The sequence below is a fragment of the Neolamprologus brichardi genome, chromosome 23 (genome assembly GCF_056152115.1).
Source record: "Neolamprologus brichardi isolate AB-2024 chromosome 23, ASM5615211v1, whole genome shotgun sequence".
NCBI lineage: Eukaryota > Metazoa > Chordata > Actinopteri > Cichliformes > Cichlidae > Neolamprologus > Neolamprologus brichardi.
The window spans coordinates 16,058,048-16,492,500 of NC_142125.1; the positions used below are offsets into that span (position 1 = coordinate 16,058,048).

A 434,453-nucleotide genomic window follows, 5' to 3' on the forward strand; every position below is an offset into this window, starting at 1 on the left:
GTGTACTGGACTCAGTGGATTGAACCTAATGTGGCCCACTTGTAAATTGGTATAAATTACATTTGAATGTTTGAGGTCCACGGTCTCATAATCTTCCCTGAAAGTCTGAGCAGGGCAGCTAAGTCTGACAGATTTCAGAGCTGAGAGAAGTGAAGAGGCTTGCAGACTGAATAGGGCAGGGTAGACGTTTGACGTGAGAGAGACTTCAAGTTTCGTGAACAGAAGACAGTTGTGTATGGCGTGATAACTTTTCACAGTTCTAGTTTTTACATTGATTAATTAACAATGTGTTTCTGATTTTGTTGTAGTCAACTGTGAGCTCAGTTTTAAAATACCGGCAATGATGGGTTCCATGCGTTTCTCTGTTTTTTCCCTCTTTTAAATATTTTTCTTATGCTACAATACTTATTCAGTGATTTAGACTTGTTAGGTATATATCAAATGTTAACAGCTTATTCAAGCGGCTCTAAAGGGCTTTGGAAAGTCAGACGTTCTAGTTTTAATGGTGCCCACAATATATTCATGATATAACACAATTTCAGCAATATTTCTGTAATATTACAACTACTGATGATTTTGATTTTTTTGACTTTTATTTCAAACACAAGCCCTTACAAACTGGACATGTGACATATAAAATGTGTTCTTTTAATTATGTTCTTCCAGTAACAGTACAAAAGTGCCTACTTGTTTCAAACGTAAAGAAGTTACGACTGTCCACTGATCACATTTATCTTAATTATTTCACTTATTCTTTTTATTCCTGATTATTGTGTTCCAGTGTTTAACTAATATTTAATGTACTTTTTATTCCAAATTTTATTTCATTGTATTTGTAACCCGAGTAACCTGAATCTGTAAATTTCAGTATTATTTACACATACCTTTAGGAACCAATATGAACCAAGAATGATTTAAAAAAAAAAAAAAAAAAAATCAACTTTCTCATAATTGTTGTTTGTGAGGATTCATTTCCATCGCCTCATTTCATATTTAAGGAATAATTGTGATTCAGATTTACAAAGCTGTAAATCACTTCCAGAATCTCTCTTCAGCACACACAGGGATGCGCTGCTACCTGATGCCTGGAGCCTCAACACCTGTTAAATACCAACTTTCGGCTGTGTGTGTGTTTGTGTGTATATACATACTGCCTGTGACACATGCAAAACACAGTGAGAAAAAACCACAGCAGCACACTGAGCTGCAGGTCCAGTGTGTGAACCGTATGTTAACAAATGTGATCGAAGGGGATCCTCTAGAAGATGGCACACAAATACATAAAGCACAGGGAGACAGGGCTGGCCTGGTGTGTTATAGGATTTTTCAATGGTAACCAGTGTGCCTACATACTCATTGTCATTGGCCTTCACTTGGTTACCCAGGAACAAAAGCAAATTTAACTGAAATAACTTGCTCAACTCTAAGAAACATCTATTCCCATTAATCTCACACTGCATTTTGGGTAGATTTTAATTTCAGTGCAAAAATATAACAGAGTACATTGACAATTTGCATGTATCTGCCACTCACAAAGAAGGAACAGGATATTCTTAGCTTGTTTACCATTTACTGGAGTTTCAGAACAACAGAGATTCATGTTAAACTAAATGAGTCTTACCAACTCCATGTAAACACACAGACAGATTAAAGCATGGATGAAGTGCATGCATACACAGTCACGTGTACAGATCAAGTGTTTGAGATGTAAGCAAACTGAATCTACACATTTACCTTTCAAAGCCGAGTTGGTTGAATAGCCTTGGAGTAGCCTCAGTCTGTGTGTCTCAAAGAGGGGGCAGCAGAGGATAAAGACCTTTCTAATAGCTTCTTTTCTGTGTTGCTGCCTCTGCTTGTATTTCTCCAGCTACAACACCATAGCAGACAGGGAGAGCAGGCTGCTTGTTTACCTGACACTCTGCCTGTCTAAAAAACACACTGCTTGGTAACTTGTGTGACTGCTTGTCTACACCTTTCTGACTATTTACCCGTCTACGATAAATGTCTGCCCTCACTGCTCACCCGTACACCTGTTAGTTTACCCCGGCTGTGTTTTAGTTGAACTGTTTAACAGTAGGCTAGCTTTTCTCTCTCCAAGTGCTGACATTAGCATAGTCCTTCCTCCTCTCTTACCTGCATTCAACTAACCTGTTTGGCTGTGTTGCCAGCATAACGTGCGTGTGTGTGTGCGAGAGGGTGTGTGTCTCTGTGTGTGTAATTGGCACTTTTCTTAGCTTCTATGCTGTAATCCTCTGCGGTTATGTTTTACATTGGTTGCGGTAATCAGATAGACACAGACACACACCTTACACACAGTAGCCACTGTACTGGAAGCACACCTGCTTTCACTGTAAAAAATGAGAAGTTGTTGCTACCACTACAACAAAGCAAAAGAAACAAACAAAATAAATCAATATAAATTTAAAAATCTTACAGACAAAACTGTAAATGCCATAAAGCACCGTGAACATGAATTGTTGTGAAATGTTGTGCAATAGCTTTCACTGAAGTGGTGTAAAGAGTGAGTCATACAACAAGCTCAGAGCTCCTCCCTTAAGGTTGGACACTGGATATGGGCACAGTCTTAAAGAAACTGCTTGTAGAGCTCCAATAACAATGGCAACTGGAGACAGTCTAAGTAGGCTCTGAAAGGTTTACATCATTACAGATGTACTGTATTGACACTTTCATGTCTGCTTTGTTGGAAAGAGAATTTTCTTTTCTTTTAAAAAAGTCTCATAGCCATTCCATCTGTGGATAACTGATCAGAGTTGCTCCATTGTTCTGGTCTGTAAGTGGTTCAAAACAAAGCAGTTTATAAATAGTGAGAAGGAATTTTATGACCCCATTATTACACAGACAGCTACTTTATCATCATCACAATGATCTTTCATTAAAGGTAAAAACTGAAAGTTTTCTACAAGGAATTTGAGATTTATTTAGATAGTACCAATGACAAAAGCTCAAAGCGCTTTACATCATAAGGTAAAGACCCTACAATAATGCAGAGAAAACCCTAACAATCAAACAACCCACTTTGAGCAAGCACTTTCAGCAGAAAGAAACTTCACTAACTACAAATTACAATTCAGCCTTATTCGTTAACCTATCGAAAACAATGAGGTAGTTAGTAGTTAGTTAGAGAGCTAGTTTTGTATTTTCTAACTAGGTTTTATTTTTATAACTACTATAGTAGTATACTTTTTGTTTTTAATCCAGTTTAGTTGCAGTTTACAGAGTGGATTTTCTTATTTTAGTTTAGTTTTTATTGTTTGAAAATCTTTAGCTGAAGTTTAGTTTTTATTAGTTACTGCGTGGAGGGCATATGTCAGAGGTAATATTAAAAAAAAAAAACATAGTATAGGTATTCCAATAAAAACAAACTTTTTGAAAGCAGCTGAATTGCAATATCTTAGACATTTAGAATCTCAAAAAACACATCCATTGATGCCCCATCAGGCAACTTATAACATTTCATCAAACAAACAAATACCAAAACTAAGGAAAATGTTTTCTCACATCTAGTTTTAGTTTTTTGTTTTAGCTAACTAACAAGCAGGCAGAGGCTCAGACTGGATCCCTGATGTATCGGCTTGAACTGATACTTTAAACCCGTTTGTAACACCTGTTACACATGCCACAGACTTCCTGTCCTCATGTCCTGCACCACCCTCTCATACTTCTCTGCCGGTCCTAACTTTCTCCTATAATACCACAGTTCCTCTAATCGCACCCTATCACATGGCTGCTTACTTTAATGCTTGTGTAGTTACTACAGCTCTGCACAAGAGCAAGAATAAGAGCAAAAATATATTTTTCAGACGTTTTTGCACATTTGATATAATCAGTGGAGAGGAACTAATATGAGCAAACAGAGTACAAGAATGACAAGCAGTATATGGTGCAGCCAGCCAGAAATGAAACTGTGGACCCTGGGCATTTGGACCTATGTTTTATGCTTTTTAACCAGTTATAGTAAATGGTAAAGATAATGCACCAATGCATCCTGGAGCAGCCTTTGGGGCCAGTGTTCTCCTTAGTAATGGGTTGAGTAATTAATGCTAGAGCTAATGATTTAGATAAGTAATGATACACCAATGATACTGCAACCATGACTTTACAGAAGGTTGTTTTTGCAGAATGTTAGTCATCAGTATATAAGTTCGAGGATAGAACGAGTAATCAAAAGAAATATATAAATAATGTTAAACCAAAATATACAGTCATTATTCAATCCTCATACTTTGGCCTCTTGGCATTGCATGTCTTTTTCCATTGTGTCCCTTTTGCAGTGAAACTGTCATCGGGTTCTCTCTGAATCAATGTGCTTGTCTTTAATAGGCCTTTCATTAGCAACTAATCAATAACCTACCAGCAAAGGACAGCCACTCAGTGTACAAACTTCCACAATGTTTTAGCAAGACAAAAGGTGGAGAGTTCTCAGAAGAGCTGACAGCAATACATTAAAAACATTTGCGACTGAATTACCATGTCTAATGTAAAAACACTTTTTAGAGATAATTAGACTAAAGATAGAGTTAAAAATTTTATATAAAATCACGGATATGCCGGAAAAGAGTGGAAGAGGGCATGAATACAACAAGGTAAAAACCTGAGGAAGAAAATGGCAATTTATAGTTAGAACCAGGTCAAAGAGCATTAACAGACCAAGACCAAAGTGTGTAAATGTTTACTTTCAGATAAGAACCACCATGGAGACTTGCCATGTTCAACGTGATTGTTTAAGGTACCCTTGGTTTAACTGATGGATGTTTTTAATTTTTATTCTGCTTTTTTTAATATGGCTCCTAAAGAGCCATTTGGCTCAGAGGATTGTTATAAACTGCACATAAGTTCAAATTAAGTTACCAAGAGTGTTGAAAGAGGGGCAACTATTTTCTGTTGTGGTCTATTTGTTAACAAAATGAAATGCTGAGAGCAGTAGATAAGTGTGCCCTAAATGTTTAACAGTTGTCATATCTCGTATTCATAAATCTCATATGAAATGATCAAGTGGCCTTGGATAATTTAAGAAGTGTAAATACTGCAAGGTTTATATCTATGACTTACTGTGAAGTCCAGTCTGAACATTCAGTTATTACTTTGAATGATCTTTACAGTATAATACAGCAATTTTGGTGCAATATTTTGTATAATATTTTTTAAAAAGTAAAAACATTTCAATTTATATCTGGGACATACAATTTTAACATTAAAATTCTATCAAATGTACAACACTTGTTCACGTTAAACATAAAAACACATGTCACAGACATATAATCAACTAGTATGTGGTTATTATATCATTTTATTAACTGCACAATTTTTTTTCCACATAAAGTAACATACTAAAAGCAAATGGTAACAATATTTTTGTGTAATTTTTAGTCTGATATTTTGCAGTACATCTGTGTTTGACCCTACTATCAGGTATTTTAAATATTCTTTCACATTTAATAAATTTTATGTAACACAAAAATACACAAGAGCTCATGTAAATTACAGCTAAGGAGAAGTTTTTATTATTATTGAAAAGTACTATATTTTAATGGTAAATTTCTATTATTTTATGGCATTTTTTCTGGTGTGCCAGCTGCGGGAATATTACTTTAAAAAAATTATTACAGTGTGGTAAATGGCTGGTAATAAACAGAAGCTGAATATCCATTTAATGAGATTTTAAATGAACAGCAGTTGATACTTTTTATATATTTAAGCCATGTTTTGAATGTTTTATGCAGTGGAAACGGAAGAAGTTGAATCTGAACATAAGCAAAGAGAAGGAAATGAGAGTCTGGATGGCTTGGAAGTCTGAGTGCTATGAATAGGGTTTCACGTAAATATGCTAATTAAAATGAGTTTGAGGGACATTTAGAATTTTATACAGTTAAATTTGGTTCAGAGGTTACTTCTTCCAGTGTGCCAGTGTCATTTGTACAGCTACACTTTGTGCTGCTGCGCATTACAGGCACTTGAGGCAACTATTTTGATTTTATGATAGAAACTGAATTGATTTGAGTTCCTTGACAAGGGGCTGCCTGTCACATTATATGGTGAAACATTAATTCTAAAAAAAAAAAAAATAAAAAAAAAATAAAGAAGCCATTTTGACGTTGTTGATTTTATTTTTTTATTTTTTCCTTCAGTTGTTCTGATGAGCTTTTCCCATTTAATCCAATGCTTACTGGAAAATTACAAGATAATCACCAATAATTTTTTGGGACTACCTCAAGGTTTCACAGACAAATGCTAAAATGTATTTTAATCATTCTTTTTTTTCTGTCATATTGTAGATTGCATTAGCTCAGTAATGATATATTTTATATTGCAGTTTAATTGCATTCCTTTAACAATAGCCAGTGTTTTCCCACTGTAACGAGCACCAACTAGTAAGAACTGATGGTTGCTAGGTACCAAGTGCAAAATTATTTAGATGGTTTTTTGCTATTTTATTTTATAAATATAGCCTTTTTATGGATATCAAGAATATCAGGAAATGCAAGAAATGACTAAATGCTAAGTGATCTATAAAAAAGAGAAAGAGAAACGGGAAAATCCTATTATGGACAAGAAGCGGAAGTCCTGCTGCCAAGCATGCTGTAAACTGCCAGGACTGGAGGAGTCTGGTTTCTCATTTATATGACACTAGACAAGATACTCACACTTTATAATTAAATCATGGGGCAAATGCAACAGATCTGCTTCAATCTTTAATCCAGAATGTTTCAAGACGTCAACATTTCAGTCCAAAAGTCAACACAAATTAAATTTATAAAAGCAGACATTGGTTTATGTCCACAAAAAGCTAAAAAGGAGTGATGATGAGTTGTGGTCACACTGCCAAGTCATCCACAAATAGCCAACAGTGGAGGAGGTTTGTCTGTCCTTATATGCCATTAGGCATGAAGATGATAATTTTCTAAGTATAAGACTACATACTGGGCCAAAAGTGGGGGAGGCTTTAATTTTCCTGCCTCATCCATCCATAGGCATGAAGGACATGTAACCAAATTAGTCTGTAAACTCCTCTTTCACTGTGGTCTTACTGGCAGGAATTACATTTAAATGTCATTTGAAACAGTTTAACACCCCACACCAGTCAGGAGTTATTGGACACTCTGTCTTATAGTGTAATAAAATTTTTGGAGGTGTGCTGGTAAAATTACCAAACACTGAGTGTGTCTGTAAATAGAATAATAATTTTGGCCTTTCACCTTATTAGAAATGACTTCACTAATCACAAATACACTAGATCTTGATAGCTTTAATTAAACACATCTACATTTTAAAGTAAAATGTGAAACTGTCTGACCTTTCTAGTGCACCTGACTTTAAGAGTCCCATTACAATCCGAGTGCTGCTAATTAACAAGCCGATTAAACACTTTTTAGATTAATTACAGTGGGAGTTGTTCACTGACGTCTGCCATCTCATTCCCTAGAGGAGAGTGCTCCAACCATCTTAACCATGGTTTTCACTCTGTTCTGTCAGACTATTTTACAAAGTATAAAGATCCAAAGAACAGACAAAAACTCATAATGAAATATAACACAAAAGAAGATACCAAATTTTTCAGACACTGTTGTTCATTAAATTCAATCAGAGAACTATCAGATGAGACCCTATCAGCAGGTACTTGGTGACACCGGGAGGGAAAGACTCCCTGTTAACGTGAAGAAACCTCTGACAGGATACCTCAAGGCAGATTTGGGATGCATTGGAGAGGTTATGTCGCTTGGCTAGCCCATGAACCCCTTGGTGTCCTCCCAGAGGAAGAGGTAGAGGCTCGGGGAAGAGAAGTCTGGTCAACCCCACTTAGACTGATGTATATAAGATAAGATAACCTTTATTAGTCCCACACATGGGAAATTTGTTTTGTCACAGCAGGAAGTGGACAGTGCAAAAGTTATATAGCAAAAATTAGAATACAATACAAATAATATACTGTACACAACTGTACAGAATAGAATAGAATAAAATAAAATACTATATACAGTAGAATAAAATAGAATAAAATATACAATAGGATAAAAATAGAATACAAATTTTATAGACAACTGAGTAAAAATACAACTTTGTCAGAAAAGAGTATTGCACTTAGTCTTATTGCACATGTGTGGGGTTGTGTGTGTTTGATCAGCTGCAAAAGTCTTTGTTGTTGAGTCTGACAGCAGTGGGGAGGAAAGACCTGCGAAATCTCTCTGTCCCACATCGTGGGTGCCGCAGCCTGCCACTGAAGGAGCTGCTCAGTGCTGTCAGAGTCTCCTGCATGGGGTGGGAGATGTTGTCCAACAGGGATGACAGCTTGGCCATCATTCTCCTGTCACTCACCAAGAAGCAGTGCTTAAACAATGGAAAAAACACAAACTTTGTCCAAAACCCTCTCATGTTTAGCTGTTTTCCACTTTTTCTTTGGTCATTTTAGCCTTTTTGGCCAGGGTGAAGGGAGTATCTGCCATCAAACAAGAAGACAGCCGCATGTAACTACGACGGTGTTTGCTACTTCACCTTATGTGCATTAATTTAATAACGTGGTTAGCCTACTCAACATAAATTACACACGAACAACATTAAGCTACTCAGGCAGAGAAGAACGGTTGCTGCTGCCATCATCATCCATCATCATTTCTGCTACACTGGCAGGGCTAGGAGCCAGGACTCTCCTCTTCAGGTTCTTGGGGGATGTTGCTAACTCCGGGTCCGATAACAGGCACCACACCCGCAGTAGATGTGCTCGGTGTGAGGTCTCGCAGCAAGCTATCAAATACGGTGCATTTCTCGGCTTTTAAAAAAACGCTATGCGTCGGCAGGTGTTTCATCAGATTCAAGGTGTTACCTCCTTTGCACAGTATCACCTTAAAGCACTTGTTGCAGGCTGCTGAGTTTGCATCTTTTGCTGTGAAGTACAGCCAGACTTTTGACCGCTTCGCCTTGGGTATTTTTAATCTGTAGCTCTGCTCTAAAAGAACGTACGTACCTGGGCCCGCCTACTATCCTTGGAAAGGTAAAATGATTGGCAAGAATCCAAAGTGTATGAAATCTCAGGGGGGGGGGAAAAGCACCGAAATGTGCGCTGCTTTTCGGTCAGGTTACAACCGTTTATGTCAGAACCGATACCGGTACCCATCCCTAATCCTAGAACAGAGCTGGCCTGTTCAGTCTCTTCCTGTCCCCAGCAGAGATGTTGCCACCCCAGCCGACCACACCGTAAAATATAGCTGAGGCCACCACAGAGTCATAGAAGGTCTTCAGGAGTGGGCCCTTCACTCCAAAAGACCTGAGTCTCCGCAGCAGGTACAGCCTGCTCTGTCCTTTCCTGAAGAGGGCGTCTGAATTATTAGTCCAGTCCAGTTTGTTGTTCAGATGAACACCAAGGTACCTGTAGCTGTTTACAGCCTCAGTGTCCATACCTTGGATGTGGTTGCAGTGGTTGCAGTGGAGGATGTTTGTGCCTGCGGAAGTCTACCACCAGCTCCTTGGTTTTATTAGTGTTGATCTGGAGGTAGTTCAGCTGGCACCAGTCCACAAAGTCTTGGGTCAGTCCTCTGTACTCCTTGTTGTTCCCATAAGTGATGAGGCCGACTATTGCAGAGTCATCAGAGAACTTGGCAGGAAGCACTGGATGGAGTTGTGGGAGAAGTCTGCAGTGTAGATGGTGAAGAGGAACGGTGCCAGAACCGTTCCCTGTGGGGCCCCCGCACTGCAGACGACCCCGTCCGACACACAGCCCTGGGTTCTCACATACTGTGGTCGGTCAGTGAGGTAGTCCAAAATCCATGTTGTGAGGTGATGGTCCACTCCAGAGTTCTCCAGCTTGCCCTTCAGGACCGTGGGAAGAAGGGTGTTAAAGGCACTGGAGAAATCAAAGAACATGATTCTCACATCTCCAGGTGAGAGAGGGAACGATGCATGAGGTGAATGACGGCATCATCCGCTCCAATGCCAGGCTGGTAGGCAAACTGAAGTGGGTCCAATGATGAGCTCACCAGGCGTCAAAGCTGAGCCAGGACCAGCCGCTCCAGGGTCTACAGGACAACTATTAGTTGTGCACTGCACAAAGTTGGCCTTTATGGAAGAGTGGCAAGAAGAAAGCCATTGTTAACAGAAAACCATAAGAAGTCCCGTTTGCAGTTTGCCACAAGCCATGTGGGGGACACAGCAAACATGTGGAAGAAGGTGCTCTGGTCAGATGAGACCAAAATGGAACTTTTTGGCCAAAATGCAAAACGCTATGTGTGGCGGAAAACTAACACTGCACATCACTCTGAACACACCATCCCCACTGTCAAATATGGTGGTGGCAGCATCATGCTCTGGGGGTGCTTCTCTTCAGCAGGGGCAGGGAAGCTGTTCAGAGTTGATGGGAAGATGGATGGAGCCAAATACAGGGCAATCTTGGAAGAAAACCTCTTGGAGTCTGCAAAAGACTTGAGACTGGGGCAGAGGTTCAGGACAACGACTCTAAACATAAAGCCAGGGCAACAATGGAATGGTTTAAAACAAAATATATCCATGTGTTAGAATGGCCCAGTCAAAGTCCAGATCTAAATCCAATCGAGAATCTGTGGCAAGATCTGAAAACTGCTGTTCACAAACGCTGTCCATCTAATCTGACTGAGCTGGAGCTGTTTTGCAAAGAAGAATGGGCAAGGATTTCAGTCTCTAGATGTGCAAAGCTGGTAGAGACATACCCTAAAAAACTGGCAGCTGTAATTGCAGCAAAAAGTGGTTCTACAAAGTATTGACTCAGGGGGCTGAATAATTACGCACACCGCACTTTTCAGTTATTTATTTGTAAAAAATGTTTGATGTATGTATGATTTTCGTTCCACTTCTCACGTGTACACCACTTTGTGTTGGTCTTTCACATGGAATTCCAATAAAATTGATTCATGTTTGTGGCTGTAATGTGACAAAATTTGGAAAAGTTCAAGGGGGCTGAATACTTTTGCAAGCCACTGTATAAACCAGGAAACTGCAACTGGGCCCTATGTGAGAGCTTTGTTTTGAATAATATAATGCAATGTTGAAACACAGACGCAACAAAACTGCTGTAATATCACAGAGTGGCACAGTGTAGAATGTAACTTGTGCAGCTAAGTAGGTACAGTTTAGATAGATTTATTTCTTGGCATGTGTGTTTGTATGTCTGTCTGCATTATCAGATTTTGCTCCACATTATGATAGACAGCAAATGTTTTCAAGCCTGATACTCATTACATACAAGTCCATCATTGGTAAGAGAAGTCATCTCAGCCAAACCAAAACTGTGCACTGCTGCCTAGTATCCTTAGACCACATTCCTATACTGTATCCAAAATCGTTCATCTGAGGTGAATCAATAGCTCAGTTAACAGTGCAGGACTGAATTCAGTGATAGTGCTCCTGGGAGAGTGGAGACACAGGGACACATTCAGCATGGAACAGCTTATCACCATTAAAGGCTTACAAGAGAAAAGTAGAGAAACAGGACATAGAGGAGGAGAGGGAGAGTGGGAAAGAGACACAAAGTCAGAAAGAAAGAAAGAAAGATTCAGACAATAGGAGAAAGTTACAATAGAGCATCTGTTCTGGTGCTGCACAGCAAGAAAGAACCGAGACTGCATCAGGCAGACAGTATTGGTATTATTATATAGGCACTATTAAACTGCCATGGAGAATTTCTATGAAAATCCATCACTTTTCATGACAGAGAAATTAGAACATAGTACTTTCTGTACTATTACTGGGAAAAAATCTGATGCCATGAGGAAAATGTGTCTATTTTGCATTTGTTTAACATTTAGAATGAAAGAAAAATGATCAAAAAGTATATTAGCTTAAAACATTTAAAGAAAATTACAGTAGATTATGATAATAGTGTATCATGCCAGCTATGGTCTATGTATGGTCTTTAACAACAAAATAAAAATAAAAATAATAATTGAACAAAATATAAAATAAAACTGTAAAACCAGCCCATGTTATTTCTAGTCACAGCCATGAATTCCTTCATGAATTCAGGCCCTGCAGTTTTTCTTGTGTCTGACTGCTATAAACTACTTTGTTTTGTAGGCAAAAAGAAATCTAACAAGGGTTTTGTATAGATTGCTAGTGACTGATTATGCACTTTGCTGGTTCATCCTAAACAATGAAAATTACACCCCCTGTAGGTCAAGCACCGTAGTGGGCAGCCAATAGAAAACCAGTCAGCTTGGTCAGCATTAATCTTGGTCAGAATCTGCCTTAACTGATGAGGTTGTTAATGCTCTTGTTCTACAGGGACCAAAACTGTTGAAATGAGAAAAGCTTACATTTTTTCAGTGTATGCATAATCACTCAAATAATCCAGATGCAGTGTAATTTTATAATCAGTTCTCAAGTCTTTGACACCCTTCCCCAATTCTCGGATTTGGCTGCGAAGGATTTATTTTGACTGCCAGCCAGAGTCGTAGATCATGGGAAACCTAGCCTCTGTCTTATGGCAACGATAAAGGTTCAAAGGTAAAGTGGAAGGAGCTTTGTGAAGTCCAAAGGAGTAAAGTCAAATGACAGACAGGGAAAACAACAACAACAACAACAAAAAATCATTAATAATATGAAATAAAAGATGTATTATAAAACATAAAACAGTAAAATGTGCATTGGTACCACATAAACAATAACACAGCATATGTGGACTTTGTACTGGTCTTTTGTGTAAAAGAGTTCGTTGAACCAAAGGACAAATTGTTAAATTTACAAGGTGATCTACATTCCAACAACTTAGATTTGGTCACCTTTGGCTTTTGACAATGATGAAATAATAAGACAAAAATTAACTTGACAACTAGAGGAAGTTTGGACTAGAACCTCTCTTTCTTTGAATCAAAAGTTGAGTTTTTACAGGAGGATTGTGCATTTCTGCCACATATCTGGCCTGGATAAGTGGCAGAAAGTAGAGGGTTGGTGACAAACATTTGCTGCTTTACGACCAGCTGTTTGTGTTATATTGCCTACTTTTTGTCTTTCTTTTATCCCCATCTCTGGAATGTCTGAGTTTGTTCTGTGAAACGAATCTTACAATACAAAAGTCAGACTTAAATTTAAAACATATGTTGTTTGATTGGTCACCAAAGATAAATCACTTTGATGCTAAATTGGGAGTGTTATCAGAGAGCGCAGAGAGGAATGTGACTGCTGAAACACCATTTATTTAATTCTAGCTGCTCAGCCAGTGGGAAGCAGCTTTGCTTTGAAATTCAATATTCAAAAGCTGTCCAAGAATAACAGCAGTGATTGTGTTAAATTTGAAGAGAAAATATAATGTGGAGAGATATTGAGCTTATTGAGCATGCCTGCCATTAATCTGACTTGACTGCAACCTCGATCCTAGAGCACACCATTTAATGTGAAATGACAAAATATTACAACCAGCTCTTAAATGCAGGCAATCTTCCACAGTGCAGCTCACAACCTTTGCATGCCTGGAGCTTTCAGATTAACCCAGATTTAGATTACATGGGAAAAAAAATGCACAAGAAAAAGTTTGGATAACCATAGTAGAATTTGTGTTTAGTGGGAAGAAGATAAACTGACCTCTAAAAGGCAAGTTAAAAATGAAAGATTCTTTTCAACATTTTATGAATGATTACTGTATTATTTTTGTTTTTTACAATTTAGCTGTTTAAAAAAGTATCAAAAGTTCGGAAGTTTCTCAGTGTTTGAAACCACAGTCTTTAACCCTAATGGGGTTGATAAAGTTATGGCTTTTCACAATCATTAAGGCAAATTTAGAAGTTTTATGAGTTCTCTGATTACTCAAACATAGTCTCAACAGGACTTCTAAGCAGCTGTCTTGCACTCATCAACTGGTTTTAAAATAACAGATGCAACAAAACAGGAAAACATTTTATGATGAAAGCAACAGGTTTTATTATTTCTAATTTCTTGTCCCTTAGTTCATATTGTTAAGAAATTCCATTTAACCAGAAGTGTGAATGTAAAAATAAGGTATAAAAATCTGCTCATATATTTATTGGCCCTCTTCATTCTGCATCAGATCCCAAACCATCTCCATTGGGTTTAGGTCAGGTGACTGTGGAGGCCAGGTCTTCTGGTGCAGCACTCCATCACTTTCCAGCCTGGAGGTGTGTTTGGGGTCATTGTCCTGTTGAGAAATAAATGATGGTCCAACTAAACGCAAACTGGATGGGATGGCATGTCACTGCAGGATGCTGTGGTAGCCATGCTGGTTCAGTGTGCCTTCAATTGTGAATAAATCTCCAACAGTGTCACCAAAGCACCCTCACACCATCACACCTCCTCCTCCATCCTTCACAGTGGGAACCATGTATGTACAGACCATCCATTCACCTTTTCTGCATCGCACAAAGACACGGTGGGTGGAAGCAAAGATCTCAACTTTGGACTCATCAGACCAAAGCACAGATTTCCACTGGTCTAATGTCCATTCCTTGTGTCTCTTGGCCCAAACAAATCTCTTCTGCTTGTTGCTTTTCCTTAGTGGTGTTTTCTTAGCAGCTATTTGACCATAAAGACCTGATTCACACAGTCTCCTGTGAACAGTTGATGTAGAGATGTGTCTGCTACTGGAACTCTATGTGGTATTTATCTGGGCTCTAATATCAGGTGCTGTTAACTTGGGATTTCTAAGGCTGGTGACATGGATACATTTATCCTCAGCAGCAGAGGTGACTCTTGGTCTTCCTTTCCTGAGGCGGTCCTCGTGTGAGCCAGTTTCATTGTAGTGCTTGATGATTTTTGGGACTGCTCTTGGGGACACATTCAAAGTTATAGCAATTATAGTTTTGTTTACCGACCATAGCAACATCATGAAGCTCAGAGAGAGAAGGCCATAGGTTTTCAGTGCTGTGAACAAAGCAAAGGATGGCTACTTATAGGAATCTAAAATATCAATATTTTCTTTGCTACATAATTCCTTATATCTTGCTTCATTTTGATGTCTTCAGTATGTATCTACAATGTAGAAAGTAGTAAAAATAAAGTAAAAAAATAAATAAATAAATGAGAAGGTGTGCTCAAACTTTTGACTGGTAGTATACATATACATTTATGTATATTCCTTCATGCTTACCACAAAAATTAACTTTTATGCATATTGGGGCCAGTTCCTATGGCCAAACAAAGAATGCTATGAGTAAATATATATTTAGAGATAAAAGGGCTGCAGAATATTTTTAAAAGAACACCTCACTCGTTAAGCATGAGGTTGGATCCTCCTTTGGACTTGTGCTGGAAACAGCAGAAAGGCAAAATTCCACCGATACAGAGGAAAATAGATTCAATTAAATACTAGCAAACAGCGAAGCATATGTGAAGCTTGAAAGTTGAAGATGAAAAGAGAACGGTTTCTAAAATAGGATAATGATCTGCAAAAAGCCTCCGAATCAAAAACCAACTACCTCAAGTGGTAGAACCAGGGGTTAAAGTGGGCCGGAACGATCTGGAACAGTGTTTCCGCACCTTTCGTTAATGAGCAATTAAATCTGATAGGCAGGTTAATGCATATTACTGTTAAATTAGTTATAGTTTCATGTGCTGCAGCCTACTGTTGCTCCCAGGGATGGCATGGAGATACTCGCTCAGTAATGATAAAATTATGACACTCTACAGCCATGCCTATACCTTCAACACATCCACTTTTCTTGTCATCCTTTTGATATATTCTTGTATACTATGAATAAACCTACACCTAGCACTACAGAAGAGATGGGCATATAAACAAAGTAATGTTAAACTAGGTAAAGAACATCACCAAACATACTAACCATTTCTGTAGTTTGTCACACAATGTATCTAGTAGCTAATGCTTTTCTATGTTTCTAAGGGGGATAAAAAATAAAAAAAAAATTAAAAAAAAATGCTAATCTGTGGCACAGAGAGATGGACCAGACAGAGGACTAAGATGAGAGATTATTTTTAACCTCGTAGGACCTAGACCTAATTTTTCTCAGAACCAAAATTCAGGTAAAAAAAAAACAAAAAACAAATCACGTAATTCTTTGTTTTTACATCAGGTCCCAATCAGCCCGAATAGCAAAGAGAAATGAAAAAAAAACATGCCACGAAAGAGTTCGGGTCTTAGGCGCTTACAGGTAAGACCTGAAATTTGAAAAACTGGAATACTGTATTTTAAGAGTTTTCAACTGGAAAAGTTGATGTGTTGCTGATTTATAGCATTAAAATTACTATATTAATTATTATAATTATATTTAAAGTGTTGCTGCTGATTAGATCCACACAACAGACTATGCTTTTGATACTAGATTTATACTGTCTAGCGGTAGGAACTCATCCATGAAGCATTGTGAAAAATTTACTTATTTTGTTGAATTCGGTTGGCTAAATCCACAGAGAGCGATGAATATGAATATCCGTACAAGTGACCTTTTCAAAGCCCGTACACAAAGAAAAATATACTACCGCTCACAAAACAAAATATCAATTAAATATTGTATGTAAAGTAATTATTTTCCATAAGCTGCACACCTGATCTCAGGTCTCCACATCCATTGTAGCCTATGGTTTTGACTAATGGTTCAACAGCAAACAGATCCCAGACATTCATTTAATCAAAGTACAAATAGGACCAGTACATGCAAAATAGTAGAAAAATCTCTTAGCGCTAGACATTTAATAGGTATTTAAGAATGTGACAAACTGAATAATGTTACTGAAGAAAAACTATCCATCCATCCATTTTCTTCTGCTTATCCAGGGCTGGGTTGTGGGGGCACTAGCCTAAGCAAGGACACCCAGACCTCCCTTTCTTGTATAGTTCTAGGCATTTCTGGATTCATTCCCAGTACTCAAACCATACTAAGCCATATGCCTGTTCATCTGCGCTGATATGATGCCTAACAGGAGCTTCCATGTGGTGCTGAGGCAGGTTATTATCTAGTCGTTATGTAGGACAGGTCCCTTTTTTGGATTCTTGGGGATCTGGACTGTCCAGCCTTCAGTTAACTATGCTTAATGCATCTCATCCATTAGCATCTGGTTCATTTGTGCTGCAAGATGTTCTTGGAATGCAGTTAGCTTCTGTAGCCAGTAGGTGTAAATATCAGGGCCTGATGCTGTCCATTCCGACAGACCGACAGATCACAAGCTGAAGTGAGACACACATTAAATTATGCATTATGAAGCTATCTTGTCTGAGGTCTATGCTCAGTGTAGAGAGACAAGATAAAAAAGTAGCATTGCTATAAACTTTTATTTTTATTAGAATCTGACCTTTCCGTTTCTTACAGTTGCCTTTTGCTTTAACACTAGGTTTACTAACCTGCGCAAATTTGCGTAACTTCCCTAAACCCAACTCCCCCTAGAATTACTGGCTTTTTTATTTTCTGGTGCAAGTCCCGAGGTGTTAATCACCCCTGCTGAGATTTTCACAGGTCGTCAGCTCGTTTCTCCTCCAGCTTTTGTTGTGCAAACCACCCATTATCCTTGAGGCCTGGCACATTTGCATTTGTTTACTCTGAGTTGCTCAGAATCAAGTCAGGCCAAACCTCTGTGTTACAACTTTCAGAAATGCCTGCCGTATCTATACAAAATATCCCACACATTGACTGACCTGCAAATATAAAAGACACACATTCACACCTCATTGCCATATTACATATGGGTTATATAAACCCATTTAGAGTGAAGTTCATGTAAATTTACCATTCTCTATTTGTTTATCTTCTGACAACGTAGGATTACAAGTGTGCTCCAAAGCTTCCTTTGCCTGTTAGACCTGGGAATGCTGCAGACCATCAGAGACTGTACGGTACATCAAGCCCGCAGAACAGAGCCGGACTGGAATTTGTCAGTTCATGAACTGATGGCATTCATTTCAATCCTTTTTGTAAGCGCAATCATGTGTCCTGTTGGTGCCATTGTGGATTGCTGGTCAGGAGGATTTCTGGTGTCAGTAGACAATGTCAGAGACAATGCCCCGAGATAGATTCATTTCAATTATGCACCTTCGATTTGATGACAGGGACACGCGGGCAGAACGGGTGAAAACAGACAAATTTGCGGCGATCTCAGACATCTGGACACGCTTCAACGAGAACTGTGCTAAGAGTTTCACTCCAGGAGAACACATGACCATAGATGAACAGCTGTTCCCTACCAAGGTTTGTTGTCCATTCACACAGTATATCGCAACCAAGCCAGACAAATTTGGGATCAAGTTCTGGATGACCACGAATTTGGACACCAAATATGTCTGCAGTGCATCTCCTTACTTGGGAAAGGACCCCAGTCATCAGAAGGGAGAGAGGCTGGCAGAGAACGTGGTCATGAAACTGATGGAGCCGTTTTTGGATGATGGGAGAAACGTCACAACGGACAATTTCTTTACTTCACTGTCACTGTCGCACAGACTGCTGCAGCGCAAAACAACGTTACTGGGCACGGTGAATAAAGTCCGGCGTGAACTTCCTCAACTTGCAAAAGATACTGCAAAGCGAGAGGTATTCTCCACTTCAGTGCTTAGAAGTGGCGGTGTCTCCTTGACAATTTATGCACCTAAAAAAACAAGACTGTGTGTGTTCTAAGTTCCATGCACCAAGACGTGACGATCGGTGACGACAGAAAGAGGAAACCCAACACGATAGCAGACTATAACCACATGAAGGTATGTGAATGTGTGTACAATTTTAAACCAGTGCTACAATGTTTTCTGATGTGTGCTGTACAGGCCTATAGAAAAAAACATATACTCATGACTCTCTCTCTGCTTTTACAGTGTGGTGTAGACGTGTTGGACCAAATGGCGCGGATGTATTCCGTAAGAGCAGCAACACGCAGGTGGCCAGTAGCGGCTTTCTACAATATGCTGGACCTGGCGGCGGTGAATGCCTACATTTTGTACAAGGCATGTACAGGGTGGACAGGCAAAAGAAGATTGTTTCTGAGTCTTCTAGCTCAGCAACTTCATTGCTGATTCATGCAGCTCAAGGAAATATTAGCACAGAGGCAGGCTGCTGAAGCTGCTGCAGCTGCTGTGCCAGGGACTGTAAAGACAACGCAGTGCCAGGTGCAAGAGAGCTGCAACAGGAATCGCAGCAGGTTTACCTGTGCAACATGTCAGAAATTCACTTGTGCCAAATGCAGGGATGATGGACACTGGGTCTGCAAACGCTGTAAAGTCGGAAATACTTTGAAATAAAAAAGACTTGTGTACCCATATATTGTGAATGTGTGTCTTTTCTATGTAGGTTGTAACACAGAGGTTTTGCCTGCCTTGGATCTGAGTAAACAAATGCCAATGTTGCACAAACACACACACACACACACAGCAAATCTGCATTTATTTGTCCCACAAGTGGAAAATCTGCATTGTCATTGCAAAAAAGTGGACAGTGCAAGACAAAAGCAGCTAAATAAAAACTGTACAAAGAGCACGGTATAGAAAGTGCACTATACAAACAATCTGGAAACATAAATATGGATACGTGTATTCAAAAATATTGGTGTATGTATACACACACACACATCTATATCTACATATATATATCTATATATCTATATCTATATCTCTAATATATATATATATATATATGTATATATATGTATATATATATCTATCTATATACATAGATAGATAGATATATGTATATATATATCTATCTATATACATAGATAGATAGATATATGTATATATCTATCTATCTATCTATCTATATATATATATATATATACATTTATACATACATACATATATATATATATATATCTATATCTATATATATATATATACATATATACATATATATATATATATATATTAGAGATATAGATATAGATATATAGATATATATAGATATATATAGATATAGATGTGTGTGTGTGTGTGTGTATAACTAGACTTTATGCATAATATGTAAGGTTGGCTATATAAATATATGTACAACTCTGTGTATATGTGTTTATGGGCAGGCATGCAATGTAGTGACAAGGATTGACAAGAACTACCATGGTGTATTGTACGCTGCAAGTAAGGAAGGAAAGTAGCCTTGCAGGGAAGGAAAGACCTGAATCTCTCATGGTTGGGGGTTGGGGGAGGGTGTCTTTGCACAACAAAAGCAGGAGAACAATGGAGCTGAAGACCTGTGAAAATCTCAGCGGGGTGCCAAGAGGTGTTAGGGTCGGGGGGGGAATTTACGCAAATCTGCGCAGGCTAGTAAATCTAGTAGTAGGGACTGCAGCAGGGAAAAAAAGGCTCAGTAATTCTAGTGTTAAAGAAAGACCACTGTAATACTTACGGCTGGCCGTTACAGTAGCCGATTGCTATGTAGTTACTAATATTACCTCCACAAATGAGCTGACATTTAACACTTTCCTTATGGAAAGAACACATCTCTAGACTCCTCCAAAATATTCAAGTCTTATGTGTAAAGTCCAACTGACATCAGTATCTGCAATCCGATCCAGTCCTAGGTTCACAAAAACACATGCAATAAACATCCATCCATCCATCTTCATCTGCTTTATCCGGGGCCGGGTCACGGGGGTAGCAGCCTAAGCAGAGAAGCCCAGACCTCCCTCTCCCCAGCCACCTCCTCCAGCTTATTCGGGGCAACACCAAGGTGTTCCCAGGCCAGCCGAGAGATATAATCTCTCCAGCGTGTCCTGGGTCTGCCCCGGAGCCTCCTCCCGGTGGGACATGCCCGGAACAGCGCGCCCAGGAGGCATCCTTGTCAGATGCCCGAACCACCTCAGCTGGCTCCTTTTGATGTGGAGGAGCAGCGGCTCTACTCTGAGCCCCTCCTGGATGGCCGAACTTCTCACCCTATCTCTAAGGGAGAGGCCAGCCACCCTTCGGAGGAAGCTCATTTCCGCCGCTTGTATCCACGATCTCGTTCTTTTGGTCACTACCCACAGCTCGTGGCCATAGGTGAGGGTAGGGACGTAGATCGACCGGTAAATTGAGAGCTTCGCTTTTACACTCAGCTCCCTCTTCACCACGACCAACCGCTGCAGCGTCCGCATCACTGCAGCCGCCGCACCAATCCGTCTGTCGATCTCCGGCACCCTGCTCCTATCACTTGCAAACAAGACCCCAAGGTACTTGAACTCCTCCACTTGGGGCAGGAACTCATCCCCGACCCGGAGTGGGCACTCCACCCTTTTCCGGCTGAGAACCATGGCCTCAGCACGCTGGCATTGACTTTCCCAGGGAGGCTGAGGAGTGTGATCCCCCTATAGTTGGAACACACCCTCCGGTCCCCCTTCTTAAAGATGGGGACCACCACCCCGGTCTGCCAGTCCAGGGGTATTGCTCCTGATTTCCACTCAACATTGTAGAGGCGTGTCAACCAGGACAGCCCTACAACGTCCAGAGCCTTCAGGAACTCGGGGCGGACCCATGCAATAAACATTGACAGTTAAAGATTCCGATTTGTAATTTGTTGCAGACAGAACTTCAGCACTATGAACTGAAATCCTGCAGTCTCCCAACACTTTGGATGGATATTGCTGAGTTGTTGCAAGTCCAGTTACAACAATAGTATCATGTTGGTGACATGGTGCTCAAAAATTTTGGCAATGCCAAAAGCAAACGGCCAAACTGTAATAGCTAACTAACAATAAAATACAGAGAAAACAACAGCAGATTGTAAGGATGCACTACACTTTACAGCACTGCTAAACCCCCATCATAAAGCTACTGAATTAATAAATTCTTCTTTCTAATTAATATTTTCAATATTATGTACTATAATATCCAATCATAAACAAAACATTAAAATAAATACATCAACATCCAAATTAAACAAAACAAAGCAACAGGTTTGTTCTTGAATGTTCGGAGAGATGTAATTGATGTGAAGTCAGCAGGAAGCTTGTTCCAAAGAATAGGACCACAATAACGGACAGCACCCTCAGCAGACTAAGATCTGATTCTGGGAACAGGGAAAAATCTGCACTTGATGACCTGAGAGGTCTGACTGGAGTGTAGAGCATGAGCAAAACAGAAATATACCAGGGGGCCAAACCACAGAGCTTTGTGAACTAATAGAAGAATTTTAGAGGTAACTCTACAGTGGGGGCCAATAAAGTGCCTTCAGTACTGTGGTAATGTGGTCAAATATCTGTGCACCTATATTACAACCAACCAACAAGCCAACCAACCAACTTATCATAGATACTGCTGATCTTATCTCATTGTATAAAGCACATCTGTCCAAAGAATACATTTCTGTCATTCTAACCTCTACACCACCACAGGAAAGGCCAAAGACATGTCAAAGAACATCAGGGACAAGACTGGAGACCTTCACATGGATGAGATACAAGACCATCAGCAAGACGTTTTGTAAGAAGGTGACAACTGTTGGTGCGATTTTTCTAACATGGATGAAATGTAAAATGATCATCAGTTGCCCTTGTTCATTGTAAAACATGAAAAGGGTTAACTAAAATACCATAACAATTTCTTTTTACACCAATTACCAATCATCTCCAATGATTTGTTATTGGCAGCCAAATTCAGCCAATGTATGTCATTAATGTAAATGAATGTGATAGTACTGGGCTGTCAGGGTTTTCTTTCTTTTTGCTTTCTATCTCAGTCTCTCTGACCCTCAAGTGGAGGTGGGCACTTTAAGGACCAGCTCAAACAACCGTTTTTCTGACAGATTGTCATTGCATATTGTGTGGTAATCAGGCTCCTTTTTTCTTGTGAAATTCTCTTGCGTGTTCCTTCTACTAACATTGCTTTTCCTCTATCTTGCAGTCACCTGTTCAGTTGGCTGAAAACGTAATCTCATGTCCAGTATCTACCTGCTGTCTTGGGATGGTTTGGTCTTTCAAGGAAAGGCTTTATCTCCACTTAGCTGTTTTTTTCTCAGTTAAGCAGTGAAAAACATGACTCCATGATCCAAATTGTGAGGTAACAAAAAGAACCATTGAACACAACATCAAGCAACATAAAAACGAAGAATTCGCATCAAATTGGATATGTGCAAACATAACAGAGATGTTGACAGTGCTGTCACACTCCTCCAACGCCTTCTTATAAACAGCCCACACTTGTCATCTTTTTACATGACAAACTGGATCTAACATTGAAATGACAACTAGATGACATATGACACAATGAATATTGCAATGGAAATTCGATTTTTGTCATGCAAAAACTGTGTTCTATTACTAGAAAACAAATTCATGAATTAGCTGCTATTATTGAGATACTCATTGGTGATATGCACACTATGTTCTTTGGCCTTGCTGTGCCACCCATGGCAAGATTGTACTGGACTATTTTTGCTTTGTTTTCATTTTATTTTAAATTTAAATGTAAAATTATTTTAAATAATTTTAATTAAAAATAACTAAAAATAATAATAATACTTATTATCATTATTATCATTATTATTATCATCATTATTATTATTATTATCACTTGCTCTTTAGCTATTGTTTTAGCATGAAAAGTAATTGCTATGTATATCAAGCATAGTGCCAGTTTTCAACAGCCCCAGTCTGGTAGGGATGCACTGATACCTGGTATCGGGTATCGGGGCCGATACTGTAAAATGTGTGTGTACTCATACTCGTAAAAGTTAACCGATACCATGAACCGATACTAACTTATTTCATTAATCAGAGGGTGGCTTGTTATTACTGTTGTAGTTTTTTAGATTGGCCACTAGGGGGTCATCCCGCGCTAAACGGGCACAGGGTTAGGCGAGTGAGACTGGCGGCTCCAGATAAAAAAAGAGAAACTGGAGGCTGCTGTAGTTAGACTAAACAAAATGTCTGCAGTGTGGACCGGAAAAGCCAACTTTAACTCGGGTTTTCGAAAAGGGATGAAAAATGTCAAGAGAAAATCCACAGGCAGTTAAAATAACAGAGGCTCTGACTCATTTTATCGCTCTGGATGACCAGCCAATGCCGGTTGTGGAAAACATAGGATTGCACCATCTTCTCAGCATACTCGAGCTGCAATATGAAATTCCCAGCCGCCCATACATCAGGGAGATAATGGTGCCAAAACTTTCTGAAGAGGTAAAGAAAAGCAGTGTGTGCGCGATATCAGTCCTTGGTTTAACGGCACAGTGGACTGATGATCCACGGGCAGATGATGAGTTCATCAATGCCAAATACTTTCGTTATTTTGTTTGTTTGTTTACAATATGGACACTCTGCAATTATTTAAAAGTTTATTTTATTCTCAAACCTAATTTGTATTTATTTTATTCCAAACAGAAGTGTTTATTTATTATTCTGAAAGCTCGAGACAGTGCCAATAGTTCAGTGATATTTTGTTAAATTACAATGTGGAGACTCTGCAATAATTTAACAGAAGTGCTTATTTTTCACTTGACATGTTTTTGTGGTCATTTTTATTAAGATTTTATTTTTTATTGGCAGATAATGAAATAAAACCTGTCTTCCAATTCATTGCGTGTGTGTGTGTGTGTGTGTGTGTGGTAGAAGTATCGGTTTTTATACTCTGTATCGGCAAGTACGCAGATCCAAGTATCGGTATCGTATCGTTTTGAAAAAATTGGTATCGTTGCATCCCTAGCCCCAGTTTTAACTTGCCAAGCTGAAAGATTACGATGTAGAGTACCTATTGTATCCAACCATCACCAAGAGGTCCCACTGGAGAACTCTTATATGAAACCTCACTATTGTTGAAACTGTGGCAGCAAGAGTGCCAAAAGACAATTTTCTCAACAGAGGCTAGCAACTTTGACCAAATAGTGGTATTTGCCAGCCATTTTCTTCAACCCATCCTATAAGCCATGATGAATTAAGGTTATTTGGATTAACCAATAAAGCAAAATGAAAATCAAACTTAAAATATAACTATATGAGTTCTCATATAGGTATATTTAAAGGATGTTGAGTACAAACAAAGTAAAGACTGAGCTGTTCCCTTATTCAAAAGGGGTCACCACAGCAGATAGCTCTGCATATTTGATCTTGACAATTTTCACAACAGATGCCCCTCCCAACATAATCCCAGAAGCATTTGGGTGTCCTTTCGCATGTTAGGAAAATGTGTAAATCACTGCAATATGGCGTTACAAAGTAAACGGAAACGTACAGGTAGTTTTAGGAAAAAAAGAAAAACATCCTGGAAACTTTTACATCTGCTAGTTTTATATCCACTTGATAACCAAGTGCTCAAGATCTACTTGGATACAAAAATCCGCATGCGCGCGCACACACACACGTGGCCGTTACATCAATGTGTTAGTCACCATAGTTCTGGCGTATTAGAAAGCTGTAGTCACATACTCTGAAAGCTGTTACAACAGATGACAGTTGACTGATTGTTGTATGTTTGTGTGTGTCATCCATATTCCATTGATCTTTTGTAAGAGCATATGTCTCTGACTGTGTATATTCAAGGAAACATTATTATATAGCACACGGGGGTGCTGTTGTGTGGCTGCATGCTCATGTAAGAGAGTGTGTGTGCATACAAACACTAGAGGGGCTTTTCTGAATGTCATCCGGAATGAGCAAGAGGCTGCTTCTGCCAGTGGCACCGCTGTGGTCTCCACGGTAACCAGTGTTAAAATGCTGCCATGCTGCTCCAAGGAGACACTGAGGTAGGTTGGTATTATGGGATGATGAGCTACACTAATACGTCAGAGAGCACATGAGGGATGAAAAATTGTTATAATGTTAGCAACACTACAACTGGCCAGACAAGACATCTGTTCCATTAGCAGCAAATGTATTACTTAACCCTCACTGCTCTTTTTTTGGATTGACCATCTTCTGCACTGGCAGCTGCCAGTTTTATTGTTTTCTGCTATCTTCATTGCTGCTAACAAAGACAAATTTTTACACTGATCCTTCACAACAGGAAACTTGTTCTGTAGTATTGATGCACAATGGCTAGATTCATACTGACAATCCAGAGGTCCTGTATTATGAGGTGCCAAACCAAAGTTTTATGGGACAAGAATGTTGGAGGCATTCCAGTAGAGCAGCACTCACTTAAACACTAGAAAAGTGAATATTCAAGACAGTGTTTGCCAGCTGTGTTATACATGCATAATACACACAGTTGCCAACTGCTAGTGGCAGCCCATTCCTCAGAGACCCCAATTAAGAACTGCATTTGTTTACATATGTAAAACTTAACCATAATAAAACATAGATTCTTGTTTGCTGGAGAACTTTTTCAACATGCCAGGTGACACTAGCATTACAGAGCATACCCACAGTTCTGCACTGGCCACAACAGTATGAGGTGATGAGTTCATGAATCTCTTTTAAAGAAGGAGCGAGCAAAGAAAAAAAAAGTTGAACTGATGAACTTGAGTAATTCTCAAGTTATGGGGTCATTTGAACTGTTTTATTCTTTGTTTTCACTGGCACTTTTATTTTTGGTGTAACACATTTGTTGGGTTAAGGCAGCAGAACTGTGATTATAATAAACTGTCAAACCAGTGGAAACTGCTATTGTTGACCAAAGACAAATGAGGAGGAGAGGGGGCACGGACGTAGTCAAGGACGACAGGCAGAGGGTTGGTGTGACAGGGACACGGTGAAAGGGAAACAGACGATCCCCTGTGGGGACTTATAAAAGAAAGAGCTGAAAGAAGAAGAAGACAACATTAACCTTACATAAACTAAAATAACACGTAACAGTAATAATGGATTTAAATGTAACCCCATGGTCCTCTGCAAGCATCTGTTTGTGAGTAAGACACCGGCTTTAAAAAGCTGTGAAAAAGACAGGGATAATATTTGATTTTCACAATTGGAAAAACGAATGCATAAAACGTTTGTACTTTTTTCATTTTGTTTTCTTTAAAACTATATAATAAGCTTTGGTACAGCTTTTATCAGTCATGCACTTAAGATACAGACTGACCAACAATGTTTAAAAGCTGTTATGTACCTTCAAATTTCTTGGCATTTTTATTTATTTATTTTTTTTTTACTTTACTAGTTCTTTTAAACCATGCCTCAAAAAGATGCCTCAAATGTCTCAAAAAGATCTTGGAACATGTATAAATAAAAACAGACTTAAATATAAAGTAAATAACAAATAGATAGCAATAAGGTAGGAATAAAACACAATTTTAGTTATTGTCAGGGGTATTAAATCACTCTGTCTCTCAAAAACACACAAAAGTTATCACACATGACACCTCACAGCCTGATGAGCGGACGGTTCCAGTAACGGACTGGAACAAAGTTGGAAACAGCCAGCAGTTCCGAAGTACATCAAAGCAAATATACAAGAACTGCACATACCCACATCCTCCAAACTGTGCTGAAAAAAACACAGGTACATTGTGATATCTTCAAAAGAAATAGATTCAAACAATAGCCGCTGTACTGTATGAGTCCGCAGGGTATTATGTGCGGCACCAAATGACAAATATTAATTTTCATCAAACAATTCGCCCTCTATCTCTCACTTCTGCTGTCTGTCTGTGTGTGTGCGCGTGCGTGCATGTGTGTGTGTGTTTACGTATGTGTGTATGTCTGCTCCTCTTGGCCTTTCCTCAGCTGTGGACCCCTGGGATACAATGGGCTGCTATTTGAAGCCCAGGACCTAGTTTCACTACTACCATGGGCTCTGTCTTAGATGCACATTTAAAAAAAAAAAGAAGAAAAGAATGAGACAGAGAAGGAGTGTTGTGACTGAAATTAAATTGTTAAGTGTACAGTTTGAGGGTTTGTCTCACTAGACCAGTCTATGTCAAATTAATAGAAATCAGGTCAATCTAATTAGAAAGAAATGCTACATTTTTTTTTCCATTCCAAAACATCAAACTAAGATAGGTTGCCCATGTGATGAATTACTTACAGTGTTGGGTGTAGCGTGCTAATTCAATCACAAAGTAACTTATAACACACACACACACACACACACACACACACACTAATAAAAAGTCAGATGGTAACAAAGACAGGGAAGTAAGTCAGAAGTGAGGGGATTGCACTACCAGAAGGCATCACAGTCAGTGTCAGAATGAAACAAAGATCTGTACATCAAAAAGATGCACAAAGCTTAGTGAATATATCAGGAAGCAGAAACACAAGAATGCATATACTATATGCTGCGGATATGTTGTCTAATTGGTAACCTGTGCTATTTAAAATATCTTTAAATGGCACTGTGGATTCTACTACTTTCAACATTTAGTATCACCGCCTCAATATGGACCCCAGTCACACAGGCCTAGAGACTAGTCAGCAACTCCCTGTCAGGAGGGGAAAATGTGACTGTATGGAAGACACCAACCTTTCTGCAAACACTTACCATTAACTCCCCAAGCAGCAGTGAAACTTGAAAAAATGAAAGTTGGCCATTTACCTTCAAAGGAAAAGTTGTGGATTACCACTGCAACCAACACATTGCAAACAGCACAACTTTCATTTTAAACATGACTACACTTTTTCACAGTTTGACTACTGCTTGGGGAGCAGTTTGAGAGCATTTGCAGACCTGTTAGTCTTCCATGCAAATAACTGTTGATCGCAGCAACCTGTTAGCGCCCAAAGAAATTACAAAGCAATTATTGTTGAATATTTCTACCTTTTTGCAACCAGCTTCACCCTAGCAACTTCCAGCAATCCATCAACTCACCAATCAGTTGCAGAAAATACATTTTTACCCTTGTGACCGGTGGCTGCCAGACGATCACCAACATGTCACGGAGGCCTAAATGAGCTTTTGTGCACAACAAATTTCCAAAATCTAAAGGCTACACACCTGTACTCCTAAACATCCTCAAACTGACCATAAATTTGAGTCATTATTTCCCCACAAGTCACATAAAAACAGGAGATTATACCTTCCATGAAGGTATGAATTATTATATTTGATAGTGTCCTTCTCACTCAAAACTATGACAATATACATCTTGCTTTTCTGAAGATCCATCAAATGGATCGCCCTCATTCCCAGAAGCAGGTGGTAACAGTCCATCATACAAAACTGTCATAACGCCAATGTCATTGTGAGCTAATACTGGGCTAAATGATGGAACCCATTTTTTTTTGTTGTGTTTTCTTTTAACTTCAAAAATTACAGATTTATCATGTAGTTCCAGTTCCTGATGTAATTAAAAAATATGAATCTATGGCATATATTCAATATATATAAACACCCAAAGATATGATAAAAACTTTTAATAATAGCAGTAGATATTATAAATTCTGATCATGTCACTCACATTCTTCTTTCCATTCTTCCTCAGTCATTAGAAAATAATGCCGAATTTGTCCTCGGATATGACCTAACAGCTGATTTGCATGACTAAGAGTGCAAATTCTGTGGTCCTTTCAATCTCTGTGATTCCTTAGTGCTATAATTGTGCTTCTGCGGTGCAGTCATGGAGCTTTCTAAATGAATGAGCTGAAGGAAAACAAGCTTATTTCCTTTCTGTGACATTAATAATTTGTCATGCCGAGTATAGTTTCATTATTTAAAAAAAAAGGCTGCCCTGTACAACGTACTCATGATAGAGGAAGAATCTAACCAAAGCAGCTGCAGAGATGGATAAGTGAGAGAGGAACGAGAGAGATGAGAATACGAGTTGCAGGAGGATGAGGCGACTAAAGGAGGCATTAAAATGCATTGTTGCAGACATTCCATGTAAATAGCCCTTTCTCCCCTTGCTCGTCTTTGTTTCCTGTTTTTATGCAGACACATATAGCCAAGAGTGCAGGTACATGTAGGAGACAGCCATTGTTGTCAGTCTCTGGTGCATCAAAACCAATATCAGTTCCCTCCAGATTAATTACAAGCTCTCTCCCTGGCCTGCTTCTGTAATAAGTCTCTCAGGGAGCACAAGTGATGGGCTATACTGTGTCCTGTTCCTTCCTCCACAGGCCTGACAGCTATTTCCCCCTCAGCTGTGGTCTTTCAACGCCTAATACAACCCACCTCCTCACCACCACTTCCCTTCTGCCCTCACGCTGCGTGAGAGAGGATGAACCTGTGAGACAATCACTCCCTGAATTGGCTTTGTGTCAAGGAGAATTAAGTCATGTTCCATAATGGGATCAGCGCCACAGAAACAGCCCCCACGTGTGATGCGCTGGCACATTGTGGATGTAAAACGACTTGTTGATTATCAGTGTGTGTAGATCAAATATTCGGTCACAGTGTGGCAGGATATTAATGTGATGAAATGGCCTCGATGGTTCAGGGTGCAGCAGCAATGAGATTTTGATCAGTCATCTTGCTGGCTACTTGCTAAACACACCATTATACAAACTGCAGAGGTGTTTGGTAAACCAAGCTCGGTAACAAATAATTCAAAAATGCAGTAAGGTTAGACTTTCTTCAGAGTGATGCACAAACTTGCAAGGAATCTAAAAAACCCAAAGCCCTTGGTCCTATGGCTGCTGAGGTATGAAATCTGAGGTCTAAGCTGCCCCTGACAGCCAAAAATGGAGGTGTGTAAACCAAGCACTCAGAAATGTTTCTAACACATAACATCTGTAAAAATGTGTCCTTCATAAGCTGCAGAAGCTAAGGTCCACAAACTCATTTAAACTACTGAAGCTAAGTCTATTTTGTCTAACATACATAAAGCCAGGGCAAACCCCCCCCAAAAAAACCAGCTAAGCAAGTTTTTTTATAAGTATAAAAATGTATGTGTTCAAGCGCTCTTTAAAAAAAATTGATTAAATAAATGAAAACAGCTATTTTGTTAGTATTAGTAGAGACATAAACCACAATCTTCTGTTTGCAGTCTTTAAATCACAAACCAGTTTTAAAACTGAACGCTTTAGTTTTCTGTTCAGTGTTAAAAAAAAAAAATCTTGGCCATGATGTATGGAGTCTAAGATTTGTAAGCAGCTTCTATGATATAAAAGAAGGACACCCTCTGTAAAAAAAAACAAACAACCATTGTTCCTTTAAAGTACAAACAGCTCTCTTTGTGTGCAAACACAGTTTTCATTTGATGTTTAAAATCTATAACTGTTAGCCATTTCTAAAGAAGAAAAGTTGAAGTCTGCAAATTGTGTCTGAAGCACAGGAAAAACTGGTCTGCAAGTACATTCTTTAAACAAAAGTCTTCGGTGAACTACTGTCTGCACCCTGCAAAGTCTAGGGATTCCTGCATATATGCCTTCAGGGATTTTAAATGAACTGTGATAGTGCCCACCTTAGTAGATGGACTAATTATTCATTTCTGAATATTACATATATCTATTTTATCAGATTGTATTAAATGAACTATGAAGAAAATGGATAATTTCCCTGAAGGTTGATTTGACAAGCATATAAAAGATTCAGCATAAATATATTATTATATTAATCTGAGGTTCTTTTTATTTGGGGTTACTCTGTTTACATTTCAACTAAATATACACTGACTGGTCACTTTGTTAGGTACACCCATTCAACTGCTCGTCAACACAAATATGGCCACATGGTAGCAAATCAGTGCATTTAAGGCATGTAGACATAGTTGAGGTGATCTTTTAAAGTACAAAATGAATGAGAATGGGTAAGAAAGGTGATTTAACTGACTTTGATCATGGCATGGTTGTTGGTTAAGAATTTAAAAAACCAAAAAACTGCTGATCTGCTGGCATTTTCCCACAACCTCTATAGGTTTTGCAGAAAATAATCAGAAAAAGAGAAAATATGAGTAAGTAAATAACAGTGAGTTCATGCATGTTGATGTCAGAGGTCAGAAAAGATTGGCCAGACTGCTTTCAGCGTATAAGAAGGCAACAGTAACTCCAATAATCATTACACCAAAGGCATGCAGAAAAGCATTTCTGATTACACATCTCTGAATGTTGACCTTGAAGCAAGTGGACTACAGTAGCAGAAGATGGCACCAGGTGCCATTACAGTCAGTTGAGAAACAGGAAATAGAGGCCAATATTTGCACAGGCTCACCAAAATTACTTAATAGAAGATTGGAAAAATGCTGTAGTCATAATTTGGCATAAGCAACATGAAAGCACAAATCCATCATGCTTTGTATCAACAGCTCGGGTGTTCATGGTGTGAGTATATTTTCTTGGCCACTTAGAACTAATTGAGAATTGTTTAAAAGCTACAGCCTGAGTACTGTGGTGGCCCGTCTGTTTATGACCAGAGTGTTCCCATCTTCTGATGAATGCTTCCAGTAGGATAGTACGTCATGTCACAAAGCTCAGATTGTCTCAAACTGGCTGCTCGAACAATGGCTTCCCTGTACTGAAATGGCCTCCACAGTCCCCTGATCTCATGACAATAGGGCACTTTGGGGATATGGCAGAACGGAAGATTCACATCAGGGATGTGGAGCCAACAAATCTGCAGCAATTGCATGATCTCTAAGAAATGTTTCCAGGACTTTGTTGAAAGAAAGATTTCAGGTAAATGGGGGTCCAACCCAGTAGTAGCAAGGTGTACTTAGTAGCCAGTTAGTGTAACGATATGATTTTTTTTAAATAAGGAAAGTCACATTTGCTTTGCTGAGAAGTAAGTGTACAACATAAACTCACTCACAAGCAGGTGACACTGTCCTCCAAGCTTTCCCAGTTTCATTTACAGCAGAAATCCAGAAAACAAAAAAAAACAAAAACGCGAATACTATTTTTTTTTTTATAAATAATAAAAGGGGCTCCTTGCTTTCCACTTATGCTGTTAACCGGGTGACTCCAGTGGCAGTACGGGGGGAGCTGTTCCTCACTCTAATCCTCATGTAGCAACGGCAAGGATTTCCAATACTCCATAAATTCAGGGCTTATCTCCAGACAGTGACTAGTAAATGGTAAGCAATGCTATCAATCATGGAGCTCCCTGCTGTGTGATTCATAGTAATGTGTTTCCATTTAAAATTCCCCCAGGGTGGAAGAGAGAGGAAAGAAGAGTAGAGGAGAACGGCAAGTCTCTAGGCATCAAATTCCCCACAACAATCAATATGTGGAGCTCAAACAGTCCATGCCTCAGTCTACCCAAAGAAAATAAATGTATTAAGGTAAGGAAATGCTTTAAAGAGAAAGGAAACGTGTTTGTGTGAAAAAAGAATAATCAGGAATGAGGCATCAAAGTAAAAAGGCTGGGAACATCTGGAAACATGGCTGCTTAAATTAAAAGCCTGAGTGGGTCAGCTTTGAAATGCAGTGTCGCTAATGGTGCATTAGTTCAAAGACAGCAAAATTGAGGTCTATTATGGAAAAGAAGCAAAAGAGTTGGATAATGAGATAACAGCAATAGCAGATAAAGGTGGCTTCAGGACAACCTGGGCGATAGTCTGGGTGAATTTACAGACTTGTAAATTATCATTTTTATTTTCATCACCAATGGCACTGAACACTACATATCAATACTATCATAGAAATGCATTTAGGTCCAAATATTTATTCTTACAGACTGCATGCTCTTATATAATAAGATGAGCTTCATCTTATTATGAGCATCAATTTGAAGGGAAAAACTAAATTATTCATTAACTGTTGAGGAATTACAACCAGTCTCAAACTCCCATATTTCAGAAGATGATGTTTAAAAAATATAGACAATAACACAAGTGCATTTTTATACTTTATCTAGAGTACTTTTCAGACAATGACTACCTGAAGCCTGGATCCCATGGACATCACCAGAAAGCGTTTTCTCCTACCAGGTCTTTCCTGCATGTCTTCCATTTTTTTCCTCCTCCGTTTAGTTTTCTCATCAACATGTGAAGTGCAGACAGATCGAAGGGAGACTGGGTGACTGACGACCACAGTAGAATGTTTAGTTTCTTTAACTTTAAAAGTTTTTAGTTTATTGTCCATATATACTATGAGACAGTGTTCAATCAACAATGTTTGAATTTTTCCAGGTGCTTATGAAGCTTTTTTGTAAATTCAATAAGTTAGTTCTTTACTCACTCATTTTTTGTGCTGCTATTCTATTCCTTTTGTCACTTCTGCTTTGCCATGCTGTCAAACTCAATTCTGTTGTTCTGATCCAGTAGTTTTCTTGCCCTTCTTCTGTGAGCTAATGAGTGTCTGTTCCCTGTGAGTCTGAGGCTACATTCACACTGCAGGTCTTAATGCTCAATTCAGATTTTTTGATCAAATCCGATTTTTTTGTCTGCTTGTTTACACTACAAATAAAATGCGACAGCAAACGCACTCTAGTGTGAACGCTCAAAGCGGCCCGCATGCGCAAAAGAAGACGTCACACACGACACGCTCTGTTTAGACCCAGAGCAAACAATATTATTTGACTGATGACCCTTAATATAAAGACTTCAGACTTTACGTTTCCCAATTTTTGCTTTAAGTTATTTTGTTATTTACATAATAATGTAGATAACCTAATAATGATCCTTATTGCTGTTTTAGAGGAGCGGTGCTTCACAGGATAGTTGCAGATTTCTGTCAGAATCTGCAGATTATACAGTACAAATAAAATGTTCACGTTTCTCCAACGTTGTCTTTCCAACAGTTTCACTAACATCTACACTGGATGGCCAGGAAGCATTCGCGATGTCTTCTCCGGTGCTGATAATTGGCGTCTGTCTTGTGTCAGTGACGTAAAAGACGGATTTAATGCGGCATGACCGTTCAAACAGCAGTCGCTTTCTGAAACATCGGATATGTATCGGATTCAGTACCACATACAAAAGTGACCCAGATCGGATTTGAAAATATCCGATTTGTGCCGTTCACACTGTCATACCATGATCGGATATGGGTCGCATAAGGTCAAAAAAAATCGGATTTAATGCGCTTTCGCCTGCAGTGTGAACGTAGCCTAATTGAACAGTTTTGTTAAATCAAAAGTACTCAATAAACTACAGTACTGCGCAAAAGTTTTAGGCAGGTATGGAAAAACGCTGTAAACAAAGAATGCTTTCAGAAATATAAGTGATTGTTTATTGGCCCCAAATGTATTCTGCAGCAGGACAACGACATCAAACATACAGCCAAAGTCATTAAGAACTATCTTCAGTGTAAAGAAGAACAAGAAGTACTGGAAGTGATCGTATGGCCCCAACAGAGCCCTATCGCAACAATCATTGAGTGTGTTTGGGATTACATGACAAGACAGAAGGATGTGAGGAAGCCTGCATCCACAGAAGTTCTGTGGTTAGTTCTCCAAGATGTTTGGAACGACCTACCAGCCAAGTTCCTCCAAAAACTGTTTGCACGTGTACCTAGAAGAATTAATACTGTGTTGAAGGCAAAGGATGGTCACACCAAATATTGATCTGATTTAGATTTCACTGCATTTTGTTGATTGATGAAAATAAATGATTGACACTTCCATTTTTGAAAACCTTCTTTGTTTACAGCCTTTTTTCTCACCTGCCTAAAACTTTTACGTAGTACTGTATATTCCCCTTATTGAGCTGTGTTCGTTCATATTTTCAATAAAGATTAGTAAAACCCAGTCCCTATCAAAGTCATGTATGTCCTTGTCTTTTGCTTCCACTATGCTTTTTTTTGGTAAACTGTAATTTTGCCTTTTTATTTTAAAAGTAGAAAAATGTTTCAATTTGTGCCCTTTTGAGATTGTTCCAAAAAAGTGAAGCCAAAAAAACAAACAAACCTCACAGCAGGAGGAAACACTTTGCAGTTGGCAAGTTACCTCACAATATCATTTGTCACTGCAAGATATTGATAAAAGGTGGAGAAAAATTATTGTTATTATTCATTTATTTTGCTTTGTGATATAGTGTCAGTGTGGGCTCAGATGCATGCTGAAACAATTATACTGTGATTTTCATATTTGAAACTCAATGAGAGATGTCATAAGTGACACATAAGGATTCTTGTGACGCTTATGAGGAAATGCAACCCTGCTGTCCTCCTCCTGCACAGCAGTACCAGCTGTCAAGGCAGAGTGTGAAGTAGAACCCCATCCTGGATCTGTACAAGTTTCCTCAGCATCTTTGTGAGAAATCACATGCTATCAATCAGAGTACCACTGTGAGGCATATGATGAGCGCATCAGTCACAGGCTGTCCAGCTTTAACTCATTCAGTGGAACACAGATGAGAGAAAAACCGACTAGCACGAATCCTGTTAAATGCAAGTCATCTGACTAAACCATCGCATCACATATGTGTTCACACCTGAATTGCAAGGTAGATACAGGAATTAAAGGATTGTCTGGGACTTTAACATTTTCTTTTACACCTGTTCAAGCTGTGGAGCTCTTTCCCTCAGCTAAGCTAATGCACACACTGAGTCACATATTAGTATAAGTAGATAGATTTCAAACTAATAACACAGCCAGGATGTTTCATTCCTCTGATTAGTCAACCAACATTGCCAAGTGTGGTATGCACAGTGTGTACTTTCACCAAAAGTAATATTAAAACGTCCTGACAGATTCAGTGTAGCTCAGGGCTGAGGAGGACAACTGCCATATTCCCAAAAGACTGGCTAAACTCGCATTGAATCTATGTTACAGTTTCTCTATGTGATGTGTAGAAAAACACACACTGTCACTGATCATTAGAGTCAGACAGTGCCTGTTTTGATGATGAGATAATTCATAGTCATAAATAATTAATTTACTGCCAGATTACATTAAGACTAGGCATAAAAATGCCCATTCCGAATCTGGAGACACTTATATCATTCACCATGCATTAAGATGGAGATTTCAACAGATGAAAGAAACAGATTCTTGCATGTTTGATGTAAACACAATGTGTCCAGGAGTGGTCAGTTGCACAGCTGAAGTTGCCAGCATGTGAGAAGAAAAATAATTCAGTTGGATCATGGTGGCTGGAGTGATTCTTATGTAGTTTCTTTTTCCTTTACTTGAGAACTCAAAGCACTGTCTACAACATGCCTTCTTGGCCCAATCATACAGGGAACAAACCACCGACCTTCCAGTTAGCAGATGAACTGCTCCAACTCCCGAGTTACAACCACTCCATCATGGAGACACAGTTGAAGGACAGATCAACTACAGAGTGGGTTTTCATTGTGGTGTTGCTCAATCCCAATGAGGAACAACAAGGAACAGATGTTAGGTTTTTTCCCTCATTTACGTGATTTCAACTGATCTTTTAGTGTGAAATGTCAAAAACTACACTGTTACTGCAGCACTGGCTTATCATCCAGCACAGCAGGACACCAAGAAACCACTTCCATTTCATAGGCTGTTATCAAGAGTTTAAGTGGGCCAGAACAGCGTTCAGTTAAAGAGAAGACGAATGTGATAGGAAGATTAATGTAAATTACTGGTGAATTAGTTCATTTTTTTTGTACTGCAGACTTATGGCATGGAAATACTTGTTCAGTAATAAGAAATGAAATACATCCCACATTATTGCACCTTCAACACATTCCTGAAATTTGATAAACTAGACTGAACTTGTCATAATTATTTTTACAGCTTTTTAAATCAGATATTGGAAGCATATATTTGTTGCCGAATTATGTTTTTGTGAAACATCTTGTAAAATCAATTGAAGCTTAATTCCAAGATTGCATGAAAATATTAGGCAAAGAATAAAATTTAGTGATATTTAAAGTGATGATGGCAATTATAGAAATCTAAATAAAATGTAAAATCTACTAGTGTAAATCCTTTCCCTATGTGGCATCACTACACTTGAGATTAGTTCCCCCAACTGCTAAATCCTATGGTAGCCCTTGGTACGTTGTTGTGATCTGGTTTATAGTTAAGGGTCTGTATAGTTAGTTCTACAGCTAAGTTAATTTTATGCTTCACACAGAAATAGGATCTTTCATAAAAACTCTTTTGCATCACCATCTCACACAGAGCACACACATATACTTTGATTTAACATTAAGCATTACAACATTCAAAAAGGAAACTAAGCACTCACTTTATCTATTCTTTTGCTCTGACCTAAAATCTGTGCTCATGCTGTATGTGAAACACAGATCACACATACTTTCTATTCTCCACACACTATCACAGGACACATTCACACATTTATTTTAGTTTTAGTGAATATAGTGTGAGTTTTTTTTAAACTTCACTAAAAATGCTTTTAAATATATTTGTTGGTCTACTCAAATGTTGAATATGGAGAAATACTGCTGTTGTTTACCATTTATAAATCCATAATCCTTTGCTAGATTTAATTATGGTGAGACTGACTTACTTTTACTTGTGAATAGTTGTAACATTTTTTTAATAAAAAAGGACAGCTCCTATTAAGTCTATATGCCACATTTACATACTTGTGTTCAGAAGTGTGCAATGATGTAGAAAGTAGAAGTAAATTGGAATTGTTACAATGTTATTTTAATGACATCCGAAGACGTAACATGTCACAACAAAAGAAAAGTAAATTGCAGGTAATGCATTCTGGTTTAAGAAATACAGCAGGTTCTGAGGCGCTATTCTACAGGAAGACTCTGTGGCATACTCGTTGAAACAGAAAGGCCTAACAAAGATGTCACAAACCAAACAAAGCCTGAATGGAAATGGGTCTGTTTTCATTTTACTTTCATTCTCTGACATGCACTTGGAGACATGAGGAAAATGGAGATTGAGTGATGCTTGGTGAGCACAAAAGACCTTTTCCTTGTGCAAATTATCCCTTTAGACTTTGCCCTCACTCTGTACTTCCATCAAGTCAACACGGTCACAAAACTCATAAATATATTTTACCAAACCCATTAGTGATCTATTGCAAAAAAAACTCTTTGAATTAAACTTTTCAAATAATCTTCCTAGCCTTTCATAAGTCTACAATATGAATGATGAAAAACCCAATATTCTGTCTAGGAAAATATATATATTTTTGTCATTTCACAATCCAACCTCGCTGTCTCTTCCAACTTCAATTTGGACAGTCCGGGGGAGGTGTTAAGAGGCCATGTAAAGGAAGATGGAAAGGATAAATGGATGGCTACTGTCATTCTAAAGGCAGATTTCTCATTATGGCTGAGTTAAATCAAACCAAGATGACAATTTAAGGCTTATTAGGGCAACACATTAGAGCAGAGCTGAGATTATGAAAGGGGGCCCCATCATAAAAATGTAAGATGTGATAGAGTAGCTGCTATTTCACATCAGGATAAATACAACCACTTCATGGTAATGTGTTTTGAAGTGCTGTCCCCTAAAAATAAATTATTTGAGCTGATCTTCTATAAAAAAAAAAATCTTTATAAATTATAGTATTTCAAATTGTAAGCACACCAAATGTACTGTTAGCCTGCCACCGCCAGACGTCTGTTCCAAAATAGTTCACAAAACAACCTCTTATCTTCTTTGTGCATTGAGACTGTTAATTATATGTGATTTTTCTACACATGACATAGAGAAACAGAAAAAAAGATTCTCCTGTTGCTGATGCATGCTCAGAAGTGTATGTTTCTACCAATCCTGTAGCAGTGAGTTAGTTAAAAAAAAACAAAAAATAACTGGAAGCAAATTTGGCCCATACTTGAGAATATGAGGGCCAGTACTTCAGGAACTGCAGAGCTTGACTTGCAATGGGACAGTGCTAACACTATCAAATAGTAAGTATTCATTTGGGATTACTGTAGTTCAAATAGTGCCAGATGTGTCATGTGGCTGGGAATCAGATGACTGGAGAGGGGTGGAAAATGTTTAGGGCATATGGTGAAGAAGTGGGTCTGGGGAAGTAAAGAACAGCAAATGCTGGGCCTGCAGGAAAAGAGATTTAAGGGTAGAAAAGCATCAGTGTATTCATCTGTGCGCGGTATACTGCATGTGACATTTAGTACCAAAATTTCTTTATCAGTCTCAGTAGATATCAAAAATAGCAAATACATATCTTCTATTCCACTCTGCAATCATTCCCATCTGCTCTGTATGTTTGTTAGTGTGTATCATACTGTGTGTGTGTGTGTGTTTGTCAGATAGCAGCATTGACAGGCTGGTGAGGGTACAGATGGCTATCGGTAGGCTTGGGCAGGGACAAAACGTCCTTGATATATCTACAATAATAATCCATACACCTTTTTTGTCAAAGAATGCCCAACTGATAACACCGGCAATTTAGTAGGGTGAGGATCCCTCCCCTTCTACTTTCAATTTTCTGTGGAGTGCTTTAAAAAATATGTTTGCTACTGGAAAAGCACATTTAGCGACACTTTTAAAGAGTATGTCTCAACCATCTACTCCGCTCTGAATTTCAAAATGTTTCAAAGGATTTGGTGCTCCAGAAAGGAAGGTAAGCTGGGCTAAATGTAGGCTTAGAGAGGGTCAGATAATGAAAAAAATGAAGAGACGCCATGGGTGAAAATGTTCAGACTTTAAAAAATGTAAGGAGGGGAAGAAAAAAACAAGCAGAAAAACCTTAAGAGAGGGGCTCGTATCTAAAGCAAAACCCTTCAGTGAACGTAGAGATGCTTTAGTGTTTAGGGTATAATAACGCCTAACAGCAGCCCTGGAGGAAACAGCCACTGGTGTTAATCTGTCTAATCTTGTTCTAAACAATGGTGGTATCTCTACCTCTACCATTGATCATCTCCCTGTGTGCTATCTTGGCCCCTGAGAGAAAAAGCTTGTCCCACATTATACCTCTCAGCAGCCAATCCTCTTAGTGCCTAATAATCTCTTTTATTCCATATAGATATCCACAGTTAGCATCACGGTGCCGCCAGCTACTGCTAAACTGGCTAAATCTGCATGATACAGTGCACCAAAAGGAATTTTAGGACATATTTTACTCATGGAAGACTTTCATCGCTTGAGACGTGCATTGCTGTGTTTCAGAGTAAAGATAAATAGACAAGAATGGGCAAATCATGTTTTCCTTGAAGGGCAGTTGACTTCTTACACAAGGATGCATAACAGGATGTTTATTCAAGCCACTCTGACAATGAAGTAAATTTATACAAAAGATTGTTTTATATTCATGCATATCTAAGCATCAAACCTTAAGATGTAGCTCACAATCCGTATATCAAACGATCACTATGGCATTACTGAGAGTTGAAAAACTGTCTAAAGTCTTTCATCTTAAATAAAATGATCAGCGTTCTGCTCTACCAGCTGTAACAATTGAGTTTACCATCCAGGCATCTATGAAAACGGAATTTATGACATTTAACGGAGTTAGAAGTTAGCAGGAAGTTAGCTCGCTAGCTTCTATCTAAATACAATATAGCATGTCCTGACTGCGGGGTTTTGGAAACAAATTAAAACGTACAGCTCTGTTATCGCTTCCAACATAAATGAAGACAGAAAACTAAACAGCAGTGACGTTTGTAGGGTTACTGAAGTTTGGCTAGCTGGTATATAATGATGTGCTACGTGACCGCTAGCGACACAGCTATGTTAGCATAATATAAACAAGCTAACTTTTTTTTCACTCGATAAAAGTTAACGTGAGTGTTCTCAGTGGTCAGGAACAAATGTAATCGAATGGCAGGATGCTGTAAAAGGACCAAACTTCAGCCAGGAGAACAACTGAGATAATCCATCCACAATACGAAGTTAGTCATTCATATACTGCTGCATGGGCTGGGCTGTAGTTACATCGTAAGGTTTTAAAAACGGAGCTTAAATAAATGATTAGCGGTAATAAAAGCCGAGGGAGGTCAACAGTGATCACTGACTGTTTTAGGAGCTTTTTGAGATTAAATAGAAGAAAATACAAAACATTAAACATGTTAACAACACAAAAGCCATATTAAACGCAGACTACTTTAGGCCCAGAAGTAGGATTTGTCACGTCATCACTTAAAGACCGGATTCTAATTATTTCAACAATGATAGAATGATAGAGCTAGAGGCTTTGACTTTAGGAGGCTTTTAGATAACGTCTGTATTGGAGTTAGTGACTATGATTACCAGCAACCACAACAGAGCCTAAATTTATTGACTTGAGCCATCAAACAGTTTTTGATAAATGGATGTATTTATGGATTCATTATTAACTGTACAATTATACACTGATGCTTGTCATTGTTGCCTCACAGCACGGGCTTGCTGGGGCTGTGTAGAGTTTGCATGTTATTCCTATCTACCCCCTATGTCTGTATGAGTTTCATCAGGGTATGTCAGCTTCCTTCCACCATCCAAAAACAGTTTACAGATTATAAATTAGCCATGGGTTTGAAAAAGACTGAATGGTTGTCCATCTCTGTGTGCCATTCTTGAGAAAGTGCACCCTGTTCAGGGTGTACTGTACAACTTGTCCTTATTGTGTTAAGCCTTTCTGTGATCCTAGAAAATAGATGACAATGTAGAGTTTTATGACAACCAAAAGGGAGATGTTTATGTTTTTGCCCCCTCCCCCCAACCATCTAGCCTGCACGGGTCTCTTATTCTGAAAACTGACCAGAGTCTATATGCCATTACTGTATCCAAGTCCCCGCCTTTCTAATCGGCCGATTCAGCTTCTGTCAAAAGTAGATTAGTCATGCATTTTTAGGAATGCAGGTCAGAGAGCAGCTTCTAGGATGTTCCTGAAACACTTTGCTGCACATCTGGTGGAATCACAAGCACTGGATTAAATGGTTGAGAGTACCTATGGCACAGCCATCCCTGGTGGGATTCTAGCACACCTGTTGATGAAAAGTTGTCTATTTCTAAAATGTGATAATTAATATAATACAAACTTCTTCCATACATGGCTACATGTTCACCCCATTTAACAGAGAAAAATATATCAAGTAAATCCCACTTTATATTTTGGAGCTTGTAATGTTATCAGCAGAGAGATGTGTTAATGACTTGGCAGAAAAAGATATACTGAAGGTATCAGTGATATTCCTAATTAGGGGTGGGTTTTTATAATCGATTTATCGATTAAAATCGATTCTGGCTTGGATAACGTAAAATCGATTCATTAAAATCCTGAATCGATTTTTTAATATAAATTTATTTTGCCCGAAATGCCAGAATCTCTGGTGAAATCTCACAAAATTTCAACAACCACCAAACAGCTAAGACAGTAAATGAGAGCAGGAACACGGATTCTGCACAAAGACTTAAACACACAGCGCGACCCGCGGATCAGAATCAGTTAGATGTCGCCTTTCTCACGGTTGGGCTGAAAGCCGACAGCTCGCTGATTCTGATCTGTCGGCGGGTCCGTGCTTTGTGTTCATGCCCTTTATGCGCTGATTCTAAAGCTGTTAGTTTTATCTCCCTCCAAACAATATTAACCGAACCAGCAGCAAAAGAAGATCCAAACTACACTTCACATAAACATCGTCATGTATTCACTCTGACTTTTACTGTTTTGCTTCAACCACGATGCACAGCTCTCTCTCTGCTCTCCCCCTCTCTCTCTCTGTACTGTTTTCTGCATTATTTGCTTGCTTGTTACGCACAAGTCTACCGTTGTTTACAGCACTGTCGGTCGATGGGGTTTTTTTTCGTTTTATATACTTCCGAAAAGAAAACCTAATTTCTGCCGTTCAATACTGAACAAATTTAAACTTTTTAGAATTATGCAAAATGCAAAACGCTTAGCCCTGTCTCTAATAAAACCGCTGTAACTTCAGAGGTAATGTTCATATGTTCTTTCGTTTTTGATGTACTGCAGAATATTTTTATAAAATCCCAGGCCAGGAGAATCACCTTCATGTTTTTCTGTGCTTTATCCTCAGCTACTTTGACACAAAGGCATCTGCTGTGATGCTCACACCATTGATAAAGTCTTGCGTGTGTCAGCTTCCTTTTTATAGATACAAAAATATGTAAATGTACTGATCTGAATTATAATATTTCTGACTGTCAAAATTTCCCAGATTCAAATCGAATCGAATTGAATCGAATCGAATCGAATCGAATCGAATTAAATCGAATCGTGGATCGAATCGATTCGGGACCTTGTGAATCGGAATTGAATCGATTCTAGAAATCAGTGACGATACCCAGCCCTATTCCTAATCCCTTTAACAGTATCATAATACACTGTGCCCTGTTCGTGTAATTAAAAATAAATAAGTACATTTCTTACTTCCTATTGCTTGATTTGGGTAATGGCTGCTCGATATCTGCTGTTAGTATGTGATATAGCAACTTGAGCTTTCAGGCCATATCACTTTCAGGTGACATTTTGACTGAGTTTTGTGAAACTGACGCTTTTTTTGGCCAAAACGGAAACGGAAAAATCATTTTTGTAATTTTCTTTCAGATCTAATCAGTGCCAAGTATCTTCAACAGTTTATTTGTTACCTATGCCACTTGCTGTACTTTTTACTACTACTACATCTTCATCTGTCCTTTGTGCACTGTGTACTGTGTACTAAGCATTAGACAGCTGAACACTGTACGAGGCTCTAATGTCAGCCCTAACACTTAAATTTTAATCCAGTAAAATTAAAGAGAACCAAGGATTTGTTCCACAAAAGCGAGTTGAATTCAAGAGATTCTTAGACACCTTAAACAGATGTTTCAGACCCTGCTAGACTCTAAATACACTGTCTTAAAGTTATATACTACAGGTACAGGTATTATAAATTAAGGGCAATGTGTGCATGTTTTCAGTTGAATAACTAATCTGGCAATAGCTGTTATTTTAAGATTAGGGATTTTATAATGTGAAGATTTTTTGCTTTTTAACCAGGCTTTTTAACCAGGCTGTTATTACTACTACTAATACATTTTACACCAGGCAGCTGTACATGTTTGGTTTGGCAGATTTTTTTCCTCCAGATGGACAACCTGACACACCTCCCCCCAAGATGTGTGTCAGTTCTCAAAAATAAGGTGGTGAGTGTTCACTTCTTCGGTGTAAAAAAAAAAAAAAATCTATAGTACTACTATTACCAATTTAGCAGAAAAAGAGTCTGCAAAAGTGATTAGAGGCTATTAGATAAAAAAATAAAATAAAAAAATGCTACGTTCTGTGAAATCATAATGTTTACCATTATCTGTCTCTCTACTTACATCAGCAGCAGTGTCTGATGCATTGAAAGCAGCACCTACACAGCTCTGCTGTACTGAGTTTGTCAAAAAGAATGATGTATTGCAGCTGGATAGTGCTCAGTTAAGCCCCCTGCAGTGCTGGGTCAAACAACTTTCCTGGTGGAAGCCCTGCTTTGCATTCTGCAGATCTCAAAAGGCAGCTTGTCTTCTTCTCATTTTTCTCTATCAAGCGTCTTTTTCTCCCCATTAATTTAATTTTATAATGAAATTTATAAAGTTTAGATCCCTCTTGAGCTTTGCTAATTTAAGGACCTATTCAACATATTTGAAAACAAACAAACAAAAAACACTTTGACCTAAAATTCACAGAATTTAATTTCTATGCATCCAGTTCAAAGGAAGTCAGAATCAGCCTTAATTAGCACAAGACTGAAACTACTGTAGGAAAACATACCATTAACATACTATTTTAAGTAAAAGCAAAATATCCTGGTCATGGTCATCTTTATATGCAGTTTCATAGCAAATTAAAGTTTACTTGCTTTAACCATGTTTTTTACTATTTTTTTATATAACCACAGGATTTCTGCTTACACCTTAAGGACGAGGTCTTTCACCAACAGTGTGCAAACATGATGTGATCTGAGTTAAATGAACTGCCCTGCATCTGTGGAACAAGGACTCTCACAGAATAACTCCACTCTCAGACGATATGACATCACTGCTGAAGTCATGTGCATTAGGGCCGGTGGTGCTGCTATTTTGCAAACTAAATTTACATTAGCATAGCAATATTATATCATAGCCCACTTATTTCATCAACCTCGTTCACCACAACACAAGGTGACAGTAAAGGGTAGCATATCAACATCAGTGCTAATTACCGCCAAGTAAGAGAGTAATTGGTAATAATGAATGTGGAACCGCTAATTTGCATATTCATAATAAATGTTACACTACATAAATACAGCTATGAACAAATAAGAGCGAACTGAGCAACCTCTGGTTAACTAACACACTGTCACTGCTGCTGTTTTAGTAGCTGTTACTATTAAAACAATATTTGAGAAAAAGGGCACAGAGCATGGAATCATAGCATGAGGTCATATGTATATCTTACTGTATTACCTTTACAGGCCTGTTAGTAATATGCTCGTTATGAATGTGTATTAAGAAAATACCAAATGTCAAATAAGGCACAAAAAAGGCCAACAAATTCAACTTTGAGATTAAAAAGAAAGAAAGAAATAAAGATAACATAACAGACAAGAGGCAATATAAGAGTGCAAACCAAGGCAGCTCACTGTTTGGTCAGCATTTATTATTAAAGTAATATTATTCTGTTTTCTATATATTCATTTTGTTTTCTTTGTTCTTTTTAAAGATATACTGGTTTGTAAATAACTGGACATGAATAACTTGGGCTTATTATGTAATAACAACAACAACAACAACAACAATAATAATAATAATAATAATAATAATAATAATAATAATAATAATAATAATAATGAGAATGTCATTCTCTATTTGCGTGTATGTGGCAAATACAAACAATGGCAGTAAGAAATGGCTCTATATAGGTTTATTTTCAGGAGAGGTCAGAGGTCAAATGTGACATGGTATTTATGTCTCTGCTTGCCAATCAGACAGAAGCCCCTGAAATATTTTTTTTTTGTAGCCTTTTTAAGGTTTTGTCACGGCTGTCGAGGCGAGCCGTGTAATTCCACATTTAAGGACCCAAAACAGCAAGGAGACTTTATTGAGGGAGGTGGAACAAATACATAAGGCAGGGGAGGCGAGAAACAGAACGGAGAACATAAACTGGGAAAACTAAAAAGCAAACCTGAAGTGATAACCGAACGTGGAGAGGAACAGAGAGACGCAGACAGATGCAGGGAAAGCACTCAGGGAGACGGAGGACTTGAACGCAGACAAACCAGCAACAGGCAGGAGAACACGCAGGGCTTAAATACACACAGCAGTAATCAAGGGGATGAGAGACAGGAGGGCAACACACCTGGGAGAAATCAGAGCTGACGGGACAGGGGAAACGTAAAGTGAACACACTCACATGAGACAGAGACTTTCAGAATAAAACAGGAAACGCAAATCGCAGACACAGACAAGTCGACAAGATACTGAGCTAAACAGACAGATTCACAAGCAGACCGTGTGACACCATAGACAGACAGAGGGAACACAGAGAAGTGGGAGAAGGCAGGCACAGAACAAAACCCTAACAAATGGCAAACCTTAACAAAGGATAAAACAGAATAAACAAGCACATAGAAAAATATAAGGAAACACAAAACACTGACTTGTCAGACTCAGAACCATGACAGGTTTATTTGATAGAGGCAGTGAAGACTGACAGGAAAGCAGAGGGAAAGAGAGAGATGGGGAGACATGTAGCAAATGGGGCCGCGGGTCGGACTCGAGCCCAGGCCGGTCGCTCTCAGCCGTATGGCATGTGGTCGCCCACTCAACGCACTGAGCTAAACTGGCATCCCCTGAAAGTGGATTTAATATTTTTCCACTCCCTCTTTCTTTTTATAGAAGCTTACTTATTGAAGAGTCAAGGTCAGTCATTATGAAAGAGGAAAATGTAAAAGCCGTCTCATGTGGGCTGCAGCAATAAAATGTGCTGGTTCAAAATTATCTAATCTATCACATCCTTTTACATATGCAAAAACTATGTGATAGAAATGCACACTGACACAGACTTAATTTGCAGAAATTATACAAACTCCTTTAAAACTTGCAGCATTTTAATGATGTGTGCAAACAGGACATGAAGCAACTTTCATAGCAGGCACAAATTTATGTGACGTCCATGAAATGACTTGACTGGATGCCACAATGCAAATGTACCTGAACTGAATCTATGGATTTTAGAAGCATTTATTTATTAAAACATTTATTTCTAAAATGTTTACATTATTTTTGGCATTGTTTATTAGTTTTTGGTGAAGATCTACTAGCTTTTCTAATCTTTTAAATATAAGGGGTAGCCGATAGTGAATAATAGGGAGGCAGTGAAAAACAATACACATAGAAACATACATCCACACAAACACACATTATATAAATTATATATAAGTGTAACTGCAAGTGTAACTGTAAACTAAAAAGGCTCTTGAGCTCACAGCTAATTCCACTCAGACCACATCTACACAGTAGTGCCAAACAGCAAGGTGCATGGGGGAATATTTTGACACTCCCATCTGACTCAAGCCTAATGGGGCGGCAGGGTCATGCTGTTTAATGGCAGTTAGCTAGCTGAGTGACAGCACTGCACCAGGCCAGGGGCTCAGCTGTCACGGATCACAGGTGTGCTGCTGAGTTATGTATCATTGCAGGATGTGATAAGGTCGATAAGAGAATAGGTAGAAAGGGGAAACTGATAGAAAAAAAAAGAGAATGAGAGCGCAGGAAGGAAAGGGTGCTTGAAGAGCCCAACAAGCACTTGGATGGGTGTGACATGCAGAAAGTACACAGATCAAACCAGAAGACAGGAAAAAAATGTTTAAAGATATATATGCAATAATACCAGAAACTTTAAAAAAGCCTAATTCAATACACAAAGATAAAATTCATTGACCAATTCTTTCAGTAAACTGACAGAGCCATGAGAAAGACACTAAAATGTAAGGACTTTATCAAAAGACGTTTACAAGCCTCCACACTGCCCGTGAAACCTGCATGTCCTGTCCCTGTGTGCAGTTTAAGTGGGAAATGTCAGAGACAATTAAAATGCAGGGCTAACCTTTCGGGAGGGAGATTAGTGCATTTCTACATGGGCGCTTCATACATGGGGACAAAGAATGCTTTCTTGACTATTCCTAACCATTTTGGAGACAGAAATTGCTTTTATGTCCAATACAGAATCTAATACATAAAGCTCACTGAAGTATGGCTTCCTTAAACACAGTGAAAGCTGATAGTGAGGAAAAGAAAATTCTCATAAACATTACAATAAGTAATACTTGCATGTTAGGTTGCAATTTTGTTCTTCAAATTAAAATACTGCAACAATTTCTGACCCTGCTTTTGGTTTTATATCCACATATAATGTGAAATATAACCCTTGACTACCAACTTTGTTCAGTGACAAGTCTTTCAGTGAAAGGGTGCTCCTGCCGGTGGCTACACATGCACGTCTCTCCAGATGATGGAAAGCCTAATTCAGTGCTACAAAGCCTGCAGGAGAAGTTGATATTCCAGCAATGGCTGTATGTGCCTACAAAGCAGGAGCCGCTTATCAAAAATAGGGTCAAAGAGCATCTGATAATAACAGCATTTTAAATAAAAATGTTTCAAGTCTGAGAAAGCATATTTACAAAACTGGATATAGCTCCAGTCTCTGCCCACTTTCTGTTTTCCCCAGTGCTGTTCTGCTAGACAGGTTAGTTAACCTGACTGGTACTATAGTTACCATAAATTTCTGCACTGATGTTTGTCACTACAAATTAACTTGTTTCATAGTCCATTTAATATCATTTCACATCCAGCTGAAAAACGTGGCCTTGTGCAAAACTATTAGGTCTATTAATGAGGGGCCTTTCAAATCTGATTCCAAAGGTCCAGGTTGTCTAAGTGGAGGTGGGGGTTTTGCTGCAACTGCAATAAGTTTGTGTGTTAGATATCCTCAAAGCATTACAAATATGACATAAGTCAAATGTTTAAAGGACACCACAAAATTTGCATCCTTTGCATTATGTAGATGTTTTTTTATTACCCGCATAAAATAGGCAATATTTCCAATCATCATTCTTGATGATGATTGGATGAATACATTATAATTCTTGCTGAAAATATATTGACAAAGCAACCCTTACAATTGCAATGAATCAGTCAGATTCTCTTTATATTTGAAAGGTCTTTCAGCTGACTGTATTGACCACATTTCTGTGGTTGATGATGGCACAGAGTATCGAGTTAGTGGATTCACGAAGCTCCAGACAGAGCACACATTGTTGTGGTATTGCCCTTTGTTGGATGTGCACTTTTAGCTATAGCACTGGTTGTATGTTGATTACAGCACTAACCGTGTGCCAGCTCACTGGCTCCTCTCAAGGCTATTTGTCAGTTATGTGTGACCTTCACCTGACTTTCAGAACCCGTGAACTAAATAACTGGCTCATCTAACACTGGATGAAATCAGCATTCCCAACCCCTACTGTCTCCAGCAGCTGGAAACTAAATTTTCAACAGGCTCACATAGCCATCTTATCAAGCCATTACCATTGTTCCTCTGCAAAATTGATCTGTGCATCTAGCATATTTATGCAATTTAGTCATACTAGACATGATGAAAATTTCCCATGTTCCACAAACACACACACACACAATATCTGTATGTGTACCATGTGGACCATCTTAAGAGTGAAAAACAAACATGATTTAAATTTGGCTTATATCCCTGTCAAGGTCATCTCCTTGTGTCTGACTTCCAGCATGCCTATTTTTTGTGCACTTCTTAAAATTTAACCATTTGAACATCAGAAGAGGACAAAGTCTCAAAGAGCCAAATCTGTCAAGCTGGGGTAGGTGGTGAGTGATGATTGTGTTTTTGTGGCCAGCAAACAGCTCACAATGCCATAATACTACAGTTTATAGTTGTAGTTATTTTGAAGCAAATATTTATATCAGATGCTTGGAGATGTTATACAGCACCCAGCTGACAGACTGACCCTTTGGCACAGATTTACAGTACAAAACCCTGTGAATGATCATAGATACAGCTGCAAACACAATTTGATGTTTCCTCTTTGCGCTATGTCGAGGTTAGTGGTGACACTGCAAACACACACACATGCGAGTAAGAATGGAAATTTTTAGCAGGGAGGTTGGAGGTACCTTGTAGCGGATAGCAGGCAAAGTCGAATCATTCTAGGTTTTATGACTGCTTCTAGTTTTAATGATACTCTACAGAATGAGTCCTAAGACCTAAAGTACTTAACTCGAGCCAGATAACAGAAAAATGTATTTTGACCTCAAAGTTTTGGGAAAGTCCCCCAAATTCAAGTATGTACCAATTCTGATTGGTTACTCCATCTAAACTATTCACATTTTTACAAATTCTGAGATTGTATGAATTGGAATTGTATTAAGTATGAAATGCAGTTGTGAAACTGCCAAAACCAGCACTGGTTGTAACAAATTCTAAAGCAATGAATTATTGTAATCATATTACTGTGTAACTGAAAAAAGTAAAGTAATCAATTACTGTACAAAATTCTGTGATTAGGTTACAATTTCAATTGTATCATTAATTGCATTATAAAGATTGATACATTATCTGTAGACAACAGATAACCCCAACCTAAAACATCCCTTTTTCTTTCTATGTGATTGCGCTACAAGCCACTGATTTGGTGGGTTTGGGTTTATCTTTTCATCTTTATACATAAAAAACTAAAAGATCTTATGTGTGTCCTAGGATTAAGATATGGATTTGTACATGGGACTGTAGCCTCAGGTTTTTATTGTTTACTCATAATTGTTTTATTGTATTTTTCAGGTCAATATGAAGAGTAACACAAAACATGTGCAATAAATTATTTTCTCAGCTGAGTAATGAAGTAACAGGAAATAGCCACTAATCTGTCATTTAAATTTTTATATTGGATTTAAAATCAAAATCCCCAATTTTTTTTGTCCAGTGATATACAGCACTATTCTTCAGAATGTTTTGTGAACTGTTAAGTATAACAAGACAGAAGTCAAAACAATTTTTTAAAAAAATCAAACAACACAATGTGGAAATGATAACAGTCCATAAATTCAAAAACAATTTTCAATTCTTAGAATACTAAAATCATATATCCTAATAATAGCAGCAATTCTAAGCAGTTCCAAATAATTTGTAAAATTTGTATTACATCCGGCACCATTAAACACTCTGTCACTGTTTTTCCACCTCAATTAAGTGAATCAGGCTCTTGGTAAAACTAAAGAATGTAAACAAAGGCACCAGGCAACTATAGAATATTGTATTATGTCATGCTACATGTGATTTAGGGTGTGTGCTCCAAACTGCCATGGGCCTGCAGGCCCACCACCCAAGGAGAGGCCATAGGGGATCAATGGATTGCAAGTCATACAGGGGCAGAGAGCGTGGTTTACATCGGCAATAAGTTTCACTCGTTCTTGTGGAGGTTGAGCTAGAATGCTCTGTATGGTCTGTGTCACTGGTTCTGTTGTTTCTGGGCATAGCAAAGTGGCAGGTTTGGGCTTTGGTAACGTCTTTACTTTTTATGGATGGTATGGTCTTTCTGAAAGAATATGATTACAAATACAACAGGTGGAAATGAGCTTCCTTCACAGGCTGTTTACACTCAGTCTTAAAGATAAGGTGGCGAGATTGGCCATTTGTGAGGGGCTCAGAGTAGAAATGGGACTCCTTGCATAGAGCCAGATGAAGTGATTTGGGTATCTGACAAACACTTTTAGAAACTCGCAGTATGTAAATACATTTATCTATTACCTTTAATCACAGTCTGTTTATTATTACAAGCCAGGATAATATTAACATTTTAAGAATGATTTACTTCCATCAATCCTTTTTGAAGCCACAAATGTACAATAAACCATGCACAGTATTTGCAAGGCAGATTTTACTCTGTAGTAAGAAAGTCAGAACGACTGTAAATCATAATTTTGTCTTAAACCATTAGTTTGAGGTCAGACCTAATTATTCCAGTATTTTGAGATAAGACAAGACTGGATAGTCCTAGAAGCACCCTAGGTGAGGTGTTTTGGGTTATGCCCTACCAGACACTCAGTATTTTGTCATCACCCTGTCACATTCCTCATGCATTCCTCTTTCAGCATAGACAAGAGGGTCGGATTGTATGCTGCTGACACTCATGGTCAGGTGTGGAGTTCACAGAAGAGGAATGCAGGATGATAACAGAAAAGTTTGTTTTCCTCACTTTCAGGCATGAATATGTGTGTACTTTTCACCATTTTAACAAGGATACCTGACAAAATCACTATCAATACAAGTTAAACATAAAATACAATTCAAGATGTTCAGTAGGATCGAGTATAATATTACTTTTTATTTTTGTGTGTAAAAATACTGCAGTGAAGAAGTAGAGTCACTGTGGTGGCTATCACAAATTCTACCTCCTCCAGTTTCATCACACCATCATCATCATCATCTGCACATATTCCCTGTGTAAAATTACAGTCTGTAAATAAAGTCAGTGAAACATACCTGTAAATGCCCTACTCGTAATATGAAACAATTTCCCATTAAAAAAAAAAACAAAAACAAAAAACGAGTGCTGTCAGTGTTAATCTGACGTTAACACCATAACCGCATTAAGGTGGCAAATCTCCGTTAGCGATTTAACGCGGATCACCCTGTGCGTGGGGCTGCATGGCGTCAAAGCTGTAGCGGGGTTAGCTCGTTAAGGCGTAATGAGGTTATGGCGTTAACGTCATTTTAACGAGATTAACGCCGACACCACTAAAAAAACCCTCAAGTAAATAATGCCAGTAGTCAGTCATTAATCTGAACCAGGACATGCCTATGCTACAGTTTTGTTTGTTCTGTTTGTACTGTTGGCAAACTGATAAATCACACTAAGAAAAAAACAAGGGGTGGTAGATATTAAATGAGAAATATGGTAGATTTGATAAATTAGATATTTTTATAAAATGAAAATTACATTTATAAGGTATTGCAGGTGCATAAATGCTACAAATAGGTCATTTTAGGTCATTGGGAGGTGGTTGCATGTTTGCAAGCAATATAAATAAAAACCTTTAGCTGTACCTGGGTGCCAAGTTTGATTGATCAGCTCCTGAATGTGTAGGAGTTCCTGGGTAAGCAAATAGAAAAAGAGTTGGTGTATAGTAGCAAGATACTTAATGATTATGAGCACATGCACTTGGAATTTAAGTAGGCATTCATTTAATGCATTTAGTGATGTTCCCAGCTAATGTGCTTTAAAAGCTGCTACCATTAACAGCGTACTTGCCTCAGTCAACTTGTTTTCATTGTTTTGAAACGGTGTTGGATTGAGTAAGAACTGGTGAAGACTACTCCCATTACCTTTGATGAAAGAGCTTCTTCCTAGCTCAGTAGATAGCTAAAACCCTTCTATATGTACTTTATATGAAGACTTCAGATACAAAATCCACTAAACAACACCTCAATGAAAAATGACAAAATACCCCTTGGAGATAGAAACTTTGAAGCACCAAGTCCATTCATCAGCAAAAGCCACTGTGTTCACAGCTACTGTGTAATGCAGTATCATGCATTGACACCAATGACTGTAAAAATTGACACAGGCAAAGAGGATTGCCCCACCCCCACCTAAACACACACACATCTTCCTCCACTCTTTAACTTTACCACCAGCCACTGCTGTAATAACTTTTTAAAAGTTGTGCCATTTAATCTTTACACCTTTTTATAGAGAGCTAAATATCCATACACTCCTCTTCTTCTACAGCACAGGCAACTATAAATCTCACAAGGACTCAGTTATGCTGATACAGTTGGTGGTGAAACACATTAGCAGTGAGGCTAGCACCAGCAATGATAAGAAGCACAGAGTGGAACAGTGTACATCAGCGTACAGCAGTGGGCCAGTCATCGTAAACCCTCTGGAAGCAGACACAAAAGATCATGTAACACTTTGTCAAACAAGTCTATAATTAAATCACTCCACATGCTGAATAAAAATGAAAACATCCCTTAAGCTCATTTGCAGTAACTGCCATGCTGTTGTAGTTCTGTTGTTCAATCAGTTTAGAAACCCTTTATCTAAAATTTCTGAAGTTAATAAATTAAGAGATTATATAAAATAAGCACCAGTTCTGGTCCAAACACCCTGTAAATGTATAACCTTATATGTAGTCTGTCTGCAGTATAGGATGAAGTATACTTTAAAGTCAGATAACAGCCCATGATTGCTTGTGTGTAGCCTAAGTGGTGCACTGGAGCAAGTAATAGGAGGCAGTGATTGGAGAAATGGATGACTCCTCAAAAGTCACCTTGAGTGAATAGAACTCATCATTCATATGCCAAACACAAACACACACACACGGACAGACAGCTAGACACACACACCTGCAGCTGAGTGCAACTGACCAAGGTCCTTGTCAACACAGAGGACACAGACCATGTTGTACTGTACTGACACTCATTAACTGTGTCTTTTACCAAATCTTTCTTTATCAACACTAAAGATGACAATGCTGGCAGCAGCATTCTATGCAAATATTTTGCACCCTGCAAATTCAGCTCTTGTTTTAATGGGATTTGCATGTGATTCTCATTTCCAGGACAGTCTGAATTGTCTAAACATTTATATCAGGGAAAGTGTATAACACATAACAGTCATGTAAAAAAGGTCTTTGCAGTCCTTTAAAAAACTAAGTGCTCCTCAAGATTAGACAACTTTTAGAACCACGTTAAGCAGCAATAACTTAGTAATCATTTTCTGTATGACTTTATTCGTTTCTCACACCATTTTTGTACACTTCTCTTAGGGTTCCGCCATACCATTTCATTACCACCAAGCTTGACAGCTAGCAAGAGGTAACAGCTGTTTTTATAGAAGTGGTCACATCCACAACCTGATTGTACATGGTAAGATTTTAACCCTACAGATTATCTCAATTTAGTGAGGGTTGTTCATGATTGGGAGATCCACCAGTCCTTCTATTAACAGACCCACTGTTGAAGTGCATATTTTCTAATCACATTCCCCCTGAAGTCTATTGAAAGATAATCCTTTCTCTATCCAGGCTCCCAAGGTCAATTTTGTCTTTGTCAACAACAGCAACAGTTAAGTACAGGATATTATGAATAGCCAGTTCTAGTAAGCCTTCAGTCCCTACATGTGTTTAGGTTTCACATTATTTCCACAATTTGGACAATTCTGATTGGTTAGAATCATGAGTTAAAGCTAAAGGCAGCTCCATTTACACTTCTTGCACGCAAACAGATAACAGAAATGCAAAACAGCAGAGAACCTTGCTACTAAATTGCAAATAAGCATCTTCCATAAGATCAAGATCTGAAGCCATAACAGACTTCCCCATCAACAACTCTTGAACTTAGCTACTTCAATAATAGAGTAACTACACTGGTTTGCTTCTATTTAGCAGTAGACTTTTCTTGTTGTTATTCATCCTAATTCCCAAAGTGAAGGTCTGCTACAGACAGCACAACAGGTGTCCTACTCAGACACACACACACACACGTACGTTTAGTCTGAGAAACATGGTGGCTGCGGTCCACTGATTCCTCAGTGAGCGACATGCATCATTAACAGCTTTTAAATGCAGAGGCGTCCTGCCTTCAGGATCTTCTAACAGGCTGTCCATACCCCCTTCCTTACGACATCCCACCCACTACATACACTCTTTAAAGTGTTACTAAAGAGGCTTAACAGCCCATTCCAGAAAGCCTGCATGGGGCATTTGTACCCCATAAAAAACCCAACAAGCTACAAATGGCACTTCACTGAGGAGCATACACCGATTGCAGTACTGCGATGCTTAAGGACAGCAGCAGGTGAGTAAAAGTGTTTTCTCTACAGTGCACTTCTTGTCCAATAATTGTTCAAAGATCTGTGAGCACTAACAGAAGACGGTAAAAATATAGCCTTAGGACAACTTGTAAAAGCATAGATATATACATTCTTTAGACAAGTATTCAGGATACGACTGTGTCACGACATGACGTGAAATCTGAAGCGGCTGTAACGTCCAGCTTGTTTCCTTTGAGGCAACTGCAAACGCAGGCTAAAAGGAAGTGATCATGAATGAAAAAGGCATTTGTTATGATTTTACACATCAAAACGTGCATTTGGCTGGTTCAGCGCTGCGAGCTGATGGATCCTTGTAATACGTCACTGAAACATCAAACAATACGTATATGCTGTTTTACATCTGACGAATGAGCTTTAAAGAAGTGCCAGCGTTTGATGTCAATATTGTGTGGATGCATTTAGCATGCTGAGGATGTGTTGTTGACTGAAATCTGTAGTAGGGATTGTGGGATACGTTTAGATTTCTATAAATAGAAAAGTACACACCATTGTACCTCAGTCGCTTGTGTCTAAAATCAGATTACTGTGTCATGAAGCTTACATGAAAGCCTTGAACCTGCATAAGAATTCAGTCCATGAGATTAATCATGCCTTGAAGCGATTCAAGGGGAAAAAAAACAAACCGATAAATAAGGAGAACACCATGGGGAAACTAAAATGGCTTCATATTTCACTTGGACTTCACAGTAAATGAATGAATGTAATAGAAAGAAATAGGAGTTTAAATGGACTATAGAATGTAAACGTTCGGGATTTGAATTCAGTCATTTTGAAATCTTAATAAATTAAATTCACTGATGCAAACAGGACGTTGTGCTTATTTTGATAGAATATTTGTCATTCTTCGTAGTATTCAGCGAAACATTTTTGCATTTCGTGTTTCGGAACTTCATAGAAACGCAGTAATTTTGTAGAGTTTTTGATAATAATGATGATCATAGACTTTGTTATTACCAGTGCGGACATATAATAATAATAATGATAATAATAATACATACGGTTCGGCGTAGGAATAAAATCTTTCAATAAATACAAAAAAGCCACCGTAAAGCGCCATAAATAAAATGCAGAAATATCCCAATTCCGAAACCCTAAAAAGCAAACGACAATTTTCGGCAAAATTTAAAGAAATAAATATTCTCAGCAAACGTACGCGATCAAAAAAAGGTGTAGTGTGTCTTTAATTCCTCGCCTTTGTGGTGGCGGCAGCAGCAATAGCGAGGGCATCCCAGGCGAACCACAAAGCCAAGGGTTAAAGACGATACCATGCTGACTCTCCCTAAACGACATGCCACGCCATTTTACCAGCTCTTTATTTTCCCGGTCATAGCAAACCAGCTCCAACTTCCTGCTCCCTCGCATGCCATTCAAGGACAAGGATGAGAGAAGCAGAGCTGGAAAAAAGGAGGAATCAGTGTTTCAGCAACATTACGGGAAGGTCATTGTCTGCGAGCTTACCCTGGGAGAGAAGTAGAGGGCCTGAGCCTGCCAGAATCTATCTTCGGCGACCGGGAGCTGGACCTGCAAGAGACCAGAACAACAAAGACAGTTTGTGACAAAGCTGAGGCGCCGCAGTCCGAGAGGAGTGAAATCAAATGTGACATTTTTCATTTATTTGTAAATGCCTCTTTGGCGGCACACTCACTCGAAACGACAGTTGGGCTCTTACCAAGTTAAAGGGAGCTGATGGTAGAATAGAGGGATCCTGACAGAGGTTGTAATGAGATGCCGCATTAGGGCCGCTCTCTCATCCACTCTCCCCTCTCTCGCCCAGGAGCACGCCCTTCACTTCCAATCTACCACCCCAACCATTTGGAAACGGTTAACCCTATGAAAAACTACACTAACCCTCTTTGGTGCTCTGATAAAACCTTTGTGGGTTTAGCTTCTCAGAGATGCCTTTGATGATACAAACGCTTTTTTGAAAAGGATTTCGAAACATTCAACGCTACGGGAAGTTGGGGAACGATTCACAGCTTGCATCGCCTTACTTCACCAAAACACAGCCGGTGGTTGTAAAACACGGAAAAACACTTGGAACATAACTACGTACCAGCCAAGAACTGTACTTACGGGGGATAATTGAGATTCTCTCCAATATTGTTAGAACATCACGTTACAATATAAAATACGTTGCTATGACTGTTGCAGTGATTTAAAAAAAAAAAATCCCTAAAAATAAATATATCTGAGTAGATATCAGAATAATGAAGATATTCTTTGTTTTTTGGTGCTATATAAACAAGACTGATCAACTCTCATATAAAAGGTTAAAATAGGTTAACCTAGTTACTGTCTAAACAGTAAAAACCTGCTTAAACACTGGTACATCTAAAAAAAATAATAATCTAGAAGAGTTGTGTAATACTATTCCTACTTTTAATTAAGTTTACTTAAATGTAGCATTATTCATATTATACATATTTTGTATTATTATGTTTAATGTCTGAGTATTTCTCTCACCACCTCAGAATTAAATGTTTTAATACTATATATATATATGATTGGATTGCTATTAAATGCAATGATTGAGTCATAATTTTCCTTCCACAAACTGGGTCAAGCTGAAACGAGGTCTCAATGGAGGAGCTTGCAAGGAAAATGAACTATTACCCTCTACAAGTATGTGTAGTGCCCTCTAAACTGTCCTCACAGATTGAGAGAGTGTGCTATATAGTGGGCAGCATGTGAGGAATGACTTATGTACTTCATTAAGCTCAAGTAATTTCCCTCCCAGATATCACGTCGCCTTCAAGCCTCTCAGTAATCCATCCCAGCAGCTATCAGCTAAATTTAGCTCTCCAAAGCACAATGCTGCACTGCGTCATAACAATGTAGGTAAAATTGTCTGCTTCAGACCAGGTTCTTCATGGTGTCGAAGATACTTGCATATGTTATAAGTAACTGTTGCTGTTGTGTATAAAGGCTGTAGGTTTTCAGTTGGCAGGTAATTCATCAGTCTTACTTTTTAACTAATTTCTTGCTTCCTTTTTAGCTAATTCCTTAATAATTCTATGACAGTAATTAGATTCATTATCAGCGTGAGACCAAACCTCAGCAGCATTATCCAAACTTGGACATATTATATATGAATTTAAAAGACAAAAAACTTTAATTGAACAAGAAAAGGTTCATTTAACAATTTAATTTGGTAAGTGTGCGTTTATTGTACTTCTTTTAGTGTTGGGATACAAGCACATCACTCCTCAAACCCAGGTATTTATTTCATCTATAGTGATAATGCTTTGAAATAAAACTGTAAGCAGAACAACAAACAGAATACAATATCGCATAAAATAATAATTTTTCTGATGTTATAATTTTTGCTATGGTGAACAGTTTCCTGAAATGGTCCCTTGGAATGTTCTGTTACAGTGTTGCTGTTACTGTTTCAAAATAAAAGGCTTACAATTTCAGTGAACAGACACCCTTGTTTAAGAGTGTGTTTCACTGAAACATGAACAAGCATTGGCAACATTTATTATCTTTCTTCTTTTCTCCTTTTTTCCTCATTTATTTACTTTTTTCTTCTCTTATTAATCTTTTTGAGAAAATTAATGATCTCATGAATTAAAAATAAATTAAACACTATTAGGTAAGATTTACTAGCACCCCTGTTAGAACCATTTTGACTTCAGAGTTACTTTAATTCTTCATGACAACAAGATAAAGGAAACACAAATGACATGATGACATCACTCAGTTTTTTAGATTTGTTAGCTACAAATGAAAAAAAATAATACAAAACTCCCATTCCACCAGATCCCTAAGGTGCTCCATTGAATTGGCCTGCTTTCTGGTGAGGCCATTTGAGTACAGTGAACTTTATGAAATACTCAGGCAAGCCCATGTGGCACCAAGAACAAGTCATCCAACAAATTCACTTAAATTCCCCATTCTTCTTCATTATGATACTTGGTTTGAACTTCAGCAGGTTATCTTTCCCATATTTATTTACCTAAATGCAATGAGTTACTGCCATGTGATTTGTTGGTTAGATATTTGCGTTAATGAGCAGTTCATCAGTTGACTATATGTAAATGCCAGAAATTGATTGAAAAAACATTTTCTCAAACACAAAATGCAAAACATGTTTGATATTTTTGATATCATCAAACTTGAAACCAAAATTGGTTCCACCTGCTACATCTTTGTGCAACGCAGAAAAGGTGAAAGGATGGTCTCTAGATGCATGGTTCCCACCGTGAAGCATGGATGAGGAGGTGTGATGGTGTGGGGGTGCTTGTCTGGTGACACTATTGGGGATTTATTTATAACTGATAGCATACTGAACCAGCATGACTACCACAGCATTTTGCAGCGACATGCCATCCCATCCGGCTAGCGTTTAGTTGGACCATCATTCATTTTTCAATAGGACAATGACCCCAAACACACATTCAAGCTGTGTAAGGGCTATTTGACCAAGGAGCGTGATGGAGTGCTGCAAGAGATGGCATGGCCTCCACAGTCGCCTCACCTAAGAGTTTGCAAAGCAGTAATCACAGCAAAGGGTGGATTTTTGAAGAATCTAACATATATAAAAAAGTGTAAAGTTACTTTACACTTGTGTCCTACTCGGAAAAAAATCTAATTAATTAGAGGCTTTGTAATTAATTAATCTCGATTATGCGCATTTAATCGCACAAGAAAATTTGCCCCAAAGCGCAATTTTTTTTTTTAAATTTAAAACGGTTTTAGTGGGTGACAGAATGAAATAATAGACATGGACATGAATATTGCAAACTCAGGCACTTTTAATTTCTGGGGGGGAAAAGCATTTAAACTGCATTTCAATTCAAAACAGAGAAACAAAAATAATATCCCTGGCCACATTGGGCAGACCTAAAAATAAAATGCTATTTTAAGTACAAGTGATATTGTTTTTAAATAATAATAATAATAATGATAATAATAAAAAATTCAACATAAAATACAGAAGTGCCAGGACTAATCTCAATACTTGTGGACCAGGACAAACAGCTGTGGGCGGGTCCCTGTTCGACTGGACCACCACTGCAGCGGGCAGTCTGTCTCGCTGATGGGGGATTCTACTCTGTATAAACTCAGGGCCCTGTTACACAGGGTTTCCTCATCTAAATCAGAGTCTGAAGAGAGGAGGAAGCCCTTTGTCTTTGCTGGCTCCTTTGTGGTGGCATCTTTACACTGTTTTTGCAGCAGGAACTCAAGGATAGTCCAAACCTCTTTTCGCTCTCCCCTTGCAAGACACTTTAAATCCTTAAAGCGTGGGTCAAGCACAGTAGCTATCTTGAGCCACAGGTGGTTGAGTGTAGCTACACGGTGAGATAGGTCCTTGTAGTTTGAGTCATCATCGGAGACCTCCATGGTGTGATGCAGGTGGAAGAAAGCAGGTAAAACCACTGAACATGAGACATATTTCTCACCTCCAAGAGGCTCAGTCACAAACCTGCAGTAGACAGTTCAAGAAAATAATTATTAATATACACAATAACTGTCAACTATAGAGCTTGTTGAAGGAACAGTAACAACAAGTTAAAAAATTGTTTTATCTACCTGCATGGCTCAAGGACAGTCACCAACATTTGGAGTTTTACCAGCTCTGATGGAGTTAAAATGACTACCTTGTGCTTTTGTTTGTGTAAAGCAGCAAAAACAGCCTCTTGATTCTTTAGCAGCAATATCCAGCATTGAATTCCACCGTGTGGAAACATCCTGATGAGGGGCTCTTTCTGTTGCCCCAGTCTTGTTTGCTCCTGGTGTAGTTCCTCCATATTAGCAGGGCTGTCTGTAATATATCCAATTTTGCTTGCTTTTGAGTGTCATAAAGCTGTTGAATTTTACTTGAAAAGTCTTTCAGTTGGAAAGTTGGATCACTTGTGCTAACTGTAGCACATTTTCTAACCCACTATCTTCTGATAGTGGCCTACAGTCCAGAGCAATCCATTTTGCGAGAGAATTTGTAAGTTTGTCCAATGTTTTGCATTTAGATGATACCGTAAGGTTGAAGTCCTTCGGTGGTATGCAGACTTCTTCTGCACAGTTTGCAAAAAAACACGCTTTTATCAAGGCTTACGTCGGGTAGTCTTTTGAAATTAAACTTGCCTCTTATCAGTCCTAGTGAAGCACTTTCTTCCGATTCTTTGTAGCTCTGATGTGTGCATCGGTGTAATCAGTATACCAGGAAATGGTGCATTGACAAAAGTTTCCTTTTGCTTGGAACGCAAAGTGCGATTAAATTGAGGTGACCTATCCCACCCCTAAAATGTCCCAATCAACAGTTTTGCACGGTTGTATCTTCAACATGCAAAAAGAAGAAATGGGAGTGGGACAACATTTTTTTGAGCATGCAATTTATTGAAAACAATGCTTAAACTGAAACAGGCTGTTTTATAGACTGTTCTATAGCTGATCAAAAGTTCAGGCCAAATCTGTTTAAAAAAATGAATTCATTGTCATTTTCTGTCAGGTAGTCACATTGTCATGACATTCTGATGGGAAAGGCAAAAAAAAAAAAAAGTCCCCTTTTAGAACCTCGTCAGGTTGTTAAACTGCATAACCAGGGTCTCTCGCAGTGAGCCATCGCTGCTGAGGTGGGATGCAGTAAGACAGTCATTTGGAATTTCTTATATGATCCTGAGGGTTATGGAACAAAAAAGTCAAGTGGAAGACCCCAAAAAATTTCACCAGCACTGAGCTGGAGGATCCAATACGCTATCTGTCAAGATGCTGAACGATCCTTGACCCAAATTAAGGCCGTTACTGGTTTTGACTGCAGCCCCATAACCATCAGACGGCATCTGCGACTTAAGGGCTTCAAAAACGAAAAACGTCTTTAAAGGCCTCGTCTCCTTGAACGCCACAGAACTGACCGTTTGGACTTTGCAAGAGAGTCCAAATGGTCAGTTGGGACATTGAAAAACATGGGACATTGAAAGGTGGAAGAAAGTTTTATTCTCGGAGGAAAAAAGAATGTAACATTGATGGTCGTGATGGTTTCCAACATTACTGGCATGACAAGCAGATCCTACCTGAGATGTTTTCTACATGCCACAGTGGAGGGGGCACCATAAAGGTCTGGGGTGCTTTTTCCTTCAGTGGATCATTTGAGCTTCAGAATGTGCAGGTGCATCAAACGGCCGCTGGCTATGTCCAGATGTTGCAGAAAGCATCCCTCGTGACTGAGGGCCCTCATCTGTGTGGTAACAACTGGGTTTTTCAACAGGACACAATGCCTTCAGAACAAGGGACTTCTTCCAGTAGAATAACATCACTCTTTTGGATCATCCTGCATGTTCCCCTGATCTAAATCAAATTGAGAACCTTTGGGGATGGATGGCAAGGAAAGTTTACAAAAAATGGACAACAGTCGTGCGTCCGTCTCCACCACTTGGAAAAATGTTCCCACTCAACCCATGGAAACGTTTGCATCAAACATGCCGCAAAGAATTTCTGAAGTGATCAACAATAACGGTGGAGCTACTCATTACTGGGTTCATGTTTGGAACTTTGATTTCTGTTTTGTTTTTTTTTTGTTTGTTTTTTTGTTTTTTTGTTTGTTTGTTTTTTTTTTGGGGGGGGGGGGGGTCTATGTACTAACAACAGCAAAGATACTGCGCAGGACCCTCAAGCTCACAGACCTTTAGAATTGTATCACAGACTCATTTTAACATACCTGAATGTGGTTAAGCAACAGTAAAAAGGGAATATTTAATTCTTTAACACTTAGTTCATTATTTTTTGTTGTTCATTTCAGTCATGCTAAATTCAGTTCAGCCAGGGGCACTAGTTTATAATCCCAAGAGTAACTATTTTGTTAACTAGCGAACCACAAAAGGGGGATATGTGGTCTGTTCTATGGGATATGTTACACTGACATTTAGATATATGTAAAATACAGAATATGAATGGGACCTTGTGTTTACTTGTTTTTTTCCTTACCAACCAACCTCCAACTGGTTGCAACAGATGGTTTCCCCTCCCTGAGCCTGGTTATGTTGGAGGTTTCTTCCTGTTAAAAGGGAGTTTTTCCTTCCCACTGTCGCCAAGTGCTTGCTCATAGGGGATCATTTGATTGTTGGGGTTTTTCTGCATGATTGTGGAGTCTACACCTTACAACATAAAGCACCATGGGACAACTGTTGTTGAGATATGGCGCTATATAAATAAAACTGAATTGGATAAAACTGAATTATGTGACAATAGCAGTGCAAAAAGCATCATAGCGTGAAACGTATGCTTTACACCATGTTTTACCATGCTTGAAAACTTGTATTAAAGAAGATGCTTTTTAATGTGTACATTTGGAGCACGCACACCTGCATTTTACTTCTGCTTAAATTAAGGCATTCCAGCTCAATTAATCTTCCACCTTAATTATCATGCAGTTTCATCCTCATCTAAGAAAATGTAGGTTCAATTTCCTAGTTGATGTAACTAAGGGGGAGTGACCTTGTTTGACATAATGGTAAATGGACCATCAATAATGTTTTTGTGGGTATATAAGATGAAAAGATGGGTGTTAAAAGTCCACTATTTTCACATTCCTCTATGTCATTGATGCCTGACAGGCTGTAATTTTCATTCTCTCAGTCCAGTGGAGCCTACTGAGCTGGAGATTATGGAGATGGCGGTTTGGATATTTAAGCACTTGCTTCATCCCATTTTAAATCTCTATAATGTCAGAGCATAAATAAAAACAGATGCCTTTTATAAAACAACCAGGCAGTGGAGCTGAATAACACTGTGCTTCAGTGAGCGCACATTTATTACTGTCGCTGTTGAAGGAACATTTCCTCTACTCAATGTCAATCTATGTGTCGATGGAAACTCTGTTTGACTAATGGCTACACAGAGCCAGCATTGAAAATCTTGAGTAGAAAATTAATTTGCTAATTTTCCTGTCACTGTCAATTTTGTCATTCATTCTGTCAATAACACTGTATTGTTCATGCTGAAAGACCATTTAAGCTTTACCAGTGTTAACTAATTATCAACAAGAGAACAATTGCTCAACAGTACAAAAAAAAAAAAAAAGACAGATTCAATTGAAAGTGCAAAATCCGTTAATCTAGTGTTGACTTATAATATTATTTTGTGGAAATAGGGAATGTTGGTGACAGCGACCTGCTCCTTTAGTGTGATAGAAGGAAAAGGGTCAAACTGAGATGTGTCAGTAATCACCCTTGTATTAAATGAAGCAGAGGGTTTGAATCATCCCCTTGTCTCTTTAGATGAGAATCTCTTCAACTCAGAGTTTTCACTGACCTCCTTCAGGCAAGGTTAGATCATTATTGATTCACAGTTACTGAAAGAACTTTCTTTCAGCTTACAGACCCAGGACCTAAGTCTGCAATTTTTGCTGCTAGGCCTTCTTTAGACATCTTTAAGTTTACAATGTAAATCCTAGAAATCTTGATGACCAGTCACTGCAGTATCGAAATTGATTTGTGTTTCTTGTGAGGGAACTAACAAAGCAGTTATTGTTTGTTATTTTTCAGGTATTTGTAGTTGACTATCAATTTTGGCTTCCCTATCTCTAATTTTTACTCCTCAAAAAAAAAAAAAAAAAAAAGACTGGTTAGTTTAATTTTATACCATTTGCATTTACTGATTATTTTATATCATAATATGCTTTCTCAATATCAAACTAGTTTGAACATAAATGGAGGGAACACATAGAGACAATTCTATTGGTGTATTCTTTGTCTGTACTTATTGCCATAGGGATGAAAAGGCAGAAAACTAAAGCACAAAGCAGAGTCATGCCTGTGACAGTAAAAAGTACAGTTAGACATTAGTGCGTTACCTTTGCACAGACCAGCAGCTAGAAATGCCGTTTAAAAGCTACTTTTTGCCATTTTATTTTTCACCATATTCCAGAGGATATACTTTGAGTTTTATTTCTTTACTTAAATAAAAGTGAAGAAGTACAGCATCTGAACTATGCTGTCAGAGTCTGCAGCTGCAGACTCTTTTATTTAGAGGTGAGGACCCAAATGCAGATAAAACGAGGCGTGAAACGTGAATTAATCAAAAGCGAGCCATTTTGGAAGAATAACAGACAATCTGATGACCACCACAGGGAAGCTCACACAATATATACAGTAGGGCTGGGCATTGTCACTGATTTCTAGAATTGATTCGATTCTGATTCACAAGGTTCCGAATCGATTTGATCCACGTTTCAATTCGATTCTATTTGAATCGGGGAAATTTTGCCTCAGTCAGAAATATTATAATTTTGATCACGTATCAGTACATTTCTATATTTTTATAAAAGAAAAAGAAAGCTGACATTTGCGAGACGTTATCAAAAGTGTAAGCATCACAGCAGATGTCTTTGTGTCAAAGTAACTGAGGATAAAACATGAAGGAAATTTTCCTTGCCTGGGATGACCTTAAAAATATTCTGCTGTAGATCAAAAATGAAAGAAAGTCATTAATCAACATCTGAACATTACCTGATGCTGCTGAAGTGAGTAAAGAGTAAAGTTACAGAGGTTTTATTAGAGACACAGCTAAGCATTTTGCAATTTTGCATAATTTTAAAAAGTTTAAATTAGCCTATTGAACAGCAGAAATGAGGCCTCCTTTTCGGAAGTAAAAGGAAAAAAAAAAACAAAAAACAGCAGCCGTCAGCTTCAGAATTAGCGCAAAAAAGGCGTAAACACAAAGAGCGGACCCGCCGACAGATCAGAATATGCGAGCTGTCGGTTTTCAGCCTCAACCGTGTCCGTGCAATCGAAAGCCACATCTCACTGACTCTGATCCGTCGGCGGGTCCACGCTTTGTGTTTACGTCCTTGTGCAGAATCCATGTACCTGCTCTCATTTACTGTTTTAGCTGTTTGGTGGTTGTTTGAAGTTTTGTGAAGTTTAACCTGAGATTCTGGCGTTTCGGGCAAAATAAAATTATATTTAAAAATCGATTCAGGTTTTTAATGAATCGATTTTAAGTTCCAAGCTAGAATAGATTTTAATCGATAATTAAAACCCACCTCTACACATGAGGGTGACGAGAGAAGTGAAAACACACTGGGAACACAGCTGGGACGACTAGACTAGTGATGCGCGAATCATGAACGAATCGTTCAATACTCGAGAATCACTTTACTGACTCATGAATCATGATTCACAAGCCCAACTGACTCACTGACTCATCCCTGTTGCTGTTAGCAGCAATGTATCTAGCTTATAATTAAAATTGTGGAGAAAAACACAACATCCAGTATCTTAACAAAAAAATTTCTGCTCTGAACTGGAAGAAAAAACCCTGAGTAGAAGCTCACATCAAGAAAATAGCTCCTCGGTTCACAGTAGCATCGCTCTGCTAACATGCTAACAGCACATTTGAGCTACTCACCCCCTCCCTCCTGTGCTGAATCGTAAGCAAATCACTCAGGACTCACTCACCCCCTCCCTCCTGTGCTGAATCATAGAGCGAACGAATCACTCAGGACTCGCTAACCCCCTCCCTCCTGGCTCACAGCTGCTTCTTCTTCTTGGTTGGCAACCAATGTTAAGGCGCATTACCGCCCCCAGACTCACATTTCAGTGGACATTTAGATGAGAAAATATATATTTAACACATTAAAGGAAAATACTAATAAATTAAAAATTAACAAAATAAATGTTTATTAAGCAATTTTGATAGGAAATTGCTTAATTTTAGAAATGTTTTTGCTCTTTTTTGCTCTATAAAATAGTTTGTTTTTTTTTTTTTTTAGAAACATTCATCTTAGCAGTAGGATTTACATGAAAAGAGAAACAAATTAAGTTTGAGTGAAAATGTACATTTTTTGCACTCTCTGGTCAACTGACTCAGTGAATCAAATGACTCAAAAAACCCAATTCACTTTGGTGAGTGACTCATTAAAACTCGATTCAGTAAAAAGAATCAAATTTACCATCACTAGACTAAACATAATGACACATTTGAAGTAAACAGAACACAGAACACAGGATGAGAGACTGCCAAAATAAAACAGGAAACACTAAGGCTGTGTCCCAATTCAGGGTCTGCACGCTTGACGTACGTGCACTATGCGTAATACGTACAGTGCGTACTATAAGTACGAGAAGTGCGGAAGTGAGAGGCTTGTGAAATGGGACGGTCTAGCCTTCGCCGTGCTGTTCAGGTTGCCTAGCAACCATGATACTAACCGCGAAAAACGTTACATACAGCATAGTGTGACATAAATGAAGGAGAAAAAATGTTTTGCTGGTCATTCATTTTTGTCATGACATCACTTTGATTAGTTGAGTATCTGAGGCTGAAACCACAGGACTGTAAAACATGATTGTTGGGCTTCATTTCTGTACTGAACAGTCATTTCAAGATTAGCTAGTAAATAACAATTAGCTAATGTTGTTCATGAGACTAAAATCATCTCACTGCGGTAATGTAAATATAATATGCTCAATATTATATGTATTGTCAGATTATTATGATATATATATATATATATATATATATATATATATATATATATATATATATATATATATATATATATGTGTGTGTGTGTGTGTGTGTGTGTGTGTGTGTGTGTAAGAGTAAAGGCTTTAAAACCAACTTAATGCTGGAAGTACAAGCATCACTAATGTCACACAACTTTGCCGACATGTGGCCAACAGTAATGTTTTAATGTTCTTCGTTATTAAACATTTGCACATAAATAAGTGACGTCATACTCAGGACTTACTTTTGACAGTTCACTCTTCGGTCGCTCCCTTCTGCCGTATTTTGCGGCAAAATTATCCACACTCACCGCCGCGCTATGAATTGTGGGATATATGGGACCACGAAGCGTGCACCGGACCACGCTTGATATTTGGGGAAATTGACGGCGCATTTGGAGTATGCATTTGAAGTACACTTTGAATTGGGACAGCCGTCGTCGCGTGGCGGTGACGTAATTGCTCTCAAAATGCGTACTTCAAGCGTGCAGACCCTGAATTGGGACACAGCCTAAGACAAGTAGAATGACACAGGGCCAGGAGCAAGAAGCGCACATGGGAACATGACAGGCTGGGGAAACAAAGGGAGGAGACACAAAGAGGGAAACACGGAAACAGTTAATGGAGACGAAACTTCAAGGGAGAGAGATGACCTGGGGAGAACATGCAAATGGCAGACGGGGGAGATATTGGATTAAACACATGGAGGGAAACATGGGAATAGAAAAGAGAAAAGAGACAAAATGACACGAGCAGGACCTGGAGAGTGAACAACACAAAGACAAATAAATGTTATAATAATACGAAGAACGAACCAAATGCAGAATAACTCAAAATGCCAGGTCAACTAAATGCATCCTTACATCTTTCTCTAATAATAATAATAAGAATAAGTCATTAAAATGATTTTTAATACTCAAGAAAGCTACCAATCTTCCCAGAAGTGGTCACCACAAGGCTGTGCAAACTGTGCAATAATCAGAGATAAAAGAACAACAAAAAAAAAAAAACAGCCATATCTTAGTCTCTACAGGCATCAGGTAGCTGGCTGGCCTAAAACTCCTTCATGCAACCAGTGTTCCCAACTGAGCGACTTTGTTATTATATTTAGCGAGTAGTCAGACCCCCTTAGCGACTTTTTTCTAAAAAGCGACTCTTGCTGGCGTTATTAGGAAGACTTAGGACAGCAGTGTTGCCATGGGCACCTCGCCCGTGTCAAGCGCTCACAAGCGACGGATCGTCATCTGCAGCAGTCGCCCCCTGCTGCTGTCAGAGCAATGTTGACCACCTACACCTCCAAAACAGCAAATGAATCGCGCATGAGTGAAGCCCTTGCTGCTGCCCTGACTGTCACACAGTCAGTTCTTCTTTTACTGTTAGTTTTTGTGGATCACAAGGTTTAAAGCTACTTAAACACACACACACACACACACACACACACACACACACATACAAACACACACAAAGTAACTCTACCAGAGTGCCTATTTCGGGTCACTTTTGCCAGTGCCAAGCCAAGATAAAGGAGATGGCTTGGAATTGTGACATTTTAAAAAAAAAAATTGCTAAAAGAAATTGAATTTGTAGTTCTAAATATATTTTAAATGTATTGTGTTTTTTACTCACTTTATGAGACGATGTCATTTAGCATCTTACAGGACAGCCAATATCGTTTTTCCTTACTGGGGAGTTGGCAACACTGCATGCAACAGGACAATGATCTCCAGCATGGCGGCAAAAAAGAATCAAGATTTTGTATTTGTCCAATTAAAGTCCAAAAGTCAACCTTCTAAAATGCCTTGACACGACCTTCAGAGAGTTGCGAATAAATAAATACCTGCAAACCTCAATGAGAATACATATAGAAAGAGCAAAAATTGTGATAATGATGTGAGAGGATTATAGTTATACAAAAAAAATTATTGCTTCAATTTATTACTGGTAAAGTTGGCTCTACATGTTATTATATCACAGGGTGTGCTTAAATGTTGACTGAGTCTTGTGAAAAACTTTTTATCTACATGACTGCCACTGACTTTGCTTACTGAAAAGTAAACAAAGTCAATTATCCCTTTGTTAATGAGAATGATCACAGCCTTGAAATTGAGTTGTGTTTCAGATTTGAAAGAATTTGGAGGCAAGCAGAATTAAGCCTACTGTCAAGGACAATAGTCAGCTGTATCCATACAACGGCATAATTTGGAGGATGGATGCAAAAAGGTTAGAATCTTTATGACAGAACTCTGTTTTAGATAAAAGGAGAGTTTGTAGTTTGATACATTTTAACTGACTGTCTACTTTTAGATAAGCACTTGTGATTCATCAATCTTTAAATTGTCAGATGCCAGCTACTGCATGTTAAAGGTTTTATTGTTGGTTGAAAGAGAGAATGAACAAGTTTTTATGCACTTCCACCATTTGATGCAGTGAAAAGGTTTTTTTCTTTGTTTTTTTATATTCACAGGACAATGTTGGTACAAAAAGTTAATTCTTTCAACAGCTTTTGGTGGAGGCAGTGTAATGGCATGGGTAGTATTTCCCTCATTGAAGAAAAAAAAAGCAAACAAGCCTTGTCCTCAATGGAGGCAATCTCAATTTAGAACGATATCGAGATGAGATTCTGCAACTAGTGGCAATCCCATATTTCCTTAGTCCGGGACCAAACTCTGTCCTCCAAGATGACAATGCTTGCCCCCATGGAGCAAGGTTTATCAGAGATTACTTTGATAATGTGGGGAGGGAGTGGGGAGGATGGAATAGTTTGCTTGCAGTCATGACCTCAACCCCAGAAGTGCAGGCAGCGTGGGATGCTGTTTATGCCAGAGCAACCAACAACAGGGCCCTGTGCCAAGACATAGTGGCACTGTTAAATTTCCAATATGACTTGTTTCTTTAGACTTCAATAATCCAATCAAATAAATAACACCAAACAAGAGTGTGGAACTGAGATCCCCACTCCCAAAGAAACTCAGAACAATAGAGTGTAACATCAGTCTCTTGAGTCAAATACTGCCTTGAGGCAACGGTTGCTGTGATTTGGTGCTTTAAAATTTTAATTGAATTAAGTTGAATTCAGAGTAACAAAATTACTATTATAGATTAAACCTGAAATAGCAGAAGAACAATGTGGATTTGTGAGAACCAAAGGAACAAAAAACACTATATACATATTAAGAACCCTTGTAGACAGAGCAATTTAAGTTCAGAAAGATCCATACTCATATTAATTATATGAAGGCTTTCGACATCATAAGTTACGAACATCTGATAAAGTTATTATTAGCTCTGAACATTGACCAAAAAGACCTCAGAGTTATAAAGAACCTGTACTCGGAACAAACTGAAAATCAGCAGAAACTGGAGAATCTGTCAAAATCAGAAGAGAAGAGGTACATGGTAAGGGTGTGTGCCATCAGTGAGTACACCAAGTGCAAGACTGAACTGAATCCCAGGCATTGTGGTTGGTGGATTCCTCATTAATAACCTGAGGCATGGAGATGACACTAGAATCATTTCAACACCTGAACAAAACTTGTAGAAAGTGGTCAACATTGTGAATTAGAAGAGTGGAGAAGCGGGACTATTCCTGAAGGTCATGAACATCAGAGACAGATAAGCAAGATTCTCTGAATACATCAGGTTTTTGATTGGGCTCCCACCCAAACGCAAAGCAGAAGTTGAAGCATCGCCAAATATGCTTCCAAACCAACTTCCTTCCAAGCCAAAGACTAGAAAATATGATGAAGCATATCTTACATTTGGCTTCAGCTGCACAACGGTAGTGCCAAGGTAAGTACCCCAGGTAGAATTTGTCTCGCCTGTGACAGGAGCACACGCTAGGCTGTCCAAGTCACGGACAAACAGTATCCAACATTCTTGATTTTTAGTTCACAAACACTTATTATATTGACTAACTACGCCTGAACTTTTGGAGATGCTAGCTCTTTATACAGTAAAGTTTCAGTGGGATACAAATTACATCAGGTTGATCCTACCACAATTTGTTCCCCCTGTCCATATCACGACAAACAGTATCCCAGAGTTGTTTATGTTTTTTAACCCATTTTGCTCACTGAGACATGCTTTGAAAAATATATTGATAGCAATGTTGAATGTTCTTACACAGTAAAAAAAGGAAACAACTACACGTAAAATAATTTTTTAAGGCTAAGGCCACAGGTATTTTAGAAAGCTGAGATTTTCAGATTTCGTTTTTATAGAAAAATCCCTTCCACACGAGCAGTTTTGAAAAAATATCTGTAAATGTAAATGCAAAAAACGAAGTCGAACACTATCAAGAACATGCCAAACCAAGAAGAAATGTTGGCCAGTCAGAAGTCTAGAAGCCTGGGAGGGAAACAGTAAATAGGGTTTTGTACGCTTCTGAAAAGTTTGTTTTTTTCTGGAAAGGCAGCTAATTTTGTGTTACTTTTCAAGTGCCTTCATCATTTCAAATGTTAATAACTAAAGACAGTATTGTGGATTTTCTCACATTGGCTCCCTTGGCCAGAGTTTATTCAATAAAGAAAGAAACTGAAAATTTGACATTAGTCTGAGTGATTCATAATCATAAGTCACAGCACTCTGAAATATGGCTGGTGTAGACTCACATCTTAGTAAGGGACAAAATGCATACAGCATACATAAATTTAATTTAAAAAAATTAAATTTATTCAAAACTGTCAACAAGTTGACGTTGGGATGTGGGTTGTGAGAGCGTCTGTGTTGAATGTAGAAGTTCACTCTGACGCCTCTGTCTTTCTAAATGGAGGGACAGTGACTGCCTGTGTATATGCAAGCGTGTAAAAACTGCAGCTAGTAAGATTAACAGCAACAGTATATAGTCTATATTCGCCAATGTAAAAATTCAGCTCATGTAAACAATAACATGGTCCACAGCGTGACATCAAAAAAGGCCCACACCTTTGACATTGCGTGAGTAAATCTTCATTTTCCTTGTCTGAAAATTTCAAAAATGTCCCCCCCCCCCGGCAGTAGTTTTAAAAGTGATTCAAAACGCCGTTTACGTGTGGACGAAAGGCCCAAAAGCCTAGAATAAGCAGTGTTTTCAAAAATAACCGTGTAGGTGTGGACATAAGAGGTAGTAGTTTAATTTTTTGCTACCTGTAATTCATTGTAGTTTACTTTTATTTGTTTAATTGTTTACAAAAGGTTTGATGTGTGAAATAAACTTATAAAATACTGGATTAAGAAAACACCAAATAAGAAATATATGAACCCAACAAAGTAGATTATTCACCATTTGACAGCAAGGGCTGGATCAATTTGTGGAAGTGGCAGCTTGTGGCAACTATGTTGAGTTGCTCAACATAGTTGCAACGATTAGCAGAGCCTGTATTTTCATCATTTCTATGAAATGCCAGCTGCTGTTTGGCAAGGAAGCAGGTGGCATTGAAGAGATCTTTCAAATCTGTCAATTCTCCTTTTTTTTTTTAGCTTTGTAGATGCTGATTTGCAGTCTCCGCTATTCATCTAAAGGCAAGTTGATTCTGGAGATCCAAGAAGTGTTTTAGCAGGAGTCCAGACATTGTCACAGGTTGAGAAAAGAAGACAAGGAAAGCAGAAAGCAGGTGAGCAGCAGCTCGCTGGACATCCACGCAGCCAGTCTTTTTGTGTGTATCACTCAGTTTGAAAAGATAAACAATCAAGATGTTAAAGGTAATAAGATAACTTTTCAGTTGGTCTTCCTTTATTTATTTCCTCCTGTTTTGATTGAAAGTCCAGTTTAGAAAATTGCTTGAGCTTGGATTTAAAATCTTCCATTGTAAAACGTGGTAACATGTTCATGTACATGTAACATGTACCAAAAAACAAAACCTAGCTAGCTTCTACTGCTGTGACGTAAAATTTTCGTAAGCTAAGATGATCTTAAAATAGCGGGGCTATGTGCGGTAAATGCTAGTGTTAGCCATGTTAGCACGTTACCTTCAAAAGGTGGTCAGAGTGTCCACAGGCGAGTTCAGAGATTCAGCTCTACGTTTCACTACAGAGCCTCTTCACATATCCCTGATGGACAAAGTGTAAATTCCGAGGCTTAATGACCTTTGTACAAGCACACATGCTTCTTAGCAGGGCAAAACTATAAGCACAAACAACAGTGTAGAAAAATCCAGGCAGCCAGCCTGTGTCTGTCCAACCAAGAAGTGAGCTCTTTACATCGCACCGCATGGCTAATTAGAATTGCTTTGGGATTTTGAAAATGAGATCCAATCCAAAAGCTAATCTGTGAGCAAACAATTTTCAAATGAGGAGTGGAATTGCCATTTTAAATGTCAGAAATAAATCTTTGATTTTTGAAACCATTTACTCATTTCTCTTGTTTAAATTTGTGTTTTACAAAAGGTTTCAAAAATCTGCTATTTAATTTGAAATTCGAAAATGGTTTTTGAAATAAGGTTTTTATTGAGAGTTTAATTCAATTATTGTGAAATTCATTTTTGATTGTATTTATTGATGGATTAATAATTCATCTTGGAAAATAGATTAAAATAATGTTTTTAAATATGTTTTTATTCAAATATAAATAATACATTAATTTAGCAATATTTGGATAAACAAAATTATTTTTGGAAATGAATTTGTAAATGAATTTACAAATGCATAATTTATTCTACAATTCATTATTTAAGCACAGAATTGTTTATTTCGATGCGTGTGGTTCTTGTGGTCCTCCATATCTCAGCAGACCTTTCGGATGAAACCATTGTGAGAACCTGCCTGAATCTATCATGTGATTTATTGCGACACAAGATGCGAGTGGGCGTTAATGCATCTGGGAAGGGATCTCAAAACTGGATTATAAGTAGCAGAGTTCGTGTTGTAAACCACTTCCCGCCCCACTTGCACCATACTGGAGCTTGTCTTTTAGTCAGATGTTACTGGTTTTTGTATTGCTTCTCTGTCAGTAGCAGTTCATTTCAATTAAATTAATTTTATTTTTATTGTAGGGTAAAGACCCTTGGCATATTGATGACTGAATCATTTACACTAAGGTTTTGTTTTGACTGCCAATCTCATGTGCACCAGGACTAGTTTTTCCAGTGCCTTCATCACTTGATGTGAGAACAATTAGGCAATAGTCATTTAGCTCATCCAGGGGCGATTCTAGGATCAGAGCTTTGGGGGTGCTGAGCACCCAGAGAGCTGCCCAGCCAGGCAAGATAAACCTGTCTCTGTCAGTCCCTGCATCCTTAAATGTTGTCCCGAGTTCTCTCTGACTGTCACTTTGGTGCATTTAAACCCCTGTTACTCCCTGTCCTCATCGTCTGTTGTCTTCGTTTCTGTTATCAGTCATCATAATTTTACCATCTCTGTGCAAGTCTGCAAATTTCTTTATTAAATCATGAGATTCTTAAATTCATCAAGTCTCTCTGTGCCTGGGTCCTCGTCACAAAACATGACGTCACTGCTTTGTACATTTTAACACAATTTAATCCCCACACTTGTGAAAGAAAAGCAAACCACTTTTTTGAAAAGGCTGTAACAAAACCATCAAATCTGATCAAGGTTATTTAAATGCTGCAAAAGAAGAATGGATTGGAATAGAAAAAATACATATCCTAACCTTAATTACTGCGGGAGAATAATGAGTGATGCTCATAGTGAGTAAAAAGTAAACTGAGTGCAGTTTTTGGACAGAGATTCACTTTTAATGTGTATGTATAATATAATACAGATACATAAAAAACACTCCCAAAACAGAATAAATTATTAAAAATAAATTATTACTAAATATTAATAAAAACTATAAAAATGGAGGCAACTTTGCCTGTGCTAGAATGTATACCATGTATGAAAAAAATCTTTATTGCAGATACTAATTTTGTGTTGTAAGATTTATGAGTTTCATGCTTTCATAGTGGTACTTAGGAGAGCTTGACATTTTTATCAGGTGGTACACACTGTAAAAAGTTTGAGAAACACTGATAAGTTAAGTGTGTGTGTGCTTTTGGAAAACATTTAAAGCTGCAGTACAGAATCTTTGAAACAAGCTAGCTTAAAACATTTTTAGAATATAAACAGAGCATCTGCTTCTCTTTACAGCTCCTCACTCCACCAAGGCTGTTTGGCACTTTCTGATAGTGTGCAAATGTGATGTACGTACTGCGGCAGTCATACAGACAACTGGACGGTCCAAAAGTTGGCCTACCTATTACTGGCTGAGGTTTTAGTAGAGTTGTGGCTGAACCACATAAAATATATCATTAATTTTAATCTCCCCAATCAATTATAATGTTATGTTGGAATGTTGTTAAAGAGGGTCAAAATGTTTCAACCCAGTTTGTTTTGCAGATTCTGTATAGCAGCTTTAATATAGGGAGAACACAACTTCCAGACTGTATGAGGAAAATTAGTTTTTTTTTTCTCTTTGTCAGTTTAACAGTTTTTGTTTTGCCTGTCACTGTTCCCTGTCTGTTTTCTTACCTGGTTCTTCCTGACCTTGTACTTTCTCCTCACGTCCCCCTCTTTCCTCTCTCCCTCTTTGGACTGATAATCATACACAAATAGATTCATTCAATTAGTTGAAAAATTACATTAATATGAAAAAAAATTCTATTAAGATCACTAACAAAAAGTCCTCTCTTTCAAACAGGACAGTGGTAACCAACAGTAGCCTGCGGACAATTTAAAGTTTTAGATTTTAAATAGGCTATATACATTTCAATGGGAGCAACAGGACGGTCAAATGTTGCTGAATTTACTACAGAGCACGACAGATTGTAGAGTAGCAAACATTGTCGGAAAACACGTTTTCAACACTGCAGGTTACCTGGTGTAATGCTTTTCAGCTAAAACGAAACATGGTCTGACTCCTACCTAACTATATAAAGAGTAACTGAAGGTTAAATGCAGCTAATATGTCCTGTTTTAAGCCAGACACTTACACCTCCGCTCCGCTGCGTCTCAGCCACCATCGCTCTGGCAGCAAGAGAGCTAGAGCCAGAGCAGGAGAGAGCTGGAACAAACCATTTTGGGAGGGGGGGGTTATCTATACTTTTGTTGTTAAAATGTTACGTCTCAAACAAGTACAGTACTGTATGCTTTTTATATTTTTAGTAGTGTGTCACACAAACAGCAAATATTGTCAAAGAAAGTAAGAAATCTTTGGGGGTGCTTTGATTCATTTTAATGGGCTAAAATCGCCCCTGAGCTCATCTTTGTTACTGGAATCAAATGCATTATTGTCCACAACATTGGTATATTCTCCTACTTCGGATTCAGGTTGTAAATGCCACACAGGAGCGCAGACACTTTTACCTTCAGAACTTCAAGCCTGCAGGCTTGCACTGGCACAGTCTTTTTTTCGGCTATTTCCTGTGGTGGCTACTGTCACAGTGAACCAGGGGGTCTTTGCTATAATGTGTATACCTATTCTAGTTAATAAGTGAGCATAATATGGGCTCACCTCATGTTAGTCGGAATTATCCATCTTATGAAAGAAAATTAGCTTTTTAGTTTCGGTATAAATATGGTAAAAATGTTTACTCTGTAAAAATATCCAGTTTGAATTCTTCCTGATTGCTTCGGTTCTGTTGCTTGGCTGGAAGTCTCAAACCTAAATGAACCATGAGACATGCAAGCTGTGTACTGGCATAGTTGCACCATTATACCTTTGTTGTTTAGATCTGTGTTCCTGGTATTTAAACAAAATAACATAATCAGTCAAAGGGCCATCTGTCTCATCTAATGAGGTCATGGCTTAAATGCAACAGATAGGTCCTTGCAGTTGTCAGTCTTCATGCTTTTATTCACAATCAATGGCACTGAAACATTTCTCACTAATTGGTCCTCTGAATATTTATGCAGCTACTTAGGTACAGAAAAGCAATCCATTAAACAATGTTTCTAAATCGACAACTGTAGGACAGCAACCATGTTAAGGTGACTGTGTTTTATGTCCCTTCAAACCTAAATCATTAAGCAAGCTACAAAATGGAGAAGCTGAATGGTTGTGTATTCTACAGCCGATAAGCCTATAATTACTGCCCACTGCTCTCTTGTATTGATGTAGTACAATAGCCCATAAATAGGATAAAGGTCAGGATTTAACAATTGGCATTGACTTGCTTTTTTACACTAATAAACATCAGTAGAGACTGTAGACTGTTGGCAAAATGGCAAAACAATTTAATGATCTGTTATTAAAAGAAAATGCTCATAACTGAGAATGAGTCTCATTTAATGAGATCTATTTGGCTACTGAACCCTTGTTATTGTGTTTCTATTAGAGAAAAACTATAAGCAATTCTCCACAGCTTTACAAGTAGAAAAGTTTTAATCAGGGTGGCATTACCAGGCTATACAGCCACAAAATCTACTGTCAGACCAGCACAGCACAGAACCAATGCAGAATTGTAAAAGGTATCGTCACGTTTCCCTAATATTTTGTCAGCAGTAAGGAAGATCCGTAATCACTTATCTGCCTGCTTTCCTGGGTGTTCAACTGCTCTTCTATTCTTTACATGATTGCTGCTTTCACATGCTGTCAGTCTCAGTACTGACATCATTACTCTAGTCCAGTCGTCTTCTTGCTCACCTCAGCCAATCAGCTTCCGTATTGCATGGTTTAAATCTGTGCTCTCCATCATTCCACCTTTCAGACTCGCTTGTTAAACCCACCTACTCTCCACCTCCCCTTCAGACACCTCAGCCAGAGCTCCATTCAAGCCTCAGTCTTCATCTTCACCACCACCAGCATCTAGACTTTGGCGGATCTTTTCCTAAATTTCATAACTGCTAGGATTCCGTTCTGCCATGATGGGTCATTGGAGTTTAATCACCAAATACATTAATTTCTCCATCTCAATAAATCAGTGCAGTTCTTCAAAGTGATTTCTCCTTATTGAAATATTGTAAGGTAAAGACCCTACAATAATACAGAGAAAACCTCGGCAGTCCCCGACAATATTAATAAGAACAAAGACTTTGCTATAATAAAGAAATATAGCATAATCACAATTAGATTAATGAGTTAGTGACCTATGTCCAGCTTAAAGTCAGTTTTCCCTGAGGCTTGCTAAATCACCATAGATAACTTATAATGGACACATCACCTGGTTGGGAGCAGATTATGCTGTTTTCCCACTTGAGGCACCTGTTGTTGTGATTTTGGCACTTTATAAATAAAATTGAAGTGAATGTAAGAAGATTTCCTTTAAGTTGAATATCAATAGGAAGCTCTTCTTTTCACATGTTTTTGTCTTTTACGTGCAAAAAGTGATTCTGCTGGGTGAATACATCTTATATGTGCAAGCTGATAAAATCGCACCTGACTAAATCCAGGTATGCAAACTGTCTCACATTGTCACTGGAATTTGCAGATATCCAGCTAGTAACACACAAAATGTTTCAACACTTGATTCCAAACTGCTGCTCTGTGTTATACTGTTCGAAATGCAGTTTGATTAATCTCTTTGTAGCAGCGTTGCATTAGACTTCTAGGAATTACTGTATGTGGAAGAAGACTGAAATAGCACATGAAACACCTCTTTTGATGAGAGCATGCCCAGACAGCATGACTTAACAGAGAAAGCTATTATTTACTGTTGCAATACCCATTATCTTTAACTGGGGCTTTAGATTTTGTTGAGCCAACTAACACAATAAAAGCCTAAACTTCTTTCATGTTATGCACACACACACAATGAAATTCCAAGAACTAAATATCAAAATAGTGAAAATGAAGAGATTTGGCTGCAATTTTGTCAACAAACAGACAATAAAATACAGGCTTTTTAAAACCATCCACATGGCAGTGCTTCACTCTTTTGCTTAAGTCTTTCTGCTTCTCTAGTGACACACTAGTAAATTCTAATTTAAAGGCAGCTTGTTAGTTCAGCTTGTCACCAAAGCATTTCTAAATATTTACATGAGAGGCGCCATGAAGGTCTGGTCAGACAGCACTGGGTTCTGGTGTATGTGCATCCAGTGGAGATTAATCAAATCACAAAAGTAACAGAAAAGTGACACTTGAAAATACACACTAACAATAGAATATCCCTTTTTACAGTTTTTTCTGATGGCTTGAGCACATTTTTTGTAACTATTGGCTATTTTTACAAAACTCTACACACAAATAAGAAAACTCTTCACCCAATCAGCAAAACATTGTAGTTTTCTTGTAAAAGCGAATAACCCTTGCTTAACTCTCCACATCTTTGTAAAAATGGTATTTTCGTATCCAACAGTTAACACAAGCCATCATATTAATAAGCACACAATGCTCCAACTACACACTGATGGTATGAATAAAAAACACATCTGGCTTTTGCTTTCTCTGTGCACAAGGTAGGCTATGTCAGTTTGAGCTCATACTTTTGTCATAGATCCGTAAGCATAGAGGGATCCAAACTTCAAGTACTGGTGTTTATTCACACACATCAAAACAAACACAAGTGTTTATTTCCAAGTATAGGATTATTTGCAATCGCCATGTTGACGATTGCAAATAATCGTCAACATGGCGATGTTGACGATTTTGAACTTGTATTACATTTGCAATCGTCAGAAAAAAGCCAAAGAAAGAAACAACAAAAGCAACATTTTACAACTTACAACCTAAAGCGCTCTATCTATGCAAGATAGCATGGGTGCTGTGTAGGAGTAAAGTCAGCTTCAGTCCACATTTCTACTATGTACAGCGACCTTGAGTGTTTTGAAAGGCGCTTTCAAATAAAATGTAATAACAATAATAATAATAATACATGGGTTTCTTGGTCTGCAGTGAACATGCTTCCTCTGCCCCCAGTATCTGGTCGTCTAGCAATTCTGTAAAGTAACAATTTCAGTATTTTTACATCTATGGTATTGTTGTGTTTCTCATTGGCATATGGCAGTGCTACAAATCTTAGTGCAAAGTGACTGTACTAACCGATTCTCATTTCAAAATGTCCTTATGATGCTTGCTACAGTGTAGCGGCTCGAGTTAGGCTGAACCCGTTGGCCAGCTTCCCTCAGGGTCATGGTTGATTACATGGTCCACTATTGTAGCTCTGATGTCATCAGCAATTCTATTTCTTACTCTTCTTACCCTTCCTCTCCCCCCTCCTTGTCCTCCTCTCCCCCCTCCTCATCCTCCTCTTGCTCCTCCTTGTCCTTGTCGTCCTCTTCATCCTACTTCTTCACCTCCACGTCCTCTTCCTCGGCCTCCTCTACTTCTCACTCTTCCTGTTCCCTCCATTGTACTCCACACACAGAGCTTACCTGTATTAGTGCTTGGGCTGATTGCAAAGTGAACTAATTTTCTAAAAACGTTTTCACATGTGACAGTGTGCCAGACAGTTGGCAAAATAGTGTAAATAATGGCCGTAAATGTGTATAGTTTTGCTAGGAGTGCGTTGATCATTTGGGAATTGAGTGTAAAGCAGTGAGTTGTGTTTACAGTTCTGCAAAAAGAGTGCTGTGCAGTGGATTGTAGCTACAGGTTTGCAAAGTGCGTGTTACAAAATGGCAAACTGAGTGCAAAGCAGTGTTTGTGCTTTTAGTTTTGCAAACTCAGTGAATGGTTTTGCTATAAGTGTTAATAGTTTTAGAAATTGTGCTATAAGAATCACAGTTAGGGTTTAGGCATTCAGAAAAAACTGTAATAAAGATGTACATATTTTAGGAAGGTGTAAACCTTCTTTTTATCACCTATGCTCACAGCTATCTGCAATATAAGCTTTTTGAGTTGGGATTAAAACAACAGCAACATCCTGAAATTATGTAATAGTATGGACTGTATACAATGTGTTTTAACTACAGATGATGTAATCATAGGTCTTTTTTTTTGTTTATGCAAACAAGAATTGAAATTTCTGCAGTTAGAGCAGCAAAGATTATATGAAAACACCATTTCTATTCATTCAGTTGCTACAATAGCAATTATTTCACATTATCTACATTAAATGGTAGTTCACAATGAATTCATCCTACTTGGTCTGTCAACTTAACTAGTAGGTTAAATGAGACAAAAACATTTACGAATGTCATTACTAGTAGGCTTGTCACAATCACCGTCCTCCTTAACATTTTACTTTATTTGATGCACTGTTAAGGACATTTATTTTTTTCAGCTTTATACTAATAGACAACATACCTTTTAAACCATAACTGCACTGATTGAAGACATCAGACATGCAGTTTACACTAAAAATTCTACCTCTCTTTAATTACATTTTTACATCCTTCACATCTTCTGTGTAATCTTACCTGCACTATCCTCACCTCTATAGAAAGTCTGTTTCAGGTCAGTAACTTAATTTGAAAAATTTAGAGTGCATTTGTTTGCCACAGGGAGCAGTAGCTCCTCATTTCTACTTTTTTTTTTTTACACTTTTTATTCTGACAGTTGCTTCAGAGCAAGACATCCGGTTTTCTCCTATGATTGACAGCTTTGAGACACCTTGCGATGACTCTTCTGCCTCTGTCATGTTTCGGCTCTGTCTGTCTTCTCTCCTTTTTCCCTTTGATGCTCTTTGTCTTTCTAGCATACACGTATGCCTTTCCTTAACCTCTCCAGGGACTGCTCTATCTAGCCCTTGGAAACTAAAGAAGAGCAAGTAATAAAAAGCTGGCTGTAAGAAAATATATATATATATATATATAATTTCTGTCTCTCTTTATTCTCCTACCTCCTCCAGGTTTCCTGCTAAGGCATCAGAGGCGCACAGCCAAATCCCTGAATGACTGACAGCTCCAGAACCTATCATGTCAACTTTTGGTAATACATCCCATCATATGCCCATCTATGAGGTAAAAATAAAAGTAAAAGCATTACATTTCAAATTTTCAAAACTATCAACTGTTTTAAGTGGCCAAGTGCTTAATTTCATAAAACAAAAGTCTGGCATAAATCTGTCACTTTGTTTTATTTGTAATTAATTAAGTTAGTCATTTCAGTTAAACATTTGATACATTATTTTTCAATCAAGAAACTATATACTGGAAAATAGTGGGCTTAATGAAGATGTTAGAACTTAAGGCTTCCCATTTCTTCTCTGCTAAGGGTTTCAAAAAACTGAAAGCTGCAGTTAGTTGTGATTGATTATGCTCATACTACATGTATAACGTGTCCTCTGTTCCTCTGCCTTAATGCACTGGGCATAGAAATACTGGACACCAAAAGACAATTTTCCTTTTTTTAAAAGATGGACAAATTCAACTGAATAGAGTGGAGAGCTGACAGTGGAGTATGTCAGATTTTTTTGAGACTTTTTAGTCTTGGATGTTTTTCGATTGAGGTTTCACTCACTGATTTGTTTTGGTTTTGAGAGGGGATTTCTTAAAATCACCCCGCAATTCTTCAGCTGAGACACTTGAGTTAGAAAACACAAACACTGCAGTTGTCTTTACTCGCGAGGACAAGTGACAGAGCGCTCGTACACGTAAGAGACACTCACGGACTTGTGCTCTGTCACCGTCTGCGCTCTTTATTTATACAAGAGAAATGAATACATTCGTTCAGTGACATGAGCATGTGCGTATGTGATTGTGTGTGTATGTGTGTGTGTGTGTGCGCAAGGTCAGAACTGCTTGTTCAACTTCTTACTATCGCTGTAGAAAGATTCAGATACAAATATCAGAACACGTTTCATAAAGAACAATCAGTTCTAAACAAGGAAAAGGTCATCATGCAGTATTCTATCATCAATAAACTTATATCACTAAAAGCTTATACTGACTACTCAGTACAATTTTCAATTGACAGGTTTCAAACATTTTACAGTAGTTATATACTGAAGTAATTGGTTCGATGTAAGAAAAGTTTGTAATTTTGCTCAAAATACGACTCTTTACCTTTAAATTAAAAAAAAAAAAAAAAAGACACCTGAAACCGAAGGACAACTTAAAAAAAATGGTAACATTTGTTTCCCTGGCAATGAAAACAGACTGGAATGTCAATGAGATAAACAGGATGTTGTCCAGTATTAGGACTGGGGTATTTGAATTTTTTTATGTTTAACTTTCAGGTGGAGGTGTGGATGAATCCTGTGTAACCACCCATGGGCAGAGTGGCATTTTCCCAGGCTTACTGTGCACACTTCGGCCCAATCATCAAGACTGCGTATTGTATTTAAGGACCGGCAGTGCTGTGTGCTCCTAGTTTGTAGCTTAAATTTCAGGATGCCTTGTTTTGGCTCTTATCTGCTTCTCTGTTGTTTGCCTGATATACTATGACCCACATCAAGATACTCAACTGCAATTTTGTTTGGAGTATAAGGACCAGTTTCATTTATATTGTCGTTCCCAGAAGATGCTCCACTTTCCTAACAGTCTTTTACAAACCAGCTATATTGTTGTTTCAAAAAAAAAAAAAAGGGCTTCATTCCTTTCTCAACCTGTGAGTTTGAGATGCTAACACTCAGCTTTTGAATACAGTTGCCCCGGGGGATTGGTTTGCAACAATGAGTCTAACAGCTGCTTACTTTCATATGGCTATACAACCAAAACCACAGGCAGTTTGAGGTTGGAATTCAGCTCCTACGAATATCTGGTCCAGCCAGTTACCACACAGCTGCTGTTCTAAAACTCAAACTCTCCTTGTTTCATGAGAGTTAAGCTCTCAGCCAATTAGCAGTCCTTTGACTTTTTTCCAGCTCCCTCTCAATGCTACCTCTAGGTCTGCTCTCACTCATCCATGTCTTAATGGATCTTGCTCTTTTTCCCCCAAAGTGCTTGCTCAAAAAGAGCCATATGATTATTTTCTCATTTTTTGTAGGGTCCTTACTTTACAATATGAAGTGACTTGAGGCAGTTGTTGTGATTTGGCACTGTATAAATAAAATTGAATTGAGTGAATACTTTGTTTGTGGCGATATAGTGTAGGCCTATTTGTGTTGGAGCTAGCTGATCATCACTGTTTGTTCAGTTTCGTTGCTCATTCTGTTCTTTTTTCTGGGTTTACCATTCATTCAGGCACTAGTGGTCTGACTCCTGTTTAGGGGCTGCTCTGCAAAATGAGTAGTACATGTGTAGTACACCAGTGTGTAGTACACCAGTACATGTTGTACCGAGTGAATCAACTGAAAGGGAATGAACATCATGTCTATAACTTATTTTCCCTGAAGGAGAGGAACTAGGTACAACACCAGGTGTCCCTACTGTGCACCTCAGCTCAGTGAAGCAAACTAAGGGATGACTGTGGTGACAGGGGTGGATATGTTGCATCAGGAGTTGCACGTTGCATCATAGGTTATCTGCCTTAAAGGTGTGAATATAGGTTTCTTCAGCTCAGGATATGCAGTGGTGTAATATCCCATACTATGTCTATTGCACCTCATTCTTCTCCTTCACGGAACACAAGTTATAGCCATAACTTGTCTTCTCCGAGGGGGACGTTATAAGCATAACCATTTGTTTTCTGTATGAAGTGACACTGCACAAGTGTTTAACCAGTGTTTCACAATGCATCTATTTTTGAAAGTCTTTTTGAAACTAATATTTAGACCCTTTACTTGATGAAAAGGCTTTCATTTAAGTAAACTTTTTTCTTTAAAATACATGGTATTAATAGGAAAAGTAGTGCAGAGCTACTGGGGTGGCTGTAGCTCAGGTGGCAGAGTAGGTCACCAGCAGGTCAGCAGGTCGGTGGTTAGATCCCAGGCTGCCTCCTGGCTGCATGCCAAATATCCTTGGGCAAGATACTAACCCCATGTTTGCCTACTGGTGGTGGTCAGAGGGCCCGGTGGCGCCAGTGTCCGGCAGCCTCGCCTCTGTCAGTGCGCCCCAGGGCAGCTGTGGCTACAATGTAGCTTGCCATCACCAATGTGTGAAGCGCTTTGGGGTCCTTAGGGACTAGAAAAGCGCTATACAAATGCAGGCCATTTACTTATTTTGGAATTATTTACTCAATATCATTAGATCACGTTATTCATTCTTTTATGTGTAAACTATATCATTTTAAAGTTGCTGCTTTAATTTCATTGCATATACTACTACACTACCTTTATATTGCAGAAGACAGTAAAGACATATCATTTTTGGAGGACAGCGAGAGGGGTTCACTGTTATTCTAGTGTTTGAACTTTTTTATGTTCTGCAGGTTTACTTTGATCCCTTTTGTGATGTCCTTCGTTCTCTAGCAATTTGGAGCTTTACCTTCGTTACCACCCTTTCAGTTCTTGTATACTTTTTATGAACTTTTGGAAGTCTGCCATGATGGTTTATATTTTTTTCTTCTTTCATTTAGCTTCAGTTTCTATTTTGAGTTTGTTCATATTTACTTTCTCCAGTTTTTCTGCTTTGGTCCTCTTTTGTTCCACTATGTTTAGTGTGACTTTTTTGTGTTTAGTACTGCATTTGTCTTTTGGTTATATCCTCTTTCATTTGGTTTCCATTCCTTTGTAACTGTCTGCCCTTTCATGATTGCCTTCGGCTGTGTTTTCACCTATGTCTCTTTCTCTTTGTAATCTCCCAATCACATGCGAGTGTACACGTAGTCCCATTTTCCCTTTGTTCTCAAACAAGGCTTCTATTTATACTTACGTTTGTGTTCCTGATTTTCTGGATTTCTCTTTAGTTTTACTTTATGCCCAGTTTAGTTTTGATCACCATGTGCTCCTGGTTTTAGTTCTCTCTTCAGATTAAGTTTTATGTCCAGTTTAATTTTAGTCTTTTGTACTGTGTTTCTGCCAAATTAGTCCATTTTTGAGTCGTCTGCTCTGCCTCTGCATGTCATACTTCTCAAATTTTATGAGAAAATCAACTTGGGAAAAGGTTTTCCGTTAATCTGAAAAATGATTTCCCTGTAAAAAACAAAGCAGCATTGACTAATTGTGAATATAACACGACTCCGATAATTGCCTTTAAATAAAATGCTGCTCTTTATCCCATACATGAATCTCAGTGCACAGTGAAAAGCTCCATCTTTCTTAAATCTTAACTATATCATGCATCTCCCTGTGACGCTCCCATCAGCTCTTGTCGCCTATCATACCTCCTTTACCACCTTCTTCGAGGACTTCCTCTCCCTTTCTGTCTTTGTGTATCCCATCTATCATTATCATCTTCTCCCTTTTTCTTTTTTTGCCTTCCCCTTACAGGTGACTTGTGTCAAGACTGAAAAAGATAGTATGTACCTTTCCTATCTGGTCCTGTGGGAGAATTTGTATGTGACGCTGACAGCGGTTGACGGACAAGGATGGCTGGACACCCAAAACCTGAGAGGCAAGAAGTGCTCTCTGGAAAGGACAGAAAGCATATTGACAGCACTGATGCCGCAGATCCTTAAGCATTTTTTATTTATCTAAATATAAAAACATATTTAGGGAAAACAGTCATCATATATTTTTTTTCTTTTAAAGCATTTCACCGACTTGTTGCTAACATTAAGTTTTGTATATACACAAATTCTCCCACAAGACAATTTTAATTTTTTAACTTATTCTGCGAGCTAATCAGCCTCTGTCCCATCTGTCTCAGTGCTCTTCTGTAATCTTGCTTTTCAGACTCTCATTGAGGCATCCACCTCATCCTGGCCAGATAAAGTCTTGTCCAAGTGTCAACCTGCTGCGGGACCAGTGTCTAGATTCCAGAGGGTCCTGTCCCACTTCCTACCATTGTTGGACTCCTCTCTGCTGTTTAGTTTCATCAGTCTTGTCACCAAAAATCTAATAGAGTATATATACCAATAATGCATGCAAAGTTCCTTTAAATGACATGAACTGATGTTCTGCACTGATGTTCAGCATCTTGGCCATTCTGCATTATAATATGGAATAACCTTATTCATGCAATAAGCTTAGAGAAAATACACCTATAATCAGATTTTGTTGTGTTGAAAGTGTACTTTTCAGAACATATTGATTTACATATTGCATTTCAGTGGGTTCCTAGCTTCTTTTTAAATAAGTTAAAACGATATAATACAAGTGTTCTAGTATGGCAGAGTTTATAATTAAACAACACTTGCATAAGTGTGTACTCAGTGGTCTAGCTTTTTTCTTTTCTCTTTTGTAACCAATGTGTCTGATCACAGTCGCACACACTTTAAAATCACTAAAGGACTTTCAGTCTTGTTTGAACTCCAGAAACAATTTTAGCATGGCTGAAGCCTTGATGACTAAAGCATTTCCTATAAGGCAGAACTTCACAGCAGACAGGGTCACTCATACTCAGGAATCATCACAAACCCTGTCATTGTTCAGTAAAAAAAACTATAACAATTTTGACTGTCTTAAGTGAGAAAAATGGTGATAATATAAAAAGGCCTTTTGGAGAACTCAAGTTTCAGTGTGTGCTGCTTTTTTGTTTATCATGCACGTCAGCCTCAGGATTAATGCTTTCATTTGAGACTCTGATAAAGGAGTATTGATTTTGTTTAATCACACTCTGGATATGAGAAATCCATTGTGAAACATAAAATGTCCCAGTGAACTATTGATCTTTGCTTTGGGTCAAAAAGCAGCTAAGATCTGATAGGCAAGTTAAGTATTTGACGCCAGCACAGCAGAAGTTGGCAAACACTGACAAACATAATTCTGCTATTTCACTCTAGTAAAAAACACAATTTGCATGATGTGAAACTTTGGGAGGTAAGTTAGAACAAATTAATTTAGCTCACCCAGAAAAATACCTGTGATCCATCTCTTGCCTTTCCTCAAACTGAGGTATCACCAACTTGTAATAGTTGCTGCAATGGCATACACCTGCTCCTATTTAGTGGTACTGTGCTCCCAGCTCATTGCTGCCACCATTGGTCCCAAACTAAAGCGGCACATTTTCATGCTATGCTTTCTAAAACATATATTGAATACAGAAAATCATTACTGCTATCTTTATTATACTATTTACATTTTTGGTGTTATGTGTCAAAACACTCTAAGAGAAGTCCTTGACAAAGCCAGAGGTAACAACTATTGTCTTACCACTGCAACAGGCAGTTATTTATAAAGCTACAGCTACAAGAGTCAAGTGTGCTGGGATGTCCATGAGGAAAATATATCTTTGGAATAGAACAGAATGTCTTTATTTGTCTTTGTCAGTGTACGATGAACTTTGGAGTATCTCCCTGCAAGGTGCATACAGTTAAGACAAGAAAATATGTATTTAAAAATATGTGAACTTAAATTATAGAAAAAAAATAACAGTATGAGTTAAAACTCCAATACACCACCCACGGGGATTACAAACAATATACAAAAACATCTATTTCACAGTCCTTAGTAATATTGCACAGTTTATGAGCTAGAGTTCAGTACTTTGATGGCATTTGGACACAGCAGCTTTTCTGTGGTTCTACACCTTCCAGAGGGCAGCAGAGTGAAAAGGTGGTGGCCAGAAAGACTAGAGTCCTTGATGATTTTTGCAACTCCACATGGTGATGACCGTGTTCTGTAGGACTGCTTGAGTGAATGTAGCTGACTGGTGGTGGTCCTCTGTGTTGATTTGATGAGTCTCTGAAGAGCTTTCTTGTCAGTCTCAGTGCAGCTGGCACACCACACCAAGATGCCATGGTGAACAGGTCTGCAGCTGGGTCTCGAGATCAGAAAACAGGGTGGGAATGGCAGGTGCTCAATGGGTGGTCAACTGGCAGGATTAGAGCTCGCAAATTTGTTGTCATGAAAGACACAATACCATACTGGCAGTCAGGCCATTTAATCACCAAGGCAACATAAACTTGACAAACTGGGCAAAGCGGGAACCTGCACGAGGGCTCGAGCAAACAGATGCCCAAAAGTCAGTCTGTGTCCGTTTTTGTGTTAATAAAGAGCAACTTTTGTTTTTCAATTTTATAACTGGTAACACTATGGCACAAAACCTGAGGTTATCACAAGCCTTGCATCACTCCATTAGGACAATTTCCTAAGCTGGGTTGTCTGACCACATCAGAAATCAAACGTGATTTGAACGGACACACTTTCTGACAGAGTGATAAGCCAGCACATCTAGAGAGAATATAGGTCAGGGTTTTGATGGAATGAACCAATAGTAATTAATTAAAAATGGGGGAATCAGTGTATCTAATCAAGGAGACATTGTCTCTCATAGTCTTGGGGCATGCATGGAGTGGACATTGTTGCCTGCAATATGCATGATTCCAATCCCTTCCCATTGCCCTGCTGGCCTCTGCTAACACTGCCCTTAGCCATCCAGATGATCTGGGCAGAATTAAAGTAAGAATTGCACTGTTGAGGAACTCCCTGAAAAACTCCTCTAGGAATTGGAACAAAAGTATACATAACTAATACCCCCTTGTATTATTCAAGGTGCAGTATATCTATGCATACCACAAGTGTCTAACAGCTTACTGTTTGTGGTGCAGATTTGTTAAATTAGCGTTACTCTGGACAGTTCCAACTTTCTTCACCTCCAGAGAGACAACGGGAACAGGCTGACTGCCAGATCTCATTAAGTTCAAAGATATTCAGACGGACAGGCTGAGCGAAGCTTCAGATCCTCTCAGATTTAATTTGTTTGGTTCAATCAGTGCAGGCTGATCGCTAGTAGACATAAGATGAAACATGAGAGAAATACTTCATCCGTTGGTGTTGACAGCACCTCATTTCTAACTTAGACAATAAAACAATAAAAAGTAAAATGAAACAAAATGTGTTAATTGTTCTCAATATGCTGGAATTTTAATTTGTTAACAGGGCTGTCACTGGTTAGCTTCCCTTGTTTTAAGTCTTAAACTTAAATTTGCATCTGCTCACTTCATAGCTGAAACAGCAGTCACATTTTTGACTTTCACTCGTGTACACTTGAAATAGAATACTGGCCGAGTAAGGACTCAAACCTGACGAACAGATGTTAGTAATATGAAAGTGTTTGATCATTAAACGTGTGTGTGTGTGTGTGTGTGTGCATGTGTTTTGTTATTTCTGTTTTATTTTATTTTTATTTTTTTGCAAAATGAGCTCTTTGAGAAGAAGCCGGGCCTAGAACAAGAGAAAGACAGTGCATTGATTATAATTGCCTTACCTGAAGGTAGCATCCAGTGGACCAACTCAAACGATGCAGAAACCCAGCAAATCCCAATTAAAACGAACACAGACATGAACAAAGCTTTTGCTGTGTGTTTTGTCAGGAACAGAACAAAAGAGTGATTAAAGCTGCTTGTTAAGGGGGAAAGTGTGACTCATCTGCCTCAAAGCAGAGCAAATTTTGGATATCTAATAAGTGACTTGGGAATTTCAGTTAATAATTTCACAGTTTTAATCTTCCCATCTGAAATATAAAGGAAAAATTCATTTGCCGTAATGTATTTCAGCAAGCTTTATGTCTTTTTAGATGGGGAGAATGTCTTTTGGATCTTTTGTGGCCTGAAAGCAGCTTCATTCAAGCAACCTTCCATCTGACTATTACCCATACAGATAAGTTGTGTATTGCGGTCCTGAAAGCAAGTAAAAAGGAGGTAGTATTTGAATATCTGATACTTATATCTTATGTTTTAAAAGAACCCTTTCATGATGCTGGAACCAAACACACAAAAAAGAGGAGAAAATGGAATGAAAACCATTCATTTATTACCTGAAACTAAATACATTTTGACTGCATACTGAAACTGTGACATCACATATTATTATTATTATTATGATTCTTATTATAGCAATAATAATAGTAATAATAGGCCTATGTTACTAATGATTTCTTTGTTTATTTATTTATTTTGCTGTCATTCACTATTTGTCACAAATTTAATCTGTGTGACTGAGCATAGCTGTCCTCTGGGTTCTCAGTCATGTGGCACAGACAAGTCATGTGACATGGCTGCTTTGGCTCAACCACTAAAAGCAAATACTAGAAACAAGAAACGAATCAGCCAAACATGCAATTTATATAATTATCGCTGAAATCAACACCGACTGAGTGGCTTGTGAGTATTAAAGTAACGATCCAGACGTATCGATTCTCCTGTCCCTGCATCACAAACCACCAGCTCTGTCTAATGAGAAAGTCTGTCATGAGTCCTTTGACCTCTTAATAACAGGCAATAGCACGGACAGAATAAGATATCAATACGATACCTTTTTCCCCCTTCACATATCGTCTAGAGCATCACACAATTTAGTGGAGCTCGACTCCATAGGTGCAACATTATGTAACTGTTCTATTTGTGAAACACTGTTAAAGTACACAGCAATTACCCAACTGTTGTGCTGCTCGCGACAATGGCCCTGGGACAACGGCAGCACAGCTAGATCAAACAGTTGTGCTAAATTAAAGAGCGGGTTATCAGACCAGGCAGGAGTGTTTGATGTGCAGAGATGAGATGCATTATTATGGTAAATAAGCCTCCCTTATCAAGCTATTCCTACAGGGCCCTCTGGCTGAGCAGCCCACAGTCGTGTGTGCCCTTGGTCAGACAAATAGATGCACACATACACGCACACAACACACAACACACAACACACATGACAGGATCAGTGCCTGAGAGCATAAATACATGCTCTGTTGATCCTTTACACTCCACTCCAAACAGCCGCCTGCTCTCCAAATGTCAGTCAGTGTCTGGCATAATTTGTTTCTAATCATTGGCAAAGAGTGAGAAAATGTCACCCTTTTCCAAGGAGGATGAATTCCGATTGATTTCCAATTAGCACTAAACAAAATGCCAGTTTGCTTTTTTTTTTTCTTCTCGGTCTGCGTGTGTGAGAGAGAGAGCGTGCTTGTATTTGTGTGATATTTAAGATCAGAGGAAACTGATAATGCATCACATCAAGCCCTAAGGCGCAAAAGGGTCCCTGAAGTTCTCAGGCTGAGCCCTACAAATACTGTTGTTCAGCTCTTAGCATGCATTCAGAGAACTAAAACGCATAACTAAATTCATCACATATTGGAAAACAATAAAACATTAACCACTAATGAATGATTCAAAATCTCGGTTTGTGTTACAGGACGAAATGTGTTTTAACAAAATAAGAGAACAACAGCAATGAAGACGAATTAGTTTAATATTCTATTTCGCCAGAGTTGGAAGGATAAGTGAAACTGAATGAATTCAAGTAGCAAATTAGACTTTAAAAATGTACCGTTTTTTATCCTATTAATTTACCCAGCTATTGTTGATCTCATATTTCTATAATGAGCATTTACACATGGGTTACTGCTAGAAAGTTCCTCTCTGTCTGACACATTTTATTGTTTTCCAAGATCTATGACAAAAATCATTCTAAAGAAAGAGAGAGATTTTACTCAGCATCAAATTCTCTTATATTTCAAAATAAAGTAAAATTTAAAAATAAAGTCAGATGATTTCTTATTGTGTTGCCAATCAAAATGCAAACCTGATCAGAGGGGGCACCTCTGAAACTGTGTCAGTGTTACATGTTTCAAAATGAGACAGGCTGCTTTTAGTGAGAAATTCTGACATGTTTAACCCTTTAAGACCTACCATAGAACCAAGTCCGCCAGAGCTTATATTATATTTTTACATGCTGTAGTGCCATTTTTGGGAGCATTTCAAGTTGCTATACATCAATACAACCATTATAGCCCAGATTTTAATAATATGTCTGCATTAAGTGCATAGTAATTACATAAATTGCAAAAAAGTGCAATAAACTACAAAGAAATTGAAAATCGTTTTTGTTTTTTTAACATATATTTCTAGTTAGAGAAATTTAAGAGGCTTATCCCTCAAAACTGTAAATACAAAAAAGTTGCACAAAATAGTTTCCCACCACAGGAAATTTATTTTGAGTGTCTTCATAGTTTTATTTTTGAAATACACCAATTTCTATATACTGCAGGAAAAACGAAAATAAATATTATAATGCAAATTTGCAAAAAAGCAGCATATGCATCAAAATAAACTATTTCCAGCAGTGCAATATGAGTCCTAAACATCCCAGAAACGACACAGAAAGTCATAAAGTCAAAGATTTTAAAAACACCAGTATAGGCTCATGAGGCCCTGATGGTAAAAAAACTACATTTACGCGAAAATGACGTCACTTCCGGGTTTCAGGCAGGTCATGGCGGACATGCGATAGTTCGCGCTGACGTCTATTCCAACATAGGAAGTGTTACTAACAGCTGATCGGATCGGCAAAGCGTGTTTCTGGAATATTATGTTTTTGTTGCTGCAAGTGCTTTTTATGCAGTTTTTGCAAAGCTATATGTGGAAGGAAACCGTGACCTAGGACAAGCGGATGGCATAAGATGTAAGTACAACTCCTCCGGTTTGATATGCAAAAAAAATTATTGCGCTAGCTTACGTGGTTGCAGTGCTACCGGGATTTAAAAATAGTTACGCAAAACAGAGCGTGCCCGCTCCGACCGGCTTTAAAGGGTTAAAGGATTTCTGTAATAGTGTATTTTTTCATTTTGTCACTTTTGGGCCACACTTGTTTATTCAGCTCTAAGTGCTTTTGTGCAAACTTTAAAACTTAGATGAAAATCATCAATAATGTGTAGTAATTTAAAGGTAACAGGCAAGATACATATTCCATATTGCACGTCTTCACCTTTTGCAGTTCTACAAACACACCCGACCTATTGTCTGATGGATGCAGTACCATGATGCATAATAACCCACACACAGAGTTCAGTCATACATTCCAAAGAGCATAAACGCATAGAATTCATGAAAAAAAAAAGTGCGGTAGAAGAAACTCTTTAATTTTGTTGTCACATTTTTTGCCCATTTTCAACAAAAGTGACAGATGTTCACCCTCTATCACCGTGTGTACTTCCTGTAAGAACATGGTGAGGTTTTACAGGCACTGTTTTTATTTTAATGCATTCTACCTAGGACAAAGCTTGTTCAGCCTTCAGTCACAGAAAACAAATTTAATCACGCCACAAATAAATTGCCAGCGTAATTACTCGCGAGTATGAAGTGATGTGTGCTTCACCAATTAAATTAGTGAACTCAGCAACAGCCACAGAAAATAATAAATGAAGACTCCAGAGAAAAAAAAAACATATCAGCATATTAAAATCATTTATTGTGCTCCAGAAGAGTAATTACTATTTAACCAGAAAGAAAGACAAGTGACAAATAATCTACAATACAAATGCCAGACCTGCTCACATAGTTCCTCCGGTTCACATGACTTTCAAAGAACAAATCCACCTTTAGCTTTCAGACTGCTTGCACAAACCTCTCAGGATGAATCTGAGGTTTAATTGTTGTTTCTGCTGCGCTTTGAGGTCAGAAAATGGCACGTTGCGTTACATTCATTCGCAGTGCTCGTTCCTCTCTGCCCTTGCACTACAACACAGGCTCACTGTCAACCACGATCTGCGTAGCTTTACACAAGAACAAAAAAAAAAAAAACGAAGCTTCCCCCTAGAACAGGGTTTCACAAGTGTTTGCAGTCCCAAACTGTTTGGATGTATACTCACCCTTCTTGACTGGCTTAATAAAATCTAGTGGTGCTGGGAGTCAAAAGAAATGACCGAAGAAATGCTACCTGGATTGGGTGAAACTTCCCCTTTTGCAAATGGCAGACTAACACCGTCTCACGGTAGCTTGAAAAATAGATGTAAATAATACCTATATGTTACGTATGTAAACATCAAGACAGCTTCCACTTTAATGTACTAAAGTCCACTCAAGAAAGTAGGAGGATAGTGGCATAACTACAAGAACTTAATCAAAGAGACATTTTTACCATTCTTTTGTTTTATTCTTCTTATATGCTATCGTTTTACTAAAAGTAATTTTCTGGTAGATAAGTCGCATCTGATGGGAGTGTTGCTTCTCTGTCACGATTAAACCAAAAGTCATCCTGTACAGAAGCGCACAGATCACATTTTTGGGACTATTTCACAAGCTGCCATGAGACTGGGCTAATTGGACACAATTTTTTAAAGGAAGGTGACACTAGATGGGAGTCATTCTCAACTCTGGGGCATTCTCAGACTAATATCTCACATCTGCCATTTGAATGTCAACACTCTTACAAATGAGTGCTGCTACAAGCACAAAGCCAATAAATCCAAATTCAAGTCTTATTCAGGACAAGCAGGACATCATATGACACAAAATAAACAGAATATTTAAATATTCAACACAGAAACACAAAATAGGCACAATATAGAATTAAACACTAATGGAAATAATGTTTACAAGGCTGACAAAGGAGCATACTGGTAACTGGAAATGAACAATACCAGCATATGCATTCAAAAGGGGGGTGACGGATTTTTGCAGGTCACGTTTAAGATTTTACAACTGTGTGTGTGTGTGTGTTTTAGCTGTTGTGGTTTTGAAGATGTGTGTATTTTAGCAAACACACATGTAAAGACCCTCCTGCCCACGCATGCTGCACGTAATCAGTGTGCTCAACCTGCCCGCAACGGCTTTAGAAAATCACAGACTTTTAATAATCTTCTTAAAAATAAGAGAAATTCAGTTATGAACCAGGCTGAATTAGAAAAAGATGGGCAAAAGGTGTATGTTTATGATGTTACGGTACACAGCACTCAAACTAAAGGTATACCCTTTTCCTCATAACTTTGTAATGTTCCACGTAAAACTACCACAGTGTATAAAGTGTATAATAACTGCAATTAAATTTGAACTTCCTTCGTATTTAATTTGCTCATTTCACTATCCAATAAAGTTTTATTGTTATTAGTTCTCAGTTTTAAGGTTTAATGTTTCCTCTGTCATAGGGCAGGCGTGTGACTTGCCCTAACTTTAAAAAGATGTGTTAAGAGAATATATGTTTATGATATTTCCCACTCTTTAACGTAATCAAAATGCTTCTCAGTGAACAGAGTGTCATATATGTGTAGCAAAGTCTCAGTGGCACTCTGGGATTGGATATGTAACGTTTAAAAAATGAGTGTCAATTACTCCAGTTTCCTAAAATCAGAAAGGAAGGATTTTTTTCTTTTTCCTTTTTGCCTTCTTAGCAGTGAATCAAAACTTCAACAAATTAGACGAAAAGAGAAGGGCAACTTGGTTTCTGTAGCGGCCCCTGTTCTGTCGATTGGGAAAATTTATCACCTTGTTTCAGTCATACGTTTCATAATTATATACGTTTCTTAGCCCTAGTCTATTAAAAGCTAGCCCTTTCTGAAAAAACACATGTAGTTGTACTTTAGTTGTGAGCTGAGATTTTTCCAACATGAAGAACACAACTCTGAGGTTCCCTGTGGAACCTATGACCACTAGAGGTGCTGTTAAGCATCTTTTAAATGATAAAGTCTCAGCACTGCTAGTACCTACCATCATATGTACACAACCGTTTACATTCGTGTCAAGAGCAGGGAGACATGACCTACATTTGTGGCGGCTGCAGGGGTTGGCAATGCTTACTGACAGCTGGACAGGGTAACGCCTGATAAAACTTTACTATCGATACAAGAGAATAACAGCAGGATGGAAAATGCAACATTCACAAAAGTTATTATTTGCAAATGAGCTATGAGGTAGGAAATGCATTTGAGAGATTCCTTATACCATAAAAAATGTATTTTAATGGAAACACTAAGAAAGGAATATTGACATTTTCACAGGGCGTATAAAACACACAGCTGTCAAAAGGTGACACGGCTTTAGATGTGGACCATTTCTTACCCAAAGATTGCGAATCTTAATAGAGAAAATGTCACCAGGCAAAACAAGTTAGTTTGCTTTGAAATGCATCAGTCTTCCAGTAAGGTTGCCTTAGTGAAAATTACTGAATCCTTCAATTTTGGTGCTGTTAAGACAATAAAAGAACAAATCTAGAATACACATTTTGGGTATGTTAAGTGGAGTAGTGCGATATGATTTTGATAGGGTTTATGCCATTAGTCAAATACCATTTTGTCTTAACTTTGCTTCAGTCTCAGTAAAGGTGCGAGGTTGTATCTGTGGTCGGAGAGGTGCTCGGCACAGCATTCTCTTCTTCTGCTACTGTGTATTTTAAATCTTTTTCACATCTTCCTGATTGCAAGGCAAACAACAGCTAGCTGGTGCTTAAATCAGACTTTCTATTTGTGCATTGCTTTCAAGATTTAATCTTTTAAAGCTTTCTAATTCATAATGCCTGCACTTGTCTTCAGGGAAAGGGGATTCGGTGCTGTTATTTTCAAAAGTTGCAGTTTTCTCACAAATTATGCCAATTTGCTTTCAATTTGCTTTGATAACCAGGTTTTTCCATACACAACTGTCAAAACTGTTAAATGTATTTAATGCATTTGCTTACTTATATATTTCCTGATTGAGTCATTGCGTTTTGCTTTTTTCCTGCAAAACGTTTTGCTGTCTTCCTGTCTAGTTTTACATCCTCAAGCAATCTAGCACAACTGCTTTTTCCTTATGAGAAAATTTGGACTATATTTGCATGTAGTCACTGCAGAGGCTAAATCTTGTTAGCAACTGCCACTATAAATTAAGTTCAGTGCAGTTTCTAGCAATTTCTATTTATAATTCCAAATATGTCAGGTGCTGACCAACATTTCTCTCATTTTTTTTCACGCTACAGTTGGTTTACATTTTTCAACTATCATCAATCAGACAATTGGATGCATGGCAAGTTATTAATTAGGATTCCTCCCTGGCTGTCACCCACTTAGCATGGCCTTGCAATTGCTTGACTATTTACCCATCAGTGCAATTATATGTTTAATTCAGTGGGTGGCCCTGCCTTTGCCCCTTTGTCATTTCTCTGGAGAGCAATGTTTGAATTTGGCAAGTGCTAGCTATATACGATCTCAACCCCTGTGATATTTTCATGTAGAGTTGTAATTGCTCGTTCTCAGTGCCTTTCATCCTACTGCTAATGCTGCAGTTTTGCAAACTTTATGTTTTTAAAGTTTGAAATGTTTTTTGACTAAAAGTAAGTCAGCTCAGAATGATTTGTCATATTACGTGGATTTATGTAAAATGCAATCCTAAAATGTGATGGAAAGTCATGCAAGCTGTGGTTCCACCAGACAAAAGACAAAACTACATAGTGCTTTTTGTCTTTTGAGATGGCTGTTTTGGAAAGGGTTGACCACTGGATACTTGTTGTGAGTTAGCTAAGAGATTGTAAAGATTGAACACTGGATCCCAATTAATCATAGGATATGATCTTCCGCAGCATGTGCGGAAGATTGATCACAGAAAGTGACAGAAACTATGGAGCTCTTCATTTTTTTGTTGCAACTGCATGTTTGGGTGCACTGTATACTTACATACATGCAGTAGGCATGCAGAGGGTCATGTCTAGTCACCGGGGATTGTAAATTCAATGGTTTAAGTGTCATATTAAAGTATCAAATGTTCACTGTAACAAAAAAAAAAAAAAAAATCAAAAATCAAAAATCAAAACACAACACAAACAAAAAAAATTACAGATAAAAATCTTATTTTGTTTTTGCCATGTTTGTAGCCAAAAAAGTGAACAAGTGTAGCGCTCTACTGGATTTACATCATGAAACACATTGTTTTGGTATTCAAATGCCAGAAAACAGTAATAAACCAATATAAACAAAGAAAAACAGATTTTGTTTGTCTGGCTTGGACTCACGTTGTGCAATCTGACCTACCTCATGTGACTCTTTGCACATTTTAAATTAGTAACCTAGATAATAGGAATTACTTTGTTGCTGATGCGCATATTCAGGCACAAATGTTCCTAAATCCCTGCACAGCCAACGTCATCATTTAATTTTCTTTCAAGAGTCCTTTCCACATCTAGTGAAGTGCATTTGAGCAATTGGGTTACAAAAACAAGGTCATGTTGCTTTTTATATGGGTCTAATAAATCTTGAGTTCAAGTAGAGGGTTTTCCTACATAAAACATTTTGTGTGGGGAAACAAAATACTTGGAAAGCCCAGGTGTAATTTCTTATCACATGGTTGTGTATGAGATTGTTTACACATATTATCGGTATTAAAGTATGAAAGCTTTTGATTTGTCGATACAGTGCCAACAAAACTACAGAGCAGATTTTCCCCAGATTCTGAAATTCCCACGAGGATGATGTGTGATAATAACCTTGGAATCTTTCTTTTGTTTCAATCCCAGATCAAGCACTGGCTGTTCATTTCATCCAGAGAAACAATCTGGAGCCAACAGATAAAATTAGTTTATTCAATTTAAATCGTATTCCAAAAAGCAACATTTCCTGTGAGAGACAAGATTTTATCCCCTCATCCAGCTTGTCTGCCACAATGTTACATGGGGTAACAGTAGTCTGCACTCATTATTTTGAATGACTGCACAGTGCCTGTAAGGAAGCCAAAAGGGGCAGGATGAATTCTCACAACAGAGGCCTCTTCACATCTACATTTTAGCGAAGGGAAAACAGGGAGAAAAGCGTTTCAGCTTACCAAGTAGCATCTCTGCGCCAGCTTTCAGATTTCTATATCTGTGCACAATAGACTTGCCATCTAGGATATTCATGTCTGTGTCTGCTTTGAAGATCACCACTTTACCCCCACAGTGACTCCAACCTTTTAAGCAACTGGATTCGACTGCACTGTGACTCATTTCTACACCGATGGATAACATCGTTAGCTGCTGAGGCTTCACTGACCTGAAGATGTTAGCAAAGGCAGACAGCATTGTAGTAGATGGTCAACTGAAGACAGTGCGGATGTGAGACGAGCCGCTTTGCTAAACAGCCCAGCTGTCAGCTCAGTATAAAAGATGAGACAGTAGAGAATCCCTGGTAGAAAACGAGTGGGGCTAAAAAAAGAAAAGAAGTAGCTCTTCAAAATGAGGTAAAGAGGAGTGAGGGCTTAAGAGCTGCTATGAGAGGCCTTTTTACTTCCTTCACATAATTCAATAATTCCAACGCAATGTGTCTCCTAACACAACCAGCCTTGGCTAATGATAACTAGATGAAATGCGCATCATGGGAATTGGCCTACTGTGACCCTAACTTTTCCTATTATCTTGCCCTTTGACTTGTGTTAGTCATGCGTAGGCATTCATTTTTAAAGAGCTCTACAGTGCCCGATTGGATGAATAAAAAATCTACACGCTCCAGAAATTCACTCTCCCACCATTTTTTTTTCGCAGTAGTTTCACCCTCCACCACAGTCAACACACCTCCCAGTTAAAAGTAAAGAAAACCGGGCAATGGAATAAACAGTGCAGGTAATTACTTCTATACGGTATAGTGGTCAAGTAGGTAGAATACCAAAGAACATTGATCTCAACTGAAGGTACAATGAGTTTGATTGATACAGTGTAATGTGATTTAACCACTATCAAAAAGTAGTACCAACACACGGAGTACAAAACTAGTCCTTATATGCCCAGCTCCACTCAAGCTATATCATGTTATGCAAGAAAATTTGAACCATATTTCCAGCCCCTCCCCTTTCTACCCCCGACTCCAGCCCACATCATCCATAACCTGGAATTGTATTTCCCATGGTCCTGCAAGGGTGTGTGTTTTCTTGTAATCCAATCAAGAAATATGTCTGAAATTTCTCCAATGCAAGGGAGAGGGTGAAAATTATTCTTAATAATGACATAATCAGCAGAGCAGCCATCAAGCAGATAAATTGTCATGCGCATCGTGCTAAAATATCCAATTATCCTTTGTCCCCCAGCTCTCTGTGTTGAAGTTGGAAAAGCCAGAAAGCCAGTAGGTGGATCCCCACTTCCTACTGGTTCAGTTCTACTGGCAGGTTTGCAGTATGGATGCCCCTCTGAAAAGAGGAGAGCTTAAACAGCCTCGGTGCTTAGTGTACAGATCTAGATATGTAAATAGGTTCTATACAATAAAATTGTTCCCAATCCTCAAAAATAAATGGATGAAAAGTATTTGCAAGATTTTTTTCTCCTCAAAATGGTTCTGTTGTGCATACAGGATTTCTTTTTCTTGAAGTTTTCAGTCTTTCCTTTGCTCTTTTCAACAATTGTTTTTTTTTCTTTTTTACCTTATCTTACATAGCCTCCATTTATGATGTCAAGACATGCCTAAATTGGTTTGCATGGCATCTACATTGTGCCCCACAGAGTAATCTCTAGCGTGATGCCGAAGGAAAACAACGCGCTTTCTTTCTTTTACAAAGAGCTCCCTTCTTCTCACCTCCAAGGTGTGTCTGATGCTCTCTTCTGTATCCAGATAATACTCTCAAGCAGTCATTTGTCAAAAGATCCCGAAGGCCATATCTGTTGCTAAAAAGAGAAAGTATTTTTACTGTACCTTGTTTTGCTGCAATATCAGAACAAAAATAATAACAATAAAAAAACATCCTCCTCTTTGTTTTAGCTTTAGAGGTTGTTTATCTTCAGCTCTTTATATGTATTTTTTTCTTGTCTTAAATTTTTGTACAAAAAGATAATTATTCTTTTTTCCCTGGTCCAAACCCTCAGAAACTCTTGACTATATTTCCTCAGGTATTAACAGGGTGTCGTACAGTCCCAGTGCAATTCCATGGGTTTCTGGCAACTCCAGGATGGCATTTCATCTCATGACATACTTGTGTTTGTCAGAAAGTTGGCCTTCAGTCTCTGCTGCATCAGCGGCATTAGCTTTAGCCTCAGCCATCAGAGTCCCGCCTGCATGGGTGCATCCACAGGGCTATACTCGGGTGGTGGAGTGTGAGTGTGGGTGCGGGTGGGGCAGGGTGTTGTTCTGGCCACTGCTGGGGAAGGTATTGAAAGAGTGGAGTGAGGTGAGCCCTCCCATGGTGCTGGGGATCATGGTTATGGTGTTTGGTGTCATGAGCGGGATGTCATCTGGTGAGCGCCTCATGGCCAGAGTATAGTCCGGTGGGCAGGCAGTCCTCAGAACCACGTCATGCGGGTGCAGGGAGTCGCCAACCCCCCTGCAATCTCGGTCCAGGTCTGAGTGCTGCTTCATCTGTAGAGACATGATTTCCTCCTCTTGAGTGTGGGCAAGGTCATTTGCGGCACTCCGCTGGGGGCTGCAGCGTCTATGAACATCGTGCCGGCGCTTGTCCTTTTTGTAGTAAAGTGCAGCAAAAGCTAGGATATTAAGGAAAAGCAGGGATGCTCCCACAGCAATGGTTACAGATAGTTCAGTGGAGTAGTCACGCTGGTCCACAAGATGTGGTTGGTTGTGGCTGTCCTGTGTCTCAGTGGGGAATGGGGTTGGGTTAGGACGTTTGGTCACCAGAACTTTGGTCTTCGGTATTCGATTAGTAGTCTCTGGTGGAGGAATCTGAAGACAAGAAAACCAGTGGTTAATAACTAATTCATCTGATCATGTTCAACTGTATAGTCTAGCTTGTGGTACCACAACATTGAAACTACATATTGGATACCCCATAATAGGCTTTGAATGTTATTAGAGCAAAAAAGCATGATTTCATTTGCAATAAATAAATACATTAATATACAAAGAAATCCTGCCTTCTCTTTGGTTTTATTGCATTGTCTACCTAGTCCTGCTGAGGTTAGTGCATGTTCTTGCTTTGTTTCACATGAGTCCTCCAAGTTTTTCTCATTACTTCTTGTATTTACATTATATTCCAGCTGGACTTTTGGATTCTAGATTTATTTATCTGCTATTAAAGCTCAACTCTTGTTTGTTTATTTGTGTCTCCTGTGACTTGAATTTCACATCATTCAAAACTTTGCAGTGCACACCAAACTGACATTCCACTCATTTAGCTTCTAAGAGTCACATGACTTTAACAGCATATTTTGAAAGAAAAGGAAAATATTACTTTTTTGACATTTTATAATCCTTTAAGAAAACCCAACTTCATAGCTTTGCAGATTTCCTGCTACCAGGAAGATCAAATACAATTTCATTAGATCAATAGTAAATATGCACGTACTTCGATTCGGGGCCTTATTTTTTCAAATTCAGGAGTCAAAATGTTTTTATTCATCATTACATAGTGCTTGTAAGAATGATTGCACAGTGTTTGACTACTCTCGATTTAAAGCTGAAAGTCACAGTTTACTTCAACTGTTTGTTTGATTAAACCATAATGTAGAGAGGCAACATTATAGAAACAGTGCCCTTATTCAAATAATCATGGGCCTAACTTAAATAAATGGAGACCAGGAAAGGGATGGAGAGCAAAGGAGGAAAAGGAAGACAATATCAGGAAGGAGCAACTTCAGTTTCCTTCAGCTCCAAGTGTTAATGTAATGTTGATAATCTCTTTGCTGCAGCTTAATGCTTAAGTTGCATAGTGACACAAATTTTTGTTCTAACTTGTGGCAAAGTGAGATCGTGTACATCCTGAAATTACTTTAAACATATGGCCACTGCCTGACTAGATAAAGTCACTTATCAAAATTTGACATAAATAAGCTTTTTAAAAATGAAATTAAAAATATTACACACATTCACATCCTCAAACATTCAGAATCAGCCCCTTGTACATCAAGTATCTACTCATAATTTGTATCAAACTGAAGTCAGACTGGATGTTTATGTATAATTCTTCTCTGTCACACCTGATAGCTGCATTTACTGAACACTTTTGGCATTGCCTTTAAATTCATTCCTCAATATACTTCAGCTGCTGCTCTGTGTTTATATGTGTTCGTCTATCGCGTCTATATATATAATCACCTAAGTAGGAGATCACAAGAGCCCCTAGAGTGGAAAATTAGGCAAACTAGGTCAACAACCAATCTCAATGTTACATTTAAAACTTTTCAAAAAGCCTTCTGTGGAGGGAATGGCTCACATAGACGCTTTTTGCCATGATATGACACATCGACTATTTAAAACCAACCTTGGTGGTGGTTGGGATGAGCTGGGTGACCTCATTGAGACTGTGTAGATGAGGAACCAGCTCCAACCACAAGTTGACCTGAGAAAAGGACAGAAATGCGTAGGTGGTAAAATCAAGCAAGTATGAAAACTGTCTTCAGAAGAGCATCTTAAAGTAAGTATGGAATTACAATAGTGATGAAAATGAAACAATACTGCAGTTCAATTTTAAGCATTCAGAAAACGTCCCTGCTTGTGAAAAACAAACCCAAGACTAGGGCACAAGTGACGCATAAACAGGAAACACACAGGAATTTCATCTTTATAGAGACGAAAAATTTAAAATAATTAAAGAAACAATTAAGTGGAATACATTTTTATAAATCCAGATTGCATACACTGGATTGATCCGTTTTTGAAAAAGTTAGAGCAATGTGTAAGATGTTAATAGAAACAGAATTAATAGAGATTAATTTAAATACATAATAAATAGAAAAATAGACCAAATATATCATAATATATGAGAAAGTCAACTTTTTAAAGTTTGAAGTTAACGTTAAATTAATGGAACTTTGTGTGTATATTTTGTATACACACCACACTTGTAAGAATAATATGTGCTTTTGTCGATTTTCAATCAATCGTTAAGTTGACCTTGAAGAACTTGCCAAATTTTAATGCATTTTTAACATGACCCAGTCTACAAATTCATACCAGAATTATTTCAAGCTATCATCTTTACAGATAGATTGACATGCACTCATGCAAATGCTATCAAAATATAACTTGTGAAGACATAGAAAACATCACATTAAAAAAAAAGCAAAAAAAAGATCATAAAATGTGTTTTTATAAGGGATTTGAAAAAAGCCACAGATTTTGTGAGCGGTTTCTCCTCTGGTAGATTATTCCAAAGCTGATGGTCAACTTGAGATTTAAATCTTGATTTTGGAACCACCAACATCGCAGCTCTTGAGGATCTAAGGCTGTAACACAAAATCTGCTATGTAGCTTGGAGCCAAACAATCACATGGTTTAAAAGTGATCAGTAACATCTTAAAATCAATTCTAAATCTACAGGGAGCCAGTGTACTGAAGTTACAATTGGAGTTCTCTTAAAAACAGTAAAAAGCTTATCTGCTGCATGACAGAGTTACGTCTAACTATACCTTATTGGCACGGTAATGCTCTTTGACCCGGGGCTTCAGGCCAATGTGGAGGTAAAGCTGGTCTTTCTGGTTGTAGCGTGTCCATGCCACTTCTTCAAAACGATTGGGCTTAGTGTGGATGAACTTGGTGTCCTGGGGGACAGGCTGGTTTGGGTCCCTTTGAAGAAAGAGTAGGAATGAGTTTCCGTTAAAGAGGTCACAGAGGAGAGACGAGCTGAGAGTCTTACAGTGGAAAAAAAAATGTTGTTGGCTGTTTACCTTAGAGGGGAGGAAGATCTAAAACCAGGCTAAAGGTGAACTGGACCTCTTAAGACACAGCTGTTTGGCTATTCCAATTTTAATTTTGACATAAGTGTAGCATTTGCCTCAGGCTAATCAGTATAATTATGAAAATACTGAAATGCAGCCTCCAGGTTTCATCAAATTTTAATCAACGCTTTCTAAGATATCACACCTGATAAGATCCAGAAAAGGTCAGAAGGGAAATTATTGCTCATAGATGTAGGGCTTTCTAAAGATTCTGACTGAATGGAAAGGTCTTAAGATAGCTAATAACCTTAGAAGTATACATAATTTAAATTTTGAGGCATAAAAAAAAATCCCTGTCACAGTTTTTTGTTTATTTTTTAAATTATGGATATCTCCTTGGAAGTGAATGCATTTATATATAATTCAAACATGAAAAGAAGCTTCCTGCCAAAGAATATGTTTAGTTGAATATGCAGTTCAACCATGCTGATAATTTCCAACAAGTACATGGTTCAGTGGTTGCTATAAACCACACTTAGAATAGCTACTTTTTTAAATGTCATGTGCCATCAATTTTAAATGTTTGACTCAATAACTCAAGGCTTAAATAAACTGTAAATGCAGGTCAGTAACCCATGTGAATGCCCCTCATATATTCAGTACAGAGGAGGATAACGCACTGAGTTTGGATCCTGCACTAAATAGAGCCACTCGCACTTAATCTGAGGAGAACAGATCCAGCCATGTGAACTATGGAGGCCCATTCAGACCCAGTGAGTGCCCCATTGTCTGAGAGCAGCATATGGAGCCAGCCAAAGCTCATCAGGAACACGCTTAACCATTCAAATTGGTGGCATAAATCTCTCAGGTACCCGGCATTCTACGTCAATTTGGGGTTATATATGTAGATCATTAGTGCTTTTTTTGTTCCCCTCCGGGCTACTGGGCAGTGCACAGGAAGAGCCAATGTCCCCCTATTATGCTGCAGAAAAACAATTACCGCCATGACTATATAGTGGAGGGCAACATGAGACAGAGGGAGAAAAAAAGGATTTTAATTTTGTCGCTTTCAGAATGTCACTCTCCAGGCTAGGATCATCAATTAATAATGTATTTGAAGATATGTAGTGGGTATTTTCAAAGAATACCAATTATACTACACAGTCCATAAAACCCATAGTATGATTCACTACTCCTGGTCATACTGAAGAAACAAAATCACAGTGAAATTATAACTTCACTGTGAAATGATCACAATGTTCTAATGGTGATTATATGTTTTATTAACATATAATTAACACTACATAAGCTCATAAACTAATTGATTATTTCATGTAAACCAGCTCACTTGGTAAACAATCATGTACCCTTTTTTGGAAATGAATAGAATGTATTTTGGCAAAATCACAACCAATCATGTCAAACAATAGAATTATTTCATTTCCATATAACTAATAATCACATTAAATTATTTATCATTTACAGCGAAGTGAAATTATTAACTTTCCAGAGGTGCTGGTTAGATCAAGTACAAATATTAAGTATGAGCTATAAGTTATTTCAGATGCGGCACTTAACATTTTCATAACTGAAAAAGCTGTGATGTTTTTGTTCAGATTCATGAGATTCATAACACTGCATTAGCCCTTATGAGTCATCATACCCTGTCTTGGCAAAGTTTGTCCAGTAGGTCATAACCACAGCACTGAGCATAACGTCGTTCTTGGAGAAATTGCAGGGAAACAGCTCTGTTGGTCCAATCATAGGCAGGCCAAACACATATGGGATCTCGTCTCCATGTGCTGCATCTGCCCAGGGTGGTACCTAATGAGCAGCAGATGAATCAAATCACGTCAGTATTATTACATTTATGTGACAGATACAGGACATTAAAAGGCATTATTTTTACACGGTGGATATTCTGACAATATGCATAGACACAGCAAGACTAAAAAGGCTGGAGAAATAGAATAGTTGTTGAGGAAAAAAGGGGGAATGAGATAAGTTGTTAATATTAATTTACCTGCCATTTTTGGCTCATTATTCAGTGAATTGAACAGAGAGAGAGAGAGAGAGAAGATAAAAGATAAAAGGATGATGCTGACAGAGGAAAATTGCTTTGAGATGAGTTTAAACTGGAATACAGAGTACATATACATGGTAGCTGTACCAAGTTGAAGTTAATATAATAAGGAATGTGGGCAATTTAATGAGCACTCTTTATTTTCATTAGTTTGTGTAGACATATTTGAACATTAACATTAAATGTTGCATCAAGTAATACAGGAAGAAGTAAGGATTTAAGATACTAGTAAAAACAAAAACAAAAAAACAGCCAACCAGTTTCAATTCAATTCAATTCAATTTTATTTATATAGCGCCAAATCACAACAAAAGCCGCCTCAAGGCGCTTCATAGATCAGAGAAAAACCCAACAATCATATGACCCCCTATAAGCAAGCACTTTGGCGACAGTGGGAAGGAAAAACTCCCTTTTAACAGGAAGAAAGCTCTGGCAGAACCAGGCAACCAGCAAACAAATATGTATGTATAAATATGTATATGTCAACTGTTTAGTTCAGAGGAGACTGTCAGAATCAGGCCTTTATGGTCAAATAGCTGCTAAGAAACCACTACTAAGGAAAAGCAACAAGTAGCAGAGATTTGTTTGGGCAAAGAAACAGGAATGGACATCTGTGCTTTGGTCTGATGAGTCCAAATGTGAGATCGTTGGTTCCACTAACAATGTCTTTGTGAGACGCAAAAAAGGTGAACGCATGGTCTCCACATGCATGGTTCCCACTTTAGGAGGCTTGGAGGAAGATTGCTGGTGACACTGTTGGAGATTTATTCGAAATTGAAGGCACACTGAACCAGCATGGCTACCACAGCATCCTGCAGTGACATGCCATCCCATTTGGTTTGAGTTTCGTTGGACCATCATTTATTTTTCGACAGGACAATGACCCCAAACACACCTCCAGGTTGTTTAGGGGCTATTTGACCAAGAAGGAGAGTGATGGAGTGCTGTGCCGAATGGACTGGCCAGACGGACTGGCCTCCACAAACACCTGACCTAAACCCAATCAAGATGGACCTCAGAGTGAAGGCAAAAGGGCCAACAAGTGCTCTGCATCTATTGAAACCCGTGGAAAACTATTGGAAAAACATTTCAGGTGACTACCTCATGAAGCTCATTAAGAGAAAGCCAAGAGTGTGCAAGGCAGTAATCAAAGTAAAGGGTGGCTATTTGGAAGAATCTAAAATATAAAACATGGTTTGACACTACTGCTTAGCCAACTACACATCACTGATTACTTATGGAGAAAGACTCATAAGTAAAGCAGCAGTTATCATACACACGTTGTTACATATATGAGCAATGTGTTGGCTTATCTATCAAACTATCAGTTCAAATCAGTTACTTTAGTTTCATTTGGGAGCATTTTGTCTTGCCTTTAGCAATAAGAAATAAGTGATTTTATTTGATTGTACATTATTCTTGAATTCAATCTGTTTACATGTGTTGATAAATGGCTTCTGCTCAGTGATACAACTCAAATCAAGACAGGGTGTTCATTCCTAGATTCCAGGTACCATAATACTTGAAAGTACCTTCAGTGATAGTTTGAAGCTCACCTGTTCCGTCTGACAGTGGTGGTAGAAAGCATAGAAGTAGGTTGGAGATCCAAAACTGGAGTGCAGGTCAGCTGTGGCAACTGCTGGTGCTACCCACTGGTGATCGGTGAAAAGTGCTAGGAGTGTCTTCCGGCGTGTCTCTGGATTATGCCTATCAGCCCAGTCAGTGTACATAAACTTGATGGTCTCTCGGAGGATGTCTTTGCCTTCTGGGTAGCCATAAAGGTCATCCACAAAGCTGGACACGGCGTAGTCGAAGTCATTAGCTTGGACGCCATTCTCATTGTCTACGATAAGCTCGACAAACTTAAGGCCCTCGCCCTGGTTCACTCCCAGCATTATATCATAGTTGAGGAACTCACCTAGCAAGAGACAGTACAGAGTTTTGTTAACTTACAAATTGTAATTACAAAGCATCCTTTTAGTTGGAAAATAAATTAAATACCTTGTTCCATTAAAATCTGAGGGTCATCAGGTATAACATCGCCATCAATAACAGGGCCGAAGGCAATGTGATAACGGGCCGGCTGGATGTCTTGATCCACAAGCTCCTTGTAATGTTTTCTCTGCAGGCACAACACAAGCTCCACAGTGTCCTCCAGGTTGCAGCCTACCTTCCGAGCCAGCATTCGAGCATATTTGGCAGGCTGAAAACTGACAGCCCAGCTAGACAGAGCTGTGCCGCTCTGAGCGATGGCCCTCTGGAACAGGCCTTAAGACAAAAACAGCACAGGGGCAGCATTGATGGAGAAAACAATTAATTAGGTGCAATTCAGAGACTATCCCAAAATATGTCAAAATAAGTATAGATGCATAAAATGTCATTTTGAAAATCATATAAAGAAAAATATCATATGATAAATCAGCTGATTGAGAAAATGGAACGGAAACTCAGCGATCATAGGTCATATTAGAGGCAAACTGAATACACTGAAAAATAGTTTTGCTTATTAGATCAGACAAAGCAATATTTCTTTTGGCAAAAAAGAAAAAAAAAACCTCAGCCATCCGTCAGCCATCCTGATTTTCATCATGAACATAGTACAATGCAGGTTTGTTGAGTCAGTCCCATATTAATGCCCTGCAGGTTGAGGGTAATATTAATGATGTAAAAACAGGCAAATTCTTTGGTTTGTTAGTTTTCAGTAGTGACAAGAAACAAATCTGAACATTTACTAATGAGTCTTCTTGAATGTAAGAAAAATCTTTATGGCTTAGTGTGATGGGGGATGTCATGTTTTCCCTTTCCCTTTTCCATCCAAATGTGTGAAACACTTATGATCACTGTTTTTAGATAATTATCACCAAACTGACTGTAATAAAAATGTGTTGACAGAGTGAGATATTGGGGTGCTTCAGATATTTATAAATGTTGTTAACAAAGCTGATTTTGAATCCCCTATTGATGCTAAGCTAAACAGGTCCATCATAGATAATGGCAGAAACCTATGAGCGTTCATGGAGATTGTCTGAACCATCCACTTCAGGGAGTGTGAAATACACCATAAATCTATCATGTCAAACGTGAGTGGTGTGACTGAAATAAGATTTCTGTTTCTTTATAAAGCATGACAAATCCACAGAAGGCATTGGTCTGTAACATAACTTGAATGTTCCTAAATTCACTATTTCCTTCTTCTTGAGAAATGTTTGTTACAATTACAGTGGACAGCTAGCCTGGGAAATAGACAAATCTCAAAGCTCAGGTTTTATATACTCTGACAAAATGACTATCCTGCCACATAGTGTAGGATTCAAACAGAAATCCCAACTACAGCAATGTGAGGCTACTGGTCAACACTGTCCTTATCGTTCTTATTGCTTACATGACCTTAGGGAAAGAGGTGCTTCAAGTTCTTTCTTTCCATATATTTTGTTCATTTTTTAAAAAATTTAACTGTTTGTAAAACAACTACTCAATCAAACTGCTTTTAATTGCTCCGAGCAGGCCTTCCCAGAAAATTATGCAGCACAAAGTATTTCGTTTTCTATATAGTAGTACATTATCAATTGCTTTTTTTCATGTCAAAGGTGAATATTGCAAGTACAGTGAAACGCAGAGAAAAAAATCCCTCCATTCAGCATGTTCCGACGTTAACATACACGCATTCAAAATGACAACAAGCATCAGCAAAAGCAGATCACAACCTTTTTTATGGTCACACGCTACTGAAATGAGACTTAAGAACGTATGAAGACCCCACACGGATCCCTGTAACTTGAGTCCTTGGGCTTTACCTTTTGTTGAGTTGCTCCAGCGGTTTCCCTCTGAGTAGTGAGACAGCGTGAGCAGGTTCACACAGGAAGCTCCAGCTCCGGAGCCAAACACAGTGATTCGCAACGGATCGCCGCCAAAGGCTGCAATGTTCTCACTGGTCCAGCGCAAAGCCTGGATCTGATCCAACAAGCCATAATTCCCTTTTGCTGCTTGGTCACCGGTACTCAGGAAACCTGGATGAGAGGGCAAATTAAAAACAGTAGATATTATTTTAATATCTTCTCCTTTTTTTTCTTATTTGACCATAAGCAGATGTCTTCATTAACAAAGAAAAGACACCTAATGGCATCAGGACTTTTCTCTGTCTTAATATACACATTTCATTTATGGAGTTTGGGTTCCTTTTCAACAGACTTTAGAAATGAGAAATTGCATTTATTTATTTCTTTACATTAGTAGGTTTAATCTTACAGTTTATCATCACACATCACGAAAAATTAAAAAAAAAAAGTCATTCAAAAACAATCTTTGTACTTTTGTATTTTGAAGATTTGTTTTTTTTTAAATCTATTTTCTTTTTTAATCTCTTTTTTAATAGAGTTACGAGTAATTCAAATGAAAACTTCATGGAAAATGATAATGTGTCACAAAGGGGCAGTGATATGTTTAATAACATAATACAAATTTCAAATCAAGGTCTTTGTGGATAAATCTATAATAATAGCTCATGTTTTCAAAGGCCAGTACAACACTGGCCACATCCAGACTGCCACATCTGGATCCAGTATTTCGAGTTGAATTGATTTGTTAAAAAAAAACCACTGAAAACACAAGGTCATGGAGTAATTTAACTAACAACATTAAGGATATTAATTTTTGTTGTTGTTGTTTATGCATTTATTATCATTATGTTTTTTAACCACAATAACAATAGCCGATCTCAACAGCTTGAGGTCAGGTCAATAAGTGTTTAGCCAGATGTCTGTTTCTGAAATGTACTATTTACCTTTGACACCAGACAACTGTGCTTGTCTTACAATTAGTTCTTCAGAGTTGGCTAGATCTTTACAAAGGATGGTTTGGGAAATAATTATGCTGTTTATTACACTTTTTCCACAAGTGTTTCTGTATTATATTTTCATGCTGCAGCAGTTACCTTTTCTAGGTACCGTTTTCAGGCCTGTGCAAATAGTCATTCGTGAATCATAAAAACGAATCTGTTACTGTTTGTTAGCTAGTTGGAGCTATCACTTACTATTCAATTAATAGTCGGTGAATGGCACTGACTTATTCACTAAGTCAGTGCCATCCACCAGAATCACCTCCTTCTCCATCCGAGCTACAAGACACCATATACATCACTTTTATTTCTTTTACTGATCCAGTGAAACTATGGTGTTAACAGCCTTCAACTGAACATATGTTTAGCTATGCATCATGCTACAGGACGTTGCTGGTTCTTTGATGAGGTGAAGCTACAATGCTCTGTGTTTGTGTTTATAGCACCGTTAATAAAAAAAACAACTGAACAAATAAACAAAAAGAAAGTGAAACAAAATAAATGTCATGTTAAGATGTTTGCTTGCGCTCATTCTCCTGTCCACTCATATCCCCTAAATTTAAATGCAATTGATGCTATATATAAAAACTTTTGATGTGAATAAATAGTATAATGTGAACAGCCTGATGCTGCATGGCCCTGAATGTCACTGTTGCAAAGGATTGTGGGATAGCGTTATCTCCTTTCCTTTTGTAAGGTACGGACCAGTCTATGCAATGCTAAAAAAGATAAGAAAGGAATCTTTGAAGCAACTTTTCTTTGAATTTCAAGCAATCTGATGACCTCTTATCGCTTAGATTATTTGCCAAAATCCATGGCGAGTGAGGCTTCAACATCAAATACTAGTAAGGTACGAATGTACTGAAGAGACGAGGAGAGCCACAGGAGAGCTGAGGTCTTTTAGAGCAATTTCATGTCCAGCTCCCAACACTTCCACACTAAAAGCCCCATTAAGCCCTCCATGCATCCTGGGCACTGACACCCAAAAACCACACCCAAGAACTGTCCCTTTCAACCTCACATGCTCACATATTTCCTTCCATGTGTTTTTGGATATTTTTATTTGTATCAGTGAAAATGAAATGCCTATTTCACAGTCTCAGTCAACACTACACTGCTAATTTACACTGGATGCATTACGTGTACACCCACAGAAAGCCTTTGAGGATAGCTAAAAGAATATATTTACCATCCTGCACTTCAGCCTGCATATCTGTTATTTGCATGAATTCAATTATTTGCTGTCATTTATTTTTTTGCTTGTTCCTGCTGTTTTCCAAAAGTTGTAAATAATTACTGAAATAAAAATCATCATGGTTAAAATCACTTGTTGCAAAAAAAGAAAAGATGGCGTCACTGGTTTGTAAATAATTACTATATGTGCTGAATGTCTTTAAAGTAAAACCCAGTATTATACATGGGGACATGAAAAAAGCAAATTATTATTAGTAATAATAAATAGTAATTTATTTATTATTATTATTATTATTATTAGTCATATTAGTGGTAGTAGTTGTTGTAGCAGCAGTGATTGTAGCAAGTTTATTAGTATTTCTACATCACTCTCACTACTACACACTAAAACTCTCTAGAACAACGACTTTTAATTCTTCTGATACCTGAACAGTTTTTGGCATGAAATGACTTGGGGATGTCCAGTGTTATATTCCCAGCTCTGGGGTTTAAGGTTTGCCTGATTTTCTACTGTTGAGGACTAATTAAGAACTCTATATGAGAATTCCTGCTATACAACATAATTCCAATAATGTGAGAGTAATAAATCCAGTTTTACAACAATAAATATGACCTGCATCATATCTGCCCAATCCAAGATAACACTTACTGAACCATAACATTCTAGCAGCATGGAACTAATGTGTTTATTGTTCTTTGGCCTGTCGCTTCGATATTTAAAGAGTTAAATCTATGACTTTAAGCTGAACCCAGTTTACAAAAAAATTTCATTAGAACAGGATCACAAATCATATTCATTTTTATTGCATAACACAGTGATTTGAAATAATGTGGCTGTTAAGAGCTGTAATTATGCATGGCAGCACATGTGACTGTGATCATAATAACCATAATGCATATTATGTTTACAATGGCTCACAGAGATTCATCTACTGTAAAGTATAACCGCTGACATAGAGTCAGCTGATAATTTGTTTTATAAAATTTATGATAGAGCCACTCTATGTTCACCTACACGCATGCACGCTCACTTGCTTGCAAGTTTGCTCATTTGCACATATGCACAATTTTTAGTTTTTTTTTTTTGTATTTCTGCAAGTATTTCTGAACAAGCACTCATTTGAATCACGCACATGTGCCAAAATCCTATACAGTGCAGTTGCATCCACACATTCCTACTAACATCCAGACAAGCACGCACCCCCGCTGACTGTTTAATTAAGTTCATTCCTTTTCTATTCCCCTTCCACTTGCTTATTTATTTATTTGTGTGTTTCTTGATCAAAGCCTAATCTGGTGGAAGCAACAGCAGCCATCTAAAAGAAAGATTTTAATTGATTCAATTTAGCTGTAGTGCAAGGATGGGCTGGCAATCACAAAGAGTGAGACAGGAAGAATGATTACTACGCCAACAGTGGTGGGGCAGTGGGGTGGGGCTCTATTCCCTTGCTGTCTTATATACAAACATGCACACACTCACATGGGTACTGTAATGCGGTAATATATGGAAAAAAAAAAGTGGTGCGTTGATGTTACAATAAACATGCTTTATTTCCTCTACAGAGTGATGCCAAACATGTTTTATTTTCCTCCTCTATGCAGGAGTTCATACGTGTCTATGTCTCAGGTTTGGCTAAAAGCCACCATCTGTGATTCAGCAGCTCGGCCTTTAAGCTTCCTGGGATGACAATATTGAGGTGAACCCTGATCCAGGAATCTAGCTTTTATCCCTCCTATCTCTGTCGAACCAGAAAGAGAAGGCTAGACGAAGAGAAAGATGGGATTTTTTTATACTTCTTTCTCTGCACACATCTATTTTTCACAGTCACGGTCTGTATACTATAATCCTCTCTCTTTTCTCTCGTTTTTACTTTCTGTCCTTTTGACTCTGAATGGCGAGAAAGACAGAATGAGAAGGAACAGTAGAGGAAGAAGGAAGAGGGAAAACACCATCACTCAAGCATGTAAACTCTTCCAGCAGATGTGGCTTATTACTGTTGGTGAAATCAAAAGAAAATGCAAAATTCAGAGACCAAAGGGAAATGGGAAGTTAAAGTGGAGGGAAAAAGGAGTTTCGCAGCGTAGCAAGATTAACAAGCATGCAGAGAACGAGGCAGCGAGTCTAGAGTAGACAAAAGAATGACAAGGAAAATGAAACAAGGCGAAAAGACGCAGAAAGTGAGAGAAAGGAGCTTAATGACTAAGAAAAATGGCTGAATCTGTCATTGTTGTTGTACTGTGTAGACCAACGTCTGAGGTGGCATTCTTGAATTGCTTAGAGATTCTTCTTCAAATTGTTAAATATGATTATCCCATGCCTTACTACAATGCAGGTTTATAAAAAAAACAATTCCCTTAATCTCACATCCTTTGAAATAACGCTCTTATCAGGTTAAAAAACAAAAAGAAATCTCAATAGAATCAGCAGAATTGACAATAATGATTTCTGAGGCATGTTTCTTAATACAGAATCTTACAGCGTCATTTTTGTTCTACTATTCTGAGCGCACGTAAAATAAATTTGAGCGCACTTAAAAAAAAAATTGCAGGTGCAAGTGTTGCATTTTGAGGAGTGATTTATGTTGAGTGAAGAAAAGCTAAATTTGAGTCAAAAACTGAGTGTGTGTATGGATAATAGCAAACACTGAAATACATTTTTTGCACACAGCAATGAATTTTGTTCACTCAAATTTAGCTTTTCTTCGCTCAAAATTTCACTGTAACACTTGCACCTGCAATTTATTTTTACGTGCGCTCAGAATAGTGGCACAAAAATAACGCCATAGAATCTCCACTGATGCAAAAAATCAACACAAATATACAATAACCCACATTTGGTCTTTTATGGTCCAGGTTTCCACAGTTGCTGACTGTTCTACTGAACTATAATTTTACCGTAGCTCAGGTCTGTGGGAATGTGCTTAAAACTACTGATATTGTTGCATTAGTGGGTCAGCATATAGTTCCAAATTAGCGGAAGCAGCTCTAGTGGAATCAGATTTTTTTTTAATTCTTCTCCAGTTTTGAGGCTGCAACCCTTCTTCAGATACTTTTGCATCCATTGAGAAATGACAAAATAAGATAAATATAATGGAATGCTCTGTTCTCATTATGTGGGCCTTCTGAACTATACTATATACTAGTAGCTCAGTGACTGGATGACAAGTCATTTTTGATCGAATACACTGCATGGCCAAACCATAACCTCAACTCATCTAGTACACTCCTCCAGTTCTGCCCTGCAGTCTATGGATGTCTTCCTAAAACAAATGGTGCAACAGCAGTTCTAAATATTTACAGTGCCTCAGCAATGCTCCATCTATATCTGTTCGTTGCTTACAACAACACTGAAGACAACGGCGCGCTGAGGGCAGCCGGCTGGGGAATATGCTGATGAGGCACAAAGCATTTCTCACTGGAAATAATGAATACAGAGCTACAGGATATTCACTCATTCAACCTTTATTTAGATAGCACTCGGGGCAAACACAGAGCCAGTTCTCATTTTCAGGTGTGTCCTCCTTGCATAGTTACAAAATTGTGCATTACCAGCAAAATGGACATCGGCATTTAGCAGAGCATATTATTATATGAATAAATTTAGCATGTGATCACTGGATGATAAATAGGTAAACATATGACACAGAACAACGAAGATCCATGTTACTTTTAAAGATAAAATTTTAGCTCCATATTTCAAGAGATAAATAAAAGCTTTTTATTTCTAAATGTAAGACCAGCTGTGCTTTTATACATAACTTTAAAAACATGTGCATTTCAATTTAGGCTGCACCTGATCAATCCTGTGTTTCACCTGTTACCACTAAATGCGTGACATTTTGTAAGTCACATGACAGGATACACCAGGTAAAATGGCTTTTTAGCAAGTACCTGTGGGCTGCAAATTATTTAGCAGGCTGTGTCAAATTTGCTGTGTATATTAAATCCTTTTTACGAACTGTAGCATTATACCCTTTTAAGAGGAAAAGTAAGAAATTACATGGGAAGAAAAGAAGTAAAAAAAACAATTAGATGGTTTTCAAGTTGAATAATTGGCTTTTCAGCCCACCTGAGAGCAAGAGAAGAAGGGGAACACAAAATACAAGCATGCATATCAACTTATATTCCTGTTATGGGTGAAGTTTCCAGTGCCACCTAATTTAGTGCCATACTATACTTGACCATCCAGTATTCACTCTTTACTCTGCTTTGTACCTGGCAGCTGAAAAAAGGGATTAAAGAGACTAAAATGGTTTGCTTATAACAATTTATCAAATAGGATCTATATTTTTCATGCTTAAGATATTGCAGATTTAAATTTCACACAATTCATTTAGGCCAGGCAGATAGCTGTTTCATATGGCTAACCGATAAAAAAACATGAAATGATATTAGCTAGAAACTTCCCCAAGAGAACTTTTACAGACATGCAAAATATATAAATTTGTCATTTTACCGTTTTAAACTGCTAATACATTTTCAAAGCAGCTGTGTGCTTGTGTGTGTAGATGCTTTTGTGTGTCTGAATTTGCATTTAGAAGAGACACCTTATCTTCAGTAAAGTGACACCACAAAAGCAAGAGGTCCATTTAAATATTACAACTAGAGAGAACGAGACAAGGCAGCTGAACGCACCTACAGCGCAAGGGGTGTGTGTGTGTGTGTGTGTGTGTGTTAAGGGAACTGATCAAAATTATCAGCCGCAAGTAGAAAAAATAAGCAGCTTTAGGAGTGGTAATAAGGAGTAACTGAATATGAAGCAATTAGTGTAATCGTATAAAAATACTAAACCTAAGGTAAACAAATACTTTACCTACCACCTTTTAGAACACACACACACACACGCACACACAGAAGTTGGTTCACATAGGATGTCAAAGGCTGTGAGTCTACGGTGTCATTTTATGGTAAACTCTCTAATCATCATCTGTCCATCACCTTCTATCTTGATATGGTAATCTAGCGTCTCCGTTTTCTTGTCTATTAAATCCTCTCCTCCCTTTCCTCCCTGCCTTTCTCCTTCCTCCTTTCACAAATCAAATTACACTCTCGACTTCAAAAATGAAATGAGCCACCGTTCATATTTCTTGTTCTGCACAAACACAAACACGTGTTAATTTGTGTCGCTGCCCTAACAGATTTGCCTGCAGGACAAGCTGGTATAGATTACCTCCTTCTGCAGGGTTGAAGGCAATGAGGGAGTAGGGAGGACTTCTCTGTGTGGGTGTGTATGTGATTAAACTGTTACTCAAGCTATTCCGGCTTTGTGGACTGAATGCATAATGCCCCCTAATTAGGTATGTAAAGACAAAAAATGGTTGGACCTGCCACATTATGAAGTTTTGTACAAGCAAAGATACAAGCCACAATTATTATACATATTATATATATATATATATATATATATTAGGGGTGCAACGATACAAAAAATTCACGGTTCGGTTCGGTTCGGTTCGATACTTTGGTGTCACGGTTCGATATTTTTTCGATACAAAAAATGTTCATGCCTTTTTATTAATTTGTCATTTATTAAATTTCCACGGCACATTCTGCACCACCTCTCTGTGCGTTCATCATTTGTTTAAAGCCAGCTCACCTCCTGCAACCACTTTTCCGAGAATATGCGCTTCTTTTGTGGTTCGGACTCCTTCTGACATTTCTTTTGAGGTGGAGGAACATCACAGTAATTGCTTAAAGGAGCTTCTTCGACATCTTTAAGAGTTCTAAACAAATGTCTGTCCTCCTCCTGAAAATCTTATGTATGCAAACACGCGTTGCAACTTCTTATCTTGTGCGCGTTTTTTTATTTTGACAGCGAATGCGCACCTGCGGACCACTTATGTGCAGCCCTGGTTATTTAGCTCGTCATATTGCAGCCACAGAAATTCGTTTGTCCATGAAACCATAAAGCTGCACTTTCTTTTTGCCTTATAGTCTGATTTGTCATAACTTTTCCGTTTTGTGGTAAGCTTTTCTTTAGCTGTCACTTCTTCACGCTGACCTGTCTTATTTGGCTCAGCAGAACTAAAATATATATCTTGCTGCTTTTACACACGCACTCACACAACGCTCAGCAATCCTCTGCGCGATCAACCTCTCACATGTTTAAGCTTGCTGCAGGAGATTTCACTTGTCATGTTTGCATAGTAAGCTAACGATTGATAAGACGATGTCAGAGGAATTGGTGCGCAAATTATCATCACTCACCAATCAGTGCTGTCGCTTTCTATACACAGTTCACGCGATTGCAAAGTGAAAGCAAAAAACAAGTGCAAATTCAAACGCGATTTCAATATGTCACATATTGACAGTGGCTCACCAATGCCAATGACATAATTACCCAGCTACATTTCCGAAAGAATGCAAAAGCACTGACATATATTTTTCCTTCCTACGATAGGCCGACGGGCAGGGCAGCCCGACTGGAAAAATCGCTAGCCCGGGACATCGGGCTTGCGATTTTGCGAGCCCTGTATCTGATTGAGAAATCACTCATCTTTGGAAAAGAGAGTTTATTACAGAGAAATGGCTCTTTCCAAAATAAAAGCTATACTATACGCTTCTTCTGGGCTATATTCTCAGCAGCATATTAAACATATCAGGTTCCCATAAGGAGAATCATGTGCTAACGGCTGTCTAAATGACTCGGGTAAAGTTTGTAGCATGCCTGCTTGTTGTTTTTGTCTGCTTCCACTTGTCTTTGCACTAGGATGATGTCGGCATAAATGTGCAGTCATATTCGTTGTGTTCCCACTAGTGCTGTCAGCCTTAATCTGAAATGAGGTTAACGCCACAACACGGCAAATCTCCTTTAACGAGCTACCGCGGATTGCCCTGTGCACGGGGCTGGACGGCCAACACGTTAACGAGCAAACTGCGCTAACACACTAGTTCCCACTCATGTAATTGAACATTGCTGGCACATACAACATACTGTTTTACTTTAGTCCATGGCGCGCTTACCTTCAGGGTCATACGTCACATGAAAACCAAAATAGTTCCAAATGCCAGATCTGAATGAGGGTGGGGGAGGTTCAATTTGCCATGTTGCAAGGAGAGCTTAACTTCTGTCTCGCTAGCTTGCCCTGCGCTCAGTGAATCTGTGTTCGACTACTCCGCCTAGGCTGCACTGTCGAGCGCAGGTCCACTGAGCGCTCAACACAGACAGCACCGTCAGAAGGAAAGTTGATAAAATAAATTAAAAATGCTGTATTGTTCGATACATATGCGTACCGAACCGAAAGTACTGTATCGAACGGTTCAATATCGATACGAGTATCGTTGCACCCCTAATATATATATATATATATATATATATATATATATATATATATATATATATACACACATATACATATATTAAACTGACAAAACCATGACCCATGGGAATCATATTATTATGGCGCAACCAATATAACAACACCACATCTCTATACAAGCTGTATATAGAACGCCATTTTTGTGCATATAAAATATTTGCAATTATGACAGATTTATTTGTGCACTGGCTGGCCGATTTACCCATAATTACCATGTGATCCATGCAAGGAAAAATGTAAGCAATGAAGGAATTTTCCAGTTGTAATTTACCTTATCCACAGATTTGGTATAATAGCTTTCTGTCTGAGATTATTTATACTACAAAGACAGCACTTGTTTATGATTTGAACAGCTTTTGGATTTACATATAACATTAAAAGTGTTGTTTGCGAAAAGAGAGTTTAATCTAGATAGTTTACCATCTGGCAAGCAGAGAGAAAGAGAAAGATCATTTACTAGTAAATTGTATTCCTCCGAGGCTTGGTGAAATTACAAAATCCTGGCAAATGGTCGTGAAACCACTGGAGACGTAAAGATTTTGTAGAGATTTTGTAGAGATTTTTTGGGGGTATTGTAAATATAGTTAGAATTTCTAGTTTATACATGCTGCAGCCCCACATTTGCTTGGTAAGCGAAAAATTGCTTGTTTGATTCCAAACAGAAACATAAATTCCCTTTGGGATTATATCAGGAAGGGTAATTGATATAAAACACAGCCAAGTGTGGGTGGGCTGCCCACTGTAGCCAACCATTGTTAGAAGGAAACAGCTGAAAGTAACACATACATCATATTGCCAAAAATATGCGTTCATCTGCCATCACACGCATGACATTGTGTAACAATTCATTCTTAATTCATTGGGTTTAAAGCGATGTCAGGCCATCCTTTCAGCTATAACAGATTCAAGTCTTCTGGGAAGGCTTTCCAAAAGGTTTAGGAGTGTGTTTATGGAAATTTATGTCAATTCTTCCAGAAGCGCATTGGTGAGGTCGGACACTGAAGTTGGACGAGATGGCCTGGCTAAGGTCTAAGCTCTAATTCATCCCAGAGGTGTTCTATTGGATTGACGTCAGGACTCTGTGCTGAGTTCTACCACACCAAACTTGCTCATCCATGTCTTTCTGGACCTTGCTTTGTGCACTGGTGCGCAGCCATGTTGGAACTGAAACTAAACCTTTAACTGGGACTAAGAGACTGAGCCCAGCTTCTCAAAAATAATCTCACACCATAATCCTGCCACCACCAAACTTTACACTTGGCACAATGCAGTCAGACATGTACAGTTCTCCTGGTAACCTCCAAATCCAGACTCGTCCTTTTGATTACCAGATAGCTTGTGGCAGAATCTCTCTATGCACTGTTCTTGATCCAATCTGAAGGTCACATGACGTTTGCAAGTCTGTAGCGAATGTTGGCAACCTGCGCACACTTTGCGCCTCTCTCTGTGATTTAATGCACCAACTGTACCACTTTTTTGGGGTACATAAAATATGAACATGCATTAAATCATGTACTATTAGAGAAAAATAATTGAAAACTGAATACATAAAGCTGCACAACAGTAAAAAGACAAAATGTAAAAAAGAGACAAAGCTTAGCTGGATGAGAAGATGTGAGGTTTCGCTGTAGGACAGAAATGGATGCACACTTCTACAGGCACAAGAGTACTGTGTGTGCGTGGATGTGTATGCATGCATGCATGTGTTGAGTCCTGATGTGAATAGGTAAGCAGCTTCCTTTCTTAGCACAGGAACATTATTAGCATACAAGTAGAAGTGCACCCAAGAGAATGAGAGATGAAAACAGAGTGGCAAGAAAAAAAAAAATCTAACGGACAGAAAGCGCGACATTTCAGTGAGAGAGCAGAGAAAGACAGAATGAGGCATGTGAGAGGTAGATGACAATGTGAGAAAAGAGTGTGGGAGGTGCTGAAAAAGAGAAAAAACTGGAATAAAAAAGAAAAACGGAAGAAGAAGGCACTCAGAATGTAAGGTGGCATCTTAGAACATAAAACCTGCATAAGAATTGAAGACAAAGATAGCTCCGACAAGTTTAGTCCTGTAGATGGATAATAAAATAAAGATGGAGGCACAAAGATGGACTGAGGGAATGAAAAAGTAATGGAGCTACTCAAGAGTCCAAAGGCTTTAGTGTAGAAGATAGAGAGCCTATGGTAGCATACACTATATTTAGTAGGGTAAGGTGAGGTGTGTGCACGCCTTCAAATTGTACTAATTGTGTAATAAAACCACTAAACTATTTCTCTAGTGTAATAACAGTGGCACAAACAGAGAAGTCCTAAAATAGAAAGTCCCAAAGGTAAAGAATAATTTGAATTAAACTGGGGATGTACTTGACACATTGCCACTGTGCATGCAAACGTCAGCACAGTGGTATTTGCTCTTTGCACTCAACTCAAAGAACTCTTCTTATAAATGACTGGCATGGCTGCTGAAGGAAAAAACAAAACAAACATTATGCCACAACACTAAACGACCAATTAAACATACAATGCGCAGGATATATGCCATTCCAAAACAAACCCAATGTGGGATTTTTCCAACTGTTGCAGTAGTTTCACTAACATCGGTTATGTGCCATCTGGAAATCATATGCTTCTACATTGATGGATTATAGAGATGCCTGTAGAGAGGAGACTGTTCACAGATCTGTGCTTCCAGCACATCGGTTTTGCATGTGCACAAACCATCTCACATGCACAATGTTAGAAAAGCTGGGATCTGCACAATCAGCCAAAAGGACAACGAAGCAGACCATGTGGCAACAGTAAAGGCAACATTTGCCTTTCTAAATATGTAGTCTGTTAAATAAACCACTGATTGGTATAAAAATGCTTGACAGCAATGCAATAACAGCAACAAGCACAACAGTAAATAACCAATCAAAGCTACATTCATAGTATATATGAGGGAGTGCTGAAAGGAGTGTAAGTGTGACTAAGCCAGTCCTCTGCCTCAAGTATGGAAATCCAACTACTTAGTACAATTGATTATAAATCATCATTGATCACAATTCATCAATTTTTTTCTTGCTGCGAGGTAACAGTGCAAATGACGACACTACCATGCTTCCCTAATAATAATAATACCGATCTTTCTTTAAATACACACTGTAAAATATCCCATGAATGAGAAAACAAAAAGTGCATTGCAAACACTAAACACTATTCTTCAGATTTCACAGTCCCAAAATCCATCAGCCCACAGCACAGGAGTGTCTGAAAGCATCAAATCAACATTCTAATGCATCCCTGGCCTTCAAAACCCCATATAGGTCAGACAGCATGGTGCTACAATCTTGAAGTGAGGTGGCTTTCAGATATACATGTCTCTTGTAAGAGCAGCTTAAGCTGCTTAGTGCTTTTATGGTGAAGGCACTCTAGTGGACTCAGAGCCGTGGTACTGGGCATCACCAGCCCCTCTCCTCTGAATAGAAAATAGAGAACATGTTATCCATGTTATTTTTTTTAATAAAGTGAAGGAGGTAAATGGGGGAGAGAGAGAGAAAGACTGAGAAGAGAGAGAGGTCAGTATTAAAGTGACGCTGGCCCCCCTCTTCTGTTTCATTTTCTACCAGGTAAGAGAAATCATAGAAAAAAAATTGCATTAATTCAGAAGTTGTTGGTAAAAATCTATTTCTCATATTTCCACTGAGGTAGTTACTAAAGTGACAGAAAGTAGGAGCATTAATCTGTATTAAGCTTGTATTTATAAAAATGACCTGCTCTGATTGGGACAAGGACTCATTGCATGTTAAAGCCTCGGTAAAGTGTTCAGGTCTTTGGACATGGGAGAAACGAGGAGAGTGCAGCACGACCTACAGGTGAAGCTCAACAAAAGTCATAAGGGAGTATGTAGAGTGGAATTTATTTATTTTTTAAATCTGCGTGTTTAAGGTGACAGAAAGACCACCAGAGGAAAGACTGGGGAAAACAAATGACCTAAATAATCTTTTCAACAGATTTAGTTCACAGCCCTATTCTCCACACACCCACACCACTGTCAGTGATTTTCCCTTTCTTCCCTGCTTAGCCCCAAGTGAACTCTATGGATCAGACCCACCTCCATCTGTGACAAACACCCTCTGCTTAACTGTAGGAGACAGGAGAGCTAGAGAAATTACACCAGGGCAACACTGCTGGCCCTGATGGTATCAGCCAAAAGGCTCTGAGGATCTGTGCTTTCCAGCTATCTTTGCTACGAAGTGACATTTACAGCCTGATTCTGAAACTGGAGACGGTACCTGGATTGTTGACAATTGATGACCATCTGAGCTAAACAACTATAAACTACTTGCCATTACATCACATACAGTGAATGTGCTGGAGAGTAGGGATGGGTACCGGTATCCGGTGCCATTATGGCACCAGTTCTGACATAAACGGTAGTAACCAGACCGAAAAGCAGCGCACATTTCGGTGCTTTATTTTCCTGAGATGTCATACACCTTGGATTCTAGCCAATCATTTTACCTTTCTGAGGATAGTAGGCGGGCCCAGGTACGCATGTTCTTTTAGAGCAGAGCTACAGATTAAAAATGTCCAAGGCGAAGCGGTCAAAAGTCTGGCTGTACTTCACAGCAAAAGATGTAAACTCAGCAGCCTGCAACAAGTGCTTTAAGGTGATACTGTGCAAAGGAGGTAACACCTCGAATCCGATGAAACACCTGGCGACGCATAGCGTTTTTTTTTTTTATTTGATAGCTTGCTGCAAGACCTCACACCGTGCACATCTACTGCAGGTGTGGTACCTGTTATCGGAGTCCTGGCCCCTAGCCCTGCCAGTGTAGCAGAAATGATGACGGATGATGATGGCAGCAGCAGCCGTTCTTCTCTGCGTGAGTAGCTTAATGTTGTTCGTGTGTAATTTACACTGAGTACGCTAACCACGTTATTACATTAATGCACGTAAGGTGAACTAGCAAACACCGTCGTAGTTACATGCGGCTGTCTTCTTGTTTGATGGCAGATACTCCCTTCACCCTGGCCAAAAAGGCTAAAATGACCAAAGAAAAAGTGGAAAACAGCTGAACATGAGAGGGTTTTGGACAAAGTTTGTGTTTTTTCCATTGTGTAAGCACTGCTTCCAGCCAAGAGTGATACCATATATGCCCTATAGCTGCAGAAAAGGCTAACATTGTTACCTTTTTACAAAAAAACAGCTAAACATAAGAGGTTTTTGGACAAAGTTTGTGTTCTCCATTCTTTAAGCACCGGTTGGAGCACCGTTTAAGCACCGGCACCGTTTCAAAAGTACCGGTTTGGTACTAGTATCGGATAAAACCTAAACGATACCCATCCCTACTGGAGAGAGTACTCTTGGCCCACATGAAACTATAGGCAAAAACATCTCTTGACGCTCTGCAGGTCAGATATCAACCTAATCTGGCAGTAGATGATTAGGTTATCTGGAAGCTGCAGAGAGCTTTCCCTCATCCTGCTGCACTGTGAGAATCACCTTCTTTGATTTCTCAAGTGCATCTAGCTGATTTGATAATGTGAAGTACAGGAGCTCAACAAGGAACTGTGCTGTCCCCACTCTTGTTCGCCTTGGACACTTTCAGTACTCTAGAACATGCCACCTACAGAAATACAATACTGCATTCACTGGATATATAAGTGATAGGCAAAAGGAGGAATGCAGAGCACTTGTGGATGATTTTGTGGTGGTTTGGGAAAAATCATCTACTTTTAAATGTTCATAAGACTAGAGATGTGGCGAACATCTCCAGAGGGAAGCTACTGTAAATGGCCCACATCTATCGTGGGACAGGATAAGGCAAAGAAGTACAAGTATCCGGCATCCACATTGACAGACAGGCTGAACTGGAACACCAACACATAAGAAGAAGATGATCAGGCTCTATTGAAAAAGAAAGTTGAGATCATTCATGTGAAAAAATGTTGAAGATTTTCTGTCAGTGTGTTGCTGTAATATGCTGGGGGAGCAGCATTGGAGATGATGGTGATTTATTCCAAACTGGACACATTTGAAGATGTACTAGAGAGGAGGTTACTGAACAAGTTGTTCAGTCATGGATAATCCTGATCTCCCTCTGCACTACTTACTGGAGAGGCAGCACTTTCTCTAACAGGATGATTCAGCTGATCCGTAAAATGCATCTGTCAAGCGAAAAAATGTATTGTTTATTTCAATTCAGCAATTTTGATTAACAATGCACAATTTTAAAATATCAAATGTCTAAAACCCAGTTGGATTAGTACCTCACCAGATTTGGTTAGGATTTTACCACCTACATTTAACACCGCAAGACTCTAAATTACATGCTCAGTAACAGCGAGAGTGGGGATCACATTTCTCCATGTTTCATTTTCTTCTCTATTTCTCTCACCTGCCCTCTCAGTAATGACCTTTTATTGGCATAAAAGGAAAGAACAGTTGCCGAAAAGATAAACATATTACTTTAAATCTTTTCTGTCCTCACATTCGTGTCCTCTGCCACTCCACCCCTCCCACACCCCTCTCTCACTGTGTCATTGCTTCCTCCCTAATGAGGACCCAGCCACCCAGGAGGTGATGTCGCTGTACGGCTGCCCATTGCCTCCAGTCATAAGCAAGCTGGCTGAAAATGTCAGCCTGCCTCTTGCACTATCTGAGCTCTGCACACCCACACAATACAGCTCACACCTTAAACGTAGTTGCACATATACCTTCATGCATAATGTCATAATGCTTTAGGATCACAAGTGCCTTTTCTTACCACAAACTACTAGTTACAAGAAACTTTACTAGAACTAGAAACTCAAGCACGCATACATAAAAAAGATGTTATATTCAGAAGAACACAACATTAACACGGACAAACATAATCACTGCGTTCACTTTGAGTGGACACGCATAATCACACGACCAAGCAGCATCTCACCCTTCTAAACACACGTAGACTGACTGTAAACACCTGCACACAATCACACAGACATCAGTCCCAGTTACCTGATTTGTGGCTGGAGAAAAGGTTACTTGCCCAGATGGAACACTCTGCTCTTTTCTCTCTTCTTCTTTTTGTCAATTTGTGTGAGGCTGAGTAAAGGTTAGGATTGCTGAGGCGCTTCTCTGTGGCCGTTTTGTCATTCTTTGGCCTTTACTACTCCTGAGTTCACTTGTGGTTCTCCACTGAGAATCTAGTTTTAGAGTTGTTGGAGGCTGATGAAGAAAAATTGGGAGTAAACTACTAAAACCAGCCACTGTTTAAAGTATTGCCAACTTTCTGGAAAAAATAAAAAAAATAAAAATCAATAAGACAGTATTAGCATGAAAGTGATACTATAAAACCCCAAATTTGATGTTAATATGTAAAGACACTGTACACCTCTCACCGACTGATTGCGTGCAGTGTTGCTCTAACAATCTACTTAGCTTTTGTTTCTCTTTTATAAACTTTCATAAAATTATCATGTAATGTTGGATGAATATTCATAACACTGAACTATAAAAGAAAAGGACACATTTTGGATAGAAAACAAAACACATGAAGAACAATGGATGAAAGCAAAGTTGGCTAACGTTAGCTGATTACTCTCAGAGGACAGCAGACATAGATAGTAGTGTGCAACTAGGTTATATCACCTGCAATAAAAACAATTTACATTGTTTATATGTAAATTCTTTCTCACGCTGAGCCAAAAGAATCAGGTAGTATATCATTACCAATATTATCAGAACACATTAAATTATGATTATAATATGACATGATAACTTTTACCATCAGAGTTGATTACTGTGAGTTTTGTGTTGTCTCCTCCCATTTTACATAGAGGAAATGGCAACTAATGTTTTCTTCTGATAAAGCAACTTATGCAGATATTCCTCATTTTTGATATCAGGTCATTTTCCTGCTTTAAAAAGTCAAACTGCTTTCTTTCCAAGCTCCTTAGACACTTAGATATTTGCTAGATATTTTATAACTACATTATTTTTGCATTAGCAACTTCTTCGCTCTTTTCTTCAACTAATGACAGAGCATTATCTATCTATTATCTGCCTTTACCAATGAAGCTACAGGCTGAAGCTACTTTTAGATGTCTCCTGTGGTCACTTGTTTCATGGCTTTCAAAGTTCACTTTTCTTCCACTTTAGCCTACAGATGTTTTTTTTTTTCCATTGTAAATGGATATTTATAGCAGATCTTGGTGGATAAAATCCCTTCTGGCTTCGAATCGGGATTATTATGAAATACAAGAAAGCTAAAAAAAGCAAGGCTTATATTCCTCAGGCTGCAAAGGATTATCTGACTTATACCAGTGTTTATTCACATAACATTTATTGAGTTTATTGAGCTGCTTCGTACATATGAAAGGGGAAACATACTAAAGCATGGGATAAGTTAGCCAGTCTGGATGATTCATTAGCTAAATTGTGTGATTTTTATTTGCCCAGATTTAAAAATAAAAACAAGTATCTTAATAAATTTAGCAGAAAACACGACGCAGTGTCCCACCTTTACGAAAGGCAGGCACAGGCTCACCTTTCAAAAAATTCTCAAAAAGACATCCTTCAGAACTTGTTTCCATAAGTTGTGTTAGGACAAAATGTGTTTCTTGAGGTCAAATTAGGGCAAGAGATTTGAGACAGAAAAGAAAATCCCACTCTAATTCTAGAGAGACCATCAGAAAAACAGGTTGCCAGACCTCTGTCAGGGTCTTCAGACTGTCTGTTCTCATTAGTTGATGCCACCATGCTGAGTGGACCGACTTACTCAATGATCCATTGAAAATGAAGAATAAAACAAAGTACAATGACTCCAGTTCAGATATTCTACAAATACACAGCCTGAAAAAATGCAAAACAATACACAAAAAAAAGAAAAAAATGGAAAAAGTCTTCAAATGTGAGACGACAAACCCAAAACGAATTCTGGGACTGTAGAAAAGAGCAGAGGACGGGTTTAACTTTGATTTGTGATGCCCAACAGATCCAGACTGTCTAGCTGTACCTCTGCTGGGAGGATTTCTTCTGATTAAAAACCATTTGTCTAGAGAAGTGACAGTGGATTTTATGTCAAGAGAAAAGAGTCCTACTATAATAGCTATGTTATATTGCTGTCTCTTAGCCTGAAATCCTCTGCCTCCTTCATACCTTTCCTACAGTAGGCCCCTATCCCTTTTTTTAGTCAATCAATCTGAGCAGGAACTTGTAAAGAGGTAAAGAAAAAAAAAGAGAAATATGAAAATATGTAAACAAAAAAAAAAAAAAAGTATGATAATATAAGGTAAGCAACAGTTGAATAAAATACCATGACCATTTTTTTATTGCCTTCAGTTCTTGTTTTGCCCAAGTGTCACCGTTTTTGTTCTTCTCTGTCTCCTTCTCTGCCACCCACACAGCTTTGCTCTTCATAATCAAAATGTCATTTTGTAGCTCAGCCTCTCCTCTCTCTCCGCTGTACTTCGATGCTCTTGCGCATATCTAGTTATCGATCTGTTCTTCCTCATCACACCGCTGGGCAACTCATAATCCACTTCATTATTCCACCTACAGCATACACACACACACACACACTCTCTCAGACACCAATGTACCCACAGGGAGGTGAGCGAGCAAGCAGGCATCTGTGTAGGTACACAGCACTGAGGCACACCCAAAAAGAAGCACCAGATAATTTTTCAATTAAAACTCAAACTCCCACAGACTACCCACCGTGCACTGCGGCTTCCAACTGCGACCTCGTTTATCAAAGCATGCACAGAACAAGTTTTAAATATGCATACACATGAATCAAACACATGTACACACACTTGAATGGAACGAGCATTTATTGATGCCACCAATCTGTGGGAATGGACATGAAAGAAATCATTTATTTAATTGACTCAATTAGCCCAAATGTAGGAAGGATTATCTTGGAATAAACATTGCAGCTAAAGGCAAAAAGAAGGAGCTTGAGGCTCTGATTAGCACTGATAATTGAAAGGAAGCAAACAAACAAATCAAAAATTGTTCAGCAAAGGAATAAAACCTTTAAAGTACCTTGACTGTACTTACAGCAACAGTGAGCAGATGTGTTAATATAATTGTAAGAGGTTCTCCTCAGTAACCACAGAGCTGAAGCGGATTTGGATATACACATTATTATTTATTGCTTCAGAGCATTTCCTCTGGCCCTGCTCCTTACATATGCAGGAGAAACTAATCAGCAAGCCACACCAGGCATGTCATTCTCTCCAACTGATGCCACACTCAGCCATCCTGCCCCACCTCTCCAACCTACACCCGAGCCACAACCATACCATCCCACCACAGTAATAAGAAGGAAATTCATCAATGACTGTAGGGCGAATAAACTGGGCTGGTAATGAAGATAATGGAAAGACATAGGGGAGACCGGGGATAGTTGTAACGTGGGTCAGTTGTAACACTTCCAATTTCTCCAATCAGGGCTAAGTTTCAAATGATGTGACTCATCCTGTGCATGCCCAATTCAGAACTGCTATCACATGTGAAAAATCAGCACATTTTGTCAAACACAGACAATTTAACACGAAAAAAAGTAATTTGTATGCCAAAAAGTAAGTTTTTCTACTTTATTTCAATTTCAAATAGCATTATTTGCTTTGCAGTTAAACTAATCAAACTTAAATTATGTTATTTGTATGTCTATGGGGATATATTCTGTGTAGGTCTTTAGTGTTAATGTTTTAGCCGTTGGCTGTAATGTTAGCTAGTTCATGGCTATAGGAGTCTGGGTCAGTTGTAACAGCAACAGTCTGGGTTAGTTGTAACAATAATGCAGATGTTACAACTTACCACACTATTACTTTAACTTATATTAAACAAGTTGGGGCAACGACATCAGCAGAGAGAGGTTCACTGGTCGCTTTTGTATATGCGGTTAATGCCATTGGCAACACAATTCCTCCACTGTTTGTGTTCCCACACATACATTATGCAGACCACTGTGTAAGAGATGGACCAGTAGGAAGTACTGGTAATGGAAATAAATCAGGATGGGTGCAAGAAACAGATTTCCTCATCTTTCTGAAGCACTTTGCAAACCACACCAAGGTAAGCCGTGATAAAAAGTAATGGAATTGCGATGCTGGTGAACAACTACATTTTTTCAGCTTCATTGTTATGTTCAAAATTGGTGCAAGAGTTGTAGGTTATAATGCCCACTGAGCCAATGAGGCCAAACTCAAGGAAGACAAACCAAAATTAATGAAATATTCAGTTGCAGAAAATTCCATAATTTGTCTTTTTTGGGGGGTTGGAATATGTTCAAAAGCTAGATTTCTGCATTCTGTCACACACACACATAGTTACATAAATGGCTCTAAGTGCATTCATGTGTTGAATAAACAAAGATTACATGTTAATGTTTTGTCAGTACCCTTATTTCATTGTGTTACATTTCACCCCAGGATATGTTACAACTAACCCAGACTATGGGGTTAATTGTAACATTTCACTCTTTGTGTTTGAGGCCATACCATGCAATGGGTAATTGTGCTGCAGAGAAAATAGCTGCACTATTTAATAGCCGAGACATGTAAATACTTTGCATTACATTTTGAATCCACTACCTTAAAAGAGCTCCAATTTACAGACAGAAATGTCAAAAATGTTACAACTATCCCCGGTCTCCCCTACTCTACTAGAAAACGACACCAACAATAACAACATCAACAACAACAACCATATTGACCTAAGGAACAACCAGACACAAACACAATCTAACTAAACAGATGCTAGTAGTTCTCTGTCTCATATATTTGTTAAACACACCGAGTTATTTCCTGAACCCGTTTTATCTTTCTGCTTCAGAGTCTTGCTGCATCAGCCAGCTTCTCTCATCTGTCCACAGGACACAGTTACAGAAGTGCAAACTTGAAAACTTGAGACTTGCTGTAGCTTTTGTTAGCTTGTTGTTTGCTTTCTCGGTTGTTGAGTGCAGGATTCCCTGAGTGGTGCCTTCCATTAATACCACACCTATAAGGAGTTTTCCTAGACTGTAAAGAGGAGCAAATGCTTTATCAAATTGTAGAGATTTTTTGTAGGTGTTTTAGTCAGAACTGTGGACCATTTTCCACAGTTTTTGGATTGCACATTTTGCTCCTCATGTAATATCTAGGCTAGAAGCCCCGATTTAGCTGTTCACCATGTGTTATCTTATCATGGAGTGGTGAATATGTACATATTTAGAAACCCTTCTATAACACTTTCCAGTACTGTGTAAGTCTATAAAGCTTTTCCTAACTTCTCCTAACTAGTAGTCTCAGTGATTAAAGTAGGTTCATAGCAATTCTTTTTCTTGAGAAGAGCACACATCTTTAACCAGATATTGTTACCAATTCTGTTGTCTTTAACTGAAACACCTGATGTCTCTAGTAGTTTTTGGAGAAGTCATCAAGGTTTACCAAATAATTATAAAATACAGAGAAACCTCAACTGTTTTGTAGCATTAGTTCGTCTAATATGTAAAATGAAAACAAATAAAAATGCATAAACTGTTTTATTCATTGCTGAAAAACAACAAATTTCTATTTCTCAATCAAGCCATCTATTTTACTTTGCCCACAAGCCTTGATAATTAATAATATAACACACTTTAAACATAATAAGAAAATAAAACAAATGATTTATGTTGAGTTTGGTTTGGAATAAATCAACACTGTGGGTCTTTCCTTACATGTAGCGCTTCTCAGGGCCCACTTACTTAAAATTACCATGAAAAAATATATATTTCGATCCTTTGCTTAAAGTTAATAAGTCATTTATTTTCTACTGACTTCAGATACTGCTGTGTTTACACCCTGGCTGCTAGCTGCTGTCCAGATATTATGTTTGTTTAAAGCATCATGCCGCATGAGTGGGTGGTGGGTCTACAGTTCCACGTGAACAGAATGTAAGGTGCCATCGCTTAGCCATCGAGGGAACACCTCCACTAATTGGAAGGTCTATGGTTTGATGCCTGTAGAAAGTTTAACTGGTTTGTGTTATTGGTTCATTCTTTTACACTCGTCCATGTCAAATATCAGTGTGCTCAGGTTTAACTACTGAACCCCCAAAACTGCTCTATACATCATTAGTGTGTGTGTGTGATACTGAAAACAGTTGTGTCTGTGGCTTGTGTGTCGTCTAAAGTGCTTTGATTTGTAAATAAGACAACAAAAATGCCTTATTAAAGTGCAGCACTTTAACTTACTAGTTTATGATGGGAATACAATGCTCCAACAAAAAAACAAACAACATAAGTAAAAACGGGGGCTTATAATAAATTCTATTTCAGAATTTGATAGGTGTGTAGATGGAATTTACATATCTTGCTGACAAGTTTGGCACTAGTGGAACAGGGTCAACCTGTGATAAGGCTTCAATTGTCATTGTGAAAGCAAACGTTTTTCTCTCAAATATTGATGAGTTTATCCTGCATCTAATGCTTCATCTGCTCCTGCAAAACAGAGCAGAACCAGGACCATATTCACATATTAATTAAGCATGGCCTATCTCATCATAACCCAACAGAGGCATCTTTTATTCATCTGTCATATGGTTGGCATGTTTGCAAACAGATGTGCACAACAAAACCTAGCAGACTTCGGGTTTTTGCAGATTTGGTCAACAGATTACGGAGCAGAATCCACAAACGACAGACATTCTCCGTGTGCAGCACTGCCACTGGTTACATGTGTGACTTCATGACAAAGGTTTCCTTTTTGCAGCTCAGGCTGAAATCAAACTGTTTTTACAAGTGTTCTCAATCCACCTCAGGGCCGATAGGATCTTGCCACCTGCCACCTGCTGAGCTTCTCTCCATTAAGCTGCCTTTGATTATTTGGTTCTTGACTTCAAGTGGGTGACAACTGACACTTACAGATTCCCGCTGATAGCCCTGCTTTCATACACACCTCACACACAGGTGTCAGAGTACCTTTAGTGCCAGGTGGTTGCCATAGTTGCTGCATCATTTGCACGTTTGTTTGCCTGTCTTTGAGGTAATGCGTTATGCATGTGTGGTTTTTCCAGCTGATTGTTGGGTTTAACCTCTAGAACTGCAGTTGACCACTTTTATGCTCCAGTTCCACCAAAAGAAACCGTATTCATTATAACATTAAAAGTAATGATAGTACATGAAAACTGGTTATTTATAGGCACTTTGGCTAGGTGAGCAGCTGCTTTGTGTGGCAGGTTTCACAAGTGAAGAGGAAAATCCCCTCAGAGCACACAGGAGTGATTTCGCAGCTCAGACATCTGGTATGAAATAATAAAAACTTATTGACGTGCTGCAGTCTGCAAAGATCCTATGCCATAAGAGAGGCAGCTCACTCGGACTGGCTGATATCTGATTTTTAATTCAAGACCAATATTGGCAAATCCATATATCAGTCTAAGCCAAACACAAAGCCACGTGCACCCACAAGATTGGGGTGGGGGGTGGGGGATCAAGCACACACACACACACACACACACACACACAGACACACAGATGGGGAGCAGATTTTGTTGTTTTGTCTCAGAAAGAAGGAGCTGTGAGGCTCCACATGGAACTGTCAATGAATACGAACTCAAAGATGAGAACTCACTGTCGGATTCCCTATGCATGCTGGGAAAGAAAGATTGGAGCACAGAGAGAAAGAGGGTGGTGGGAATGCGGGGGACACTACAAATGAAGGCTCAGACACTAGGACAGATAGAGCGAGGGCGTGAAAGGATGAAGAAAGAAAAAAGAGAGATAGACGAAGACATATGGAGGGGAAGAGGAGGCAGAGAAGGCAGTGTGGTATCTTTGGGGACTTGCTGTCAAACCTCTCTAGGTTTGTGAGCAGAAAAAGAAGCAGCTTCACACACACACACACACACACACACTCAAAGACACCAACAGCAGGTCCACGCAGATTGACGTCTATTGAAGTCTTTGCACAAACAGCACTCAGCAGCACTCCCATGAGGCTTTGCTTCAGCCCAGACATCACCTTATCAAGAATGAAATGTTGAACATTCACTGAATTGATGGGCAAAGAGTGTTAAATATCAAAGCAGCGGTGTGTCCAGAAGAGCTTTAAAACGCCAAAAACGGCCTGCCCAGTCATGGATACACGACTGGGCACAGGGATTTCCACAGTAGTTATGTGACTTTTTAAACAGGTGGTTTTCTTTACAGGCCTTCATCAAAAATAACACGATTGTTATTGGTGTCTTTAATTAAATAACAATCGTTTTCAGTAAGGTGCATTTGTGTGCATAGACCCTTTTAAGTTACTCTTGCAAATTTTTTGTTAATGATGGAAACAAACATTGTGGCCCAAGAGTTGTATGACAAACTTTGCAAACTCCTGACAGACTTTACCAAGTTGCCAGTTTAAGAATAAAAGATCATCAGCGCAAATTAGTATTTGCTTATTTTTCTTTTTTTTAACGTTAGGCTGTTAGAATGAAGAATAGGTGAGTTTATCTCTGCTCTATCTCACTGTGCCAATAAATGCTTGTGTTTTAGGGCTGTAAAAGTTTGTCTTCTCAAGCACTTCTCTTGGAAGAGCAAAGAATTCTGCATTTTGGGGGAAAATTTTGTGGCATAAAATATGTAAATAGCGATATTTCAGTTAAATGTTCTGTCAATTTTAAGATCCAGCTCCAACAAGTCTGATTATGTTGAGGTGTGTTTGGTTTGGCTTTAGTTTGGTTACATGTAGACATAATATCACGTCTATATGTTTACCTTATAATTTATTTAACAATATGAATTAAAATTAGAGGATGATACATTCATTTTACTCTTCATTTTTGCTCAGCCCACCTTTTGGATCAATGACTGTGTACACCTGAACCACGACTGATTTCACAAAGACACTTTAGATTGTTATGTAGGGTTAGACTAGTCTTACTTTTGCTTATGCATTCTAATGCATGTTGAACTATTTCACATTAAAAAGACTGACTAATCTACAGATTTAATAAACTGACAGGCTAACTAAGACAAGACATGTAACTCAATTGGCTATTTTTTTTGCTTTGTGCAATAAATATAGAAATTTATTTCAAGTATATTTGACGTTATTTCACATTTTTGAATAAAACACTTCTTCTAGAATGGTCAACTTTCTCTACATGTGTACTATGGCTTTCCTCTGGCCAAGGAAGCAGTGAAAGGGACTCTTTGAAATTGTAACTTTTTTGTCTTTAAATTGATTGCTAACCTAAAAATAACCTTCAAAAATTCAGTTCAAATCTTCAGAATACCTAAAACAAGACACATTTGCCTGGTGTTGCCAGGTGTTTGCACCCAATTAAGAGGGGTCATTTGAAGAATAAAACCACACAGAGATAATTAATGATAGATTGGTTATTGTATTCATATTTATTTATATATTTATTTGCTATATTTGATTTTTCCCAAATGAGTCTTATTGGGTAGGGCTTGTTTACTGCTTATAGTCTTGAGGCAGAAAATAAAAGCTAATATGCAGAAAATCACTCAAAGTGCTCTCTTGGCTACTTTTAACATTTTAAGAAGTATAATAACACACTTACACACAATAGCAGGGTAGACACACAAATACACAGACTGATGCGCCAGCTTCTCGCAGGGAGGGCAGTGCAGGGCCATTAGCCTAACACTTAGACACAGCATGTCTTATAGGCCGTGAATGACAGACAGTCCTCTGTGTGTGTACATGTGTGGTCATTGGTGAAACCAAGAACCACCATAAAACTGGGGTTTCAATAACACATTTTCCCGAAAGAGCACACGAGGGGCTCTTCAACGACCCACAGCATCTCGATGTGTGTGTAGAGGGATTGTGTGTGTATTCTGGTTACAGTCACTGTGGGGGCCATAACAGTCTCAGTGCCTCGGCATCATGAGTAAACTGTGTAGAAGTGTAGCCAAACAAACACACCCACATCCACCCTCAAACACAAGCATCCACATACACCGGGTAGATATATGACCTCAGGGTTAGATATAAAGGGCTAGCCTCGGTGATGTATAGGCCAAGGCCTGGGTCATAGATCTAATGGACAATAGAATGGGCTTTGGTGTGCATGCAAACATTTTCTGGCTAAGGCTGAGGACTGGCTAATGTCAGCCCATGATCTCCTTCTCAGCACGTACACACACATACACATGCGCGTGTGCATACTGGATCTTTTTGTATTTCCACACCATGTCAGTCATTTGACACACTGACTTGTTGTACCATGGTGTAACCGGCTGTAACTGGTGTACAACTGGTTGTTTTTCAGAGTTGTGCAGCATCATCGAGTCCTCTTGCTCCAGGCGAGCCATCTGCTGGAGCTGACATGTGAAATCCAGGCAGATAACCCACTCCTCAGTGTTTCACTATACGTCGAAGAGCACATTTCAGATGTCACAGGCAGCTGTTGAAGATTGCTTTACGAAAGAACCTTTATCATTACTTGAGAATGTGTCTTCAACTGTTATTTTTTTGTGTAAACCAAAACTTGAGTGTAAAATTACTGTTCAAAAAGTGGACCTTACTAAGTAAATGGTGTTTTACTTCCTTGAATTGAAGTTAAGAGCCATAACTTTATTCTAATAGGCCCGTATCTTGTATAATATTTTCTTCCTGCTGCTGTATTTTCTTTTTTTTTTTACCATATGAGACTGAATGATCCCATTTTCCCATATACATTTGTTTAAAACTGCTCTGTGACTTCACTTTCTCTGTGTTTAGCCACTGTTTATTCTTAAGTATCTATTCCGCTCATGTGCTCACGTCTTAAACAGCTAACTTGAGATTGCCAGATATAGGAGGTAGGATGTTTCATTCACCCAGTCACTCTTTCACCAGCATGTCTCATTAAACTCTTGTTTGTTCACTGCAGGCCTACATATTCAATTCCTATTAGTTTACAGCAATCCACTTCCACTGACTTCAATAACACACACTGGATGATAAGAGAGACACTTTTAAAGCCACATGCCAAGAAAAGCAGACAAACAAAATAAACAAATCCACGCAGGGAGAGGCATGAAAGTGCGTATGTAATTCCTGTAATTCCTGTAATGGTTATTCATTCACTGTAAATGACTGTCAGGCTTTCGATCAATCAATCACAATCAATCACAATCAATCAGTCACGTGAACAAAATGCGTGAAGTAGTGCTGAGTAATGGAAAACTATAAGTCTACTACAGATTGCAGAGCTTATAGCAATTGTATCAAACATTAAATTGCAATAGGCCTGCCATGGGCAAGTCCAGGTGGGAGGGGAGGGGAGCCAGATGCCTTCTGCCAGATCACATGAAGCATCTCAGGTTCATCTGGTATCCAAGATAATATTCATCTCTCTGAGTTATCAAATCTCCACTAATAACACAAGGAAAGATTCATTGTTGTTCTTCATGGCTACCAAGCACTGCCACAAAAGTCTCTCCAGCATCTTCTGTTGGTTATAACTATGAGTATTACCATGTCCTGCCCTCAGGCATAAACAGTTTAGGTGAATCGTGTACAGGAACTTTATTACGAACAAAAAAAAAAAAAAAAAAAAGGGGGGGGGGGGGGGCTTTGCACATTACTGGCACAAGATTTAGTTTAGACCGTATAAAAGCTAAACTCAGACTAGAGCGAAAAGGGAAAAACGCAGAGCATCAGACTGGAAAATAAGTTGATCAACAACCAGACGACTGGACAAAGACAAAGGGGAGGACAGGACCATCCGCTAGGGACAGACAGGGGATAAAAGACAGATGGGAAACACGACACAGATTAAAGTAATTAATGGCAATCAAACATACAGGAAACATCAAAACAAGGCACAGGTAAAAAACTGATAGATACCGAAAAGAAAAGAAAAAGATAGATAGCGAAGATGGAAACAAGAAGCAGTAGAACACAGAAGTCACAAACACACAAACATAACTAAGAACAGGGGAGTGAACAAACCCCAGGGCCAAAGCACTTTGCTCTGGAAACAATGTAATACTTTAATCTATTCTCTCATATTTTCTACCTTGCTCTGTCTCTCTTATTGAAATTAATTAAATTATTTATTTAATTATCTTCTAGCAGAATGTAATCTTCATATAAAGATGTTCTGGGTAGTGCAATTAGAAGAGTCTCCGGATGCTTTTTATTGTTGGCAGCGTGCACACACATGTGATGATGTTGGAGTAAGTACGTGTGTCTGTGTACGTGTGTGCTCTGTGAATGTGCTACAGGGGGAGGGATGGAAGTCAGGATCTATAAATTCATTTATCAGGGCAGCTGCAGTAAGTAATACGATTGCTTGTAAGAAAGCAACAAGAATGTGTGTGTGTGTGTGTTTCTCTTTTCACATAATGATCTTTTTTTTTTTTATTATTAGGATCATTTTACGTCTTCTATCCTATCATTTGAACCAGTGTTTCTTACATTTTCGCACAGGTTAATTTGTAATGAAGTAACTACAATGTTGGAATAACACTGAAATATCACTGGAATGGTTATTGAAATAATACAACACATGTAACAAAGACAATAACAACATATTTATTCATATTTGTTCATATCATATTTGTTAATTTTGAGTGTACAGACACCTTTTTTCCTAATTATTATGTTTTACGCTCAGTGCTCCCCGTCTTGCCTCTCCCTTTGCTAACCTTTGCACATCAGCTGTTAAATGTTTCACTTTGCAGCATTCAGCTCTTTTCATAAACGTGGTCTCATGGCTGACTGACACCAAATTTATGTAAAACTCCCATATGTCTGAATGACACAAAGCCGTTAATGCAACAGACCTGCGAACTAAATGGGCTCTATATTCAGTATCACACTAATAAAAAGACAAAAACACTCAACAGGCTTACAAATAGACATTTTCAGAAGAAAATAACAACATAAACTGTGTCTCGGAACTTATGTATCGCTATGTTTCATATAGAAACGCTGTGTAGGACCACCATCACAACCCTGTGACTGTGACAGACAAGCAGCTGGGTCAGTCAGATGAGGAGTTACCCAAATATTTACTGCCTGTTTATCAAGCCAACGCTATGATGTACAACAAACAAACACATACACATATTCACAGACATGCACACAGAGCCACACACACCAAATGACAGAAAGTGTCAGCCATCCTGCTGCTCTGATGCAAAATCAATCCCACTGATGGACATAATCCCTTTTAGAGAGAGAGGGAGGGCAAGATGTAACACTAGATGACAGCCAACTTGCTACAACAAGGGGGAACAACCACAAAAGCCACATTTAAGCAATGACAATAAATGATGACTTTAATAAAAAATGCACGGGGTGTTATTGGTCTGGAGGACTGTACAGCTCATGCACATAAAGGCTGAGCAGGAACCCCCCAGTGGTGGAGCTGATCTTGTGTACATTTTTCCTGTTTTTCCTTCTTTTCATAAGTTTGACATGATGTATATTCAGAATCTAACATTATCAAAGCTGATTCCAGAGGAGTCAAGATGTGATTTACTAATATATTAATTTAGGTTAATTTGTATATTTAACCGTTTAATTGGGGGGTGGGGGAATTATTACAGTTCATATGCATTGTACTAGAAATTCTGATATGGTCTAGTGCAATCTGGTCCTCATGTGCATTTAGTCATGTGCATGTAAATTGTCTGTAAACTTTAATCAAAGGAAAACTTTTATTTATTTCTTTTATTTTGGTGCGTCGATAGTTTACTTTTGTTTTTTGTACAGAAAAAAAACAATATGCTGAAGGAGGTGTATGCACTATATATCTGTTTGTGTTATCTTGACAAATAATGATAGAAAGTGGGACAAGAGGAAAAGGCGATGCCTATTAGTCTAGAATTCTACAACATGTACTCTGTCAAGAGATAACATAAAGTGAATGGTGGACTGCACGCTTCTCAAATGAAATCTTCTCGACGTGTGATGCATCTGTGTGTGTGTCTGTGTGTGTGCATGTATGCTTGTATGTGCGTGGGTGTGTGCCTTCAGATGAAAGGTTAATTGGGTGGCTGCTGTTGTCCCAAAGACAGAGACAACAGGATCTGTAATAGCTGTGACATTCCTGCCTGCTCCCCTGCACACTCCAGGCAATGGTGTGAGAGCGTGTGTGTGCCATGTGGGTGGATGTGCAGAGAGAGGTGTGATGTCCCTATATAAAGTCTACTTTTCACTTGTAAGGAGAAAAGAGAGAAAAAAATAAAAGTTAGTGGCTTCCAAAATGATCCTGTTTGGTCCTTCTTGAAGTGTCTCATTTTTTTTTTTTATAGAGAAAAATGACAGCCTGTAAAGTGTCATTGTGGAAGTGGAGTAATTGTGTCCATTGTCCACTGGTAAAACAACATAATTTCATTAATTAATCCCAATGCATTCAGCACAGCATCTTCATTTCAGCATGAATGTCTACCAATTCATGCTCAAAGAAATTTTGACCCTACAGTTTCTACCTATTGACTATTTTCGTGACTGGCTGATGTCTAACAGTTATAGTAAGTTGCTATGGTTAACCTTAAAACTACCTTTTATTAACCAGCCTACATTTTACTTGTTTTATCCATCATACAGAGTAGTATTTCTGGATATCTTCAGTCAAGATTTTAAGTCTATCCTCAAACTAAACCATAAGAGCAGGATAGGTTAAAAAAAAAACCCATTATAAGTGAGAAATGTATCCCACATCTGAGAGTAGCTCAGCAAGCTCTCATACTGCAGGTGAGCTTTGTTCAATATTTCAATATACGCACACAAACAGACACACACACACATAGAAGTGCACTCATGAAAACGCGCATCCCTCTTGAGGGACAAGGTGATGTGAGTGCAGGTGTCATGAGCCATCAGCTCACCGAGTGTGGAAGAAGATGGCCAGATATAGACACAGACACATGCATGAAAGTTGCATTGGTGTGAACAGACAGGATACGGCTCCTAGCTAAAACGAGTCTGTGCTCATCTAATAATGATGCTGCCTAAGAAAATCTGGCGCGATAGAGGCTTTCATCACCACCACGAGTATAATCCACACCGTCACAAAGAAAGAAAGTGACAAAGATGTATTGATATATTTTTCATATTTGTATATATTCAAACAAACGTTATGTTATGTTGTTATGTTCAAACAAATAATGCTGCTGAATGCGTTTTGGTTTTGACAGAAATATTACATTTCCTTTTAAATAATGATACACAGGCAGAAATAACCTCTTAAAGACATCAGTCAAAGTTTCTTTGATATATCCTTTAATACGTGTATCCTTTCATCTACTTAGATGTACTGCAATACAGCTGAGTTGAACAAGTGATCAGAAGTTTTGCCTTCTTGCATTAATATTCTTTAAAGCAAACTACAGAGCAATTGCCATAGTTTTAAAAGAAAAGTCGCTTCACTTTTTTTAACCTTACAAAGTTGCTATGGTAACATAATAGCAAACCATTTGTACAGAGTAACTTGAATTAGTTTTTAATTAGGAAAAAAAATGGATTCTGTCCATTGGACTATATTTGTTATTAACTTTCCTTTTGGTGGAGGTCACCAAAATTTGGGCAGACATTTTTCTTCTCATCCTTACAAATGCAAACCGTGTGAAAAACACATATGTGCACACGTTTCTCTATATTATAGCTTCCGTAAAATTGAAAGAGCTTATTGATGTAACTTGATATATGTGCACTATTAATTTAGAGATCTATTAATCTAATTTAGATTAATCTGCACTCATTTGTAAACATCTATAGCTACTTATGTGGCACACTATATTTTGTATTGCTTAGCCTAAGATTGTATTTAAGGTTACTTAGGGAGAATGCATTTATACAATAAATCATTCTGGCTTTGTCCTCCCATTTTTCTTGCATCTTATGAGAAAGGTAATAAGTCCACTAGAGTCCAACTGTACTGTATGGTAATGCGACTTGAGAGGGTATGCAAATACAATTTGCAAGAATTTGCATTCAAATGTCTGCTAAAACATGGCATTTTAACTTCCTTTAGTGCAACAAAAAAGGAATACAAATGCTTTACTAGCAGCATAAAGGAACCAACAATTGTAAAAGCCTGGCATAAAGAAAGATAGAAAATACACAAAAAAGGAACTAAAGCCCTTTGATTCTATAAATAAACATAAAGTACAAAACCTTGTGGAAACTTGTAAACCAACACAGTCTTTCAAGAATTGCATGTGCTTCAAGAAATGAAGACGGAGAAAAGCGTGCTGTGTGAGACTGCTCACTGTGTAACCACGACCAGCTAAAAATGGAAAAATGAGGTAATAACATGAAATGCTCTGCATACTGTGGCTTCCGCCCACAGTCAAAAGTCATACATGTTAGGTAAATTTGTCATTCTACATAAATTGTCCATACATGTGAATGTGAGCCTGTCCCCACGTGTTAGCTGCGTGATAGACTAGCGACCTGTTCACCGCCTCTAACCGTGTGACAGCTAAGATGGGCTCCAGTCTCCCCACGACCCTGAGCTGAATATGTAGTTAAGAAAATGATTGATGGTCAAAATATAAATATATCAGTTAAATATGAATTAATTAAATATTGCATTTAATATTGTGGACTTTTAGGTATTATTAGGGGAAAAAATACTTAAACTGAGCTGTGATAGAAGTTTTCCACGATTTCCTGACTGACTCATCTTTTATTGACCAAGTTATCTATTATTTGTTTCCACCTCCCTCAAAAAAAACATCACATTGGTGCATGTGTGGGCAGCGTAAATCTTCACTGTAGATTGTGGCTTTGCTCATAGGGAAACTTTTTTGTTTTTTATTAATGATTTATTTTATTGATTTTCTTTTAAAAAACTGTGACTGAGTCTCAGAGACAGTGAACAGTGGTAGAGCTTTGAAATAGCTGCACTTATACAAGAGGAAAGGAATCTACAGGTCGATGACTGCTCACGCTATGATCAAATATACACTCGCCTCGCATACACACGAACACACAATCCTGGCCCTTGGCTGAGAGTTGCCATGTGGAAGTCTTTCCAGGTCACTAACTTTAAGTATACTGAAACAAACACACTTTGTTGGTGTCCTCCTAGCACCTCGGTCTTCCTCCAGTTTCTTGCTACTTTTCTATTTTCTACCACAATTTTCATTTTGTTCTCCTTTTCTTTCAAATTATTGTTTAGTCTTGTCTCTGGTAATTCAACAACTCCAAGCAATGAAAAACATTTCATCATCAGCAGTTCAAGTAATTAACATTAGGTTCCTCTTCCTGGCCCTATTCTAAAACCATTCACTGTTTGTAGTCTGTATTTTTCTCTCTCTGCTCGCTATGCAGAAGCTGAAGGCACTGATCACTTTGCCACAACATAATCATTTTGACAACTTAGCACAGCAGACATCATGCGACCACAAAGGAGAACAGGGGAAGGCAGCGCTTATAAACTATGAAAACACAGACAAAAAGCTTGTATAGTATGCTTTGGTGTGTGTGTATTCTGTCAGGTACTAAAAGTACTAAAACAATAAATGCTCCAAAGTTGATCGGATTGCTTAATCGAGAAAATTTTGACATGTTTGAAGACATTTGAAAATGTTGCAGAATGTATGCTTTCGGCCATTATCTTGCCCTCCTGGGGTGTAAAAGTCTCTGAAACAGCACACACCATCTGGCACTAAAGCTCCCAAACCACTGAAAAACAATAATGATAATAATTCTGTGTAGAAACCAAGTATGGCAACAGCATGAATAGTTATTATAGTCATCCTACAGACAACCTGTGTGATCAAACAAAAAATAAATATGCAATGAGACAAACAGGTGGACTTTATTAATGCGACACACACACAGACAGAACAGATGACAGAATGTGGCCACCATTCAACCGGTGTGTAACTGCTGTCTCGCCCCTCTTTAGCTGCTCTCTCCATATGACATTGATGCTTTTTGCTTAACAAGGCCACTGTGACTCTGATATGAAGCGTATGTTTATTTGCATCACATATGACGACTTTCTAATGTGAACTCCTGCATTTCTTGAGTCTATGAAATGTATTAAGTGTTTGTATGAAGTGTTGGTCAGATAATCTGTCATGTGTCTGTGAAAACAACCAAACATAGTCATGGTCAGTGAGTCCGAAGGCTTATTCAAGAGCTTGAGTAAGACAGCATTTTACCCACTGCGATAACCAACAAGGCTACGATTTCCTAACATTATGCCGTTTACATTTCAACCAATTAATTAGGGTGTAGACTGTATTGTGAAGCAGTTTCAAATCTCTCTCTTTTTTCATACTACAGTAAGCAAGTCCATCAGTCACCGAAGGCAAGACACTTAGCTTCAGTTTGACTTCATAAATAGCAAATGTGAAGCCTTAAGAGAAGAAATGATTTCTAGATAGCTGTAAGTCCAAAGGCATAGCACACACAAATATTCAACAAACTCAGAGCTGGCTTGTTAAGGCCATTCGTGTAAACATCGCTTTGCCTGGCGAGCTCCGCCAATAGGAGGTATCGCTTTGTAAATGTAGCACATTTGGAGTTCAAGGAGAAGGTAGCAAAGGGGGAAGAAACCAGGAAGCAGAATGAATATGGGGAGAATAAAGACAACAAAAGGAAAGGGCATGCAGACAAGAGAGCAGGGAGGAGGAGGACGAGCAAAAAGAGATGCAGGCATCCCAGATAAAGAGGTTTAATTGACTGTCACAGAGCCTTGTGGTTGTGCTGCAGCTACTAATAGCCAGCTAGAGGCTGCTGAGGCTAGCGGACACACAGAGAAGCTGGACTTCTCTCATTATCACTGCTACCCTCAAGCTCTTGCTCTCGTTTCCTCCTTGTCTCCCAGAAAGTCTGTGCTACAGCTCCTTTTCGGCTTATTTGGTTGAGTGTAATGTGCTTTAGTGGCACAAATGTTAGAAGAATCCCATTGTAAAAGAATTTCATAATGAATGAATGAAAGTAATAACCTGCACGGCATAATTTTGAACTTGTATGTGTGTGTACTGCAAGATCCATTTACTGTGTAGGAAATTAAAGGGCCTCTGCAATTTGTCAGTGTTTGTGCGAGAATGTCGTGCTCTCAATTTTAAGTTCAATTTATTGTGCTTTATTGGAAGAACGTTAGAAGTATAAAGAACAAGTTTAAAGGTTTTTACAAAGAACATAAATGCATTTAAATAAAAATCACAGAGAAATTAATTACTGCCACTGTGGTTTTTATATATATATATTTATGTGTGAGTAAGTACGTGTGCCACAAACAATCTTGTACTACTTTTTAAAATGGGATTAATATTACTTAAAGGCTTAGAATAAATTTACCATCTCCTCTGGCAGTTTCTTCTCACCTCTTCCTCATCCTAACTCACTCGCTTCACCTCGTCGTCCCCCCTCTTCATGTCCCTGCCGCCCTGTACCCTCTAATAGGCTATTGATTTTCCATCTGCTCACGAAGCAGCCTCTACTTTTACCGTTCACTCATGATATTAGCTGTCCATTAACAGCAGCGAACAGCTCGGCTTGCACGTCAGCATCTTGGTTCACACATCCTCTCACTCACTCTCTCTCACACCGACACACACGCATAGCAAGAGCACGAGAGAGAGAGAGAGAGAGGTCAGCTATGTTAGTCCTGTCCAGCAGATTGACTTTTCTTGCAATTCTTTGTAATCATCAAACCAAATAAGACAATTACAGGGTAAGATTGGTTATTACTGGCATAACTGCCCGTTACTGCTGCGTTTATAATTAATTGCGGGTCACAGGCTGTATCCTTAGTATGAAACACGACTCTTTGAAGCAAAAACAATATCTGCTGTGACAAAGTTCAGTTTTGTGAGTGCTAATGAGTCTGGTATTATCCATGTATTCCTGTAAACAACTGTGATTCATATATTAGAACAAAAACAACAACAGCTGTATGTGAGAATCCCACTATAGAAGTCAGTTCCAGCTGTAATTCTAGGACACAGATTCACTAAAAGTAAACAGGATATATATACAGTGATTTCTTCAGTTAGTTATGACTGTGGAAGGTGTTGAATGAGTGCCTGTAGATTGCATCCTTGATTCTAAGTCTAAGTCAGCATGCTTTATTGTCACTAACTATCAACCTTTCATTCGCTAACAAAGGTATAAAAATTATGATCAAGTAAAAAAAACTAAAAAAACAACCCGATTTATCAAACGGAATTTCTGTTTTTATCAGGTTTTTTGGTGTTATATTTGACCTAAATTTGTATTTGTAATTAGTCTACTTTGAGTCAATAACAGATATTTCATGAATATATTCACGATATATTTTGAAATCATTCGTTCACTATATACATAAAAGCAATATTGACTTCAAAAGGATAATTAAGGCTGTTATAACTCACACGCAAAGCTTTTATTATATTCTTAAGTCCCCAAGACGGCAAAAAAAGTTAGTGAGGCCAAATAACAGTAGGATGTCGGAGAGAGGTTAATGATGTATTGTGCTGTGGGTTTGTACAGTCAGAGGTTGCCTGGCTGTCTATCAGTCTTTCTCCACTGCCATTTATTTTAATTATCACTTTGTAATGGGGGCTGTACATACTGACAGTTTGTATTATGGGACTTATGATTTCTTTTTCTTTTAGTTGTGTTTATTTGCCTTTTCTCAGCTGTCTGTCATCTTTCTGCTCACTTTATTGTCTGATCTCCTTTCTTCTATGAATAGTGCTATGGAGGAAGAGTTTATTTTTTTTTGTATTTCGCTTGGATCTTGCATCCCTGAGTACACATCCTAGCATACCTTCAGTTGCTTTAATTCCTTTCAACTCATCGATATTTGCTGACATGTGCCAACAAAAAGCGGAGAAGTATTAGAAAAGAGAAAAGGCGTGTTTTAATATCATGAAATATATGTATGATATGCCTTTAAATCCCACTTGTTTATTGTTGGTATTTTCTATGAACACTGTTTTCATTACGCCCCACCTGAGGGTAATTTTTTGTAGCAGTTGGCGATAAGCCAAACACTGGAGGAGCGTACTTTAAATTGAGCCGACTTTAAATTGAGCCGACTTTAAATTGAGCTGACTTTAAATTGAGCCTACTTTAAATTGAGCCTACTTTAAATTAAGCCTACTTTAAATTGAGCCCACTTTAAAATAAGCCTACTTTAAATTGAGCCTACTTTAAATTGAGCCTACTTTAAATTGAGCTGACTTTAAATTGAGCCTACTTTAAATTAAGCCTACTTTAAATTGAGCCTACTTTAAATCAAGCCTACTTTAAATTGAGCCTACTTTAAATTGAGACCTAGCCTGGCTTCACTCCACCTCCTACCTAGCTTCAAACTGAGTAGTGCTGTGTTAATCCTGAGTGATCGTCTGTGTTTAGACAAGCTAGATCAACAACTATTGTACATACTGCAAATATCTTCTTGAACATGCTGTCCTGTTTTTAGCCTTATCGCGTTTTCTTCTGTTTATGCTTAAAAAGCAATTAAGCCACTTTTGTTTTCTTATGAGTAAAAGGTATGTTACTTGTTTATATTTTGAGAATGCTTCGCTTGGCATTTTGACAATGCCCAAAATGACGTTATCAAGATAAAAAGAATAAATAAAACCTTTCTGTTTGGACAGCAGTTACTCTGTGGTCCTGGTCCTTACTAGGACGTGGGGAAGAGGGGAGACATTTTTGCGTTATGCTCAGGCCAGGAAATACACTTCATGTAACCACACCTGGTATGTGGTTACACACTTGGATTCTTATCTGCTGATCTGTTTCATTATTATTAACCGCATAATAAATAACATTAGTTTGAAGGAGCAAAAGGTTGAATTAGTAAAAGTGACTGAATCATTTTGGTGCTGAAATTGTACTGAGTAGTTATTTCAGGTCTTAACTCACTCTAATTTCTTCTTGTAGAAACTTTCAGTGCATCTGTCTTATTTTCTCCATTGCCAGCCTATGCCAGTGAACAGTTGCTTTCATATTGAATATGATCCCTGTAATCAGATGTTTGAAAAACAGGAGATTTGTCCAATTTCCTGCTATGTCGCTCTGCAAAATTGTCTCCTCTGTCTTTATCCCTTCGTTTCATTTCCCTTTGCTCACAATCACACAATCCAGAACAGACAAAGGGAGCTCTTTTAGGATTCTACGTTTTACAGGCTTTCAAATGCTTCAAATGCTACCCTCCCAAAGAGGTTGCAGAGGATTCCAAGCAATCCAGGAAAAAAGTACATACACTCTTTTTCTCTCTCCTACACTTTATATATATAAATGTGCCATTGTGTGTCCTTGAGGGTATTGACCTTCAGGACAGGTGTGACTATTATTGTGTAGAAACTCAGTTTAGGCTGTAGTTTAGATTTAAGATTAAGTTTGTTGGTTTGGGAATTAATGCAATCAATGTAAGGACTTTACAAGTATTGCACCACAAAAGTGCACGGAAGTGTGTGCGTATGTGTGCAAGATGAAATTGTGTTGGCCTTTACGGAGCCGAGTTAATTGTCTGATTGGGCGGTTCGGTTCCCTCCTGGACGGCTGTAATTTACTGATCCCCCAGCATATGTGAGGCTGCCGCAGCACATACTTGACCTTCTCAAATAACTGGGCCAGATAGAGAGAAAGGCAGAGAGAGAGAGAGAGATGTCTGTGTGAGCATGCTCACATGTCTCTATGTGTGTCTGTGTGTGTACCGACAATTTGCTTAATGCTAAAGTGGACAGCTGGGCCGACAGCTCTCACTTTAGAGAGCTAAAAGCCTCTTTAATTTAGAGAGTTGGAGCAAGGGAAAAAAGTGGCAGACAAACAGAACGAGCAAGAGTGCAAAAAAGGGCAGTTTCTTTATCGCTATCCACTGAAGAAGGAAATGAAATGAGACAGATGTTGGTTTCCACTCCACTCCAATCCAAATAAATAAATAATTATACACACTGGGAAAAAAAAGAATATAAAAACATAATAATCACCTCCACACAACCTCGGCCATCACACTTTAATCATGATTTTATAAAGAATTCGGTTTACGATATATTTTTTGATGCAATATGAATTTTCCTTGTTCCACATTTTTGCTCAGACCAAACAAACTACTGTGTGTGTGTGTGTGTGTGTGTGTGTGCGTGCATGCAGGCTTACGTGCATGAACTGTATCTATATCTTTCCATCCTCCAATACACTCAGTCAGCTTAAAGCTTTCTGACAATACCTGCACTAACATCACCTGAGCCCCATATAGCTATGTGTGTCTGTATGTGTGTGTTGAAATATTGAACATCGCTGCACAATTTCTTCAGCATGAGAGATATGCTGGACACCCTTCTCACCTCAAGTGCATTTGGTCTGCTTTAAAGCACCACTGAGCCAGCTTGATGCAGCTTTGGCGTGCAAACCCGACAAGATAACCAGTCATACTCAAATGTTCAGTACTGTGTAGATAAGCTGCAACTGGGCTAAAGTGTCAGACTTACAAGTCTGATGTAAAAGGTAAATTTGATTTACATCACTTTAGCTGGCTACATACTATTAGTAAATGCAAAGTGCTGCTTGTTAATTTAGCTGTGATAATTGAAGTGGTATTTGAGCAGCAGTTCAGCTTTTCATGTTAAAAATACTTATCAAAATACATTATCAATGGCATAGCTGTTAATAATGTTCTTTGTTCTCGGGTGTTCTTCTCGGGTGGCTGTAGCTCAGGTGGCAGAGCAGGTCAGCCACTAATCAGAAGGTCGGTGGTTCGATCCCAGACTGCCTCCTGGCTGCATGCCAAATATCCTTGTGCAAGATACTAACCCCGTGTTTGCCTACTGGTGGTGGTCAGAGGGCCCGGTGGCGCCTGTGTCCGGCAGCCTCGCCTCTGTCAGTGCGCCCCAGGGCAGCTGTGGCTACAATGTAGCTTGCCATCGCCAGTGTGTGAATGGGTGAATGACTGAATGTAGTGTAAAGCGCTTTGGGGTCCTTAGGACTAGAAAAGCGCTATACAAATGCAGGCCATTTACCATTCTTTCTTTCAGTAAAATACCAAATGAAGTTAATTCTTGGGGTTTACCTTCATGGCTCTGTGCCATTCCAAAGTAACTTGTTACCTGAACACTACAGCTGATATTGGTTCATGTGCAGGAAGGAGAAAATAGTGGAATGGTCTACAATTTTTGAGGTGTGGAGGTAAGAACCCATAGAGACATATGTGCATATGTATGTGTCTATACTGAGAATGTAGCATCATTGTGACATCCATTTTGACCCGTGCATGTTTCCAAAGTAGAGTCAGTTTCTTTGCATTTTGCGGTTAATTTTGTGTTCATACATAAACCCTAAAAGAAAAAAAATGTATGTGTCCTAATTAGGATAGTGATTCGTGTCAGCGTGTGAGACAGTAGGTTCTGGTTTAAATGCTCAGCTGATAATTATGTGACAATGTGTTTCAGGTCATGTTACGTAGTGACATGAACATAATGTTACAAGCAGTGTAACAAGTTTCTTTCTCCAACAGCTAATTTAGTCATAAACTGCATTAATGCATTACATTACTCGTGTTTGTGTGGGTTCACTCTGAGTACTCTGGGTTGCTCCCACAGTCCAAAGACATGTAATTGTGAGGTTAGGTTAACTGGTAATTTCAAATTGCCCATAGGTGTGAATGTGTGTGTGAATGGTTGTCTATCTCTCTGTGTTAGCCCTGTGACAGACTGGTAGCTGGGATAGGCTCCGATTATTTCTGCCCTCTTATTTTGCCTGCTCTTCAGTCTTCTTGCGTGTTGTTGGAAGCCTTGTAGTTTGAAAAAGCATAACCCATGAATACAATACGAATATTACAATAGAATATGAGTATAATAATAGTATACAATACTCAATTAGCTGAAGGTAATAAAGGATATTGGTCAGGGTTTAAATATAGAAAGCCTTACCAGTTAGCAAATATGATAATATATAATAGTATATAATATTTACTTCTCTACTTTATTTTCTAATAATCTATTTTAAGTCACATTAAATGATTGTAGAATGTAATGTGTATTGTCTTACTCAAGCACTGACTCACCAACAACATGAAAAAGTTAAAATGTTTGAGAAAGAACACAACATATACAGTGGGGCAAAAAAGTATTTAGTCAGCCACCGATTGTGCAAGTTCCCCCACTTAAAATGATGACAGAGGTCAGTAATTTGCACCAGAGGTACACTTCAACTGTGAGAGACAGAATGTGAAAAAAAAATCCATGAATTCACATGGTAGGATTTGTAAAGAATTTATTCGTAAATCAGGGTGGAAAATAAGTATTTGGTCACCTCAAACAAGGAAAATCCCTGGCTCTCACAGACCTGTAACGTCTTCTGTAAGAAGCTTTTCTGTCCCCCACTCGTTACCTGTATGAATGGCACCTGTTTGACCTCATCATCTGTATAAAAGACACCTGTCCACAGCCTCAACCAGTCAGACTCCAAACTCCGCCATGGCCAAGACCAAAGAGCTTTCGAAGGACACCAGGAAAAGAATTGTAGACCTGCACCAGACTGGGAAGAGTGAATCTACAATAGGCAAGCAGCTTGGTGTGAAAAAATCAACTGTCATCAGAAAATGGAAGACATACAAGACCACTGATAATCTCCCTCGATCTGGGGCTCCACACAAGATCTCATCCCGTGGGGTCAAAATGATCATGAGAACGGTGAGCAAAGATCCCAGAACCACACGGGGGGACCTGGTGAATGACCTGCAGAGAGCTGGGACCAAAGTAACAAAGGTCACCATCAGTAACACACTACAACGGCAGGGAATCAAATCCCGCAGTGCCAGACGTGTTCCGCTGCTGAAGCCAGTGCATGTCCAGGCCCGTCTGAAGTTTGCCAGAGAGCACATGGATGATACAGCAGAGGATTGGGAGAATGTCATGTGGTCAGATGAAACCAAAGTAGAACTTTTTGGTATAAACTCAACTCGTCGTGTTTGGAGGAAGAAGAATACTGAGTTGCATCCCAAGAACACCATACCTACTGTGAAGCATGGGGGTGGAAACATCATGCTATGGGGCTGTTTTTCTGCCAAGGGGACAGGACGACTGATCCGTATTAAGGACAGAATGAATGGGGCCAAGTATCGTGAGATTTTGAGCCAAAACCTCCTTCCATCAGTGAGAACTTTGAAGATGAAACGAGGCTGGGTCTTCCAACATGACAATGATCCAAAACACACCGCCCGGGCAACAAAGGAGTGGCTCCGTAAAAAGCATTTGAAAGTCCTGGAGTGGCCTAGCCAGTCTCCAGACCTCAACCCCATAGAAAATCTGTGGCGGGAGTTGAAAGTCCGTGTTGCTCGGCGACAGCCCCAAAACATCACTGCTCTTGAGAAGATCTGCATGGAGGAATGGGCCAAAATACCAGCTACTGTGTGTGCAAACCTGGTAAAGACCTATAGTAAACGTTTGACCTCTGTTATTGCCAACAAAGGTTATGTTACAAAGTATTGAGTTGTATTTTTGTTATTGACCAAATACTTATTTTCCACCCTGATTTACGAATAAATTCTTTACAAATCCTACCATGTGAATTCATGGATTTTTTTTTCACATTCTGTCTCTCACAGTTGAAGTGTACCTCTGGTGCAAATTACTGACCTCTGTCATCATTTTAAGTGGGGGAACTTGCACAATCGGTGGCTGACTAAATACTTTTTTGCCCCACTGTATCTTGGTTTGGTCGTGTGCAATAAATATTTGATGTGCACATCAGCATATGTGTTATGCTGCGTTCTACCTCCTTTTTATACTTCTCTACACGGCAGGGACTGCACTTAATTTCGTTGTACTTGTTACAATGACAATAACAATATTTTGATTCTGAAAATGCAGCACAAATGAACATGGCTTTGTCTATTCCCTTGCTCTCGCCTGTTCTCCCCCCCTCTATTTGAGCCTCACATTCCATGGCAGGAAATAAACACCATCAAATATGTCTTTGAAGAAAAGTTCAGTCAAATAACTTCCGAGAGTTTTTATTCAGAGGAGCAACTTGTGAAATTTCACAGCTTCAGACTTCAGTGGGTGGCCATTACAGCATGCAATTCTAGCTCTAATACACAGCATTTAATGCATATTTTGCAAAAATGTATTCACAACATGCCAACATGCTTGTAACTTTATATTTATGTATGTGCATATTCTTTTGACTTTGACTGTTCGTGTGTGTGTGTGTGTGTGTGTGTGTGTGGGTGCGCACGTGTGTGTGTGTCGATGTGTGTGTGCAAGGGTAGTGGGCATGCCTATGTGTGTCTGTTTGTTGGTGCAATGACTGCAACATGAACTTCAGAATTATTCATCATATTTCTCTGAAGACACCACAGGGAGCCCAAAATAAGCCTATTTATACCACTGAGACACCATAGACTCCTTCACCCCACTGCAGTTTAACTTGATGTGGACTGACAACAAAATTATATACAGCACTCAAAAACTGCTTCCACTTTCTCATTTGCACTAGACTTTAAAGATTGCAACTTAGCAGTTTTTTCTTTCTTTGTTTTTTTTTCTTTTCCTTTTTTTGGTATCATAGTATCTGCACTCGTAGTCTTCCATCCTGCATCAGTGCTTCAAATATTTTTTCAGTGCTGTTTGGAGAGATGACTACTTGCTTCACTTAAATACTCTTCTATCCAAATATAAAAGCGAGAGTGTGATCAAATGATTGAATACAAAGCCAACCTTTCCACCTGAACTGGCAGACGAAGTTGCAGATTTTCAAATTATTTTATTTTTGTATGAATGTTTTTTCCTTTTGTTATATATTTCCTTTTGTAACATAATAGAAAAAAAGTTTTGATTTCCTTCTCCTATACTTTCTGAAATCTTGGATAATGTTGTTCCTTCAGTTGCAATTGAACATTTCACAGGTATGGTTATACACTTGGTCTTTTGATCATATTAAAATAAGAAATGCATAGATAGCATGGTTTGTTCCATAACTATAAGAAACTAATGGATCCTTAAATAAACAATTTTGACTAAAATATATTTCCAGCTTTTTTCCAACCTCATTAAATCCACACTAAAATAACTATCTTATACCTTTAGCTTTTTGTACATCTCAAAAGAACTAGTGGTCAGTGTGCAATGCTAACCCTGCATTTGAAAAAACCAGTAGCTTTCTTAGGCCACAAACACATAGATCACACACTTATCCCAACCCCCCCCCCTTCCCACTACCACATTTTAGCCAATAGCAATAAACCACTCTATGAGGCCAATGGGAGTTAATTTTGCCAACCAGCAGTGCATCTAAATTTCTCAGCTGGTTGTAGCTCCCTCCTGGTAGTGGCTCTCTACTATCTGTTAGCAGAATCCAGTCGTGTAACCCCTCCAGCTATCTGCTTGCTGCCTCGTTGATGCTGGCTTCTCAGCTTTATGCTATGGGACTCCTTTCACCCCTGCTAATCCTTCACTTTCGGGCTAATCCTACTTGTTCTCACAGCTCCTGTTCTCCGCTCATTCTCTCCCATCAGTGAAGCTTGTTTACTCTCCTCTCACTTTTGTAGTTTCTCTCTCTCACTCTCTCTTATAGTAACTCTTCTGTGCTATATTTTTTCCTCTCACCTTTTTGCTCAAAGAGAGGATCAAGGCTACATTTGAACTCAGTAATGTTTGAAACAACAAAAGCAGATCCACATTTTCGTTTTCCCTTGGTTCATTTTACAGGTCACAGAGACCTTTTTACATTGTTAGATGTAATGAAGTATGTTACTTCATAAGTATTACCATTATTTTTTACTATTTTATTATTTAGTTTTATTATTCATGTTTCTATTGGGGGCTTGAAAATCATAGTCAACATGCTGTGTTTTTAACATAGTAATTAACATATGCACACTAGGTAACCACACACTTGGATGAGATTTTGGAAACTGCCTTCATGGTCCTAACTTTTCAAACATACCATTTAAAATAGGGTTCTCACTACGTTTTCCTTTAATTTCTGAGGTTTAGCTTTGCTTTGATGATAAAAAAGTGAACAATTTTAATGGGTTTACCCAGCACTTTGATGTTTCTCACAGTCTTCTGGTGGCATATAGTGTGAAAATAGTCCACCCATATGTGGACTGATGCTTAATTTATCATACAGTGATTGTGTCTGTTTCCATATGTATTTGGCTGTGGAGAGAAGTTTTCAACCAATGCAAACATATTCCAGTGCAGGCTTCCAAAATCCCAACTGCAAGTTTCTCAGTGTGGATGGCGCAGTGGATTGGTTGCATGTTGATTGGTTGACAAGTTGGTCAGAGCAGGGAAGGGAACAACAGCAGAATTTACCAGTAATGGGACAGGTATGAAAAACACAACATCAAAGATAAACAAAACAACAATACAGCGTGAGACTGCCACCGAACATAATTTCAGATAACTGTCTGAGACTAAAAGCTCTGTACTGTACAGTTTTTTTTAATACCATTAACTCTATGGGGGTTCCAAGTGATCTAGCAGCAACATCACCACTCTGAAAATATATTCATGTGACAATAATTATTAGTGTGTGTCTGAGTGGGTTGATGAACCATGGATTTTTTTTAAAAATTTCTTTTAATTTGGTTTATTTATTTATACCAGTGCTCTAACTATTTCTTTTTACTACATTATATTAATCTATATATTTGTAAACATAAACATTGTCTTTTGGGTATGTTGCTGGGATAGTGGTACACCCATTTAACAGGTAGAGTAATTTGCTGGTATATCCTTCTTTCTCTTATGCCTTTTGTTCTGTTTCTCATAGTCTCATCTCATAGTACCATGTAATCCCAACAGAGCACTCTCAGACTGGTTTCTCACTTGTAGTTCGGTGCATATTTAAAAGTAGAATGGGAGGCAGAGCTTCCAGCTTTCAGGCTCCTCTTCTTGTTTGGATTTTGGAGACACCCTCTCTACTTTCAAGATTATGTTTAAAACTTTCCTGCCTGATAAAGCATATAGTTAGGACTGGATCAGGTGACCCTGATTCCTCCCTTAGTCACGCAGTAGGCCCATGGTGCTGGAAGCTTCCCATGATCCAGAGTGCTTCCTCCTCATAACCTTTAAAAAAAAAAAAAAAAAAAAAAACCTCTATGCATTTATACACTGCTCTGCGTTTCATCATTCATTATTATTCATCTCTGGCTCTCTTTCACAGTGTCTTTGTTCTGTCTCATCACCCCCAACGCGGCAGATGGCCGACCCTCCCAGAGACTGGTTCTGCCGGAGGTTTCTTCCTGTTGAAAAGGAGTTTTTCCTTCCCAATGCTGCCATGTTCTTGCTCAAATGAGGTCATTTGGTTCTAAGGCTTTTTTTCTCTTTTATTGAAGGGTCTTTATATAAAGTGCCTTCAGGCAACTGTTGTTGTAATTGCACGATATAAATAAAAATGAGATGAACTGAAAATTATAAAGTAGAGACGGTAAAGATGCATACACGATTTGTATTAACAATTAACAAACAACGCAGAACAGCTAATATATATCATATAGATCAAGTAAGAAAATTAGTTTAGGAGGCACAATTGTCCTTTCTTTTCCTGATATTGTATTACAGCATTTATCCTTATCTCCACATACTGTTGTCAAGATACTAAAACAGTAAAGTGATGTAATTTCTGCATTTTGGCCATTGCCATAACCTCCTCATAAGCTGGACCTAAACAAACCACAAAAAAAAAGTACTATATAGTACAGACCTACCTTACTGACCTATTGGTAACCATATGTTTTAATCAAACTGTAAAAGAGAGAGAAATCAAAAAGTCTTAAAAAGCCAAAATGAAAGTGTTATAAGACAAGTGCAAACAAGTATGAAATGGCTGTACAAAGCCATAATAAAACACTGTAAAACCAGCGTTCTTGCATGGAAAGACAAAAAGCATGCAACAGATGGAGAAAGCCAGAAAAAAGGTAGGAAAGAAGTACTAAAAATTCATCTTTCTCCTGTCAACTGTTGCACAAAGTTTGGAGTATGAAGATAGTTGGGCTGATAAATGGCCTTCATTTGCCATTAGTAAGTGGTAGTGAACGAGATAATGGGGACGGGCTGTCCAGCGCCAGGGCACTCTGCGATGCTACCATCAGATCAGACCGCTCGTCCCGCCTGCAGGGAGGGGTGTGTGAAGCCTTCTAGCAAGAACAAACCATCTTGTCAAAACTGTGCAGTCATGAGATTAAGGTTAAGCTGTGCCAAAAACCACTGTCAAAACAGGTTCAGTGTGTGCGTCTGTGTGTGTGTGTGTTTGTGTGTATATGTGTGACACTATCCAGTACAACAGGGTTATTTCTCTACAGACGGCTCTGGGCAGTTGTGAGACCTATTCCTCTCTGAAACCATCTTGTGGAAATCGATTCACCTTTCGCCTCAAACACACACATTGACGCATATACAATTGCACTCAAACACGCAGACCCTTACATGCAAACACAAAGAGGAAAAACCTCACATCTGGTGCCTTGGCACAGGCACTTTTATGAGAGGTTGGAGTGACATCAATTGCACTCAGATAAAAATGGATTTTGCCCTGGCTGTTGGCTCAGTAATACATTCTGATGCCACAGCAGAGGAAGATTTATCAGGAGTCAAATCAGACTCCTCACTTTCACACCCAAACACATATCACACACGGAGAGGAGGCTAACAGATCTCATGCATCGAATTACACCATGCTCAATGCTGCATTCATTTCATTTTGCGCTCTTCAAAGTACCTCATTACTTCTGGGAGGTTTGAGGGTATTAGGAAATAAAGGTGAACTGCTCTTGTCTAGCTGAGTGGATAATGTTCACTGGTTGGGTTCACTTTTAAACCCTATCCTCTTCCTGCCTTCGTGATATCTACTATAGATTTATGTATTGTATTTATTTATTAAAGACTGTTTAAAATCTCAAGTGGTATCATAATAACCTAGTGTAAGTGTAAAATCACTACTGTCATTGAAATTTACTTCCACAACCTGCTGCACTGCTCTCTTTTTCGACATCTACTTTCTTTTTGCTTTCAAATCGGTCAAGAGATAGTTGCATTTAATTCAAGTCATTTTAACCTGCTTAATACTTCAACAAAGAGAGTCAAACTGTAATATTTAGAGATCTGTCTGCTGGATAAACCTGACTAAGCTCACTGAAAACATTACAACATACATATACTGTATAATTCAGTATACAATATATATATATATATCTATATATATATATAAAGATGTAAAGATGCATAAAGATGTATAGATGCCCCAGAGACAATCCAGCACATAACAGCAGGGTGCAAGATGCTAGCAGGCAAGGCATACAAGAACGCCATAACCAAGTGGCCGGCATAGTGTACAGGAACATCTGTGCCGAGTATAACCTGGAAGTCCCGAGGTCAAAATGGGAAATGCCCCCAAGGGTGGTGGAGAATGACCGGGCTAAGATCCTGTGGGACTTCCAGATACAGACGGACAAAATGGTGGTGGCTAACCAACCGGACATAGTGGTGGTAGACAAACAGAAGAAGACGGCCGTAGTGATCGATGTAGCGGTTCCGAATGACAGCAATATCAGGAAGAAGGAACACGAGAAGCTGGAGAAATACCAAGGGCTCAGAGAAGAGCTCGAGAGGATGTGGAGGGTGAAGGTAACGGTGGTCCCCGTGGTAATCGGAGCACTAGGTGTGGTGACTCCCAAGCTAGGCGAGTGGCTCCAGCAGATCCCGGGAATAACATCGGAGATCTCTGTCCAGAAGAGCGCAGTCCTGGGAACAGCTAAGATACTGCGCAGGACCCTCAAGCTTCCAGGCCTCTGGTAGAGGACCCGAGCTTGAAGGATAAACCGCCCGCAGGGGCGTGCTGGGTGTTTTTATATATATATATATATATATATATATATATGTGTGCTATTAAATAATATTATAACGTGCTATTATATATATATATATATATATATATATATATATATATATATATATAAGATCTTGTGAAAAAAATACAATTTAGGCTTGCATATCAAAGCTACAGGGAGCTGTCTTCTATATAGTTGTCTACATTATACAGGTGACTAAATTAGAACTTTGAAGTCTGATCGCCTTTTCTTTGGATAAGAATGTGAGCAAGGACTACATATTGAATTTTCTAACTGAAACCTTTGAGTGGTTTAAAATGGGAGAGACCTTTGAGAAATTTCAGAAAGATGATGGAAATAATTCTATTGCTGCAAAATGCATGAGGCGTTGAATGTTACTTATAGACTGGTATATAATACTTGGATTTTCACATCACCAATTGCTTTCAAAGCTGTAAATGGCAATGTATTTATATAATGCAAAGAAAATAAAGAATATATGATGTTTCTGTATTCGACCCAAAAACACAGTTCAGGGTCACGCCTTGTTGTTATAATGACTAATGAAGCTGTCAGCATTTTTACATTGGACTCTGTGAGGACTGTCTCACTGTTGAAGCCAACCTCAGGTGGACACTTGAAAAATTCCTGTTCCAACAAGTGCTATCTTATGGCAGAATAGGCTGATATTTACACCTTGGGCCCATGCATGCCATTCTTACATCCTTAAGCTTATTTGGAAGATGATTAAAATACAGAGAAAAAACGTTGCATGGATAGAAGACAAGACAACAACATTATGCAACTATACTTAGGCTATATAGATCACCAATTTCATAGCTAAAAAAAAGTAAACTGCAGATGAGTAGTGGCGACATACTAACCCGTCACTTTAGACCCCTCCTAAACTCCTACCTTAGATGTATTAATGGTGTTAGCTAATAACCATCAGCTACAAGTCTCCACTCTAAAATGGCCTTTAGTACATGCAGAGCCCCATTAGTCTGAAGTGAATGGTAGAGTTGAGCTGGCTGAAGATCAGGACTTTTCATCGTCCAGCTGATGGTCTGTTTTCTGAACAGTGTGTCTGGCATGCATTTTCTGCTCCAGTGGACCCGGTTTTGGGCAGTGATTCAGATGCTGTTTTGCCCTGCTGTGGAACACTTACAACTTTGATCCTTAATTGATACAAAATCCTTTACAGTGGGCTACAGAGGAGAACACAGGGAAAAGGATGGGATGGATGGGCGTCTCACAGGGCATTCCGGTTTAGTCCCAGCAGATACATTTGGGGAAAGAGCCATTTGGCTCTACAATGTGGCAATTAACACAAAGCTGGATACACTATAACCTTTAATTTTGTTAAACAATAAAATCAAGCATTAATTAAAGTTTCAAAAAGCTAACAACTAAGTCTACAAATGAGGGCTAAGTTTATTGTGGACAGCCCTCCATGCAGTAATCATTCACGGTCACTGTTCTGCTACTAATCACAGGATTGATGGATTTGATACCTAAAGATGTAATTTTTAAAACTTATTGCCTGTTCACTGTAATGACACTGGCAACTGTGAAACTGGACAAGATTTTAAGTAAATAACTGAACTGAATGGCACTTTCTGCCAGCGGATGTTGTGATACAGTTTACAATAATCTTGTTTTTTCAAGCAAAATTATAACTTTTCATTCACCTCTGTCACCTCACACACACACAGGGACAATTACATAGAAAGCATAGTATAGGACACAAACAATTAAAGTGATGTAATTCACCATTAAATCTTAGATTATCTGTGTATAGATGGGATACGATTATTAATTTATGATGCATTGCAGAAAAAAAGGGGGCAGAGAAAGACTAGAGAAGGACAAAGTAAAGGAAAATACCAGAAGTAGTCTGAGGTAACATGATGGTGAGGATATATTTTTGGACTTGAAAAGACAGTTGGGGCCAGGGGACATGAAGGGAGCACTGAGAAAGAACAGGGAAAAAGGTAGACCAAAGGACTCTAGATCTCATGCCAAACCTAATTACCTTTACCTCAGAGAGAACGGCAGGGAGTAACCCTTCTCTCCACAATGAGTGGATGGAGGGAAAATGAATCTCTGGAGAAGAATGACAGAACAAAACCCCAATCTGTCCAAAGGTTCATGCATGTCTCGCACACATGTCTCACGGTGGGAGTTTGCACGTTTTTCTCCACATGGATGCGCAGATATGGAAATATGGATGTGCACACAAGCACACACATACTTTACACATGTGTGCACATATGCCCCCATCCTTTTTAGTTTTATGGGTTTTCTGCACTGCAACTTGTAAGAGCAAAGTGATGAAATTAAGTTCAGATATACAGATATGCAGAACTTATAGGTCTTTGTCAGATAAGTTGATTAAAAACTCTGACATATGGTATATGACCAATACCGACCACCCAGCTCATTCACTCATGCCTTTATCTTAAATGGTTATCTAAGTAGCAGGACTCAGACTTATCCCAGTTCACATTGTATGAGAGGTTGGCTACATCTTAAACAGGTTACCAGTTCAGGGCTAATTAATCTGGTAGTAGCAGTAAGCTAATGCAACCACAGACAAAAAAAGAAATATCTATGAGAAGCATGCAAACTCCAGACTCACAAGCTCCAGCAACTGTATAGGTCTGAATTCAAAGCCTTTTTTTCTAAGAAAGAAAAGAAAATGGCAATGGTAAAGAAGTGCATAAGCTTCGATTTGCCATTTCTGGCTGATTGCAAAAAAGGGGAAGAAAGGAGCAAGACCAGTGGGAAGGCATGTCCACCATTTAAAACATGAGGAATTGTACTGGACAAGAAGAAGTAATAAAGCAGATGAAAAAAGGAGAAAGCTAAAGTTAAGAGAGTTAAAATCTTACAAAACAGGTGGAGAGAGAAAAGAAAAGAAAAGAATGTAGTAATAACAGATTGAGGAGGTAGAAAGGCGGTTGAATATACAAGTAATAGCAGGGCTTTTAAGCCATATTAAAACTGCACAACTTTTGAAAGGACATTCCTTTTCATTGTCTTCCAAAATCATATACAAGGTAGTTCAAAATACAATAGTGTCTGCTTATATTGTGAGCAATGTATGAATGTAAGGAAGAAATGAGAAAAACTGATCCAAAGAGAATCGTGTAGTGGCATGGACATGATTTCTCATTATTAGCTAAGGTTTTATTCTGACACTTAGTGCTTCGGTCACATAGCTTGATGGCATAATAACATGTAAGTAATGCTTATATCAAACTTTTTACTTTGACTGTGTGACAGTGCATGCTAAGCAGCAATCACTTGACTATTCAGCACAGCAAGGTGTGCAGAATAGGGGAATGGTTTTTATGTCAAGTACTGTACAATGAAGAGAGGCCAGAGGCTGTGTTTTAAGTAATGCAATCTGCATCAAGCTGAGAAGTACCTGGCAGTCCTCAGGGTGAACCGTAATCACAGAATGATTTTGGCTTCTGTGCAGATCTAATATTACCTTCTGCTGGTCATATTAATAGGCCAAGGCTCTCAAGTGCTTTGCACCTCAGCTGAAGTACAAAATATGTACTCTGTGGTTATGAAAAAAGCAGACATTTGTAACATCTCGAAGTCATAATAAATACATGCACTCATACATTTTTGTTGCTCACGGTGGAGGTTGCTCATGACCAATGTGAGTAATCATAGTATGATTTTAAAAATATGATATCCATCTCTGTCTGCTGTTGGTAGAAAGAGATTCTGCAAACAAAATCTGTAATGCATGCTAGGTCCAGATAACTACACAGAAAATCACTAAACATTTATACTTTTTTTGGTCAAATTCTTGGTGATAAATCCTAGTTGATGTTTACACAGTTTCTGTCAAGTGCTTAAAATGTCAAAAGAGATAGATAGATTTTTTGTTTGCAACTTTTGGGGTTCTGCATCTTCAGTCTAAGAATAGCTTTTCCTGCAGTGAATGCTTTCTGTTTTCTTTTGCACATAGCTATCACAACTATACTGATACTGCAAAGATTAAAACTGAAGCTAATTCAATTCCAACTATCCAACACCCACCATGAATTCTAAGGCTGTACCAACCAGGTCAATGGGTCCACTCTCATCCAAGTAACTTATCAATGGTTGCACAATTGGCAGTGGTACTGTTGTGAGGAATAATCACTAGCTTTTGTCCTATGAAAGTAGTGGCAGTGATCCAGCATCACAATTCCAGGATAGATATATTGTTTTAAGTGGTCAGGGGAACAAACTTCCTTTTAATAAAAGTCAGTTTCTAAAACACTGAACTCAGCCGACCTAATGAATTCTACTAGTTTGAACCTTTTTAACATTAACTGATTTTGAACTAAGAGTTTTTAAAATTGTCAGTGTGCTAATATAGTGACCTAATGAAATTTAATACAGAACGACTATAAGAACTAGGGTCTTACTGTCGATACTGTGCATTTCTACTCTACTGCTTTATGCACTGCATTACATATGATGGTACCATTTACTTTTCCTTTACTAGCACTGGACTAGATGCTGGATTCTGATTGCAGAGCTGTTAGAGTGCTGCTGTATTTCATCTTAAGATTAAACTGTATCCTTGATCATGTTGGTTGGAGCAAAAGGCTAGTGTATGTAAAGCACTTTAAGTCCATCTTCATCTCACTCTAACAGCTACAGAGAACTCATTTCCAGACAGATGTACAACCTCAATAGATTTCTCCTTTAGTGCTATCTGATGGCTAAGGATCATAAACCACAGTCCTGCCACTCAGGTGAGCATCTACCCATTTTCTACTGCTTATCCAGGTGCGATTCATTGAAGTGAACACACATAAATATTGTACAATCAGGTAATCATGTACAAGCATACTAAGAGGATACAGAGAGTTTTTCATCTCAATTCTTTCTGGTTGTCATAATGTTTTAATTTTGCTTTTCCTGCCTTTGTATTCCATTATACAAATGGAATAGAATTTAATTAATATTACTTTTAATCTATTTCCTCTCTCCTCCCCATCTACTTTGGGGTCACTGCTAAGACTCTGACACAACACTTTACCTAACTAGGTCCTAGCTTTCACTGTCTCTCTCTAACCATATCACTTTCATACTGACAAAATCCAATTTATAACAAACCTTTGCAGCTTGCATGCATATTTCAGAGAAGCTGTGCACTCATAGCAGTATGCACACATTTTTTATAATATATGTATGACTTTGCAAGTGTATTGTATATGTTCACAGAAGGTTATTCCCACATATATGTATGCATGGGTGTGTATGTGCATCTGTCCAAAGAGATAAAGTTAGCCCTCCTGTCTGAAGGTTCCTGGTGAAAGGCAATAAAAGCTGTCACAGTGACGAGACCTCTGCAATGAGATTTTCAGGACAGTTGTAAATGTTCAATCACGTTTCCTCTTTTCTCTCTACCTCTCTCTCCCCACAGCCAAAGAAGTGGAGAGAGGTTAGAGATGCATGGAGAAATAGGGGCAGGTTGGAGAGGGAGAGAAAAAAGACAACAATGTAAATTATTTGGATTTCTAGGATAGAAACAAAGAGAAATGCACAGAGAAGAAGAGGGAAATAAGGAGTTAGTGATAGAGAGAAGTGATTGGACACACAGCAAGGACATCTTGGCGTTTAACACCACTCCTAACCCTGGACAGATGGCCCTGAGCTGGGAACAGGGACGAGTGAGCAGAATGTGAATTTGTCTGTGTGTGTGTGTGTGTGTGTGTGGTGTGTGGGTGGTGTGGGTGGTAGTATTATTACTGTAATTATATTATAATTATGTTAAGCCTTAACATCAGGAGGGGGAGAGAAAATTACATTTCTATTACATCTCATGGTAATACTATCAATACTACTACTAATAATTTTATGCGTGTCTCTTAATGCTAACACTGCTCCTAAGATCTTAGCTCCAGCTAATACCACCAGTACCACCAATTCTGCTGTACATGTACAGCGAATCTGCATGTTACCGAACTACAATGATATGTACTTTCCTCAATGAAGGTAAAGCACCTGAGGAGTGAGCTATCTGTCTGTCTGCAAGACAAAGACAACAGGCCCTGCTTCATTCCTAGTAAGCAGCTGACTCAATCACAATAAAAGCCTGATGTGCTAGCACCACATACTCACATCAGCTGCTCGGGGGAGATCTGTGTGATGCAGAGAATGAGGGGAGAGAGGGGAGAAAAGAAGAGCACAGGAAGGAGAGGAGAAGGCTGCCTTTGGGCTTCTCCTTCTCTCTCCTCACCTCTTCTGTGTCTCTCTTAGGATAATGAATCAGGCATAGAGAGTGGGGTTTCACAGAGTGGTCAATGCATAAATAACGCCTCCTGAACAGAGGCCCTGTTATAGTGCTGCAGCATGAGTCCAGGATTTCTCTCTCTCTCTCATGCTCTTCTACACACACACACACAAGTACATGGACACAGACCTCTATCAGATAATAGATGGTGTGGTACTATAACAAGGCCTGTACAGTCATAAAAAGCTTTCAGACAAATGGCAATCTGTCCTTTATCATAAATTAGGTGACATGTACAGAGCGAAGACGAGATCACTGTATGTGTGTGGGGAAATTGTTGTGTATGAAAAAAGATGTGAGATAAAATAGTCACAAACTTATGTAGAACTTTTAACTTTCTAGGTTATCACAGCAGAACAAAATTTTCACATTATTTATCCCAGTGGAGAGTCATACTGTTTAATTGTACAACAGCAAAATCTTACAAAATTCTCTATGCCTACCATCAGTGCAGATAAGTCTCCCCTCATGAAACTTTAATTTGGAGTCTCCATTCTGTTGTTATTTACCAGTTCATTATCGTACTTTCAAGTCACCACATTCCCCTCTGAATCTCTCTTTCTTTTATTGGTCTATGCAACAGCTTTGGTCCTTACAGGGAATATGATAAACACCTTGCTTTGTATTTCCTTCGTTCCATTACCTAATCTAATCCTTTACCTGAGAGCAGAAATAATGATGGTGTTCATCACATATTTCAGCTGTCAAACAGACTGAACAACCTAAAAACGATGCTTTTATTTTACCCAGCTTATTCATGTCTGTCTTACTTTGGGTCTCACAGTCTCCATCATGAAGCATACAGAGACTGAAATCCGTTCTTTGCTCATTGTGTGAAACTTCATTCATCATTTAAAAATGCATATGGAACACACAAAGTTGTGTGTGTGTGAGGGAGAGACAGAGATAGACAGAGAGTGATTTATATATATATACAGTGGGGCAAAAAAGTATTTAGTCAGCCACCGATTGTGCAAGTTCCCCCACTTAAAATGATGACAGAGGTCAGTAATTTGCACCAGAGGTACACTTCAACTGTGAGAGACAGAATGTGAAAAAAAAATCCATGAATTCACATGGTAGGATTTGTAAAGAATTTATTCGTAAATCAGGGTGGAAAATAAGTATTTGGTCAATAACAAAAATACAACTCAATACTTTGTAACATAACCTTTGTTGGCAATAACAGAGGTCAAACGTTTACTATAGGTCTTTACCAGGTTTGCACACACAGTAGCTGGTATTTTGGCCCATTCCTCCATGCAGATCTTCTCAAGAGCAGTGATGTTTTGGGGCTGTCGCCGAGCAACACGGACTTTCAACTCCCGCCACAGATTTTCTATGGGGTTGAGGTCTGGAGACTGGCTAGGCCACTCCAGGACTTTCAAATGCTTCTTACGGAGCCACTCCTTTGTTGCCCGGGCGGTGTGTTTTGGATCATTGTCATGTTGGAAGACCCAGCCTCGTTTCATCTTCAAAGTTCTCACTGATGGAAGGAGGTTTTGGCTCAAAATCTCACGATACTTGGCCCCATTCATTCTGTCCTTAACACGGATCAGTCGTCCTGTCCCCTTGGCAGAAAAACAGCCCCATAGCATGATGTTTCCACCCCCATGCTTCACAGTAGGTATGGTGTTCTTGGGATGCAACTCAGTACTCTTCTTCCTCCAAACACGACGAGTTGAGTTTATACCAAAAAGTTCTACTTTGGTTTCATCTGACCACATGACATTCTCCCAATCCTCTGCTGTATCATCCATGTGATCTCTGGCAAACTTCAGACGGGCCTGGACATGCACTGGCTTCAGCAGCAGAACACGTCTGGCACTGCGGGATTTGATTCCCTGCCGTTGTAGTGTGTTACTGATGGTGACCTTTGTTACTTTGGTCCCAGCTCTCTGCAGGTCATTCACCAGGTCCCCCCGTGTGGTTCTGGGATCTTTGCTCACCGTTCTCATGATCATTTTGACCCCACGGGATGAGATCTTGCGTGGAGCCCCAGATCGAGGGAGATTATCAGTGGTCTTGTATGTCTTCCATTTTCTGATGATTGCTCCCACAGTTGATTTTTTCACACCAAGCTGCTTGCCTATTGTAGATTCACTCTTCCCAGTCTGGTGCAGGTCTACAATTCTTTTCCTGGTGTCCTTCGAAAGCTCTTTGGTCTTGGCCATGGCGGAGTTTGGAGTCTGACTGGTTGAGGCTGTGGACAGGTGTCTTTTATACAGATGATGAGGTCAAACAGGTGCCATTCATACAGGTAACGAGTGGGGGACAGAAAAGCTTCTTACAGAAGACGTTACAGGTCTGTGAGAGCCAGGGATTTTCCTTGTTTGAGGTGACCAAATACTTATTTTCCACCCTGATTTACGAATAAATTCTTTACAAATCCTACCATGTGAATTCATGGATTTTTTTTTCACATTCTGTCTCTCACAGTTGAAGTGTACCTCTGGTGCAAATTACTGACCTCTGTCATCATTTTAAGTGGGGGAACTTGCACAATCGGTGGCTGACTAAATACTTTTTTGCCCCACTGTATATATATGTATATATATATATATATATATATATATATATATATATATATATACATAACATAATCCTGACCAACATTAGAAGAAGTCACAGAGATGATATGCAATTGCAGATAACAGAGATCAGTGATTGTACAGATCCATATAGTAAAAACACAAAGTTACACATTACATTAGGACTGCACAATTAGTCCTGACAAATTAGACATTATAATTACAGCAAAATATTTGGTTATTATTGTAACCATTTATTGTTCTGTCTGAAAGTCTACATCCAATGTCCTTATCCATACATGGAGACATTATTCCATGACTAAATACTAACAGGTCTACATTTGTACATTGCCTTTTATTCTTTAAAGACCTCCATAATGGGTCACTAACAAAAAAGAACAATGGCAGCAGAGCAGAACACATTATACTCTCCTGACATTGGCCACAACTTGGGACACAACCATGAGTAAAGTACGAAGTTCAACACACCTGTATATATACAGGGTGGGCCATTTATATGGATACACCGTAATAAAATGGGACTTCTAAACTTCTTCTAAATGGCCACCATGGTCACCACCCATCTTGAGGAGTTTGCCCCCTCACATATACTAATGTGCCACAAACAGGACTTTAATATCACCATTCCCATTTTATTACGGTGTATCCATATAAATGGCCCACCCTGTATATATATATGGAGAGAGAGAGAGTCAACCAGCAGGTTGCAAAAGTAGAGAAAAATGTATGGTGTCTCTACTGCAGCTGGTAATATGCTGACAGGGAAGAGTTTCATATCGGAAATGCATCTTTCGCTTTCTGTTTTTGTCCCATTCCCACAGTCCTTCTTTCCCTTTGGGGCTTGTGCTCAACAAACTGCTACAGTTAAAGCTATTAGATAAGGAGTGTATACTGTGTGTTGTGCAGCTGGAGTTGTTTGTGTGATAGTGGGGTCAAAAGCTCTTCATCAGTGCATAAATCTGTGACGGCGTTCATGTGTTAGTAGTTCGGTCTCGTTATGGGATGTAGTTGCTTATTAATGCATGGTGCCAGAACGTGTGTATGTAGATATACTCTATGTATACAGTATGTTTTATAATGAGAAAATAGGGGGAATTGAGCTACTGAAAACAACAACGTCCAACTCCAACATCCAACTCCCATCGGCTCACTGTAGACAAAACGCCAAGCCAGTAGGCCAACGGATTGTGTCTGAACCTTGCCCAACTACACACACACACACACACACACACGCACAGAGAGCAAACAGAGCAAGCACAGAGCAAATACACAGAAAATACACGTACCCTCAGGGCAATGCAACAACAGCCGTTGCCCTGCGGCATGGGACACTCGTGTGTGGAACTGAACCAAAATGCAACAGAACAGACTATCAGGGCCTGGCGGATCGTTTTATTCCCAAGCACAGTCAATAACACACACACACACACACACACACACACACAGAGCGAGAGAGAGCTCTGACTAATCTATTATCAACACAGCATCCCAGACCAACCAGACAAACCACTACTGATATAATCCAATTGCAGTGGAGTTGCAGCATATTTGCTGCAGAGATTATGGCAACGTGCACCATCTATAGGCAACAACAGGAATAGCGGAGCGTCGAGACATGAAGATGCACAGCAGATGTAGAGGTGTTTTTATCATGCCAGATATAAATGTGTGTCTGTTACCTAAATAATTTAAAAATATATAAAAAATGTAAATAATAAAAATTATACTTCATACTGAATTATATCTACTTGACTAGAATGTAAAGATCCGTGTTCCACCATCCGTTTGATAATACTGTTAAAGGAAACAGCTGTGAGTTAAAAAAATATATATTTTTTTTTTCACAAGACAGGTAACATCTTAAAAGAGCTTACTAGGAGTTTATTAAGAAAAGTGGGTTTAACACATCAATCCAGTATTGGGCTCATATTAATTAACTCAGTGCTAATCTGATCAGACTAATTTAGGCTTGGATTAAGAGCTGCCCATTCATTACTTTGAAGCAAATGCATGAGATACAGGATGTGGAACAAATCACTTCAATTCACACTGTAGAAACAGGGATGTAAAGTAAGAACTGTGTACTGTTTGCAAAAGATCATTTGCATTTTCTCTGGAGAATAAATCTTCATCAGTTTGATTGTGTTTGTTGGGTGTGACAGAGGAGCCTTTATATTATGTAATAAATTCTCATTTCCTTTAGATTGTTTATCTGACCCTTTTAATCCAGTAACATTTGGACATTTGACTTACATTAGATTTAATGTGGCATCAGTTAGTTGAAATAAGAGGAAACAACATTCAGCCCACACCAAACATAAACAATATCATAGAGATGTAGCAAAACTGAAAACTGGTAACTGCCTGTATTTTTTTGGATATATATTGAAAAGACTGACAAGGGACCAAATTCATTGTCTTAAGTGAAGGGTGAGTGCAGCTTAGGGTATTTTAAATTATGATAGTATATAAATATGTCCTGGTTATGATGCACTTTGGTAAAGAAATGGTGATAAAAGGAATGAAAAGATGAAGAAAACACTAATTTAGTTCTGGTTAAGGCTACAGTTAAGCTGAAACCTCTTCAGATACCTGCTAAATCTGTGTAAAGTTTACGTTGAATTTTGCACAGACAAAACTTTTGTTGGAAAAATATATTTTGGTTTCTTTCTGACATATATGTTTCTCTATTTAACACTTTATATGTTAGGGTTATTTTCACATGATTTCCTCACAGGTATTGGTTTAATATAACAGTATATAACACATGTGATACCCTCCAACCTCCCATGGGTATCTAATCAATAAATCCATTGTATTATCTGCCTAAAGCTCTACCATTTTATTGGAAGTCAAGCTGGATTATATCCTGCGGCCTGAGTGAATAGTATAGGCTCAAGCACCTAATACATCTTTATTCCATAGGCCCCAGGCTTCTCTTCCACAGCCAGATCTCTGTATTTGTCCAGCCAAGGCCAGCACTGTAGTCTGGCAGTGGCTGCATAGTGTACAAAGCAAAAAGGTGAAGGTGAGTCAAACTGGCACCATAGTCATGGAGCCAAGTTGATAATTCTGTTAGCTTACACAGCCATAGGACGAGCCATAGTTCTGCATGCACCCGGCTTTCAGAGCAATCTCCTGAGACACAGACAAAGAGTGGGAGAGAGTAGGGAAGAGATAAAGAGAGGGAGTGAGGGAATAGAAACATGAGGGAGAGAGAAAATAAAGAGAGAAAGAGATAAAAGGGCTTTCTGTATTCACTCGGCTTCCATCCGCTTTCCCCAGCAGGCTGGGATCGCCTCCACTTATTGAAGAATAAGACTCATTGGTGGATTGGCTGATAGCTAAGACAATATATGGGAAAGCAAAGGAAAGGAGGACAAAAGAGATGGAAGGAAAAAAAAATGTCTGAGACATGACAGAAGACTGAAGAGGTTAAGAGCGTTATTGCACACAAACTCATAGAAGGCTGCTAGTCTAACTACAGTATTAGGTCACTGCAGTGGTGTGACCTTGCTTCACACACCAAGGTCAGAAAACACAGCCAGACAGTGGATGGAAGCAGGCAGGAAGAGATGCAGGAATCTCTAAATCTCTATTAAAGCTGGTCATTTTGCCTCCTATTAGCTTTCCCATTCAGTGATAACCAAACAGGCTTTGAGGAGGGCATTGTAAGCACTTGTAGCTTAAGAGCTGCCTTTACTCAAGGACCCACCATGCATAGGATTCATTTAAATGCATGAGGTTAAAATGTTATCAATGATGTTTGAAATTGGTGAACATGAAAATACAGTATGACCAAATTGCTGAGGATTTCATTATGAATAAAAAAAGCATTTGGAATATAAATGTGGCCAGCTGTTTGTGATAATGTAGTACAGAAAGACTTCACACTTGATATGAAAATACACACTGACACTTTCAAAAAATAAAAGACGAGCACTTACGTATTTTATAAGACACTATAACCTGAAAGTTTTTCCTTTATTACAAAAAAATACAAAACTGTTGGCGTTAGAAACTAAAGAAAAATGCTTACATGGGCTTCGAGACCGTGTGCCCCTGGGCACTGACATGGTGTACACAAGTTTCTCCTACACCAATCACAGAGCAAATAGCAAAACATCAAAGCAAACTGCAGGTAATACTTACAGAAATCTGCCATTTCTCTTTGTGAGTGCAATATATATTTACCGCATTATTTGTTTGAACAGTGAAGTTGTTTAAGAGCTGGGAAAGAGACAAGTGTTGCAAAGAGCAACTAAAATGTAATCGTAAAATAGGCAAAGTGTATTTGCAGTGAACAGAATCTCTTCCTTATCTTAATCATGCAACCCAGGTATTTATAATGCATCCAAAATAAATCTTGCAACTACTACTCCTGCATACTAGTCTGAGGTACCTAACTGATTTGAGTATGTATGTAAACATTGATGTTCACCAACTTTAACCCCCAAATCTTTCATTTTTTTTAGGAGTTACATGTAAATAAGACATACATGCAAAACAAGAGAAGCAAACAAAGCAGAGAAGTGTGTGAGTGGCTTACAAATGGTCCTGTGTACGTGCATTATTACACAGTCTCACACATCACGCGTGGTTGGTTTGGAGAGGAAAATAAAATAAACCACTACACTCAGAGAAAGCACTAAAGAGCTGTTTTGTGAATGAGAAGCCTGACATTATCAGCCTCCCTGGAGAAGCACAGCCATTTGCAGATAAATTAAGGGCCTTAGTTTAAAGTTAATTGGATCAACCGACAGTGCACCTTTGCAGTCCCCGGGGTCACCTCGGATTATTCATATCCAGGTAATTATGTATTGCTTGGATGTCTTTTTGTCAGCCTGCCATCTATGACCTGAACTCACCACAACATGTGAGAAGGTTAAACTGGCCTCTGGCAGTGGTGCACGGGGACTGAATAAGGTGAAAATATTACCATAACATTTTTAAGGGGCTGTGATACGGTGCTGTAATTGGAAGAAAAAATGCATCCGTGGCATGACTAATTTGTGTGTTCCTTTCAAATTATATGTGGAGGATTTACATTAAAAAAATTGTTATTTGCGATTTTGGAAGATATTTTCAAATTACTTTTTTTTCTTTCTGGGCGTAATATCACGTGGTCACCCACACAGTCCTCTCGGTTTCACTGTCGCTCTTTTCGACTGTGTCTCTCTCGCTTTCTCTCTTTTGCCGTGGGAGTCTGTGGCTTCTGTCCCGGTGAATAAAAACCCCATTATTCAGCTAATTAATAACTTAATTAAAGCTCGCTGGCACGTCAGCCGTGCTTGATTACATCATTATTAGGAGTAATTGGGGATTTCTTTAATGGCACCTTGAGAGAAGAAGAGAGAGAGAGTGTGTGAGGGATGGAAGGTGAAATAGAGAGAAGGAAAGAGGCCTTCTTTCAGCTGCAAAGTGCTGGGTTTACCTCACTTTCTTAAATTATATTTAGATAAATATCTGTGGAATAAAACAGCAGCAGCCTTTCATTTAACTCTGTTTAATGCTGATCTATCAGTTAAGTGTTCTGGGTACCATTTTGGCATCAATGAGTCAATGAGTCATCAATAAATCACCTAGCAGCAGCTGCTGCCCGCTTTACTGCATTTATAATTTGTACTTAAAATGAAGTCGCCTAAATTATGTGTAACTAAAATAATAAAAAAAAAATTTAAATATTTTTTTTTTAAATCCATACTGCAAGACAATATTGCCTGCATTGCATTGACTGTCAACAGTTAAATCAGTGCATAGCAACTACAACAAGGTGGGTGAAACCAGAGACTCTATAATTACTCGTAATGCGTTCATTATTTTGCATTTCTAACTAAATTAAACAACAATGTAGGGTTTTTTAAGCACTTTAAAATCAAACCAGATGACATATATGAATCCATAGGATGTTTTTTTTTCTTTTTGTCCCTTAAATTTAACATTCATCACACAAAAAAAGAATAAAATTCTTTAAGATGTTTCTCATTGGGCCTCCTAGTCACAGCAATACTATTAGCGTAAATAACAACGATCCAATCACGAGTGTTCATGAAAGTTAGTTTTATCATCACAATATTTTACTAACACATCTGTTCTCCTTCAGCTACTTAGAGTGGCACATGTTGTCAGTGAGGTTTGCGGTCTACGGCATGGAGCCAGAGAGTCTGATTATTATAATCAACAGGGAGATATCATTGCTGGTGTCGAGTATCATAAATAAGTGTGAGAATAACATATCACGATGTATACGTCTTGTTTAAAAAGTTTTTCTTTTAAACACACACAAATAGCCGAGCAGAAAACACCCTAACCAGCCACCTCCCTTTAAACAATATATCAGCTGTTATCTCTGCATTATGCCTTCTATTGGACTATTATGCCCCATCTGAGAATGTTCTTTTTATCTCTAACTACAATGACCGGGGACAGGAGGACACTAATGAAATTAGTCCAGACAAACCCCTTCCATTCTCTTTGTGCCTCATTAGAGCCTGATGTCCGTTCGCTGTGAACCATCCAGCAGCACACTGGCCAGCCCCTCAATGAGAACCATTAAATACTTGGAAATTTCACCTCTGTTTGTGTAATTAGCCGCTGGATGAACACAGAGCAAATGGCAAATGAACAGGTGGAAAGACAGGGCTGCAGACTTTTCTTTCTTTTTAAACAAGTACAGCTCAAGTGTAGTCAAGTCTGCATGTTTGTCCAAGTCTTGTCAGAAAAAAGCCTCAAGTTTTAGCTACAAAACTAACAAATCTCTTTCCAATTCTCTGCCTTGATAGATTAAGACAGTGGTTCCCAAACTTTTTTTGCTGGGCCCCCCTTGTTTTACACGAAAAATGTTCGCGTCCCCCCTCGCGCGCACGCACGAACACACGAACACATCCTCCAACCACACACACCCATATTTTGCTCCATTGCGGTTTATTTCACACCTCAAACATTTAGTAAACAATTAAGCAAATACAAGTAATCTGCAATAAATTACAGGTAGTAAGAAAATAAACTAATAAAGACTTTTACGCTACGTCCACACCTACATGGGTATTTTTGAAAACGCAGCTGTTTCGTCTACACGTAAACGGCGTTTCGAATCACCGAGAACGGAGATTTTTTAAAACTCCTTTTTTGCGTTTACGTGTGGACGAGGAATACAGAGTTCGTCATGCAACGTCAAAGGTATGTGCCTTTTTTCACGTCGCGCTGTGCGCCACGTTATTGTTTACATGAGATGAATTGCAGAATGGCAGATAGAGACAAAATACTGTTAATCTGACTATCTTCAGGTTTTACACGCTTACATATACACGCAGTTACTGTCCCTCCATTTAGAAAGGCAGAGGTGTCACTGTGTGATTATTTTACATGTAGTTGTTTTTTTTTCCCTGTGTAATAATATTCAACATTGCTATCAATACATTTTTCAAAAAATCCCTCTGCAAAATGGGTTCAAAAACATAAACAACTGTTGGATGCTGTTTGTCCGTGATTTGAACCGGGGGAACAAATTGTGGCAGGATCAGCCTGATGTTATTTGTATCCCACTGTAACTTTAATGTATAAAGAGCTAGCATCTCCAAAATGTCAGGAGTAGTTAGTCATTACAACAAGTGTTTGTGAACTACAAATCAAGAATGTGGAATACTGTTTGTCCGTGATTTAAACAGCCCAGCGCTGCTCCCAACAAAGGGAAAACCAATCCTGCAGGGAGACCTACCTCGGCACTTGTGCAGGTGAAACCAAAGGGAAGATATGCTTCACCATATTTTCTAGTCTTTGGCTTAGAATGAAGTTGGTTTGGAAACATATTCAGCTATGTTTCATCTCCTGCTTTGCGTTTGTGTGGGCGCCCATGCTAGCAGTGTCCAAGCGTTGTTTTTTTTGTTTTTTTCCCTTTTCATGCCGCGCCCCCCCTGCAATGGCTCTGCGCCCCCCCTAGGGGGCGGGCCCCACACTTTGGGAATGTCTGGATTAAGACATAAGATCTAACTGTGGTCTCTCTAATAAAAGATGTACAACAAGTCAGTGGTTGCTATCTCTAAATTTCCTTCTACTATGGAAGACTGTCTCACAAACATCCCCACTGTATGTGTGGAAAAAGACAGATTGGTCCTTTTTGTTTCAATTATTTATTTATTTATTTATATTTAACAGGGGCAAAAGTGGAGAGAACAAAAGAAAAAATAATAATGTGAGAGCATGTGATATAGTGCATACTAAACTCGTTGGGGCTTCTGTAAATGACTAGCTGTGCAATAATAAACATGTTTAGACCATCTGAGGGGACTACAATGTTTGTGCAAAAGAGCTATTCTTAAGTGGATTTTATTGTTTTCTCTCCTCCTCTAAAACCTCCTTTTTATGCTTCAGTAGATGCAGAATAATTACTGAAAAAAGAAGGCTGGGGGTTTCATTTATAAAGTGCATTCAACAGATGTTTAAATCTAACCTGTGAGAATTAAAACGCCGGTATTTTTTTAAAAACTTGATCTGCTTTTAAATCCTTATTTATTTAATCTAATACAGTCTAACACAGTGGGAGTACATTGACTATAAGCTTGTTTAGAGACGCAATTTTCAAAGTTAATCCGCGAGCACAGAGGGAGGAACAAACAACTATATTACTCACATTTTCTTCTTACTATTTGAATATAAAGGATAACAGAAGTATTCATTCATTTATTCATATAAAACAATCGTTAAGTAAAGATGTTTTTTTATTCCATGTGATCATGATATTGAATACGTACTTTATATTACCTCCTACCGATAGTGCTCCTTTATCTCTTGAAAAAAACTGACAATTCCTGCCTTTTGGGGAGGGAGTGGGGGGGGGGGGGGGGGGGGGGGGGAATTGCAGTGTATCAGGCCCTGTGAGTCCAATCCCACAGGGACATGGGAGTGTATCATCACAGTGAGAGGCAGCGTATTCTCTACTCAAAAGAAAGAGACAGAACTTTAGTCTGTCAAGTCAACTAGGATCAAAACAGGGACTGAAACTGTCACCTTACTGGAGTGAAGAGGAATTTGCATAAATTTAAGCGTCCGCCAGATGAAGGATGCATCAAACTCAGTATAAAAGGATAAGAAAGTGGAATCATTCAGGTAGACATATTATTTCAGTCAAGACTCCACTTTCCTTTAAAAAAAAAAAAAGTCTGTCAAATCCTAAACAGTCAGTTAAGACCTTTATATTCCTTAGTGTCATCTGTTCATGAGATTTCATTTTTTACATTTCATTTCTGTGATGTTTCTGGATGTAAAGGCCCTTACAGCTCTTCCTACAAGCAAAAGGTACCAGTGATGCTGAAAAATCTGATTTTCTGTTGTTGCATTCCTGTCTAGCGGTGATCAGTGAAATACTTAAGTATGCATATACATGTCAGCCAAACCTGCAAACAACCTGAGTATATGATTTATGTCTACAGTCTAGTGTGCAAATCACCTTATTGGTCAATCAAAGTTTCATGTCATCAAATTTTCAAATACTCAGCTTGTCATTTCACCTTGACGTATTATTTAGTCTATCAGAGCGTTGACCCTGTAACAGAAAGGACATATCTTCTACTAGTGTAAGTAAACCAATAGCAGGTTTACTATTAGTTCATATTAATAAGAGTCACTGAATATGATTAAAATTTAATTATAACTGATTTTATGATATTTTTCTGACAGTTGATGGACCGTTGAATCAAAATTGAAATCGAAATCTTTTATTTTTTCTGACACTTTTCAGACTAAGGAGCCATATTAATACTGGAATGAATATTATTACAACACAGTTAGTTCAAGTGCTTGCTGGTGGCCAGACACATCCTAATCACAGACTGTGAAAGCATTTGCATGTGTAAATGCAAGCCTGCAAGCTGAGCCACACTCATGGAGGGACAAAAAGTGAAATCCAGACTCTCTGCTAAAACGGAAAATGCTGCACCCTTGAAATAAGCATGACTTGAACATTTCTGTAGAAAAATAAAAATATTTCGAATTAAAATCAGAATCGGTTTTACTGACCAAGTCTGTGTACACATACAATGAATCGGTCTCTGGCTGTTCCTTTGCTCTCAGTGTAGGCAACAGAGTAGACAACAGACAATACTGACAATGTGACAGACAAAAATATAGCATATTTATTGTGCAATGGTGTAGAGTGAATAAATTATGTAATACATAAAGGACGGATAACTAGTTACTATAAATATGTTATATGCATGAGGACTGACTATAAATATACACATATGGTATCAATTTATGCCCAACAGAACAATTAAATTGGCCTTATTACACATATAGGACAGTGTGGGATGCAAAAGCATCCTGATATGTTAGCAGATATGTCACCCCATGTGGAAACAGGCAGATATTATTGTCTAATCTCTATTTTAGATTAAAATTCACATACATTCCAGTATTTGTGGTCTGATCTGGTCTGGCTAAAGACTGCAAATGACTTGTGTGATGATTACATGTCTCATACACCCATTGGTCATCTCTCAACCAACAGAAAGCTGCTTGCTCAAACACCCAAATTTAATCAGCTGCATATGAAGCAAAACCAATGCTCAGAAAATAGGGGGACTGTATGTGTTATTTTGAATGTATGATATTAAAAAGTAATCAAACACTGCCTCTCTATGGACTATGTTAACCCAACAATCCCTATGGGTCCACAAGCCCCTCTTTGAGAAGCAGCGGACCATATATCCTCCTCTTCTACAAAATACAGTGGAACTCTGACCTACATTTTACAGATCATTAACTATACGAAAACTAGCTGCATAAAATAAACAGACAAGCATGACTGTGCTGTCTCTAGGTCTACACCTGACAGTAAACATTTGTGGAAAGTTTCCAGTGTGTTTATGGATGCATAAACACAGAGGAGGCAGAGTGAGAAGCACTAAAATACAGAAGTAAAGAAGTTGGGTTGAGACTTAAAGTTTATGAAAGAGAAAGTGATATATTTAATGAAGGCACATTCATATGAATGCATTACATGTAAGCGGTCTGTGTTAACTTAGTTATACATGAAATGTGAAGACAATATTTAAACAAATATTTAAATAAATTCACTTACTGACTTTTCAAAACAAACCTTTCTGAAATAATAAGTGATGGACATTCTTTCTGAAGATGCTATGATTAACTAAACTCAAAAATGAGGGCAAGTATATCTGCATAAACATTATAAAATAAATACAAAGAAGAAGTACCTATAATTAAACACCCATCTTTAACATAAAGGTTATATTTTCATAATTTGTGTTCCAAGATAAGACTTTGATGTACACTCGTTTCAGCGAGCTAAATACTCTGTAAAGAGCGTCATCTCTTCAACGCAGTCAAATACAGTTTCTCCCCTCCATCTCTTTTCTGGTTGTCACTGAACCATCATTAGCTGATTAATGTTTCCCAGCTGAGAGTGTTAATTGACATAATCTATTCTCCATTAGTGCTGGCCCTCTGCAGACAGACTCAATGTGTTCCTTTACCCCTCATTTCACCCAAGGTGGTCTTGCCCTTCACCTTGGGCTAACAGTAGACTAAACTAAGTCAAGGTCCTTGTGGGGGTGCTTCAGGTTGCTGTGGCTAAAGTATAATTTCACAAGATACTGAGAGAATGAATGTGAAAAATCTCAAATGTGTCTCCCTTTGACTGTTTTGGCCCTAATTAGGGAAAATAAGAATCCTCATAAACAGGCAATCAGTTGTTGCCTCTGTGGGATGAGTCAAAAAGGCAAGAAAAATAATGAGATCAAGTTATTTGGTTATTTGCTGCTTGATATTTTGGATTTAGAGGATTTCGTTTGCTTGGTTGTTTTTCCATCATCTGAAATTGTCATCAGTGACCAACGTTTTAGAGATCTGAGGCCCACTGCTCCACAGACCAGTTGTTTCTGGTGCGGTAGAGAAAGTCTCAGGAACCAGGGATCCTGCTTAATTGTAAAGCTGAGAAAAAATTCTGCATATTTTCTTTTTTTTATGTCATGAAAAACAATCCAAGGAGAGCTGAGCAATGTTCACAATACACTGGCGAGTTAAGAAAATCAACATGTTGTGCAGTCATGAAGACCCAGCACAGACAGGCTGCCTTCTTGGTGTATATTTAGACTGAAGCCAGCGAGGGAAGGTAGAATGCAAAAGAGCAGGAACAGATCAGGAGAGAGAGTAAAATGAAGTTGAGGAGGGTGGAAGAGATTGATTTTCTTTGACATTCCCCCACTGAAAAAGTCTCGAACTCGTCACAGAGACTTGAAAAAGAAGAAAGAAAGCATATCTAACACATACACTGGCTTCGTTTCTTAGCAACAGCCTGCACCCGAGGTGAGAAGGAAGAGCTATGGAGATGGAGGGATAAAAAGAAAGAAAGACAGATAAAGAAACAAGGCCGACAAAAAGAAAGATATTGGAGTACGCACCCTGGTACATATTGATTTTAACTGATTTCTTTACCCCTGGTTCTTAGTTTGAAGAACACACTCGCTTCCACCATTGTGTGGATTTCCTGAGAGAGAATTTATGAAAACTCCCATCTAACTATCGCCTTTAAGCTTTTATTTAAACCGGCGTGTGTCTTTAGACCAAATGTGCAAAAACTTTTTGAGACATTATCATCCAACCCAAGAAAATGAACAAAAATGTCCAAAAAACACGTTAAATTCCTAAATGCTGGTGCTGTGGGGATCAAGGAGGTGTGCAAAAAAGTAAATAAATAAATAAATAAAAACATCATAGTTAATATCACAGTTTCCTTCATTAGTTAATGTGGAAATTATATGTTTACACATTTACCATTTCATGGAGTAACTGTGGCAAAATGACGTTTGCAGGATTTTAACTCAGTTATACAGCATTTATTTTCATGTCATATCCACCTTTAATCTTCATTTAATGAAGGCATTTAATACATCTGAATTTCACAATTATGCCTTGATATACTAATTAGAAGTGTTTCCTGTCCCTTGACACATATTGGATATTAACAAATTTCCAGTAAGGCTCATTAGTTTAGTGTTTTATATCAAACAGAACCAAAGTGCGCACAACACAGAAAGAAACCCACTTGAATCACATCTTTAAAGAAGCATTAATATCTAATTTTCTCTTGATGAAATAAAGTTGAAGCACATACAACAGCAAACTCAGTCTATTTATCGTCACAAGAACCATGCTGCCATTATTTCATTTATTATGGTTTTTTTTACTGCTTTAAAATACAAAGTGTCCCTGTGTTTGTGATATACAAATGCAATATATATATATATATATAAATTTGGCATCTAAGATTTGGTGATAAATAAATTATTTGAATTATTTTATAAAAATGCAAATTAATTGATTTGGTCTCTATTTGTCTATTGTATATTGTGACTTTTCTGTAAATTAGTTTCAAACCTCCTTCAGATACAGTGGTTTATAAGCCTTAGTAAAAAACAATCTGCCCAACTTGTGAAGTATCGAAGGCTGAAATTGATCAACCAAATACTTGCCTGGCAGAGTGCAGCTCCAAGATAAGTGAACTGGTTTAATTATGGTGGGAGGGAAGCTAGCAGTGGCCCATCAGGTTTGATCCTCAAGCTTGGACAGTCTGCTCATTCCTGACTTAAAAAAAGGATGTGAAATGGATTTATATGTGGTCATTCCATGCTTTTTAGATAAAAGCTGCACCGGGGATGTACGAGATATCTTTATAGCTGCTTTTCTGTTCAGCGTATCTGTGTGTATGTGTGTGTGTGTGTGTGTAGAGGGAAGAAATAGAGAGGAAGTCTATTTAGGACAGTGATGGCAGCTAAAGATAGAAGGCACGTTTTAAAGAGAGGATAGAAACATGGGATGTTTTGGATAGATCGAGTCTGAATCAAGGAACAGATTTTATAAATAAGCAAGGTATCGCTCTTTCACTATTATTTGTGTCTTGTTAGATCTAATCCACCTCTCACTTTCCCTCTCTAGCTACTTTTAGATGTTCTCAGGTGTTGTTACTTCCTTGGTCTCAGTCTCTTTCCACCCATTCTCAGTACTACTGTTTTTATCTTTTCTCTATTATGTTTCTCCATTGGAAAGTTGAGGCATTGCATGCGCAGGAAACTATCTGAAGCACTTCAATTATCTCCTCTTCTTGTGCACGCAGTAGTGTCACCAAGTAGAACTTCTGCCCTCTTCTGCCACCCATTTCAAATGCATACCTAACTCCAATAGCCAGAGGTAATTAGCGCAGGACAGAAGTGTAGCTTTGTTGATTGTTAGGCAGCTTAAAACAATTTCTCCAGTGCTGCTTGCAAGTTGTTGCACTCTCTATTCAAGATCATAGTCTAGTTCATGAACATCCGCTTTTACATCTCCAGGTGAAATTATTACATCAAAGATATGGCATATGCAAGTTTGCATTATTCATGAGGTAGTGTTCCAATTGGCTGGAGGGTAACGTGACGCCATAATTCGAGCTACTTGCAATAAGTAATCATGAATAATGAAAATTAAGAGTAAATAGCTTCAAAAACCGTCTGCTGGGTGACAGAGGGGCATCTGCACTGTAAGGATGATTTCAAGAAACCAAAACAACTTTTGGAGACTGAAAAGTCCAGATTTCAATATTATTTTTAATTTATTCTATAAATAAATAATTAGATTTTCTTAATTTTTAATGAATCCAGTATCCTGATCCTTTTTTAAAAGATTCTGATAATAATTGTGTTTTTTTAAGCTAATGTTAAGCAACAAACAAAATAATTCATAAACAAGTTGCAACAGAAACAGAAAAAGGTGTAGAACAGTGTGGGGTTTTGCCCCTTGAAAAACATGATATGTCCACATATGTAAGAGATAAAAGAACACATGTAAAATATTCATTATTTGATCAAAAACATTTTCTCATGCTAGTGAGATTTGCAGCTAAAACTAAGATACTAAGATATAATAGAATAATATGATCTATGATCAAATGATATGTTCAATGCTGGTTGTGGATGTGAAGCAATCTGAACTTCCTCTAACTGCAAACTTTTTAAATATGAATGAAGGGAAACAGCACACACACGGAACCAAATCTCTTGCTTTCACTTTCATTTAAAACGTTAATGGAACTTGATTCGCAACTGCTATCAATTTAAAAAGAAATCAACAGCTGTCCCACTTCTTTATGGTGTTTGGTTTGACTTTAAGACCTTGGAAGCTACGACTAAGTATTTCTGAATTTCCTGTGCTCCCAGTGCCGTGATGACAGGATTGAAAGGAGAGTGTTAACTTGCTTGTCTGTCAGCCTGTCAGTTTGCAGAGTCAGAGTGGTTCCGCAATAATGCTGATTCCTCTAGTGTTGCCAAACGATAAATCAGTGTTAATAAGAATTCATATAAAATGTGCATATGGAACAACAAATCTGTTCATGCATGCAGTTCACATGGCGGAGCAATTTAACAGAGCAAACTATGTGAATCTGAAAAACAGACAGTAGCAAAAAGCCAATCAAACTAAAGATGTTGGGAACGACAGGAGCTTTTTCTCGGCAGACTAACCATGAAGTTCCAACTAAACCTTCCTTCTTTGCCTGGCTGAGGCGTCAGTCATTCCCACGTGCATGCACACACACACATGCACACATGCGCGCGCACACACACACACACACACACACACACACACACACCTTATATGCAAGCACAGTGAAGCCACTGCACCCAGAGATTTGCTGCTTGCAATGCAAATCAGTTTGAAAAAGGTTCTGGCAACGAACATGCTTAACTAGTCACTATGGAAACTCTGCAGGACATTGCTTGGCCTCTGCTCTGTTTGTTTTTATTTGTTTCCCCCTGTTTGTTTACTATGTATCTTAGAAACACATCAGCAGCTGCAAGCCACCTCAGCACAAGCATCAACGAGAAAAAGATACCAGCTAATGATTGTGTTTATTAGATTGTATTCGATTAGATTTGATTATATGAGATTACGTTTGATTCGATTCGATTATAATGGAGTGACAACAGCAGACACGTTGCTGTTTTCTGTCATAACATATAGCACAGTTATTTCAATTTTAAACATATTTATCTAAAAATCAGAAAACAACACTGTATATTCTCTATTATTGTTGATGTTTTCTCTGTTTTCTTTCTATTATTGTCGGGTCTTCACCTCACTTTACCTTGAGGCAACTGTTGTCGTGATTTGGGGCTATATAAATAAAATTGAATTGAATTACTATCATAACAAATAAAGAGATCTGCCATTTTTTGGGGCCATTTGTAGTAAAACATTTTAATGCTTAGCCGCAGCAACCCCCCGAAGAAAAAAAAAGTGTTGCCATGTCTGCGTTTCTGAGAAAATTGGTAAATAGATTCAAGTTAGCATCTCTGTTGTCTACTCAGAACCACCATTACAACACTGATGGTGAGACGGCATCTGTTTTCAAAATATATTTTACTTCTACCTTAATATTCTTCACACCTGCACTCAGACATACCCGCATCCTCTCTTGCTTTAAACGTCCAACTTAGTAATATTGAGATAGAGTAAAGTGACCACGGTGTCACTCAGACATGCAGTTGACACATTCAGATGATGTCAGATTAACAGAAAGGGTTTTTGGAAGATACCAGAAATGTGCAAACAATCTGATCTTCTACAAATTCCTAGAAAACCTCCAGAGCATTCATCATTACTGGAGTTTTAGCCAGAGGGCTAAATCTAAATGCTACAAACAAAAAAGCTCATTCAATTAACTACTGTGAAACTTGTCTCCTGCCTTTGTGTGAAACTTTAAATAATAATGATTAATTTCTTAATAAAGCAATGATGTGGGTACAACTTATCAGTATGGACTTATGGATCTTAGCTGATGTTTATATTGTGTGATGAGATGACTGTTAAATCACACCGATGACAGGAGCAATGCTCAGAGTGCAAACCTACAGACAGATGTTTGCTATGGTTGAAAGTAGAAGCGTGCACCTGTGTGTGAATTGTCTCACTGATTACTCGGGGGAAAACTGAAAATAATTACACCGGTAGATTTAAAAACCAAACAATGTATTTGAATTCAGTTGACAGTTTTAGTTTTATGATTTATAAACCTGGGTGCTGCTCGTTGCATCGTTGCCAACACATGGAAGTGACTGCAGAGCCGTCCCTCGTTCTTTGCAAACTATTTGTGGTGATTTGTGCTACGTTTACATATTTGTCACTCCAAAATATTTTTCAACTTGGCGTTGTGAGGTTGTTTTGAAGCTACAAATGAAGAGTAGATTTTCTTTTTTTTATTGCTTTGTTATTGCATTTCAAACACTACATTATTTTGATGAGTTGACAGTATATCACGTAGTTGGCATTTATGATGCAAATCCATCGTTAATGACTTTAGATTGATTGGTTCCCTATGCCGTATTTCTTCATAAAACTTTCATTTTCACTTACTGAATGGCTATGGTCACCTTAGCCATTTTTACATATGCACTGGCATTTCACAGTGTAAATGTCTGATGCTGTCAGGTTAGATGTTGAACAGTCTAACTTGTAAGCTTCCTAGTAAAGTCTGTGGGATATCGGATTGTGCTAATTTGCATCAAAGTGGGAATAACCCAGGAGACTGTCTAGTAATAGTGTAGCTGGGAAGAGTAGCGTAGTAACAGCAATGTTTTCACAGCTAGCGAGTGGTTGTTCTGTGTTCCGCCTTCTGCATGCTTTACCAAGGTGGCACCCTCCCATACACCAAATGGTATTTGGTGTAAATGCAAGTTTTGAGAACATGGTGGACACAAACTCCTCGAGTGTGCTGTTAGACAAGAAAACTCAAAGTTTCCCAAATTCATGTTTAAAAAAAAAAAGGTCTTCTTGCCAAATTGGCATGCAATAAGTGAGGTTTGTGAGGCATCTCACTGTGTGAGAACAAAGAATTGAAAAAGTTTATTTACTTGTTGATGACTAATGATCACAAAAAGCGCAGAGATATTTTTTCATAACACGTTAAACTGGATGACAAATTTAAAATGACCTCTTTGTTGAAATCTCGTTTTAGCCATCGCTGTGAATTCGGCGCCGGCCTTCAGCTTTGATTTCACGACTAGCTATGGTGATTCTTTGATGAGGCTTTGTACACTGCAGTGTTTTATCACAGGCCTCAGTGCAGTATTGTACCATGTCTCTATGGCGATAAACCACTTTAGAGGCTTGGGCTCGCCCAATATTTTATCTCAGCACCATCACTGAAGGCAGGTGGAACTGATTGAAAAGAAATTATGAAAGAGGAGAGAAAAAAAATGGCACACAGCATCTGCAGAGCCTGGCTGAGGACATTGGAGAGAAGATTGAATACAGGTTATCAAATCTGAACCTAAAATAAATCTCTTTCATCAAGCTCTTCGTCTCATTCTTTCCCTGACGTTTTTCTCTGAGCTGCCTGTATACTCTGTATAACCAGATCAAACCTGCAATGAACCGCTGACTCAGTCAAGGCTCCAAACCCAGATATACAGAATTATTACTCCCACTAAATCCAGAAATGGTAGAGGGTATTCTACTGGAATCTTTTGTAAGTTTGAAATATTTTGACGGACTACTGAGTGATTTTGAAGTACAATAGCAGAGTATAAGAGTGCTTTACAAAATTAACTTTAAGAAAAAGAAAAAAGAAAGCATGAATTTCATTTGAACATTTGCTTCTGAAATACTGTTCGCCAATACCTATTTGACTGATGTTGCACCTATGGTGTATTTCATATATTCCATGTATAAAGATCCTCATTAAAATGTGTATACTTCTGCCTGAGAGAGCCAGTGTCACTTATCTGCATGTCACACTCTAAACGCTACTCTAAAAACAAGTGAAAATTGCAATTAAAATTGGAGATACATATTTGAAAAAGGTTAGCTGAACTGCTGTTCAGCGCATGAGAAAGATAGAATTAACGAATTACTAATGTTGTTCGTACCATACATGACTGCACTTTGAAAGATATAAAAACTTGCATTCATGAAGCAGTGATCAGTGAACATCTGGCAGCTTCGTATGCAAACTAACACAATGAAGTCCATTCCAGCAGCACCTTTCATCAGTATTCTTTGGACAGTGCGTCATATGTGGCAGACAGTTCATAGCAGGTCTCTGCGGGGTGCCTGAAATGAGATGTGTCCAGTCGCGCAATTAACACACTCATACATTCGTGCTCAGGGAAACAGAGATGAATGCACGCAGCCATAATGTATGGATACATGCATGCAAATTCAGATATAGGTAGGGAGGAGTAGTGACATAGCTGCTTTGGTAATTGCAGTGTGCTCTGACAGCCATCTTAATGAGATAATGAGAGTAGGAGGGTGAGTCAGAGCCACCCTCTCCCTCCTCCTCCTCCACAGAGCCAGAAACAGACGCAGGGGTCGACCTCAAAATGAGCAAGAAGACAGATGAGTAAATGGATAGAGGTTAAAGAGGGAAGAGAAAGAGATGAGAAAGACGACGGAGAGAATGAGAAAATGATTTGCGATGTTAAAGGAAGGAGATAAAAGGAACAAAAAGGAGAAGGAAGAAAAAAGACAGGATGGGCTAAAAATAGGAAGACGACGATGGAGGGAAGAAGTGACACAAATTTATAATAAAAGGAAAATAAAAAATACAAAAGAAGAAATAATGACAGCTAATAAAGACAACAGAAATGCAAATAAGACGGTTGAGATCCTGAATTCTTAAGAGGCCCCAGGCAGACAGGGTGACACTGTGGAATCGAGAGCCTTATGTGTGATATGTATATTACAAAAAAGCACGCATACAGCATTTTCCACACATGCTGCTACTTGTGTAGAAATTTGCTGGGAGAATATACCTCACACATGCTCCAGAGCAGGCGTGCACATTTGTACTTGGAGCAAATCAAGGTAAAAGTGGTGAAAACAGAAAAATAAAACAGGTTTTGAACTATGGAGGAATACTTGAGAGATCTTGTTTGGTAATTCCTTCCTACATCTCCCTTACTGGGAGACTCTACTTATTTACATTTCTATGTAAAGTTTGTGGTGCAAATTTCATTCTTTTATATGGAAAGCAAGTTTTCAAGATCATGTCTAAAAAAGCAATGGAGATCAGGTTTTTGCAATCACGATGATAGACATACAGTGGGGCAAAAAAGTATTTAGTCAGCCACCGATTGTGCAAGTTCCCCCACTTAAAATGATGACAGAGGTCAGTAATTTGCACCAGAGGTACACTTCAACTGTGAGAGACAGAATGTGAAAAAAAAAATCCATGAATTCACATGGTAGGATTTGTAAAGAATTTATTCGTAAATCAGGGTGGAAAAAAGTATTTGGTCAATAACAAAAATACAACTCAATACTTTGTAACATAACCTTTGTTGGCAATAACAGAGGTCAAACGTTTACTATAGGTCTTTACCAGGTTTGCACACACAGTAGCTGGTATTTTGGCCCATTCCTCCATGCAGATCTTCTCAAGAGCAGTGATGTTTTGGGGCTGTCGCCGAGCAACACGGACTTTCAACTCCCGCCACAGATTTTCTATGGGGTTGAGGTCTGGAGACTGGCTAGGCCACTCCAGGACTTTCAAATGCTTCTTACGGAGCCACTCCTTTGTTGCCCGGGCGGTGTGTTTTGGATCATTGTCATGTTGGAAGACCCAGCCTCGTTTCATCTTCAAAGTTCTCACTGATGGAAGGAGGTTTTGGCTCAAAATCTCACGATACTTGGCCCCATTCATTCTGTCCTTAACACGGATCAGTCGTCCTGTCCCCTTGGCAGAAAAACAGCCCCATAGCATGATGTTTCCACCCCCATGCTTCACAGTAGGTATGGTGTTCTTGGGATGCAACTCAGTATTCTTCTTCCTCCAAACACGACGAGTTGAGTTTATACCAAAAAGTTCTACTTTGGTTTCATCTGACCACATGACATTCTCCCAATCCTCTGCTGTATCATCCATGTGCTCTCTGGCAAACTTCAGACGGGCCTGGACATGCACTGGCTTCAGCAGCGGAACACGTCTGGCACTGCGGGATTTGATTCCCTGCCGTTGTAGTGTGTTACTGATGGTGACCTTTGTTACTTTGGTCCCAGCTCTCTGCAGGTCATTCACCAGGTCCCCCCGTGTGGTTCTGGGATCTTTGCTCACCGTTCTCATGATCATTTTGACCCCACGGGATGAGATCTTGCGTGGAGCCCCAGATCGAGGGAGATTATCAGTGGTCTTGTATGTCTTCCATTTTCTGATGATTGCTCCCACAGTTGATTTTTTCACACCAAGCTGCTTGCCTATTGTAGATTCACTCTTCCCAGTCTGGTGCAGGTCTACAATTCTTTTCCTGGTGTCCTTCGAAAGCTCTTTGGTCTTGGCCATGGCGGAGTTTGGAGTCTGACTGGTTGAGGCTGTGGACAGGTGTCTTTTATACAGATGATGAGGTCAAACAGGTGCCATTCATACAGGTAACGAGTGGGGGACAGAAAAGCTTCTTACAGAAGACGTTACAGGTCTGTGGGAGCCAGGGATTTTCCTTGTTTGAGGTGACCAAATACTTATTTTCCACCCTGATTTACGAATAAATTCTTTACAAATCCTACCATGTGAATTCATGGATTTTTTTTTCACATTCTGTCTCTCACAGTTGAAGTGTACCTCTGGTGCAAATTACTGACCTCTGTCATCATTTTAAGTGGGGGAACTTGCACAATCGGTGGCTGACTAAATACTTTTTTGCCCCACTGTATATGAGCGGGGACCTCACTGTTTCATAAAACTCTGACAAAAATAACAATGCATATATGGATATCTGCATTTGTGTGTTCACACAGTTTTAGTCTTGAATCTATATATGTGCGTTTGTTTGGAACTGTCTCCAATTTAAAAAGCCAACACGTGACTGGGTGATCAAGTTTAAACCTGGGCTAATATCTTTCTTCAAGACTGATAATATCACATCATTAAAAAACGTAAAGAGGGATTTTTATCCACAAAACAAATTTACTCATTCTTTTGCAGAAAGGAAAGAATCTAGGAAAAAATGTCCCTTTAGAACTATTTTAAAAAGTATCTCAGTGAGATATCTTGCAAAAGGTGGAGGGTGTAAACTCCTGAGGAGGATCTTTGAAGAATGCACAGTGCACTGTTTGAAATAATAACCCACAAAATCCCCTGAATATTCTTTATCTCTCTCTCTAACACCACTAACACCCCCAAACACGCAGTCTCATTTCATATTTTCTATTTTTCACTGCTAAAATGCCTGTACTTCCTAATCCAGCCCCCAGGAGTTTTTCATGAGGTTGCTAATAACGAGGGAAAACAGCCCTGTTCTAGGACTCATTGTTCTTTTAGGGCAAACACACACATACACAGATAAAAATAAATACACACACATGTAGATAAACACACATCAGAGTTGATGCCAGATGGCCACATCTGTGACCAACTGCCATCTCATACAGACCAGGTGTTGAGGTGTTGCAGTGTGTGTGTGTGTGTGTGTGTGTGTGTATGCGTGCATGTATTATGTTAACAGAACGAAGCAGCTCTAAAAACCCCTTTGCTGGATTGAAAAGCCATTGTCAGATTAGAGTACGTCTTTGTGTTTTGCATTCAATCTGTACACTAAAACATGGATTAAAGTCTCGTCTACTGCAGCGCATTGAACTGGCATTAGTTTAATATTTATTTTTTTTATTTAATGGGCTACTAATAAAAATGCCATACTAGTTCTACACTGCTAAAGACCAAACATTATCTCTTTAACAATGATTCAAGTCCAAGGAATCTTTTTATTAAAAGAATCTCTTACTTTACACTTTTACATTTGTTAACTAAATTCAATAGAGCATAATTTGATTTTATTCCATTGTAGTGGGTGGCACATGCACGTGAGCGCAAGCGTGTATGTATGCTAAACAGTATGATCATACTTTTTATTGTCCCCAGTGATAATTTCAATCTTTCTCATCGTTTTCTGATAAAATCAGTTGTGTTCCGTCGGTTCACTTTATTATTCGTATAGCATCATTGCATTAAATGCTTTTTGAAAAGAGACACACCGTGAGTCTAAAACCATTTTTTAAATTCATACAAAAAAATCAAATCTCTTTCTTATTAGAAATCTGTTAGAGAACAGGCAATGTCAGGGTAAATGAAGAGATGGGAACGGGTAGATGATTCTCTAAAATCTAAATTTCAAATCAGGTAAAAGAATTCCCGTAACCTTTGGACGATGATATGCCATCCTTGTGCGTCAGTTATCAGCAACAGTGTCACTCAATCCTGTTTCGCCTACTCTCTCTATTATAGTGTGCAGCTCTGTCCATCACAGTTGCTTTGGGCTCGTGAACTATCACGAGTGATCATCAAATCAAACAAGAAAATATATATAAAATTATAACATTGAGTTACATTATTAACCAAGCAGCTGATGGCATCCCTTCACACACCCTGAAAGGCATCCAAACACACCCCCACAGTGTCTTGATGCTGTGGCATGTCCTGTCAGGCTTCCTGGATGTGATGGCGAAGCCGATGCTGATTTATAGCAGGCGCAGAATGGCTGCTTTAGATGGATGCAGGACACGCACTGTTTTAATATATCAAACACATACCACACGCACACACAACTAAACACATAATGCCATAATTCATCACAGACACACACACATAGTTTTAATTCATCATAGTGGAGTGACCCATATATTGCGACTGAAAGTACTGTAAGAGAAAGCAAGAGGAGAACGGCACGGAGTAACTAAAGAGGTAGGCACCAGGAAATGGAGAGCATCAACAGACAGACGGATGGAGGAGGGTATGCTATGATGCGTGCTGTGCATTACAATACAGTGCCAGAGGTTAAAAAAAACAAAAACAAACACAAATCAGACAAATTGCATTTACTTTTGTGCAAAATCAGACTTATTTTACTATTTTTTTCCGCATTAAACCATTTGCAGTTTTAAACTCTTGATATTTTCACTGAATAAAAACAATACTGACAGAATGTAATGTTAGTTTCCTAATCTTCACCATTTTATTAAACTTCATCCCAAGAAAGAACATGGCTGCAAATATCAGAGGAAAAAAAAAACCATTTTGATGACTCATGGATTCCCACAGTAAGGACAACAATAGCAACACTACTCTGTGTCACCGAAACTGAGCTATTAACAAATTTTTTCATCTCTCTATCGATCTGCAAGAAATTACTCTCTCCGTCTACCTCTATCCTTCTTCTGCTGTCTCTCCTCCACTCCCTCTGCAGACAGTGTACAGATTACATCTGCGCTTTCATTACACAGCTTTATTTTCCATCGCTGAGCTGAAATTGTGTCTTGCTGTTTGCCATCATTCGGCTTTATTACCGAAGCAGCCAGACAGTGTCAACAGGCTGCTCCTTCTGATCCTTTGTGCTCTGTCGGTTGTTAGACTGTCGTGTTACGGAAGCTTGTTGACTTGGGAAATTCCTGGCAGCTATCAAAGATATTGAATATCAAAAAAATAAATAAAAAATGCAAGTAGAGCTTGAAATTAGCACAAACCACCATTGCGTGGTAATCATTTTATGTCTTTCAGGATTCTATATCTTTTAGTTGCTGCTTTGGCAGGGACCCCCCCCCCCCCCCTCCCCTCCCATACTGAAATAAAGCACAGTCATAAATGAATGGTCATGGTCCTGAGCTTGTTTCTACATTATATGCTTCTACCTCCTATTTTCTGCCACTTGCTTTCAATTTTTGATTACCGTCTCCTGACAGAGTGTACTCTTACAACCATCTGAAATCCTTCAACAAACCCACCTCCACCATCTGTAACAATGCATTCAAGTACAAAACATCCCACTAGTCAATTATGTGTAACACACACAGTAATTGTGGCAGAACTGGAAATCGTTGTCAGTCTAACATGCAACATAGTAAATCTTATACTGGACCGTACCATACATGTACAAAACATTTATAAGAAGATTAATCATCGTTTGAAACACACACACGCACACAGAGGAGAGACAGAGACATTGATAATGTTACAAACTTAACCTTTTCTTCTTACTGTGAGTATTTTACTAATAACCCATCATGCAAATGTACAAATGAGAAAGAAATTATGACAACTGCCATCCAATCTTATAGTTCCAGAATTTATTCCCAGAAGTTATTTGGGAAAGAATACATGAAACGGTAAAAGGGTTTAAAAAATATTTAATGACATAAGTTGAAACCTTTCATTATCCCTCACTATACACACGGACACATAATGATCTGTGTCACAGCTAGAAGCCATCTGACAGAAGATGAAGGGCAGATCCATCTTCTACGCATTTGAGGATATAACAATCTCTGTACTCATCAAAAGGCTACTGGCCAATATCGTGGCTCAATGGGGCGCCAGATTCATAAGATTTATGGTCACTCGTGCGCGCACATACGCATATAGCCCAGGTCTTGTTGCCGTGATGTCTGCAATTTAATCAGAGTGCCAGAAAACTAGGACGAGAGAAATATGAGGAGAAAAAAAGTGAAATATTATATTTATATATAACAACAAAAAGTTTTGCTTCACTCACCTATGTTTGGACAAGCTGCGCATTGCAAAGTCCCAGTTCAGATTTCATTGTGGTTCAAATGTCTGAATATAGTGTGGAGAGTGGAAAGTACCGACTAACAATTTTGTCTTTTCCCTTTAACCCTTTAAAACCGGTCAGAGCGGGCACGCTCCATTTTGCCTAACTATTTTTAAATCCCGGTAGCTCTGCAACCACGTGAGCTAGCACAATAATTTTTTTTGCATATGAAACCGGAGGAGTTGTACTTACATCTTATGCCATCAACTTGTCCTCGGTCACAGTTTCCTTCCACATATAGCTTTGCAAAAACTGCATAAAAAGCGCTTGCAGCAACAAAAACATAATATTCCAGAAACATGCTTTGCCGATCCGATCAGCTGTTCATAACACTTCCTACGTCTATCGCATGTCCGCCATTACCTGCCCAAAACCGGAAGTGATGTCATTTTGCAGAAATGTTGTTTTTTTACCATCAGGACCTCATGAGCCTATACTGGTGTTTTTAAAAGTTATCTTTGACTTTATGACTTTCTGTGTTGTTTCTGGGATGCTTAGGACTCATATTGCACTGCTGGAAATAGTTTATTTTGATGCATATGCTGCTTTTTTGCAAATTTGCAGTATAATATTCATTTTTCGTTTGTCCTTCAGTATATAAAAATTGGTGTATTTCAAAAATAAAACTATGAAGACACTTAAAATAAATTTCCTGTGGTGGGAAACTATTTTGTGCAACTTTTTTGTATTTACAGTTTTGAGGGATAAGCCTCTTAAATTTCTCTAACTAGAAATATATGTTAAAAAACAAAAACAATTTTCAATTTTTTTGTAGTTTATTGCACTTTTTTGCAATTTATGTAATTACTATGCACTTAATGCAGACATATTATTAAAATTTGGGCTGTAATGGTTGTATTGATGTATAGCAACTTGAAATGCTCCCAAAAACGGCTCCACAGCATGTAAAAATATAATATAAGCTCTGGCGGACTTGGTTCTATGGTAGGTCTTAAAGGGTTAATACCGTCACCCTTTTAAGTGAATTTATGACAGCTCAGCATCTGAAGACACCAGCTGCATATAAATTATTTCTGCTGACAAGAAACTGTGAAGAATGAAGATCCACTGTGGAAATAAGTCTTAATTACAATGCCCTGTTTTAATTCATAATTACCATAGGATATAAAGCTCCATTTGCCAGTTAACCAAAAATGATGAAACTACTTGGCTATGAATTTTCCACAACACAAGATTTAAAACATAATCATGGAAAAAATGTATAAAAATTGGATATAGATTAATAAAAGTCAACTGTAGTGTTTTCTTCTGTTTATGCTAAAAACTAAGAGTATGTGCTGGGCTTCAGTGATTTGTTTAACATTTAAATAAGCTTGAATAAAAATGTATAATAGCTTCAGAAATCCTGTCAATGTTGTCTGCTGATGGACATGATCACTCTGGACTTTTTGCTCTCCATATAATCGAGTTGAAAAAACAGAGAGAAAAGTTTTTTTAAAAAATCAAGTTTTCATATTAGGAGCTTAGCAACTGACCAAAGTGCATCAGAGCAAAATAATGAAGTTATTCGCTCAGTATTTGCAGCGCCATTTACCTGAAGAACACCGCTGCATTAATTATCAATGTTGCACAAGTTCCTTTCACTGAATATGTGTGTTTGCCATACAAATACATTTTAGTTAAAGCTGAATGTCACCCAATTTTTCTTCTTATTTATGTAGTGCTCTTCCTGATGTCCCTTACAAAAACACTAAAATCTTTGAATTTGAATCAGTGAAGAAGTTCTGAATGTAGCAAAAGGTTTGATCTACTAAATGGTCTAAACAGTGGATAGCTGAAACACTCGTCCACCTAAAAGGATTTGAACCACTAAGTTGAGGTCTTCAAAATACAGGTTACCAAAAATAAATTACAAATTTGCTGTTTTCTGATGGAATATGTTCATATGAAAAGACCAGACAAGACAAAAACCATATGTCAGATAGTGTCGACTAAATCACGATTGTTTAGTACTGTGTACTGGCCTGTCTCGAACTCCATTTACAGCAAACTCCTGCTCCCTCAGTGCTCAAATTCTCTGTTTGCCATTTCTCTGTATGACTATCGTCACTGTTGCATTTTGGGCCCCCAGCTACTCTGCTTCTTTATTGCTTCTCCTCCGTAGTCTCTTTGCCTTCCTTTTCCCACCCTATACATGCCCCAGTTTCAACTCCCTTCTCCTTCTCTGTGTCTGTCAGTTGAAAGATTTTTTTAATCGCTCACTACCTATTAATGTATTATCGTTAGAAGTTCCTGCCACTTTTCTTCACATTTGCTCTTTTCTTCAGTTTTTCTACTTTCTTTTTTTTTTTTAAACCTCTTTAAATTTAAAATGGTAATAATCATAACTGAGGAGAGTGGCTGTCGCCTGATTCCTGTGCTAAACTTCACCTCTGTGTTCAGTTCATTCTTTCAAGGAATTAAAGAAATAAAGATTCTTGCCAATTAGAAATTCTATATTGAGAATAGTTAGTGACCCCGGGGGAATGTAAAAGCCTAAAAAGCTTAATAAAAACACTTGTTGTCTTTACAGTATTGTATACTTTATTTTATTTTATTTTGAAAGACGTTTAATTCACCAACAGCAACGCTTAAAAAACACCATGACAAGAAATCCGAACACTTCCTTGAGCAAGACATTGCCATTGCACACTTGTTTGTTCTACAGTTTGGTTTATTTCCTATGTAGTGAATTTGATTGTATACACTCACACCTAAGTGTACAAATGATAGATGATAAAAAAAGAATGTCACAGTTCCAACTAATTCAAAGCTACAGGTCTGGAGTATGTATATCAAATTACAACAGGATGACATTTACATTTACGCTTTCATGAACCGAGCTACTGCAATAACATTTTGCTTAATTTTTTAAATTAGTTTGTTTTTTTATACAGAAACCAATTACATTTGAATCCCTGTTTTTACTTGTGTGTGTGTGTGTTTGTTTGTGTGTTCATCAATATACTGAGGCATACATCAGTGTGTCTCTCTACTGGTATTAGCTGCGTGCTAATTGGTTGAGGTTTGCAAGAGCTTCACAAATAAAGCTTTCACATTTATGCATGTTTTCTCAACCCCATAGATGTTTGAATGGAAACAGAAGACTAAAACAGGTCAGAGTCTGTGCCACACCGACTGAGGAAAACAAAAGACATATTTGAGAAGCAGATGCAAGAAAGTCATCGAGCAGCAATGCTGCTTTTGGATCTGACAGCTAGATGGATAATACGACTGTGCATGATACAAGCTGCAGAGATGATAAAGAGCTAAGTCTCTTCTGGCAGACTCACTCTCTATGAATCTTTATTTAGTTCTGCAAGTCAAAAAAAATCTAAAAATTGTAACACTTCCTTTAGCAAGACATTGTTTGTTCTGTCTATTTGCAACAATTTGGTTTATTTCCCATGTGGTGAATATTTGATTGTATACACTCAAGTCTAAGTGTAAAAATGATAGATAGAATTTCACAGTTCCAAAATCAAATATACAAGAATAAAATTAAAACAATTCAAAGGACGGGCTGGAGTATGTATATCAAATTACAACAAGATGACATTTACATGCATTTTCTAGAACCAAGCCACTGTAATAACATCTTATTTCATTTTTTTTGTTTTTTTGGTTTGAGTTCTATATTTTTTTATCCTGCTTAGTCCTGTTTTGTGTTACTTTATATTCTCTAAACCTCTGTAACTGTCGCTTTATCTGACTTTCTCTATCAGTCTCTGTCTGTCTAAATCTCTCTTTGTCTACAAAGGCACATTCATATTTGAATAGTCGCAGCAATGTCAATAAAAAGTAGACAGTAGTGGTGAAGGACAAGGCACTTGCCTATCCTCATCCGTCATGGTCATCCATTGCTGCATTTGTCTAACTTGCCCTTAGTGATCATGTGACTGTGGTGACCAAAAACAATAGGAACAACTGAGAGTTCTAGCTGGGATGCACCCAAGTCATATACATGAAGTCAGTCATATTTAAGAATGTTCACTCGTGGTTTTACACTCACTATGTGTTTATATACTACTCTTCATTTAATCATTAGTTATTAATCTACTCAGTAACTTTGATCAGTGACCTATATTACCTGTATTAACAACCATTTGTTGTTAGGCTTTAAGAAACTGTCCACACACCCAAAATTCAGACATTTTCACTACTGAAACTACATTTCTCATTTAACATACTAATCAGACGTATGCATCAATTATATTTTTAGTTAAGAATAAAAATGCTTTAGGGAGTTAAACAAGGAAAAGCTCTGTTGTAGCACTCCAATCATTTTAAACACATAGGCTGGATGTTAAGACTTTCACCCCTTCCCAGATGTCAGAGAAAAGATGTGGGGACTTAAACCTCTCTATGTCCTCACCTCTCTCGACAGTGGAAGATTAAGATGCAGCCAGTACCTGCAGCAGTCAGCTGCCACCAGTTCTAAATACAGAACATCAACCACTTTGGTTGGGAGATGCACAGGAAGCAGATTGCTGCGTGAAAGAGCCATAAGTATATATTGCTTTGCCGCTCGACTGTCTAACTTTGTCACTCTCTTTCACTCTGTTCATCTCTCTTCTTCACTGGCCTTTTCTGTTTTCTCTGTCTGCTTCTCTCCATCACTATGCCTCAGTGGTACATGCACACAACAATCAAAGGGAGAGAAAGTATGAGGGCAGGGTGTAGGTACGCAAGTATGTTTTTCTTCCGTGTCGCAGGATAGAGAGACAGAAGACAAAGTACACGCATGTTCTTTCTCTTGTCTGCTCGACAGCGATGCCATGTAAGTAAATACTTGGCCCTTCGGTGAACCGTCGGAAGTGCTTCGTATCTGTGCACACATACACACAGCTCTCACTCAGTTTTACCCAGGTGTTCCACTTCCTTCAGTTGTTCTGACTTTTAGCTGTAATGAAAATGAGTCAGAAATAGGTGGCCTACTTTCACTTCAAACCCTCTATTATAATGAAAAACTTCATCTCTGCCATTTCTCCCGTGCTCGACTGTGACTCCTGTGTTATAGTTTAAAAGCTAAAGACGGGGTTAAGAAATGTGTTGAGGCCAGACAAGTAACATGTGACTACTTAACTTTAACAGATTGTTAGCCTAAGGTAACGCCCTTACACAAATCAGCCATAACATTGAAAGCACTGACCTCTAATATTCAGGTTATATGTATAAATTTGCCTATGATCTTGTCACTGGTTCATCACTTTCCCTTCCCTGGACCACTTTTCATAGATACTGACCACTGCAGACCAGGATCACCCAACAAGAGCTGCAGTTTTAGAGATGTAAATACAGTTCAACAGGCTTGCTCCTTACGCTTGCCCTGTTCTGCTGCTTTTAGCGCATCGACTTTGAGGACAAAATGTTCACTTGCTCGCCAATATATCCCACCCACTAACAGGTGGAATGATGAGAGATAATAAATGGGTTATTGTTATCAATCTAGGTTGCCTATAAATTCATGAAACCATTGATAACTCAGTAATCTGTGGGAAAAATATTTGTCCAGTTGTCCTGCATAGTAAAAGACTTGGCATGGTCTTCACTAAAATGTCACTCTAGAGTGTTTGAGTGTTTTTATTGGCTGTTAAGTATTGGGTCTTGTTCTATTAAGTGAGAAGTTTCTCAGAAATCACAAGTTAATGAGCATTGCTTGAGCTGGGACACACAGCTAGAGTAAATGACACAGATTAGCATTATCAGAGAAGTGTTGTTAGGGATGGAAATATACACAAGAAGTGAACTTAAACACTTCTGCTTTTCATACAATGAGGTCTATCAAGGATATCAAACTGAGTTCAATAAAGCAAAAGAATATGCTCTGCAAGCAGCAACTTGAGGCACTGACAAGGTCTCTTACTCCCAAAGTTTGAAAGAATCTATAAAGGATATTGAAAAATCAAAGTTGAGTAGAATTGTGCCAAAGAAACATTATGTGAGCAAGTAAGTACTGTTTCTGAGAGGGAAATATTTGTGTTAGGATTCAAATGACCTGGAAAACTCACAGACTGAAGGCCTAAACTCTATGTTAACTGATAAAGTTGATAATCACCTTTGTGTAAAAAATATGCATCTAATATTAAAATAACATCCACAATCAGGATAAGCAGTTGCACAAAGCTAGTTTTATTAGCTCGCTATGCTAACCCAGGGTCTGCCCTGCACATTTACATGTAACAGGTGGTTTTGGCAGCATCTGACCAATCATAGCCATGGATAAGTGTACTGACAGCAGAGCGGCTGAACGTACAAGGTTAAATAAAACTATAATATTAAATCTAAAGATGTGAAACATAATACTGACTGAAGTAACGGCTGCTGCAGACAAATCAGCAGTGTGAGTATGTGTGAGAGGAAAGGTGACGTATGAATGTTTGAGTGCCTTTAATTCTTTGATCAGTAGGATTTTAAAATAGCTGCTATATTAATAAAGTTGAACCTATTGTTGAAGTTAAAGGAAAGCTAGATTAAATGCCAACAGTGTGTTAGCAGATTTAACAAATCACACCACTATAATTAAGACACGTGGATGAATGGATGATGGATGATTTTGTTTTGGGGTTTTTTTTATTTTGTTTTGCTTCTTCTTTTTTTTTTTAAAGTACAGTCTTACTAAAAGTATGGATAAATGAAACTTATAGGAGGCATTCTTTAACATGTGTCATTTCTTTTCACATCTAAAGATGAAGGAACTATTTTGCGGAACGCAACAGGAACTAATGAGTTCTTAAAAGTTGTGCCACTAAAGTTAGCAATATCACTGTGCCCTTGGGCCAGGCACAGTCATTTTAAGCCCCGCACATTCTTACTCTAAGTTCCTTAGAAAGGCATTAGAATGCATCATCACGTCTTTGCCCTTGTAATCAACCAATTTAGGGATTAAATGAGCACGGCAAAAGGCAAGTGAAACATTGTTTCAGAACATCATGACCGGACAAATACAATCAGCCACATATATAAATATATACCATATATATATATATGGTAACACAGTGACACACATACAGGGATCATTTTCATTTAGTATAACTGGTCTTTAACAAGCCCACAACCATAAAGTGTCCATCATCTTAAATAAATCACAAGTGTTAATGTATGCGTCTGCTAGGATCTGTGAATGTTGAGCTTCAGCCTGCACATACTAACATTATGTGTGTGTCATATGAAGGGAGTCTCTGTATGTTGCTATAGCCGCTTGTCAAGCCTCATTTTGACAAAGTTGCTCACCAAACAGAAGCTGAATAATTCTCTTTGAGCCTCATATCTATCATATCCTATCTTCTCCTCCTTCTCTTCTCACTGCTCCTGCTCGTCCTTCTCTACCTCTCTCTTCCTCTCTCGTCCTCCTCATCTTCCCCCCACTGTACACGATCTCTGGAGGATCTTTCTCTCTCTCTCTTTTTTCTAATAAGAATTTTTTAGGGGAGAAGCAGCAGCCTTGAGACGCTCTTCCTCCAGGCTGAGATGGATATATGATGTGCTGTCAACTTGCGAAGAGAGAGGGAGAAAGAATAAGAAAGCACAGTAAACATGTTTTCCTCCTTCCTACCATAATTTGAGGGGGTGGAGGGTAGAAACAGGGAACACAGCTGGGTGCTTTTTCATAATCCTTTGCATTGAAAATCAAAACAAGAAAATATCCTGATGCAAAGAAAAGGTGAAGCATGGTCCAAGTCATGTCTTGTGTTGATTTTGGAGGGTTGACAGGACTCTAAATTGTTTAAGCGAGCCACAATAGAGTGAGTATGTGTGTCCAGACTGGTTGAACTTTAATTAGATATCACCACAGGTGCAGATAGAAAAGAATTTAGGATGGGTGTTTCAGTGTTTTTGGCACGATTGGTTAAAAAAACAATACAGTACCTGAAACAATTGAATTCATCACTCTATTCCAGTGTTATTAATCCATTGCCAGCTATTGATAGTTGATATTCCTTTTGATACCGCTAGTTTCCAGCTTCCTACACCAACTACTGGGCTCAGTAGGCAGTTATCACCTCATTTAATGGTGGTCGTGCCGCCTTGCTGAACAGAAATAATGGGCAGAGTATTTTCACTTTAACAGCAACATTAGGGTGAAGGAGAGGTGGTGGTCGAAGAACTTTGACTTGAGTTAAAAAAACACCTTTGCACTTTTGGGTGTTGGAGGGTGTTTAGTGAAGTTAAGGCAACCAAACCACTGAAGATAAAAGTAGCACAGATAAGTATGAGTATGCTTCAAATTAATTAAAAGTACCTCAAACACTCACTCAAAACCTCGCTGAATGGACTGCAAAGTAACCACTCTTTGTCTTCCTAAGCACGGTGTTAAATGTGTCCTGCCCACTCACAGCTGACAGCCAAGCTGTGCTATGTGCTGAGGAGGCTTTGCATATGACAAATTTAAAAGAAAGAAAAAATCGCTTCATTTTATGTGCCGTGCTTCAAGATGAGCACCCCCTGCAGATCAAACAGTATCTTTTCTTTTTTTCGTTTTATCACTATTGCTATCTGGCATACTCTGACACTTCAAAGTCTGCTACAAAGTCACATACAGCTCCCATAGTGCAGGATATTTTTTAACACAAAGTCATGCAGAGGATGCATAGCATGCACTACAGGAGATGACGTTTCACAATGATGTTATCATTGCGACAATCGTCATCAAAAAAAATAAAGGAAGAAAAATACAACAAAGAAAAAAAACAAAACAAAATAATAAAAAATAAAAATAGCATATGAAATCCTTTTTCACATGATGACCGCTGTACACCCAGACTTTTCCCTCTATCTTAAATCATGCTTAAGATCGAGCTCATTTTAAATACTTTATATTCTTTTTAATGTCCAGCATCATATTTTATAAATCATATGTTTATAGTTTATGAGCTCATGAGCACAGGCCTATATCTTTTTTTTTTTTATTATATTGAAATATTAATAACAAAACAATCAGCTGAACTGTCAACATTTACAGGGGAACTTAGATGAAAGGGAAAAGTGGATTATGTGTGAATGTAGAGTGCTAACAAAGCATCTGGTTAACATATTAGATTCAGTTATTCTCATAAATGCTAATCAAAAAGTGCTCCTTAAACTGCACCTGCTCAGCTTCCCTGTTTTATTAGACCGGATATGTTCAGAGCTGCCGTCCCCTCTCCATGATGGTTACAGCTTTCCTTGCTAGTGTATTAAAGGAGCAAGAGGAAACTCATCTATTACAATGCTAACTCACTGAAGCTCATCTACTTGTTAGCACTAGCTGTGTTTCCACACGAAGCACAGGTCGTAACTGATCTTAGGACAGTAAAAGCTGAGCCAGCGACAGCTTGCCTCGCACTCTCCCCTCAGTTTACCGTCAAAGACCAGCGGTTTATCCACAATGCTCATGCGCAAGCCACCAGAAAAAAGCCGTTTCCCTCTAAGTTGTGTGTTGCTTTACGCATAGATACTCAGCACACAATGGCACTACAAATCACATATACAAAGGATATATAAACACTAAAGAACTTGAAGCTCTAACTGTAATAATTTCTTCAGAAAAAATATTCTTAAAAGACAAGGCATTTAACATCAGTTAATGTTACACCAAATCAAGAAATAGTATTAACATGATTTTACCTAAAATCTACACGTCAGAAAGGTTACTAAAAATCCTTCAGTTAATAAGTCTGTGAAGGTTCTCAGTCATCCAGGTCATCGTAGTCAAAGGAGCTTGCAAAGAAAAGCGTCTGGACTTCTTTAAGTTACTTGAAGACGTTTCACCTCTCATCCGAGAGGCTTCTTCAGTTCTAAGGTCAAATGGTGGAGAGTCCCAGATATAAACCTGGTGGGAGTGTCCCCCCACAGAGGGACAAAAGGACCCCCTGATGATCCTCTAATCGCCTGAGCCAAGGTGTAGAACTGGGTGTGGGTCCCAATCAGCCAGAGTTTCGGGTGAGTTCATTGTGTGATTAGTGTGAAGATTTTGTAAGAAAGTGAAAAGATTGTGCCATTAGGTTCACATAATTCTCTCTCTTGAAAGCCAGATTCACCTGTGTCTTTCAAGACACGAGAAACGTGAGATGTGAGGTGAAATCATCTCACTTCAACACTTGATTCATTCATTCTTTCCTTCTTTCTTTCTTTCTTACATGTAATAAAAGCTGGATATGGATCCACTAAATGCTTGACTTAATGACTTATTAAAGCTACACTTTCCTGAGACCTCTTGCTCCGCTGTAGACATTCTAAACTCACAACTCCCTTGAACTGGCCTTAAAAAAAGAAATGAAAAAGAAAAAGAGGAGAAAAACACCACTCTAGCGTTCCTTGATTTGCCCAGAATGCTGGTTCCCATAGTAACAGGGGGCAATGATAAATTAGCCCATTGGCGCTAAGGATTCTGCTCACACACCAGCCCTGCCACACTCATACTTTCTATTCTGCTCCTCCATCTCCATTTTTCTATCTCTCTGTGCAGCAGCCCTATTCACATGATTGTTTATTCAAAAATGATGCCGCCACAGATGGGAAGTAAACATATTCTACTCTTCAAAATGAAAGAATTACAACTATTTTAGCTCATAATGAACCTACAAGCACAATCAAAGCCAGAAACGGCAATGGAATGTGGTTAAAAATCATTTAGACAGTACTGCAAACATTTGGGTCATTGCAGTGACAACTGAATGTGGATGCTTGGCCAGCATCATTTCGTTTGAGTTATTTATTGTGATTTTACAAAAGCAGAATTTTGGAGTGCAGCGGTGTTTATGGGAACAGCTTCCCAATCTTGTAAACCCTCCAACTAATTTAATTAAAGCTTTTGTGTCTATAAGGCTTTCCCAGTATCAGTCAACTAAAAGAATAATTCCAGTAGTGTAGTTTTATGGACTCTTTCTCTAAAACACGCTTGCATGCGCACTTTTATTTTTCATAAAGTGCAGCCCACATTAATTGTCAGGGGTTATTGTGCTTAATATTTATCCTGTTAGCCTTTAATTGTTAAGCTTTAATGTCTCGCTGAAATGCTTTTATTACTTCATCTTTATCTAAACCAATTCAAAATTGGGTTAAATAAAACAACTTTTTTATTATCTATTATAAAAAAAATAGAAAAGAGATGAGAACTACTTTTGTAAATGCCAGGCAACATGATTATACAATTGTCCTTAGTGATATAATCACATTGTACCTACAACACTGATAACAATCTTACAGAGCAAACACCTGTTCTTTGCCCTGATTGAGTATCAGCTCTGTGAATATGAGCAGCTATGTTTCCTCTGCCACTCGAGTCCACTTTTACCAAGTCGTCTAGTTGACGTGTGGTGATTTCATGTTTACTAATCCACTCCGAAATATCTTTAAACTACAGGAAAGTGTTCTTGATCAGGTAACACATACGAGCAGACAAAAAGCATCTTATTTAACAAGTTAGCACATAGGCATATTATCCCAAAGAGAACCACTTCATTTCAAATCATTAGTTCATTTCAAGCATTCTGGCAGAATAGCAATATCCAGCAGCTGTCAAGCACAGATGTATTCTATTTAATCATAACATTTTTTCTTTAAAATGCTGTGCAGAAGATAATCTGCCATAGTGAGCCCAGATGGTTGCTGGTCTTTAAACACTTTTGTTAGATAGAGTAACAAAAGGTTAGCTCCACTTTGCATAGCTGTTTGGTCATCAACTCTTATAGGCATAGCTTTGTGTTACTGAAAACACAAACAGAAAGATGATAAATTAGGGGAAAGGAATCTGATCCCACAATCACACATCTTAAAGTGACTTTCCAGAGGAAACATTTGTTTAAAAGAAGTTGAACTCAGCATGCAGCCTTTTATTTTATGAAGTTATTTCATCGTTTCTTGCAAAAGCTGAATGTTTACATGTCCACCACGGTTTAGTCAGCTACACGTAATTTTTATTGCTTAATTGTAATATAGCTGTCTATGTCAGTTTTTGGTCTATAAATAGTTCATTTTTTTTAATGTAAAACATATTGCTGAAGGCATAAATTACTTATATGCTACCAATAAGTTTCAGGTCAATTCATTCATCATTAACTTCGACATCTATTATACTTTTAATATTAAAAAATCTCTGCATCATCTGTTTCTTTTTACGTTTCGCCTCCAACCAATTAATTACAAAGCAACGAGTTTACCATTTGTGCTAATCAGCAAATAAATGAAAAATCAGCGGAGATTAATTTGTTGAAAGGATAGCTGCATGCGCGATCTGAATATTAAGCAATTTCTACTTCCAGCATGTGCAAAGTACATTCCCGGCTATTATATTGTTGACTCTTGATCCAACAGACACGGGCCAATCAGAGAACAACAGACGAATAGCAACGACGAAAAATAATTAGATAAAAGGAGGATAAGTCCAGCGTGCCAGGTGCACAGTGCACAGGATGAGTTGAGATGAGACTACTTTCTGGCTGCAGCCACTCTCTTGGCATCAGCTACTGACAGAGTGTTACACTCACGATCACCTTGAGGTCATTGTTTGACTGCTGCTTTCAGGATGCTTACAGCGTGTCGGAGCATCACCTCAATTAGCATATAAAGTATGAGGGAGATCTATCTGTGTTTTCTCACTCATCTGCCTCTCTTAATGTTTCTCCTGCTGTCTCTTTCCATCTTTTTTTAAAGGACCTGTTTGTGTGAGTGACTGAGTGAGTGAGAGAAACAGAGAGAGAGTGAAAGACAGGAAAAACAGATGAAACTGTGAATCTCTAAACATATATATATATATATATATATATAAACTTTCATAATGGTACAAGGAATCCAAAACTACTCATTCATACAGCTACATTTACAATACTAGTTAGAGAGAAAAGATTTAATTTGACATGAGCACAACTATTTATGGCTTTGTAAAATGTACATTTTCACTACTGAAGTATGAATAAAGATGATAATCAGATAAAAAAAATGTTTTCTTCCTCTCTCTTTTTTTACTTTACCTGTGCAATACGTTTTCTAAAACTTTAGCTTAATGTTGAAGAGGCCACAAACTTATGGTCAGCCACAAGCCAAGTAGATCAGGTGATCCCCCAGGTGATGTCCTACTATGAACCTGACAGGCAAAATTAACATAAAGCACACTGTTTAGGTTGCCTACAGTTGCTGCACATCCTTTTCATGGGTTTTTTGCAGCTGCTCTGCTGACATTATAATTTTCCCCTACGTGTGTAAGGTCAGGGACCAGGAACAGGAACTTGTATCCAGGAACTAGTGTGATAGGGTCAAAGGTTAATTACCGGTGATGACTTTTACAACTTTTTATTAATAGCAGAGGTCCTGACAGGTTTGTGAAGTGTAAGTATGAAGCAACGAATGGACAGACAATGCCTCGCTTCGAGCACTTCACAGCTGTAGTGTAAGAGATTTTCCGTTTCCCCTAAATGACCAGGATTTTCATCCGATGCAGCTACTCACATCAATGAGATGCCAGTCACAACCCCACTACTCAAAGCCATTACACTCCCTCCTCTCCTGCTTTGCCATTGTTACGGCAGAGTGGAAATGGCAGAATAAAATGAAGTGGGTTCATATTTGGGGCATAATTTTCAATGATGTTGCTTTTCTGTTGTTTTATTGAAAACAGTAGCAGGTGCGAATTGAGCTGACGACTGCCAAGGTTATCAATTTTATAATAGTTATTAGTCCCCAAACTCCTCTACTGGGCCTTTCAATCAACACAGAGTACATTACACTGATGTCTGGGCTGTCAACACACATAAACACACACACATATTCAACGCTGATTTCTGCTGCCAGCAACTAGTGTCTGCTGCCACATTAAGTGGTGCACTATAAAGCCCAAATCTGCCCATTCATTCTCTGCTCCTTCTGCATGACAACAACAATAACTCGGCTATTTTAAATGCACAATTACATAGAAGTGCTCTTGGGCAGACAAGCTGATGGCACACTCGGCTCCACTTGCTCAAGCGTTTACATGTGCAATTTGTCAGAGCATTTCTGAGAATCTCTTAGTGTCTGTCTCAGTGTGTTTGTGTACATTATGTAAGTCGAGCAATTTCTCTCTGAAAAAGGGGTGTGAAGTGAGCTGCTCTCTTTTGAGATGAAGCCATGCAGACAACCATTATTGTCTGCATGGCTTCATCTTTTTAATAGACAATAAAAAGTTACTTGTTTAGGGTGTTTTTTTTTTTTTTTTTGTATGTGTGTCTCTATGTGTCTGTGTAATTGGTGTCAAATAAAATGCCTTTATATTTTGTAGGTTTATTCATATAGATATGTAGCAAATTAAGTTTGTAAGTTTATTGTTTTCTTGTCGTATTACTTCTTTTTTTTTTTTGTTTGATTTTTAAAAATATTATCCAGGTGCATGGACCCACAGCCGCTGGCAGCATGTCACCCAGCTACATTGTCCTTCAGTGCCATAAGATTTATTGCAATACTTGAGCAATATCTCAATATATATAGACATAAATAAATCCTTTATTTATCTATTTTGCTTCTTTTCCATGTTGCGACATCTTCACCTTGCTTAGCCATCCATCTGTCCCTCCATCTATCCATGCGTTTACCATGACAGTCATCCAGAATGCCCAGTAGGGGCTCAGTGAAGCAGAAAACTAAAATATTGCCAACCAGTTATTCTCAAATGTAAGAGTGTTCAGGGGTAAAAGTCACCCCGAGGGCCGACGAGGAGCTGTCCGTGTCAGAGCTCCAGTAAAGAGATGCTTTTACTGCTACATCCTACATACTCCTTAGCCATCACAATAAAGATTCTGCACGACTGGACTGGTAATGGTAAATAAATGCTATACTGGTACAGGTTCCCCATTAGAGATTCAGTCCTTTTTATCAAATGTAACAGCATCAATCTTTTAACTAATTACTGATAGTTTCTATTTGACAGCACTACTTGCCATCATACACTGCCAAATCAAGCTGTAACTCTTTAGTCAGAATTGACTAAGCCATTTTTAAACAGATGGTAACTCACACAAAGACCTGACACACTCTGATTTGTCAGTTTGGTTCTGCACATGTAAACACTGTTGATTTCCTGGTACCTGAAGCCTGAATATTTCTCTGGCGTTTCTGTATCACAGCAAGACATTTAGTTCATGATAAGCACACTCCTGCTGTGTCTCCTACTGAGCTCTGGGGGATGCTGGAGGAGGCGTTTAAACACTGTTAGCTTTTTCCTGGATGGGTTGCCCCCCCAAGGCCATCCTGAGGTGACCCCCGTTACCACTCCCTGATACAGGCAAATGCCTGGAGGATACACAAAGTGCTGGGACAGATGAGGAGTCAGGGATGTAGGATAAATTCCATGAATGATACCAACTAATAACACTCGATTAACTTAGTGAAACAATATTTTTCAATTTTCTCCAATATTTTTAATACAACAATATGAGGAAAGAGGGAGAGGAAATAATGGTTTGTTACAAAACAATACAAGTGGATTTTGACGACGGGTATGAAGAGAGCAACACAATAAACCTCAAGTACATCCTGTATTATCATTTGCATAAAACACCAATTACCTCATGATTAAAATGGATGCCACAATCAGTGTATTGCATCATTCGCTTCTCTCTTCAGTCAGTGCTTCTCAATGCTTTCAGCAAGGAAAACATCTGACATTGCTCCTTAATGAAAGTTAGTTTACTGATTAAATTTCCTATTTGCCATGTACAACTGGCTGCCATCTCACTATTTGAGATGCAGTTGATCTTGTCACCAGAAACAGGGCAAGACACAAGAAGGACAAACAGTTGCCTTCGCACATCAAGCTTTGAATATATCACATAAAAACCCCCAAAGAGTGCAAAACAGAGTTTACGAGGGGTCACCCCGAAAGTGCATGATGTAATAATGAGAAACACAAGATTGACCGAGTGCTGTGAAAAACACATAAATCAAGAAAGGAGACGAGTATAAGAGAACAGACTTTGAGAAGCAGTATTATGAGATTTGGATAGTCATTAACGATTTTAATTATTTATTCTGTCTGAAAATAGCTAATATATTAGTCCTTTTCATCTGCACCAAACAGCTTTTTAAACCAGGTTGTGTTGCGTAATGCTATAGCAAATTAAGTGAAAGATGCAGGCATGTCCTGTATTACATGAAGAGTTATATGCTGAACTAATTATTTCGAAATTTAAATAAAATTGTTTTATTTGCCCAAAGCAGTTAAAAGTATAGTATCATTTTTAAATTCACTGGAGTTATTTTGTCACCATCAATAAGTAACGTATTCCTGTAATTGAACAGTTTTCCAAAGATCACAAAAACAAACCTGTTTTCACTGCAGCTTTAAATGAAGGTCTGAAATTTAGCCGACAAGTTAGAAGTCGGAGGACATTTGCATTTTACACGCACTGCTTAGCTTAGCCTTTAGTTAAGTCACCATAATACTGCTGCAGTTAGAAGTAGACAATTCTGTTACAACGGTATTAAATTTGAGTACCTGAGCATCACTGAGAGTATTACTGTAAAAAATATTACACTAGTTACTGTGAAAGTGCAATCCCTCAAAAAGCTCATCACTGAAAAAGTGATCACATTATTGCCTCCCATGACTTTCTTCGTGGCTGCTTTTCTGCCCAGGATTTAACAGACTTTCCACCACAGGTGTTGCTACACTCACTGGCAGGAGTGAAAAAGCTCTTACACACCATCATGGAGCCATTGAAACTCTCCACTGACACCATGACAAATGAAATTGTTTTTGGTGGGTTAGCGGCTCCTTAAGCTGGGGTGAGGAAGCTTTCACTGCAGCTTTTACAGACTTATGCCCTCCAAGCCGCAAAGCAAAAATGCACCTTCACCTTTTCTTTATTGCCAGGGGACAGGATGAATACGCAATTTTTATAAAATGGCAATATCATATGGATAAAAGCAATGTATTCCAGTAAGAAAAAAAAGATACAGGCAGTAACACAAACATACAGAAGAGTGGAGGCAAATAATGTATCGGAAGCAAAAAGGTTTTCTGTTTTATTATTATTATGCCTGATGTGCTCATATTTTTCATATGAGAACATCAGACATTATCTATAATGTGTTTAAATAACTCGTATTGACCAATGAGCTGCAAGTTGTGCATCCATCTTAGATATCTTGACCAGTTAGATTAATAGTTCGGGCCTCTAAGCCACTGTCGGGTTCTTTTACATACTTACTACTTTCTCAACTTTGCTTGAATATCAAGGAGATGACCCTGTAAAATCTTGGACTTCCACACAACGTCTATCCCCTATCCTCTTAATAATATAAGCTACAATATTCATATGATTATATTTAGTTTAAATACCATGTAACAATCATTTACATATTTTTGTTAAAATTAAAATGAATGTTATCCCTATTTTCTGAGTTTATCCTTATGTCTCTTGCCTACTAGACCCCTGCTCTTCTCCCTCTTCTATCCTTCTAAGCACATAGGAGGCATTAAAAATTAAATCCCAGGTCATTATTTCAAATATTAGAAAAGGAAATTGACTTTTGAGAGCTTTAAAAGAGAAAAAGAAGATCCCACATTTCGCTCATGAAGAGAAAGCCCCATCACCTTGTCACCTCACACTTCACATCTCATGAACAAGAATAATGTTCTTAATTCTGTGGCTATTCCACAAAGCTCACACATCACTTTGATGTGTCCTGCTCTTCTTCCCTATACTTTTATTGGTTCTATGCTACTACTTTGTTTTCTGTTGCAATGGACTTGCTTCCCCACAAGGCTCATTAAAGTCTGATCTAACCTAACCTAATTTGATTGTGATGACGCTCTGTCTCATCGGTTAAAGGCCTTAAGCAACATTTTTAGACTCTGTGTGACAGAACATTGGTTTATATCTGTTGAGACTAGTGCACGCAGCCTCGTGAAAAATGTTGATAATGATCCTATCTGCCAAAGAAATGTGAACGTGTAGAGTAAAAGTGACTGAATAACTCCACCTCAATATCACCACCCACTGCTTCCCTTTATTTTTACTGCACTTTCATACTTACCCACTTTCCCCTCTCCCTATACAAAAGAGCAATGTTTATTACCCAGACTCCTCTAATAGAGCTCTGCTTTGTAAAAATCATTAATGGGAGGCCTTTCATCATGTAATTATTATTGATCTGACAACAAGCTGTTTCAGCCATCACAATACACTGATAACAGCAGCGGCAGGACCAACTCAACAAGTTATTAGCATTGTTTTAAAAAGAGACTCTAATGTGACTAATCGAAGAAAGACGTGAGCACTGGCTGATCAAAGAGTTGGAGAAAGATGAAGGGATAGAATATTAACTGTAATAACTATAAAAACATTCTCCAACCATTACAGGAGTAACAGAAAATGTCATTTACTGCTGACCTACCCTCCTTCATTTCAGTTACATGTACAAACAAAACAACCTATTTTCTCCAGGATATAAAACTTTAGATTTAAAGTTTATATTTAGCAAATGTCTATAGCCTCTATACTGTACCTAGTATTTCTAACACACAGTCCACATCCCTGTTTATGTTTCTTAACCTATGATTTTTGACCACAAACAAACACCTACATCCTTACATGTACTGGCACATAGCTTCCTTTTACCTCATACAACACAATATGAGTTAATATCTACCACTGCTAATAACAGTAAAATGAACCAAAAACAGCAATTGTTTATCTTAATTAGAGTACACATAATTAATATATAATTTATAAATAATCATATTTAAATTATAATTTAAAAAGTTACATTGCAAATGTAATCTTCTTCAGACCAACTGAATCACGTTCTTCTTTAATAAGAAACGTAAAGGACAAATAATCATATTTTGTGCATTGCATTTAACCAAAAGAGCAGATACCTTGTGTACTTCCATTATCTTAATCACATAGAGAGCTAATGTATTTCTTCATGAAAAAGTAAGATATGGATTGACATGCTGGATATATTTTGTGTCCAGATCAAGTATTGCAGGCATGATTGCCTAATATTTTACATACAGCTGAACAGCTTGGGACAGAGTTGTGCAGAGCAAGGATACAAAGTATATGAGCATCTTCTCCCACAGAACTCAAGTGAGATTTTCAAAAGAAAACAAACAATTTAAAAAAAATAATAATTTAAGCTTGAAACTTCAAAAATGATCCACTGTGCTTGACACTTGGTCACTACAATGAAAAAAATTTCAGTGCGTGGACTTGAAAACATTTGCCCACTGAGGATGAAAACAACGTCTAGATGATGAGTCTCAGAATAAAGCTCAGTAAAGCTGATGTTCTGGTAATAATTCTTTTTTACCAACTCTTGCCAACTCAAGGGAAACTTTCTCTTTGTCTGATATCGTCCGATTGTAAATTTTGATGAAGTTTGAAGTTCTTCTTTCTGTGAGAATGCAACTTGTGTGATTTCTAAAACAAGGTAAATTGCTATTATGTAGACATTTTTATACATAATGTAAAATAAATTTTAAGTTAAGTGACTCTTTCACATTTTCATGTGAAATTTTATTTTTGATGTTCAGGATAAGTGACCCTTTCTTTTTTATTTATATTTTGATATATAGAACCATGAATTTTGATTGGATGCTATTTTTTATTATAGGAATAATTGACATATTATATAATAAAATGTAAACTAGCGTTTGTGAAATTAGAAATGCATTAATGCAGCCTTCATTTGCAACATTTTCTATGTCTTACTCTCAACTCTAAAAAGTCACCTTGTCTCTTTTATATTATTATAAATATTTGACAATTGTGTTTGTACGTACTCTTAATGTTTCCTAAAAGAAAGAAAGAAAAATATATTGTAGCTGCACAATGCACTTGTTCTGTTTTACATCAGACAATCAGTTTTCTTTGGTTTCACTGCCTCTCTTGCTCTCTCTACTCCATCTGTGTCTTATTTGTACAACTGCCAAACAGTGTTCAGAGCCACCCCTTTAGCCTATATAGTTACATTTCCAAATGCCTTAAAAATGCACTTCTTGATGAACAGCTTTTTTGTTGTGGCTTTTTGTCTATTTGTTTTGCTTTTTGATTAACCAACAATGTGCAGCATGTCTCTACTGAGTATGACCGTGGATTTGCTTTTTGTAGTTTTTATGTAGCCCAAATTCCCCATGAAGAATTTAACTGCCAGCTAACTGCCCCAGAGTGCAGATTATCCAACATTATAATGGGTTGATAACTGTAAATACTATATCTCTTCCACTATATGTGTGTGTGTGTGTGTGTGTGTGTGTGTGTGTGTGTGTGTGTGTGTGTGTGTGTGTGTGTGTGTGTGTGTGTCAGTGCCTATGTCAGTCACAATAATAATAACTCTCAGGCCTGTTACGATAACCCTAATCTGACACAGGAAGTAATTCCTTGTCTTCCTCCAACAACAGTGGGATTTGCCACTGTGGCTGCAGGCTGATAGTGTCATGGGAGAAGAATAAAGGGCTTCAGCCCCCACCGTGCAGGGATTACGTTAAGACAATGTGCCGTTGTGTACTGGCTTTCTTTTTATCTGAACTGTCACATTAAATTATGCTACACAGATATGTGCGGTAATTGTTTAATGGATTTGCAATTACACAATTATAAGGTGTAAAATGTGAATTTCCTCAATACACAATGAATGAGCAAGACATGCTGTAGAACCTCTTTACTGGAGGTTTTATTTCTCAGTAACGCAGCACCTACTCTATTTTCTGCTATTTTCTTGTTATCAAAAAAATTTAACACTGCTTTCACTTTCTAATTAGAACATACATATGTGCCATGCATATGTATTTGTCCTTGGATTTATATTTATATTCTCTGTCGAGTGAGTATACGCTGTACTGTAGATATTCAGAGAAAAACAAAACGGATCTATTGTGTGTGACAGTGTGTGAATGTGAGAGTGAATGAATAGTGGTATTGTAAAGCGCTTTGGGTGCCTTGAAAAGCGCTATATAAATCCAATACATTTATTGAAAGCTATTCCTGTGCTGAACTTAATTGTGTGTCTAAAAGTAATAAAAAATAAGTCTCAATAAGTATTAAAGTATTCTTCCATAAAGTTCCAAAGTTTTTAGTTATGAACTCACTTTTAAAAAACCGAAATATTATTTTAAGCATGTTTAGTGGATTGGAATTGGATTACATAATGTAGAATTTAACACTGTCTTTATACCTGAATATGATTGGTTATAGCAAACTAATGGGAAGAGATTGGAATAAAACCTTAAGTCACAAAGACCTCTCACTAAGGGCAAAGCTACAGAATATTCTGTACAAATGGAGCGTGACTTGTTTGTATGAAAAATACTTACAGTACATTTCATCTAGAGCAGGTACTCTGTGGGTTATCCAGATAGGACAGGGAAATGGGGAAAACCATTTTTTTGTGTGGTAATCCAAAAAGTGGGAGACTGTGCATGCTAGAGAGAAGCAGGAGTACAAAATGGGAACAGTGTGTTGAGGTAAATCCAATGCCATCTGTGAATTACATAACTGCAGCAGCAGCTTGGTAATATCACTCTCATTACACTGTAGCCTGAAATGAGGTGAAGCTCTAGTAACACTGTCTGTTTAAGTATAATTTCTTCTATTAAATGTCAAAACCATGTTTTTGTCTGCCCACATTTTTATAGTTCCTATTCAAACCCCCAAATCTCTCTAAACAATGTCAATTTTATTGATTGGCTGCCTTAATTTAGATTAGAAGTATTATCCTCATAACTGCTTATACATTATACTATCAAAAATCCCTAAAGTCAACCATAAAGTCTTGCATTTTATTATTCTGTTGTAACTGTGACATAATAAGATAAATTAGTGTCGTATATGGGTCAATTACTTACTTAGTTGTTCCAAGAAAAACACACAATCTATTCAGTGATAATTGGCAGTTCGCACAAATAAATTTCCCCACTAGTGTTTTCTTTTTTTGATTTGTGGGGGTTCAAAAATAAGGACTGGATCCTCTAGAGAAAGCTGCATCCTTTTGGCTGGCATGAAGTCCTGATATTGGCACTGAAATAAGGATATGTGTTCTTCGTTTATCATATCACATGCTCTGCTTTGCCATGTTTCTCTGTTTTGTGTTTTACCGTTCCTCTGTCAGCGCTACACACATACAAACTCATTTACAGTACATTCACATTGGCACATACAAGTGCAAACACATGCCGGGCCTTCAGGCATACAGAGGAAATCTGCACACACAGAAGATTGTAAGCACACACTCCTATGCTTCGGGGGGTCTGTGTTGGTCAAGGAAGACAGCGATGACTTTGCCAAGGGGAGTGAGGACAGTAGAGCAGAGGTGGGGGGTTAAGGGGGTGGGAGTTACAAAGATTAATGATCTGAAACTCTCTTTTTCTCCTGAGTGTGTGTGTGTGTGTGTGTGTGTGTGTGTGTGTGTGTGTGTGGACTCTACAGTGGAGACATTATGCAGAGGAAAGCTCCATCTCTGAAGGATGGGCTCGTTTAACGGTGAGAGGCTATTTCCACTGTGACTCTCACTGGGATGGAGGTTTGGATCTCTCTCTCACTCACACCGCACACACACACAAATATCCTCTGACACAGTAAGCAGTGCCGCTGGTGCAATGTGGGGTGTCACAAAAAGTCAGCTTTTACCAGAACCCCCAGCTGAGTGACATATTAACCTGGTAGCCTCACACACAAACACACAAACACACAAACACACACACATACACATGCACACACAGTTTAGTCAGTCTTTACCCTACCCAGCATGCAAACCAATGCAGGATACTGGCACGATAAGATTAGTCAGGAACTTGGCACAAGTTTCTGCTAACATACATACCCACACACACACACACACAGTGTATGCAAATTAATAAATGCATTCGGCTAAACCAGGGGTGCTGCATAGGCAACACAGAGTCATAAATAACATGAATTAGAAATTGATTGACACTTAACATGTTTTCCCTTGTCAGGTTAGTATGTATCTAGTTTGTTTGTGTGTCATCAGTTTAAGTTTTTTTTGTACTATATAGTTTGGGCTTCTCCTCTTTATAGATACAGATACTGTGTCGAGATGCAAACTTTTTTTCATTATTTCACAATGTAGAGTTGCTGAGCCGTGGGTGGGCACTGCCTAAAGAAACAGCATTATGCTGCCAAGGTCACCAACTGAATTCCTTGAAACAGCTGGGAAACTTGGCGGGTTGGGGTGTGGGATATACACTAGCAAATCAGGTGCCTTATAGCGAGGCGCTTAGTGTGAACTCATGGTGCTGATTTCTCATGGTGACTCCCCAGTGAGGATTGATCTAGCTGCATGAGTGGGAAGCATTTCAACTTTAAATGAATGCAGAGAGAGAAGGAAGACACGGCGCTACTGAGTGCAGGCTAGCAACAGAAATTATTTTGTGGAATTGGACTGTTTTAGAAAGATGATGGTTATGGAAAAAAAAGAAAGAAATTCCAAACGTGAAGACAAACACTTTCATAGCCAAGATGTCATAGCTATATCAGCTGCACAGCACTCTAGGGAAGCTCAGTCTGAGAATTTTGACTTTTTATAATGCAGACCTGGACAGAGGTTGCTTGGTCAGCAGTAGCACACAATATTAAATCTAAAAAATAATAAGTTATGTGTAAGATTACAATTTCAAACACAGATTCAAACACAGAAAGTGGAATGACGTTTCTGGCCATTTCTAAATGATAGAAACAATCATGCACATAAATTTATAGCAGTTATAACAACTATAACTGAGTCTCTCCCAAAAGAATCCTGGGCAGACAGATATGAAAGGTCAGATTTCTAAACATGAAAGCATTATCATTCATTCGTCTTTCTCCAAATGGAAAAAAGGTTCTGCAGAATTTCTGGGCAAATAATCCATCACAATAAAAACATATAGACTAACTGTCAGGCAAATGCTTATAACTTCTCCATACTTTTGAGGCTTGATTAGAATATGTAAATCTAACGGCTCCATTAAACTGCTAATGATAGCAGCTATACACAGTAGCTTCAAAGCATGTCACTGTTAGTATAGTTTTATGCTTGCTGAAAAACAAGAACAAAAAGAACAAAAAACCCAACAATTAGCCCATAAAATGCCTCAGTCTCAATAAGCGTTTAACCCATAAACACTATGCATTTGCATGCATATCTGCTTAGCACCAACATTTCAGCCCACACTGATGTCATTGTTTTTTAATTGGCTAATTAGAAGAACCCCAGTCTTGACTGACTTAAATATATTCATATATTTCTAATTCCAGTAAACACGCTTTGTACATGAGAATACAGAACTGATCTCCTACTCTCACACCACTTTTATACCAAATTTAAACAGGATAAAGTAAAAGTGTTTTCTTTTACTAAAGTCAAAAAATACATCAAAAATAGTCTGCAACAAAACCGAGACACTAAAACACCCATGATGAACTGAAACCAAGGGTAGTAATGGTCATTTATTACAAAGAAGTTCTTAGCAGTAATTTCTGTCAGTAGGTGACCACTTGCCAACCACTAGTTGCTAAGGAAAAATCAGTATTTCTCAACTTGTTGTGAGTGGTTGCTAGCAGTCATTGAGGCAGGAGTGGAGACTGGTCAGTGACCCCCGGTAACTGGGTGCTAGGAAAAAATGTGTACTTCCCTACCAGATGACAGGGTTGGGGGTTGCTGGCAGTCACTGGGTGAAACTGGTCACTTTGTTGTTTAATAGATAATTGTGGTCACCCATAGTTTGTATGAGAAAAACTGAGTTTACAGATCTTTTTCATATTGCTGTTCAGAGTGTAGCTTCCACATATTGCTTCATTCCCAAAGCTACACAGACAAAATATGTCCAAAGCTCTGTCTCAACATTCACAGTTCAATATAACTAGCAGTTAGTTATATAGGCCCAGTTTCACAACAACAGCTGCCTCAACCCACTTTATGCTGTAAGGTAAAAACCCTACAGTATTAGAAAGAAACCACCACAATCAAACAACCCCATGTGAGCAAGCACTTGGTGAAAGTGAGAAGGTAAACGTCCCTTTTAACAGGAAGAAATCACTGGCAGAACCAGGTTCAGAGAGGGACATCCATCTGCAGCGACTGCAGTCCCAGGTATCATTCTCTGCAGACACCATGTTTCTAAGATTTTTAGGACCAAGTACAATAACCTTAGCTTTTTCTGAATTCAAGGTAGGAAATTAGTGGTCATCCACCGTAACCCTTCATCTCTTTGAGGATACCTGTAGTTTAACTAGTTAATTGTGTCATCTGGATTCATGGTTAAATAAAACCGTGTGTCATCTGATTAGCAATGAAAATGTTGGCAGTGTTTTCTAGTAATATTGCCTAAGGGAAGCATGTACAATGTAAAACATATTTGTCCCAGCATGGAACTCCAAGAGATTCCATTACTCCCTGTTTACATGCACAAACTGGAATCTATCAGGTAGATATGACTCAAATCAGTGCCGCAGAATTCCTTCAGTACCAGTGAAGTGCTCTAATCTCTGTAATGAAATATTGTGAATGCTTCACTGATATCTAACAGTACAAGCACAGAGGTGAGTCCTCTGTCAGAGGCCGTAAGGAGATCATCTTTAACCTTCACCACTGCTGTTTATGTAATGTGATGCAATCCTAACTGAAACTCTTCAAATAAATAATTCTGCAAATGATCAGTTACCTGTTTAACAACTACTCATTCAAGATTGTTTCAAATGTAAGGAAGGTTAGAAATCAGTCTACAATTAGTTAAGACAGCTGGATCAAGTAAGAGCTTTTTAAGTAATAGTTTAATTACAGCCACCTTAAAAGCTTCTGGTAAGTAGCTTGTTTATAAAGACCCATGAACCATATTTCAAATCTGAAGCATTAATTAATGGTCATCCAGCTCAATAGCACATTTTGTTATACAAAGAACAAATGGGTTCAAACTGCTAACTTGTGCTCTCTGTAGTGGAGTACATCAAACAGCACAGTACAATCAGTACAATCACAATCTGACAGTCGTTGCGTGAAGCAGATGGAAAGAGAAAAAAGTGACACAGCCAGGTAAGCTGTCTCCATTACAGCCTCTCTGTCACTTCTGAGTGAAACCTTCAGACAGACAGCAAAAGTAAACACAGAACCTATTTTATGAATTGACATCCTGATGTGGCTGAATGAACACATTAAATATGAAAAACCCCTGATAAAAAAACAGCTAGAAACATGAAGAAAAAGTGTGATCATTATAGCACATAGAAGGGAGTGGAGATAGGTATAGACAGAGTGTTCCAGCAAATGAAATCCATTTCCATAAAAAATCCAATCCTCTTATTCTGCAATATGCTCCAAATGGATGGATTGACATCAGAGGTCACAACCCTGACCGTAACCCTGGCAACCATTCTAGCTCCCATCCCAACCCTCACACTCGTCTCCTCATTTCACACTTCTAATCTCATATCTTTTCCTTTTACTGTTCTTTCCCCTTACCCTCTTTTCATCCACTATTCTTTGTGGATATAAACCTGCACCTTGCACATTACTTATGTGTGCTGACTATATTGTGGATATTAAAAGATATACAGGCCGCAGCCTTTTGCCCCTTGTTAAAGGATAGGGGATTGCCTCACGCAAGGATGGTAGTAAATAAGCAGAAAGGAATTATAAGAGCACGATGAGGGCTCCCTGAAAGAAGACTTCTGTACCGTTTCTGAAGCTTGCTTTTAGTCAGTTCCAAGTCAGTTTTATCAACGTCTTTAAACTTTATCAGTTGCAAATTGCTTTTAAAATTGTCCTTAGAAGGCCAACTTTTCTGCTCCATTTATGGGGAAGTACCATTAACTTGCACTTTACTTGGAATGTTTTCTATGGGTGAATGGTGACACCAAAGATACCAAAAGTGTTTACGCAGAAGCAATAAATGATCTTACTGTGTCAGGAATTGGGGAGTTAACAGAGAATATTCTGCAGCATCCTGTAAAGCTTTTCTATCTTTTTTGAGAAAAGTAGGCCCAAGTTATCTGTATATGGTAAAATGGCCTGTATTTATATAGCGCCTTACTAGTCCCTAAGGACCCCAAAGCGCTTTACATATCCAGTCATCCACCCATTCACACACACATTCTGGTGATGGCAAGCTACGTTGTAGCCACAGCCACCCTGGGGCGCACTGACAGAGGCGAGGCTGCCGGACACTGGCGCCACCGGGCCCTCTGACCACCACCAGTAGGCAACGGGTGAAGTGTCTTGCCCAAGGACACAACGACCGAGACTGTCCAAGCCGGGGCTCGAACCGGCAACCTTCCGATTACAAGGCGAACTCCCAACTCTTGAGCCACTCTTGAGCCACGATCGCACCTTTGTATATGACTTGTACAAAGGTTTTGGAGCACTTATGAATTTATTTTTGCCGAATACAATATACCAAACTTATCTATTCCATTCAGTAGTACAGGGGTCAGAATATTTCCTAGACTGTTTGCACCTGAGCATGATATGACATCACGTGGGATTTCTACAAAATAACTAGCTGGTTAAAGTCAGATGAAGTCCTCAAGGCTTTTGCATTCACACAAACACCTCCGTAAAGGTAAGACTAGGAAGAGTTCAGGGCTCTTGTTCATGTTTTTAAAAGGCTTCACCTCAAATTGAAAAACCTTAAATTGAAAAACAGAAGAGTCATTTTATTTCTTAATAGTTCCTTTAATAAAATGCTAGGCATAGGTGATGCTAGGTGATGCTAGATGTGAGTTATCTAAATATCTGAGTAAAAATTTATATTAAAACCGCTATTTTAGATATTCCGTGTTAGGTTCCTGTGTCTGTGTTCCACATCTCAATAACGTGTTTCAAAATATGTTTTTTTATGTGGTCACTGCTCAGTAAACTATTGTTTGCTGCTCAATATGACAGTGACAACAAACAGTTTCAGCAGTCACCTCTCAGTAAAATGCATCTATTCTTACATAAAACAAGAAAGTCATTTATCAAAATTCTTGCACCCATTGCAGTCAGTTATATAACGCTATAAGTTGTTATTATTGCCAGCTCAGCTAATTTTGTTGCATTGTGGGATATGTGACCCCTGAATTGCATTTGTTCCTGACTATTATATGTCCCTAATAAAATGCAAATTCATCCCACCTCATGAAAAACTACAAAAAAAAATTAGAGCTACTATTTCAGTCAAAAGATTGTAAAAAATGTATTCTTAACGTATTGCTATTTTTAACCACACAGAGATTTAGTTTTGTATATTTACTCCAAAGTAAGTAAAAGACTGCATAACATATTATCCATCCATCCATCATTTGCCTGTTCATCCATTCATCCACTGATGCAGCAAACCACCCAGGCATCAGACTCCCCCCCAGGTCTAGTTCAAGAGGGCAGCAGTCTAAGCAGAGGTCCCCAGACCTTTCTCCTCAGTCAACTCTTTCACCACTTTCGGGTTAGATACAGAGGAATTCCCAATCCAATGAAAACACAAACTCTGACTCTAGTATGGCATGAAGGTGAAATGAATTTGGTTTCAAGGCAAAGGACTCATGTCTTTGTTAGGTGTCTTTTCTGTTTTATTCAGCTGTACCACACATACACGTAGGTGACACAGACACTATTCTCTCAGGCATGATTAGATTAGGGTTTACAGCCTTTTGACCCCAGTTCCAGTAAAGTGGTTGAGAGGAGTGACACAAAGGGAAAGGTGAGGTAAAGAAAAAAAAAGAAACGGTAAAGGAGATCTGGAGCATAAGAACAAGAGCCGATGAAGGAAAGGGGAAAAGACACAGGAGTATATTGTACACACTGGCGTTTATACAAAGGTAACCATGCATGCAGTGACCTCCACCTTGAAGCCAGTTTAAAGTTAGACTTTTCCAATGACTCATCTTTTTTTCTTTATAACATGTGGACTGCAATGAAGGGATTTCAATTTTAAGATTCAGTATTAAGAGCAATACATATACCTGATTAGAAAAAAATATATACACACGTGAATTTTTTACCTTTTCGCCTTTTAAAAGCTACTGTGCTTTCACACTATTAGTAACTACTAGTAATTAGACTAAATTAAATGCTCTCTACAAAATTCAGTTATTCCCATTGTGAAGCAACACTATGAATCCTCACAGAAAACCACAATATTTTTCTACAATGCTAAGATGAAATTAGAAGAGTTTTGAAAGTAAATTATTTAATTCTTTCCACACACTGTGTGTTACCTAAAGGCAACAAGTAAACGAGATATGTTTTTAAAGGTTGTTAGTCACTGACTATAGTGCAGATGAACATGAACAGCTTTGCCAGCTTCATCCTTCTTTAAAGAACCAACATGTGGAATTTGGGTTGATCTATTACCACAAGTGGATTATAGCAATGATAGAAAGGGTGAAGCCATATGGGTCTATGGATTGTTGTGTTTTTTGTGTTTATAATGAGCTGTACATATTGTATTTACACAAAGAATGTAGAAAGAGCAACAACGTGAGGCAGCAAAATGATAATTAAATTAATAATTAATTCCTCAACAGCCTCCAATGCTTCACTCATTGAAGCAACAACACCTGCATGTACTCAGTACCTTCGTTGTGGGAAGTGAATGTCTCTTAATGTAGAAGAAGCTGTGGCAGAACAGTGATCGTTTTCAGCTGTTGTCATCGTTCTTTAATCATCCTTAAAGTTTGTAGACAGGTGTGTAGTGCTTGCAGTAGAGCAGTTGCTAACAGAGAAGACAGCTGTGATAAAGTGCAAAGTGAGTGTGTAAACCTAACACTGTACAACAATACAGTGCTATAGTTAAGCTGTTTTTAAGTTATATATAACTTAAATATAATGGGATACCTTAAAAGAAAGAAAGAAAGACAAATAAAAAAGAGACAAAACACGCAGAAAAGCTTGATTGTAAAACACCAAATCATAAAATATGTATTCTTTTCCTGCCTGAGTAAGGCTCTAAACGTAAAGCTCAATCTTTTCATTCATTTTTGGGATTCATGCAGAGATTCTCAGAGCCATTCCCAAAGGATTTGGAAAACCAAATCCCCATCTACAACTACTTCAAAGATTAAAGTCCTTCTCAATTTAGAGGTTTTTTTTTCTTTTCTTTCAGGGGGTTGCAAAAAAAATATTAGTCAAGTCAGTCAGGCAGACAGACTATTCCCAGGTTTCACTGTGCAGAGTCTGTGTTGGGAATACAGATTCATTTATTTATATATTAATTTTAACCCTGATAGGCTTTGTACTGTTCTATTTTAGCTTCTTCAAATACTGTGAGAGATCATTGAATGAACCAACCAGGCACTGCTCCCCTGGCACTGAGAATTATGCAGCAAGAGATGTTTCTACTCTTCCTTCCAGTATGTGTTACGTAGACAAGAAAAAAAAGGGCATGTATAATGGCATATAATGAGTTGCATTACAACACCTTTAGACTATACATGTATATGTATTGTGTATATGTTACAATGTCACATCATATGCTACATACTATATTCCCATTTTCATTCATATTACAAATATAGTCACATTCAGCTCAATCATATCATAGATTTTGAGCTTTAAATCATGATTTTGTCAGTTTTAGAGAACATTTAAGATTTTGTTTTATAAATTAAAAGGTTAAAAGTATCTGATTCCTCCATCACTGAGTTAGAAACATTAGTTTAATCTAATTATACCTAACATTTTCAAAATACTTACAATGTAGTTTCATGCAAAACAACTCTATCCAGGTACTGCTGATGAGATGACATTTTTCCACTATTACATTTTGTTAACACATTCACGGGAAGACACAGAAAATGACAATACATCACACAACTATATGCGATAGCATGAGGTATTTTATCTTTGTATCAAAGATTAAGTGAATTGAGGACAAAGCAGGACAGTACGACAAACTGCTGTATGCAGATGAAAAATGACCACAGAGTCTTGTCTTAAAGACTACAGCAGGCCACAATAACTCAGTGGAAGAGGTTCAAGTGCACATACATCATTCCTCCATCCAATCAAAGAAGCACAGATGTCGGGGCTTGCCATCAGCAGAGTTGTGATTGGGTTAAAAGGGGCACATGGAGTCTGTTGGTGCATTATCGGCTTCAATCATTGTAATGCACCATGCTCCCACAATGACCTCTAGGGTGGGTCTGCTGCCCATATATCATCACGATATATTTTCCTGGATCTACTGACCAACGCGCTCACTATCTCACCACATATCCTGGCACTGTAGGCACAGAGAAACAGGCAGTCAACATTTCACAATGTGCATGAAATAGCTCACACAGACTATTTCAGAGCATAAATGCACCCCAAAGTAGTCTATCACAGAGCATGTGAAAGTGTAAACAGGATTAGAGCAATGGTTGGCTAGGGCAGAGACCTGCGGCGCAGGCGCAATGCTCCATCAGGCTGTACAAGCATTTATAGGGACAGTGAGACAGCAAGGGGCTAAGATGAAAAGGAGGATTCTCTCCTATTTTATTTCGGTCCCTCCTACTGCTTTTTATCTAACCCTTGACTTAGATGAATCCTGTTATGGTGTGACATGAACCTGGGGCATCACAGAGACAGACAGAGGGAGACGCGGAGATATGGGGAAGGGGCAAATAGATACACAGTAGCATAATGTAGGCACAACCAAAGGAGGTGAGAGACTGCTAGAAAGAGCCATCAGAGCTTATTGTGTTCTGAGTAGCTTCCAAAGCTGTGGGCGTAAACACATGGCCCAGTTAACCCATTAGTGGACCTCAGGGCAGAATGTGGCGTCACCTTTTGAGCACTATGAGGCAGACGAGCTTTGTCAGTGAACAGAGCTTTTCTTCTCTGCATTAAATTCGGACTGGCAACCAGACCACCACATGTATTACTTCAACTTATTATTATGGCCCTGTGGTTGTCTGAACATTTTATCTATATTTTATCCTCCTCTACCATTTGTGCACGCGCTTTTACATCTCTCTCTCTCCCTCTACTGAGCCTGCTGTGATTTCTGCTTGATGTGACGCAGGTGAGCTGGGCTGATTGGTTGAGTGAGTGATTGTGACTGTGTGTGTGTGTGTGTGTGTAGGTTGTTTACAAGGAGCTGATTGGTTCCAGCCACCAGCCGTGAAGTTTAAAGGCCAGCTTTTCAACAGCTTTTCCGAGCTTTCTTCTTTCCACGCTCAGCCAGGCAATGTTTTCGTGTGCAGGATGCTGAATTTGTTTAGTAATAGCTCTAGGTTTGGAAAGGGTGGATGGCATTTTAACTGTTTTTTGTTTATTCATTTTGTGTTGTTAAGTTATACGTTATAAATACTTTGATTTGAATATAGTTGAAAGTGAAACAGCACTCATTTTGCATTTACTTCATCTGGAAGCTAAAAGACTTAAATAAGCATGTTGCTAAATCCTGATCATGTTGGTTCTTAGGAATTGGGAAGAGGAGACCAGTGTTTTTATGTTGCACTCTGTTCATTGTAAGAACAGAGAGGGACAACAAAGCTCCAACCCTTACAAGAAGCTCTGAATTACAGTTGTTATAGTACCAATTCCATCTCCATGCACTGCTGTGGTGTTTTCAAGGTTGTCACTGGCATATTAATGCCATGAAATGTGCATATAGTATTAAAAGTAGTTTTTTGGCTTTTAGACAATCAGCTGTACCAGCATATTAGCAGCATATTAAGTGGACGAGCCATTTCTCTAAAATACTAAAACTGCATTTAAAGGTTTAGTTTTGATACTTTTTGATCTGAATTTCACATTCATTTCATTTCCAAAAATACATTTGAATCATTCTATCGAGATAATATACTACATGTAATTGTTACTGTTTTCAAATAGCAAAAAAACCAAAAAAAACAAGGCAAAACAACCATGCTAGCAGGAACATGCTGTGAAATCATAATAGCAAAAATCATTAGCATGCACAATTACAGAATGCAATGGGGTGGGGGGGGGCTCTATGAATACAAAGTCACACCTGGGATATGTTAGGAGATGTACACAGTAAAAACCATATTATGCATAGGTATACATATTTAAGAAGAAGGCACGACAGTTCACAGGAAAATAAATTATTTGATCATAAGTAAAGAGTAGAAAACATTTCCACGTACACCTGCACTTTAACTTTTACTTGAGTACACTAGTATCTGTACTTCTACTTAAGTACAGAATGCCTGTACTTTTACCACCTCTGGCTGAACTCTGAATCTGAGTAGTTAATGTGAAATTTTGTTTAATGTGACTTTATGTGTAAGTAGACCGCAACAAACTTGCAACTTTCACTTATTTGTCACACATTTATCTCAAACTGTTTGCATGTAGTTGCCAGCTTGACCCTATTAAATCACATAGTGATAGCAGACAGACTGATAGCAGACTTTATGACCATGTTGACTTACCAAAATCACTCTGAAGAGAGCAGCTGATTGCAAGTGATCCCAGTCTTGGTCCTAGTCCATTTCAAAGGCGAGTCAGTACATTGTATATGGTCACAATAATTCTCTAACCCACTTTATTTCTTGTGGCACTGTAGCTTTAAGAGGTGGCTCTTTTTTTTCCAGGTCCACATTTTACCTTTTAAAATACTATTACTACTACTACTAATACTACTAATAATGATGATGATGATGATGATGATGATATAATTTGATGATTGCACTTACAATTGATACATTTAAAAAATGTATTATTTGGCTTTTTACTTGCCTTACTTTATCAAAACTGTGAAACCATCTCATTCGTGAATGTAATGTATGCAGTGTAGAGTGGGTCTCCGTGAGTGCCTATACTTGCATCTTTTCCTGTAAGGTTTAACCAATTTAACAGTCACTTGAGCATCTGGGAAGTGATTGAGAAAATCAGAGGTAGGAAGGAACAGAGTAGGTCAAGTAAAGTAGTGTCATCCAAGCCTGTTCCATTTAGATTGATTTACCCAGAGCAAAGGGTTCTACAATTATTGCTTGAGCAATCTCTTCAAGTCAAGAGCACAATTACAGTGGGATCACACACCTCTTCCCAGACTGCTTTTGTACCAGCTAGACTGGCTCAGTGGATAAGCGGATAAGCAAGCTGGCACTAGTGAACTCAACAGCCACAGAGCAAACGCCACTTGAAAGGAAGTATCTACTCAGGATATTCTGGGACAGGCTAAGACAGAAATTCACTAAGACCACTACAACCATTACATTACATATAGCTGCACTGTGCTGGATTGCAGAGCTCCCCTGAGTCAAGTGCTGCTAGAATAAAAAGGCATTTCATTTTGTTAGAAGTATTCCTAACAGAGGATGTCAGGGAGTTTATTGAATGTGCTTCACCCATTTGTTTTGTTTGTTTTTCCTCCCTAGTGTGCGACACTACAGAGAGAACAGTACAATGACTCCAAATAATTAGGTCAATTAAAAACATGTATTGGTTTTGCATGACAGGGGCAGTGCTTCTAGTAGAAACTCTTATCATATTCTTGAGACAGCCTCGTCCTCTGTTGGTCCCCACCAGCTCAAACCAGTGACTCGACTTCTAAAGGTTCCCAACATGTCGCAGCAGCTACAGTCTTGGCAATGCTATCTGCAAGCCAGCTAAACCAAGTGAGGGCAGCTGATGCATCTCATATCAACCCATATTTTTGAATTTGCACAATTGGTTCACTAAAGTATGAATGACATATTTAGGAGATTTTTTTATTCATTTATATTTTTAATATTTGCAACAAAAAAATCTATTACAATGTGTGGTTAATCAAACTAAAAGCAGTTTTAAAAATCACTGTTGATCAATTGTGGACTGTTTGGATACGATTTATATTTACCAGTTCTTATGTGACTTATTTAACATCCCTTTGAAACTCTCCACCACCTGCATCTGTCAAAGCCCCAGTAAGGTGAGAACACAGTTTGCACACCTCTGAACCATTGTCTGGTCCAATGGATCTCCTTTCTGAAGAGTTAAAATGTTTCTTTGTATACTGCAAATAAAACACAAACCATTACTGACTTCCACTCCTCACACCTGACACTCCCACTTGCTCCACCTTGCCTGCACCCTCTTATTGGGCTCTTATGTATCGTCTGTTATTTTGAATGTTTGATCCCAGCTACGTCACAACTTTACAAATCTAACCCTTGCATATTCACCTCTACACATCTGTTTCCCTCTCAATTACAGATATGTATTCTGTTTTTCTTGTACTGACTTGAATTCCACTTCTTTCCAGTGCATACCTCTGCCTCTCCAGGCTTTTTTTTTGCCTGGTATTTGCTCTTATTATAGAACACAATTTAATCTGCAAACATCATAGACTCCTGCCAGTCTAGCAAGTTAAAACAGGAACGGGCTCAGAGCAGATCACTGATGCAATCCCACCCCCACCTTGAACCCATCTCTCACCCCTACCGCAAACCTCACCACTGCACTGCTGTCCTGATATGTCCTTCACATACTTCTTTGCCTCTTGTGACTTCTTCTCGTAGTACCACACTTCCTGTATTGGTACCCTATGCTTTCTCTAGCTACACAAAGACATTCAAAGCATTAACCGTGCTGCTGTCACTGATCACCACCTCTTCTTTTAACCTAGCTTCAATAACTCTTTCCCAAAGCTTAATGGCGTGGCTCATCAGCTTTATCCCCCTGCAGTTACTACAGCTCTGCACATCTCCCTTGTTCTTTAAAATTGGTATCACTACACTCCTTCTCCATTCCTTAGGCATCCTCTCAATCTCCAAAATTGGGCTACACAGTCTGGTCAGAATGTCCATTGCCCTTGCTCTTAGACATATCCATAACTCTACAGGTATGCCAACAGGTATTTCCACTCTTCATCCATTTCATAGGTGTCCTCTCTCTCCTTACCAATGCTGCATGATTACTGATCTACAAACTGTGCTCCAGCCACCCTCCTCTCTCTCTCATATTCTACATTCATCAGGTCCTCAAAGTACTCTTGTCCAACATGTTAAGGTGTCGAAATATTGCAATTTTTATTTCAAGTTAAAAAGCTTTAATCCAGTCAGTATATCATATAAAAAAGCTGTGATAATGATTTGAACACTACTGATCATTCTTAAGCTTCACTTAAAATGGATTTACTCTGTAAAACACAAAAACAAATACTGTGCATAACAGTGCATAGTTTCCTATCTTATGTTCAAAGTCCAATAATACTGAGTCAGAATCCAAGAATACAAGATTATACATTACTTTAAGATGTGACTTATTTAACTGTATGAAAGTACGTCTCTCTGAACTCGTGCTTATCTGCACTCATCTGTAAATTTGGATCAACAGTTGTGCATACATAAGTATGCATGCTGTGTGGTTTCACTGTCTATATGCACGTGCATTGAGTATTGCTTATGTGTGTGAGTCATCAATCCCATAAGACAAACTAATGTAAGCAGAAAAGCCAGTATAATCCAATGGATGCCCCTGTAAATAGGATAGACAACTATATAGATTAGGTAGAAGGAGTTATAACTCTTACTCTAATCAGATAAAACAGATGGAATGGAGAGTAGGAGAGGAAGAGGAAGACTCAGAAAGAGGGAAGGAGAGGATGGTTGTGGGGTTTTTTTAAAAAGCAAACAGTAAGGAAAGTAGAGGGCATAAAAAATAAGGCTGGCTCATGTTTTGTTTTGAAATAGGAGCAGAGATAGGATGAGAAGGTTTCATTAAGTATTTCTGTTTTGTCAGTCCCAACCAGTGTTGCCAACTTAGCAACTTTGTCGCTATATTTTAAATTTAAAATTTAATTTAATTTGTAGTTCTAAATAAATTCTAAATGCATTTAGGACGTTTTTTACTCACTTTATGTCTCTTCCACGATGTTATTTCTCTCTCCAACAACATAGATTACAATTACATTAACATGACCAATTATGCAAACTAGGTGATGACGTCATTTAGCGACTTCTAGCGACTTTTAGCACAGCCAATAGCGATTTTCCTTACTGAGGAGTTGGCAACACTGGTCCCAACTTGGCCACTCTACCTGTAAAATGTACAGGTCAGAGCAGTCTGTGTTCTGTGGTGGCAGTGGTTGGTGTCGGCTGGGTTTGGTGGTGGAGTTGCTGATGGGCAAAACAAACGGACCATCCCAAAAAAGCAGAAAAGAAGGAAAGCACCATTACTGCATCTACCCTCAACATTTCTCTTTCTAATGTAACGTGTGTGTATTCAAGCTTTAAACACAAAAAAAAATCCCTTCAGAATTAAGATCATTTCTTCACCTGTCACTCCTCCCTCCTGCATTCTACTCCTTCCTCCCCCTCTCTCTGTCAGTGGTGATGGATGTTGCCTGTTCTTCAGACTGAAAAGGGAATAGACTGTTCTCTCTGTGCGTTTCACAGCAATCTGGAGCTGTCAATAGACACACACGCACGCACGCACACACACACACACACACACGCACACAACTGTGTGAAGCTGTCATGTCTTTATCAAACAACCTGCCTCATGCATCAAAGAAGAAGCAAAACACCCAGAGAACACACAAACGGCATCAACAACTAAAAGTTTGTCCAAGATGTAGAAAAGTTGTGTTTTGTGCATTAAGGGTTTAGTAGTTATTTGGGAAGAACTTCTGTCTTACCTTGACTCTTTCGATTTTCTTTTATAGACATACATTGCAGGGCTCATTTTTCACAAGAAAGGATCTCAGAGCTCACTTATCTAACCAAATCTGATCTTTGATCTTCTAGTACGAGAATCTGTTCACTGCAATACTATACTTTTCTTTCCAGTTTCATAATGTGACAGTGACATAGTCCCAGTGGTGATTGCCATTCTGAAATTTAAATAAAGATGCTACATATGGATGAATATCATGTTTCTGTCTAACTAAAGGTTGCTTATCCTCTTAACAGTTTAGGACTTACAAATGATGTGAATAGTGTAAAAAGGCTGTTACAGGGATTCATTGCTTTTCTTTCCCCATCCATAAAATATAAATTTGATTAGATCACTAATATGTGACTTCTGTATTTGGACAAAAAAAAGTTACTTTTTTTGCTATGGACGTGTGAATGCGTGTGACCCTGAGAAACATTACAAAACATCTCAAATTTACTTTAATAGAAAATTTTCACTTCAACTATAATTACTATAGCCATTACTAGTTGCAAAGGACATGACGGTGTGGCCAGCCCTTCCCCAGTCCAATACTAAACATACTGTAAAACCGATGCTCTTTGGTCACAGTAAGAGTTGGATGGAGACCAAAGGCAGCCTAGGATTGCTGCAGATGACTGCTATGCTAAGTGTAAAGCATGGTGTTGAAATTTTCTCTGTATGACATGCGATTGCTTCGCTACTTGAGGGGGAAAGACAGCTTGCAGCAATTTATCCAATTTTGAATTCGGAAACAGAACCAGAAGCTGGAATTTGTGCTGATTCTGATGCTACAGCAATGATTCCACCAAGGGGTGGTTGAGAAGGAAGAAATGAAGGAATGATTTGGGTAAATCTCAGTTTTAAATGACATTTCAAAACTACCATACAAGACTTTTTTAAATTCATCTTGCAAATTTTAATTTTTAGATGTATTACTAGACAAAATTTGCTGTCAGTGACGCAACATGCTAATCAGAGCACACTGAATGCTATCGTCATAAAGTAATATCAGATTGGTTTACTGAGTGAGGTATACACTCCCAATACCTAAAGACATGAGGTACTTTTGATGTGCTAACAAATGCAAAGTTGTCCAACACTGCTATTAGGGAGGGAGGACTTGCAAGGCCTTATCAGGAGCCCCTGATGTTTCCCATGATTCCCAGGGCAGGAGGTGCTCCAGGCCTCTGCAGGATTTTATCCCTTTGAACTGCTGCTTGCTAGGAAGCCACAGGGGGTGTTGGACCAACTTGAAAAATAAAAGGCTAGGAGGACCCAAGCCCGAATATAAACGAAATTTAATATATCATAGACCTGAGAGCAAATGCTCACACACTGGAAAGATTGTCACAGGAAAACTGCACAACAGAGGGATTAGACTCCGTCATTTTACTCCCGCAATTAAAGTACTTGTATTGCTCACTTCTTCCAGCTCAAAGTTACTTGCCAAGTGGCAAGGATCCCTTGTGGTCACATGGTCAATGGGCAATGTCGATTAAGAGATGGTGCCTTCTGACACGGGTGGAGCAAAACAAATATACCACCTCAACCTCCTGAAGGCAAGGCGATAGATCAAATTTGACTTTCTCCATTCCTCACAATAATCACAGACTGCTTAAGTTGCCCTGACATGGACATAAACCGATTTGCCTAGACTGCTGCGACTCCAAATGTTAAGCAGTTTTAACAAATCGTGTATCCATCTTTTTCTGTTCGTTATGCCTTCCTTACCATTCTCTCTGTCTTCCTTCACAAGTGGCTGCTAAGCGTCTTGTGTGGCTGTGATGCTTGAGATGTGAAATTGAAAAGCCAGTCAGCTGATTAAATATCCCATTTAATGTCACTCGCTAATGAAAACAATCTTTCACTGTTAAATCTAAATAGGTGCAATTGCATTTAAAGAATAAACAAACCATGAAAGCTTGACAAATGGGAGATGACAGATAGAGGCAGTTGCAGGCAGGGGGTCTTTTGGACGTTTTTTGCAGACAATTAGAGGCAGAAAGACCTCGAAATTATTATATTCCCTGATTTTTTCATATAAAACTTTAACAGAACAATAGTTCCAGTATAAATAAAGAGCAGCTGAAAAGAGTGACATGTGAAGTAAGGCAGCAGCTAGAATGACGAGCAGCATTATCATCTCACAATTTACCTGCCAGTAGGCTTTGTAGGCTGTTATTATTTAACTGTGTCGCTATAACTGAATAGATGTAAGACAAATATTGTCAAAGCTTTATTTTACTTTGAGATATTTTGTTTCACTTGCTGTTTGGTTAGGTTAAGAATACCAAAAAGAACCATACTGGGGTTTGGTTTAGTCCACATTGGCATTTTGTGTGCTGGTAGATCTGTTAAACGCTGTGGACACGCTGGGCAATGCCTGCTGAGATTTTCCAAGCTGACTTATACAGTCTATTGTTTTCTGTATATTAGCAATAAAAATGTATGAAATTTTGAACAAGCTCAATTATTAATCTAAAATTCGACAGCCTGATTTTAGCAATGGTACACACAAAAACCATGTACATGACACAAACAAAGATAAAAGAGATGTGAAGCTTCCCCTATGAACTGAATTCCTTCATCAGCATTATCTGAAAATGTTTTTCTGGCAGTTAGTGTAGCTTATTGAATGGAGAAGCAGCTGGGACAAAATAGTGGCTGTGTGCCACAAATGACCCCAAGCAGATGAAATGCTGTGACAACAACTGTGTGCCGATCATGGCAATATTGATTTAAACAGTGTGATCATACTATAGCAGTGATTGGACTATGAAAGTGCTGCTCACACTCTATCTGTCTCGTAAGAGTTCGACCTCTTGGTAAGAGATCAATGGATGTGACCTGATAAGGTTGCAGAGGTCTGAAGCCTTGGGAAACAATCCCATGTTTAAAAAGAAATGGAATGTGGCACTGACACCGAGGGAAAAAAAAAACATAAACAGAAGAAGAAAATCTTGCTTGGGCCAGTAGGGATTTGACCCTAGTCAAGTCTAACCACAACAATCCTCCAATATTATCATTCACTGCAGCCTTCAAGAATAACAAAGAGGTAGGTAGGTAGATAGATAGATAATGAACAAATTATGTTGATTTTTTTTTTACTTTTACTGGACATAACCCTCTTCTTGCGCTGCATTTCACACAAACCAGCAGGGATTCAAATTAAATCAATGCTACTAAGGTTAAGACTACATCAAGAACAAATCATGACAAGAAATCAAATATGGTCTTTACAAGAAACAAAACAGTACATAGGTCAGTAAGTCCCCACATTTCAGCTTTTAAAAATGAAAGTAATCCCGATAAACGTCCTAAAGAACTGGTAGAGTTTTCTAAGTAGTTCAGTGCTACTGCATACTATATACTACTCAAAAGTTGGCTCCACTGTTCTAGTTGATCATGGTGGATCAGGACCTGGACAATAATAACTAGCAACTGATCAATGCGAGCCCAAGAGCAAAAATGTCACCCTGTGTATGAGCAATTTTCAAATTTTGTCCTATTGTCAGAACTACTGAACACTACCGTGGGAATCCAGTGAAATGCCAGTGACAATGGCAATGACAGTGGAAATGATAGTTCCAAAGATTACAATGGGCCTCAGAGTAACATGTCAACCAACCCCTTATTATGTCTCCTTCTCTTGTCTACTTCGTTGTTCTCTCATTCCCTTGCTCTCTATACCAGTGATATCAGAGAAGCATTCCATATCTAGGCTCAAGCAGCTAAATCAATTTCCTTCAAGCCAGGCCAATCACAATCACTTGAATGTGATTGCAGCTCTCACAGAAAGACCACAGAGGGCCAAAACATCTTCCATCCTGTCACTGCTACTGGCGTTTATAAAAACACAGAGGGTTGTGTTGCAGTTAGCTGAAGCCAGGACCTACTCAGCTCTTTGAAATTCAGATGCATAATGCATGACAACTACTAATAAGAGATCAGCAATTTTGACTTTATTTTATCTTCCAGATTGCTCTGGACAGTGTCAAGTAATATCACAGTTTAACATAATTTTTCCCTGGTGCCAAAGTAGTTATTTCATCTAGAATGTAGATTTTGCCTAGGTCACTGGAAATAGTTACAACTTAGTTACAGTTGCAGCTGATGGTCAAATAGGCGAGAAAAACTAAAAAATACAACATTAGTGTGGATCTTTACAATATCTTCAGAGAGTAATTATATTTCTTTCCAAACTCATTTGAAGCAATTTCCACTGAATCCAGGACCAAAGGTAATCTTTGCAACTAAGCTAAAATTAGTTGCAAAAATGCCTGATAATTCATTAAATGCCTGATAATTCACATGCTAATGTTCAGTACCAGTGCACCAGCACTGAGGTCATTTAATGTGATGAATAACTGTGTAGCATGTGTAGGTTTCATGCTTGAGACTGGAGTTTGTGTTTTATTCAAGATTAAATTTAAAGGCCATTACATACTGAACGCGCTGTGTTCAAATTTGCCATGGAATGTGTTACATTTTTGTGAACTATTTCACCTAAAAAATTAAGTCTATATCAAGCGATGACGAGCTGGTCCTCATTTTTCTAAACAAAAAAAGTAAGAAACTGAGATTCTGGGTCATTCCAACTCTCACAAGATTGCAGAAGCATGAAGAATTTAATGTTTTGATCCAGGAGTTAAAGCTGTATCGTGGTCCGCTTTCATATATAATTTGCAATTTGCACTCATGTTATCAGGGTCGGGGCTACACCTGAGGAGATTTGTTGTACTGTGTATTAAGTACTAGTGCACAATTTGAATTACAATTGCACTTTTTTGCCAAATGCAGTTGGTCTGATTGGTCAGATCTGTTTATTCGGTTCTTAAAAATCGAAAAAAGTTTGCTTGCGTCAAAAAGATAAATGCAGGAAATTTGTCCAGTGAAATTACGCAGTTAGTGTAATAAGCTGCATTAAGAACAGGTGAGTCAGAAAACTATTTTAACCCACAAAATATTCACACGGATTTTACATGTCCAGTGTGTAAAGGCCTTAAGGCTAAAAACTGGGCACAGCAGTTCAGCAAACTAATAAAAGTCCAGTTACAACTTTCATACTGAGGTTTGACTCACACTGGAATTCCATTTACATATACTTACATAAAATACACTCCATTTGCTGAGATCTTGTCATTTTAGCCAAGCATTTGTTAAAATCTTTACCTGAGACATACCTTACCAATCATTTCCATTAACTTTATCATTTTTTAACTTTATATCTATCATGTTGCATTTGGCATGGAAGGTTGTTCCAATGTATGTTGTTTCATGAGCAGAAATGCAAAGGCACAAATGAATGAATAAAGTGGGCTGCTATGCCCAAAACATCTTTTTGAACAATAATAGTCTTTGTCAGTATCGACCAGCATGTAGGTGATGCTTCATTATATATACATATTCTAATAAATTGTGTTCATTTTCAGAACACAAATAAAATAGAAGTGCTATTAAGAAAAACACCTGTATTCTCGACTAATAAGATTTGAGGTTGACAAGAAGGCGTGCGCGGTTAAGAGTCAGTTAGTGAGTCGGTTATCTTCCAGCAACACCCCGTCTATGTGAAAGCCTCTCCATGTGAATCACTCATTAAAGCACAGCAGTGGGTACTGATAAAGAGAATTGGATTACAGTGATTAATACCATGTGTCACTTTTAAAGTCCTTAACAGCGTGAATCACACAGCACCATATATACAAGGAAATACGCTCACTTCTTTTTAAAATGGTTTCATTTTTTTGGAGTGAAACAATGGCAAATCGTGTGCCATTCATTTCAAGAACACCATGCCGCTATATGTTAAATGCAACGCAAAGGTCACCGTCACCACACACCTCATCACATAATCAGCCACACTGTCACACACAGTGGGCATTCTATGTTGATTAGTTATAGTTTGGTCAGACTTAGGGAACTAGAAGGATCCAGTGTTATGTGGGAGTTGTTTTTACGTTTTGTGTGTGTGAGTGTGTGTGTGTGGAGTTTATCAGAGTGTTTGGGGCTATTTGGCAAATCCCAACTATCCTGCTGTGTGTGCAGAGTCCACAAATTGAGAGAGAGGGAGATAATAAGAAGGAAATACACACATGCACACTCTGAGAGAAGACAGTAACCTGTACGCTGCATGGAACAAACCCCTGGTTGAGGGTCTCTCTGGGCTTGGGCAAAACAGAGTTTGCACATACGCACACACACGCACATATACAGTGATATACTTTAAAATAAAGTTATTAATATTAGCCACTTTAGAAAATAGATTTCCAGAAGACAACACAGTTGGCTCTTCATAATCCACCCCACAAGCACTATGTTTCTGCACTCTGTCGCTTAACTTTATTCCAATCAATAAGTCTATGGCTTTCTTTACAACTTGACCTGAAGGCATATTGGAAGCATGTACAGCTGCCTCAGTTGTTCTCTAGTGTGTGTGTGTGTGTATAGTTGTGTGTATCTTAACTCTTATGCCTATGTGTCCCATGGGATGTGGAACGTGCAGTGAATACATTATGGGATTAGTCTAAGTTAAACCAGTAGACGTCAATGAGATTAGATATGGCTAATGGTAATACTAATAGTATTAACTTGCAGTTAATAATATATCAGAGCTTTTGACAAATGCTCCATTACATTTTTTTAGTTTGTATTCAGTTATTTTTGCCCATGGCTGTTGAAAGTATATCTGTTTATTCAGTATAGCTATTGTTCAGCGTATTTATGTCTTTTCTTTCTGTTGCACACCACAGATGTTCTTTGTCATGTCTCCCTCCGCTCACCCTCCACTGGTCACAGCAGATGTCCGCCCCTCCCTGAGCCTGGTTCTGCTGGAGGTTTCTTCCTGTTAAAAGGGAGTTTTTCCTTCCCTCTGTCACTGAAGCGATTGCACTTAGGGGTTTGTCTCATTGCTGGGTCACTCTGTAGTATTGTAGGGTCTTTACCTTACAATATTAAGCGCCTTGCCTGTTATTGTGATTTGGCTATATTTATATAAAATTGAATTGAATTGAATAAAACTGGGGTGATTCTAGGGTCAAACTTTTAGTGGGCCTCAGCTCCAAATCATAATGTCTTGCATACAGTCCCTTATAATTAATATTAAGGGAATATGCTGTTTCCAAATGTAATCAGCCCTTTTCACATTTGCAAACCTCGATCCAACTGGATACACAATATAACGTTACCTTCAAAAGCAACCTAATTAGTTGGATGTTCTATTGTAGTGTCTGAGAATAATTCAGAGTGAATAATACAGAGATTTCAGCATATTCACTGGTTTTAGTGTGGAGCCTTTACTTATCAAACCTGAGGCTCAGTCGTCAAAGAACTTCAATAATTATTTGTGGCAAAGCAGATAAGATGAGAAACATGCACATTATTTCATATCAATGTTTTCTGTTTAGAATATCCACTGGCAGTTTTTAAGCATGCTGCTGGAAATCACACTGAGCATCCTTGAAATACATGAAAAATGACTTTGTGAAAAATGTGTTTTGTTTTTCCACCTAACTTCACTATTTGCTCGCTCGTTCTTACTGTTCTTGTATATCTCTGTCTTCTCTGCGTCTATGACCACTCTTACCTGTTTCTTTTTAGTCGCTATGTTCTCTTCGTCCTGCTCTCAAACTAAAATAATAAAGTACATGATCTCCTTAGCTGGAAATCCCCAATATACCAGCAGACTAGTGGATCAGAAGGTTATAATTAGCTAATAATAATAGAGATTTAAGCATCAGAAAATGTTTTTGAAGCTATTTAGAGAACAAATAAAAATAAGCAGAAACGTTACAAGTCACAGCAATAACTCCACATTATCAGAACAGTTTGAACTTTTGCATTTCAGTTAAAGTGTGTTTTAAAAATGCATCACTGATTTCTGTCATGAAATTCCCTTTTCTTCTGCCACAACAATGAAAGTCTCATTAGGCTATTGATGACAAATTGCACTATTAAAGCAGCAACGCCTCTGTAAGTGTAACACTATAGAGTCAACAATACTGGACAAAAACCTATTTTCATTCTATTCTGTACTATTGTCAACAGACAGGTTAGGAAAATATAACATTTGAAGACAATGTCAGGAAATGATACTAAAAAGTTCTATTATTACTACTATTAATATAGTTATTTTTAGGAGTGCTCTGATGAAATTTGGAGGTGCTTAAGCTCGCCTATGGAATAGAATATACTGTCCAAAGTCTTCAGCTTATCCACTGTGCTGGACTTCGGACATTATCTCTGCAGTTCAGATTCAGTCTGCTGTAGAAGCTGTGTGGCTCTGTTACTCTTCATTTTCTGCAATATTAGCAAACCTTCTGCGTTATCCTTGAGCCTATTCAAGCAGCTGACTGGATATCTCGATGTCAGCCAGTTCCTCTATTTTCCTCCTCATCACCCTTTGTTTTCCACTGTAATGTATTCACTTAGACGTTAATCCAATGGACTCATTTCTTATGCTTCCAAGAGTGCTTCTTTCCCCCTGTTCACTATCTCTGAAACACAAATTGTCATGGTGTATTAACCCTTTAAGACCTACCATAGAACCAAGTCCGCCAGAGCTTATATTATATTTTTACATGTTGTAGTGCCATTTTTGGGAGCATTTCAAGTTGCTATACATCAATACAACTGTTATAGCCCATATTTTAATAATATGTATGCATTAAGTCCATAGTAACTACATTAATTGCAAAAAAGTGCAATAAACTACAAAAAAATTGAAATTCGTTGCGATGGTCTTAAAAGGATGTTCAGCCCAAGCTTGATCAGCAGCGGTGAAAGAGCATCATATTGGTATAAGATACCAGTGGTTTTGTGTGTGATGGCCTTAAATTTGGTGTTTAGCGTTAAGAAGACAAATGAACATAAGGATTGAAATGAAAATATAATCAAATTGTTCAGCTTCCTGAAATTCTGTGATTAGTACAGGCTGAGGAGGCCGAAGGGCAGATTTATACAATAAGGATATAGACTGAAAGCAGAGGTTAGCTAGGCTCGGCCTATAAGCAGGGGTCAGCAGCAGTTAACAGTGTAAGTGTTAATAAATGTAAGGGTGGTGGAAAGGTCTCTCTGGGGCAGTAAATGAAATGCGCCTACACTTTCATTTCTCCGTTAGAGAAGCCAGAGAGACACCACCTTTGTACACACACACACACACACACAACTTGTCAACACTATGACCAGTTCACAGCTCCCTGGGGTCTGTTATGAAACTGCAAGCCCAGCACTTATGGATCTTTACTCCTGTTCTCTCTAATACACAAACACTCAGCAAACACACAGACTAACTGGTACCTATAGTGAATCTTAGGTTTTACTTTTGTTTGCTGTTTAGCAAACCGTAATGACAAGAAGAAGAAAGAGGGCTGCAACAGTTGGTATGGCCCGTGATAGGTCAAATACCTACGACTTTTACTGAGACTCACTTAAATCTATGTCATCCTAATTAAACTATACCAAATATGGGACAGGCACTAACAGGTCATTTGCATTCTAAAAAGTAATCAAGGGAGACGCTTCCAATTCAAATGACAGCCGCATACAGTGTGAGCAAGAGACGCAAGAGGGGAAGGAGAGAGCAGAATAAGGAGAGAGAGAGTTGATTAATTGAAGGTGTATAATGAAGATAGATGTTGGTGTAAACACAAGTAGCTGAAGCCCTGCAGTGCTGTTATGTTTGAAGGGAGAAACCGAATCATTAATAATTATGCATATTAATACTGATGATTAAGTGGTTGATATTAATGGTTACTTCTCTAATTAGCATCAGCAGGATGCAATATGCTGTGGATTAATTTTACACATGCAAATCAAGCAGTGAGTCTGCAGTGATGACATGGCACTTCACTCCTTCACAAAATGCAATTTAGCCGAGGTTGCGGTGTTAACTTGTTCTACATTTTCAGGTGAAAGAAACACAAGATCCTTCATGTTTCATTTGTAACAATACAAATATTACAACAAATTCAGATCCAACATCACAAATTAAACAAACTCAGCCAAAAAAAGGACAATGTGTATATTTAACTTTGAATAAAAGGTTCTGTAGAAGATGATGTCTTAGGATAGCTGTTAGTGATTCGAGGCATTGAAATCTCTTTGCCAGGAGTTTGTGAGATAATATCCAAATACACACACATTCACTCAAGTTTTTAATTATTCAAATAAAAAAAATATTGTTTTCCTTTATTAAAAATATCAATGATGGGTTTAAAGTGATCATTCAAGTTTTGGAACCCACCACGTCAGTACTATGTGTAAAATGCTGTTTGTTGGCTTCTGAAAACACTTCTTATGCAAATAAATAATTCAACTGAATTCAAATGAATTAAAAACAAAGAGAAAAGGAGAGCGCGAGAGAACAATAATGCATGAGGGAGATGGAGAGGAACAACAGGATCTTCCTGCGTCTCCACCACCTCCTCGTTCTCTTTTATCTTCCATATTGTTCTATTATTTCCATCGAGAAAAAAACTAATGAATACACAGCGAGTGGTGAGAGCAGTAGCAGCAAAAGAGAATGCTGACCTTTGAGAGGATTATGGGATTTGTTTAAGAACAAAGCGAGGAGGCAAATATGGCAGATGGATTCGGTAAAATAGACTATTTAATAGTGAGAAGCCTGAATTGCACAGAGAGCAAGAGAATAGAGGACAAAAAGGAAAGGATCAGTGTGTTAATGTAAAGGTTTCCAAAAAGCAGATCACTAATCCCAGAGGAGATGCATTCTGATCCTGTCAGAGTACAGGATAGTTTGTCAGCGGCTAGAAGGTTTGATTGCATACTTAATGTTAGATTTATTAATACAGTATCATATTGGTTTGGGAGCATCTCTCACTCTTTCTTTCCATCTGGATTAGATTGCACATCACATGCTTTAATATGCGTCCTTACATTTCTTGACTGTTCAACAAAGTTTTAGCGACCCAGTCAGCAGAACGAAATGTTGGCATTGCAGTTATGATCACATTTAACTACTCTTGTAGGCTGCATTTTTTTTTATATTGCTGGTAACAACTGAAAAAAAGAAACTACAGAAATTTATAAAAAGTAGTGGGTACATGATAACAAATGGTTAGAAGTGAGAGGAATAATCTGTATTAGACGAGCCTGTTTAATCCCAGAGGAATTTTCAGATGAGAGAAACAAGAGGCGGCAGAGGAGAGGGGGCAACCATCCTCCAACGTAAGGTCAACTCTAGCAGCATTTTTGTGTTTATTCATGGTATGCAATAAACACACACAGAAAAGGATAGCAGCCCTGTGTTTATTGATTATCAAAAGAAATTAACTCCATGCACCCCGTACGAAATCAGATGCACTGCGTGTGCATCCATCACCCTGAGCTCCACACCTCCCATTTTTAAAGATGCAGTATAAAGGGCGCTAGTTTGTGCTTTCGGCGCTGCAGATAAATCAGTAGAATACCAGGATCATCATTCTTCATTCTGGATCAGCTCGCGAATGGTTGATGATTTTCGTTTTCACTGACATCATTTTGTTCTCAACAAACTACACAATGTATGCCAGTAAAGATTTTCAGCTTGAATATTTCATTCATCAAAACTTGAAGTCTGATTTCAGGTTTTTTTGTAAAAAAAAAAAAACAAAAAAAAAAGTAATAGACATGCGAGCTAACAGACAAGCCAACATGAAAATGATCACTTTTCAAGAGACCTTACTAACACATTTACATGTAAAAACATATTAGCTTAATAGCTTCTTAATTGTCAGGGCTCTGTGCGCGGCAGGTGGAGGTGAGGATCCAAACGCAGGACTCGTGAAGCCAAATTTCAACAGAAAACCACAGCTTTATTGCTGGCAAAGCACAAAACATGAACAGAACAACGAACACTGAGAACCGGAGCCACACAGGCATGATCTGATGGTACGACGCAACAGAGAGCACAGGAACACACAGGAACACACAGGGCTTATATACACAGGGAGGTAATCAGGAAATGAGAAACAGGAGGGAGACACAGCTGGGAGAAATTGGACTAACGAGACAGGGGTGCAGTAGAACTGAACACACTCACATGAGACACAGACCTTCACAATAAAACAGGAAACAAGAACCCACTAAACAAAGAGGCAGACAGAATATAACACATGCAACTCAAACAATACATGAAGCAACAAATCCTTAAATACGGATAAACAGAAACAAGAAACTAATAATAATCTATCATCATCACCACCACAAGCACCATCACCATCATCACCATCACCACCACAAGCACTACAAGAGAATAAGAAAACAATCCATAATGCAAAAACACACCAAAATGACTGAAACACAGATTTATCATAAAACCCAACAAAGCACCAGAGAAACATAAAGAACAAACCATCATTCAAAAATAAACCAAACCATAACAACTCAAAATACTGGGTCAAACTGACCCAGAACCGTGACATTAATAGCTTCTGGCACATTTTCTTTAATCAAATATTCCTATTATTTAATAAAAAAGCATACTGTATATTGCTCAAACCAGAGCTCTCAAACTCTTTTAAAGGCATTCACATACTATTTCTTTGTTTTGCACTTTAACATACTCTCATTCGGCTTTCCGCTCCCTCCCTAGCTGCCTGGTGTCTCAGCAAGATGCTCCTATCTGACCTCTAAAAATATGGTGACGGCAGATTTGTGACTCATGCTGATAACCAATCAGATGTTTTTTGTGGTGCACGGAGGACAACCCCCATAGAGTCCTAAATCACATTTTCTCTTCATAGTTCTCTCCCTTGGTCTCTCTGTCTTCTTTATTGCTTGTTGGCGATGGTTTTATTTGGTGCCGGCAGATAGTATGTGAGTTTCTTATTGGGCTGCAGAAAGGCTGGCAGACTGAGAAGCTAAACATATCAAAATCAGGCTTACCAGTAAATACATCAGTCCAATGAAATGAATAGAGTGAGGCAGTTCTAAAATGAACCTTTTAAGAAAGCTAATCATACAGATGTAGTTGCTCAGAGACAGAACTGATCTGCTCCACTACATTTATATTCTGCAGCGACTGGACCTGTTGCACACCACACACTTTGTTATGGGTAGATGGACATGTAGCGTGACAGGCAAACCCACAGGATGGTTTATACATGAACAAGCATCTATGTGTAAGCAGTCATTAATACAAAAGCACAAGATGAACTCTGATAAATACTTAACGCTGTCACGGGGGTTGTGTAAATATACACGGGTTTCCTATGCATGTAGACTGCAAAAAGATGCTTAGTAATAGCTTGATATGAAGGGATCTAACATCTATTTTTTCTCAACACGTCTCTCCATCTGCCCCCTGCGTCTCTACCCAGCTAATCAGCTTCAGTACAATCTGTACCAATCAGCTGTCTCAGACAGACCAACAGTGGTATTAACACAAGAGTGCATGTGAAATACAACCACAAATATGGTCAGAACTAATTCCAGTATGCCCAGGAATCCAACTCTGTAGAGTCATATCAGTCATCCAGTCAAATCCAATTTGATTGATGTAACTTAAATTCAAATAGATTTTAGAGTAAAAAACAACAACGACGACGACATCAGCCCAGCGTCTGGTCAAAATCTTCAATATGCAGCCAGTTCAATTCAGTTTCATTTGATCTGTACTGTATAGTGCCAAATCACATCAAATACCTCAAGGTGCTTTATATTGTAAGGTAAAGACCCTTCAATAATACAGTAAGAACCCCAACAATTAGACAACCTCGTATGCGCAAGTACTTGGCAACAGTGGGAAGGAAAAACTCCCTTTAAAAAGGACAAAACCTCTGGCAGAACGAGGGTGAGGGAGGGGCGGTCATCTGCTGGGACTGGTTGGGGGTGATGGGAGGAAGACAGTATAAAAGATACACTGTGGAAGAGAGCCAAAGAGTAATAATAAATAATTATTTAATACAGAGAGGTATATAAACACATCAAGCCACCATCAAAGCAGCTGTGAAAGTAAATCGTTTTAAAGCGTGTAGCTGAATCAGGACATTTTGTAAAACACTGAGGGGGGTTAAAAACACAACTGCTTGGTTTGATTATTGATCTCACAGAACAAAAGAAATCCAAGCATAAAATGTGTAAAGAAAACAAAGAAGCGACAAAAAAGGATGAGGAGGAAATGAAAAGAGCTTGCTTAGTCTGAAAGCTCATACTGATATGTATATGTGTGTGTGTGTTTGTGTGTTTGTGTGTACTACATTTAATTACTGTTAATAGTTACTTGGGAGGTTAGCTGTATGAGCATTCAGACATCAGCAGACATTAGCATTCATGCCACATCTATGAGTAAGATGGAGGTAGAAAGCAAACAAAGCTCAAAATAATTTTAAAGCTCACAGTTTTTCCATACAATAAGCACACTTTGCAATTCAGTTAGTATATTTTAGATGAGTAGAATTAGTACACTACTACATTTAAAAATATTCACTCCAGTTAGTATATTTGGTGTTAGTATTTTTAGTATTTGTATAATTGATTCCATTAGACAGTAAAGCAGTGGAGGAGAGTGAGAACGTTGCTACTTCATCATGTATCAGGGACTGGAAGCATGCACATGCAAGAATTAAGTACTGGTTTCATTTTAGCTCTTCTGATCTGAGCACTTTGTGTCTTAGAGTTATATTACGTGGGATTTTAGTTACTTTAAACTTAAAAACTTTAAAAGCTGATTAGGATATGGAAGTTTGTAAAAGTATTAATTTGTACTCAAAAAAGGGTGCAGGGTGTGGGTTTAGAACACCATGATTGCCTGAAAGAAAACCAGCAACAACAGTTTACACATGTTTGATCAATTTCAGGAATGCTTCCAAACACTATGTGGTGAAAGCTCACATAAAGGCTGTAGCTATTAGTAGCCATGAACCGTGCATATTATTGTGAGGTGCGTTGGTGGCAAGGTGCAATGGTTGTGGCTAGAGCAACCTGGCGTTGTTAAACATGCCCAGATGGCTGACTGTTGTCCAAGTCTTGGCTAGATTAATCCAATCCGTGATGCATCGGGAAAGCTGCTGTAACCTTGCATCGCCAACCTTGCTATTGCCAGATCACCATTAGCATAGCATAGTTTTCCATTAGTATTGCTGCTCGCTCATGAATAAATCACAGAAAAACTCAGCCAAATGAGTAGGTGAAAAGCAAACTGAGCACTGACATACACAGATCACCTCACAACCAGAATACTTCAACATAAGTCCAGTGCAATGACAAAAAAAGAATGATTTTCATATGACTGACATACTTCTAGCAATTTCAACTAAAACTTGCTAACCTGATCTAATTGGTTCTGTTAATGAATGTCCACACAAGTATTACAGATGCAGTAAATGTTAGCTGTTATTGTGCGATTTCTTCCGTACTTACTGTTTACACACAGTTCTTACCAAGGGAAAAAAGCCATTTAGAATGGTACAGTATAGAAATCGCCAGTGCAAGGCAGCCTGATTACAAAACAGTTTAGGAATTAATACAAATTCTCATTCTGAACATGTATTCTGTTAAACAAAATGAAAAAGAAATACTCTAGTATCACTATCAGCAATTAAATTAACATGCAAAATACTGGACCACACAGATCAGGGCAGATTGCACTTTAATCAAAGGGCACATCTGGGCTGATTTCACACCAAAAGGATAGAAAGTCATGATTTCCAATCATGTCATCTGTCTTGTCAGCTCGCTAGCTTTCTCCTCAGAAATGCTGGGATCTTGGCAGAGGGTAGCACAGTGAAACTGGGAAATATTGAAGCAAATAGTACAACATGTCTCAATGCAGTCTGTCCACTGATCAAAGCCTTCTCTGCCCTAAAATAGCAGAGGAAATGTTTGAGCCCTATTTGGCAAATTTACAAGAAAGAACATCCAAGCAGTACGGCAAAGGACTGCTGATGATGCATTTAAATATGCCTATGTGCATACACACACACACACAGAGAGAGAGAGAGAGAGGGAGAGAGAGAGAGAGAGAGAGAGAGAGCTTGTGACAATTAGTGTCCAGGATACAAAACTACAAGCATTACAACACTGTAAAGCTTTTATGGCAAAAAAGTTTTTGTACATAAAATGGCTTAATAGTGCTGAATAGCTTTGCAACTCCTACCACTGATACGTTTACTCCCTTAGTTACATACGAGGATTAAGCTTCACAACCGCCCCTCCCAAAAGCCCTTGTCAAACATCTACACACATACAGGTAATGGCTATGGACTTTTTGAAAATGTGTTTATTGTTAGCTCAGGAGAAAGCCTAAGAAAAGTGAGACAAAATGAAAGAGAACTAATAGCAATACCAATGTTTGCAGGTGGAGCAATCATTACACATGGATGAGAACTCAAACACTTTTGTTTAAAGATTAGATGCTCTCGAGTTTTTGAGAAAGCTGTGTCAGGGGTACTAGCAAGAGGAGAAGGTAGAGAAAAGAGGCGCAAAAGGAGTAATGAACCTAAATCATTGGAGTATTTGTTTCAGGGAGAAAGAAATTAATAAGCATGAAAATAATAGTCCTCCACACTTTGCCAGCAGGACAAAAACTAACAGGAAAGAAAAAGTCCAATTGCTGTGGAAGGGGAAAAGAAAAGAAGATATATTAGAATAAAAAAGGGAGAGAGAGCGAGCATTATTTAGGAAGGTAAATATTAGGGGAAATGCCTGTGTGAAATGCACACAGTCCTAATTTAAATAACTAGCTAGCCAAATCTAATATTTGTGGATTTCCTAATGTGTGCAGCATGCAGAAAAAATAACAAGCATGCAATCAGTAAAGTTTTTCAGCACATATCTTGGGACTTTTTGGACTAAACTACGCTGCTAATCAAATAATTAACGATAGCGGTAATGTTTAGGCTCATAGAAATGCCCTGAATATGTTTTTTTTAATTATTAATTTTTTATTTTATTTTGTGGTTGCTTTATCTTTAAATTTGTCACGGAGCTCGCATAGTCATTATGAACCTTAGTATAGTAAAACAATAAATGGAAGAATTGACAAATGGATCAATTTATGGATTCATTTTAAATGCATAATTATCGAACTATTATATTAACCTGTTTTTAAAACATCTATATTCTGCTAGTTAGTTCTTTTCTCATGCCAGGTCTCTATAGGCTTGATCGCAGTGCTGAAAGTAAGAGGAGCAGTAGCATGCAGAGAAATGGATATTTTACTGGCCAGGTATATCTTAAAACAATCAGAGGCTTGATGAATTGGCTGAATGGCTGATGTATGGCTGGAATGGAAGGGGTATTTGGAGAAGGTTTGAGTCAGGGAAATGCACCTCATCAATCAGCATGATTAAAGGTTTTGGCTGGGCTGAAACAAACTCCGCACTGTGAGGGCCTGGCCTTAAAGGCACAGTCCGCTTTTCAGCACTCCAACAGCCAAGCGTGGAGGCTTAAAACTCACATATTACCACATGCAGTCAACATTTGTGACTCTGTGTTTGTCACAATGCCAGTATGATAGACATCTGGGATTAAACAATATTAAATAACTCAGTGTGACGGTTTCATAACTGCTCAGTAACAATCCCCTATATAAGTTTTATTCACTGGGGACACTGATGGGAATCGAAATGTTTTTATGACAAGGCGAGATTTTATATGATAATATACAGCAAATTTCAGAATATGATCTCACTTTAAAGGGAAAAAAACATTATACCATATTTGTGATAGAGCATTTAGCTTCTTAAGCACTTCCAAACAATTCAAATAAAAACTAACCTCACAGCAGGACTTCTGATTATAAACCAAGGGGGACTGAGATGGCACTTTGATAGCACTATACTATGTGTTTCATAAACACCCAATCTGCACCCTGGAGAAACTTCTGATTCATTAAACACACAACCTCCTACACACCCATGAACACACACTGACAGTAGCATACTATATGCATGCCCCATGGCCAAAATCATTGCAGCCAAGGCCCTTAACCCATAAATACAGCTTCGCGCCAGCAGCTCTACATATTTAAAGCCGCTAATGGTTTCCTTCGTAGTGCTCACTTGCACACACAAACACACTAAACCAAGGAGAAAAATCACTGGAGCGAGGGTAGGGATTTCTGTCAGCTGAGCAGCATCTCCAAGCAAACAGGTGCTGCAATGGCTGGCTGGGCAAGGTAAATGGTAAATGGCCTGCATTTGTATAGCGCTTTTCTAGTCCCTAAGGACCCCAAAGCGCTTTACATCCACCCATTCACACACTGGTGATGGCAGGCTACATTGTAGCCACAGCCACCCTGGGGCGCACTGACAGAGGCGAGGCTGCCGGACACTGGCGCCACCGGGCCCTCTGACCACCACCAGTAGGCAACGGGTGAAGTGTCTTGCCCAAGGACACAACGACCGAGACTGTCCAGGGGCTCGAACCAGCAACCTACCGATTACAAGGCAAACTCCCAACTCTTGAGCCACGATCGCCTGTATAGGTCAGTCCCACAGCAACATTACCAACATTGGCCAACTGGCTAACTAGAGAACATAATTATAATGCTGGTAAATGTTAGTAGGTATAAAAGGTTTAAACAAACATTGTTGCCTAGTCCTTCTTAATTTTTGAGATGTGTAATATCTTTCATTAACTCCTGTATTCATTCTCTAATAAAGACCTTTTTTTCCCCCACACCAAATGTTAAACCCAACACATGTTTAGTTATCATACCTAATATACGGGTTTATTCATATTAAAAACATGTGGTTGGCTGACTTTAATTAAAGAGGCTGCTGATTACATAATACATATACATCATGTCTGGACCAATGAAACATTAACATTCAATTCAGTTTATTAATATATCCAGTTCACAGTTTACCGCAACAGTAATATCAAGGTACTATATATTGTAACCTTAAGGCCCTGCAATATTACTGCGTCCCCCTTTGAAAACGCACCTGGTGACCTCGGAGAGGAAGAACTCCCATTTAAGTGTCAGAACCGTGTGGGCTCTGACTCTTAACAGTGAGAAAGAAAAACAACTTAGAGTCCAACGCAGAACTTGTACTCAATTATACTGGATAACTGAATGGAAAGCCCACAAGCCCACTGATTATGAGTCCTATATCTACTGTCATTCACACACAGACACACACAAACACACACAGCCCACTAGAAGGTTGGGTAAGGTACAGCTGCACACTTTTGCCCATTGCCAGGGGGGTAAACACAAACACACAGAGTTTAATCTGAGAGCAAACAGCAGTGCCTCATGTTAACCAGCAGGAATACACTTTCCCTCAACACTATGAGGCTTGGAGCAGTTAAGAGCTTGCAAACGAAAAAGTGGCGAGTGGGGAACGGAGGGAAAAAAACAGAAAAGAATGAGAAGGAGGGAATGCCTAAGGGACTGAGGATTTCACCACTTTTAAAATAATTTTAAATGTTCTAAAATGTAACTGACTGATCTTTGGCTGGATTACTCTCAACTTACTTGCCTTTTTTATCCTTTCTCAAGCCTTTGATGTTTGGAAGTGGTTGTACACTTCAGCTGCTTATGTAATTTCCATAATGCTTTATAACTATAATCTAAAGCTTTAAATGTCATTTGCAAACAGAGTTTGAATTGGCTATGCCAGTTTATTCATAACAGGGAAATCCAAGATTTCAGCTTTGAACAGCAGGTTTTGGAGTGTGGAGTTCAGAAAAAGCCAAAATTGTGTTTTTTTAGTGTATGTAGAGTATGTGCACTTTATACACATGGTGTCTCTACAAACTGTAATAGTCTGCAATGAAGCTAAACTTTAGGGTGGGTAGGAAGGCTGCATATCTAGTCACTAGATCTTTTTTAAAATATTCATATATGTATATTAATTATCTTACTTCTAGCTGTCAAGAATTTTAGTACCACTGTTGATCTTTGGGTATCATTACGATGTGTGCAAGAAAGCAACAGGTTTTTCAGCCAGTCTAAGTATTTCCGATTAAAATATAACTAATGTAAAATATCAGAGTCTGAATAATTTTGAGATTACAGAGATGATGCAGACCACCTGCAGATCACATTAATATTTCACTGATATTGTGTTTCAGCTCTTCACAAAGAATATTATGTGAGCATTTATATGAATTCGCTAAATACACCCTGACACACACAAACACATAGCTGTACATGCACGCACACTCACACACATGCCAAGAAAACTTTTTTTAATATATATTTGAGTGAAAGGCGGATATTGCCCTGTATCTTTATTCTGCTATCCGTTGATCACACCGGGTGAAAACCCCATAAACCAAAAGAGCATTTAAATGAAAGCGGTCCATCCCATGACAGCATAATCTCATTCAGCACACCTTTGTTTCTATCATGTGGCAGTGACATCTAAAAGAAGGAAAAAGGAATTAGGAATTACTCTGATGAGAAAAAAATAAGACAGGGGAGACAGAAAACTGAGATATCCAGAAACAAGAGGGACTGAAAATCCATTGTACTAACTATATATGAAAGGAGGCAAGAGATGTACAGCAGAGTGATAACCAGGTTCAAACTATGCAGAGATGCAATCAACATGTCACTTTAAACAAATACGTAGATGAGCAAAGGATCAGAAAAGGGATGGCACAAACATTTTGTACTACTATGCCTATCACCTGCCTACTTTAGCGTCAAAGTCAAGGAAGAATGAAAAGCAATCATCTCATAGAAAGCTCAAATGCAGTCTTTGGAAATACCGCAATCAATCAACAAAGAAATGACACCAGATATTAGCAAGAAATACCAGTTTGAGCCAGAACAATGTACGGACCAAAAAAAGAAAGGAAGGCAGAAAGAAAGGAAAAGAAAGAAATACAGATATCCCTGGTCTTCGTCTTTTTAAGGCTAAGGTAATGGACTCAACATGACAAAAGGCATAAATAAAGGAAGAACAGACACGACACAACACGACAGCAATAATGGTCACTCATTGCAGGATCCTTACCTAGGACGCCAAGTCTGTAGTTTAAAGTGATGACAATCACGTTCCCATAGCTGGCCAGGATACTGCCATCAAACATATTCCCAGTTCCTTCCATGTAGGAGCCCCCATGGATGAAAACCATCACTGGTTTGGGGCTTCCACTCTCCCTAATGTCTAGAGGAGGGGGGAGGGGTGAAAAGGAGAAGGTGGAAGAGGCAGAAGGACTGGTTAGATGACATATAGAAAGTGACGGTCAGGGATTCACTTTCACAACTTTCATTTGTAGGGGGCTTTCGCCAACCTTTTTGGCACACTGGCTTTCAACATAGAGACCTTGTCAGTTTTAGGCATCAAAATATTTTGTCAATATGAAAGCACTATATCACTGTTGTTATTGGGATATGCTGTTTAATTTGTTTATCAATGTATCTAAATTCCATATGGATTTAAAGGAAAAAATGATATTTGATGTGTTTAATTTAATGAGTTGTATTTTCCTTCAGGCAATGGACTGTCCAAAATGCCAGAATGGCAATCTGAAATGTCCCAATATACTGAGGAACTTTAGAGAATAACATGGGAGACATTTTAATTTAATTTAATTTAATTTAATTTAAGAGCATATGAGGTTTGACAACTTTATGAAAAAGCATTGCTTTATTGGAACATAATTTTACTTCAGTAAAGTAGTGTAAAAGAAAAAGCTTACCTTGACTTTGTGAATATAAATGCATAAAAGCACAGACTGATAGATGTAAAAACGAACTAAGCTTGTCTTTTAAAATAAATCAGCGTGATTTAAAGCAGATTTAATCATTTTGAGCAGTGAGAATCTATTAATGTAAAAAAGAAGTATGTGTACTTCATTTGCACCTGGCAAATGTAAGGTATGGCTCAGGAGATCTAACAACATGCGACAGCCCATGTTCAAAACAAGGTTCCACTTTCATCTCGTTTTTCAGTGATGAGCCTTTTCATGTTGTTTCTTAACTGTTTCTATCAGTACATGTAGCAGTACACATCATTTATCCTAATGATGTTTTACAGTGAGGGATCAGGACCAGAGAGAGATGAGAGAGTGTGTGGGGAATTAAAAGTAAACCAACCAAGAAAACAAAAGACAGATTCTGTCAATATTTTTCGATACTTTTCTAAACCAGAGGAGTGGCAAATTAGAAACCTCAAGAAAAACACACATTTTGATGGAACTTCTTGACACTAAAAGACTGACATGAAAATAGTTTGTAGGCGCTCCTATAAATGCAATGCATCAGCATCATTTTAACATTATTGCTCCTTTTTTAACTAAAATTTAGGACTATATATATATATGTGTGTATATATATATATATATATATATATATATATATATATATACACATATACATAGTCAGAATGATCTTACACAGAAAAGGAATTGGGATTAAAGAAAAGAAGGTAGGTTGACTTTGGTAAAATTCTCTCTGAATGCCTTTGTACTATGTTTGTCTTTTCTTCTGTTTCCCTGAGTGCAGAGACCATTACATCACTTCACAGTCTCTGTCCTTTTACAGTTTTTTTTTTTGTTTTTTTTTTTAAAGCTATTCAGCTCCCTCTGTCGCAGCAGGCACTGGCCACAATGTAGCGACACATCATAACTCTCCTCTGGAACACTTCCAGAAACTCCTGACAAAAAAGGTCAGGAGATTATGGCAAGTGCGTATGTGTGCTGGTGCTGTACAGTCCAGATATATGTGCAACCTAACAAAAGGGGAGGAGGGGAGACAAACCGAGTTCATAAGAATGAATGAACTGGGTAATTGTGATGATATGATTCTGTTTATGATGGTGGTTATGCAATGGTAATGATAATGCTGATAGTCATGTTGGCATGACAGTGGCAGTAGTGATAATTAACTGACAGCCTTGATGATGACAGTGATGAGTGACAGAGATGAGGATAATGGCAATTAATACTGGATATATAGTGGAATCAGCTGTGGGAATGGTAAATGGTGATTGCAATGAGTTTAACCATGATGTCAATGATGTCAACCATGATATTGACAGTAATGGTAATGCACTTGATAGTGGTGACAATCATGGAAATAAAAATACTTTTTGCTGGTGTCACCCAAGATGGTTTTGATGACGGCAATAGCTAACTATGAAAGCGATTAACTATTACATTGCTAATGGTGTTGATAGTAATGATACTGAAAACTATTACGGTGCAAATGATCTCAGTGACAAATAACAACCATGCTAAAAAAAATCATGATAGCTACCTATTACAGTGATGGCAATGAGGACAAGTATAACAGACAATAGCTATGATCAAGACAATGATGTTACTAAAGGACAATATTACAACAATTATGCTAATATTAATGTTACTGTGGTGGCAGTTATGATGTAGTCAACATCATGTTACGAAAACAGCAGTGGGGCCAGGTAACATGCAACTTCCAACCTGTGAATTTTTGACTGGTTGGAACAAAAGGGCTGTTTTTCAACAAGCATTTTTTTTTTTTAATGTAATCCAAATTGCAAATATTTTGACCCAAACTATTATCTTTTTTTAACTAAATAGCTCATTTTGGTGTATAAACTAAAATATAGTGAAAAAAAAAACAGGAAAAAAACAGAAGTTTCCTGGTTGACAGTATTGTGATTGATGACACCACCCCTTCTGCCTCCTTTTGCAGATTTTGTCAAACAGGACCATTCACTCTTAGTGTCTAATAACACCGCCACAGCTTGTGGTTCAAAGCATCTGTGCCAAATATGTGCTGAAAAAAAACTGCAATATTTGAAATTCTGGGAAAAACAATGGCTTGGATTTTGATAATGGCAACAACAGTGAAGATGGTAGAGATGATGCCATCATCATGGCTATGAACAACAAATGAAGATGATGTAGATGATTACAACAACCGCGACAGTGAAATCCAATGGGCTTTATATAATAACAACATGAATAACATTAATTGTAATTGTTAACATGGGTTTGTAAACAAAATGATGAGGAAAGAGTTACGATAATAATAATTCTTTAGAATGGAAGTTGTGTATTATTAGAGTCACTTGTATTTCTATGAGTCCTCTCAAGTGTTACTTGAAAATAGAAATGAAATTCTGCTGAAGTGATATAAATCCAGTGTGGCTTTTTTTGTTCTTTGCTGAAGGTCAGTGGTAATGAGGTGAGGTTAGGATTAAATTGCCGCAGCGACGCTCGAACATTGATGGATTTACCTGAATTTACCTGGATTTACTGACTAAAACAACTCCCAGTGTATACTCAACATATTATATATTAAGGTTTTAAGTTTATGCTATCCAGCTTGCTCTCAGTATGGCTTCCTGGCAACCTACATTGGCTGCCAAGTCCAGCATTCAGAGCCAAAAAAATCTTGTAAATCCCAGCCTCTCCATTCATTCCCCTTACTTATCAATTTATTCAGCATATTTCAACACTTTCTACCACCCACCACTTTCCATCAGTGAATAAATTGTATTTGAGGTGATTATTGAACTAGCAAATACATGTGTGATTATTGTAATCAGTAGTTAATATTGATTCCTGTAACTTAATTTTCAATGAATGTGTCTAGAATCAGGCAGGGAAATTCAACTGTCCTTTCTCTCTTTTTCTGTGTGTCTGTGTGTGTGGGTTTGTGTGTTTCACAGTGAGCAGAAAGATGAAAGCTTGCTCTAAGATGAGTGAAAATAAGATGCAATCATGTAGTGATTTGACCACTCAATCTTCCCTGGGATGAGTATGGGTCAGGGAGGGTTTGTCAGAGGAGAGGTGCCATGCCAGCATGGAGTAGATCATTGCTTCCTTGAGGATGAGGTTATGATCAAAGAGATTCAGGTGCTTTAGATTTCTCTGGGCAAACCCTAAGAGAGGCCCCCAGGCTGTTGCAAAAACTTTGGTATCCTCTCCCTTTGCCAGTGTAGAGGACTTATCAAACCAACAACAGTCACAAGAAGAAAAGGGTTGTTTTTTTTTCTTTAGCTCTAGCTTTTTGCTGCAGGGAATAAAGACACAGGAATCCTGGTATGGCCAACAAGAAACAAAATGAGGCCAAGTGCTAAAAACTGATTCAAATGCTGCCTAATAAAATGTATTCAGTGAAAACTGTTCATAAAAACTTCTTCACTAGCATGGTTAAGAAGGCATCAATGTAGAGATGTATGATGAAGAGATTTAGATATATTTATTTAAATCTACCATGTATTAACAGTGACCAATCATTTTATTATAATTAGAATTTGCAGTTCTAATGTTTGTATTGCAGTACAAACATTGATCACTCCCAAATCAACTAAGATTTAAATCTACGATAAACACTGTCCTGGTTCTGTTTCAGGGTCTCCTACCAGTTGGACATCCAGTTGGCAGCTCTACCCTGTGCTCCTTTCCAATGATTAAGGTCAATATCTCTAAGATTGAGGCCAGGGAACCTTTTCAATGATGTCCATTTCCACAACTTCTATCTGTGTATCACTTTTTTAGTCACTACCGAGAGCTTGCGGCCATACGTAAGGGTAAAAATGTAAAACATAGCTCAAGTAGTAAGGTCACACTTCTGAATTAAGCTCTATATTTACCCCATTATTGCAGGTGTTACATCAATCCATCTGACAGTCTCCCACTCCCTTCTTCCCTCACTCATGACCAAAACCCAAAGATACCTAAACTTCTCTACTTGGGGTGGTGGATCATTGCCCCAAGTGGGTATGCCTTCATTTTCTGATGAGAACAAGACTTTGGGGTACTAACTGTCATCCTAGCTGCTCAATACTTGGTTGAAAACCATGGCTGTGAAAGCTAGAGGCCATCAACCAGTGAAGCCAAGAGCACCACATCAATAGCAAAAATCCAAGATAAGATCCTGAGGCTACCATACCTGAAACTGTCCTCCCCTTGCCTGAATCTACAAACATTGTCCATTAAAATTACAAACAGAATTGATGACAAGAGCCAGACCTGGTGGAGCCCCATACCTAAGGGAAATGAGTCCAACTTGTTGCCAGCAATGAAAAACTAACTATTACTACTGCTCTACGTGGACTGAATAGCCAACAATGACAGCCCCCGCACCACCATGCTCCAGAGGACAAGGAAAGTGCTTGAATGCGTTCTCCACCACTACACTTTGCCAATTCATTTCCACAACATCCAGAGTCTGTATGGACTCTAGGGAAAGCTCAGCCATCTCAACGACCTGGCTATTAGAGTTTAACTACTTCAGTGACTTCACACCTAGTGATGGAAGTCATATGCATCACACAAAGACTGCTTCTATTTCTTGTGTCCTCAGTTGACGTCAGCACGCCAACCCAACCATATATACCTGATGGTTTGCCAGAATTGATTTGAAGCCAACTGAAAGTCTTGTTCTCTGGCCTCATCAGACTTCTCCCAAAGTTTGCCAGTATGGATTTGACAGAGCCATGTCCTTTTTTTTTTCAGCACTTATCAGCTACTTCCAGAATCCAACCCAACTTGGCAACATTTCCTGTTGCCAAGTGCACTTTGGACACAATCATGGTCAAACATAGTTTCCGTTATGGACTATCCATGATCGGCACTGAACTCTAGAAACAGAACTACTCTTGGGGTTACATTATCATTATCCATGTGAGCACTGAAGTACCCAGTAGACAAGAGTGCCTGTGTGGGGATGTTGCAGCACCCCACCCAAGATTTGCAAGAAGGCCAGGTGTTCTAAGCTAATCTCAGCATCTAAGCACTATCAATAGTGACAACCCGCTTCCCTGACCTGAAGCCAAAGGAAAATTACCATCTTGTATGAATTTAAATCCACCGAACTAAAGAAGGGGAGCACAGTAGTAAGTGCTGATGCTTCATAGCAAGAAGGTCCTGAGTTCGATTCCACCATCTAGACCATTCACCACTTTCATTGTGGAGTCTGCAAGTTCTCCCTGTGTACTCCGGCTTCCACCCACATTCCAAAGACATGTAATTAGTGGGGTTAGGTTAATTGGCGATTCAGTGTAAATCTGAATGCGAATGGTTGTCTGTGTTAGCCATGCGTCAGATTTTGGACACCCTGGACAGGGCGTACCCTGGACCGGTTGCTATGGTAGCTGGGATAGGCTTCAGCCCCCTCCCTCATGACCCTGATAAAGGTAAGTGGAAGAGTATGAATGGATGGAGAACTGAAGACGCCTCTTGGGTGAGGTCTTCAAAAAAACCGTCATCCTTAAAGACTACCATGAGAACCTACACAGACATATTTCAGTCCATCCCGTCTCAAGGAGATGTGGATGGACAACTCAGCCACAGAGTGAAAACCCAAGGTTTCTGCTTTCAAAATGCTGCCCAATTCAGAAACCAGAAAATTTATTTTAATTCATATATGTTATATTAAACAGCCTCATTATTTGCAAGCATGAGCTGGATGGAGAAAGGCAAGGATGTTGATATTGTTATGATCTTTTCTTTTACTCCAAGATTGTCTACATGGTTTTAGCAACATCTCTGGGCCCCTAACACTCTAATCCATACTGTATTCCTGGAGGTTAATCTTTCACAGGTAATAACATATAATACTTAAAATAGGTATTAGAGCCTCCATAAGTAGAGGCCACAGTTTGAAACATCTTCACTTCCACATTCTGACTCTTAACTATTCCAGCAATATTTGATGTTAAAACAGAAGCTTCTAACAAATCCTGAGTTCTCTGGGCTTTCCTGTTTACATCTCTATTCCCAGCACAAAAAGGATTACAAATAGCAGCTTTAGAGACTATAAAGAGATTATAAAATGCAAGATACTGGATGGGAGGGGTTGTGAAGGGATGTCCTCAATGAGTTGGCAGATAAAAGGCAACACTATGTCAAAGGTCAAAGCCTCTAGAGCAGGGGTCGGCAACATGCGGCTCTGGAGCCGCATGCGGCTCTTTTGTCCTTATACTGCGGCTCTGCGTGGTTTGGGAAATTAAATTAGAAGTATTTAGCTGAAGTGTATTTTATTTGTGTTTAGTTCTTTTTTTAACTTGTAGTTATAAATTGGAAAATTATGATTTTGAAATATAAAAATAAAATTATATTCTATTATTTTTTCATCGCTCAAAATAAGCGTCACACTCGCGGAAGCCAGTATACCCGCCGAAACGCCATGCATTTATCGAGACTTTCGACCCCAGGTAGGCCAGTTATGGATCTTCGGATCCACATTATGTCGGCAGCTGTTCTCCACCGTGAACTATGTTAAAAACAAACACCGCTCACGCCTCACAGAGGACAGCTTACAGTCCTGCGTAAAGATGAAAGCCCCGATTCGCGCCGCCACACACATTAACCAGGTAAAATACATATTTAGGCAGAATTTTGCAAATATCTTTTTTTTTTTCTAACGGAATAGTGTTTTATTTTTCAATTACTTTTTAAAAGTCAGGTCAAGGCTCCAAAAGCCCAAAGGCAATATAAGGGTGGCGGCTCACAACAGTTTTTGTTTGCTACATGGATCATTTTAGTTCAGCTGGGTGTCTTTCTTTTTGTTATATTTCTTTAAGAGTTCAAAATATGTTAATTACATAAATAAAATGTAATTTTCTCTGTAGCACTTCATGGATTTCATAAGCAACACACCTCAGTTGCTCTGTGGATTCTTTTAAAAAGCAGTTAAAAACTTTTCTGTTCAAACAAGCCTTTTGTTGATCTACGTATTTTATATTCTTTACATTATTTACATTTGATCTTTTACATTGTGTATAATGTCTATTGATTGTATTGTTTATTTTAATATTTGTGTACAGCGCTTTGTGACTGCCTGTCTGTGAAAAGCGCTTAATAAATAAACTTTACTTACTTAATTTAGTTGTTCACACAAAGCATAAAGGTAAAAAAAAACAAAAACACTATATACAGTGTTATCTTCATTTTAGATTTCAAAAAGTATTTGCGGCTCCCAGTGTTTTCTTTTGCGTGGAAACCGGGTCCAAGTGGCTCTTTGGGTGTTAAAGGTTGCAGACCCCTGCTCTAGAGCTACGTGGAAAGTAAAATGGGGAGGGAGAGTTCAGACTGATTGGAGTTGCCCTGAAAGAGAGTGGGGGTCTGCGTGTCCATGCAGGCATTCTTAAACATATTTCCCTGTAAATTAAACTGGTTCACTTGTCTTCCCCACATCCTTTATCGAGATAACACTTGAAGCTAGCATGGAATTCATTGAATAGATCTGTGTGAGCTTTGTGACTTTCTATAATCTTACTGACGTGTGTGTATGCGTGTGTGTTTGAACTCCCATAAAAACTGCATGATGATGCAGATCAAAGGGATCTGGATGGTTGTGAGTTTTACTTGGATGTAATTGCTGTTTACTTCATCACATTATACAGTAGAGGTGCTTTATTAAGACTTTCTGCCTGTCATTAGAATTACACTGCAGCAGTCTCAAGGGGATACGACACTATCTCTGGGTTTTATCAAAGACATTTTATTCGTAATATGACTTTTCAAATGTCTCTTATTTTATGGCAATTGAGCAAAGGTTCTTCTTTCTTCTACTGATGAGATTAATGGGTTTCAAGTGGAATGCCATAGCATCATAACACCACTCATTTCAATACAAAGAAGAGTCATTGCAGTTTTCAAAAGACATTCGCCGGAACCCTGAAGTGTTTTTTTTTTTTTTTAAACAATACAACACGCCTTGCATTAAAGGATTAAATGGTTTTAAATGATTAGCAGTACATGGGGACAAAATAATTTATTTTTATTGCATTTGAGTTTTAGGAAATTCATGGCAATAAGTGCAGAACAGGTAACAATGTTGCTTATTTTCAAACACAAACCAGGCCATATATTTATGGGTTAACTAGCATGTCTTGATTACTATATATGGTTATAGAGTCTTCTCTTTATAATTTTCTGTACTAGCACATTGTGGCAGAAAACTGTGGGTTAGCATCCTTGATCTTGTCCCTATGCAGACACAGATTTTATATATAATGTATATAACTACCCATATAGTTATTTATATTACAATGAGTGACCCAAAGTGCAGCAGATTGGAATCTGTTTAACCCTGTAAAGATATACTATTTACAGAAAAAAATGTATAAAGTAAATCTTACGTCAGGGTCCACTTTTCCAGAGCTTTAAATTAAAACATGTAGCTACATGTCAGTCTTTAATTACCAGGATCAATAATTACCTACCAAAGTCAATATTAATGGAAATTAAATATATTAATGACAATATATTACATACATTCTAACTACAAGTTTGTCTGCTTTGAAAACTGATCAGCTAAGCCACAATATTCACTTCACCTTGTCTTACCTTTTGCAGAGTTGGTTCACAGGAGATTTAATTCCACCAGTGAGGTATTTGCCCCTGAGAAGCAGCTTTGTCTCACAGAGATGTTTGCTAAATTTTTAATTGCAATCTGCGGTGTGAGCATTCACTGCAATCAAAGAAGCAACATGATTGCTCCACTGAAATTACCAAGTGATAGAGTGTTTATGTACAGTGAGGACATCGGTGAAAACCTTAAACATAATGCCATGTCATATGGGTTCCTTGCAAATGCTGAATAAATGTATCACTGCCCAACATTCCTGTTAGCTAATCACAATTTTTACCTACAAAATAATTTTGGACATTGGCATCAAGTAGCCACGGTAGGTAGTAAGTTAGGTCCAGCATTGCACCCCACAAGTCTTTGCAGCAACTAGGGCTGAGAAAGATATTAACATGTCTTCTAGTATTTTAATCATATTTACAAAGGTTATTTTGATGCCAAAAACATAAATAGATCTGTTACTGTAGAAGAAAGCCAGTTAGCCAGCGGTTAAACTTTTGAACATGATCATATTTTAGAAACGAGGCAAATCAAAACAAAAAACATGCAAAAATGTGTTAAGAGCTGACTGAAGGGTTAATAGTTATTCTATCTGCTGGTGGGATGCAACATAGAAAAGTAAAGAAAAGGAAACAGCAAATCCAAGCAGGTAATCTACATATGTTACAGTTTTAATATCAAAGAATGGTGGAAGACATGGAAATTTTAGACATCAAGCTGAAGAGGACAAAACACATCCAGCCCAAAAAGAGAGTTTACGAGTAAAGAGCAAAAAGAAAATGTCCATCAATTTCAAAAAAAGGACAAGAAATGTAAGAAAATCAAAGAAGATAAAAATTGTAGGAGAAAGGGTAAGTTTGATTTCCCTTGTCATGCAAATCAGTTTGGCATTGGGGGAAAAAATACCTTCGTCGTCCGTGCGGTCACTATCACCTAAATCATCACTGTGTTTCTTTGTAAGGGGACCTATAGGACCAAGAAGGAGAAGATGGAGGAAAACAAGGTGATCAAGAACACAAACAGTCTTCAAAAGATGCTCTCAAAAGAAAGAAAGTTTTTTCAATCATTACTGATTTTATAGCCCCCTTTTTTCTTTTCTTTTGTTTTTTTCTTTTTAGAAAAATCTTCACATTGACAAGCGGACTGGGCAAACATTACCACAATGTCCACTTTGTTTAATGTTGGAATTTACTCTGCACGAGTTCATTTAAGAAGTTAAAGACCAAAAAAAGAGGGACTTTAAAAAAGAGGCAAAAAATGTTAGTTTTCTGTTGAAAATGAAGACTGAACTAAAGATAAACGTCTCAAGATCATAAACTTTAAAACATTGCATAAAGTAGCATAAATTACACACATCAGATATTGTGGTAACAACTGAATTGATCAGAATAGAAGAGAAAAAAAAAACAAAGACTGTAAAAGAAGCAGAGGTTTTTTTTAAGAGCTGAGCACTCTAGAGAATCATGTGACAACTTCCCCAAATGCATTTTAAAAGTGATTTGATGTCACAACACACACAAACATCTGACATCATCAAACATCAGAACCCCCCCAAAAATTATATTTTTTGAGAGATTATTGGGTTATTCTTTATCCATTTATTTTCATGCTTTTGTCAAGGCATGCTATAAATCATAAAGCATGAATAAGCACACATAGTAATCTTCATAATACAATTTAGAATAATCAGTTTTATTTAAAGGAAACAAACTGAGCAATAACACAATAATGACTTTGCTCTGGCATAATAATATTGAGATTAATTATGTGTATGTTTGTTTAATCAATACAAGAAAAAAAGTAAAGTATGAAAGCATCTGACACTTTGATCAGATACAATAAGGGTACTGAATTAAACTTTTTTTTCAATTTTTTTTCAGTAGATTCTTTAAATACTCTAAACATATATTTTTTTTGTTCAACCTGAGTGTTTGTGTAGTGTTTAAGTTTATCAGGCAATTGTCTGTCAAGGGAAGTGGTTAGATGCTTCTCCATAAAAACAACAGTTTGTCATTTTAATATCAGTATTGTTTACATACACAGAGAAAAAACGCATGCTAGCTTAAAGTATTCACACACCTACAAACAAACACACACACAAATACAAACGTAGAGAGGAAAAAATATACATATATATTCCAAACAAGATCAGAAACATGCAGTCTTATCAAAAAATAACATAAGCTTTCAAGGTGCATGACACATAGAATAGCATCAGTAGCATACTGGTCCTCCCCCAACCCACCACACACACACACACACACACACACACACACACACACACACACACACACACATCCGCCCACATACAGTTGCGCACACATGCAATGGCATCGACAACATGTGAGCCCATTGTGCCTCACAGTGCCATCAGTAGATGAGGAAATCACCACTTTAGTCCTTTACTCTATATCTTAATTGACCACAGCAGCAAATAGACGGCACTTTTATGCAAATATACTTCAATTCCGTTTTTAAAAACTGATCTAGCAGTTTATTCTATTTATAAGGTCAACGCTAATAAATGGCTCATATTAAACTAGAAATGTCACTAAATGAGTTGTTGTTAATGTTTATGAAATAGACCATAATGGGAGATGACTGACTTAAATGGTTAAGATGGTTCTAGCCAGTAACTCATATCCAAGAGTAATAATTCCTCCATCATAATATCTTGGGTTATTTTAAGCTCACTGATTTCTTTCCAATGACTTTAAAAAGGAAGCTGGCTTACTGCATATCAGTGTGTCCTGCAGCAGTCTCCCAGCTCTCTTTTGTGAATATGACAAGCAATTTGATAAGGGAGAGCTGACTCGTGCTTTCAATGTGCTGAATAAGCACCGGGACACCAAGTCGCTTCTTAGGAAATGGGAAATGTCTAAGAAAGAGAAAGCAGCCGCTGTCTAGGGATGTGTCACCTGTTTATAGAGTATGCCGCATAGAGAGATCAGTGACAAAACAATACATAAAAGTTGTGAGAAAATCTGTGTTAACCTTTCAGCATACACGACGCTGAGTGATATATGTCTCCATGCTAATACCTGAATATACAGCAAGCCTACAGTTACTTTTCAAACTGTTGCATCTACAATTTAAATGCATGTTCGGACAGACAAGTACACAATTAGTTTTTATATATAGATAGATAGAAAATTAGCAAAACAAAGTGGTGTGTTTATATGTTTTTGACTGAAAAATATCCAAACTACAAGAGGACATTTAAATTTAAAATGCTGTTTTATCTGTGTTATTTATATGTATAGGATGTAGAAGCCTAACTTCCAGATCTAGTCTAGTCTTAAGTCTCCATGAACCAAAGCAACTATCCATTTTAGAATGTTAAAATACTTTAACTGGCACAGTACACTGAATATACTAAATACGTCTCAACACCATCCACATGAAATGAGTATCATCGAAAGACAATAAGTAAAAAAATAAAAACATTAAAAAGCTGTGAGCAACTGGAAAACCTATGAGAATTTTAAAAAAATGACAAAAACAATGTGACTGCTCTCTGGATTGCACATGTGCTGCTTTTATAGGAGCACCTTTTCTGACTTAGGGTTAGTTGGGATCAGAGCAAGACAGCTGCATGACATGTCATATCACACACACACACACATGTGGAGAGAGAGAAAACGAGAGAGACATCATTCAACAATCATGTGCCAATACTGAACGTCGCTGTGACAAGAATGTCCTGACACCGACCTGTCCTCACCTGCTATTTTGAACCAGTGTATGCGTGCTTTTATATGTGTGTGGGTAACTGAAGCAGAGATACTGGTGAAGTCTCAGCTGGCATCAGCTCTGATCAGTGATTAGGAACGTGACACTTCAAACATTTTTCAGATAACCTTTGTTTTAATCCCTACCATAGATAATAACCAACCAAATATACTGTACTTCTATTGTAACCCATGAAGTCATTTATAATCCATTTTAAAAACCAATAAAAAGAAAGGAATGTAGAAATCTAGGAAAATGGGCCTGTAAATTTTCACCCTGGTATTTATATATATATATATAAAAGTAAATAAAACTCACTACAGCTAGGATTATCTCCACTGTAGACCCAACACAGGTGTACTTGTCCTTATGTGCATAGTCTACTAGACTACAAGGGCTCACAGTTGGTGCCCTTTTAGTCTGCTGTGTGGGTGCTGACAGGTCTGTGGAGTCGCAGCAAATTGGAATTCACGCATACATCCACGCAGAGTCTTTCTTTCATCCTCTGATAACAAAATTTGCATCACCTTTGTCCAAGCAGACTTTTGCATCTTGTATATGGCAAAGGAAAGTATAACACTGGCGTAATGTGTGATTAGCCATTGGAGAAGTGCAGCAAAGCCGTAGTTAAAAGAGTTAATGACACCTACCAGTATCCTACCAGTTGGTAGAAGCTGCCATTTACTGGCAATATAAGATAGATAACAACTGATGGTGATTCAATGGGATGACAGCATTCAAAATAGGTTATCTTTTTCTACAGTGTGTGGCTACTTCTTATCACTTCACCTTTACTGCTGCATGCTAACAAATTGCTGTTCTCTTATATCTGCACTATACCCCCCCTTTGTTTTTCGAACAAGAGCACAGATTGGTAGACTAACAGGCTGATTTGTAAATGTGAAAGAGGTGTAATTCAGAGGGAAAAAGCTTAATTGCTTTAAACAGGACCTCAGTAAACACACTGAAAGAAGTTTGAAGATAGAAGTTGAAATTTAGAAATTTGGTACTCGCTAGTTCTGCAGAGAAAACCGGTGTTAGGGCAAAGATTAAAAATGCTCTATGAATTATCTGAAATATGCAATCAGTTTCCATTTGATTAGGTAAATTAGTGCAGACTGTTATCCAACCCAGCAGCTCACTATAATACCTTTACAATGAAGTTCGTCTGACTTTGTTTAGGAAGTCTTGTGTCTTATGGCCTCAGCATGTTTTAAATCATTATATTCACAGATATGTGCAGTTAACTTGGTCAGTGGGTCATTAATAATTAGCACTTATCAAGTTAAAGCTAGAGAAATACCCAAGGTCCCCCTGTTATATTCTTATGGTTCCTGTAATTCTTTTAGGTATGAAAGGGACACTGAGTGTCCTTTTCATACCTAAAAGAACCCCGTACAGCACATTTCATTTTTCTTTTTCTCTTCATCATTCAGTGGAGCAAAATATTACACTTTGATTTTCAGTCTCTCAGTCTACATCCTCTGCCTTTCTCTGACGTTTGCGGTGTCTTTTTCTCTGTGTCCATCGTTTTGCCTTCTATCCTCATATCTCCCTGCTTCCACCAACAGCATTGATTGGAGACTGATGAAGAGGAGTTTCACGCTCTCTGACACTGCAACAATCCATGACTCAAAAAGCCAGCTGGGAAGCAAGAATGATAGATACACACACACACACACACACACTAAACCCTCAGGCTTTCCCCTCTTCTGGATGAGGTAATTATTGTGAGGAGAGTCCATGCATCGATTGCACATTCTGCACAAGAGCTATCCACACATACATATATTGCTCTCTGTATGCATCAGTCAAGGCCTCTACTGGCATAGAAACACACTAGCATAATCAATCACCGATGCACATTAAAAAGGGGATCTAACAGAGCTCGCTGCTCAATGAGCCAAATAGGTAATCTACAACTGACCTTGGATAAAATCCCCACAGGCTGTAAACTATAAATACAGAATCCATCCCCAAGGTAGAACTGGGACTTTAATGCACTTCAACAAACTCTCTGTTGAGGAGAATCACTCGGGACGCATGAAAATAAGCAGAATGTGTAAAACCTCAGAGAGGTGTGTTAGAGATATGTTAGAACTGTGTCATACAATGAGCCTGATGTCCAAAAATATATTTTTGGGTTTCTACTCGTTTCTTCTCAAGAGCTCATATTAAAGCCTGCAGTCCTTTTTTGTGTGAACTGAATTTATTTATTTATTTATTTTCATCATTGGATTATTGTAGTCTTATGTTTAAAATGATGTGTTATGGAAATAACATAGATGTACAGAACTTTAAAATAAAATTTAAGACATTTGAGAGGTTTCTAGACTTTTCTCCATGACCTACCATCAGTATTCAGTTCTTTTTAAAGTAATTGTGTTAAGGATGTAGAGTTGTCACAATACTTCAATTTCAAACTTGATACAGCTACATATAATTTGATACATATTACATATTTGAGTAGGTAAGATAGGCTGTCATGTCAAGTTGTTGGTAAAAAAATTTCAGGGTCAAGCTGGGGCTTTGGAAGAATCCCTTTTTAGATCAAATTCATGTTATCCCGCTATATTGAAACTGTGTATTAACTTGTCTGTGAAGGTTCTCAGTCATTCAGGTCATTGTAATCTAAGGAGCTTGGAAAGAAAAGCGTATGGATTTCTTTGATTTGCTTGAAGACGTTTCACCTCTCATCCGAGAAGCATCTTCAGTTCTAGGATCAAATGGTGGAGAGTCCCAGATTTAAGCCCTGTGGGAGTATCCCCCCATGAGGGACAATGGAGCCTCTAATGATCCTCTACATAATCACACAAGCCGAGGTGTTAAAATGGGTGTAGGTCACAATCAGCCAAGGTTTCGGGTGAGCTCACTGTGAAACCTAGCCCCACCCTGAGGTCAGATGGCCCAGGATGTGAGTGGGCATTAAGGCATCTGGGAAGCGATCTCAAAACGGGATTAATAGAGGCAGAAAGTTGATGTCGTAAGCCACCGCCTCTGTTCAAAATGGTCACTCACAGTGGACATAAATGGCTTCTTTTACTCCTCTTTCAAACCATCTGTCTTCTCTGTCCAAAATGTGACATCCTCGAAACAGTGACCTTTCGAGGTCAGATGGAGGTTAGATGGAGATGGACTGCCAAGACTTGTCCCGTGGAGGTGGCTCTTCTATGTTGTGCCATGCGTTTATGAAGTGGCTGTTTGGTCTCTCGAATGTAGAGGTCTGGGCATTCCTCACTACACTGTACAGCATATACTACATTATTAAGTTTGTGTTTTGGAAGTTTTGTCTTTGGGATGAACCAGTTTCTGTCTGAGTGTGCTGCTGCTGAAGTAAACTGGGATGTTGTGAGCGACCATCTTTGAACAGAGTCAGGGGTTTACGACACCAGCTGTCTGCCATCCATAATCCAGTTTTAAGATCCCTTCCCTTCCGCTTCCCTTAACGCCCACTCACATCCTGGGCCATCTGACCTCAGGAAATCACATGACAGGATGGGGCTAGGTTTCACAATGAGCTCACCCGAAACCTTGGCTGATTGTGACCTACACCCGTTTTAACACCTTGGCTCATGTGATTAGGTAGAGGATCATTAGGGGGTCCATTGTCCCTTGTGGGGGGATACGCCCACAGGGCTTAAATCTGGGACTCTCCACCATTTGACCCTAGAACTGAAGAAGTTTCTCAGATGAGAGGTGAAACGTCTGCAAGCAACTTAAAGAAGTCCAGACGCTTTTCTTTCCAAGCTCCATAGACTGTCTATTAACTTCATAGAAGTACAGGATCATGATACCATTACCTCCCACATTATCATTTTATTATTAGCCATAACCGCTAGCTGCTAACTTAATGATAACAGAAGACTGATGCGGGTAATTACTAACGTTTCAGCACCTAATGTTAACATGCACAGTGCAATAGCTGGGTTAATGTTTATAACTGGTTAATATTGCAGTGTTGTTGAAATATTAACACTGTTATAATGATTGTTGCATTCCAACAATCAGTCACCATTGGTATCTTTGAACCAAAGACGAAAGACTTCCCATTCCTCAGTCAAATATTTTAATGATAACCAATAAAAACTGGCGCTTATCTTACATTCTGTTATCCTTTTCTCAATGTACATCAGCTTGTTCTATAAAAGTGTCCATACATTTTATGGTTAGATTTGAAGTGTTTGGGCTTTGAAATATATAGACTTTACTTATAATGAAAGAAAAAAAGAAGCTATCCATCAAAACAGTTGTGCATCAGAGAACAGAATATAGCTGCCATTTATTCAGATGACTGTGAAACATAATGTGTACGAGCTGTCTGGGAAATGACTGAAATATGTCATGAAAATGGGAAAATGTGTCCAAACACAGAAGATCCTAAGATTATGAAAACCTAAAGGGAAGTCTGTTCATGGGGGAAGATGCATTAATATTCCATATCATCATCAGGAACTATGCCTGAAGCATATGAAGTAAGATTAGGCAGAAGAGACAGACAGGATTGAAAATCATTTCATGAGTTTTTCAGTTTTTCCCTCTACCAGCACAAGTGAAAAAAAAAAATGGAGCTAATCTTAGACCTATGAAAGATTATAGTAACAGTAATGTGAATATTAGAAGCAATACCAGTGACAACAAAATAAAAGAAGTCGATGCATTTTGCAAGAAATGCTGATCACTGAAATGCTTGTGTTGATGTGCACAGTTCTGCAGTAATGTGTAGGTGGTACAAGCACCAACTTTTCAAACAACATTCTCCATATTGAGGGTAAATGTGAAATTAAGAAAAAAGCATATGCATATGTAATACCTACCACTAACATATGATAACTGGGTAACTACTTAGTACAGTGGAGGGTATCAGTAACTCTATGCTTCATGTAAGATAATCTAGACCAGTGTTTCCCAACCACTGTGCCGTGGCGCATAGGTGTGCCGTGGAAAATTATCTAGTTCCACCTGATTAGTACTCTAAGCGATCGGCGTGAGTTACGGGCAGAACAGTTAAATTCTATTTCACTAGAGGGCAATACAACTACCAGCTCTAATTAAATAGGTTGCCAACTGCCAGTAAAACAGAAGAAGAAGAAGAAATTACATAATAGTCATGCTGTGAGATGACACAACACGTAATAGCAATAGATAAATATCTGAAAAAAAAAAGTGGTCAATCTGACCTGGGTCCTGGAGAAAATTCTGACCCAGATGAAGGCCATAGCATGAGTAGTGGTCAGAGGAAAGCAAAAAAGGTATGCTGGGGACAAACCAAGCCAATTCCGCCATGCCACGTGGGCAGGAAAAAATTATCAATATGCTTTTTGTTACATTTTTGTTTGGTGGTGTGCCGTGTGATTTTTTTTTTTAATGTGAAATATGTGCCGTGGTTTTAAAAGGTTGGAAAAAACACTGATCTCGACGACCCAGGTTATAAAACAAACTACCTTTACTGCAGTAACATTTCTTCTTTATGTCTTAAGACTGGAAACCTTTCCATGGATGTATTTGCCTGTTTTTTTATACCTCTCTAGAGAGGGTAGTAATACATGTTGATTGACATTTCCTGAAGACTGAGTCTACTAACAGTAACTGAAACTTAAACTATTTGCCATTGCAAAACCGACTAATTGAATTTATAGGGGCTTGCTTTATGGCACTTTGAGGGAAGTGGGTCCACAGTTTGTGACTATACACAAATGAGTAATAAAATGCACACATACCTAGTTTTGGTTGTCAACAGTAGAAAAATATGTGCAACTATTTTTACTTGAAATAAACTTGATCACAGAATTGAATTCAGGCAACATGTTTACTTACTGCAAATGACACAAGAAGGAACATAAGAGAAGAGAACATGAACTGGTGCCAGTGAACATAAAATTTCGAAGTTGTTAAAACAATGTTTCTAAAATAATTAGAGAAAAGAAAATTTGAAAGAAAAATTGGAAAGACCAGCAATAAAAATCTGGAAAGATCAACTGAGCTGTAACTAGTTACAAAGTAATGTTCTGGAGAACTAAAAGCTTTTCACACTTAAATATCCTTCTCACCTTGACTTGTTTCACACTGCATTTATTTTCTCTTTTTTGTTTTGCTTTCTCCTGTCATTCCTTTTATCTGTTCATATTTCTTGTTCTCCTATCCGTCCCTGCTACTGCTAATTTTTTTGTATTCTTCCACTGTTCTTTCTCCTTCTACTGCTTTCTAATGAAACAAACACCCACGCTGTCAATGTCAGTGAGTCAAAGTCTGGGAGGGGAGGACATGAGCGAAGATGTGTGACTAGTATGCAAACGAGCGAGCAAAAAAGAAAAAAAAAAGAACAGCAGAGAAGTAAGAAAAAAGAGAAGAACAAAAATAAATGTCAGGAGCTCTTAGCTTTAATTTGCACATTTTCTGAGGAATTCATCTGCTAACAGCGCCTGCATTTGCATAAACATGCGTCAATTATCAAATAAAAACTCATTTTTACCAATTGGACTTGTGAAATAGGAGGTTATAGAGGTCTTATAGAGAAATATCTGTTAAATGTCCATCAGCATAAGGTGGGACGAAAGCTTTTGGTCATGTTTTAGTCAACAATTAAAGCAGCAGCTCAAACAGAAGTCAGAGGTTTAAAGCAATGGGTTTATTCAAGGGTATTTACACATCTGCTTGTTTTAAAGTAGTCTAAGGAGTTTGGAAAGAAAAGCGTCTGGATTTCTTGAAGTCTTCTTTCTTGAAGATGTTTTACCTCTCATCCTTCAAGAAACTTAGACAAGTCCAGACGCTTTTCTTTCCAAGCTCCTTAGACTTCGATAACCTGGATGACTGATCTTGTTTTAAAGTTGTTTTCCAGAGTTAAAGAGTGCCTCCCCTTTTCTACTTTGTTAACTGAACACAGGAGAGACCTAGTTGTTATGAAGATTATATCTGTAAATATATTATGAAAAGATTAGTTTGGAATGACAGATTGACATATGTAAAATCATCTCAAGAAAGACTTCATCTCGTGTGTCATAGTATAAAGCCACTTCGATTGTAACTAATGTGTAAACCTGGAAATATTGATAAAGAAGAGCTGGGGTACTCAGTAATCAGACTATATGTGACATAATGACAATTCCCAACAAACTTAAAAATCTCTGCATGTGGTTAGTCTTCTTCTTACCTATTGCATAAACATTAAGATGGACTACCTCAGGCTTGCCAGGTTTATTTCTGGACACTCAAATAAGTGAAGCATTAAGTTTGAAGTCAGTCTTGCTTAGAGAGAGTCATGATAAAAAGGAGTAGATTTACTGGACCAAGTATGTAGCTGTAAAGCCTCCATAAACAGGCGGAATCACACAGCAGTGTATGTCCACGCCAGCAGGTACAACACTAGTATTGCTGGATTTGTCAGTCTTGACTCAACCCATTACCAAAAATGGTTGGGAGACTGAACATAGTTGAGTAGTTACTGATGAATCTTACGTATACGATAAAATGTGTCAGAACAGCATGTCTGTCATCAAACGAGACAATGTTTTTGTCTTTCTCTGTTTGTCTCTCTCGTTTTGTTAACTGACTCATTTTGACCCACACTGTCAGCTAATAGGCCAGTGGCCAGTGCATTTATCAGTGAGTCAAGCTGTTTTTGAACTGAGCCTTCTCTCCTCATGCAGTGCGACTTGTCAGCTCTGCTCTGTGTTCACCCACTGCTCTGTGAAATATGCCATGACAGGAACTGCAGAGGTTTTAAACCCGAGTATGCAACCCTACTTACACAAGAAAGAAATATGGATTTTGACTTCAGGCTTTGAGGCAAGGCTCGGGAGAAAAGATGTTTGTGTAGAACTGTATAAGAAATGGCTCCGGTGATAGAATGTATCGTAATTCATTGGTGATTTAATGGTCTAAAAACATGTATGGCACAGCTTTTATTTTTAGATGACATGACATAAATGACATGCTCAGTGTTGGGAAGGTTACTTTTAAAATGTATTCCATTACAGAATACAGAATACATGCCCCAAAATGTATTCTGTAACGTATTCCGTTACGTTACTCAATGAGAGTAACGTATTCTGAATACTTTGGATTACTTAATATATTATCATGCTGTTTACAACTACGTGAATGTACTATTGCTGTGATTTATTACTGTTACTGAAGGTTCGCGGCTCCGAACCGTAGTAAACGGACCTCTGACTAATACGGTGGGTTCTGTGTCGGGCTCGTAGCTGAAAACTAGCTTTACTTTGTTGTCTGGGTCAACTTTGCTAGCGAGAGACAGAGAGAGGCGTTGAAAGGCTGCTCCAACAGAACTTATTGTTTTTGGAGGAAAACACGAACACGGTGTACAGTCGAGTCTTAATAGCTTACTTACAAGTAGGCTTGTCAGGCACTCTTCTTGGCTGCAGTGGTTATTATTATATTTACATGTTTCCAGCTCCCGTTTTTGCTCGATGACAGCTCCTACTTTTCCTTTTTCTCCCTCCCTCGCTCACAGACACATAACGGGTATGGCAGTCCATTCTCCCTGCAGCACGGACTACACTGCCCATGAGGCTACATTCTTTAGAGCTATACTTGTAGCATTCTGCCTATTAGCTTAGCATAACAACAACAGGCGCTCTCTCACCCAGGAAACACGCAGAGAGAGAGCGTCACCCTGTAACCATGGCAACCGTAACGCTGCCGCCTGGAACAACAGAACGTAGCTGTCAAGCAAAACCCAAACAGTCCTGACCCGCGACAATATGAAACAGGGAAGTACCGCCGTGTAATCCATTTATTTCAACAAAGTAACTGTATTCTAAATACCACATTTTTAAACGGTAACTGTAACGGAATACAGTTACTCATATTTTGTATTTTAAATACGTAACGGCGGTACATGTATTCCGTTACTCCCCAACACTGGACATGCTTCAGTTTATCTTTGGAAAATTCAGCATTATGAGCTTTATGTGTGCTTTAGCTGACTTTTATATCCATGTAAGAGTTTAAAATTTGACATCAATTTCTATGAACTTATTTTTATTTATGTAGAATTCTTTATATAATTCCTCCACTGCCACACACACCCCCAAAAAACAAAGTTATTGGCCCACACAGTCACCCACCAAATAGCATGGGAGGCGGGGTACACCAGTATATCACATAGGCTGTCACAACCAATTCAGAATATCCAGTTAACTTAACATACATGTCTGAACCACCGGAGGAAGCTGGAATATCCCGAAAGAACCTGCACATTCACAGCGAGAACATGCAAACTCCAGGAAAATGTATCTGAACCATGAGGTGACCATGCCAACCGCTGTGGCACTGTTCAGATAATCAGAAATATTATTTTAACCAAAGGGTTTTTTGATTGGTCAACATAATAATAATAATAATAATAATAATAATAATAATAATAATAATAATGATAATAATAATAATAATAATGAAAATGGAAAAAATCCAACAGGGGCTGAGAGTTGCATTAAGCCCCTACCTCTTCATAATCACCACCATACTGAGCTCAGTTTATTATACACCATAAAAGCCAACATTTTCTTATTTTCTTTAAGGCACCGTTTCAAAGTTGTTTTCTTTTGTAGACAGCAGGCACCAACAATGACATAAAAGATGAAACAGGATGGGATTTAGTAGGAACAAACAGTGCGTGTGCCTTGGCCTACCGAGCTACCGAAGCAGCCAGAAGCCGCATTTGCGTGTTAAAAAGCATCTTCCAAAATGTTTGTTTCCTGCTTTGTGCACACGATGTAAAGGAGACCTTAAAAAGGAAGCAACGTGCTTCATGGGAACAAAACCAATTACTATAAAAGCCACGTACATCGAGCTCCATGGGAATGAACCGCAGCTCAGCTTTCTCACTTTTCTTTATCATCTGTCTCTACAGTATAAAACAAATGAAAATTGAATTAAAACATTTTAAAAGGGTAGATCTATCGTTATTCTCATTCAAGGTAACAAATAACATGCCTTTAAAGTGCCATAAAAACTCAATTCAAGAATTTATAAATAAGGTGTGAACTAGTTTTGTAGGTCAGTGACTGACAATGACGATTTTAGTCCATTAAAGTTTATTGTTTAAATACACAAATCACCTTTGGAGTTGCACTGGGAAGGGCATGCAGAGTAAAACTGCCAAATGAAACATAACGAGCAACCCAAAATGGCAACCCCTTGTAGAAAGGGAGCAGATGAAAGTACGTAAAGTTGCCTTTTTGTGTCACACGTCAACAAAGTACTCCTTCTAGATTAACAGTTAAAGCCCTTAAAAGGCATTATTCTTAGTATTCTGTAAAATGTATTGATAGTTCCTTTCAAAAAGGACCTGTCACAGGACATGGTATATTTTTTGCATGCTTGATATGAATAATTTCTCAATAAGGAAGCTTTATGTTTCTGCAGCATAGTGCACAATGCAAAGAGTAGGATGCTATTAATTTGTATAGTATAGGTTGTTTGACCGACATGAACTAAGACACACACAGCCACACATTTTCTCTGCTCGCATCCACTGATGGATACCATCATGTTCAGTTTAGAGAAGTAGCAATATGTAATGTAAATTGCATTTGTTACTCTATCACAAACAGAAACCGAACTGCCACCTTCATGAATAATAAATGTCATAAAATGCCACAAACATGGTTGACTTTTAAACACCTTAAGGCAGGTGTGTGCGTGTGTGAGTGTGCATCTTATCCCTGTGTGCGTCTGATTGGAGAATCTCTCCTGGGGTCATATCTGCTATGGACCAGAGGAGGTAAAAACATCAATGAAAACTGATGTTGAGAAGCTCATTAGTCACAAAAAAGGTTTAACGTTGGCTGTTTAATTATTTACACATCTTGACTGTATAGGGCTGACCCAAGCCAGATTGAATTTCAATACAATTAAAACATTAAAAAAAACACTACCTGGATTGCCATATTAAGTGATAAGAATCTAGATACCATCAAATGAGACAGGCTGGCAGTTTCTACAATAATTATCTTAAACTGATACAGTTTCACATTAGATCATTTCTTTTATAAAACACATATTTAGTTTTTTAAACATTTAGCAACTTTTTTTTAGCATTTTATAACTTTCTAGAGTCATACATGAACATTTTTACATCCTTATGTTAATAACTGTTCTAATACTAGAAACACATTTTTGTTTGAAAACGGAAGCGTTTCGTAGTGTTTATAGAATTAGACTATTCTGAACTTTGTCAATGTTGTTCATAATATCTGTCAGAAAATATACAAACAAGAATAAATAAAAACCATAGCAATAACTTTTCATTATTTTTTAACTCAACTGTATCTACAGTAACAACACGTATATTTATGACTGTTTATGACTTAATACTGGAGGCAGGACATTTTAACAGAGCTATCGAGCTACACTATTAAAAGCAATTTAAAATCACTGTATTTATTACATGGTTATTATTAAGTACTTCACCCACAAACAAATTTTGAATTGTCATGTAAGCTAAACTTAATATGTCCCCACTTACAATCGAAATCAAATTGTCTTAGTCTCATCTTCAAGTGAAGTTTCATGGCTAAAATTAGCTTCTTACAGAAAAGGTCAAGTGTGTCTAATTAGCTCTGTGAGGTTGATGTGACTCTAACTCAGGAACATGACTTCATGGTGCTAATTGCCACTGGCAAATAAATGCCATATTGACAAGTGGAGAGTTAAGGAGACATGCTGCTATTGGCAGCACAGTAGCATGTCTTTCTGCAGAGCTCTCTACATTTTCCAATTATTGACTGAGAATATTCTTCATCTCAGAATCTTCCTACTTATACACGATTACCAGCAGTGATCAATCACTGATTATTAAATGAAATGTCCATTAAGGCTGAGGGATATTTCCATACTGGGCAGAGGGCCAGAATGTGATGCACAAGGCAGCAAAGGCATCTACGCAGAGACTGAAGAGAGGCCACATCAGGCCATGCTCGTGTTTCATATACAACCGCTGATTGTGAAGATCAGACTCTTTCTTTTTCAAAGAAAGCAACTGCTTGAAGTTTTTGTGACTTGACAAGTGTTGACATGTCTGCTACAGGAACAAAGGAGCGTACACCCAAACACTTATACAAGTAAACACATACACACACTGTACATTCATATACTGCAGTATGCAATCATCGCATATTCCAGAAGAAAAAAAAAACAACCTGTTGCCTCAGTCCCACACAGTGATATCACATTCATATCTTTCATTACTCTACCATGATGTGTGACTCACTTGCTCTGCTTCTAATCCAGTCTGTCCCAATAACTCTGTCATTTACACCTATTTTTAAATTACTCCATGACATATTTAACAAAATGCACATTACCCACCTGTTTGTAGGAAAAGAAAAGAAACTAACAAAAAAACTAATAATTGGAAATGTGATTACTGGACTGGAATAAATTTCCACAATTTTCATATACTGGTAAATCACTTAATATGGCCATTAGAAGTAAAAGTATCTTATAGATGAAGCCACTGTGATCTCACAGATTTGTTAGTGAAATCCCATCTTTAAGCTTTGAGCTGCACATTTGTGGTGTTTTGAAACCAAAAGGCACATATGACTCATAAACCCATTGGCACGCCACGCTCATACGGTAATCATGTGTGTCTATTGGAATTTCAGACCATGATTTACAAAATGTACATCATGTTATATTCAACCAAACCTAAAAGTAGTAATCACAAAATGCATGGGTTTCATATGAGACTTTTTCCAGAGGCCACAGATCAAGTGACTAGTATGGTCATACGTTTCAGTACAACAAGATGTCTTTTTGGAGCCAGAGGAGGAGCCCCTTGCTAGTCATTAGGAAGAATGCAGGTTAAATACACATTTGATGCTCTTATGAATTCCTTTTGTGTGCGTCTTTTCACTCCTGCAGAATTTGCGTGTGTATGCACGTGTCAGAAAGCAAAGAGCATGTTCAGAGGGATTTGGGCTGGGACTGCTGTCATCTGAAACAATGACAATTTAAACACTCTCTTCAGTTGAACCATTGTCTTCGCTTTCTCTCATCTCTCGTTAGCGTTTTCTCTCTCCGTTTCTTCATTTCATATCTCCTGGCTGTCTTCGGTGGGTCGGTGTGTTTGTCTTTCCCCACAAGAGGATGTTGTTGATCAAATTCCGTGTCTCGGAGTTTTTAAACTTTGCTTTCCTGACACTGACACCATTCCAAAAAAACTGTTCAAGACAGGTCTGTTGTGCATGTGTCTAATCTTCATCCACAAAGCAGTCCACTGTTTAATCTCTACACTGAAGCACATTGGATTTGAAATATAGCAAAGGCTATGAGTTGTGTAAGTCTTTGAAAGTTACAGTGTTCACTAACTAACTCTCAGGTATATCTAATTATCTTATTTCACGTCAGAATTTGGCTTATCTCAGGCCTTTCAGTGTATTGAGGCCCATCTCCCCCACCACTTCCCCTGCCAGTGGCAGACGCCCTCAGACATCGGTGCGTAGGTGGTTCTTTGTGTCCGGGGGTGGGCGCCCAGGTACACACCGGCTCAATCCTTGGTGGCTGCTTGTCGGGGCCTGGAGCCTGGGGCTAGCTTGGGCCACTTCGGGGGTGGGGTGCCCTCAGCCTGGGGCTCAGTCACTCTGGCACAGCTGGCTGTCGGCGGAGCTCACGGGCACGTCACTGCAACCCCCCCTGGCTACTGCTCCGCGGCTGCTGAGTGACCCCTCATCTGGGGCTCTCCTCAGCTCTTTCTGGGATAGTGGCGCGGCTGCCCCTTTTTGGTCTCTTGTGTTCTGAGGGCCTCTGGATGTCTGGAGTTTTGATCTCCTCCATACTTGCTTCAGGCTCACAGGTGTACACACGGGTGCTCACACACACAAACTACACCCTTTTTGGCTCCTACCTCAAAGCTGTCAATCTTACGTGCTGCACAATAATGTTTAATATTTAGTATTTACTGTTACATTCCCATAGATCATCGTGATGTTGTTTATTATGTTGCTCTTTTTTTTTCTTCTGCTTGTTCTCTCTTTTTTCTTTCTCAACAGGTGATCCAGGTGATTGATATATGTATTTTTTGTCTGCTTATTTTGTTGGTTTTTGTTTTTTGCCCTTTATCCCCGTCCATCTTCCCTGCTGTTTTTCTTTCCCTCTTTCTCCCCTTTCTTTTCCCCAGTCAAAAAAAAAAAAGAAAAAAAAAGAATTTGGCTTATTTTAATCCTGATTCCTGTCTTTTTAGGACTGTGCACTTGAAGAAAGTACAAATGGAGGTTCAAATGTGTGTTTGTCTTGAAGTTTGTCATGTCATTGTTTATGTGCAAATGTGGTTATGTATAGATCCGTGTGCATGCACGCTTGTGTGAAACAAAATTTCATTTACTTTACTTCAGCTTCAGCTTGATCTCTTCTCCACTGGGAGCTTCCCAGCTGACGTCAAAAGGGAGGGGCGCGCCAGAGAGACAGCGGCCCAGAACAGGGCCTCCTCACTGGGGGAGAGACACGTTCAAAGGGTTCGTTTGGCCCCGGCGGTACCAGCAAACACAGCTCATTTGCCACTGAAATTCTATTTTCACATCATTTCAATTTCAAAGAACCTTCTGGCTGCATTAGCATTTGGCTTGGATAAAAGAAAAGTTAGTGGAGGGGTAGAAGGGTAGAAAAAGAAGGGTGAAAGACGAGCAAACAGAGCAATAAGTCTGTACTTTATGTACCGATACTGCCACAGATATTTTGCCATTTCTAAAATTAGTTGCAGAACGTTACCCACTGCAATGGGTGCTCGTCCTGCACTGTGTGGTGTGTCTGGTGTCCTGTTTGTCTGCCATCATCTTTAATTATGGGTTTTTACAGCACACAATTTTATTGCTGCTGCATTTATCAGATACACCTAATGTGTATGTCAGGGTTTTGCATTTGCAAGTGGTAAGTAATTAAGTATGGACTATAACATTTAATTTATCTATAAGACAAGAAGACAGTTAGCAAGTCAAAAAAATTACCTCTCAAACTGGTGAAAAATAATTCACTTGACTTCACTTGAGAAAACTAGCAGGACATACGCAACACCCTGAATGCTAAAATGAGGTTTTTCTATACATTTATTAAGCGTAACACAGGTTCTTGAGTTATCCTGCTGCTCTGCTCTTTCAGCTTCATTTTCTCCCAGCTATCGAGCTCTTCTCTCAATCCAGTCTTCAAAACTGTGATCCAATGTTTTTGGCCATATCATTACCAATCATCATCAGTTCTATCATTCTCCCTTTGAGACCATCATTTATGGAATTTCTTTTTCCCACAGTCACCTGGGTAATCCATAAAATCTCGTCCAATCATAACCTTGCTCTAGCACAACCGCCTCCGCCACCAACTAGTCTTTGGGATCCTGTTCTCTTTTATTCATTCAGGACCACACAATGCAGTGTTGTACGCCATATGCTATGCTTAGGGATTTTACTGCTTTTAAATCAAAAGTTTGAATGAGCTAGGAAAGTTAAAGATGCCCACACTTTAGCAACAGTAGCTACAAAAATATTAATGAAGCATATGAGTAGGTTCAATAAGGAAGATCTGTAGTCACACATCTGTCTGCTTCCCAGGTGTTTGGTGCCTAATCTATGATTTACATCACTTCCACTTTCCCATGATGCCAAGCTCAATGCTGACATCACTGGTGTAGTCCAATCATCTTTCTGCCTACCTTCATCAGGCCAATCAGCCTCCACTCCACATACTTTAAATCTCACCTGTTATTCTCCCTTTGAGACCATCATATATGGAACCTCTTATTCACACGCTCACCTCTTTCTAGATGTTCAGAAAATCTCTTCCAAACATAACTATAACTATGCTCTCTCACCACCACCGCCATCATCTAGATTTCGAGATCCTGTTCCACATCCTTCCTTTATCCTGATCAACATAATGATATGTCAAATGCCATATGCTATCCTTATAGATGTTACTGTATTTAAATCTAAATTTTGAATGAGCTCGGAAAAGTTAAAGATGCCCGCACTTTAGCAACTGAAGCTGCAAAAATATAGGTGCTATTTTCTATGCAATAGAATTGCAATTGCAGTGAAAATCAATCAGTATATGAAAGAATTACGACTGCTGTCCAGCTGAGGAATGTTGATGTGCAGAAAGAGAACACCTTAGACATAATTCAAAACATCTGGTATAAGAGGCCAGTGTGGTTTCCCATTCACCTGTGTAGATGATGGCTTAATATGACCTTAAATAATACCCACTCTTAAGCCTTGGGTGAGGAAAACATAAAGTGAGACATTTATCATACTCATAAAATGAGCCCAAGTGATCAACAGATTCTAGTGTAATGGGTCTCCTCTTTAAAACTTTCTGGAGTGCAAAGGCATTTATGCAATTATATGAAAGGGAGTAGAGCCAAAAGCTCTTCACTTTTATGAAGCTGCAATAAGCAAATATTTATTATTCTAGTCAAAATTTACATCGCCAATTGCATATATGTTTGTAGATTACAGACTCATCCGACTCCAAATATGTAGCACATCTACATCACATTGCATTTTATGATGACGATTTTTATCCAAATCTAAAGCTAGTTTACCATAAAAAAGATATTTAGAAAGTAATATTTTCATATGGTATCTTTCTGATAGCGTGACAGAAATAGCTACAAAGAGATGCCTTACCATACAGCTATATGATGTTATCATACTGTCGGTGACGGAATTCGTTCACTTCTTGTCATCATCTGTGGTCTGGACGCATCCATATATCTTTTTCTCTCACTACCTTCCCGCCTTCACTTCTTGCTCCCTCTCTCCCTCATTGCACCAGTGAAGCAGATGCCTTTGATGCCATGCTACAAATCACACATTTAGCTTTTCATCAATATTTCATCTATCCATCCTTGGCTCTGCTCTTTCTAGTTCTCTAAATCAGCACTGACTATGGGAGAATTTGGAAGTCATTTGCTTCACAGTGGAATGGATAACCAAGTCAGGCTGGGGTCAAGTTATTTGTCTTGGAGGGTCAGGTTTTAACATAATAGCAAACAAATATTGGAAGCCTTTATGTGTGGTTATATTTGCTATTTTGTAAAAAACAGTAATTCTCAACTAAAAATATCCCTCGTCATATTTTCCTGTGAGATCAATGTTTGCCTTCAAATTAAAAAAAATAAAAATTAAATACATTAAACTCTACCCTACATGAAACCCATTTTATATCCTTGTCCTGGGACTTGTTGATGATTTCAAAGCTAGAATATCACTAGCTTGGTTGCTGATGATATTCTAGCCACAAATTGAGATGATTTTACTTTGTGTTATCCACTAGTAGAGAGCAAGAGACATAAAAATTGATTTTTATTTTTCCTAATTTATCTATTTCTACAATAGGCTGCAGTCATCAGTTAGCCAGAAAAGTGGCACTTTTTTGGCAACAAGAAGTGAATCAAAAGTGGCAAATTGTACTCAAAATAGAATCCCTGACACTGTATGCACTGAAAGTTGCATTGGAAGATTTATTTTATTTATTTATTTATTTTGTATTTGCACATAATTTTGAACTTGAAAAGAGAATATCCTTCCATTTTCAAAGCGGATTAACCCTCTGAGGCCGCTGGACGCACGTCAAAATCACATGACCAATTTAAGATGACACAGCTACAAGATGCAGCACGTCAGAGTCTCAACTTGGGTCGAAAGTGCGGACTTCAAACTATATACCAGTTTTTGAATTGTGTCGATGGGCCACGTAAAACCAGAGTTATGATAAAAAAAAATACACGCGATGTTTTTTTCTGAACAAAACAGTGGTGTTTACAGCGGGAAGAACGGTAAAAACGGCGTTTTCTACAGACAGCGCTAGCAAACACTCTCCGCTTGCGAGTGAAAAAAAAGAAAGAAAAAACACCCCTTCCCTATTGGTGTTAGAGTTTACCATGTCAGCCAATCAAAAGAATGATAAGGCAACATGTGACATTTGGTTGTTTAGGGAGAAGGGGAAGTTTTTAGGAGTGACACCCACGACGGAAAGCGGGCGAGCGAACGTGAGAGAGAGCGAGTTTTCATATGTGAGACATTAGTGACGTTTAGCGTGTTTGGAGGCCATAGTTAGTTTGTTGTGTAGTTATTGTCTTTTATTGTGTGTCAGTTATACTGCTGAATTTCATATTTGCTCTAAAAAAGCCGTCAAAGGCAGATTTCAGTGTAAACACTGTTCCCACATGGAAAACTGGACTGATGCACCTCCTGCTGTCAGACCTGCAGGGTTTAGGCCTGTGGTGTTCTCCTCTGTCTTATACAGAGGGTTAATAATGGAAAATAGATATAACTCAGGAGCCACTGGGAGCTGGATGACAGCCGGCTGGCAGCGGAGCGGCCAGTAGCTGTACCTGTATGGTTCCTCTAGAGCCTCTGTCTGCCAATCAAACTGCTGCTTTGTTTAATTTAGAGTTTAAGTTTACTTTTAACTAGTTTATTAATGGCATATAGAAGTTTGGCAGAGCAGAAGTCAGCAAGAGCAGAGTTTACATCATCAAATCAGCGTCAGCTATTCTGTGATTCTGTGATGCTCTATTTTGCCTTATATATTAAGCGGGTAGCTTAATCTTATAGAAATAGAAAAGAATAGAAAACACACACAGAGACATAAAATAATTAATAAAATAAAATAAATAAATACTGCCAGCACAATATATACTGCTATTAACTGCTGACAAAAAGAAGTTAGACCAAAGGCATTTTTTCAGAAACATGCTGACATTTTAGAGAAAATAGAGAATTGAAGTGTGTGTTTAAAAACAAAATTAAATGTGTTATCTAACTATATTTTCTAGTTAGTGAATACCATTTCTTTTCTATTTCTCTACTAAAAAGAACAAAAAGTAATTTGTATTTATGTGATTTACCTTCCCCTAACATACCTTGTTGGAGCCAAAAATCGAATCATATTTCCTGATAAGCAGAAGTAGGAGACATTACCAAAGCAATGCAGGAACACACTGGAGGAACATTTTACATCATTTTCTTTCTCACTGATTCTTTTTATTTTTAAAACACCAAGGGTAGGTAGGGAGGAGGGAAGGGAATAATGAGGCAGACAGAAATGGAGAAGTTGAAGCTGAGAGATAAAACCACTGAGAGGAGGATAGTTTCTTGTTTGACAAAAAAAAAAGTGTTATTTTAAGTTTGGATGCTATTATTATCTGTGCTGTCACAGTTTTGGAAACTGAATGTTGATTTAATGTTCTCAGCTGTTTTAGTTGTTTAGCCAAGCGACTGCTCACCATTTCATCTTTGATATTTACGTTGCAGCAGGAGACTGACAGTCAGAATAGGAAACACTCCTCAAAAGGTCTATGTAGTAACTTTTGATGACCTGTATGGCATGATTTTGTAAGCATCTGTCTATCTATATATATCATAAATTCATTAGAATAAAGTTTACTTCAATTGCATTTCTAAATATGAAAACGTACAATTAATTTTCCAAATGCAAATGCTGTTTTGCCAAACCTAGTGGTGTGTCACATCTATAGGGTGCTTTGGGTATGGTGTGCAATCTACCAAGTTTTGAGATGTTTTTTCAGACCTGCTTCCAATTTGCAAAATAACTTGCTGAGAGATATTAAATGCAAAACATGAAGGTCCAAACAGGATGCTAAAATTATTATTATTATTATTCCCATCTCCTATATTCCTATACTTCAAGGAATGCTCTTGAAGTATTTAAAGCCAAACCCTTCCCAACCGGTTCACTGCCTGGGTCTTACCAAAGTATTTAGTGAGACACATAGAATTTACAGATTTGAAAATGGGATAATTTTTCTCTGCAAGAATTTTCTGTTAAGTTGAGCATAGTTAAAGGTCAACTAAAGGTTCAGTACATCAACCAGTGACTAAATTTCTTCTTCAGTAGTACAATACTGAACCCTAGTATTAGTTTGGACAGTGGATGCGTTTGGCGTAGTGTTAATTATCTCTCCATTGCTGCATTTGCGACGTTCCACGCTGCCTCACTGACAGTGTCGATTCTTGTAGCAGCATCACATGTCTGTGCTCATTCTATATATTTAGGCTTTCATTCAATATATTTATCACTCAGACTTTCATTTCGTTGTACATGTACAATGACAATAAAGGGCTATTCTGTTCTATTCTATAGATAAAATGCTTAACTTTATTTCCTGTTGTAAAGATACTAATTCTCGTAATAATACAAGTTTATACTGTGTTTCAGCACAGCTTCATTGTATGTCCCATTCAAAGAGAAGAGTATTTCCCTAATGTCTTCATACAGAAGCACAGAAGTCACAACAGTAAAAATGGAAAATATGTAGCAGTCAGTGCCATTGATGCATTCACATGGAAAAATATGGGAAACACCACTAAAATGGTAAAGAGCTGCTGTGTAATCGACTGCACGAACAGATTCAGCAAGAATTCAGGCAGAAGTTGTTTTGTTTTTTCTCCTGGCTGCTAAAGGGTAACAAGAGGAGTATGGAGAGGAAGAATGTAAAGTCGTATGTATTCACAGAAACTATAAATGTACAGCTTAGCATCATCCGTGATTTGATCATAAAGAAAAATCCTTAGTTAACGTGGGACTAGTTGATGCTTTCTTGGTCTGACACCATACAGATCTTTTGTATAAAAACTCTTTAGCGACTTGAAGTGACAATGTTCTTTCATACCAACTGCAATTTAAGGGTCACATACATACCATACCTGTTACATACATTCGATCATTGTCTCCCCTTTTACTCTCACTTGTGGATGCTTTTTAAAGACATCTTATCTCAAGAGATGTGTTCACAGCCGAGGCTTTGTTCAGAAAACTGGGTCCCACACCCAATTAGCTGTTGGTTACGTGTGAAGCACCTGTGAAATGAATCTAAGTGTTTGCGTTCCTGCTTATTATTCAGTCAGTAATTTTAGTGTGCACCCATAATTCCTGTGTGTAATTATAGGTGCTCTGGCTGACAAATTTTGCTCATCTATCTTCAGACACGCACCAGAGGCTTGGCAGCCCAGAACTGTTTCCTCAATAATCCATAGATAGGACAAAATGTGTGAAGGAATCTCAGATATTTTAGTCAACACTGCTGTACTAGTGAACACTAAGTATCTTTACATCTGTATCTATTTTTTTACGCAAATGATTAATGCTCGGCACCGAGAAGAGAACGCGTGGACCATGATGTGACACTAATCCCTGTTAGAAAGCCTTCTAATGAACTTCCATTTGGTACGTTAACAGTTCCCTTAAGGCACAGTGAGACAAACTTCATACAGATTCCCACATGAGTCAGATATCATGAAACACTAAAAACATTGTGGTCACGGACCACATCACATCAGAGGATGCACCTAACTTGATCTATTTTTTTAATCCCACTAAAGTGACATTAAATCAGTTCTGATCCAACTCCCTTGTTCCTAGGTGCTCCCTTCTTTGTGATTAATGGTTGGTGCTGCTCATCCTTGCAGTTTAAGTAGAAAATCTTTGCTTGGGTAGAAAATGTTACAGCCCAGCCTGAAGCCTAATCATTGTTCTCTGTTTGTATTTTAGTTAAGAGTGTCAGCAGTAAGTTCTAGCTAATCGAGTTCCTCTCAATCCAAGTATTTTAGTAATTAAAAGTGTCTTACTGGAGTACTCTCACTGGTTAATCTGACCATGTTATGGCTCTTTTGGATAGTCTAGAATCAGCTGAGACTAAACACAGAATAAAACATATTATTCCCAGAGATAAGGGGACATTATATACCTATTATGGGATTCAAACAAATTGTTCATATATTAGACTGCGTAAAAAAAGATTTGCAATAAACTAATAAACTCACATATTGTGTTTCTTTTGTGAGTTTATTCATGTACTATCTCCCTTGCACAAAAATTATTCCAAACAATATGTATATTTTTTGTTGCTGACATTTGTTTTTATAGCAAAAAAGCAGCAAAACTACAAGATTAATCCTATCACTTTAATTAACAACTGGTAAAATTAACCTAAAATTTGCTCTAAACATAATTCAATTACATGTTGTAAATTAATATATAGACTATTTCATATTGAGCTCTCCAGAAGTAGACGTTAATCTGTATCAAAATATTTTCATTACAGTCATCACAAAGTAAAATTACTAAAAAACAAAAAAATAGATATCCATACCTGTCTGGAAGTACTAACAATATTACATAAGACGTTTTTGAAGAGTATGTCCTTTTGAGTGCTACTTATCAATGCATGGCTTGAAGTGGAGCTAATTCTACCTACATATAACTCTCGAATACTTACATATCTACATTTATCTGACAAGGGTAGTACAGCAGAATATTTCCATCTGAAACAAGTCCTTCATATTATTGGCCTTAAAATAATAATATTAGACAGCCAGATAGATAGTGCTAGACCAGAGCCAGTTAATATCATAAAGTTTTGACTTGTTTCCAACAAACACGCTCGAATATGAAGACATATGCACTGACATCTACACCTAGCTGAAGAAGGTAATAGTACCCCATAAGCACCAGGATGCACAAATAAGTGGGCTTCTAACAACAGATACTCAGGTACTCAGACTGGGTAACACAGGGCGAGACAATCCTAGTCACGAACGTTCACCGAAAGATAAAACATCTTTGAACTACTGAGTGATTACCCATCTCACCTCGACTTGGAAGCTCCTCTGGCATCATAGCAATCAAACTGAGTTGGCAGATCAGTCAACACATGAGTGCAGCTCAGTAGAGTATTAGAAATATCATAGGATCAAAGCACCAAGTGCTGGTTGATAGAGCAGTAGGCGATTGATTGACTGACTTACTTTGAACATTAAAATATAGATAATAAAATAACAACAAAATACATAAATCAAGTTGTCATGAATAACTCAATATACCACACAATTTACATGCTTAAAAAGGAGTCGGACGAAGCAGAGATGGCAACTTACACTTGCTACTTAGACTCTAGTTATTTTTTTTTCTTTTTTCTCACATGTTCTGTTTTGAGATATATTTTCTTATCCATCCTCGCTACCTCCTTCACTTTCCCGCCTCATTTCTCTTTCTATTTTTTGATGACCTGAGAGGCAGTGGCCAATGAAAGACAAAAGGTAAAATGGATATGGATTTTTCTCACTCAGCCAACCATTCCTGAGATGATTAAGTAGTTCATCAGGCAGAAATATAGAATTCTTTCCGGCGTGCTCATCGACCTGTCCTATAGATACATTAAAATGTCGGCAGGAAATCGTTGGAGAATGCACCGCACTACAGATAGACTGCAAGCCTCTCTAGTTCGATTGATTTCTTTTGCACCTTTGTGTACTTGTGTGTTGAGTATAGCTAACTCAAGAGATACAAGTCTTGCTTAACACACATGAACTGTCACATATCTAAAGTTATTTCTTGACGTTTCTTGACAGTTAAAACAAAGTATGTCTTCAGGAAATGTATTTTTGCTTGTTTTTTTTTTCTTAAAAACATATAATTCTTAAAATATAAAAACATATGCTCGGCATTTTGTAAACAGGATATCAGTGCAACTTCACAATAAGTAAAATAAGTAATAAGTAAGTAATTCAATATTATGAATGAAATGTGCTCTATTTGGAAGCAGCCGGCCCCCCTCCCCTTTCGACTGCTTGTGTGTGAGACTTTAAATCATCAAACTGTAAATTATAAATGTTAAATTGTCATTGATCCCTTTACCCCGAGTCCTAAAGTGTATATTTATTTTCTTACTCTTCTTATATATATTGTTTGTTTACTTGCACTGCTGCAACTGGAGCCTCGTCATCTCGTCTCTCTATATACTGGACTGTATGTAGCGGAGATGACAATAAAGTTTACTTTGACTTCAGCAGCGAGCAGGCGCACCGAGGGCTCTCACGCTCACTTTTTGCGTATAGAATTTCGAAAAAACATCGGTGCAAATTATAAGTCTATATCATAATGTCTGGTGTTTTTCGTGTTTATTGGTTTGTTTTAATTTTGTTTTATTTTCCGAGTTGGTTATTAGATGCTGCTCCAGCCAGCCAGAGAATCCCCCGCCGCCCTCTCCTCCCTGTGCAGCAAGCAGCAGGCGCACATGGCAAATAGAGGGCGCCCTTACTCCCAGCAAATGGGCAATAGAAAACCAATCGGTGCCTATGACATTCCCGATATGCGCTGGCATGACGTTGGGGCAGCATGAGTAAGAGTAATTTGTTTATTTATTTTTTTTTGCCGATGCCCGTGATGCCGCCCCCCACCATGATGCCGCCCCGGGCGACCGCCCGTGTCAAAAACCGCTACTGATAAGTAGAGTAAGTGGAAAAGTAGACTTTACTCTGTAAACAAATAAATAAAATGAACAAAAGCGGTTTCTAGAAAAAGGAGCATTTGTCAGATGGCTATCATAAATATTTATCTGACAAGACATCCACAGTGCATAGCATTTTATTTATTTAGGAGATAGTTTACTGCCAGGTAGCACTACCCATTTTTTCTTATATGTTGGCCTATTTATTTGCATACCCTAACAGCATTTGCATTTGCCAGTATTTACCCCTTGGTTTTAGAAAAGAAAATCCCTATACACAAGGTGGCTTTAATCATGTTATGGTGGTTGCAGGTGCATAATTAGAAATTTTGTATTCCAGTTTATTATTGTTGTCAGAACTCTTGTCCCTCCTTCAAGGCCATCCGCGTAGATCGAAGATTGTTGACTTTTGCTTAACCGGGTGACGGGACACTTTCTCTTGGTTGAACACGGAACACACACAAATGCACACATACACATGTACACTGACACAGACCTGCACTCACACCCCCCCCCCCCCCCCCCCCTCCAAACGCCTTCAAAGCTTATGTCTTCTATGTTGTGAGATGTGATGATTCATGTGTTTTGTGCTGAGGTGGGTTTTTTGTTCTCAAACTGATCTCCCTGTTGGAGCTCAGTCTGGGGGGAGTTCTTTTTTCTCCTCGTCTCTCCTCATGTTGTGCATTTTCCTTGTTATACCTCTCTGACCTGTCAACCCCATGTGATGTTTGTGTAATGTATGTATGGTCAGAAGGGTAAGATGGCGCTGGCACGGCTGGCAGCCTTAACCCAATTTCCCTCGGGATGAATAAAGTATTATCAATCAATCAATCAATCAACCAATAATAGGACGAATGTATAAATGTTTAAAGAGTTAAAGTACACAAAACTGTGAGCCTAGAAACTGCAGGTTTTCCTTGTTCAACACTGTATTGTTTCACTTCAAGTTCCTGGTTGATTGGGTTTAGGTACTAACGGAAATGATCATGTTTTTAGGTTAAGTATGCCCTTTAACAAGCACACACACACACACACACACACACACACACACACACACACACACACAGTGTCTAACCAAGGACACTTTGCCAGACGTCTGTATGTGATGAATAAGGAAATAAATCTTTCACTGCAACAGGTGCATCATAGCAGCTACATCAAAAAAACACTTTATGTGTATCTCAGATATACTTAAGGTAGGATGGGATCGGATAGGAGCTTATTTTATTCTTACGTATAGGAACTGGCTCAATGAAAGAAACAGAAAAAAAGAAAAACAAAATGAAAACAAACAAACAAAAAAATAAAATATATAATATAAAATTGCTTAAGTAATTTTTTTACACAATAAAATAAAAATTTGTAATTAATTTTCATGTCATTATTTGTCAACTGCAAAATAACTACTATACTTAATGAACTGTTACTTTAAAATCCACTAAGAATGGTTCCCACAATTCATTCTGCAATCTGTGGTGCAGTATGAGCCATATCAGAGGTCCTGCCATAGCTTCCTTTACATAAAGTTCACTTTATACTGAAACATTTCATTCGCATATGCATTCTGCTTGTTAATTAATTAGATGCTCTGATGCTCTAAGCACATCTGGTCTAAAAAATATGAAGGAAACAAAGTTGCTAGAAGCCTGGAATGAAATTAAACACTAGTTTAAAGCCAATAACGTAACCTCTCTGTATTTCCCTCTCATTGTGAACACATTTAACCAAGATCTGAAATTAGAAATAAACAGCCTAGGAAAAGGACACCAGAAAAACTAATTGTTAAGGGATTTCTAGCCTATGTGTGTTTTGCATATGACAAATATTTTATTACCACCTCTGTCTAGTATTAATTAAAAAGTGAGTACGCACTGTACGATGATAAATCAATAATATTAAGATGGAATATTGTCTGGATCGTTTAACATGTTTTAGGTTTAAAATTATGTGTCAGTATCTTATTTCCATGGTATATTCAGCACGTTGCATCTTTGTAATTATTGTGAATGACACCCAAACTATTTGGTGTGCGTGTGTCTGAGTGTGTGTGTGTAATGGTCATCTACTTTGCCAATACTCTTCACTGTTAAACAGTTGATTAGGCAGATGTGAAGGTTATATGAGACTACAAAAGCCCCTTTTCCATTAGTACCTACTGGGATCACCTCACCACAACTCAAACTCGGGTCGACTGGTTTTCCATTACAATTGGATACCACCTAATGTGCATGGTCATCCTGTGAGTATCCTGTGACGTAATTAGTATGTGACACGAACGCTATGAAGGTATCATCGAGGTGACGATATACCTGCTGCCCAGTCTGTGGCTTTCTGCCAGACTGAGCAGCAGGTTGTTTTTTGTAGCCATTTCCCTCGTTGCCAGGTTTCAAAAATAGCGGTTTATATTTTTGTGAGCAAGCCCCTCTCATGACTCGTGTGATGCCACTGACCAGCCAATCGGTGGCATGAAGTCTGATGATGTCACATTTTAGTTCCTGCTGTGATTGGTTTGGAACTCCTGCTGAGTAGGTACTACTTTAGTACTTGGATCGATTCGCCACGGTTTTCAGGGTTTTCCATTAAGTCATTGTACCTGGTACCAAGTAGGTAGTAATGGAAAACGGGCACAAGGGGTGATCTTATGAAGGCGACATAATGGACCCCACACAGATCTGACCCATTCATTACTGTCTTTCTTTAAATTTTGTGCTTGCCATAAAGATACTGATAAACTTACTGTATGGGAAAATATAGTGCAAAAATACTTAAATCTAGACTGTAGGCATGAAGTGAATTTTCAAAATTTGAGTCAGCTTGTATTTTTTGTCAAACTACTTCAGTTGTTGCAGTAGAGGAGCACTCTACATACATGTCTGTCAAAGCTGGACCATCATTTCATTTACACTTTTCAATATTCATAATAAATTTCATCAAAATGAAACTATAAACTATTTGTTTCTTTATATTTGTAGTGACTATGATCTTTAAACTTTGTCCACTAAATTCTTACCTGTTCATATCAAGGCAACCTTTGATCTAATCACTTCAATAATTTATCAACCAATTCGCACTACAGCCTGGGTTTGCCTCTTATCTGTAGTTAATTTTATTTAATTTAATCGCTGTACAGTACTCTGTTTATAGTAACCATTGTGTATGTTTCTGTTCTGTGTCCTGTGTACTGTTTGTTTGTATATGTGTTTTTCTGGCTGCTGTTACAACCAAATTTTCCCTTGTGGACAATTAAAGGATTATTCTATTCGATTCTATCCAATCCTAATAAATGTGCCTGAGGTGTTTTGTACATAATGTCACAATGGCTCTTGTGGTATGGAAATAATTTTGAGGAGTTAACACTGCTATGAATCAGGTGTGATTAAGCTTTGCTAGCAAGACAACTTGAATAGGGAAAAAGTCTTGTTTGTCATGGTAAGGAAACATTACAAATTATAACAGTTACAAACCGATGTTAGAAGGAAATTGTACATGTACTAAAAACAGTGTATGCACTTTTAAGGATCTCATCTCAGTCAACTGAGGCACTATTCTGACAGCAAGACACTTCTGCTTTTACTCCTAACAGACAGCAGGCCATTATCCACATTGTGGGTAGAGGTTGGAAGATTGTTTTTCGTTTTCTGACAGAAGTTATAGCAGCTCCTTAACAATATAGAGTATTTGCATTAAAAAAAATCTGGTAAATGCTATACAGTACCCGAAAATATTTGCTTGGCTTTAAATACTTATGTGATAGTGCATTAGTATAACTTGTAGTATTACCTTTTTTCTCTTTTATCCTTTTTCACCTTGTCAGCTTTGCAACAGTTTGACTTGGTCCCTCTTTTGGAGCTCAACAGGCCTACATATAATTGCTTTGGTGAATAAGTGTTGCCTAACACTCCTTGACCTTCCCCCAGACAGAAAGGCTGAATCTCAGGCAACCTAAATTAAGGCTTCCTCCCTGTGGATCTGAAGGGCAATGTCAAATTTAGTGAATGTCTGCACACTCTCATCTCCATTCACTTCATAGCAGCATAATAATCTGTTGAATGAACAAAAGGCAGAGAAGCCAGATTGGCTTATCATAATAGCCGTATTATGTCAACCTTTAACATTGTTGCCTTTATTCAGTTACTTTGTTAAACTGACAATTCTATCGCTGTAATTGCAGACAAGATGCGTGCTCGTCTTATTGTTTCCTAATGCTGTCAAAGTGTCAAAATCTGTAGTCAGGTGAGGTGTAATTTTAATCATTAACTTTCTGTGTCAGGTGAAACACTTTTTTTAGGTTCCAGATCTTTAATACAGCTAAAGGAGATTACAGTATTGTGAGTTAATTAAGTGAACCATTTGCTGTTCACTGCTGCATGATCAACATAGTTTCTGTTTTTGAAATATGCATGGCTGTACCAGGCGGATGTAGAGTATGTGTTAAGAGAATAGAGTTGGCAGATTCGTGATACTCTCCTGTCATATAGCTGCTTATTTTAATAATTAATTGTTATCACAGTAAATCAAGGGATCGCCAAACTTCAAAATGAATCTGAAGGATTAAATTAAAGGATGGCTTTTTCAATCATGTGGCACAGCCTCTTATTTTCAATATGCTCTCTTTCAAGGGCAGAAAAAAAATACTGATATTCTGTCAAACACCACTTACCTGACAGAGACACGGACAAGGTCTCATTTTACTGCCATAAATATAGCTGTATTTCATGATAGGTGGGGTGGAGATGGACCAAAGTGTAAATCTGTCAGGAGAATATTTTATTAGAGTTAAGCACGAATATGTACTTCTGTACAATTATAAAAAGATTGCGGTTTCAGTTAAAACATGCCCTTTCACAGCATTAACACTGTACTTTGAAGAATGACTCCTACCCAGTGTGTTTAAATGAGATCTGCATTTAACCAATTGGGACTAAGACCTATCTAATTATTAAAACTGCTCTAGCAGGCGCATATCAGTGAAATGAGAGCAGGTTTGGCAAAACAACAGTATCTGTTACCCTTCTAGTGAGAACAGGTTGATTTAATGTGTATATAACCTTTTCACAGCAACGGTTACACAAGCTGCATATCACTGTGACACACGAGGGATAAACAGAATCTGTGTGTACTGTGTGGTCTACTTGTGCCAATGGCAAACTACTATTCTCAATCGCACTATGAAGAGAAGAATAGGGGTGGTAGAGCTTGTTCATCAAAATAAATACAAGATTATATTGAAGTCCACTGCAATGCTCCGGTCCTGCTCTGCTATATAAATTTCAGCTGAGTCTACTATTAAACAATGTAAAGACATTAAAATGTATAATCATGTGAACAGGAAAGTGTTATACAATGTTTTTAAGTGAATAAATGTTAAAAATGTGTCATGTTAGCGTATTGGTAAGTGGCTACTAAATAACAGGTTGACATCATAATATCTAATATTGAACCTTCAAGTCCTTTGGATGTACCTGTGTGGCATGTTTGGTTGATGAACTATACTTTGTCACATCAAGCTTGCTGCCAAACAGACAGAAATTTTGTGTATTATAGTAAGATGTGCTGTTATTATAGTGAAGAGTGAATCTGTTATTGCAGGGCTGTATTTGAACTTAATGTTATTATGAGTAAAAACAACATATTTGGAGTAAAAAGCGAAATCATTCTTTAATTCCTTGTGTCCCTCTTGCTCATTTGGCATTATTTCTACGTAACTACGGGTTTTCACCGCGACCACAAAACCCCATCTGTGAAAAATGGACTCCCTTTTGCTAATTATTTTTAAAAAAGATTTTTGCACATGTCAAAATAGCAGATATATGAGTTTGTGTGGTGACCTATACAGCTAAAGAAAAAGGTTTTTTTTAAAAAAAAAAAAAAACAATTGAAAGTTTATTATTGTGAGAATTCTGGTTGAAAAACTGCAATCACAACACCACATCTGTGAGAAGTGGGCTCAAATGCAGAAAAAGATTCAAAGGCAGACAAAAATCCAATATCCTAGGGTGACATATGAAGATAGTGAAGCAAAGAAAACTGGCATGCAAGGTGCAATAAGCCCATGCATTAAAAAACAAAACAACTCTCAACGCAAATATATTACAAAAAGCATAATGGAAGCCCTTATGACACTGAGAAATGGAGTTTCATGAAGTCAGCCTAGCTGAGAAAGAAGACAGTTATGTATTACTTAATTGGACTGACATGACACAAGTAAGGCAGAAAAATCTAAATAAGATTATTAAGAGCTTTGAGCTAAATAAAAAAAGGCAGATATGACAAATAGAAAGCTAAGATTTTTTGTCACCACAACCACCTCTCTTGACATTTACATCTCTTCTCTGTTGATCCTGTTTTTGGTGTCTTATCTGACTCTCATCTCATCAGCATATAAACTTGCACGATTTTAATACCTCTCCCATCTCACCTTAAGCTATCCAAACCTCCAGGATTTACAGCAGAGCACTCTTTTCTCCAACTCCTAATCTGGACCTTTAATAAAGTACTAAGCACTGTATTATCTTTCATCCACACTATTAAGGATTTTCCGTGAGTGTCTTGTGTTATCCAGCTTTTTCTTTTCATGAGAAACATTCAGCATGCTAAGACAAACAACAATTTCAACTGATTTCAACTGATTACACTCCTTTTAATATTGTATCCCCACAAAGCTTAAAAGAACCAATGGTGGCTATGGAAGTATAGAGAATGTTTAGCCACAGATATGCAGTATATCACACAAGGTAACAGGAACTCTTTAGTGGCAACTGCTATGAAGGAAAGGAACGAACAAACTGTAATACTCAGAGTTCAAGAAAAAATGGGAAATGATAAAGGAACAGACGTACAATTTGAAAAATGAGAGCAATGGAGCAATAGAAAATGATAAAGGAAAGAATGCATGATTGGGGCAATGAGGACAATGAAATGATGCAGAGAAAAGGTGAGTGGGTGAAAGACAAGATAAAAACGAGATACAAAAAAAAGAGGGAGAGGGAGCTATCATCTTTAAGTAACAAGGGCCCTTGTATGATCCCGTCTGGATACATACACACACACACACTTCTCCTTAGTGATTCAGTCACCACGGCAACAGAGCAGAGGGTAAATCGCCGCAGCAATTGCCCTAGTACGTGTCGTGCATGGGAATGCTGAGTCCCTGCTGCCACCACAGCATGGCACACATGTATCCATGCATGTGTTAGTAGCCATGAGCAACTTTCTAAAAGTAAACGCTATAACCCAGTAACCTCACTCACTGTTGTTATGTTGACAACACCGGCATGATGACTGTGTCAAATTTAACACATAACTGAGTGAATATCATGTCATCCAATGAACAGTCAGATATTCTGTTGTTTGGGGGGTTAATAACAAAATTCCTTATTTGCTAACTCATTAAGCTGGAGAGAAGCAGTCTGAACATTAATTTATTTTAAATGTGTTTACAGAGAGTAAAGTTCAGTGGGATGAAGTTTATAAATAGTTTTTAACCCACAAGCTTTTAGAGTGACAGAGTGAAGAAGAAATTATTAAGGCTTAATTGTAGGTAGTACCCACACTCATGCATGTCCATAAGGGACTAGATGGGAGTGAAATACCTGCATCACCTGTATCATACTCTCCTAAGGCCAGCAAAAGGGATCCCTTGTGCATATATTTGAGACACCTTTGACAAAACAGCAGTATTTGATGTAATGAGAATAAAAATGGCAGTTAAGGATTGTTTTTGCAGTGTACGAGACTTTTAGACAAGGCAAATACAGAGCTGCAATGGTTTAAAATGTTTGTTAAACTATTGCGTTCCCCAACCTTAGTCAAGTTTCAACAGTTGCATGAGGGCTTTTGCATAATTGGATACTAGCAAAGTTTTCTGATGATGGTCATTGCTGAGAACACTGTGTTTAGAAATTTTAGTTCATCTTACTTGAGCTTTATACTCACACTTTGAAGAAAAAACAGAGTTTTTTATTTTCAAAATAAGCTGTATTCCAGCTTCACATTTAAAAATCCAAAGGACATACTCACGGACAAACTGATATAAAAAAAAATAATATAGAGTGTAGAGTCATATAACTTATTCACTGAGAGGCAAACAAAAAAAAAAAAAATCAGTTTCACAGTATAGTCTAGACTAGGGGTGTCAAACGTACAGCCCACGGGTCATATCCGGCCCGTCATAGAATTATATCCGGCCTGCGAGACAAATTCATATGACAGTTATTAATGGCCCATCAGTACGTGGGAGCTGAATCTTCAGCCCTGCTGAGAATCCATACAGGCAGGGGTGGGACTTTATTTTGATGGGCACACCATGCACCCAATCACATGCAAAGACAGACTTAGATCATACCATTATGTGAAGGAAGGAAGGGAGCAGAAGTTCTGAAGAGCAAGTTTAGTGGCACAGGCCAGGTACACAGAGAGAAAAATGAGCAGCATTTAACGATGCTGGAGACTACTAAGACTGCAGAATTTAAAAAATTAGGAGCCGGCTAAAGCGATACTGTTTTTTATTTTGATCCATTTTCCATTGTGGAGGACAAAAGGTTTCAAACTTGTCCAGGCCTTAAACCTCATGTGAATTCTCCCTAGTAGTAGTAAATACATAAAAATAAGTCTTTTATTAAAACACTTAATTAAAAACAGCTTCCTTGAAAAAGCCTAAATTTACAGTTCACTTTCAATTTCCCATTATAAATCTCTATTGTCTGCCTTATTCACTTGCTTATTGCACAGCAGTCTACCGTCTAACGTTTTTCCCCAAAATGACCTCTGACAACAAAGCCAAATTCCTGGACAGTCTGAGCAATGAGCTACCAGAACCTTTTCTATAATTGAACACATTTATTTCTGACAATTTAAGTCCAAAGAGTCATGCTGACAGATTTCTTTCTTTATCACAGCAGCTTTTTGTGTATCATGTAGAAAAACAGTTGTGACTTCTTTACACTGACAGAAAGTAGACTTTCATTGGTCCGACCCGCTTAAGATCAAAGTGTGCATGTGATGTAAAATGACTTGACACCTCTGGTTTAGACAGATAAGAGTGCCTGTGAGCCTTGAGGGAATTGCCTTCACTCACAAACAGCATATCAGCCTCTGTACTGATGACTACAGAGGTGACATCCTTTTATGGTTTTAAGCCATTAAGTTCCCGATAATCTATTCTGTCAACCCTTGGCTATTTAAGAAACCTTTACCTTTCATAATGCTCACTGCAGAACTTTTAATATGAGATGTATCACACATTCACACTATACAACAATGACTGGCGCTATGTCCACAGAGGGTTTCTGTGTGCATTTGTGGTATATATTTGTTAAAAGTCTGCTGAAAGAACTCTCTTTGGGCCCAAAGGTGCAGTTATAATAGATCTGGGGGGAAAAAAATTGAGAAGGAGAAACAGCAATCAATCGCACATAAGCATCTGGAAAATGTGTATTAGAGTGAAAACTTTTACACCATCACACTTGAGGTTTACACAACCCCAGCTTCACAACTACTACTTCACGCTTATGTAGCTGCTGCTCTTCTCTACATAAATAATCCAACTAGTCCTAAAGTTTTACTGAGAAGTCGTTATTTCATTTGCCACTTCCAGATACCCTTTAAAAATCTAAATGAACGGCTAAAATGTCAAGTGTCGCAGACCACAATCAACATTATATTGCTTCGATGGTCGTATTTGTAGGGGTTTCCTTTTTAATTAGAGTGTGCAATGATCTAGGCTCAGTGTATATTTTCCTACCACACCACTCAAAGCATTGCAATGATTCTTACATATGCTAAATAGATGGTTATAATGAGATTTGTCCTCTTTGTCACTACTTATTAAAATTCTGCTTATTCAGGTGGCCAAGAATCAATTAATTATTGCTCAGAAGTCATTAGTTTCACACACACTGCCTTCCAAGTAAGAAAATAATCATTGCTGTTAAGGCTTCATTAGCTAACGATTTTTTAAGAGATTTTTTTCCCCTTCCTAGACACTGTTTACTTTAAAAATGGCAAGTCAACTGCCTAAAGACCCTTTCAATTGGTAAATTAATGATGCCAGTTTGATGAGGCGAGGGGGAAAATGATGACAAAGGGAGACAATCCTTTGTGCTTAATAGCTGCACAGTCTTAATAAGCCAGCGACAACCAGACGTAGTTTAACTACACTGGACGACGTTTATATGTCTCACAACAATATTTGCGTACACAAAAATACTAACCTTCCCAATCTAATTATTTGCCACTTCCGGTGCCCTTCCCATATATTTGTATCATCTTGTTGACTGTTTGCAGCAGCTGTAGACTGTACGTTTTGACGTCAACGACTGTCACACAGTCTTAAGCAGTTTATTTTCAAGAAAAACCTCGAGGACACCTTTAAGACAAATAGACAAGCTGCAACAGTTTTTGATCATTATTCTGCTTCTCTCACATTTCTTTCACAACAACAGAGACGAAATTGGGCAAAGCAGGCAGAATGAGGACTACCTCAACAAGGAGACTGGCCAATTTGAGTTCACTGTCAAACTGGAGAAAATTTAAGGCAACTGAGCTTTAAAAAAAATAGCAGCACTACTGAAAACAAAAATCTGTTTTTCTTTTTTCTTGGACAGTGTCTGTGTGAATTGTACTAAAGTAAATGTGGCTACATAGTGTGCATTAACTTTTCCTCCACTGCTATTGATGGCAGGTAGACGCCTCACCTGGTAGCTTTAGTGCCATTTGATCTGTGAGCCTGTGAGTAGAGATGAATGAGAGGAAATTACAGGCAATACAAATCAAAAATAAAAAACAACAATGGTTACGTCTCAAGAGAGGTTTACTTTCTGACTATATTCTGAGTTTGAAAGTGTTTTCACTCGGAGTTTGTTGCTTGTAGCTTAAATGATCTTTCTGTTTTCAAAATAATCCTACAGTAATATGTGTCAATCCCTACATTTCCAGTGTTTCTGTTTTTCTCATCTAATATTGTCACTGAACTGCAGATCATTTGTGTAGTATAGGGGATAAAGAAAGGGATGATTGAGCTGCATCAACAGGGAAAACCTTTCCCATCTCCTAAAGCTGGCAGGTAATCACAATGAAAGAAGAGCGGGTAATTTGGATTCTTTTGACTGCAGGCAATCCTTTGGTATTTTCTAAGAGCTTTAGACTGGAGCTGGGAGGAGACAGGATAAAAAAGGTAAAAGGGGTCTGCTCAGACTAATTGCCTAAGCGGTAGATCAATATCTGAGCTAAGAAGGAAAGACCACAGCTCAGTGACGAGACAACCAATAGGTCCCAGAAGTTCAAATGTTTCCCTGGGTTCAAATTTGACATTCTTACTGGAGCAGTAAAGTCAAAGCAGCTATTGACTGGGTATATGGTAGATGTAGATCTCAGTTGTTCCATCTAAGATGGAAGTAATGAATGAAAGTAATAACTAAAACTGGTATTTTACGGTAATTATTTAATATATATGCCTGTAAATTATGGCAAACAAAAAACGTTATGGAAACATAAGGATTTTGGGAAAGAACCTGTTTTTATTCATAAGCAGTGCTTGGTTATCTCACTTCTTCAGTGTCAGATTTACATGTAAAGAACTAGTTGATCTGCCTGATTCTGCCTTTTCAGTCTTTTTTTACCTACTCACATACTTTAAATGTGCATATTTTACACCATTTCACACCTGCCACACTTTTGTTTACTGAATAGAAGAGTGCAGTAAAATTACATATTCTAATTCTCATGGGATAAGAGGAAGGATGTGTGTGTGAAATGGGTTGCAGTCATCAAAGTGCAGTTAAGTGAAACTATGCATAAAAGCAGCCTTGCTCTTACATTTCATCCAGTTAGATTTAAAAGCGGTTCACTTCAAAACAACACCCAGGTATGCATACACTCATTTAATTAGGACTCTTTCAGAAGGACGCTGTTATCATAACAGAGGGCTTTTCATGGCATCCCAGGAGACCAATAAAAGAGTCACAAATGACTATACTGTATATTCATTTCACAGTTTTGTAAAGTTTCGAGCCATCTAACGACAGTCAGGTAATAATGACAAATACCTGCTTAAGGTAAAAAATAATAATAAAAAAAAGCGTTATTTTTATCTTTTTTCCAGGCATTTCTCTGTTGTGATAAATATCTAAATGAGGGTTGGCATTTGGTAATAACATGTGGTGTGTGTGGGCAGATCAGTTTTCATAAATACACAAATTATGCTCCAAAGCCAGCTTGCTGAGAAGAATTCTGCACACAACAGCTATAATTGTGAGGAGTAGGGACCCAACACAAAGGAGGGGAAGTCAAATAACAATTGTCCACTACAAGATACCACAGACATCGTTAATTCCTGTTTTTCTGTGTTGACAATTTTTCCACCCAGAGCCTGATGTTTAGCAAAATAACATGCAGTGGAAAACGTTATATTTTCAGTCTTTAAATGGCAGGTCAGACACAGCTCCTCCTACAGACAAAAAGGAAATCTGCATGAGCCAGCTGATTTTCATTCCTTCTGTAAAAGCACAATCTTTCTGTGCTGAGGTTTGGAAGGATATAGCTGGACAATGGCAGCAGGAGGTAGGGCAAGAGGTGTCCCTGCAGACTAATTGCTCAGAACATAGTGGGGTGATAAAGTGACAGGTTGAACAGAGTGGCGGCCATGGCGGCATAAAGACCATGCTCATAGCAACATCATAAAAGTTAATTACCATCATACAAAGAAACGCCCCAACCATTGTGCCACAGTGAAAGGATGAGAGTGGAAAAACACACACACATACAGCGGGAGAGAGAGAAGGAGAGAGAGAGAGGAATACATTAAAAGACCTGCAGAAACAAAGACTTAACAAGTAACAAGTAGTCTCCTGTGTTGCTAATGAGAAAGCTGAGATAAAACAGGGGGATAAATTTAAATGTAGGGGGTTCCATAGCACCTCTCCAGGGCTCAATACTACTCCCCTGCCAATGATGGCTAAGCCTTCAAGCTTCAAAGGTAAACTAGAGAGAGAGGCAGAGGCACAAATATTTCTTTTGGCCTGTGTGGGTAATAAAGTCTTGAGCCTTGGTGGCCGGTAGCACTGGAATGTGCTGTCTGCTGCACCGTGTGCACGCCAGCAAGATACTCTCTACGGGGACAAGTGGAGTGGGATTCAATAGGGAAAACAAAAACCCAGAGGATAGGTATGTGTGTGTGTTTATGTGTACATGTTTAGTCATCTTTGTGAGGACAGAAAATTAGCACGTGAGGTTCAAAATGTGGTTTTAGTGTGAAGGTTACAATTAAGGTATGGTTAGGTTTAGGCTAAGGGTTAAGGTTAGGCATTCACTTTTGATGGTTAGGGTAAGCGGTTAGGGAAAGCATTATGTCAATAAGATGCCATCACTAAGATGTGTGTGTGTGTGTGTGTGTGTGTGTGTGTCAGTCTTTCCAATGCAAATCTAATAAGCACGTTTATAAAAATGCCACTTGGACTAATCCACAATAACACAAAGTTTGACTGCATCATCACCCGAGCAACATTTCTGTTCAAAGAACATGTGGGGAGATTGTGTACGGATACTCGTCTGTTCATGTGTTGCTGGGTGAGATCAGCAAGGAATGAGAATCTACACTCAAAAAAGATCTCAGTGTTACTGATATCTGAAGCAAGGCTGTAGGGGTAAAAGTCTTTCTTCATTGCTCTCTGTGCAGTCAGCCGTGGAGTCGTTTAAAAATCACCTAATTAAGAAAAAAGCCTTTATCCAGTCACACCTTTTATGTAAGGTTGGGACTTAGCAATGTTGTCATAGCACTTATAAACTTTTGACCAAACTTGAGGAGGTTGACTTTTTTGTCACTTAATGATAACTACGTTCTAAAGGTTCAGTTAATTTTCATAATATTTTTTACTGTCCTGAATACTGTGAGGGACATTTTAACCTACACCTGAATCTCCTTTGTAGCTGTCTGGCTCTCAACTAAAGTTGACTGTCATGTTACCATTTCAACCAAAGAAGACTGTCTTCATTTTAATTTAGAGTACTTGTTGTAGAACTAGACAGCAACCTCTTCCTATACCAAAACACATGGCCTTCATCTTGCTCTCTATTCTTCCCTAATAGAGTTTGACGAGGTCCTCAGATCTTTGTTTTATGCTTTGCGAAGAAAGACTAATTAACCACACACAGGGTAAAGAGTTCCAATATTTTTGGGAGAGCAAACAAAAAACAATAAGGTACAAAGACAGCAGAAAAATGAGAAGAAATGTAAAATAGATTCAGTACATACTAGATACTGATTTTTTTTATATTGTATACGCAAATATGTCACAGAGCCTGCCAGAAGCATACCTGTGTCTAGCAGTGAGCAAGTGGATTCTTTGATAGCAACATCCAGAAGAGAAGAAAAAGAAGCTGCAATTCTAGCAGGACCATGACTGTAATGAGGGGGCAATGAGTATTGAGGCTGCTCATTACCAAAACCTAGAGCTGCAAGGAAGCCAGGATGACAGCCGCTAAGACAGAAAGGGACCCTGTGAGGAACACCGCAGGTGGTAAAAACTCTGAAAGGAATAAATGGAGGCCAGGAATAGATATCACCTTCAAGATTTCAACTGACATCAGCTCCTGTGATTTCAGCCTGATGCTGTTGGTTGTGTAGAAAATAAAACATAGTATGTAGACCACTAATAAAATCCTCTTAATAATGGCATTGTAATGACATTTTAGAAGCCCTTACTCTCATAATTTGTGTAAATATCAATGACCACAAAGGTTTTTTTGAAATGTTATTATCTATTTAAAAAATTAAGTTAGTAAGTAAAAGTAAGCTGGACTAATGAAACTGGGTGACCTACATAATATGTTTAATAGGAAAAGACAATTGAGGATTAATTTACTAAAACATCGCTGAAAAACTGAATTATAAAAACACAAATTGGGAGTTTAAAAAAAACAGTTTAATAGTGCAGTGATGAAAGACTCTGCCTGGATCAGATGCATGGCTTTTACCAATTTATCAGTTTTTGAATATGTCTGTGAAGGTTCTCAGTTATCCAGGTCATCATAGTCAAAGGAGCTTGCAAAGAAAAGCGTCTGGACTTCTTTAAGTTGCTTGAAGGCTTCTTTCACTCCTCTTTTGAAAGAGGAGTGAAAGAAGCCACTTATGTCCACTGTGAGCGACCATCTTTGAACAGAGGCGGTGGTTTACGACACCAACTGTCTGCCATCTATAATCCAGTTTTGAGTTCCCTCCCCAGACGCCTTAACACCCACTCACATCCTGGGCCATCTGACCTCAGGAATTTGCATGATAAGGTGGGGCCAGGTTTCACAACGAGCTCACTCGAAACCCTGGCTGATTGGGACCCACACCCAGTTTCACACCTTGGCTCAGGCGATTAGAGGATCATCAGGGGGCCCTTTTTGTCCCTCTGTGGGGGCATACTCCCACTAGGTTTATATCTGGGACTCCCCACCATTTGACCTTAGAACTGAAGAAGCTTCTCGGATGAGAGGTGAAACGTCTTCAAGTAACTTAAAGAAGTCCAAACGCTTTTCTTTGCAAGCTCCTTTGACCAGTTTTTGAATACTGAATCAGTACTGAAATTACTGTAGAGACTAATCTCTGAGATTTCAGAGTTAGACAGACAGCATGTTTCTTGAAGACTGCACATTAAATACATGACATCAATAAATTTTAAGGTATGGCACTTTGCCAAAACTTGTGCCTACTGGAAGGTGAGTGTCCCAAAAGTCACTACACAATTCCTTTTTTCTATTTTGTTCCAGGTATCATTCAGAGAGACTTGAGGCCATCAGCATATCCTCCTGAGAACTGAGGAAACAAGTATCTTTTTTTTTTTAGATGTCCTGCCTATTTGGAGCTGACAATGGCCACCCAAGCACATGAGATATCATTGGAAAAGCCAGGATGTCCACTTTTGAGCACAACAGGACTTGTTAGGGTAGCTCAAATAAGATAGATAGAATTATTTTGAACATGCAAATATAACTGAAATAACAAGAGAAAAGTCAAATGATATAGACCAAAAACAAATGTCCATTAAAGAGGACATAAATGAGCATATGACAGCTTAGGCTCTGCTGTTTTTCAAAGGATATCCATTCCCTTGCCTGCTCACCAGTTGACATTGGAGCTGCTTTGCAAAATTCCTGCTTGGCAAGAAGTTTTTCAGTCCCCGACTGCAGTTCAGCACGAGTTTGAAAAGCTTCATGGCCATCACACTTGAATGGGCTCTGCACTCTTCTGACCTTACACCTCATGCCTTTTTTGTGGGGCTATATCAAAAGCAAGCTGTATGCTAAGCCCCTTAACCTGTCACAGTTTGAGGAAAGAATCTGCACGGTCTGCAGCGAAGTTGGGAAAGAGATTCTGCGAAACGTCATAGAGGCTTGCTTCTGAAGGTGGCTGAAAGTTGTTGAAAATGGAAGCGCTCCTCTGGAGGCATACAACAAGTCTTCACGGCATTGGAACTTGATGGCAACACAGACTGCAACAACTCCTTTGTCGATGCTAAAAATATGAATAAACTCAGTTTCTTGTGTAATTTTTAGGATTTCATGAAGTGTATAGTGGCTTTTGGGAGACCCTGTATTTCTATGTTTAAGACACATGTGTCACCCACATTTGATTTCCTAGATTTCTGGGTAGCCCTGAGATAATGAATACTTGTCAAACTCCTCAATATGCCATCTCGCCTTTCGCATTACACAAACACATTAACAATTTTCCCCCGTACCACAGGACTGACGCTGGCTCATCCACAAACCACTAGACTAATTGACTCTTGACTGAGAAATCACAAAGTGAGATCTTGCTAATTACCTGAGTCTGTGTCGTATTAAAGACAACATGCACACGCGCACACACACAAAATCACCAAGACACATTTAAGTTTCATTTGTATTCAGAGTCATAAGAAGCTGGAGAGGTTAGATGTAGCAACAGAGAGGCTGTCTGCCATTTCACAACTTCTTAATTAACCATCACAGCAGAAAGACAGATGCAACATGGAAGCAACTGATTCTCTGTGACCCGACTGAAAGAAGGGGAGAAAGATAACTTACAGTCTTCATTTTCCCTTCCCTCCTTTCCTCCCATATCGAGCATATCTAAAGGGTATCTAAGTTTTTAAAACTTTGTTCTTGTACCTCCAGTGGCAAAGCAAAGCTTATTCATAATAACAAATGTTTTTGTTTTCCTCTTTTGGGCAAAATAGAGAAATGCTGGAATCTGGTAGCCAGTAAGCTTGATTGGTGAGAAAGACTAGCATAACAAAACAGGAAAGCTTTGGTTGCAAGTAAACAGTACATGTGAAGCAAACAGTAAATATGAAGTGCAAAACGGGACTACAATTTCAAAAAATGTCATTTTATAACAAACAGCTTTCATTTGAAGACCATGAAGCTTTGTTTAATTTATATATATTATACACAGTGACTGCTGAATGAAACTGGATGTCTTGAATCGTGATGTCTATGATGCCTTGAATATTTTAATATCCCCATCCACCTAACACGTATCTACAGGCAATGCAAGATGAACTGGCCATGTAAACCCATATGGAAAAGAAATAGTAAAAACTTATATGATTTACTCATGAAAGTAAGTATTCAAAACATACTAAGTTTCATTATACAATTTTTCAAGGGATCTTATATCTGTTTTCACTCTTGTATGCTTTTCATACAAGTTTCACACAAGACAGATACAAACTTTATAAGATTTATATATATATCTTTTCCATATGGGAAGAGACCTATAAATGTCATATAAATTTAGATAAATGCTGCAAAACACTAGCATAAAAATATTTACTGTAATCAATTATGATCAAAATCCTTTCTTCAAAATGATCAAACACAGCTATTATCTGAGTGAGATTCTCTGTTCTTTATATTTCTTGCAGACAAAGAAAATATATTTTTTTTAAATATACCCCAGTTGCTCACACAGGGACCCACTTCTACTCAGTCAGGCATTTGTGAGCTCTTCAACAGATTCAATTATTTGTTTTTCATCTGCCAATTACAGTGTATAAATTCACACCTGTTACCACGGCTGCAGGAGCCCAGTCAACACCTATGGCATCACATTGTCAATAAATGACACACACGCAAACTGCTACGAACCCGAAACACAACATTTGCACAGACCTTACTTAATGTATAATCTCTAAAAACTGAAAACTGAATATGAATATTTAGTCTGTAGGCAAGGGAATAGATGCTTCTTTACTGGAAGCTTGTTAGTCTCCAGCTTACTGTAATCTTTGTTCTCTTGACTAATATATGCAGAGGTGTTTGGCTGCATGCAGGTTTTCACAGTCTGTGAACTAAAGTGGGACGCACTACTGAAATAACTGCATAAAGTCTGACAACTATTTCCTATTAAATTTTAAAATATATTTTACATTCATAGTAAAACTATAAACAATGCTTACCACATGGGATGACATCTTAGCCTGGATATTAGTTATGTAGATATCTGCTGGCTATGCCAGAAGCCCTGAAACACTAGCATTAGCCCCCACTTGCTAAGAAATTAGAGATTAGCCAATAAAGTAACTGATTGAATCTATCCAAACACATACAAAGCATAGATTCTAACATGCTGAATCATATTGTGGCTTTTTCTTATATCAGTACAGGTAGTTTTGTTAACAACTAACATTAATTACTTACTTAGTGGGAAAAAATAAAACACCTCTAAAGTCTGACAATGTGTGAAAGAGAGAAGCAGTGAAAGATAAAAGGGTCAGCAGTCAAGCATCTTTGGCTCAGCACTTCAATCCCTCTCTGCTCCAACTTAATGCCAAATATGGTCACACTGCTCCAGCTCACTTCATTCTATGTCACACATACACAAGTTCAAGTAAAGGTAGACTACACATACACATCTGTGTACTGACTCAAGGAGACGTGCATGTGTGCATCAACACATAACCATAAGCAGACTTCATTTCTTCTCTCAGACTACTGTATGTTGCCCCCAACCAAGAGCTTTCACACTAGGATGGTCTCCCCGTGTCTGGCTCCCAGGAGACTGTGTGAAAGAGGACTACACAAGTACTGGATGTGCGTGAGTATGATGTGTGTAGCAGACAGCAACTGCCTCTCAGGGTGCCTGTGCTTTAGCCATGGTGTTATCCCAGTGGATGAGAGTGAAGAGGAGTCTTTTCTTTGAGACTGCTGACTGGAGTCCTCATATGAGTGCCTGGAACAAATGGATTAAAGAATAGCATAATCTGAGGCAGTGGCATGCCAACTCACTACTGCACCACACTGGACTCATCTCATGCCAATTCATAAGACCCACTGCTATAAGAAAGCAACAGTACATCATGGATTTCTAAGGTTTTCAAAGAAAAGTCCCAATATACTCATGGTAGACTCCTATATATATAACAATATTCCAGCTATAACAGGAATAAGAAACAACACATTTTACTGTTACTTCCAAGTTTAAGCTAGAACTGTGGAAAATGTTATAATGACATATAGATCAATCAATAAGTATTTTGCATATTTCTAGTGTTTTTTTCTCAAATTGCTTCTATGTGAGAAACATTTGCAAAGGCAAATGTTTCTGCATTTGCTTTTAGATGACTCACAATTATCTACACTGTGACAGCAAAATCACACCAGCCCTCTCCAATAATTTCTCTAGTTAGCCATGCATCACAAGCACAACAATCATAAAACACTGCAAACACAGGAGTTTTTTTTGTTTTTGGTCTTTATGTCTTTATATATCGTTGTATTTGACATTTCTGGTTTTATTGTGCACAAGTAAGTAGGGCTGCCACCAAACTGAAGTTTCAGATACATCTACAATTCTTTTTTTTTTTTTTGTTCAGTTTAAATAAGACGCATTTTAATTTCACTATGAACAATGACAAATGCAACCACCTAAATTAAACAAGGAAATAAAATTCATGTTGCCTGCAAAGAAATATCCCAATTCTCGCCTCTAAATAAAATCCAATCAATTAGTTTCCACTTTTGAATGATATTGTATGACATGTTTTTTTGCACAAAATTTGTATTAAATTTTTTTTATTAAAATGTGAGAGAACACAGTATCAATGCCTGGATCAGCCCTTTGTTTCCACATAACACTATGTGCTTAACTACTGAAACCTAATCATGCCTGTTAGCATGCACTTCACAAGGGACACTAGTCCTACAGTACATCAAACACAGGTTACTCATAATACCCACGAGGCTACAGTCCATAAAAGTAAAGGCTAGGCTGATAGCAGGGGCATCAATCAGCCTCAATTTCAGCGTCTCTCATCAGTTCACACAGGCACAGTGCATAATGTTTCACGTCTTTCATGTAGACGAATTCCACTTTTATCTTGAAGTAAATCTGTTCAGAAATCAGCCCAACAAATAAACAAGCAAAACCAGAAATTTGAGTATTACGTGTGTTAATCAGGGAACTAGAAAGTGAACTACATTTGCTTTTGAGGAAAAATTGGTTGAAAAGCCCAGGTGGAAGAATCAATTCCAGGAGAAGCAGTATAGTTTCATTACAGAGGAGGTTACAAAAATAGCAACCTGCCTTCTAACCCAACTATCAGTGGCTGTGGCATTAAGAAATGATGTATCATCAATCAGTGCACTATAGGAAAATAAATAACATGGTGAGGAACTGACTGCTATTGTAAGTGTCAGCATTCAACAGTCATTTGCCAGAATGAGAGGTTCTATAGACCTCTGTCCACCTCTCCACTCAGTCCCTCCTCCTCCTATCCTTTCATCTTCTGTCATCTGTCCCACTGGCAGCCTGTCCTTCCCAAGGTCTGCTCACTCATTAATCATCATTTCCTCCTAAAGTTCTTTCCCACAAGCACACACAAATACACAAACACACCGTGTTAGTCAGTCACTCCTAACACGGTGCCCTGACTATAATTATTCAAAGCTGAGTGATCCTTTATCATTACTCTTGTTGTGCTGGCAGCAGATTGTCCCTAAAAACATTAACCCCTGTCATTGTCCATCACTTCATCCTATAGATTAAGTAAAAGAACAATCCCAAAGAAACTCTTAATACATTGATTTGAGAGACTGTCTTTGAGGTGTTTTTATACCTGCTATGGTGGACAAAAACTGGTACAGTCAATAAAAGTTGGTTATGAAAGTAGTGAGCAACCTTTGTTGGCCCCTTCTTGTTCGAAATAAAATATTAAATATATAAAGGAATAAAGAAATGGATGTTCTATCTGAACTTTCAAAGGAAAAGGGAAACTGGCACAACATTACTAGGATGCCCTACTTGATATCAAATCATGCTGTCCACGGGCCATAGAGTAAAATGAGTCTGGCACCAGTGGTCTAAAAAGTACCATCTTGATGGCTTACTGACTCCTTACTTACTTGAGCTAGAATAAGGTTATTTGGCACGAGTGTAGAAGTGGGTCTTATTACTTACAGAATAAGGAAGTTTACACATGCCCCTGTGTTCCACTAAGCATCCATCATAGATCACTGTCATTGTCATGGTCCTGGGTCCTTTTGACCCAGTGTTTTGAGTTGTCTTGTATTTTCTGTCATTTGGTGTTAGTATTTGTGTTTTCAGGTCCATTGTGTTTATTCTATAGTACCTAGGTTGTATAGTTTAGCTTTTGGTTATTAGGGTTCCCCTTGTGTCTCCCTCTGTGTGTCCGTTTATGTTGTACTGTGAGTTCTTGCTTCCCCTTGTGCCTTATTCCATCTTGTTTTTCCTGCCCGTCATGTCTGCCTCTCTTCCCTCGTGTTCCTCCGTGTTCTCTCTCTCCCCTTTCAGTCTGGGTCTCCGTGTACTCCCTGTTTTACTTAGTCTCCGTCAGTGTACGTCATGTGGTCTTTGCTCCTCCCCTGTCTTGATTATCTGTGTCAGCTGTGCTTCCACGTCATCGTTATCTTTCTGTGTATTGATGTCAGCGTCTCCCTCAGTTCTTTGTCGCGTCGTTAACGTCACCCTGACCTTCTCTGCGCTGTCTCGCCCCCGTCCTCAGGTGAAGTTCCAGTTCCCTCTCCAAGTTTGAGCCTCTTAGTTTTTGTAAACGCTCCTTCTGTTAACGGATGTTCCAGCAAATAAAGCTGCGCTTTCAGTTAACTTCCCGTTTCCGAGTCCTGCATCTGAGTCCACGCCCTGCCTGCACACAGCTGAAATTGTAGCTGCTGCTGAAACTGTTTCAAGAAAAGTTTTAAGATTGCATTTGCCAGCTGACATTTATCTTATTTATTTCTATATTATCTATGTGATGCGTGTTGATTGAATGAATCAATCCATCTTAGAACACCATATTTTAAACTTATAAGCAGTACAACAACGTGTACTTATACAGACAAACACACCCACGCGCCTACATAAACACACAATTTCTGATCAATGACCAGCAGTGTAGGAATGCAAGCATCAGATTTCTGTAAGCTTGAATACAGAGCCATGGCAGCATTTCATCATTTCAAGGCTACTTCTTAAGTTTCAAGTAGTTCAGAAGTCCATACCAACTGAAATGACAATTTAAAAAGGAACTGGCAGTTGAGCTCAGTTCTACCTTAACTCTTCAAACACTGTCTCTTTCATGTTTGACATTCCCTTTGGAAAGCTCAGACAAGGCTTCAACCAGGTGATGAGCTTTGATATGCTGATATCAGGTTGTATGGATATCAGGTAAAGACATCCTTGACTTTTCCGCTATGTCACAGAGCCTCTTTCTTTCTCTCTCTCGCTGTCTTTGTCATCCTAGTTTTCTCTTCTGTGGTTAAGGTAGAGTATCGAGATCGCTGTTTTGTGTTCTTGCTTTTTTTTTTTTTTTACTGAATGTTGGTGCTTTTGTTACAGAATTATTTTATTGTTATGGCAGTGCCTACTGTGAAGACGCCGCAAAACTCACTTGCTCTTATTTTACCAGCTTTTAGGCTTGGCCAGCTTTTTTAAAAAAAAATTAGTTTATTTTGGTGGTGATAGTGGTTGTCTTTTACATCAATTATATTAAATATTAATAAATTGATGCATTGAAGCCCAAATTTTGCTCGCTTATGTTATATGAATTTCACTGTAACATCCATAAAACCATATTTTATCTCTTATCAAGGTCCTGGTCACAGGGGCAGCAGTATTTACAGAGATGTACTTTTCAGCTACAACCTCAAGCTCTTCCAGCGAGGATACTAAGGGATGCCTAACCAAGTGAGGGACATGACCCTTCCACAATGTCTCCTCTCCTCCTGGTTAGATATACAAAAACACTTTTGGGTACATCCAACCATTCAGGAGGCTCATTTTAATGCATAGGAGCAGCAGCTGTACTCTGAGGTCCTCCTGAGTGACAGGGCCTCTCAGCGTATCTCTAAGAGTTAGTCCAGACATTCTTTGAAAGACATGGCTCCACCTATTATCAGTACTTCATTAATTAACATAAGCTCACCTGTGGTCACATTTCCTTAGTTGCATGACAGGCTTTAAAAGGAAAAACAAACCTGCATTAACATTCAGTACTCAATGCTCTGGCCTTGAGGATACAAGCAGGTTACATTTTTTGCTAATAACTAACACTCCTCATTCATATTGATTTACAGTCTTGTTTTTCTGCTTTCTTTTTTTTTCTTTTCTCGCTAAGAAATGAAATGTGAATTCAACATCAAATGCAGTGTTAATAACAAATGAACAAACAAATAAAAGAATCTGTCTTTTCAATCAGTTTCAGGTAATCCAACTTGAAATCCCATTTGTTAAATTCAAGGTTTCCTAAAAAGAAACAAACCTGTAATTTCTGTAAAGAAAAATAATCCCCCCCCCCCCCCCCCCACCAGCAATAGCTCCAGTAACAACAACCACTTCACCTTCCTCTTTTTAAGGGCACCAAATTAAAAGTGCTACCATTACAAAAGGCTGATCAATACATGTGGGTTTGGCACTTGAGACAGAGCAGGGAGTGGAACAGCTGCTGACTTTGACAGCCATTCACATGGTATTAACAAGGAAATTATTTTGACTGTTACCAGAACATAATATATCATCGTTAATATGCTGTCAAATTGGGTCATATAGAATCCAAAAACATTCAGAGACATACTTTTATGTTATCCGTCTAATGTAATGGTCACATGTGAAGACCAAAGATCGAAGAAGTAGCTGAGCAAAACAATGAAAAAATGTTCATAATGATGATGGCAGTCGTGATAAACGTCTGTTTTACCTTTTCAAAATTTGTTTTCATTAAAGTGAAGGTGTTTATTTAGTCCATTATTCTTTGGATTGAGAACAACAGTTTGTGATTTTGATATATAACAAATCATTCTCCTCGCTAAACGCTTTAACTACATCTAATTTAAAAAAAACAGTAAATTGAATAGACATCTTAACTTACAATATCACTGAAAATCCACTTCACCAAAGCTCCTGAAAACTGTTTCTACAAGTTGGTAACACACAAGTGCTATAGACAGATTAAACAGGATGAGTACAGCAAAACTTTTTAAAAAGCAAGCACAACTCAAGATACATTAAAAACTGTGCATTATAAACATAATCTGTATGTAACAATCATATTTGAATATACAGTGCGCAACAGGAAATTATCTGTTGCAAACCCCGAGTACTAAATAATTCCCTTTGAAGCTGTGTTGTCATGTCCTATATAATGTATTGTGTTCTACTGTCAAAGAGTGCCATGCAGTGGCTGTGTTGAACAGGAAGTGGCCTATTTTCTGTTTTGAGGAGACAGGCAGAACTCGAATTTGTAGCCTGATCTCATGTGATGGCAGATATGACAGTCCTCTTGTCTCCCCTTTTCCCACCATTTTAATGTTTATATAATGTAACATTAGCTTGTTTAATATACATCAACCTTCTAAATATTCTCAGCTTTAGTACAAAGTTGGTGTATTTATATCATATTCATTTTCATATCTAGATCTATGTATTAGTGATGGGATTTCCGGCTCTTTTTAGAGATCCGGCTCTTTCGGTTTGGCTCATTAAAAAGAGCCGGCTCTTTCGGCTCCGAACCGGCTCTTCAGGTTGTTTTGTTGCTTTAATTAATTTATTATTAACAATAATATAAAATTAAGCACAAAAGGAATTACTAACGTTAAAAAAAGTGGTTTTATTTATATATGTTTATATATAAATATATGCGGTGGCCCCTAGAGACAAAACACGTACAAACTCCAAAACACATTTCTAGCATGAACTGAACTTCCAAAGCAGAGCTACTAGATCACTTAAATTACACAATTGAAAGCATGTGTGTATTGTTTGTGTATTTATACACAGGCACTCATATATATTCAAATAATTTAAAAAAAAAGTTAATTTACCTGTTACTACCACACACCAAATCCGGTCGTTGGTACTTGCTGGCTTGTGTAGCCACTAGGTAACAAAAGCTCAACACTGCGCCTAGCATCCTGGAGCACTTCTGTTGTCTTTTGTACGTGTTTTGAGTTTTTACGTGCTTCAGAGTTTTTACGTGCTTCTGAGTTTTTACGTACTTCGGAGTTTGTACGTGTTTGTACGTGATTTGAAGTTTGTATGTGCTTTGTCTCTAGGGGCCACCGTAAATATACTTTTATTTATTCACTCCACATAAAATGTAATAAATAAATCATATAATACAAAAATCAACTATTCACATTTCAAATTTTAACTATTTAAATTTTCAGCTTTTTCCTTTTACAAATTTAAAGTGAAACAACACAAAACACAAACCACAACACAATTAAATATAAATTAAAATATGAAAACAAAAAGAAGATGCATATTCTCTGTCATATGGACCTGCATGAATAAACTTTCTGAATCCTTTATCATCTGCAACCGAAAATAGTTATGGATGATTACTATACCTTTCTAATGTGACGTTGTTGTCCCTGGCTCTCTTTCTCTCTCTCTCCCTCCGGCTCTGTTCCTGTGCTACTGAGTGTAACTACAGCCCCTCCCCCCTCTGCCCGGCGTAAAGCACAAGGCTCGCGTGCGGAGTGAAGCGGAAAAAAGTGCGAGAGAGAGGGTGAGAGAAAGAAAAAGAAAAAAAACACGTGACCGCTCGCGTCGTTCACGTCAAAGAGCCGGCTCTAAGAGCCATTTCGTTCGCGAACGACCCATCACTACTATGTATGCCAGTACTTTTCTCAGACATCAGTCCAGCCACAAAAATGCCATGATGCTCAAAAGAGAGCAACAAGTGAAAAAGTTAATGAATTAAATGAGTGGGCACTCAACAGATTTAGTTGGGTTCATAAGTCAGGCTGGGCAGCATCACCTCATCCCCCATCACACTGAACACTGGTGCACCACAGGGGTGTGTACTGAGCCCTCTCCTGTACTCACTCTACACCTATGACTGTACGGCCACTAACAACTCCAACATCATTGTGAAGTTTGCGGATGACACTACAGTGGTGGATCTTATCACCAACGGTGATGAGACGGCTTACAGGGAGGAGGTCAGCACCCTGACCCACTGGTGTCAAGACAACCATCTCACCCTCAACGTTGCAAAGACAAAGGAGTTGATAGTGGACTTCCGGAGGTGCAGAGAAGTACACACCCCCATCACCATCAACGGCGCTGCTGTGGAGAGAGTGAGCAGCTTCCGCTTCCTTGGTGTGCATCTGGCTGAGGATCTTACGTGGTCAGTACACATAAACAAAACGGTGAAGAAGGCGCAGCAACGCCTCTTCTTTCTCAGGAGACTGAAAAGATTCGGCATGAGCCCCCGCATCCTCAGGACCTTCTATTGCTGTGCCATTGAGAGCATCCTCACTGGATGCATCACCACATGGTACGGCAATAGCACCGCTTACAACCGCAAAGCTCTCCAGAGAGTAGTGCGGTGCTCTGAACAGATAATTGGAGGTGAGCTTCCCTCCCTCCAAGACATCTACAGGAAGCGGTGTCTGAGGAAAGCGGGGAGGATCATCAAGGACTCCAGTCACCCCAGCCATAAACTGTTCAGACTACTTCCATCAGGAAGGAGGTTCTGCAGCATCCGGTCCCGAACCAGCAGACTGAGAGACAGCTTTTTCCACCAGGCCATCAGACTGCTGAACACTTCATAAGACACCTCACCTTCACTACTGGAACTTCAACATTATGCACTACATACTGTACATTAATGCCACTGTTTTGCACATGTCTCAACCAACTCTGTATATTTTTTTATATATTTTATTTTATTGTTTACTCTATTTAATTTGTAAAATATGTATACACACACACACGTAGAAAAACATATTTAGTATACACATCCAGTAATGCATATACTATTATATATTGTACATATATTTATTAGTCTCAGATTTAGCCATTCTTATATTTTGCTTGTTTTACGGTATTGTATTTTTGCACAACTCTGTTGCTTGTGAAGCTCTCACATGTACTGTACCAGTGTACCTGCACATGTGATGTGACAATAAAAGTGATTTGATTTGATGGACTCACTGAGTGATGAGTGATAATATTATACGAGTCATGTGGTAAGGCCTTGACAGCCAGTAAATCTAAAGCTAACTGAAAAGCTTTTTAGGATCAGATTTTAGGAGGATAACTTCCAGCAGAGTGTGACACATCTATGCTTAAAAACCATAATCGTGGTTGACATGTTCAGGCTGGTTACTAGTTTATAATGGAGTTTGGAGGTCCACTGTATGGATTTGTAACATGTGAAGGAAGGGAGGTGCAAAAAGGCATGGAAAGTCAGTACACTGGCTGAAATCTGTCAGTAATTAGAAAGCAATCCTGCTTCTTAGTGCAAGGTTACTGGAGATTTTGGTGAACACTGTTGGGGCCACTATCAAGAAGTGGAAAGAATATAATTTCACCAAAAACCCTAATCCTGTTCCACCAAACTCACAGGTGCTCTGTGCAACATTTCACACACAGGAGTGAAAATAATTATCAGAAGACCTGTTCGAGAGCCAAAGACCACTTGTTGAGCACTACACAAAGACCTGGAGTAACACACACAGCTGTTTCAAAGAAAACAAGAAGAAATGCACTCAACTGCCATGGCTCGTAAGAATGAGTTGAAAATGGTTTTGTGTGGAAAAATGGGCCAGAATTACACTTGAGCCATGCATGCAACTAGTTTCTCCATACAGGAGGTGTCTTGAAATACTGTAATGTAATCCTTTTGTACAAAGTACTAAATAAATTTGAGCTAGTGTGTTCAATACTGTCATTGTCATTTCTTATTTTTTCACATAACTTAATTTATCGACATCTTTCATTTGATCTCATTGTATGTGTGGACTGGATGGGTTGGTTAGAAATATTTTCACTTAGAAAACTGGTGACATTTGAGATTTATTGTTCCTGCTGTTTATTGTGCATCTGAATTCACATGTATACAGTGGCTTGCAAAAGTATTCGGCCCCTTGAACTTTTCCACATTTTGTAATATTACAGCCACAAACATGAATCAATTTTACTGGAATTCCACGTGAAAGACCAACACAAAGTGGTGCACACGTGAGAAGTGGAACGATAATCATACATGATTCCAAACATTTTTTACAAATAAATAACTGAAAAGTGGGGTGTGCATAATTATTCAGCCCCCTTAGTCAATACTTTGTAGAACCACGTTTTGCTGCAATTACAGCTGCCAGTCTTTTAGGGTATGTCTCTACCAGCTTTGCACATCTACAGACTGAAATCCTTGCCCATTCTTCTTCAAAACAGCTCCAGCTCAGTCAGATTAGATGGACAGCGTTTGTGAACAGCAGTTGTCAGACCTTGCCACAGATTCTCGATTAGATTTAGATCTGGACTTTGACTGGGCCATTCTAACACATGGACATGTTTTGTTTTAAGCCATTCCATTGTTGCCCTGGCTTTATGTTTAGGGTCGTTGTCCTGCTGGAAGGTGTACCTCCGCCCCAGTCTCAAGTCTTTTGCAGACTCCAAGAGGTTTTCTTCCAAGATTGCCCTGTATTTGGCTCCATCCATCTTCACATCAACTCTGACCACCTTCCCTGTCCCTGCTGAAGAGAAGCACCCCCAGAGCATGATGCTGCCACCACCATATTTGACAGTGGGGATGGTGTGTTCAGAGTGATGTGCAGTGTTAGTTTTCCGCCACACATAGCGTTTTGCATTTTGGCCAGAAAGTTCCATTTTGGTCTCATCTCACCAGAGCACCTTCTTCCACATGTTTGCTGTGTCCCCCACATGGCTTGTGGCAAACTGCAAACGGGACTTCTTATGGTTTTCTGTTAACAATGGCTTTCTTCTTGCCACTCTTCCATAAAGGCCAACTTTGTGCAGTGCACAACTAATAGTTGCCCTATGGACAGATTCCCCCACCTGAGCTGTAGATCTCTGCAGCTCGTCCAGAGTCACCATGGGCCTCTTGGCTGCATTTCTGATCAGCGCTCTCCTTGTTCGGCCTGTGAGTTTAGGTGGACGGCCTTGTCTTGGTAGGTTTACAGTTGTGCCATACTCCTTCCATTTCTGAATGATCGCTTGAGCAGTGCTCCGTGGGATGTTCAAGGCTTGGGAAATCTTTTTGTAGCCTAAGCCTGCTTTAAATTTCTCAATAACTTTATCCCTGACCTGTCTGGTGTGTTCTTTGGATTTCATGGTGTTGTCGCTCCCAATATTCTCTTAGACAACCTCTGAGGCCGTCACAGAGCAGCTGTATTTGTACTGACATTACATTGCACACAGGTGCACTCTGTTTAGTCATTAGCACTCATCAGGCAATGTCTATGGGCAACTGACTGCACTCAGACCAAAGGGGGCTGAGTAATTACGCACACCCCACTTTTTAGTTAATTATTTGTAAAAAATGTTTGGAATCATGAATGATTTTTGTTCCACTTCTCACGTATACACCACTTTGTATTGGTCTTTCACGTGGAATTCCAATAAAAGTGATTCATGTTTGTGGCTGTAATGTGAGGAAAGTGGGAAAGTTCAAGGGGGCTGAATACTTTTGCAAGCCACTGTATTACCACCTGTCTGAGCTGAGAGTAAGGTATGCAGTATTTGCAAAAAAAATGAGATCTAATTCATGGCAGTAGCTAAACGTACCTGAAGATATGAAAGTCTTTACTCTCTTTCGATGAAGACTCTTTTTGGCTTGCCTGAATGTGTTTGAAATTAATGCCTTCTGTTTTGAGGTCTCCTTTTAATTAAGCACATTGTCATTATTTTCTCTCTTTGCTCTTCTCTGTTTTTACTACAATGTAATCAACATGATTCATTTTTTTTTCTATTTATGTACATGATGGCAGGACCAGTGATGCCAACCGTCACTAAAGGGGCCTGTTCATCTGCAGCTTTTCTCTTGTGATGCCTCTGTTAAAGTAAAGCCTTGAGGCTCTTAGAACTTGTCAGCTTTTCCCCATATGAAGACTGTCTTCACAGTAACACGATTACAAGCTTGGGGTTTTCAGGTAGAGTTTGATTGAATAAAAAATTTGTATTGCCAATATCATGTCATACCAAATAAACTTATATGGTGTTGGATGTAGCTATGATTGTTTCAGCTATGAACGTTATTTAGAATTTATTTAAAATGTATTTATTTAGAAGGACACAGAGAGATGTTATGAGAACAACTGCATAATTGGTATGGGTATGCAGATAAATGTGGTGATCCTGGTGTCAAAGACTTGGAAGTTTCCTTTAGCTCATCGCTGAGTCGTCAGCCTGAATGCTGAGAGCCGACTTCAAGTAACCATTTTCTGTATGACTTTCATCAGTCATTGTCATTGTGGAGGAATTTTGGCCCACTCTTTTTACAACGTTGCTTTAGTTCATTGAAGTCTGCATATACATGTTTATGCGCAGCTCTATTAAGGTCTCAAACAGGTTGAGGTATGGACTTTGGCTGAAAGAGCATCAAGGTGTTCTAATCCCTATACAAGATGCGCAACGATCCTCTACATTACATTACTGCATTGAAATGTCTGTCAAACTACAGTTATTAATAAGGCAGATCTCTGTATTAGACTAATATTTGAATCTTTTGATAAGTATTATTAACTTTGAATAAATACCTCCAGCATTACATGGCACAGAAAAAGTGAATAGTGTCATAATAACAACGGCTTTATTAACACATGGCTGGTTCAGGATCTGACTATAAATAATATTTTCTGTTCTTCTAGACATCCTTCAGGTGAGCTGTTACACGCACATTTTAGGTTTATACGATAATAAGCCACCTGAGAGACGTGGGATCACACACATCTGTGTCAAACACAGCCCATGGCAATTGAGCTGAAATGCCACGCTGTCTCAGGTGCATAGGCTCTGTAGGTGAACAGCCTACGCAGCTTCACATATATGCAGGAAGTGGCGGCATGTAGTGAACCGCGTCCCAGTGTCAAACTCTTTTGTAGCATCATGCTGTTATTTGAAGGTAATTTTGTTTTTTAGTAATCAGAGTAGCATGCTGTGGGTAATAATGTTGTGCTCTGGCACTCCTTAAATGAGAGTCTTAATGCCTTGACGTGGCTTCAGGGATGTATTGAATCTTCTCATAAAGTTGCTGCGGACAGTATGTGTGTCAAGCCTCATCCATAATTACACACAGAGATTCCAGTCTCCCTTTACAGTGGTTATGCTTTAGTCTTGATAAATAATTTCTGATCTGAGTCTATTTATGTTTAGGGGTTAGAGTGTTTAATCACTGTTATTTCTTAAAATTTCATCATTACTCATCATTTCAGCTAATTTTGCACTGTATAGTTTGCGTTTGTTGCAGAGAGAACCAAACTGCCCCTTTAGTCACTAGTCTTGACTCTGTTTGTACTCTCAGTAGGGCTACCACAGACAGAGAGCTCCATGTCTGAGTGTGTAAAATTCACACAACGAGAGGCTTTGTTCAGATGGTCACCCACTAGGCTTAATTCATTATTTTCCTCTAGATCACTGTTGATCTCTTGTTCACGATTGTTAGCTTCTGCTCATTCCGCACCCCCGCTCTCTTCCTGTCTCAGTGGAGTTAACGTGTTTACCGACGGTCTCTTAATACACCATCTCCTCCGCCTACGCCAATCCACTCCACGGTACAGCACATTATCCATCACCTTTGCTTTTACCTGTCAGCAAGGACCCACACAGACTGCATGCTGAGACTCATTACTAAGTGTTACATTTCCATCTGTGTGGGCTATGCCAATAGGCACACACACACGCACAGACCCAAACAGTGGCCTAATGGTTAAATGGGCCTTGAATTTAAAAAAAAGAAAAGCCAGCACAGTCAAAGAGTCACTGAACAGGCAGGAACAGAAGAAGACATACACACCCTGTTTGACTGTCTGCCAATACACTTAATGAAAGAAGTGATGAGTTATTGACAGCTGCTTGTAGCTAAAGCTGCTGAGGTGTCTACTGCTGTCTCCTGTGTGCTGACACACAGACACGCACATGGATGGCCCTGGAATTTAGATCTAATGTCCAATACAGCACTCCAAGCAAAAACAGTTATGTCTCATTATGAGTTTGTGCACACAGGTTGATGAATGCTATTTTTCTTTGAATGAGCACACAGGTGTAGAAATGCACAGCTATATGCATTCTATGAAGATTCAATAATCCAGTATGGGTTTGTGTCTTTCAGCTTCTTAGGTTTTACAATAACATATTTGAGATACAGTAGGTTTACGGGTCTATTTAGAACCACAGAACCAGTGCACAACTGAGACCAATTACTATATTTGCACACAATTGCAACTGCCCTCCAACACACACACACACAACAAATATGCTTTGGATGAGAAAAGGCCCCATGAAGGATTTATGGTTTAGTTTCCCATGACTCCCCCAAACACACATAAAATTAACAAATGTATCCACCCCCGTGATCCTCTCCTACTTCCACCTTGTCCTCCTCCCTGCCCCCTCCTCTCATTTGGTGTGAAATTAAACATTAAAGCCCAACAGAAAATGATTTAAGGTGCTCAAATATGAATTCATTTTCTAGAACAATTTCCTAATAAGTCTCTGCTGTAATATAGATAAATAAAGTGAGGATTTACTGACAGAGAAATAAAGAAAAATCAAATGTAGTTTATTATAACACTTACAAAGCTGCTACTGCAACCAACCAATACACCAGCCATGAAATTAACAAACTAACCTGTTCAGTTTTACAGACTACTTAAAGCAGTTAACTGAAGAATGATCAAAACATAGCAGACACTGAGATAGCAGTATCTTCATTTTTAGTAAAAATCTTAGCTGAATAATTCTCCAACCCTCTGAATTCTGCACTGTCATTAAATACTGCCGTTTCAGTATCTAGCTCATGCCTTCAATACTCTCAATTTTCTCATAGAATTTTTTAGTAAGACAGAAAGTCTAAAGCTGTGCTAGTGGCTCTGTGATGCTGGACACTGGTGGCATAAAACTAATATCCGGTCGTTAAGTCTGACGTCACTAGCCGTGTCTGGGCCTAAACTCCGCTGCAGGTCCATATATCAAACGATCACTATGGCATTACTGAGAAAAACTGTCTAAAGTCTTTCATCTTTAATAAAATGATCAGCGATCTGCTCTACCAGCTGTAACAATTGAGTTTAACATCCAGGCATCCATGAAAACGGAATTTATGACATTTAACGGAGTTAGAAGTTAGCAGGAAGTTAGCTCGCTTCTATCTAAATACAATATAGCATGTCCTGACTGCGGGGTTTTGGAAACAAATTAAAACGTTCAGCTCTGTTATCACTTCCAACATAAATGAAGACAGAAAACTAAACAGCAGTGACGTTTGTAGGGTTACTGAAGTTTGGCTAGCTGGTATATAATGATGTGCTATGTGACCGCTAGCGACACAGCTATGTTAGCATAATATAAACAAGCTAACTTTTTTCCACTCGATAAAAGTTAACGTGAGTGTTCTCGGTAGTCAGGAACAAATGTAATCGCATGGCAGGATGCTGTAAAAGGACCAAACTTCAGCCAGGAGAACAACTGAGATAATCCATCCACAATATGAGGTTAGTCATTATACTGCTGCATGGGCTAAGCTGTAGTTACATCCTAAGGTTTTAAAAACTGAGCTTAAATAAATGATTAGCGGTAATAAAAGCCGAGGGAGGTCAACAGTGATCACTCACTGTTTTAGGAGCTTTTTGAGATTAAATAGAAGAAAATACAAAACATTAAACATGTTAACAACACAAAAGCTGTCCGGGGCTGGGCGCTCAGGTCATGTGCCAGCTCACTCCCGGTGGCTACTTGGCAGGGCCTGGCGCCTGCTGCTCGGTCAGGCCTCTTCCGGGGTGCGGGGGGCCCTCGGGCCTCTGGCCTCTGTGCCTGCGGCTCGGTTCACTCTGGCACAGCTGGCTGCCGGCGGAGCCGGCGGGCACACCGGTGCAGCCCCCTCTAGCTTCTGCCCGGTGGCTACTGGGTGACCCCTCGTCTGGGGATCCTCAGCCCTTCCCATGAAGGTGGCACGGATGCCCCTCCAGTGGTCCTCCTTGGGCTCTTGCACTCTGGGACCTCTGGATGTCTGGGGCCTGGATCTCCTCCATGCCTGCTTCATGCCCTGGGGGACAGGGCTATGGCTCTCTACATCCTCTTGCAGACCATTACATGGGGAAACCATTTGAATACAAGCGCGCCGATCCACACAGGTGTGCACACGGGTGTTTACTGTTCGTAGACTTAAATCACACCTTTCTTGGCTGCTACTTCAAAGCACATTGTGCGCTGTCTGTCCTGCGTGCTGCACAACAACATTCAATATTTAGTATTTATTGCTGTTTACACTTAGCTAGATTAATGCGATGGTGTTGTGTATAGTATGTTGCTTTGTTTTGTTTTTTTTGCTTGTTTTCTATTCTTTTTCTCTCAACAGGTGATCCGGGAGATATTTTTTTTCCCCCCTTTCTCACTGTCCCTCTCCCCTTCTGTTTTTCTTTTCCTTCCTCTTTCTTTCTCCCTTTCCTATCCCTCACTCATGTCTGTCCCGTCTGTAACAACTGAAAATAAAATAAAATAAATAATAAAAACAAAGGTCGATCAAATGGACCAATACGGCAATGCCATGATGATCCATTTGGCAAAATAAATCCATTGGGTATCCTTGTTGGTCTTCAGACAACAATTCTGACGGCTAAAGAACCAAATGGGACAGGCAAAAAAAAAAAACAACAACAACACAAAAGCCATATTAAACGCAGACTACTTTAGGCCTGGAAGTAGGATTCGTCACGTCATCACTTAACAACCGGATTAATATCACCAAGCTAACTTGCTCACAATTACAGCTGATTGTAACATTATTCCTGCATGTATCTGGACGTGTAATTATCTGCCCTGGATGAGTCAGAGGAGCATTAAAGAAATCACAGGAAGCCCACAAGAAATACATGGACATCAGTCCAAAGTGTTGTGGCAATCTATGCTGCGCTTGTTGACATGATTCAGTCCTGAACAAAACAGTGCACCAGCTGTGACAAGTAATTTTACTTGTCATGGCTTTGTATGGCCATTCCATCTGTAAAGCTGTTGTACACAGCACGGAGGTCGATTTATGAAAGTGACAAAAATTGCAATGGCAGACGCGATTTGAAAACAAACAAAAGAATGTTTAAAGGACTATTGCTTTTTTGTTGCTTTTTATTTGTTTGTTTTTTAAATGTACCACTCTAACATGGGCCCAGTGTTGCCCACTGATAAACCTGGGGTCATTTCTAGCTATTTTGCATATCACTGCTATTCAGAATTATTTGTTCTACAGATTATAAGCTATTTATTATGTCAATGATCAAAGCTAACACTTTGGAGTAATTTTCTAATGGTATGGAAAATAAATAATAGGATTTATTTTGCTTTGCTCTCATATTTTGTAAAGAAATTTCAACAAGGAATAATGAATCTAAGCTCTAGAGAGCACTGCAAGCACAAACATTAATAGTGTTTCTAAAGCTTAGAGAAAGAAAATTACAGACATACAGCAGTTTTTATGTATATAATTAGTACAATATATGTGCCTATTTTCCCTATTTACAAAGTGGCTTCATGTTATGCTGTGATGCAATATGAGTGCAATAAGCTACAGTAAAGAGAACATCAGCACTTTTCACAGCCAGTAAAACAGTACCAGGTTTTTCTTAGATCCTGTAACGCAAAGGAAGGCATAATTGCAATATTAAGTATTTTTTGGATTAAAGATAAGAATGTTGAACACAACCTGAAGGATCAAGCAGCTAAATTTCACTCTACTGAACTGACCTCCACCCACAGCCAGGGATTTTTTAAAAACAGTCTGTGGTTCTCCATAAGATGCTTATTTTTTACTAAGTCTTTCTGAAATGCAGCCAAGGATGAATTTTCTTGCCGTCTCAAACTTTCTAGCCATGTAAAGGTTGCTGTACAGTCATGAAAACAAAGTACACAAATTACAGGCTTTTACTGTATATATCAGGATATAGTAATACAAGAAAAAGCACACACATTTGGCCACCATATGTTTCAAGTTATTTCAATCTAATTTCAGGTGTAAAAGAACCAACACCACTTTTCTGCCATTATTTCTTTGATGATGCCAAAATGCAGAAGAAAAATTAAGTACACCTCCTAATTAAATAGCTTGTATAACTAACCTTAGCAGCAGAAATGGCTGCAGGGTACCCAGGTCCTGTGGTTGCAAAATAAGCCTGAATCACTGCTCCACCACCATGTTTGACAGTTGATATGAGGTGTTTGTGCCAATATACTGTGTGTGGTTTTTGCCAAATGTGGCACTGTGTACTATTGCCAAACATCTCCACTCATCTCATAGTCTCATCTGTCCAAAGGAAATTGTTCCAGAAGTCTTGGGAAGACTGTTAGTTTTCTTGAATGTTTTCCATTTTCTCCTTTTTTAAAGACAGAGAGACAGAAAGAGAAGAATCAATTAATGGCAAGGCTGGTCCACTGCAAAACAGCTTTGGAGTGGATATGACTGCACACCTTTAAGTGATTTATATAGTTGTGCAAAAACAAATTACATCTAATTATGTCTCATTGTAGCAATAAAGTGTTCTGTCATTCTTCTGTATTTGCTAGTGCAGCACATAAATATTACAGATTAGGCACTAGGTACTAATTGCGGTAGAGCTAATGACTTTTCATCAGCTTAAGTGTGAGTAAATAGCAAACAGAAAGTGGAGGAAAGAGACTCCAGGAGGATATGATAGCGATCCACACATTTTGAAATAAAATATTTTAAAGTCCTAAAATGAAAAATCAAGATAATCAGACAGTGTGAGATGTGACAGGCTGTGTGATTACACAGAGTGGATGCTGCTGAGCCTCCTCCAGCAAAGCTAATCTATTCTCAAAAGACTTATTTATATTGCAGTGACACTAATGAAGGACATTTTGACAGCATTACAGCTTATTTGTGTATACTTAGTTTTTTTTCTATAAAAGGCTGCTTTACGGTACATCACAGTTTTTATATTAAGAACTTCTATACCATCCACGAAGACTATGTAAAAACCGTATTAACAGTGAACCTTCCCACTAAACTAACTGTGCACTGACAAATCATTAGATTATTTTGTGTTTCTTAATCCAATCCAATCCACTGGCCCTACCACACCAACTTTGTCTCATAAGCTAAAGTGACACCTTGGCTTCTGTTTTGAGCACCATCTGCTCCAGCATTACTTTATCCATTACCTTTCCAAATGCACACACTCACACAGTATAAACGTGAACAGGAAATAAAAACCCAAAATAAAACACTACTACATGTAAATTAATACAAATGTCATTTCAGTAGTTCTGTGTTTGAGCAGAAGCCATTAGAGGGGATATAGTGTGGCAACACAGCAAACTTTGTGACATCTTTCTTTCTCCAAACCGTGAGGTTTAGATGACTTCCTTGTGCCAACAAGCTCTGTAAAGGACTGGAAAGTAGTAGAACTCTGTATGTATCTATGGGTAGAATGAAGCTGGGCATGGGGCCAGCATTACAGCATGCAACCTGCTCTATTCCTTCTTACCCAATTTAACATCACAGCATAATTAAAGAGACTTGGCAGTCCCTAAGAGCAGATTTCCTAGTCCCTTGCACTAGAGCTTGTTGGAGGGGGATGCTTGATCACATGCAACACAGGAGTAACACAGCATACCACACCAACATGAGGTGGCTTATTGTTTCCATAAATAAACTAATTACTGGAATAGTTATTTGTTGTAGGATAAATATGAACATGAATCTTAGCTAGGATTTTTCAGGTCTTAGTAGAAGTAAAGAAAAGTAAAACTGAAATGACATTTTAACTCCTGTGTTAAAGTGAAAGGTAAAATAAAAACACTGAAATAAATGAATGCTTCCTCCATCTTTACTTCTTAAAGGCTGCCTCTGGGATGCACCTCTGACAATAGCTTGTTAATAATTCATCCAAGTTGTGAATGGCTACCTAAAATAATTTTATAACATACATACTTCATGGATTTATTTCTCCTTGACTGCACTAATATGCATGCGGGTCTATATTTGATGCAGCGTACTCATTCCTTGAGTTACTCTTGAGTAAGTTCACAGCCCGTCTAACCAATTACCTTTTTAACTCTTGTGACCATGTGAGACATGACAACATCTGCAGCTATTTAAGATATGCTATCAATATTAAGTGCACTTCAGTGCTCCAGAAGAGCACGAATCCCTTCTATATAAACTCGATATACCCCAAAGACTAAACCATTAGCATACATAGTACTCAGCTAAATAAATATCTCTCAGCAAGAAGAATTGACTTTTTTATTATATTGAATTTTATTACTTCAAAAATGATGACATGGACCTTTAATGGCTATTTGTGGCCACAAGTCAATTGTGGTTATACTGTCTTGCTTTAATTCTTTTAATACTTTTGAAGCATTAACAGCAATTTATTCACTTCTGTCATGTAAACCTTTTCTGTATTTCCTCTTTTAAAATTATCGTTTTGCAGAGTTTTTCTGTTTGTTTGTTTGTTTGTCTGTTTTTAAGTACATATCCGCCTCAGCGACCAGACACATACCACTTACCATTCAATTCTAATCACTGGAACAAGAATGTGGTGCAAGAGAAATGTTGTTATAATTCAGTCAGTCGTTTCCATTCTCTTGCCATGTGTGTGCAATGGCTAACATCATTGCCCATGTTTAGTTTACAGCAGCCTCTCCATCATCATTGAAGCAAATAGCTTCATGCATTACATAGTTGTACGGCTGTTTTGGAAAGGGCCCTCATAAATAATGACTAGAAGTGAAATAGAAACTATGGAAAAAGCTGTTACTTCTCACCACAGTGTGTCTACTTTTGTTGTTCACAATGTGCTGTGTCTGAAATATGCATGAGGCAAAATGTGTCCTCGCTACAACTGTAGTAACGAAGCAATAAAGACAAGAGGGAATGAAAAAAAAGATTGATTTTCTTTTCTTTTCTTCCCTTTTTTTTGATGAATCGTAAAAAGGAGGTAATGTTATGACATTTGTATCCGTGCGTCTTTGTGCCACTACAATGGCTCACGCTGGCAATGTGCTGAAGGTTCAAATGTCCTTTACTTAATATTCAGGAAAGGGGAAAAACATAAGCAGCTTATTTATTTATTGTAATGCAAGTGTCATGAATATGTATGAGCAGCTATCAATGCTGTCACCTTGAGCAGAGTGGCTTGCATGTACGTGTGCAGGTTTGAGTTTAGGTGGGTGGATGCTGATGCGTATGTGCAGCTATTTAGAAAAACAAAAGGTTGGAAACCAGTTTATACAAGCACTCAAGGTCAGTCTCTCCTTTTTCTTTGACATTTACCTCACTGAGCTATAAACTAGTGCTGGGTATTCAGACAGCAGTGGTCCTATTCAACAAATATGGTCACCATAGTGACTGTAAAATTGGGAATAAATTCCTTTAATTTTGAGGAATGTTGTACATACTTTATTAAAATTCATATCAGATGTATTGTACTGAAACTTTCCTCCATCTCTGGCTGATAACCCAGAGCTTTTATAAAGCTTATAACTTTTCCAATACACATGAACGAATAAAATAAAATAGAATAAAGAGAGGTGCACTATGTCGAATGTCTGACATAAAGATTAGGCATAGATTGAGATAAATTGACTTTTATGTATTAACAAATTAATCCATTTTATTAGCATGTAAAAACATTTTCATTGAAGTGTACAGTATCTTTGATCTACTTAATATCTAGGTTGTTTTTGGAATACGTATCTTTTTACACCACACATACATTTGTTAATGTATATTTCAGGACTGGATAAAACTGGATTTTTAGTTTAAAAACCCTAAAAACTTTACATTTCTGGAAATAAAATCTTAGAGATCTTAAAGAAAGAAAGGCAGATGTAGATTGTAGTTATATGATTTACCTGTTATGCTCCAAAACAAGAAAGGTTAATGTACCTCATCATCACTAACAATACATTGTTAAGATTAATATACTAGCAAATAGCTTTTTTGGGAAGTCGCCTTCTATCTCTCTCTGTCTTGCTTTATTTGCATGAATCCCTGCACTGATAAAGAAACTAACAAAGTACTGTATCGGTGAAAGTACGTTCCTTCAGTGCTCCAATAAAAAAAACCCACAAAAAGAAACAAAAACTAAGCATAATAACAAGAGAAAAGCATTTTAGTATAGTGCCCCCAGTGTAGTGGTTTACACATTTGCTTAACAAGAGAACGATCCCTGATTTGATCCTTGGAGGAGACACAAATCCCTTTGCGGTTGTGTCAGGAAGGGCATCCAGCATAAAAATCTGCCAAATCAAAGATGCAGAGATTTCCACTGTGGTAACCACTTGTGAATAAGAGAGCAGCTGAATCTAGCCATATATGCCTCTATTGCTGTATTTGTGGTCAATTAGGTCATAACAAATTAAAGGCAAGCACTATATTTCAAAATTTCTGACAATATGCTACAATTTGCAGCTTTTCTTGTACACAGCCAGGGTTGTTCCTGGTTCTGAATAGACATTTGGTAGCAACTAGATGTGACACTACACAGAGTTGGTTCCTTGTGAGTACGCATTGTAGTATTTAACAGAAACCTGTAACAGGAATTTTCTTGTTTTTGTGACTATTCTTAAATAGATCGCAAATTACAAAAAAAAAGAAAACATAGGGGGAAAATGTATACCAGAAGTGAATGCTTTGGTCAGATGACACAAAACTAGACCTCTTTGACCAAAGACACACTGATTATGTTGGAGAAAGAAGGGAGAGGCTGTCCCAGAGTGAAACACAGTGGGGAGAGTATTATGGGGAGTGGGAGTATTTTGTTATGGGGATGCTTTAGTATGTCTGGAATTAAGAATCTCTTCAAGGTGGAGGAACTCATGAAGAAGGATGGATATGTGAAGATTATGAGAGAAAACCTCTAGCAGGCAACAGAAAAACTAGGTCTGGGTTGTTACTTTGCCTTCAAAGACAACAATAACCCAAAGCATATGTCTCCATTCTGCATCAGTGTTAAATGGATTCATATTACTGCAACATAGGTTTAAGACTAAGCTCATTTTAAATACTTTATATTCTGTTTAATGTCTAGCATCATATTCCATAACCAATGTTTGCAATAGTTGTCCTGTGAGGACCACATATCTTTTAAAATGAGCTCATGAACACAGGCCTACATCTTGATTGTTTTTAAATATATATATATTTGAATAATAATTTTAAAAATCAGCTGAATTAAAAGCGTTGACGATTACATTTAGACATTCCCACAGATGCTCATCCGAAAGTGCTGCTGAGCCTGCACCTGGTCAACCATATTAAAGCAGACATAATCAAAGCTTCTCTCCATCATCATCACAGATTTCCTCATTAATATCCTAAAAGAGTCATTAACAACTTTTTCATACTCCATCTTCTCTGTATCACACATATCAGGTGCAACGTGGTGAGCAAGAGGAAGCTCATCTCTTATGATGCTAAATCACTGAAGGCCATTTACTTGCTAATGCTAGGTGTGTTTCCACTCAAAGAACAGACTGTAAGTGAGCTTAGAGCAGTGAAAGCTGGGCCAGCACCAGCTTGCCTTGTGCCCTGGTCTCCACTCAGTTTACCGTGAAAAGACCAGCAGTTTATCCACAATCCGTGCGTATAAATTACCCAAAAAAGCTGCTGGTCTATCAACTTCCCCAGCTCAACCCTCAAAACAGAGACTGCTACAGTCCCTTATAAAACTGAAAGAAGCGCAACAATAGCCAACAGCAGCCACAAGGTGGCAGTAACGTAAAGGCATATTAATTATGCATATTAATTAACAGACCAGGAGCTCTATGGCTATGTCCACAGGTACACGGGTATTTTTGAAAACGGAGATTTTCCGTTTTCGTTTAAAAAAAATAATCCCGTCCACACGTAAACGCAGAAATGAAGGAAAACGCTGGTAGGAATATAGTTAAGAACCTGATGTCTCCAATTTCCAAGAGCTTTGATATATGATTTAAAGTCAGTTCTGTTGCTATTTATACAACCATCAAGTCTTGGGGCAAAACTTTAAGATACCGAATGTTGCTTGGGAGTAGAAAGCTGAGTAAACGAGATCCCTACTGTTATCAGCTTTCAGAGCGACTAAATCAAAAATGTTGGCACATTAAAATTTCTGGCACAATATCTGGTTGAGCTTTCTGTTCCCACCAGTGCAAACATATTCTGCCAATTTTCAGTCTCTATTATTAACCACATCATACTAGACTCTCCTTTGGACTCAAGTTTCTCTCTTTGTTTGTCCCATCAAATAATCTACATTTATTTCTTTGCTTTGCTTAATCATTTGTTTTACTCTAATCTATTTGGAAAACAGCTTGTTGTGTGTCATTATTCAGTAAGTCATCCTGGCATATGTAGTTTACAAAATGGCCTTCTATTAAATTACTATTGATGACTTCTAAATGAAAACTATCACAGTTTTTGAAGATAATAGAGGTGGCTACAAATGCTTTAGTAGGCCCCTCAGTCTCTACACCTGGCTTCAGTTAACTTGCAGACTGCACAAAATTGACAACTGACAATTTCAACCTGTTCCAGAATTGCTATTACCTCTTTAAAAGAGATGGTCTTCATCTTAATAAGGAGCAAATGCAAGATGCTAGAGCAATGCTAGATCACCCATAAAGTCTTTATATTAAATCACCTTTTCTTTCCTCTCAGTATGTGTGACCAAAACCTGGCTAACTGGTGAGTCCCGTGCTTTTTCTAAACTTTTGCCCAATAAATGTGTATTTATTAATTCTCCCCAGTTAACCGGCTTCAGTTTGTAAGAATATATTTGACTGGCACCCAGTGGAAGGAATACATGGCAACATTGTTCTCTGTTACAGTTCAAAACTCTCTTTAGTTTGAACTGCAGCTGTTTATAACTGTTTAATTACCCAAGAGTTTTCTGAATTTTTAAATGAAATTGTGTTAAATGTGACAGCATTTTAGTTCTTATTGATTTTAATTCTTATTAAAGTTATTATAAAGTTTGGGGGTTATTTTGAGCCGATTGAGTCTTTTAACATTGACCAGTTGGTACTACCCATGAGCTGGGCCACACACTTGATTTGGTTCTATTGCTTCCCATATCTGCAGTATAGCCACTTTTCCTGACTATGTGCCTCATCATTTTATTAAATCAGTGTTCCTGAGGTAAGGGACAAAACCTAGGACTATGCTTCACTCTCTACCATAATTACATCGACTACCACTGACCAGTTTGTTAAAGCTTACAGAGACTCTGTGCTGAACAGTCAAGCTCCATCTCCACTATCTTATGTACATACAGAAGATTTCTTAAATTCTTCTAACAATATTTGCACTACCATCCTTAATTCTGTTGTTTCTTTGAGCTTTTACCTCCCGAAATTAAAATATCAACCTTGGCTAAATCAGCCTACTTCGGCATTCAGACAGCAATGCAGGAAAACAAAAGGAAGTGGAAAACAAATTGCAAGTGTCTTATGAAATTTTATGACATTCTCTATCAAGAGGCTGTCAAGGCCCTAAGAAACAAACACTTTTCCAATGTGATTTCTTCTCACTCCTGTAGACTAAGAATCCTCTTCAGTACAATCAATTCTGTCCTTAACCCCACTACCTCTATCTTTCCAAGCATGTCTGCCACACTGTGTCACAGGTTTCTAAAATTTTCATTCATAAAATCTCACTTCTGAGAACTAATGCTGAATTGTACAATAATGATCCAGTTAGTTCGTCTACCTTCACTGCTGTATTTAATTACTTTAAGCTGATTTCACTTTCCGCACTAACTAATATGGTTGACAGGTTAAAGCCAACTATATGTAGTTCTGCCATTATTCCCTTTCGTCTGTTTAAACAAGTTTTTCATTTACCTGGCCCATCAATTTTAACATTTATAAATGTTTGTTTAGTCTCAGCGATAGTGTCAGCCCAGCCAAATTTTAAACCAATCTCTACCCTTCTCTTTCTGTTTTAAGTATTAGAGAAATAATTTTTTCAGCAAATGCATTTCTTACATAATGATGTAATGATGAGGTTTTGGGCTTTAAATTCCATCAAAGCACAGAATCTGCTCTTTTAAGACTTTAATGTATTATTGATAGTGATGAGAATTGATAAGAATTGAGCCATTCCAATTCCATTATCGATATACTAATTGATTTGATTCCCTTATCGATTCTCATTGGATCCACTTAGCATGTCACAGCCATCTCTAAGCAGCATATCAATGGCATGACATTCAAGCAATTAATTACATGCTGTGTGATCAAATGTTTGTGGATGTTGGAGGTATTTCCCCTTTTTTGTGATCGTTGCTGGAAACATTACTCAAAAAAGTAATTACTGCACATATTACTTTCTTAATCAATTTGAACTGAATTGAATTCAATCAATTTTAGTCGATTTCAATGTATTTTTTAAAATATATTATTTATAAGCACATTTAAAAACAATACAGGTTGACCAAAGTGCTGTACATAGTAAAAAAGTAAAAAGTTGAACAAACACACACAAAGAATAAAACAAAACTCAGTCACAATCAAAAGCTAAAGAGTAAAAATGTGTTTTCTGATGGGTTTTAAAAATGTCTGAAAAAGTCAAAGTAATGCAGTTCGCTACTTAATTACACCCAAGAGAAAGACAGTCGTTGTGCTACTCGTTAAGTTGCTTTCATGTTATTCTGTAAAATGATCTGTAACACACTGTCTCATAATTATCATTTAACAATATAAAACTACAGGCTACAGCCCCACACACCAACACAAGTCCCTGAACTAATGAGGACACACGTGACCTTTGTCTAGGTATACAAAAAACCTAGACGAGTACACAAATCAAAGATGAAAACCAGCACAAAGAGACTTTAACATGATCGCCACAGTGATTCTACTTTAGAAACATGAACTGGTAGAAATGGAAGCTGCAGCCTTTAGTTTGTAAACCTGTTGAAGATCAGCAGGGACTGATTTCACCACAAATGACGGCTCACAGTGCTGGGCTGGTCAGCAGTCACTCAGCTTTAACATCACTCGGGGCTCTTGCTAGCTTAGCATTAGCATGCTGTCTGTACAGGTACAAGTTGCATTAGCTCAGACCTTCCCAAAGTGCGGGACTCGCCCCCTAGGGGGGGCACAGAGCCATTGCAGGGGGGGCGCGGTATGAAAAGGGGGGGGAACAACAACAACGCTTAGATGCTGCTAGCACGGGCGCCCACACAAATGCAAAGCAGGAGATGAAGCATAGCTGAATATGTTTCCAAACCAACTTCATTCTAAGCCAAAGACTAGAAAATATGGTGAAGCATATCTTCCCTTTGGCTTCACCTGCACAAGTGCCAAGGTAGGTCTCCCTGCATAATTGATTTTCCCTTCCTAGGGGAGCACGCGCTGGGCTGTTCAAATCACGGACAAACAGTATCCCACATTCGTCATTTTTACTTCACAAACACTTGTTGTAATGACTAACTACTCTTGACATTTTGGAGATGTTAGCTCTTTATACAGTAAAGTTACAGCGGGATACAAATAATATCAGGCTCATCCTGCCAGAATTTGTTCCCCCTGTCTAAATAACGGACAAACAGTATCCTACAGCTGTTTATGTTTTTAAACCCATTTTGCACAGAGAGACATTTTTTGAAAAATGTATTGATAGCAATGTTGAATATTATTACACAGGAGAAAAACAACTACATGTAAAATAATCACACAGTGAGCCTCTGCCTTTCTAAATGGAGGGGCAGTAACTGCGTGTATATATAAACATGTAAAACCTGAAGATAGAGACAAAATACTGTTAATCTGACTATCTGCTATTCTGCAATTCATCTCATGTGTTAGGGTCCTGGGTCTCCTGACCCAGCGTGTTTAGTTCTTTGTGATTTTTGTATTATTGTACTTGTGAGTTATTCTATGGTTTCTAGTTTTGATCCCTTGCTTTTCATGTTTCTGTGTCTCCTCGGTTCTAAGTCTGTGTCATACTTCCTGTTTTACTTTGAAGGTCCGTGTCTTATGTGAATGTGTCCTGCTTTGCTTCCTTGTCTCGTCAGTCCTGATTTCTCCCAGCTGTGCCCTCCTGTGTCTCATTCCCCTCGTTACTTCCCAGTGTATTTAAACCCTGTGTTTCTCTGAGTCAGTGTCGCGTCGTCCCTCAAGCTGTGTGTTTCCTCGTGTGCCTCTCTGCAAAGTATGAGTTTATATTTTCCCAGTTTAGTTTAGTTTTGTATGCTTTTCCCCTGTCAGCAAATAAAGCTGAGTTTGAGTTCATCCCTCGAGTCTGAGTGCCTGCATCTTGGGTCCAACTCCTGCCTGCCACACAGTGATTCATGACATCATGTAAACAATAACGTGGCGCACAGCGTGACGTGAAAAAAGGCACATACCTTTGACGTTGCGTGACGAACTCTGTATTCCTCGTCCACACGTAAACGCAAAAAATAACTTTTAAAAAATCTTCGTTTTCGGTGATTCGAAACGCCGTTTACGTGTGGATGACACAGCTGCGTTTTCAAAAATATCCGGGTAGGTGCGGACGTAGCCTAAAAGAGTTAGTAGTTTATTTTTTTACTACCTGAAAATTATTGCAGATTACTTGTAATTACTTAATTGTTTACTAAATGTTTGAGGTGTGAAATAAACCGCAATTGAGCAAAATATGTGTGTGGTTGGATGTGTTTGTGTGCGTGTGCGCGCACGTGAGGGGGGGGGTGCGAGAACATTTTTCTTGTAAAACAAAGGGGCGCCCAGCAAAAAAAGTTTGGGGACCACTGAATAAGCTAGTGATTTGCAATACCACTGATTTCCTTTCCGATCTGATACCAATTAAAATTCAGGTTGGTATCGACGATACTGATCCGATACCGATACTTTGTACATTTAATTTGTTATTGTATTTCAAATTACCGGTACAGCTTCGTAATGATAACGGCCATCAGACAACTTGTTTAATTATGAAGAATTCTCATATAGAAAACAAACCTGAAGTTGTGTGTTAATTTACGCTATTTGAATACATATAGCTTGTTATTTAACATGTATTTACTTGCCTGGACATTTCAACAAAAACATTCAACATTCACACTTTCCCTCATTCACAGTAGTGATGTCCCACACTACAAATTTTGGTGTCGATCCAATACCAAGTAATTACAGGGCCAGTATTGCCGATATCAGTACCAATAATTTTAAGTTATTCAGGCAGCTAATTGGGGGAGAGTAGTGTTGGGTATTGATTCCAATGTTCCCTCTAAGCTGCTCGGTGCGCAATTGCGCACTGCTGGCACGGTCTCTGTGCACAGAAAACCTGCGTTGCGTACAGAAAAAAAAAACCTAACCTGAATTGAAATTAAAATGAATACTTTAACAATTCTGTTTTGCAGTGTTAGTCAGTAAGTGACTGGCTGCTCTCGTATGGGATTAGAACGATGCCAATTTATCCCATACGGTAGCAGTCAATAATGTGATTCACATTCGTATATATGCAGCTAATCAATGTCGTTGACAGGCTATGACAGCGTCCTCATGTGCCGACACCGGTGTTTTAGCTAGCAAAGCGGCGTGGCTGATGTGGAGTGAACCCACGTTAATGACAACGTGTACAACCGTTGGAGATGTGAGCAGGACAGACGGAACAACTGACAGAAAAATTGTGGACTTTATATCAGTTTTTAAATTGTGTTGATAGGCCACGTAAAACCAGAGTTATGATAAAATATATGCAATGTTTGGTTTTCTTTCTGAATACTATCATTGTTTATATTTACTGCGGGAAGAAACGGTAAAAACAGCGTTTTATAAGGAAAACGCTCGAAAGCGCTGTCCATCTGAGAGAAAAAACAAAACCAGAAAAACCCTTTCCTATTGGTCGAAAAATGTACCATGTCGACCAATCAGAAAATGATCGTTTTTATCGTTAACTCGGTTTTCCTGGGTGTTTTCACGTGTGTTATGAATAAATCTTCTTTTTTCGGTGCCAGTACTAGTTTTATTTTGTTGTATTTATCCGCGGCACCTTAAAGGCCGGTCCGTGAAAATATTGTCGGGCATAAACCGGTCCGTGGCGCAAAAAAGGTTGGAGACCGCTGGTGTAGTCAATAGTTTTGTTGTGTGTGTCAGAACAATGAGGCGACTGCTGAATGTTACAGGTGTTACAGGAGTGATACATCTCCTGTTGTCAGGCCTGCAGGTATCAGGCTGTTGTTCTCTTTTATCTCATAGTGGACAGAAATGATTTTTTGGAGTGGCACAAATAATTTGTGTGGCATCAAATTTGATGCAGAACAGCTGATTGTTCTGTAAATAGTTTGAAATGTTTATTTTAAAAAATGCCTTGGCTGCAAAACTCAGTTATGTTTTTGTAGAAGTAACTAAATAATTAATTGCCCAACATTGGTCATTATATACTGTATTTTGTAGACAGAGAGTTATAGGACTCTCTCTCAGACCACAGACTCATACTCATAATACAAGTCAGAGCTTTATTAAAAAAAAAAAAAAAAAAAAAGGAAGATGAAGAAAAAAGAAAGTTGTATTTTCAAAATTGGAGTTCAAGTTATTTTTACTTCCAATAGTGTTAACATCCTATGCAGGTCATGAACAAGATTTTTTTAAATTTTCATTGTAAGTGGGCTAAAGCACTTAATTAAAAGTAGTCTAACATAAATGTAAATGCTGTGATTTGATTATTTTAATAAACCATGTAACTTGGATGGATTCGATGCTGGTGTGACCACAGTGCACACGTCTGCTGTTGTCCAAGGGACTGTTCAGGGAGTTTGTGCATTCGCTCAGACACATGAAAAATTAGAGGGAACATTGCTTGATTCCATTGATATTTCGATCGATTTGCCCACCTTTAATGTTAGCAACATAATGCAGTCGTTTCTGTCCTAGAGCAGTCTCCATTTTACCATCATGCTCTTTATAAAAATAAAAGTAATGTCCATATCTACGTTGCACCAGTATTTTTCTCTCTCCAACCAAAATTCACCGAGCCAGCAGCAAAAGAAGCAGCAAACTACGCTTTACATTTATTAAATGTCGTCATGAATTCCCTCTGACTTTTGCTGTTTTGCTTCCACCACAATAAAAATCACAGCTCATGCACAGCTCATTCTCTCTCTCTCTCTGTACTTCAAGAACAGTTTCCCGTCTCAAATCTCTGTTTTCTGCATTATTCATTCGCTTATTACCCACCAGTCTACTGTTGTTTACAGCGCCATCGGCTGCTGTCTTTCTTTCTTTTTTTTTACTTAAATGACTCGGACAACAAAGACTAATTTCTGCTGTTCAATACTGAAGAAATTAAAACTTTTTTAAAATTGCAGAATATTTTTAAGGTTATCTGCTATAAAAAGTCAGGTCAGAAAAATCTCCTTCATGTTTTTCTGTGTTTTATTCTCAGTTACTTTGACACAAAGGCATCTGCTGTGATGTTCACAATTCTGATGAAATCTCACATGTATCAGTACTGATAAATGATCAGAATTATAATATTTCTGACTGTCTGAGGCTAAACTGAATTGAATCAGGACTTTGAGAAACCGGAATCAAATGGATTATAGAAATCAGTGATGATACCCAGCCCTAGTGAGCAACCTAGGCCTGACAGAAGTGGATGTAGCTGTGGGTAATAAGAAAAGATGAAAAGAACTATTGATAACTTTTTTGTTGAGTTAAGGCCTGATACGTATGAAATTCATAGCCAGTGCTCTGACACAGTGCCATCAACCTCTGAATGCTGAAAAAGCACAGTGTATCCAGAAAACACATTATATGCTGCAATAAATGCACTGCAAGTGTCCCCTCTCCCCACTGCCTTTCAGCAGCATGCAAAGCAAACAGGTCGTCAGAGGAGGCCATGATGATGATTAAGTTTAACATTTTCTACAATATTGCCAAAGCATTTTAAGCACAAGGATTGTTAGTTAATAATTTAGAAATGAATATTTTCTGTATGGACTGCAATTTCCCCCTCAAAAAATGTGCACATGTAAAACTGCGGTGTTAAGCGATGCAGTTGAAAAATTAGCCTACAGCCCTGTACTTAGATACTTGTATTGTCATGTGCACAAGACAAAGTGGCAATACAAGTATTGGCACTCACTCTTCTAACATTCTTCCCATTCTTCCCACTCTTCCCATTAGCCTGTAGTATACTTCAAGGGTCCAGTCCTTTTTTCATTCTATATTCTTAAAAAAAAAACAATAAAAACATAAAATAAAAAATTAGACATATCTGCCTTTTAAACCAGGCACCAAGTCCTCTACATATTTATTAATTTGTTGTTTAGCTAAGGTTGAAACCTGACTAAAAAAATTTCTGAAAGTTAATGAAAATAAAACCACCATGTTAGTGTTTCATCCCAATCAATGACAGACAATTTCACTTTCCATGACCCCTCAGATCTTGAGCCCATGTCATCATATCTTAAACGTCATGTGAACGATCATGGTGTTAGCCACACCCATAGCAATAATCCCACACAAAGGAATTACTGCAATGAATTATATATCGGACTGAGCAAAACACTAATATCACAATTGCAGCTGGTTCAAAACGCTGTTGCTACACTCTTGGAGGCGTGATAATATTTCGGCCAATCAATTGCACTAGCCTTCTTTGAAGCACAGGATCAATTTCAATATATTGTTGAAATTGATCCTGTTGAAATTGATCAATTCAAATTGATCAATCAAAGTGCTGTGAAGCATTTTCATCAATGTCTGTTGTGCTTAAATGTGCTATATAAATGAATTGACTTGACTAGAAAAGAGAATATAATGTTGCCAGTGTGAAAACTAAATCACTGACTTGTACAGGAACAACTGATAAAAAGCAACACTCCTAACAGTTCTACCTGGAAGTGCTGAAAAAACAAAACAACAACAAATACCAAAAAACCCTAAAACAAGTTGTTTTTCCATACAGGAATATCAACCTGAACTAAAGTTTCAAATTAAAAATACACTACATTTTGTTACAGAGAAATATTACTATGCAAGTTTGATAAAAGGTACTAAATTAGAGCTTTCCTGGTTCCAAGAAAATAAAATATTTAGGGATGATGTGATTGATGTTGATGTAGTTCAGTTTGTTTAGTTTGGTTTTGTAAGGTTCCCTTTGCTGTTTCCTGCACAAGGCGGCTCATTTGGCAATAACAAGTTACTCTGGAGTGCAGGTTCTTAGCTGGTGACCAGAGTAGACCAAGTATATCCAAGTGAAACAGTCTTTGCACATCAAAAACACAGACAGCAGGGGGTATTTCACTTGAGGTCCTCTGGTTATGACTTTCCTGTATGAATAGAGCGCTAAAAAAATAAGTAGACCACACCACGACTGTTATTAGGTAATTTAAAAGTTTGTCCCACCAGCCAACTTTTAAATCACCTTTTTTGGGGTTTTAGTACAACTATGTTAAACTTTAAACTCTTCACAAGAAATTGGTCATAATCTAACATAATTGTCTTTTTCTTTCAGTATTTTTGTTGTTTTTAGCTCACAGTAATTTGAAAGTTTGGTTAGGCTGAGCTGGAATTGGCAAGCTCACCACATACTGAGTATGTGGTATAGACACAAACACATACAGACACACACAGAGACTAGAACACACTAACATAAGAAGAAATACCAGTGTGGAAAAGTTAAGCTGTGAGTGGAGGTGACAGAGGCCCTCAAGGGAAACCCAAACACAAGCAGGGCCATGCCTATTCCTGCCCATTTGTGTGTCTTTGTAGGCATGTGTGCATGCCACCTCCCGAAGGATCGTCCCTCAACAACTACAAAACTAGGACAAAGCCCAAGGAATAACAGGAAAAAAATAAGAGACAAAAGCAAGAGAAAAGGACATAAGAGGAAAGTGAGATGGTAAAGGGTGAAAAGGTCAAGACGCATAGAGACAGAGACAGACACAAGGGAAAAAGCCAACCTGTACAGAGGGAAACCAAGATGGATGGAAAGAGACACGAGAAGAACAAGGAAATGAGGGAAATGGGAAATTGTGGAAAAAAACAGTCAAACATTCACAATGTGTGAAGTTCACTGAATCTTGACGGAATTCGTATCTACAGTAGGACTTCTGTTCTAAACCCCTCTGGAGTGATGACAGCAGAAAGAAATTTTAGAACAATACAACTTGTTTAAAATATTTTGAGAACTACTGGAGATATTAAACAGTGTGTACATGTCCTGGGATAGTAGGTCAAGTTTGCAGTTTAAATTTACATTCAATGTAAGAAAGAAAAAGGGAATCAGAAAAGCAGACAAAACAGACAACCCCACCACCCCAAGTGACACTGATTCTAGACCAAGACCGAATGCTGTGCATAGAAATTACCTTGTTGAATTACATTGGCAGCATAAAAATGTAATTTTACAGTTTACCTATTGGGAATGATAACAGCAATATCCTCTTGTACAAAACAGTATTGTGCTGTTTAGAGTATAAGGTTTACAGTATAAGATAGCCAGCTGTCTGGTTGCCTTTATACTGTTATCTTAGGTTTTTTTTAGAATATCCATAAACAGTTTATTACGATAAAATATACACGTCCTCATCCTTAATCGGTTTCTTGTCTTTCTTAAACTATGACTTACAGTGTAGCTCAACATTTGCTTGATATGATTTTGCAGTAGGAGTTCCACAATGGTGGTTCATTTTTAGCTCAACCTCAACACTGTTCTCAAGCACAAATACCCTAGAAATCACAAGGCACAATCATAACAATTGGAATCTAAACCCCAACTAACGTATTGCTGGGTTCCATCCAGTCTGGGGCCTTTAGCGTGGGGTTCACGTGTGCTCCCCAAGTCTGTGACGGGTCTCTCTGGGTACTTTGGCTTCCTCCCAACATCATGTGTGGGGTTCTTTTAGATTCTAAGATTCTAAACGTAATCGCAGGTGTGAACCTGAGAGTGAATGGTTGTTTTTCTGTCTGTGTTAGCTCTGTGACAGACTGGTGATGTGTTCAGAGTGTAACAAGTCTCACGGTAGGACAGTTATAAGCTCCTGCCACCCTGAATACAATAAGTGGAAGAAAGTTAACAGCACTTAGCAGTGGTGCCAATACTGTACCATCGCTGTTAGTAATAAAATATTATTTGTGTATTTGGGAACCAACTTTCCTTTGAATTACAAAGCATGTGCAGCTAGTTTATTTTCTCACATGGTAACCAAAGCGCTAAGGCCTTTTAAATAAAATGCTCTATTCAGAGTGCAAGTTGATCATTTAACATCAAGACAGCTTAAACTTGTACAAATTAGTATTGTCCAGATTCAAAACTGCCAATGCAAATTTTCAATGCTTACAGCACCATGCATTTTCTTTGAGCAAATCCTTGGTCAGGCAGGAAAACTATTACTGAACTTTGTCAGTAATAGCTAAAGTGTCATATGCAATGAGATGCATTTAAAGCACTGAAGCAGCAACAAAGTGACAGTCTCGCCACATGCTGTTAAAGAAAAAACACCTTCAGTATTGTGACACAGTTCTGTGCTAATATTGTCAGCATGTGAGTTTAAGACATTTGTTCTTATGGATTGAAATGTAAAGATTTGTGTTAAATAATATTACCTTCACCACATCACATCTGCTTCCATATTGGCTTGTGCTTGTAGTCATGATGTCTTTTGACAACCCACACAGTTGAGTCAGCTCTGGCCTTATGTGAAGAGTAGTAAAAATATATAACAGGCAATAAGAAATGAAATTAAAATGTCCAGCAGTGTCTCCTTCAAACTGCATTATCTTATTTATTTTTTGTTTTGTTTCCTTGTTGTTGTTTTTTCATTTCCTCTTTTGGAAATCATTAAAAAGTCTGTAGATTTATCTTATTTATCAAAAAAGGTTTTTGTTTTTCCCCCCAGAGTTGGTATTGAGTGTGTTCTATGCAGCAAAAAGAGCTTTTCCCCCAAACGTACTGAAGGCTTGGCCCTCCATAGCCATAAATACATATGACTCATGCATCAGGATGAGTTTTACTTAACCCAAGTCTGAAATTCCATAATTGAATTTCAAGCCACTCATATTCATTTATTTCATTTTCAGAAATGAATTGTGAATGCATGCACAGAGAACGAAGACCAACCACAGAGCTGCTACCTCTGATCTCAACACAGAAACCACTATCCCAGCATGTGATAACTTAATGGCCATACTCCATCCCAGAGACATCAAAAAGCACTACTTTTAACCACAGAAGATTTCTTTGAACCCGTGTGACACAGGACAGTACAATAGTCCTTATGTGGACAAAGAGGCGAATCCCACAACAATTACACTCTGCCTTCTTCACTTTCACCGCTGCTCTATTGTTTGGCTGTGTGTCCTGCTCTTACTTTGTTTTTGTCTACCCCATATCTTCTTCTTTAACACAGTCATATATTTTCATTGCTTTCCATCGCTAGCTTTCCTTCTAATCACCTCAGTCATACAGTTTTTCTTTGTTTTGTCCATTAAGAAGTCTTCCATGCTTGGTGTGCAGAACAGTCATTAACAAAAGCACATCAGAATTTCATGTTAGCTGAAGGTATGAGTGTTATACAAACTGTTACGGAACTATAACCGAAAATAAACAGTATATATGTTCCACGATGTGTTTTGTGCATCATAAGTTATCTACAGATCTGTCAGTAACCGTGTAGTTATTGATCAGTGGATGCTGAAGCATTTGGGAACACTGTAAGATTGCCCTCCAAATTTTCACCTATGCAGATGAAATCCTAAGTTTCACATATTCACTATAATTCTGCAGGTGCACCTCATCATTTTCTTTTGGAAAAACTTGAGAGCTAAAATGTGCTTTTTATCACAAAATTGTTGTAGTGTATTGTCTGTCAATATGTCACTTGTATGAAGACATTATAGTTGATTTGATTAATAATACCCCATTTCCTGAAAATGTATTTCTTCCTATCCAAACATGTTATAAAATCCATCACTGTGGCTGCACACATCTAGCCATGAAATTACCTAGTCACTCACCATAATCTATCCACTCACCCCACGCACCACTGAGTACACTGCACTACTGTGTCACTGATAATGACTAAAGTTCTAAAAGTATCCACTGAAATAGCTTTTGCCTCTAAAGTAAACCACCACCGTCACTGCGGAACTGACATTAGACTCTAATGATGTACCAGAAAACATTATCTGATGCTGTAAAACTGATATCCCAGCCTGGACAGCATGGCTAGTAACTCAACAATGCACACTTTAATTGTAATATCTGAATATAGAAGCCATGCACATGTACTGAAGAACACCACCCCAATACACGTGCATGATTCCTGAGAAATGAAACGTGTGGTACGTTTTAGTCGTTTCTGCCTAGAAATATTCATCTGAAAAGTGCAGACTTCAATTGGATGTCCGTGGCTAGCATCAGTAGCAAGACGCGATTTGGTGTTCAACCCAGGCTCAACTGCCCAGCACAGTGGTGCACAGAGAACTATTGCCACATAAGAATGTCAATATTGGATGACACTATAAAGCCATTTTTTTCTTCAGTGCCTTAGGTTTGAAAATTCTCATTACATTCAATTTAATTGCGAATAGATTTCAATATGGTTAACATTATGGGAAACCCATTCTTATGACAAACTATAGAAAAGGTATAGTTGGGGAAGATGTGTTTGGTTAACAATTAATAAAAAGTCAAATGTAAATCGCAGGCCAGTAGCAGAAGACGAAAAAGGAGTGACCCTCCATCAGTCAGACCTCAGTTTAGATGTTGGTCACCTACCTCCATGTTTATGCACAAAATGTAAATAGTGAAATTAAATCCTCAGAATAATGACTTCTTACAGATTACACTTAGAATTCAAGTAATTTTACTGTCTCTTTATCTGATAGTTTCTTCCAATGTCACAGTGATTGAACTACATGAATACTGGCTATCTACTTAGATGGATTGCTTGGATCGGCTGATATCCATGGCATCATCTCTTATCAAAATTGTTTTTTTCTTGTTTTGTTTTGGGGTTTTTTTTTGCATAAAATGTTATTTGGGAAAACAAGAAAGCAACTGATGTACTAACATTTTCAAAATTGAGGCATACTGCTTTAGATAATGTATTGTTCTGAAAGATAATATAATTTTAAAACATGAAGTTGAGCACTTCAGCCTCTAAAAGTTACACTTAATTTACCAGTCAGAAGTGATGTCTCTAGGATGTAAGACTACTAAGTTCTGGTCGATAAATGTCACTTTTTAGTCTCTAAAAAATTGCTTCCAACCTGTGCCTTTTACGTAAGGCTAAAATTTCACTTTTATCAATTTTATTAATATAAAAAACAAAAAAATATATTTAAAAAAAAGTTTAATTCTCTACACCATCGAGTATTGTCTTAGGATCTGTATTCTTCATGTCACTTTTATCGGTCATTACAGCCTTCAACCATCTGCTCTGAGAAACTTTTCTCTTTTTTTAGGTCAATAAACACAAAATTTCAAGTAAACAAACTTGCATCACATATATTTTGAACATATGGGAACAGGACTGTTCCCACAGTGGGAGTACTGCATTTAAAAATTTCATAGGTAAAAATAATTATTGTTATTTTCAACTTTGTGCATAGTTACTGGGTTGCAAAACTGCAGACACAGAAACAAACTCAAGGAAAGCAACTTCTCCTGTAACTAAGGGACATTTCTGCTTTTCCTTTTCTGTGCAATACACTGTGTTTCACAGCTATTCTCCCTTTATTATCAAATCACAAAATCTTGTTTTCTGAATTATGATTTTCCCATGGTGTGTGAACAATATATACGCTTCTGTAATCTGTCAGTGCATTTCCTTTCAGTGTATTTGTATGTGTAACATGTTAGAGGCGAAGAAGAGCAGTGAATTTATAATGTGCACGTATCTATTTAGTACGAAAAAAGGAAATATACAAAAAGCGATAATGCTGACTGCTGCCAAGACAATGACATTAACACCCAGAACTTATCAAGGACGCTGTCAGCACATCTCTCCCCCTCTCTCGCTTTCGCTCTCTCTGTCTTACTCTCTCTGTCACTCACTCTGACTCAAAAATATCTATACGGAAAAAAAGTGCGCACACAGCCAAGAAGGGAGAGGCTAAAAGAGAAAGACAGAGAGGAGGTGGAGGACATTATCTTGATGAAACAGCGCTTGATACAGTAGCCAGAGCCAACCAGAACATAGCTCTGCTTTCTTTTAATGGAGATTACACAGTCAAGGTCCAGCCTGAGCTCATCTTATTTAACACTGCATACAACTACATCATTGTGAGTGTGTGTATGTGTGTTTGTGACAGTGTGTATGATCTAATATGCTGCTATCTTGCGACACATCAGCCATAATTACTGCACACCTCCTGACCTATGATCTGGCAGCCAATCAAATCACCCACTATTGCTGACCAACGCGAGCACACATGAGTACTGGGGATGTGGTGCAACACACCTCACATCTATCAACCATCACAAGGTCTGCAAATTACTTGTCTTATTCAGGGTTTTAGATGCAAGTATGTTGCTGTTATTACCTTGAGTATATCAGAGCATCTTTACAAGACCTGTCAAATGACAAAAAAGTATTTCCTGATGTGCGCACTTATACTTTCTGAAATGCAGTAGCTGTGTTCAGTGAGAATACTGCTTCTGACATCTCCACTTTCTTCTTAAGGTTTTTTAAATTGGCCCTAAATTCACTTTCAGGTAGTGTTTTAAAAGGCCCCGTCTCCTAATTGCGGCATTCTAAAAACCAGCAGAGTCAAGACTTGAATAATTTGTAGACCTTGATTTCACATCTCTCTCTCCATCTCAGTCTCTCTCGCTCAGTCTCTCTCTCTCATGCTGTAACATATAGCTCTTCTTTTTTCTTCCTGTTTGCAGCATGTTCTTCTTTCTGTGGCATTGTATAGGTTGGAGTCAGATCATACATACCTCCTTGTCTACATATTTTCTTGCCCGGTTTCCTGGCACATTCCTTGGATATTCTTTTGACTGTAAAATGAATAGAAAACTAAAGAATAACATGGAGCCCCTGGACGCGCAGTGCACACAGGAGCTGGCATGCACACGCACACATGAACACTCACGCAGCGCTGATTGACTGAAAAAGACTTAGAGAGGAAGGAAGGGAGAAATAAAGACAGGGGGAAAGAATGAATAATACCAGCTCAATCAGAGCAGTATTCACTCTATCAGTCGGCCAGCCAGCCAGTCATTCAGCCAGTCAGCCAAATCAATCGGTGATGATCATGACAACAACTGTCTTGTTTAATGAACTGTAGCCATTGTGGATGAGCACAATACGCTATGATGAGCTGCAGACATGAGAGTGGGGGAGGAGGGGGCCTGTAGGGCAAATAAAGAAATGAGAAAAAAGAGGAGCTGAGAGGAAAATCTGTTCAAAAAGTCTGAAAGAATGAATGTGGAAGAAAAAATATTGAGGCAGATGTGGAGTGAAATTAAAAGTGTGCACACTGTTCTCTCTTTCACACGTCACTCTTGCACAGTCATGTAGTATAAGAAATATCATGCACATTTAACATGCACAAGGTCATGCTTTCCCTTCTAATGACAGACATACAAGGACAGAAACAGAAATTCACTCTCACATAGTAACAACACACCCCAACAACACTTTTTCCCCCCTCTATCAGAAGGTTGTGGGTTTAATTCTCTCTGCCCCACCTCCCTCTGTACTCAGCCATCCTACCCTGGGCTTGCAGGCAACTCACCATCCTCAGTGGGAACATAGATGTTAAGATAGAGGCAGTCCTCGCTCTGGTCCTGGACGTAGGTAGACACCACATCGATGCTGTTGGTAAACCACACTGGCAGCATGACATCTGGCAGACGGCCCTCGACGATGCTCTGGGGACACACTGGGGCAAAGTGTGTGGCATTGCGAATGTCAGGCCATGGTGCCGCTGGCTCAGGTGGCTGGAAGCGGCGTTCACCAGTAGGTGGAGCGGCATATGGAACGCCCAGAAATTGTATGACAGGACCCAGGATCTCATTGTTCAGCTCCTTCTTGATACCACGAAGCTTGCCATTGGCTGTGGTTACTATTGGGTCATTCTCATCAAGTTTCTGAGCCAACACAACAGCTGGACATGCCTGCAGAAGCAGCAATCCCAGCCATATTAGAGTGGATACCCACCAGCCAGCCTTTAAGGAACCTTCTAGACCTACATATCCCATGCTTCTGCTCCCACATGTAGCACTCTGAAGTAGCCGACATCCAATCCTCGAATGCTGCCTCCACTCGAACATGGCTGCTGTCCCACGTTTTACACTTGGTTGCTTTCTCTGTTTTTGGCCAGTTCTTGCTCGTGAAACAAACTCCTTATTTCCTTTTTCTCACTTATACCATGCAGATGCAAACACAAACACAATCACAAAACTGACATTCATACAAAAGTAAGGTGTAAGGAAATTGGTAACTCCGGAGCAAATGAGGGTTGTGGATGCTAATGATCCGTTTTAAAACCAAAGCACTGCAAAGCATCCAGTAGAACTGTAGCAGCCATCAGTTTCCTCCAAATTGGTGAAAGAAAATCTGTGAAATATTCCTCACAGTATGGAAATATATTCCTCAAAAAGGTCCTGTAAACAATCACTGGACTAAAGAAGAAAACACTGAAGATTTCATATTTAGGCACCACTTCTCAGGAGATAGACAAGCCAGTCAGTGATGATGGTTTCCATATTGCCATGTACAGCGGCAGAAGCAGCGATTGTGGTGCAGTGGGTCTAGTAGGTACTTGTACTGTGAAGAGTCAAGTCCAAAGTTGGTCCCCTGCAACACAGTAAACAAACATTTAGCATTCACACTAAGAAGGCAATGATCATTTTTAACCAGTACCATTTTAAATTTACAAAATTATTTTTCTTACTTCACAGCATAGTAGACATGCCATTTAATTTGTCTCATACCCATATGCACGGATGGTTACATGAGATAACATTCCTCAGCAACACACAAGGTATCTATCAGCATGCATGGCGACAAATTATAATGTAGAGTTTAATTGTATACACTACCGACAGTGTGACACTCCATCCCACCGAGAGGGGCTGATTTTTAGACAGACCTTAACTTGGATCCCAGCAGCAACAAGGCTTACAGTCAAAGCCACAGGTCATTTCAATGAAAGCAAGGGACTTCATACAGGTGGCTACAGTTTGTGTCATGTCACAGACCTTGTATTAACATTCCCCACAAACTTTGCCTATTTTACCATTCTCTCAGTAAGTCTGTCTAATGAGATATATGGTAGTAGCACAAAATGATTCCAACTGAAACAAGGTAACAATTTTTACTTCACCCTTTACGCAACTATGTGTTTGTGTGTGTGCATGAAATTGTTGAACATGAAGGTATGTCCTTCATACTATGTGGTTTTCTACCTTTCCCACACTTCTTAGTAGTCACTGTTCCATCTGGATGAGCTCACCTTCAATTTCATACACTGAGGTAATCCTGTTTAACTGCATACACACAGCAAACTGTCAAACTAGCTAAAATTAACACAGAACTGCATTTTCACTAAAACACTAACATGTTATACTCCTTAAAGTATATGTGTATATCTGTATATGAAAGACTGATTGATCATGCAAGCAAGCACAACTGTGATTAACTGAAGAAACACGACAATGAGGGAAGACTAGAACCTGAACCTAAGTGTCCATACACAAACAGGAAATCTAAGGAGGCTAAGTTGACTGATGCACAAGCCTACATATTAATATCTGATAATATCTTACCCAGCCCCAGTTAATGTTCACTATCCTGCAAGACTGAATATTTTGTAAAAATAAAATATTTTGTGAAAATATTGTGTTAGCATAATGCAATATGAGGCATTTTTTCCAACTTAAAAAAAGCTTTGAGCCACAAAGATATACATGTACAGAAAAGTAGGAGTGATATGTAGAGTATATGTACATATCACTCCTACTATGTGATACATATACTGTACATGAGTGAATTAAAAAGATGAAGGAAAAGCCATTCCCATTTAATATTCAGTTTTACCTGAAGGAGTCCTCCTTTTTTCTTGCAATGTTTTCTGTGTCTTTTTGCAAGTCAAAATTTGTCTGCTATATTTCTGAGTGAATGCTGTGCTTCTGTTTGAAGTCAGAAGGTGGTGGTTTTAATGAGAAACATGGCTTTGCAGAATTATTTTTTTTGTTACTGTTTCTATTTATTTACCAAAAAAATACAGACATTACACCTAGTTTGACATGACAGTTTACTATGAAACTGCACAAATCATTACAGTATAAATCATTGCACATGGTTTTCATCATATCTGAATGCTCAAAAAGAGAGGTTCAGGTAACTGATGTATTTCAAGGTCAGGTGCATTTGTACTGTATAGTTTTTCTGCTTCAACATCGTTGTATTAAACTCAATTGTATATAGCATTTGTATTCTATTTTATTCAATTGTATATAATATTTTATTCTATTCTATTGTGTACAGTTGTGTACAGTATCTTATTGATATCTTATTCCAGTGTTTATTTTTTTCTAATTTTTCTATGTAACTTTGCACTGTCCACTGCTGTAACAAAACAAATTCCCCACGCGTGGGACTAATAAAGGTTACCTTATCTTATCTTATATTTATTTTAAATTTTAATCAGATAAATCAAGTTCATTGGTCAGCTTGAATGAATGAATGAATGAATGAATGAATGACTAAATTATTAAAAGGGCTGGGCGATATGGCCTAAAATCCATATCGCGGTATAATTTGAAGCATGTGCGGTAACGATATATATGGAGATATATTCTTTTCTTCCGTAAACGTATTTTCCACACTATAACGTGCACTCTAAATCCTTTAATTTTCTCAAAAATCGACAGTGCGCCTTTTGTATGAATTCTGGTTGTGCTTACTGACCTTAAACCGATTTTATGTGGTACACGGCCCTCAAAAATCTGTCAAAAATGTTTTAGTACGACTTTGGTAAGCTACGAAGCTGGATCGTCGGAGCATTACGGCTACCATAGTCAGGAGCCTCGTGGAGTAATCTGGGTCCAAAACTCCGTCGTCTTCAGGTCCCAAAGTCAAACGAATACTGTCTCCACTGAGAGTTAGAAACTGTCTAGATTCTTTCATCTTTAATAAAACGATCAGTGTTGCTGCTTTACCAGGTACAACAATTAAGTTTAACAGTCAGACATCCATGAAAACAGAATTTATTAAATTGAACGGAGTTAGAAGTTAGCAGGAAGTTAGCTCGCTAGTTTCCACCTAAATATGTTCTGACTGAGAGATTTCTGAAAAAATTAAAATGTACAGCTCTGCTATCACTTCCAACAGAAAACTAAACAGCAGTGACTTTTAGGGTTACTGAAGTTAGACTAGCTGGTATATAATGATGTTCTACGTGATCGCTAGCGACACAGCTATGTTAGCATAACATTATCAAAGTGAAGCTGGAGGATGAGCGCTGACTTTTTTCCACTCGATAAAAGTTAAAGTGAGGGTTCCTGATGGTTAGGGACAAATGTAACCACATGGCAGGATGCTGTAAACGGACTAAACTTCAGTCAGAAGAACAACTGAGATAATTCATCCACAATACGAGGTTAGTCATTAATATACTGCAACAACATGGGAATAGAGCATGTGCGAGAGAATTCAACGTTAATAAATCAATGGTACGGAAGTGGAGCAAGCGCAGTTTTTGGCTTTCCTCATATTCCAAAACGTGCTTTGTCTCTTTGCTATTACTGTTGCCCGGCATAATTTGCAGATGATATTGCTTCCAGCCTCTGCAATGCTTTTGACCAAAACAGGCACAGCTTGATGACACCATCAACATGCACTATTGCGGTAGCATGGTATAGTCAAAATCTCTACCACTGGCCAAATTCATATCGTTTCTATCGTATACCGTTTTAACCACCCACCCCTACCTAGATATTTACAATTCAACATATCCTACAATCACAAGTGTGGCTCCAGCTGTATTGCAACTTGTTGGTCATCATATGGTCAATCCCATATGTCTCTGTCAGTCATGTGACCTATATTTGTTCTGTGACAGTGCTATGAAATACAGAGCAGTCGAGCTTGGGAAGCTGGGACTAATGAAGAATGTTTTTTCTTCTCTTTTTTTTTTTGAATACAGCTGATGCCCTCTCACTGTGTCAATGTATTTCTTCTATATCTCAATTTTGCTTTAATTCAGCAGCTTAAGGAATAAAAACTCCTGAAAGGACTGACACCATTATGATGTCAAATGATGTGTAGTAGCTACAGTTAGGGCAATTGGTAATATGAAACTGGCTGTAAACGGGAATGCAAAAATGGGTGTCTATCTCTGTGTTAGCCCTGTGATGGACTTGCAACCTTCCAGGCTGTACCCCACCTCTTGGCCTATGACACCTGGAATAGGGTCAACACCCACGCCCCCAGTGAGTGTGAATTGGATAAGTGTTTTTTTTTTTTTTTTCTGAACGTCACCTTCTGATTTATGAACACACACACACACACACCCACACACACCAAATGATTTTGCTGAAGACATTTAAAAAAAAAATAACGTTTTAAAAATTATTTAAAAAACCCCAAAACAAACAATATATCTGGAGCCATGCATCTTCAAAGAAATCCTAATAACTACAACACATGACCACATTTAATATACAGTATACTATTATTTGTAGTTAATCTAACGTATACACTGAAAATTTAAAGTAATTAAAAATAAAGGACTGACACTAGATTGACTTATTTTCTTTCTTACACATAGGCCAGTTGTATACCATCCATATTCATTGTATAAAATTATGCTGGCAGCCATGTTGATGCCAGAGGATAAACTGCTTCGTTGGCCGCCTTTAAAAGTCAGCAGTTTTTGTTATTTGTTCAGGGACACAGAAGAATTGCCTACTAAACCTCTTTTACTTTTAGCAAACTGAAGCATGCTAAATAGTCCCTTTGGATCATGTCAAACAAGGGAACTAGTGGAATATACCCACATTTTCTGCATAATGATGGAAAATTACAGCAGCTGCAAACACAGAGGGCTGTTGGAACTGAACATTACAATATGACTCCCATGCTTTGGATCAGAGAAAACTAAAAAACAATCTCAATATTTTTTATTTTTAATATTCAATATTTTTTTTATATTTATCTATTCATGGCTTTGTCCTTTCTCTTTACTCATTTAATTATTGTAAAAAGTGACAATAGTGAATCCATTCATTTTTCAAGTGATATTTAGGGTAAAATCTCATGACCGTTTTAAGGCTGTGTGCATATGTCATCTGTCCAAACCAGAGTCATATTTTTAAAGGGGAAAAATGTAAGTTAAACTAATAAAAATAAGTTACAGATCTGTATAGACTAAAAACATGCTTAAAAGCATGTAATCTAGCTTTGGAAATGAGTGCATTTCCTTTTGTTTTAAGGTTTAATATGTTTAACCTGGTAAGACAACATGTGTGAGTTTACAAAGACCTAATGGCCAATTAAGAACAAAAAAAATCATGACTGTCTGTATGTCATGAGATAATTATGAAAAATTATTGAAAACAGTAAAATTCTTAGTTTCCAACCCACAAACAGACCGTGAATATGACACAATGTAAGGAGGTTATTTCTTAGGTGCTCTATATTTTCAGTTTAAACCTTCAAATGGGACAGTCAAAGGAGCTTGCAAAGAAAAGCGTCTGGACTTCTTTAAGTTACTTGAAGACGTTTCACCTCTCATCCGAGAGGCTTCTTCAGTTCTAAGGTCAAACGGTGGAGAGTCCCAGATATAACCCTAGTGGGAGTGTCCCCCCACAGAGGGACAAAAGGACCCCCTGATGATCCTCTAATCGCCTGAGCCAAGGTGTGGAACTGGGTGTGGGTCCCAATCACACCTTGGCTCAGGATAGCACATTTGACCCTAAAACTGAAAAAGTTTCTCAGATGAGAGGTGAAACATCTTCAAGCAACTTAAAGAAGTCCAGACGCTTTTCTTTGCAAGCTCCTTTGACTACGATGACCTGGATGACTGAGAACCTTCACAGACACTTCAAATGGGACAGTTTGTATCTGCTGTTATTTCTTCTGAGGCCTCATGGGAGGCAGGCTGCAGTCAGCTGAATGGTCACAGTGTGGGAATGAAGGTGACGCATTAAAGGGTCACACTATTTCAGTTTCCCATCTGCTAGTTCAGAAGCAGGGATGGAAATCTTTACTTTTCCTTTGAAACATCTGTTGAGTCAGACTAAGATACCCCAGACGTGGGACCTGTCTCCAGTCAAACCACGCAGAGGAACAAGAATTGTGAACTCCCAGTATACATGATGATAAAGCTGACAGTCTGACAATCTTCTCCATCCTCAGAGCACAAACAACCACCCTGGGAGACAGAAGCCCTCCTGCCCCTCCTCCTAACAGCCATATTTCTACATAAACCAGCGCTTATCGACAACGGCACTGAGAAATCCACGTACACAAACAAATGTAAAACAAATATCCAACAGTCACCCAATAATGGCTGAGAAACAAGAGCATTGTGACAGCGCTGAAAGAAAGCAGTTGCATTGATTGTTCCACTCTTTTGTCAATGAGTCCATAAAACTAGTTGCAAGTATTTTTACAGCAAGGCTGAAGAGAAACAACTGACATGATACTCTTTGTCATTATGAGCACATGAAATGCTGGAGGGGCACATAAACCAGTCAACAAGTTAAGAGCTGTTCATTATAGAAGCAGAGACGTCTGAAACTACTTTAGAATTTGAACCACTGATTTGTCAAAATCCTTCTTATTATGTTGAAGCTTTTTGGTGGAATCTGGTTCATCCAGTTGAGCTGCTGCATTGTTGATTTGTGTATGTCATTCAACATTCCAAAGAAACTGTTTACGAGCACAACTGTTTAGCCAATCACATGGTCTTTCAGTAGTAGTTGCTATGAACACATCAAGTCAGACACTTAATAGTTAAAAGCCAGGGGGAAAATTGCATCTTAGCACTACACTGGAGAAAGTTATTCAACCTTGTGTTTGTGCACAGATCACAGCACAATATCAGATCAAGCAGTGTGTTTGGAAATCTTCGAATTATTATTCTACTACTGTATCATCTTATTTTCAGTATGAAATCACACAAACAGGCTCTAAACCGTAGTATCAGTCTCAAAGGGAATTTTTGCTAGACAAAAGGCTGTATGTGGGTCAGCCTGTACGGTCGAAGGTTATATGGAATTTCCGTTTATAGCAAATTAGATCTGGATTTCCTTGCAATGTGGAAGTAAAAACTACTGAACTTAATTCAGTAGTTTTTACTTCCACATTGCCCTAAACGATAACTCATGGCTTGCTTAGCATTACAGAAGCTGCCTGATGAATATCTCTGTGAATGTCATATGAAGATAGACACTACCAAATAAAAAACTAACCAGAAAAATAACAGAATTAAAAAACTGGGTTTTTGAAATGAAATACAGTGAATTATAAGGCAATGTTACTGAACTTATATGTAGACAAATCATCTGAAGGGATTTCAGGGGAGTTGCTGAGATACTAAATGATATACTAGGATACACTAGGAATCAGAGCCCAACAAATGATGCAGGAAGAGGTTAAAAAAACACACAGGGGAGTGAAAACAGAAAAAAAAGTAATAGAAAACTAAATAACTGACAGAATATAGGTGAAACTAATTAGATGCCAACCAATCCTGAAGGTGGTAGAAAAGACAAAGACAGAAAATTAACATCTAAAGACAAAGAAAGCAATTACCAAATGAGACAATGCAAGCAGACAAACAGTGAGAAAGACAAAAACAGGAGACACACAAACTAGGTAAAAAACAAAAACAAAACACCAAAACTCAAAAAAAGCTAAAGAAAAACTTTTTAAAAGGACATTTGAGACTATGACACGTAGCCAGAATCCTGAGGTCACGAGCACATAACACAACACTTACAACACATCTCTTCTGGCTGGTACACACTAAATATCTGTGTGTATAAAGGCAGAGTTTGACATTGTGGGGAGAGTAGACAGCATGATATGACACTGTCACTAAATACAACAGTCTCCCTCATGGGTGGTAAACACAGAGCAGTCATCATCTGTAATTGATGCATCTGCATGGAAAGAACGGGAAACTACTACTAAAGACAGGAAAACATGAAGTGATTATTTCAAAGCAGCTGTGTTATAACTACTTGATTTGTTTGGTGGCAATGGTACTGCAGTGATCTTGCAACTATCCAGCCAAAATTTTAATGCAATTTACAGGATTATAAATCCATCTAAATTGCAGAGAGAAATTTATCAGTGCTTGAGGTGCTAATTCAGTCAGCAGCTATCAACTTAGACATGCCAGCCTCATTTCATGTTGTGTATATGTGCAGCTGCCAATAGCTCCTGCAATTTATGCTTAGCCTGTCATCAGATCAAATCTAACGTCTAAGACGCTTGTTTGTCTCCATCCAATCTTTTGTGTGTCTTTTACTTCTATATATAGCCATGTTCATTTTTCATTCTTTGAAGACCAATTTTAATTCAAGGTATTTTCAATTTTGTCCTGCTGTGTTATAAAATTTGTGCTCGTTTTTATCTGAATGTATTACTGTTGGTGTTCATTTTCTGCTTTTGCAATGTTGATTCGTACTAATATGTGTTTGCTGCATACACAATGTTAACTGTGCAAAATCGTTATAGCCACAAGATTATATTTTTCTTAAGTACTCTGTTTGACTATAGTTCTCATTGTGATGACAGTCTTTACACTCTAGGCTTTTGTCTCCTCTCCTGGGTTCATTTTTGTCTTGTTGAAATGCAATTGGGTAAGTTCGAAGAAGAACTTGACAAAGAAAGAAAGAAATGACAAAAGCTGTCAAAGTTTACCTTGGGATGTGTTTGCTGTAACACAACACAAAGTAACCCATTGAAATATGCAAGTTAGTTTTCTGATATGATGAGGCTGGTGAGGTTACTTGTCATTTTTCAATTCAAGTAATCATTTATTTAGTTACTTTTTTAAATAACTTGTCCATTACTAATTACACTCTCTGCCTCTTCCCTTTCTAGCCATAAAATAAATAAATATATATTAAAAGCAAACTCATCCTGATGCCGTTCCATTTATGCTGCTGGTGAGAGGCAGATGACCAGTGTTATACACAAATGCATTTTATAGAGTGCATTGCTATTGCTAGTGAGGGTTCACACAATATAGCTGGCCCTACTGAAACCAGTTCATATGAAGATTTGAGTCCCAGATTTAAGCCCTGTATGAAAACAGCCTAAAGAGTTGGTTTCCCTTGGATAGCACATTTGACCCTAAAACTGAAAAAGTTTCTCAGATGAGAGGTGAAACATCTTCAAGCAACTTAAAGAAGTCCAGACGCTTTTCTTTCCAAGGTCCTTAGACTACGATGACCTGGATGACTGAGAAACTTCACAGACATCAAGAAAATGTTTCAAGTGCTAATCAATGCAGATTTTGACACAAGAAATTTTATTCCCACTTGGTCTAAAAATAGATTTCACCCACATTGGCAACAAAATTGAAATTACATTGACATTAAGCTTCCAGCAGTTCTTACAGAACTTAAACACAATACAGTGGACAGAGTTTATGTCTTAGAAGTATTCCAATGTGGCAACGACTCTGACCCTTCATGGATCAAGCAATGCAGGCGTGTTTTTTTGGCTTCAACGCTATGATTGATTCAAACTAAGAAAGTGTATACCATCCATAAAAATCTGAGACCAGGAAAAAAAATAGTCTCATAAGGAAACTCAGCTTTTTGATATAAAGTTTTCCCTTGTTACCGAATACAAATATTTTTTAAAGTATTTGTTTGAAATAAATATTCATAAAAAAACACGTTATTTGTGCCTTTCCAAATACCGTATTCGAGTTTGGCTCCACCCCTAGTCTGTAGTAGATCCCCTGTATTTTTTAAATTCAAAACGCTTCATATCTATGTGTCAGTCTTACTGCACTTATTTCTAGACTTATTGCAGAACAGTTCACTACAGATGGTGATTAATGTCCAAGAGTAGATAAAAATTACTGGTTACCCATTTTATTTTTATAACTTCTGACAACGTCAATGAATACAGTTCATTTATTTCTTAAGATTATGGAACTGCCAGAACAGTTGTCAAAGAGGTGCATTATTGTTCACTTAAGTCTTTGCAGGGCCTTTTTTAATCTTAAGAAAGAAGATCAAATACAAACTTAATACATGCATTTCAATCCCCAACTGTTTTTCTATTAAATTATAACAATAGGTTATATATTACAAAACCAAGTCACTAGCATTCTGACATGCTTCAGAGTATATTGTCTGCAAAAATTAGGAAATAACTGCAATTGTTTTCACAGCAATTTCTTGTGGCATTATTATTTACAATAACAAGTATAAATTACTGAAACAATGTAGAAAAATACTTTCTAGTGCAGTAATAAAATATTCAAAATATGAGACTGCTCAGAAAATGAAATAAATTAATATGAAAAATACAATTACCTCACTGGCTGAATATTTCACCTGTATTCCTGTAAAAAGTACAATTTCAGACTCAATAGCTGACTTAAAGACTTATAAACTATTTTCAGCCAATCTGTATATTTTGAATATAAATGTTTTATGGGCAGACGGAGTGCTTAAAGAATGCTGTTATAAAATGTCATAAATCTATCTGTCACTTTCCTGTTATTTCTTTAATTCCCTCCATTTCTCCCTCTCTACTTTTGTGTTAATTTTCTTGTTGCTTCAGTTGAGTGGTGATTGAATGCCACCGGGTGTTCAGAGCAAATTTCACACGTGGTCGAGACCGGGTAACCAACTGGAAAATCCCTCTTCAATCTTCACCTCTCGTCTTCATTCCATTTCCTCTTCCTACTATCCTCCACTCACTCACATCTCTTCATTTCATAGCCGTTTCTTTTTTATCCTCAGATTAATTTTCCCTCCCTTTCCTGCCTGCTCCTCTTCTTGATTTATTTCTATACATATTTGACCCTCTGCAGACCTGTTAATGTGGATACCAGCACATTATTCACTCTCTCTAATGTACATATGTATATGCTCTCTTATCTGTTATGCAACAGTCTTTTATCACGTTCTCATATTCCTATCTGCTATAAAATACACACAAAAACTGACATTAATATTGATAATTTTGTCTCTTTTCATCACTTTCTGCTGTTCCAACTCATACATTTTTAGATATTTTCACTTATTAGTTTCTACTTAACATGATCAGGTTTTGAAGTTGTGAGTCGTACATGGTTTATACTTTGGATTTCCCCTCTTATCATCTATATTCTCAAGCTTTTCCCACTCATTTCTGCTGCTAGTTTGCCCTGCAGGGATCAATAAAGTTTTCCTCTTATCTGTTTGCACACTCTTAGCTCGTACTCTTCAATCCACTCCTACTTTTCATCCTCACCTCTCATTTTTTTCACACCTTTAATAAGATCATCCAGCCTTCACCTCCTTTTTTCCCCACATATTTGCTCTTCTCTTCTGCAACTCTCTGAGACTTTGTTTTCTAACTTTTTCAATCTATGTCTTTATTCTTTTGTCTTTTATCCACATTTTAACTTCCTTTCTTTCTTTTTTGCTCTTTGCTTGTCCTCCCCTACTCCTCTACTTATCACTCCTCTTCCCGCTTCTATTTCAACTCCTCTGTTGCCTTCTTACTAATGTTCTTTCTTCCTTTTCCCAGTCTCCTTTTCATCACGTTCCTCCCTTTGCTCTCAATTTCCTCTTGGTCTCCTCCCTTAACCTCACCTCTTTACCTTCTCCTCATCCTTCCCTGCTCCTCATCCTTCACTTCATCTCTCCCAATTTCACCTCCTGGCCGGGGCAAAAGTGCTGTAGCTGCGTAACAAATCCCCACTGAATCCCCTCAGTCTAAGTCGCTGTTCTAATGAGCTCAGATCAGCCACGGCAGCCCGCAGCCACACTGCTGCCATTTCACTGACGCTCAATGACAGCCATTAAAGTGGTGTGTGTGTGTGTGTGCATTACTCATGTCATGAGGACACAAATCTGTTTACACAGTCACATTGTGGGTACCCGCATCTCTCCTATGAACAAAAAACAGCCCCTGTAACATAAATCTTTAAATGAAGTAGGAAGACATTAATGTTAGGGTTGGTTAGGTTTATCTTAAGGTCTTGAAATATGCATTTAAGTCAACATAATGTCCTCTGAAGAGTAGCTGTATGACACATGTGCGTCTTGATGGTTGCACATACATATGTGTACCTGAAGGATGTTGTCTCAAGCTTAAAGGCCTTTACACACCAAGCAAGTTGTAATAAAATTACATGTAATTCTGAATTTTTCAGATGCAAACTGGTCTCTAAAGTATGTACATGTCATGTTTTTTCCAAAAATGTGTCCTCAAAAAACACACTGCAAAAAAAGTGAAGTTAACATCAAGCATTATTGAGCTGGTCCTGATGTTTCTAAAAAAGAAAAGCAAGAAAGAAAAAAAGTAAGAGATTCTGGGTTCATCCAATTCTCAAGAGAAGACAACAGCAGAGAGAATTTGATGGTTGGATCCAGGAGTTGATGCTGTATCACAACAAATGTACTTTCACACATATTTCAGGATGTCAATGGGACAGTTTGAGCTATCGCTCAGTGAGCTGACTGACCTGGAATAGCATCTAGAATAGTGTTATTTTATCATTTCCATATCATTGTATATCCAGTACTGGTGAATGTTTTGTACTATCATTGCACTTGTTGCCAAATACATTGGTCAGACTGGTAAGATGTGTTTATTCACATACAAAAATGTGAAAAAAAATTAACTTAATCCAAAACAATCAATGTTGCAAATTCATTCATGGTGTCAGTTTGAATTAAAAATAGGTACGTCCAAAAAATATTTTAAACAGACAAAACATTTGCACAAATTTTACATGTCTGGTGTGTAAGGGCCTCAAAGCTGAAAAATTTAAATATTTAAACCAAAAACAACACATAAATGAAAATTAGGCTCACCAAGGCAAAAATAATAGCACAACTGTAAAATCAGTCACTGAAGAGCTACAGTTCAGGTCTAACACAGACAAATGCAACCGAAGCATCAATAAACAAAACAATGCCCGCCACGCAAATAGCTGCCACATATTAATGTCTACATATTGTAACGGCGGCCCGGCGAGGAAAGAGCGGCCAGCAGGTTCAGCGGGCATGTGGTGTGGAGGTTAGCCGGACAACTCAGAGGCCAGTTAGTTAAATAGAACAGCCTTTTATTTGGCGTTAACAGAACAACATACAAGCCTGGTCTCCATGGCTCCCCCCCTATTCGTACATACATGTGCCGAGGTTAGGTAGTCGCCAGCGCCAGCCTATTACAATGGTACGGTCTCTCTAAACAGATGCATGGAGAGCAGCATGCTCGGCTGTAATGGCTGCCACTGCACTCGCACTAGGAGACTCTCCAACTACCCCATAGCGGTGCTACACCATAGTAAGGGTTGTTACAATATGTATGTAGTAGTATGAGTGCTGTGGGTACACAATAATTGTACCTTATAAATATGTGTGAATAGGTGATTTGGGCTTGAAGTCTACAGCATTTTAAGTTGCTGATAAGAGTAGAAAAACACTATTATTATATTATATCATTATAATGATTATTCCTTTCACCCCCCACTCCCACTTTACTTTAACACAGGAAAGCAACTGATCCAATCTGATCTACTTGATGGCTTTGTCAAACATAAAAACAATATTTTTTTATATAGTTGTTAACCTTTCATAATGTTGCAGGTCAATAAGAATTGATAACATCACGAACGTGATTATCTAAACTTTTAATTTCCTCTGAGCTGGAGATTTTACATTTGTCAGTTTTGCAGCCTTCTCACTGTTAAATACATCATCCTAGGTCCACATACCAAAGTGAGATAGTTAAGCCAAAGAGCTGTGCTGACCGCTTTATGATTTACATTAAGTAGTTTTAATTTGGAATGACAGTAGACTGACTTTTGTACTTTTTTTTTTGGAACTGCTTGTATTTTTCTAAAGAGATATCAGGCTGTTCACTAACTATTTTATAAAAAAGGTTCAGTACATGTGAAGGTTTTCAGAATTTACCTGCATATTTTTACACTACATTATCATGCATTGGTTTTACTTGCCTGGCCCACTGGAGATCAGATCAGGCTGTAAGCAGTTCATTGATTAAAAACCATTTATTAGAGAAAAGTCAAGAAGAGGAAAAGCAAAGAAGGGAAATTGATATCCAATTAAACTTACGTTCATCTCCCCGGTCTCTGCAATCCAATTTCCAACATTATAACAGTCCAATTCACAAATCTCATTTACTTTGTGTTTGTTTCTGTTATCAGACCACAGATGAGTATTTGATAATGCCTCATAAATACTGAAATATGTTCACCAGCAGTCATGCTGAATAAATTCAGTGTTTTATAAATTGTTACAAAATAAAAATATAGGCTAGTGACAGGAGCTGCACTACCGGATCTTTTTGTCATCCCTGTAACTGTTATCTACTCCAACCAATGGCATGGTTTAGTAACTCCAATACTCGAAAAGAGCTATAAATAACTGAGCCCTATCAAGAATGTGTTGTGCCGAAGGACTCGTTAAATAAATAAAGATTCAGAATGGCTTAATTTGGAGAATATTTGTAGAACATGATAATTGAAACCATAACCATGGCAAAGACTTTTTGTTGTTTATAAAAGAAAGGTCAAGCTGCGCAAACACTTTACTGAATTTTTCTCCTCTTGTATTATTTGTTTGTTTGTTTGATTTTTTGTTTTTGAATTGTATTCCCCTTAATTATATATCCCGTTTAGGAAGAGACATGGTCCGTCTTGCCAAAATTAGATGAAATTTGGAGTGCACAAAAGTTGATCCACCGTGCAATACCATTGGGAAACTGGCTGGCAATGCCTTGATTTGTCATCATATCAGTGATTCGAAACAATCCTGAAGATTAATTAAAGAAATTATAAGAACGCTTGAATATGAGAGTTTAGGTTATATAGAAATATTTACATTTAAGCTTGTTTGACATATACAAGCGTATACCCTGTTCCTGTGGTCGTTTGCACATTCTTCAATAAATCACCGCATCCATTTCCCAATAAAATATAAAGAAATGAGGGGTATCTCATGACTTTTTCAAAGTACTGTTCATAAATGTTCTTCTACATCAACATTTTGCGCATGATATAAATCTCCAGATTTGTGAGTGGAGATTTGTTTTTTCAACCCCCAAAGTGCTGCTCTGCAAAAGAATGATTTGAGTAGCATACGCCAGCTTTCTTTTTCAATAAACACACTGTCAATTAAAATTGCTGAATGTCAGTCTGCTTAAATTATCTGTAAGGTGCTAGTGGAGTTTTTGTCATTTGCATATTTCACTCATTCGTCACATCACTCGAAGTCTGCCTTCAAATTGCATTGGTAAATAGGGCTGAGATGTGGCCAAGTTAATTGCTTATAACCCACTTGATTGCCTGTTGCTCGCTGACTAAATGACAAAAAAATCAGAGATGTATATGGAGTACAAAATTAAAGGAAGTACATAGATGAATTTTTTAAAAACCCACCCCTGGTCAAAGCAGTGACACCTAACCACAGTAAGATAACGCATTGACAGATTGCCTTTAATAAAGTAGAGTCAGCATGTGGAGGCAGCCAGTAGGTGTAGTGATTATCTGAGAGGGCAGTCGGGGGAAAACTAAGGGCCAATCATTTTATCCTGGCTTGTCACCACACAGAACATAGTGTTATTTTAAAGAGAGGCAGAGAGAGCAAGAGAACAGATCAGGGGGGGGGAGAGAGAAGCATAGGGCTCACAGGAGACTTATGGCTTAGTCAGTCATTCAGCTAAACACTCCATCAGCCTATGCTTTAGTCAGTCTCATCCATATCCACCTTCTATTTTCCATCGTCCATCCATCCATCTCTCCTCTAGCCGCTCTTGTGTGATAAATCCTCACAACATCACAGCATTTTAGCCATCCCTCTATCCCTTTGTCTGTCCTATTTTAAGCATCTCATCTCACCTATGTATGTGGCAACCACACACACAGGTGCACACACATCAGGGATTGTGGAAGGGATTTATTGAAGAGGTGCTTATGACTATTTGAGGGATGTGCTTAGCTTGCGGGAGAGATTCAACTTCTCAGTGGTCTGAGAGAACTAGTCACTTTAAAAATTATGATGCCTGTATGTATAACCAAGCGTGTGTGAAAGATATTGAATCTGGTGCTGGTGATTTACACTCTGGGTTTTAATTTTTCAGAATATACCGTACATGATTACAATAATATGGACATTTACAAATATAGTTTATAAGGACAGCTAGGCAGGCCAAGAGAAAGGAGAAAGCACGAACAGCACAGCTACCTCTGTGACGTCAGAATACTGAACCACGCTTCAGTATTTCAGCTACTGTATCCTTATTATGCATGATGCTGTAGAACCAAGGACACCATGGACATGTTCTCATAGTTTTCATGTAGATTTCGCAGTCTTTCCTCAGCTGTTTAACACAAAATATGAAATACAGCGCTCGTACTAGCTAGAAAAATCTTAATTCCACAGGTTGCTTTTGCAATTACACTTTATAGAATTTTTTTGGTTATGCATATTTTTACATATTTCAGAATATTTACCATTCTTTTTAAAAAATATTTTCATTATGTGTTAGCCAACTGCAATAACATTTCCTTATTTTTACACTTGCTGTATTGATCTCATCTGTCAATCTCACTGTCAGATGAGAAAACTGGTACTGGGTAATTATTACAGCATTTCTCAAGATATTTTAAGACAATAATTGCAACATTTGCAGCAATTAAGCATTTACATTTTTTACAAAACCTCTGAATAAATCTAGGCTATAGGTAAGACTGGGGGAATATCACGGAAGACTATAAGCAGACAACTCTCTGCTTTGAGTTTGATACTCTACACTTAAATGTCCATTCTCTTATCTTTCATTATTGACACTGGACAGAAATGCTGAAATCGTGATGGATACTGTGCTGGTTTCATATATAAAAAAAAAACCTAGCCTGCTGACTGTCGTGTCTCGAGGCAGCCTACTCGTGAACAAGGCTGACTGGCTGTTGTTCAGGCTGTTGACTAGGGAATGTAGCCTGTGTGCTGGCCTGTCAGTCTGGATCAGTGTGCTGTGTGCCCTTGGCTCCCACGAACAGAGTTAAACTCCAGCACAGAGCCTAGGGCACTTTGCACACACGGTCCACGCAAGCACACACAAAAAAATACACACATGCTAGCCTACGGAACAGTAAGGTATACGAGTACTGAGAGGATGTGTCCATGTGTTCACCATATTCGACTTCTCTTCCTTTCTTTACCTTCTCATCAAACAGCTTTCATTGCTCCTCCCCCCTTTCTTTCTACTCGCATTAGAAAATTGTGTCACATGCTCAATCTACTCTGATAAAATCAACTAAACACTTACCCCTCTCCACTTCAGGAAACACCCTGTTCTCCAAGAAATAAATGAAAATGCCTAGGATTGCAAAGTGGCATGCAATCTGTTAAATACATTGTATTTATGATATACTATGAAGAGATGGCTTGCGGTAGGGCTTACAGATTTTGGATTGTAATGCGCTCCCTAAACCAGACTTTGTTTTATATATCATTTGAACTACGGGAATTTCAAGAAGAATTTTACCGGGATTGTTTTGCTGGGCACATAATTTTAACATATTACCACCAAGCAATGAAGTATTAATAGTAATTGGTCATTTCAAGTATTTCTGTGAGACAAAGGCAGGATGTATAAAACCTGCAAGCACTTTTGCAGAACTGACATATGTTTCAGATGGAGGGTTAAAGGTGTTTTCTAGAGCAGGTCAAGGCCCACATGTTGAAGTGTAGAAAAGCTTAAATAACAAAGCTTGCATTTCTTGTATTTTGTGGACTTCTTTTGTAAGTTTACACAATTACTTATACTATTTTGTGAAATTCACCCTTCAAAGTATTCACTGCAAATTTACTGTGTGCTTTATTTCATTGGTTATTTTTTTTGTTCTTTGTAACTTTGTCAATGTGCTGCCATAAGTAGCTCAATACATTCATACTAATGTTGAGACTGCCCAGTGTGAACTAACAGTTTTTCCGTTTACAACTTCAGAAGGAATCAAAAACATTTTTATTTCTCCTCTCTGGTCAGGTGTATTGCACACCTTAGATGTCATCTTTATTGCAGCAACAGTTATATGTAAATGAGATGCAAATTATGAAACAGTGACGCGTCAACATCCATTCATGTAGACAATGTATGTGGAGAAAACACTTTTGTATGTCTATGAAATTAAGTGTGTATATGTGCGTGGATTTATAGAATTTGAAGATTATCCATACACAGTAGGATGTTAGAGCGATGTTCTGATTAGAAACCTTCAATGTTACACACATACCACCCACACAAATGCTGCTGCAGACCATGCACATTCTTCATGGCAGTGGCATTCCCTGAAGGCAGCGGCCTCTTACAGCAGTCCAATGTGCCCTGCCAAACACACACACACACACAGCCTAATAACCTTACATGAATTATGTGTGCATTAAGCATTCATCGGCCTGCATTGTATTCAATTCAGTCACCTAGACAGAGAATAATCAATGTGTGGAAATTTTCTCTCGGTCACAAAGTCTATCAGTAGGCGTCCATACTAAGCGGCTTGGTGCCATGAGTACCACAGCAGGGAGAAAATGGAAAGTGACCGGTGTTATCTGTGTGGGTGGTGGAAGAACTGAGTTTTCCCTACTCTGTTTGCTTCACCTGGCAGACATGTTTTGCGTGGTTGCCGGGGGGGTGGAGGGGGGGGGGGGGGGGTCAATGGGGAAAGCAGTAGGTTGGCGTGAAACTGGCTTTCCTCACCACCACACTGGCTCAGCGTGAGATGTATCCCTTCAGGACAGAGGCACAGGCAAGTACAGGCTGCCTCCTGAAAGCTTTCACACACACACACACACACACACATTCAACTTAAAGCACAATCACACATAAAAGGACACACAATTATGCACCCAAATCACAAGGAACCTGTGCAGGTTAGATCATTATACCTCATTCCTAACCTTTTACATTCACCCTCCCCAGTATCCATTACCTCTCTTAATCACTCGACTCATCTTTCCAACCTGTGTTACACTTGGTGAGAGTTCAAGTCTACTTCAAAGACATAATTACTGTAGCCAGTTAGTCTGAGGAGCACATTTGAAAAACCTTCCTCTCTCGAGTCCCTGAGGTTCCACAGAGACCCTTAAGGAGCTGGTTGCTGTTAACAGATGACCACCTGCCATAACATCTCCACTGCCATTGGTAGGCGAATGTGTGTGTGTGTGTCTCTGTGTGTGTGTGTGCGCGCGGGTGTGTGTTACACCAAGTGCTTTATAATTACTGTGCATTCTCAATTTCGGTTTAAAGCAGTCTACTGTACCTCCACAACAAAGCTTGGTTTGGTGGCAAAATAATATGTTTAGAAAAAATATCTTTAAATAAACCAGATATAATATCTTTTAAAGCAGGGTTCCCCAATCCCAGTCCACGAGGGCCGGTGTCCCTGCAGGTTTTAGATGTGTCCTTGATCCATCACAGCTGATTTAAATGGATAAATTACCTTCTTAACATGTCTTGAAGTTCTCCAGAGGCCTGGTAATGAATTAATCATGTGATTCAGGTGTGTTGACCCAGGGTGAGATCTAAAACCTGCAGGGACACTGGCCCTCGTGGACTGGGATTGGGGACCCCTGTTTTAAAGGAATATGAAAGACATAGGTACATAATAGAGAAGAGAAGAGAAGAGAAGAGAAGAGAGGACTTCAGTAGCTTTGTCTCTTGGAAGTACAGCTATCCATTAATGTTGCTCCACTTCTACTGTTGTTTCTCTACAAACCTCTAGTCTGAGTAATGCATGCCTGCACATAGACACACTCATGCACATACAAAGACACACTCCCTGGCCATGTAACAGCCTTAACCTTAACAGCCCTATCAGCCTGCCAGCACAGTCTGTTCTTTTCAGCTTCATCCTCAGGTGAGCTTTCAGCTAGTACAAATGTGTGAAAGGACTTGAAGACTCTAAAAGTGACACCCTCTGGGGCAAATGTAAGACAAAAAAGAGCAAAGCCATCATCTCACAATTCATCAACTTGGCTTCACATCAACACTATGGAAATAGTTTATTTATTTTTTAAGAAGTCCTGGAGGATATTGTGTCGAGTCTTTCAAGCTGCTTGCACTGTAGCATAAAAAAGTATTATTCAGCACTTGCAGATAATAATTCAGCAGGGACTGTCACAGTTATTAAATCTGGGAGAAAAAAATTATGTAAACACAGCCAATGATTATTGGCTTTCACCACAGCGTCTGTACGAAGTCATTTCAGAATGCTAGCAAAAGGCTTTCATAACCTAATAGCAAGGGCCAGGGCAGAGTGACAAAAAGCTAATCGTGAGCACTAAATGACAGTTCAGTGGGTCACTTTGCATAAAACCGTGTGCCTGTGCGACGCAGAATTGTTTTGTTAATGGTCACACCTGTTGACATGCAGTTGGATTATCCTGTAGCAGACCATTCAAAGATAATATGACCACTGATAACCCAGATAAGATGGGTGTCAACTAGGGCTGGGCAATAATATGATAAAGATAACTACCGCTAATAACTAAAAACCTTTCCTCAGTTGTAATATGAGTCATGGTCGATGTGAAATGGACAGAATTCATCTCATCCATGTTTTGACAGACAATTTAAAAGGGCAGTAACAATAAGAACAGCTTCCTGCCAAACCAATCATGTGGTTGGAACAGAGTTAGAGTCACGTCAGATTAGATTGACACACATGGCGTAGGAAGAGCAGCCGGCAGCAGCACATGTGCAGGTGCATGGGCTACTCCAGACGTACGCACTAGTATGTTAGCCATGTGAGGAAGGTAAAAGATGATGGCAAATGTGAAGACAATGGAAAATGCGAAGGAAAACTTGAACAACAGACATGACACCCTGAGGGACACAGACCCAGGCTATTTAAAGTCCAACAAAGAAGCAGAGTGACATATACTGCAAACTGTGTCAAAAGCACGTTCCCCCAAAAGGCAGATAACACCACAAATTCTTTTTTATGCTTCTGAAGCAGTGCCATCCTTGCACAGTGCACAGTTGACTGTTTACTTGCACAATGTAATGCACACACAATGCAAGATTTCACAGTTCCAAACACTTATGTACCATACCTTAGAACAAAAAATAAAGAAAGACACTGATGTCATAATACAATAGCATACCTTATTGTAAAATACATGATATCAACGAGAGCAGTCAAAAAATGTTCAGTTTAAGCAGCTGATGAAAGTAACTGACCCTTGTTACCAAAAACATTTCTCAGTCTAATGGTAGTTTCCAGTGTATAAACAGATTATAGAGCTAAACAACTGTCACACTATCACTTAGGAATGGTCAAGTTACACACTTGGTCCATCAGCTGTATGAGCATAGATGCCCACTTTATTGAGGCAGTACTGCACTTTTTTAAGTTTATTTATTGTTAGCAATGTAGTACAGCTGAGTTAATACGTTCTTTTTTATGTTCTCCTTTGATTGCATCTATTTATATCTGGATTTTTTTCCCCAATAATTGAAAACGGCCTGAATAAGAGTTTATCTATATATACAGTATATTTACAGTATATTATATAAATATACTGTTCATGAGCAAGTATATTTTTTTCAGATATTTTTGTATCCATATCTACATCTACATTTATTTACTGGCCAAAGAATTTAGTTGACACTGTAACAATAGAAGCTTTTTACTGTTTCAGAATTAAGATTTTACTTTCACATATGTATGTATACCGTTGCATAGAGTTGCAGACAGACACCGACTCCACTCACTGGCAGATAAACCGTTGATGTTCAGAACACCTTACAACTTTTTATGAGCGATATCAAGATATCAGTAAGGCTCCCATTTCAACAAGAACAATTACATTTTAATGAACGGTTATAATAAACGTTAACGCGACTGGCAAATATATTAATATTAGCTGTTTAACTGTTCGCAACGAATAACCAACAGCAAAATCAGCCATCTGTAATCAGGTAAGGTACTGGCTAGGAGCGATGTCTAATTAAGGAAACAACAATGCCAATGTTGGCGTGAGACAGGAAATGTTATCAGCGGTGTTATCAGTGTAATGTTAATTGACAGTGTTCATTTAACAAGATAACGGAAATATTTAAGTCTTATAATGTAAAAATTTTAACCAAACTTCCGTTTTATTGTGTTTTTCAGAAAACATGAGCTCTGACCTAGACCTTGAAATCAATGTCACCTGGGCCTTGGCTCAAACAAGATTTTAAGATGTTCCTATGGTATCAATTTGAAAAACCTAGGTGACTTCCTTCTTGAGTTATCGCATTCATAAGATTTTTAGTAAACTTGACTTCTGCCTTTGACCTTTGTGTCGCTGAGATTCAAACTCGTCTGAGATGTTTAATAGATGCAAGTATGGTATCATTTTCAAACTCCTAAATCGACTGATTCTCAAGTTATTACATTCACAAATTTGGGTGTCCACACCGCTCCTCTGCTCGTCTGTCCCACAGGGTAATAACAGTAACCCATCAGCCTTCTACAACTGACGGGTAAAAATGTATTGAGTGTCAAGTATTTTCCTGGGTGTCCATACTAAATTTAAAATGATAATATATTCTAATCTGCAGATTATTAATCTATTAAAGAAAATCATGACTGGAAAGGCATGACATTTTCTCATAATTTGAAGAAATGACAAACTATGTTCCATTTACCTAATTCATCTAATGTAAGACGAGACGACAGGACACAAACTGGTAACAGCTCAAACTGTTATGTTATAAAGGTATGAATTTATTTCCATTTCACTTGTTGTCTAAATAACTTTCATCTTAATATTACAGCTTTTATCTGACCAAGATTATTTAACTAAGCATTACCAGCTCCACACTGATAATCACAGGGAACTTAAAACCTCGGTAAAAAATTGTGAATGTCTAAATCACAATTTTAGACTCTGTTTATAAAATTGTTACACTGCTACATTCTACTTACTACACAATACATAGCTATTCAGTTCTGACTGTTACTCTTGGCACAAATAATTCTTCTTTTGAAGAATAATTTAGTTTGAATGGGATTTCTAGGGACACTGTTCTGGGGTAAAAAAAAAAAAAAAAACAAAACTCTCAGAAAGGCAAAAGAAGGCTACAGTAGAATGCTGCTGCATTGAGCCATCCCCCACACACCACCCCTCGGCTCAACATCACTAAACCAGTGAGTAACAAATGAAAATGCCGGTTTACTCGTTTCAGACTTTCTAATCTCATAACAAATGTTTTAGTACAGATAAGCTCAGAGAAACATAAAACAGAGTACTCGCTTTCAACCACTGCATACAGCTACCAAACAAATCCTGACATATTACATTCATCATTTTAATAATGCAGTAACATTAGACAAGTAGTTGCAACATGTTCACAATATAGTAGCTAGCAGTTTGTTTCTCACTTGGAAGCACATCCAGTTGGAAGATATTTGGCTCTCTGTTTCAATATTTAATTTGCAGTTTGAGTTGGATTCCCACAGTTAATCCCACAGTTTGGTTTCCAACATCGGGCTGTTGCTTTTTAAGGCTATTATTATGGTTTCCTAACTGCTATACTCTTCAAAAGTAGTGTTACGTGTTGGATGATGGTTTTGCGGCAAAAGCAAAACACTTTATTGTCTGTATCACAATGACATTTATATTTTCTACACCTGTTCAGCTCGTTCAGCTGGGCTCACACAGCAAAGAAAGCAAGAAAAAGAGTTCACCAATGTGCCTATATAGACCTTTCTGTCAAATGAATGTTTTGTCCCTGCCCATTATTATTCTAGGGTTCTCCTTACTGAAGAAATCAGAGAAAGGTAGAGTATAGCATATACTTAAATTTAATGCTATGGTATCTTCACACAGTCCATTGTTGCATATCAGCGCTTTAATCACCATTTATACCAGAAATTCTCATTAAAGCAGTGACTCATTTTGGCCAGACTGAGAATAAAAATAATTATTTCAATTCTGCTTCAGTTTTTTTTGCATGCTGGCTTCTTACACAGAAATGTAGATGGGTGTGAAGTCATATGGTGATTCAGTTATTTGACACGTTCAACAAATGTCACCCTGCAACACTACTTCCTGCAAATCATGTGAGTGGTATGAAGTCATGTTGCGTTCTACTGAACATTATATGTGCATTACATATAGCTTTTAATGAAACTGACTGTAAAGGTGGTCACATTAAAAAACTACTTGATGTAAAAATGAATAGACATATTTGTTATTTGTCCTCTAACTGCTATTTATTACATTTTTCTTACATTTTTCTTGCATAAACCTCACAAATTGCAAGGAAGAAGTGGCCATGTAGATGTGGTTCATCTCTATCTGTTTTTTTTGGAGTTTCAAGTACTAGAGATGAGTGTAAATGAGCTAGAGTTCATTTGAGTCCATTTTGATCTATCTAGAGGCTAGCTCTCAGTGTCTTAAAAATCCCCTACATTACAGGAAGGACTGCCTGAAACGTCTGGGGAAAAAAAGAACAACATCAAGTTTATATCGTTTTTCACATCTAAAGTAAAAAGCATGTTATGTGTATTAGAAAACAAATGTAATATAATGTACATTTTTATTTTGTTTATTAAAATTTTAAGGGTGACCCTGCGTGCAAGTAACCAAGACCTTCTTAATCCCAGTTCACCGGTTACTCATGTGAACTCTGGCTCTTCACATTCTCTTTTAATGAAAAGGGCATTGTGTAATCATTGTTTTTTGATGTCAAGAGGAAAAAAGTGTTTAATATCTGAACTACGAGGTGTGTGCAACAGTGGACAGCACATAATTTCTGACACCAGCAGACAAGCATTCAACTCTTATGTATGAGCATTTTTTTATTTATTTATAGATTTTACTTCTGTATGCAAATGTACATTTTTTTATTACAATTTGATTAAGGTTTAAAGTGTGTGGTGAATTTAAGGTTAAACTACATCCTTTAACAAGGTAAAAGACAAACCTTGACGAATTTCTCAGACATTTCCTTAGTTACTACAGTTTCTTATCACATGACATAAGTAGGACAGTAGAGTACATAGTCTCGCATAGTGGGGGACTCTTGTTGACTCTCTTAGATTTTGCACACCATGATAATACATTATCAGTGCAGTAAATTATGATAGTTCAACTATATAGAAAAATATAGCTATTGGACCACACCTATTATTTTTTTAATTCGGGCTTTTTCAGTCCTACTGCTACAGGTGTGCACCTAGCTATGCAGTCTACCTTTACAAACAAGAATGAGTCACATTAAAGAACTCACTGAATTAAATTGTAGTATTGTAAAAGGGTGCCACTGTTGCAACAGGTCATTTTGTGAAATCCGCTCATAGTTATTCCACATTCAACTGTAAGTGGTCCATTTGCAAAATGGAAGCTTTTGGCTTGAGGGCCACGGTGAATAAAAAAGGCCCCGAGCCTTGGTCCTCTGTTTCCTTTCCTTTTGGATTACAGCATGCACATATGACTAACCAATGGTTCCAACATTAAGAAGAGAAGTGGCAATACATGGTGCAGATGACAAGTCTGCAGTTAAAAGGTACTTCAACAAATCTGGGTCCTCCTGAGACCTCCTGTGCAATTCTGTGCTACAGACAGTGTTGGGAAGGTTACTTTTAAAATGTATTCCATTACAGAATACAGAATACATGCCCCAAAATGTATTCTGTAACGTATTCCGTTACGTTACTCAATGAGAGTAACGTATTCTGAATACTTTGGATTACTTAATATATTATCATGCTGTTTACAACTACATGAATGTATTATTGCTGTGATTTATTACTGTTACTGAAGGTCCGCGGCTCCGAACCGTAGTAAAGGGACCTCTGGCTAATACGTGTTGGGCTAGCCGAAAACTAGCTTTACTTTGTTGTCTGGGTCAACTTTGCTAGCAGAGACAGAGAGAGGCGTTGAAAGGCTGCTCCAACGGAACTTATTGTTTCGGAGGAAAACACGAACACGGTGTACAGTTGAGTCTTAATAGCTTACTTACAGCTGGGCTCGTCAGGCACTCTTCTTGGCTGCAGTGGTTATTATTATATTTACATGCTTCCAGCTCCCGTTTTTGCTCGATGACAGCTCATACTTTTCCTTTTTCTCCCTCCCTCGCTCACAGACACATAACGTGTATGGCAGTCCATTCTCCCTGCAGCACGGACTACACTGCCCATGATGCTACATTCTTTAGAGCTATACCTGTAGCATTCTGCCTATTAGCTTAGCACAGCAACAACAAAAAGGCCTCTCTCACCCAGGAAACACGCAGAGAGAGAGCGTCACCCTGTATCCATGGCAACCGTAACGCTACCGCCTGGAGCAACAGAACGTAGCTGTCAAACAAAACCCAAACAGTCCTGACCCGCCACAATATGAAACAGGGAAGTACCGCCGTGTAATCCATTTATTTCAACAAAGTAACTGTATTCTAAATACCACCTTTTTAAACGGTAACTGTAACGGAATACAGTTACTCATATTTTGTATTTTAAATACGTAACGGCGGTACATGTATTCCGTTACTCCCCAACACTGGCTACAGACAAGGTTCTCCAACTCTTTAAACAAAAATTGGACTCCTGAGATGTTACAAGGCTCAATTGTCTTCTCACTCCATAGCGCTGTTTTCAGCAGCACCTGCCATAAACAAGGTTCCCACAAAGAAGTCGCACAAAACAGTATTCTGTTTTGCTGCACACCATGTTTATCCCCTCGGCCATCCCTGATGCAGCCTCGTGTCTACTTCATTTGAGCAGGAACAGCTTGCTCCATCTCAGAATATTTTATAGGGATGGGTTTTTTGGTGGAATTGTGACTCTCTGGCTCCACTCATCTATCATGTCAATGTGTAAATGATCACTTCTGATGAGTTTCACATTTTTGATACATCCTGTCTGTACCTTCTATTTTTAAGCATGCAGACTGACTGTTTTATTTCACAATCCATGCAATTAATAAATTCAAAAAGATAAAAGAAGCGACATGAGCATTACAGCACGTTCTAGAGCCCAAGAGTTTCCAAATGTTGAAGCAGAATCTCAGCATCAAACTATTAAAGCCAGAGAAGAGGAATTATAGTTTATACTCTTACTCCTACTGTTCATAGGTTCCCCACAAACTTAATGCTAGTAAAAGTGTTTTGTAGCTGTAATAAACACAGCATGTAGTGGTGTTTTGCATGAGTGGATAACCTTGATATGTGTCTGTTTATATTTCCCCCCTACTTTACTTTGGGTTGATTTGGTTTATTTAATAAAAAAATAATAACTCTAACTGAATCGCTATTCTTATTTATCGTGGGCTGGATCTGTAAGCACCAACAACTTGCGAATGTAAACTTGAACCACTTTTATCTTAAATATTAAAGACAAATTAGCTCAGTGAAATACCCTGTGCCCTCTCTGTAGCTCTGTCAATACTTAATTTATTTTGTGCTGTCTCAGGAAAGAAAGACGCATATTTAAAATCCTCTAATTGTTTCTTCATCGCCACGATTCGAGTGTAATTAGATCTTAAAATATGGTACATTCAGCAGTGTTTCTATACCACTGATTCAACAATACATAATCTTCTCTTTACCACTTAAAACCCTTAAATAGGTCCCGTTTCCATATGACCAATTTAAAAAAGCGTTTAGTAGTGAGTCATGGCTTGTTTATTTATTAGCAACAACATAGATATGAGTAGAATAACCAGTGCTCTCATGTCTGGGGAGAAAGAAAATACCTCAAGAATGTTGGTAAATTGTTAAGAAGGAACAGGCTGGAGTTCATATTCAGCTCAGATCAGTGTTCATAGTGTTGAATTTGGAGGATTATTCACAAGGACCAAGCCGAGTGGCACAAAACAGTTTAAAGTAGAACTTCCCTGCTTTACACAAGAGAAACTTCCAAAAGAAATACATAAAAACTTAAAAACAAATAAATAAAAACCGAGTGGAGAGTGAGGTGAAACAACAGGACCACAGCATGAGTCACCAACAAATCTATAATTTACAAACTAGCTCCCTGCCATGCACAGGAGTGGTATATGAGAAGGAAAGTAGAAAAATGTTGGTTAAAAAGGATAGAGGTGTGTGATGAGAAAAAAGACGATCACACTGATGAGTGGCGAATGGACATTTTCTTTTGGGGCTAAGCTATGTAGATCAGATCCCCTGAGACAGAGAGGTATGAACTGACTGCCCCCTACCTCCATCCAAATCACACATACAAACACATCCACAGCAAACACAGCAATGCGAAACTTCATTAAAAAGGTCATCTGCAGATCATGTCATCATCAACTACTGTCAGGAACAGTGTTACGCTCACGTGATTGCCCTCCTTTCACTCTTCATCCACATCTCATTACTAGATGAATGAAACAGTTTAGCCTTGAGATTTCTTATACTATGCGTTCAGTGTTTATTCCAGAATGTCATTATGAGTTATGCCATGTCTTTCTTTTAATTTAATCAAGTGGGCCCTAAGGTGCTTTAATTACATACTGTGGTAATTTGGGGTAGGTGGTAGTGGCATATGTAGTCCGGGGAATCCGCATTCCCTAGTTTAGTTACTATATCTTTGGAAATCTCAACAAATGCATTAGTATCTTGATCTGCTGTGCTGCCTTTGAACAGTAGCCTATTTGAAGCAAATACATAAATATGCATGATTGTCCAGCCTTGATTGGGATCTTCGGGGCATTTGAAAAGATGCTCTAATAGCTCAAGAAGTGCAGACATTTCTGTACCTGAGCTCTTTCTCACCTTCTCAAAAGGTACCTGATCTGGGATGAACTTAAAGGGGTGTAAGGGTAACGGGGTAAGGGGTAATGCCATTAAATATTGTATCTGACCGGAGTACATCGAAGCATCCACGCGTCCTTTTTTGCTGCATTTGTGTGTGTGTGTGTGTGTGTGACAAGTCGCTGAGGCGTGCACACACAAATACCGCATTCATCCAGTTTTATATGATGATGGTGCCCCCGCAGCGGCCAACGGGCGCAACTTTCCTCCTCCTCCTGGATCGAGGAGAGGATAGTGAGACTCCATTCAACACACACACACACACACACACACACACACACTTTATGAATCTCCCTCCATCCTGACCCTCAGCAATCAGCCTGAGAGGAGGTTTGCGTTCATTTGATTACCAAGAGAAAACGAAGACGAAAATTTCGATAAATGTTAAGTATCAGCTGCACATTAAACACACTGCCTCAAATGTTTAATGCTGATAAAAAAAAAAAAATTAAAATATTTTCTCTTTCATTAACAGAAGCTCCTCCTGAACAGTGACAGAAATGCACGCTCACAAACAGTCTGCAGGTGGTAAGCGATCGACCGACGGTAACGAATATCAGTTATATGTCATATTTCAAAAGCAAGTCAGTATTTTTACGAAAAACAAGAATCACTGAGTCTTTTCACCTAAAGGTTTCTTTTCTAAAGCGAGTATTTTGCGCAGCTTGGTCGGCGAGAGTGCGCAGCTCTGTGCGTTCATGCGCTTGGAACGGAGTGAGAGAGTCAAAAGTGGCAGACAGAAGAAGACGAGATGCTGCTTTCTGCTGTGCACGGGACGCTCATCAAGGCGCAGATCCTCCCATGACTTACATCTTAGACTAAGAAGAAACAGGGTCATTTGGAGATGTTTAATGCTATTCGTTATTTCAACCACATAAACTTGTCCTCGACCACATCTTGTAAATAATTCTGCAGTGTAAATTATGAAGTCAAGAAAAACAAAAAACAAAATCAACCCACTGCATCACAGTTGCTGATTCTACCGGTGAATCCTCAAAGCCCACAGAAACCCGACAGTGCTCACAGAGTTAAGTATGAGCGTGTGTTTACCGTTAAGAAACGATCCCATCCGCTGTTTTTCCCACCTCAGACAATATTCCTCTGTGCCTTAAGTCCCGTTAGGTTAAGGTCCAGTCCTTCCAAAAGCCACATAGTACCCCTGAAAAAATCCCGACGCTCAAGCCTTGGAAATAAGCCTTGGAAATAAGACTGGCGCACTTTTCACTCCAGAGGGTAGAAACTCGGGTTAAATGCGGTCCAACATTTACACGCGGGCAGAAAGAAATTAAGGAAACCCTTTTAGTCCAAAACAAGTGCTCCGTTAATCCAAAATGGGTTTTTTTATTCACAACTATAAAATTCTCCTGTGACAGAAGAAACCATTACGCTCCGGGTCTTTTGACGCGAATCGGTCTACATGTTAATGACGGTCACGTTAGAGAAAAAGAAAGAACAGTGGGATTTTTTCCCCCCCATCGTCCGCTCCTCACGATTCAGGTTGCACTTGGCTGATAAAACGCCGTCCTCTCTTTCTCGCTCTCTCTTCCTCTCCCCCCTCCTCCTCCTCCTCTCCTCCAGCCCCCAGTCTCTCTCGGAAGCTTTCGTGGAGCAGAGACGCACCTAGCGGCCTAAGAGGGAACTCCACAGCCACATGAGTTTATTCCCACCCCGCCCCCTATACAGACTGCTCTTAAAGAAACATTAAAAAGTGAGACTTTTTTTGTGTTTGTGTAAAAAGAGAAATCAATAAAACCTTCGTCAAGCATGATTTGAAAAGTTAGACCACCATTCAGCTTGTTGCTTATATATAACAAAGATAAATAAAAAAAGGTAAATTCCTATTGCCCAGTGGTGTACAGTAAAATATCTTTAACACCCATGCTTTATAAATGATTACAAATAATAATGTTTGAAAGTATTCATATTAAAAATAGTATTCAAAATGTATTGTTTCATATTTTGAAGCCTGTTTCATATAAGCTACAACAACATAAAACAACATTTTTGCATTACCTTAAAATAAAACAAGTAAATAGTGCAAATACTGAAATTACATGTCATTCACCATTATCAACATATAGATATTTTCATATGATTTTAAAGGCATTAGGCTGAATGTTTAAAATGTTTAAACTTGATTGTTAGCAGTTTACTGTATTATTACAAAAATATTACCATAACATTAGTCAGAGGTTTTTGCTGGCATCTTTAAAAGGGTTTCTCAGTTATATTATCTTTTTTCTAGTCATTCATAATGCTGTCATTTGAATTCTACGCCACTATTATAATATAAATTTTAGTAACAGGTTATTGCATGGTCATCCATTTGGAAATCACATAGGAATTTATAAACGACCTTGATTAAATTATTACCATGTCCTTACTGAGGTGGAAGGTAAACTGTCACCAAAATCTCTACTCCCAGGGATTACTGGTGTCTGACTGCCAAACACAAGTCTCAGCTCCAATTTACCTTAAAATAGTGTCTCTTACTCAGTAGTCTGAGTTACATTCCCCTCATGGGGGATATGGGTTAGCTTAATTCTAACACTTAGAAAGACATGGAGAACTTTAGCTTTTCTCCTGTGAAGAGCTTCTGGAACTGAGAAAGTGGGAATACCAAAAAAAGAGAAAAGATGTCTGTGCTTTCAGTTTATCAAAAGGAACCTACTTATTTTTAATTATACACAAACAAAAGTTATACAAAAGCAAATAAAAAAAATCAATCAAAACCAATCCAAAATAGAAAAATGTTCCTCCTGAACCAGTAGCTTGTTTTATACTAACCATCATCTTATTCTGTGTGACATCAATGCACATGGCAACAGCATAGCAACCACATTTTCTGTCTACTCCATCTCTCTGCTCTAAGCCCATATATGGGCCTCAACACAAAACTGCACATTGATAATGAAATGCCCGTAATCAAAGCAAAAACACTCTGTTCCATGAAAGTTTCTTTAAACGCAGCAAGATTTGAAGAGGCAACTTTTCACTATACTATACACAGAACAAAATGTTACTTAATAGAACATATTACACTGGACAATTTTTATTAAAAACTGGTTGACTTAAAAATAACCTGTTAAAAAATTAAGAAGAAACAGGTCTATATATACGATGGAGGCTTTCAATAACAGTAAAACGTATTGTAATGTTTGCTAAAGAATATGAGGAAACATAATGGCAATGCAATAGAACTACAAATGATCTAGAATAACATGTACATTGAGAAGGTGTTTTTAGGCCAGTTTATTATACAGCTAACCTCTCCCAAGGCAGCTTCACAGACTGTCTTGAAGTAGGAGCACTTTAGTTTATTTTTTTTATTTGTGCAAGTTATTCCTATTTACTCTAACTATATGAACTAGTAGTAGGATTAGTAGTAGTTAGTACTCTACTAATCTTCACTAGTACACAAATGCCACAGACACACAGACGATGTGCCATATTGACATAAGTCACATTTTGTTTCCAAATGTACAACATCAAAGGATATGTGAAGAATTTACATTAAAAAAAATCATGTGTTGTTACAAGCATCATCTTTTATTCTCCACCCTGTAACAGATTTACAAAACACTTCGATATGTATGCATACAGCCATTAAACAACTGTAATCTATCTCAAGATGCCACTGAAGCATAACATGAAGGGTCTGAAAACTTTCTAAATGTGTGCTTTCAAACAAGAGCCACACCAGCCTCAACAAATGCCTGGAATCATGGCAGTGCAGAGGTGCAGAGCTCATGGTCTTCCAATAACTTTGTGGATGAATAAAGGGTTTCAACAAGGCTTCATGTAATGCAAGCTACAGTGAACGGAGATGTATTTTCTTTGGATATGTCCTTGTTACAGCTACATTTTGACCCAATGTGTCATTTTGATAAAGACAACCCTTTATAAAGTGCTTACAATGTATTATTCTTTTTTTGCAACACTGTGAGTTAGTATATCTACTATATCTACATTTATTATCATTAAAATCAATGTAGTTTCTGGCAACTCAAATGACCGTGTGCTTATTATTTAAAGTTCAAAGTCCTGTATGGTTAGACAGATACATACAAATCATTTTTGTAAATATGCCCATTAGCCTCCAGTATGTTTTGTTTTTGTTTGTTTGTTTTGCATGTGACACCTGTTAATTAGAGCTAAGTAAAAGCCTGATAAATACTAGGATTTTAAGGACCAGGACTAAATCACTATGGATAACTTTGTAAGTTAATTTAGTCAAAATATGACAACTTCTTATTCAAATTACAATTTTGAGTTGTATTACTTCCTTATGGTAACATTCCTTGCACTCTTGCGAACAGTGTTAAAGCTGATGGTCTGATATTGAGTCAGCAGAGACAATGGTAATTGTGTTTCCATCCATTTAACCTCCTTCAAATGTGCCCTCTGCAGTGGTGCTGAAAGAAACAGCTCTTTTCTCAAAGAATCTAATTAGATTCAATAATTTGTGAATTACCCCGTTGATTTAAGCTACCATATGTGTGGCAGCTAAATCCTGCATCTGCTTAAGCTCATCCCTGCTCTCACTGACCTCAGTCCTCAGCTACTGTTGTTCACATGGTTGCCAATAACATCAGGTAATCTTGAACTGACTGTGTTTAGAAATATTTTATGGCAACACTAATGTCAATGGCATTTTTTCACTGGAAACATGTTTTAAGCTTTGTTAGGACAGATATCTGCAATGTCCTCTAGTGGACTTCCTGCAAATTCCCAGCGCATACAGTAATGGAAAAATTCCTTCACTACTAAACAAGTGCCAATTTGGCCCTTATAAAACTAAAGGCATCTTCAAAGATGTCATCAGGTATAGATAGAAGGTGTTGTATAAGTAGACATCTGTGCTAAATATGGTCTAGAAGCCCTGAAGTAAAAATGGGACACATCCCTGGATGGCTGAGAATGACTGACCCAAGATCCTGTGGGACTTCCAGATATATATGGACAAACTGTTGATGGCTAACCAACCACAGATCGTAGTCGTGGACAGGCAGAGGAAGACGGCTGTAGTGATAGATGTAGCTATATCAAGTGACAACAAAATTAGGATGAGGGTCGAGAAGTACCATGGGCTGAGAGAGGAGCTTGAGAAGATGTGGAGGGTGAAAATAACAGTGGTCCCCATGGTAATCAGAGGACTCAGGGTAGTAAGCCCCAAACTGGGCAAGTGGCTCCCCCAGATATGAAGAACGACACCTGAGATCTCTGTTCAAAAGAGTGCAGCTCTAGAACAGCAAAGACACTGCTAAGCTCCCAGGCCTCGGGTAGAGGACTCAAACTTGAAGCATAAAGAATAGAATCAACTTCCTGTTATCTGATTTTCCTACGACTGCACTCTTCTGGCCAGGGATCTTGGATGGCGTTCTTGGGATCTGCTAGGGCCACTCGTCCAGCTTGAGTTGCCCCAGGGACTACTATTGCCTTCACTCTCCCCATCTTCTCTAGCTCTTCTCCTCTGTTTATCCACCACTACTATGTCCAGTTGTTTGGCCATCACTAGTTTGCCCATCTTTATCTAGAAGTCCAAAAGAATCTTAGATTGGTTATACTCAATCACCCTAGGGGGCATATTCTGTGACCTCAGGATTTCCAGGCCATACTCAGCACAGATCTTCCTGTATATCATGCCAGCTATGTGGTTACGGTGTTCCATGTATGCTCCGCCTGCTGGCATTTTGCACCATGTTGTTACGTCCTGGATTGTCTCAGGGGGATTGTTTGCACAGTCTACGTCTGAGGTCTATCAATTTTGTGTTCAGGGCTCCTTTTTTGTGCTGCCATGAATGGTGACACTGTGTTGTCTTCCAGTCCAGTCTAGGATTTCTTGATTTCTATCTGCTGATGGTACGTGCCATGCTGGGGCTTGTTCTTTTGTCATGGTTCCTGTTCTTGGTCCTCTTCTTTCTCAGTTTTCTGCTACCTGAGGTATTCGCTAAGTATATGATCACTTGCATTCATCTTCCTGAGGTACTCCTAGATCTTTGTTGGTCTTTGTTTGTTTGTATGAGCCATACAGAGGTAGACGTGCAGGTGTATTTCTGATCATTGTCCTGCTGCATAACAAGTGACCTTAAGTGAGCTTAAGCTTTAGAGCACAAACTGATGACCTGGCTTTCTCATCAAATACAGCAAGTCATCCAGATCTTGAAGCAGCAAAGCAGCCTCCAACTATCACACTACCATCATGTTTGAATGTTCTTTTTACGAAATGCTGTGTTAGTTTTAAACTAGTTATAATGCGACTTAAAGCTTTCAAAAAATGAAAATGTTTTTTTCACTAGGTCAGACAGGTTCTATTTAAATTTGGGAGTCTGGGTCTGGGAGTAAAACACGGTATTTTGTATTTAATTGGGTGATATTTGTCTGATACTGAAACACGATGATTTAAATTGTAACAAATATGAATAAGAATCAGGTACGGAGCAAATAGTTCATTTCACTGTACCACTGAAATGCTACCAATACCTGCTTCATTCAAATGGAATACATGCACATGCAAATCCCACAAGCAATTGCAATGTCACACTTTAAACAGGTACAGTATTGCAGATACACGTGTGATGTCACACACAGAAGCGATATCTAACACTTTCAGTATACGTGCACACCACATTTCCAGCCTTTCACAAACAGGTACAGAACTCAAAATGTCATCTATGCAAAACACCTTCAGTGAAACACTCACCTCCACACACCTGCACTGGATTAAACACAGCGCACCTGCAGTGACTCGCACCTACAACACAATATCTGAGTACAACTGGGATGCCATCTGCAAATATACACTGTTAACTAACATTTAAAAGAAAATCCCAATGATTGCTTTAAAGTTTTGATCAACGTTTTTATGATGACCCACAGCTTTTGTTTTTTGGCCACCCTCGGTGCCAACAGAACATCGAAATTATACGATTCATTCTGTCCTTTAGAATCCCTTAGAAGAATCTCTCTCCTCTCTGTTCACCCGGAGTTTGCGTGTGTGTGTGTGTGTGTGTGTGTGTGTGTGTGTGTGTGTGTGTGTGTGTGTGTGTGTGTGTGTGTGTGTGTGTGTGTGTGTGTGTGTGTGTGTGTATATATTTCTTCACTGTTCATCTCCTCACCAAAGCACACTAGAGCAGAGGAGTGATAGTAGAAGCAAAGAAAAACCCCACTTAAATAAGTGTCTTTTTTGTCGATTAAATAATCGCACTTACTTTACTGTAGGTGTAGTAAAGGCATCCCAACAATTATTAACTGACCTAACACCAAAGACTGGTGCGGTGTTAAACACAAACTTCTTACAGCCAAAATATCTGCTTTTTAAAAAATGGATCTAAACTGGACGCGACATCGCTGGCAAGGACGTTAGAAGCTCTGCTACTGACTGCAGGTAATAATAATAATAATGGATTGGATTTATATAGCGCTTTTCAAGGCACCCAAAGCGCTTTACAATGCCACTATTCATTCACTCTCGCATTCATACACTGGTGGAGGCAAGCTACGGTTGTAGCCACAGCTGCCTTGGGGCAGACTGACAGAAGCGAGGCTGCCATATCGCGCCATCGGCCCCTCTGGCCAACACCAGTAGGCAGTAGGGTAAAGTGTCTTGCCCAAGGACACAACGACCAGGACAGAGAGCCCAGGGATCGACCGGCGACCTTCCGGTTACAGATACCCAACCCCCTGAGCCACGGTCGCCCCAAGGTATGCTAGTTCACCTGACCATCCAGTAGCATCCCTTCTGAGACAAACACTTCTCATTAGTATTGGTGAACATGAACACAGCTTAGTCAGATCCAGAAATTCTTTATTGGCCATGCTTAAATCCTGGCCTATCTATAAAAGGTCTGTTCTTTAACAGGACAGGTTATGTTACAGTTATAAAATGAAAACCATGTCCACTTCCCAGCCTCATCTCTGTCAAAATCCTATGTCGTCATGCTGTGCCTTTGCTTCCGTATGCTCCTCCAAGTTGATAGCTTCTAAGCAAATCACTGGTTCTCCCATTGGCATGAAAATGAAAAAGACTGCTGGAAAAAGAGTCTTTTGGCTGCCTGTCTGTAGCCTCTGCAGTCTGGTGAAAATGGGAAACAAAAATATTGTAAAGATTCAATGTAGAACCTTGTCTAATGCAATTAGGCAGCATATTAATACAAAGTGAACTGAAAGTAGGTCATCAGGTTAGTTAATACTTTTAGAAGCACAGAATGTACCTTTTCATGTACTTTGTACCTTCTGAATCACTATTTGTTTTAAACAAGAGGTTAAGTAAAAATCCAGCTGATTTTCTTAGTGTCTCCATTTTGTTCTTCACAGGCAGAACATTTTAATTAGATATAGATAGATTTTAAACATTTTATATACAATATGTATATTTCTTTATATATTTTTAATCATTAATCTATATTTATTAAAATACCATTGTATCCCAGACAAAAAACGACTGAAAAACTCTGTGTTAAACATTTTGTCATACTGTGAGACGTAGCTGCTGATTTTCAAATTAGATCAAAGAAATACACGTGGCTGCTGCAATCACAATTCAATATGAAATTACACAGCACGTGATATCATTGCTACTGTCAAAGTTATTCACGGTCTCCTCCTCCTCGTGTTTCAGTGGAAGGAAGAAACAGGCCTACATTGAAATCTTGTTTGTTTTGCTGCAAGCTGGTATTAGATATCTCACAAGGCTTTGCTCACACGCTCTCATGTGACATAAAAATAAGATTGTAGTTTGACAGTTTTGAGACAAGTTTTAATTGCAGGGCTTCCTGAAAAAGAAACAAAAAAGCTTTCTCACTATATTAACTGCACTGTCTAAATGAATGACAACAGAAAGCTGCATGCTGCAATTAAAAAAAAGGTTTGGTCTTTTTTTTTTCTTTTAGCCAGCAGTGTTTCCCTAAATCAACTTTTTAACCTGAACAAAATGATCTCCATGTGGGTCTCGCGGAGCTTCCACAGATTCAGTAACATGCAAGTGGTGGAGGCCAGCAGGTGGAGGAGGGAAAGGGGACGCAGAAGGAAGAGAGACCCGAAGTGGCCGCCGGTCCAAGTGTGAACTAAACTTCAGGTAAGAAGTTATGACCTGCAGTCTATCTGGGTCAGATATAAACCAAGTTTAGGTGGAGTTTATTTTCGTTATTCTGACTTTTTCCGTACTGCGTACTAGCTAGCATGAAGGAGTTTCTATACAGCTGGGTGGGTGCTATGAAGTTAATGATGTTGAACCTTATTTTGTTCATAAGTTATTAGAGTTGCCAACCGTCCCGTCTGGTATTCAGAGAAAATATTACACGTTTCTTATTGAGGTGAAAAGGAACAGTTTGTCCCGTAATTCAGCTACAATGAAAAAGACACAAAGCTGGAGTTATTCTGTGTCTTTGCTGCACAGCTGCCTCTTCTTCTCTCATTCTCCCCCTCCCTCTCCTGTTTCTACTTCAATCATGAAAACTGATCAATGATCAGCTGATCGGCTTTTCTCTCTTGTTTATTTATCGCCCACTTTGCGCCAGAAAGAAGAAAGCAGTCGATGTCGCGTTAAACAACAGCAGCACGTTTAAGCTTGATCAGCTGTTGTTAGAATTTATTTAATATTAATTTCTACTATCAGCTGATGTTTGCTGGAGCCACAGCTGTAAGCTGCTGGCCATGATATCGGTTTGAATATGTGGTGAGAGGGAAACATGAAGATGAAACCAGGAGATGTCCTTACTGAATCATCAGAGCTGAACAGGTGATTGTCAGGTTGCGCTGTGTGCAGGCAGGAATGTTGGACCCAAAGTGCAGACTCCGGAGACAGAAAGTAACTCAAAACAGCTTTAATTGCTAAACTCAAAGTATCAAAACTGAATAGCCAAAATAAACACGGACGGACGGACGGACACACAGCAAGATGACGGTAGATCACGACACAATCACAAAGAAACACAGGGCTTAAATACACAGAGGGAGCAATCAGGGAATGGGTAACAGGAGGGAAACACAGCTGGGGCAAATCAGGCCTAACGAGACAAGGGGAAGCGAAACCAGATACATTAACATCAGACAAGGACCTTCAAAATAAAACAGGAAACATGACACAGACTGAACTAAAGACACAGACTCACACGCACGCACTGCAACAGAGGGAACAGAGACGTGGGACCAGGGCAGACACAGACACTGACTGGACACGGGGATATAGCAGACCAGGGAGACAGCAACTAAGGATTACACAGAGACAAACCATAAGACATGACTCTAACAAAGAATAGAAATGATAAATATATAAACTCAAAACCCTGGGTCAACAACCCAGGCATCCTAACAGTGATGGAGAAACAGGTTTACCTTTTAGGTGACATGAATGAGTTAAAGGGAAGTTATGAAGTGTTTTTGAGAGACAACTAACACCAGGATCCTTTTTTAGGTAGCTGACAGCTGGTAACTGTGCAGGGGCGGATCTAGCAAAGTTTTGGCCAGGTAAGGCATTAACAGGGAGAGGTGGGCACAAGGAAATACTTTTCTTTCTTATTCTCATTTAAAATGTCTAGTTTTAAAATAATTATCTGAATCTTACAACAAATGATTGATAGATTGATACATATATACCATCAAGACAGTGAACATCACTGTCACAACAGTGTTTGTTTTTATTCAAAGGCTTTATGATTTTTCCTATAATGGTGGGCCGGTCTCTAGTCAAAATGCCCGGGCTGATTTTTTGTCCCAGTCCAGCCCTGTATGTAGCTCATCTGCAGTCTGGTGTTACCTACATCTTCCTATTCAGAAGACAGAATTTCCGAGTTCTGAGCACAATCGAAAACACCACAACTGCAGTTTTTGTGTTGGATGTAAAAAGCACACATGACGCTGTGATGTAGGCTAGAATCATGGCAGCAGTCAATGACGGTCCAGGCGTGGGATTTCTCTCGTGGAAATATGCACATTAATTTTTCCTTTCTATTGGTAGGTGGCACAGTGCACTTGTGGCAAGTAAGCAAGCTAGAAGACTGGCAAAGTTATGGAAGCAACACATTAACAAGAGAATTCTGAGTAAAACCAAAGTTACTTTCCCTTGTAACTAGTTACTTCGAACGTAACGAGTAACTTGAAGTAACTGAGTTACTTTTGATAGAAGTAACTAGTAATGTAACTAAGTTACTAATTTAAAGTAACTTACCCAACACTGATGAGGATACTAGAGTATATTCTGCTGTACACCAAAGCCTTCTGGTTAGTTGTTTTCAAAGCATTAAACACTGCTCTTTATTTTGTCAAGAGCAGTGTTTAATGCATTTAGTGCTCTACTTTGAAAGTCTCTTCACAAAAATTAGGTATGAAACAGCCATTAGATCACTTACTGTAAGGTACTGTGAAAATGTGAGATACATTGTTATCCCACATACATGATCTTGAGTTAATTTCAGTTTAAGTCCATTTTAATTATATAGCACGAAATCAAAAGGAGAGTTGCCTCAAAGCACTTTATATTTTAAGTATTGTAAGGTAAAGCCCCTAAAATAACACAGAAAACCCCAACAATCATATGGCTGCTTTTAAGCAAATGCTGTGGCGAAAGTAGGAAGCAAAAACTCCCTTTAAACAGGAAGAAACCTCATGACGATTGAAGAAGAGGTGGGGCAGGAGGGGCGGTGATCGGCCTCAACTGATAGGTAGTGAGGGGAGAAAGACAGGACAGAGACAAGCTGTGGAAGTGAGCCGAGTCTTCCTTTGACTTTAGGTTCTGTTTGCTTTCACGTCCCATTTCCTGCACCTTCTGACATTAGATTAGGGAGCATAGTTACCACTATGCATCTGAAATCCCAAAACAGACAATTTGACATGCACTTTGTTTTGTGCATGGCCAGTGGTGAAGAGGTGAGAAAGTACATTGGGTTCTCTCCATGTGACATTTTTTTGTACTGGAACCCCAATTTGAATATCTTTCTGAATAGACTGAGCCTGTCTGAAAATATCTGACACATTTCCTCCTCATTATGACAGCTTTCGCATCAGTTATTTATAGTTTCCAGTCTAGTAACTGGAGTGGAGACTTGAAGGGCAAAACATAATTCCGACAGACCAGTGAGCAGTGGACTCTCCACAGAATCGTCACACAAGCGTGTCAGTTTTCCATCAGTTTCAAATCACACGAATTTAAAACACTTCTCAAAAGAAAAACTATTAACTATAAGCCATATAGATTACTACAACATCTAAAAAGTAAAAATACAAGACTTAACACGTTAAGAAAAGTCGCTACTGAAGTCACCGTTAATGCTTACATAATGGTGAAAACCAGCATTCATACCAGGAAGCTTCTTTCTTATGTTTGCCACTTGCAGCATAAGTAATAACTTGATATGCCTGCCAGATAAGCACCAATTAGCCATGGCCCAAGCCTGGATGTATTTTATCAATGACATAATAGTACTTATTTGTCAGTACTTATTAGTCTCAGCTGGACCAAATAATTCTTCATTACAATTGATCAATCACTCACACTAGGAGCTGGCAACACAGAGACTGGAGAAATTTATCAGCCTGCAGTGCATAAGACTAAATGAGTGAAAATGCATGTGCGTGACTGTGTGTGCATTTGTAAGATAGAGTTGGTTAGTCAGTCTGTGTTTGCATGTATGTGTATGTGTCTCCAGGCTTTTTCTGGGAGAGGCCAGATGTTAGTGGAGACAGAGAGAGTCTGGGGACTGGTCGCATCTGCCAAGTAAACACACATACATACAGTGTTCAGTCTGGCATAGCCTTTCTTCTAAAGGTACCTTACACACAAATATATACATTTAATTGAAGATTTCAGACTAATTGCCAGATTCATGAAGGAAACCAAAGCTGAGATTACAATTTATGCCTAAACGTTGCAGAAGTACAACACAGAAAAACAATTTAGTAGTAGGCAGACTAGTAACAATTTTCTTGTACTCCGTTGTTGAGTTGTTGCAGTTGCTTACAGAAACTAAAGTTGCAGAAGAGATTTTTTTTTCTTAAGATTTCCCTAAGCCTTAAGATTTTTTTAAGATAACACTAAAAATGATTTAAAAGGGGAGGACTTCTATTCAGTGGCCAGACTGAGATCGAGCTGGAAAGGATGTGCAGCGGCTTGGGGTGATTAAGTATAGATATGGAAATGTATTCACAAGTGAAGAGAGTGTGCTGAGAAGGTGGAAAGAGTGCTTCAAGAAGCTGATGAATGAAGAAAATTAAAGTATAGAAAATAGAAGGATTCCTTAATTAGGAAGTGCAGAGGATTAGTGAGGGGAACTGAGAACTGCCATGAAGAGGAAAGGTGGTCCAGATGACAAAAGTGTCTTTTTTGACAATATTGTTTAACGCAGTTTTGTAGAGTGAGAGGATGCCGGAGGAATGGGGAGGAAGTGGTACAGATTTTCAAAAGCAATGGTAATGTTCAGAGCTGTAGTCATTGCAGAGGGATAAAGTTAATGATCCATGAAGATGTGACCTTGAAGACCATGACGATATGGGAAAGAGTTGTTGAGGCTAGGTTAAGAAGAGAGGTGAATTAAGTCATAGTATGGTTTGGTGCCAAGAAAGAGTATTACAGAAGCTGTATTTGCTGTAAGAGTGTTGATGGAGAAGTATAGAGAAGGTCAGAAGTCATTGCATCATGTCTTTGAGGCGCTAGAGAAAGCACGACAGGGTGCCCAGAGACGGATTGTGGTACTGAAAGAGAAAGGCAGGAGTGGCAGGGAAATTGTGAGGGTGGGCCAGAACATGCATGAGGACAGTGAGACAGTGGTGAGGTGTGTTGTAGGAGTGGCAGATGATTTCAAGGTGAGGGTGGGATATCATCAGAGCTCAGCTTCCCCTTCTTGTTTGAAGAGATGGACGGGTTGGCAGATGAAGTCAGGCAAGAGTGTCCATGGTAGGGCTGCTCAATTAATCGAATTTTAATCACGATTACGATCTGGGCTTTCAACGATCATTAAAAATGACTGAGCTGATTATTAGCCCCTCCCTCGTGCTTTACTCTCGCGCAGCTCCGTGTGGCAAATCGAGCGCACCTCTCTGCATTTCGAACACGTGTCACAACAATTAAGAGCAGCGGTCTCCAACCTTTTTTGCGCCACGGACCGGTTTATGCCCGACAATATTTTCATGGACCGGCCTTTAAGGTGTCGCTGATTAATACAACAAAATAAAACTAGTATCGGTACCGAAAAAAAGAAAATTTATTCATAACACACGTGAAAAGACCAAGGAAAACCGATTAAACGATAAAAACGATAACAAAATAACGCTGAAAACCGATAAAAACCCTGAAAACCATACATTTCACACCTGAGCCTCAACTCTCGCGGCCCGGTACCAAACGACTCACGGACCGGTACCGGTTCAAGTCCTGGGGGTTGGGGACCGCTGATTAAGAGGACCCGAGGGAAGCTCGGAAAGCTAAGCAGAAGTTATTTGGAGAGAAGAGTGACTGCCGTTGGTTGAAAAGAGAGGTAAAAAAAACTTAAGTGGTGTGGAAACATTATGGGTTCGCGGAGTCAGACATGGATCAAGAAGACCTAGTGTGTAAACTTTGCTACAGTGTCGTAGCTGCACCACAGAGCAACACTGCAAAGTTCACTAAACATAGATGTTTACATTTTTCATTTATTTTTTATATTGCAAACATTCGCACTGTTATCAGTATTTGCACACTATTTTATATTATTTTTTGACAATCTTTAAAGCCATTATTCAATACATCGTTATTGTTAAATAAATATCGTCAAATAATCGAGATCTCAATTTCAGTGAAAATAATCGTGATTATCATTTTTGCCATAATCGAGCAGCCCTAGTCCATGGAGTATGACGTTTGCAGACAACATTAATTTGTAGTGAGAGTAGGTAGCAGGTGGAAGAGAGCTTAGAGAAGGAGGCATGTTCTCGAGAAAAGAAGAATGAAAGAAATACAAGTAAGACAGGATACATATGTGTGAATGAGAGGGAGACAGGTGAAAAGGTGAACAGGGAAAGAGTTGAGGTAGTGAAGGTAGAGGAATTTTAATATCAGGTCCAACCATCTAAAGCAATGGACAGTGCACAAGAGAGGTGAAGAAGAGACTATAGGGAGGGTGACAAGTGTCAGGGGTGACATGTAACAGAAAGACTGCAGCAAAAGTGAAAATAAAGGTTTAAAAACTGCTATGATATGTGAATCGTAAGATGATACCACTAAGAAAAAGATAGGAGGTGGAGCTGGAGGTGGTAGAGTCGAGGAGTTGATTTTCATTGGGAGTGACAGAATTAGAAATTAGTAGGTCAGAGAGACAAGTCGGGTCAAGCGGTTTGGAGACAAAGGTTAGAGAAGCAGGCTGACATGGTTTGGACAGGTGCTTAGAAGTGTTAGTGGACATAGTGGACAAAGGATGCGGAATATGGAGCTACCAGGTAGGATGAAATGAGGAAGGAGAACATTCAGAGGTTGTGTGACAGATGGGAATACTAAGGACAGGGTAAGATGAAGGCAAATAATCTGCTGTGATGATCCCTCAAGCTAAAAGAAGAAGAATACACACATCAAATTTTAGCAGATTTGGGCTGAATAGATGTGAACTTTTCCCCCCTCATACAACCTGGCATCTCGCCTTCTGGGATACTCAAAGATGATTCACTCAAGTAATAATCATTTTTTTCTTTTTCAAAATTTTTTTCACCCATCTGCAAGTGGGGGTATAGTTCCCGTGCCAGCTGTCAAGGTGGTTTTGTATGGTGTGCAATGCCTGATGGCTCCGTTAGGGCGACAGTCAAACTGCAGAAGATCTAAGGTGTCGCCTGGGAGGAGCAGATGGTGTCTATAACCAACCACGTAAAGCCCTACATCACTTCAGACCCCATAAACCATAGTTTGGTCATCACTGGGGCAGTTTAGGTTGGTAGACAACTTTTTAAAGAATGTCAGTTAAAGTGTCCTGTGCAAGACATTCATTAAACAGAAAGACTTCAGCTCGGACCGGTCCAATTAGTTAAATTTAGCTAGTTGGTTGAGCTAGATGTTGATAACTAAAAATGAAATGGCAAGGACGATCTATGGTTATGGCAGGGTTAGTGGAGATTTCTATTAGCCAGTGTCCAGTAGGGCAATATAAGAGGGCATTTTGTATTGTTGATTAAATTAATGTCTAAAGCTACTGAACAGGTCATGTTTATAACTCTTCAAGAATCAGCAAAGTAGGTTGATATGGCACATACCATACAACATTATACTTTCATTTAGATTCAGATTTCGAGTTATTCATTTCCAGTTCTTCCTTAACTTTATTTGCCTGTGACAAAGAGTGATACTGCATCTCATATACAGACCTCCACAAGAGCTAAAAACACACATACAGTGTGTACATACATAGTATTGTGTAAACTGTATCGGTGTGGAAAGAAGAAGAAGAAAAAAGTGTTGTTTGTACAAGACAGATCACAAACTTCCTGTGTGGGTGTGTATGTTAATATGCTGAACGAAGCTTCCAAAGCTTGAACACAAGAACCCAAGGTCCCATAGCTACCTCTGTAGCTATGGTGAAATCTATAAAGAGCACACAAATCATTTTATCAAATATTCAGTGCTATAAATGTATCACAGATTTTCTCAGTAAGGAAATGCTTTTGGTATTTACCCAAACCTCCAAACTGATCAATAATAAAACCAACTGTTTTTAATAAGAAAATGCACAAGAGTTTAATATCAAACACCAGCATTAAAAAATATCGTGTTCCAGATATTTGTGGCGTATTTTTACTTGCTTTGAAATGGTTGTAAATATCCAATGAATGCTGCACAAATGATGCAACATATTAAAGGTGGCTGTATAATGTATGTATTTCATTAAACTACATATAGAAAGGGAAAGAACATTCAAAAGCTATTGGGAGAACAGGTACCTGTAAATACCTTTCTTTAATAGTATTATATGTTTCACTTGAAGAATCATAATCCCTCCCACAGCCTTTTAGCTCTGTTTTTTAATAATTAAAGAAATATTTTAAGTTTTAAATAGACTGCATCACAGCAGCTCTCAGCATTCTTCCACTAAGAAACATCTAAATAACCAAATGACCTTTCACAGCCAAGATGAGCTGCTATTAAAATGCTAGAACTTCTTGAAGCTGTTGGGGCAATCAAAAATCCCACTAATCCTTGACACCTAAATTGCACTGTGCTGCTTGATCCTTGCTCTTAATTGTGAGTTTCTCCAGAACTCACACAGACTAGCTTAAAGTCACCGAACTACACAAAAAAAAAAAAAAAAAAATTCAAGCAGCAAACAGAAGACAGTTGCAGTGTCTGAAAATAAGACATTACCAGAGAATACACTGCAAAAAAATGAAAAGAATATTATTATTATTATTTTTTCAAATCAATTTAAATAATTTTGTTCTAGCTATATTATGTGAACCACATATTCCTCAGAGGCGCGTGATGACAAAAAACAAACATTTCAACAAAATTGCAGAGTAAAAAAATCAGAAAAGGAACAGCATGTCAGAGAACACGTAGGTACCCCAGTCTTTATGTAGGTGTATAATAACCATTAATCTGGTTTGTCCTCATTCCCCCATCTCTCCTGTCCAAAGCAGGCTCCATTAGCAAAAATGGGTCAGCTTTAATCCACAGCCAAATTAATGGAAATGAAAACGTTTCTATTTGTGATTGATGCTGCTGTGTGTGAGAGTATGTAAGTGTTTCTTTGGGAGAGAGAGTGAGCTGTCAGCATTAATTAGTTATGCAGGTGCCCTGTAATGAGTATATAAGAGTGTGTGTGTGTGTGTGTGTGTGCCTAAACTCTCACTTTGGAATAGATCTCACAATGAAGGAGACACATTTCATTCTGCCAATATAACTACAAAGTAAAATGTTTTACATTAGTATCTGCAAGTGCTTCAAAGGGAAAGAACTAAAGGAAAACACTGGGAGTCTCTTTTTAATCTATAGTTGTGGCACTCTTTAATCGAGGCAGCTACTATACAGCCACAAAGCAGTTGCCTACTTGAAGAACAACATCTTTTCAGTATCTCAACAGTCTCAGCTCGCTATGAAAAGAAAGAGGGACGGAGGTATAAAAAAAAGAGTGCAAGGTTATGGCCTTATGACAGAAGATTACAGTTTTTCAAGAAGAGCGCTTAAAATGGGATTATCAGCATGTGCAGTTTAAAACAGCGAGTTTCTAGATGGTGAGGTGTAATATCCTTACTGAGAACTTTTAATGAACTTTTATTTAAATTGAAAAGCTTATATGGCCACCTACTGAACTTTGTCCAGACATCTACTATGTACCAAGAAAGCGGGTGCTTACATGAACAACACATATTCAATGTGTCAGCAACGTCAGCTCTCGATTAAAAGTAACAGGGATGAAGCTATAAAAGAGACTACAAGGCCATGGCATTAATGTTTAACCAGTTTTCCAAGAAACTTGTTGTTGTTGTTGTTTTTTTCCACAAACTGACATATGGAATTAAGAGGCTGACAGAACAATCCTGCAGATTGTTTTCCATCTTAAAAAAAAAAAGAAGCAAAAACCTGTTTGACTTACTTTCTTATCTCTTCTGTTCTCCTGCTCTATTTATTACTGTTTGCTCTAGGACACACAAACACTTACGTGACAGCCTATGAAGACAATCGAAATAAATCTAACTCTGAACTTATTTCCAAATATAAAATACATTTACATTTTTCTCACTAGACAACACATTTACTGTTCATTAATAAACAAAACAATATTTGTAATTATTAATCATGCATTCACACATTTATACGCAACCTTAACAGGTCATTGCAGTGAAAATGTATTTTTTGAAAAACATGCAGTTCACCTGATCATGAATGCGCACAAACCCATTATTTACCAACGGGGAATGTCATTGCATCGCTTCACCAATCCAACCTTCCTCTATAGGAAACCATAGAGAAGAATGCATGCAACCCCTGAATGAATGCTAAGCAGAACGGTAGTGTGGCTGCTTCTAAAGCCAAGTGTGCACTCTTGGTTACATTAAAAATGCATGGATTATTGCAATGTTATAGCAATGTTTTCATTAAACTGCTTAATGCACATGAAGCTGTTCTCGTTCTTTGGTGACCTATATGTGCATATGTGCGACTATCTTTGTCCGCTGCTTGCAGTCAGTGCCAGAGTCGGTCTGTCACATCATGCTGGATAGTATTTTTTTTTGCTAAAGCCATGACAGCTCACAATAAATGTATTGTTTATTCAAGCTTGTACTGACAGGTATACTACGAAGTGAGATTAATGGATTACTAAACTATGTCAACCTAAAAATCAGTTTTCTGTGAAATGTAAGTGGCTTTCTTTTTCCTGGCTAAATCACCAAGTTAACTTATGGGAAACACAGAACTTAGTCAGGAGTGGGCTGTGTTCTGAGGTTGCACTTAAATCAACAGAAAGCACCAGGTTTTCACTGATTCTTTTACAGCACGTTTTAAGGACAGTGTAGAAAAAGAGTCATATGATTCGTGCAGTGCCCCTTTTTATGTTGGCAGAATCAGAACCTTAACTGAAAAAATTGATTTCCACCATTATGATACTCATTAATGCCAGTCAAAGGTTTTGTCAAGCTAGCTAACTGAAAGAAAGCATGGTTGTGCTGGACTTTGTTTTTATTGTATGTCTCTGGTGGGAATTCTTTTGTTTTGATGCTGTTAAACTGCAACAAACTGGCTCATACTGTGACAAGGACAACTTTATAAACAGTACATTTGCTCAGTAACTGAAACCAGCCTACTGAATGAGCAATGGGCTGTGAGGTCAGTTCCTTGATCATTAATACGTTTGGGGAAACCTGCAGTCAGCTGAGACTGAAGAACAACAACAACAGCCTCAGTTTGTTATGTGAAAACAAGATCATGATTTTTGCAAAACCATATTCCACTTTATTTTTACATGTTACACTGAAAAAGGTATGATTTCAAGAAAAAGATTATCAAAGTTAAAACATTATTTTTATTTATTTTAACACCATAAGCACCACTCAAGTTCACTCTTATCAATCATTGATTTTTATTTAAGCTGTATAAAAGGTAAAGTGTAAAAACAATAATTATACATTTTATGAGATGTTTCACTCAGTTCTTTATCTGGTAATGAGGAACAGTAAGTTTATCAAACATCTGGTCAAGTATTCCAAAACAAACTTCAGTGGAATTGGGTGGATGGCCAGTTGATCCACCACTTTGGATCAGATGGAAATTTCATCAACTGGGCATCATGAATTTTATGGCTTACTGTAAAATTCATGATCCCCAGAAGATGAAACATAACGATTTGGTATATCTAGCCCTCCACTTAACTAACTCATATTTTACCAATGATATTTCATATTTTGTGAGATGGTTCTAGGAGATGCAGATTGGCTGATATTTGTTTCCAGATGAGATCGGTTGAGCCATCTAGTGAATGGATCACCAGCCAGTATGATTCATATGTTTGTGGAAGCAGATTTAGAAGACATACTGGATACTAAGTGTAAAAGAAGAAATGTTTTGCTTTCCTATTTACTGCTTTGATTCCTGTTCTACTTATTAAAAAAATGTAAATATGTAGTTTATTTTAAACTAATGTTCAGGTGGCTGTCAATCTTATGATTCAACAAATAATCCCTATTCAGCTTGGTCCAACATAACCTTTAATTCAGGGTGAAATAAATGTATTTGTAGCTGCAAAACCCTCTTATGGCTGGCTTATTCACTGGCTCTAAATCCTTCCAAAGCACTGCTTACGTCTCCCTGTTTCCCAAAAGCCTCATCATCTGATAGACATGCATGTTCTGCTCGTATTTGCTTATGTCATGCGCAGTAAATGAAAGGTCCAGTGATGACCGGAGGATAGTTTTGATTTGTTACTGCATTAAATAAAATGTGCATTACAAGCAGAGCTGAAATGCAATGAAATAGTAAAAGAAACAAAATGCCACTACTAATAATCAGATGTATCTATTATTGCCTCAGATTTGTGAAATTTGTGTCAAATGTGTGAAAAATATGCTTTTTTTTTTTCAATAAAATGTATATTTAAATGTGTTCGATATCTGAAGCTAAAATTCAAATTGTTAGACAATTAAGGCTTAGTTTATTTGAGAAAGAATGATGCAATGAAAAACAAAACGAAATGAAAAATATTTGTGCAGAAATGTTAGAATGCAACAGATTTATGATATAACAATATAATATACAGAATATGGCGAGTTGTTTCATGAAGCAAAACTATTTGCACACTATTATATAATCTGGAAATATGTTAATTAATACATTTGATCTCTGTGCTTTTTCTCTGCATTTTCACAAAGTCCTTGAATTGTCATACTATCAAAGAACAACGAAATAAAAAGAACAGCTGTTTCCGGATTTGCACATTACTTTAGCCAAGTGACACAATGATAGTGGTTTCACCTGAACCTCTGATGGTAATGACTTACACCTTTGTGACAATGTGCATAATTAATAATGGATCAACAATATTTTAGGAGACAACCCCCACTAGGGTTTAAATACCTGGGAATCTCCACCTTTTGGTTTTAGAATTGTAGAGGCCTCTTGGATGAGAGGTGAAGCATGTTCTCAAAACCTGAAGATGTCCAGTTTCTTGTTTCTTTCCAAGCTCCTTAGACTACCATGACATAGGTGACTGAGACAGAGACATCAAACTTGCACATTCATGTATTCTTGGACCTTGCTTTGTGTGCTGGTGTACAGTCACATTGGAACAGGAAGAGGTGATTCCCAAACTGTTCTCCCAAAGTTGGAAGTATGAAATTGTCCAAAATGTCTTCGAATGCTAAAACATTGAAGGTTTGTTTTACTTAAACTAGGGGTCAAGCCCATCTCCTGAAAAACAACCCCATTATTGAGACTATTATTGAGTAATAGGTAATTATTTGGTTTAAAATATAACAGAATTTATTCATTATCTAATCTGTCTGTAGACAAACTGTGAATGAAGAAAAAGTCTAAAAGTATAGCTACAATTATATTATGTATCAACAATTAAATTACTAACTGAAACTGATGATTGTCTGTTAAGGTCATACTCACGCTACAATTATCATGCCGTTATTCCTGTCCTAAAATGCCCAGGTGTCCAGATAATGGAAGCACAGATACCGACTCTGGTATGCTGGGTAGCCCTTCAAATTACAGCTCATTCATTTCCATAATTATGCTCTAATGAGGGTCTTAGGCGACAGAAACTGTGCAGTGTTCTTTTCATGCTCTTTCAAGTCGTAATGGACTATTTATTTCACCTACTGACCAATCCTAGTCCAAGGGGTAACCAGCTGGGACCCACTAATTTTGCTATTTCTGATTCAAAGAGCCTTTAATTACAACATATTCTTCAGTTCAAAAATTCCTTGCTTTTCTTCAGCTGTAACCGCTCATAATTAGAAATAAGTCAGGTAAATTTGTTTCAGATCAAAGTGGCTATTTCTGAATTCTCAGGAAGTGACCATAGTGATGAGATGTTGGCAGAGACTTTGTGAAAAGAACAGTGATGAACAAACAATAATTTAGCGTTTCTACCTAGTTCCAATCAACCCAGCCGAAAAAGGTTTCTCACAATGCAATGTGAAAAGCAATCTCTATAATGTGTGTGTTGCAGTGTAACACAATATACTATTTGATTGTATGAAGCTAATTTTTCTGTAGTTTGACCATGCATTAAACAATCAAAGCCCCACTTGAGTGAGATGTCATTGCTCGCCCTTGAAAACACTTTTTCAGCAGCATTTTATTGAGATTATTTAGCAGTAAGTCTGGAGAGCCAAGATTATACTGTTTTTCCTCATTCACCCCAACCTTTCCTTGTTCTTGTGAAGGTCATTACAATACAAAAGAGTCCAGTAAGAGTGGCCAGAGTTGGCTTATCCACCCTAACAAAGCTTAATGCCACTGATAAAAACAGTAGTGTTACTGGCTGGATGTCAGGTTTGCGTGTTGCCTCATTACATTAACAATTTAATTATATTCCTGGCAGTCCAACTGGGAAGCCTAGCTCTTCTATCCTCCAATTTATAGTAGTTTTCCTTGAGAAATCTAGTTCTAGCCTTCCCTAAATCTTTAAAGTTACAATCTGCTCTAAATTCTGTTTTTAATCCAGATATGACATATCAAATTAAAATCAATTGAACAATAAAGAAAAAGCAGGTAAAGACTGCCAACTTCTAATACAAAAACTATTCTTATTGCACATGTATGGTTGGCAGTTTTATATCTGGCTGATCTGATTGCTCTAACATGCAAAGCATTAACATCAAAGCTTTCACAATGCCAATTTTGTCTGATTATTTATTTGATTTCTTCACACTGTTACTGGCACTGGGCTGCCAGTTAAGCTTGCTCACCTCACTTCAGTAGACTCCTGCCGTTGCTTTTTGCAGTACCAGTTCATTTGTTTTCCATTTGGCTGTTCTTGAATCATTTCAGTAACCACACACTGTCTGTGCTTTACCTGCTCAAGGTGGCCAGTTACTCATTCAGAAGTTCATACTGAAAGAAATGCCTTCTGGTGCCATCATTAAAAGCAGATCATTAGTTACACATTCAGTCACTCCTGCCCCAGGACAGCAAGCTCACACACACACACACACACACACACACACACACACACACACACACACACACACGGTTTCCAGTAATATACTGGCTGATCTCCTCATTCATGGACCTTGGCCTGCTTCCATTAGAGACACAAGGCTGCCTATTTTTTTTCTTTTGTCTGTTCTCATCCACATAAATTTGAACCACTTATGGAATACATTTTACTAAATCCGTATACAGTTAGATGAAATTTGTAATTAATATACACTCACAAATCACAAAATTAAAAATCACCTTTGTGTCCCTCTCATCAATCCAAAACTTCATTGATGAGATTTTAAACACCCTGATATCAGTAGCAGTTTTAGTAAGAAACCACTTTATCCTACTTACAGTTTTTGCCCGTTGCTTGAACACTATAAGCCCATGCTCAGACTAAAGTAACACAACTTGAAGCTTTTGTTACCATACCTCAAACACATGTACTCATACCTTAAACAAAAGCGCTGCTTTGCACCCTAGTTGCACTTATGCAACACACTTACTCCTTTATGCAACACACATGGTCCTGCATACTACACTCTATTTCATACATAAGACACTTCGTTCACAAAATGAAATTTCAGGGTGCCATTTGGAAAACACATGTATCCAAAATACAAAACACAATTGCAACCACTCAAATACACACCTGAAGGCACTTACTTGCAAAACTGAACACCAATTAGCCAACTACAAAAAGCCCTCAGTTTAGCCAATTCAAGAACTTTGCAAGCATGGATGGAGGGAGAGCAAGAGGAAGAGGAGGATGTCGAAGAGGCCATGCACGGACCCATATTTCTGATGATATAAGAGCAACTTTGGTGGACCATGTCATCAACCATGGCCTGGCTATGAGGGAAGCTGGGCAGAGAGTCCACCCACATCTAAGCCGCTTCACAGTGGCATCTGTAATAAGAACATTCCGACTAGAAAACAGGTATGTCTTCACCCCTCTACCTTCTACTCTACTCTGATGGTTTTTATAACACTGTTGTACAGTATATCACATTACCATATCAAGTGTACAGGGTATTGCAGGGTGCTAATGCTCCTTTTTTAGCCAAAGTGGTAGTTTCTGTGAAACATACCATGATTACTTATATTGAAGTACAGTGTTGTACAGTGGATGATACAGTATATACAGTAAAGTACTGTAAGAAAAATAAGCAAAGCGATGACAATATGTGGTTGTATTTCTCTAGAATGACTCGAAGACCTTCTGGGGGAGGACGCCAACGCCTGTTCACACAACAGCAGGAACTTGCCGTTGTGGACCTAGTGAGGGCAGACAATGCCATCCGTCTCCACCGGCTACGAAAGCAAATACTTGCAGACAGGCAAGTGTTCAACAACATAAACCATGTGAGTATCACCATCATCAGACGCATCTTGGGAAAACACAGCATCACCATGAAGCAGCTCTACAGAGTCCCATTTGAGAGGAACAGTGACAGGGTCAAAGGACTTCGAGCTGAATATGTACGGGTAAGTGTAACTGTCCTTTACATGTACAATACAGTATTGGTGAAATCCAGTAGCAGCTGAATATGTACCATATCAGTACCACATGGATCCATTCTGAGAGCTACACAGGTACCTGTGTGATGGGGTTCTGTATGTGTAGCACTGTAGTACAGTAATATGTTCTCTTTTCTTTTTTTTTTTACAGAGAATCTTGGCCATGGATGGAGCTGCACAGCCTCATGAATTCATTTTCATTGATGAAGCTGGATTCGACCTGTGCAAAACAAGACGACGGGGTCGTAATGTAATTGGCCAAAGGGCAATTGTGCACGTGCCAGGGCAGCGCGGGGGAAATATCACATTGTTTGCGCCATAAGCCTTCGAGGGCTTCTGCATCATCATGCAAAACTAGGTCCATACAATAGCCAAAATATACTCACATTTCTAGATGCTCTCTATGATATAGTTGTACAGAACAGACCAGATCAGCCCAGGTCTGTGGTGATATGGGATAATGTCAGTTTCCATCTGGTTGCTCTGGTCCAGGCCTGGTTCTCCAACCACAACCAACTTGAAGTGGTATACTTGCCCCCTTACTAACCATTTTTAAACCCTATAGAGGAATTTTTTTCGATGATGGCGTGTATATGGCCGCCAACCACATGCCCGCATGCCTCTTCTGCAGGCAATGGAACAGGCCTGCGGCGACATTCAGGTGACAGCAATCCATGGATGGTTTTGACATGCAAGAGGATATTTCCCCCGGTGCCTAGCAGGAGAAGACATTGCTTGCAATGTCGATGAGGTCCTGTGGCCAGACCCCAAAAGACGGCGGGATCCATGAGCCCACGTATGCACAATTGTCATGATTTTTTGTGGTTACAGTATAGTGTTTTTTCTATTACTGTATTATGGTTTGTTTGGGTTTTTTTTTTTTTTTTTGCTTTATTTGAATTCATGGTACTGCAATGTACAATATTGAGTAGGCCTATTTGCTTTTTTGGTTGTTTGAAAATGTGTCTCCTGAAAATATGCCTTCTGAATAAACAATGAGAATCAAAGACTGCAGTGTTTTATATAAAGTAGACTAGTGTATTCCCCCTGATCCGTAAGTGTTTGCATATGATGCAAGTATGTGTCATTTTGTCAACAGAGTTACATTTTGACAAAGGAATGTTAGGTTTTGACAGCAGAGTTTAGGTTTTGAGAGTAGAGTTTCAATTTGGCACAGATGTGAATGGTATATTTCCCAGTGTTGTGTCATGTTTACTTGTGTTTAGAGTTTTGGCACAGTGAGCGAAGTTTTGCAAAATGTGTTCAAGCAACGGGCAAAAACTGTTCAGTGATGAAGACATGTACCTGATCTGCAAACTGTCAAACCTACCACTGAAGAAATGTTCTGACTCACTGTTTTAGCCATCATTGTGTGGCCTTCATTACAATCACTCAGATCCTTATCTTTTCTGTGCTTCAGAAATGACTGTTACCTCACTAGCATAAAGGTTTGTTATGTGAAATTGTGCATACAAAACAGGTCCACCATATCAGAAGAGATACAACCACTGACTGCGAGGGAACAATGTGTGTGGTTGGTGAATGGTTCACTGAAGTTGTTGGTTGTGGTTAGGTAAAGTCAAAAAGTTGGTGCTGGATCAAAAATGTGCTGCTTTGGTCACTTGTCTGCAAACACTAGTAGCAAAACACTACCACTAGCTAAGTGGTAGTGATACTTGAAAAAGTGTGATGAAACCAGTAATGGAGGAATCATGTCTTCAAAGTAAAAGTTGGGCTTCAGCACTGAAGCCAACTTGCTTCAAAGGCATAAGTTTAATTTTCATAAACTGCAGTTCGTTTGTTTTCTCTATAGAGCTATGGGCATGAGCACGAGCTAGGCGCTGTGAGCTTAACCATGAGCTTGGAGCATGAACATGAGCTGTGATATTCCCGAGCGAGGAGGGCTGTGAGCACGGGCCGTGACAGGCAAAGCTTGACTGGGAAACAGGGTTTCGAGAGTCAGGGGTGAAGGGCATTGTTTGCAGGTGGAGTAGCACAGGAGGGGGGAGCGTGGATGTGAGGCCTACGTGAGTATGGTGATAAATGGATCCTGAGTTCTAGATGGTGAGGCCGGGAGGCAGGCAGGGAAGACTGGAGAACATACAGTGGATCGTACCAGCTATGGTGGAACAGAAAAGCCCAACGTGAGTAATCAGCTCCAGGTGGGAACCCTGGGAGGAGTGATGATGACTCCACCCAGAGGAGGAAAGCCAGGCACTGTGACTCACCCAGACCACGACAGCATGCTGATTGTTTTACCACAAAATCAATACCTTCCCCTTATTGGCCAGCACATAAACTGTGCTTTTCATAACCAACTACCTAACAGTTGCACCACTTTTGATGTGTTAGGTGAAAGTGGTTATCAACCTCTCACAAATTAAATGGCCACTAATTCAACATTAAATCCACTGTCCATAAGCTGATGGACTGTTCAGAACAGTCAAGGCTTACTGACACATGACAGAAAGATGAAGATGATGAGGAGACAGAGTGAGGAGGTAAAGGTGGAATGACAACATTGGCTTCCTGAAGCTAAGGAAACGACAGGGAAATAGATTAACAAATATAGAGAAACAAATAATTTCCCCCTCCATCAAAATGACTTTTCCAATTAAGTGTAATCTGATAAGTGTTGTAGAGAAAAGGAGGGGGAAACAGTAAGCGAAAGAGTATTCGCTGGGAAAGGGAGGGAAGGAACAGAGAGGATGAGAAGCGAGAATCTGAAACAATTTGTTTCTGTCATTTTGTAGCAAGGTCGACTTGATAGGGCTGAAGCTATATGAATTCCACACACCTCTTCCTATTTCTTTCACTAGTAGTCCTTTTTTCAGGGCCCCTCATCCCCTCCTTCTCAACCTCCATCTGCACACAAAATTGACCCTGACTTTAAGATCACATTTGTTGGCCAGGGGTAAACCCTCATTGGTGTGCAACCTGTGGTTTGAGAGCCAATTTAAATTCCTTGTCTTCACACTTCCTTATATCTTACATCTCACTTGCTCTCACTGTCTTTTCCTTTAACACAACAAAACACAAAAAACTCCTACTTTTCCTGGCAGTAGATGGGAGGGGAAAAAAGTTATTTGGCTGCTACCCTTGGGTTAGACAAATAGTGTTTACTTGGTGTGATGCAGCAAGTTGACCAGATACACACTTCTGAGCGGTGTAAGTGTTAGGGTTTTCGTCCACAGTTTGCAAAGGCAGCAAACCTCATACTACTTGATTTAACATAACAAAAACTTGTTTTGACAAGAGCAACTCATCAAGAGCTTTCATCTCAAGATCCAGTGTTTACAACCACCCAGTGACAGCAGATTGTACCTTTTCATTGCTAATATTTCTGTTGTTTCTTTAGGTTTGCAAATGATTGCATTATATAGTGAGTATTTTCAATATTTTCAACATAATTTTGTATTTGATACAACACTCCAAACGGTTCCTCTTCTTGTTGGGTCTTACGGCCTTCAGATAACATACATACTGACATTTTGACATTTAGCACTACATCAGACTAAAGACCTACCTAGTGGTCATACTATTCTCCCTGCCATTCTCTGTCAAGAACTACATCTATATCACAGCTGCTCACATCATATTTATTGTTTAGGAGAACATCTTGTAAAGTAGCTGGAGTGATTTCAATTCATATTTAATATAAATTTGCTTGTGGAAAGATCAAAAAAAGTTTTAAAATTGGTGTAGGTTCAAATATTCACCATCACATGCTTATAGATTTTGACTTACCTCACAAAATGACTTTTTAATTCAGGTTTTCTGTAAGCAGAGTACTGTGACATTAAAATGACAATGATTTTTTGCAAGACTCTTTAAAGTTACTACAGACTCCTACTTACCTGTCAAAATAACATTTTTTTTCTTAGAAAATGAAAGGTGAAATGTGACTTCAGGGTCCATTGACGTCTTACCATGTGTGTGGAAATTATAATTATTTTCTCGAGGAGGATCTAAAGTGAAATGTCAGTTACATTATAAAATCACGGGTGCTTACCGTGTCCATCTTCATTGCTGTGATGAGGACCTTGCTCTCTGCTGTGCATTCCACCCATCAGCTCCCGCTGAAATAATGATAGTGTGTCAAAAGTTACACTGCAAATGTGTCAGAGATTGTGGATCTGAAAAGCACAGGAATTTTCTTCTTTTGTGTTTCCCCTCTCCCTATCACTCACACTTCCACACTTTTCTCTTCTAATGTAATTGTGCCTGGCATGCAGGAATTTAGACTCACTTTGGATGACACCAGATATCTTGTATTGTGTGCTTGTTTTTTTCCCAACTCACTAATGGACTGTTATATGCTTAGGCCTCTAAATAATGAGCGAAACAAGCCTTGATACGCCTTGCTATGGATATCCTTAAGAAAAAAAAACAAGAAACACCTCAGTGTCAAATATTGTCAGGGTGATGAAAGAGCTTATCCAATAAAGAAACTTATATATGCAAACCAAGTAGGAAGGTGTAGTACAGAATCACAAGCAAAAACATAAGACCAATACCGAAATGTTACATTTAGTTCATCATGCAGTTTTTATTTTACTATGCTCACATGTTTTGTTATTTCAGTTTCTTCTCTTTTGTGTCTGTTCTTCTTTATCTTCTTCTTGATGATTCCATGCCATTGACATCCCTTTAAATAGTTTACATATGTCTTCTGGGTGGGTTTTATTTTCCTCAGCTGCTAACTTGTCCTTGGTCCTACCTCCTGTCAACCCCATTCATTGACCTGTCCCTGATTTTGCATACATACACCCAAATTCCCCTTGTTTCCTCGATAGAACTTGTTTGTCTTTCAGTCAGTGCTTGGGTCTTTTTTTGCATCTGCATCTCGGTTCAGTCTAAAAACATTGTAATTTTGAGGTTATTATTTTGACTTAGGCTGCAGCTGTGTTGTTAAGCTGGACTGCTATGACAGATGTGTTAAAACACACTGCAGGAGTTCAGGAATACACTGCTTCAATGCAATGCTCAGACAGCACAACCATCACTGCACGCACACAACAACTGCATGTAGTCAGGGTTACGCTCATTAAAAACCAAGGTGTCACAGCCAGAATCACAAGAGCCAAAACACAAACAGATGCAATTACAAAGAGCCATGACATCCAGTGACTGCAATCACAACTAGAGCTACAATTTGCCTCTGCAGTGGTCAGTGAAAGAGGTGATGTTTCAGCTCCTCTGTTGTTTGCTCTCTAAATGCTATGGCACTGGACTAGAAATAGAGAGGACATTTTTCCCATATTGGCTTCTCTTCCTTGGTTCCCTGTTAAATCCAGAGTTTAACATCCTTAAAATACTCATGCCCCATCTTATCTTAAAATATATCACCCAAATTGACCACTTCACTCTCAGACTGCTGTTTTACGTATAGTTCCTGGGGTATTTAAAAATAGAATAGGAGGCAGAATCTTCAACTTTCAGGCCCATTTGGAAGCAGCTCCCAGTTTGGATTCAGGAGACAAACACCCTCTCTACATTTAAAATTAGCCTTAAATCATTTCATAAGCCCAGGCTGGGGGCTTCCCATGATGCCCTGAGTGGTCTTCTACACTCCCCTTTTTTCACTCTCTGTCTTTATACAGCACTCTGCATTTAATCATTAGTTATTATTAATCGCTGGCTCTATTCCACAGTGTGGCTTTTGTCCTGTCTTCTTCCCATCATCCCCACCTGGTTGGGGCCTCTTCCTGAGCCTGGTTCTGCCAGAGGTTTCTTCCTGTTAAAAGGGAGTTTTTCCTTCCCACTGCTGCAAGCACTTTCTTAAATGAGGTGATTGTTTTCTCTTATTGTTCTAGAGTCTTTACCTTGCAATATATATATATATATATATATATATAGCATCTTGAGGTTAAGGTTGAGGGTGCTCTGACTGCAGTATTCCATGTGTGTCAGTTGCATGTCAATATAAAATACAGGACTGACTTGACCTACTTTATTTTTTATTTAAAATCTGACTCACGTCCAAGACATAATGCTTGACCTATCACAAACAACAACAGACCTCAAACCTGCTTTAATACCTGTGGGATCAGCCTGCTCATGTAGAGTGACCAACACAACCAAGCAACAGATTGTAAAATATTATAAACATGTTTTGTAACTTATAGAGCAAAGAACAGTGTATCATACTGTACTACACATGACTCAGAATTATTCAAAAATATATTAAATACACATGGTTTGATATTAGGGTGGATAATTATTTATTTTATTTTTTAACTGACACAAATGATTAAGAGATGGAAACTGGCTATTAATAATTAACAGTCTGTATGTATCTCTGTTCTTTGTTTATCCATTCTTTTTCTCTCTTGCAAGCCCCCATATTCATCCAAGGGCAATAAAAACTGAAGTGGTTCCCACTTTTTCCCCACTTTTCATTAACAGATACTCTTAAGCTTTGTTTACAGTGACAGCATTTCAGCCACATTTTAGTTGTTCCACCTGCAGAACAGATATGCAGATACCCTCTTATTTTATTCTATCCATCTGTCTACACAGGCAGTGGAACAGCCTGGATTTATTTGAGCTATATGCATATGAGACCCAAAGCTTATTTTTACACTTCAAGTTTATTTTCCTTACATAAGTAACTACAATGATTGTGGACTCTGAGCACTGACAAAATGTGGATGACCTACTCAGAGCTCAGTACTCTTTATGAATGCCTCTACTGTATACACAAGGACACAGCATGCAGGGTTAACATAAGAAATACATAAGAAAAAAGCTTTGTACAATTCAAGTGAGCTTGAAACTCAATATTTGGTATAACCACCTTTATTCTTCAGCACAGCCTGAACTCTCCAGGGTTTTTAAAAAATCCAAAACAAGCGTACAACAAACAACACAGTACCTAACACATCTAAATGCTTTAATTATTGTAGAAGAAGATCAAATTTAAAGATTTATGGAGAATCTGCAAATAAAGTTTGGATGAAGTGTGGTATTAGTAATAAGAAAATATCTTCAGGACTGAAACCATCTGACTGGGCTGCTCTGATTTTATTCGTTATTTGCTCAGCTTAGCTCTGCTCGGTTTCTGTGGTTCCCCTGCTCCGAACAGCCAGCAACCTGCCCGTTCTCCATGCGTCTGTAATCTGTTCTAGCACAGCTCAATATTCCATCCATGACCTGCAATCTGGTATCCACTACATTAATGATAATAAGTGACTAATGGGGCTATCAGGTAACTGCTAATAGTTAATCAGCTAATGTTAAATCCTTTACAGGCTAGGTTAACATTTATGTTAACTCTTTAATACATCATTGTTCCCTCACAGTCATATGAAACCAACCAAGTTTTGAAGGGACAACAGTGAGCACAGTTCAGAAGGTCATTGGAAATAACACCAGAGAATCAAAGCACCAGCTACTGGTTGATGGTAAATGGTAAATGGCCTGTATTTATATAGCGCTTTACTAGTCCCTAAGGACCCCAAAGCGCTTTACATATCCAATCATCCACCCATTCACACAGTGGTGATGGCAAGCCACATTGTAGCCACAGCCACCCTGGGGCACACTGACAGAGGCGAGGCTGCCGGACACTGGCCACCACCAGTAAGCAATGGGTGAAGTGTCTTGCCCAAGGACACAACGACCGAGACTGTCCAAGCCGGGGCTCGAACCGGCAATCTTCCGATTACAAGGCGAACTCCCAACTCTTGAGCCACAATCGCCCGTGCTGGTGTACTGATAGAGCAGTACACCAGCACTTAGACCAAGCAGTCCAACCTGAGCACTCTCTTGATTGACAACAAGAAAGCCTACTACGCAGTGCTCCACACATAGATAATAGAGTGCCTGGGACTGTACAAAGCTAACAGCAGACAGATAACATTCATCAGGAGCTCAATGGGACTGGAAGACAACACTGGAAGCCTACTTCAAAGCAATCACACAAGTCACTATGAAGTGCAGAAAGTACCATGGTGTACTATCCCTACTGCTCTTCTGCATAGGCTTCAACAGTCTAAGCCAGCTCATCAGTAAGACTGGAGTGGAATATAGATCAAGCCAGATTTGAGTGAGACGTTGACTAAACCATCTGACCAGGATCTACAACAAGGACATTGGATGTAATTTAGACTTGGTAAGTTCAAGTCAATTCTGTTTTATTTATATAGTGGCAAATCACAACATCAGAGGTGTCTGACCAAAATTTCACATGCAGTTCCCTCAAACTTCTAGGTTTCTGGTAGAGGAACCGTGCTTGAGAAGAACACACACATTAGAAAAATGAGAAAATTGACCTTTAGAGGGAAGAGCGATTAACACACTCCAAGATCTAAAAGGCAACATAAATATAGCTTTCTGGAATCATACAAAGCTTTTCAAGTGGTGGAGCTTGAAATAACCTTTGTTTAGTTAAGCAGGGGAAACAAATCTTGCATAAGAGTAAGTTTTTTTCTGTTGTATTCTGTTGATTTTAAACTTTCCACCTTTTACAAAATATCTTTGGGAGTTCTATTGAATTGAATTCCAGGCATTATTGAAAAGGTATTAAAATATCCTGAGTGCCATTTTAGAAACCTAATATATTCTCCTTCAACACAAATCAGAGATGTTTGAATTGTAACATGGCACACATTTGCCGTTCCAGGTGGCAGCAGCTAATGTGTTAGAAATGGTGAATCTTAAATCAAGCTGCAGTGACGTTCCAGATAAAGAGATGTCTGCCAGTGTGGCCTCTCTGATTTGCTCAGTGTGTTTATTATTCTGGTATTATTTGTGAGGGCTCTGACTGCCTGTGGCCTTCCATCTTGCTCTTCATCTCACTGTGCCCTCTAGTTTTTGTCAGCTTTGATAAAACTGAGGCAGTTAAAAGTGAATATCTGCCCCACTCCTTGTCGCTGTAAACAAACATGACACACATAAAGGAAAGGACGAGATCAAAAGATGTAAATGATAAAAAAAAACACACTAATTGGATTTGCTGTAGGGAATGCCAATAATTGTTTATACAGGACCGATTTTATAATTTTTTTCCAATTTCACAATTTATTTGTTACTTTTTGAGGAAAGAGTCTGACAAAAATGTAAAAGAGAACCACTCTGTTCAGGTAAAGTAAGGCGCTTTATAAATGGTCTTACTATGTGATTACGCATGATTTACATTTAACTAGCATTTAGTGTCAAGGTAAAAGGCAGTATGTCCATTCTATTGTTAGGTAAAGTGAGAACAGCATTGTTTCCTTTTTCCTTTCTGTGCTTAAATTTATACTTAAATTCAATCAAATCTTATATAACTTTGCAAAGATGTTGAAGAAAGTTAGAACAAAATAATCAGGTTCTAAGTGACTGAACGCACCAAAATTACAAAGGGTTAAGAATTCAGCTTTTTCTTCCACTTATCTTGTAACTGTATGTCAGCAACAAAGTCCAGTCATGTAAAACCATCAACAACACAAAATTACGGTCTTTTCCACAGTTTTTATGATCGCTGCATGATTTTCAGTCCGATCCAAGAATATGTGCACAGAATGATGATTTGTAAGTGCTTTTTTAGGAATGTAGGTTAGTGCCTAAATCAGTGCTAGAGTATGTCTCTTTGTACGCTTGCATGTGTATAATTGCTACAGCTGTTCTGTCAGGGGAGAGAACCTTACAAGAGTGCTGGTTGTGACAGAGGCGTTCGTACAGCAAGAAACATATGCTGCGTTTTTATCATAGCAGCACACTGACAAAATAACACACACAACCTCGTCAGACAAAATGGAATGACTGCTTTTGCACACATTCTTTCACTCACACACACACACACGCTAAACCGCACAGTGCTTCATTTATCAGTGGTGCATTATTTATAAGAGGCAGTGTTGCTAGTCCTCAAGGTATTTACAACAGGGAATACATTAGCAGTGAAGAATGCAGGATTGGAAAATGAATATTCCTGTGGATTAATATGCACATCACATTACATCTCCAACTGGAATAGTCAGCCCAGCTATACCGGTTCTACTAACAACATAGATTGGACACTTTCACCAAATAAACATCATCAGAAAACAGCCAATCTAGCATCATATCATCTAATCTAATTTTATGGGAAAATATTATTAATCTGAAAGCATTGGTTTTCACTAGTGAGAGACCATAAAATGAATTACAACAGTAATTGGATGGAGCAAGAGCAGAGACTGGAATATCTCTGGGAAGAAGCATTCCAGCACTTCATTTTATAATGCAAATGCACACTAAATGTGTGTTTGCTTTTTAATACAAGAGGACTGGTTGAGGCCTGTTATTGATTGATGTTGTCTTGTGTTAGTGAGAACAAAACTGCAGTGAGGGTTTAATGCAAATAGCTGCTCCCAGAGCAGTAAGTAAACTTGTAGCATTTTCAAAAGGTAATGAATGATATATAAACATGTTTACGAGTCACAAGTGCATCACTGGTTCCACCTTTTGGAATTGAGTACTCTCAAAGGCCTCCTACCCAAATTCAAAATAAAAAGGATTTTATTAGACATATGCACACACGAGACCTTATTAAAACACATGAACAAAGGAAGGAAACTAAAACAAAAAATGCCAGTGCACCTAAGGTGATCATATATGTATGTATGTAAGGTCATGTATCAAACTCAATTGAACAATTCTGCAAATATGATATAATATATATGTATATAAAAGGCTCATGTATAGGTGAAAGACTATCACCAAGGGACCTCATGTGATTTACACCTACACCCCCACCCCCACCTTGGTGTTTTGTACAGAACACTTGTGGAATGAGTCTTTGATTTACTTAAATATACTAACATCTGTGGTTACCAGCACCAGACATAACATTGCTATTACGGGCAAACGTGGCTCAAGAGTTGGCAGTTCGTCCTGTAATCGGAAGGTTGCCGGTTCGAGCCCCGGCTCCGACAGTCTCGGTCGTTGTGTCCTTGGGCAAGACACTTCACCCGTTGCCTACTGATGGTGGTCAGAGGGCCCGGTGGCGCCAGTGTCCGGCAGCCTCGCCTCTGTCAGTGCGCCCCAGAGCGGCTGTGGCTACAATGTAGCTGCCATCCCCAGTGTGTGAATGGGTGGATGACTGAACGTGTAAAGCGCTTTGGGGTCCTTAGGGACTAAATAAAGCGCTATAAATACAGGCCATTTATTAATAGTCAATATAATAACCATTTATCAGCCTGCTGAAAGGCAGAAGACACTTCTTACCAAATGGTGCTGAGATTTCATTCTTCTAATGGATTAGAATTTGCTCTGAATGAATCATCTACATAAATTTGCATTTAAAATTTATTCCAAAATTTCCTTTATTAGTACTTATATTTCCAACACATCTTTCATAACCTTTTCACCGTAAATAGGCAATGAAAAAGATGAAGAAAACTTTGCTAAAAAACCCCCAAAAAATCCTTAACGTGCCAACTGACACAGAAGTAATGTCACAGAACTTATGAGTCCATGTGTATGAGTCTTAGAAAATTAGAGTAATATATATCAGCCACAAAACTGAAACGTGGAGGCATGGACTGTTGTATTAGGTAAGCTGTGGAAGTTTCTTGGTGGGAATCAGGCTTGTTTTCCAAGCTGCCTCCATAGATGTTTCATTGAAACTGAAATCTTGTGACTCTGAAAGCAAAGTCAGCTGTTGAACGTTTTATGTTTCAGTTCTGACACATAAATGTCCAACATTTTGGTGGTGTGCAGTGGTCAGCCCTGGGATCTGTCTCCAGTGTTGGGGAGTAACGGAATACATGTACCGCCGTTACGTATATAAAATACAAAATATGAGTAACTGTATTCCGTTACAGTTACCGTTTAAAAAGGTGGTATTTAGAATACAGTTACTTTGTTGAAATAAATGGATTACACGGCGGTACTTCCCTGTTTCATATGGTGGCGGGTCAGGACTGTTTGGGTTTTGTTTGACAGCTACGTTCTGTTGTTCCAGGTGGTAGCGTTACGGTTGCCAGGGTTACAGGGTGACGCTCTCTCTCTGCGTGAGAGAGGCCTTTTTGTTGTTGTTGTGCTAAGATAATAGGCAGAATGCTACCGGTATAGCTCTAAAGAATGTAGCATCATAGGCAGTGTAGTCCGTGCTGCAGGGAGAATGGACTGCCATACACGTTATGTGTCTGTGAGCGAGGGAGGGAGAAAAAGGGAAAGTACGAGCTGTCATCGAGCAAAAACGGGAGCTGGAAGCATGTAAATATAATAATAACCACTGCAGCCAAGAAGAGTGCCTGATGAGCCCAGTTGTAAGTAAGCTATTAAGACTCGACTGTACGCTGTGTTCGTGTTTTCCTCCAAAAACAATAAGTTCCGTTGAAGCAGCCTTTCAGCGCCTCTCTCTGTCTCTCGCTAGTAAAGTTGACCCAGACAACAAAGTAAAGCTAGTTTTCGGCTACGAGCCCAACACGGAACCGTATTAGCCAGAGGTCCCTTTACTACGGTTCGGAGCCGCGGACCTTCAGTAACAGTAATAAATCACAGCAATAGTACATTCATGTAGTTGTAAACAGCATGATAATATATTAAGTAATCCAAAGTATTCAGAATACGTTACTCTCATTGAGTAACGTAACGGAATACGTTACAGAATACATTTTGGGGCATGTATTCTGTATTCTGTAATGGAATACATTTTAAAAGTAACCTTCCCAACACTGTCTGTCTCTAGCTTTTCAGCTTCAAGCTGTGCAGTGTGGTCAGATATTTTAACTATAGCAAACAATAAGGTTCAGCAATTTCTTGTTCAGTGAAATCAGCCCCCAAAGGCTAGCCTTCACTACCCTTGTTCATTGCAGGGAGTTTAAGTTCACTTTTGTCGTCCTTTTGCATGGCAGATGGACTGGATAGCGTGTAAGTAGCTCTGTTGCTGCAGGCGTTTCAGTGAGAGATTACTGCTAGAGTTGGAAAAGAGCAGACAATCTACAGAAGAGATGGGGCTAGATGGAGACAGGTAACTAACCCTAACCAATTAGAAACCAGAAGACTTTAGACAAAGGTAAAGTGGAAAAACAGATCTAACACACTATTATAGCCATTTTAAAAGGTTTATATGTAAATATTCAAACATGTAAATACATGTAAATAATAAAATAAATAACTTTTGGAATTTAAACCTCGGTGGGGTGATGTTCTATTACATGTTTATAACTGACATTGCCATGAACTCAGGTGTATTTCTTTAATAATCAGAAAAGAAGACAGCACAAGTTTTGTCTTCTGGCTTTATTTCTGACAGCAATACTATATATTATATGCAGCAGTTAATATCTAATGTTTTTTACTCATCAGAGAAAACAAAAAACTATCCGTATCAGCAGGCAGATGGAAACTTGTTGCGTATTTCTTGCTTGAACATAGAAGTCATTTATATAATCTAGTTGCCAGGTTATATTTGATGCTCAGTTTGAGTGTCAGAATATCAAGCATTGAGTACAGGTACTAATCATAATTATGGAAAACACGCTTCTATCCACAGCTAATTCTGTAACTTTGGACACTGCAATCAAGTATTGTCTCACACCACAAGGGCCCATTAAATGCTGCTACTCAGCCACTGTGGTACTGGCTTCATTGCTGCGGTGGTAAGAGGTAGAGTCAGTGCAACTGACGCACTAGCCAACACTCTTTTGTTGGATGAGTGAGAAATGATAATTACAGTTAAGCTAATTGCCTCCAATTACCACACTGAATCAAGCCAGATTTAGCAAAAGGTAAAAATATGAAAACTCCCCTTCAGGTTATATGCACTATAGATGCACTCTCGCTTTGGTCAGGCCCAAAGTTACTAAACAACACCCTGTTACCGTTTTGTAACACGTTGTTCAGACATCTCAGATGCGGTCAGATTCTATGCTGAGTTTGTTAAAAACTGTCATATAAATATAATCTCCATGTGCTTATGACTCAAACCTGGTGCAAAAACAGAGCCCTTTCTGCTGAATAGCTTACTGTCTAGTTTCCCTGAAGGTAATTCAGATGAATTCAAAACCTTCCGAAGAAATGTATATAACCTTCTTTATGAATTACATTTTTTTATCGTAAAACTGAAAAAAGAAAACACAAACACACAACCAAAAACTGTCTCTCTTTTCTCAGTCTTTTGTGTGCACAGATTCAGTACATTTTCATTATGAAAGAGCACACGCTTGCTTCTTCTTTGTAAGTATAATGACCATTTCAGACCTACCTTGGCTGTTTAATAGACTGCATCTATTTAATGTGGCATGAATGCATGAAAATCATCAGCCAGACATCCTTTCACTCCAAAACTGGATTAAGATATCCTCCACAAACATCTACTCAAAAATGCGACCGATTACTCTGTCTCTCTATCTATATTAGTGCTGTCAGCATTAATCCTATTAAAACGACGTTAACAAGCTAACCGTGCTAACACGTTGACGCGAATATGTTGAATGATTATTTATATTACAATTTCTACTATACTCACAATAATGATTTAATGTTCAAAATATTTTGTATTTTTCATTTTTTTTTTACATTTTAAAATGTCTGTGAAGGTTTTCAGTCATCCTGGTCATCGTAGTCTACGGAGCTCGGAAAGAAAAGCGTCTGGACTTCTTTGAGTTTCCTTGAAGACGTTTCACCGTTCATCCAAGGAGCTTCTTCAGTTCTAAGTGCAACTAGTGGAGAGTCCCAGATTTTTTTCTCTTTTTTTCTCCATTTTTTGTGTGTGTGTAAGAGAGTATATGCAAACGTGTGCAACTGTCCAGACAAGTCCACTCTTTTTATGGCTCGTCTCTCTTTTCGTTACTTGAAATCTTGTTGTCTATGGTTGGCCCTGTCTGCTTCTTTGTTGGTGCTTTTGTGACCCCATACCTTCCACCCTTCCCATTGCTTCAGTGATGGGGGTTTGCAGGTTGGCGCAACCTTCCAGTCAACTTCTCATATGTGGTGTGGCAAGCTCTGAGAGCTCAGTCAAGAAGAGTCATTGTCCATTGGTAATACCATTCGAGAATTCAGGGCGCTTAGCCATTAAAAAGGTATAGGCTTTTAGGGTGCCAACGTGTACCACAGCACCATGGGCCACCTGTGTTTGACACTTACAGGTGTAGGTGCCAACCATCTAGTCTGTAGTATCTACACCTCCTTTAGTCTTGTTAAAGAATGTGATCAGTTGTGGGTTGAGGTGAAGATGCATCACAAACACAGAACATCTTTAGACCAAATTTGATGGGCTTATTTGACATATACTCTAGAAATCTGAACCTACCCCTGAGTGGCACAAGCTGTTCTTGAGTGACACAATCACTGGCGATTACTCGCTGTCTGAATGTTGACTGTATGCCGTGTATTAGTTCTTGCTGTGTTAAATTTTCTTAAAGGGTGACACTCTTTGCAGTTCACAAATATCTCAAAACCTATAAATGGATTCAGTTTCTTTTCTTGCAAGAACAGGCCCTTCCTGAACGCAAGAGTAGGAGATTCATTAAAAAAGAAACCTTTCTAAGACTTCTTTTAATGAAACAGTAGGCCTTGCACTTTATTTATTTCATTTAGGGCTACAAAATGACAAAACAAAATGTGCCAGACTGCGTACTCTACAGTGTGTGTCAAGGTGTGCCTTTAATGTCTCCACCACCTCCAGATAAGACATTGTGCTTAAATCCTGTTATGGTATTCTTACAGCTCATTTGTTAATTTTTTCCTCATGTCTAGACTGCGGTGTGTGGATGAGAAGCTTAATCAGGAGAAACAATGCTCCCTGTTTGCAAGCTCTGAATGAGTCTTATCCCTAAAACAGGAACAATTGGCAAGTCTGCATTTGTTTGTGATGAGACACATTGTTCTACACACAGTCAAACACATCCTCCTGCCAGTTCTCTTTTTTGTGAAACCTTCAGCTAATCTTCCATACACAGAATAGAAAATGTGGCCCAAATCTTGGCGGAGATGCAGTGTGTACTGTATTCTGCTGCCGAGTCTTCAAAATAAATCCATGATGAATGAGGCTGTGCTGACCCGGTTAGTGATCATTAAAGGTATAATGCAAGTGTAGTGCCACTGCTTCAGTAAGCTTAGCCTGTTGAAAGAGAAGCTGCAGACTCCTGATATGCCTTAGCCCAGAGAGGGACTTAACTTATTTTACATGGTGTACTGCAACAAAATATTAACAAATACAGTAAACACACACACTATCTGCTTTTGAAGCTGTAGTCTCTGACCTCTGAAACTGTTTTTTCAACCTTTTCTTTTTGTATTTTTTCAGACCACAGACTGAAACAAAAACTGATGCCAAATGCCTGTCAATTTCATCTGCCACTTCATTAGGTAACCAACTTGTCACAAGACTTCTTTTTCCAAATTTCCTTTGGCAGCAAACAAAATTGGCTCGCAGTATTCTCAGTGCATGAGCCAGTGTGTCTCAACCCAGATTTGCAAAGTACAGATCAGTAGCGGAACCCAATTGCCTAATTTTGTGATACATGAAGCAATGTTATGTTCAAACATTTTGCTTTCCGTGCTCTAAAAAAATGTTGTGGAAAAAAAGCAGTTCACAGTAATAATTAGGGCAATTTTGTCAAGATATTTAGTGTAGTGTAAGACAGGACAGGAACCAGTTTTACCTGTAATACATAGAGAAACAATGCGCCGCTAAAAAGTACCACAAGGTTATTTCAAGCTCTAATATATTCTTTTCATTTTAACTATGACATGAACAAAACAACAAAAATGAATAAATATAGTGAGAAAGTGTCTGAAGGCCTTAAAAAATATGATAGGGAAAAATAGATTGTTTGATGGTCTGTGGGGATTCTGGTGGAAAGTTTTGGTTGTTTACCGTCAGGATAGGCATGCTGAGATGAAACCACCAAAATAGGTTGATATAAAACAAAAAGTGCATGACTTGTGTGGCGGGGCGTGGCCTTCAGTGCTGTGCAGGGAAGGCGGACGCACCGCAATCATGCCCTGCCGACTTAAGAATTGCACTGGGTCCTGTGATTGCTGTTGTTGGTATGTTGAGCTGGCAGCAGGAGAGCTGCAGCTCTGTGTGTGTGTGTACAGCAACCGTAAATCTTAATAAAGGATGCTGCAAAGCACGAAAATGTCTCCAGGTCTGCAGTGGTGTTGAACAACTTGCTTATACAATGGTGTGTCCAACATTCAAATCAGACATCGTAAATTTTATCTGAGCTAAAGGTTTAAATCACTGTCAATTTCAGTCTTTTATGTGGGAAATAGATTCAGAGTTTGCCGACATTCCTTATCATACAGAGGTCCGTTGGCTGAGTTGGGATAAAAATTCTCAATAGAGTTTTTGAACTCAGCAAGGAAACCTGTCAGTTCATGGACATGGCATGTATGATGTGGTGAAGGCATTTCAAGTGAAGCTGTCACTAATGCACCAGTGCAACCTGCCTCACTTTCCCTGTTGCCAAGTAATGTTGAACAAAGTCGGCGCACTTTGCTGAACTGCACCTGTGCAGATTCAGATGGAGCTGCAGTGTAATGATACACTCAAGGGAAAGTACGACACTGAATGGCCCGCACAGTTTATTAGTTCCATTCCTGAAGCAATGCCCAGCTCCGTCTACATGTGGCCCCAACCTTGTGTATGTTTTCATTTATTTTTTCTGGGGTTTTTGGCAGCATGTTCATATTTCTAACTTGCATAATTTTGACAGGATATATTTTTATGAAGAGCAAAATATTTAAAGTTAAAGTTTATTTTTTTAAGTTTATTTAATCTGGAATTATATTCCTGTCTGTTTTTATTCATATTTATGTTTAAAAAAAACATTGTTTTAGTGTGTTCAATAAATGTTTATCTTGTTTGGCCCGCGACCTAAAGTGTGCCTTGAGTTTTGGCCCCCTGTGCAATTGAGTTTGACACCCCTGTTCTAGACAAATCAAAAACTCATAGACTGCACATCTTTGGTGTCTACATTCAAGCCAAACAAAAGCCCAAACATTGTCACTTTGGGAGATACAAGGCAGCCTTTGGATGGAGTCGGATAACACGAGGGTTACTTAGCTAGCAGACCATATGCTATCACTGTAGTTTAAAAACAACCAAGCTGTTGGTATTGCAATCAATTCCCCAAACCTGAACTCCAGGGAACTAAGCTTGCTAGATGTAGGTCATAAGAAGGGTAAAATGGAAAGAAAAGTAGAGACTGAGATCATGGCTAAAATTAGCTTACAAGCATTACATTTTTGTGTAAAAGGCTTAGAAGAATCCACCAAAGCCCTCATAGGGGAAGCACTTTTTGGACAAGCCCAAGTTGAAATACAGTTGGTTGTCATATTTTGCCATACGTTTTTTTCAAATTTGTTTTCAAGGTCAACTTTGACCTTGGGTGCTACCAATGAAGGTCAAGGTCAAATGCTTAGCAGTGACGTGTCGGTTGCGAACGAAATGGCTCTTAGAGCCGGATCTTTAACGTGAACGACGTGAGCCGGCTCCTTATTGCGAGCCGTGGGGTGTTTTTTTCCCCCCTTCTCTCACCCTCTCTCTCTCTCTTGCACTTTTTTTTTCGCTTCACTCTGCACGTGAGCCTTGTGCTTGCGCTGGGAAGAGGGGGGCGGGGCAGTAGTTACAGTCGCTGTAGCACAGGAACAGAGCAGGAGGGAGAGAGAGAGAGAGCCAGGGACAACAACGTCACATTAGAAAGGTATAGTAATCATCCACAACTACTTTCAGTTGCAGATGATAAAGGATTCAGAAAGTTTATTCATGCAGGGTCATATGACAGAGAATATGCATCTTCTTTTTGTTTTCAGGAAAAAGCTGAAAATTTAAATAGTTAAAAGTTGAAATGTGAATAGTTGATTTTTGTATTATATGATTTATTTATTCCATTTTATGTGGAGTGAATAAATAAAAGTATATTTACGATGGCCCCTACAGACAAAGCACGTACAAACTCCACAACACGTACAAAACACAACAGAAGTGCTCCACCCATATGGAAAAGATATATATAAATCTTAGAAAGTTTGTATCTGTCTTGTGTGAAACTTGTATGAAAAGCATACAAGAGTGAAAACAGATATAAGATCCCTTGAAAAATTATATAATGAAACTTGTATGTTTTGGATACTTACTAAAACAATATATGAAAGTAATGAGAAAGTGGCCACTTTTATGAGTAAATCATGTAAGTTTTTACTATTTCTTTCCCACATGGGCAGGATGCTAGGCGCAGTGTTTAGCTTTTGTTACCTAGTGGCTACACAAGCCAGCAAGTACCAGCGACCGGATTTGGTGTGTGGTAGTAACAGTTTTTTTAAAAATTATTTGAATATATATGAGTGCTTGTGTATAAATACACAAACAATACACATATGCTTTCAATTGTGTAATTTAAGTGATCTAGGTAGCTCTGTTTTGGAAGTTTTGGAATGTGGTTTTTGTTCATTTCTTGATGGCCAGAAGCCATTTTAAAGCCACTTAACAGGTTTTAAAGCAGAACAGTATAAATAAGTTGCTAGTAGGCCTGTTACTAATTTTAAATAATTATTTGTTTATATGCTCTTCACTAACAGGACAAAATAAATGTAGGAATACTTTATTTTAAGCAGACATGCAACATTTTACTGGCAACTGATTCACCTGAGCTAAATGAACCTCATAATATGACAGTACCATGTTCACAGCTTACTTTGCTGGCACCAGCTAAGCTAGAAAGTGACTTCCTCTTTGTCTTTTTCCATGAGTTTTCTTCACTCATACATTCTGACAGCCACATATATACTTTACAGTGTTGATTACCTCTGCTCCACACAGACTTTGATCACACATAATGCGTGACGTGTCTAAGTGAAAGTGTCGCTTACTGTCAGCAGGTGCTAACCGAAGAGTGATGGACACACCACCACTTAGGCCATTTAGCTTCTACCTTGAAATGACATGACATACATTCATCAACTGTCTCACAAGTGACACACACGCACACACAGAGACACAAACCGATAACAGAGGAAGCAGCCAGCTGTACAACACATCCCTCGAGGGGACAGATACTCACGCTACAGTACACTACACTTTCTGTTTACACTCTCCAAAATCCTGCCACTTCTTTTCATCAAGAGATACACAAACACAGAGAAAATGTGTCGTATGTGTATCTCCAGCAGTATGTGTGTGGGATGATATTTAAGTGTTCTGACTTGTGCCCCTCACAGGAATGTGCTGTCAAACTGTAGTAAAACAGTGAAGTTTTGTGATGTAGACTGCAACAGACGGAGCCTTGACAGTTTAAGGCTCTGCCTTTCTGTTTGTGGCAGCATGTGACCACATCTTCAGTCTTTGAGCTAATTTCTGGATGCTTTGTCAAAATGACTGAAACATAAAGTTGTGGACTGCAAACAATGCCACAGAAAGACCCTTGAACAATCCCACTTTTGCTACTTACATTTACATAAAATCTCAAACTGAGTCAGGCAACATCTACCTCTCCTGAAAGACTTCACTCCTTCTCTAGTGTGGCTCATTATAAGTAGAAAATTGCTGGCATATAAAAAGTGTTAAAAACTTTTTAATGCAAACGCAAAAGTTTTCTTTTTTTTTTCAAATCTTAAATTTGTATGTTTAACAAGTTAAATCATATTTTACATATTCCTTAGGAGCTTAAAATGTATAACCCAGTCAAGGGCTGATGATGGTGATGAAGATACCATGAGAAAGTGGGTACATCATTCATTGGAGAAGCATTTATGCCATCCATTCTAAAGTTGGTGGTCTAAGCACATCGGGGTGGTTAGAGTTCCCAAACGGTTAGCTCTTGAATATTTTGAATTACAAATGAATTTGGCAGGAAGCCAAATGGGTAATTAGCAACCTGGACGCCCTAATAAGAAAAGCAGGAAGCTACAGAACTGAGGTAAAATTAAGCTATTTGAATAGTAGATGTGTGATGAGATGGCAAGAAGTTTTTTAAGCCAAGCAAGAAAACTTGGATGAGTATTGACCAACTTTATATTTGCAATAGTTTTTGAAGTGAAAAGAAAGTACTGAAATTAATAAATACAAATGAGAGAGTAACCAAATAGGTAAAACGGCAATCGAGTAGAATTTGCTGTGCGAGTGTAAAAGTGAATAAGGGTGATGCAACAGATAGGTTTAGTCACTTCAAGCTGACATGTATTTTGGAAGTCTGTGTGGGAAACTGTTGCATAGATAGGCATGGAAGTTTGGTGCTCAGCTATTATGAACTGTTGCTCCTTTTTACAAGTGACACCTTACCTAATATCAATCTGCAACTTAGATTTTTGCAATTTCCCTGGGCTCACTACAGTGAGAAGCATGTCTGCAAAAGAAAATGTCCATAAAGGCCAGAAGCAGTTTTTATTTGAAATTTTCATTAATAAATAAAATCTTAAGTTTATCTTCTGTTGAGCCAAAGATATTGTCATTATTGATGTAATCTAGATTAATAAGACTTTGCTTTAACAAATAACTAGGTTCAAATATATTACTAGTTACAGTAGGTGCACTTAGGAATGGCTCAACCCTCAGTGATTAATAGTTAGCTATACATAACGTATAGCTCCTTATAACTAAATCTGTGGACAGTTAATATCAATTTGTAACTACAGCTAATGACATTAATTTTAAACTCGATATAATTATTGAATCAAGTGTACAACACTTCAGTGATGGAGCTGGGACTAATTCAATATAACTCACACAGTAATTTATTTACTGGTTTATATATTTTACATTAATTCTGCCAAATATGCTAGTTAATAATTAAAGCTTTAGTAACAGTGCAGAGTAAAATTGCTGCTTTAAAAATACCATTGAATGAGCGCCAGTTTGGCTCAGTGGGTGAGCAGGCGAACATATGGTACCTGTGACCTTTGCTGTATGAGCCTTCTCTGTATTAATTCCTTAATAACAGTTTGATGAAAGCCACCCTTCCACTAAAACCATTTCTGATGAGGGTTTGGTGAACAGTTGATGGTTCAACTAAAGGGAGAGCTACATCTCAGGTCTTGCTCTTGTTTTTGGTGGGGTTTTTTTTTCTGGTTTCTTAAGGATGTGACTGTCAGACGTAATTCATTTGCTGTAGACAGTTCCTAGGCTTGCCACTGCCACTTGTCTATTTTTTTGTGAGAAAATTGTGCACCATTCTAGCATTTGCCATGTTTTTTGTTTTTTTGCGACAGGTTACAAGTAATAAAAAAGAGAATTTGATTTCCATTCTTTGCCAAGTTGCCTCCTATGTATAAGTACAACTCTGGTTCATCCTTTTCTGTGTTTGTATAATTCATACAGTGTTAAGGGGTGTAACAAACGAGTTAGAAAAAAATAATAAAAAAAACCAGTCAGATATAAGGACTTGACTGAAAATGAATGGAAAAGCAGCGAATGTCCAAAGAGAATGAACAAAAGAGAATCCTGGAGAACTATTTCTCAAGATCACTTTAAAAATTACAAGAAGGTCTGAAATCAGATGATTATTTTTGATACACCCTGTAGTACTTTGACTCTGTAACATTCAGTAACAATCAAAACACGTACCGTTATGAAAAAGGGGAGTTGTGAATTTCATGTGGTTCTCGGTAGCTAGCATAACAATAGCAGCAGTTGTGATTGGGATAAGTTTGACTATCGTGTGGAGTTTTGCATGTAAAACTTGATATTTAGCCATGTATTTAAAAATTTATATAGGCTTTATTTCAAAAAAATTATTATTTTCGATGCACCCTGTACATAGAAATGATTTTGCACAGTAGTGTACATTATTAAGATATAATGCCATCATTTAACTGTGTCAGATGCCAAGGGATCAAAGGTATCTATGGTAAAGTAAAATTAGAGGCAAATAGCTGGTACCACCGCAGTAATCTTTGTCTCTCTTTCCAATTAAAAACATACAGAGTGTCTTTCACGTTACTTCGTCAGCATCATGGATTCCTACGCTGTGTGTGTGCCTTGTTGAGCATTTGTGTGACTGCACTTGCAAATGTGTGCCTCGCTGGATCTGGCAGTAGCTCCGGAATAATGAAGTTACCATCTTTTTAAAGACCTTTTAATAGTTTTTGTGTGTGTGTTGCACTTCCCTCCAGCAAAATATGGATCTGTTTTCAGCCACCGTCAAATGTCGGATGGAGAATTCACATTTACAGATAATCTAATATTCCCCTTCTCTGGCATCTGTACCAATCTGTTTGTCCTTGGCTCTGACTTATCTCGGCTACTTTTGTTGAATCTTACTTCGATATTCTTTACCTGGGGCTAAACCACTTTTAAGCATATTAATGGTTGACCCTGAAACTTCCGTAGGAGTCAAAGTAAACAGGAACTGACCACTCTCCCAGATGATCCACTCAAACTGCAACAGGGAGCAAGGTGAGACATCTCTGATAAAATGAAAGGTAAAAATAGAGAAAGGAAGACTCGATGGATGTTCCACAACTTATTTTCTATTTAAAGCTTCAAAGATTTCCCTCAGACACTTTCAAGGATATGTAAAGCTACGTGGTTGTGAAAAGTAACTGTCTCAGGTACATTTAATTGAATAAAATGACTGGAGCAGCCAGCAAATTAAATTTGCAAAGTCTATGTGCTTTCTTATAGCTAAAGTATAACAAGTGAACGTAGAGTGTCCCCTACAGCAATAAAATACATGTTTTATTATGTAGGCTTCAGGTTTTTGGTTCTCACTGGGCTAAGTAGACATGGCTTTTCTTCTGCATTTGTTATGTTTATTAATCTTGTACCTTAACTTTATTTATTTTAGTTATATTCAAAGAAATGTTTCAGTTCTGCTCACAGTTTAAAATTGTGAGAAGGCATTAGGTTTTACATTTAAGATTAGACATCCAAAAAGGACGGGATGGAACTATTTTAAAAGAAAGAAAAACCAATGTACCTTATTAAATGAAAGATACAGAAACATTGCTAAATTTGCCAGGTGATTAAAAACATGAACACTGCAAGAAGAGTAGGATTTTCCTGATAAGCATCCCTGTAAATTGCTGTGGAATTGCAGGTTAATGACTCTTGACAGGAATTTGGAGCCAGCACAGAGATTTTCCACTGGCAGTTCACCCTTCTGCCCTCTGGCTTACAGGAGGCTTTAATATGTAAATGTTGGGGGTGAGGTATACAAATACAAACCATGATAGCTCAAGGAGCACTACTGCTTGAGCTTTTCACACTTTTTTTAAGCTTTCTCTGCTATAAATGAGTCACATTTGTATGCTCATAAACTGTAATATGAACAAATTTGCATTATGCAAGCAAGTCTGCTCAGATTAAAGGTCAACATTGTTAATAAAGATGCTGCATAACTTCACAGAATATCATATTATGTGAATAATGTGATAGATACAGTACATTGATAGATATGCTTCAAGCAATGAATTGTATTTTGATCATTTGTTTTCTTTGCATGGATAATGTGTGCATGTGATTTTTACAATACGTTTTACTTTTCCTGTTGTTGAGGTGAATAATAATCTATGAAAGAATACATTAAACAGAGAAAACAAGGAGCTAAGGAATACTATACACCTGAAACAGGAGTATAGTAAACTATTTATACTGTAGTAGATTTCTGTGCAGGTTCTCAGTCATCAGGCACTTGCAGACTATGCCACAAAAATTACCTTATCTGAATATTTTTTTTAAAAAATTGACAAGGATAATGTACAATTTTTGCACAAACCAAAGAGCTGTTAGTCAAAAATGTGGCATATCACACCATGATATCAGTGCGTCCTAGGAGGAAACTAGACAAATGGAGGACAAAAGAAGCATCAGGCCTAAAAACTAAACATCATCTTAAAATAACATCCTTAACAAAAAGGAAAAAGTCTAGCAAAAACCTAACACACGACTTGAGAGATCTGCATTTGGCCCTTAAGTTGATAAATCTATGGTTCACTGAAACCACATCAGATCTGGTCATAGTGGAAAGGTAGCTGTCAAGAAGCTGTAAGTCAAAAACAGGGAGAAAATGGTGTGGTAAGTGAAATTACAGAAGAACTAGACTGATAATCAATGGCAATAGATGTTTTGGTCTTAGTGATGAATTTAAACTACTAAATAAATCTTTAAAATTAGATTTTGATTAACTTTGGAAAATACTCTGGAAAGTTGCCCAACTGAGGATTGCTTAGTTTTTCAGCATGACAATGAGCCCATGAAGTGCACATCTGGAGCAAAGCTTTTGGGACTCCAGAGGTAAGTGACAAGTCCTGGCAGACAAGCCATCAGCGATATTACTGATCTCCCTTTCTCTCAAATCCAAAACCACACGTATCAAGTAGTCATACAAAAGTACTTTGTACTACTTACTAAAGTTGTTTGTAGCATTGCTGGTTGCCGATTACGTGTCCGAAGAAAGGATAATGAAAAGGAAAGTTTGTGTGAAACTTCCTCTTTGAGTTCTAGCTGATCTGCATCTTCAGCTTAAAGAAACTAGCCACTGTTTATTTTCTTAGTCCTTATCCATTAGTCTCACACATATTAACTCTACTCCAATTTTACCGCTTCTCAATTTGTCTACTCTAAATCTCTTCAAGATGCAGCAGAACTCTAACCCCCTCAGACATTACTTTCTATGAAAGCAAATCAGCCTGCCTTGCTGCTGACTTCCTCTCCATTCTTTTCTTCCTCCTTCCTGACAGCAAGGCTATGACCTGTACAACTTCTCCAAATCACAAGAAGTCTGTCACATCAGGGCAACCTAGAGTTACAGCTCTGTCCCTTGGGTAAAGTGTTGACAATGGACACACTGAGCCTCGACATTACCTGCATACTAACTATATATGCTACCTACAGAATACTGCAGCAAGGTTTGTCTTTCTTCTCTACTGCATAACACTGCACTACTTTAGAGTGCCTATAATGTGATGAGCCCCTAAAAATTCATCTTAAATACTTGGTTTGTCAAAATTAAAATTAGATTAAAATTAACAACTTTTTTTTCCCTCAGTGAAATTTTCTGCTATTATTCCTCTTATTACATGTTAAAACTTGGAAAGAAAGAGAAAGAGCACAAAAAAAAAGTGCTTGTATGGATGAATGGATGAGGCAAGTTGTGTAAATTGCTTTGAATGCTCAGAGTATAAAAGCGCTACATAAGAACTATTTATATTTGCTTAGTCAAGTTGGGAAATGCAGTCTCAGAGTAGACAATCAATTAACCCTTGAAGACCTACCATAGAACCAAGTCCGCCAGAGTTATCTTTATATTTTTACATGCTGCAGTGCCATTTTTGGGAGCATTTCAAGTTGCCATACATCAATATAACCGTTATAGCCCAAATTTTGATAATATGTATGCATTAAGACTATAGTAACTACATAAATTGCAAAAAAAGAGCAATAAACTATAAAAAATTGAAAATTGTTTTTGTTTTATAACATATATTTTTAGTTAGAGAAATTTAAGAGGTTTGTCCCTCAAAACTGTAAATACAAAAAAGTTGCACAAATTAGTTTCTAACAACAGGAAATTTATTTTGAGTGTCTTCATAGTTTTATTTTTGAGATACACCAATTTTTATGTACTGCTGGAAAACGAAATTAAATATTATAGTGCAAATTTGTAAAAAAAACAGCATGTGGATCAAAATAAACTATTTTCGTGAGTGAAATTTGAGTTCTAAGCATCCCAGAAACTATTCAGAAAAGCATGAAGTCAAACATCACTTTTAAAAACACCAGTATAGGCTTATAAGGCCCGAAGGTAAAAAACAAACAAACAAAAAAAAAAAATATTCCAACGTAAAACTTCCTACGTCTATTCCAACGTAGGAAGTGTTACGAACAGCTGATCAAATCTGCAAAGCGTTTTTCTGAAATATTGTTTTTGTTGCTGCAAGTGCTTTTTATGCTGTTTTTGCAAAGCCATATGTGGAAGTAAACCATGACTTAGGACACGCTAATGGCATAAGATGTAAGTACAACTCCTTCGGTTTTATGTGCAAAAAAAATTATTGTGCTAGCTTACGTGGTTCCGGTTCTACAGGGATTTAAAAATAGTTAAGCAAAACGGAGCATGCCTGCTCTGACCGGTTTTAAAGGGTTAAACCATGCACAGGAATGGATTGCAAGGTTGCAGACCAAGAAAAAAAAAAGACACTTCTATTCTATTATTTATTTATTTATTTATTTATTTATTCTACAGAAAAGATACCCTGAGGCCAGACAGAAGTATGATAAGGACAACCTGGAAGCATGTCCTTCAGTTAAATGAAATGAAACTAGAGCGTTTCTGTTATTAAAGGTGCTGATTATGTTTGGAGAGAAAAGGAAGAATTGTACAAGCCCACAATGAAACAGCATGTTGAGACTATTATGGTTGTGGTGATGTTCAAAGTGGAAGGAATCATGACAAAAAAAGGCTATATGAAGGATATGTGACAGAAAACCTCAAGCAGTCAGCAGCAAAACTGGGTCTTGGAATTCCCTTTGGCTTCCAACACCGCAACAACCCAAAGCATATGTCAGAAGACCATCAAATCCAGAGGGGTTTGAGTGATTCACCAAACTAGAATGAGCTGAGATTGCTCAGGAGACACGTGCGAGACTTGTTGAAAACTACAACAATTGACTGCAGGTTGTTAGCCAGCAAAAAGGGTACACAACTGACTATTGGCATCAGCAATCCCAGTAATTTTGATCCTGCTAGTTTTTGTGGGATCATTTTGTTTCTGTGTGCAAAAGGCGGTACTAATTCTATCATCTGTAAGTGTAAGGAAACTAAAAAAACTACATTGTACATACAACACAGAAGTCCTATTCCACTTGGTTTTGTAGTTTTTGGGGGGTTTTTTTTGGACAACCAATGTTTTCTTTTTACTAATTAGAATTTACACTGAATTTGCAAAAGCCAAGCAGCAAGAGTCTTAAATACACAGAAAACAGGCCATATTTTTCTTCTTGCTGTTTTGTTTGTGCTGTACTTTTTTGTTTTGTTTTTTCTGCTAATGGACTAAACTGAGAGGTATTAATTATCTCCCTGTGACAAGAAGGTTCCATGGTCACCTTTGTCCATCCATTTGTTTGTGCCTCGCCAATATGCATCGTACCCAGTGACCACATTAACTTTGGTTTGCTGGCGTAACCCATGAGTGTACATTTAACATCTCAAAAGCTCAGTCCTGTTGCTAATACATACAACATATGTTGTTGACATAAGTACATACTTGCACTCTTTCTTTTTTTTGTCAAACTTTTTAATTATTGCATGAAGAATCATTATACTTTGATCATAGCTATTGTTTGCTTGCATTCAAACATACTTATGAGTGCTGAAGTCTAAGTATTACTTTATTATAAATAAAATACTACAACTGAAAATAACAGGCAATTTTCTTACCTCTGTAAAAGTCCTTGTGTACCTACAGAGAAGGTTATGACGTAAATTGTACCTTTTTTTATACCGTCAAAAACAACACATGTGACATGTAATTACAGAGAACTTGCATGAAAAATAAAGATTCTTTTCAGTGTCCACTAACACTTCAAATTGGCTGGGAAGTCCAATTTTAATAGGACAAAGGGAATCGTGTGGAATCGGGATATCAAATTTAATTGGCCTGACACTTCAGGTGAAACATCTTCATCTGCCTACACTTCATTGTGCAAGTCAATCTTTTATTTCAGTGCAGAATTCATATTTAAAGTTCCTCTGCAACAGCACGCACCATGAATCCTTGTCTTTAAAAGTCTCTGTTAGTATCTGCTGTCACAGTTCCCCCTTGCTTTTCCTGAATGTCTTTTTTTTAACTTCACTTTTTCTTTCCTTCAGTGTTGGCACCTGTGCTTTGTTCTTTTGTAACCATGTTGCCTCTCTGGCCTTTTGCTTTTGCCTGTTTACAGAGGAAAACTAATTAATTGCGCTACTGTTTTGTTTTGTCAATGTCGTGTTCAATAAAGTACTGCAAAGATGGCCAATTTGCAACATACAGATAATTAGGAAAACCCAGGCATGGGTATTCAGAAATATGCATACACATTGTTTTCCTCATATTTATAAAACCAGAAGGGCTTTAACCATC

General features: G+C 38.4%; 1 protein-coding gene and 1 pseudogene across 2 annotated transcripts; one reads left to right on the plus strand and one right to left on the minus strand.

The window, feature by feature from the left end:
• Positions 1 to 95,320: 95,320 nt before the first annotated feature.
• Positions 95,321 to 381,867, minus strand: nlgn1 (neuroligin 1). Of its 2 annotated transcripts, XM_035912635.2 has the most exons (12): positions 381,404 to 381,867; positions 351,120 to 352,183; positions 350,320 to 350,379; positions 264,895 to 264,954; positions 254,690 to 254,842; positions 112,580 to 112,792; positions 110,787 to 111,053; positions 110,342 to 110,703; positions 108,366 to 108,526; positions 106,454 to 106,610; positions 105,307 to 105,384; positions 95,321 to 103,769 (listed from the first exon to the last, which is right to left on the minus strand). In XM_035912635.2, exons 2-12 carry the CDS (start codon positions 351,655 to 351,657, stop codon positions 103,167 to 103,169), a joined length of 2,652 nt encoding a protein of 883 aa, XP_035768528.1. In that variant the 5' UTR covers positions 351,658 to 352,183; positions 381,404 to 381,867; the 3' UTR covers positions 95,321 to 103,166. The 2 variants fall into 2 exon arrangements, with proteins under 2 accessions (XP_035768528.1, XP_006802055.1); XM_006801992.3 differs by lacking the exon at positions 350,320 to 350,379.
• A 24,188-nt stretch (positions 381,868 to 406,055) lies between these two features.
• Positions 406,056 to 434,453, plus strand: part of LOC148096027 (uncharacterized) — a 55,496-nt pseudogene continuing 27,098 nt past the window's right edge.

Coding starts and splice junctions, on each gene's coding strand:
- nlgn1 (XM_035912635.2), bottom strand. CDS start 351,657: ATGTTCGAGTGGAGGCAGCATTCGAGGATTGGATGTCGGCTACTTCAG. Junction 264,955..350,319: donor GAAAATATGTAGACAAGGAG/GTATGTATGATC, acceptor TTGGTCCTATAG/GTCCCCTTACAAAGAAACAC. Junction 105,385..106,453: donor AGCATTACCGTGCCAATAAG/GTATAGTTAGAC, acceptor TCCTTTTCTCAG/GTCAACTTGTGGTTGGAGCT.